The 576,716-nt window shown below is 42.2% G+C and overlaps 1 protein-coding gene and 1 long non-coding RNA gene across 5 annotated transcripts; one reads left to right on the top strand and one right to left on the bottom strand.

Moving 5' to 3' along the window:
* The first annotated feature begins 130,433 nt into the window (after positions 1-130,433).
* On the top strand, positions 130,434-469,204 carry LOC106568000 (delta-sarcoglycan). Of its 3 annotated transcripts, XM_082960348.1 has the most exons (9): positions 130,437-130,646; positions 222,436-222,602; positions 363,973-364,158; positions 391,521-391,622; positions 400,899-400,986; positions 401,642-401,761; positions 423,963-424,035; positions 462,129-462,252; positions 464,021-469,204. In XM_082960348.1, the coding sequence occupies exons 3-9, from the start codon at positions 363,973-363,975 to the stop codon at positions 464,198-464,200; spliced, it is 873 nt and encodes a 290-aa protein (XP_082816474.1). In that variant the 5' UTR covers positions 130,437-130,646; positions 222,436-222,602; the 3' UTR covers positions 464,201-469,204. The 3 variants fall into 3 exon arrangements, with proteins under 3 accessions (XP_013993445.1, XP_082816474.1, XP_013993446.1); XM_014137970.3 differs by lacking the exon at positions 222,436-222,602 and having other exon boundaries at positions 130,434-130,646; XM_014137971.3 differs by lacking the exons at positions 130,437-130,646; positions 222,436-222,602 and adding an exon at positions 354,547-354,908.
* Positions 469,205-557,091: 87,887 nt separating this feature from the next.
* On the bottom strand, positions 557,092-562,459 carry LOC106568069 (uncharacterized). Of its 2 annotated transcripts, none has more exons than XR_014379934.1 (4): positions 562,131-562,459; positions 561,589-561,698; positions 561,069-561,166; positions 557,092-557,271 (listed from the first exon to the last, which is right to left on the bottom strand). It is a non-coding gene; the product is annotated as an uncharacterized LOC106568069 (long non-coding RNA). The 2 variants fall into 2 exon arrangements; XR_001320225.3 differs by having other exon boundaries at positions 561,069-561,169; positions 562,131-562,457.
* Positions 562,460-576,716: the final 14,257 nt, after the last annotated feature.

Raw genomic sequence — 576,716 nt, 5'->3', positions numbered from 1 at the left:
TATCATTACAAAGAAATGGTAAAGTATTGTGCCCTAGTGGGCTAAACTGGCATGGCGGCTTGTGAACCTCTATGGGCTGTGTGTTTCAATGGCATAGGCTTAAAGGTAATTCAACACATCAGGTATCCACTTCCTGTCAGAAAATGTCTCAGGGTTTTGCCTGCCAAATGAGTTCTGTTATACTCACAGACACCATTCAAACAGTTTTAGAAAGTTTAGGGTGTTTTCTATCCATATATAATAAGTATATGCATATTCTAGTTACTGGGTAGGATTAGTAACCAGATGAAATCGGGTACGTTTTTTTATCCAGCCGTGAAAATACTGCCCCCTAGCCCCAACAGGTTAACGAGAGTCTTGTCTTTAACCTCTATGGGCTAGGTGGGACGCTTGCGTCTACGTAACAGCCACTGCCAGCCTGTGGCGCGATTTTCAAAACCTTAAAAATCCTATTACTTCAATTTCTCAAACATATGACTATTTTACAGCTATTTAAAGACAAGACTCTCGTTAATCTAACCACACTGTCCGATTTCAAAAAGGCTTTACAACGAAAGCAAAACATTAGATTATGTCAGCAGAGTACCAAGCCAGAAATAATCAGACACCCATTTTTCAAGCCAGCATATAATGTCACCAAAACCCAGAAGACAGCTAAATGCAGCACTCACCTTTGATGATCTTCATCAGATGACAACCCTAGGACATTATGTTATACAATACATGCATGTTTTGTTCAATCAAGTTCATATTTATATCAAAAACCAGCTTTTTACATTAGCATGTGACGTTCAGAACTAGCATACTTCCGGGGAATTCGCAAACATTTTACTAAATTACTCACGATAAACGTTCACAAAAAGCATAACAATTATTTTAAGAATTATAGATACAGACCTCCTCTATGCACTCGATATGTCCGATTTTAAAATAGCTCGCTATTTAGACACCCAGCAAGTTTAGCACTCACCATAATCATATTTACTATTATAAAAGTTTGATTACCTTTTGTTGTCTTCGTCAGAATGCACACCCAGGACTGCTACTTCAATAACAAATGTTGGTTTGGTCCAAAATAATCCATCGTTATATCCGAATAGCGGCGTTTTGTTCGTGCGTTCCAGACACTATCCGAAATAGTAAAGAAGTGTCGCGCGCATGGCGCAATTCGTGACAATAAAATTCTAAATATTCCATTACCGTACTTCGAAGCATGTCAACCGCTGTTTAAAATCAAATTTTACGCCATTTTGCTCGTAGAAAAGCGATAATATTCCGACAGGGAATCTCCTTTTCGGCAAACAGAGGAAAAAATCCCAAAGGCGGGGGCGGTCGGGTCACGCGCATAAGCCCAGTGTCCCTTGATCGGCCACTTGAGAAAGGCGATGTGTTTCAGCCTGGGGCTGGAATGACGACATTCTGTTTTTTTCCCGGGCTCTGAGCGCCTATGGACGACGTGGGAAGTGTCACGTTAGAGCAGAGATCCTTAGTAAATGATAGAGATGGAAAAGAAGTTCAAGAAATGGTCAGACAGGCCACTTCCTGTAAAGGAATCTCTCAGGTTTTGACCTGCCATTTGAGTTCTGTTATACTCACAGACACCATTCAAACAGTTTTAGAAAATTTTGGGTGTTTTCTATCCATATGTAATAAGTATATGCATATTCTAGTTACTGGGTAGGAGTGGTAACCAGATTAAATCGGGTATGTTTTTTATCCAGCCGTGTCAATACGGCCCCCTAGCCCTAACAGGTTAAAATGCTGTAAAATAGTCATATGTTTGAAAAATGGAAGTTTTCGGATTTTAGAGGAATTTGTAATTCGCGTCACGCCCATCATTTGATATTGGAGCAGGTGTTCCGCTAGCGGAACGTCTAGATGTAAGAGGTTAAAGAGGTGGGGTTTCAGATGTCTCCGGAAGGTGGTGATTGACTCCGCTGTCCTGGCGTCGTGAGGGAGCTTGTTCCACCATTGGGGTGCCAGAGCAGCGAACAGTTTTGACTGGGCTGAGCAGGAACTGTGCTTCCGCAGAGGTAGGGAGGCGAGCAGGCCAGAGGTGGAGGAACGCAGTGCCCTTCTTTGGGTGTAGGGACTGATCAGAGCCTGAAGGTACGGAGGTGCCGTTCCCCTCACAGCTCCGTAGGCAAGCACCATGGTCTTGTAGCAGATGCGAGCTTCAACTGGAAGCCAGTGGAGTGTGTGGAGGAGCGGGGTGATGTGAGAGAACTTGGGAAGGTTGAACACCAGACGGGCTGCGGCGTTCTGGATGAGTTGTAGGGGTTAATATAATATAACAGAGGGTTTTCTTTAATGGAATGTCAAACATGTAAAGTGTGGTGTACCGCAGGGCAGCTCTCTAGGCCCTCTACTCTTTTCTATTTTTACCAATGACCTGCCACTGTCATTAAACAAAGCATGTGTGTCACAGTATCCACAGAAGGTGGCGCCCCTCCTCGGTCGGGCGGCGCTCGGCGGTCGTCGTCGCCGGCCTACTAGCTGCCACCGATCCATGTTTCTGTGTCTTTTGGTTTTGTCTGTCTGTTCCGCACCTGTTTCTTGTCTGTCATTAGTGGGGGTGGTATTTAGTGTGTCTTTTCAGTTCAGGATTTCGTGCGGGATTGTTTGATGTCATTTCAGGATAGACGTTAGTGAGCACTGCTCCCTATTTTCTATTATTGACCGGGCTGTGCCCCGTGCATCATTTGTTTTGGGAACGTGTTTCCCTCTTTGATTATTGTGTGCGCCCTGTGCCTTTCGGCTTCTTGTGTTTTCCGGATTATTATTAAATACTACGATCTACCGGACCTCTGTCTCCCGCAATTGACTATGCCTTTCTACTGATCCTGGTAATCGTGACAATGTATGCTGATGATTCAACCATATACACACCAGAAACCACAGCTAATGTAGTCACTGTTTTTCAACCACTCCACAAACTTCTTGTTAACAAACTATAGTTTTGGCAAGTCGGTTAGGACATCTACTTTGTGCATAACACAAGTAATTTTTCCAATAATTGGTTACAGACAGATTATTTCATTTATAATCCAGTGGGTCAGAATACAGTAACTTGACTGTGACTCTAAACAGCTTGGAAAATTCCAGAAAATTATGTCATGGCTTTAGAAGCTTCTGAAAGGCTAATTGACATCATTTGAGTCAATTGGAGGTGCACCTGTGGATGTATTTCAAGGCCTACCTTTAAACTCAGTGCCTCTTTGCTTAACATCATGGGAAAATCAATAGAAATCAGCCAAGACATAAGAAACAAAATTGTAGACCTCCACAAGTTGGGTTCATCATTCGGAGCAATTTCCAAAGGCCCGAAGGTACCACATTCATCTGTACAAACAATAGAACGCAAGTATAAACACCATTGGACCACGCAGCCGTCATACCGCTCAGGAAGGAGATACGTTCTGTCTCCTAGAGATGAACGTGCTTTTGTGCAAAAGGTGAAAATCAATCCCAGAACAACAGCAAAGGACCTTGTGAAGATGCTGGAGGAAACGGGTACAAAAGTATCTATATCCACAGTAAAATGAGTCCTACATCGACATAACCTGAAAGGTCACTCAGCAAGGAAAAAGCCACTGCTCCAAAACTGCCATAAAATACCCAGACTACTATTTGCAACTGCACATCAGGACAAAGATCATACTTTTTGGAGAAATGTCCTCTGGTCTGATGAAACAAAAATAGAACTGTTTGGCCATAATGAACATTGTTATGTTTGGAGGAAAAAGGGGGAGGCTTGCAAGCCGAAGAACACCATCCCAACCATGAAGCATGGGGGTGGCAGCATCATGTTGTGGGGGTGCTTTGCTGCAGGAGGGACTGGTGTACTTCACAAAATAGATGGCACCATGAGGCTGGAAAATGTATGTGGATATATTGAAGCAACATCTCAAGAGATCAGCCAAGAAGTTAAAGCTTGGTCGCAAATGGGTCTTCCAAATGGACAATGACCCCAAGCATGCTTCCAAAGTTGTGGCAAAATGGCTAAAGGACAACAAAGTCAAGGTATTGGAGTGGCCATCACAAAGCCCTGACCTCAAACCCATAAAACATTTGTGGGCAGATCTGAAAAAAACATGTGCAAGCAAGGAGGCCTACAAATCTGACTCAGTTACACCAGCTCTTTCAGCAGGAATGGGCCAAAATTCACCCAACTTATTGTGGGAAGCTTGTGGAAGGCTACCCGAAACATTTGACCCAAGTGAAACTATTTAAAGGTAATGCTACCAAATACTAATTGAGTGTATGTAGACTTCTGCCCAACTGGGAATGTGATGAAAGAAATGAAAGCTGAAATAAATCATTCTCTCTACCATAATTCTGACATTTCACATTCTTAAAATAAAGGATGCCATTGAGATTGACCTAAAACAAATGGAAAATGAAAGGTGGAGAGGCGATGGCTAGAAGACCGGTGACGTCGAACGCCGCCCGAACAAGGAGAGGGACCGACTTCGGCGGAAGTCGTGACAAACATTTTTTTTTTTTACTAGGATTAAATGTCAGGAATTGTGAAAACTGAGTTTAAATATATTTGGCTAAGGTGTATGTAAACTTCCGACTTCATCTCTATGTTGGCTACATGTGCCTTTGAATTTTTTTTTAATGTAGTTCTGTCCTTGAGCTGTTCTTGTCTATTGATGTTCTGTATTAGGTCACTCTGTATGGATCCCAAGAAGAGTAGCTGCTGCTTTTGCAACAGCTAATGGGGATCCTAATAAAATACCAAATACCAAATTGACAGGTCTGAAACCCTACCAACCCTGTGACTCACAAACATCCCACCCACTACCCTGAAAGCCACACCGATAGTGATGACTTGACAGGTCAAACTGTAAAGAATGTGGCCAGGATAACGTATGGCAATGAGGAGATGAAATTTGAAAATGGGAGGAATAATATTGTTTAACCCAATACACCCTTGAATTATTTAACAACGCAGTTAAAAAAAGAATAACAAATAAAAGTAACAAGTAATTAAAGAGCAGCAGTTAAATAACAATATCGAGACTATGTACAGAGTCAATGTGCAGTCAATGTGCAGGGGCAACGGTTATTCGAGGTAATTGAGGTAATATGTACATGGAGTTATTAAAGTGACTATGCATACATGATAACAACAGAGAGTAGCAGCATTCTAAAAATGGGGGGCGGGGGGGAAATGCAAATAGTCTGGGTAGCCATTTGATTAGATGTTCAGGAGTCTTATGGCTTGTAGGTAGAAGCTGTTTAGAAGCCTCTTGGACCTAGACTTGGCGCTCCGGTACCGCTTGCCATGTGGTAGCATTAGAGAACAGTCTATGACTAGGGTGGCTGGATTCTGACAATTTTTAAGGCCTTCCTCTGACTCTGCCTGGTATAGAGGTCCTGGATGGCAGGAAGCTAGCTTGGCCCCAGTGATGTACTGGGCCGTACGCACTACCCTCTATAGTGCCTTGTGGTCGGAGGCCGAGCAGTTGCCATACCAGGCGGTGATGCAACCAATCAGGATGCCAAATCTTTTCAGTCTCCTGAGGGGGAATAGGGTACAACTGTCTTGGTGTGCTTGGACCATGTTGATTTGTTGGTGATGTGGACACCAAGGAACTTGAGGCTCTCAACCTGCTCCACTACAGCTCCGTCAATGAGAATGTGGGCATGCTCGATACTCTTTTTCCTGTAGTCAACAATCATCTCCTTTGTCTTGATCACGTTGAGGGAGAGGTTGTTGTCCTGGCACCACAAGGCCAGGTCTCTGACCTCCCTATAGGCTGTCTCGTCGTTGTCGGTGATCAGGCCTACCACTGTTATGTCATCAGCAAACTTAATGATGGTGTTGGAGTAGTGCCAAGGAGTAGTGAGTGAACATGCAGTATAGGAGGGGACTGTGCACACACCCCCGAGGGGCCCCGGTGTTGAGGATCAGCGTGGCGGATGTGTTGTTACCTACCCTTACCAACTGGGGATGGCCCTTCAGGAAGTCCAGGATCCAGTTGCAGAGGGAAGTGTTTAGTCCCAGGGTCCTTAGCTTATTGATGAGCTTTGAGGGCACTTTGGTGAGCTGTAGTCAATGAATAGCATTCTCACATAGGTGTTCCTTTTGTCCAGGTGGTAAAGGGTAGTGTGGAGTGCAATAGAGATTGCATCATCTGTGGATCTGTTTGGGTGGTATGCAAATTGGAGTGGGTCTAGCGTTTCTGGGATAATGGTGTTGATGTGAGCCATGACCAGCCTTTCAAAGCACTTCATGGCTACAGACGTGAGTGCTACGGGTCTGTAGTCATTTAGGCAGGTTACCTTAGTGTTCTTGGGCACAGGGACTATGGTGGTCTGCTTAAAACATCTTGGTATTACAGGCTCGGACAGGGAGCGGTTGAAAATGTCAATGAAGACACTTGCCAGTTGGTCAGCGCATGCTTGCAGTAAATGTCCTGGTAATCCATCTGGCCCTGCAGCCTTGTGAATGTTGACCTGTTTAAAGGTCTTACATTGGCTGTGAAGAGAGTGATCACATAGTCTTCTGGAACAGCTGGTGCTCTCATGCGTGTTTCATTGTTATTTGCCTCTAAGCGAGCATAGAAGTAGTTTAGAACATCTTGTTGGCTCGTGTCACTTGGCAGCTCTCGGCTGTGCTTCTCTTTGTAGTCTGTGATGGTTTGCATGCCCTGCAACATCCGACGAGCGTCAGAGCCAGTGTAGTACCATTCGATCTTAGTCCGGTATTGATGCTTTACCTGTTTGATGGTTCGTCAGAGGGCATAGCGGAATTTATTTTTCCCGCTCCTTGAAAGCGGCAGCTCTAGCCTTTAGCTCAGTGCGGATGTTGCCTGTTGGGGTATGTACGTACGGTCACTGTGGGGATGACGTCATCGATACACTTATTGATGAAGCCAATGACTGATGTGGTGTACTCCTCAATGCCATTGGAGGAATCCCAGAACATATTCCAGTCTATGCTACAAAAACAGTCCTGTAGCTTAGCATCTGCTTCACCTGATCACTTTTGTATTGAATGAGTCACTGTTGCTTCCTACTTTAATTTCAGCTTGTAAGCAGGATTCAGGAGGATAGAATTATGGTCAAATTTGCCAAATGGAGGGCGTGGGAGAGCTTTGTATACGTCCCTGTGTGTGGAGTAAATGTGGTCCAGAGTTATTTCCTTCTGGTTGCACATTTAACATGCTGATAGAAATGTAAGTTTCCCTGCATTAAAGTCCTTGGCCACTAGGAGCGCCACCTCTGGGTGAGTATTTTCCTGTTTGCTTATGGCGGAATACAGCTCATTGAGTGCGGCCATTTGCAGGCAGCTATGAAAAATAAAGATAAACTCTCTAGGTAGATAGTGTGGTCTACAGCTTATCATGAGATACTCTACCTCAGGTGAGCAAAACCTTGAGACTTCCTTAGATATCGTGCACCAGCTGTTGTTTACAAAAATACAGGGTCCGCCGCCCCCTTTAATACCAGACACCGCTGTTCTATCCTGCCGATACAGCGTATAACCAGCCAGCTGTATTTTGATAATGTTGTCGTTCAGCCACGACTCCATGAAGAATAAGATATTACAGTTTTGAAAGACCCGTTGGTAGTTTAATCTTCCGCGTAGGTCATCCATTTTATTTTCCAAAGATTTTACCTTTGCTAGCAGAATGGAAGGCAGTGGGGGTTTATTCGACTGCATACGAATTCTCAGAAAGCAGCCTGCCCTCCGGACCCTTTTTCTCCGCCTTCTCTTCACGCAAATGACAGGGATATGGGCCTGTTCCCGGGAAAGCAGTATGTCATTCACGTCGGAATTGTTAAAGGAAAAAAAGATTCTGCCAGTTCGTGGTTAGTAATCGCAGTTCTGATGTCATAAGAGACAGTAGCAGCAACATTATGTACAAATTAAGTTACAAACAAGAAATGAACAAAAAACACAATTGGTTAGGAACACGTAAAACGTCAGCCTTCTTCTCCGGCGCCATCTTTACTGGCCCGCCTTCGGCGGGGTTTGAGCTCGGGCCGATTCCGGTGTGAGTTATCTGGCCCAGGCCGATTGTGTCTACTCTCTGGCAGATGATTACACAGCTGCTTTGTGTAATAATTAACATCACATTATTTTTCTATATTTTCTTATTGTTTCTGTGATAAAGAATTTTATCTAAATGTACAAAAAAAATTAAGAGCCTTTCCTGTAAGTAGTATTTTAGTATTTTGATACTTTCTGCAAGGCTGATCAGCATTAAAAACTTTGGTCAATGGGGCCTCCCAAGTGGAGCAGCGGTCTAAGACATTGCAGTGCAAGCGTGTCTCAGCCGGCCGTGTCCAGGAGACAAATGAGGCGACGCACAATTGGCCCAACATCGTTAGGGGAGGGTTTGGCCGGCCGGGATTTCCTTGTCCCATCGCACTGTAGCGACTCCTGTGGCGTGCTGGGCGCATGCACACTGACACGGTTGCCAGGTGTACAGTGTTTCCTCCGGCACATTGGTGTCGCTGGCTTCCGGGTTAAGCATGCATTGTGTCAAGAAGCAGTGCGGCTTGACGGGGTTGCATTTTGGAGGATGCACAGCTCTCGACCTTCGCCTTTCACAAGGCAAGACAGTAAATACCAATTGGATATGACGAAAAGGGGGTAAAAAATATACTTTGTGGATTATTGTAATTTGTATGTATAATAGTAATATTTAGAATGACTAAATCGGGTAATTATGTATACAATTATTTACATTGGGCCGCATCTGGGGGGATTCTGGTAAGATGCCGGCAAAGTCGGCTGAATTCCGATAGACGGAAATGGCCGATGTACTTGGTCTGATTCTGGGCAGTCATTAATTTAGATTCCACACCGAGTCCGACACCTGATTCCGGGCAGTTCCGATTCAATCAGAGGGCCGCTTCCTCATTGGTAGCTGGGAGAACAGCTGTAGAACATTTCGAGGATCTAAGGGCCAATGCCAAATCTTTTCAGCCTACTGAGGGGTAATTGTCGTGCCCAATTCACGACTATGTTGGTGTGTTTTGACCATGATAGGTCCTTAACGATGTGGACACTTGAAGCCTTCGACCCACTCCACTGCATCCCTGTTTATGTGAATGGGGGGCATGTTTGTGGCGTGTTCAGCCCCAGCCTGCTTATTTTGTTAATTATGTAGGCCTAATTTGATGAAATGAAACAAAAAACAGCACTGCATACATAATGTAATTGCATTTTAGTTCTTAAAACCACACATTTTGAACAAAAATCTAAGTATGCCCCCTCTCCGGCCTCTAGGTCACCAGGCTGCCCGTTATGGCGCACACCTGTGCGTCATCAGACTCACCTGGACTCCATCACTTCCCTGATGACCTTCCCTATATATGTCACTCCCTTTGGTTCCTTCCCCGGGTGTTATTGTTTCTGTTTCAGTTTCATGTCTGTGCGTTGTTTGTGGTTCTTGTTTTATGTTGCGTTTATTTATTAAAACACTCACTCCTGAACTTGCTTCCCGACACTCAGCGCATATCATTACAACTATAGCCTACCTTGAGAATCTTGCCTTTTTAAGATGAGAGAAAATAAAAGGGTTATTCATTTCAACCAATCTGTAGCCTGCAGTTACAAGAATAGGCTTCTTTTAATTATTTTTCAATTATTGTTTAATTGTCATTCTGTTTAATAGTGCCCTCACCACCGTGAGTAGTCTACATATTTGACAATCAATTGTGAAGAAACAGAATAATCATGAAAAATATAAGGAATAATAAAAGTGTAGTCTCATCAAACACATTAAACATTCCGCTTTTACTCTGTCAGAGTTTTTTTGGGATGCTTTTTATTTGAAGCGCTGTCAGTGTCACCATGAAAAAGTTTAAAATGAAAATTGTCTCAGCAGCCAGCTGCAGCATACATATTGATGTAACGATGGTAGAAATGGCTTATTTAGTCGATATTACTTAACCTGTTGGGGCTAGGGGGCAGCATTTTCACGGCTGGATAAAACAACGTACCCGATTTAATCTGGTTAATAATCCTACCCAGTAACTAGAATATGCATATACTTATTATATATGGATAGAAAACACCCTAAATGTTCTAAAACTGTTTGAATGGTGTCTGTGAGTATAACAGAACTCAAATGGCAGGTCAAAACCTGAGAGATTCCTTTACAGGAAGTGGCCTGTCTGACCATTTGTTGAACTTCTTTTCCATCTCTATCATTTACTAAGGATCTCTGCTCTAACGTGACACTTCCCACGTCGTCCATAGGCGCTCAGAGCCCGGGAAAAAACAGAATGTCGTCATTCCAGCCCCAGGCTGAAACACATTATCGCCTTTCTCAAGTGGCCGATCAAGAGACACTAGCTTATGCGCGTGACCCCGACCGCCCCCGCCTTTGGGATTTTTTCCTCTGTTTGCCGAAAAGGAGATTCCCTGTCGGAATATTATCGCTTTTCTACGAGAAAAATGTCGTAAAAATTGATTTTAAACAGCGGTTGACATGCTTCGAAGTACGGTCATGGAATACTTAGAATTTTATTGTCACGAATTGCGCCAAGCGCGTGACACTTCTTTACTATTTCGGATAGTGTCTGGAACGCACGAACAAAACGCCGCTATTCGGATATAACGATGGAATATTTTGGACCAAACCAACATTTGTTATTGAAGTAGCTGTCCTGGGTGTGTATTCTGACGAAGACAACAAAAGGTAATGAAATTTTTATAATAGTAAATATGATTATGGTGAGTGCTAAACTTGCCGGGTGTCTAAATAGCGAGCCCGTGATGCCTGGGCTATGTACTTAGAATATTGCAAAATGTGCTTTCACCAAAAAGCTATTTTAAAATCGGACATATCGAGTGCATAGAGGAGGTCTGTATCTATAATTCTTAAAATAATTGTTATGCTTTTTGTGAACGTTTATCGTGAGTAATTTAGTAAAATTTTAGCGAATTCCCCGGAAGTTTGCGGGGGGTATGCTAGTTCTGAACGTCACATGCTAATGTAAAAAGCTGGTTTTTGATATAAATATGAACTTGATTGAACAAAACATGCATGTATTGTATAACATAATGTCCTAGGGTTGTCATCTGATGAAGATCATCAAAGGTGAGTGCTGCATTTAGCTGTCTTCTGGGTTTTGGTGACATTATATGCTGGCTTGAAAAATGGGTGTCTGATTATTTCTGGCTTGGTACTCTGCTGACATAATCTAATGTTTTGTTTTCGTTGTAAAGCCTTTTTGAAATCGGACAGTGTGGTTAGATTAACGAGAGTCTTATCTTTAAATGGCTGTAAAATAGTCATATGTTTGAGAAATTGAAGTAATAGGATTTTGAAGGTTTTGAAAATCGCGCCACAGGATAGCCGTGGCTGTTACGTAGGTGGGACGAATTCGTCCCGCCTAGCCTAGAGAGGATAAGTCCCTGTGTGTTTCAATGGCATAGGCTTAAAGGTAATTCAACACATCAGGTATCCACTTCCTGTCAGAATCTGTCTCAGGGTTTTGCCTGCCAAATGAGTTCTGTTATACTCACAGACACCATTCAAACAGTTTTAGAAACTTTAGGGTGTTTTCTATCCATATATAATAAGTATATGCATATTCTAGTTACTGGGTAGGATTATTAACCAGATTAAATCGGGTACGTTGTTTTATCCAGCCGTGAAAATGCTGCCCCCTAGCCCCAACAGGTTAAGTAATATCGACTAAATAAGCCATTTCTACCATCGTTACATCAATATGTATGCTGCAGCTGGCTGCTGAGACAATTTTCATTTTAAACTTTTTCATGGTGACACTGACAGCGCTTCAAATAAAAAGCATCCCAAAAAAACTCTGACAGAGTAAAAGCGGAATGTTTAATGTGTTTGATGAGACTACACTTTTATTATTCCTTATATTTTTCATGATTATTCTGTTTCTTCACAATTGATTGTCAAATATGTAGACTACTCACGGTGGTGAGGGCACTATTAAACAGAATGACAATTAAACAATAATTGAAAAATAATTAAAAGAAGCCTATTCTTGTAACTGCAGGCTACAGATTGGTTGAAATGAATAACCCTTTTATTTTCTCTCATCTTAAAAAGGCAAGATTCTCAAGGTAGGCTATAGTTGTAATGATATGCGCTGAGTGTCGGGAAGCAAGTTCAGGAGTGAGTGTTTTAATAAATAAACGCAACATAAAACAAGAACCACAAACAACGCACAGACATGAAACTGAAACAGAAACAATAACACCCGGGGAAGGAACCAAAGGGAGTGACATATATAGGGAAGGTCATCAGGGAAGTGATGGAGTCCAGGTGAGTCTGATGACGCACAGGTGTGCGCCATAACGGGCAGCCTGGTGACCTAGAGGCCGGAGAGGGGGCATACTTAGATTTTTGTTCAAAATGTGTGGTTTTAAGAACTAAAATGCAATTACATTATGTATGCAGTGCTGTTTTTTGTTTCATTTCATCAAATTAGGCCTACATAATTAACAAAATAAGCAGGCTGGGGCTGAACACGCCACAAACATGCCCCCCATTCACATAAACAGGGATGCAGTGGAGTGGGTCGAAGGCTTCAAGTGTCCACATCGTTAAGGACCTATCATGGTCAAAACACACCAACATAGTCGTGAATTGGGCACGACAATTACCCCTCAGTAGGCTGAAAAGATTTGGCATTGGCCCTTAGATCCTCGAAATGTTCTACAGCTGTTCTCCCAGCTACCAATGAGGAAGCGGCCCTCTGATTGAATCGGAACTGCCCGGAATCAGGTGTCGGACTCGGTGTGGAATCTAAATTAATGACTGCCCAGAATCAGACCAAGTACATCGGCCATTTCCGTCTATCGGAATTCAGCCGACTTTGCCGGCATCTTACCAGAATCCCCCCAGATGCGGCCCAATGTAAATAATTGTATACATAATTACCCGATTTAGTCATTCTAAATATTACTATTATACATACAAATTACAATAATCCACAAAGTATATTTTTTACCCCCTTTTCGTCATATCCAATTGGTATGTTTTCTATCCATATGTAATAAGTATATGCATATTCTAGTTACTGAGTAGGAGTGGTAACCAGATTAAATCGGGTATGTTTTTTATCCAGCCGTGTCAATGCTGCCCCCTAGCCCTAACAGGTTAATGTTTTGAAAATCGCGCCACAGGCTGCAAGTGGCTGTTACGTAGGTGGGACGAATTCGTCCCGCCTAGCCTAGAGAGGTTAAGACTATCATCTGCATATAAATGAATGAGAGAGCTTCCTACTGCCTGATCTATGTTGTTGATGTAAATTGAGAAGAGTGTGGGGCCTAGGATTGAGCCTTGGGGTAATCCCTTGGTGACAGGCAGTGGCTGAGACAACATATTTTCTGACTTTATACACTGCACTCTTTGAGAGAGATAGTTAGCGAATCAGACCAAAGACCCCTCAGAGACACTAATACTCCTTAGCCGGCCCACAAGAATGGAACGTTCTACCGTATCAAAAGCTTTGGCCAAGTCAATAAAAATAGCAGCACAACATTGCTTAGAATCAAGGGCAATGGTGGTATCACTGAGGACCTTTAAGGTTGCAGTGACACATCCATAACCTGAGCGGAAACCAGATTGCATACCAGAGAGAATGCTATGGACATCAAGAAAGCCAGTCAGTTGATTATTGACATGTTTTTCCAACACTTTTGGTAAACCAGGGCTGCCTTCAAAGCAATGGGAACCTCCCCAGAAAAGATAGATAGGTTAAAAAGGTCGGAGATACTCTTGGCGACGATAGGGGCAGCAACCTTAAAGAAGAAAGGGTCTAAACCATCTGACCCAGATGTTTTTTTGGGGTCAAGTTTAAGGAGCTCCTTTAACACCTCTGTCACAAGTTTTGCCATGTTGAAGGGTGGACCAATACGCAGCAGGAATGTGGATGCTCATCTTTTAATTAGATATAACGCGGCATACACAAAAAAACAAGAAAAAACAAGAACGACGAAGGACAGTTTCACAGGCTAAATCAATAAAACTTTTAGCAGTGCAAAATATAACTACCCACAACCTACTAAACAAACACACACCCCTAAACACGCACTGTGCTACACCCTCCCTCCCCAACCCAGCTATTCTGGAGGTGGCTCTGGTTCCGGCCTCCTGCCCTCCAGGTTGTTGGCAGACTCATTGGGGTCCGGGTCGTAGAGAGACTCCCTCGATTCCGGGTCGCAGGCAGACCCCTTCGGTTCCGGGTCGCAGGCTGACCCCTTCGGTTCCGGGTCGCAGGCAGACCCCTTTGGTTCCGGGTCGCAGGCAGACCCCTTTGGTTCCGGGCAGACGGGCCACTCTCAGACGGAGTACTCCCAGTCTAGTACGACCAGTACCAGCAGCCCGGACCAAGCTTCCCAACAGTCAGCCTAGTCCTGTTCAGCCTGTTCCCGCTCCCCGCACTAGCCCTAAGGTGCGTGTGCCCAGACTGGCACATCCAGTACCAGCCCCACGCATCAGGCATCTAGTGCATCAGCCCAGCCTCGCCAGTCAGGAGTCGCCAGAGCCGCCCGCCAGTCAGGAGTCGCCAGAGCCGCCCGCCAGTCAGGAGTCGCCAGAGCCGCCCGCCAGTCAGGAGTCGCCAGAGCCGCCCGCCAGTCAGGAGTCGCCAGAGCCGCCCGCAAGTCAGGAGCTGCCAGAGTGGCCCGTCTGCCCGGAGATGCCGGAGTGGCCCGTCTGCCCGGATCGGCCGGAGTGGCCCGTCTGCCCGGATCGGCCGGAGTGGCCCGTCTGCCCGGATCGGCCGGAGTGGCCCGTCTGCCCGGATCGGCCGGAGTGGCCCGTCTGCCCGTATCGGCCGGAGTGGCCCGTCTGCCCGGATCGGCCGGAGTGGCCCGTCTGCCCGGAGGTGCCGGAGTGGCCCGCCGTGCCGGATCGGCCCGCCACGCCGGATCTGCCAGAGTGGCCCGCCGCACCGTATCTGCCAGAGTGGCCCGTCTGCCCGGAGCTGCCAGAGTGGCCCGTCTGCCCGGAGCTGCCAGAGTGGCCCGTCTGCCTGGATCTGCCAGATTGTCCCGCCTGTCCGGATCTGCCAGATTGTCCCGCCTGTCCTCCGGCGCAGCCAGATTGTCCCGCCTGTCCTCCGGCGCAGCCAGAGTGACCCGCCTGTCCTCCGGTGCAGCCAGAGTGGCCCGCCTGTCCTCCGGCGCAGCCAGAGTGGCCCGCCTGTCCTCCGGCGCAGCCAGAGTGGCCCGCCTGTCCTCCGGCGCAGCCAGAGTGGCCCGCCTGTCCTCCGGCGCAGCCAGAGTGGCCCGCCTGTCCTCCGGCGCAGCCAGAGTGGCCCGCCTGTCCTCCGGCGCAGCCAGAGTGGCCCGCCTGTCCTCCGGCGCAGCCAGAGTGGCCCGCCTGTCCTCCGGCGCAGCCAGTGTGGCCCGCCAGCCGGGCGCAATCAGAGACGCCGCCAGCCGGGCGCAACCAGGGTCGCCCACCAGTCCTCCGGCGCGGCCAGGGGCGCAACCTAAGTGGGCGACGCCAAGGGTGCAGCGGAGGCCACGTCCCGCACCTGATCCATCTCCAGGTTAGGTGGGTTGGGGAGGGGGGGTGTAGCACAGTGCCGTCATTGACGGCAGCCACCCTCCCTTCCCTCCCTTATTGTTTAGGGGGGGAGGACCTTTTATTTTTTTAGGGGGATTTTTTCTGTTTGTTTTCGGGTTTTCTGGGTTTTTCTTTTGAGGTGCATTCGGGGTCTGCACCTTTAGGGGGGGGTACTGTCACGTCCTGACCAGCAGAGGGAGTAATTGTATTAGTTTTGGTCAGGTCGTGGCAGAGGGTTTGTGTTGTGTAGTTTTCTATGTGTAGGTTGGGTGCTGGACTCTCAATTGGAGGCAGGTGTTTCTAGTTGCCTCTGATTGGGAGTCCTATAAGTAGGGGTGTGTTTTGTTTGTTCACTTGTGGGTAATTGTTCTTGTTACAGTGTTTGCACCTGACAGGACTGTGTTGGCTGTCAGTTTATTGTTTTTGTAATTGTATAGTGTTCCGTTTCATTAAATATATCATGAACACTAACTCCGCTGCGTTTTGGTCCACTCTCTCTAAAGGCAGTCGTGACAGAATCAAGCTGATTCTACACCATTTTACAGAGGCCAGTTCATGAAGGAAGGTTTGGTCATTCAAGTTTTTTAGCAAGCGTCTATGACAAATCAGGACAGGTCGTTTCACCGAGTAGCCATTACGAACACAGGCTGTAAAACAGTGATCACTAATGTCATTACAGAAAACACCAGACTGATACCTATCAGGATTATTTGTGAGGATAACATTGAGAGTAGCCTTTTCTGGGTGTTTGGAGTCATACCTTGTGAGATTGGTAATAATCTGAGAAAGATTTAGGGAGTCCCATTGCATTAGGTCTTGGTCAGGTGAATGAAAACATTTGAACAATGCAATTTAACCTATTGATGTTGGGGAAATAGATTGCAAAAATGCAGAATGATGTTAAATGCCTGTAACCCGCTTGGGGATATACACTTTTTCACAGATTTAAGCATGTAATATTATGCCAACTCATTATTTGTCAGTATCTAGTTGCAAGCTATTCATTGACAGCCCACGCTGTCACAAGTGTCGTGTGTGGAGGACCAAGACGCAGCGGGAAAATGTATACTCATCTTCTTTTTATTGGTGAAGAAGGAAAACACATATAACATATACAAAAACACAAACGAACTGGACAGTCTTGTCAGGCAAACAGCTAAACAAGAACAATCTCCCACAAAATCCCATGAAAAACAAACTCGGAATTATAGGACCCTCAATCAGAGGCAACAATAACCAGCTGCCTCCAATTGAAGGTCCAACCCCAATTAACTAAACATAGAACTACAAAAGACTAGATAGAACATAGAAATATACTAACATAGAACAATGACTAACAAACCCCGGACTAATAAATCAACTACCCCTCTACCTAAACACCCCCTGCCACGTCCTGACCAAACTACAATAATAAATAACCCCTATACTGGTCAGGACGTGACACATGCAGTTTTCTGCAAAGGTGCAACCTTTCGTAGCCTGATGGAAAGATACTTAGAGTCAGAGGCTGCGATACAGTGAAGACTAATCAATCATGCCCATCATGGCAGGCAATAGTAAAATTGGCAAAGTAAAATAGGACATTAAACAAAGATAAAAATCTAACAGCACCACAAAATAGATACTTTTTTTATTTTGCAGGTGCCTTTTCATAACCCAATGATTCCCACTGTGATGCCAGACTTCTAAACCCTTTTAAACATTGTGTGTTTGAACTACAGACTTCTGGGTTGTAGCACATTAGTCTGTGTGATTAACGGGGTCTGAGCTAGAGCGTTGTTTGTGAGACGGGTGGATCCCGAAGGGGCCCGGGGCCGGGTCCTTTTACAAAAACATCTGTGGAGTCCGAATGGTTTGATTTACAAACTATCTTTGAAAAGCTGAGACAGTCTATGACGCTACACAAGAGTTGTTAGAAAGTACATAGAAAATCCTAGGAATAATCAGATCAGTTTCTATAATACTGTAATAAGCTCATAGTGGCTGTCACACAGTTGACACTGAGTCGTTGGATATTCATTTCCCACTGAGCAAACAATTTCTGTACTTATATCATTCACAATAATTCATTTTTATCAGGTTTTTGCTTCAGAAGACTTTATTATTGACATTTGTTTATGTCTAATTGTTTTGTGAATTACGGTTATTTTTTTATTCAACATGCAACAATTTCAAAGATTTTACTGAGTTACAGTTCATATATGCAAATCAGTCATTTAAAATGAATTCATTAGGCTTAAAGTTGATTCCGCTGTTGATTGTGGCCTGTGGCATGTTGTCCCACTCCTCTTCAATGGCTGTGCGAAGTTGCTGGATATTGCAGGGAACTGGAACACCGTATCGTACACATCGATCCAGAGCATCCCAAACAGTGGCGACCCGTCATTCAGGGCAGGTGGGGCCGAGCCCCACTTGTTTTGAGCCCTACCTGTTTTGCTAATATATATATATATATATATATATATATATATATATATACACACATACCGAACCAGTCAAAGGTTTGGACATACCTACTCATTCAAGGGTTTTTCTTTATTTGTACTATTTTCTAAATCATAAACTATGAATTAACACATATGGAAGCTTGTAGTAACCCAAAAAATGTTAAAGAGATTCTTCGAAGTAGCCACCCTTTGGCTTTTTTGATTTCTTGAGTAAGGCAGCTCCAAAATGGAGGTGTTCCAGCCTAGCTCAGTGCTTTCTGTGGTGGTGGGGCAGCCAGTGGAAAATACGGAGCGCAGGGGTTGGTAATGTTCTCTCGCTGCGCCGTGATTGACTCAGTGTTTTGTCACTCATGGGGACACTATGCCACTGCAAAATCTACAGGGAGAGCTCGAAAGTTCAAGCCTCTTGGGTGCTGCCACATTAGAAGTGCCCATCCAAGAAGGCTCAAGGTCATTGGCCACACATCAAATCACATATCTACCAAAGCTTTGATTGGACTGATCATGTCACCATCATACTTTCAAAATCTTAGCTAGGAAGCTAGACAAGCAGTCATCATCATGAATCAATTCGACAATCTACTGGCAAATCCTTTTCAATCCTTGTCATATGAAGAGAAATTGTAGATAAAACGTATCTGTGCTCATTGGACATTGGACTTAAACATTACACAACAAGATGTAAATAGCAAATTCAATAATGAGTGGTTTGGAAGGAATCTTTGGCTATCTGCAAGCGTTGCAAAGCAATCACTAGCCTGCTATTCAGTGGAGTGGTTGTGTGGTCCAAGTCTTGGTTTAAGGGTCTCTTTTCCAAGCTTAAAAGGATAAACATTCAACACCATGGGCCAGAAAAGGTTAAATACATTGGCCATGCTGTCAATCTAGCATGACTTCTGCCACATCCAAAACAACTGGGAATTCAGAAATCTCAGACTTCAGTGAGTTCAGGAGAACTAGAAACTCCAACTCTGGACTCTTTCTTGAGCTCTGACCTGAAGATCACTGACGTCATGATTCGACCTTGTTTTTTTCTTTGAGTTCCCAGTTTTCTTGAAAAAACAATAAATCCAGAGAATGACAGACTTTGATGACAAAATTTGTCCACAAGAAGGACTGCAGCGCCACCTTCCTTTTCAAGTGAGAACCGCACAGCAAGGTGAGTCCAAAAATGTATTGTATGCTGCTGCATAAATTATATGTATACTGAAGCTAAGAAAGTAATACTAAGTGTATGTTGTGTAGTAAGCTGTTAGTAGCCCATGTGCCTCACCATAATCATTTGGTCCCTTTCCCCCTCATAACTTAGGCTACTGTTCTGACTTGGTGGTGCACATGTAGCCTATAGCCTGTTAAGAGAAATGTAATCATTGAATATTGTAAGAGCTTTCATTGTCTGCTTATATGTCCCCTTTATTTATCCTACGGTTCTGACTTGGTGTGCAGGGAGAATACTGTAAGAACGGCCCATGTTCTAAATTCTGCTGCTGTACATTTCAAAAGTGCTAAATAAATAAACTCAGCAAAAAATTAAACATCCTCTCACTGTCAACTGCATTTATTTTCAGCAAACTTAACATTTGAAAATATTTGTATGGACATAAGATTCAACAACTGAGACAAACTGAACAAGTTCCACAGATATGTGACTAACAGAAATTGAATAATGTATCCCTGAACAAAGGGGGGGTCAAAATTAAAATTAACAATCAGTATCTGGTGTGGCCACCAGCTGCATTAAGTACTGCAGTGCATCTACTCCTCATGGACTGCACCAGCTTTGCCAGTTCTTGCTGTGAGATGTTACCCCACTCTTCCACCAAGACATTTCTGGGGCCCTAGCCCTAGCCCTCACTCTCTGATCCAACATGTCCCAGATGTGCTCAATGGGATTGAGACCGGGCTAGTCGCTGGCCATGGCAGAACACTGACATTCCTGTCTTGCAGGAAATCACGCACAGAACGAGCAGTATTGTCATGCTGGAGGTTCATGTCAGGATGAGCCTGCAGGAAGTGTAACACATGCGGGAGGAGGATGTCTTCCCTGTAACGCACAGCGTTGAGATTGCCTGCAATGACGACAAGCTCAGTCCGATGATGCTGTGACACACTGCCCCAGACCATGACAGGACCCTCCATCTCCAAATCGATCCCGCTCCAGAGTACAGGCCTCGGTGTAATGCTCATTCCTTCGACGATAAACGTGAATCCAACCATCACCCCTAGTGAGACAACACCAGGACTCGTCCTGTCTGGTCCAGCGATGGTGGAATTGTGCCCATAGGCGACGTTGTTGCCGGTGATGTCTGGTAGGGACCTGCCTTACAACAGGCCTACAATCCCTCAGTTCAGCCTCTTTCAGCCTATTGCGGACAGTCTGAGCACTGATGGAGGGATTGTGTGTTCCTGGTGTAACTCGGGCAGTTGTTGTTGCCATCCTGTACCTGTCCCGCAGGTGTGATGTTCAGATGTACCGATCCTGTGCAGGTGTTACACATGGTCTGCCACTGCGAGGACGATCAGCTGTCCATCCTGTCTCCCTGTAGCGCTGTCTTAGGCGTCTCACAGTACGGACATTGCAATTTATTGCCCTGTCCTCATGCCTTCTTGCAGCATGCCTAAGGCACGTTCACGCAGATGAGCAGGGACCTTGGTCATCTTTATTTTGGTGTTTTTCAGAGTCAGTAGAAAGGGCTCTTTAGTGTCCTAACTGTGACCTTAATTGCCTACCATCTGTAAGCTGTTAGTGTCTTAATAACCTTTCTGGGAAGGGGGTTCCACTAGCGGAACACCTGGTCTACAGCCAATGAAATTGCAGGGCGCCAAATTCAAACAACAGAAATCTCATAATTCAAATTCCTCAAACATACAAGTATTATACACCATTTAAAAGAGAACCTTCTCGTTAATCCAACCACAGTGTCAGATTTCAAAAAGGCTTTACGGTGAAAGCACACCATGCGATTTGTGTTAGGTCAGCGCCTAGCCACAAAAAACCATACAGCCATTTTCCAAAGAAGGAGAGGTGTCACAAAAGTCAGAAATGGCATTAAAATGAATCACTAACCTTTGATGATCTTCATCTGGTGGCACTCCCAGGACTCCATGTTAGACAATAAATGTTTGTTTTGTTCGATAAAGGTAATCTTTATGTTCAAATACCTCCTTTTTGTTCGTGCGTTTAGTCCAGTAATCCAAATGCACAAAGCGCGGGCACAAAGTCTAGAAAAAAAGTCAAAAAAGTTCAATTTGAGTTCGTATAAACATGTCAAACAATGTTTCTAATCGATCCTTAGGGTGTTTTTATCATAAATAATCAATAATGTTTCAACCGGACAATGCTGTTTTCATTAGAAAGGAAAGGGAACGGAGCTCGCGCTCATGGCCATGCGCGTGACTAAACTAAAGGCTTTCACCTGGGCCATCTGCTTAGAGTGCTCTTATTCGCTCCCCTTTCACAATAGAAGCCTGAAACAACTTCTAAAGACTGACATCTAGTGGAAGCCTTATGAAGTGCAATCTGACCCCACAGACACTGGATATTCGATAGGCATTCACTTGAAAACTACAAACCTCAGAATTCCTACTTCCAGGTTCGATTTTTCTCAGGTTTTTGCCTGCCATATGAGTTCTGTTATACTCATAGACATTATTTTAACCTCTTACATCTAGACGTTCCGCTAGCGGTACACCTGCTCCAATATCCAATGATAGGCGTGGCGCGAATTACAAATTCCTCAAAAATACAAAAACTTCAATTTTTCAAACATATGACTATTTTACAGCATTTTAAAGACAAGACTCTCCTTTATCTAACCACACTGTCCGATTTCAAAAAGGCTTTACAGCGAAAGCAAAACATTAGATTATGTCAGCAGAGTACCCAGCCAGAAATAATCAGACACCCATTTTTCAAGCTAGCATATAATGTCACAAAAAACAAACCACAGCTATATGCAGCACTAACCTTTGATGATCTTCATCAGATGACACACCTAGGACATTATGTTATACAATACATGCATGTTTTGTTCAATCAAGTTCATATTTATATCAAAAACCAGCTTTTTACATTAGCATGTGACGTTCAGAACTAGCATACCCCACGCAAACCTCCGGTGAATTTACTAAATTACTCACGATAAACGTTCACAAAAAACATAACAATTATTTTAAGAATTATAGATACAGAACTCCTTTGTGCAATCGAGGTGTCTGATTTTAAAATAGCTTTTCGGTGAAAGCACATTTTGCAATATTCTGAGTAGATAGCCCAGCCGTCACGGCTAGCTATTTAGACACCCACCAAGTTTAGCCCTGACCAAACTCCAATTTACTATTAGAAAAGTTTGATTACCTTTGGTGTTCTTCGTCAGAATGCACTCCCAGGACTGCTACTTCAATAACAAATGTTGGTTTGGTTCAAAATAATCCATTGTTATATCCAAATAGCGGCGTTTTGTTCGTGCGTTCAAGACACTATCCGAAGTGTAAATAAGGGTCACGAGCATGACGCATTTCGTGACAAAAAAATTCTAAATATTCCATTACCGTACTTCGAAGCATGTCAACCGCTGTTTTGTGCATATTATGGAACATTTCTGGGAACTTTAATTTCAGCTCATGAAACATGGGACCAACACTTTGCATGTATATATTTATTTTCTTGTAGCCCTGGTTGTCCTGAAAATAAAATGGTAAAACACTTCATTGTGAGGATAAATATAAAGTGCTGGACATGGAGATAAATGAGTCTGATAAATGAAAAGCAGATTTTTGCTGGGTTCTCGGGACTGACAGGGTTAAACACCAGTGGTGAAAATAGTGCTAACTGCAGTTTATTTATTTTTTATTTTACCTTTATTTAACTAGGCAAGTCAGTTAAGAACAAATACCAACAGTGGCTCACAGAGCGAAGCAAAACTTTACAGTGGTCAAAACCATTCAGCTTGAAGCGACGGGGAGGGGAAAGGAGGCATGCTAAATGTAATCTGTTAATTATTATATCATATATAAACTGGACATACACTATATATACAAAAGTTTGTGGACATCCCTTTAAATTAGTTGATTTGGTATTTCAGCCACACCCGTTGGTGACAGGTGTATAAAATCGAGCACACAGCCATGCAATCTCTATAGACAAACATTGTCAGTAGAATGGCCTTACTGAAGAGATCAGTGATTTGTACAATGGGACCGTCATAGGATGCCACCTTTCCAACAAGTCAGTTCATCAAATTTCTGCCCTGTCTGAGCTGCCCCGGTCAACTGTAAGCGCTGTGAAGTAGAAATGTCTAGGAGCAACAACGGCTCAGCGGTAGGCCACACAACGGGACCACCGAGTGCTGTCCTCGGTTGCAACACTCACTACCAAGTTCCACACTGCCTCTGGAAGCAACATCAGTACAAGAACTGTTCGATGGGAGATTCATGAAATGGGTTTCCATGGCCGAGCAGCCACACACAAGCCTAAGATCACCATGTGCCATGCCAACCGTTGGCTGGAGTGGTGTAAAGCTTGCCGCCATTGGACTCTGGAGCAGTGGAAAAGTGTTCTCTGGAGTGATGAATTAAACTTCACCATCTGGCAGTCCGACAGACGAATCTGAGTTTGGCGTACGCTACCTGCCCTTATGCTTAGTGCCAACTGTAAAGTTTGTAGGAGGAGGAATAATGGCCTGGGGCTGTTTTTCATGGTTTGGGCTAAGCCCCTTAGTTCCAGTGAAGGGAAATCTTAACACTACATTATACAATGACATTTTAGACAATTCTGTGCTTCCAAATATGTGGCAACAGTTTGGGAACGCCCTTTCCTGTTTCAGCATGACAATGCCCCTGTGCACAAAGCGAGGTCTATACAGAAATGGTTTGTCGAGATTGGTGTTGAAGAACTTCACTGGCCTGCACATTTTTCCAACCCCATCGAAAACCTTTGGGATGAATTGGAACGCCGCCTGCGAGCCAGGCCTAATCGATCAACATCAGTGCCCGACCTCACTAATGCTCTTGTGGCTGACTGGAAGCAAGTCCCCGCAGCAATGTTCCAACATCTAGTGGAAAGCCTTCCCAGAAGAGTGGAGGCTGTTATAGCAGCAAAGGGGGGACCAACTCCATATTAATGCCCATGATTTTGGAATGGGATGTTCAACAAGCAGGTGTCCACATACTTTTGATCATGAAGTGTAGCTACTTGCCTTCAATAGGATATACATAATAATGAATACTTTAAGCATCACATTATAGAAACGTATAATTAGTGTGTGCGTTTTGAAATAAATATTGAATCAGTAGCCTATGAATTAACAATAATAAAACCCCACTCAGTCATTGTAAATTAAAGTTTTGAACACAAGCCTACCAAATACAATCACACCATAGAGTTTATTTCATACAAGCACAGTTAATTGTGTTCTGAGGTCAAGTGTTAAAAATATTAAAGACAATTCCACCACTTTATAATATAACCATTTTACTATGACTCCCAGACTCTACTACGACTCCGCTGGTTAACGTTAGCAGTTAGCAAGCACAGCTGAAGTCTAAATATACATGCTATTGCCCATTTATTTTGGATTATAGTCATATTATAATGCTTGCATTAATATTATGCTGAATCCAGGTGCGCTATACAGTCCGTGCCTATCCACTTCTGATCACTATGCAGCCAGTCCTCAGTAGCAGTGCTCTGATGGCTCAGGCTGCCATGTGCTGTGAATAGAAAACACTGGTGAGGAGGAGATTGGCTTTCAGCTCCGGTCCCATATCGCCTGTAAATCAACTAAACTTCCAAAAACATCTGGACTGACATGCAAATAATATGATCAATATTCTATGCGGCGTGCCACGGCCGCTACAATGCCAAACCCTCAAAATATGGCATGTCTTTCTATCCCTGTCCCTACTGAAGCATGCTGTATAAAACCTGTATAAAACCTGCAAATACTGCTGTAGAGAAGGGGTCCAACTTGTTGTGTAGTGTTTATGTCCAATGGTCAATGAGCACCTGTACATTTTTATCTATAATTTCTCTTCCAATGACAAGGATTAAAAAGGATTTGCCAGTAGATTGTCGACATGACTCATGATGATGACTGCTTGTCTAGCTTGCTAGCTAAGTTTTTGACATGATCAGTCCAATCAAAGCTACGGTAGATATAACGTGATTTAAGTCATTTTATCTGTGGCCAATGACCTTGAGCCTTCTTGGATGGGCACTTCTAATATAAATCTATGGCTGGACCCAAGGGGGCCTGAAATGTGTAGCTCTCCCTGTAGGTTTTGCAGTGACTTATTGTCCCCATGAGTGACAGAACACTGAGCCAATCACGGTGCAACTAGAGAAAATGACCAACTCCTCCGCTCTGTATTTTCAGCTGGCTGCCCCTCAACCACTAAAAGCGCTGAGCTAGGCCAAAACACCTACATTTGGTGCTGCCTTACTCAAGAAAGCAAAAAATAGCTTAATTAACTCTATACATTTTTTTTTTACATTGTTTGCAAACTGATGTGACACGTATTAATACCTAAATAGCATGCAAAACAGGTAAACTATTTTCAGGTGGGGCTCAAAACATGTGGGGCTCTGCCCTGAATGACGGGTTGCCACTGAACTCCAAACAAGCACTGTTCAGTCCTAGCAGTGCATGAGGGAAAGTTGCAGCCAGTATGGCTATATCATAAGTGTTTTTACCTGCATTGGTAATGTTCATACTTCCAAAGCACTGAAAACCTCTTTCAGAATTCTCATTCAGTCAGAACTCAAAATCATCTGGTAAATGTTTCTCCGAAATGTAGTTGTAGTCTGTAATGAAGCTATGATAGTCTATAATAAACTATTTCTGGCCAGGGGCCTCATTTATCAACCGTGCGTACATTTCTTACTAAATTCTTGGGTATGTGGAGATTCTAGGATTTGCGTGTGCCAGAAATGATTGGGATTTATCAAACTGTCACATGCAACAGATACGCATGTTTTCATTGATAAATCAGAGCCATATTAAAATGAACAAAAATATAAACGCAACATGTAAAGTGCTGGTTCCATGTTCCATGAGCTGAAATAAATGATCCCAGAAATGTTCCATATGCATAAAAAGCTTATTTCTTTAAAATGTTGTGCACATCCCTGTTAGTGAGCATTTTTCCTTTGCCAAGATAATGCAACAGATTTAAACAGCATGATCATTACACAGGTACACCTTGTAATGGGCACAATAAAAGGCCACTCTAAAGTCTGCAGTTTTGTCACACAACAAAATGCCACAGTTTTGAGGGAAAGTGCAATTGGCATGCTGACTGCAGGAATTTCCGACAGAGCTGTTGCCAGATAATTTAATGTTAATTTCTCTACCATAAATGTCCCCCAACGCCGTTTTAGAGAATTTGGCAGTACGCCTCACAACAGCCGACCACATGTAACCCCGCCAGCCCAGGACCTCCACATCCGGCTTCTTCGTTACACAGGCCACAATCAACAGTGTGAACAACTCTATGCAGAGAAGATGTGTCACGCTGTATGAGGCAAAAGGTAGTCATGCCAGATACTGATTGGTTTTCTGATCAATGACTCTATAAGAAAGCGGAATAGCAAATTAGATCACATTTCTGGAGAGGTGTGTGCAGAATGTTTACGTCCTTTAAAATGACTTTTTCAAAAAACAAATGCATGCCGCCAAAATGAAATCAAATGTTATTGGTCACATACACATGGTTAGCAGATGTTATTGCGAGTGTAGCTAAATGCTTGTGCTTCTAGTTCCGACAGTGCAGCAATATCTAACAAGTAATCTAACAATTTCCACAACGAATACCTAATACAAACAAATTCAAGTGAAGGGATGGAATAAGAATATGTATGGATGCATTGACAGAGCGACATAGGCAATATGCGATAGATGGTATAAAACACAGAATATACAGTTGAAGTCGGGTTACATACACTTAGGTTGGAGTCATTAAAAGTAGTTTTTCAACCACAAATTTCTTGTTATCAAACTAGTTTTGGCAAGTCGGTTAGGACATCTACTTCGTGCATGACGCAAGTCATTTTTCCAACAATTGTTTACAGACAGATTATTTCACAATTCCAGTGGGTCAGAAGTTTACATGCACTAAGTTGACTGTGGCTTTAAACAGCTTGGAAAATTACAGAAAATGATGTCATGGCTTTAGAAGCTTCTGATAGGCTAATTGACCTCATTTGAGTCAATTGGAGGTGTACCTGTGGATGTATTTCAAGGCCTACCTTCAAATTCAGTGCATCTTTGCTTGACATCATGGGGAAATCAGCCATGACCTCAGAAGAAAATGTAGACCTCCAAGTCTAGTTCAACCTTGGCAGCAATTTCCAAATGCCTGAAGGTAGAACGTTCAGCTGTACAAACAATAGTATGCAAGTATAAACACCATGGGACCACGGAGCCGTCATACCACTCAGGAAGGAGACGCATTCTGTGTCCAAGAGATTAATGTATTTTGGTGCGAAATGTGCAAATCAATCCCAGAACAACAGCAAAGGACCTTGTGGAGATGCTGGAGAAAACAGGTACAAAAGTATCGATATCCACAGTAAAATGAGTACTATATCAACATAACCTGAAAGGCCACTCAGCAAGGAAGAAGCCACTGCTCCAAAACCGCTATAAAAAAGCCAGACTACGGTTTGCAACTGCACATGGGAACAAAGATCATACTTTTTGGAGGAATGTCCTCTGGACTGATGAAACAAACATAGAACTGTTTGGCCATAATGATGATCGTTATGTTTGGAGGAGAAAGGGGGAGGCTTGCAAGCCGAAGAACACCATCCCAACCGTGAAGCATGGGGGTGGCAGCATCATGTTGTGGGGGTGCTTTGCTGCAGGAGGGACTGGCGCACTTCACAAAATAGATGGCATCATAAGGTAGCAAAATTATGTGGATATATTGAACCAACATCTCAAGACATCAGTCAGGTTGTTAAAGCTTGGTCGCAAATGGGTCTTCCAAATGGACAATGACCCCAAGCATACTCCCAAAGTTGTGGCAAAATGGCTTAAGGACAACAAAGTCAAGGTATTGGAGTAGCCATCACAAAGCCCTGACCTCAATCCTATAGAAAATTTGTGGGCGAGCAAGGAGGCCTACAAACCTGACTCAGTTACACCAGCTCTGTCAAAAGGAATGGGCCAAAATTCACCCAAATTATTGTGGGAAGCTTGTGGAAGGCTACCCAAAATGTTTGACAGAAGTTAATAAGGCAATCCTCACAAATTCTAATTGCGTGTATGCGAACTTCTGATTCACTGGGAATGTGATGAAATAAATAAAAGCTGAAATAAACATTTCTGTCTATTATTCTGACATTTCAAATTCTTAAAATAAAGTGATTATAACTGACCTAAGACAGGGAATTTTTACTAGGATTAAATGTCAGGAATTGTGAAACTGTTTAAATGGATTTGGCTAAGGTGTACGTAAACTTCCAACTTCAACTGTACATATGAGATGACTAATGCAAGAAATGTAAACAACATTATGAAAGTGACATTAATAAATTGACTAGTGATACGTTTGTTAGAGTGGCCAATGATTTCAAGTCTGTATGTAGCCAGTAGCCTTTCTGTGTTAGTGATGGCTTTTTAACAGTCTGATGGCCATGAGATAGAAGCTATTTTTCAGTCTCTCGGTCCCAGCTTTGATGCACCTGTACTGACCTCGCCTTCTGGATGGTAGCGGGAAGAACAGGAAGTGGCTCAAGTGGTTGTCCTTGATGATATTTTTGGCCTTCCTGTGACATTTGGTGCTGTAAGTGTTCTGGAGCGCAGGTAGTTTGCCCCCGGTAATGCGTTATGCAGACTGCACCACCCACTGGAGAGCCCTGCGGTTGTGGCCGGTGCAGTTGCCGTATCAGGCGGTGATACAGCCCGTCAGGCTGCTCTCAATTGTGCATCTTTAAACATTTGTGAGGTTTTTAGGTGACAAGCCAAATGTCTTCAGCCTCCTGAGGTTGAAGAGGCGCTGTTACACCTTCACCTCACTATCTGTGTGGGTGGACCATTTCAGTTTGTCCGTGATGTGTACGCCGAGGAACTTAACTTTCCACCTTTCTCCACTGCTGTCCCGTCGATGTGGTTAGGGGGGTGCTCCCTCTGCTGTTTCCTGAAGTCCACAATCATCTCCTTTGTTTTGTTGACGTTGAATGAGAGGTTGTTTTCCTGACACCACACTCCGAGGGCCCTCACCTCCTTCCTATAGGCTGTCTCATTGTTGTTGGTGATCAAGCCTACTACTGTTTTCATCTGCAAACTTGATGATCGAGTTGGAGGCGTGCATGGCCAGGGAGTACAGGAAGGGGCTCAGCACTCACCCTTGTGGGTCCCCAGTGTTGAGGATCAGTGAAGTGGAGATGTTGTTTCCTACTTTCACCACCTGGGTGCAGCCTGTCAGGAAGTCCATGACCCTATTGCACAGGATGGGGTTGAAACCAAGGGCCTCAAGCTTAATGATGAGCTTGGAGGGTACTATGGTGTTGAATGCTGAGCTGTAGTCAATGAACAGCATTCTTACATAGGCATTTCTCTTGTCCAGATGGGGTAGGGCAGTGTGCAGTGTGATGGCGATTGCATTGTCTGTGGACCTATTGGGGTGGTATGCAAATTGCAGTGGGTCTAGGGTGTCAGGTAATGTGGAGGTGGCATGATCCTTGACTAGTCTCTCAAAGCACTTCACGATGACAGAAGTGAGTGCTAGGGGGCGATAGTCATTTAGTTCAGTTACCTTTGCTCTCTTGGGTACAGGAACAATGGTGGACATCTTGAACCAAGTGGGGAAAGCAGACTGGAATAGGGAGAGATTGAATATGTCCATAAACACTCCAGCCAGCTGGTCAACGCATGCTCTGAGGATGCGGCTAGGGATGCTGAAGGGCCGGCAGCCTTGCGAGGGTTAACACGCTTAAATGTCTTACTCACGTTGGCCATGGGAGAAGGAGAGCCCACAGTCCTTGGTAGCGGGCCGCTTCGGTTATCCTCAAATCGGACGAAGAAGGTACTTAGCTTGTCTGGAAGCAAGACGTCAATGTCTGCGACATTGCTGGTTTTCCCTTTGTTGTCCATGATTGTCTGTAGACCCTGCCACATACGTCTCATGTCTGAGCCATTGAATTGTGACTCCACTTTGTTTCTGTACTTATGTTTTGCCTGTTAACTATACTGTTTGTATTCGGCCATATCCCAGTCACCTTTTCATGGTTAAATGCGGTGGTTCACGCTTTCAGTTTTGCGCTAATGCTGCCATCTATCCACAGTTTCTGGTTTGGTTAGTTTTTAGAGTCACAGTGGGTACATCTCTTATACACTTCCTGATGAATTCAGTCACTGTACCCGTGTATTAGTCGATGTTTATTCTCAGAGGCTACCCGGAACATATCCAAGCCCGCGTGATCAAAACAATCTTGAAGCGTGGATTCTAATTGGTCAGACCAGCGTTGAATAGACATGGGCACAGGTACTTTCTGTTTGAGTTTCTGTCTATAGGGAGGGAGGAGCAAAATGGAGTTGTGATCAGATTTACCGAAAGGAGGGCAGGGGAGGGCCTTGTATGTATCGAGGTTAGAGTAACGGTACTAACGGTACTACAATCAATATGCTGATAGAATTTAGGTAGCCTTGTTCTCAAATTTTCTTAGTTAAAATCCCCAGCTACAATAAATGCAGCCTCAGCATATATGGTTTTCAGTTTTCATAGTGACGTTTCTTGAGGTCTGTCGTGGTATCGGCTAGAGGGGGAATATACATGTCTGTGACAATAACCGACTAGAATTCTCTTGGTAGATAATATGGTCGTCATTTGATTGTGAGGAATTCTAGGTCAGGTGAACAAAAGGACTTGAGTTCCTGTATGTTGTTACAATTACACCATGAGTCGTTAATCATGAAACATACACCTCGCCCTTTTTCTTCCTGGAGAGATGTTTATCGATGCATGATTGTGTTTCTATCTCCTGCCTTTGTATATGCTCTGAGATTTAATAGGCTATTATTATGTCATGATCCTGTCGCACAGCAATGCTGTAGCCTACCAGTCTATTTACTTCCGATTATGGTTGCTATTGAATTTATTTATTTATTTAACCAGGTAGGCCAGTTGAGAACAAGTTCTCATTTACAACTGCGTCCTGGCCAATGAATGAATGAGCAATGGATAAATGGTAGCCTAATATTTGTTGTTTAGCGGAAATAAACCAGTCATGTCAGAAAAGGAGTGTCACACCTGCTCCCGCTCCTCCTCTCTGGCTCTCGGGGGCTCCATCACTCCATCACTTATTGATTGCCTCCCCTGTATCTGTCTATTCCTCAATTTCTTCCCCGTGTCAGCATTAATGTTATGTGTCCCTTGTCCAGACGCTGTTCGTGTTTTGTTTCCTGTCTGTTTATTCATTAAATATTCACTCCCTGTACTTGCTTCTCGTCTCCCAGCATCTGTCCTTACAGAGAGACATGCCTTGCAATATGATTTAGGCCTATATAATAAAAGTAAAATAAATATTAGGTGACATGCTGCTTACTATGCCATCTTCTTACCAACAACAAATACATCCTTTTGTAATGAACACGAGAGGAGACAGAGAGCTGGTTTCAAGTGCAGGGCGCAGCAGGTGTTTACTGCAAAGGACCACAGGAGGTCCTTTGCAGAGGTAGGGGGTCCTCTGCCCCTGGACCCACAGGTAGCTGGGTCCAGGGGCAGGCAGAAGGTCATACACAGGGGTCCAAAAAGGGCGGCAGGGAAAAGGCTAGTAACGTAGTCCGGGAGATCAGGCAATAGGTTGATAACAGGAAATCCAATAGGCTAGTAACGTAGTCCGGGAGATCAGGCAATAGGTTGATAACAGGAAATCCAATAGGCTAAAGTACAGGCAGGGAATAGGCAAAAGGCGTCGTTAGTGAGACAGGCAAAAACTATCATACACGGGAGGAGTAAATCACGGGGAAAAACAGGGCTCCGAAAGACGTGTGTCACAAAACAAACAATACCTCACAGTAATGGGGTGCAAAGAACTGAACGAAATAGTGTGATAATAACATACAGGTGTGTGAACAGGTGATTAGAATTCAGGTGATTGAGCTGCTCTCAGGAGATCTATGTGTTTGAGGGTGTGAGTTGGAAGCAGACGTTACACTATTTTATCATTAGGCCTACGTTTTAATGTTTTATTAGTCTACCATTATAACGCATCAAACACCTCAATTTCCCCAACATATTTGCTTGCAATACAGTTGATCAACCACTAGAAGTTGTACATATGCATGGTTTGAGATTTGGGTGGAGATATGCACACTTTCCTGTGAAGTTAATCATTTATAAAGACCAACCTTTTCGGGGAAACTTTTTTGTGTGACTTTGATAAATGAGGCCCCAGGTCACAAAGTCAGGAAAAACTACTTGAGAGTTAGGTGAGTAACATTTAAAGCTCGGTCTCTCACCAGTACTCTTTGGAGAGTCACCTGCCTGGAGCGAGAGGCACAGATGCTTGGCTTGGCTGACCACTGGCAGCACACAGGCAGGGGGCAGAGTAGCCTTCACACCCCTGTGGGGACAACCACAGAGCGGAGAGATGGCGAGCGTGGGGGATTTGTCTGGTAGACAAAAAGGTGAGTTGTCGACAATGAACACAGAGAGAGCACAAAGTACTGTCTGTACCCTGTCAATGTCTCTTTGGTCAGACATCTGCTATGACAGGATGAGAGGAGAATAAACTATGACAGCAGTGTTGGCTTGTGTGATAGGATAAACTTGGGCAGAGGTTTTTTGGAAGTGTTTATAAATTATTTTTGCAACAGAAAAGCACTGCAGTTGATGTATGTTATCGTGTTTCCTTCTGTTACATTATGGTTAACAATGCATATAGGGAGTAATTACGACTTGAGTTAAGCACACGTAAATGGAACGTAATTCCCTTTTTATGCACTTCTCTCTATGCATATTCTGAATTTAAGCATGAGAATAGCATGCTATTCACCCGCTATCCGTTTGGGTGGAGATCGAATACATTAAGGTGAGGTGGAGGTGTGTCTACAGATACGCCATACTCTTACTTTGACTAAATATCCTAATAATTGCGCCACCTTTGAGGAAACCATTAATAACTTCTAGCGAACTTACCGGTTCCAAGTGGAAAAGCATCTACTTTATTTTTTCTGATAGAAATAACACCATTCTCTATGCACTGTAATTTACAACTTGATAAGAGCTAGGTAAAGTTTAGGAAATGCTGTGCCATTATGCAGAACTTAAATTGTACAGCCTTTTAACTTGCAGGGATGGAAACTCTCGAATGTCTTAATTATAGGCTACCCCGACATTCAGTTTCCTATTTCTATCAAGTTAAATAATATCAGTATCGACCAGCAGTAGGCCTAATAACTACACATATTCAACTGCCAATTTACTGTTAGTTCCCTTCAGTTGGTATAGCCTACATTATCATTGTTTAATGACATTGTTTCGTTTACCTTTATTTGCTTCCGCTGTAAACGCCATCACGGCTATTTGGTTGTTGCTAAAGATATTTAGTACCAGTTGATAATATAAAAAATAGACATGAAGGCTAATTAAATCGTTATGGAGCGGATCGTAGACCAAACTGTGACAGTTTGAACCCGACGCATGGTGCAATACTTGGCCATGTCAGACAATAGACGAGGGTATAGCATACTACTGTACATTATTCTCCATATTATAATTCTAAGTACACTAATCTTCTAACATTACCATGGGTTGAAGAACTGAACGTGCCAATTGTTTTTAATTTAAATGTAACTTTTATTTAACTAGGCAAGTCAGTTAACAATAAATTCTTATTTACAATGACGGCCTACCCAGGCCAAACCCTAACCTGGACAATCCTGGGCCAATTGTGCGCCGCCCCAAGGGACTCCTAATCACAGCCGGTTATGATACAGCCTGGATTCGAACCAGGGTCTGTAGTGACGCCTCTAGAACTGAGATGCAGTGCCTTAGACCGCTGCACCACTGGGATCAAACCACCATTTTCTTTGTTTTGTGCGTAAAGGCTCTGCAAACTGTTTTTTTTTCCTAAACCTAAATAATTTACAAGATCAATTTTGTTTTTATCTACCAATTGGTGCTGAAATGGAGATGAAAATGCATATATACTGAACAAAAATATAAAACGCAACATGCAACAATTTCAAAGAGTTACAGTTCATAGAAGGAAATCAGTCAATTTAAATAAATTCATTAGGCCCTAATCTATGGATTTCACATGACTGGGCAGAGGCACAGCTAAAACGACTTTGGAGGCATCTTATAATAGAGAAATGAACATTAAATTATCTGGCAACAGCTCTGGTGGACATTACTGCAGTCAGCATGCCAATTGCATGCTCCCTCAAAACTGCCATTGTGTTGTTTGACAAAACTGAACATTTTAGAATGGCTTTTTGTCACCAGCATCTGTGTAATGATCATGCTGTTTAATCAGCTTCTTGATATGCCACACCTGTCAGGTGGATGGATTATCTTGGCAAAGTAGAAGAGCTCAATAACAGGTATGTAAAAAAATATGTTCCCCAAATTTGTGAGAAATATTTTTTTGGTGTGTATGAAATTTCTGGGATATTTTATTTCAGCTCATGAAACATGGGACCAATACTTTACATGTTGCGTTTATACACTGCTCAAAAAAATAAAGGGAACACTTAAACAACACAATGTAACTCCAAGTCAATCACACTTCTGTGAAATCAAACTGTCCACTTAGGAAGCAACACTGATTGACAATACATTTCACATGCTGTTGTGCAAATGGAATAGACAACAGGTGGAAATTATAGGCAATAAGCAAGACACCCCCAATAAAGGAGTGACCACAGACCATTTCTCAGTTCCTATGCTTCCTGGCTGATGTTTTGGTCACTTTTGAATGCTGGCGGTGCGTTCACTCTAGTGGTAGCATGAGACGGAGTCTACAACCCACACAAGTGGCTCAGGTAGTGCAGCTTATCCAGGATGGCACATCAATGCGAGCTGTGGCAAGAAGGTTGCTGTGTCTGTTAGCGTAGTGTCCAGAGCATGGAGGCGCTACCAGGAGACAGGCCAGTACATCAGGAGACGTGGAGAGGGCCGTAGGAGGGCAACAACCCAGCAGCAGGACCGCTACCTCCGCCTTTGTGCAAGGAGGAGCAGGAGGAGCCCTGCAAAATGACCTCCAGCAGGCCACAAATGTGCATGTGTCTGCTCAAACGGTCAGAAACAGACTCCATGAGGGTGGTATGAGGGCCCGACGTCCACAGGTAGGGGTTGTGCTTACAGCCCAACACCGTGCAGGACGTTTGGCATTTGCCAGAGAACACCAAGATTGGCAAATTCGCCACTGGCGCCCTGTGCTCTTCACAGACGAAAGCAGGTTCACACTGAGCACATGTGACAGACGTGACAGAGTCTGGAGATGCCGTGGAGAACGTTCTGCTGCCTGCAACATCCTCCAGCATGACCGGTTTGGCGGTGGGTCAGTCATGGTGTGGGGTGGCATTTCTTTGGGGGGCCGCACAGCCCTCCATGTGCTCGCCAGAGGTAGCCTGACTGCCATTAGGTACCGAGATGAGATCCTCAGATCCCTTGTGAGACCATATGCTGGTGTGGTTGGTCCTGGGTTCCTCCTAGTGCGAGACAATGCTAGACCTCATGTGGCTGGAGTGTGTCAGCAGTTCCTGCAAGAGGAAGGCATTGATGCTATGGACTGGCCCGCCCGTTCCCCAGACCTGAATCCAATTGAGCACATCTGGGACATCATGTCTCGCTCCATCCACCAACGCCACATTGCACCACAGACTGTCCAGGAGTTGGCGGATGCTTTAGTCCAGGTCTGGGAGGAGAACCCTCAGGAGACCATCCGCCACCTCATCAGGAGCATGCCCAGGCATTGTAGGGAGGTCATACAGGCACGTGGAGGCCACACACACTACTGAGCCTCATTTTGATTTGTTTTAAGGACATTACATCAAAGTTGGATCAGCCTGTAGTGTGGTTTTCCACTTTAATTTTGAGTGTGACTCCAAATCCAGACCTCCATGGGTTGATAAATTGGATTTCCATTGATTCTTTTTGTGTGATTTTGTTGTCAGCACATTCAACTATGTAAAGAAAAAAGTATTTAATAAGATTATTTCGTTCATTCAGATCTAGGATGTGTTATTTTAGTGTTCCCTTTATTTTTTTGAGCAGTGTATTTTTGGATGGCTTTCTTTCATTGATGCCTAATATTCTGAACTCGTTCTCTTGATATATCTGTAGAAAAATTCAAACTAAAAGGTACACCGTATTTAAAGGGATGGCTTAAGATAAATGTACTGAAAACACTATTGAATGAATACTTAGCAGTTTAATTAAATTTATATAGTCCACAAGATGGCCACTCCTGCAGTGGGACTGAATAAGGTAGGTCTGAATTCCAAAACCTGAGAAATGCATACATTCGTAAGTCGGAATCGGCATAATGTTGCACCACTGACAGCAATGAAATATTATAATGTGCCGGATACAGTATGTGCCAAAGATAACTTTGTAAATATTATTTAGTCTGTCAATTATAAAAGTCTATATCATGAAATAAATTCTGACACATTAACACCACAAATTACATTTTTACCTGATATTTTATTTGTATATTTTTTTTTTCTCGATTGATCTGACTCAAATGATCCGACACTGAGAAATGTGATATTCTTATGCCACGGCACTATCTCACCAATACTCTCTTTTTCGCTACAGTATATTGACCAGTATATTTTTTACCCACCCCATCTTTGCAAGCTTGGTTCCCAACCAGAGCTAAAGTTTGCACTGCTTGCTGAGTGAGCCATTTATTGCCTTTAAAATCCTCCATTTTGATATAGATTGAGATTCATCAGGCTTCATTCACTCTGTGAATATGAACCCAATGAGACGTGCCATTATCAGCATTCACATGAGACACCGTCAGAGAACGAATGGGATATTTCTCTGAATTTCCACCAGGAGACTGACCATGAAGGGAGGCAGAAAAGAGATTTGTCACCGGGAAGCCTGGTTTAATGTTCCGGCTAAACTGTTACAAAATAGATGTTGACACAAAAGTGGCAGATTCTAAAAACTGACATGACTGTGGGGATTTGGTGGAACAATCCCTGAGGATCTCCATAAGTAAATGTGACATGAGGCAATACATCAGAGACCCTTCCAGATAATGGGAGGATTGTCAGAGGGGAGAGAGAGCTACCCAGAACCCCTCAGCTCTCCCTCCAGGTGAGACAGCCAGGCTGGCTGGGCTTAGCTGGATACAGCCATGGCTGTGAGATATGCTCAGGGGCAGGTTCTAGGTTAAATTAACAGTTGATGGTTGACTAGTGAAAGTAAGGTCAAGGCTGAAACTATGTTTGGTTCATAGCCTCTATGATTCGATTTGGGGAAAATCATGTGAAATCCTTATGAATTAAAAGGAGACCATTTGCAGAATGTGTTTTGGGGAAAACAGATGTGTAATATGGTTTAGGTTCTCATCAGGAATAAGGGCAAGTAGTAATAAGGTGTTAGTGACTCTCTCAAGCAAATAATAATGCAAGGAGAGAGAAAAGTGAATGAGTGTGTATTTGAAACATAGAGAAGGGGGGAGAGAGAGAAGGGAAAGAGAGCAAGTGGGAGAAGTTGACAGCACTCTTCAATCTTATTATTTCAGTTAATCTCCAACCTTGCCGGGTCTTTTCCCTCGCTCCCCAATTTCTGTTGTTTACAGTACACACTGCATTTCCAGAAATGTTCCATCTAATTGCTTTTTTGTGAAATGCATTTCCCCCTCCTGCTTTGCATGGCAAGCCGTCCTTGAGTAGTTGGCTAATTAGTTTCTAAGCAATTACCTGCCTCACTGCTCTGTGATGGTCTCTCATATTTTTGAACACAGACCAAATACGGAGAAGAAACAACATGTTTGACGTGATGTGTCCTCCCCTTCGTTTTACTTTAATTTTACCGTCTAATTGATCAACAAAATGAAATGGCCACTCGACTGCAAGTTTTTTTTTTTATTAATTGAAGAAGAACAAACGCCACCCTGGGTCGTCCCGTGTGGCTCAGTTGGTAGAGCATGGTGTTTGCAATGCCAGGGTTGTGGGTTTGATTCCCACAGGGGACCAGTACGGAGAAAAACATGTATGCATTCCCTACTGTAAGTCGCTCTGGATAAGAGCGTCTGCTAAATGACTAAAATGTAATGTAAATGTATGTGTGAGGATGATGTTGAATAGATGACATGTTCAGTATTTATCCATTAGTCTCTTCCTCCCTTGGCTTGGAAAGAGGTCACCATCTGGAAGGCAAGCAAGGCCTAGTCAGCCACCTATTTGCTAGTGTTTTTAATAAGACATTAGGGAGCATAATGTGGATTGATATTTGAAAAGCATGATGTATACCAATACAGAAGGCTTCCCCATGGTAGTGTGGTCACACGCTCCTCAGGCCTCCATGAGCTGGAGACATGCAAACATACTTTCTACATAGAGAGAATCATTCATTCATTAAATGATACTCCACTCACATTACTGAAGTACTTTGCCCCCTAGAGTTTAATGCATAGATAGATAATGATGATGGTATGGAATCAGCAGTTTTGGGGAGTAGTTTCACTACTTGTAACTCAACTACTAATTAAACTGCATGTTGCAATAGCTTGGTGGTAGTTTAACTACATTCAAAACTTAGTGAATTAATAATTGTATTTCCGTGTCAAATCACCAATTGGCAACCCATCCCTTATGGGATTAAATGACACAAACAAACATTCCAATAATTCACTGTGGTAATTAAATTATAATTCTTTCCTGGCATTCTCTGCATTGCGCATCACATAAAGAGTGAACAAAAAAATACAATACATAATAGTAAATAAGGTTATCCAAACAATAATTACATCCCTTGAGCAGTAAAATAATATACATACATATATGTATGTATACATATCATATACAGACAAATAAAATACAGAAAGAAATTAAAATAAGAAATCACTTGAACCCAGTCTGGCACAAACAGAAGATTCATACAGTATGGCAGACAAGCCTATACACAATCTATATACACACATGCCATTTACCACATAGAAGTTAAATATATGTGCTATTTAATTATAGGTAGCCCTTTTCTTTTATTCCAGGCTTTATCTAAATATTCCGCAAACGGAAATACACAATGGACAAAAATAATTCTCCTCATCACTCAGCCACATAATGCCAGGGTATATCTAGTGTGCTTTCTGGAATAAGAGCAAGCATATATCATTGTAGAAAGGGCAATAGAGGATAAAATGAGTTTCATTCTCTATTTCTTCGAGGTCACAATAGTTTCTTTCCTCTTCCATTTCACCACAATACCGACTTGTTTCAATACGCAGTCAATATCCCTGATATTACCTGTTTCAATACGCAGAGGCAATATCCCTGATCTTACCTGTGCACATAGCAATCTCTTGCTTTTAGGTAGGCTTTACATAATTTCTCTCACACATGAATTCACCCTTAATCAAACAAAAGCTTCTCAATTTGGGTTTATGATTAATCTCCTCCACACATTTTGTTTCATATTGCATCAACGGTTGTTTTTTTATCATATCTATGCCTCCCTTAATTTGGTTTTCATACATGTTGAAATGTTGTTCAGTCACACGGAACCCAAACCGGATGTGCGCGTGCGCCATCGTGCATAAATTAATTTTGTCCCCCCTTGTCACGACAGTGACGGATGGTGGTCGTCGTCGCCGGCCTACTAGCTGCCATCGATCCCTTTTTGTTTCACTTTCTGTTGGTTAGGTCTAGGTAGGCACGCACCTGTTTTTGGTTAGTCATTAGAAAGGGGGGGTTATTTAGTTTAGCGTAGGATGTATGTGTTTGTACGTGATTGTGTTGCTTGTCCGGGGTTTTTGTGCTAGAGGAACGTGTACTGGGTTTTTTCCCTCTGCCTGTGGTTTATTTTCATTGTGTATACCACCGCAGAATAATTTAAGGGCTGCGCCCCTATACTTTTGGCGACCACATCCAGTTGCTTTTAATAAATAAGTGTGGTCAAGAACTCTCTGTCTCCTGCGCCTGACTCTACCTCTCCTGTTGTTTTTTCGAGCCAGCCCGTGACACCCCTCACCAAATGCGATCACGACACGCAGGTTAAAATATCAAAACAAACTCTGAACCAATTACATTAATCTGGGGACTGGTCAAAAGCATTAAACATTTAAGGGTAATTTAGCTAGCTAGCTTGCACTTGCTAGCTAATTTGTCCTAGGATATAAACATTGAGTTGTTATTTTACCTGAAATGCACAAGGTCCTCTACTCCGACAATTAATCCACACATAAAACGGTCAACCGAATCATTTCTAGTCATCTCTCCACCTTCTAGGCTTTTCTCTTCTTGACTTTATATTGCAATTGGCAACTTTCATAAATTAGGTGCATTACCGCCACTGACCTCGTTCGTCTTTCAGTCACCCACGTGGGTATAACCAATGAGGAGATGGCACGTAGGTACCTGCTTCTATAAACCAATGAGGAGATGGGAGAGGCAGGACTTGCAGCGCGATCTGCGTCACAAATAGAACTAACTTCTATTTTAGCCCTTGGCAATGCAGACGCTCGTTGGCGCGTGCGCAATAATTGAATAATATAGATTCTAAATTTATTTTGCAACACGCACGCGATTCGAGCGGTGTAGTCAGCCTGTCAGACTGTTGAAAAAGGTCAGACATTTCAGTTGCCTAATGGGATAGATCCCATTGAAAAACTTTACTAGCTATTCTGGCAGTTGGCCTATTTCAAAGTCTCACCATACACATATTCCATCTCATCTAACAGGGTTCCCAGCCCATGTCCCCAGTTATTGCAAGTATACTGTAGGTGCAAACTTGTAGACATGTAAAAAGTTATGTACTGCTGTGTTATGTTTGTTTTTAAAATACCTCTTAGCACATCCTCTTAGTAGTGTTTCCAGTAGTTAGTCCCTTTTGTTTTGCCATGTAACGGTGTAGATAAATGCTGGAACAACTCAGTACAATTTTAAAAGAAAATACATGTTTTTGCAAAAAAATATATATATTCCCCCAAAAACGACCCCATATTGCAGTCGTGTTTTCATGAGGTAGATTTGATGTAGTGAATTACTTTTTCAAAGTAACTTTAGTTAAACTATTTATCTTAATGGCAGCTTTACTATAGCTTAACTTCTTCCAGTGTGAAGTAATTGTTAGCTTGGTAACTATTTTCAGAGTAGCTTTCCCAACACTGGGAATCAGAGTATGTCTATCAAGAAGGGAATTAATTTTATCAATTATAATTGAATTGTTAATTTATCAAAATTAATACAGTGCCTTAGGAAAGTATTCAGACCCATGGTCTTTGTCTACATTTTGTTAGAGTACAGACTTATTCTAAAATGTGTATATAATTTTTTTTTTATTCCCTCATCTACACACAATACCCCATAATGACGAAGCAAAAACTGGTTTAGACTTTTGCTAATTTATAATAAAAGAAACCCCAGAAATATCACATTTACTTAAATATTCAGACCCTTTACTCATTACTGTCGAAGCACCTTCGGCAGCGATTACAGCCTTGAGTCTTCTTGGGTATGACACTACAAGCATGGCACACCTGTATTTGGGGAGTTTCTCCCATTCTTCTCTGCAGATGCTCTTAAGCATTGCTGAACAGCTATTTTCAGGTCTCTCCAGAGATGTTCTATTGGGTTCAAGTCCGGGCTCTGGCTGGGACATTCAGAGACTTGTCCTGAAGCCACTCCTGCATTGTCTTGGCTGTGTGCTTAGGGTCGTTGTCCTGTTGGAAGGTGAACCTTTGCCCCAGTCTGAGGTCCTGAGCAGGTGTTCATCAAGGAGAGATCTCTGTTCATCTTTGCCTCAATCCTAACAAGTCTCCCAGTCCCTGCTGCTGAAAAACATCCCCACAGCATGATTCTGCCTCCATGCTTCACTATAGGGATGGTGCCAGGTTTCCTCCAGACGTGACGCTTGGCATTCAGGCATCAGACCAGAGAATCTTGTTTCTCATGGTCTGAGAGTCTTAAGGTGACATCTTATTTTCATGTCAAATCGCCAAACCCATCCCTTTTGGGATTAATTGACACAAACATTACAACAATTCACTATGGTAATAAAATAATTCTTCCGGTGTTCTCTGCATTGCATAAAGAGATTTTGTTGTTGAAATAAATCAAAACATTATAGTAAATATCATCCCTAGAGCAGAACAATATACACACAAATACAGAAAAAAGAAAGATGTCTCTTGACTGAGTAGATGTAATTTTTCTTAAACCACCCTTTCTTTCCGTCTTCAGATGTCACGTGCTGACCAGTAAAGGGGTTATTTGTTCTTAAAGTTTGGTCAGGATGTGGCAGGGGGTATTTGTTTTATGTGGTTCAGGGTGTGTTTGTGTATGTGTTCATGTAGAGGGGGTATTTGGTTTATATGGTTCGGGGTGGTTGTGTATGTAGAGGGGTATTTGATTTATTAGTCCAGGGTTTTGGTTATTGTTCTATGTTAGTTTATTTCTATGTTCAGTTTAGTCGTTTGTATTTCTATGTTTAGCTAACTGGTGTTGGGGCCTTCAGTTGGAGGCAGCTGTCTATTGTTGCATCTGATTGAAGGTCCTATAAATAGGAATGTGTTTGTCATGGGATTTTGTGGGAGATGTCACGTACTGACCAGTAAAGGGGTTATTTGTTCTTATAGTTTGGTCAGGACGTGGCAGGGGGGTATTTGTTTTATGTGGTTCAGGGTGTGGATAAAACCAGTGACACAGAGCTACAAAATGGTATATCATACACTGCGTTTGAGGGACAATGGGAAAGTAATTCTGCTTTGAAAAAAAAAAAAAATATGCATTAAATGTATGTATTCACTACTGTAAGTCGCTCTGGATAAGAGCGTCTGCTAAATGACTCAAATGTAAATGTGACTGCTGTTGTCAGGATAGAATGCTCAGATCAAACCTTAGAGAAAGCTCTGAGATTGGTGGAGCTAAAGCTTAAGAGGGTGTGAACAACGCTGAATGGGTGTAGACAAAGAAGAGCTCTCAAGTAGGTATCAAAATATTCAAAGGACAATTTCTCAAAAGTAAGTTTACAAGTTTATCTATTTCACCTAATACTTTTTTGCACTATTGGTTAGAGCCAGTAAGTAAGCATTTCACTGTAAGGTCTACACCTGTTGTATTCGGCGCACGTGACAAATAAACTTTGATTTTGTGGTGGTATGGAGACAGCTCCAAAATACAGAAACTCTCTTGGTAAATAGTGTGGTCTACAGCTTATCATGAGATACTATACCTCAGGCGAGCAAAACCTTGAGACTTGCTTAGATTTCATGCACCAGCTGTTGTTTACAAACAAACACAGACCACCACCCCTTGTCTTAACCTGTCTGGGCCAGTGGGACGCTTGCGTCCCACCCTAATCAACAGCCAGTGGAATCGTGTCGCGCTAAATGCAAAACCTCATAAATGCTATAACTTCAATTTCTCAAACATATGACTATTTTACACCGTTTTATAGATACACCTCTCCTGAATCGAACCACGTTGTCCGATTTCAAAAAGGCTTTACAGCAAAAGCAAAACATTAGATTATGTCAGCAGAGTACCCAGCCAGAAATAATCACACAGCCATTTTCAAAGCAACTAGCATGCATCACAAATACCCAAAACACAGCTAAATGCAGCACTAACCTTTGACAACCTTCATCAGATGACACTCCTAGGACATCATGTTACACAACACATGCATTTTTTGTTCGATAAAGTTCATATTTATGTATAAAAACAGCATTTTACATCGGCGCATGACATTCAGAAAATCTTTGCCCTCAAATGCTTCCGATGATCAGCGCTACAATTTACAAAATTACTATTCGAAAACATTGTTAAAATGTAATATTGTCATTCAAAGACTTATAGATTAACATGTCTTGAATGCCATCTCTTTGCCAGATTTAAAAATAACTTTACTGGGAAATCACACTTTGCAATAAACGACGTGGTATGCCCAGAAAAGAAGTCTATGTTGGAGACATCTTGGAACGATCAACCATCAAAAATACTATTGTAAATAATCCCTTACCTTTGATTATCTTTATCAGAAGGCACTTCTAGGAGTCCCAGGTCCATAACAAATGTAGTTTTGTTCAAAAAAGTTAATAATTTATGTCCAAATAGTCTTAGCGCGCTCCGAAGGCTAGTAAAATGTACCGTGTCGTCTGACTTGTCGTCAGGAATGAGCAAAAAATATATATTTAAGTTCGTTCAAACATGTCAAACATTGTATAACATAAATCTTTAGGGGCTTTTTCAACCAGGGCTTCAATAATATTCCATTGGGACGGTTGCATTGTCTTTCAAAACGTTTCGAAAAGGGAGAGTACCCATGGGCGCCGACGTTGCAAGCCCCTGTGTGTTTCAATGGCAAATGTTTGAAGTGATATCCACACATCAGATTTCAGTTTCCTGTCAGGATTTGTCTCAGGGTTTTGACTGCCATATGAGTTCTGTTATACTCACAGACACCATTCAAACAGTTTTAGAAACTTTAGGGTGAATTGCGGACTCAACTTCATCACTTTGCCTATAAATCACACCGTGAGCAATGGTTCATTGAGCACTTCCTATTGCTTCCACTAGATGTCCCCAGTCTTTACAAAGTGATTTGAGCCTTCTACTGTGAAAACTGACAGAATGAGAGTCTATGGAACGTGGTCACATGAGGAGGGCCATCACCATTATGACGCCGGCGCCCCTGGCTACCCTCCCCTTTCAAAATGTTTTGAAAGACAATGCAATCGTCCCCCTTGAATGTTATTGGAGCTCTGGTTGAAAAAGTCCCTAAAGAGTTATGTTATACAACGTTTGACATGTTTGAACGAACCTAAATAAAAAAAATGTATTTTGTTGAGAGAGAAGTCCCGCGGCCCACGGTACTTTTGGAGCAGCCTTCAGAAAGCGCTAACAAGAACAAGCTATTGGGACGTAAAGGATTAACTTTTTCGAACGAAAATACATTTGTTGTGGACCTGGGATTCCTGGAAGTGCCTTCTGATGAAGATAATCAAAGGTAAGGGATTATTGACAATAGTATACAAGAGTAGATTTGATATGCGATTGTTCCAAGATGGCGCTGACCTGTATTGCTAGCCTATTTTTCTGAGTATCGCATCCCCTTTTATCGCAAAGTGTGATTACCCAGTAAAGTTATTTTTAAATCAGGCATTGCAGGTGCTTTCAAGAGATGCTAATCTATAAATCTTAGAATGACAATATTACATTTTTAAAATGTTTTCGAATAGTAATTTAGTAAATTGTAGCACTGTTTCACCGGACGCATTTGAGGGAAAATAGTTAGTCAATGTCACGCGCCGATGTAAAATGCTGTTTTTATATATAAATATGAACTTTATCGAACAAAATAATGCATGTATTGTGTAACATGATGTCCTAGGAGTGTCATCTGATGAAGATTGTCAAAGGTTAGTGCTGCATTTAGCTGTTTTTTGGTTATTTGTGATGCATGTGGTTGGTCGGAAAATGGCTATGTGGTTACTTTTACGATATACTCCTCTAACATAATCTAATGTTTTGCTTTTGCTGTAAAGCCTTTTTGAAATCGGACAACGTGGTTCGATTCAGGAGAGGTGTATCTATAAAACGATATAATTTGAAATTTATTTTGTATTTTTTTTAATTATTAAATTTTGTTATGCTAATGGCGATATGATTTTTCGCTGGATGTCCGTCCCGCATACGGGACAGAGGCCGCACAGGGGTTGAACTCACAAACGAACACCCCTAGGGTGTTGCAAATTCTGACTTAAATTAAAACTTTATTAGAGTTGATGCTGTTATGGGGGGTTAATGTTGTAAAGCCTTATTTCCAAGCATGCCTTTCAAGTGAACGTGAGAGATACCCACCCATCACTGTTTGTTAGTGACAGAGATCTAATTGTTGCATTGAATTATGTGTATTTCTGAAGCTTTCACCAAGAGACTGCCTAAGTGAATGTGTTTGAATGAAGTCTTTATGACTACATATTATGGGTTTCATAAGGCCTTTAGTTATGGCCTAGTCAATGTGCATGCAGGAACATATTTGACCAACTTCCTTGATAAGGCTGAATGTAGCAAAATTTGAAATGGTGTATTTTACATTGGATAAAAGCAGTGACACAGAGCTACATCATACACTGCATTTGAGGGACAATGGGAAAGTAATTCTGCTTTGAAAATAGATAAACTTGTAAACTTACTTTTGAGAAATTGTCCTTTGAATATTTTGATACCTACTTGAGAGCTCTTCTTTGTCTACACCCATTCAGCGTCGTTCACACCCTCTTAACCTCTCTGGCGCAGGTGGGACGAATTCGTCCCACCTACGTAACAACCACTTGTATCCAGTGGCGCGATTTTTGAATCGTTTGAAATACTATTACTTCAATTTCTCAAACATATGACTATTTCACAGCTATTTAAAGACAAGACTCTCGTTTATCTAACCACACTGTCCGATTTCAAAAAGGCTTTACAACGAAAGCAAAACATTAGATTATGTCAGGAGAGTGCCCAGCCAGAAATAATCAGACACCCATTTTTCAAGCTAGCATATAATGTCACATAAACCCAGAAGACAGCTAAATGCAGCACTAACCTTTTATGATCTTCATCAGATGACACACCTAGGACATTATGTTATACAATACATGCATGTCTGTTCAATCAAGTTCATATTTATATCAAAAAACAGCTTTTTACATTAGCATGTGACGTTCAGAACTAGCATACCCCCCGCAAACTTCCGGGGAATTTACTAACAGTTTGCTAAATTACTCACGATAAACGTTCACAAAAAGCATAACAATTATTTTAAGAATTATAGATACATTACTCCTCTATGCACTCGATATGTCCGATTTTAAAATAGCTTTTCGGATGAAGCACATTTTGCAATATTCTAAGTACATAGCCCAGCCATCAAGGGCTAGCTATTTAGACACCCGGCAAGTTTAGCACTCACCAATATCAGATTTACTATTATAAAAGTTTGATTACCTTTTGTTGTCTTCGTCAGAATGCACTCCCAGGACTTCTACTTCAATAACAAATGTAGGTTTGGTCCCAAATAATCCATCTTTATATCCAAATAGCGTCGTTTTGTTCGTGCGTTCTAGACACTATCAGAATGGTAAACCACGGTCGTGCGCATGGCGCAGAACGTGACAAAAAAATTCTAAATATTCCATTACCGTACTTCGAAGCATGTCAACCGCTGTTTAAAATCAATTTTTATGCAATTTATCTCGTAGAAAAGCGATAATATTCCGACCGGGAATCTGCAATAAGCTAAACAGCCTAATGAAAATACTCCACGGGGGCTAATCGTGCACGCGCCTCATTCCATTGTCACCTAATGGGACACTTGGATAAGGCGATAATCTGTTTCAGCCTGAGGCTGCCTCGTCATCCTTCAGGATTTTCCCGGGTCCTGAGAGCCTATTGGAGCCCTGGGAATTGTCACGTTACAGCTAAGATCCTTACTCTTCAATAAACAGATGCAAGACGCACGACTCCTTGTCAGACAGGCCACTTCCTGCATGAAACCTTGTCAGGTTTTTGCCTGCCATAGGAGTTCTGTTATACTCACAGACACCATTCAAACAGTTTTAGAAACTTTAGGGTGTTTTCTATCCAAACCTGAACAATAATATGCATATTCTAGCTTCTGAGTTGGTGTAGGAGGCAGTTAAAAATGGGCACATATTTTTTCCAAAATTCTCAATACTGCCCCCTAGCCCAAACAGGTTAAGCTTTAGCTCCACCAATTTCTAAGGTTTGATCTGAGCATTCTATCCTAACAACAGCAGTTACATTTACATTTTACATTTTAGTCATTTAGCAGACGCTCTTATCCAGAGCGACTTACAGTAATGAATACATACATTTCATGCCTTTAAAAAAAAAAAGTGTACTGGCCCCCCGTAGGAATCGAACCCACAACCCTGGCGTTGCACACACCATGCTGGCATTGCAAACACTATGCTCTACCAACTGAGCCACAGGGATGACCCGCACCCATACTAACTAGGGACTTTTTGATCATGTCAGTAACCAATATATGTAATTCTGTGATTGATTAAGTTCGTTAGTAAATAAATAATTAACCCAATTTGTATATCGCTGATTAGAGATCTAGGGTTTGTGCAGATATCCAAGGGTTTGCGACATTCAGAATATGACTGATGAGGTAAATTATATTATTAAGTGACTGTAATCGATAAGATATGAAAATATCTGAAGTTATATTCGGGACATAAATACTATTTCAAAGATTTTCCCGTGGTGCCCCGACTTCCTAGTTAATTAAAGCTACATGATTAGTTTAATCGCGTAATTAAATTACACAGAGAATTGATTTGATAATATACAGTGTTCAAATTTAATGATAGTCTATTCTACGACTAGCTAGCTAGCTAAACAATGAACCATAATCCAAACTCATGGCGTTACTACCCAACCAACCAGGTTCAATGTTAGCTAGCTAACATTAGGCTATAACTAGCCAAGCAAATGGCTCTGAGTTACAAATAATAAGATCATACATGTAACATTAGCTAGCTTGCTATAAGTACACTTTAACTTGAAATTAGAAATGTGTAATATCTGAAAATGTAGCTAGCTAGACTATCTCTGTATACATCATGGTTGGATGCTTCTCCCTGTCACGGATGCCATGGTTGCCCTTAGTTTGAAGATGTAATCCAGAAACATGTTTTCTCCATCTTCTTAGCTATCTTACACTAATTCCACTGATTTAAAAACTCGGTCCACCAGAAAGTGGAGAGCAACACTTATGCAGTTCTACTAAGCAATATATTTCTAAAAAAGTCTGCGTTAGACAGGATTACCTACACATACTAACCAGCTCAAATAGACAGAAGCGTGCTATATGGCAGACCAATCTGAACTCATCTCTTGGCATGTCCAGCCCACTCAGTATCTCAGCCAATCATGGCTAGCGGGAAAGTTGCTGACTTTTTCTGTGGCTAAACCAACTAGGCTCGTAATTTAACAATTGTATTTGTATTTACAGAGGGCATACAAGTTCGTAATTAAGGCACATGAAACTATTCCAGAAGGCATTTCTGCCTAAACAAAAAGCATTTATGAAAAAAAAGATTACGTTCCTCATGAAGCTGGTTGAGAGAATGCCAAGAGTGTGCAAAGCTGTCATCAAGGCAAAGAGTGGCTTCTTTGAAGAATCTCAAATGTAAAATATTTTGGTTATTACATGATTCCATATGTTTTATTTCATAGTACAATGTAGAAAATAGTAAAAATAAAGAAAAACCATTGAATGAGTAGGTGTGTCCCAACTTAATTGGTACTGTATATTAAAACAAACTATTCTAAAAATCCAACTACAACAAATCATTATGGGAAGAGGATTAATGAGGCTCCTCCCACGTCTTTATCACAAAGAGAGTTAACGGAAATGAACTCAACACAGTCGAGTAACAACAGTGACTTAAAAAACACTTAATTTATTCACCACTTGTTGTAATGATGGGGCGATGAGTCGGAAGCAGGTGAAACGTTTTAATAAAACAACAAAACCAAGAACGACACTAACGTAAGGCAGTGCGCCGATACACAAGAACAGTACCAACTGGTGAGTGAACCTGGGAGAGTGACATATAAAGGGGAGGAAATGATGAAGGTAATGGAGTCCAGGTGTGAATCATAATGATTCACAGGTGCGCATAATGATGAATCCCAGGCCCGGTGGTTAGTACGACGTCGTATGCCGGAGGGGAGGAGCAGGAGCCAATGTGACACATGGTGTCAATTTCAATCCCACTAGTGTTAACCCCACTAGAATCTACACTCACAACACTTTTTACTTTAACACTGAGATTTTAACACTTGCAAATTTGTTGTGTATCATTATACAGGGTGTATTGACATGATCTCATTATACCGATTGCGCATCTCTCTGCCATTAATGGAAGCATAACTCTCTTACTTAAACTTTTGCATTAAACATCTGAACTTAGCAAAAGTGCTTTCGGTGGCAAGACAGGACTTATGAGGGCACTCACAACTCAGGTCAACCATCTGATCGTTTTTCATTAGCATTTTCACACCAATAGCTTATTATTCATATTAGGTGCCTGCAGTGCATAAATGCATATAGGAAATTACATGTAGGCCTAGGCAGGCACAGTGCGCAGGCCCCATGCTAGGAGATACTCATTTATTCTGCCGTTACAGGAGCACAGAGCACCTCACTGACACCGTACTCAGCCACACTATCCACTCTCGTCTTGGATTTTAATGAGCACAATAGCTGGGAATTAGTTTCAATAGAACTCTCTCCGTAGGAGAGTTTACTTTTTTAAAGCAGAGAGCCCTCATTGAACTCTTATATGATAAATCACCCTGGCTGTGTTCGGCTCTCACATGTAAGTCTTTAGAATTAGGATGTTCCTATTAAGGCTATGTGATAAATCACAGTTAAAATGTGGTCAATAAATATGCTTTAGGGTTTGGCCTCACATAAACATGTTCTTAGAAGGGACTAACAGTTCAAATGAAAGTCATACTGTTCTTGAGTTAGTTTAAAGATGTGACTTAATTTATCTGGATGGTTCTATAATACCAGGTGAGCTCTGAATGTGATCCTGTACTCAAGTTTGTAGATGTTGCACTGTGTGTTATACCTCCTCCCTCTCGTCTAGCAGGATATGTGTCAAGATTCCCTTGATGAGTACATTCCTATACAGTAGGAAATGCCACTACAATCTCATAGACATGTTAAACATCCCAAAAACCGCTGACCTTTCGAAAAGGGATTGCTTGATATTTGCAGTGGCAAGTAAACTGTAACATTGCTGTAGACCATGAGGCAAAATCAATAAGTATAAGGATATATAGACCAACAACCCTGAGGCTAAAAGTGATACATTTGGGATACACACTAAAGGAAACGTATCCCATAATATTGGATGTATATGTTATTTGTTCCACAATAATATCAAGTTTATGTCCTCCCATTTTATTTCAAACTATAAAAACACTTAAACAGTATTATGATGAACCAAACTGGGTGAAAGGAAAAAAGTCTACATTAAGTTTTGAAAGATCACTGACCATAAACTTCTGAACATGCCAATACATTTTGGGAATTGCAGTACAACATGGACTCTCAGGAATAAAATTCCAGCTCTTTTGAGAGGTTTATGCAACATACGTTTCCTAGCTCTTGCATAATGGGAGCCAGGCTCCCTGGGGTGAGGAAGACTGGATCTGTCTCCCTTCATCGCCTGTGAACATCTGTTGGACTTGAACTTCCGCCTTTGATCAAAGAGGCCTCTTTTGTCTCTTATTAACATCAAATGATGAACATTCCATTTTTACTCTGCCCTTTATCTTCTGCTCCAGATATGCAGCGTAAATTCCTAACCTCTCCTGCTTTGTATTCAGAGGGGCTTGTATAAATGATTATGACGCTGGCACTGTTGCAGGGGTACAGAGGTGTAATACAGTGTTCACAGGACATTGTGCCATAGACCTGTTCTAGTGGACCCTTGTCATCCATAGAGGATGGTGTTTGTCTACCTAAGGGGAATTAATGAATAAACACATGAAGAGCACATTGTTCCTGATGGCATTATGCAGTATGGTCTGTGGACCCAATAGGTCTACAGACAATGCAATCGCCATCCCACTGCACACTGCCCTATCCCATCTGGAAAAGAGGAGCACCTACAGTTCAAGTTGGACGTTTACATACACTTAGGTTGGAGTCATTGAAAAACTTGTTTTTCAATGACTCCACACATTTCTTGTTAACAAACTATAGTTTTGGCAAGTCAATGCTGACTCAACATCATTTGTCAACGTATTGTGATGTGGAATCTACGTCGAAAAAACACTGCTCAAAAAATTAAAGGGAACACTTAAACAACACATCCTAGATCTGAATGAACGAAATGATCTTATTAAATACTTTTTTCTTTACATAGTTGAATGTGCTGACAACAAAATCACACAAAAATAATCAATGGAAATCCAATTTATCAACCCATGGAGGTCTGGATTTGGAGTCACACTCAAAATGAAAGTGGAAAACCACACTACAGGCTGATCCAACTTTGATGTAATGTCCTTAAAACAAGTCAAAATGAGGCTCAGTAGTGTGTGTGGCCTCCACGTGCCTGTATGACCTCCCTACAATGCCTGGGCATGCTCCTGATGAGGTGGCGGATGGTCTCCTGTGGGATCTCCTCCCAGACCTGGGAGCCAACTCCTGGACAGTCTGTGGTGCAACGTGGCGTTGGATGATGTCCCAGATGTGCTCAATTGGATTCAGGTCTGGGGAATGGGCGGGCCAGTCCATAGCATCAATGCCTTCCTCTTGCAGGAACTGCTGACACATTCCAGCCACATGAGGTCTAGCATTGTCTTGCATTAGGAGGAACCCAGGACCAACCGCACCAGCATATGGTCTCACAAGGGGTCTGCGGATCTCATCTAGGTACCTAATGGCAGTCAGGCTACCTCTGGCGAGCACATGGAGGGCTGTGCGGCTCCCCAAAGAAATGCCACCCCACACCATGACTGACCCACCGCAAAACCGGTCATGCTGGAGGATGTTGCAGGCAGCAGAACGTTCTCCATGGCGTCTCCAGACTCTGTCACGTCTGTCACGTGCTCAGTGTGAACCTGCTTTCATCTGTGAAGAGCACAGGGCGCCAGTGGCGAATTTGCCAATCTTGGTGTTCTCTGGCAAATGCCAAACGTCCTGCACGGTGTTGGGCTGTAAGCACAACCACCACCTGTGGACGTCGGGCCCTCATACCACCCTCATGGAGTCTGTTTCTGACCGTTTGAGCAGACACATGCACATTTGTGGCCTGCTGGGGGTCATTTTGCAGGGCTCTGGCAGTGCTCCTCCTGCTCCTCCTTGCACAAAGGTAGCGGTCCTGCTGCTGGGTTGTTGCCCTCCTACGGCCTCCTCCATGTCTCCTGATGTACTGGCCTGTCTCCTGGTAGCGCCTTCATGCTCTGGACACTACGCTGACAGACACAGCAAACCTTCTTGCCACAGCTCGCATTGATGTGCCATCCTGGATGAGCTGCACTACCTGAGCCACTTGTGTGGGTTGTAGACTCCGTCTCATGCTACCACTAGAGTGAAAGCACCGCCAGCATTCAAAAGTGACCAAAACATCAGCCAGGAAGCATAGGAACTGAGAAGTGGTCTGTGGTCTCCACCTGCAGAACCACTCCTTTATTGGGGGTGTCTTGCTTATTGCCTATAATTTCCACCTGTTGTCTATTCCATTTGCACAACAGCATGTGAAATTTATTGTCAATCAGTGTTGGTTCCTAAGTGGACAGTTTGATTTCACAGAAGTGTGATTGACTTGGAGTTACATTGTGTTGTTTAACCCCTGTGCGGGATTATGGGGACGGACATCCAGCGAAAAATCCTATCGCCATTAGCATAACAAAATGTAATATTATAATTTTTTTTTCAAATTATATTGTTTTATAGATACACCTCTCCTGAATCGAACCACGTCGTCCGATTTCAAAAAGGCTTTACAGCAAAAGCAAAACATTAGATTATGTTAGAGGAGTATATCGTAAAAGTAGCCACATAGCCATTTTCCGACCAACCACATGCTTCACAAATAACCAAAAAACAGCTAAATGCAGCACTAACCTTTTACAAACTTCATCAGATGACACTCCTAGGACATCATGTTATACAATACATGCATTCTTTTGTTCGATAAAGTTCATATTTATATATAAAAACAGCATTTTACATCGGCGCGTAACGTTGACTAACTATTTTCCCTCAAATGCATCCGGTGAAACAGTGCTACAATTTACTAAATTACTATTCGAAAACATTTTTAAAATGTAATATTGTCATAAGATTTATAGATGAATATCTCTTGAAAGCACCTGTACTGCCAGATTTAAAAATAACTTTACTGGGTAATCACACTTTGCGATAAAAGGGGATGCGATACTCAGAAAATTACCTAGTAATACAGGTCAGCGCCATCTTGGAACAATCGCATATCACATCTAGTCTTGTATACTATTGTCAATAATCCCTTTCCTTTGGTTGTCTTCATCAGAAAGCACTTCGAGGAATCCCAGGTCCACAACAAATGTATTTTCGTTTCCAAAAAATTACTCCTTTATGTTCCAAGAGCTTGTTCTTGTTAGCGCGTCTGAAGGCTGATCCAAAAGCTCCGTCGGCCGCGGGACAGGTTATTTTTTTTCCCATTTAGGTTCGTTCAAACATGTCAAACGTTGTATAACATAAATCTTTAGGGCCTTTTTCAACCAGAGCTCCAATAAGATTGAAGGGGGATGATTGCATTGTCTTTCAAAACGTTTCGAAAGGGGAGGGTAGCCAGGGCCGCCGGCGTCATAATGGTGAAGGCCCTCCTCATGTGACCAACTTCAACAGCGTCTCATTTATTCAGTTTTAACAGTGGGAGACTCAAACCACTTTGTAAAGACTGGGGACATCTAGTGGAAGCAATAGGAAGTGCTCAATGAACCATAGCTCACGTTGTGATTAATAGGCAAAGTGGTGAAGTTGAGTCTACAATTCAGAATTCCACATCCTGTTACGATCGGTCTCGGGGTTATTACTGCCATGTGAGTTCTGTTATACTCACAGACACCATTCAAACAGTTTTAGAAACTTTAGGGTGTTTTCTATCCACAAGTATTAATTATATGCATATCCTAGCTTCTGAGTTTGAGTTAGGAGGCCGTTTAAAATGGGCACGGATCTTTTTCAAAAATCGCTGTAGCGCCCCCTATTCTAGGCGACCGTCAAGAGGTTAAGTGTTCCCTTTATTTTTTTGAGCAGTGTACATTGGATTAGAAAAACGTTATTAACGTAAACTGTTTTGAGGTTGAAATTTCCACCACAGGATTATGTCATTATGGTAACCAGATTTCAACATAGACCACCAACCTTTTCTAAAATATGTTGAATTTGAACCTTTAAAACAAAATAAATAGGCTGGGTAGCTCATCGATCATGTTCTGAATCTTCAAATTCCCTGTCATAAAGGAGCCAAGGTGCAGGGTGCCAGTAATTCCACATCTTTGAGGGAAACCGAAACCAAAACAATTAACAGGTACGCAGCAAGAAATGTAACGCACTATGCCGTACACACACAGAAAATACAATAACCCACAAACACAGGTGGGGAACAGGCTGCCTAAGTATGATTCCTAATCAGAGACAATGATAGACAGCTGCTTCTGATTAGGAACCATACTCGGCCCAACAAAGAAATACAAAAACAACAGACATACAACACATAGAATGCCCACCCCATGTCACACCCTGACCTAACCAAACTGAGAAAAACGACTCTCTCAGGTCAGGGCGTGACAGTACCCCCCAAAGGTGCGGACTCCCGGCCGCATCCTGAACCTATAGGGGAGGGTCCGGGAGGGCATCTACTCATGGTGGCGGCTCTGGTTTGGGGCGTAGCCCCCACACCGCCCGCTGATCCCCCCCGCTTCTGTGTCGCCGGAGGAACCAGACCGTGGATCAGCACCGGAGGTTCTGAACTGCCGACCGCCGCTGACGACTCTGGGCTGCAGGCCGCCGCTGAAGACTCCGGGCTGCAGACCGCCGCTGAAGACTCCGGGGCTGCAGACCGTCGCAGAAGACTCCGGGGCTGCAGACCGTCGCTGAAGACGCCTACACCACCCGATGTCACATGAAGGCCAAAAAGATCATCAAGGACAACAACCACCCGAGCCACTGCCTGTTCACCCCACTATCATCCAGAAGGCGAGGTCAGTACAGGTGTATCAAAGCTGGGACCGAGAAACTGAAAAACAGCTTCTATTTCAAGGCCATCAGACTGTTAAAACCTGTTAAGGATAGGGGGCAGTATTTTCACGTTCGGATGAAAAACGTGCCCAAATTAAACTGCCCCCTACTCAGACTCAGAAGGTAGGATATGCATATTATTAGTAGTGTCACGAATCCCACCGAAGGTGGCTCCCCTGCCTGTTCGGGCGGCGCTCGGCGGTCGTCGTCACCGACCTACTAGCCGCCGCTGATCCTTTTTTCCTTTTCGTTTGGTTTGTCTTATTGGTTGCACCTGTTCCTCATTTGTCTTTTTTGTAACAGTATTTTTATTGGAGTTTCACAGTTTTCACCCATATTAAGAGATACAACAACAAGGACAAGGCAAAAAAAAAAACGCACTCACTTACACATATCCGTATGTATGCATGCACCCACACCCACACACACCCACACACATACATACACACCCACCATTTTCCTCTCAGCGCTTCTCTCACCCCATCCCCCCCATTGCGTCTCTCAATACATACATTTAATCAAACATGAACAGAGAAAAAAATAAAAAATTATAATAAAAATAAATAAATAAAATACAAAAAAATTAAAATACATGAAAATAAAGAGCTCAGTTTAAACCAAGAAGTTGAGTTCCCCACATGGAACGTACAGTGTAATTCTGAAATACATAGATCACCATTCTAAGAGAATCCTTGCAGCATAATAGCTGACACTTCAGGTTCTAGGTAATTTAGGTAAGGTTCCCATACTTTGTAGAACTGATCTGTCTTAGAATGCAATGTACATGTCAGATATTCCAGCGGTACCCATTCAAATAGTATCTTATGCCAATCTTTAATAGAGGGAACCTTATCACTAATCCACTGTAAAAGTATGTTTTTCCTTGCTGCGAAGGTGAGGATGTTGTAAAGCCTCCTCTTACCCACAGAAGTTACATGCCTACTAGGTAGACCTAACAGTAGAGAGACTGGGTCCAATTCTAGATCGACCCCTAGGATCTTTTCAATTTCTTGCAGAACACCAGACCAGTATCTTTGTATTTTGGTACATGACCATAAACAATGTGTTAGGGTGCCTGTATCAGTTTTACATTTAAGACATTGAGGAGAGGAGGAAGAGGGGCTAAAAGCATGTCTGCGATTTGGGGATATATGCAATCTGTGTATTATTCTTAATTGAATTGCTCTAGTACGATTACATATAGATATTGTTTTTGCATATTTCCAAATGTCCTCCCACATCTCTTCATCAATAGTAACAGACAGTTCTTTCTCCCACACTTGTTTCACCCTCTGTGTATCGACAGCGGAAAAGGACCTTAAAGCATCATAAAGCAGACTTACAGACATTTTCCTTTGTGGGAAAAAAAGCATTCTTTCAATGACAGACATATCAGGGTTGCCAATTAAGGTGGTGCTCTTCAGAATATAATGCCTTGCTTGTAGGAAACGGAAAAAGTCCTGCTTTGGGAGTTGATATTTCTCGACCATCTGCTCAAATGACAATAAAATCTTATCTGCAAATAAGTCATTTAGTCTGCGTATGCCCTTATTAAGCCAAACGTTAAAGCCAGCATCCAGCAATCCTGGAGCAAAATCTGGGTTGTTAAGAATTGGGGTAAGAGCAGAGGTTAGTTTGGACCTTCCCAGGAAACGTTGAACTGACTTCCATACTTTGAGTGTGTTAAGTGTAATGGGGTTGTTACAATGATCTTTTACAGACTTGAAACTTGTGAAAAACAGAAGATCCTGTAAAGGGTATTTTGAAAGAGAAGTCTCAATGTCTAACCAAATAGAGGAGTCATCGTTTGTGATCCAGTCTGAAATATAACATAGGTGGGCACACCACTGATAGAACCTGATATTGGGCAGATCCAAGCCACCCATAGAATTTGGCAGCTGCAATATTGCCATCTTAAGTCTTGGCTTGCGTTTACTCCATATAAAGGAACTTAGCCATCCATTTACATCCTTTATTACCTTATTGGAGAGTAATACTGGGATCATTTGAATTGGGTAGAGTAGCCTAGGTAAAATGTTCATTTTCAAGAGGGATATTCTACCCAACCATGAAATCGGAAGAGAGTTCCAGCGCTCCAGATCCTGTCTTATTGTGTCGAACAAGGGAACAAAATTGGCTTTGTACATTTGTTGGAATTTAGGAGTTACAGATATACCCAGATACGTAAAACCTGAGGGAGACCATTTAAAAGGGAAGGGGGGAGAAGTATTAGGTACAGAGTGAAGGTTACCAAGTGGCATAGCCTCTGATTTAGTGAGGTTAATCTTGTAGCCTGAGAATTCGCTGAATAACTCAATAATATTAATAAGAGGTGTGATTGAAGTCTCGGGATTAGAAATGAATATCAGGACATCATCAGCATACAAGCTTATTTTATGGTGAACATCGCCAATGAGCAGCCCCTGTATAGCAGGCGTTGCCCTGATGGCCTCGGCCAGTGGTTCCATAACAAGTGCGAATAGGAGGGGGGACAAAGGACAGCCCTGTCTGGTACCTCTGTGTATAGGGAAGCTATTTGACCGTAGTCCATTAGTAAGGACAGCAGCCTGAGGGTCATCATATAAAACTTTCACCCATTTTATAAAGTTGTCCCCCAGTCCGAATTTATTTAGAGCAAAGAATAGGTAAGACCACTCCACACGATCAAATGCTTTCTCAGCATCTAGGGAGAGCACAAGACCATCCATAGCACTTCGTTGGTAGACTTCAATTACATTAAGAAGCCGTCTGACATTGTTACATGACCTGCGTCCCTTAATGAAGCCAGTTTGGTCTCCTTTCACAATTAGCGGCAGTGAGTCCTCTAATCTTGTGGCTAGAATTTTAGAAAGCAATTTTCTATCCACATTCAGAAGGGAAATTGGTCTGTACGAGGAACAAGACTCCGGGCATTTTCCCTTTTTGAGAATAAGTGATATGTTGGCTTCTCGCAGCGTTTGGGGGAGCTGGTCATTTGAAAATGAGTGGTTAAACATATCACGCAATGGCTCAAGGATCAGGCCATGGAATTCTTTATAGAACTCACTACAAAACCCGTCCGGTCCTGGGGCCTTACCATTTTGCAGATTCTTAATTGCGGACAATATCTCTTCCTCGGTAATAGGGGCATTAAGGAGAGACCTCTGTTCTTCGGAGATAGTAGGGAGCTCAATCTTAGAAAAGAAGTTCTCCATTAACTTGGCTGCGTCATTTGGCAGTTCTGAGGCATAAAGATTTGCATAGAATTTCTTAAATGAGTCATTTATCAATTTATTTTCATATAAATGATTGCCATAAGAATCAGTAATAGCTGCAATTGACTGTGAGTCAGCTCTCTTTTTAGCTAGGTACGCCAAGTACTTTCCTGGCTTATCGCCATGTTCATATAGCTTTTGCTTGACAAATCTAATTTTCTTTTCAGCGTCCTGTGTTAGGAGGGAGTCCAACGTTGATCTAATGACTGATATTTCCTTTAATAGGGCAGGAGTGGGAGTTTCAATGTAGTCCTTCTCTTTAGTTCCTAATTCACCCTCTAGTGTTTTTTGCTTTTCACGCTTTTTCCGCCTCTTAGTGGCTGCGTATGACATAATCAGACCCCTGGCGTACGCCTTACAGGTTTCCCAAAGGAGTGAGGGGTTATCTGTTGATTGAGAGTTAATAGAGAAAAATGCCTTAAACTCTGTAATAAAATATGATGTGAATGTATGGTCTTTAAGAATGGTTGTATTCAACCTCCAGTGTCTTGACTGATTGAATGCCCCGTTGAGTTTTATGTCCAGGATCACCTCCGCATGATCAGATATGACTATGCTTCCTATCCTAGCGGATAAAACCGACTGCAGTGACGTCCTGGGCATAAAAAAGTAATCTATTCTAGTCTGACATCCATGAGGTGCAGAGAAAAAAGTGAACTCTCTGTTGGAGGGATGAAAAGCTCTCCAAACATCAGCATACCCCAGATCGTCACAAATAGCCGTAAGTGACTTAGCTTGAGGAGAGAGTGAGGCTATACCACTGGGAAGCTTATCAATAAGGGGGTTCAACAAACAGTTAAAATCTCCTCCAACCACTGCAGTGTCTGAGTTTAATTCTGAAAAGTCTAGAAATACCTTAGTGAGGAAGTCAGGGGGGTGGGCAGGGGGGAAGTAAATATTCATTATGGAAATGCTCTGCCCTTGTAAAGTACCATTAATTATAACAAAGCGACCCAATTTATCTTTCACACACTTCAAGACCTTAAGTGGTAGGTTCTTTTTCACAAGAATTGCTACACCTCTACTTCTGGATGTAAATGATGAGAAAAACACTTGACCATACCCCCCTTGTTGTAATTTCAGATGCTCCTTATCATTCAAATGAGTTTCTTGTAATAGGGCAATATCAATATTTTCTTTTTTCAAAAAGGACAGTATCTTCTTCCTTTTAATGGGGTTATGGCTCCCTCTAATGTTCCATGTACATATACGTAATCTGTTACCTGCCATTGCGCTTTGACCATTCAATATCCAGACTGAATTCTACTGTAAAAATGGGGTGGTACCTTTTTCCATGTGTTGAACTCTCCTCTATCTCACTGAGCGTAAACAAACGATATGAACCCTGAACTCGAACTATACTAAACCCCAAAATTAAACATGAAAAGATCCAAAAGGGGGTTTTCCCACTAGCTAACATGCAGGGGATTTCAACTCTCCAATGTAGACTCTTAAGTCCGCATTGCCACTCAATAGCCTCATCCTTTATATATGTGGAAATTAAAATCAATAGAAGATTGAGGCTATTCCACCTAAAACCAAGCCTGGGCACCAATATAGGTTCACACATATCTCAGTCTGAGCTAAGGCGGCAGTTACTTTAGCAAGAAAAATAATAACAATACGAATGTCACTGAACAGGAGCACATGAGAACTTACACCCCTGTTTCATGATCAGATTAAAAATAAAATAAGACGTTATCCAATGCTGCGGAGGTGCAGCTTAAGGTTATTTACCCGAGAGAGTCAATAAACGCAGCAGCCTCTTCAGATGTGTAGAGTTTTTTAGGCGATCCGTTGACCATAATCTTCAATGTGGCCGGGTACAGCAGTGCGTAGTCGATCTTCATTCTCTTGAGTCGGGCCTTCACCTCATCAAACGCTTTGCGCCTTCGTACAACTGCTGTGGAATAATCATTGAAGAATGAGACCTTTGGACCTTTACGTTGACTACCATCAGAACCGATGTTTCTAGCCGCATCCATGACGCGCTGCTTGTCGGTAAAGTTGTGGAACTTTATAACCACTGGTCGTGGGCGCTGATTGGGACCAGGTATCGGTGCTTGAGAGCGATGTGCTCTGTCTAGCTTCACCCGACCAGCCTTAGTGTCCATTTGTAGGTAGCCAGGGATCCATTCCTCAAAAAATTTTACTGAACGTGTCCCTTCAGAATTTTCCGGGAGTCCCACAACACGTATATTGCATCTGCGTCCTCGATTATCCAAGTCGTCAATGTGCTCCGCCATTTCGCGCACCTGTTTCTCAAGTGCTTTTATCTTAGTGTCCATGGATGTAGTTGAAGTTTCCACAGTAGCAATTCTTCCTTCCGCCTCATCAACACGTTTGACAACCCTCTGTAGTTCAGCTGAATGGCCTGCTATTGCTTCCAGGACCGTTCTTATCTTAACATCGATCACTTTAGTAATGTTATCCGTCATCCTTTGAATCACCAGGTCCATTGTGCCTGGATCTGTAATGCTGTTAGATTCGCTAACGTTAGCTAGCTCCTCCTGCACATCTACATGGATGGCGGTTTTGGTCGACTTCTTAGTAGCTCTGTTGGGCATGTTGTCGGGGATTTTTGAGAAATAGTCGCCAAGACTCATTGTAGGGTAACTTATTTAGCCAATTCTACCACTTTTTCAAGCTAGGAGATTAATGAAAGAATATAAATTTACGAATACCGCGTGAGCTCGCTGAAACACCGTGTTCTCTCTACGGCGCCATTTTGTTCCCTCCCTCATTTGTCTTTTGATTTTGGTTATTTAAGCCTGGTTAGCCCGCCCAGTGTTGTGCGGGATTATTTAGCGTCAGGTTGTGTTTTGTATTTGGATGTGCTGGCGATCTACTACTGTTCATTTTTCATGCATGCTGTGCACCTGTTGTTTGGGCACTTTGCATTTTTCACGCCCGTTGTGTTGGCGTCGATCGTGTTGTGTTTTTATTGAATAAACACACAGTTCCTCACCTCTGCTCTCTGCGCCTGACTCCTACCACCACTCCTAGCAACGACTGACAGAATCCCGCACCCGCTATGGAGTCAGCAGGAGCAGCCTCCCCTCCACTCCCATCGATGGAGGAACGGGTCCTTCACCATACCACCATCCTCCACCGAATCGGCTCAGCGATGGAGCAGATGATGGAGAGGATGGACCGATGGGAGAGGAGTGGCCTCCCTACCGCATCCCCAGCACCAACTCCTCCTCCACCATCTACCCCTCCACCGACGTCCGGACCCGGAGCCCTACGCCTGGCTCTCCCCAGGGAGTACGATGGAGCGGCGGCGGGGTGCCAGGGGTTCCTGCTACATTTGGATTTGTAGCTGGCTACCGTTCATCCAGCTCCCTCCGGAGAGGAGAGCGTAAGCGTCCTCGTCTCCTGCTTAACGGGACGTGCCCTGGAGTGGGCCAACGCAGTGTGGTACGGCCCAGACTCGGCAAGGGATCACTACCCTGAGTTCACCCGCCGGTTCCGGGCCGTGTTCGACCACCCAGCAGAAGGCCGGGCGGCGGGTGAAAGGCTGTTCCACCTGCGTCAGGAGACGAGGAGCGCACAGGACTTTGCTCTGGAGTTCCGGACCTTGGCTGCTGGAGCGGGGTGGAACGACAGGGCCCTGATGGACCACTATCGGTGTAGCCTCCGGGAGGACGTCCGCCGTGAGCTAGCCTGTCGGGACACTACCCTGTCGCTAGACGAACTAATCGACATGTCCATTCGTCTTGACAATCTGCTGGCTGCGCGCGGGCGTCCAGACGGGGCCCTGTTGGTTCCACCTCCAGGTCCTCCAGCTCCCATTCCTATGGAGCTGGGGGGGGCCGCGTCCAGGGGAACCGGAGGAGGAGGCTCCCCTTGTATCCAGTGTGGTCGGAGAGGACACACTACCGACAGGTGCTGGGGGAGCTCCTCTGGGAATCGGGATGGCAGGCGGAGCACTCCTCGTCCATCTCAGGTGAGTAAGCACCAACCTCACCCAGAGCTCCCTGTTGGTCACATGTTCGTTTTAGTAACTTTCCCCTTGTTTTCTCCCTCTTTCCAGCATAAGGCGCTAGTCGATTCAGGCGCAGCTGGAAACTTTATGGATCGTGGGCTCGCATTAACCTCTTGGGGCTAGGTGGGACGCTAGCGTGCCACCCGTGGTGCACTCCATCAACAGCAGGTGCATTTCAAGAGCGGCAAATTTGAATCCAAATAAATGTCAAAATTCAAATTTTTCAAAAATACAACTATGTTACACCATTTGAAAGATAAACATCTCCTTAATCTAACCACGTTTTACGATTTCAAAAAGGTTTTACGGCGAAAGCATAAATTTAGAGTATGTTAGGACAGTACATTTACAAGAGTTGTGTGTAATGTTTTGTCAAGTCAAAGACAGGGTCACCAAAACCATAAAACCAGCTAAAATGATGCACTAACCTTTTACAATCTCCATCAGATGACACTCCTAGGACATTATGTTAGACAATGCATGCATTTTTAGTTCTATCAAGTTCATATTTATATACAAAAACAGCGTTTTACTATGGCATTGATGTTGAGGAAATCGTTTCCCTCCAATAACCGGCAGTCAAGTCAGCGTCAGAAATTAAATAATTAAAATTAGAAAACATTGGTAAAATATTATATTGTCATTTAAAGAATTATAGATTTACATCTCTTGAACGCAATCAACTTGCCAGATTTAAAAATAACCTTACTGGGAAATCACACTTTGCAATAATCTGAGCACTGCGCCCAGAAAAATACGCGTTGCGATACAGACTAGACGTCATGTTGGGGAGATCTAAAATCGAAAATACTATGTAAATAATCCATTACCTTTGATTCTCTTCATCAGATGTCACTTCCAGGTATCACAGGTCCATAACGAATGTAGTTTTGTTCAAAAAAGCTCATCATTTATGTCCAAAAATCTCCGTCTCGTTAGCACATGATGTAAGCCAGCCGGACTTCTCGTCATGAACGAGGGGAAAAAATATATTTCCGTTCGTTCAAACATGTCAAACGTTGTATAGCATAAATCATTAGGGCCTTTTTTAACCAGAACATGAATAATATTCAAGGTGGACGAATGCATACTCTTTTATAACGTATTGGAACGAGGGTACCCAACATGAAGTAGCGCGCCAGGTGTCTAATGGGACATCACCGTTCCATGGCTCTTGTTCGGTCAGATCTCCCTCCAGAAGACTCAAAACACTTTGTAAAGGCTGGTGACATCTAGTGGAAGCAATAGGAAGTGCCAAAATATTCCTAAACCCCTGTGTTTTTCAATGGGATAGGTTTAAAGTCAATACAACACATCAGGTATCCACTTCCTGTCAGAAAATGTCTCAGGGTTTTGCCTGCCAAATGAGTTCTGTTATACTCACAGACACCATTCAAACAGTTTTGGAAACTTTAGAGTGTTTTCTATCCATATATAATAAGTATATGCATATTCTAGTTACTGGGTAGGATTAGTAACCAGATTAAATCGGGTACATTTTTTTTATCCAGACGTGCAAATGCTGCCCCCTAGACCCAACAGGTTAAGGCTAGGGATTCCCCTGGTGTCATTGGACCAACCTTTCCCCGTGCACTCCTTAGATAGCAGACCATTAGGGTCAGGACTGGTCAGGGAGGCCACGGTGCCACTGGACATGGTAACGCAGGGGGATCATGGGGAACGGATTAGTCTCTTCCTCATTGATTCTCCTGCGTTTCCGGTGGTGCTGGGGATTCCCTGGCTGGCCAATCACAATCCCAATATTTCGTGGAGACAGGGGGCTCTCAGAGGGTGGTCAGAGGAGTGCTCAGGCAGGTGTAAGGGAGTTTCCATCGGTGCGACGACGGTGGAGAGTCCAGACCAGGTTTCCACTGTGCGCATTCCCTCAGAATATGGCGATTTGGCTATCGCCTTCTGTAAAAAGAGGGCGACCCGATTACCACCTCATCGACGAGGGGATTGCGTGATAAATCTCCAGGTAAACACTGCACTTCCCAGGAGTCACGTGTACCCATTGTCACAGGAGGAGACGTTGGCTATGGAGACATATGTCACGGAATCTCTGAGACAGGGGTATATTCGGCCCTCCATGTCACCCGTCTCCTCGAGTTTCTTTTTCGTGAAGAAAAAGGATGGAGGGTTGCGTCCGTGCATTGATTATCGAGGTCTAAATTCCATCACAGTAGGGTTCAGTTACCCACTACCTCTCATCGCTACGGCGGTGGAATCATTTCACGGCGCGCGTTTTTTCACGAAACTGGACCTCAGGAGCGCGTACAATCTGGTGCGTATCCGGGGAGGAGACGAGTGGAAAACCGCATTTAGTACCACATCGGGCCACTTTGAGTACCTCGTCATGCCGTACGGGTTAAAGAATGCTCCAGCCGTCTTCCAATCCTTTGTTGACGAGATTCTCAGGGACCTGCACGGACAGGGGGTGGTGGTGTATATTGACGACATCTTGATTTATTCCGCCACCCGCGCCGCGCATGTCTCCCTGGTGCGCAAGGTGCTTGAGCGACTGCTGGAGAATGACCTGTACGTCAAGGCTGAGAAATGTGAGTTTTTCAAACGAGCCGTTTCCTTCCTGGGGTATCGCATTTCCACCTCGGGGGTGGTGATGGAGGATGACCGCGTTAAAGCCGTGCGTAATTGGCCGACTCCGACCACGGTAAAGGAGGTGCAGCGGTTTTTAGGGTTTGCCAATTACTACCGGAGGTTTATCCGGGGCTTTGGTCAAGTTGCTGCTCCCATTACCTCACTGCTGAAGGGGGGTCCGGCGCGCTTGCGCTGGTCAGCAGAGGCGAACAGAGCGTTCAGTCGCCTGAAGGAGCTGTTTACCGTCGCTCCAGTGCTGGCTCATCCGGATCCCTCTTTGGCATTCATAGTGGAGGTGGACGCGTCCGAGACTGGGGTGGGGGCCGTGGTATCACAGCGCTCGGGCACGCCACCCAAACTCCGCCCGTGCGCTTTCTTCTCTAGGAGGCTAGGGCCGGCGGAGCAGAACTATGATGTGGGGGACAGGGAGTTGTTAGCTGTGGTCAAGGCTCTGAAGGTGTGGAGACATTGGCTTGAGGGGGCAAAGCACCCTTTCCTCATCTGGACTGACCACCGTAATCTCGAGTACATCCGGGCAGCTAGGAGACTGAATCCGCGTCAGGCCAGGTGGGCCATGTTCTTTACCCGTTTCCGGTTCACCATCTCTTATCGGCCAGGTTCACTGAACACGAAGGCCGACGCACTGTCCCGCCTATATGAAACCGAGGAGAGGGCCATCGATCCGGCTCCCATTCTTCCGGCGTCGTGTTTGGTAGCTCCGGTGGTGTGGGAGTTGGACGCGGAGATCGAGCGGGCGTTAAGGTCGGAACCTGCACCATCGCAGTGTCCGACAGGGGTTCAGTACGTACCGCTTGGTCTCCGTGATCGATTGATTCGATGGGCCCATAATCTCCCCTCTTCGGGTCACCCTGGGATCGAGAGGACAGTGCGGAACCTGAGGGGGAAGTACTGGTGGCCCACCTTGGGTAAGGACGTGCGGTTTTATGTTTCCTCCTGCTCGGTGTGCGCTCAGAGCAAGGCTCCTCGACACCTGCCTAGAGGGAAATTACACCCCCTTCCCGTTCCACAGCGGCCGTGGTCACACTTATCAGTGGACTTCCTCACTGACCTTCCCGTATCACAGGGGAACACCACTATCCTGGTCGTTGTGGATCGGTTCTCGAAGTCCTGTCGTCTCATCCCGTTGCCCGGTCTCCCTACGGCTCTGCAGACTGCGGAGGCCCTGTTTACCCATGTCTTCCGGCACTATGGGGTGCCCGAGGACATCGTTTCTGATCGGGGTCCCCAGTTCACGTCCAGAGTTTGGAGGGCGTTCATGGAACGTTTGGGGGTCTCGGTCAGCCTGACCTCGGGTTTCCACCCCGAGAGTAATGGGCAGGTGGAGAGGGTGAACCAAGAGGTGGGTAGGTTTCTAAGGACGTATTGCCAGGACCGGCCCAGAGAATGGGCGAGATACGTGCCATGGGCAGAAATAGCCCAGAATTCTCTACGGCACTCATCAACCAACATGTCACCGTTCCAGTGCGTGTTGGGCTACCAGCCGGTCCTGGTTCCATGGCACCAGAGCCAGACCGAGGCTCCTGCGGTGGAGGATTGGGTGCAGCGCTCGAAGGACACCTGGAGAGCCGTCAAAGACGCACTTACAAAGGCGAGTGGACGGCAGAAGAAGAGCGCTGACCAGCACCGCAGTGAGACCCCTGTGTTTGCACCAGGGGATCGAGTCTGGCTCTCGGCTAGAAACCTGCCCCTCCGCTTGCCCTGCCGGAAGCTGGGCCCGCAGTGTGTAGGGCCGTTTAAAGTCCTGAGGAGGATAAACGAGGTGTGTTACCGGTTACAACTTCCATCTTACTACCGTATTAACCCCTCGTTTCATGTGTCTCTCCTCAGGCCGGTGGTGGCTGGTCCCATGCAGGAAAGTGAGGTGCTGGAGGTTCCTCCCCCCCCGCTGGACATTGGGGGGTCCCCGGCGTATAAAATACGCGCCATTCTGGACTCCAGACTTCGGGGGCGGGGCCTACAGTACCTCGTCGACTGGGAGGGGTACGGCGCGGAGGAGAGGTGCTGGGTACCCAGGAGGGACATTTTGGACCCTCCACTACTGAGGGAGTTCCACCGCCTTCATGGGGATCGCCCTGCGCCTCGTCCTCCGGGTCGGCCTCGAGGTCGGTGGCGGCGCGCTGCGGGAGCCGCGCGTCAGGAGGGGGGTACTGTCACGAATCCCACCGAAGGTGGCTCCCCTGCCTGCTCGGGCGGCGCTCGGCGGTCGTCGTCACCGACCTACTAGCCGCCGCTGATCCTTTTTTCCTTTTCGTTTGGTTTGTCTTATTGGTTGCACCTGTTCCTCATTTGTCTTTTGATTTTGGTTATTTAAGCCTGGTTAGCCCGCCCAGTGTTGTGCGGGATTATTTAGCGTCAGGTTGTGTTTTGTATTTGGATGTGCTGGCGATCTACTACTGTTCATTTTTCATGCATGCTGTGCACCTGTTGTTTGGGCACTTTGCATTTTTCACGCCCGTTGTGTTGGCGTCGATCGTGTTGTGTTTTTATTGAATAAACACACAGTTCCTCACCTCTGCTCTCTGCGCCTGACTCCTACCACCACTCCTAGCAACGACTGACAAGTAGATTTGGATAGAAAACACTCTGAAGTTTCTAAAACTGTTTGAATGATATCTGTGAGTATAACAGAACTCATATGGCAGGCAAAAACCTGAGAAAAATCCAACCAGGAAGTAGGAAATCAGAGAATTGTAGTTCTTCTTTTGAATCCCTATCAAAACTACAGTGTCTGTGGGGTCACGTTGCACTTCCTAAGGCTTCCATTGGCTGTCAACAGCCTTTAGAAAGTTGTTTCATCCTTCACCTGTTACTGGGCAGAGAATAGTAGCTCAGTCAATGAGTGGACTGCCTATGGACAAAGGGCTTGGTTATGCGTGAGCCCGCGAGCGCACCGTTCCTTCTTTTTCTTCTGGAATGAATACGCTACTGTCCGGTTGGAATATTATCGCATTTCTACGTAAAAAATACCCTAAAGATTGATTGTAAACAACGTTTGACATGTTTCTACGAACGGTAATGGAACATTTTGACTTTTCGTGTCTGGAATTATGCCTTTGGATAGTGATCTGAACGCGCGAACAAAAGGAGGTATTTGGACATAAATATGGAGTATTTCGAACAAAACAAACATTTCTTGTGGAAGCAGGAGTCCTGGGAGTGCATTCCGCCGAAGATCAGCAAAGGTAAGGAATGATTTATAACACTAATTCAGAGTTTTGTTGATGCCAGAACTTGGCGGGTAGCTGTATAGCTTGCATTGATGGTTGAGCTAGGGACTCAGAATATTGAACAATGTGCTTTCTCCATAAAGTTATTTTGAAATTTGACACAGCGGTTGCATCAAAGAGTAGTGTATCTATAATTCTTTAAATAATTGTTATATATTTTGTCAACGTTGATGAGTATTTCTGTAAATTAATGTACTCATTCACCGGATGTTTTGGTGGGAATACATTTTCTGAACATCACGCGCCAATGTAAAATGCTGTTTTTGGATATAAATATGAACTTGATTGAACAAAACATACATGTATTGTGTAACATGTTGTCCTATGAGTGTCATCTGATGAAGATCGTCAAAGGTTAGTGCTTCATTTTAGCTGTATTTTGGGTTTTTGTGACACATCTCCTTGCTTGGAAAATGGCTGTGTGGTTATTGTTTGTCTATGTACTGTCCTAACATAATCTAATGTTTTGCTTTCGCTGTAAAGCCTTTTTGAAAACGGACAATGTGGTTACATTAAGGAGAAGTGTATCTTTAAAATGGTGTAAAATAGTCGTATTATCATAAGCGTCGTTGTAGGGAGTGGACTAAACTGCAGCAGGTATAGTGAACATCTTTTTATTAGAAGGAAAAACCAAATACACTTACACAAAACAAACAACAAAAAAACAGTCCCATAAGGTGCTCAGACTATACAGGGAAACAAACACAAGAGAAAATTAACCCACTTAAATATGGCCTCCAATTAGAGGCAACGACAACCAGCTGACTCTAATTGGAGGTCGTTCCGAAACTCCAACATAGAAATAGAAAACCCAGATAAACACATAGAAATAGAAAATATAGAACATACACCAAAAACCCCGAAACACACAAAACAAACACCCTCTGCCACGCCCTGACCAACCTACAATAACAAACAACCCCTTTTACTGGTCAGGATGTGACAGTACCCCCCCCCCCAAAGGTTCAGAACCCGGATGCACCGAAACACAAAACCTCACAAAAAATAACCCCAAACTAAAGGGAGGGAAGGGAGGGTGGCTACCGTCACAGACGGCTGCCGTGCTACACCCCCCCTCCCCAATCTTCCAACTACGGAGGTGACACAGGCTCCGGCTTTAGTCCCCATCCTAACCTGCCCACCCCCCTTGAAGGCTTATGGCTGTAGACCACTGCTAAAGGCTCTGGGCTGAGGCGCGTCGCTGGAGACCTCGGGCTGAGGCGTGTCGCTGGAGACCTCGGGCTGAGGCGTGTCGCTGGAGACCTCGGGCTGAGGCGCGTCGCTGGAGACCTCGGGCTGAGGCGCGTCGCTGGAGACCTCGGGCTGAGGCGCGTCGCTGGAGACCTCGGGCTGAGGCGCGTTGCTGGAGACCTCGGGCTGAGGCGCGTCGCTGGAGACCTCGGGCTGAGATACCTCGGGCTGGAGACCTCGGGCTGAGGCGCGTCTCTGGAGACTCATGGGTTGAGGCGCGTCTCTGGAGACTCAGGGCTGAGGCGCGTCTCTGGAGACTCAGGGCTGAGGCGCGTCTCTGGAGACTCAGGGCTGTGGGGCGTCTCTGCAGGCTCCGGGCTGTGGGGCGTCTCTGCAGGCTCCGGGCTGTGGGGCGTCTCTGCAGGCTCCGGGCTGTGGGCCGTCTCTGCAGGCTCCGGGCTGTGGGCCGTCTCTGCAGGCTCCGGGCTGTGGGCCGTCTCTGCAGGCTCCGGGCTGTGGGCCGTCTCTGCAGGCTCCGGGCTGTGGGCCGTCTCTGCAGGCTCCGGGCTGTGGGCCGTCTCTGCAGGCTCCGGGCTGTGGGCCGTCGCCGGAAGCACAGGACGGGGAACTGTCGCCGGAAGCTCTGGACGGGGAACTGTCGCCGGAAGCTCTGGACGGGGACTGCGCACTGAAGCCCTGATGCGTGGGGCTGGCTTTGGAGGCGCCAGACTAGTGACACGCACCACAGGGCTAGTGCGAGGAGCAGGAGCAGGACGTACTGGACTGGGCAGGCGCACTAAAGGCCTGGTGCGTGGGGCTGGCTTTGGAGGCGCCAGAACCGTAACACGCACCACAGGGCTAGTGCGAGGAGCAGGAACTGGATACACTGGGCCTTGACTACGCACTGGAGGTCTGGAGCGCATAGCCTGCACAACCCGTCCTGGCTGGATTGTTACTGTAGCCCGGCGCTGGCGGAGTGCTGGCACAGGGCGAAATGGGCTGTGTTGAGGCATGATGGCTGCCGTTTGTAGAGCAGGCGCAGGGTAGCCTGGGCCTAGGAGACGCACTGGTGGCCAGATGTATTGAGCAGGCATACTTCTCCCTGGCTGGATGCCCACTCTAGCACGGCACTTGCGGGGGGCTGGTATCGCTCGTACCGGACTGTGCATGTGGATGGGCGAGACCGTGCGCACATCCGCATAGCACGGTGCTCTCACCGCCAAACGCTCCCCATAATAAGCACGAGGAGTTGGTTCAGGCCTTTTGCCTGACTTACTCCAACTCCCCGTGTGCCCCCCCCCAAAACATTTTTTTGGGGGCTGCCTCCTCACCTCCTGAAATGGAGGATATAGTGCCTCGTACCTCCGATGCTCAGCCTTTGCTGCCTCCAGCTCCTCCTTCGGGCGCCGGTACTCCCCAACCTGTTGCCATGGTCCTGCCCCATCCAGGATCTCCTTCCAGGTCCATGACTCCCTATACTTTTCCTGCTGCTCCTGCCTCCGCTGCTTGGTCCTTCGTTGGTGGGTGGTTCTGTCACATGCGTCGTTGTATGTAGACCAAAACGCAGCGGGTATGTGAATGCACATCTTCCTTTTATTGAAGAAAAACCTAACAAAACACTTACACAAAACAAACGACGAAAACAGTCCCGTGGGGGAGGGGGGTTGTTTCTGTCATAAGCGTCGTTGTAGGGAGCGGACCAAACTGCAGCAGGTATAGTGAACATCTTCTTTTTATTAGAAGGAAAAACCAAAATACACTTACACAAAACAAACGACGAAAAAACTGTCCCGTAAGGTACGCAGACTATACAGGGAAACACCCACCCACAAACACAAGACAAAATTAACCGACTTAAATATGGCCTCCAATTAGAGGCAACGACAACCAGCTGCCTCTAATTGGAGGTTGTTCCGAAACCCCAACATAGAAATAGAAAACCCAGATAAACACATAGAAATAGAAAATATAGAACATACACCAAAAACCCCAAAACACACAAAACAAACACTCTCTGCCACGCCCTGACCAACCTACAATAACAAACAACCCCTTTTACTGGTCAGTACGTGACACGTATGTTTGAGAAATTATTAGATTTTTGATGTTTTGTATTTCGCGCCCTGCTGTTCCATTGGATGTTGGCTAGGCATTCCGCTAGCGGAAATTCTGTCCTCACAGCCATCACTAACATTGAGTGGCTGCTGCCAACATACTGACTCAAATCTCTAGCCATGTTAATAATTACAAATTTGATATAATAAATGTATCACTAGTTACTTTAAACAATGCCACTTTATATAATGTTTACACACCCTACATTACTCATCTCATATGTATATACTGTACTCTATACCATCTACTGCATCTTGCCTATGCCGTTCGGCCATCGCTCATCCATATATTTATATGTACATATTATATGTACTTATTCATTCCTTTGTTGTTGTGAAATTGTTAGATTACTTGTTAGATATTACTGCATGGTCGGAACTAGAAGCACAAGCATTTCGCTACACTCGCATTAACATATGCTAACCATTTGTATTGACCAATAACATTTGATTTGATTTATTCCTCCGCCACCAAACTTTATAGTTGGCACTGTGCTTTAGGGCAGGTAGCGTTCTCCTGGCATCCGCCAAACCCAGATTTGTCTGTCGGACTGTCAGATTGCTTTACACCCTTCCACCTGACGCTTGCTATAGCGCATGGTGATCTTAGGCTTGTGTGCGGCTGCTCAGCCATTGAAACCCATTTCATGAAGCTCCCGAACAGTCCGAACAGTTCTTGTGCTGACATTGCTTCCAGAGGTAGTTTGGAACTCGGTTTTAAGTGTTGCAAGTACTATTCTTTAACTCAGATATTTGGTTGAGATGGAAATGTGAATCCAACATATCAATGATTATATTGTAGACAAACTGGAATTAAAGCCAGACTTAGTCAGCGGCACAGATGGATCGATCCAAGCAGAAGATAAATGTCCTTAACATCCAACAAGGTGTACGCCACCATCTTGTCTATTTCAAATCTTCTCTCATTGATCGCAAGACAGGTGGGTGTCATCATGAAATGGGGCACTTTAGTGTGTGCACCCACCTGTCTCAATCAATGAGAGTAGATTTGAAATAGACAAGATGGCAACGTACACATTATTGGATTACTTCATGCAACAAAAATGTATTTGATTTAATAACAGAACATTTTCTCAATTTTAAACAAACCCCTGCAACCTTACATGGATGTGAGGTTATCTTCCAAGTCGGGAATTGAGGAAGTACCGACAAGTTAAGGTTGGTCAAAAATTCTCTGTGCTTTGCCAAACAGTACCTAATAATGCCAATCAGCCAGCTGGAACAGAGTAATGGTCTGGTTAGGCAATATTTTTCATAGCTATCCCAGCTTTTGAATTCTCAATTGAACATATGGCCCACATCTGGATCATTGAACTACAGTCCCGATGCTCTATTTTAACATTTAGAATATTTAATAATCCTCGCTTGCGATACAGTTTTGGAAACCTTTGGAACTTAACTTTCACATCAGGGAGAAAGAATCTTTAAAATACAAAATATAGATTTACTATACGCAGTTTAGCAAAGTTGCATTCTGGTTGTATCGGCAGAATTTTTTAAAACACAGCCCCCAGCCGAGGTACGAAGATTCCTCCCCAGTTATGCTTCATTGGAGATGTTTGAAGCGGAAATTGGATGGGAGGAAGCATAGTCTCGGTTGTAGGCTGTGTTCATGAAAATACACCTGGGTGCAACTTTCCTAAACTGCGTACAGTAAGTGGATCTTTTGTATTTGAAAAATGATTTCTTGCTTATATGGAAGTTAACCTGTTTAGGATAAGGGGGCAGTATTTTCACGGCCGGATAAAAAACGTACCCGATTTAATCTGGTTATTACTCCTGCCCAGAAACTAGAATATGCATATAATTATTTTAGTTTGATAGAAAACACCCCAAAGTTTCTAAAACTGTTTGAATGGTTTCTGTGAGTATAACAGAACTCATATGGCAGGCCAAAACCTGAGAAGATTCTGTACAGGAAGTGCCCTCTCTGACCATTTCTTGTCCTTCTATAGCCTCTTTATCAAAAATAGAGGATCTCTGCTGTAACGTGACATTTTCTAAGGCTCCCATAGGCTCTCAGAAGGCGCCAGAACGGGGAATGATGACTCTGCAGTCCCTGTGCGAAAAACAGTAGGGCTTTTGGAAAGTGGTCGTTCTGAGAACAATGACACGGGCATTAAAATTGATTTTAAACAGCGCTTGACATGCTTCGAAGTACGGTAATGGAATATTTTGATTTCTTTTGTCACGATACGCGCCGGCGCGTCACCCTTCGGATAGTGTCTTGAACGCAAGAACAAAACGCAGCTATTTGGATATAACTATGGATTATTTGGAACCAAAACAACATTGGGTGTTGAAGTAGAAGTCCTGGGAGTGCATTCTGACGAAGAACAGCAAAAGTAATCCAATTTTTCTTATAGTAAATCTGAGTTTGGTGAGTGCCAAACTTGGTGGGTGTCAAAATAGCTAGCCATGATGGCCGGGCTATCTACTCAGAATATTTCAAAATGTGCTTTCACCGAAAAGCTATTTTAAAATCGGACACCACGATTGCATAAAGGAGTTCTGTATCTATAATTCTTAAAATAATTGTTATGTTTTTTGTGAACATTTATCATGAGTAATTTAGTAAATTCACCGGAAGTTTCGGGGGGTATGCTAGTTCTGAACGTCACATGCTAATGTAAAAAGCTGTTTTTTGATATAAATATGAACTTGATTGAACAAAACATGCATGTATTGTATAACATAATGTCCTAGGAGTGTCATCTGATGAAGATCATCAAAGGTTAGTGCTGCATTTAGCTGTGGTTTAGTTTTTTGTGACATTATATGCTAGCTTGAAAAATGGGTGTCTGATTATTTCTGGCTGGGTACTCTCCTGACATAATCTAATGTTTTGCTTTCGTTGTAAAGCCTTTTTGAAATCGGACAGTGTGGTTAGATTAACGAGAGTCTTGTCTTTAAAATTGTGTAAAATAGTCATATGTTTGAAACATTGAAGTTTTTGGATTTCTGAGGTGTTTGTAATTCACGCCACGCTCTATCATTGGATATTGGCGAGGCGTTCCGCTAGCGGCACATCTAGATATAAGAGGTTTTAAGGTCCAAATGTTTTCAAAACTGTATCGCGTGCGAGACATATTTGCATTTAGACAGAGCATTTGCGCAGCGCCGGAGGGCGAGGCTAAAGGGGATGTCCAATGGCTCAATATAATGTAATGTAATTGAAGTCATGAACAAGGGCTATCACATGAGTAACAACCAATGATCACATACTTTCATGTTACCGCCTTGCGCATGTTCTACGCCACGAGGACCTCTGTCAATAGTTTTGTTAACAGTTCCGGTTAACCTTTTGAAAATCAAAAATCTAAATTCACAAGGTAGTTGTCAAATCAAGTTGTAAACATTGTAGCTGCCCACCGTTCTGAACCCAGACAGCAGATGGTCCAGTTGATATATGGCCGTGGAGCATGGTCTCTCAGATCACTGAGAGTTTAATTTGAGCATCAGGGCTCCAACAGTAGCACAGATGGGCTAGGATAGCCCTGTGGGCCAGGACAGGGTTAAAGGCACAATCTGAAATGTCATTGGTAATTTAAACCAATGAAATACACCCCTAGACCTATGACTCCATTGTTTATGAACAGAAATCCCAGAGTGTGGCTTTAAGAGAGGGCTGATGCGTGACTACTGGCTGAGTACATGGCTATGTGTGATTAATAGTGTTTGCCAGAGCTGAAGACAAGGCAGCAGCTAGTGACACGAGATGCGGAACATAGATTTATCTACAGCTTGTGGAAATCAATCAATCAAGCCCCACCAGACTTGTGTGTGAGAGGGATAGTAAACTCATCTGAGCAACTTTCATCCTCCCAGGATCAGGGGATGAATACTGTTGGCAGGATAGGGAGGGATTAATTTTTTCTCCTTTTTTGTTAGTGTAGATCAGGGTTTCCTAATCCTCATCCCAAGGACCCACACAGATGTCTATAATTGTTCTCCTCAAGCACTAGCATGTGTGATTCAGCTAATCACAGGCTTGATGATTAGAATAATGTAAATATCTTATTGATGATTAGGTTATTAGCTCAATCAGGTGTGTTAGTACTGGGCTGGAATTAAGATTATGTTCATTCCCTGATGTTCCCTAGAACCATGATTTAGAAACTCTGATATAGATTTCCAGCAATGCAACTTTATAAGAGATCAACCCATTTTGTTAGGACAGAGGGAAGGCTGTAAACTGTTGAGGTGAAAATTATAACCCTCATCTAGCCTGCTGGGACGTTGTAAAATACCTCAAAACCTCTAGCTGTTCTCAGAAAGTGTCCAGTATGTGCCCTGTAAAACTTCTAAAACCAGTTGCCTCCTGTTGGATAAAACTTCACCCTGATCGCACAAATAGGCCCTAATTCAATCAATTACGGAGTGAAAATGGTAGTTCAATTGCATCCACAGTGTGGCTAGAACACTGCTGTATTCTAGCTAGCAATGGTAATGCAGTTTACTGTTTCTAAAATGATCTGGGATTGTTTGTTCTGACTGAAAGTTGTATTCTTTCTAAAATGTCTCACTAAAGAATGGCCAAAACAATGTTTGAATTTCAAATCCAACACCTCTGCCATTTAAAATGTTGGCACAGTCTTATGTGACTTTAAAAATATACCTTTTTGCTAAACATTCTGTTTTGTATTGTTCACACCTCAAAAAGCAATATTTTCAAACTTTGCTACAGGGAGCATCTTTACTTATGTCTGTTTCCTAGGAGATTCAGGATCCTGTGTGTAGACATAGCTGTTTGGGTCTATGCTGATACCACATGATTAAGCCTCATGTTTATCTCTACTAACAACTCAACTCAGACCCATTTAAATTATATTCAGCCTCCACATTGTGGATGGATTCAATATAAAAAGCTTCAAAATAAAAGGCCCCCTTTGTATGCCTGTATTTGCCCTGCTGGGTTTCCGTGTACAAAGTGAAACATTGCTTAGAGCGCATTGCTTGTGTGCCTCAATAATTCATGTATCGTCATTGTGAATCATGGCATGCTCTTCCACTGCAATCGTCAGGATCGTTTGTTTAGCAAAGTCTGCTAAATACCTATCCTGTTTGCCACACCTGTAATTAAACATTCACATTGATTCGGCCACCTGCAGGGAATTCCTCGACCCAGGAATAATTGCCAACTGAAAGTCACGACCCGATTAGGATTTAAAAACAGCTTTTATTTTAGCATAGACATAAACAGTTATACATCTATGTGTGTTTCTGTTTGTCTGGCTGTGTAGCTCTGTTTCTTAACACCTTCAGTGTCCATGTTAAATGTAACACTTGGCATTTTATCTCCTGTTCTTCGTAAATCCTTTTCTCACTTCAGTAAGTGGCCAAGCTGCGAGTGTGTGTGGAAGCATCAGTGCTTTATTAATTATGAGAAAGCACATGTGTTGGGCAGGATACTCAGCAGTGAGATAAACCAATGCTGGAGAAAAAAGAAGCGGATTTAAGGATGACTACTTCCAGACTGGATTGTCAAAATATCCTGCTCACCATGCGTAGAATAGATCCGCAGCAGAACACTCATCCGTTCCATTCAGCCCCTTTGGCTACTGAAACACAATCCAAAGCTACACTGTTTTCTTTTTTCCTTTGTAGAACAGAAATGTATTATGGAAAAGTGTGGTCTTTTAAATGCTGAACAGCTTGGGTGTTAAAGTACAGTCTGTATATGACATAGCATAGGGCAATGTGTTTCTTGCAATTATGTGACCGATTTGATCCTGTATTTTTTGCCTTATCTATAAATGATAATTACAGCACAAATAAGCAATTGTCTGAGGATGGTGCTGGAACATCTGAAATTAGGCCAAATCAAGGCCATGTGACATGGTTGAGCAAAACACAGGGCTCTAGAGAATGGTGGCTGGGTAGAGGAATGTGGGAATTCCTAAATTAACCCTATTTTTGTTTCGATAGCCAGAAACATACACTGAGTGTACAAACGTTAGGAACACCTGCTCTTTCCATGACATAGACTGACCAGGTGAATCCAGGTGAAAGCTATAATCCTTATTGATGTCACTTGTTAAATCCACATCAACCGGTGTAGATGAAGGGGAGGAGACAGGTTAAATAAGAATTGTAAAGCCTTGAGACAATTGAGACATGGATCGTGTATGTGTGCCATTCACAAGGTGAATGGGCTAGACAAAACATTGAAGTGCCTTTGAACGGGGAATGGTATTAGGTACCTGGAGCACCGGTGTGAGTGTGTCAAGAACTGCAACAGTGCTGGGTTTTTCACACTCAACAGTTTCCCATTTGTAGCAAGAATGATCCACCACCCAAAGGACATCCAGCCAACTTGACACAACTGTGAGAAGCATTGGAGTCAACATGGGCCAGGATGCCTGTGAAACGCTTTTGACACCTTGCAGAGTCAATGCTCTGGCAAATTGAGGCTGTTCTGAGGGCAAAAGTGGGGATGCAACTCAATATTAGGAAGGTGTTCCTAATGTTTTGTACACTAACTGTATGTCCTCACTGTATTATGCATCAGACCACCACTGAAAAGTCACTTTTAAAAAAGGTACCCAAAGTCAGTGTTACTCCATGGGCAACTAGCTAATGTCTTTAATTTAGTTCTCCCTCTGGCATGTAATTATGTTATGTAGATGCTTACAATGTATGACAGCTAATGACACCCGTCATTACTGTTAATTATTCTTAATGAATACTCATGGAGTTGTCACTTGCTGGCGCCTTGTGGGGTCCGTAATAACATCAACACATAGTGGTGAGTGGCCTCACCATCATACCATGACATGCTTTGGGAGTATGACTGCTCTGGAATGCTGCTAGGTGATTGTAGTATAACCTCACCTGTAAATGTTGGGCTGGGTAGATGAGGACAACCTTGACTGGAGACTTTGTTATTGTAGAGTAGCCTTAGCAATTTATGTAAGACTGGAATTCAATCAAACCCTCTATATCAATTGTTTATGCTGTGAATTGACCCCAAAGGCTTGTGTAGTGAGGTGCTGTCATTGGTCCTGATTTGCCTAGAACAGTCCGCTGGTACAACCGAATGGAAAGCTGGGGAATTCTGAGTTCTGGGCTATACCCTTCCTCACACTCCAACTCTCCTAACAGCACACTGCAGTTACTAACAAATAGTACATAACATACAGTTTTGCCAGTGATTGCTCTGACTAGTGCTTCATTGCGTTATCCTTGCATTGTTAGCTTCCATTTTATTCCTCCAGTTTCCTGATTTCTGGCGACTTCATCTGTTGGCAATTCCCCATCTCTGTGACCTCCAGCGAATCCACCCCTGCCTGAGCAAATAGTCATCTATCTTAAGGGCATAATGAAGATGACTAATCTGGCCATAAAATAGGCCAGAGAAGTGAGAAAGATAGTATTGTCCATGTTAATTAATTAGATATATAACTTTAGTCCAAGGCGTTTCTCTCCCTTGGCTAGAAGTACTGCTCTCTCCTCTAGAAAATATCAATAAATCTGAGAATGGAGTAAAGCGAAGCGATTAATGGTTGGAAAGTCTTTCACAACCAAGCAATGTTAGAAAAGTAATATCTCTATACTGACTTTCACACATTTTGCATTTGGAATAACATAATCTTGCATACCTCCTATAATGTCAAACCCCTTGTCACATACTGACCAGTAAAAGGGGTTATTTGTCATTGTAGTTTGGTCAGGGCGTGGCAGGGGGTGTTTGTTTTGTGTGTTTCGTGTTTTTGGTTTATGTTCTATATTTTCTATTTCTATGTGTATATCTAGTTTTCTATTTCTATGTTGGGTTTTTGGCAATGACCTCCAATTAGAGGCAGCTGGTTGTCGTCTCTAATTGGAGGCCATATTTAGTTGTGTTTGTTTCACTTGTGTTTTGTGGGTGGTTATTTTCTGTATAGCCTGGGAGCCTTATGGAACTGTTTTCGTCGGTTGTTTATTTTGTTTGTGTTTTCTTTAATAAATTAAGAAGATGAGCACTTTACCCGCTGCGCCTTGGTCCAATCCTTACGACGCCCATGACACCCCTACTCTGGTTATTTCGCTATATAATAAATAAGACCATTTTCTCTGTCTACCTTTTGAAATGACCATCTTTAAAAATATATTTTTTTTTAAACTGCTACTAAACATGTATCAGCTAAGTCATGATTGATCAACCCATAATTTATTCCAATGACCAGGAGGACTCCATTCATTGAATCTTTAGATGAGTGCTTCATCCCAACATCCCCTGTTGTCAAGTGAATTTGCCCAAAGCTCTGTGCCTATCCAAACAGGCCTGGGCTTAACTAATGACACAACTATAAGTTAATGAGCAGGAAAGGGAATTGAATTAGGATGGTGTACTGGAGGATTTTCAACGTTGTTAAAACATTACAGCTTCTTATATCTTCACAACGATAAAAGGGAATTAAATAAACTTTTATAGCGCTGCCTTGTTCCAAACAATTTTTTTGGGCATTGTGACTTTTACTGCTTCTGTTTAGAATGTGGCCTGAGTTCAACAGTATACTTTTAACAAATATGTGATCAATGATACTAGTAATGTTCATAGGATTTTTATTTATACCTCATTTTACCAGGAAAATTAACTGAGAACACATTCTCATTTACAGCAACAACCTGGGGAATAGTTACAGAGGAAAGGATGAATGAGCCAATTCAAAGGTGGGGATGATTAAGTGGCCATGACAGCCAGATTGGGAATTTAGCCAGGACACTGGGGTTAACACCCATACTCTTACAATAAGTGCCATGGGATCTATAGCAACCACAGAGAGTCAGGACTGCCATTTAACGTCCCATCTGAAAGACAGCAACCAACACAGGGCAATGTCCCTAATCACTTGCTTGGGTATTGGGATATTTTTTAGACCTGAGGAAAGACTGCCTCCTACTGGCCATCCAAAATCACTTCCAGCAGCATTTGGTCTCCCATCCAGGGACTGACCAAGGCCAAACATGCTTAGCTTTAGAGACAAGCCAGCAGTGGGATGCAGGGTGGTATGCTGCTGGCCTAACTTTCTAGTCATTATTTTGCAGCTGGCCTGACAGGGTAGGTGTCTGTAGGCCATAAATGTATGTTTATTTGATTAAACAACGTGGTAAGTCTTGAGAAGGATTTAAAATGTTCCGCTTAAAAGCTGAGAAACTCATAAAAAACCTTCTGCTTTCGCTGTGTTTGTTTAGTTCCTCAAGAGGGTCTGTGTCAAGCTAAACTACTGCATACCTCTTGGGAAATCCAGAGAGGCAGATGATAGAGGAATGGGGAGGGTTGCATTAGTGCTACAAGGTGGATTCAATGTCTTCTGCTGACACCTGTCATTCAACAGCCTCTCCAATTAGACTGATAGTGTACTTCCATATGTTACTTAATGTAGCTGCCTCTCACTGGGCTGTGACAGTACACAGGGGGCTACTGTACACAGGCCTTACGAGTAGCTCTAGTCAGAAAGCCTTTAAGGAAGCTGCTCTCATTGTTTTACTAGGTTAAGTTATTCAGAGATATTGTTTTATCTTAAATTTAACCAGTGGGCAGAATAATGACTAGAAATAATAGAACGAAGAATAGAGCTTCAACAGCTAGGCTACTTGACCATGAATTAGAATTCCTGGATGGTGTACAGTATGATAAGCAACTGCTTGTTATTGTTATGGTTAGGCTTAGGTTTAGAATAAGGGTTAGGGTAAGGTTTAAGGTTAGGGTTAGAACTAGGGTTAGAGTTAGTAGATAGTTAGTTGACATATTACTGATAGTCCATCTGTAGATGCTCTACAGACAATCCAAATAAAGTGTTACCCATTATTGAATAAATTGAGTTGGTTAATTTCCTTAACCTGAAGAAATGCTTGACTTCACATGTAATGACGAAGCTGTAGTGTTAATTCAAACAAATGGACTGATGCTTATTAACAGAATAATTGTGCATTTTATGCCGCAAAAGGAGACTGAAATAGAGAATAGAGTAGCAATGTTAACTTTTACAACCCCATAACAATGCTGCAAATGCAATTATACCTACACTGTTCTCTTAAATTGCAATCATTCGACTATACCGAAATCTCACAATACTTTGTACCCCCATTTGTGTGCAATGCCGACTTTTTAAGTTACGTAGAACAATTTCATTTCCAAACACAGGTCTGTAATTGTGTAACCCAGCACAACAGGGTGCAGAGAGAGACAACAATAACTCCCTTATCGTACCTGACAAACATTATGCTCCCCTGGATAAATGCACACCAATCATTTTGGTGTCACATTACGAGTGCCTGATAAAAGTGGCAATGATTTCCTCTGAGCAGAATGACAGCAAATTGTCACATCCCCAAAGGCCAAATGGGAATAGGTGAATAATTTATACCTCGCCCATCTACTGCTGCTCTAAGCCTGTTTTAACATGGTTATGAGGCAGGCGAAGACTGTCATTTACAATGGAATTTATAGCACTCATCCAAATACTATTTACATAAATGTATTACTCAACTTTGATGCTATATGAAACAGGTTTGGTTATGTTTCCACTTGCCACTGCAGAAATATGTATTCAATGTTTATGTATTTCTATTGGTTGGTTCAAGTCAGATGTCAATAAGGTGTTATGTCACTGGCTACGCTTGCAGATAGGGGTAGATCACAAAAATCTTCCCAATCTGACAGTGACATGCAAGCGGTAGGTCATGTTCTGCAATAGTGTATTCTATTTACGTATTAACAATGTGTACAAGTTCACTATGTGCATTTCCTGATATATACTGTGTATATATACTGAGATCCAAAAGTGTAAGAATAGGGAAATGTTTGATTGTTGTTTTGGCTCTGTCCCCCAGCACTTTGGATTTGAAATGATACAATGACTATGAGGTCACTTTTTTTATTGTCAATAAGAATATAATATGTTTCTAAACACTTCCACATTAATGTCGATGCTACCATGATTACGGATTATCCTGAATGATTTGAGAATAATAAAAGTGACTCCAAAACATTATTTACCATTCATTACTATCGGGCACAAAATAATCTCAAACACAACCAAAACAAACAGCAAATGCATCAAACAAATTTGAAGAGTCACGTGTTCTTTGTGTGCTATGAATATGGGACCAAATACTTACCTTTTGACTACTTTAATACACATATAAGGGAATTCATCCCAATACTTTTAGTCCCCTAAAATGGGGGGGTCTATGTACAACAAGTGTGGTAATTTCTAAATGGTTCACCCAATATGGATGAAAATACCCTCAAATTAAAGCAGACAGACTGCACTTTAGCCCCATAGTCATTGTATAATTTAAAATCCAAAGTCCTGGACTACAGAGTCACTGTCCCAATACTTTTCTATGTTATTGCTTTAAGAGCGAGTTAGCTAGCATGCTCTAATTGTAATGGTCGCATTAGGTCCCTGCTAATTCAGTTATTTCCATGCTAACAGATGAATCACAAATCTACAGCCATCAACATACTGTTGTCCTGCACATGTAATGTGCTTCCTTGTGTCTATCGTCAGAATTAACACCAATCGACTGGGATTGGTGGCTGGGCAGTCCTTTCTTTAAAAACATAACTTTTGCGTTATGAAATACGATCACATCTGTTACATATATATCAATTACTTACAGTTCAAATCAAATTTTATTAGTCACATGCCACGAATACAACAGGTGTAGACTTTACAGTGAAATGCTTACTTACAAGCCCCTAACCTCCAATGGAGTTTAAAAAATATGAATGCAAATAGTAAGGGTAGCCAATTGATTAGATGTTCAGGAGCCTTATGGCTTGGGGGTAGAAGCTGTTTAGAAGCATCTTGGACCTAGACTGGGCACTCCGGTACAGCTTGCCGTGCGGTAGCAGAGAGAATAGTCTATGACTCGGGTGGCTGGAGTCTTTGACAATTTTTAGGGCCTTCCTCTGACCCTGCCTTGAATATAAGTCTTGGATGGCAGGAAGCTCGGCCCCAGTGATGTATTGGGCCGTACGCACTACCCTCTGTAGGGCCTTGCGGTCGGAGGCCGAGCAGTTGCCATACCAGGCAGTGATGCAACCAGTCTGGATGCTCTTGATGGTGCAGCTGCAGAACCTTTTGAGGATCTGAGGACCCATGCCAAATCTTTTCAGTCTCCTGAGGGGGAATAGGGTTTGTCGTGCCTTCACGACTGTCTTGGTGTGCTTGGACCATGTTAGTTTGTTGGTGATGTGGACACCAAGGAACTTGAAGTTCTCAACCTGCTCCGCTACAGCCCCGTCGATGAGAATGGGGGCGTACTCGGTCCTCCTTTTCCTGTAGTCCACAATCATCTCCTTTGTCTTGATCACGTTGAGGGAGAGGTTCTTGTACTGGCACCACATGGCAAGGTCTCTGACCTCCTCCCTATAGGCTGTCTTGTCATTGTCGGTGATCAGGCCTTCCGTTGTTGTGTAGTCAGCAAACTAAATGATGGTGTTGGAGTCGTACCTGGCCGTGCAGTCCTGAGGGGCCCCTGTGTTGAGGATCAGCTTGGCAGATGTTTTGTTACCTACCCTTACCGCCTGGGGGCGGCCCGTCAGGAAGTCCAGGATCCAGTTGCAGTGGGTGGTGTTTAGTCCCAGGGTCCTTAGCTTATTGATGAGCTATGAGGGCACAATGGTGTTGAACGCTGAGCTGTAGTTAATGAATGGAATTCTCACATAAGGGTTCCTTTTGTCCAGGTAGTAAAGGGCAGTGTGGAGTGCAATAGAGATTGCATCATCTGTGGATCTGTTAGGGCAGTATGCAAATTGGAGTGGGTCTAGGGTTTCTGGGATAATGGTGTTGATGTGAGCCATGACCAGCCTTTCAAAGCACTTCATGGCTACAGATGTGAGTGCTACAGGTCGGTAGTCATTTAGGCAGGTTACCTTAGTGTTCTTGGGCACTATGGTGGTCTTCTTAAAACATGTTGGTATTACAGACTCGAACAGGGAGAGGTTGAAAATGTCAGTGGAGTCACTTGCCAGTTGGTCAGCGCATGCTCGCAGTACACGTCCTGGTAATCCGTCTGGTGCTGCATCTGGTGCTGCTTACTTGTGAATGTTGACCTGTTTACTCATATTGGCTGCAGAGAACATAATCACACATTCGTCCGGAACAGCTGGTGCTCTTGTGCATGTTTCAGTGTTATTTGCCTCGAAGCGAGCATAGAAGTAGTTTAGTTCGTCTGGTAGGCTAGTGTCACTGGGAGGCTCTTGGCTGTGCTTACCTTTTGTAGTCTAATTGTTTGCGAGCCCTGCCACATCCGACGAGTGTTGGAGTCGGTGTAGTACGATTCCATCTTAGTCCTGTATTGACGCTTTGCCTGTTTGATGGTTCGACGGGGGGCATAGCGGAATTTCTTTTAAGCTTCCGGGTTAGATTCCTGCTCCTTGAAAGCGGCAGCTCTAGCCTTAAGTTCAGTGCGGATGCTGCCTGTAATCCATGGCTTCTGATTCGGGTATGTACGTGCGGTCACTGTGGGGACGATGTCATCTATGCACTTTTTGATGAAGCCAATGACGGATGTGGTGTATCCCCCAATGCCATCGGAAGAATCTCGGAATATATTCCAGTCTGTGCTAGCAAAACAGTCCTGTAGCGTAGCTTCTGCTTAATCTGACCACTATTTTATTGACTGAGTCACTGGTGCATCCTGCTTTAATTTTTGCTTGTAACAGGAATAGGGAGGATAGAATTATGGTCAGATTTGCCAAAAGGAGGGCAAGGGAGAGCTATGTACGCGTGTGTGGAGTAAAGGTGGTCTAGAGTTGTTTTCCCTCTTGTTGCACATTTAACATGCTGATAGAAATGAGGTAAAACGGATTTAAGTTTCCCTGCATTAAAGTCCTTGGCCACTAGGAGTGCAGCTTCTGGGTGAGCATTTCCTGTTTGCTTATTGCGGAATGCAGCTCATTGAGTGCGTTCTTAGTGCCAGTATCGATCTGTGGTGGTATGTAGACAGCTACGAAAAATACAGATGAGAAATCTCTAGGTAGATAGTGTGATCAACAGCTAATCACGAGACTTCCTTAGATATCGTGTACCAGCTGTTGTTTACAAATATACACAGTCCGCCCCACCTTGTCCCACCTTTTATCCTGCCGATACAGTGTTTAACCAGCCAGCTGTATGTTGATTACGTCGCCGTGAAGCATAAGATATTATAGTTTTTAATGTCCTGTTGGTAGTTTAATCTTCCTTGTAGGTCGACGATGTTATTTTCCAATGATTGCATGTTCGCTAGTATCAAATCAATTCAAATATTATTTGTCACATACACATGGTTAGCAGATGTTAACGCGAGTGTAGCAAAATGCTTGTGCTTCTAGTCCCGACCATGCAGTAATATCTAACAAGTAAACTAACAATTTCACAACTACCTTATACACACAAGTGTAAAGCAATGAATAAAAATATATGGATGAGTGATGGCTGAACTGCATAGGCAAAATGCAGTAGATGGTATAGACTACAGTATATACATATGAGATGAGTAATGTAGGTTATGTAATCATTATATAAAGTTCCATTGTTTAAAGTGGCTAGTGATACATTTATTACATCCAATTTTTTATTATTAAAGTGGCTAGAGTTAGTCAGTATGTTGGCAGCAGCCGCTCAATGTTAGTGATGGCTGTTTAACAGTCTGATGGCCTTGAGATAGAAGCTGTTTTTCAGTCTCTCGGTCCCACCTTTGATGCACCTGTACTGACCTCACCTTCTGGATGATAGCGGGGTGAACAGGCAGTGGCTCGGGTGGTTGTTGTCCTTGATGATCTTTTTGGCCTTCATGTGACATCGGGTGGTGTAGGTGTCCTGGAGGGCAGGTAATTTGTCCCCAGTGATGCGTTGTGCAGACCTCACTACCCTCTGGAGAGCCTTACGGTTGTGGGCGGAGCAGTTGCCGTACCAGGCGGTGATACAACCCGACATGATGCTCTCGATTGTGCATCTGTAAAAGTTTGTGTGTTTTTGGTGACAAGCCGAATTTCTTCAGCCTCCTGAGGTTGAAGAGGCACTGCTGTGCCTTCTTCACCACGCTGTCTGTGTGGGTGGACCATTTCAGTTTGTCCGTGATGTGTACGCCGAGGAACTTAAAACTTTCCACCTTCTCCACTACTGTCCCGTCAATGTGGATAGGGGGGTGCTCCCTCTGCTGTTTCCTGAAGTCCACGATCACCTCCTTTGTTTTGTTGACATTGAGTGTGAGGTTATTTTCCTGACACCACACTCCGAGGGCAATCACCTCCTCCCTGTAGTTGTTGTTGTTGTTGGTAATCAAGCCTACCACTGTAATGTCGTCTGGAAATGATGATTGAGTTGGAGGCGTGCATGGCCACGCAGTCATGGGTGAACAGGGACTACAGGAGAAGGCTGAGAATGCACCCTTGTGGGGCCCCAGTGTTGAGGATCAGCAGGGTGGAGATGTTGTTTCCTACCCTCACCACCTGGGGGAGGCCCGTCAGGAAGTCCAGGACCCAGTTGCACAGGGCGGGGTCGAGACCCAGGGTCTTGAGCTTAATGACGAGTTTGGAGGGTACTTTGGTGTTAAATGCTGAGCTGTAGTCGATGAACAGCATTCTTCCATAGGTATTCCTCTTGTCCAGATGGGTTAGGGCAGTGTGATTGCGATTGCGTCGTCTGTGGACCTATTGGAGCGGTAAGCAAATTGGAGTGGGTCTAGGGTGTCAGGTAGGGTGGAGATGATATGGTCCTTGACTAGTCTCTCAAAAGACTTCATGATGATGGAAGTGAGTGCTACGGGGCAATAGTCATTTAGCTCAGTTACCTTAGCTTTCTTGGGAACAGGAACAATGGTGGCCCTCTTGAAGCAGTAGAACAGAAGGCAGTGAGGGTTTATTCGATCGCCTACGAATTCTCAGAAGGCAACCCGACCTCCGTCCTCTTTTTCTCTGTCTTCTCTTCATGCAAATTACATGGATTTGGGCCTGTATGTCCTTCGAGTCGGGCTCGTCAGACTCTTTAAAGGAATTAAAATCTTCTGCCAGTTCGTGGTGAGTAATCGCTGTTCTGATGTCCAGAAGTAATTTTTGGTCATAAGAGATGCTAGCAGCAACATTCTGTACAGAATAAGTACAAAAATAAGTTATAAACAAAACAAAAAAACAATCTAAAAAAACACAGCTGTTTAGGGGCACGTAAAACATCAGCCATCTTCTCCGGCAGCATGATACATTCCAGTTATGCCTGGGTATATGACTTGAAGGATAACTATTCCATTTCTATAATTGGTGAGTTAATGATAGACTAATATAAACCACAGAATAGTGTATACAGCATCCCAAACCAATGCTTCTAACACAGCCTCTGATCCCAGTGTAACTGAAGCCCATTAACACTGTAACACTATGGGTATTTTACAATGAAGAACTAGTGATCTTAGAGAACATGCTTCTTGGCAGGGGGAGAGATCCCTCACTCTCTCCTTCCTTTCATGTTGGATACGCCTGTACTCGTTTCACAGTGCCCTCCATCAGGAGGCTTCTACAGCCATGCCAGGAGACCTGGGCGCCAGATCAGTGGCCATCTGAATGGATTGCTCATTTAGCTCATCATGGGAAACTAATGAGGATAAATTTGGAGCAGTGGTGTGATTTGACAGCAAGCAAGAACTCCCTTCAATAGCGTGTCTATTTATTGGTATGCTGCATTTTATTTTTGTTGAGTTGTTAGCTTTTTGTTTTTTTGTGCCTCTCATTGAGAAGGCAATTTACATGGGAACCATCATGAAGAAATGTCGGAATTGTCACGTCCTGACCAGTAATAGGGGTTATTTGTTATTTTAGTTTGGTCAGGACGTGGCAGGGGGGTATTTATTTTATGTGGTTCAGGGTGTGTTTGTGTATGTGTTCATGTAGAGGGGGTATTCGGTTTATATGGTTCGGGGTGGTTGTGTATTTCGAGGGGTATTTGGTTTATTAGTCTAGGGTTTTGGTTATTGTTCTATGTTAGTTTAGTTCTATGTTCAGTCTAGTCGTTTGTATTTCTATGTTTAGTTAATTGGTGTTGGGGCCTTCAGTTGGAGGCAGCTGTCTATCGTTGCCTCTGATTGAAGGTCCTATATATAGGTATGTGTTTGTCATGGGATTTTGTGGGAGATTGTTGCTGTGTATAGCTTTGTGCCTTACCGGCCTGTTCTTTGTCGTCGTGTTTTTTTGTATACGTTTTGGTTTTCCCTCTTTGTCCTTTAATAAAAGAAGATGAGTATACATTTTCCTGCTACGTTTTGGTCTAAACCCTACGACACCCGTGATAGAAATGTTGACTTAAGTGAGGAACTTGCTACCAGTTCTATTTTTTAAATTGTGAAATTCAGTTTATTAGTGTTATTATTCTGTTTAAATATGTAGGAGGCGCGTTGTTAACAAGTGCCAAAAGTTTTCCTGTGTCCCCTCCCCTACACATCAATACTGTACCTTGTCACCTTTTCTATACAGTTACCTCAGTACATCAAAGTGAGTTATAATTAACCTGATCCACTTCAAACTTCATATTTCTCTTTTCTCATACAAATTTACAACCACTACAAACCTACACGGCATGCTAATAGGCAGCCAACTTGAAAGGAATGTCAAGTTGTTTTTAAAGCTTTCTAGATTCTTAGGTATCGCAGTTAAGAGGTTTTCTTCATGCATTTATGCAAGCTAAATTTACAATGGTCCAAGGAAAATCAACCCGGCTGTGTCATTTAATTATAACTGATTGAAATTAGTTTTTTTTCTCCTTTATTGTTTCTTGGAATTGATAGGAGGGAGCGCTTCACATTACACTGTGGTGCTGTGATGCCCATTGTTGCAGCTCACAGCCTAATAGTCCCATCAGAGAAGCAGGCAGACACTCAACTATTAGCTAAAGAGAGTGTAGGTGCTAATGGCTAAGAGAGTGAGAGCAAGAAAGAGAGAGATGAAGAGACTAGGGAAGGGGATATATAGAGAGAGAAGGGGAGAGGGAGAGTTAGAGAAAGAGATTGAGAGAGAGAAGGAAGGGGTAAACAGAAGGACAGAAGGGGGAGGGAGGGAGAGAGGGGAAGAAGGAGTCTCCAGCCTGGGGAAGACAATCTCATTCGAAGACTGCACATATATGGAAGCCTACGTGCCATGCAGATCCACGATCAGCAAATATTTAACCTCTACAAGATGGGTGTCCCTATACCAGGATGGTTGAGCTAACGTGCGCTAATGTGATTAGCATGACAGTTGTAAGTAACAGCAAACTTTCCAGGACATAGACATGTCTTATATGGACAGAAAGCTTAAATGGTTATTAATCTAACTGCACTGTCCAATTTACAGTAGCTATAACAGTGAAAAAAATACCATGCTATTGTTTGAGGAGAGTGCATAACAACAAAAAACTTTTAGCACGGCAACTGGTTTGATACATTCACCTCTGAAGGTAAATAATGTACTTACATTCAGTAATCTTGCTCTGATTTGTCATCCTGAGGGTCCCAGAGATAAAAGGTACCATGTGTAAACTTACATTTTGTATTACCATATCAATTTTGTATGTTCTCTATAGTTACATAGTTGAAAATGTATCAACTGACCAATTCGGCACATTTGGGCAGACTTGATACAAATTATTGTTCAGTATTGCCATGCTTCACTGGATCAATCTGAAACTTTGCACACACACTACTGCCATCTAGTGGTCAATTTAAATTGGGCCTAAACTGCAATAATACATTATGACCTTTCTCTTGCATTTCAAAGATGATGGAACAAAAAAGTATTATCTTTTACCAGATCTAATGTGATATATTCTCCTACATTAATTTCCAATTTCCACAAACTTCAAAGTGTTTCCTTTCAAATGGTATCAAAAATATGCATATCCTTGCTTCAGGTTCTGAGCTACAGGCAGTCAGATTTGGGTATGTCATTTCAGGCGAAGAAGGGTACAATCCTGAATGTCTGTCAGTGAGAGGGAGAAAATATACAGTTGAGGTCAGAAATTTACATGCACTTAGGTTGGAGTCATTAAAACTTGTTTTTCAACCACTCCACACATTTCTTGTTAACAAACTATAGTTTTGGCAAGTCGGTTAGGACATCTTCTTTGTGCATGACACAAGTAATTTTTCCAACATTTGTTTACAGACAGATCATTTCACTTATAATTCACTGTATCACAATTCCAGTGGGTCAGTGCAAATCAACCCCAGAACAACAGCAAAGTACCTTGTTAAGATGCTGGAGGAAACGGGTACAAAAGTATCTATATCCACAGTAAAACGAGTCCTATATCGACATAACCTGAAAGGTCACTTAGCAAGGAAGAAGCCACTCCTCCAAAACCACCATCAAAAAGCCAGACTACGGTTTGCAACTGCACATGGGGACAAATATCGTACTTTTTGGAGAAATATCCTCTGGTCTGATGAAACAAAAAATAACTGTTTGGACATAATGAACATCATTATGTTTGGAGTAAAAAGGGGGAGGCTTGCAAGCCGAAGAACACCATCTCAACCGTGAAGCACAGGGGTGGCAGCATCATATTGTGGGGGTGCTTTGCTGCAGGAATGATTGGTGTACTTCACAAAATAGATGGCATCATGAGGCTGGAATATTATGTGGATATACTGAAGCAACATCTCAAGACATCAGTCAGGAAGTTAAAGCTTGGTCGCAAATGGTCTTCCAAATGGACAATGACCCCAATCATACTTCCAAAGTTGTGGCAAAATTGCTTAAGGACAACAATGTCAAGGTATTGGAGTGGCCATCACAAAGCCCTGACCTCAATCCTATAGAAAATTTGTGAGCAGAACTGAAAAAGCATGTGCGAGCCATGAGGCCTACAAACCTGACTCGGTTACACCAGCTCTGTCAGGAGGAATGGGCCAAAATTCACCCAACTTATTGTGGGAAGCTTGTGGAAGGCTACCCAAAACGTTGACTCAAGTTAAACAATTTAAAGTCAAAGCTACCAAATAGTAATTGAGTATATCTGTATATCTGAATATCTTAGAGGAAGTTAAAAGATTTGTCCTGCTTAATGTGAATATTTGGAGTGGTGGGAAATTGATAAGATTAGCATCCCTGAAAAATTATTTTGTTGAAAGTTACATTTTGCTTTGAGTAATTAGCTAATGGCTTGCACCCAAATCGGCCATTTAAGTTTATAGGATTCATATAATATTCAAAACCTGTATTACACAACGTCCAATTTGGACTAAATCTCCGCTCCTCGTTTCATCCACTGACTATATTTGTTGAATATTATATGAATCGTATAAATTGAAATGGCCAATTTGGGTGCTATCACTTAGCTTAATTTCTCAGAGTTCAAATTGTCTTTCAACAAAATAATGTTGCAGGAATGCTAGTTTTATCTGTTTCTAACTACAGAAACCATTTCAGAACAATCTGAGGTGGTGGTTGTCATGGCTTTCTGAAATGAAATGGAAAGACCCATGTAATATCCTAGGCATGTTTGTGGAGTAAATTGAGATGTTTGAATTACAACAGTCAAAATGACACCCTCAATAAAATGACAGTTGACCAGGTAAAGGGTAATGCTTAGATTACCTATGCAGAAAGATATACATTTTTACATAGAATTAAGCATGTTGATTTTGGCTCTAGAACGCAGAAAAAAAGCTGTTTCAGGTGTCCAACCTCCACCCCCCCTCTAAACTCATGTATTTCATGCCCCCTCTAAAATAATGGGTACATGACGCCCCTGAATACTATCTATAGTAGATAATGCTATATTTGACACGCACGTGCACACACCCACACACACACCCTGCCCCGCCCCCACACACCAAATGTTTCCTTTTTTGACTGGGTTGAATAATGCATGCGACTTAGAGGTGACCCCAAAATCAACATCACGAGGCCGTCCTTCCGATTCATCAGGAAAATTGTCTCAAACACCGGGGACTCGTGCTCTTGCAAAGGTGGAACAGGTAGAATTGAAATCCTTCCCCTTTGTATGTAGTAAAACAGCCAAGTAGAACCTGCACTTTTATTGCACCGGGAAGCCTTTTGATGGTGACATTATGTCATGGTTAATGCATTTGCTTTGCTTATGGAGCCTTGGCAGTGAGTCTCACGTGAAGACGAACGAGGCGTCTGGCACAATACACATGCTGGCCCACTGAGCCCGGCGCAGATATCTCTGATTCAAGTCAATTATCGATCCCGCTGGCTGCTATGGCAGAACAGAACAGGGCACACTGAACTCACTGGAATTCTGGGGATCATTTGTCAGAAGGTGATGCTGCCTGGCAGGGCAGATATAAGTGGTAGTTTTGGCATATAATTTGATGTACTTGATGTGGGTGGTGATACAGTACACTGTAGATCTCGTAAAGACCCTGTACCCTTGGGACCAGAGTTTGCAGGTGTTGAGAGGGACTCGTGAGTGAGTGATTCATCCAGTCAATGAGAATCGCCACGTGAATAGAGATTACAAGCGGCCATAGAGAGTAGACACAGTATAAACAGGTAGAGCTTTGGGTACTTACCTGTTGTCTGCAGGTTGACATGCCAGGACAGAGAGGCTAGTTGATGGCTGATCAGTGGAAACACAAATATTGTTTAGTCAGCCAACCGTAGCCTGTGCAGAAGATTACAGGGGTACAGGGTCAGTGTAATGGCCATATGTTTCAATGATCTGGAAACAGAGACAAAAAAACCCATTTAAATAAGGGTGAAAAAAATATTGTAAGACTAAATGTAAGCGAATTAGCACAAATTAACAATGGGGCATTGATTTTTAGCATTTAAAGGTTAATGTGATTTCTGACTATCTGAACTGTTCCTGGGAGGCACCGCAGTCCCTGAGGGGGAGAGAGAAAACAAGAGTGTGTAAAAGGGAGAGGGAAAGAGAGAGCGAGCCTGTTCATGAATGGCAGAGCAGCGCTGTAAGATATGGTAATAAATGCGTGGCGGGGAGCGTTATCCCTTTACCTTTGGGTGGAGTGACTGAACCGGGGTCTGCTCCAGGGACCTGACAGGAGACACAGTCTCTGGTCCATCCCCCATGACCAATGACATCTCAAGCCCGCTTTCTTATCAGCAGCCTAGCACATGGCTGATACACACACAAGCGGCTCCTCCTCACCGCTGAAATATGTCTGATCAACTGGGTGTTAGCTTACTTTCTCCTCTGTCTCTGCTTTCCTCCAAAAGACAAGGTTTTCAGAGAGATTGTCATTGGGTATTACAAATGCAATGACATTGTGCTTATGTGTGTTTGCGTGTGTGCGTCTGTGTGTAAATTTTGATTATATGCACACTTGTGAGGGAATACTGTACTCTACTCACTGTACGTGTGACATGAATGTACTCAACAGTACATAGGCCTAATTTCTATAGATGGAGATAGCAGGTTTTGCACTGGATTTTCAAAGCATTATGTCCTGGATGGAAGGAGTTGACACTAGATTTGGAAATCGGCAGTCACGTTGGAAGTCCTGTTGCGAGCTTTGGATGACCAAGTTAACCATCAGTACTAAACAGGTCATGCCATAAAAACTGGGCTGCCATAAAAAACAACTCTCTCCATCCAGGGACACTGCTGTGCACATCAAATCCGCTGTCTGTAACAATATCATTCTGGACGTACAGTACTGTATGTAGTCTTCGGATTCAGCACAACTTCTCAGTGACAGCAGCGCACATGTCATAATTGGGCTGTTCAAAGTTATATTTTCTGATCAGTTCTATAATGAAGTAATCAGTGTGAAGGAAGGCAATGTTATCTTCCCTGCTGTAATGTAGGTAGGGAGTAGTGAACAGCGATGAGGATCCAGTGACAGGGTCATGATTAAATGGCTCCAACAGGTCCTTCGTCCGTTGACTGTCCTGGTCTATTTGACTTGCAGGTGAAGTAGCTTTCACCCTTGGGCTAGTATTCATTATGAACTTAGGACTTTGGCCCTAGCTATATTCTAGGATGTGTTAGACTATTCAATATTATAATCAAGTTGGTCATCATAAGTACTGAATTTTTCAATAGGCTCAATGAATTTGTGAAGTATACACTTTTACAGATTCATGCCAAACTTTTGGAGAGGCAGAGAAATGTTATCAACATGTATCTCAGATTTCCTCTACTATTCAAAACATGGCCTTTCCCACTCTCTGGATCAGTGTGTTCTGAACCCACTCCACTTTTCTAAGGGCAGCGTTGACATTCAAGATTATGGGCAAATCAGTTTTTGAAAGCCCCATCTTGAAAAATTAACATGCCCAGGCAGAGGGCGGTGTCTGACCTTCAACTCTCAAGATAATGAGACTGAAGAACACGTAAACAACTTTTTGTGTTTTTCTTACCTGAAGAGAGACTCCTCCGTTTGGCTTGAGATGTAGAGGAATGTTAGTTATTCCAGTGCACCTTTCCTCTGCTCATTACCACTGCTCTCTAAGGGAGGCCTGGACCACACCACACTTAGCATAGATTTAAAAAGATGAGATCTCTCAAAGTGTAGGAATTATATTAAGCTTTTCTCCAGTGTGGGAGCTGCAGGGGCTGCTTCAGAGCAAACACACATGGAGGTGTGCTCACCAGATTGGGCTGCCTGGGGAGATTAAAATGGCCGCCTCACTGGCCCCCTCACTGAGCGCTGCCATATCTGTTTACTGATTAGCGGCCCACCGCCACTTACCACACGATGAGGCAATGAGAATCATTCCCACGTATTTCCCTACAAATACTTATCAACGTGGCAGGAATGAAATGAGGAGCCGCTCTCAAAGAGGTGCTTGTCAACAGTTGTTTGTGTAATGGATTGAGGCGTCTCAATCAAATCAAATGCAATTGTCGTGCTGCAGCATTCCTCTCTCCCTAAATTAAACCATTTGTCCCCCTAGTTGCACCAAGATGAGCCTGTGACAGTATCCGTCAGAGGTTTAGATTGTCATTGTCTAGTCAGGTTTGCAAGAATGATAATTGCAATGTGGTTTTGGGATATTTTGGGTGCCATTTCCTGCCCATAGAGAAAATAATATGAGACATTCACTTAAAACTCTTGCAATGTTGTCTTTCTCCCATATTTCTTCCTTTCTACCAGCTCAGCAGTGATTGACTGCAGACCTTAACTGTAGAGACAATCAGGGCTTCGCTGTATGCTGTAGGCCAGATTTGAAGTGTTCAGATTGCGGTTTGCTCATCACTGTCTAGCTAAGTAAATTGTCATTTTCATTGCTCTCCTTAAATGGCAAGGCATGCAATCTCTCCAGGCGGTATCATCATCCTCCTTGCCTTTCATCAGATTAAATTGCCCATCTAATTGCAGCAACATGCTTCATCTCGAAGGAAAGAGTAATCGGCACTTAACGATTCCAGCAAAGCTATGATGGTATCTAGCAGAGAGCATTGACGTCTATTGCCTAAAATCATTACGTTTTCTTTTGAAATTAGGATTATCAATTAGTATGGACTTTCCACACGCACTGCTTTTTTGCGTCATTAAATATTGGTATGTGGTGATACCTCGTCATATTAAGTAACCTTTCTGATTTTGATTCAGTTGTTACTGTAAGCACGTCAATACGTTGGATCAATGCACGTATAATTCCCTTAATCAAAATCCATGCTACACGATGTAAAAAAAACAAGTTAATTTGACTTCTGAGACTAAATATGCCACACACAAATGATTGAGTTGAAAGATCCTAAAACCTAAAAATCACCAGGGGTCTTGCATTAGTGTTTATCAAAGAGACGTAATATACTATATATCAGTTTTTTATACTTTGAAGTTGTTCAATGCACAATATGAATGAATATTGATTTTAAGTTAATAGCTGGTGTGAAAGGTCAAATCAATCATCACACTTGATTAATACAAATTAACACATGGGAGGTAAATAACTGTAACTGTTGTCACTGGGGTAAATATGAGCAGCTGGGATGCACATAGTTTGGACATGTTTCTTCCGGAAGTAAGTAAACATAGATGCTATAACAACAATGTAAAACACTGTTTACGGTATATGACTTAATAAAGACAGCTTTATGGTGTAGCCTTCTTGTTTTCCCCCCATGTAAAAAAGGTAGAACGCTTATGAAATGTGGCCAATAGTCCACTTTTCAGGAGTGATCATTCAACTCTAAAAAATTTTTTTTTTGAATTCTCGTGTCAATTATCAACATGGAGGAAACATCTCCAGTCATACCTCCCCCTTCAGTAACTCTACATTTAACTTAGTACACTCAGATTCTGGAGCAACAATGCCACAACCCTGTCTTTAAAGTGCCAGTCTGTAGTAAGAGCATGCTAACCTAACCTCCCGCTTGGCCGTCAGGATAAACCCTATTTCCAGTGAGGTCATGTATGAGTAATGGCCTTGCTCTCCTCCCTCTTATTTACTCCAAGGCAACTGTCAGCATTATGATTATGTATTTTTCAATTTACAGGCGCTAGAGAGAGCCTTCTATACCCTTGAGCCATGTCTTAACTATTTACTCCCACCGCATTTCATTCCCCAGACACCCAGAATCAGAGCCTCCCTCAATAATTAACTTAGTTCCACTTTTCAATCTCAAATCCAACACTGTTTAATTTGTCTGCAGTGTAATTATTCATCTGGGCTCCATATTTTAACATGTCCTTAGCTTATAGGACCACGTTGTTACTCTGCTTAACCACTTCTCGCTAATTGAACCAATGCTTTAGTTGCACTCCAGGAAAAGTACTACTTGACGCAGAATGGGAACAAAACACATATGTTTTGATTATACTCAAGTCTAAAACCTGATTAGGTCCAGCACTACTGCATATAGTGTGTGTGTAAGTGTGAGTCTGTATGGTCTAGCACCACACCACTCTTTACTGACAGGAGAGGACAGGTCGAGTTTGGATTGGCGCAGAGAGCAGCTGTCATTATATTGTACCAGTCCTTTGTCACAAGAGACACACATTGTTAAGATCACAATTTACTGACAGAGCTGCCAGTCTCGGAGTTCACAGCATGGCTGTATACTGTTCCAACCAAACAAGACAGGACACCCGCCTTGTACATAACTTTCAGGGGAACCACAACTGAGATTAGACCATATCACATGACTACCCTACATTGTTTATATCCTAAATGTTTGAGAAGATTCAACATAAAGTACATGGTTACTAATGTAGTACATGTCACACATACTGTATAAACTCACTTGTAACTGTACAAACACAGCTACTAAATAGTAATCGTAGTCATCATGACACAGATACCCATATGTAAATGCCACACAGACACAGTCTGTTATGTATCTATAATCAGAGGCTCCGCCACTGTAAACAGCTGTTTGTAATGACACTTGCTCGAGGGATTTCCTAATTGGTTTCTATAAATGGATCTGCCGTACAGAACCAACAAGCCCCCTTCTGCTCTCTCTCTCTCTCTCTCTCTCTCTCACACACTCACACACACATGGTTCCCTCCTTCACCTCACAACCCTCAATCCCTCCATCCTACCATCCCGCCATCTTTTTCCTTCTCTTCCGTCCAGACCATCCTTTCACACTTTTCAGTTGTCTTTTGTTGTTGTATTTTTCCACAGCGACCCTCTGCGACAGATCAAATCCTGGTGAAAGAATCCATCATGAGGAAGGCAGTAACCCTGGCTGGACCCTGCCATACTGACTGATGAATGACTGACTGGCTGACTCTCAGAGGGGGTCGGTGGGGTCGCCTCTGTCTTTCCTCTTCTTGTGAAAGGAGACGTGAAGTAGGGCCACGTACTCCACTTCAACATGTTACAATTGAATAGTACATCAAGCAAATGACACAGCATGCTCTGAACATCGCAGCATCAGGTTCATTGTAGGTGAGGTGATAATCATAATGCACATAAAATGAATGTGTGCATGTGGGTTGTTACCTCTGTGTTTGTATGTGCCCGTGTGCGTCTGTGTACAATACTGTACAATACAAATGTAACGAATTCATATTTGAGGACTTTGCCCTAATTTAACCGTACTGTAATGTTGACCAGTTTCAGAGCAGTAAGTCATGATTTAGAGACTTTCATCATTATGCATTTAGCACAGAACTGTGCACAGTATTCAGTATTGGTTTATCTCTGTTTCCCAACTGCATTATAACATCCTAAGGCTCTAGCCCCTTCTGTTTCAAGATCATCTGCAATTCAGTCAATTCTATGTCAATTCCTTCCCACTGGGCACACACTGGATGAATCATTGTTGTTTCCACGTAATTTCAAATAAATTACGTTGAACCAACGTGGAAAATATATTGAATTGACGTCTGCGCCTAGTAGGTTTTCTCGAAGGGACATTCTGTTCTAGTCTGTTCTAATTTTCCTTACATTCAAAATACATAAAAATGCCCCCTTATCGAAATTCTATAATGTACTGTATGTATTTAGACAAGAGAGCTGTGGTAAACTGGTTCTATACTCTGTGCCAGATCACAGCAGGCTGAGGAAATCATTGTCAACCAAGATCATCCAGGTACAATTCATCCACATCCCACAGGATAGTAGTGCTAATGCATTACACGTACTGCCTCTGGAGTCTCTCGCTCTCTCCTTTTCTCCTTCTACCTCCTATACCTCTTCCACTCTCTTTTTTTCTCTCACTCCTGCATATACCAATCACTAGGAGAGAGTTGGAGGAAGGGGGAAATGGGATGGAGTCCTCCGTCTGTAATGAGATATGTGTTCCATAACAGCTGACCAGTCAAATTGAACAGGCCTCCTCACCCAGGATGCTTAATTACTTGGTGAGAAACACATTACTGTGCGCCACAGGACACAGGGATATAGGCGTGAGGGAAACCTCTGGGGCAGGGTTATAATCACACAGATCACAAAGGGCAGGAGCGGAGCCCAAAAACTGAGGTTTTGTGTTGCTATATACGCTCTACACCCTGCACTTACTTTGCACAACTACAGTATGTATAAAAAACGTGGCCATTAAAGGAGAATTTCACACTGGCTCTGTCATTACTATATTAACAACATTATGTTTTTCTCATAAACATCACAATTATCCAAACCACAAGCTAGAACTAGCACATTTTCATTTCACTGGTAGAATCGGGAAGTTTCGACTCTGTGTATTGGTTTGCTCATAGTGAACCACAAAGTCGTTCATGGAGAATGCTGATACTGCCCATTAGGTAGAGGGTCCGTGCCCACAAACTTGAATAATGGCATTGTTTACTTCAAACGACCAACACACAGTAATCTCAGAACTTCTCTAGGCAAGATTTTTTTGAACACTTTTGTTTTTCACTGTTTGTCATCATGCCCGTTTGGTGTTTTGTGCCTGGCTGTGCTAATTACAAACAAGTGCAAACGTGTTATCTTTCACCATTCTACCTACAAGAGATTCACCCTGATTCTGCCAGTGGCTTGAAGCTATCAAGAATGATGCGTTGATCAAAGACTATCAAATGGATCTTCAGGCTGAACTCATTTCGACGACAGCTGAGAAATGATGCAACACCAGCAATGTTTTTCTTTCACAACAAAACGGAAGATTCTCAATTAGAGAACCTAACGTTAGCTAGCTTGCTAGCCTAGCTGGGTAAGTTAGCTAGCTTACTAACGTTACAGTCTGGTATTGAACTCTGAAAGCCATCAGCTAAATCATACTAGCTATCTTTTGGTATACACACTGTCAATCAATTTTGCCTATGCCATGGTAGTTACTGCTAGACTGGTTGCTACCTTCAGCAGAGTAAACATGTTTGTTTGTTCGTTCTATCTTTGACTGTCGTTAACTAACGTAAGCTAGCTAATGTTACCAAATGTTACCGACCGGCTCGATTCGGTCTTGTGTAGCAAAAATTGTGTTTTTTTACATTGGATAAAAGTAGAGACTCAGAGCAAGAAAATAGTATATCATACACTACAGTTGAGGAACAATGGGAAAGTAAATCTGCTTTGAAAGTTTATCAACTTGTAACCCCACTTTTGAGAAAATGGCCCTTGAATGTTTTGGAACACCTTCTGGAGAGCTCTTCTTTGTCTACACCCATGCAGCATCGTTCACACCCTCTTAACTTCTTGGGGCTATGTGGGACGCTAGCGTGCCACCCGTGGTGCACCCTATCAACAGCAGGTGCATTTCAAGAGCGGCAAATTTGAAACCAAATAAATGTCAAAATTCAAATTTTTCAAACATACAACTATCTTACACCCTTTGAAAGATAAACATCTCCTTAATCTAACCACGTTGTCCGATTTCAAAAAGGTTTTACGGCGAAAGCATAAAGTTAGATTATGTTAGGAGAGTACATTGACAATAGCTGTGTGTAATGTTTTGTCAACTCAAAGACAGGGTCACCAAAACCATAAAACCAGCTAAAATGATGCACTAACCTTTTACAATCTCCATCAGATGACACTCCTAGGACATTATGTTAGACAATGCATGCATTTTTAGTTCTATCAAGTTCATATTTATATCCAAAAACAGCGTTTTACTATGGCATTGATGTTGAGGAAATCGTTTCCCTCCAATAACCGGCAGTCAAGTCAGCACCACAAATTAAATAATTAAAATTAGAAAACATTGGTAAAATATTATATTGTCATTTAAAGAATTATAGATTTACATCTCTTGAACGCAATCAACTTGCCAGATTTAAAAATAACCTTACTGGGAAATCACACTTTGCAATAATCTGAGCACTGCGCCCAGAAAAATATGCTTTGCTATACAGACAAACGGCCATGTTGGAGAGATCTAAAATCGAAAATACTATGTAAATAATCCATTACCTTTGATTCTCTTTATCAGATGTCACTTCCCGGATTCCCAGGTCCATAACGAATGTAGTTTTGTTCAAAAAAGCTCATCATTTATATCCAAAAAGATCCGTGTTGTTAGCACATGATCTAAGCCAGCCGGACTTCTCGTCATGAACGAGGGGAAAAAATATATTTACGTTCGTTCAAACATGTCAAACGTTGTATAGCATAAATCATTAGTGCCTTTTTTAACCAGAACATGAATAATATTCAAGGTGGACGAATGCATTCTCTTTTATAACGTATTGGAACGAGGGTACCCAACATGAACTCGCGCGCCAGAGTCTAATCGGCCATCACCGTTCCATGGCTCTTGTTAGGTCAGATCTCACAGTAAAAGACTCAAAACACTTTGTAAAGGCTGGTGACATCTAGTGGAAGCAATAGGAAGTGCCAAAACCCCTGTGTGTTTCAATGGCATAGGCTTAAAGGTAATTCAACACATCAGGTATCCACTTCCTGTCAGAAAATGTCTCAGGGTTTTGCCTGCCAAATGAGTTCTGTTATACTCACAGACACCATTCAAACAGTTTTAGAAACTTTAGGGTGTTTTCTATCCATATATAATAAGTATATGCATATTCTAGTTACTGGGTAGGATTAGTAACCAGATTAAATCGGGTACGTTTTTTTATCCAGCCGTGAAAATACTGCCCCCTAGCCCCAACAGGTTAAGCCTTAGCCCAACCCATCACTTTAAGGATTCACCTCTGAGGCCATGTGCTAAACAGAGTGAGTATGACGGTAGTCATTTGACATGTTTGTAGACAGTTGTTGCAATGACATCATGAAGATTCTATTGTATTCTATTGTATTTTATAAGTATTCAGACCGTTTACTCAGTGCACTGTTGATGAACGTTTGGCAGCATTACAGCCTTGAATGTTCTTGGGTATGGCACTGCAAGCTTGGCACACCTGTATTTGGGCAGGTTCTCCCATTCTTCTCTGCAGATCCTCTCATGCTCTGTCAGGTTGTATGGGGAGGGTCGCTGCACAGCTATTTTCATGTCTCTCCAGAGATGTTCTATTGGGTTCAAGTCTGGGCTCTGACTGGGCCACTCAAGGACATTCAGAGTATTGTCCCGAAGCCACTCCTCTGTTGTATTGAATGTGAGCATAGGGTCATTGTCCTGTTGGAAGGTAAACCTTCGCCACAGTCTGAGGTCCTGAGCGCTCTGGAGCAGGTTTTCATCAAGGATCTCTCTGTACTTTGCTTGTTCATCTTTCCCTCGATCCTGACTAGTCTCCCATTCCCTGTCGCTGAAAAACATCCTTACAGCTGCTGCCACCACCATGCTTCCCCGTAGGTATGGTGCCAGGTTTCCTCCAGATGTGACGGTTGGCAATCTCGATTCTTATGGTCAGAGTACTTTAGGTGCCTTTTGGCAAAATCCAAGTGGGCTGTCATGTGCCTTTTACTGAGGAGTGGCTTCCGTCTCGCCGCTCTACCATAAAGGCCTGATTGGTGGAGTGCTGCAGACATGGTTGTCTTTGTGGAAGCTTCTCCCATCTCAACAGAGGAACTCTGGAGCTCTGTCAGAGTGACCATCGGGTTCTTGGTCAAGTCCCTGACGAAGGCCCTCCTGCCCCGATTACTAAGTTTGGCCGGGAGGCCAGCACTAGGAAGAGTCTTGGTGCTTCCAAACTTCTTCCATTTAACCTCTTGGGGCTAGGTGGGACGCTAGCGTGCCACCCGTGGTGCACTCCATCAACAGCAGGTGCATTTCAAGAGCGGCAAATTTGAATCCAAATAAATGTCAAAATTCAAATTTTTCAAAAATACAACTATGTTACACCATTTGAAAGATAAACATCTCCTTAATCTAACCACGTTTTACGATTTCAAAAAGGTTTTACGGCGAAAGCATAAATTTAGAGTATGTTAGGACAGTACATTTACAAGAGTTGTGTGTAATGTTTTGTCAAGTCAAAGACAGGGTCACCAAAACCATAAAACCAGCTAAAATGATGCACTAACCTTTTACAATCTCCATCAGATGACACTCCTAGGACATTATGTTAGACAATGCATGCATTTTTAGTTCTATCAAGTTCATATTTATATCCAAAAACAGCGTTTTACTATGGCATTGATGTTGAGGAAATCGTTTCCCTCCAATAACCGGCAGTCAAGTCAGCGTCACAAATTAAATAATTAAAATTAGAAAACATTGGTAAAATATTATATTGTCATTTAAAGAATTATAGATTTACATCTCTTGAACGCAATCAACTTGGCAGATTTAAAAATAACCTTACTGGGAAATCACACTTTGCAATAATCTGAGCACTGCGCCCAGAAAAATACGCGTTGCGATACAGACTAGACGTCATGTTGGGGAGATCTAAAATCGAAAATACTATGTAAATAATCCATTACCTTTGATTCTCTTCATCAGATGTCACTTCCAGGTATCACAGGTCCATAACGAATGTAGTTTTGTTCAAAAAAGCTCATCATTTATGTCCAAAAATCTCCGTCTCGTTAGCACATGATGTAAGCCAGCCGGACTTCTCGTCATGAACGAGGGGAAAAAATATATTTCCGTTCGTTCAAACATGTCAAACGTTGTATAGCATAAATCATTAGGGCCTTTTTTAACCAGAACATGAATAATATTCAAGGTGGACGAATGCATACTCTTTTATAACGTATTGGAACGAGGGTACCCAACATGAACTCGCGCGCAAGGTGTCTAATGGGCCATCATCGTTCCATGGCTCTTGTTCGGTCAGATCTCCCTCCAGAAGACTCAAAACACTTTGTAAAGGCTGGTGACATCTAGTGGAAGCAATAGGAAGTGCCAAAATATTCCTAAACCCCTGTGTTTTTCAATGGGATAGGTTTAAAGTCAATACAACACATCAGGTATCCACTTCCTGTCAGAAAATGTCTCAGGGTTTTGCCTGCCAAATGAGTTCTGTTATACTCACAGACACCATTCAAACAGTTTTGGAAACTTTAGAGTGTTTTCTATCCATATATAATAAGTATATGCATATTCTAGTTACTGGGTAGGATTAGTAACCAGATTAAATCGGGTACATTTTTTTTATCCAGACGTGCAAATGCTGCCCCCTAGACCCAACAGGTTAAGAATGATGGAGGCCACTGTGTTCTTGGGGACCTCAGTGGGAGCTCTACGGACAATTCCTTTGACCTCATGGCTTAATTTTTGCTCTGACACGCACTGTCAACTCTAGGACCGTATATAGACAGGTGTGTGCCTTTCCAAATCATGTCCAATCAATTGAATTTACCACAGGTGGACTCTAATCAAGTTGTAGAAACATCTCAAGGATGTTCAACAGAAACAGGATATATCTGAGCTCAAGGGTCTGAATACTTATGTAAATAAGGTATTTCTGTTTTTTATCTTTAATACATTTGCAAAAGTTCTAAAAACTTGTTTTCACTTTGTCATAATGGGGTATAGTGTGTAGATTGATGAGTATTTTTTTTATTTGATCTATTTTAGAATAAGACTAACTTAACAAAATGTTGTAAAAGTCAAGGGGTCTGATTACTTTCTGAATGCACTGTATGTCAATCTAGCAAACCAGGTAACTAAAAGCAACTTGTTTTGGTTCATTTCCAGCTCATTAACTAGCTAGCTAACGTCAGTTCAAGTAATGACCATATGACATAGCTGACAAAGCCTTATCTTTAGTTAATTTGTGTTAATTATTACAGGAAAATAACCTTACATCAAGATCATTATTTACAAGTTAATGGCATGCTAATTACAAAAAATACCTTTTTTACGATTGTGAGTCTGACAAAATAAAGGCAGGGCCTTCTACCGGAGAATTTTTGAACTTGAACCTTGAGTCGTTGGCCTAATGTTATATTCTGATTTGACTTTGGTGCAGGTCATGTTGTTCTTCACCTTACCGTGTCTGATAAATACACACTATATCAAATGAAATCAACTTCTATTTGTCACATACACAGGATACAGAAGGTGTAAACGGTACAGTAAAATTGTTACTTGCATAGTGGAGTCTTTTGTTTAGACATCTAGCTAGCTAGCTAGCAAAATAATTAACCATAATCCCAACTCATAATGTTACTACCCTGCATGAATTTGGAGGTAGTTAAAGCTAACCAAATAGGTTCAATGTTAGCTAGCTAACAGACTATAACTAACAATGGAAATGGCACTGCGTGTCACGCCCTGATCTGTTTAATCTGTCTTTGTGCTTGTCTCCACCCCCCTCCAGGTGTTGCCCATCTTCCCCGAGAGGATCCGAGCTTACCCGAGTTCCTCCAAGAGCCTCCGAAGACTGCCGATTCACCTCTACCCGAACCGATGCAGCTCGGCAGGGCTAGGCTGTCCCCAGCCTAATGCGTACGCATACTTGACACCCAGAGTTGTCTGTATTGCAGTACTGCCAGTCATTATGTGTCTACCTGTCCCTTCAAGAGACCTTGCTCATTCGTTGGAGTGAGTACTCTGGTGGGTCTTAAAAATAATTTTTCTTGTCCCCTTACTCGCCCCCCTCTCCATGCCGTCCTGCTGTGGGGCAACCAGTCCAAGTCTCTCCAGGTACTCATCGACTCGGGGGCTGATGTAAGTCTTATGGATGTTAACCTGGCATCCGAGCTGGGCATCCTCACTCAACCCCTCTCCATTCCCATGGATGTTAGAGCGCTGGACAGGTGCTCTATAATCCAGGTCACCCACCATACTACCCCCATCATCCTACGAGTGTCAGCGAGACAATCAATTCCTGCTAGATGGGTCTCTGCAGGTTCCCGTTGGTATTGCGATTCTTTTGGCTCCAGCGACACAATCCCTCTATTGACTGGGCTACTGGTGCCATCGTGGGCTGGAGCCCGTCCTGCCACACTCATTGCCTGAAGTCAGCTCTGCCTGTCCTGGGATGTCTTCCTGGGGGCTTGAAGATTGCCCCGGACCTCTCCGCCAGCCCCGTGGAGTACCAGGACCTCCGGGAGGGCTTCAGTAAGCCCCGGGCCACTTCGCTTCCAAGGCACTGACCGGTATCCAAGAAGGTCAAGCCAGATGTGCTGGCACGCCACTATAGACCCGCGGCTACACCCTGGGAAGCCGAGACCTTTTCCCCCCGCTCCAAGATCATTAGCCCCTCTGCTGTTCGTCCTCTGTTGTCCCGTACCCGCCGTATACTTCCTACCTTTCCTGTGTCTAGAATTAAAACCATGTCTCACAGCCCTTTGTCTCCTGTTTCCAGGAGCCCATCCCCTGTGTATTTATACCTGTGTCCTCTGTCTGTTGCCAGTTCGTTTTGTTCGTAGAACCTACCAGCGTTTTGTTTCCCTGCTCCTGCCTGTTCCTTACTCCTGTTTTCCAGTTTCCAGGTTCTGACCATTCTGCCTGACCCTGAGCCTGCCTGTTGTCCTGTACCTTTGCCCCACTACTCTGGATTATTGACCCCTGCCTGCCTTGACCTGTCATTTGCCAGCCCCTGTTTAACCTGTTATGGATAGGGGGCAGTATTTTCACAGCCGGATAAAAAAACGTACCCGATTTAATCTGATTAGTACTCCTGCCCAGAAACTAGAATATGCATATAATTATTAGCTTTGGATAGAAAACACTCCAAAGTTTCTAAAACTGTTTGAATGGTGTCTGTGAGTATAACAGAACTCATTTGGCAGGCCAAAACCTGAGAAGATTCTGTACAGGAAGTACCCTGTCTGACCATTTCTTGGCCTTCTTTGCCATCTCTATCCATTACACGGGATCTCTGCTGTTACGTGACACTTCCTACGGCTCACATGGGCTCTCAGAAGGCGGCAAAAAGCTGAATCGTGGCTTTGCAGGCTCTGGTTGAAAGAAAGTAGCGCGTTTGGGTAGTGGCTGGTTACAGTACTGTGAGACTCAGGCTCGTGCCCGCGTCGACCGAATGCTTTGTTTTCTTTCCTCTGTTTAGCTAAACGGAGATTCCCGGTCGGAATATTAGCGCTTTTTTACGAGAAAAATGGCATAAAAATGGATTTTAAACAGCGGTTGACATGCTTCGAAGTACGGTAATGGAATATTTAGAAATCTTTTGTCACGAATTGCGCCATGCTCGTAACCCTGATTTACCATTTCGGATAGTGTCTAGAACGCACAAACAAAATGCCGCAATTTGGATATAACGATGGATTATTTTGGACCAAACCAACATTTGTTATTGAAGTAGCAGTCCTGGGAGTGCATTCTGACGAAGACAACAAAGGTAATCAAACTTTTGTAATAGTAAATCGGAGTTTGATCAGGGCTAAACTTGGTCGGTGTCTAAATGGCTAGCCGTGATGGCTGGGCTATCTACTGAGAATATTGCAAAATGTGCTTTCACCAAAAAGCTATTTTAAAATCGGACATATCGAGTGCATAGAGGAGTTCTGTATCTATAATTCTTAAAATAATTGTTATGTTTTTTGTGAACGTTTATCGTGAGTAATTTTGTAAATTCACCGGAGGTTTGCGGGGGTATGCTAGTTCTGAACGTCACATGCTAATGTAAAAAAGCTGGTTTTTGATATAAATATGAACTTGATTGAACAAAACATGCATGCATTGTATAACATAATGTCCTAGGGTTGTCATCTGATGAAGATCATCAAAGGTTAGTGCTGCATTTAGCTGTGGTTTTGTTTTTTGTGACATTATATGCTAGCTTGAAAAATGGGTGTCTGATTATTTCTGGCTGGGTACTCTGCTGACATAATGTAATGTTTTGCTTTCGCTGTAAAGCCTTTTTGAAATCGGACAGTGTGGTTAGATTAACTAGAGTCTTGTCTTTAAAATGCTGTAAAATAGTCATATGTTTGAAAAATGGAAGTTTTCGGATTTTAGAGGAATTTGTATTTCGCGCCACGCCCATCATTGGATTTTGGAGCAGCTAGCGGAATGTCTAGATGTAAGAGATTAAAGAATAAACTTTTGTTTCTTCAACACTGTCTGCACCTAAGTCATACCTTCAAACATGATACTGAGATACGAATATTACTAAACAGATCATACACGTAACGTTAGGTAGTTAGCTAGCTAGTGAACAGTATGCTTTAACGTGCAATGAAAATGACTTCTGACAAAATTAGAAAGGTATAATAGCTGAAATTTTTGCTAACTAGACTCTCTTACCCATACACATGGATGATCCCTTCTCCATCTCTGTCACGGATGCCATGGTTGCCCTTAGTTTGAAGATGTAATTCGGAGATGGGTGTTTTATACAACAGCCTTCTGTGTGTTCTCTTTTCAACTCCCTGTACATGTTTTCAATAAAACACCAGAATTTTCTCCATCTCCTTAGCTATCATACTCTGCTTCCACCAGACGTTCCACTGATTTCAAAACTCGGTCCTCCAGAAAATGAACAACACTTTTGCAGTTCATGATATCTTTAAAAAAGCTGCGTTAGAGAGGATAACTGGAATGGTCAGTTAGCACAGACTGGAATATGTTTCGGGATTCCTCCAATGGCATTGAGGAGTACACCACATCTGTCATTGGCTTCATCAATAAGTACATTGATGATGTCATCCCCACAGTGACCGTACGTACATACACAACCAGAAGCCATGGATTACAGGCAGCATCCGCACTGAGCTAAAGACTAGAGCTGCTGCTTTCAAGGAGCGGGACTCTAACCCCGAAGCTTATAAGAAATCCTGCTATATCCTCCACCGAACCATCAAACAGGCAATGCTTCAATACAGGACTAAGATCGAGTCGTACTACAACCGTCTCTGACGCTCATTGGATGTGGCATTGCCTACAAACCATTACAGACTACAAAGGGAAGCACAGTCGAGAGCTGCCCAGTGACACGAGCCTACCGGATGAACTAAACTACTTCTATGCTCACTTCGAGGCAAAAAACACTGAAACATGCATGAGAGCACCAGCTGTACCGGAAGACTGTGTGATCACGCTCTCCGCAGCCGATGTAAGTAAGACCTTTAACAACAGGTCGTCATTCACAAGGCAGCAGGGCCAGATGAATTACCAGGACATGTAATGCAAGCATGCGCTGACCAACTAGCAAGTGTCTTCACTGACATTTTCAACCTCTCCCTGTGAGTCTGTAATACCAACATGTTTTAAGCAGACCATCATAGTGCCTGTGCCCAAGAACACTAAGGTAACCCGCCTAAATGACTAACAACATGTAGCACTCACGTCTGTAGCCATGAAGTGCTTTGAAAGGCTGGTCATTACTCACATCAACACCATCATCCCAGAAACACTAGACCCAATCCAATTTGCATACCGCCCCAACAGATCCACAGATGATGCAGTCTCTATTGCATTCCACACTGCCCTTTCCCACCTGGACAAAAGGAACACCTATGTAAGAATGCTATTAATTTGCTACAACTCAGATTTCAACAACATAGTGCCCTCAGAGCTCATCAATAAGCTAAGGACCCTGGGACTAAACACCTCCCTCTGCAACTGGATCTGGACTTCCTGACGGGCCGCCCCCAGGTGGTAAGGGTAAGTAACAACACATCTGCCATGCTGATCCTCAACACAGGGGCACCTCAGGGTTGTGTGCTCAGCCCCCTCATGTACTCCCTGTTCACTCATGACTGCACGGCCAGGCACGACTCCAACACCATCATTAAATTTGCCGATGACACAACAGTGGTAGGCCTGATCACCGACAACAACGAGACAGCCTATAGGGAGGAGGTCAGAGAACTGTCCGTGTGGTGGAAGGACAACAACCTCTCCCTCAATGTGATCAAGACAAAGGAGATGATTGTGGACTACAGGAAAAAAGGACAGAGCAAGCCCCCATTCTCATCAACGGGGCTGCAGTGGAGCAGGTTGAGAGCTTCAAGTTCCTTGGTGTCCACATCACCAACAAACTAACATGGTCTAAGCACACCATGACAATCGTGAAGCGGGCACGACAAAACCTATTCCCCCTCACGAGACTGAAAAGATTTGGCATGGGTCCTCAGATCCTCAAAAGGTTCTACAGCTGCACCATCGAGAGCATCCTGACTAGTTGCATCACTGCCTGGTATGGCAACTGCTCGGCCTCCGACCGCAAGGCACTACAGAGGGTAGTGCGAACAGCCCAGTACATCACTGGGGCCAAGCTTCCTGCCATCCAGGACCTCTATACCAGGCGGTGTCAGAGGAAGGCCCTAAAAATTGTCAAAGACTCCAGCCACCCAAGTCATAGACTGTTCTCTCTGCTACCACACGGCAAGCTGTACCAGAGCGCCAGGTCTAGGACCAAGAGGCTTCTGAACAGGTCCTACCCCCAAGCCATAAGACTCCTGAACATCTAGTCAAATGGCTACCCAGACTATTCGCATTGCACCCCCCAACCCCCCCATCACCACTGCCACTCTCTGTTGTCATCTATGCATAGTCACTTTAATTAACTCTACCGACATGTACATACGTACTACCACAACTAAACGGTGCCCCGCACATTGACTCTGTACTGGCACCCCCCTGTATATATAGTTTTTTTTTACTGCTGCTCTTTAATTACTTGAATCTCTTATTCTGATCCGTATTTTTTGAAACTGCGCTGTCGGTTAGGGGCTCGCAAGTACGCATTTCACTGTAATGTCTACACCTGTTGTATTCGGCACATGTGACTAATACAATTTGATTTGATTACCTACACATAATGAGCAGCTCATGTAATAGACAGAAGCGTACTGCATAGCAGACAAGTCTGAACTCATCGCTTGGCATGTCCAGCCCATCCATTATCTCAGCCAATCATGGCTAGCGGAAAGGTTCCTGCCTTTTTCCGTGTCTAAACCAACTAGGCTCGTAATTTAACAATTTTCTTAGTATTTACAGATGGCATAGACGTTTGATATTAAGGCACATGAAGTTCACATATTCCAGAATGCATTTCTTCCCAAAAATGTTTTTTATAAAATTAACCAACAAAACGAGTCACAAATAAAGAATATCCTTTTTTTTAGTAGCCACCCCAAAAATAGAACTGTCAATATAATTAACTCACTCTCTTTGTGTGTTGGCAGCAATGATGAATGTGTATAAGTCGTCTATTGTTTGTTAGTTGGTTCTCAGCCAGTCTCAGCTGACTATTTAGTGATGCTAGTTAGCTGACAATTTTGAAATGCCTATGTTAGGTATGCTTAGCTAGCCAGTCGAATAGAGATCAATACAATTAGTGGGGTGGTTAAATAGTGTATTGTTGTGTATTTTGTTGTAGGTGGTACATAATCTGATTCCACCGACATGTGCTTCCAACCCCTAGCTCTGCACTAGTTGAAAGTAAGTTGGCCATAATATTTACAAGCTGACCGCTAAGATAGCTCAATTTACAGTAAGCATGGTATAAACATGAATTAGGTAGTGTTTGTATGGTTTGTGTTTGTTTTATGGGGTTACAGGTGGTTGGAGGTAGCATGAGGATCACATAGTACCTTCCAGACCATGTAATCAATTTAGTCAACCAAGCTTCTCTTTTTACATTTCTTTTTTTTAAACTCAGGTTATCTGGAATCCTTCCACAGTGCCCTGCTGAAAAATACCCCAAAGTGTCTGCAATTTGGGTACACAAGCCTGAGGGAGCGGACACACCCTGCGTATATGGAGCACAATAAGATTGTGGGACAGAAACCAGAAAGGGACACTCAAAAGTATAAAATCAAGACTACAACAGTAATGGCACAACCACCTCATTATTCTATCTGCAGATTCTCAAAACACAATACAAAGACATGTCTACAAAATTCCCCTGCAAATGGCTACTATTGACAAGAATGATTTGTCAAAATCAATGGGCTGGGAGAGGTTTACAGACAGTACGCTGAGATGGTGAAGGGTTTTTTGGTTGTGCAGGGTTGTGATTAGACAGTAAATGTACAATTTCTCCTCAATCTGCCATACACAACAATTCATACTGTGTAAGAACTGTCTTCCTAAGACTTTTCACACCTTCTTTAGCCCCCCCAGCCCATTCACTTAGTTGACTGATCTTTTCTCTCAAAAGCAGCTCCCAAAGTCCCCTCACTGTCCCTAAAAAATACGCTAGCCGGTCCGATTCGTTGATACCTTTACCAACAATGGTGTATTGCCCTACATCCCTTCGACAAAAGTGTAAAATGCTAAGACCACAACCATGTCTTTACAGGAGACGTGCAGTCCCAGCAGCTATTCTACAGAGGACAAAACAGTTGGTGGATATGAAGCCTTTACACCACTTTCAGCAGAGTCTTATCCAGCTGGCTGTTCACCACAGACAGGACAAGCCCATCGCCTTAAGCACAAAGAGTCTCAGCTTCCCCAGCCCACCATTGCCAGTGTACTGAAGTTCTGACTGGATAAACACAGCTAATTATTAGAATCAGGTGTGCTAGATTAGGGTTGGAGTGAAAACCTACAGGACGGTAGCTCTCCAGGAATAGGGTTGGAAAACCCTGATGTAGATCCACCATAAAATAAATATGGAGATTTTCTATCAATCTTTGAAATGTTTCTGCCCTTATGGATTCATAGAAGATATTTATAAGCTGTGAAGGGCTCTGTACCATCAAACAGATGCTAGACATTCAGATATCCAAAGATTGTTTGTTTATTTGTCAAAATCTAAAATACAGGAGAGTGTACACTATTTAATGCTAACTCAAGAGAAGTGAGTATTCAACAAAAATGTTATATGGTGAAGTAACAAAAAAAATGTATGAACAGTGTAGTACAGTTCAGTGTGTCCGAGTGTGTCTCAGGTGTAGAGAAACATAAGTGCAGAGAACTGTAGTTACAGACTATTACACCAGGTAATGAGATTTTCCCAAAGATTTTTGCCCACATCTGGTCTATTTCAAGTCTTCTCTCATTGGTTGAGACAGCTGGGTGTCCACCCTAAAGTGCTGCATGTCATGATAACAGAAACCTGTCTTGATCAATGAGTTAGAATACTGGAAATAATGATGGCGGTGGACATATTGTTGGATTACTCCATTTACATTTTAGTCATTTAGCAGACGCTCTTATCCAGAGCGACTTACAGTAGTGAATGCATACATTTCATACATGTTTTTCTTCTTCTCCGTACTGGTCCCCCATGGGAATCGAACCCACAACCCTGGCGTTGCAAACACCATGCTCTACCAACTGAGCCACATGGGACCTATTGAGCAATAAAAGTTATTTTAATTAACAAAGCATTTTCTAAATTCAAACTAACCCCCTGAAACTGGACACAGACATTTTATGAGACTCCTGTTTCTCCGAATCGAGGATGAAGATGACATTTCTAAGGTTGGTCATACATTCTCTGTGCTACACCAAACAGTACCTATCCTGTAACTCACCATAACAGATATCAAAAATCTTTGGTAAAATCTCATTATCCTGTTTAGGATAGGGGGCAGTATTGACACGGCTGGATAAAAAACATACCCGATTTAATCTGGTTACCACTCCTACCCAGTAACTAGAATATGCATATACTTATTACATATGGATAGAAAACACCCTAAATTTTCTAAAACTGTTTGAATGGTGTCTGTGAGTATAACAGAACTCAAATGGCAGGTCAAAACCTGAGAGATTCCTTTACAGGAAGTGGCCTGTCTGACCATTTCTTGAACTTCTTTTCCATCTCTATCATTTACTAAGGATCTCTGCTCTAACGTGACACTTCCCACGTCGTCCATAGGCGCTCAGAGCCCGGGAAAAAACAGAATGTCGTCATTCCAGCCCCAGGCTGAAACACATTATCGCCTTTCTCAAGTGGCCGATCAAGGGACACTGGGCTTATGCGCATGACCCCGACCGCCCCCGCCTTTGGGATTTTTTCCTCTGTTTGCCGAAAAGGAGATTCCCTGTCGGAATATTATCGCTTTTCTACGAGAAAAATGTCGTAAAAATTGATTTTAAACAGCGGTTGACATGCTTCGAAGTACGGTAATGGAATACTTCGAATTTTATTGTCACGAATTGCGCCATGCGCGCGACACTTCTTTACTATTTCGGATAGTGTCTGGAACGCACGAACAAAACGCCGCTATTCGGATATAACGATGGATTATTTTGGACCAAACCAACATTTGTTATTGAAGTAGCAGTCCTGGGTGTGCATTCTGACGAAGACAACAAAAGGTAATCAAACTTTTATAATAGTAAATATGATTATGGTGAGTGCTAAACTTGCTGGGTGTCTAAATAGCGAGCCCGTGATGCCTGGGCTATGTACTTAGAATATTGCAAAATGTGCTTTCACCAAAAAGCTATTTTAAAATCGGACATATCGAGTGCATAGAGGAGGTCTGTATCTATAATTCTTAAAATAATTGTTATGCTTTTTGTGAACGTTTATCGTGAGTAATTTAGTAAAATATTAGCGAATTCCCCGGAAGTTTGCGGGGGGTATGCTAGTTCTGAACGTCACATGCTAATGTAAAAAGCTGGTTTTTGATATAAATATGAACTTGATTGAGCAAAACATGCATGTATTGTATAACATAATGTCCTAGGGTTGTCATCTGATGAAGATCATCAAAGGTGAGTGCTGCATTTAGCTGTCTTCTGGGTTTTGGTGACATTATATGCTGGCTTGAAAAATGGGTGTCTGATTATTTCTGGCTTGGTACTCTGCTGACATAATCTAATGTTTTGCTTTCGTTGTAAAGCCTTTTTGAAATCGGACAGTGTGGTTAGATTAACGAGAGTCTTGTCTTTAAATGGCTGTAAAATAGTCATATGTTTGAGAAATTGAAGTAATAGGATTTTTAAGGTTTTGAAAATCGCGCCACAGGCTGGCAGTGGCTGTTACGTAGGTGGGACGCAAGCGTCCCACCTAGCCCATAGAGGTTAAAAATCCTATTACTTCAATTTCTCAAACATATGACTATTTTACAGCTATTTAAAGACAAGACTCTCGTTAATCTAACCACACTGTCCAATTTCAAATGGATGTCTGATTATTTCTGGCTGGGTACTCTGCTGACATAATCTAATGTTTTGCTTTCGCTGTAAAGCCTTTTTGAAATCGGACAGTGTGGTTAGATAAAGGAGAGTCTTGTCTTTAAAATGCTGTAAAATAGTCATATGTTTGAAAAATTGAAGTTTTTGTATTTTTGAGGAATTTGTAATTCGCGCCACGCCCATCATTGGATATTGGAGCAGGTGTTCCGCTAGCGGAATGTCTAGATGTAAGATTAACAAGAAACACAATCTCTTAACTTCTTCGGGCTAGGGGGCAGTATTCGGAAGTTTGGATGAATGAGGTGCCGAAAGTAAACTGCCTGTTACTCAGGCCCAGAAGTATTGGATAGAAAACACTCTAAAAATTCCCAAACTGTTAAAATAATGTCTGTGAGTATAACAGAACTGATATGGCAGGCGAAAACCTGAGGACAATCCATCCAGAATTTTTTCTTCTTCAGCTCACCTCTGATTACATTGGCTGGGAATGGGAATATAAAAGGAAATCCTCTCAGATTGCAGTTCCTAGGGCTTCCACTAGATGTCAACAGTCTTTAGAAAGAGTTTCAGGCTTGTTTTTTGAAAAATGAGCTAGAATTTGTAGTTTTTCTAAGTGGCTTCCATTTTGGCTGTAGTGTTTGTAGCAAATCAATTGTAAATTTCGGTGTTCCTCAAGGTTCCGTTTTAGGACCACTATTGTTTTCACTATATATTTTACCTCTTGGGGATGTCATTCGAAAACATAATGTTAAATTTCACTGCTATGCGGACGACACACAGCTGTACATTTCAATGAAACATGGTGAAGCCCCAAAATTTCCCTCGCTAGAAGCCTGTGTTTCAGACATAAAGAAGTGGATGGCTGCAAACTTTCTACTTTTAAACTCGGACAAAACAGAGATGCTTGTTCTAGGTCCCAAGAAACAAAGATATCTTCTGTTGAATCTGACAATTAATCTGCTTGGTTGTACAGTCGTCTCAAATAAAACTGTGAAGGACCTCGGCGTTACTCTGGACCCTGATCTCTCTTTTGAAGAACATATCAAGACTGTTTCAAAGACAGCTTTTTTCCATCTACGTAACATTGCAAAAATCAGAAACTTTCTGTCCAAAAATGACGCAGAAAAATTAATCCATGCTTTTGTTACTTCTAGGCTGGACAACTGCAATGCTCTACTTTCCGGCTACCTGGATAAAGCACTAAATAAACTTCAGTTAGTGCTAAATACGGCTGCTATAATCCTGACTAGAACCAAAAAATGTGATCATATTACTCCAGTGCTAGCCTCCCTACACTGGCTTCCTGTTAACCTGTTGGGGATAGGGGGCAGTATTTGCACGGCTGGATAAAAAAACGTACCCGATTTAATCTGGTTACTACTCCTGCCCAGTAACTAGAATATGCATATAATTATTGGCTTTGGATAGAAAACACCCTAAAGTTTCTAAAACTGTTTGAATGGTGTCTGTGAGTATAACATAACTCCTATGGCAGGCCAAAACCTGAGAAGATTTCAAGCAGGAAGTGGCCTGTCTGAGAAGTAGTGTTTCATCTTGGCTCTTTTTATTGAAGACTCAGGATCTGTGCAATAACGTGACACTTCCTACGTCGTCCATAGGGTCTCAGAGCCCGGGAAAACGTTGAACGATATCAAGGCAGGCTCTGGCTGAAACACTTTATCGCTTTTGGCAAGTGGCCACTCAGAGTACTATGGGCTTAGGCGCGTGCCCGCTTCGAACGAATGGTTTCTTTTCCTTTGTCTGTTTATCTAAACGCAGATTCCCGGTCGGAATATTATCGCTTTTTTATGAGAAAAATGGCATAAAAATTTATTTTAAACAGTGGTTGACATGCTTCGAAGTACGGTAATGGAATATTTAGAATTCTTTTGTCACGAATTGCGCCATGCTCGTCACCCTTATTTAGCCTTCAGGATAGTGTCTAGAACGCACAAACAAAACGCCGCTGTTTGGATATAACGATGGATTATTTTGGACCAAACCAACATTTGTTATTGAAGTAGAAGTCCTGGGAGTGCATTCTGACGAAGACAACAAAGGTAAGAACATTTTTCTTATAGTAAATCTGACTTTGATGAGTGCTAAACCTGCTGGGTGTCTAAATAGCTAGCCCTGTGATGCCGGGCTATCTACTGAGAATATTGCAAAATGTGCTTTCACCGAAAAGCTATTTTAAAATCGGACATATCGAGTGCATAGAGGAGTTCTGTATCTATAATTCTTAAAATAATTGTTATGCTTTTTGTGAACGTTTATCGTGAGTAATTTAGTAAATTCACCGGCAGTGTTCGGTGGGAATGCTAGTCACATGCTAATGTAAAAAGCTGGTTTTTGATATAAATATGAACTTGATTGAACAAAAAATGCATGTACTGTATAACATAATGTCCTAGGTGTGTCATCTGATGAAGATCATCAAAGGTTAGTGCTGCATTTAAATGTCTTCTGGGTTTTTGTGACAGTGTGGTTAGATTAACGAGAGTCTTGTCTTTAAATAGCTGTAAAATAGTCATATGTTTGAGAAATTGAAGTAATAGCATTTCAAAGGTTTTGAAAATTGCGCCACAGGATTCAACTGGCTGTTACGTAGGTGGGACGAATTCGTCCCGCCGGTCCCATAGAGGATAAGGGTCACGCGCATGACGCATTTCGTGACAAAAAAAATCTAAATATTCCATTACCGTACTTCGAAGCATGTCAACCGCTGTTTAAAATAAATTTTTATGCCATTTTTCTCGTAAAAAAGCGATAATATTCCAACCGGGAGCGGTGGTTTTCGTTCAAAGATAAAACATGGAGTCCCCTCGTGCACGCGCCTGAGTCTCACAGTACTGTGAGCAGCCACTATCCAAACGCGCTACTGTTTTTCAGCCAGAGCCTGCAAATCCACGATTCAGCTTTTTGCCGCCTTCTGAGAGCCCATGGGAGCCGTAGGAAGTGTCACGTAACAGCAGAGATCCCCTGTAATGGATAGAGTTAATCAAGAAGGCCAAGAAATTGTCAGACAGGGCACTTCCTGCATGGAATCTTTTCAGGTTTTGGCCTGCCAAATGAGTTCTGTTATACTCACAGACACCATTCAAACAGTTTTAGAAACTTTGGAGTGTTTTCTATCCAAAGCTAATAATTATATGCATATTCTAGTTTCTGGGCAGGAGTAATAATCAGATTAAATCGGGTACGTTTTTTTATCCGGCCGTGAAAATACTGCCCCTTAGCCATAACAGGTTAAGCAGTGGTGTCACGGTTATCATCGGTGAAGGAGGACCAAAATGCAGCAGGATTGTGTTTGTTCATTTTGAACATTTATTAAATCAAAACGAACACCAAAAACAACAAACAAGAGAACGAACGATCCACAGACAGTCTGGCAAGGCACAAGGCTAAACACAGAACAATCTCCCACAAATACAAGACAAAACACACCCAACTAATATAGGACTTCCAATCAAAGGCAACACCAAACAGCTGCCTTCAATTGGAAGTCCACCCTAATTAACTCAACATAGAAACACACTCACTAGACTACACATAGAAATACATAAACATAGATCATAACTCAAAACCTGGAAATTATAAATCAAACGCCCTCCTAACTAACACACCACCCTGAACCACATAAAACAAATACCCTCTGCCACGTCCTGACCAAACTACAATAACAATTAACCCTTCTACTGGCCAGGACATGACAGTACCCCCCCCCCCCCCCCTTAAAGGTGCTAACCCCGGAAGCACCTTAAAAAAACAAAAAACTAAACAAAAAAAAATCACAACCCCAAACAACAAAACAAAATTTCCCCTCTACTAAAAGGAGGGAAGGGAGGGTGGCTGCCGTCAACGACGGCACTGTGCTACACCCCCCCCTCCCCAACCCACCTATATCAGGAGGTGGCTCCGGTTCTGGCCGTTCCAGGCAGTCGGGCCACTCTGGCAGGTCGGGGCAGTCCGGCGGCTCGGGGCAGTCCGGCCAGTCCGGCGGCTCGGGGTAGTCCGGCGGCTCGGGGCAGTCCGGCGGCTCGGGGCAGTCCGGCGGCTCGGGGCAGTCCGGCCAGTCCGGCGGCTCGGGGCAGTCCGGCCAGTCCGGCGGCTCGGGGCAGTCTGGCCACTCCGGCGGCTCCTGACTAGTGGCCGGCTCTGGCGACTCCTCACTGACGGGCGGCTCTGGCGACTGTTGACTGGCGGGCGGCTCTGGCGACTGTTGACTGGCGGGCGGCTCTGGCGACTGTTGACTGGCGGGCGGCTCTGGCGACTGTTGACTGGCGGGCGGCTCTGGCGACTGTTGACTGGCGGGCGGCTCTGGCGACTGTTGACTGGCGGGCGGCTCTGGCGACTGTTGACTGGCGGGCGGCTCTGGCGACTGTTGACTGGCGGGCGGCTCTGGCGACTGTTGACTGGCGGGCGGCTCTGGCGACTGTTGACTGGCGGGCAGCTCTGGCGACTGTTGACTGGCGAGGCCGGGTTTACGCACTTGAAGCCTGGTGCGTGGTGCTGGTACTGGGCGTACCAGATTGGGAACACGCACCTCCAGGCTAGTGCGGGGAGCGGGAACAGGACGAGTCGGACTGGGTTGACGCACTTCCGGGTCCGCACGAGAGACAGGAGCTGTAAACCCAGGGCTATGGAGGCGCACAGTCGGTCTTGATCTTACCTCCTGCACAACCCATCTTGGCTGGATGGAACTAGTAGCCCTGTACGAGCGGGGTGCTTGTACAGGGCAGACTGGGCTGTGCAGGGGCCTGATGGTAGCCGTGCGTAGAACGGGAGTTGGGTAGCCTGGTCCTCGGAGGCGTACCGGCGACCAGATGCGCTGCGCAGGCATCCTCCTACCAGGCTGGATGCCCGCTCTAGCACGGCACCTGCGAGAGGCTGGAATAACGCGCACCGGACTGTGCGTGCGTATGGGTGAGAGTGCGCTCCTCAGCGAAACATGGCACTCTCCACCTCATACGCTCCTCCATATAACCACGGGTAGCTGGCTTCCGGCTCTTCCTAGGCCTAGCCAAACTACCCGTGTGCCCCCCAAATTTTTTTTATTGGGGGGTGCCTCTCGTGCTTCTCCCTCAGCGCTTCCAAGGCCTCGTACCTCCGCCTCTCTGCCTTGGCTGCCTCAATTTCCTCCCGTGGGCGACGGTACTCCCCAGCCTGGTGCCAAGGTCCAGCCCCGTCCAGAACTTCCTCCCAGGTCCATTTCTCCCGCCAGTCCAACTCGAAATCCCTTTTCTTCTGCTGCTTGGTCCTTAGTTGGTGGGAGATTCTGTCACGGTTATCGTCGGTGAAGGAGGACCAAAATGCAGCAGGATTGTGTTTGTTCATTTTGAACATTTATTAAATCAAAATGAACACCAAAAACAACAAACAAGAGAACGAACGATCCACAGACAGTCTGGCAAGGCACAAGGCTAAACACAGAACAATCTCCCACAAATACAAGACAAAACACACCCAACTAATATAGGACTTCCAATCAAAGGCAACACCAAACAGCTGCCTTCAATTGGAAGTCCACCCCAATTAACTCAACATAGAAACACACTCACTAGACTACACATAGAAATACATAAACATAGATCATAACTCAAAACCCGGAAATAATAAATCAAACGCCCTCCTAGCTAACACACCACCCCGAACCACATAAAACAAATACCCTCTGCCACGTCCTGACCAAACTACAATAACAATTAACCCTTTTACTGGCCAGGACGTGACAAGTGGACTTAAAAAAAAAAGGTTTGAATGTAGAATTTGTCTGTTTTTTGTCTGTATGTCTGTTTTTTGTCTGCACCTGTTCCTTGTTTGTAATTAGGGGGGGGGGGTATTTAGTTTGTCTGTTTGTTTTGGGGATTTGTGCGGGATTGTTGCTTGTTATGTTTTACGTTGTGGCCAGGATTTATTTATGTATTCGACTACGCCGCGTACTATTTAGGTTTTAGGGTTGCCGGGCTGGGCCCCGTCTGTTTTTGTATGTTGGAGCTGTTCTCCTGCCTTATTGGGACTCTGCCTTGTTGCGGCATTTTTGTTTATAGATTATTAAACGTTTTGTTCAACGGACCTCCGTCTCCTATGCTTGACTCCACCCCTTTTCCTGCCATCGAAACGTGACAATTGCAGTGCTCTTCTGCAATTATTTACTCTGTAAGCTTTATGTAAGGGATTTAACATTTCTTGTATGTGTAAGTCATAAAACCATTAACCTTGTCGTGTTGTCTTGGTCTCTAAATCAATCAAATAACATTTTATTTGTCACATGCTTCGTAAACAACAGAAACAAAATAAAAAAAGAAATAGTGACTCGAGGAATAAATACACAGTGAATAACAATAAGAAGTACAAAAAACATGGCTATATACAGGGAGTACAAGAAAGAGTTGATGTGCAGGGCTACGAGGTAATTGAGGTAGCTACAGTACGTAGATACAGTATAGGTAGGGGTAAAGTTACTAGGCAACATGATAGATAATATCCTCTCTAGGCTAGGCGGGACGAATTCGTCCCACCTACGTAACAGCCACTGCAAGCCTGTGGCGCGATTTTCAAAACGTTAAAAATCCTATTACTTCAATTTCTCAAACATATGACTATTTTACAGCTATTTAAAGACAAGACTCTCGTTAATCTAACCACACTGTCCGATTTCAAAAAGGCTTTACAACGAAAGCAAAACATTAGATTATGTCAGCAGAGTACCAAGCCAGAAATAATCAGACACCCATTTTTCAAGCCAGCATATGATGTCACCAAAACCCAGAAGACAGCTAAATGCAGCACTCACCTTTGATGATCTTCATCAGATGACAACCCTAGGACATTATGTTATACAATACATGCATGTTTTGTTCAATCAAGTTCATATTTATATCAAAAACCAGCTTTTTACATTAGCATGTGACGTTCAGAACTAGCATACCCCCCGCAAACTTCCGGGGAATTCGCTAACATTTTACTAAATTACTCACGATAAACGTTCACAAAAAGCATAACAATTATTTTAAGAATTATAGATACAGACCTCCTCTATGCACTCGATATGTCCGATTTTAAAATAGCTTTTTGGTGAAAGCACATTTTGCAATATTCTAAGTACATAGCCCAGGCATCACGGGCTCGCTATTTAGACACCCGGCAAGTTTAGCACTCACCATAATCATATTTACTATTATAAAAGTTTGATTACCTTTTGTTGTCTTCGTCAGAATGCACACCCAGAACTGCTACTTCAATAACAAATGTTGGTTTGGTCCAAAATAATCCATCGTTATATCCGAATAGCGGCGTTTTGTTCGTGCGTTCCAGACACTATCCGAAATAGTAAAGAAGTGTCACACGCATGGCGCAATTCGTGACAATAAAATTCTAAGTATTCCATTACCGTACTTCGAAGCATGTCAACCGCTGTTTAAAATCAATTTTTACGACATTTTTCTCGTAGAAAAGCGATAATATTCCGACAGGGAATCTCCTTTTCGGCAAACAGAGGAAAAAATCCCAAAGGCGGGGGCGGTCGGGGTCACGAGCATAAGCCCAGTGTCCCTTGATCGGCCACTTGAGAAAGGCGATAATGTGTTTCAGCCTGGGGCTGGAATGACGACATTCTGTTTTTTCCCGGGCTCTGAGCGCCTATGGACGACGTGGGAAGTGTCACGTTAGAGCAGAGATCCTTAGTAAATGATAGAGATGGAAAAGAAGTTCAAGAAATGGTCAGACAGGCCACTTCCTGTAAAGGAATCTCTCAGGTTTTGACCTGCCATTTGAGTTCTGTTATACTCACAGACACCATTCAAACAGTTTTAGAAAATGTAGGGTGTTTTCTATCCATATGTAATAAGTATATGCATATTCTAGTTACTGGGTAGGAGTGGTAACCAGATTAAATCGGGTATGTTTTTTATCCTGCCGTGTCAATACTGCCCCCTATCCTAAACAGGATATACAGTAGCAGTAGCGTATGTGGTGAGTGTGAATGTGTGTGTGTGTGTGAATGTGTACGTGTGTGGCGTCAGTATTCATGTGTGCGCATGTTGTGTGTGTGGGCATACAGTATGTAGTGTGTGTGTGTGTGTGTGTGTGTGTGTGTGTGTGTGTGTGTGTGTGTGTGTGTGTGTGTGTGTGTGTGTGTGTGTGTGTGTGTGTGTGTGTGTGTGTTGGGATGTCAGTGTAAGTGTGTGTGGGTAGAGTCCAGTGTGTGTGCATAGTCAGCGCAAGAGAGTTAGTGCAAAAAAGGTTCAATGCAGTTAGTCCAGTTAGCCATGTGATTAGCTATTTAGCAGTCTTGATTAGCAGTCTTCGAATGGCTGAGAAAAGCTGTCTGCCTGTCTGTCTCGTCCAGTCAGGCAGACAGCTTTTCTCAGCCATTCGAAATCATGAATTACCATTATGTCAATAGAAAACAGAATTTCAATATTGAAACAATGTTGCAAATGTCGAGAGACAACAGCAAGGTTTATACAAATCTCTGCTGTTGAAAACCTAATGCTCATTTAAAAGAAATGTGAAATAAGTGTCTAGATGCTTTTTATAGTGGAGTTCAAGTTTACAAATTGCCTTGCTGGGCTGATGAGACAGTGGATTGCGCAGTCAGATGGAACAGAGTAAATAGTCATTTTAACGTCATAGATTTAGGCGGTGGTAACTTGTGGAACAGACACCGGCTGGAATGCGGTTTTAACCAATACGCATCCAGGATTAGACCAACCCATTGTATAATTGTGAATAATCACCAGCAGTGGAAATAAATAATATGCCAACAAATATTACTGGACTAACAAACTGACTGACTAACTTTTTCAGAAACTTCAGTATCCAGTGGCCTTGGGTAGCAGCAGATTGTTTCATCTTCTTTATCCTGTGCCAAACACATTTATCCATGGGGCGGCAGGTAGCCTAGTGGTTAGCGCGTTTTGCCAGTAACCTGAAAAGTTGCTAGCTCTCGATTGGATCATTCTAGATAGATGACGACTAAACTGCTTTTATTAACTCATTTTATTAACACATACCTTGTTTTTCCATTAACATGTGTGTTCGCTCTCTCATGAGGCAGGCACGCAGGAGAGGAGGTTTTCCACTAGATAACACAGTCACAAAGTCAGATTCCACTATGATTCCACAGACCGGAGAGGAGCGTGAGCGCAGAGTGCTGAGTTAAACAATGAGGTGTTAGTGCAACTACACATAGCTGTTGAGAGGTGTGGTTGATGAGGCATGTAGCTGTAGCAAAGGAGACCTGACAAGTGAATCAAACTGTCGCAATGAGCGTGGGTGGTTACAGCGTGAAATCCCAGGGATAGGGTTATATTCACTAGACAAAACAGAGGCAAACGGGCTGAAATTGGGGGAGGTACTATGTCAACTTAACCCTCCAGATGAGCTTCAATGCCATACAACTCTCCTTCCGTGGCCTCCAACTGCTCTTAAATACAAGTAAAACTAAATGCATGCTCTTCAACCGATCGCTGCCCGCACCTGCCCGCCTGTCCAACATCACTACTCTGGATGGTTCTGACTTAGAATATGTGGACAACTACAAATACCTAGGTGTCTGGTTAGACTGTAAACTCTCCTTCCAGACTCACATCAAACATCTCAAATCCAAAATTACATCTAGAATTGGCTTCCTATTTCGCAACAAAGCATCCTTCACTCATGCTGCCAAACATACCCTCGTAAAACTGACCATCCTACCGATCCTCGACTTCGGCGATGTCATTTACAAAATAGCCTCCAATACCCTGCTCAATAAACTGGATGCAGTCTATCACAGTGCCATCCGTTTTGTCACCAAAGCCCCATATATTACCCACCACTGCGACCTGTACACTCTCGTTGGCTGGCCCTCGCTTCGTACTCGTCGCCAAACCCACTGGTTCCAGGTCATCTACAAGACCCTGCTAGGTAAAGTCCCCCCCTCATCCCAGCAGGTATATCTCTCTGGTCACCCCCAAAGCCAATTTCTCCTTTGGCCGTCTCTCCTTCCAGTTCTCTGCTGCCAATGACTGGAACGAACTACAAAAATATCTGAAACTGGAAACACTTATCTCCCTCACTAGCTTTAAGCACCAGCTGTCAGATCAGCTCACAGATCACTGCAACAGTACATAGCCCATCTATAATTTAGCCTAAACAACTACCGCTTCCCCTACTGTATTTATTTATTTTGCTCCTTTGCACCCCATTATTTCTATTTCTACTTTGCACTTTCTTCCACTACAAATCTACCATTCCAGTGTTTTACCTTGCTATATTGTACTTACTTTGCGACCATGGCCTTTTTTGCCTTTACCTCCCTTATCTCACCTCATTTGCTCACATTGTATATAGACTTATTTTTCCTACTGTATTATTGACTGTATGTTTGTTTTACTCCATGTGTAACTCTGTGTTGTTGTATGTGTTGAACTGCTTTGCTTTTTCTTGGCCAGGTCGCAATTGTAACTGAGAACTTGTTCTCAACTTGCCTACCTGGTTAAATAAAGCTGAAATAAATAAATAAATAAAAACTTGTCCAATAAGAAGCACCTGCTTTCTTTTCCGTTTCTGTGACTTGAACTAATGAATATGTCTGATAAAAGTGTTCGGTGCTGCTGCTTTGAAAGTTTTGTGGCGTCTCCACACCAGATTGAAAAGTATTGCCGAAAATGCTGTCTCGCCATACATTTTCCGGTGGCTCTGGTCCTGAGATTTGGGAATGCTCCATGTATTTCTAATTTACTCCGGCTTCTTTTACTTAAACTCAATGTTTTGAATGTTTTCACTACATATGCTTTCAGCCCTAGTATTTTGTAATAATTAACACATATTCCTAATAATATCATAGGGAATAATAAAAAAAATAGCTAACAAGCTTGTTCATTAGAAGTAATGTATTCCGATCTAGTGGGAACCCTATATGTTTGGTCCACTATATTTCGTCTCCGCACACCTCCCCCCTCCCTATCCACCCCCCAAAATGAGACTCTCTAGTGGCTGCCCCCCCCCAAAAAAAATCCCTTATCTCAATGCAAGGAGGCTCGCACCATCACTCTTTACTCACTGAATATTTATTTCAGAATGCAGTATTTGCTATCAAGGTCAAGCAGCAGGCTGCTACCTTCACAGAGGAGTCATTTGCCTCCAGAGAGAGTCACTTTTTGGTGCTTTTATCTGCCAACATTTTTCTCACCGAGCCCTGGGCAGGAATGGAACCAAGCTAAAGTGACAGAGTTGGTGTCAATAAAGTGAACACAGGCAACTTTGTTTCTTTGAAACTTTGACATCGACGTAGCCTCAGATGTAAACATTGCTTGTTGTTTTTTCTCCTCCACTTATTAAATGTAAATGTTTTCTATCTTTTTCTAAATCACTCAACGCAGATACAATCCATTTCTAACATAAAGCAAAAATGCAAAGACATCTACATGGTCGTGACTTGTCATGACAGGCTGTGAAAATCTGTTTAAGGATTATCTCCACCTGTGTAATAGCCGTCCATAAGCTCCTGTTTATCTGGAGGCATGGGGAAATTATTTAAGTTTTGACATTTCTCACACAGTGCTGTTCTGCAGATGTGTGAGGTGTGTGTATGTGTACATCAATATCACTGCATGTGTGTTTGTGTGTCTGCATGCATGCATACTTGCATATTTAGGTCTGTTTATGTATTTGTGTGTGTGTGTGCATGTCCATATGTGCATAGGTGTGTGTTTATGTGTATCCAATTCAGTCCCAATGCTCCAGTCCACTCATCCTTTGGCAGTTGTGGGGGAATTTAATAGACAGAGGAAAAAAAACAAGACAGAAAATCCAGAGCCATGGCAATTGTCTACACGTGTTAGATAAATGGACCCTGACTGCCAAACCTCGTTAGAATGCCTCGGTTGACAAAAGCCTACCTGAAATCGGCCGGCACTCGCCCAGCCACTGACAGCTGACAGGGCAGAACATAATCAGCACAAACTGAATGTACCAACGTCCAGTTCAATGAATCTAGCTGGGTGTTAGGTCAGTGGTCTGAAAACCCACATGGAACTGTGACCTTAATTTAATCATTGCAGATAGATTTTCTGCATTGATTGGATGGAGTGGACACTTGATTTCAGAATAGTCTGTTGCAAAAGTGCAGGGCGGAAAATCTACCTGCAATTCTGTCCTCTCTTCAACTCAGTGTTGTTGTGATTAGTCCTTTTGTAATCATGTGAGAGAACTAAAATGAAGTGTAATTGGTGGAGATGTATAATGCAGAACCTTTCACCCAATGAACATTGCGTTGAGGCATTAGGAGAGACCTGGTTGTCAACCTCTGAAAGGACTTTGATGAGAAAACAGGCTCATGGCTACAGGGACTGTTACAGTGTTATTCAAATGGCTGTTGATCCCTCTCAATCATGCACAAAGCTAATCCTTATATCATACTGTACTCCAGTTTATAGAGCAGATTAATCTCATTGGCTACTATACTCATAAAAAAACATATCACATTCTGTACTACACATGTCACAACCTTTCCTCTCCCTCTGCCACAGCTGTGTAGATCTGTAGATCTGTCCTTGCTAGCAAGAGGAGCCTCTGCTGCCACTCGTATTAATTGTCAGACGCTGCTCCAGGGGCCAGAGAACCAGAGCTTGGCTCATTGAATTACAGACAGCAGCCTTTATTCTCCTGCCCAGGAGGCGTCGGTGGTGTAATACAACAAAGCAAGGGCCATGCACCAGTAGCAGCATCACTCCACAATGCCAGGCTAGTTTGACATTAGCGGTAGCGTTAGCGTGACACTGTTTCATTAGGTTGCTGGCCCCACATGTCAGCCCTCGGCAGCTCTGAGGCTAGTTGAAACTAGCGGCTCGCAGGCTAACTGACACACTCTGTGCATATTAATGTCAGAGGTGATGAATATAAAAAGAGGGAAACATAGAAAATAATTTGCTGCAATAGTATGCAATAGTTTCTGTACCAGCCCTTTGTAGTGAATTGGTAAGCTTTTAATAGAACATTTGCATTGTGAGTACCACAAAAAGGTGTCCTATAGCTGACAGATGACTATTTTCTTGTTGTAGTTCACTGAAGATCAAAGTTATGACTAACTAACTACAATGTTAGATATAATTCTGGTTTTAGTCAAATTGACTGATTTCATGCTTGATCATGATAGTAATCAAATCAAATGTTATTAGTCACATGCGCCAAATACAACAGGTGTAGACCTTACAGTGAAATGCTTACTTACGAGCCCCTAACCAACAATGCAGTTTCAAACAAATGCGGATAAGAGATAAAAGTAACAAGTAATTAAGGAGCAGCAGTAAAATAACAATAGCGAGACTATATACAGGGGGGTACCGATACAGTGTCAATGTGTGGGGGCACCGGTTAGTTGAGGTTGTATGTACATGTAGGTAGAGTTTTTAAAGTGACTATGCATAGATGACAAAAGAGAGTAGCATTGCTGTAAAGAGGGGTTGGGGGGGCACTGCAAATAGTCTGGGTAGCCATTTGACTAGATGTTCAGGAGTGTTATGGCTTGGGGGTAGAAGCTGTTTAGAACCCTCTTGGACCTAGACTTGGCGCTCCGGTATGGCTTGTCGTGTGGTAGCAGAGGGAACAGTCTATAACTAGAGTGGCTGGAGTCCTTGACAATTTTTAGGGCCTTCCTCTGACACCGTCTGGTATAGAGGTCCTGGATGGCAGGAAGCTTGGCCCCAGTGATGTACTGGGCCGTTCGTCCTACCCTCTGTAGTGCCTTGCGGTCGGAGGCCGAGCAGTTACCATAGCAGGCAGTGACGCAACCAGTCTGGATGCTCTCGATGGTGCAGCTGTAGAACCTTTTGAGGATCTGAGGACCCATGCCAAATCTTTTCAGTATCCTGAGGGGGAATAGGTTTTGTCGTTCCCTCTTCACAACTGTCTTGGTGTGCTTGGACCATGTTAGTTTGTTGGTGATGTGGACACCAAGGAACTTGAAGCTCTCAACCTGCTCCACTGCAGCCCCGTCGATGTGAATGGGGTCGTGCTCAGTCCTCTTTTTCCTGTAGTCCACAATCATCTCCTTTGTCTTGATCACGTTGAGGGAGAGGTTGTTGTCCTGGCACTACACCACAGTAATTGTCTGTATTTGAAAGTGTCTCCTCATTAATTCATGTATAATGTACACATTTTCAAATTTTAATGTCACAATTACAGTGAAGTTCCTTTCTTGCAAGCTCTAACCCAACAATGAAGTAATCTATAGCAATGTTATGTAGTGTGTCAGCAGCCTACAACATTAAATAAAGAGACACTTTGAGTCCATCTGCAACCCTTTCCGTTGCTCCTTGGACACTCCCTTCTGACATCAGATGGAGTTGTGTGTCAGCAGAGGTCCTATTTTACAACCTCTACCTTTAAATAGTCTACTGACCCAGTCAGGAAGTCTGTCTGCACACTGAAGCATGGTGATAAGTCCAGACAGCTGAGTTTGACATGGCCTCCCTCTCTCTCTGCTGTTATGCCTGGGACATTACCATTCAGAAGGGGAGACGTCCGTATATGGCCGGGATTGGAAACACTAAAAATAGTCCCTGGGAGACACAAATCCAGTCAAGGTTTACCTCTGAAAAATCAAAGGACTTACTTACCATTGTGAAAACATCTGCAACGGTAGGGATGTAGTGCCATTTTGAGTGTTTGAATGCTCAGTGTGATTTAAACAAGGGTTCATTGGAGGTTTGGCTCTGTGTGTGTGTGGGATCTGTGATCTGCCATGGCAACACAGTTAGTGTTGGTATAGCCTAGGTAGGGCTGAGGACATATAATAGGGCTTAACTGAAGAAACAAAGGAAGATTTTACTGAAATAACTGCAAAAGTCCTATAATGTTGGCAGTGAATATTTTACAAGCCACTTCTGATGTATCACTGTTGATAGAGTACTGATTGGGCAGTACTCTGAAGTAGCAGCAAAAGATTGTAAAAGGTTGTTATCAACATATCCCTACTTTAGATACATCTAAGTAGTCTCTGAAAGGGTTATGTGAGGTGTCTGGTTTTGTTTCTGAATTGATACTGTTTTAATTAATGTAGTGAGGCTGCCTTGGATGTCAGTTGTCATTAAAATTGCAGAATCCACTGAACTTAATCTAACACACAGATAAGGATTTTTTTGAGGGTTGACCACTGTGTCTGCCTTAAAAAACCTGCTCATATACTCTTATGAATTAATTATATTGTTGGATCCTAAAACCCACTAAATACACTTGTTCTTTACACTCACATTAGTGAGGTCCTTAAATCAATGCTGAGCCAAAATATAAATGCAACATGCAATAATTTAGTTCATAGGAGGAAATCAATCAATTGAAATAAATTCAATAAGCCCTAACATATGGATTTCACATGACTGGGAATACAGATATGCATCTGTTGGTCACAGATACCTAAAACAACGGTAGGGGCGTGGACTAGAAAACCAGTCAGTATCTGGTGTGACCACCATTTGCCTCATGCAGCGTGACACATCTCCTTCGCATAGAGTTGATCAGGCTTTTGGTTGTGGCCTGTGTGATTGTGGCCTGTGGAATGTTGTCTCACTGCTCTTCAATGGCTGTGCAAAGTTGTTCGATATTGGCGGGAACTGGAACCCGCTGTCATACTCGTAAATCCAGACCATCCCAAACATGCTCAATGGGTGACATGCCTGGTGGATATGCAGGCCATGGAAAAACTGTGGACATTTTCAGCTTCCAGGAATTGTGTACAGATCCTTTCGAAATGGGGCCGTGCATTATCATGCTGAAACATGAGGTGATGGCGGCTGATGAGTGGCACGACAATGGGCCTCAGGATCTCGTCACGGTATCTCTGTGCATTCAAATTGCCATAGATAAAATGCAATTGTGTTCGTTGTCTGTAGCTTATTCTTGCCCATACCATAACCCCACCGCCACCATGGGCACCCTGTTCACAACATTGATGTCAGCAAACTTCTTGCCCACACAACGCTATACACGTGGTCTGCAGATGTGAGGCCATTTGGACGTACTGCCAAATTCTCTAAAACGACGTTGGAGGCGGCTTGTGGTTGAGAAATGAACATTAACTTCTCTAGCAGCAGCTGACCACATGTGTGGAGATAGTTTTTCAACTTTTGAGAAGGACTTGAGGAAGTACTCTTCGATCGCATGTTTATAATCAAATCAAATGTTATTGGTCACATACACATATTTATCAGATGCTATTGTGGGTGTATGCTTGTGTTCCTAGCTCCAACAGTGCAGTAGTATGTAAAAACAATACACAACAATACACACATCTGAAAGTAAAAGAATGGAATTAAGAAATATATAAATATTAGATTGAGCAATGTCGGAGTGGCATTGACTAAAATACAGTAGAATAGAATACAGTATATACATATGAGATGAGAAAAGCAGTATGTAAACATTATTTAAACATGATTATAGTGAATAGTGTTACATTATTAAAGAGGCCAGTGATTCCAAGTCTACAGTACGTATATTGGGCAGCAGCCTCTAAGGTGCAGGGTTGCGTAACCGGGTGGAAGCCGGCTAGTGATGGCTATTTAAGAGTCTGATGGCCTTAACTTTTTTGGGATAGGGGGCAGCATTCGGAATTTTGGATGAAAAGCGTGCCCAAAGTAAACTGCCTGCTACTCAGGCCCAGAAGCTAGGATATGCATATAATTGGTAGATTTGGATAGAAAACACTCTAGTTTCCAAAACTGTTAAAATAATGTCTGTGAGTATAAGAGAACTGAAATGGCACGCGAAAACCTGAGGAGAATCCATCCAGGAAGTGCTATTATTTTGAAATTGGTGTTTTTCCATTGAAAGCCTATCCACCATTTAAAGGGATAGGACGCAGATTCCGTTCCCTATGGCTTCCACTAGCTGTGAACAGTCTTTAGACATTGATTCAGGCCTTTATTCTGAAAAATGAGGGAGAATGAGCAGTTTCAATAAGAGGCCAGTGGAAATTTCCCAACCTGTTTGGTGCGCAATCCCGAGAGCGTGCCTTTCGTTGTTTATCTTTTATATTGACGACGCTATTGTCCGGTTGAAATATTATCGATTATGTAGGCTAAAAACAACCTGAGGATTGATTATTATAAACATCGTTTGTCATGTTTCTACAAACTTTACGGATACTATTTGGAATTTTCATCTGCCTCTTGTGACCGGATTTGAGTCATTGGATTAACCTCTCTAGGGTAGGTGGCACCAAATCGTCCCACCTACGTAACAGCCAGTGTAATCCCGTGGCGCGTTATTCAAAAAACTTCAAAAATGCAAAAACTTAAATTTTTCAAACATATGACTATTTTACACCATTTTAAAGACAAGACTCTCGTTAATCTAACCACACTGTCCGATTTCAAAAAGGCTTTACAACGAAAGCAAAACATTAGATTATGTCAGCAGAGTACCCAGCCAGAAATAATCAGACACCCATTTTTCAAGCTAGCATATAATGTCACATAAACCCAAACCACAGCTAAATGCAGCACTAACCTTTGATGATCTTCATCAGATGACAACCCTAGGACATTATGTTATACAATACATGCATGTTTTGTTCAATCAAGTTCATATTTATATCAAAAACCAGCTTTTTACATTAGCATGTGACTAGCATGTGACTAGCATTCCCACCGAACACTGCCGGTGAATTTACTAAATTACTCACGATAAACGTTCACAAAAAGCATAACAATTATTTTAAGAATTATAGATACAGAACTCCTCTATGCACTTGATATGTCCGATTTTAAAATAGCTTTTCGGTGAAAGCACATTTTGCAATATTCTCAGTAGATAGCCCGGCATCACAGGGCTAGCTATTTAGACACCCAGCAAATTTAGCACTCACCAAAGTCAGATTTACTATAAGAAAAATGTTATTACCTTTACTGTCTTCGTCAGAATGCACTCCCAGGACTTCTACTTCAATAACAAATGTTGGTTTGGTTCAAAATAATCCATAGTTATATCCAAACAGCGGCGTTTTGTTCGTGCGTTCAAGACACTATCCGAAAGGGTAAATAAGGGTGACGAGCATGGCGCAATTCGTGACAAAATATTTCTAAATATTCCATTACCGTACTTCGAAGCATGTCAACCGCTGTTTAAAATCAATTTTTATGCCATTTTTCTCATAAAAAAGCGATAATATTCCGACCGGGAATCTGCGTTTAGGTAAACAGACGAAAGAAAATAAAGCATTCGGTCGACTCGGGCACGCGCCTAAGCCCATAGTCCTCTGATCGGCCACTTGCCAAAAGCGATAATATGTTTCAGCCAGAGGCTGCCTCGATATCGTTCAGCTTTTTCCCGGGCTCTGAGAGCCTATGGGAGCCGTAGGAAGTGTCACGTTAGAGCAAAGATCCTCAGTCTTCAATAAAAAGAGCCAAGATGAAACACCACTTGTCAGACAGGCCACTTCCTGCATGGAATCTTCTCAGGTTTTGGCCTGCCATTTGAGTTCTGTTATACTCACAGACACCATTCAAACAGTTTTAGAAACTTTAGGGTGTTTTCTATCCAAAGCCAATAATTATATGCATATTCTATTTACTGGGCAGGAGTAGTAACCAGATTAAATCGGGTACGTTTTTTATCCGGCCGTGTCAATACTGCCCCCTAGCCCTAACAGGTTAATGAACAAAACGCGTCAACAACTTTGCAATATTCTGAGTACATAGCTCAGCCGTCACGGCTAGCTAATTTGACACCCGCCAAGTTCAGGGCTCACTAAACTCAGAATTACTATTAGAAAAATGGTTTTACCTTTGCTGTTCTTCGTCAGAATGCACTCCCAGGACTGCTACTTCCACAACAAATGTTGTTTTGTTCCAAATAATCCATAGTTATGTCCAAATACCTCCGTTTTGTTCGTGCGTTCAGGTCACTATCCAAAGGGTAACGCGCGAGTGCATATCGAGACAAAAAAATTCTAAATGTTCCATTACCGTACTTAGCCTGTTTAGGATAGGGGGCAGTATTGACACGGCTGGATAAAAAACATACCCGATTTAATCTGGTTACCACTCCTACCCAGTAACTAGAATATGCATATACTTATTACATATGGATAGAAAACACCCTACATTTTCTAAAACTGTTTGAATGGTGTCTGTGAGTATAACAGAACTCAAATGGCAGGTCAAAACCTGAGAGATTCCTTTACAGGAAGTGGCCTGTCTGACCATTTCTTGAACTTCTTTTCCATCTCTATCATTTACTAAGGATCTCTGCTCTAACGTGACACTTCCCACGTCGTCCATAGGCGCTCAGAGCCCGGGAAAAAACAGAATGTCGTCATTCCAGCCCCAGGCTGAAACACATTATCGCCTTTCTCAAGTGGCCGATCAAGGGACACTGGGCTTATGCGCGTGACCCCGACCGCCCACCCTCTTTGGGATTTTTTCCTCTGTTTGCCGAAAAGGAGATTCCCTGTCGGAATATTATCGCTTTTCTACGAGAAAAATGTCGTAAAAATTGATTTTAAACAGCGGTTGACATGCTTCGAAGTACGGTAATGGAATACTTTGAATTTTATTGTCACGAATTGCGCCATGCGCGCGACACTTCTTTACTATTTCGGATAGTGTCTGGAACGCACGAACAAAACGCCGCTATTCGGATATAACTATGGATTATTTTGGACCAAACCAACATTTGTTATTGAAGTAGCAGTCCTGGGTGTGCATTCTGACGAAGACAACAAAAGGTAATCAAACTTTTATAATAGTAAATATGATTATGGTGAGTGCTAAACTTGCCGGGTGTCTAAATAGCGAGCCCGTGATGCCTGGGCTATGTACTTAGAATATTGCAAAATGTGCTTTCACCAAAAAGCTATTTTAAAATCGGACATATCGAGTGCATAGAGGTCTGTATCTATAATTCTTAAAATAATTGTTATGCTTTTTGTGAACGTTTATCGTGAGTAATTTAGTAAAATGTTAGCGAATTCCCCGGAAGTGTGCGGGGGGTATGCTAGTTCTGAACGTCACATGCTAATGTAAAAAGCTGGTTTTTGATATAAATATGAACTTGATTGAACAAAACATGCATGTATTGTATAACATAATGTCCTAGGGTTGTCATCTGATGAAGATCATCAAAGGTGAGTGCTGCATTTAGCTGTCTTCTGGGTTTTGGTGACATTATATGCTGGCTTGAAAAATGGGTGTCTGATTATTTCTGGCTTGGTACTCTGCTGACATAATCTAATGTTTTGCTTTCGTTGTAAAGCCTTTTTGAAATCGGACAGTGTGGTTAGATTAACGAGAGTCTTGTCTTTAAATGGCTGTAAAATAGTCATATGTTTGAGAAATTGAAGTAATAGGATTTTTAAGGTTTTGAAAATCGCGCCACAGGCTGGCAGTGGCTGTTACGTAGGTGGGACGAATTCGTCCCGCCTAGCCTAGAGAGGTTAGAAGCATGTCAAAAGCTGTTTAAAATCAATTTTTATGATATTTTTCTTGTAAAATAGCGATAATATTCCAACCGGACAATAGTGTATTCATTCAAAAGGACAAAAGAAAAAATGGCGAGGTCTCGTGAACGCGCATTTCCAATCTCTTTGTCACCAGGCAGTCCACTGACAAACTGTGCTCCTGTACTCTGCCCAGAGACAGGAGACGCCTCAATCCGCTTTCTGAACGCTTTAGAGAGCCAATGGAAGCCTTAGAAAGTGCTACATAACCCCACGGGCACTGTAGTTTCGATAGAGAAGAAAAAGGAGAACTACAAATTCGCAGACAGGCCACTTTTTGCTTGGAATTTTCTCAGGTTTTTGCCTGCCATATGAGTTCTGTTATACTCACAGACACCATTCAAACAGTTTTAGAAACTTCAGAGTGTTTTCTATCCAAATCTACTAATAATATGCATATCCTCATTTCTGGGCAAGAGTAGTAACCAGTTTAAATCGGGTATGTTTTTTCATCCGCCCGTGAAAATACTGCCCCCTATCCATATCAGGTTATATTCTCTGGGTGTAATGCTAGTGAGTTACCACCACTCTGATATCTAATAGTTATTTCCAGCTCTATGTAATAACACAAAACCTTTTCTGGGCTAATAATGTAAGAAATAACACACAAAAAACGAAATACTTCAAAGTTGCTTTGGGGCTAGAAGCAGAGCAACCATATGTGTCGGCTTCATCTTATATTGGTCTCTTCAATGCAGTTTGAGCATCAGGTTGTCTCAGGTCACAGGTGCTTATCAATTGGAATACAAATATATCTGCTGCTGTGGCGGTCTTAAATGTAAGAAGAATGCAAGGCAATGGGTCAATTCTATTCAACTTAAATCTAAATGGGAAGAGTAATCCTTCAGTTCACAGGATTTACACAGATCAACCAGCCAACCAGCGTTACACCTCTCTCTCTCTTTCCTCCACTCCCTCCCTCCCTCCTTCCTTCTCCATCCACATATTCCTCCATCTCTCTTTCCCACTCACTGGCATTGCAACGCTGTCCCCTTTGTTAGACACTGCTGCACTCTTCACAAGCTTCCAATAAACACGTGAGTTCACTGCAGGAGAATTAATTTAGGCCAGAGAGACAAGGTAATCTAAGGTCAACCCACGAGCCATCAAAGAGCTAACTTTGGTACCCACCACCTCTGTGTGGCTCTAGCCTTTTGGAGGCACTAACCACGCTGAAAAACATCCCCACATCATGATGCTGCCACCACCATGCTTCACCGTAGAGATGTTGCCAGGTTTCTTCCAGACGTGATGCTTGACATTAAGGCCAAAGAGTTCAATCTTGGTTTCATCACAGCAGAGAATCTTGTTTCTCATGGTCTGAGAGTCTTTTTTTTCAAACTTCAAGCGGGCTGTCATGCGCCTTTTACAGAGGAGTGGCTTCCGTCTGGCCACTACCATAAAGGCCTGATTGTTGGAGTGCTGCAGAGATGGTTGTCCTTCTCAAAGGTTCCTCCACAGAGGAACTCTGGAGCTTTGTCAGAGTGACCATCGGGTACTTGGTCACCTCCCTGACCAAGGCCCTTCTCCCCCAATTGCTCAGTTTGGCCGGGCGGCCAGCTCTAGGAAGAGTGTTGGTGGTTCCAAACTTCTTCCATTTAAGAATGATGGAGGCCACTGTGTTCTTGGGGATCTTCAATGCTGCAGAACTTTTTTGGTACCCTTCTCCAGATCTGTGCCTTGACACAATCCTGTCTCGGAGCTTGTGGTGGCTAATTTCTGCCTTACGAAATGAGGAGAGTTAAACACACCAGTCCGAGTTTACTACATCTTTAATAATTAAGATACTTTTGCAAAAGCCTCTTTGACCTTCAATTATTCACTCTCTCGAATGAACCAGGAAGGTGATTACACAATGGCTACAGAGATATTTTATAGCAAAGATACACCCCCTTCAACGTACATTGACAAACCACAGATACATAGAATGGGTCACAAAGGTTAAGTTTTGTATGACAGATATCCATAAAACACAGCAGGCAGTAACTGCTATGTCAACAGGGTTCATTGTATAGCCCAGTATCTGGTCCCCTTAGAACTGTCCCTCCCTGGTACGGTATTGAACAAAAACACCATTTCATCCAACGGCATATATCAATTGTCAACTCTAGATACTCCCATCTCAAGCAAACCCCCTCTTGACCCCACTCCTGGACAGGCTCACTGAGGGGAGTGAGCCTCTAGGCCATTTACTATTACAGGATAAGTGCGAGATCTAAGAGAGGACATACAATGTTCCAGACACTGCCATAAACCTCCCCACAGTAAAGAAAAGGAGGGAGTGACTTGCTCACAGACATTGTGGAGACAAGTCATTGGTTCCCCCTTAATCACGCCATCCCTTCACATGGTTTAAGAACAGGTTAAGAGACATTCACATATGAAGACAATATTTCATTCTGTCCTCCTCTCTCGCTGATATTCTACATAGCAACAGAGACATGTAAAAAACAACTCTGACCTCTCCCCTCACCAGGGCCTCCCACTCCTCTTCCTATTCTGGTTGGAGCCAGTTTGCACTGTTCTGTGAAGGGAGTAGTACACAGCATTGTACGAGATCTTTGATTTGTTTAACACTGTTTTGGTTACTACATGATTCCATATGTATTTTTCATAGTTTTGATGTCTTCTCTATTATTCTACAATGTAGAAAATAGTTCAAATAAAGAAAAACCCTTGAATGAATAGGTGTCCAAACTTTTGACTGGGACTAGTTGGCATTGAAAACAGTGGACAACAAAACCAAAGCATGGATTGCTGTCACACCTTGTCCATAGACTGCTTACAGGGCAAGGAGGGTGTGGAGGTTCTGTGTGTGGCTTTTAACCAATTCTTTGGATTCCTTATGTATATCTCATTCTTAGAAAAAGCTTGGTTCAAATTTGATGTTAGGTACTGTATTAGTTGAATATTATATGAATTGTATACATTCAAATGGTACATTTGTGTGTAATCAATTAGCTACATTTCTCTGAGATCAAATTATATTTCAACAAAATAATTTTGAACATAGTAAAAATAAAGAAAAACCTTTGAATAATGGGTGTTCTAAAACTTTTGACTGGTAGTGTATGTATATATATATATATACTGCTCAAAAAAATAAAGAGAACACTTAAACAACACATCCTAGAAATGAATGAAAGAAATAATCTTATTAAATACTTTTTTCTTTACATAGTTGAATGTGCTGACAACAAAATCACACAAAAATAATCAATCCAATTTATCAACCCATGGAGGTCTGGATTTGGAGTCACACTCAAAATTAAAGTGGGTAACCACACTACAGGCTGATCCAACTTTGATGGAATGTCCTTAAAACAAGTCAAAATGAGGCTCAGTAGTGTGTGTGGCCTCCACGTGCCTGTATGACCTCCCTACAACGCCTGGACATGCTCCTGATGAGGTGGCGGATGGTCTCCTGAGGGATCTCCTCCCAGACCTGGACTAGAGCATCTGCCAACTCCTGGACAGTCTGTGGTGCAACGTGGCGTTGGTGGATGGAGCGAGACATGATGTCCCAGATGTGCTCAATTGGATTCAGGTCTGGGGAACGGGCGGGCCAGTCCATAGCATCAATGCCTTCCTCTTGCAGGAACTGCTGACACAGTCCAGCCACATGAGGTCTAGCATTGTCTTGCATTAGGAGGAACCCAGGGCCAACCGCACCAGCATATGGTCTCACAAGGGGTCTGAGGATCTCATCTCGGTACCTAATGGCAGTCAGGCTACCTCTGGCGAGCACATGGAGGGCTGTGCGGCCCCCCAAAGAAATGCCACCCCACACCATGACTGACCCACCGCCAAACCGGTCAGGCAGCAGAACGTTCTCCACGGCATCTCCAGACTCTGTCACGTCTGTCACATGTGCTCAGTGTGAACCTGCTTTCATCTGTGAAGAGCACAGGGCGCCAGTGGCGAATTTGCCAATATTGGTGTTCTCTGGCAAATGCCAAACGTCCTGCACGGTGTTGGGCTGTAAGCCCAACCCCCACCTGTGGACGTCGGGCCCTCATACCACCCTCATGGAGTCTGTTTCTGACCGTTTGAGCAGACACATGCACATTTGTGGCCTGCTGGAGGTCATTTTGCAGGGCTCTGGCAGTGCTCCCCCTGCTCCTCCTTGCACAAAGGCGGAGGTAGCGGTCCTGCTGCTGGGTTGGTGCCCTCCTACCGCCTCCTCCATGTCTCCTGATGTACTGGCCTGTCTCCTGGTAGCGCCTCCATGCTCTGGACACTACGCTGACAGACACAGCAAACCTTCTTGCCACAGCTCGCATTGATGTGCCATCCTGGATAAGCTGCACTACCTGAGCCACTTGTGTGGGTTGTAGACTCCGTCTCATGCTACCACTAGAGTGAAAGCACCGCCAGCATTCAAAAGTGACCAAAACATCAGCCAGGAAGCATAGGAACTGAGAAGTGGTCTGTGGTCACCACCTGCAGAACCACTCCTTTATTGGGGGTGTCTTGCTAATTGCCTATAATTTCCACCTGTTGTCTATTCCATTTGCACAACAGCATGTGACATTTATTGTCAATCAGTGTTGCTTCCTAAGTGGACAGTTTGATTTCACAGAAGTGTGATTGACCTGGAGTTACATTGTGTTGTTTAAGTGTTCCCTTTATTTTTTTGAGCAGTATATATATATATAGCAGGCTCGACTCAACAATATATATATATATATAGCGGCTGTGGGCCCTAGGCGTTTGCTTGTGTCAGTTACTCCTGGAACCGGCCCTGTGTGTGTGCTTGTATATATTCACCCTGTGAATATATGTGTATTCACCATGTAAATATGTGTATATTCACCCTGTAAATATCAACAGACAAGTTATTTCCCTCTTAGAAGGATTGTGTCAAGAGGAGGAGGTGAAATTGTGAGGGAGAATCATAGAGCAACTGGAGGTCAAATGTTGCTTTCTTCTGGAAAAGTCAGTTCCAATTTATCGTAACTTGCGATGAGCACCACTGGATGTTTGACTTGTCGTGTTTCTTTGCATGTGTGAGTAGCGTCCCACCGTATTAATATGTAACAACTATCTGACATTCTGATAGCGCTATTCACATTGCATTCATGAAAAAGTCTGCATGAGACAGTACATTTCTCCATTCCCCAAGCATGGGCTAATATGGCGTGTGCAGCACTGTATTGAGATGCAATGAATAGTATTGGTTATACCAGCACTGTTCCCTCTCATCTCCCAGTGAACTCATTAGAGATGCTCTCCAGCCAGCCCCTAAAGGGTGGAGCAGTGTCAACACAGACACAGACAGCCTGGGACATGCCTCTGATTTCCTCTCGATGTATGCTGTCTCAGTGAACTGAATATTCAACAACTTTAAAATATATTAGCTAGCTGTGTTGTGCACTCGCTCCCACTCTCCCTTCCCTCTCGTGCAATAATTGGATTGTTGTTGTTGCGTTGTGAGTACTGTCACATGGAATATTGTATGTGCCAAGTAGAGACGACGCTAGAGTGATATAAAGCTATTCCTACGTTCACTTCTGTGTAGAATTTACTGTATGTAATTGATTTCCTTTCTTTAGCTACTGCTGTGTGTTTTGGTGTAGTTTCATCGATGTTTGTTATTTGAAATGTGGTTATATAGTAATGACAAATTGGACCTGCTGTAATGCACAAGCCCACATAAAACTCCCTAAGGATACGCTTAACGCAGCCATACATTTGCTTTACAACAACGCGCTGTTGAGTCGAGCCTGTGATCTATAGAGTCAATAAATAACAGTTCTTCAAAAGCAGAACACAACCCACAGATGCAGAAACCTGCAAAAAGCTGTTCCCGCTACCAACCGAGATAAACGTGTGTCATTATTAAATCAAATCAAATCTGATTTGCCACATGCGCCGAATACAACAAGTGTAGACTTTACCGTGAAATGCTTACTTACAAGCCCTTAACCAATAGTACAGTTCAAGAAGAAGAAAATATCTACCAAATAATATAAAAAGTAATAATAAAAGGTAACACAATAAGAATAACAATAACGATGCTATATACAGGGGGCACCAGTACAGAGTCAGCGGGGGTACAGGCTAGTTGAGGTAATCTGTACATATAGGTGGGGGCGAAGTGACTATGCATAGGTAACAATCAAACAGTGAGTAGCAGCAGTGTACAAAAGGGAGGAGGGGACAATTCAATGTAATTTGTCCGGTAGCGATTTTTATGAATTGTTCAGCAGGGGTTAGAAGCTGTTGAGGAGCATTTTGGTCCTAGACTTGGCGCTCCGGTACCGCTTGCCGTGCGGTAGCAGAGAAAACAGTCTATAACTTGGGTGACTGGAGTCTCTGACAATTTTATGGGTCTTCCTCTGACACGGCCTATTATATAGGTCCTGGATGGTAGGAAGCTTGGCCCCAGTGATGTACTGGGCCGTTCGCACTACCCTCTGTAGTGTCTTACGGTCAGATGCCGAGCAGTTACCATACCAGGCAGTGACACAACCGGTCAGGATGCTCTCGGTGGTGCAGCTGTAGAACCTTTTGAGGATCTGGGGACCCATGCCAAATCTTTTGAGTCTCCTGAGGGGGAAAAGGTTTTGTCGTGCCCTCTTCACGACTGTCTTGGTATGGTTGGACCATGATAGTTCGTTGGTGATGTGGACACCAAGGAACTTGAAACCCTCGACCCGCTCCACTACAGCCCCATCGATGTTAATGGGGGCCTGTTCGGCCCGCCATTTCCTGTAGTCCACGATCAGCTCCTTTGTCTTGCTCACATTGAGGGAGAGGTTGTTGTCCTTCCACCACACTGCCACTTCTTTGACCTCCTCCATATTGGCCATCTCAACATTGTCGGTGATCAGGCCGACCACTGTTGTGTCGTCAGCAAACTTAATGATGGTGTTGGAGTCGTGTTTGGCCACGCAGTCGTGGGTGAACAGGGATACAGGAGGGGACTAAGTACACACCCCTGAGGGGCCACAGTGTTAAGGATCAGCATGGCAGACGTGTTGTTGCCTACTCTTACCACCTGGAGACGGCCCGTCAGGAAGTCCAGGATCCAGTTGCAGAGGGAGGTGTTTAGTCCCAGAGTCCTTAGCTTAGTGATGAGCTTCGTGGGCACTATGGTGTTGAACGCTGAGCTGTAGTCAATGAACAGCATATTCACATAGGTGTTCCTTTTGTCCAGGTGAGAAAGGGCAGTATGGAGTGCGATTGAGATTGCGTCATCTGTGGATCTGTTGGGGCGCTTTGCGAATTGGAGTGCGTCTAGGGTGTCCGGGAGAATGCTGTCGATGTGAGCTATGACCAGCCTTTCAAAGCACTTCATGGCTACCGACATGAGTGCCACGGGGCGGTAATCATTTAGGCAGGTTACCTTCGCTTCCTTGGGCACAGGGACTATGGTGGTCTGCTTGAAACATGTTGGTATTACAGACTCGGTCAGGGAGAGGTTGAACATGTCAGTGAAGACACTTGACAGTTGGTACGAGCATGCTTTGAGTACACGTCCTGGTAATTCATCTGGCCCAGCGGCTTTGTGAATGTTGACCTGTTTAAAGTTTTTTTTCACATCGGCTACCAAGAGAGTTATCACACAGCCATCCAGAACAGCTGGTGCTTTCGTGCATGCTTCAGTGTTGCTTGCCTTGAAGCAAGCATAAAAGGCATTTAGCTTGTCTGCTAGGCTCTGGGCAGCTCGAGTCTGGGTTTCCCTTTGTAGTTCGTAATAGTTTTCAAGCCGTGCCACATCCGATGAGCGTCAGAGCCGGTGTAGTAGGATTCAATCTTAATCCTGTATTGACGCTTTGCTTGTTTGATGGTTCGTCTGAGGGCATAGCGGGATTTCTTTTAAGCGTCCTGATTAGTCTCCCGCTCCTTGAAAGCGCCAGCTCTAGCCTTTAGCTCGATGCGGATGTTGCCTGTAATCCATGGCTTCTGTTTGGGATATGTACGTACAATCACTGTGGGGACGACGTCATTGATGCACTTATTGATGAAGCAGATGACTGAGGTGGTGTATTCTACAATGCCATTGGATGAATCCCGGAACATATTCCAGTCTGTGCTAGCAAAACTGTCCTGTAGTTTAGCATCCGTGTCATCTGACCACCTCCGTACTGTGCGAGTCACTGGTACTTCCTGCTTTAGCTCTTGTTTGTAAGCAGGAATCAGGAAGATATTATTATGGTCAGATTTGCCAAATGGAAGGCGGGGGAGAGCTTTGTATGCATCTCTGTGTGTGGAGTAAAGGTCGTCTAGGATTTTTTCCCCCCTGGTTGCACGGGACATGCTGGTAAAAATATGGTAAAACTGATTTAAGTTTGCCTGTATTAAAGTCCCTGGCCACTAGGAGCGCTGCTTCTGGGTGAGCATTTTCTTCTTTGCTTATGGCCTTGGTTGAGAGCGGTCTTAGTGCCAGCTTTGTTTTGTGGTGGTAAATAGACGGCTACGAATAACAGATGAGAACTCTCTTGTTAGATAATGTGGTCTGCAGCTTATCATAAGGTACTCTACCTCAGGCTAGCAATACTTCGAGACTTCTTTAAGATTAGACATCGCGCACCAACTGTTATTGACAAAAAGACACACACCCCCACCCCTCGTCTTACCAGAGGTAGCGTCTCTGTTCTGCCGGTGCATGTAATATCCCGCTAGCTCTATGTTGTCCGTATCTTTGATCAGCCACATCTCGGTGAAACATAAGATGTTACAGTTTTTAAGGTCCCGTTGGTAGGATAATCTTAATAGTAGGTCATCAATTTTATTTTCCAATGATTGTACGTTAGCAAGAAGAATGGAAGGCATTGGGAGTTTACTCGCTCACATCTGGATTTTCAGAAGGATCCCCGATCTGAGTCCCCTTTTCCAGCATCTTTTCTTCACGCAGAAGACATGGATCTGGACCTGTTCCAGTGAAAGCAGGATATCCTTCTCGTCGGACTCGTTAAAGGAAAAAATGTATTCCAGTCCGCTGTGAGTAATCGCTTTTCTGATGTCAATAAGTTATTTTTGGTTATAAACATGTCATAACCATGTGTGACTATGTTCCTTATCATGGACTACAGGAAACGGTTTCAGGAGAACAACCTCTCCCTCAGCGTGATCAAGACAAAGGAAATGATCGTGGACTACAGGAAAAGGAGGGCCAAGCATGCACCCATTCTCTTTGACGGGGCTGTAGTGGAGCAGTTTGAGAGCTTCAAGTTCCTTTCTGTCCACATCCCCATCAAGCTATCATGGTCCAAACACACCAAGATAGTCGGAAGAGGGCAATGCCTATTCCCCCTCAGGAGACTGAAAAGATTTGGCATGGATCCTCAGATCCTCAAAAAGTTCTACAGCTGCACCATCGAGAGCTTCCTGATTGGTTGCATCACTGCCTGGTATGGCAACTGCTCGGCCTCCGACCTCAAGACGCTACAGAGGGTAGTGCATACGGCCCAGTACATCACTGGGGCCGAACTCCCTGCCATCCAGAACCTCTATACCAGGCGGTGTCAGAGGAAGGCCCTGAAAGTTGTCAAAGACTCCAGCCACCCCAGTCATAGACTGTTCTCGCTACTACTGCATGGCAAACCTTACCGGAGTGCTAAGTCTGGGTCCAAGAGGCTCCTGAACAGCTTTTACCCCCAAGCCATAAGACAGCTAAATAGTTAACCAAATAGCTACCTGCGTTGACCCTTTTTGATTCTATGCACACACAGTGAACTTTACCCACACAGTCACAGATACTTACACTGACACTTTAACATACACACACACACACACACTCACACATAACACGTACACACAGGAACACATTCGCCACACACACACGTATCACATACGCTGCTGCTACTGTCTACTATCTATACTGTTGCCTAGTCATTTTACCCCTACCTATATGTACATATCTACCTCAATTACCTCGTACCCCTGTATATTGGAAGTCAGGATCTCTAGTCTCCACCTAGTGTTGTTAACAACCCATGGTTCCCCTTATCCAACTGTCAGTGGAGAAACAAGCTTTTGAGTGTTCAGACATAAAACATCTAAGTTATTCCGACTGGCATGGAAGTGGCTAGAGTCTTTAGAGGTGTAAAGATAATTAGGAGTCTGAAACTAGGCTATTTGGTGCAGTGTGTGTGTGGGGGGGTGTGCGTGTGTGTACGTGTGTGTGTGTGCATGTGTTGTGTATATGTGTGGTGTACCTCATATGTGCATGTGGTGTATTCATATCATATGTGCATGCCTGTGTGTGTGTGCAACAGAGGGGAGTCAGAGTGAATCAGAGCATATAGCAGATGTGCATTCTTTCACTCCGCAGTCTGAGCCCCAAGGTCCCTCTGCTGGCCAATGATTGTTAATCTATCTGCTTTACTATAATTATTCCTTTTTTTCCCTGCTCCTCACGCTCCAGTGCCTTCTCTATAGCCCTGCACCACTCTGAAAAAAATGCATTACAGTACATACAGTGGCTTCCTGCAACAGGATAGCAATACTGTATAGTCAGGCCTTGATTCCTACTCTTATCTACTTCAAAATTACTTATTTTACTAGAGGAAAGAACATATTCATGTTCTTATAGCTAGATTATGATTATGGGTAGCATATCTTACATCTGATACTAAAAGAGAATGGTACTTGTTAAATCACCAAATGGTGACGGTACTGTTTAATGGCAGGGTTGGGAAGGATGCCTTATGTGGTCTGTTACAGTTACTAGCCTGTCCTAAATTGTAATCAGTAATGTCATTTTTGTATTACCTAAACTCAGTAACGTAATCTGATTCCTTTCAGACTTTCCCCTTAAAAGGCGCAGGTTAGTATCTAGCAAAGCCATAAAATCTGATTTAAAACCTAATCCTAAACTTAACCCGAACCTTAACCACACTACTAACCCTAATGCTTAACCCTACCCTAAGCACATTTTTGTTTTCTGGCCCATCTGGTGGAAATCGCTCAGTTCTGCTTCAAGGATATCCCAATAAACGCCAACCTGCTTAATATGCATTCGAAGAATACAAAAAGGAATATTACCAATTGAATGACATATTTTGCAGGATAAGTCAATGTAAGAGTTTACATAGCTGGACATAAATGGATGTTGCATTTTACTTAATGGGTTGGTTATGTACTGTAGGCATCTTCTAACCCATTGATTTCTACTACAGATAATACTATTAGGCTATATCTTTACGTTTAAAAAAAAGAGTGTCAGATTTCCAGTCATTCCAAATAATTCAATACCCCTTGATCTTCAAGAATACAACTTGGAAATATGTAAATATGGATTAGTCAAATTGTTTTAGGCCTACCTGAGCATTACCCAAAAACTAAGGACTAGTTAAACTAATATTTTTTTCAATGTTTTGCCATGAGGACTGATTAGGCTCATTGCTTTGAGTTGAAAAATAAATGCTGCTCTCGGAATGGCATGCTTTGAGCACTACTGAAAAGTGCTATTTGCATGTGAAAGACTAGATGGTAATTTTCCATCGTTTTTGACAGTATGGAGCACAATACCACTGGGGAGTTTGGAAGGGAGGAACTCAAACTTTGATTCCATAAGCTGGGATCTGCACTATGCAGCTGTTGCAAGAGCGCGTTTTTCACTGGCTGTCTACTGGGGCGTATTCATTACTCCGATTCTATTGCAAAACGTTTCTTAAATGGAAGCAAATGGAACAAAACACATATGGACATAGCCTACCGGAATTTGTACAATAGAAACTCACGTTTTGCTCTGTTTGGCTCTTAAACGGTAAACAGTTTCCGTAATGAATAGGCCTACGATTGAACGATTGAAAGGTAACTTAAACTTATTCAAGTCAACCATTATTGGGTTAAAATACACACATATATATATATATATATATATATATATAGAACAGCAATCTACAACAACCACAATCCGTAAGGTGCAAATAAATGAGAGAGCAGCAGTGTAATTCACATCAATGTGCTATGTAGCCTATATATCAATAATAAGTGATATCAGTATCACCTGTAGGCCACACCACTGCTGTTGTCCTTATCCCCAAGCGATTATTCAAGTTGGATAATCTTTGGATGTCGACAACAGTCGCGCCATTGGAAGAAATAGCTTGGAATGTAGCCTATTCCTGCTCTTTTCTCGTGATTGATCAAATGCATTTGGTGTGTCATCATAGTGGCCTCTGATCAGACTTGTTTAGGCATAACAAATTTAAACTTGCAATTTTTTTCAATGCTGATTTGAATGTCATTGAGAAAACAAGCAATTTTTAGATTAGTGGCCCAACGCTCTTGAACGCTAGGCTACCTGTCACCTCTTTGATTTCACCTTTTGAGTTCGCCTTATCATTTCAGGGTTTTACAATTCAATTATTGATCTCATGAGATGGGTAATTTTGATGAAGATAACATCGCCATCATCGTTTTCAGATTAGCCATTTAATGGGTTCACACTTCATTATGGTCAATCATTGCCGAATCCTCCTTAGCTTCACTTGTATTATGTGTCAGTACTATTTATGTCTATAGCATGTTGGCAGAGGGCATAGCTGAGACAGAACAGTTTGTTCCCAGGCCAGCCCAGAGAGACAGACAGACACTGTGTATTGTGCTGGCACTGGACACTACCAAAGCATACTTGAACTATTATTGTAATAGAAGGATAAGTGTCACATCGAAACACTGCAGAGTAACAGTGGTGCTTTCAGACTCTCTATCTCTCTCCATTTATTTTTCACCAAATGTGATGTCATATTCACTTCTGTTCAGGTGTACTGCATTGCTGCATAGACTAGTTTATGAATATTCTGCATTATAATGTATATATACATAACAAAGGGAGAAAGTCCATTGTTAGAGGATGGGGTGGAGTTTTGCTTATCAGCAGATTTGGTCCACAGGAGTTCTATTTATAGAGAGCTACGGGCTATAGATGTTTTCATAGTGGAATGGGGAAGTTAAAGTATACTACATGCTATATCTATCTATCTATTCTACTTTGAACCTAACACCTGTCAGCCGCCTGTCAAAGATTTCTGGGAGTAAATACATTCCGCATTGAGAGGTAAAGAATGACAGCAAATATAAAAGTGTCCCAGCGTGCCCCTGTAGGAACATGGCTGTCTACAGCTGATCAGCTCCATTCTTCAGCTTTATTCTCCCCGTCCCTGGTATAATGTGGGTTGGAACCACAACTCCTGTCCCTCCCTCTTCCAGTTCCAGTATCAAACTGCCTGCTAGAGTAGGTGTCTCTCTCTCTGTGCCAAGTGGTGTGATGAAAATGGACTCGTTTGGCACACGTTGCCTACAGCTCTGGTGGACCTCAGGGACCCAAATCCTCCCTGGGATGTGTCTAAACACATCTTTGTTGTTCCAGGTCAACGCTGGTTCTCTACAGGGCTGTCTAAAGTCTCCATATTCTGTCAGAGATGGGGCAGTTTCTGTCAGGGTGTCAAAGGAAGTAACAAGCCGGAGTTGAATTATTAGTTTGTACTTTAGCTATGCGCCCCATGGGGTGGAGCCAAGAATTACTGGCAACATTTAATTGAGTTGGAGGGGGGTGTGTTGTATAAAGCTGACTTGTTGCCTCCATTCATGGAATCCCCAAATCTCCCAATTGAAGGCACGCACGCACCTGCTATCCAAAATGTTATTTTCATTTTGTATTTGTTTGTTTGAAAATGGCCTAAGTGTGTGTGTGTGTGAACAAACTCTGTGTCTGTGGCAGTTTTCAGTCATATCCCCCCTCCTGCCTGGGTCGAGGTGGGGGCTTCATGACTGATATTGTACGTGTGTGTGTGTGTGTGTGTCTATACAGCTGTATGTGTATCTGTATGTGTATCTGTATGTGTATTTGTGAGTGTGTGTGTGTGTGTGCTTGCCTACATTATTAAGCTGGTAAATTCTGGCATTCTCCTGAATAGAACAACAATGATTTATACCATGTCATGGTGTAATGTGAGACGTGTTATTCTGGGTGTTACGCTGCCAAAAACTGCTTTTCCAACAGGTCTCATGAGAATGTATTGTTTTGGAGTTGCACAAAAAAAAAATCCGTAATAATGATCTCATTCGCCTCAGTCATGGAGAATGTCTGGACAATGTTATTGAGTAGCAGATCTATAGCAGATAATTAGTCTTCAGCTCCAAACCTCCTTATTAATTTTGGTGGATAGTTAACATCAGACAACCCTGCCTTTAATTGCATGTACAGATTAAATTATTTTAACTGGAAAACTCCACTGAAACCCTATTAAAATTAACACAATTGCCTTCTGAATAAATAAACAACAACTTCATATTCTTCCCTATCTTCATGAAACAATGAACAATGATAACCTTTTCATGAATGGTATTGATTGACTCTGACTGAGCCTCCCTCTTCGACTGGCTCTTAAATGCAGTGTGTTCCTTTAAATATTCTAATCAATGTTTATGACCTCTAGTGAGACTCATGCTGTCAATTTGCCAACTTCAATGCAGCTGGAAACACTCTCTGCTAATTCTGTCTGCCTTCTCTTCTTCTCTTGCTCCCTCGCTCCTCTCATCCTTTCTCTCCCTCTTGTACGTTTCCTTAACCTCTACACCTCCTTCTCTCTCATCCTGCCTCTCTATTTCTCCTCCATCCCGTCTTCTCTCATCCTCCTCTATCTTCTCTCTCCCTCTCTTTCTTTCTCTTCCTCACTCTCCCTCTCCTCCTTTGGATTTCAAATCATGATCCCCTCTGCTGCAAAGAAAACCCCACCTACTCAGCGCTGCTAATGTAGTCACTGACAGTGCAAGTGTTCTCTCTCTCCCTTGCTCTCTCCTGCTCTCCTCATATCTCACTCCCTCTTTCTCTCTCTCTGATGCGCTCTCTCTTGCTTCTCTCTCTCCTGCTCGCACTCTCTCTCCCTCGTTGTCTCATACTCCCCTCCTCTCACTCCCTTTCGCTCTCGCCCTTTCCCTGATCTCTCTCTCTCTCACACACATACACACACACACACACACTCTCTCTCTCACAAACACACACACCCACTCTCATCGCTCCAGTCCCAAATAAATAAAGAGTCACAGAAGGATGTGGGGGAAAGAGAGAAGTTGCTGCTTTAGGAAGAACAATGTTGATGCTACCCAACCTTCTTTATCTCCTGCCTGCTTTTGAGAATGTGTGAGGATTAAAAGCTCGTGGCGGCGATTACACAGGGATTTCTACACCACAAAAGGATGCTCAGTTCTCCCTCCTCTCCTGCTGAAGCCACAGAAGAGAGGACTACCGTAGAGAACTTGTCTCCTCCTGTCTCAGCGCTACCTGCCTAACAGTCAGCCGTGCACAGCCACCAGAGGCAATGACAGCCTTGCTGCTCTAGAGCCCCATGGAGCGCAGTCCGCCGTTGGATTCCATGCTTTGTAGATATACATTCTAAGAAATTCGTTCTTAGAAGCCAAACCGAGAGAAAATAAACACTGGCTGCTCACCAGCTCTATGGTTTTCTGACTCGTCCAAGATTGTGATTTTTGGCATCTGACTAAGAGGTAGGTTCTTGCTTTACTTTATTTTGTGTTTTTTGGTTTGTTCATTTGCTGCACTGTTTACTGTCAAAAATAACTGTTTCCTTCTTCAGGAAATTATCACTCGCAGGGAAATGGTGCTCAAAGATAGGGGTTTGCCTAATGTTGTACAGTTTGGTGTATGTCTTTAACTGTCCTATTTAAAAGACTTGTCAAACATTTTTTCCCACTTACACTTGGGCTACGCTAAGCTGTGGCTCTGTCCTCAGTACTGTTAGAGAGGATTATGCACAGCTCAATGACACAGATGAATGGTGACATAGATACATTCCCAAAAATGACTAATTCTCCCACATGCAGGATGAGAAGTTAGCTTCAGTCTGGGAAGTTTTTAATCTGATGCTTTGTTGCAGTGACCAGACATAATACTTGAACATTTCAGCTCATCACTCACATGGTACTTTTAACAAGTCAGGAGTAAAATTAAAAGAATGTAAATCATTTGATAATAGATGCAGATAACATGGTATTTGTGAAGAAGGGTACTTACTCTAGGTGACTGAAAAGTTTCTTACAACAAGTGTTTGGAGATTTGTGTTTGTGTTTTTTGTCATTTTGTTGAATGTTTTCTCTTTTGGAAACTCCCAAGAAACAGTCCACTCTCAGTGCAAAAAGGAGAGTGGTTACGTACTAAAATTAGATGGTCGGATGAAGAGAGAGATGGATTCATCTTTGTTATGCCTTCCCCCATTACTCTCTGATAGTGAGAGATGTCTTGTACTTTAAGTGACAAACACATACACACATGAATTCAGATGCAGGAATGCAGGACCCCCATCGGGCCTGATGTATAGTCCACAGTTCCCTTCTGTATGGAGTTCACCCTGTGCAGGATGCATATATGCCAAGTGGGGAGTGTGTGATCAAATACACCTTTTCTGGGGCTTGCAACTGCCTGGTGCATCAGGTCTCATAAGGTCAGCTCATATTTGGCATTATGGTGATGAGTCTTCCTCAATCAGTTTGTGCAAATCATTTTGCATGTTTGTAGAGTTAATTATATTGTGTGCTCTCTCTCTATTGCAGTCTCTATCTCTATCTCTCTCCTCTCCCTCCCTCTCTTAACACTTATCCAGGTACTCTACATTTACACAAAGGTCATTTGAAAAACCAAATAAATGTTGAGCATGTGTCCACATGCTGAGCCCTCTGAATGTTGGAGAGAGGAGAGAGTCTGGCCTCAGAGGGAGAGAAGCTCTCCCGAAAAGAACGCAATTTCCCTTGGAAGTGTAACGAGCGCTGGGGGGCGAGTTGGCAGCCTGCCCGGCCACTGAAGAGAAATCCCTCCACGCCTCCAGAGGAAATCAATTGACAGAGAGACAGAATTAGCTGCTTTGCTCACCTGCTGAAGATAAGATTACTGCTGTGCCTCCGTCTTTTGCGTTGGCCTGGCGGTAGAAAGACACAGTAGAGGGAACATTGCTACTCACAGAGGCAGAGAATTATTCATGTAAAATAATGACACAAAGTTTGATTTGGGAGTTGATAGAAAGGCAGGGGATGCTCAATGCAGGGCAGAGCTGAGGTTCCTACTGGATTATGATATTGCGGGGGTGAATAAAGAAGATGCTGTGATTGCAGAAATGGGGAAAGTGTTTGAGATGGAAAATACACTCTGTGGTAATGAATACTGCATCAGGATAGGTGAGGTGTGTCGATTTAAACAACTCCCTGTCTGTCACTGTTCACACTTAAGCACACACACGCACATGCACACACAAACAGAGTAACCACATTAGATTGAAAAGAAAATTACCTGAAAGTCCTTCAACTTGATTCAATGCCAAGAACAGCAAAGGCACCCTTGGCTCTCACCATTCGGTACAGAATTGCCCCTCAAACAAATCAAGTCCTTTTACAGATCTGACCTCACTCCTCAATGTCCTTGTTACATTCAAATCAAATCGTATTGGTCACATACACGTGTTTAGCAGATGTTATTGCGGGTGTAGTGAAATTCTTGTAAATGCATTCAGAACTTGCTGTGTGTGTCATTAAATGAGTAACTGTCAGAGTCTGTATTGGTTTATGTTTTGGCTTCTTTTCGGTACATTTCTTATGTATTTTTCTAGCTAGGTTTCCATCCAATTGGCAACAGCTTTTCGTGCAAATATTTCCATCAAATTGACTTGCTGCGGATAAGGCTGTGCGTGATGACGTAGTGCACATAAAAATGAATTCCCATGTAAATTCCCATTAAATTCCCATGTACCAAATAAAAAATACAAGTTAAATAGGTTTCCATCGCATTTTCAACTCTACTGGTCGTTTTAAATTAAACATTTTCTGTTATATAGCGAATGTGCACACTCTGGTCTTGCCACGTGCGCACTAGCCAACACCTCGCAGATACAATGCGGGTATAGCAGACATTATGAGATTATTATGGACAAAAGAGCTAGATTATTTATATTAATAAAATGTCAGCCAAGCATTGATCATCATGTCGCCAGAATAAGACCCTAGATATTTATTGGAAAGGAGCATCAAGCTCATCACAGTGCACTTTCACCACTCTGTGAAGTTCAATATAATTTATTTAATCTGTAGCCTAATAAATTGCGTGCTTTCCTGAGTTGTAGTGGGAGGACCACAACACCTATCATCGCGTGACTCCAAGTTTGCTTCAATATGATGGTTATTATATCAATATTTGACATTTCTCGCATAATTCATTTTACAGTTACAAAAAGATCCCACCTTGACTGGCTTATTTTGTATTGTCGACATTTGGAAAGTTTACAGACAAATTTTCTGTTTCCATCAGGCCTGTTGTGCCATTTTTTTTATTCGATTTGTACTTTACTCACATAAAAAAGGTTGGATGGTAACCTGGTTATTGTCAGAGAGTGAAAAGCAGTCTTTTCTGACATATTTTAGGTAGGCCTACTTTTTCTTTTCTGTTATTGTGTTATCTTACTGTAGTAGTGAATCATGTTTGGGCGTGTGAGGCCTGGATATCTACTGTGCTTTGAGGACAGAGGAAATGGGAAACTTACTTTCCTTTGACTAATTAACAGCCAATCAGATCTCCTATGATTGGCTGGTACTTCACATGCATTTGTGTTTAAAACCTCTTTTAAATGGTAAATATATATATACAGTACCAGTCAAAAGTTTGAACACACCTACTCATTCAAGGGTTTTTCTTTATCTTTATTATTTTCTACATTGTAGAATAATAGGGCGGCAGGTAGCCTGGTGGTTAGAGCATTGGACTAGTAACTGAAAGGTTGCAAGATCAAATCCCCAAGCTGACAAGGTAAACATCGGTGGTTCTGCCCCTGAACAAGGCAGTTAACACACTGTTCCTAGGCTGTCATTGAAAATTAGAATTTGTTCTTAACTGACTTGCCTAGTTTCCAACAGTCTTGAAGGAGTTCCCACATATGCTGAGCACTTTTTGGCTGCCTTTCCTTCACTTAGCGGTCCAACTCATCCCAAACCATCTCAATTGGGTTGAGGTCAGGTGATTGTGGAGGCCAGGTCATCTGATGCAGCACTCCATCACTCTCCTTCTTGGTCAAAAAGCCCTTACACAGCCTGGAGGTGTGTTTTGGGTCATTGTCCTGTTGAAAAACAAATGATAGTCCCACTAAGCACAAACCAGATGGGATGGCGTATCACTGCAGAATACTGTGGTAGCCATGCTGGTTAAGTGTGCCTTGAATTCAGAAAAAATCACCAACAGTGTCCCCAGCAAAGCACCCCCACATCATCACTCCTCCTCCTCCGTGCTTCACGGTGGGAACCACATACTCAGAGATCATCTGTTCACCTACTCTGCTTCTCACAAAGACACGGCGGTTGGAACTAAAAATCTAAAATTTGGATTAATCAGACCAAAGGACAGATTTCCACCGGTCTAATGTCCATTGCTTGTTTTTCTTGACCCAAGCAAGTCTCTTATTCTTATTGGTGTTCTTTAGTAGTGGATTCTTTGGAGCAATTTGACCATGAAGACCTGATTCACACAGTCTCCTCTGAACAGTTGATGTTGAGATGTGTCTGTTACTTGAACTTTATTTGGGATGCAATTTCTGAGGCTGACAACTCTAATGAACGTATCCTCTGCAGCAGAGGTAACTCTGGGTCTTCCTTTCCTATGGCGGTCCTTATGAGAGCCAGAGCTTGATGGTTTTTGCGACTGCACTTGAATAAACATTCAGAGTTCTTGAAATGTTATGAATTGACTGACCTTCATGTCTTAAAGTAATGATGAACTGTCATTTCTCTTTGCATAATTGAGCTGTTCTTGCCATAATATGGATTTGGTCTTTTACCAAATAGGGCTATATTCTGTATACCACCCCTACCTTGTCACAACACAACTAATTGAAATGCATTTCAGGTGACTACCTCATGTAGCTGGTTGAGAGAATGCCAAGAGTGTGCAAAGCTGTCATCAAGGCAAAGGGTGGCTACTTTGAAGAATCTGAAATATAAAATATATTTAGATTTTTATTTTTTTACTTTTTGGTTACTACATGATTCCATATGTGTTATTTCATAGTTTTGATGTCTTCACTATTATTCTACAATGTAGAAATTGGAAAATTAAAGACATTGTGTGTCCAAACTTTTGACTGGTACTGTATATATATATATATATATCACATTTCATTTGAAGTCCCACATGAACGAAACCCTCCGCTAGTTGCAGGGCACAGAGGAGGAAAGATCAAACTAAGCACCAGAAGGCAAGTCTCAAATAAATGTTAATACAAATTTTATTTGGTTTTGAGAAACCATGATGAATTAGTAAGAAGATAAGTTGATCTTTTTAGTTTTTTGAATGCTCACAGATGAAGCCGGTATCCCTGGATTTAGAAAATAACGTACTGTCTGAGGACAATCACAGACCCTGTCTTATGACAAAAAAGGTTGATCCCTCTCTACTGAATGATAGTTTGTTCCAGTGAAACTAAGTTAGCACATGTTATTAATTAATGTCTTTAGCTTAGAATTTGTTTTTTATTCTCTAAATATAGAAACGGGTGCAACTTTGTAGATGTACAAACTAGGCTTTGCATCTCGGACCCATACTGTATATGGCATATGTACATTTGTCTTATACATACAGTAAATGCATGTGGACTAACTGTTTAGTTTCTTGAGGATAAGAACAGGTCTTCTCAGGCAACTTCCTAAATAGCATTGTACTGTACTTTAGTTTTGTATTGCTGGATCAAATGCTTGATGCTCATTTCTTTTTTTTTTAATTGTTTTTCCACAGCATCTCACAAACAACACAAAAACAAAATGCCTACTATACAACACATTCCCTACTATACAACACATTAACTTTACAATATACAAAATCCAACAGGATGTAGCTAGACAATTCAATCCTCCAGTTTGTTATTGAGGGTGAATATGAGGCTTTCCAATTGATGCTAATTTCAAACATTTATCAGTGAGATCCTCTTATCCCACACAAAAACATCACTAGGTACTGCTACAGGTGTGTGTGTGTGTGTGTGTGCTTGCATGTGTGTGTGCTTGCGTGTGTATGTGTGCCCACAAGCCTGTCTATGTCAATTGTGTATGTGTCTGTGTTGGTGTACTCGCAGTGTTTCTGTGTTTTTCTTTTGCGCATGCATGTGTGTGCGCGTGTCTATGACTGAATGTGTTTGCTTCAACAAATGTACACCTGCATTAGTAATTCATGAGTCATTCTCTATGGCAACAAGACATTTAACAAGCTGCTGACAATGTTCACATCCTGCTTGTTGCTATTGAGATTCATGTTGTGTTGCATTGTGTTTGTGTGTTCAAGGAACTGAAACTGTGTCGTCAGCAATTTGAATCATTCCAGTTATACAATCTGTCCTCAAATCCCTATAAGGCTAGCTAATGTTTTCAGACATTCTTCTACTATGTGATATACTGCATTGGGTTCCAATTAACTGCACAGATTTTAAAAGTACAAACATGATATTACCATGTTATTACTATGGTATAATAATAACTTTAATAATATCTTTGTTTGTATGGCAGGTTTCAATACAGGTAACGAAGTCCTTCACATCATAAATATAAAATAAAAGTACTAACAAAGAAGCAAAGACTGGAGGAAGGAGAATGAAAAAAGATAATTAAAATCATACATTCAAATTATACATTAAAAGCATCTTTATAAAAGGGTGTCTTCAGCAGGGATTTAAAAAGAGGCACTGAATCTGCCAGCCTGATCTCATCTGGCAGTCCATTCCAAAGTCTAGGGGCCCTAATGGCAAATGCCCAGTCTCCTTTCATTTTCAACCTAGACTTTGGAATGGTCAACTGTGCCCTGCCAGAAGATCTCAGGCTGCGTCCTGGCTCATCGAGAGACAAAACATCTGAGATATATGATACGTCTAAACCAAGTCCAGCCTTAAACGTGATTAATACAATTTGAAAATATATTCTAAAAGTAACTGGTAGCCAGTGTCGAGAAGCTAAAATAGGTGTGATGTAGTTTCATAAATTGTGCCTTCCTGTATTATACATGTTTATTATTTTCTTCTGAGCCAATAACTTTGTTCGTATTCTTGTTTTTTATGACTTCTTATGTTTTTGCATTGTTGAGAAGGAACCTGCAAGTAAGCAGTTCTTTGGACGTTGTATACCATGTGTAACCTGTACATATGACAAATTAATCTTGAAACTATATCAAGAGTTACAAAGAGTATAAGGCATATCTATTGTAAATCAGGACCGTGTACTATTTTGTTGACCCATATGATCATAGGACAATGTATATGGGTAGAATGCACATTGATTTGTTTGTCAAACGGAGGAATAATTCTGATGGTTTATTGATTACAGTACATCAAGGCATAAGTCACTTTAGATTTGGCCATTGCCTTGGAAGATAATATGATTATTGACCTATGAAACAAGGCATTGACAAATTACCACTTTGCTGACTGGTTGTTTAGGCACATCATTCACTGTGGTAGTTATTGACAAGTAGAGGCAACACAATTGCTGAGCACCATCAATGATCTACTTCTATTCTGTAACTGATTGAGTTTTAAATTGAGTTTCTTACTTCTTACTGCTCTCACACCTAGTGGGGTAGGCATACTTCTCCAGGCATTTTGGAGTATAGTTACGATGTTTTGTGTTCTGTGAAAGTCACCTGTCAGGCTTAGCTATTGTACCTGCACTCTATGTGGATAAAAAAGCAGAATCAATGATTTGGCTTAAGAGTTCTGGCAGAAAAATTAACTTGGTCATGTTCTTAGACTTAGATAAGCGCTTTGACACACCCCTCAGTTTCATCATTCTCTTTGGGAATTTAATCTTTGTCAATGTTCCTCACATAAATACAGGTAACTGCCAAAATAAAGGAAACACATGAGTAAATGAGGGATACAAAGCATATTGAAAGCAGGTGCTTCCACACAGGTGTGGATCCTGAGTTAATGAAGCAATTAACATCCCATCATGATTAGGGTCATGTAAAAAAATGCCCTGTTGTCCATTATTTTGGCTACCATAGCTAGAAGAAGAGATCTCAGTGATTAGTGAAAGAGGGGTCTCAAAGGAGCATAGAGGGTTTAAAGGGTGTGTGTGTGTGAGTGTGTGTGTACTCCGTCCGTTCCATCCTGGATTCGAGGCGTCAGGTGTCAGACCATCAGTACGGTCCGGAGGAGAGGTGCTGGGTTCCGGTGGCGGATGTGTTGGACCCTGAACTGCTGCGGGAATTCCACCGTCGCAGGGCCTCACCCTCCAGGTCATCCCCGAGGCCGGTGTTGGCGCGCCGCTGGAGGGGGGGGGGTTACTGTCACTCCTCTCCTTGTTCGGACGGCGTTCGGCGGTTGACGTCACCGGCTTTCTAGCCATCGCTGCTCCATCTTTCATTTATCCATTCGTTTTGTCTTGTTCCCTGCACACCTGGTTTTCATTCCCCAATCACACTACATGTATTTATTCCTCTGTTCCGCCTCATGTCTTTGTGTGTGATTGTTACGTGTCATGTTGACGCGCTATTCCTGATGTGCGTTTATTCCGTGTTTTATATGACGAGGTATGTATATTTGTTTGTACTTCATTATCGTGACTGTTTGCGCGTTTTTGCACTTTGGCATGTTGGATGGAGGTTTCGACGCAGTGGCGTCCGTCTGTTGGTTTCTCCTGCCTAAATAAAGTGTGTGCCTGTCCACAACTCTCTGCTCTCCTGCACCTGACTCCGCTCCCAGTACGCACACCATTGACACTTGAGTAAAGGTAAAGATACATTCATAGAAAATGACTCAAAGAAAAGTGAAAGTCACCCAGTAAAAAACAACTTGAGTAAAAGTCTTAAAGTATTTGGTTTTAAATATACTTAGGTATCAAAAGTAAATGTAATTGATAAAATGTACTTAATTATCAGTAAAAGTATAAATCATTTCAAATTCCTTATTTTAAGCAAATCAGACTGCACCATTTTCTAGTTTTTTTAATTTACGGATACCAAGGGGCACACTCCAACACTCAGACATAATTTACAAACAAAGCATTTGTGATTATTGAGTCCGCCACATTAGAGGTGGTAGATGACCAGGGATGTTCTTTTGATAAGTATGTGAATTAGACCATTTTCCTGTCTTTGTCACACCCTGATCTGTTTCACCTGTCCTTGTGATTGTCTCCACCCCCCTCCAGGTGTCGCCCATCTTCTCCATTAGCCCTTGTGTATTTATACCAGTGTTCTCTGTTTGTCCATTGCCAGTTCGTCTTGTTTGTCAAGTCAACCAGCGTTTTGGTTCTCAACTCCTGCTTTTCCCAGTCTCTCCTTTTCTCGCCCTCCTGGTTTTGACCCTTGCCTGTCCTGACTCTGAGTCTACCTGCCTGACCACTCTGCCTGCCCCTGACCCTGAGCCTGCCTGCCGACCTGTACCTTTGCCCCACCTCTGGATTGTTGACCTCTGCCTACCCTGATCGTGCCTGCTGTCCGGTACCGTTGCCACAATTTGACGTGTCTGCATCTGGGTCTTACCTTGATTCCTGATAGTACGAACTGGCCATGACTGACCCAGCAGACCTGGGCCAGCTGCGCAACACCATCTCCACCCAGGGAGCCACCATCGGTAGGAAAGAGGAATTACTTCGTGGCCTTGTGGAGGGGGTCCAAACATTGGCTGAACGCCATGACCGGGTGTTGGACAGTTTGCTGGAGCAATTCCACGGTTTGTCTGGGAGGCCGCCTACCACGGTGGTAACCCCACAGCTCCTCAGCAACTCAGCTGCTAGCAGTGCCATCTCATCGGTCACTCCACCTTCTCGGGAGCCCCGCTTACCTACTCCGGAACGCTTCAATGGAGAGCCGAGCACCTGTCGGGCGTTCGTTGCTCAGTGTGCCCTCGTCTCCGAGCTTCAGCCTTCCCCTCGGATCGCTCCAAGATAGCCTACCTCATCACGCTGATGTCCGGGAGGGCTCTCACCTGGGCTACTGCTGTGTGGGAACAACAGCCGGCCATATGTGCTAGTCTGGAGGGGTTCATGGGAGAAGTGAGGAAGGTTTTTGATGCCCCGTTCTCTGGGCGAGAGGCCGCCCGGAAGCTAATCCAGCTTGCGGTGGATATATGCACGTTGGCAGCGGAGAGTGCTTGGAATCATGATATGTTCCTGCACGGAGTCTCGGAGGAGGTCAAGGACGAGCTTGCAGCCCGGGAGTTACCTACGGTGCTCGATTTCCCTCATCACTTTGACCATCCATATCGATGGCCGATTACGGGGATGACGGAGGGAGAGGAAATTGGATTTCACTCGCACGCCCAGGGATCCCACCTTGCCTCCGAGTCATCCCGGAAGCTCCTGACGGTCTCGTTGCCGAGATAACCCGAGGCTTCCCGACCTGCACCGAGGGCTGCCGAAGACGGGACTCTTGGTCATTTCATTTCCTCTTGTCCTTTAACCTCTCTAGGGTCGGCGGGACAAAATCGTCCCACCTACTCAACAGACAGTTGAATCCCGTGGCGCGTTATTCAAATACCTTAGAAATGCTATTACTTCAATTTCTCAAACATATGACTATTTTACACCATTTTAAAGACAAGACTCTCGTTAATCTAACCACACTGTCCGATTTCAAAAAGGCTTTACAACGACAGCAAATCATTAGATTATGTCAGCAGAGTACCCAGCCAGAAATAATCAGACACCCATTTTTCAAGCTAGCATATAATGTCACATAAACCCAAACCACAGCTAAATGCAGCACTAACCTTTGATGATCTTCATCAGATGACAACCCTAGGACATTATGTTATACAATACATGCATGTTTTGTTCAATCAAGTTCATATTTATATCAAAAACCAGCTTTTTACATTAGCATGTGACGTTCAGAACTAGCATACCCCCCGCAAACTTCCGGTGAATTTACTAAATTACTCACGATAAACGTTCACAAAAAACATAACAATTATTTTAAGAATTATAGATACAGAACTCCTCTATGCACTCGCTATGTCCGATTTTAAAATAGCTTTTCGGTGAAAGCACATTTTGCAATATTCTGAGTAGATAGCCCGGCATCAAAGGGCTAGCTATTTAGACACCCACCAAGTTTAGCCCTGACCAAAGTCAGATTTACTATAAGAAAAATGTTATTACCTTTGCTGTTCTTCATCAGAATGCACTCCCAGGACTTCTACTTCAATAACAAATGTTGGTTTGGTTCAAAATAATCCATAGTTATGTTCAAATATCCTCTGTTTTGTTCGTGCGTTCAAGACACTATCCGAATGGTAAAGAAGGGTGACGCGCACTACGCATTTCGTGACAAATTTCTAAATATTCCATTACCGTACTTCGAAGCATGTCAACCGCTGTTTAAAATAAAAATTTTATTTTTCTCGTAAAAAAGCGATAATATTCCGACCGGGAAAGCGTGTTTACATTCAAAGACGAAAGAAAATAAAACATGGGGTCGACTTGTGCACGAGCCTCAGTCTGATGGTACTCTGACCGGCCACTATCCAAACGCGCTAATGTTTTTCAGCCAGAGGCTGGAATTACATCATTCAGCTTTTTCCCGGGTTCTGAGAGCCTATGGGAGCCGTAGGAAGTGTCACGTTACAGCAAAGATCCTCAGTTTTCAATAAACAGAGCCAAGAAGAACAAGAACTTGTCAGACAGGCCACTTCCTGTAAGGAATCTTCTCAGGTTTTTGCCTGCCATATGAGTTCTGTTATACTCACAGACACCATTCAAACAGTTTTAGAAACGTCAGAGTATTTTCTATCCGAATCTTCTAATTATATGCATATTCTAGTTTCTGGGCCAGAGTAGTAACCCATTTAAATTGGGTACGTTTTTCATCAGGCCGTGAAAATACTGCCCAGACAGGTTAAATTTGTGAACATTTCTAAACTGATTTAGCTTGTAATTATGGGGTATTATGTGTAAATTGATGAAGAAAGACATTCATTTAATCAATTTTGGAATAAACCTGTAACGTAACAACATTTTGGAAAAGTCAAGGGGTCTGAATACTTTACGAATGCATTGTAGGCTACTGTAGGCTATATCATAGAAATACAAATCTATTTCCACGTGAAAATGTTATGGGATTTGCTCCATTGGTTTTGTTGGTAGGGCTACATTTTGCTCAAATAGCCACATTAGCCTATTGGCTACTGTCTAAAACTGTAAGGGTACAGTCTCAGTGTTTATTGTAAACGCGTGCCGGAATTTGCACAACACTCTCACAACGTTCAATTTTCCGCTCACAATTTGCTGAGTGCCCCCAAAAATTGAGGGAACCTTGATCTGAACCCAATTGAACACTTATGGGAGACTCTGGAGCGGCGTCTGAGACACCGTTTTCCACCACCACCATCAAAAAAAAAAAATAACGATGGAATCTCTCGTGGAAGATTGGTTTTGCATCCCTCCAATAGAGTCCAGACACTTACAGAATCTATGCCAAGGCGCATAGAAGCTGTTTTGGCGCCTCGTAATGGCCCAACACCCTATTAAGGCACTTTATGTTGTTTCCTTTATTTGGCAGTTACCTGTAGGTGAGTGTGGGTGGGTGTGTGTGCGCACACATGTGTGTACATGCGCATATATCTGAGTGCTTTTGTGTGTGTGTGATGTGTGTATACACAGTATGTTCAACCTTAGTGTGCACTTCGTAACATTTACACGGATGAAGAAATCAGTGTCGGCTTTCAGACACGAGGGCCCTTTGAGATGTGGAGAAAATTAAATGACTCAAGAAGCAAATTCATTTATTATTTGATTTCCATCTCCAGATGCGAGTCACTGAATTCTCTGGTCTAACAAACTCGGCACAAGTGCCTCTGGCACACATTTATGGGCACAATAACACTGCATATCCTTTTAATGCATATTCTCCCAGCAAGGGGTCCTGGAACAACGGTTGCATTGGCAGCATCCAGGTATTACTCGTTTTCTGAATTTAGATGCTGCTTTTTAACATGGTTAACTATTCCGGCATTACCATATTGTATTCCTTAAGTACATTTGCAAGCTCAAGTGTATTTTTAGTTTATACCGGAAGGCAGAAAGAGCTCAAGGGATATTTACAGTGATGCTAACGCTGTCAGGCTTCATGGATAATATTGACTTTGTGAGCGATGGACATATTTACCTGTTGAATGGATGGCTGCTTTGACTAATGAGCTTCTGAGATTTCATTTTCTTAATAATGCATGGTTTTCTGGGATGACCGGACTAAATTAAAAGATCTGGGAATGGAGGGATGAGAAATGGCTAACTATCCCTGTGGGCATATTTCAGCTTTTATAGGAACATTTGTCAATGCAAACGTTTGTGTTGTAAAAGTCCACCCCAGGCCTTTTATTTTAGTTTCACTCATGCATTCTATATGCGTAGCTCTTTCTCATTCACAACACTGTTACACATGAACAAGCAGTGTAAAGCCCAGCCTTAGCTTTATTTGAAAGCACAACTTGAAGTCATTGTTTAATTTTGCATTAGAGTTAGGACTCATTGGTTGTGTGCCCAAGGCTTTTCACTGAGCTTGCCAAGAGATAGCAGTATAGACCTTGGTCTGTCTTGTCCATCCTAACTTTAGCAAGCATTCAGAAGGAGTAAAGACAATTTTAAGGTACGACTGCTACGTATGCTAAGCGACTGTGCTAGATATGCTAAGTTACTGTGCTAGGTATGCTAAGTGTAGGGGGACCATATTTCCCAGATTTTGTCCCTTTGTCCCACGTCTCACAACCAAACAATCATGTCCTGCATTTTATCAACAAATTCAAACACCACCAATTTAGAAAAAAAGTTAGATTTGTCCCATATTTCAGTAGGACATTCCAACCTCTCTTGCAGTGATGTTGCGCTTATGAAAATATATCATAAGGATGTGGTAGTCTAAACTTACTGGTGATGTTAAACACTCCAACCATTGTCGAGATCTGATACCCTGCACCGCGCAAGACGAGACGTAGGTCAATGTCATAGGCCTATTGTCAACCAATCATATTTCTCAAATCCTTTCGGGCTAAATTCCAGCTAAAATTGGAGAGGATGTTAGGCCTCCTCACTACTTACAAAAAGTGTGCTTTTGGTGAAGAGCTACAAAAGTAAGTAAAACAGCCATATTAGCCTGAAAGATATGTCATTTCGTTAAACTTGTGAAGCTCTCCATGCTAATTAGTTAGTTTCTCATTCAGCATATTTTCTGCTACTTCACTCAATCCCTTTTTAAAAGATTCCCATCCTAACTGTTTCAAATTCCCTGAGACCAACCAGAAATGTTCCCAACCAGAAAAGTTTCCATCAAAAAAACAGCCGCACATGTGGTCTCTCATTTCTGCATCAAGAGTAGGCTATGCTTCAACTGCTCGGTCGGTGCAGCTAACTGCAGGGGTGTAATGCTGCCAGAGCACACCTAAGCACCACTTCTTACAATGGTGCTTGTTTAGTAAAGTTAGATCAAAGCTGAATCAATGTATTGGAAGATCACAATGATAGTCCAGTGTTACTGTTACACCAAAAACACTAACAATTGTTTTCTGAGATTTTAGGATGGTTAGCTGAATAGTCCCTAAACATTTGCATGCGGCCAGAACTCAACAGCGCGCTCACACTAGGCAGAATGTGATTTGATTGAAACAAAGTACAGGAAGGCTATATAGTTTAACACCATCTGCTCTAATTTGCTCACAAAACAGTAATTCAAGAAGATCTAAATGCATATTCCCATGAAACTGATTGAGATCAAAGGATTGACATTCAGACGCAGTTTGAACATTTCACTGTTAAAATGGGAAGAATTATCATTCACGATTGACAGTGATGATGCCATGGCCTATAGTGAAGTTAGGTATGCCTAACTTGGTGTTTGAAGGTATTAAAAATAGTAAATGTTATTGAGACAATAGGCAGAGGTTGCAATTGGAGTATGCATTTTATATATATTCTATAATGATATTCAATATCTGTCAGTACAAACTTTGAGAAATTATGACTCATTTACATTTGTATTGCTCTCGGTTTAACACCATCAGCTCTAATTTTCTCTCACCATCTCTCTCTATCTCCCTCTCCATTCCACTGCCTCTAGCCACTGGGGCTCCAGTTAGCTCTGCAGACTGTTTAAAGTAGCTCTGGCACTGACAGATTGATTTCTCTCCATCAAAAGTGTACGTCTCTGCAGATCTATAAATACACACTACCCAAAATGGAGTTCCATTTTGATGAGCAAGAGTGCCGAAATGTATTGCTAATATGTTTTGAATGCAGTCAGCCCGATTCTTTGTGGGGTCAGTCTATTTACTCGTTATAATAGCACTCAATCAAAAGTCAAGCCAAGGTTGATCTGGCATCAGCATAGTTATACAGCACTAACTTTTAATGCTGAAACAAACACTTTCCTTTTTACCCCATGAGTATCGGAAATATGAAGGTAAGCCTTACTCTAAAATGGATTAAATCGTTTTTTCCCCTCATCAATCTACAAACAATACCCCATGATGACGAAGCAAAAACAGGCAGTGGCGGAAAAAGTACCCAATTGTCATACTTGAGTAAATGTAAAGATAGGTTAATAGAAAATGACTCAAGTAAAAGCGAAAGTCACCCAGTAAAATACTACTTGAGTCAAAGTCTTAAAGTATTTGGTTTCAAATATACTTAAGTATCAAAAGTAAATGTAATTGATAACATGTACTTAAATATCAAAGTAAAAGTATCAATAATTTCAAATTCCTTATATTAAGCAAACCAGACGGCAACATTTTCTTTAAAAAAAAAAAAATTACGGATACCCAGGGGCACACCCCAACACTCAGACATAATTTACAAACAAAGCATTTGTTTTTACAATTTGTCTTAAACAAATGCAAGGCTAAACTGTAGCTTTTAGTGTGTGTTTAGAGAGGGTTAGTTTAGCTAATGTCTCAAAGAATGTTTATGTTTTTCCAGATCCATCCACTGACACCTTGTCATGTACAGTAGTCACCATATGGGATACATGTGTATACAATTCCCCCTTCCATTTCAAACACACTCAGATTAGAATAAGAGCATGAAGACCCCACTAGATCTGATCCACACACGTCTCATGGGAGTAAACCATGCTGGCAAAGATTACCATGGATTTGCACCACACACACACACACACACACACACACACACACACACCACACACACACACACACACACACACACACACAGCACACACACACACACACACACACACACACACACACATAAACTCAGCAAAAAGAAACATCCTCTCACTGTCAACTGCGTTTATTTTCAGCAAACTGAACATGTGCAAATATTTGTATGAACATAACAAGATTCAACAACTGAGACATAAACTGAACAAGTTCCACAGACATGTGACTAACAGAAAAGGAATAATGTGTCCCTGAACAAAGGGGGGTAAAAATCAAAAGTAACAATCAGTATCTGGTGTGGCCACCAGCTGCATTAAGTACTGCAGTGCATCTCCTCCTCATGGACTGCACCAGACTTGCCAGTTCTTGCTGTGAGATGTTACCCCACTCTTCCACCAAGGCACCTGCAAGTTCCCGGACATTTCTGGGGGGAATGGCCCTAGCCCTTACCCTCCGATCCAACAGGTCCCAGACGTGCTCAATGGGAATCAGATCCGGGCTCTTCGCTGGCCCTGGCAGAACACTGACATTCCTGTCTTGCAGGAAATCACTCGCAGAATGAGCAGCGTTGAGATTGCCTGCAATGACAACAAGCTCAGTCCGATGATGCTGTGACACACCACCCCAGACCATGACGGACCCTCCACCTCCAAATCGATCCCGCTCCAGAGTACAGGCCTCGGTGTAACGCTCATTCCTTCGACGATAAACGCGAATCCGACCATCACCCTTGGTGAGACAAAACCGTGACTCATCAGTGAAGCGCAGTTTTTGCCAGTCCTGTCTGATCCAGCGACAGTGGGTTTGTGCCCATAGGCGACGTTGTTGCCGGTGATGCCTGGTGAGGACCTGCCTTACAACAGGCCTACAAGCCCTCAGTCCAGCCTCTCTCTGCCTATTGCGGACAGTCTGAGCACTGATGGAGGGATTGTGCGTTCCTGGTGTAACTCGGGCAGTTGCTGTTGCCATCCTGTACCTGTCCCGCAAGTGTGATGTTTGGATGTACCGATCCTGTGCAGGTGTTATTACACTAGGTCTGCCACTGCGAGGACGATCAGCTGTCTGTCCTGTCTCCCTGTAGCGCTGTCTTACAGTACGGACATTGCAATTTATTGCCCTGGCCACATCTGCAGTCCTCATGCCTCCTTGCAGCATGCCTAAGTCACGTTCACGCAGATGAGCAGGGACCCTGGGCATCTTTCTTTTTGTATTTTTCAGAGTTAGTAGAAAGGCCTCTTTAGTGTCCTAAGTTTTCATAACTGTGACCTAAATTGCCTACCAAGCTGTTAGTGTCTTAACGACCGTTCCACAGGTGCATGTTCATTAATTGTTTATGGTTCATTGAACAAGCATGGGAAATAGTGTTTAAACCCTTTACAATGAAGATATGTGAAGTTATTTGGATTTTTACGAATTATCTTTGAAAGACGGGGTCCTTTTTTTGCTGTTTATATACACGTGAATACACACACACACGCACCATCAAACCCTAACCATCAGTTCTGTCCCATCGGCCTTGGGGTTTCTTAGGCTAATGGAATCTGGTCTCGACACACACTACTACATGAACAGTTACACGTACACATTCATTTAGAGACAATTCTATGTTCTGCTGTAGGGTGTGTGTGTGTGTGTGTTGGGTCAGGGTCTGACAACAAGGTGACAGGTGCTATTACCCTATGGGCAGCACATCAGAAGGTGGAATGTGACCCACGATGATTGTTTGAATGACGATTGGACATTTGCCGAAAACTGTCTGCTAAATGTGGTCTATACTTACAATTGTTCTACCCTTTTCTATTCCTCTCTTCAGAGTGACCCCCCAGGATAATTTTGACAGGCATGTGAATGTTGCATTAACCCTGAAGTGATAGAACATTTTGGGACATTGATAACCTGTTTTTTTAAACATAAGACATCTATGTTGTTTGCCTTCTCTTGGTGAGACCATCTTTAGTTGCAGTTGTATGAAGCTTGTAAGTGGCCACTTTTGTCAAACCTTACAAATCTCTTTGGCTCTCGTGCCTTTTCGCAAAACCTCCAAGGAGAGGGAGCTGGACAAAAATCCCATCTTAAAGGAATGGTTTCATCTCTGGCCTCCAGGAAATAATTAGACTATTACTAAATGACAGAGCATTAAGAACAGATTTGGCTGCCAACCACCATAATTGACTCCTTTTTTTGCACTGGCTCTCTTGCACTGACTTTATGCACACTCACTGGACTGTGCGCACATACTCACACATACTTACACTGACACTTCAACATATACTCTCACACACACATACACACACACACACACACTACATATGCTCACAAACACAAAACACACATGCACACACACACACACACATGCAAATTGACGCTACACACACACACACACTCACACACACACACACACACACACATTGACTCAGTACCGGTAATCCTTGTATATAGCCTCGTCATTGTCTTACTATTTTGAATGTTTATTTGCACATTTTCTTACTTTTTAACTCTGTATTGTTGGGAAAAGGCTTGTAAGTAAGCATTTCACAGTAAAGTGTACACCTGTGTATTCGGTGACGGTGACAGATAACATTTCATTTGATTATGTATAATTGTGTGTGCACAGGACCTTTGTCCATTGTTATTTTTGTTGGAGGCTGTAGTCGAAGATTTGTAATACATCTAATGCCTCTAATACATCTTACCACATTGCCTATTTTCTTGACCAACATCCACTTAGGAATTCAGTATTAATGATTAAGTCTTGTCGGCATTAAAAATACACCATGGTTGAATTTTCTTCAAGCTCTCTACGCAGCTAAACCTGAGATGCAGTTTCATCCACCCGGCAAAACTAATCTTGAACTATCAGAATACAACACACACATTTCCCACTGCCAAGGAGGCTCACGACTTCTTCATGAAGCACATCTAGCACGTCTGATTATTGGAACAGACATGCATGCCATTTTGGACATGCGGGATAAATATAATAAGACCAACTACAATCAACACACAATCAAGGCTAAAATGACTAAAATGTAAATGAAACGCTCTCCAGCATATACTCTCTGATTACAACCTCATTAAAGCCTGGTGAGCTCATAATCCTGAAGCAAAAAAGTACACTTTCTACTCAAACAAGAATAAATCATTATTACAAATCGATTAAATACTGTTATCTACACCTTCATTCATTTTAATCAAGAAAATAGAAATTCGACATATGAGCTTGTCTGACCACCATCCTTACTACTCAGAATCTTCTAAAAGAGCCACAAGAGGGCCTTTGAACATTTCATTTCTACAAAATCCTACATTATGTGATCAATTTCAAATGGCATGAATTTAATTCATAATGATCAATACAAATTCAGTCAATGACCCCCAGATTATTACAAATAATGTAACTGCATTTGCATCTAGGTTGAATAAATCACAATTAAAGAAGATTTCCGATTTGGAAATGTTTTCAACAAATACTTTTCAGACCAGGTAGCTATTACTCTGTCCAAAATCAAGACATAACTTAATTGATTGATAAGACAGAGAGCAGATTATGAAATCCATTGAGTTAGACTCAACCACTATTTCCATGGTCATCGTCCCAATCGTTTACTGGCCAACAAGCTACGCAGTAATGATAAATTAGCTGATGTATCAACTATTGAATCTGAAATAGGGGAATTACTATCAGAGCCGAATTAATCAATCAATGATTCTCTCACTTCTATAAAGAACTGTACAAATCTGATTGTAAATCCACACCAAGCCAGACAAAGTCCTTTCTAAAATAATTAAGAAGTCCTCTTCTCTCAACAGAGGAAGCCACCAATCTCTCTCAATTAACTCACATTGGATAGCGTGAATAAAGGCAAATCACCTTGATGGGACGGTATTCCGGTATTATTTAAAATGTTATAATCAATTAGGTCCGCTATTAATACAGCCGTTCACAAAGGTTAATTTGGGAGAGAGGTGAATACAGCACTAATTTCACTTTTTTTAAGGATGCCACCCAGTGTTGTCACTATCACCCCCTATCTTTGATAAACACCGATATTAAACCGTTTTCCAAAATGTTGTTGTCCCATCTCGAGACTTACTTAACCAAATTGGTCCACACGGACAAAAACGTGTTTCTTAAAGATAATTTATCCTCGGATAACCTCCGTCAACTATTATATATCTTACATTTTTCATCAGAAACAACAGCTCTTGGGCAGTATTATCTCAATGTAGATTATTTTTTGTTGATAGACTAGAATGGTCATATATCTGGTCTGTCTTGGAACACATGGGAATTAGCTCAAATTTCATGAATATTATTAAAATGCTATATACTATTCCTTCAGCCATACTTATAACAGGCAATATCTGCTCTGCTCCATTCAGAATCACTAGTAGCAGCTGACAAGGTGATCCAATTTCGCCTTTGCTATTCTTATTATCCATGGAACCACTGGCCTAGGCAATTCGTCAATTGAAGGAAATAACACCAATTTCCCTCAAATCTACTGATCACTTAATTTCATTATATGCAGATGATCTTTTACTATATCTAGACCAGTGGTTCTTAACCTTGTTGGAGGTACTGACCCCCACCAGTTTCATATGCGCATTCACCGAACCCTTCTTAACCTCTATGGGCTAGGTGGGACGCTAGCGTGCCACCCGTGGTGCACTCCATCAACAGCAGGTGCATTTCAAGAGCGGCAAATTTGAATCCAAATAAATGTCAAAATTCAAATTTTTCAAACATACAACTATTTTACACCCTTTGAAAGATAAACATCTCCTTAATCTAACCACGTTTTACGATTTCAAAAAGGTTTTACGGCGAAAGCATAAATTTAGAGTATGTTAGGACAGTACATTTACAAGAGTTGTGTGTAATGTTTTGTCGATTCAAAGACAGGGTCACCAAAACCATAAAACCAGCTAAAATGATGCACTAACCTTTTACAATCTCCATCAGATGACACTCCTAGGACATTATGTTAGACAATGCATGCATTTTTAGTTCTATCAAGTTCATATTTATATCCAAAAACAGCGTTTTACTATGGCATTGATGTTGAGGAAATCGTTTCCCTCCAATAACCGGCAGTCAAGTCAGCGTCACAAATTAAATAATTAAAATTAGAAAACATTGGTAAAATATTATATTGTCATTTAAAGAATTATAGATTTACATCTCTTGAACGCAATCAACTTGCCAGATTTAAAAATAACCTTACTGGGAAATCACACTTTGCAATAATCTGAGCACTGCGCCCAGAAAAATACGCGTTGCGATACAGACTAGACGTCATGTTGGGGAGATCTAAAATCGAAAATACTATGTAAATAATCCATTACCTTTGATTCTCTTCATCAGATGTCACTTCCAGGTATCACAGGTCCATAACGAATGTAGTTTTGTTCAAAAAAGCTCATCATTTATGTCCAAAAATCTCCGTCTTGTTAGCACATGATCTAAGCCAGCCGGACTTCTCGTCATGAACGAGGGGAAAAAATATATTTACGTTCGTTCAAACATGTCAAACGTTGTATAGCATAAATCATTAGGGCCTTTTTTAACCAGAACATGAATAATATTCAAGGTGGACGAATGCATACTCTTTTATAACGTATTGGAACGAGGGTACCCAACATGAACTCGCGCGCCAGGTGTCTAATGGGACATCATCGTTCCATGGCTCTTGTTCGGTCAGATCTCCCTCCAGAAGACTCAAAACACTTTGTAAAGGCTGCTGACATCTAGTGGAAGCAATCGGAAGTGCCAAAATATTCCTCAGCCCCTGTGCTTTTCAATGGGATAGGTTTAAAGGTAATACAACACATCAGGTATCCACTTCCTGTCAGAAAATGTCTCAGGGTTTTGCCTGCCAAATGAGTTCTGTTATACTCACAGACACCATTCAAACAGTTTTAGAAACTTTAGAGTGTTTTCTATCCATATATAATAAGTATATGCATATTCTAGTTACTGGGTAGGATTAGTAACCAGATTAAATCGGGTACATTTTTTTTATCCAGACGTGCAAATGCTGCCCCCTAGCCCTAACAGGTTAATTGGAAAAATAAAATTCAAAACATAGGTATATATTTTACTGGTGCACAAAATGAACCATGCATCAACATCAGTGTTCAAAGAACAAAACCATTAAAACATGATTTTCACACAAAAACAAAAACATAATAATGAATATTTACTGCAAATCAGTGTGACTTCTGCTGTTGCCTTTCAGAGACCAGTTCAGAAATGCGCGGCTTCACCTTGGCAAGTGCCACTCTCATGTCATTTTCGCAACAAAGTCTGTTCCTTTTCTTAGTTTTTATGTCCAGCATCCTCGAAAAGGATTGCTCGCAAAGATATGTTGTAACAAACGGTATGAAAATCTCCAGAGCTTTCTTAGCAATAACAGGGTACGTTACCATTTGTTGACACCAAAACGTTGAGAGCGTTGTTGTTCTGAAGAGTTGCTGTTGAACCTGGCTCTGCTGAATTTCAATGATTTCATCGAGGTATTCATCATTGACATCTGTTGTCTCAACACTAAATGTGAACGGCTGTCTCACCCATGCTGGATATGACTCTCTTGTAGGGAAGTATCCGTCGAGAGACTTTGCAAGCTCATCTAAGTGCGTGGCAATTGCTTGCTTCAGTTCCACGGGTACAGAAATGTCTCCGATTCCAGATACATCTTCGATCTTACTTACACAGTCGTCCAGCAGGGGAAAGTTTGCGAAGTTATCGTTCTCTGTTCGTCGTTTCCATAACGGTAGCTTTTTTTGAAAAGCCTTCAGGTTTTCTTCCGCTTCGATGATGTTGACTCCACCGCCCTGCATCTGTTGATTGAGATGATTGAGAGCTGCGAAGATATCAGCCATGTACGCTAAAATGAGAATGAACTCAGAATTTTTTAAGCAATCTGCATGACGATGTTGGTGCTCTTGCAAAAACAGGGCTAATTCCACACGCATATGAGTCGGGTGTGTGAGTCGGGTGTGTGTCTTGACCTCCGCCGAACCCCTGAGACTGACTCACCGAACCCCTGGGGTTCGATCGAACCCAGGTTAAGAACCACTGATCTAGACAATGTATCTCAGTCACTTCCCAATGCATTGAAGATCATAGATAAGTTATAAATTGAATCCGCTACAAGACCATGGTGCTTGCCTACGGAGCTGTGAGGGGAACGGCACCTCCGTACCTTCAGGCTCTGATTAGGCCCTACACCCAAACAAGGGCACTGCGTTCATCCACCTCTGGCCTGCTCGCCTCCCTACCTCTGAGGAAGCACAGTTCCCGCTCAGCCCAGTCAAAACTGTTCGCTGCTCTGACACCCCAATGGTGGAACAAGCTCCCTCACGACGCCAGGACAGCGGAGTCAATCACCACCTTCCGGAGACACCTGAAACCCCACCTCTTTAAGGAATACCTAGGATAGGATAAAGTAATCCTTCTAACCCCCCCCCCTTAAAAGATTTAGATGCACTATTGTAAAGTGGTTGTTCCACTGGATATCATAAGGTGAATCCACCAATTTGTAAGTTGCTCTGGATAAGAGCGTCTGCTAAATGACTTAAATGTAATGTAATGTAAATGAATCTGACCAATTCAGCCCTAATGCCTCTCAAGACCCCGATGGAGGACTCCATCTGTACTTATGGAATTCTCATTTTATATATTTGGGAGTAGATATATTTCCTTCCTTAGATAAACCCACTGCCAGAAACTTTAACAGACTACTCAAATCAATTAAATCTGACCGTCGTAGATGGAAATATATTCCAGTTGTTTTAACCGCCAGAATATCTATTGTCAAAACTGCCATGGCTGAATTTCTGTAGTTTAATGCTTCCCATGGCTCCCCCTTCTGGCTATTCAAATTCATAGTCCGGTTTCAAAATGTATATGGCAAGGTAAACGATCCCAGATAACACTATCCGTATCAAATGTTTTATTGTATTTCCAGGCACTAGCATTTTGCCCCATCCTAAATTGGTATAGACATGATTCTTCTTCCCCCTTCGTGAGTATAAAGATAAATATGGTGTGTCCTATTGCCCAAGATGAGGTGGTCTTCACTGATATATCCCTTATGCTTTGGTCCTATTATTGCTCACACAATTTCTATACGGGGCAAAATGTTAAAACAATGTAACTGGGAATCAAAATGGCATGCCCAGTCTCTAATATTTCAAAATAATACCTTGCGATCTGGAGGGCGGCCTTTTGCATCCCACCCAATGGTCTAAATGTGGAATCCATACCCTTACAGATATCATTGACAGTTGTGGTTTCAGAACATTCCAAGATTTGAAAGATACATACATATTACCAGGCAATTCCTTTTTTATATATTTACAACTTAGGTCAGCTATGCTGGCCTATGCAGTCCCTTGGGAAACCCAATACCGAACCATCCAATTATGAAATGTATAAATAAATTATCTGGGCCCCCGAATGGACTGATCTCTATAATACAGTATATAGTACAACTTTTGGAAAGCTCATATTCTGAGCTAGCCATGGAAAAAACATGGTCCATAGATCTAATTGAATCTCAGCAACCCTTTAACTGGAACAGAATATGGAAAAATATGACCTTAGCATCCAGTAATCTGAACCAAGTTTGTTCATAGACTGTATTTAACCTCAAGGAAACGTTTTATGATGAAATTTGCTCCAACTACCAACTGTTTACTGCCTCTCCTAAATCTGTTAGGCACATTTCTTCATATGATGTGGGAGTGCCCTGCAGTTAAATGCTTCTGGGGCAAAGTTACACTATTCATTTCAAAGTGCATAAATTGCCAGTGGCAATCAAAGGTGAGCATCTGCCCAGTGAAGTCGGGTCAAGACCCTGGTGAGGACGACGAGCATGCAGATGAGCTTCCCTGAGACGGTTTCTGACAGTTTGTGCAGAAATCCTTTGGGTATGCAAACCCACAGTTTCAGCAGCTGTCTGGGTGGCTGGTCTCAGACGATCCCGTAAGCCCTGGGAGTCCTAGGTCTGTAGTTGTGAGGCCACTTGGATATACTGCCAAATCCTCTAAAACAACTTTGGAGGCGGCTTATGGTAGATAAATGTACATTAAATTCTCTGCCAACAGCTCTGGTGGACATTCCTGCAGTCAGCATGCCAATTGCACGCTCCCTCAAAACTTGAGACATCTCTGGCATTGTGTTGTGTGACAAAACTGCATATTTTAGAGTGGCCTTTTATTGTCCCCAGCACAAGGTGCACCTTTATAATGATCATGCTGTTTAATCAGCTTCTTGATATGCCGCACCTGTCAGGTGGATGGATTATCTTGGCAAATGAGAAATGCTCACTAACAGGGATGTAAATAAAATTGTGCACAAAATTGGAGATAAATCCATTTTTGGTGCATATGGAAAAGTTTGGGGATCTTTTATTTCAGCTCATGAAACATGGGACCAACACGTTACATGTTGCATTTATATATTTTTTTCAATATAAATATACTGAAGAAGGGGTGGTACGGGGGGATTGGGGGGAATGTAAGTGGAGACTCAAATGATGGATGGACTGATAAGCAACCTCTTGATTTGTTGGGGTTGATGGAGTGGGAGGCATGCTTTTTTGGGCTCAGGGGAAGGAGGATATGGGCAGGTGGATGGAGACAGGTGGGACATAGGTTGGGGTTATCTTTGTCTGCATTTCTTTGCTCGTTTTTGTACTCAAACTGCTTCTCAAAACAAAAAGACAAAACTAAATAAATTGGAGATTTTTTTATTTATTCAGATTTTCTTATATTCTGGCCCTTTGCCCATGGCGTTGCACATGACACTTGCTAATTGCTTCTGTTGACCTGTGCTGATATATGTACCCCACTTGTCCCCTAAAAAAGGAAGATCATTTGGGCTCCAATTAGAGAGGAGCTTGGCATGTCCCTGGGAGGAATGATTAGAGAAAATAAGAGCTTTCCACAGACATAAGGCAATCAGATCAGCCTCCGAGGAAGATAATGCCAGCTTCAAGAAAACACATAAACGATGCCCCAGATTGGGAAGATTGAAAGACTGCTGCATTATAACAACACAATCAGTTTGAATGTCGTGCCAGAGTGATCAGACGGCGGTAGAGGATGTCTGATGACAGAGTCTGAGTATCTTCACTAAATGCCAATGAATTGAGTGTGGCAGTCATTGTGTTTGTTGCATCATCAGCCGTCTTCAACTGCCTATTTGCGAGTGATCGTTCGGAAATGTAAGTTTAGATGTGTTCATTGTGTTAATGCAGTCTTAAGTGACTTCCTGCACACCTCATTTGTGACAGAGGGGAGACATGGGTGTGTGAGTCTATGGTTCCGGTTCCGAATGTCAGCGTAGAGGTCAAACTGTTCAAATGCTGAACAAATAAAAACATGTTTCACTCAATAGAACTCAATAGAACCTACATACATACATTTTACTTCAAATCTTTACTTCAGATTTTGTGCCTGCTTCGTTTTATGATGTTAGCTACAGTCACACACTGTTGTTTACACAGTTACTATGAGGACACGAGTCAATCTTCAGTCAGTCTAATCCTATGAAGGAGATGGAGAGACTTTTCAGAATTGCAGAGCCATTATATATATAATATCAGTGGACTCACTATACAAAAGCTCCCCATAAGAAAGGATTTACAAATCAGAATTGTTATGTGAGGGTATGCCCGCAGCAAACACACTGTGACCTACATTTTACCAGAAGCAAGTAAATGAATGTTACAATGACAAACTTAATTTGATGGTTGTTAAAATCCATCCAAACTCGTCAACAGTTTTGTTGCTCACAACTTTTATTTGCCCTTTAATTTGTGTTGCCACACATCGTTTTATGATATCAAAATTCTTCAAAAGAGCACTTTGAGCAGGTATGAGCATGTGTGGGAAAGAGAAAGGGAATGAGATGGAAAGAGACAGAAAAAGAGGTGTTTGAGTGTGTAATGTTTTATTTACTGTAGGCTCTCTCCAGGTCTCTCTCTCTCTCTTACACAGGGAAGACAGCCCCTAGAGGCTGAGGTGAGCTTCCTACCTCAATTATGTTATCATGTTTGTGAAATAATGTTTCTCTTTTATCATTGATTCACTTTCTCAGCCCGTCTCTGTTCTCTTGGCTCCTGGCCTTTGATTTCTCTTCATCTCCCTCGCTGTCCTTCAATGCAACATTTTATCTGTCCTGAAGGTCGCACTTGTCCCTATGTTGGCTGCTTGCTTTGTGGTCTAACCTGGCTGGACGTAAAACATTTGGAGGCCGTGCAGGGCCTGGCCAGGTCTGAGCACTTAAAGCCAGTCAAAGGGATTGAAGTATTTAAGAGGAAAAAGTAGGCTCTTGGCCCTAATGTAGTGAAGGTTCAGTGATGTATTCTTGTGTGACGAGTAGCCTTGCCTTGTAGAGGAATCATGTCAACTAAGAGCGTTAATGCCTAAGCTTCAGCTCAGTAGGCCAACAGTCTTGAGTCACACAGGAGTCCCAAGTCACACTAACAATGTATTTTCTACAGTACATTGTCCCAGCAGGAAAATATCTGAAATACTCATTTTGTTATTCTTCATGTTGATGATACAGTAGTTATTCAGCAGAAAACTGACCAGCGATAATCGTATGAGTCACAAACCACTACTAACAGTTCATGTAAATACATTTTGCAATATTTATGATCGTCCACAAGGCCCCCCTGTGAGGATAAGGACCATTATGATGATAAATATAATCTGCAGACATTCCTCCCTGCCGCTTGGTGTGGCTTTGTTTGCAGGAGCACTAAGCAGGGGAGGGCTTGTTAGTGCTTGGGTGGTAGACCTCAGGAAACAAAATGCTGATGGAAAGGTGGATCCCTTCTCACTGGACCATATTAAATTACATTATATCATAACTCAGTACCACAGTACACTGCCTTAGTGGAGATGCAGGTTTTTTTTTAAATGAGATGTAGTGAGACATCAACATTCAATGATCATTAGTTATAAAGGCTGACCTATGTTAGTCACTTTAGTGCTTTGGCCTTTTTCCTTATCATAAAATAAAAATAATAGTGTGGTGGTCAAATCAAATCAATTTTTATTGGTCACATACACATGATTAGCAGATGTTATTGCTTGTGCTTCCAGCAGTGGCTCGGGTGGTTGATGTCCTTGATGATCTTTTTGGCCTTCATGTGACATCAGTGCTGTAGGTGTCCAGGAGGGTGGGTAGTTCGCCTTCGGTAATGCGTTGGGCAGACCGCACGACCCTCTGGAGAGCCTTGCGGTTGCAGGCGGTGCAGTTGCCTGACATGATGCTTTCAATTGTACCTCTGGAAAGATTTGTGAGGGTTTTAGGTGACAAGCCAAATTTCTTTAGTCTCCTGAGGTTGTAGAGGTGCTGTTGCACCTTCTACACCACACTGTCTGTGTGGGTGGTCCATTTCTGTTTGTAAGTGATGTGTATGCCTAGGAACTTTAAGCTTTCCACCTTCTCCACTGCGGTCCCATCGATGAACCCTCTGCTGTTTCCTGAAGTCCACAATAATCTCCTTTGTTTTGTTGACGTTGAGTGAGAGGTTGTTTTCCAGGCACCACACTCCCAGTAGTGTGTATGGTGAGCTCAGGGGCAATGGTACTATGTGTGCAAATAAAATCTCCCAGTAGCTCATTTCATCCATGCTTCAGAGCACAGAGCCACGTAACCAGCACTTGTTTCACCCCAGAGAGTCAAAGACTATTGTGACTTAATTACTGTGCTCTGTTGATGAGGCATTGTTTCAAGGGCAGGGATGTGAAAAGGCAGGCTGGATCAGAGACGGCGAGACAGTAGACACCAACGATGTTCCGTAGCCAGATAATTTAGAGCCTTTCTCTGCTCCTCTCAGCACCACCTTTGTGTCCCAAGGGTCATTCCACCTCAAAAAGCACAAGAAAGAGGATTTCAACAACCACCATCTCATATCGTTCTGAAATTGTTTCTGTTGTTAAAAAAATATAAGATTGTCATTTCTGCAACATTATTTTGTGGAAATATAATTTAATCTCTGAGAAATTAAGCTGATTGCACCCAAATTGCCCATTTGAATGTATACAATTCAAATAATATTCAACTAATACAGTACCTAACATCCAATTTGACCCAAACTTTTTCTAACAATGAGGAATCCAAATACATGAGGAATCCAAAGAATTGGTCAAAAGCCACACAAAGACCCCCCACACCCTCCTTGCCCTGTAAGCAGTGTATGGACAAGATATGACAGCAATCCATGCTTTGGTTTTCAATGCTAACTAGTCAATGGTACCTACAGTACCAGTCAAAAGTTTAGACACACCTACTCATTCCAGGGTTTTTCTGTTTTCTACATTGTAGAATAATAGAGAAGACATCACAACTACACTGCTCAAAAAAATAAAGGGAACACATAAACAACACAATGTAACTCCAAGTCAATCACACTTCTGTGAAATCAAACTGTCCACTTAGGAAGCAACACTGATTGACAATACATTTCACATGCTGTTGTGCAAATGGAATAGACAACAGGTGGAAATTATAGGCAATTAGCAAGACACCCCCAATAAAGGAGTGGTTCGGCAGGTGGTGACCACAGACCACTTCTCAGTTCTTATGCTTCCTGGCTGATGTTTTGGTCACTTTTGAATGCTAGCGGTGCTTTCACTCTAGTGGTAGCATGAGACAGAGTCTACAACCCACACAAGTGGCTCAGGTAGTGCAGCTCATCCAGGATGGCACATCAATGCGAGCTGTGGCAAGAAGGTTTGCTGTGTCTGTCAGCGTAGTGTCCAGAGCATGGAGGCGCTACCAGGAGACAGGCCAGTACATCAGGAGACGTGGAGGAGGCCGTAGGAGGGCAACAACCCAGCAGCAGGACCGCTACCTCCGCCCTTGTGCAAGGAGGAGCAGGAGGAGCACTGCCAGAGGCCTGCAAAATGACCTCCAGCAGGCCACAAATGTGCATGTGTCTGCTCAAACAGTCAGAAACAAACTCCAAGAGGGTGGTATGAGGGCCCGACGTCCACAGGTGGGGGTTGTGCTTACAGCCCAACACCGTGCAGGACGTTTGGCATTTGCCATAGAACACCAAGATTGGCAAATTCGCCACTGGCGCCCTGTGCTCTTCACAGATGAAGCAGGTTCACACTGAGCACATGTGACAGACGTGACAGAGTCTGGAGACGCCGTGGAGAACGTTCTGCTGCCTGCAACATCCTCCAGCATGACCGGTTTGGCGGTGGGTCAGTCATGGTGTGGGGTGGCATTTCTTTGGGGGGCCGCACAGCCCTCCATGTGCTCGCCAGAGGTAGCCTGACTGCCAGTAGGTACCGAGATGAGATCCTCAGACCCCTTGTGAGACCATATGCTGGTGCGGTTGGCCCTGGGTTCCTCCTAATGCAAGACAATGCTAGATCTCATGTGGCTGGAGTGTGTCAGCAGTTCCTGCAAGAGGAAGGCATTGATGCTATGGACTGGCCCACCCGTTCCCCAGACCTGAATCCAATTGAGCACATCTGGGACATCATGTCTCGCTCCATCCACCAACGCCACGTTGCACCACAGACTGTCCAGGAGTTGGCGGATGCTTTAGTCCAGGCCTGGGAGGAGATCCCTCAGGAGACCATCCGCCACCTCATCAGGAGCATGCCCAGGCGTTGTAGGGAGGTCATACAGGCACGTGGAGGCCACACACACTACTGAGCCTCATTTTGACTTGTTTTAAGGACATTACATCAAAGTTGGATCAGCCTGTAGTGTGGTTTTCCACTTTAATTTTGAGTGTGACTCCAAATCCAGACCTCCATGGGTTGATAAATTGGATTTCCATTGATTATTTTTGTGTGATTTTGTTGTCAGCACATTCAACTATGTAAAGAAAAAAGTATTTAATAAGATTATTTCATTCATTCAGATCTAGGATGTGTTATTTTAGTGTTCCCTTAATTTTTTTGAGCAGTATATAAAATAACACATATGGAATCATGTAGTAACCAAAAAAGTGTTAAACAAATCAAAATAAATGTTATATTTGAGATTCTTCGAAGTAGCCACCCTTTGACTTGATGACAGCTTTGCACACTCTTGGAATTCTCTCAACCAGCTTCATGAGGTAGTCACCTGGAATGCATTTCAATTAACAGGTGTGTCTTGTTAAAAGTTAATTTGTGGGATTTCTTTCCTTCTTAATACATTTGAGCCAATCAGTTGTGTTGTGACGAGGTAGGGTTGGTATACAGAAGACAGCCCTATTTGGTAAAAGACCAAGTCCATATTATGGTAAGAACAGCTCAAATAAGCAAAGAGAAATTACAGTCCATCATTACTTAAGACATGGAGGTCAGTCAATGCAGAACATTTCAAGAACTTTGAAAGTTTCTTCAAGTGCAGTCGCAAGAACCATGAAGTTCTGGCTCTCATGAGGATAGCCACAGGAAAGGAAGACCCAAAGATGCCTCTGCTGCACAGGATAAGTTCATTAGAGTTACCAGCCTCAGAAATTGCAGCCCAAATAAATGCTTCACAGAGTTCAATTAACATCAACTGTTCAGAGTAACATCAACTGTTCAGAGACTGCGTGAATTAGGCCATCATATTCGAATTGCTGCAAAGAAACAACTACTAAAGGACACCAATAATAAGAAGAGTCTTGCTTGGGCCAAGAAACATGAGCAATGGACATTAGACCGTGGTCTGATGAGTCGAAATGTGCGATTTTATGTGTAACTCAATGATGTAACTTATAAATGATTTGGATATAAAGCGCAAAAATGCTAATATAGGTGCCATTGACTTGCACTGGATTTGTGCAGTAAATGGTAAAAAGTTAGCATTTGAAACAGTGGCCATGTTAACAAAACCAAAGCATAGCTTGCTGTCATACCCTGTCCATAAACTTCTTACAGGGTTAGGAAACCAATGTAATGTATTTGTTTTAAATCACTCAATAGCAGGAACAGCACCATATAGGTGTCAGCACCTGGTAATATCAGGTTGTAGGATGGGGACAACTTCAATGACTAACTTCTCTGAACAGGGGAAAAAAACATTCAGCAAATTCACTGAGAATACATTACATAGCATGAAGAAAAAAAACTCTGTGCCACAGCGCCATGCTACTTGTCAGACAGAGTACTGATACTCTATAGTCATTGTTGGGGTGGGATTGTGGGGTGTGGGGGTCTGTGAGTGGCTTTTGACTATATATTTGGATTCCTCATGTCTTACTCATTGTTATTGAATATTTTATGAATCCTATACATTACAATTGTCAATTTGGTTGCAATCAATTAGCTTCATTTCTCAGAGATCTAATTATATTTCTACAAAATAACAAAAAAAATGATCTGTTTCTTACCACAAACATTATTTCAGAGCAATCTGAGATGGTGGGTGTCATTCTTTGCTGAAATGACATGGAACTATCACCAGGCTATGTATCTGTCTTCTAAGGAAAGTGAGAATCTAGTGAAGTGGTGCAGTGAAGGAGAAAGAATTATGAGGAAGATAAGGAAAGATGGTGTTCAGGAAAATGATGTGGCGAGGCGAGAAGAGGAAAAAGAATCACCTCATGAAACATTTCACTGTCAGAGGGCCCTTAGATTTATCGATGGTGTTTTCTTCACCCTCTCTTTAGATAATTGGAAGTTTGCTGTTGTGTGTACCGAGCACAGAGGAAAGAAAACATATTTTGGCAGGGGCTTTGACAGGTTAGACAATGGTGTAAAAAGAACAAATGCTGTCAAGAGAAGAAACAGAGTAGTGGTGTGTGTCTGTTAGGTGAGGAAAAGTTCCCTCTAAAGGGAGACCAAACAAAATGTGTGCTTCTGGAAGCATCAGAATCGAACACTTGCAGAGGTTTTTCTGGCTGCTTCACGTCAATGGAAAATATTGCCCCTTGGATTATTGTGTCCACATTCAGGGTCTGGTAGCATAGCAGAAAACCTCATTGATTTATTCAGCCCCCCCTTCATCTCTCTCATCAGCATAGTTTAGCTGCCTTTGATTGGTTTGGTGATCAGGAGAATGAAGATGACTTATGCATATTTAAGACACTGGAGTCACACTTGGCCAGTAAATAACCAGACTGAGCGTGATCCAAGCTCTCCAGGTGGGGGGTCCACGTCTCAACCTCCCATCCCTGCCCATGAATATCAACTACCTCGGCTACCAACATTAATTCCTGCCCCCCCCCCCCCCCCCCCCCCCCGCTACTCTCCTTAATGGGAGAGTCCAGCATATGCTCCGGGGGTCATCAGTGGTGAGCGTGTTGGCTTGAATAAAAGGAGAATTACAACCTTGTTTAATGGTCTGGTTTAAAATCACGCTGAGGATGGAGACAGCCGGGGCCTTCGTGAGATGTACTGCAGAAAGGTGCTGGCTGAGTGCAGATAACCTCTGGGAAGAAGATGTGAATGCTTTTAAGCCACCAAACAGAACCTGAAAATGCAGCTCTGAATTTGCCCATCCGGCTAACAGCCTCAGCATTTCCCCATTAGCATCTGCTCCTCCTTTCCTATTCTGTCTAACGCCATCCATTGTGTGATGAGAAAATCACTGTTTGATTAATACAGTGCCATGAACTGCCTAGCCATCTGCAGTTATCAAAGACATCTCAGATATTGGTATAAATAATCAATTATTTCAGCTAATGACCTAACAAGATACCCTTTAGAGGAGGTCAAGTTTCCTCTTGGCAGGCGCCTTGTCCTCCCGTGGAGGGAACAAGCTATCTGCATTAGAGCACTGACATCTCACTGCCTTCCTGACAAGAACTGCCTCTCCTCTGCATCTGCGCAGACACAGGTATGTACCTAGGGGGGGCTGTCGTCTGGAGCTGGAGGTGATCCCTCCTTACAGTCAAGGAAAAGTTTGACATGTCATGCCACCGACATTCTAGACGTATTAACCACAGCACATAGGTTGCATTGTTGTATAGTGAACGGAGGGGTTCCACGTGATTAGGATGGGGCTAAATTACTGACTGAAATGGTCAGACTGTCAAATTCCAAAGAAACGATGACTCTGAATCTCAGTCGTGAAGAGGGCACAACAGCGCCTCTTCTTCCTCAGCAGGCTGAAGAGGTTTGGCATGGGCCGTCAGATCCTCAAGAGATTCTACAGTTGCAGCATCGAAAGCATCTTGACTGGCTGCATTATCGCCTGGTATGGCAACTGCACCTCCCTTGACTGCAAGGCTCTACAGAGGGTGGTGCGAAAGGCCCAGTACATCACCAGGGCCGGGCTCCCTGCTATCCAGGACCTCTATATCAGGCGTGTCAGAGGAATGCCTGAAAAATTGCCAAAGACTTCAGCCACACAAGCCATGGACTGTTCTCTCTGCTACCGTCTGGCAAGCGGCACTGAAGCATCGGGTCTCAGACCAATAGGCTCTGAGATACAGTGGCTTCTATCCAGGGGTGTAAAGTACTTATTTAAAAATACTTTAAAGTACTACATAAGTAGTTTTTTTGGTATCTGTACTTTACAATTCATATTTTTTATTTTACTTGACTACATTCCTGAAGAAAATAATGTACTTTTTACTCTATACATTTTCCCTGACACCCAAAAGTACTTGTTACATTTTGACAGGAAAATTGTCCAATTCACACACTTATCAAGAGAACATCCATGGTCATTCCTACTGCCTCTGATCTGGTGGACTCGCTAAACACAAATTATTAATTTGTAAATGATGTCTGAGTGTTTGAGTGTGCCCCTGGCTAGTCGTAAAATATGTATAAATATAAGGAATTTGAAATGATTTATACTTTTACATTATATGTATAGTATATTTTAGCAATTCCATTTACTTTTGTTACTTAAGTATTCTTAAAACCAAATACTTTAAAACTTTTACTCAAGTAGTATTTCACTTTTACTTGAGTCATTTTCTATTTAGGTATCTCTACTTTTACTCAAGCGTCACTTATACTCCCTCTCCGGCCTCTAGGTCATCAGGCTGCTGATTATCCCGCACACCTGTCACCATCGTCTCACGCACCTGCGCCTCATGACACTCACCTGGACTCCATCACCTCCTTGATTATCTTCCCTATATCTGTCACTCCCCTTGGATCTTTCCTCAGGTGTTATTGACTCTGTTTTCATGTTGGTGCGATGTTTGTGTTTCGTGTTCATGGTCCTTTTATTTATTAAAACACTCAACTGAACTTGCTTCCCGACTCTCAGCGCACTCGTTACAGAATAACACCTCACCTAAGGGAAGCATCAGGGAGTGTTTTTGTTATAAAAAAAATGGTGTTAGAGTAATGATGTCGGGTCTGGGAAATGCTACAGGCTCTCGTGCCTCAACCAGATCGCTAGGCTTCCCTGCCTCAGCCGGCTCATCAGGCTCTCATGCCTTGGCTAGATCGCCAGGCTCCCCTGTCTCAAGCCATCTTTCAGGTTCCCACGCCCCAGCTGACTCGACAGGTTCCCGTGCCTCAGCTGGCGTGACAGGTTCTCACGCATCAGCAGGAGTGACCGTTCCGCTTCTGATCCCCGGGTTCGTCCCCTATGACGGCGTCCTGCGGCTGGAGCCGTGCATCGGGGAGGGGGTACTGTCACGTATACTCCCTCTCCGGCCTCTAGGTCATCAGGCTGCTGATTATCCCACACACCTGTCACCATCGTCTCGCGCATCTGCGCCTCATGACACTCACCTGGACTCCATCACCTCCTTGATTATCTTCCCTATCTGTCACTCCCCTTGGTTCTTTCCTCAGGTGTTATTGACTCTGTTTTCATGTCAGTGCGTTGTTTGTGTTTTGTGTTCATTGTTTGTTTTATTTATTAAAAGACTCACTCCCTGAACTTGCTTCCCGATTCTCAGCGCACTTGTTACATCAAGTAAGACAATTTTTCAACTACTGCTACTGCTTCCATCCCCATTTCATTAAGTTGAATACTTAATGAAATGGCTACCCGGACTGCACTGACTCTATGCACCCTCACGGGACTCTATCCACACACTCATACACATTGTCACGTCTGCTTCTGCTCTTCCCCCCGGCGCTTGAGGGCGCCAGGCTGCCCTACATCACGCACTCCTGCCATCTATTACGCACACCTGCCTTCCCTCGTCACGCGCATCAGCGATATTGGACTCACCTGAACTCAATCATCACCTGTTTATTACATCCCCTATATTTGTCAGTTCCCTTGCTCTGTTCCCCACTGCTGCATTAACAGTTTTTTGTCCGTATTACTCGTTTGCTGACGCTGTTCCTGTCTCGTTCCATGTCCGTTCTATATTAAATGTTTGACTCCCCGTACCTGCTTCGTCTCTCAAGTGTCATGCATGTGACACATTGACATTCTCATACAAACACACACACACACACAATTACATATGCACACACACTTAACACACACAGAAATACACACGCATATTGAGGCCACACACACAAACTTTAATGACATGTAAACATACAATCATATAACACTGCTGTTACTTTTTTTCTGCTTCTCTATCCTGATTTTTTTTCGTGGCTGTTAGTGAAAACTATATACAATATGTCTTTTTTATAATACAAGTGAAAATATTTCCCCAACAAGGAAATAAATAACGTACACTTTGCACTGTCTCTGCAGCTCAAATTAAGGATTTGTTTTTCACTTGACTTATTTTGCCTACCGGTGGGAGCTTGTCACGAGCGGAATGAACAGTTTAAGGAGTGAGTCAAGCGCAGGAGACTGAGGTCCGTTGGAACAAACTTAATTTAATAAATCCACGGGCAAGATTCATATACGGCTGAGAGCATAACAGTCAAAAACAATGACTAAAAGAAGCTCCGCTCAAAAGGCAGACGGGGCGCAGCCCGGCAACCCGAATGCCTATAAAATAGAAGTAACACCACACGTAACAACGAACAATCCCGCACAAATCCTAGCTAAACACAGACAGACTAAATACCCCCCCACTAATGACAAACACAAAACAGGTGCAATCAAAAAACAGACATAACTAACAGACACTGAAACACAGATCGGTGGCAGCTAGTAGGCCGGCGACGACGACCGCCGAGCGCCGCTCGACCGAGGAGAGGCGCCACCTTCTGTGGATGTTGTGACAGTACCCCTCCCCTGACGCGCGGGTTCCGCAGCGCGCCGACGCCGGCCTCGGGGACGACCCGGAGGGCGAGGCGCTGGGCGATCCGGGCGGAGGTTGTGGAAATTACGCAACATGGATGGATCCAGAATGTCCCTCGCCGGGACCCAGCACCTCTCCTCCGGACCGTACACCTCCCAGTCCACGAGGTACTGTAGGCCCCCCACCCGACGTCGGGAGTCCAAGATGGCCCAGACTGTGTACGCCGGGGCCCCTCCGATGTCCAGGGGGGGTGGGGGGACCTCCCGCACCTCAGCGTCCTGCAGCGGACCAGCTACATGAAACGAGGGGTTAATACGGTAATATGTAGGAAGTTGTAACCTATAACACACCTCGTTTATTCTCCTCAGGACTTTGAATGGCCCCACAAATCGCGGACCCAGCTTCCGGCAGGGCAGGCGGAGGGGCAGGTTCCGGGTCGAGAGCCAGACTCTATCCCCTGGGTTAACCTGTTGGGTCTAGGGGGCAGCATTTGCACGTCTGGATAAAAAAAATGTACCCGATTTAATCTGGTTACTAATCCTACCCAGTAACTAGAATATGCATATACTTATTATATATGGATAGAAAACACTCTAAAGTTTCCAAAACTGTTTGAATGGTGTCTGTGAGTATAACAGAACTCATTTGGCAGGCAAAACCCTGAGACATTTTCTGACAGGAAGTGGATACCTGATGTGTTGTATTGACTTTAAACCTATCCCATTGAAAAACACAGGGGTTTAGGAATATTTTGGCACTTCCTATTGCTTCCACTAGATGTCACCAGCCTTTACAAAGTGTTTTGAGTCTTCTGGAGGGAGATCTGACCGAACAAGAGCCATGGAACGGTGATGTCCCATTAGACACCTGGCGCGCTACTTCATGTTGGGTACCCTCGTTCCAATACGTTATAAAAGGCTATGCATTCGTCCACCTTGAATATTATTCATGTTCTGGTTAAAAAAGGCCCTAATGATTTATGCTATACAACGTTTGACATGTTTGAACGAACGGAAATATATTTTTTCCCCTCGTTCATGACGAGAAGTCCGGCTGGCTTACATCATGTGCTAACGAGACGGAGATTTTTGGACATAAATGATGAGCTTTTTTGAACAAAACTACATTCGTTATGGACCTGTGATACCTGGAAGTGACATCTGATGAAGAGAATCAAAGGTAATGGATTATTTACATAGTATTTTCGATTTTAGATCTCCCCAACATGACGTCTAGTCTGTATCGCAACGCGTATTTTTCTGGGCACAGTGCTCAGATTATTGCAAAGTGTGATTTCCCAGTAAGGTTATTTTTAAATCTGGCAAGTTGATTGCGTTCAAAAGATGTAAATCTATAATTCTTTAAATGACAATATAATATTTTACCAATGTTTTCTAATTTTAATTATTTAATTTGTGACGCTGACTTGACTGCCGGTTATTGGAGGGAAACGATTTCCTCAACATCAATGCCATAGTAAAACGCTGTTTTTGTATATAAATATGAACTTGATAGAACTAAAAATGCATGCATTGTCTAACATAATGTCCTAGGAGTGTCATCTGATGGAGATTGTAAAAGGTTAGTGTATCATTTTAGCTGGTTTTATGGTTTTGGTGACCCTGTCTTTGACTTGACAAAACATTACACACAACTCTTGTAAATGTACTGTCCTAACATACTCTAAATTTATGCTTTCGCCGTAAAACCTTTTTGAAATCGTAAAACGTGGTTAGATTAAGGAGATGTTTATCTTTCAAATGGTGTAACATAGTTGTATTTTTGAAAAATTTGAATTTTGACATTTATTTGGATTCAAATTTGCCGCTCTTGAAATGCACCTGCTGTTGATGGAGTGCACCACAGGTGGCACGCTAGCGTCCCACCTAGCCCCAAGAGGTTAAACATGGGGGCTTCACTGCGGTGGCGGTCAGCGCTCTCTTTGTGTCGTTCTCCAGCCTTCTTTATACACTCCTGGACCGCATTCCAAGTCTCCCTAGAGCGCTGGACCCATTCCTCCACTGCAGGAGCCTCTGTCTGGCTCTGTTGCCATGGCACCAAGACCGGCTGATACCCCAACACAACCTGGAAGGGTGACAGGTTAGTAGAGGAGTGGCGCTGAGAATTCTGGGCCATCTCGGCCCAGGGTAAGAACCGCGCCCACTCCCCTGGCCGGTCCTGGCAATATGACCGCAGAAACCTGCCTACATCCTGGTTAATGCGCTCTACCTGCCCATTACTCTCGGGGTGGAAACCCGAGGTCAGGCTGACCGAGATCCCCAGCCTCTCCGTAAACGACCTCCACACCCTGGACGTGAACTGGGGACCCCGATCAGATACGATATCCTCGGGCACCCCGTAGTGCCGGAAGACGTGGGTGAATAGGGCCTCCGCGGTCTGTAGGGCCGTAGGAAGACCGGGCAACGGAAGCAGACGGCAGGACTTCGAGAACCGATCCACAACAACCAGGATCGTAGTATTTCCCTGAGATGGCGGGAGATCCGTAAGGAAGTCCACCGAGAGGTGAGACCAAGGTCGTTGTGGAACGGGGAGGGGCTGTAATTTCCCTCGAGGCAGGTGCCTAGGAGCCTTGCACTGGGCGCACACCGAACAGGAAGAGACATAGTGTGTTACATCCTCTACCAAGGTGGGCCACCAGTACTTCCCTCTCAGGCCTCGCACTGTCCGTTCCACCCCAGGGTGACCCGAGGAGGGTAGAGTGTGGGCCCATCGGATCAAGCGATCGCGAACACCCAGCGGAACGAACTTCCGACCCGCGGGACATTGAGGTGGAGTGGGTTCTGACCGACTCGCCCGCTCGATGTCCGCATCCACCTCCCATACCACCGGTGCCACCAGACAGGAAGCAGGGAGTATGGGAGTGGGATCGATGGTCCGCTCCTCGGTGTCGTAGAGACGTGACAGTGCGTCGGCCTTCCGGTTCCGAGAACCCGGAATGTACAAAAGGGTGAACTGAAACCTCATAAAGAACATGGCCCACCTGGCTTGACGAGGATTAAGTCTCCTCGCTGCCCGGATGTACTCCAGGTTATGGTGGTCGGTCCAGATGAGAAAAGGATGACGTGCCCCCTCAAGCCAATGTCTCCACACTGTCAAAGCCTTGACCACGGCTAACAATTCCCTGTCCCCCACATCATAGTTGCGCTCCGCCGGGCTCAGCTTCTTAGAAAAGAATGCGCAGGGGCGGAGCTTCGGAGGAGCGCCCGAACGCTGCGAAAGCACAGCTCCCACCCCAGCCTCGGACGCATCCACCTCCACTATGAATGGCAAAGAGGGATCCGGATGCGCCAGCACCGGAGCGTTGGTAAACAGAACCTTCAGACGACGGAAGGCTCTGTTCGCCTCTGCCGACCACCGCAATTGCACCGGACCCCCCTTCATCAGTGAGGTAATGGGAGCTGCCACCTGGCCAAAACCCCGGATAAACCTCCGGTAATAATTGGCGAACCCCAAGAACCGCTGCACCTCCTTCACAGTGGTAGGGGTCGGCCAATTACGCACAGCCATAACGCGGTCATCTTCCATCACCACCCCTGTGGTGGAAATGCGATATCCCAGAAAAGAAACGGCTTGTTGGAAGAACTCACATTTCTCAGCCTTGACGTATAGGTCATGCTCCAGCAGCCGCCCAAGCACTTTACGCACCAGAGCCACATGCGCGGCGCGAGTGGCGGAGTAGATCAAGATGTCATCGATGTACACCACCACCCCCTGCCCGAGCATGTCCCTGAGAACCTCGTCCACAAAGGATTGGAAGACGGCGGGAGCATTCTTTAACCCATATGGCATGACGAGGTACTCATAATGGCCCGATGTGGTACTAAATGCGGTCTTCCACTCGTCTCCATCTCGGATACGCACCAGGTTATACGCGCTCCTGAGATCTAGTTTGGTGAAAAAGCGCGCCCCGTGAAATGACTCCACGGCCGTAGCAATGAGAGGTAGTGGGTAACTGAACCCCACTGTGATAGAATTTAGACCTCTATAGTCAATGCACGGGCGCAGGCCTCCCCCCTTCTTCTTCACAAAAAAGAAACTCGAGGAGACGGGTGATTTAGATGGCCGAATGTATCCCTGTCTCAAGGATTCAGTGACGTATGTCTCCATAGCCACTGTCTCCTCCTGCGACAGAGGGTACACGTGACTTTTAGGAAGGGCTGCGCCAGCTTGGAGGTTTATCACACAATCCCCCTGTCGATGGGGTGGTAATTGAGTCGCCTTCGTTTTACTGAAGGCGATAGCCAAATCGGCATATTCAGAGGGAATGTGTACAGTGGAGACTTGGTCTGGACTCTCCACCGTGGTTGCACCGATGGAAACTCCTATACACCTACCTGAGCACTCCCTCGACCACCCCTTAAGAGCCCTCTGCCCCCATGAAATCTGAGGATTGTGAGAGGCTAGCCAGGGAAGTCCCAGCAACACCGGAAATGCCGGGGAATCAATAAGGAACAGGCTGATACGTTCCTCATGACCCCCCTGCGTTACCATGACCAGTGGCACTGTTTCCTCCCTCACTTGGCCAGACCCTAGTGGTCGACTATCTAACGCGTGCACGGGGAAGGGTTTGTCCAGTTTAACCAGGGGGATCCCTAACTTATCAGCAACACTTCGGTCCATGAAACTCCCAGCTGCGCCTGAATCGACTAGTGCCTTATACTATGAGTGAGGGGAAAACTCAGGGAAGAAAACAGAGACATACATGTGGTCGACAGGGGGCTCTGGGTGAGGCTGGTGCTGACTCACCTGGGGGGTCGATGGAGTGCTCTGCCTGCCATCTGAGTTCCCGGGAGAACCTCTCCAGCACCGGTCGGCAGTGTGTCCTCTACGGCCACAGTGGGTGCAGGAGAGGCCCCCCCCTCCGGTCCTCCTAGCAGCAGTCCCTCCAAGCTCCATGGGTGTTGGAGCAGGAGGGATGGGAGGTGGAATGAATAGGCCCCGATCGGAACGTCCCCGGGCAGCGAGCAGGTTGTCCAGCCTGATGGACAAATCAATCAACTGGTCCAGAGTGGTGGTATGGTCCCGGCAAGCCAGCTCCCGGCGAACGTCCTCACGTAGACTACACCTGTAGTGGTCAATCAGGGCCCGCTCACTCCACCCCGATCCGGCGGCTAGAGTCCGGAACTCCAGATCAAAGTCCTGAGCGCTCCTCGTCTCCTGCCTCAGATGAAATAATCGCTCGCCCGCCGCCTTGCCCTCCGGGGATGATCGAATACCGCCCGGAAGCGGCGAGCGAACTCTGGGTAGTTGTCCTTCGCTGAGTCTGGGCCCTCCCAGACGGCGTTGGCCCATTCCAGGGCTCTACCCGTGAGGCACGAGACGAGGACACTCACCCTCTCTTCATCGGAGGGAGAGGGCCGGACGGTCGCCAGGTACAGGTCCAACTGGAGCAAAAACCCCTTGCACCCAGCGGCCGTCCCATCGAACTCCCTTGGAGCCATTATCCGTATCCCGCTTGTACTGGGTTCGGTTGGATTCGGTAGGGGCGCAGGGTGATGAATTGGTCCTGGTGGGGGTGATGGAGCGACTCGCTCCCAGCTCTCCAATCGGGTCAGCACCTGGTCCATGGCCGTGCCCAGTCGCTGGAGGAGGCTGGCATGTTGGGAGACTTGTTCCTCCATTGAAAATGTTCCTGTCCCTGCTGACTCCATAAGTGGTGCGGGATTCTGTCACGAGCGGAATGAACAGTTTAAGGAGTGAGTCAAGCGCAGGAGACTGAGGTCTGTTGGAACAAACTTAATTTAATAAATCCACGGGCAAGATTCATATACGGCTGAGAGCATAACAGTCAAAAACAATGACTAAAAGAAGCTCCGCTCAAAAGGCAGACGGGGCGCAGCCCGGCAACCCGAATGCCTATAAAATAGAAGTAACACAACACGTAACAACGAACAATCCCGCACAAACCCTAGCTAAACACAGACAGACTAAATACCCCCCCACTAATGACAAACACAAAACAGGTGCAATCAAAAAACAGACATAGCTAACAGACACTGAAACACAGATCGGTGGCAGCTAGTAGGCCGGCGACGACGACCGCCGAGCGCCGCTCGACCGAGGAGAGGCGCCACCTTCTGTGGATGTTGTGACAGAGCTGTAAATATGCTTGCTTAACAAAAGGATGTATTTTGAATAGATAATGTTCTATACTCTAGAGCTAATAACATTCAGCATAATTTAACCTCTATGGGCTAGGTGGGACGCTAGCGTGCCACCCGTGGTGCACTCCATCAACAGCAGGTGCATTTCAAGAGCGGCAAATTTGAATCCAAATAAATGTCAAAATTCAAATTTTTCAAACATACAACTATTTTACACCCTTTGAAAGATAAACATCTCCTTAATCTAACCACGTTTTACGATTTCAAAAAGGTTTTACGGCGAAAGCATAAATTTAGAGTATGTTAGGACAGTACATTTACAAGAGTTGTGTGTAATGTTTTGTCGATTCAAAGACAGGGTCACCAAAACCATAAAACCAGCTAAAATGATGCACTAACCTTTTACAATCTCCATCAGATGACACTCCTAGGACATTATGTTAGACAATGCATGCATTTTTAGTTCTATCAAGTTCATATTTATATCCAAAAACAGCGTTTTACTATGGCATTGATGTTGAGGAAATCGTTTCCCTCCAATAACCGGCAGTCAAGTCAGCGTCACAAATTAAATAATTAAAATTAGAAAACATTGGTAAAATATTATATTGTCATTTAAAGAATTATAGATTTACATCTCTTGAACGCAATCAACTTGCCAGATTTAAAAATAACCTTACTGGGAAATCACACTTTGCAATAATCTGAGCACTGCGCCCAGAAAAATACGCGTTGCGATACAGACTAGACGTCATGTTGGGGAGATCTAAAATCGAAAATACTATGTAAATAATCCATTACCTTTGATTCTCTTCATCAGATGTCACTTCCAGGTATCACAGGTCCATAACGAATGTAGTTTTGTTCAAAAAAGCTCATCATTTATGTCCAAAAATCTCCGTCTTGTTAGCACATGATCTAAGCCAGCCGGACTTCTCGTCATGAACGAGGGGAAAAAATATATTTACGTTCGTTCAAACATGTCAAACGTTGTATAGCATAAATCATTAGGGCCTTTTTTAACCAGAACATGAATAATATTCAAGGTGGACGAATGCATACTCTTTTATAACGTATTGGAACGAGGGTACCCAACATGAACTCGCGCGCCAGGTGTCTAATGGGACATCATCGTTCCATGGCTCTTGTTCGGTCAGATCTCCCTCCAGAAGACTCAAAACACTTTGTAAAGGCTGGTGACATCTAGTGGAAGCAATAGGAAGTGCCAAAATATTCCTCAGCCCCTGTGTTTTTCAATGGGATAGGTTTAAAGTCAATACAACACATCAGGTATCCACTTCCTGTCAGAAAATGTCTCAGGGTTTTGCCTGCCAAATGAGTTCTGTTATACTCACAGACACCATTCAAACAGTTTTAGAAACTTTAGAGTGTTTTCTATCCATATATAATAAGTATATGCATATTCTAGTTACTGGGTAGGATTAGTAACCAGATTAAATCGGGTACATTTTTTTTATCCAGACGTGCAAATGCTGCCCCCTAGCCCTAACAGGTTAATATAGACGTATACATCACAGTTATTTCTCAATGTGTGAGTTGAGTTCCTTGTTTTGGAGCATCTTGCTGCTACTGCTGATGTTAATTTAGTCTCGTTGGGGTGTATATGAAATATAACAGTAACACAGTGGAAGTACTACTGTATATCTATACTTCATAATGTAGGTACAGTACAACACACAGAGAACATGTTCATATCCAACATAATATAGAATATTGTAGTGCTATTTTAAGTCTGCTTCATCTCTGACCATGTTGCTTCATAAATGAAATACATATTCACTGTAAGTAGGCAGGCATCTTAATTTTCATTCATCTTCCAAGTCATGATGTAATTACATATATATCTGTTACAGGTCTTCATTAATAGGTCTAGAGTTTGAAACACTTTCAGCAGTACAATCATCTATGTCAATAATTTGCTAAGTATCATCTTCACGCTAATGTTAAGGAAAATTAACCAAACCCCATTTCACTTCAGAAGCGGAAGGAAAATCTTGTGATACAGTTGTCACTTAACAAAGCAATAGCATAACCTTTCTGTCAGCAGAGCTGCCAACCCTCCCTGCTTGACAAGCATTTTGAGGAGGGGGATGGCGTAGCCTTGTTGGAATGCAGAGAGAGGTAGCTCGAGCAAAGGATGAAACATTGGCTAACACCCTCCCCTCATGCCCTCCAACTATCAATCACACAAGGAGAGCTCTAAAAGTCTCATACATGATTAATAGCTAACACAATTAATCCTTTTTTCTGCTCAATAAAATGTATATTTATCTGTGAGTGTGATGTGCAGTGCACTTCATTAGAAATTGTGTTGAATTAATATTCCACCTGAGCTAGTGACCCCTAAGGTCATGATCCCCAGGTCAAGGGTCAAGAGGGCTAGCAAGGGCCTCTTTCTGGCTGGCTAGTTAGGAGTGTTTGTTGTGAGGAGGGATGCTATTCCCCTCTTTGCTAAGGCATGCAGACAGATGCAGGCAGGCTGATTCAGTCAGCGATGTACACTACAGAGATGAGTTAAGCTGTCTGGTAGATAAATAAATAGGCTACCATGTGGTGTGGGCGTTGGCTGGTTTTCAAACATGAATTTATTAGCATGAAGTTGGCTGATGAATGTACGGATGCTAGAGACGGAAGAAATGTTTAAGTGAGTGAGAGAATGGCTTTAGGAACATAACAGTATTAAGATGAGATCAACCATTTGACTGGTCTTACTGTTTGTTATTTTATTTTCTTAAAGTATAAAAGAAATAGAGCCTGCACACTCATAAGCTCCTCCACATACTTTTATTCACAAACAAACAATGTTTTGATCATTGCAGGATCTAAATGTTGTTTTTGTGTGAATAAGGGTACGTGGTGGGTACGTCTCCTATTTAATTTATACCAACTTTTTTCAGCCCTGCACCCCACTAAAAGATATGCGTTTGATGATGTATTGATGGGGAAACAATAATTATTGTATCAGAGGAAGTGACTAATCATTTGCTATATTGATTATGAAACAATGTTATCAAGTAAATGCAGGGATATTGAACAAAGTCAGACCTATTTATTAGTTTGTCTAAATACCAACAGATCCAGTGAATTTACAGAATGGACTGTACATATCAAAGCTGTAGCTCAGAATGTTGCCTGGATCTTATAAAAATCTATGTTATTCCTCATGGTGACTCAGAAACTCTCCTGAAAGAGATAAACCAAAGAACTCAGCACCACTGCACCTGGCATTTATAAATTAGTATTTGCCCTATTATGTGACTAAAGTACATTTTCATTTGTGTGTTTTAAATCTAAATGTATTTTTCTTAGTGCTACGACAAAGACACTTATGGAACCAAGAATTCCAATTCAACTATAGCTTGCTTGGTGGCAGTTTGGCTATCTGACACCTCCTGAATGTTGAATATTTCCTACAGTCAGTGGCAAGTCTAGGAAGCACCTGAATGCAAATTAGATATTTATTTCCCCTCCTACAAGATACCACCCAGTCTAAGAATGATTGGAAATGTATTCAACAAGGCCAACTACAGAACTAATGATGGAATAGGCTACAGTATAACAGTTAATGGTCCACAACCAAGAGAAAAAACAACAGTAGCCACAGGGGAGGAAGAAGAAGGCCAGTAAGGGCAGAGTAGAAACAGAGCTTCCTTTGCAATGACTAGGTAGTCTCAGTTGCACTGTATGTTGATATATTAGCTGCCCTACATCCCCTGCATACCAATGAACGTCCCCTAGACAGGAGAGAGAGGAGAGTCAGGGGAGTTGGGGGAAGGAAGTAGAGTGGTATTAAGTGATGACAGTCCATGACCAGCATTAGAGATAATCGTCTATGCTTGGATGAGAGTTTAACTTTGGGAGAGATACCTTTTTTTTTACCTGATTTTACACAGAACCATCTTTATACAGGTATGTTGGTGTTTCAGGATCGGACGTGTCCCCCGCAGGACATTTGAGCTAACGTGCGCTAATGTGATTAGCATGAGGTTGTAAGTAACAAGAACATTTCCCAGGACATAGACATATCTGATATATGCAGAAAGCTTAAATTCTTGTTAATCTAACTGCACTGTCCAATTTACAGTAGCTATTACAGTGAAAGAATAGCATGCTGTTGTTTGAGGACAGTGCACAGTTATGAACTTGAAAATGTATTAATAAACCAATTAGGCACATTTGGGCAGACTTGATACAATATTTTGAACAGAAATGCAATGGTTCATTGGATCAGTCTAAAACTTTGCACATACACCGCTGCCATCTAGTGGCCAAAATCTAAATTGGGCCTAAACTGGAATAATACATTGCAGCCTTCTTGCTTTAAGATGATAAAAATAAATAAAAAACTGCATGTTTTTTACTTTGTATTATCTTTTACTAGATCTAATGTGTTATATTCTCCTACATTAATTTCACATTTCCACAAACTTCAGCGTTTTCTTTCAAAAGGTATCAAGAATATTCATATCCTTGCTTCAGGTCCTGAGCTGAAGCAAGATTTTGGTATGTCATTTTAGGCGAAAATTTGAAAAAAATGGGTCCGGTCCTTAAGAGGTTTTGAAGTAGTTTTTTGTATCTGTACTTTACTTGACTATTTATATTTGACAACTTTTACTACACTACATTACTAAAGAAAATAATGTACTTTTTACTCCATGCACTTGTTACATTTTGAATGCTTAACAGGACAAGATTATTATTTATTTAGCTTTTTTAAATGTAACCTTTATTTAACTAGGCAAGTCAGTTTAAGAACAAATTCTTATTTACAATGACGGCCTACCGGGGAACAGTGGGTTAACTGCCTTGTTCAGGGGCAGCTCTGGGATTTTTACTTGGTCAGCTCAGGGATTCAATCCAGAAACCTTTCGGTTGTTGGCCCAATGCTCTAAACACTAGGCTAAATACCACCCCAAAAGTATATTAAGTATACTTCAGTATATTTTAGCAATTACATTTACTTTTTATACTTAACCTGTTATGGCTAGGGGGCAGTATTTTCACAGCCGGATAAAAAACGTACCCGATTTAATCTGATTATTACTCCTGCCCAGAAACTAGAATATGCATATAATTATTAGCTTTGGATAGAAAACACTCCAAAGTTTCTAAAACTGTTTGAATGGTGTCTGTGAGTATAACAGAACTCATTTGGCAGGCCAAAACCTGAGAAGATTCCATGCAGGAAGTGCCCTGTCTGACAATTTCTTGCCCTTCTTGATTATCTCTATCCATTACAGAGGATCTCTGCTGTTACGTGACACTTCCTACGGCTCCCATGGGCTCTCAGAAGGCGGCAAAAAGCTGAATCGTGGCTTTGCAGGCTCTGGCTGAAAAAAAGTAGCGCGTTTGGGTAGTGGCTGGTTACAGTACTGTGAGACTCAGGCGCGTGCCCGCGTCGACCCCATGCCTTGTTTTCTTTCGTCTGTTTACCTAAACGCAGATTCCCGGTCGGAATATTATCGCTTTTTTTACGAGAAAAATGGCATAAAAATTGATTTTAAACAGCGGTTGACATGCTTCGAAGAACGGTAATGGAATATTTAGAAATCTTTTGTCACGAATTGACAAATTTGGCTCGTGACCCTTATTTACACTTCGGATAGTGTCTTGAACGCACGAACAAAACGCCGCTATTTGGATATAACGATGGATTATTTTGAACGAAACCAACATTTGTTATTGAAGTAGCAGTCCTGGGAGTGCATTCTGACGAAGACAACAAAGGTAATCAAACTTTTGTAATAGTAAATCGGAGTTTGGTCAGGGCTAAACTTGGTCGGTGTCTAAATGGCTAGCCGTGATGGCTGGGCTATCTACTGAGAATATTGCAAAATGTGCTTTCACCGAAAAGCTATTTTAAAATATTGACATATCGAGTGCATAGAGGAGTTCTGTATCTATAATTCTTAAAATAATTGTTATGTTTTTTGTGCACGTTTATCGTGAGTAATTTAGTAAATTCACCGGATGTTTGCGGGGGGGGGGTATGCTAGTTCTGAACGTCACATGCTAATGTAAAAAAGCTGGTTTTTGATATAAATATGAACTTGATTGAACAAAACATGCATGCATTGTATAACATAATGTCCTAGGGTTGTCATCTGATGAAGATCATCAAAGGTTAGTGCTGCATTTAGCTGTGGTTTTGTTTTTTGTGACATTATATGCTAGCTTGAAAAATGGGTGTCTGATTATTTCTGGCTGGGTACTCTGCTGACATAATCTAATGTTTTGCTTTCGCTGTAAAGCCTTTTTGAAATCGGACAGTGTGGTTAGATTAACGAGAGTCTTGTCTTTAAAATGCTGTAAAATAGTCATATGTTTGAAAAATGGAAGTTTTCGGATTTTAGAGGAGTTTGTATTTCACGCCACGCCCATCATTGGATATACGAGCAGGTGTTCCGCTAGCGGAACGTCTAGATGTATATTTAAAACCAAATACTTTTAGACTTTTACTCAAGTAGTATTTTATTGGGTGACTTTCACTTTTACTTGAGTCATTTTCTATTAAGGTATCTTTACTTTTACTCAAGTATGACAAATGTGTTCTTTTTCTACCACTGCTAATAATGTTCCTCTTTGTCAATCCTCTGAACAAACTTGAAGCGGATTATTAACAGAGTTCACTCAGAGAGGATAACTTACTCAATTCATGTGTGAAAAGGGACTAGTGCTGAATCACAGTTTTATAAGTCTTTCTCCATTTCACAAAAACTGCCTTTGGCAGATAATTTTTTGTGTGAAGAGTGAGACCAGTCTGTCAGCTAAACATTTAACACGTCTGATGGCTCCAAAAAAACGGATTGCCATAGACATTTGGTGGTTTGTACAGTTCTGTAACTAAAAAGCCACAGACTTTCATATTAATGACTGCGTACAAAACTGCCCTGATGTGCATCAGCCACAATAATGAGACATTTCCTCCAAATGAAGCTGCTACACGTTGTTCAACCTCAGTTGTGAGATCTCATGCAGAGGGCCAAACCTTGGTGCTGGGGCTAATGTCCACAGATTTACAGTTGAAGTCGGAAGTTTAAATACACCTTAGACAAATATATTTAAACTCCGTTTTTCACAATTCCTGATAGGATCACCACCTTATTTTGAGAATGGGAAATGTCAGAATAATAGTAGAAAGATTTATTTCAGCTTTTATTTATTTCATCACATTCCTAATGGGTCAGAAGTTTACATACACTCAATTAGTATTTGGTAGCATTGCCTTTAAATCGTTAAACTTGGGTCAAACGTTTTGGGTGGACTTCCACAAGCTTCCCACAATAAGTTGGGTGAATTTTGGCCCATTCCTCCTGACAGAGCTGGTGTAACTGAGTCAGGTTTGTAGGCCTCCTTGCTCGCATACTCTTTTTCAGTTCTGCCCATCTAATGTTCTATAGGATTGAAGTTAGGGCTTTGTGATGGCCACTCCATAATCTTGACTTCGTTGTCCTTAAGCCATTTAACCACAACTTTGGAAGTATGCTTAGGGTCATTGTTCATTTGGAAGACCCATTTGCGACCAAGCTTTAACTTTTATATATCCACATCATTTTCCTACCTCATGATGTCATCTATTTTGTGAAGTGCACCAGTCCCTCCTGCAGCAAAGCACCCCCACAACATGATGTTGTCACCCCCATGCTTCACGGTTGCGATGGTGTTCTTTGACTTGCAAGCGTCCCCCTTTTTCCTCCAAACATAACGATGGTCATTATGGCCAAACAGTTCTATTTTTGTTTCATCAGATCAGAGGACATTTCTCCAAAAAGTACAATCTTTGTCCCCATGTGCAGTTGAAAACCATAGTCTGGCTTTTTTTTATGGCGGTTTTGATGCAGTGGCTTCTTACTTGCTGAGTGGCCTTTCAGGTTATTTCGATCTAGGACTCGTTTTACTACTCCAGCATCTTCACAGGGTCCTTTGCTGTTGTTCTGGGATTGATTTGCACTTTTCGCACCAAAGTACGTTCATCGCATCAAAGTACGTTCATTCATAGGAGACAGAACCCGTTTAATTTCTGAGCGGTATGATGGCTGCTTGGTCCCATGGTGTTTATACTTGCGTACTATTGTTTGTACAGATGAACGTGGTACTTTCAGGCATTTGGAAATTGCTCTCAAGGATGAACCAGACTTGTGGAGGTCTACAATTTTGTTTCTGAGGTCTTGACTGATTTCTTTTGATTTTCCCATGATGTCAAGCAAAGAGGCACTGAGTTTGAAGGTAGGCCTTGAAACACATCCACAGGTACACCTCCAATTGACTCAAATGATGTCAATTAGCCTATCAGAAGCTTCTAAAGCCATGACATCATTTTCTGGAATGTTCCAAGCTGATTAAAGGCACAGTCAAATTAGTGTATGTAAACTTCTGACCCACTGGAATTGTGATACAGTGATTTATAAGGAAGTAATCTGTCCGTAAACAGTTGTTGGAAAAATGACTTGTGTTATGCACAGTAGATGTCCTAACCGACTTGCAAAACTATAGTTTGTTTACAAGACATTTGTGGAGTGGTTGAAAAATGAGTTTTAATGACTCCAACATAAGTGTATGTAAACTTCCGACTTCAACTGTACATTTTAGCAGACGCTCTTATCCAGAGTAACTTACATTAGCAATTAGGGTTAATTGATAAAGGGCACATTGACATATTTTTCACCTAGTTGTCTCAGGGATTCTAAACAGTGACCTTGCAGTTACTGGCCCAATGTGCTTAACCTCTAAACTACCTGCTGCCCCACAGATTACCGGAGAGCGACCAGACAAGCTGACCCACTGACCATTCACGTACCCAGAACTCTATTAGCTGTAACCGTGGCAAACACCATCCTACCCGCAGGACCACAAGAAAAGCTTGCCACGAGCACTTGTCTGGTGGATGAAAGTGGAGGCTGGCAATGAGTGTTTGGGATGAGTGTTGTGGTAGTCGAAAGAGGTACTGTGACCTGGCCATGCCCCCTCGCTCCGGGCAGAGGCCACAGAGAGCATCAGTGACTGAGTGCCAACCCGGCAACACCTTAGCTCTTTATCAATCAGCCATGGCATCTATTCCAGCCTCCGCCACCTGTCCCACTCTGTCAGTGTCAGCGCACATTTCGCCTGCTGGATTTAGCTACTGGCTCACAGAAGGGTTCCTTCAAGGGTCATTATGTTCTGGAATAGTATGCTGTTTTCAGAAGCATTACGAGGGGCTTGGGATATTTTAGTTTTGGCCCCGTCAATACTTATCTCCGTGTTTATTTAATTTTATCTTGTCACCTGGGATCATGCACGAGCATTAGACCCAGTTGGAAGCAGTGATTGCAGACTTGGCTTACATTGAGGCAATCTTTATTACCCTCATTTTTCAACCTGTGGTCCTTCATTTGTGAACTAGAACCTCAATAGACCTAGGCCCAATAGACTTTTCAAATTATGATTTATTTAAATTCCAAAATGTATTTTGTGTAAAATGCATTATTTTCAACTGTTTTACATTTTTGAATAGTACTTCAACTTAAACACCACCTATCTCATACATATTTTCTGGGAGTTTACAGCATGTTTGTTATTCGACCACTTCTTTGTCAAAACATTCATGATCCCAGATGACAAGGTATAATTAAATAAATATGGATCATTTCGGTGTATTCACTGTCTGGGGTATTTAGCGAAATGCCTTCATACAGCTGTAATACATGAATTCCTCGTGTTTGTTGACAATCTCTTCAAGTATGATGAGTTGTACTGTAGCATTGTTGACAAATGAAAGTGTTTTTCTGAATGATTTCAAACTGCAATTTTGTGTAAGGAAGGCCTGCTTTGTACACTCTTTTCATTTGAATGGATAGGTTGTAGGATCACTCCTTTTTAACAAAGGACAATGAGTCTGGAGATGAAAGGAGCTCATAGCTATCTGCCTGTTCCCTTTCGGCTGTTGATGTGACTGATATCTAACATAATTTCTTAGCATCAAAATATATCATCAGTGGCAGGAGGCTGGAGCCCTGTCAAAGCTCTGTCTCTATATCTCATGTTGTACTACATCAAACACAGCCTCTTGACCACAATGCTTATTGATGGCGAATGAACTGCACATACAGTCACATAGTATGTCATGTAGTATGCACATTGTCAGCTCATCTTGATTGTTTTATGGAGATTTTTATCAAGTTATCTGGTTTTATTTATTTAGCTGTTGATGTTCAATTTGACATGTTAATCATGGACTGCTTGCTCGCGGTGTTTGACAATACATTTGTGAACTCAAAGTAAGCAGACTTGTTGTAGCAGTCGCATACTTCTAAATATATATTTTTTGCATTGTCTAGTCCATTTCTCACTGGAGAGAGCACTCACCAAAGTTATGAATATATGGAGCTAGAAAAAAACAGGATTTGCAATTTATTTAAAATGCTTGGCAGAAAAGTAATTTAATAATAGGTTATGTCTAATAAGGTGCAGGACATAGATAAGAGAGCCCTATCTGCTGGTGCTGCCCTTACAAATGCTAAATAATGTCATTTTTTGCTAGGGGGAATTATCTTATAGCCTGCTTTAAATAAACAGTGAGGTGATAAGGAAATTCCTTTTTGACTGTGGTCTCCCATGGTTACCAGTCTACAGAGGGCCTTCCATCTCATGCAGGCTCTACTTTCAGATAAAACAGTCAGAACACGGTTCACGCCACAACCCACTAGGGAGCCTCATCCCTTTAGCACCCCAATTAAATGTATGATGATAACTTTGGTATAGGGGGGAAAGGGGATACATTTTGATGTGGTTCTTTGAGAAGTCGGAAGTTTACATACACTTCGGTTGGAGTCATTGAAACTCGTTTTTCAACCACTCCACACATTTTTTGTTAACATACTATAGTTTTGGCAAGTCGGTTAGGACATCTAATTCCTCACAATTCCAGTGGGTCAGAAGTTTACATACATTAAGTTGAATGTGCCTTTAACCTCTATGGGCTAGGTGGGACACTTGCGTCCCACCTACTCAACAGCCAGTGTAATCCCGTGGCACGATATTCAAATACCTCAAAAATGCAAAAACTTCAATTTTTCAAACATATGACTATTTTACACCATTTTAAAGACAAGACTCTCGTTAATCTAACCACACTGTCCGATTTCAAAAAGGCTTTACAACGAAAGCAAAACATTAGATTATGTCAGCAGAGTACCCAGCCAGAAATAATCAGCTAGCATATAATGTCACATAAACCCAAACCACAGCTAAATGCAGCACTAACCTTTGATGATCTTCATCAGATGACAACCCTAGGACATTATGTTATACAATACATGCATGTTTTGTTCAATCAAGTTCATATTTATATCAAAAAACAGCTTTTTACATTAGCATGTGACGTTCAGAACTAGCATACCCCCCCGCAAACTTCCGGTGAATTTACTAAATTACTCACGATAAACGTTCACAAAAAACATAACAATTATTTTAAGAATTATAGATACAGAACTCCTCTATGCACTCGCTATGTCCGATTTTAAAATAGCTTTTCGGTGAAAGCACATTTTGCAATATTCTCAGTAGATAGCCCGGCATCACAGGGCTAGCTATTTAGACACCCAGCAAGTTTAGCACTCACCAAAGTCTGATTTACTATAAGAAAAATGTTATTACCTTTGCTGTTCTTCGTCAGAATGCACTCCCAGGACTTCTACTTCAATTACAAATGTTGGTTTGGTCCAAAATAATCCATTGTTATATCCAAATAGCGGCGTTTTGTTCGTGCGTTCAAGACACTATCCGAAAGGGTAAATAAGGGTGACGAGCCAAATTTGTCAATTCGTGACAAAAGATTTCTAAATATTCCATTACCGTTCTTCGAAGCATGTCAACCGCTGTTTAAAATCAATTTTTATGCCATTTTTCTCGTAAAAAAGCGATAATATTCCGACCGGGAATCTGCGTTTAGGTAAAAAGAGGAAAGAATATAAAGCACGGGGTCGACTCGTGCACGTGCCTAAGCCCATTGTCCTCTGATCGGCCACTTGCCAAACGCAATAATGTGTTTCAGCCAGAGGCTGCCTCGATATCATTCAGCTTTTTCCCGGTCTCTGAGAGCCTATGGGAGCCGTAGGAAGTGTCACGTTACAGCAAAGATCCTCAGTCTTCAATAAAAAGAGCCAAGATCAACAACAACTTGTCCGACAGGCCACTTCCTGCCATATGAGTTCTGTTATACTCACAGACACCATTCAAACAGTTTTAGAAACTTTAGGTTGTTTTCTATCCAAAGCCAATAATTATATGCATATTCTAGTTACTGGGCAGGAGTAGTAACCAGATTAAATCGGGTACGTTTTTTTATCCGGCCGTGTCAATACTGCCCCCTAGCCCTAACAGGTTAAACAGCTAATAGCTGATAGGCTAATTGACATAATTTGAGTCAATTGGAGGTGTACCTGTGGATGTATTTCAAGGCCTACCTTCAAAGTCAGTGCCTCTTTGCTTGACATCATGGGAAAATCAAAAGAAATCAGCCAAGACCTGAGAAAATAAATTGTAGACTGGTTCATCCTTGGGAGCAATTTCCAAACGCCTGAAGGTACCATGTTCATCTGCACAAACAATTGTAAGAAAATATAAACACCATGGGACCACACAACCGTCATACCACTCAGAAATTAAACGCGTTCTGTCTCCTAGAGATGAACGTACTTTGGTGCGGTAAAGTGCAAACCAATCCCAGAACAACAGCAAAGGACCTTGTGAAGATGCTGGAGGAAACAGGTACAAAAGTATCTATATCCACAGTAAAACGAGTCCTATATCGACATAACCTGAAAGGCTGCTCAGCAAGAAAGAAGCCACTGCTCCAAAACCGCTATAAAAAAGCCAGACTACGGTTTGCAACTGCACATGGGGACAAAGATCATACTTTGGCCATAATGACCATCGTTATGTTTGGAGGAAAAAGGGGGAGGCTTGCAAGCTGAAGAACACCATCGCAACCGTGAAGCACGGAGGTGGCAACATCATGTTGTGGGGGTGCTTTGCTGCAGGAGGGACTGGTGCACTTCACAAAATAGATGGCATCATGAGGTAGGAAAATTATGTGGATATATTGAAGCAACATCTCAAGACATCAGTCAGGAAGTTAAAGCTTGGTCAGAAATGGGTCTTCCAAATAGACAATGACCACTAGCATACTTCCAAAGTTGTGGCAAAATGGCTTAAGGGCAACAAAGTCAAGCTATTTGAGTGGCCACAACAAAACCCTGACCTCAACCCTATAGAACATTTGATGGGCAGAACTGAAAAAGCGTGTGCGAGCAAGGAGGCCTACAAACCTGACTCAGTTACACCAGCTCTGTCAGGAGGAATAGGTCAAAATTCACCCAACTTATTGTGGGAAGCTTGTGGAAGGCTACCCGAAATGTTTGACCAAAGTTAAACAATTTAAAGGCAATGCTACCAAATACTAATTGAGTGTATGTAAACTTCTGGCCCACTGGGAATGTGATGAAAGAAATACAAGCTGAAATAAATAATTCTCTCTACTATTATTCTGACATTTCACATTCTTAAAATAAAGTGTTGATCCTAATGACCTAAGACAAGGAATTTTTATTAGAATTAAATGTCTGATTTTTTTTTCAACTGAGTTTAAATGTATTTGGCTAAGGTGTATGGTAACTTCCGACTTCAACTGTATATTTGAACTTTAAGTTTCGTTCAGCAGGTTTGGGACTCAGTTCAATTAAAACATTTCCATGACATGTCAATATTGATAGGATGGTACCACCCACAATCTATTTGACAGTATATTATTAATGATTACACATAAGGAAGTGTCCACTATACAGATTGGGTTTATTCGGTATTCAAGTCCATGTGACTCTGATGATGTCCTAATATGGACCACGTAGAGCTGCCACAATAATTTCTAGACTACAATAGGGATACTCTGTCCATATACAGTATACATCTGCACCATTGAGAGCATCTTGACAGGCTGCATCACTGCTTGGTATGGCAACTGCACCGCCCTCGATCGCATGGCGCTACAGAGGGTGGTGCGGACAGCCCAGTACATCACTGGGGCCAAGCTCCCTGCCATCGAGGACCTCTATATCAGGTGGTGCGATAGGAAGGCCCAGGAAATTGTTAAAGACTCCAGCCACACAAGCCATAGAATGTTGTCTCTTTTCCGCAGCATCACGTGTGACACCAACAGGCTTCTGAACAGCTTCCATCCCCAAGCCACAAGACTGCTAAATATCTACACAGACTATCTGTCTCACTCTACACACTGACACTCCATTCATATATCCTGATGTCTAGTCACCTCACCATTTTTGTAATTTAGCCGATGCTCTTATCCAGAGCAATTTACAGGAGCAATTAGGATTATATGCCTTGCTCAACGGCACATTAACAGATTTTTCACCTAGTCGGCTTGGGGACTCGAATAAGCAACCTTTCAATTACTGGCCAAACGCTCTTAACCACTAGGCCATCTTACAACTATACGCATCTAACCCTAACTCTCCAGTATCCCTGCACATATTAAATATGGTCTGGGCACTGACCCTGGAACTGCCCCTGTATATAGCTTAGTTACTTTCTCGTGTTCTTCTTATTTGTATTTATTGTGTGTTTTTGTTCTACTTGACTTTGTAATATTTGTTTTATTGTTCTACTGCATTGTTGTGAAAGAGCGAACAAGAAAGGCATTTCACTGTACTAGTCCATGTGACAATAAAACTTGAAACTTGTATATACACTGAATATACAAAACATTGAGAACACCTGCTCTCTCCATGACATAGACTGACCAAGTGAATCCAGGGGAAAGCTATGATGCTCAGTGTATTTCTCTATTTAGTGCTTTAATTTTCAAGCAGGGATGATTTATGTTGCACCATAGGAGAGTGTAGGAGAGTGTATACAGGACTCTGGAGCCTACAGAAGTGCATACCTGGATAGAAAAAGAGAGAAAATCCTGCTTCTATATATAATCAATATTTGAGAGTAAAATGTTTAATGGCAGGATTGTGGCACCACCAGCCCTGCCCTCACTCAGGTTCTGGCCCAGTGTACTCCTATATTGCCACTCCTATTTGCCATATCTTCAATTTAAGCATGCTAGAAAGTGTGTGCCCTCAGAACCAGGAGGGAAGCAAAAGTTATTCCCCGACCTAAGAATAGTAAAGCCCCCTTTACTGGCTCAAATAGCCGACCAATCAGCTACCAACCCTTAGTAAACTTTTGGAAAAAATTGGGTTTGACCAGATACAATGCTATTTTACAGTAAACAAATTGACAACAGACTTTTTTTTGTTTGTATTTTCACCCCTTTTTTCACCCCAATTTCATAGTATCCAATTGGTAGTAGTTACAGTCTTGTGTCATCGCTGCAACTCCCGTACGGACTCAGGAGAGGCGATTGTTGAGAGCCATGCATCCTCCGAAACATAACCCAACCAAGCCGCACTGCTTCTTGACAATGCCCATCCAACCCGAAGCCAGCCGCACCAATGTGTCGGAGGAAACACCGTACACCTGGCGACCGTGTCAGCGTGCACTGCCCCGGCCCGCCACAGGAGTCACTAGTGCGCGATGAGACAAGGATAACCCTGCTGGCCAAACCCTCCCCTAACCCGGACAACGCTGGGCCAATTGTGCGCCGCCCCATGGGCCTCCCGGTCGCAGTCGGCGGCGACAGAGCCTGGACTCAAACCCAGAATCTCTAGTGGCACACTCGGGAGGCCGACAACAGACTTTTAGCACACTTATAGGTAAGGACATTCAACAAGCAGAACACTTACATAAAATACTGATGATTTGCAGAGAGAAATCGATGATAAAAAGATTGTGGGCGCTGATATGTGTGGGGCTTTATTAAGTGCAGCTTTTGACATTATCGATTATAGCCTGTTGCTGGAAAAACATATGTGTTATGGCTTTACACCCCCTGCTATATTGTGGATAAAGAGTTACCTGTCTAACAGAACACAGAGGGTGTTCTTTAATGGAAGCCTCTACAACAAAATCCAGGTAGAATCAGGAATTTCCCAGGGTAGCTGTCTAGGCCCCTTACTTTTTTAAATCTTTACTAATGACATGGTTTTTGCAAAGCCAGTGTGTCTATGTATGCGGATGACTCAACACTATTTACGTCAGCTACCACAGCGACTGAAATGACTGCAACACTTCACAAAGAGCTTCAGTTAGCTTCAGAATGGGTGGCAAGGAATAAGTTAGTCCTAAATATTTCAAAAACTAAAAGCATTGTATTTGTGACAAATCATTCACTAAACGCTAAACCGCACCTGAATCTTGTAATGAATGATGTGGAAACTGAGCAACTTGAGCAAACTGAGCAATTTGTGAATAGAGTATGTTATGGCATATGTGCATACATGCATGTATTACTTATTCCAGTAACTGCGGATATAGATGATACCCAATGAAATGTCTGAGGTACAATGTTATCTCTTTATACGTAGCACATTTTTCTCTGTCTTATTTGAGCTTAGAAAAATACATTTTAAACAACAATTGTGTTTGTTGCTTCGGTACCAGTCTGATAAGCATCCATTAATTAAGAGATAAAATGCTCTCAGAAAATCCTCTTACTGTTCCTCGAGCTCAGGCTTCTACCAATCATCATATTACATTTCATATTTGGTTTAGAGTGCCAAACATCTTCGTTTTGACAGAGAATTCCTGAACATGCAGTTTGTTGACAGTCATTCATGTGTTCTGTCTTAGTTATTCCATTGAAGCTGTTTAATCTTATCTATTCCCCTGTCCATCAATAATCTTCAATCATCGTCAAGTCAGATAGCAGAGCTAAAGCTATACGATAAGCTAAGAAGTTGTTGTTGTTGTTTACTGTCACAGCATCCCGTCTTTGTTCTTGTCTTTCTCTGAGGGTGAAGTTGCGTCTTTGAACATCACTGGAACAATCCCAACTGTAGAGAAAATGAGAGTCTAAACTGTTCATATCCACAGGTTTAATGCATTACTCTGTCTAGTAAAATGAGTCTAATTTATTAGTAATAGTACAGTAGAGTTGACTACAATCCCCTGGATTCATCAAAAATGTAATATATTTTCCATGGTCTTCATTGCTCAGACACAATGTATACTCAGATTTTTTTATTTTTTTATTTAGCCCTTATTGTACCAGGTAAGTTAACTGATAACACATTCTCATTTACAGCAACGACCTGGGGAATAGTTACAGGGAAGAGGAGGTGGGATGTATGAGCCAATTGTAAACTGGGGATTATTAGGTGGATTATTACATGATGGTATGAAGGCCAGATTGGGAATTTAGATCTACTGCACTTTTAGAAAAAAAGGTGTTATCTAGGACCTTAACAGGTTTTTGGGCTGCCCCCATAGGAAAACCCTTTTTGGTTCCAGGTAGTACCTTTTTGTTTCCAGGTAGAACTCTTTTGGGTTCTATATAGAACCCTTCCACAAAGGGTTCACTACATTTTTTTTGTATACAATGCGCCTTGGAGCAATTCTAGTTTTGAACCTTCAAAGTTTCTATTTACTTTTGTAACCAATACTTTCCATACAGGATGCAAAATTCTCCAAGAAAATATTTTGGGAAATAAATGATTTGTTCAATAGATTCCAAGTAAAATGTGACCAAAATGAAATCAGGTTTACTGTTATTTAAATTACAATGTGCTTGCTCTGGTTGAACATGCTTATTTCCTCCTTCCTAAGGCTGAAAAAAAATATAGAAAACACATCGCACTATTTACCACCGGGGAAAGATAAGCAGTCATGCTGCAGAAAGCCTAACACCTAATCTAGCGGGTGAATACATATCGTATCGCAAAACATGCATTTATGACTAGAAAATATTTGAATTAATCGATTAATTCCAATTAAAATGTGACCATAAAGAAATCGCCTTGTTAGTGCAGCTTTGGGTCATGGTCATAAACACCACTATCTAAGTACTATGCTGCTGTATAAACAGGTTGGCTGACAACTCACAAAAATGTCAAGCTGTGCGTTGTTATGATTCTGAACAGTCAGATAGCTTGCAACAATGACAAGAAGCTTGTCATTGTTGTATTTTGTTATTGATACCATGTCTTGAACGATTTCATGTCTTTGCTAATATGTCAAAAACTCGCTAGCTAACTAACAACTGTAACAATGTATTTGAGAGATAACTATTGCTGAGGAGTATTTCTGTCTGTAATAAAGCCCTTTTGTGTGGAAAAACTCATTCTGATTGGCTGGACCTGGCTCCCCAGTGGGTGGGCCTATGCCATCCCAGGCCCACCCATGGCTGCACCCCTGCCCAGTTATGTGAAATCCATAAATTAGGGCCTAATGAATTTATTTCAATTTACTGATTTCCTTCTATGAACTGTAACTCAGTAAACTCTTTGAACCTGTTGCATTATATCTTTGTTATAGTTTACATATTGTCAACAGTCCATGCCAACCCCATCTTTTTTGCCCCATAGTTGCGTCCATTTTCGTTTTGTTGCTAAACAATCAAGGCCCAGTTTCTCAAAAGTATTTTAAGGCTACCTTCATAGGAGCATTGTTAAGTCTCTGAGCTGTTTCCCAAAATCATCATTAACAAAGTTGCACTTCAAATGTTCATTATTTACAACTGCATTTTTCCCTACCCAGTCACTTTATTCATAGAAGATATCCGCTAAACATAGAATCAAGATGTTTATCTATCTCTCTGTGACCAAAGATAACTTCACAATGTACTTGACTTCAAATACAAAGTCGCCAATGTCTTTGTAATTGTTACAAACAAGTGAATGATAAAAATATGATTCAAATGAAAACTGAGGTGACTCCATTAAAATAGCCTACAGTATAGGCTACATTAGCCAATATAATTCAATAATAATCTTTTGGGTTACTTCATTTCTTAGGTTTTTTAGTAATTTTTTTTTAAGGTGGGGTTATAGGTACGTAAAAACGATCAAAGAAATGCAAATAAACCTAAAATGGGGTTAAATGCACTATGTATTATGTGGGTTGAAAGCTGTAACACAGAATAAAATAATTAATCAAAGTCCCATGATGGTAGCAACTGTCCATTACTGATTATCACTTATTAACATTATTTTACTTTAATAAAATATTTCAGTTGTCGTGTACATTACATTTGTTTTATTTGATGACTTTATTATTTAATTCCAAGTCATCATCTCAACTCTTAAGTGCTGCTGCCTATCCTGTCTGACAAAATCGCTATTTTTGTAGTTCTTCAAAGTAAATAAGACATACTTTTATGATTGCTGAATACCAACTATCAATAACTTAGAACATGTATTTTCAGGTATAGATACCCCGCAAATAAACTGCTCTCAATCGTGCATTCTTCTGTCTCTTTTATGTAGCAGATATAAAAGAAACACAGACCGGAGAAGTAGGCGTGCAATGACTTCTGATCATTGTAGTTAATTACTTTCTGTGCTAAACGATTTTTAATTTTTTTTTATTTACCTTTATTTAACTATGCAAGTCAGTTAAGAACAAATGTTTATTTTCAATGATGGCCTAGGAACAGTGGGTTAACTGCCTTGTTCAGGGGCAGAGCGACAGTTTTTTACCTTGTCAGCTCAGGGATTCGATCTTGCAACCTATATTGAATATTGGCCTGTTGGAAACTACAACTCCCTACTACATCGCACAGTTCAGACTTTATCTGATTTATTGCTAGATAATCATTTTGAGCAATGGTGGACCTAATTGATTCCTAAATGTTAAATGGACCTTGTTGGAAGGAATACTGTCACATCCAGGTGATTTGCCTTTATTCATGCTATCCAATGCCATTTTGAGTTAATTGAGAGAGATTTGGTCTCCCAGTGAGGTGGCTTCCTTTGTTAAGAGAAGAGGAGTTCTTAATTATTTTAGAAAGGCTGGCTTTGTGTGGATTTACAATCAGAGGTGAGCAGTTCTTTTTAGAAGTGGGAGAATCTTTGATTGATTCATTTGAATTCTGATAGTAATTTCCCTGTTACAGATTCAATAGTTGCTATACATTGCATTCGGAAAGTATTCAGACCCCTTCCCTTTTCCCACATTTTGTTACATTACAGCCTTACTCTAAAATTGATTAAATAAAATGTTTTCCTCATCAATCTACACACAGTACCCCGTAATGACAAAGCAAAAACAGGTTTTATAATTGTTTTGCAAAATAGAAATACCTTATTTATATAAGTATTCAGACCCATTGCTATGAGACTCGAAATTGAGCTCAGGTGCATCCTGTTTCAATTGATCATCCTTGAGATGTTTCTACAACTTGATTGAAGTCCATCTGTGGTAAATTCAATTGATTAGACATGATTTGGAAAGGCACACTCGTCTATATTAGGTCCCACAGACCATGCGTTACAGAGCAAAAACCAAGCCATGAGGTCGAAGGAATTGTCTGTAGAGCTTCGAGACAGGATTGTGTCGAGGCACAGATCTGGGGAAGGGTACCAAAACATTTCTGCAGCATTGAAGGTCCCCAAGAACACAGTGGCCTCCATCATTCTTAAATGGAAGAAGTTTGGAACTCATCCTAGAGCTGGCCGCCAGGCCAAACTGAGCAATCGGGGGAGAAGGGTCTTGGTCAGGGAGGAGACCAAGAACCCGATGGTCATTCTGACAGAGCTCCAGAGTTCCTCTGTGGAGATGGGAGAACCTTCCAGAAGGACAACCATCTCTGCAGCCCTCCACTAATCAGGCTTGAGGTTTATGCTCGAGTGGCCAGACGAAGCCAGTCCTCAGTAAAAGGCACATGACAGCCCACTTGGAGTTTGCCAAAAGGCACCTAAAGGACTCTCAGAATATTTAATGGTGCCGAAAGATAGGGCAGCATTTATTTCTTATGTGTTATTTCTTACATTATTAGCCCAGACGTTTTTTTGTGTTATCACATAAAACCGGTAAGAAATGTTGTTATCAGAGTGGCGGTAACTCACCAGCATTACCAGCATTAGGACCAAGAATACAACTTTCCTTAATTGGATCCTTTGTTCGTACCCCCCCAGGGCAGTTGATTTGATTCCAGAAGCTGATCCGAAACACCGCTGGCGGAGAAGAGGTATTCGGAGTGGTCTCCTAGTCCAACTCATGTTTCATGATTAACTACTCATGGTGTGATTGTGATAACATACAGAATCTCAAGTCCTTTTTTTCACCCGACCGAGAATAACTCACAATCAAATGCCATCCATATTACCTCCCAAGAGAATTATCTTCAGTAACAGTCACAGCCTTGTATATTTCCCATCAAGCCGATACCACGACGGCCTTCAAAGAACTACATTGGACTCTATGCAAACTGGAAACCTCATATCCTGAGGCTGCAGTTATTATAGCCTGGGATTTTAACAAAGATAATCTGAGGAAAACGCTACCGAAGTTCTACCAACACATTGACTGTAGCACTCGCTCTGACAAAACATTGGAACACTGGTACTCAGCTCTTTGAGTTCCCCTGCCCTCCCTTCGGCAAATCTGATCACGACTCCATTTTGCTCCTCCCTTCCTATAGGTAGAAACTCAAATAGGAAGTACCCGTGCTACGGACTATTCAACGCTGATCTGACCAATTGGAATCCATGCTTAAAGATTGTTTGATAACGCGGACTGGGATATATTCTGGGTAACCTCTGACAATAATATCATCGAATACACGGATACGGTGACTGAGTTTATCAGGAAATGAATAGGAGATGTTGTACCCACTGTGACTATTAAAACCTACCAAAACCAGAAACCATGGATAGATGGCAGCATTCGTGCAAAATTGAAATCGCGAACCATCGCATTTAACAATGGCAAGGTGACTGTCAATATGGCTGAATACAAACAGTGTAGTTATTCCCTCCGTAAGGCAATCAAACAGGCAAAACGTCAGTACAGAGACAAAGTGGATTCGCAATTCAACGGCTCAGACACGAGACGTATGTGGCAGGGTCTACAGACAATCATGGACTACAAAGGGAAAATCAGCCACGTCGTCGACACCAACGTTTTGCTTCCGGAAGAAGCTAAAAACCTTTTTTGCCCACTTTGAGGATAACACAGTGGCACCGATTTGGCCAGCTACGTGAGTGAGACATTTAAGCATTAACCCTAGTCGGCATCCATAGCCGCATCCTCAGAGCATGCGCAGATCAGCTGGCTGGAATGTTTAAGCTTCAAGATGTTCACCATTGTTCCTGTACCCAAGAAAGCAAAGATAACTTAACTAAAAGACGATCGCCCCGTAGCACACTTCAAATCAAATTTTATTTGTCACATACACATGGTTAGCAGATGTTAATGCGAGTGTAGCGAAATGCTTGTGCTTCTAGTTCCGACCATGCAGTAATATCTAACAAGTAATCTAACCTAACAATTTCAAAACTACCTTATACACACACGTGTAAAGGAATGAATAAGAATATGTACATAAAAATATATGAATGAGTGATGGCCGAATGGCATAGGCAAGATGCAGTAGATGGTATAGAGTACAGTATATATACATATGAGATGAGTAATGCAGGGTATGTAAACATTATATAAAGTGGCTAGTGATACATTTATTACATACATTTTTCCATTATTAAAGTGGCTAGAGTTGAGTCAGTATGTTGGCAGCAGCCACTCAATGTTAGTGATGGCTGTTTAACAGTCTGATGGCCTTGAGATAGAAGCTGTTTTTCAGTCTCTCGGTCCCCGCTTTGATGCACCTGTACTGACCTCGCCTTCTGGATGATAGCGGGGTGAACAGGCAGTGGCTCGGGTGGTTGTTGTCCTTGATGATCTTTTTGGCCTTCATGTGACATCGGGTGGTGTAGGTGTCCTGGAGGGCAGGTAGTTTGCCCCCGGTGATGCGTTGTGCAGACCTCACTACCCTCTGGAGAGCCTTACGGTTATGGGTGGAGCAGTTGCCGTACCAGGAGGTGATACTGCCCGACAGAATGCTCTCGATTGTGCATCTGTAAAAGTTTGTGAGTGTTTTTTGGTGACAAGCCGAATTTCTTCAGCTTCCTGAGATTGAAGAGGCGCTGCTGCGCCTTCTTCACCACGCTGTCTGTGTGGGTGGACCATTTCAGTTTGTCCGTGATGTGTACGCCGAGGAACTTATTAAAACTTTCCCCCCTCTCCACTACTGCCCTGTCGATGTGGATAAGGGGCTGCTCCCTCTGCTGTTTCCTGAAGTCCGTGATCACCTCCTTTGTTTTGTTCACATTGAGTGTGAGGTTATTTTCCTGACACCACACTCCGAGGGTCCTCACTTCCTCCCTGTAGGCCGTCTCGTCATTGTTGGTAATCAAGCCTACCACTGTAGTGTCGTCTGCAAACTTGATGATTGAGTTGGAGGCGTGCATGGCCATGCAGTCGTGGGTGAACAGGGACTACAGGAGAGGGCTGAGAACGCACCCTTGTGGGGCCCCAGTGTTGAGGATCAGCGAGGTGGAAATGTTGTTACCTACCCTCACCACCTGGGGGGGCGGCCCGTCAGGAAGTCCAGGACCCAGTTGCACAGGGCGGGGTCGAGACCCAGGGTCTGTTTGGAGGGTACTATGGTGTTAAATGCTGAGCTGTAGTCAATGAACAGTATTCTTACATAGGTATTCCTCTTGTCCAGATGGGTTAGGGCATTGTGCAGTGTGATTGCGATTGCGTCGTCTGTGGACCTATTGAGGCGGTAAGCAAATTGGTGTGGGTCTAGGGTGTCAGGTAGGGTGGAGGTGATATGGTCCTTGACTAGTCTGTCAAAGCACTTCATGATGACGGAAGTGAGTGCTACGGGGCGGTAGTCATTTAGTTCAGTTACCTTAGCTTTCTTGGGAACAAGAACAATGGTGGCCCTCTTGAAGCATGTGGGAACAGCAGACTGGTATACGGATTGATTGAATATGTCCGTAAACAAACCAGCCAGCTGGTCTGCGCATGCTCTGAGGATGCAGCTGGGGATGCCATGAGCCTTGCGAGGGTTAACACGTTTAAATGTTTTACTCACGTTGACTGCAGTGAAGGAGAGGCCGCAGGTTTTGGTAGCGGGCCGTGTTAGTGGCAATGTATTGTCCTCAAAGCGAGCAAAGAAGTTGTTTAGTTTGCTGGGAGCAAGACATTGTGGTCCGCGATGGGGCTGGTTTTTCTTTTGTAGTCCGTGATTGACTGTAGACCCTGCCACATACCTCTCGAGTCTGAGCCGTTGAATTGCGACTCTACTTTGTCTCTATACTGACGCTTAGCTTGTTTGATTGCCTTGTGGAGGGAATAGCTACACTGTTTGTATTCGGTCATGTTTCTGGTCACCTTGCCCTGATTAAAAGCAGTGGTTCGTGCTTTCAGTTTTGCGTGAATGCTGCCATCAATCCCCGGTTTCTGGTTGGGGAATGTTTTAATAGATGCTGTGGGTACAACATCACCGATGCACTTGCTAGTAAACTCGCTGACCGAATCAACGTATTCATCAATGTTGTTGTTCGATGCTATGCGGAACATATCCCAGTCCACGTGATCGAAGTAATCTTGAAGCGTGGAATCCGATTGGTCGGACCAGCGTTGAACAGACCTGAGCGCGGGTGTTTCCTGTTTAAGTTACTGTCTATAGGCTGGGAGCAACAAAATGGAGTCGTGGTCAGTTTTTCAGAAAGGAGGGTGGAGGATGGCCTTATATGCATCGTGGAAGTTAGAATAACGATGATCCGGGGTTTTGCCAGCCCGGGTTGCGCAATCGATATTCTGATAGAATTTAGGGAGCCTTGTTTTCAGATTAGCCTTGTTAAAATCCCCAACTACAATAAATGCAGCCTCAGGATATGTGGTTTCCAGTTAACATCGAGTCCAATGAAGTTCTTTCAGGGCCATTGATGTGTCTGCTTGGGGGGGAATATACACGACTGTGATTGTGATCGACGAGAATTCTCTTGGTAGATAATGCAGTCGGCATTTGATTGTGAGGAATTCTAAGTCAGGTGAACAAAAGGACTTGAGTTCCTGTATGTTGTTATGATCACACCACGTCTCGTTAATCATAAGGCATACACCCCCGCCCTTCTTCTTACCAGAGAGATGCTTGTTTCTGTCGGCGCGATGCGTGAAGAAACCAGGTGACTGTACTGACTCTGATAGCGTGTCTTGAGTGAGCCATGTTTCCGTGAAACAAAGAACGTTACAGTCTCTGATGTCTCTCTGGAAGGCAACCCTTGCTCGGATTTCGCCTACCTTGTTGTCAAGAGACTGGACATTGGCGAGTAGTATGCTCGGGAGCGGTGCGCAATGTGCCCGTCTACGGAGCCTGACCAGAAGACCGCTCCGTCTGCCCCTTCTGTGGAGCTGTTGTTTTGGGTCGCCGGCGGGGATCCGATCCATTGTCCTGGGTGGTGGGCCAATCAGAGGATCCGCTTCGGGAATGCCGTATTCCTGGTCGTAATGTTGGTGAGTTGACGTTGCTTTTATATCCAATAGTTCCTCCCGAATGTATGTAATAAAACCTAATATTTCCTGAGGTAACAATGTAAGAAATAACACAGAAAAAAACTAAATACTGCATAGTTTCCTAGGAACGCGAAGCAAGGCGGCCATCTCTGTCGGCACCGGAAGTAACTTCTGTCATCATGAAGTGCATTGAGAGACTAGTCAAGGATCATATCACCTCTACCTTACCTGACATCATAGACCCACTTCAATTTGCTTACCGCCCCAATAGATCACAGACGATGCAATCGCCATCGCACTGCACACTGCCCTGTCCCATCTGGACTAGAGCAATATCTACAGTTGAAGTTGGAAGTTTAAATACACCTTAGCCGAATACATTTAAACTCAGTTTTTCACAATTCCTGACATTTAATCCTAGTAAAGATTCTCTGTCTTAGGTCAGTTAGGATCACCACTTTATTTTTAAGAATGTGAAATGTCAGAATAATAGCAGAGAGAATGATATATTTCAGCTTTTATTTCTTTCATCACATTCCCAGTGGGTCAGAAGTTTACATACACTCAATTAGTATTTGGTAGCATTGCCTTTAAATTGTTTAACTTGGGTCAAACGTTTTGGGTAGCCTTCCACAAGCTTCCCAAAATAAATTGGGTGAATTTTGGCCCATTCCTCCTGACAGAGCTGGTGTATCTGAATCAGGTTTGTAGGCCTCCTTGCTCACACACACTTTTTCAGTTCTGCCCACAAATGTTCTATAGGATTGAGGTCAGGGCTTTGTGATGGCCACTCCAATACCTTGACTTTGTTGTCCTTCAGACATTTAACCACAACTTTGGAAGTATGGTTGGGGTCATTGTTCATTTGGAAGACCCATTTCTGACCAAGCTTTAACTTCCTGACCGATGTCTTGAGTTGTTGCTTCAATATATCCACATAATTTTCCTACCTCTTGAAGCCATCTATTTTGTGAAGTGCACCAGTCCCTCCTGCAGCAAAGCACCCCCACAATATGATGCTGCCACCCCCGTGCTTCACGATTGTGATGGTGTTCTTTGGCTTGCAAGCCTCACACTTTTTCCTCCAAACATAGCGATGGTCATTATGGCCAAACAGTTCTATTTTTTATTCATCAGACCAAAGGACATTTCTCCAAAAAGTACAATCTTTGGCCCCATGTGCAGTTGCAAACCGTAGTCTGGCTTTTTTATAGTGGTTTTGGAGCAGTGCCCACTTCCTTGCTGAGCGGCCTTTCAGGTTATGTCGATATAGGATTCATTTTACTGTGGATATAGATACTTTTGTACCTGTTTCCTCCAGCATCTTCACAGGGTCCTTTGCTGTTGTTCTGGGATTGATTTGCACTTTTCACTCCAAAGTACATTCATCTCTAGGAGACAGAAAGTGTTTCCTTCCTGAGTGGTATGACGGGTGCGTGGTCCCATGGTGTTTATATTTGCCTACTATTGTTTGTACAGATGAACGTGGTACTATCAGGCGTTTGGAAATTGTTCCCAAGGATGAACCAGACTTGTGGAGGTCTACAATTTATTTTCTGAGGTCTTAACTGATTTATTTTGATTTTCCCATGATGTCAAGCAAAGAGGCACTGAGTTTGAAGGTAGGCCTTGAAATACATCCAGGTACAGGTACACCTCCAATTGACTCAAATGATGTCAATTAGCCTATCAGAAGCTTCTAAAGCCATGACATCATTTTATGGAATTTTCCAAGCTGTTTAAAGGCACAGTCAACTTAGTGTTTGTTAACATCTGCCACACTCGAATTGTGATACAGTGAATTATAAGTGAAATAATCTGTGTGTAAACAATTGCTGGAAAATGTACTTGTGTCATGCACAAAGTAGATGTCCTAACCGACTTGCCAAGACTATAGTTTGTTAACAAGAAATTTGTGGAGTGGTTGAAAAACGAGTTTTAATGACTCCAACCTAAGTGTATGTAAACTTCTGACGTATGTAAGAATGCTGTTCATTTATAGCTTTGCATTTAACACCATAGTACCCTCCAATCTCATCATTAAGCTTGGGGCCCTGGGTCTGAACCCCCCGTATATATATTTTTCTATTGTGTTATTGACTGTACTGTATGTTTGTTTATCCCATGTGTAACTCTGTGTTGTTGTTTTTGTCGCACTGCATTGCTTATCTTGGCCAAACGCAGGGCTCTCCAGAAGGTGGTGCGATCTGCCCAACACATCACCGGGGGCAAACTACCTGCCCTCCAAGACACCTACAGCACCCGATGTCACAGGAAGGCCAAAAAGAACATCAGGGACAACAACCACCCGAGCCACTGCCTGTTCATCCCGCTATCATCCAGAAGGCGAGGTCAGTACAGGTGCATCAAAGCTAGGACCGAGAGACTGAAAAACAGCTTCTATCTCAAGGCCATCAGACTGTTAAATAGCCATCACTAGCACCTTAGAGCCTGCTGCCCTATACACAGAGACTTGAATTCACTGGCAACTTTGGTAATTGGAACACTAGTCACTTTAATAATGTTTACATATTTTGCACTACCGATCTCATATGTATATACTGTATTCAATTCTTCTGTATTTTACTCTATGCCGCTCCGACATTACTTGTCCAAATATTTATATATTCTTAATTCCTTTCCTTTATTTAAAATGTGTGTGCATTATGTGTATTGTTGTGAAAATGTTAGATATTACTTGTTAGATATTACTGCACTTTTGGAGCTAGAAAAACAAGCATTTCGCTACACCCGCAATAGCATCTGCTAAACAAGTGTATGTGACCAATACAATTTGATTTGATTTGACCATGAGAAACAAGATTCTCTGGTCTGATGAAACAAAGATTGAACTCTTTGGCCTGAATGCCAAGCGTCACGTCTGGAGGTACCCTCTCACCATCCCTACGGTCAAGAATGGTGGTGGCAGCATCATGTTGTGGGGATGTTTTTCAGCGTCAGGGACTGGGAGACTAGTCAGAATCGAGGGAAACTTGAATGGAGCAAAGCACAGAGAGATCCTTGATGAAAACCTTCTTGAGAGCCCTCAGGACCTGGAGACTGGGGCAAAGGTTTACCTTCCAACAGGACAACGACCCTAAGCACACAGCCAAGACAACGCAGGAGTGGCTTCAGGACAAGTCTCTGAATGTCCTGTAGTGGCCCAGCCAGAGCCCGGACTTGAACCCGATCGAACATCTCTGGAGAGACCTGAAAATAGCTGTGCAGCGATGATCCCCATCCAATCTGACAGAGCTTGAGAGGATCTGCTGAGAAGAATGGGAGAAACTCCCCAAATACAGGTGTGCCAAGCTTGTAGTGTCATACCCAAGAAGTCTCGAGGCTGTAATTGCTGCCAAAGCTGCTTCAACAAAGTACTGAGTAAAGGGTCTAAATACTCATGTAAATGTCATGTTTCAGTTCAATTTGCAAAACTTTCTAAAAACTTGTTTTTGTTTTTTCATTACGGGGTATTATGTGAAGATTGATGAGGGAAAAAAACGATTTAACCCATTTTAGAGTAAGGCTGTAACGTAACAAAAGGTCAAGGGGTCTGAATACCTTCCGAAGGCACTGTACATCCTTACATAGCCAGTGTTTCATAATTGCACTGTGCGATTAAAGTATTTGAGCAGAGGGAGCACCCCCCTATCCACATTGACGGATCGCAGTGGAGAAGGTGGAAAGCTTCATCATTACTGCATAGCTTGTTGGACAGTAAACGACTGAAATGATTACCATGGAAGTAATGGTTGAGTGTTACCCGATTGATGGCAAATTCTGTTCTCTTTCTTTTCAATAAATTATGTTCTGTCTTGACTTTCGAAAGAGTAATACATACCTGGTCTGAAAAGAGTGTTTGTTGAGAACGCTATAACACAGTTAACAATATCTACTTTAATTATGATTTAATCAACCCAGATGCAAATGCAGTTGCATTTAAAAAAATATAAAACCTTTGGTGGCAGTCCATAGAATCCGGGTGTCATCGATTGAATTTTTATTGATCGTTATGAATTAAATTCGTTCAATTTCAAATTGTTCACAGAATGTAGGATTTTGTAGTAATGAAATGTTGAAACACCATCTGTTGGCTCTTTTAGGAGATTCTGAAATTTGAAATTAGCAGTAGTAATCATGGTGGTCAGACAAGCTCATATGTCAAATGTCTACTTTCTTTATTAAAGAAAATAGAGGTGTAGATAATAGTATGAAATCGATTTGTGAGAATGATTTAAGCCTGTTTGAGTAGAAAGTGTACTCTTTTGAATTAGGATTATTTGCTCGCCAGGCATCAATAAGGTTGTAATCAGAGTATACACTGAGTGTACAAAACATTAGGAACACCTTTGTAATATTGAGTTGCACCCTTTTCACCCTCAGAAGAGCCTCAATTCATTGGAGCATGGACTCCACAAGGTGTTGAAAGCGTTCCACAGGGATGCTGGCCCACGTTGACTCCAATGCTTCTCACAGATGTGTCAGGTTGACTGGATGTCCTTTGTGTGGTGAACCATTTTTGATACACACTTGAAACTGTTGGGCATGAAAAACCCAGCAGTTTTGCAGTTCTTGACACACTCAAACCAGTGCACCTGGCACCTACTACCATACCCCATTCAAAGGCACTTAAATCTTTTGTCTTGCCCATTTACCCTCTGAATGACACACATACACAATCCATGTCTCAATAGTCTCAAGGCTTAAAAATCCTTCTTTAATTTATCTACACCCCTTCATCTACACCGATCGAAGTGGATTTAGCCAGTGACATCAATAAGGGATCATAGCTTTCAACTGGATTCACCTGGTGTTCTTAATGTTATGTACGCTGGAGAGCTTTGGTTGCGTGTGGATTGTAGTTGGTCGTATTAGATTTGTCCCGCATGTCCAAAATGGAATTCATATCAGTCCCAATAACCAGATGGAATTCAGTTAATTCTAACAATATGCCGTTCAGAGAATCAAAAAACGTAGGATCAAATCAAATCAAATTGTATTGATCACATACACATATTTAGCAGTATTCCTAGCTCCAACAGTGCAGTAGTATCCGTGCAGAGAGATCAATTCACAACAATACAAACAAATCTAAAAGTAAAATAATTGAAGAAATATATATAATTAGATCGAGCAATGTCGGAGTGGCATTGACAAAAAATAAAGTAGATTAGAGTACAGTATACACATACATATGAGATGAGTAAAGTAGTATGTACACATTATTTAAGCATTATTAAAGTAACTAGTGTTCCATTATTAAAGTGGCCAGTGATTTCAAGTCTATGTATATAGGGCAGCAGCCTTTAAGGTGCGTGGTTGCATAACCGGGTGGAAGCCAGCTATTTAACAGGCTGATGGCCTAATGATAGAAGCTGTTTTCCAGTTTCTCGGTCCCAGCTTCAATGCACCTGTACTAACCTCGCCTTCTGGATGATAGTGGGGTAAACAGGCCGTGGCTTGGTTGGTTGATGTCCTTGATGTCCTTGATGATCTTTTTGGCCTTCCTGTGACATTGGGTGCTGTAGGTGTCCTAGAGGGCAGGTAGTTTGCCCCTGGTGATGCGTTGGGCAGACCGCACCACCCTCTGGAGAGCCTTGGATTATATGAATTTAGAGCGTACACAATAATAAAGGGATTTTTCCCCCATTATGGATACACTTCATGAAAGTCATTCTGCATTCTTGGTCTTCACCTTTACCCAAGATGGTAATTTTGAGTTTCTCATGTATCATTATGATTGCACATTTAGTTTTGTTTGGTGCTGATGAAAAAGCCAGGCTGGTCAAAAGAAAGAGCTGTCGATTTCAGACGTTTCAAAAAGGTCCTGAAGGACGTCGATATAGGCCTTCATCGGTGCTCACCCTCCAAAAAATCTAATAATGATGGCACAGCACTGGGCTCAAACTCACAATGCGCAGAGCCATTGTTTTAAGCCTTCCCCAAATGATAGCTCTAAACCTTAACCACTCAGAATTAATACCTAATATTAACCCTTTGAGTTGTTTCTGGTTTAACCCTGTAACCACACAGAATTAATGGGTAAAACATTCATCCAATTCAGCCAAATTCCATAGTAAAACTATCAGGGAATCACCAGCAGCAAGAGCGACATCATTGATATATACAGAGAAATGAGTCGGCCGGGGAATTGAACCCTGTGTCACCCCCATAGAGACTGCCAGAGGTCCGGACAACATGCCCCCCGATTTGACACACTGAACTCTATCTGAGAAGTAGTTGGTGAACCTGGCGAGGCAGTCATTTGAGAAGCCAAGGCTATTGAGTCTGCCGATAAGAATGCAGTGATTGACAGAGTTGAAAGCCTTGGTCAGGTCGATGAAGACGGCTGCACAGTGCTGTCTTTTATCGATGGCGGTTATGATATTGTTTAGGACCTTGACCATGGCTGAGGTGCACCCATGACCAGCTCGGAAACCAGATTGCATAGTGGAGAAGGTACGGTGGGATTCGAAATGGTCGGTGATCTGTTTGTTAACTTAGCTTTAGAAGATTTTAGAAAGGCAGGGCAGGATGGATATAGGTCTATAACAGTTTGGGTCTAGAGTGTCTCCCCCTTTGGAGAGGCGGATGATTGAGGCAACTTTCCAAACTTTGGGGTTCTCAGACGATACAAACGAGAGAGTAGGCTAGTAATAGGATTTGCAACAATTTCGGCAGGTCATTTTAAAAAGAGAGGATGCAGATTGTCTAGCCCAGCTGATTTGTTGGGATCCAGATTTTGCAGCTCTTTCAGAACATCTGCTGTCTGGATTTGGGTGAAGGAGAAGCAAGGGGGCTTGGGCAAGTAGCTGCAGGGGCTGCTGAGATGTTGGCCGGGGTAGGGGTAGCCAGGTGGAAAGCCTGGCCAGCCGAAGAAAAATGCTTCTTGAAATTATCGATTATCGTAGATTTATCGGTGGTGACAGTGTTTCCTAGCCTCAGTGCAGTGGGCAGCTGGGAAGAGGTGCTCTTATTTTCCATGGACTTTACAGTGTCCCAAAACTTTTGTAATTTGTGCTACAGGATGCAAATTTCTGTTTGAAAATGCTAGCCTATGCTTTCCTAACTGACTGTGTATATTGGTTCCTAACTTCCCTGAAAAGTTGCATATCGCGGGGGCTATTTGATGCTAATGCAAAAATCCACAGGATGTTGTGGTGCTGGTCAAGGACAGTCAAGTCTGGGGTGATCGAAGGGCTATATCTGTTCTTAGTTCTACATTTTTTGAATTTGGCATGCTTATTTAAGATGGAGATGAAGGCACTTTTGAAGAGCAACCAGGCATCCGCTACTGACGGAATGAGGTCAATATCCTTCCAGGATTCCTGGGCCAGGTCGATTAGAAAGGCTTGCTTGCTGAAGTGTTTTAGGGAGCGTTTGATGGTGATGAGGGTTGGTTGTTTGACCGCGGACCCATTACGCATGCAGGCAACGAGGCAGTGATCGCTGAGATCCTGGTTGAAGACAGCAGAGGTGTATTTAGAGGGCAAGATGGTCAGGATGACCAGGATATCGAAGAGGGTGCCCCTGGTTACGGATTTAGGGTTGTACCTGGTAGGTTCCTTGATAATTTGTGTGAGATTGAGGGCATCTAGCTTAGATTGTAGGACGGCCGGGGTGTTAAGCATGTCCCAGTTTAGGTCACCTAACAGTACGAACTCGGAAGATAGATGAGGGGGAAATCAATTCACATATGGTGTCCAGGGCACAGCTGGGGGCTGAAGGGGGTCTATAACAAGTGGCAATGGTGAGAGACTTGTTTCTGGAAAGGTGGATTTTAAAAGTAGAAGCTCGAATTGTTTGGGCACAGACCTGGATAGTATGACAGAACTCTGCAGGCTATCTCTGCAGTAGATTGCAACTCCGCCCCCTGTGGCAGTTCTATCTTGTGGGAACATTTTATAGTTAGGGATGGAAATGTCAGGATTTTTGGTGGCCTTCCTAAGCCAGGATTCAGACACGGCTAGGACATCCGGGTTGGCGGAGTGTGCTAAAGCAGTGAATAAAACAAACTTAGGGAGGAGGCTTCTAATGTTAACATGCATGAAACCAAGGCTTTTACGGTTACAGAAGTCAACAAATGAGTGCGCCCGGGGAATGGGAGTGATGCTGGGGGCTGCAGGGCCTGGGTTAACCTCTACATCACCAGAGGAACAGAGGAGGAGTAGGATAAGAGTACGACTAAAGGCTAAAAGAACTGGTCGTCTAGTGTGTTCGGGAACAGAGAGTAAAAGGAGCAGATTTCTGGCCACGGAAGAATAGATTCAAGGCATAATGTACAGACAAGGGTATGGTAGGATGTGAGTACAGTGGAGGTAAGCCTAGCCATTGAGTGACGATGAGAGAGGTTTTGTTTCTAGAGGCACCATTTAAGCCAGGTGAGGTCACCGCATGTGTGAGGGTTGGAACAAAAGGGCTAGCTAAGGCATATTGAGCAGGGCTGGAGGCTCTACAGTGAAATAAGACAAAAATCACTAACCAAAACAACAAATAGACAAGGCATATTGACATTAAGGAGAGGCATGTGTAGCCGAGTGATCATAGGGTCTAGTGACTAGCTAGGCTTGCTGGAGGCACAGCAATTCAGACAGCTAGCAGGCCGGGGCTAGCAGGCTAGCAGATGGGCCTCAGGGGGACGTCGCAACGGAAGAGCCTGTTGAAACCCCCTCGGACGGTTACGTCGTCAGACCAGACATGATAGATTGGCGGGGGCTCCGTGTCGGCAGCATTGGGTCCAGGCCAATTGGCAAAAGAGGTATTGGAGCCCAGGAATTGTCTGATGGATCTTTTCTGCTAGCCGGGAGATGGGCTTAGCTCGAGGCTAGCTCCAGGCTAACTGGTGCTTGCTTCGGGACAGAGACATTAGCCAAGAGTGGCCACTCGCTAGCTTGCTAGCTAGCTGCGATGATCTGGAGTAAAGGTTCAGAGCTTGTGGTAGGAATCCGGAGATGTGGTAGAGAAAAAGCAGTCCAATATGCTCTGGGTTGATATCGCGCTGTGCAGACTGGCAGGAATTGACTGGGCTGAGGCTGGCAGATGTCTGAGTTAATGGTGATGACCGCTAACAGTGGCTAACTGAGTACTAGCTAGTAGCTAGTTAGCTGGCTAGCCCCTGAAGGGGGTTCTGGTTCTAAAGAATAAAAAAATAGCAGATCCATACCACATTGGATGAGGCGGGTTGCAGGAGAGTATGTTCAGTCCGTAGATGGAAATTGAGATTAAAAATATTTTAAAAAATATACTAAATATATATGAAGAAAACAATATATACACGGGACGGGGCAAGATGACAAAACAGACATCCGACTGCTATGCTATCTTGGAAATGCCTTATCAAGAGAACATCCCTGGTCATCCATACTGCCTCTGATCTGGCAGACTCACTAAACACAAATGCTTCGTTTGTAAATTACGTATGAGTGTTGGAGTGTGCCCCTGGCTATCCATCAATAAAAAATAATACAATTGTGCCTTCTCGTTTGCTTAATATAAGGAAGTTGAAATGGCTTATATTTTTACTTTTACTTTTGATACTTAAGTACATTGTGCCCCTGGCTGTCCGTCAATTAAAAAAAATATATATACAATTGTGCCGTCTGGTTTAATGTAAGGAATTTTAAATGTTTCATACTTTTACTCAAGTATGACAATTTAGTTATTTTTCCACCACTGGATGTGGCTAGGGGTTATAGCATTTCTTTCACATGACCCATCAATTTAGACAAGTGTATCTGTGTAAGCGTCATCTAATATTTATTACATCTTTTTATCTGGACACTTTCTGTTTACCCAGAATTTATCCTTATTGTAGGCTACTACCACTTTTAGTCTTTAGCACATGACCTCATGTGAATCCTTAAAGGAGATGGGTGGGACTGGCTTAAGAGGGTGTGAACAATGATGAATTGGTGTAGACAAAGGAGAGCTCTCTAGTAGGTACCAAAACATTCAAATCCCCTTTTCTCAAAAGTGATTTTACAAGTATATCAACTTTCAAAGTAGAATTACTTTCCCATTGTCCCGCAACAATTCTGTGTATGATATACCATTTTGTAGCTCTGTCTCTACTTTTATCCAATGTAAAAAATGAAATTAAAATTTTGCTACAGAAGACCGAATCCAGGTGGTGAGTCACATATGTGGGAACTCCTTCAAGACTGTTGGAAAAGCATTCCAGGTGAAGCTGGTTGACAGAATGCCAAGAGTGTGCAAAGATGTCATCAAGGCAAACGGTGGCTACTTTGAAGAATCTCAAATATAAAATATATTTTGATCAGTTTAACACTTTTTTGGTTAGTATATATGATTCCATATGTGTTATTTCATAGTTTTATGTCTTCACTATTATTCTACAATGTAAAAACCCTTGAATGAGTAGGTGTGTCCAAACTTTTGACTGGTTCTGTATGTATACACAATATTCAATTTGGGTAAAAAACAATCGCTTTGACATAAAGTCAAACTCCTCATTAAGGCCAAGAGGAGACAGTGTGTTGAGCCTGTGGATCCAGAAAGATTCCCTCAGAAGATGTTTCCTCTCAATCTCCCCTCTCCTGCGTTAAGATCAAAGGCCTGCTTGTCCACCAATGTAATTTACATGTTGAAATGTTCCTGTGGTCTGTCCTACATAGGGAAAACATGTGGAAGAAGCCTTAAGACCCGTATATACAGACAGGTGAGACAAAAAACCCTGTTGCTGTTCATTTTGCACAAGCTGGACATCCTATTAGCTCTCTGAGATACATTAGAATAGGAAAGGTAAGATGTCACGCAGGGGAGGGGACATTGAGTGGAAACTTATTTTGGACTCTAAAAGGTGTCGAAAGCATTCCACAGGGATGCTGGCCATGTTGACTCCAATGCTTATCACAGTTGTGTCAAGTTAGCTGGATGGTGTTGGACCATTCTTGATACACACAGGAAACTGTTGACCGTGAAAAACCCAGCAGCTTTACAGTTCTTGACACAAAACGGTGCCCCTGGCACCTACTACCAAACCCCGTTCAAAGGCACTTAAATCCTTTGTCGTGCCCATTTACCCTCTGAATACATACACAATCCATGTCTCAATTGTCTCAAGACTTAAAAATCCTTATTTAACCAGTCTCCTCCCATTCATCTATAGTGATAGAAGTGGATTTAACAAGTGACATTAATAAGGGATCATAGCTTTCACCTGGATTCACCTGGTCAGTCTATGTTATGGAAAGAGCAGGTGTTCTTAATGTTTGTATACTCAGTGTATATATTTATATTCCGGACTCTGACCTTGCTCATTCTGATATTTTTATTTGTATTTGTGTGTATTGTTTTGTATTTTTAGGTATTATGGCACTGTTGAAGCTAGAAACATAAACATTTCGCTGCACCTGCGATAACATCTGCAAATACATGTACAAGACCAATACAATTGTATTTGATTCTGGGATCATCTATCTGACCTGGCCTGCTGAGTGTGGAAGGAAGGCAATGGCTCTCTGAGCTTCCGAATGTGATTCAACTACCTTATTAATACTAAAAGCATCATAATAATGGATTGGATTAATATGTAATTGTACTTCATCCTTTGTGACACAGACACAGGACAAGCAGTGTGGGAAGTGATTCCTTTCTGATTTAGGCTTTTGATTGTCACTTTAGAACAGTTTTTGGATCTGCCTCCACACTGGTGTGCTGTCAAATCAATGTGCTGATTTAGATACAGTAAGTAGTGATAAAAGTTGTGCTAAATTAGTGACAGGAATAGGACTTATAGATGTGTCTGTGGGAGGAGGGGTGGAGACCGAGGCAGAGATGGAGGAAACACTGAGGGCACAGTAATGATCAGATTTCATCACACCTCACAATACTCCCCCGTGTATGCTAATCTAGACTCTTATGGGAAATAAATAGGCAAGGAATAGTGTGCAATACAATCTCACCATGAAGCTCTCTTCCTTCCTGTCTGCTATCATTCTTAATGAATTATTTAATACTCACAGGGTCTGTATAAACATGAGATGGAAATATAGTTTTGCATCCGATTCTGGCTATTAATAATAATAGAAGTAGTCCTATTTTGATCCGATATGTTATGGTGCAATCTCTTCAAAACTATTCCATGCACACACACACACACACAAGCACCCCCCCCCCCCCCCCCCCACACACACATTCACCTAACCCGAATTCTGACCCTAAGCCTAATTATAACTCGAAACCTAACCCCTAAGCCTAAAAAAGCCTTTTTACAATTGAGGACCGGCAAAATGTCCTCACTTTTGAATTTTAGTTGGTTGACTATTCTTTTGAGGGCTTCTGGTACTCACAAGTATAGTAAAACGTGTACACACACACACACACACACAAACAAAGATTAACATCTGAATAGGTTCGATAGAATTGGGGTGCATAAGCAGATCCAAATGACATTTGATATAAACCTCTGATGCCATTTTTTTACATTTACAACCAGTGAGGTCACTTAGCCTCAGTCATCTATGTGATACGAGCACCTTGAAATGTATTTGGTATTAAGTCGGTCAATGAGCATGAAGAGAAGCTGCATCCATGTTATCAGTCTGGTAGTATTAATGGGACAGAAGTTACGTTTTTTTTTTTTACATTTTTGAAGTAAGACAAAGGTTGATGTGACAACAAATCCAAGAATATAGTTCTAGAAAGATTCCAACTACTTCCAAATGTGCATACCTGTCAAATCACTTAGTATTTCTACGCTGTCCATATTAGGATCTGCTGAGTCTGAGGATGTACTAATATGGACAATGTACATTTCAAATATGCTCTGACAAGCCAACAGAGTAACAAGGACATGATCAGATTAATGATACACAACCAAATGAATGACTGTAAAACTGGGTTAGTGTGTGAGAGGCCAGATTGTGTTGACAACTGTCATAATCACATTCTGTCTCCTCTGTTGGATGTTGGAGGGCCCAGGGACTGGAGCGATGCATCTGTGCCAGCCTCTGCTCTTCTGTAGCGCATCATGTTTTAGCGTATGCCTAGTCACATTGGTTCCAATTTGAAAAGGCTTGCCAAAGGCACATAGCAAACATAATGTGAACACTGCAGATGGATGATGTGTTGTGGCCTAATCAGACTATCTTCAGGCTCTTTTTAGACAACAACTGTGTGTCTTCAAAGCAGTGAAATGTTAATACTATATGCCATGTAGCAGACGCTTTAATCCAAAGCTATATACAGTCATGCATGCGTACATTTTACATATGGGTGGTCCTGGTTTTTGAACCCACTATGCTGGCGTTACAAGTGACATGATTTACCAACTGAGCTACAAAGGACCACATCTCAGTTTTTTAACATACTGTAAATAAAAGAAGTTAGGAATTATATACTGTGTTATGACCAGTGGTTGGAACCGGTTAAGGGAACAGAACTGAAAACCGGCAAAGTACTACATTTTTCAATGAAAAGAATCATAACCGGGAACGAAAGTGATCTATACTGTTTTGCAACAGAACTGCTATTTTGAAAGCATGGGAAATGTTTAATAACATTGTTTTACGTTCCGGCCATTTTATTTGCAGTGGCACAAAAAAACACAACAAAGCACTTCTTCCAGAGTCTGCCTGCCAGCTAAACATTTTTGCCAGTGTATTTGCGTGTAGGCTACCTGCCACTCTCACTCCAAAGCATAGCTGTAGCCTACTGATGTTACAAGCGTGATTCAGGAGATATGGAGAGAGATTTTTAATTAGAGAATAATCGATTAACTTTTCCAATGCCAGTTAGGGATATGATAGTTATCACATTTTACATTGGATTTTTAATTTTGGTTCCGCTCTGCACACACAAGCTTGTTAGCTAGCTAGATTCACTGGTCCAACGTTAAGCCAACTCTGAATTTCATAGACATTCAAAGTTCCTCCATAGAAGCCGCTACTCCATAAGTATAATTATGTAGGCCTAATTCAGATAATGCATGTCATCGCAAGATGCTCAGTGCTTCAAGCCAAAACCTCCTCCTCCACCCACTCTCGCTCTCTCCCCAATCGCAAAATTTCAGTTGCATCTCACGCCCTACACTTTTCTTGACACACATGTAAACAACTCACTAATCTATAGCTTGCCCGCTCCATAACAAGGTCCTCTAACCACACTGCATGATTCATTTAATGTCGAGCTAACTGTAAAAACAAAAATATTTCAGAGTTTTAAAAAGGTACAGAAAGGAACAATTCACCTGTACTTTCTTTTCTCGTTCAAACCTGTTCAGAACTTATTTTGCTGGTTGGAAAATTGGAAAAGAAGGAATGTAATGAAACAAATAATGGTTCTGTTCGAAACGATTGGAAAATAATTTAATTTCCAACTGCTGGTTATGACTAGGAGAACTTTCTAATTATCCCAAATATCTATTTTACCACCAAGCTGAATCCATCTGCAATTTTGTGGTAACTTTCTGTATTAATCCCTTTTAAACCAACTTGGCAGCTCTCAAAAACCAAACAATAAAGAAAGAGGAGCTCTTAGGTTTGCTGAGCCAGAACAACTTATTTTCTACATGATACTTCAGGTCTGACATACTGTATCAAGTACCCAGTGTAAATATATTGTTTTGCAGCTTTTTCTGTGGCAAAATAATTGGTTTTACAGGACTAAACTTAAGCCTGGCTGAGTGGAATAGCTTTGTCAAAGGGTTTAAGGGCCTCTAACATCCTCTAGCACAATAGGTAAACAACTGCGCTGGATTATTGCACATGTCTATACATAGCTCTGTAAACATAACCTAACAATGTATATATATACAGTACCAGTCAAAAGTTTGGACACACCTACTCATTCAAGGGTTTTTCTTTATTTGTACTATTTTCTACATTGTAGAATAATAGTGAAGACATCAAAACTTTGAAATAACACATATGGAATCATGTGTAACCAAAATAGATGTAATATTTGAGATTCTTCAAAGTTGCCACCCTTGATGAGAGCTTTGCACACTCTTGACATTCTCTCAATTAGCTTCATGAGGTAGTCACCTGGAATGCATTTCAATTAACAGGTGTGCCTTGATAAAAATTAATTTGTGGAATTTATTTCCTTCTTAATGCGTTTGAGCCAATGAATTGTGTTGTGACAAGGTAGGGGTGGTATACAGAAGATAGCCCTATTTGGTAAAAGAAGTCCATATTATGGCAAGAACAGCTGAAATAAGCGAAGAGAAATGACTGTCCATTGCTTTATGACATGAAGGTCAGTCAATCCGGACAAATGTCATTTTTTTATTTTATTTTTTGCTTCTGTCTGCAACATTAACCAATGTACATATTTTCTGACTATTAATATTTGCTCCACCCCTTTTTTAATAAAGGGGATATGCAGATTTGCCTGAAGACTGTAAAGTGGATCGGACCAGCTAATTTTCTCCATGTTATCACTCACTTAATTGCAAATGTCATCCTCCAAAAACATTGTGTTATTGCTATGGAAAAGTCTTGCCATAATCTCTCTGTCTTGGCTCAGTTTCCCCCTGATCGTGCACAGAGTATCTCAGAACACTGTCATGGTGAGAACTTTTGTCTCTGTGTTCATTCTGTTAAAGTTTCAGAAAGTTGGTTAAAGGTGGTATTGTTTTGTAAGTTTATTGGTGCAATCAATAGTGTAAGAAAAAATCATTATAAAGAAACTAATAGATGTATCATCTTTAACGTCAGACAGGAAATGTATGACCAAAGCTATGAATGATGATGAAAAAGTACACAAAAATGCACGTGTAGGCATTGGTTGCATTTTCTAGAGCAAGCGGAGTTAGCTAGCTTTCCTCCTTCATTTTAGTCTTTAATAACTCACCAGGGGAGCATTCTTTCCCCTCAAGGACAACAGAGTCTTCAGACACTCAATTCAGAGTGGGTTCACACAGCAAAGAGTACAGTTTGTTGTTCTTAGCCCACTGTATTCAAATGTACTCACCCACAAGGGCTCTCTCACCCTAGAGGATGTGTGGTGTGACGTTCTCAGTTAATCCTCATTCCCTCGCCACACAGTAGCAGCCTCTGATTCGTCCTGTTGCCTGTGGTGCCGTGCCAACACCCATCCCTGGACACGTGTCTTCATTCTTTCTTCATTCCCCTACAGTCAGGGCCTTCACCTCTTTAATTGAAGAACAGGCTCTTAACTTGCATCCTAAACTAACTTGCAGTCGCAGCTCGACTTTGAGACAACTTTCAGCCGGGCGTCAGGTAATGGGCGTCCTCGGCAGAGAGAGAGAGAGGAGAGAGCGCCGTCACTGCTGCCTGTGTTTTATTACACGGTGGCGGTCACACAAGGCCTCCAGTCAGACAAGAACAGGGCGTGCATGACGATGGACAGGTGGGCTAGTAGCACCGCCATGATACTCCTTTCCTGTCCCCCGTCTTCCCATTCTCTTCCTCCTTCCTCACAACAACCCGTCCTCTCCTTGGTCACCTCCGAGGGCCGTGGGGGATGTGGAAAAAACTCCAAGCAATGTTTTCGGATAATTAGGGTGTAACCCCTGAGTCATGGTCATCATCTGTGTGATTATTCGACACAGTCAGCCAGCAATGGTTTGCTAGGCTTATTGTTGCCAAATACAAATGTGTAAACATGTTGGGGAGTGGGTTCAGGTGTATGGCCCATGCCCACTTAGCAAATCAATTGCTTATCCATTTGAAAGCCAAGGCAGTAGCAGGCAGACCCGCATGTGGAAGAGGGAGAAAACAACCACTAGAGCTGAGCAGCTTCAGTGGTAACCCTGTTGTTGCACTGTTGGCTCATTGCTGGCAACTCATTTCCACACAAACCTGAACATCCATCAGAACTGTATTCAAGCTAATCACATTAACCTCTATGGGCTACTCAACAGCCAGTGTAATCCCGTGGCGCGATATTCAAATACCTCAAAAATGCAAAAACTTCAATTTTTCAAACATATGACTATTTTACACCATTTTAAAGACAAGACTCTCGTTAATCTAACCACACTGTCCGATTTCAAAAAGGCTTTACAACGAAAGCAAAACATTAGATTATGTCAGCAGAGTACCCAGCCAGAAATAATCAGACACCCATTTTTCAAGCTAGCATATAATGTCACATAAACCCAAACCACAGCTAAATGCAGCACTAACCTTTGATGATCTTCATCAGATGACAACCCTAGGACATTATGTTATACAATACATGCATGTTTTGTTCAATCAAGTTCATATTTATATCAAAAACCAGCTTTTTACATTAGCATGTGACTAGCATGTAACTAGCATTCCCACCGAACACTGCCGGTGAATTTACTAAATTACTCATGATAAACGTTCACAAAAAACATACCAATTATTTTAAGAATTATAGATACAGAACTCCTCTATGCACTCGATATGTCCGATTTTAAAATAGCTTTTCGGTGAAAGCACATTTTGCAATATTCTCAGTAGATAGCCCGGCATCACAGGGCTAGCTATTTAGACACCCAGCAAGTTTAGCACTCACCAAAGTCAGATTTACTATAAGAAAAATGTTATTACCTTTGCTGTCTTCGTCAGAATGCACTCCCAGGACTTCTACTTCAATAACAAATGTTGGTTTGGTCCCAAATAATCCATTGTTATATCCAAATAGCGGCGTTTTGTTCGTGCGTTCAAGACACTATCCGAAAGGGTAAATAAGGGTGACGAGCATGGCGCATTTCATGACAAAAAAATTCTAAATATTCCATTACCGTACTTCGAAGCATGTCAACCGCTGTTTAAAATCAATTTTTATGCCATTTTTCTCGTAAAAAAGCGATAATATTCCGACCGGGAAAGCGTATATACGTACAAAGAGAGAGAAAATAAAAACATCTCGTGCACGCGCCTGAGTCTCAGAGTACTCTGACCAGCCACTATCCAAACGCGATAATGTGTTTCAGCCTGGGGCTGCCTCGATATCATTCAGCTTTTTCCCGGGCGGGCTCTGAGAGCCTATGGAAGCCGTAGGAAGTGTCACATTACAGCAAAGATCCTCAGTCTTCAATAAAAAGAGCCAAGATGAACAACAACTTGTCAGACAGGCCACTTCCTGTTCAGAATCTTCTCAGGTTTTTGCCTGCCATATGAGTTCTGTTATACTCACAGACACCATTCAAACAGTTTTAGAAACTTTAGGGTATTTTCTATCCAAAGCCAATAATTATATGCATATTCTAGTTACTGGGCAGGAGTAGTAACCAGATTAAAATCGGGTACATTATTTATCTGGCCGTGTCAATACTGCCCCCTAGCCCTAACAGGTTAATTATGTTGATATCACAGCCTGTATCTGTTCCTGAGATTCTGACTAGTGGGTGTTTTGAGACTGATATTCAGACATGTCCTTCTTCGGTAATAACTGTATTAAGAACTGGTACAAAAGAATAACCAAGTCATGATTCGTGTTTAACCTCCTAAGGATCCACCCCTTTTTTTTCTAAAATGTTCACCTAAAATGACATATCCAAAACTAACTGCCTGTAGCTCAGGATCTGAAGCAAGGATTTGCATATTTTTGATACCATTTGAAAATAAACCCTTTGAAGTTTGTGGAACTGTGAAATTAATGTAGGAGAATATAACACATTAGATCTGGTAAAAGATAATACAAAACATAATTTTTTTTGAAATGCAAGAGAAAGGCCATAATGAATTATTCTAGCCCAGGCACAATTTAGACTTTGGCCACTAGATGGCAGCAGTGTATGTGCAAAGTTTAGTTTAGACTGATCCAATGAACTATTGCATATCTATTCAAAATGTTGTATCAAGACTGCTCAAATGTGCCTACATTTTTCAGTTCATAATTGTGCACTCTCCTCAAACAATAGCATTGTATTCTTTCACTGTAATAGCTACTGTAAATTGGACAGTGCAGTTAGATTAACAAGAATTTTAGCTTTCTGCCCATATCAGATATGTCTATGTCCTGGGATTTTTTTGTTTGTTCCTTACAACCTCAAGCTAATCACATTAGCCTACGTTAGCTCAACCGTCCTGAGGTCTGGACACCGATCCTGTTATGAATCAAATAAGGCCCTTTGGGTGTTGGGACTCTTGCTGGGGGTGATGTCGGTCTGGATGGTGGGGGGGACCGAGAATTCAGTGTTCGGAGAGCCCTTGTATCTTCCACTGCTCAGATGTACAGAGCAGATATGGAGAAAGGTCAGAGGAGGAGTTTGGTATTCTGCCGGCGTTTCCGTTTGGCAGGACACAAGACAGTGTGGAGGGCTCTCAAGCTTGAAATGATTTTTCTTCCCACAGCCAGGAGGGTATGGCTCCCATGCCACACAGCATCGGTTGGAGGCAATACATTTTATAGCGTAAATAAAAGATCTCTTTTAACCTTTCCCCCATCCTCTCTCTCAATTAAATTAAATTAAACTCAAAGAGCTTTATTGGCATGAGAAACATGTTTACATTAATAACAAAGCAAGTTTAAAAGATAAAACAAAAGTGAAATAAATTATCAAAAATGAACATTAAACATTACACCCACAAATTTTTCAAAAGAATAGAGACATTTCAAATGTTGTGTTATGGCTACATGCAGTGTTGTAACAGGGAAATAAAAATATAAATATGGGTTGTATTTACAATGGTGTATGTACTTTACTAGTTGCCCTTTTCCTGTGGCAACAGGTCACAAATCTTGCTGCTGTGATGGCACTGGTATTTCTCCTAATAGATATGGGAGTTTATCAAAATTGAATTTGTTTTCAAATTCTTTTTAGGTCTATGTAATCGAAGGGAAATATGTGTCTCTAATATGGTCATACATTGGGCAGGAGGTTAGGAAGTGCAGCTCAGTTTCCACCTCATTTTGTGTGCAGCATGCAGGTAGCCTGTCTTCTTTCGTGAGCCAGGTCTGCCTACGGCGGCCTCTCTCAATAGCAAGGCTATACTCACTGAGTGTGCACATAGTCAAAGATTTTAACATTTTGGGTCAGTCACAGTGTTCAGTCTAAGGCACTGCATCTCAATGCTAGAGTTGTCATTACAGACCCTGGTTCGATTCCAGGCTGTATCACAACCGGCCATGATTGGGAGTCCCATAGGGCGGCGCACAATTGGCCCAGCGTCGTCCGGGTTAGGGTTTGGCCAAGGTAGGCCGTCATTGTAAATAAGAATTTGTTCTTAACTGACTTGCCTAGTTAAATAAAGGTTAAATAAAAAATAAATTGTAATTTTGAATTCTGTTAAGCCGATGTATAACACTTGTATGTTTTATGTATGTTTTATGATTTTGAGTATTTCTGTTTTTGAATTTGGCGCTCTGCAATTTCACCGGATGTTGGCCAGGTGGGACGGTAGCGTCCCACATACACTAGAGAGGTTAAAGGTCTTACTCACATTGGCTGTGGAGAGCGTGATCACACAGTCTTCCGGAACAGCTGGTGCTCTCATGCATGTTTCAGTGTTATTTGCCTCGAAGTGAGCATAGAAGTAGTTTAGCTTGTCTGGTTGGCTCTTGTCACTGGGCAACTCTCGGCTGTGCTTCCCTTTGCAGTCTGTAGTGGTTTGCAAGCCCTTCCACATCCAACGAGCGTCAGAGCCAGTGTAGTACGATTCTATCTTAGTCCTGTATTGACGCTTTGCCTGTTTGATGGATCGTCGGTGGGCATAGCGGGATTTCTTATAAGCTTCCAGGTTAGAGTCCCTCCACATGAAAGCGGCAGCTCTAACCTTTAGCTCAGTGCAGATGTTGCCTGTATTCAATGGCTTCTGGTTGGGGTATGTACATCACTGTGGGGATGACATCATCGATGCACTTATTGATGAAGCCATTGACTGATGTGGTGTACTCCTTCCTCAATGCCATCTGAGGAATCCCAGAACATATTCCAATCTGTGCGGTCTGGTCTACAGCTTATCATGAGATACTCTACCTCAGGCGAGCAATAGCTCAAGACTTCCTTAGATATTGTGCACCAGCCGTTATTTAAAAAAAAATACATAGTCCGCCGCCCCTTGTCTTAACAGATGGCGCTGTTCTATCCTGCCGATACAGCGGATATCCAGCAAGATGTATGTTGATGGTGTCGTTGTTCAGCCACCACTCCGTGAAGCATAAGATATTACAGTTTTAAACATCCCATTGGTAGTTGTGGCTTCCATCATTCTAAAATGAAAGAAGTTTGGAACCACCAACTCTTCCTGGAGCTAGCCTCCCGGCCAAACTGAGCAATCGGGAGAGAAGCCGATGGTCACTCTGACAGAGCTCCAGAGTTCCTCTGTGGAGATGGGAGAACCTTCCAGAAGGACAACCTTCTCTGGAGCATTCCACCAATCTGGCCTTAATGAGTGGCGAGATGGAAGCCACTCCTCAGTAAAATGCACATGACAGCCCGCTTGGAGTTTGCCAAAAGGCACCTAAAGGACTCGCAGACCATTAGAAACAAGATTTTCTGGTCTGATGAAACCAAGGTTGAACTTTTTGGCCTAAATGCCAAGTGTCACATCTGGAGGAACCATCACTATGGTAACATCACTATGGTGAGGCATGGTGGTGGCAGCACCATGCTGTGGGGATGTTTTTCACTGGCAGGGACTGGGAGACTAGTCAGAATCGAGGAAAAGATTAACGGAGCAAATACAGAGAGATCCTTGATGAAAAGCTGCTCCAGAGCGCTCAGGACCTCAAACTGGGGCGAAGGTTCACCTTCCAACAGGACAACTACCTTAAGCACACAGCCAAAACAATGCAGGAGTGGCTTCAGGACAAGTCTCTGAATGTCCTTGAGTGCTCCAGCCAGAGACCAGACTTGAAGCTGATCGACCATTGGAGACCAGTCAGGATCGAGGGATAGATTAACGAAGCAAAGTACAGAAAGAGACCTGAAAATAGTTTTGCAGCAGCGCTCACCATCCAACCTGACAGTGCTTGAGAGGATCTGCAGAGAAGAATGGGATATTGTTTGTAGATTGATGAGGGGAAAAAACGATTTAATCATTTTAGAATAAGGCTGTAATGTGTAGAAAAAGTCACAGGGTCTGAATACTTTCCGAATGCACTGTATTTACACTTTCCCGAAGTCTAGGCTACTTTTAGCTGGTTATGCAGATTGTAAAAAATGTGGATATTTAAAATGTGGGAGGGGTGAAACACATTTAGTCACATTTTGGCTTTATTAACGTTTCAGTGTTGGAGCCACGTACAGCTTGTCCTCTCATTATTTATCCTACTATATGTGCTGCCGGCTGTCATTCAATCATTGGCTGGCTCAACCATACATTTTCTTATCATGTATTTGCAGGATGTCTCATATATCTTTGCAGTAATACATTGATAAATGTGTTGTGTTTTTCCAGAAACTTTTGTGCCCTTGGCGTTTGTTTGCAATAAGTCGGGACTAGTATGTACCATGCATGTAGCCCAAAGCACACTTTTTCCACTGAGAACAGTTCACATTTATTAGTTGCCTTTTGAAAGTTATTTTTATAGGTTTGCTTATAATAGTACTCAACTTTACATCTACATTTGGCACCCTACATCTACATTTGGCACCCTTATAATAGTACTCAACTTTACATCTACATTTGGCACCCTTGAAATAGCCACAGACAATGCATTGATTTCAACTGGTGTCTCTTGAGATGTTTGTTTTGTGTCCATGTTAGGTAAGACCACATACAGTACAGTTGTCTTCGTGGAGGACACAGTGAGATTCAAATAGAAAATGTCCTTTCTGACTCAGACACCATCTACTGTATACTTTTCTCCCCCAGACTAAGACAGATGGTACTTCTCCAAAGTCTTGTCTTGAGTTTGGTAGCTTATTGGAAAGTTCCTTGTTGGCCTCTAATAACTTTTCTGTGTGTCCGTTCTGAATTTTTTTTTTATCCCATCTTGTTGTTTTCATAAAGTAAAAGCTGTCTAAATGCAACTGGAGAGCACTAAAGGTAAATAGGACTATTGTTCAAGAAGACATACTAGAGACCAATCAAGAAGACAAACAGTAATATTTAATGTTCAGTCAATCAATAAGGTTAGCACAAGAAGACATTGTTTGAGAAACAACTTAATTTGAAAGGTTTCTCATAAACAGCAATCTCACTGAGTCAAACCAGCATTACAGATGAATTAGTGTTAACAGTAATCAAATTGTATTTGTCACATACACGTGTTTAGCAGATGTTATTGAGGGTGTAGTGAAATGGTTGTGTTTTTAGCTCCAACTGTGCAGTAATATCTAACAAGTAATATCTAACAATTTCACAACAATACACACAAATCTAAAGTAAAGGAATGGAATTATTAATATACAAAACCGGTGAAAAGTTTTAGAACACCTACTCATTCAAGGGTTTTTCTTAATTTTTACTATTTTCTACATTATAGAATAATAGTGAAGACATCAAAACTATGAAATAACACATCACGTAGTAACCAAAAAAGTGTTAAACAAATCAAAATGTATTTTATATTTGATAATCTTCAAATAGCCACCCTTTGCCTCGATGACAGCTTTGCACAATCTTGGCATTCTCTCAACCAGCTTCACTTGGAATGCTTTTCCAATAGCCTTGAAGGGGTTCCTACATACACTGAGCACTTGTTGGCTGCTTTTCCTTCCCTCTGCTGTCCAACTAATCCCAAACCACCTCCTCCATGCTTTATGGTGGAAAAGACACATGAAGACATTCCGTTCACCCACACTGCATCTTGCAAACACACGGTGGTTGGAACCAAAAATCTCAAATTTGGACTCCGGACCAAAAGACAAATCTTCTGTATTCCAACCCCACCTTGTCACAACACAATTGATGGGCTCAAATGCATTAAGAAGGAGAGAAATTCCACAAATTAACTTTTATCAAGGCACACCTGTTAATTGAAATGCATTCCAGGTGACTACCTCATGAAGCTGGTTGAGAGAATGCCAAGAGTGTGCAACGCTGTCATCAAAGGTGGCTAACTTGAATAATCTCAAATATGACATCTATTTTGATATGTTTAACACTTTTTTGGTTACTACATGATTCGATATGTGTTATTTCAAAGTTTTGATGTCTCACTATTATTCTACAATGTAGAAAATAGTACAAATAAAGAAAAACCCTTGAATGAGTAGTTGTGTCCAAACTTTTGGCTGGTACTGTATATATGTGTTCCCTTTATTTTTTTAAGCAGTGTATTTACACTGGGTACTTGATACAGTATGTCAGACCTGAAGTATCATGTAGAAAATAAGTTCTGGCTCAGCAAACCTAAGAGCTCCTCTTTCTTTATTGTTTGGTTTTTGAGAGCTGCCATGTTGGTTTGAAAGGGATTAATACAGAAAGTTACCACAAAGTTGCAGGTGGATTCAGCTTGGTGGTAAAATAGATATTTGGGATAATTAGAAAGTTCTCCTAGTCATAACCAACGGTTGGAAACTAAATTATTTTCCAATCGTTTCATTTTGAACAGAACCATTATTTGTTTCATGACGGTCCTTCTTTTCCAATTTTTCAACCAGCACAATAAGTTCTTAACAGTTTTGAATGAGAAAAGAAAGTACAGGTATAGTGTTCCTTTCTGTACCTTTTAAAACTCTGAAAAACTTTCGTTTTTACAGTTAGCTCGACATTAAATTAATCATGCAGTGTGGTTAGAGGACCTTGTTATGGAGTTTGCAAGCTATAGATTAGTGAGTTGTTTACATATGTGACAAGTGTGTGACAAAAGTATAGGGCGTGAGATGCAACTGAAATTTTGCGGTTGGTTAGAGCGCGAGAGTGGGTGGAGGAGGAGGTTTGGCTTGAAGCACTGAGCATCTTGCAATGACATGCATTATCTGAATTAGGCCCACAGAATTATACTTATGGAGTAGCGGCTTCTATGGAGGAACTTTGAATGTCTTTGAACTTCAGAGTTGGCTTAACGTTGGACCAGTGAATCTAGCTAGCTAACACGCTTGTGTGTGCAGAGCGGAACCAAAATTAAAAACACGTCTTACCTTTTTGTACTTAAAAATCCTATGTGAAATGTGATAACTATCATATCCCTAACTAGCATCGGAAAAGTTAATCCATTATTCTCTAATTAAAAATCTCTCTCCATATCTACTGGTTCACGTTTGTAACATCAGTAGGCTACAGCTATGCTTTGGAGGAAGAGGGGCAGGTAGCCTACACGCAAACACACTGGCAAAAAAATGTTTATCTGGCAGGCAGACTCTGGAAGTACTGCTTTGTGTTTTTTTGTGCCACTGCAAAAAAATGCCCGGAACGTAAAACAACGTTATTAAATACATTTAAACTCAGTTTTCACATTTCCTGACATTTAATCCCAGTAAAAATTCCCTGTTTTAGGTCAGTTAGGATCACCACTTTATTTTAAGAATGTGAAATGTCAGAATAATTGTAGAGAGAATGATTTATTTCAGCTTTTATTTCTTTCATGACATTCCCAGTGGGTCAGAAGTTTACATACACTCAATTAGTATTTGGTAGCATTGCCTTTAAATTGTTTCACTTGGGTCAAACGTTTCAGGTAGCCTTCAACAAGCTTCCCACAATAAGTTGGATGAATTTTGACCCATTCCTCCTGACAGAGCTGGTGTAACTGAGTCAGGTTTGTAGGCCTCCTTGCGCGCACACGCTTTTTCAGTTCCACATGATGCTGCCACCCCCGTGCGTCACAGTTGGGATGGTGTTCTTCGGCTTGCAAGCATCCCCGTATTCCTCCAAACATAATGATGGTCATTATGGTCAAACAGTTCTATTTTTGTTTCATCAGACCAGAGGACATGTCAAGGCTGTGGGTAACTGGTGAAAGGAGTCAGGCACAGGACAGCTGAGATGCGTGGACAAGGTATTTAATTCCAGAAAACACCAGAATAAACACAATACTATGGAGCTGGAAAAATACTGGTACCACGAAATAAACAGGCGTAATAACAAAACCCGGTAGACAATATACCAGCCGTCAGATACAGCCTTAAAATAAAACAAACACGCACACAAAAATGGGGGAATACCAGAGGGTTAAATAATTAACATGTAATGGGGGAATTGAAACCAGGTATGTAAAAAACAAAGACAAAACAAATGGAAAATGAAAAGTGGATCGGTGATGGCTAGAAGGCCGGTGATGTCGACCGCCAAACGCCGCTCGAACAAGGAGAGGGTCCGACTCCGGCGGAAGTCGTGACAGGACATTTCTCCAAAAAGAACGCTCTTTGTCCCCATGTGCCGTAGTCTGGCTTTTTTTTATGGCGTTTTGGAGCAGTGCTTCTTCCTTGCTGAGCGGCCTTTCAGGTTATGTTGATATAGGACTCCTTTTACTGTGGATAGAGATACTTTTGTACCTGTTTCCTCCAGCATCTTCACAAGGTCCTTTGCTGTTGTTCTGGGATTGATTTGCACTTTTCACAATGTCTCTAGGAGATAGAACGTGTCTCCTTCCTGAGCGGTATGACGGCTGCATGGTCCCATGGTGTTTATACCTGCGTACTATTGTTCGTACAGATGAACGTGGTACCTTCAGGTGTTTGGAAATTGCTCCCAAGGATGAACCAGACTTGCGAAAGTCTAAAAAAATTTTCTGAGGTCTTGGCTGATTTTCCCATGATGTCAAGCAAAGAGGCACTGAGTTTGAAGGTAGGCCTTAAAATACATCCACAGGTACACCTCCAATTGACTCAAATGATGTCAATTAGACTATCAGAAGCTTCTAAAGCCATGTCATAATGGATCTCTCTGTACTTTGCTCCGTTCAACTTTCCCTCTATCCTGACTAGTCTCCCAGTCCCTGCCGCTGAAAATCATCCCCACAGCATGATACTGCCACCACTTTGCTTCACCGTAGGGATTGTGCCAGGTTTCCTCCAGACATGACGCTTGGCATTCTGGCCAAAGAGTTCAATCTTGGTTTCATCAGACCAGAATAATCTTGTTTCTTATGGTTTGAGAGTCTTTAAGTGCCTTTTGGCAAACTCCAAGCGGGCTGTCATGTGCCTTTTACTGAGGTGTGGCTTCCGTCTTGCCACTCTACCATAAAGGCCTGATTGGTGTAGTGATGCAGAGAAGGTTGTCCTTCTGGAAGGTTCTCCCATCTCCACAGAGGAACTCTAGAGCTCTGTCAGAGTGGCCATCAGGTTTTTCGTCACCTCCCTGACCAAGGCCCTTCTCCCCCAATTGCTCTAGGAAGAGTCTTGGTGGTTCCAAACTTCTACCATTTAAGAATGATGGAGGCCACTGTGTTCTTGGGGACCGTCAATGCTGCAGAAATTTTTCCCTAGATCTGTGACTCGACGCAATCCTGTCTCGGAGCTCTTTGAACAATTCTTTCGACCTCATGGCTTGGTTTTTGCTCTGACATGCACTTTCAACTTTGGGACCTTTGTGTAGACAGGTGTGTGCCTTTCCAAATCATGTCCAATTAATTGAATTTGGCACAGTTGAACTCAAATCCTGTTCTAGAAAGATCTCAAGGATGATCAGTGGAAACAGGATGCACCTGAGCTAATATTCTGAGTCTCATAGTGAAGAGTCTGAATTCCATGCAAATATGTTTTTTTTATAATTTTTTAAAATAAATTTGCTAACATTAAAAATAACTATTTTCGCTTTGTTATTATGGGGTGTTGTGTGTATATTTTTTAAATACATTTTAAAATAAGGCTGTAAAGTATCAACATTTTCAAGGGGTCTGAATACTTTCCGAAGGCACTGTATATAACTGCCTAATGTTCACAATTTAACAACATACTATTGGCTGCATTAAACAACTTAAGAGCATCAGTTTTCTTTAGCAGAGAGAGCAGAGCACGAGAGATACTGCTTCAGTACAATACAAAACTAACATCCTACTCCATGTCTGAAAAGAGAGGAGAAGCGGATAGATAAAATAGAGGGATGGCAGATAGAATCACTGTCTACGTCAGGCCTTGGCGGGAGAAGGAAACATAAAGCTGTTCCTTCTCATCCCGAGGCAAAGCCCCCTGTGCAACTAATTATCTCCTCAGTGTTCCTCTAGACTCCCTCCCCCTCTCGTTCTCTCTGTATCTGTCTCTCTCTCTCTTGCTCACAGATCTGCCTCGTTTCAAAGCTCTCTGCACTCCATTTTTTCTGTAATACCACCGTTTTCCCGCAATTCCTTATTACCAGAGTGAGGACTGAGGAGTGAGATTTCATTGTGGTGTTGGATGGAAATAGGAGGGGAGCGTGGGGAGAGAGACAGTGTGTCATTGCCGTTTGGCATTCTAAAGTCATCCCAACCCTGACAGGGCTGTGCTGTGCACCAGGTGGCTGTTCTTTACATGGAGACAGTGGACAGAAGGGTGGCCATTTTGAATGTGACACTGTACTGTGAACAAGAAGGATAATGCAATGAACTAAGGTTAACTTAGTTCAAATCACATTATTGTACAAAGTAACGAGTGTGATACTCTTAGTTCATTCTCCAACTGACAATTAGCAGATGTGCTATTTAATGCTGGAATCCTTAGAGGTGACATCGCCACATCCGTTTGCGATACTGCAACAAAGAAGTTACTGCAAACAACAAACAATAACAACTACCGTGGGGCACTGTTTCCCCATACTGCGGATTCCATCTTTAAAAGGAGAGGGTGTGTGAAAAGATCACCTAGGCCTACTGTGTGTTGACAGTCACTTAACTCAATTAAATACTATTGCCTGGGATATGAAATGATTCCATATTTTTGTGCAACACCCAGTAATTATCAAAGAGCAAGCCCCTGTGGTAATATAACAGAAATGTTGGATGTATTGTTATCAAGCTGTTCTTTAATTGATAACAGATGAAGATGAAAGCATGGCGTTGGATGTGCTCTTATTCTAATTGGATTCATAACCACAAAGAAAAATTACAGACTTAAAGACTACAACTAACATTATTGTCAATGTGTCTCACAAGATGTTATGTGATGTTTTTTATGGCCAGGGCGGGATGTAAGATTATAATGAAATCAAAAGATGTACGCACATCAAAGGATAACTGGAACTGTACTGTCTTTGAACAACACTTTTACTACTTGAGAAAAGACAACTTAGCTCATCATATTCTTCTCAGTCTTCTTGTTTGTCTTCTTTGTTTTCTTTGTCTTGTTCTTTGTCTTCTTCCATCTCCTACTGTCACGATTGTCGTAAGGAGTGGACCAAAACGCAGCGGGAAAATGTATACTCATCTTCTTTTTTTATTTGAAGAAGGAAAAACAAAATAAACACGTAAACAAAACAAACGACTCCAAACAGTCCCGTCAGGTGCAACAAACACTAAACCAGGAAATAACTACCCACAAACCCCCATAGAACAAACAACCCTATAAATAGGACCTTCAATCAGAGGCAACAAGAAGCAGCTGCCTCCAATTGAAGGTCAACCCAATAAACACCACATAGAAATAGACCAACTAGAAATAACATAGAAATACACAAAACATAACCGAAACAACCCCGAAACACCCTAAACAAACACCCCCTGCCACGCCCTGACCAAACTACAATAACAAACAGCCCCTTTACTGGTCAGGACGTGACACCTACTCCCTAAACTCCTCCTCTTCTTCTCTCCTCACCTGGGCTTTGCTGTTTACCTGCCAGTCTGGGTTCTCCCTCCATTCTGGCTCTAAAGCCCAAGGCCTCCAGGCTTAATCTAGAGGTTCGCTGTCGCTCTGTGATTTGGTCTCTCTTCAAACCCATAAGTCGTTTCTCCTGTTTGCTCTCTGACAGCAGAGCTAGGACCATAATCTTCACATTCATACTTTCCCTTCTTTGGAAGCCTTTGCCCAAGGTGAAATGAAAATGACCACAAAGACAGAGGGAAATGGCCTTTTCCATAAAGAACGTCAATGACTTTAATAGATGGAATAGTGCGGTGCCACGCTTGCCTGCAGGCATAATGTAAATATCCCGCTAAACGGCTCTCGTCCCCACAAATAGGAGTAATCGACTCATCAGGAGAGGAGCAGGTAGATGGCAATGGATTGATTAGAATCGATACCCAGCGCCAGCCAGTTCATTTTGCCGATGTTTTGGAGCTCCCTTCTAATGGTTGGGTAATAAACTGCTATTACGTTTTAGGATCATTCTGCCCTCTCCTCTCCCCATTCCCTACCCCCATTCTCCAAAAACGGAGCTAAAATTAGGACAGAACCCTACAAAAGATCCTTCTGTCATGCTCGGAGCTGCCACCGCTGCCACTGCACAGATTCATCACCACCCATTTAGGTGACACATGACCAGAATGTGAGAATTCAACGTTAGACTCTAGGACATTTGCATTTCTCTGACAGCTGTGTGGCCTTGGCTGCTCAGCGCTGAAAGAGAGCGAGCTAAGCTTACAGTCAAAACCCAGCCTCTAACCCGTGCCTGCGCACGGTCCTAGATCGTTCCACAATGCTTTTAGAATTTACCCAAAGAGGTACATTCTAAAGAGTTATAGTTGCTTTCAAAGTGGGATGCAGTTCTAATGTTTGAAGGGGAAAAAATCCCAGTAACAAAAATCTACCAGAAATTGAGTTCCCGAAAAAGGCACAAAAGGTTTAGAATATGTGTGGAATGGCTGATAATGTCTCCATAATGAGGGCCGATTCAACTCACTAACAGGATTAGGCTTGAGAAGTGAGAACACAACGTTTTCCATAAGGTACAAAGTCAGGGAGTTCACTCCCCACATCCTCCTTCCCACCCTCTTCCTTTCAGCTTTTGTCGCCTCACATTCTCCCTGCCTTCTCTCAATTTGATAGCTTTCCTTTTTAATTTAGGGAGCGACTGGCTGTCTGATTGATGCTGGAAATACCTAATTAGGTAAAAGAGCAATTATTGATAATGACAGCCTAATGACACATTATTGGAGCAGTTTAGATTGGGGCTGTGATCGTGCCAAGCGCCATTATGTTAAACTCTGTTCTGAGATATAATGAAACCATTCTGTTTCACTCCATGATGATTTTTCTGATTTATTGTAGATGACAGTTTAAGGTTGGGTGTTACAGTACCACTTTCTCCATCCATCCAACAGAGGCCTGAGGGAGGCTGAAGGTGTTGGGAGAAGTTTTGAATCATCAGAGGAAAATACCAGAACAAGCTGGTCTGGGGCTGATTATTTCAACAGAATCATAAATAGCTCTCGCTATTTCTCTCTCTCTTTCTCTCTCCATCCCTCTCTCTTTGGACAATGGCCAAGCTTGTTTGTTCACATGTGCATCACGCTTGATTGATCTGGGAATTGCCTCTCCCTCCTTAGCTTTATAAAGGTCTGTTGAAATGGGAGAGTGTTGGGCTGGATACAAATACAAAAGGTGTTTATCAAGTGGCACAGAGTCAATGACCATTATACTTTTATATGCTTGGAATATGGAATTGTAGGAAAACTTCTGCTTCTTCTTTCTTCTCTCGTGATTTATAGCTATTGGTTGATGTTGATTTGGGGTGGGCATCTTAGATCATGGAGGGCCTACTAGCTGGGCTGGAACAAAAGCCTACACACACTGCGGCCCTCCAGGATCAGCGATACCCACTCCTGAGATGACCAGGTACAGTATGGAGGACTGTGTACCTGGTAGAACACAGGATTTATTACTTGTACTTGGTTTTACTGTGCTGCAGAACTTACTCTTTTAAAAGTAGAGAGTCAGACCAACCTCAATTGACTCTCTAGGTCAGGGTTTCCCAAACTCGCTCCTCGGGCCTCCCAGGGGTGCACATTTTAGTTTTTGCCTTAGCAATACACAGCTGATTCAAATAATCAAACTTGGTGATTAGTTGATTATTTGAATCATCTGTGTAGTGCTAGGGCTTAAATCAAAAAGTGAACCCCCTGGAGGCCCCAGGACCGAGTTTGGGAAACCCGAGTTGGTGGACCAAAAACTGACTTCTCATTTACACCTAAAAATCCTGGTGAGCTGACTCCACAAAAAAAAACAATAGACATTCATGAGTCTACTGTGTGCTTAAAGCATATGAAATAACTGCTGATCACACCGCTTTTCAGGAAGTTAGGGTTCAGCAACCCCTGCTATAGATGATTGCTCCTAAAAGCCAAAGACGTTATATTCAAATGTTGTCTTTGAGTTACACGTCTAGCTAGAAGTCTGTAGTACAGAGAACTTTTGAACAGAGTTTTTGACAAAGATGAAACTTCAACATAATTGTTTCAGTGCTTAGTGCGAAAGAGATCATCCATCATGCTGCACCATGTCATAAAAGCTAACAGTGTATTATGGGAACTGCTAGGGTGGGGGCCGTGTGTGGGGGAGTTCCACATTAAGTCCAATGTAATTTGTCTTCATCATGCTCACACTAGTCTGAAGTGCATGGCTTTCTGAGCCGTTTTAAATGGGAAAATTCTCCGGCATTGGAGTTGCATTTTATTGAGTCCAAGCCATCACGCACCCCAGTGGCTATGTAATGATCCAGTTCACTATTTTCCTCATCTAACTCATGAAGTCCACAGATATGCATCTACAGACCTGCAGAAGGGATTCTGCTTTACAAACTTGCAAGTTGGCTGCAGTATCAAGGTACTGCCTTTGTTCCGGCTCTGGTATCTTGGCATTGACGTCAAATTCAGATTGAACATCATTCTATAAATGAGTATTAGTAATAGGCTTCAGGATTTTCATTCCTAACAAATGGCTGTAGCAAATGCACAAGCCTTCAAACATCCAGTTTGGTTAATTCTCATTCAGTCTCTTCTCTCTGTGCTGAGAGTTTGTCAATACTCTCACCATAGACATCAAAGGTCAGAGATGGTACTTTGCCTATTACTTCTCTTCATGAATTGCGCTCCTCTGACTCCCACATAAATCAACAGCCATCACCACCCAGCAGAGAGATCTGTGTGTGTGTGTGTGTGTGTGTGTGTGTGTGTGTGTGTGTGTGTGTGTGTGTGTGTGTGTGTGTGTGTGTGTGTGTGTGTTGGGGGGGAATCAGTGAGTGGAGCTGGTGCTCAGCCCAGGCAGGGGATGGAAAGAAGTAAGGACGACTCTGTTTGGGCAGGATCGAAGAAGGAATGACAATTCAGACTAAGCTGCAGATCCAAGTATAGATCAGGAGGCTGGGTCACCCTCCTGGGTGTACAGGAATTTAGGGGAAATGTGGGGAGACAGAGAGGAGGGAGAATGGAATATGAGAAGGGAATAGGAGAGGAGAGAGAAAGGGAAAGGAGAAAATGAGAGGGAAGGACAGTCTTCATTGGCATAATTCTTTTTTAACCTTTATTTAACTTCAGGCACTCCTCTGAAGTGAAAGCCAAAAATAAAACTATGTCTACATAAACTGCTAGTTTTAATAAAGAAATGACACTACCAGTACTGTTGAGCATTGGAATGCTCATGTTATAGTTATAGTATTAAATAGTTATATTATCTATCCTATCGCCTAGTCACTTTACCCCTATCTATCTGTACATAGCTACCTCAATTACCTCATACTCCTGCACATCAACTCGGTATTCGTACTCCCTGTATATAGGCATGTTATTTTTACTTGTTATTGTTATTCGTTATTCACTGTGTATTTATACCTCGTGTCAGTTTTTATTTGTATCCCGTAAGTAAGCATTTCACTGTTAGTCTACACCTGTTGTTTACAAAGCATGTGACAAATAAAATGTATTTGATTTAGAATTTAAGACTAGAAGGCTTATACCATTTTTTATGTTTCCGTTAATGAGAAGTGTTGCCTTGACACTATTTTATAGTTTTAATGTAATTACAATAAAGCTCTGTATGATGTGTTTTGGCAACTGAATTATAGTAGAGCAATTAAAATACAATTCCAAAAGATGAAATGGTCGCTCCTCCTAATATGCAAGATTAATACATTCATTTGTATTAGTATTTGCTTGGTCGGCCATTTCATAATAGGAAGGGAAATAACCAATGAGTTGGAGTTATTTTGATGTATTGGAATGAGGAAATGAAAGTGAGGTAATGAAGCAATTTCGGGAGAATATTAATTAATCCATGGTAATATTTACGTGTTGAAACCAACTCAAGATACCGCTGTACTGTAATAAAAGGACGAAAGTCATGACACTCACAACACTCCAGGTCCTGTGACCTTAATCTTGTTGTCCTCAATTAAATTAGAATATTCATAATGTATTGAGAATTTACCACATCCCTGCGACATTTGCATACTTTTCAAAACCAACCTGCTTAATTTGAAATCCTTCACTCATGAGTACTTTCATTATGGTATTGGCACTTGAGAGAGATGTTGCCACTTGGCATCTGCTATCATTTATTGCCTCTCTATTCTGCCTGCACCACCTGAAGGGAATATTGACAGATCCTCAACATCAGTAGATGAGTTAGAACAGGTTTCCTGCTGTGCGCTAGACTGCAGTGTTTCCTAACTCCTCCAGTACCCCCAACAGTACACATTTTTTGTTGTAGCCCCAGACAAGCACACCTGATTCATTGGGGTACTCAAGGACTGGAGTTGAGAAACACTGCGCTAGAGTGTGAAAGGTGTCTTTAAAGATCTCAGGGAAAATAACGAATACTACCTCAGAAACACAAAGGCTGAAGTTCCTCCTCTCTCGTTAAGTGGTAATGCTAATAGCTAATCATTACCCAAAGTATTCAATTGTAGTACTTTTCAGAGGACTTTGCAAGTGGAGCAGAAAGGCTACAGGGAATGGAGTGCTGTCCCTCAGACCCTTCTGGTATCCATTCAAATATTCCAATCTTTGAAGAAGAATTGTAGGCGTCTCTTTTTGTCTTTTTGCCCATATCCCCCCTCCAGTCCTCTATGTTGAATATCTCTGGTTCAAACAATGCTTAGAAACTGTGTAGGGTGTTTAGAATATGTGATTAATGATTTAGCCTAAGTTAGCGCAGCAGGCTAACACAATCGCAGTGGAGTGACGGCCTAAATTCAGAAAAATCCAGGCGATTACGCAAAAATACCTATTTTAAAGAATGTCAATCCAAAATGTGATATTATCATACGTAAACATGTTTACAATAGTTTCTCACAGTTACGTTATCCTTGTTTTGGCAGAAGGGAGTAGCAGTGCAGTACTGATGTGATGACTGACATATATTAAAGATGCGGTCAAATATATTGGCACCCTTGCATGATTCACTATTTCTTCTAAAAGAAGTTAAAATTGAAAAGAATTTGTGTTTACACGTGTATTTGTTTGATTTACAACTGCACAGGACAAACACTATTAAAGATAAAGAAATTATTCAAAATGGTTGGAGGAAATGATTACAGAGTAATTCATCTCACCTGTAGTAAGTGGCAGATGTCTACAAGGTAAAAATAGTCATTCAACCAGTTTTGAAAAGAAAAAGCAGAACATTCTGCTCCACTGCAACATGTCCATGGGTGCCAATATATTTCACCGCATCTGTAGGCCTGCACAGTACTTGTATTAACTGACAACTGAAGTCCTTTTGTCAGATCTATTTAATTATAAGGGCTGTGTTTTATACTCTGTTTTCTCTTGTTCCACCACTGCATACAGTACACATAGCAAATACATAATCAGATACACTTGCACGCACACAAACACTGCACAGGCACACATACACTGCACAGGCACACACACACACACACACACACACACACACACACACACACACACACACACACACACACACACACACACACACACACACACACACACACACACACACACACACACACAGGGGAGCAAAGATGGCTTGCTCCCAGATTCACTGCTGCTGTAAAATTATCTAGTAAAGAACCTTGGATGGCCCCTCATCACAGCTCTGGAGAGTTCATTAACTGACCTCTCAGAAGCATTCCTTCATTTTTATTCCCCTCTCTCACCTCTCGTTTGTTTATTTGTGTTTCAATCGATTAGGTCAGCCCCTTCATAGAGCTCTATGGTTTTTTGTAAAGCTGCTCTGGTGTCTTGTGGCACTATGGCTTCAAATGTTCCTCAGAGAGACGCATAAATTACTGGGACTGTTCCTCCTCTCTTCCTGGGACTCTGGATCATCATATCAATGAGACCCCACACACACAAAGCCATCATTGGTATCAGTGTTGTCAGTTAGAGATGCTTGTGTGTGTAGTGCGCCAAACAGAAAACTTCTCTTTATAAAACCACTTATAGAAGAGAGGCGAGTAAGATCAAAAGCATAGCAAGATCATAGAATGTTGTACAGTGTGTTCAGAACATAATGCTGTACATTAAAGCTTGTTATGTGGGTGAATCTTTGGTATGTTGGATGTTTTAAGGCGTAACACTATAATTGTTTATATTTTTTACTCTATTCCGGTGTATTTATGTCATCACAGCCTCTACATAGCCATATGGATATGTGGGTCCAATATGCGCTTGTCCCACTCTGTGCCTGTGTTTACTGAAAATGTATAACTATTACAGTATATCCATCACTAGGTAGCCTAGATATTTCATGCTAAACACACAATGACTTCTAAATTGGGTAGCTCACACAGGTGTGTGTGCTTTCCCACTAATGAGAATCTGTGTTTACTTTGACTGTGGAATAGAGGAGAACACCCCAGCGGCCTGCCCTTCCCTCCTGTCTGTCCAGCCTCTCGGTGGGCCAGCCAAGCAGCACTCACTGTCTCATATCCATCTGTGCCCCAGATACAAACCTCATTAGCCAAGAGACAAAACAGTTTGGGCTGTTCATTGCAGAAAAACACACTGTCAGCAATGCATATAGCCTCAGTTGATAGGGTTCTGTATCAGGAGCTCCGTAATCTGACTTTCCAACTTGTCGCCTTCTTTGAGAATTTTTCCAGGAGTTTCAGATTGATTGTGGTTGAAGTGAGGGCGGCGCACAACACTCAGGTATCACACCGGGCCTTTCGGACATATGACTTTTGACATTTTCACATTTAATAAACATTCAAACAGGATGTTTGCAAGGCTTTCATAATGCCCAGCATCAGACAACCGATGATTGACACATCCCTCAAAACGTTTTCTGAGGCTTGTGGGGAAAATGTCAGGCTCTTCCGCCGCGGATCAGGGATAAAAGGATTGTGATACCTAAGAGCATATTAATAAAGGAGAGGAGAAGAGGGACCGCCGCTACCCAATTCTCACACCCCAGCACCCTGGCCTTCTGTCCCACAATCCATCACAGTGTCAGTGGCTGGGCCCCATGCCATAGTGACAAATCTGCCTGTCACAAGTACAGGGTCCTGCATGACAGCTTGGCATTTTAACTACACAGATTAACTTTCAAACGTACATGCTCCTCTTCCAACAAAACATTTGTGTGATGATTAATAATAAAGAGAGAGAGAGCAGGTCTCTGATCCAAGATGAGCGATGTATGAATAGCTTGGCCGAGCGGACCCCCCTCTGTTCTGTTGATTCAATCAGGGGAGTCAAGCGTGGAGGCTTTTAGCACCAGAGACCACACAGCTCTAAACAAATACAGTCAATTGAGAAACTTTTGTTTGGTTGTTTTGATAGGTGGGGAAGTCACAAGAATAGATCACTTGGTTAATCTTTTGAACTGACAAAAAGTTGCAATAACGTTGCCATAACTCCACTGGAAACATTCTCGTATGTCACTTTCTATGATATATTGTCAAATTCCAGGTTCTAGCATAATGTAACATTTGACAAACATTGTTGCCATGATACATGGAAAACGTTCAATAACTCCCTTGCGTGTTCAGTTTAATGTCATCAATATGCCATAACACAGACTCAGAGGGTTAATAGGGTGAAACGATCAGTCTGAAGACACTGTACTGTGAGACTGCACATCAGAAATAGTTTTATATAGTGTAAATGCAAATGATACCTCTCTTACTTCGTTATAAAAAGGAAATTTGTTTGTTAATTGAACGGCCTGACAGCTGCCATACAGACCATGGAATTCATTTATTTAAATGGAATGTTCATCATTAGCATGAATAATTTGCTGTCAGCCTCAGTCTGCCATCACTTGTAAAATATCTGACTGGGCTTTAAAGCAAGTGATAACTAATATTCTAAGTTATCGCTCTGGTTTAGTATTAGCTTTGAATAACACTGGAATGTTTTTCTCTTTTTGTGTATGAGATTTGACTCATGCAAAAATTCTGTATCCAATAATTGTATCCAAATGTTCTATTCAAGATTTATATCCAGAATTTGTATCCAAGATTTGTATCCAGTTTTTGGATTTGCTGTGATATTGTGTTTCTGAGCGCAGATGTCTTTCTAGGACAAACTGAAGCTTTCTTCATTTATAATGCAGGTTACAGACTGGGCTAATTCAGGTCCATGAGTGGGGCAGCGGTCTACGGCACTGCATCTCAGTGCTAGAGGTGTCACTACAGACCCTGGTTCGATCCTGGGCTGTATCACAACCGGACATGATTGGGAGTCCCATAGGGTGGCGCACAATTGGCCCAGCGTCGTCCAGGTTAGGGTTTGGCAGGGGTAAGCCGACATGGTAAATAATAATTTGTTCTTAACTGACTTTCCTAGTTAAATAAAGGTTAAATAAAAGGTCAAGTAGCTCAGGGAACAGGACAGGACTGTGACCTCATGACGACATGCACAATGTCTACATGACTAAAGTATGTAAAACCCTGTGGATTAATTTAAAACTAAACACTGTCATGCTGCATGCATTATGCATGTGTATGGCTGTAAACTGGTACCCAGGTGCTGATGTGTTATTGTTGTGTCTGACAGCGTGTTGGTAATGGGGGAGTTGTAACCTCCACCTCTGTCAATATCTAATGGATCAATGCTAATCCCATTGATGGAAATGTTTTCCTCACATTGGGACAACCCACAGATGACTAAAGAGGCAGATACTACACAGCTGACACCATTAACCCTGAGAGAGGAGAAAGAAATAAAGAGATGAAGAAGGGAAGGGAGAAATAGAGCAAGATGAGAGAGAATGAGATATATATACACTACCGTTCAAAAGTTTGGAGTCACTTAGAAATGTCATATTTAAAAAAAAAAATTAAAGCACACTTTTGTCCATTAAAATAACATCAAATTGATCACAAATACAGTGTAGACATTGCTAATGATGTAAATGACTATTGTAGCTGGAAACGTACAGATTGTTAACGGAATATCTACATAGGCGTACAGAGGCCCATTATCAGCATTCATCACTCCTGTGTTCCAATGGCACGTTGTGTTAGCTAATCCAAGTTTATCATTTTAAAAAGGCTAATTGATCATTAGAAAAACCTTTTGCAATTATGTTAGCACAGCTGAAAACTGCTGTGCTGATTTCTCAAACTAGACACTCTAATGAGCATGTCCTCTTGCTCAGTTGTGCACTGGGGCCTCCCACTCTATGTTAGCACACACTTGCTCTGTTCTGTTCTGTTCTGTGAGTAGTACACAGCATTGTACGTGATCCTCAGTTTCTTGGCAATTTCTCACATGGAATAGCCTTCATTTCTCAGAACAAGAATAGACAGACGAGTTTCAGAAGAATGTTCATTGTTTCTGGCCATTTTGAGCCTGTAATCGAACCCACAAATGCTGATGCTCCAGATACTCAACTAGTCTAAAGAAGGCCAGATGTATTGCTTCTTTAATCAGTACAACAGTTTTCGGCTGTGCTAACATAATTGCAAAAGGGTTTTCTAATGATCAATTAGCCTTTTAAAATGATAAACTTGGATTAGCTAACGCAATGTGCTATCGGAACACAGGAGTGATGGTTGCTGATAATGGGCCTCTGTACACCTGTGTAGATATTCCATTAAAAAGCAGTTTCCTGCTACAATAGTCATGTACAACATTAACAATGTCTACACTGTAATTCTGATCAATTTGATGTTATTTTAATGGAAACAAGGACATTTCTAAGTGACCCCAAACTTTTGAACGGTAGTGTATATACTGTATATATACTATATACAGTTGAAGTTGGACATACAGTTTACATCTTAGCCAAATACATGTAAACTCAGTTTTTTTTTTTTTACAATTCCTGACATTTAATCCTAGTAACAATTCCCTGTCTTAGGTCAGTTAGGATCACCACTTTATTTTAAGAATGTGAAATGTCAGAATAATAGTAGAGAGAATTATTTATTTCAGCTTTTATTTCTTTCATCAGGGCTTTGTGATGGCCACTCCAATACCTTGCCTTTGTTGTCCTTAAGTCATTTTGCCACAACTTAGGAAGTATACTTGGAGTCATTGTCCATTTGGAAGACCCATTTCTGACCAAGCTTTAACTTCCTGACTGATGTCTTGAGATGTTTCTTCAATATATCCACATAATTTTCCATCCCCATGATGCCATTTAGTTTGTGAAGTGCACCAGTCCCTCCTGCAGCAAAGCACCACCACAACATGATGCTGCCACCCCGTGCTTCACGGTTGGGATGGTGTTCTTCGGCTTGCAAGCCTCCCACTTTTTCCTCCAAACATAACGATGGTCATTATGGCCAAACAGTTTTATTTTTGTTTCATCAGACCAGAGGACATTTCTCCAAAAAGTGCGATCTTTGTCCCCATGTGCAGTTCCAAACCGTAGTCTGGCTTTTTTATATAGTAGTTTTGGAGCTGTGGCTTTTTCCTTGCTGAGCGATCTTTCAGGTTATGTCGATATAGAACTCGTTTTACTGTGGATATAGATACTTTTGTACCTGTTTCCTCGAGCATCTTCACAAGGTCCTTTGCTGTTGTTCTGTGATTGATTTGCACTTTTCGCACCAAAGTACGTTCATCTCTAGGAGAGAGAGAGAGTCTTCCTGAGAGGTATGACGGCTGAGTGGTCCCATGGTGTTTATACTTGCGTACTATTGTTTGTACAGATGAATGTGGTACCTTCATGCGTTTGGAAATTGCTCCCAAGGATGAACCAGACTTCTGGAGGTGTACAATTTTTTTATGAGGTCTTGCCTGATTTCTTTTGATTTTCCCATGAAGTCAAGCAAAGAGGCACTGAGTTTGAAGGTAGGCCTTGAAATACATCCACAGGTACACCTCCAATTGACTCAAATGATGTCAATTAGCCTATCAGAAGCTTCTAAAGCCATGACATCATTTTCTGGAATTTTCCAAGCTGTTTGAAGGCACAGTCAATTTAGTGTATGTAAACTTCTGACCCACAGGAATTGTGATACAGTGAATTATAAGTGAAATAATCTGTCTGTAAACAATTGTTGGAAAAATTACTTGTGTCATGCACAAAGTAGATGTCCTAACCAACTTGCCAAAACTATAGTTTGTTAACAAGAAATTTGTGGATTGGTTGAAAAACGAGTTTTAATAACTCCAACCTAAGTGCATGTCAACTTTCGACTTCAACTGTATATACTGTATACACTGTATATCTAAGGCTGTTGTCAGTTGTATAGCATCTCTTGTCATCTGTGGTGGATAAGCCAAGGCTGTATGCACCATAAAAATGTGGCAAGACAAGGACGTCTCTTGATGACATTGTATTTACTTTATGTATGCATCTACAGTTGTCTTTCAGAAGCATGCAACTTGGAAATCTGACAGATGTAGGATCTTAATTTGAGCCAGTTTGCTAGAGCAGGAAAATAATTCTGCAGCAACAGGAAATGTGAATTATTATGTGGATTATAATTAACAGACATTTTTGTAGTGGTTGATACATTTTCATGAGGGCAAATCAAGTCTGAAATTTCAAAGTGAAAATGACTAACTTTAGAAGAGTTTTAAAAACTCATATACAGTACAAGTTTGCATTTCCTGCTTTGCAGGACATTTCTCAGCAACAAAAGAGTGATCAAATTAATATCCTAAGTAACTTTATGGACACCGATCTGACAATATTTTGAACAGACATAGCTGATATGTACACTACATCTCAATGGGAATCCCTGCTAAAATAAAGGTTAAAAATAACTTTCTGGTTACAAATGATGTCTTGCTTCTGCCACTGTAGGACGTCAGTAGCTAGTGTCACACTCACAATGAGCCATTCTTCTTTAGTCTGCCTCAAATCCTTACCATTGCAAGTCTTTTGACTTCTCTCTTTCATAAGCTTGTGAACAGCAATTTATTTTCTTTCTTTATGGCACATGCTAAGATGCTTTTAGTTATTTCTTTGAAGGTAGGACGGTGTGGAAAGACTAAATGTTTTCCAAAGTGGATACAGAGAGAAGCCGAGAAAAGCCTGTAGCTGGTCTGGACGAGGCCTGTCAGTGAAAAAGTGTTTAATAAATGACTGCTAACACTCGGACAGAGAGACCAGGGACCTCTGTTAGAAACCTCACAGGCTATAAATCTTAAAAATCAATATGACAGCCCCAAGTAATCAGTATCAATGATTTTATACTGAAATAAGTCCCTTGGGGAGGATTATAAAATCCTCCAACTCAGCTCTGAAAACATCTCTCCAATGAAAGATGGAGGGCGGTGAAATACCTTATTGATGCTCCGAGCACCTAAACAGTAGACTCAGGGACATACAAGTGGCAAATGTTGTGGATTGTGAAAGTCATGATTTCTCCCTCTCTCTCTTACACACACATAATTTTTTCTCATAGAAGGGGTTTGAAACTGAGCAAACTGATTGTGTCACTGTTTTTCATTCTCCCTGTCTTTCTTACCTCTTTGTACTCTCAACTTTGTCTCTCTTTCTTTCTGTTTCTCTTAACTTCTGTCTGTTGCTCTTTTCATAAGCCCATATTGGCATAGAGAAAATGGGAAATTATTTGGTGTAAGGCATGTTTGGAATGGGCTGTGCCCTTTCTGTCAACAGTGTTTAATCGCCTTGCTCTGGCACCAGTAAGAACCCTTGTGAATAGCATCCTGTCATGCTTGGAGCTTCTGGGACCTTCTGTGGGTAATTGTCAACAAATACAATTTTGTCAGCACTTTAAACATTTATCTTCTAGAATTCTACAGAGGTGGTGGCTGCCTCAACCCCTAGGGATCCCTGGATGTATTTTAAGCTGAGATAAAGCCTAATATCCTTATATTCACTATAGCCATAGTTCTAAGGCATTCATTTCTGCAGATGAATTTGGCATCCAAAACAACTCCTGTTTAAAAGTCTGCTAACCTCAAAACTCAGAGCAGGTATCATCCTACCATGGCATAAAAAACACAGCACCCGCCATATAGGCTATATTGAATATCTTTGTATTACATTTGGCATGGGGAGCTAATGTCAAGCTATATAGGAGGGCAATGACAATACACCGGAAAGGTCAACTGAAAGGCCATATTAGCTAAAGGTCTGAAAGCAGAGTTTCCCGATACTGCAGGGATTTGGAGAGTGAATAGGGAGGAGATGATGGGAGGAAAGCTTCTGCCTATAGTGCCCATGCAGCCACACTAATTTCCTCAGGGGTGTGCTTCTGCTAAGAGGAGCTCCATTCTGACTCTGCTCCGTCTCAACCTCCACTCTCTCCACACAGCCAGCCAGTCGCTCACTAACTGCATATTCAGTTGAGATTAGGCTGCATCTAAAGTTCATGTTTGTGTTGCATACTGCAACTTCATAGCTCCGCCATACCTCTTCCCCTTCAGTGAGCTGTTTAAGCCATAATCTGCAAGTAGCTTTATTGAAGTCTCACAAGACAGTTCTGCATACTTGGACTTCTGTACTGTCAATAAAGGAATTATGCATAATGTTTCCTAGCATGCACCCATGATGCATAATGTGTTGTTGACAACAGCCTGTAAAGTAGTGGAATAATAAAGAGAGTGAACAAATGTAAAACAATTATGAAGGCCAGTGACGAAGATGTGTCAAGCGACTTCCTGGCGCCGAAGCCCAGCGTGATGACACAATCACGATTTATAGCATTGTTTGCATTAAAGACCATCTGTACGCTATCACAGGGGTGAAACACACCTTATCTGTGGCAATCTTGATGAAGATACATTCCCACTAAAGTCCTAGGGTCACTGAAACCAGGAGAGGTGAAGACTGATGAAACTTGAATTGACTAAATTTGTATTTATTTATTTTATTTCACCTATATCTAACCAGGTAGGCCAGTTGAGAACAAGTTGTCATTTACAACTGCGACCTTGCCAAGATAAAGCAAAGCACTGCGACATAAACAACAACACACATTTACACATAAACAAACGTACACTCAATAACACAAAAGAAAATAAAAATGGAAAAATCTATGTACAGTCGTGACCAAATGTTTTGACAATGACACAAATATAAATTTTCACAAAGTCTGTTGCCTCAGTTTGTATGATGGCAATTTGCATATACTCCAGAATGTTATGAAGAGTGATCAGATGAATTACAATTAACCTCTCTGGGGTGGGGGGCAATATTTTGAAGTTTGAATGACAAACGTGCCCAAAGTAAACTGCCTGTTACTCAGGCCCAGAAGCTTGGAGATGCATATGCATGGTAGTATTGGATAGAAAACACTCCGAAGTTTCTAAAACTGTTAAACTGATGTCTGTGAGTATAACAGACCTGATATGGCAGGCAAAGACCAGAGGAAAATCCATCCAGGAAGTGGGATTTTTTTTGATGTGAGTTGTTTTCCATTGAATGCCTATTGACAGTGTTATGGGTAAGGGCCCAGATTGCAGTTCCTATGATTTCCACTAGATGTCAACAGTCTTTAGACATTGTTTCAGGCTTGTTTTCTGAAAAATGAAGAAGAATGAGACCTTTCTCTCAGTGGACACGGGAAAAATGCAGATCTGGTTTAAGCGCGTGACCAAGTGCGCACCTTTCGTTGTTTTTCCTTTCAATTGAAGACACTATTGTCCGGTTGAAATATTATCAATTATTTTGACGATTGACAGCCTGAGGATTAATTATAAACATCGTTTGACATGTTTCGACGAACTTTACCGGTACTATTAGGATGTATTAGTCTGAATGTTTTGACCGCCTTGGAGCCAGTGGATTAATGAATAAAACGCGCCAACAAAACTGAGTGTTTGGGATATAAAGAGGGACTTTATCGAACAAAACAAACATTTATTTTGTAGCTGGGACTCTTGTGACTGCAAATATATAAAGATCTATAGGTAAGTGATTCATTTTATCGCTATTTCTGACTTTTGTAACTCCTTTACTTGGTTGTAAAATGTTTGTATGCTTAAGTAAGCGGGGCGCTGTCCTCAGATAATCGCATGGTATGCTTTCGCCATAAAGCCTTTTTGAAATCTGACAAAGCGTCTGGATTAACAAGAAGTAAATCTTTAAGCCGATGTATAACACTTGTATTTTTTATGAATGTTTATTATGACTATTTCTGTATTTTGAATTTGGCGCACTGCAATTTCACCGGATGTTGGCCAAGTGGGACGCTAGCATCGCACCGACCCCAGAGAGGTTAATTGCAAAGTCCCTCTTTGCCATGCAAATTAACTGAATCCCCCCAAAAACATTTCCACTGCATTTCAGCCCTGCCACAAAAGGACCAGCTGACATCATGTCAGTGATTCTCTCATTAACACAGGTGTGAGTGTTGATGAGGACAAGGCTGGAGATCACTCTGTCCTGCTGATTGAGTTCGAATAACAGACTGGAAGCTTTGAATGGAGGGTGGTGCTTGGAATCATTGTTCTTCCTCTGTCAACCATGGTTCTCTGCAAGGAAACATGTGCCGTCATCATTGCTTTGCACAAAGAGGACTTCACAGGCAAGGATATTGCTGCCAGTAAGATTGCACCTAAATCAACCATTTATCGCATCATCAAGAACTTCAAGGAGAGTGGTTCAATTGTTGTGAAGAAGGCTTCAGGGTGCCCAAGAAAGTCCAGCAAGCACCAGGACCATCTCCTAAAGTTGATTCAGCTGCGGGATCAGAGCACCACCCGTACAGAGCTTGCTCAGGAATGGCAGCAGGCAGGTGTGAGTGCATCTGCACGCACAGTGAGGCGAAGACTTCTGGAGGATGGCCTGGTGTCAAGAAGGGCAGCAAAGAAGCCACTTCTCTCCAGGAAAAACATCAGGGACAGACTGATATTCTGCAAAAGGTACAGGGACTGCTGAGAACTGGGGTAAAGTCATTTTCTCTGATGAATCCCCTTTCCGATTGTTTGGGGCATCCGGAAAAAAGCTTGACTGGAGAAGACAAGGTGAGCGCTACCATCAGTCCTGTGTCATGCCAACAGTAAAAGCATCCTGAGACCATTCATGTGTGGGGTTGCTTCTCAGCCAAGGGAGTGGGCTCACTCCCAATTCTGCCTAAGAACACAGCCATGAATAAAGAATGGTACCAACACATCCTCCGAGAGCAACTTCTCCCAACCATCCAGGAACAGGTTGGTGATGAACAATGCCTTTTCCAGCATGATGGAGCACCTTGCCGTGAGGCAAAAGTGATAACTAAGAAGGCTCGGGGAACAAAACATCGATATTTTGGGACCATGGCCAGGAAACTCCCCAGGCCTTAATCCCATTGAGAACTTGTGGTCAAGAGGCGGGTGGACAAAATAAAACCCACAACTTCTGACAAACTCCAAGCATTGATTATGCAAGAATGGGCTGCCATCAGTCAGGCTTGACAGCATGCCAGGGCGGATTGCAGAGGTCTTGAAAAAGAAGGGCAACACTGCAAATATTGACTCTTTGCAACAACTTAATGCAATTGTCAATGAAATGCTTGTAATTATACTTCAGTATTCCATAGTAACATCTGACGAAAATATCAAAAGATATCAAACTTTGTGAAAATGTATATTTGTGTCATTCTCAAAACCTTTGGCCACGACGGTACAGTGTGTGCAAATGTAGAAGAGTAGGGAGTTAGGCAATAAATTAATAATAAATAAATAATAATAATAAATAATCACAATTTAGCATCAATACTAGAGTGATACTTGTGCAGATGATGATGTGCAAGTAGAGATACTGGGGTGCAAAAGAGCAAGAGGGTAAATAATAATATGGGGATGAGGTAGTTGGGTGTGCTAATTACAGATTGGCTGTGTACAGGTGCAGTGATCAGTAAGCTGCTCAGACAGCTTAAGATTAGAGAGGGAGATATAAGACTCCAGCTTCAGAGATTTTTGCAATTCGTTCCAGTCATTGGGAGCAGAGAACTGGAAGGAAATGCACCAAAGGAAGTGTTGGCCTTGGGGATGACGAGTGCAGTATACCTGCTGGAGCGCGTGCTACGGGTGTGTGTTGCTTTGGTGGCTAGTGAGCTGAGATAAGGCATGGCTTTACTTAGCAAAGACTTATAGATGACCTGGAGCCAGTGGGTTTGGCGACGGATATGTAGTGAGGGCAGCCAACGAGAGCATAGAGGTCGCAGTGGTGGGTAGTATATGGGGCTTTGGTGATAAAACGGATGGCACTGTAATAGATTACATCCAGTTTGCTGAGTACGGTGTTGGGGGCTATTTCGTAAATGCCATTGCCGAAGTCAAGGATCGGTAGGATAGTCCGTTTTACGAGGGTATGTTTGTCAGCATGACTAAAGGAGGCTTTGTTGCAAAATAGAAAGCCGATTCTTGATTTATTTTTGGATTGGAGATGCTTAATGTGAGTCTGGAAAGAGAGTTTACAGTCTAACCAGACACCTAGGTATTTGTAGTTGTCCACATATTCTAGGTCAGAACCGTTCAGAGTAGTGATGATAGTTGGGCGGGAGGGTGCAGGCAGCATTCAGTTTAAGAGCATGCACTTAGTTTTACTAGCATTTAAAAGCAGTTGGATGCCACGGAAGGAGTGCTGTCCAAAGAAGGGCCAGATGTATACAGAATGGCGTCGTCTGCATAGAGGTGGATCAGAGAATCACCAGCAGCAAGAGCGACATCATTGATATATACAGAGAAAAGAGTCGGCCCGAGAATTTAACCCTGTGGTACCCCCAGAGGTCCGGACAACTGACCCCCCGATTTGACACACTGAGCTCTATCTGAGAAGTAGTTGGTGAACCAGGCGAGGCAGTCATTTGAGAAGCCAAGACTATTGAGTCTGTCGAAAGCTTTGGCCAGGTCGATAAAGACAGCTGCACAGTACTGTCTTTTATCGATGGCGGTTATGATATCGTTTAGGACCTTGAGCATGGCTGAGGTGCACACATGACCAGCTCGGAAACCAGATTGCATAGTGGAGAAGGTACGGTGGGATTCTAAATGGTCGGTGATCTCTTTATTAACTTGGCTTTTGAAGATTTTAGAAAGGCAGGGCAGGATGGATATAGGTCTATAACAGTTTGGGTCTAGAGTGTCTCCCCCTTTGAAGAGGGGGATGACCGCGGCAGCTTTTCAATCTTTGGGCATCTCAGACAATACGAAAGAGAGGTTGAATAGGCTAGTAACAGGGTTCGCAACAATTTCGGCGGATAATTTTAGAAAGAGAGGATCCAGATTGTCTAGCCCAGTTGATTTGTAGGGATCCAGATTGTGCAGTTCTTTCAGAACATCAGCTGTCTGGATTTGGTTGAAGGAGAAGTGGGGGAGGGGTTCAGGCAAGTTGCTTCAGGGGGTGCTGAGATGTTGGCCAGGGTAGGGGTAGGCAGGCTAGCCGTGGAAAAATGCTTATTTCAATTATTTATTATCATAGATTTATCAGTGGTGACAGTGTTTCCTATCCTCAGTGCAGTGGGCAGATGGGAGGAGGTGCTCTTGTTCTCCATGGTCTTTACAGTGTGTGAATTAAATTGTGTTTAGTGTGAATTGTTAAATTCACAAATTGTTAAATATGTGAATTATTAAATGTGTTAAATTGTTAAATGTGTGAATTAAATTGTCATGTTTGGATTGTTTCAAGAGTTCATAAAGAGCTATGCATTTTGATATGCTTCAATCTACTTCAAGTGCCATGGATTTATTGATACAGTGAAACTGTGTTATTCTGTTCGTCGGACAGCAGATAGTTCAAAGAGGAGCAACACAGGGGTGTGCCCATATACAGTGGGGGAAAAAAGTATTTGATCCCCTGCTGATTTGGTACGTTTGCCCACTGACAAAGAAAGGATCAGTCTATAATTTTAATGGTAGGTTTATTTGAACAGTGAGAGACAGAATAACAACAAAAAATCCAGAAAAACGCATGTCAGAAATGTTATAAATTGATTGGCATTTTAATGAGGGAAATAAGTATTTCACCCCCTCTCAATCAGAAAGATTTCTGGCTCCCAGGTGTCTTTTATACAGGTAACGAGCTGAGATTAGCAGCACACTCTTAAAGGGAGTGCTCCTAATCTCAGTTTGTAACCTGTATAAAAGATACTTGTCCACAGAAGCAATCAATCAATCAGATTACAAACTCTCCACCATGGCCAAGACCAAAGAGCACTCCAAGGATGTCAGGAACAAGATTGTAGACCTACACAAGGCTGGAATGGGCTACAAGACCGTCGCCAAGCAGCTTGGTGAGAAGGTGACAACATTTGGTGTGATTATTCGCAAATAGAAGAAACACAAAAGAACTGTCAATATGGGGCTCCATGCAAGATCTCACCTCGTGGAGTTGCAATGATCATGAGAACGGTGTGGAATCAGCCAGAACTACACGGGAGGATTTTGTCAATGATCTCAAGGCAGCTAGGACCATATTCACCAAGAAAACAATTGGTAACACACTACCAGTTGTCCTCTGAATGACTCAGAGGACAACTGGTGAAAGTGTCAACTCAACTCGCCGTGTTTGGAGGAAGAGGAATGCTGCCTATGACCCCAAGAACACCATCTCCACCGTCAAACATGGAGGTGGAAACATTATGCTTTGGGGGTGTTTTTCTGCTAAGGGGACAGGACAACTTCACCGCATCAAAGGGACGATGGACGGGGCCATGTACCGTCAAATCTTGGGTGAGAACCTCCTTCCCTCAGCCAGGGCATTGAAAATGGGTCGTGGATGGGTATTCCAGCATGGCAATGACCCAAAACACACGGCCAAGGCAAAAAAGGAGTGTCTCAAGAAGAAGCACATTAAAGGTCCTGGAGTGGCCTAGCCAGTCTCCAGACCTTAATCCCATAGAAAATCTGTGGAGGGAGCTGAAAATTCGAGTTTCCAAACGTCAGCCTCGAAACCTTAATGACTTGGAGAAGATCTGCAAAGAGGAGTGGGACAAAATCCCTCCTGAGATGTGTGCAAACCTGGTGGCCAACTACAAGAAATGTCTGAACTCTGTGATTGCCAACAAGGGTTTTACATTTACATTACATTTTAGTCATTTAGCAGACGCTCTTATCCAGAGCGACTTACAGTAGTGAATGCATACATTTCATACATTTCTTTCTCCGTACTGGTCCCCCGTGGAAACGAACCCACAACCCTGGCGTTGCAAACACCATGCTCTACCAACTGAGCAACACGGGACCACCAAGTACTAAGTCATGTTTTGCAGAGGGGTCAAATACTTATTCCCTCATTATAATGCAAATCATTTTATAACATTTTTGACATGCATTTTTCTGGATTTTTTGTTGTTGTTATTCTGTCTCTCACTGTTCAAATAAACCTACTATTAAAATTATAGACTGATCATTTCTTTGTAAGTGGGCAAACGTACAAAATCAACAGGGGATCAAATACTTTTTTCCCCCACTGTACTTTAGATAAGAGTTATGATGATTAGATCCAATAATGTGTGTGTTGTTTTCATGCCTTTGTTTTAATGTTTTGGGCCATGGAAAGTGATGTTAATTAGTCGATGGGAGATACATGGATTTGGCACTCTTGAAAGAATGAAAGCTGGGTTTAAACATTGATAATGGGGTCATTGGTAAACCGATCTCCTGATATATGCTTGAACAGTATATCATAGTGGTGAATTTTCAATGCTGTTAAAGACTTTTTGTATTATTTTAATCATATTTCTGGTATGTAGCATTTGTTAATTGTATTCTTATTGCGTAATTGTAATACATCTGATTATTTTTAAATGGGTACAATTTCTGAGAAATATTCCTTGAATTATTATTTGGTGAAATGTGTAATGTTATTCACAATATACATAGCATATATGCTTGGTCTCTAACTGTGCATCTCTGAGCTAAGGTTAACTTAATCATTTAATGCTAGGACATTGATTGCAAGATATTAGATCTTTGTTCCTCAGCCTCTTAATAATTGCATAACGGTAAATCTAGACACGTGCAACTTACAGTATAGTATTCCGAGACGTTACCCAAAGCTCGCAACCTTGGCTATACCCACTGGATACGATTATGGGCCTATAGCCTTTGAATAAAAATGGAGTCAGATAGTACATCATATGGTCATAACCTCTCTAAAGTAATTCTCTGTCATCCTCAGACTAAGTGAATTTTCACTATTCTACACATGCCAACATGGCGAAGGTTAACTTGACAGCTAATCATAATTCATTTCACATCTCTTTTATTAGTTGTGGCGTGGCTATTAAATAAAAAATGTTATTCACTAGATGGTTTCCTCAGGAAATGGTTCGCCTTATTCATAGAAATACTTAATTGTCCCTTCTTGGTAATATCTTGGCGCAGAGTCAAGCTAACTCTAGACTTTGAGAAAATTCAAGGACTTTATAACACATGAAACCCCCAGCAGTAATTGAGGAAGTATAGAGCACAACCTGATTGAACCAAATGGTTTGAAAGGAGTATTGTCTGTCGACTATGTGACACAAGTAAACTGTATAAGTTCGATTGCAGTGACGTGAGAATTGAAGGTAAGGTATTTTCAGAAGTAATCAATGATAAGCATACAACCATACATTTACCTCTGCACATTCATGTTATCTGCTGAAGTAAACTTCTGTGAAGGAGTGTTTCCGGTTTCTCTATTCCCAGCATGGTGGTGGTGTTGTGTGTGTGTGTAACATTTAATTTTCCCTCAATATAAGACCTTAATAATTATTATCAGGTGTGAACAACAGGCACAACTAAGTAATTTTTCTCAAAGTTGCCAGAATGCCAGTGCATCCACTTGTAGAACTACATTTGTAACAGCCTAAACATTACTTAACTTCTATTCGATCAAATAAGCCTCACATAATTCAACACTCTCTCAAAAACCGCCATACAAAAAATCCCACTTAGTCTGCTTATCTTACACAGAGAATTTGAGTAAATCCTCTCGCTTCGACTCTTCCTCTCAAGTAGTACTGTTGCACTGTAGTTCCCACCCCAGACGTACAGGCAACACACTGATATGTGCATAAGGCCGATTCAGACTTAGGAAATGTACGCCTTTCCTACTCATTTCTCAGTAGTTAGTATTCAGACTTACCTTATGCAGGTGTGTAAAGGGCTTTGAAGGCGTGGTTCCCTTGCGCGCACTGAATACATTTCATTCCACCTCTGAAAACCCTCCCACTTGTTGGCCAACAGATTTTGTCTTGGAGTTTTCATTCATTCAACAGGTTTTTCCAGTACAATTAGTGATATCCGGAATCCTTGGGACGTCCCTCCCTACCCTAGCCAACCCCTACCCCAGCCTTAACCATATCCCTTACCTAATCCTAACCTTAACCCGTACCTTAACCATTTTAAATGTCAACGGGAGTAAGGACATCCCAAGGACCCCGGACAGCATGGACATTTTCAGGTCATTTATCTAAAGCCATCACTTTAAATTTGGTGTACCTTTCATTATAATGTTATCGACAGATATATAGAGAGAACAGTTCAGTATATTAGGGATCTATAGACGGGTTGGTTGTTTAGCAACAAAACCGATGCGTGCGCAACTATGGGGCAAAACAGACAAGGTTGGCTTAGATTGTTCACGCATTTTTTATTTAACCTTTATTTAACTAGGCAAGACAACCAGTAAACAATGTTTATTGAAAACATAAATACATTTGCACAATGAGCACTTGTTGTCTCTCAAATACATTGTTACAGATTTGTGCCATATTAGCATAGACATGACATGAGTCAAAACACCGCAAAACAAGACATGGTACAGTATCAATAGCAAAATTCGACTAGCTGAAGCGAGCCACCTATGATTAGCCACTTTGCAGCTTTTTGTTATTGTTGTTACCGTTCTGACTGTTCAGAATCATAACACCACACGTCTTTCTGCCTCATCAATGCGCAAATACTTTTAGGAATGTTGACAAAAAATGTGTCTATGAAAGAAAACCATGTAAATACATGAGTATTCGTAACTGTCACACTGGTATAAATGATTCGGGAGAAAGGCACAGGAATGCGTAATATGGGTTTTTATTACACCCAAATTACGGCATGCCGTGTAAGGGCACTGGGACAAAGACCAAACAGACACGTAACAAAACACAGGGTTGAAACCCAAACAAAAGAGCGAGGAGTACCTTGAATAAATAACACACGCGCACAATGATTAACACACGGGACGAGACCCGTAATAATCTGTGCAATCCACAATGGCACGAAAGCCAAAACACACAGCACAGGTACTCACACGCAGCAACAGACATTGTAACAACAACACGCTGCACCCCCAGCGCAATGACACCGGTCTCGAGGACGTTCACAGGAACGCAGTGCGGCTCGATCAGGACCCGATGCAGCCGGCGAAGTTGCGTCGTCGTCAGACGGGCCAGTTGCCGCTGCCAAAGTTGCGGCGTCGGACGGACCCGTTGTGGCCATGTCAGACGACCCAGTTGCAGCTGCCAAAGATGCGGCAGTGCCGGACGGACAAGTCGCAGCGTCGTCGGACAGGCCACTCCCGCTGTCTCCCTCAATGGTCGATTATTCTGTCACGTCGGTATAAATGATTCGGGAGACAGACGCAGGAATGCGTAATCGTTTTTTTTTTTATTGTACCCAAATTACGGCGTGCTGTGTAAAGACACAGGGACGAAGACCAAACAAACACTAAACAAAAACACAGGGTTGAAACCCAAACAAAACCCGAGACCCGTCATCATCTACGCAATCCACAAGGACACGCAAGCCCAAAACACACAGCACAAGTACTCACACGCACCAACGGACATTGTAAAATTAATCAACAAGACCATGGAAACCAACGGGCACATATATACAAAAAAACGAATCAGTGGGAAAAGGGAACATGTGTGCGTGATGAAAGTTCCAGCAGTGCAACTACTCCGGTCTCAAGGACGATCACAGGAACGCAGTGAGGATCAATCAGGACCCGATGCAGCTGCCGAAGTTGTGTCGTCGTCGGACGGGCCAGTTGCAGCTGCCGAAGTTACGGTGGCGTCGGATGGACCAGTTACAGTGGCGTCGGACGGACCAGTTGCAGCTGCTGAAGTTGCGTCGTCGGAAGGACCCGTTGTGGCGACGTCGGACAGCCCAGTTGATGAAGTTGCGGCGGCGCCAGATGGACCAGTCGTAGCGTCGTTGGACGGCCATTCCCGCTGTCTCCCTCAATGGTCCATTATTCTGTCACGCTGGCATAAATGATCGGGAGACAGGCGCAGGAATGCGTAATAGTTTTTTTAAATGATTTCCCAAATTACAGCGTGCCGTGTACAGGCACAGGGATGAAGACCAAACAAACACGTATACAAAGCACAGGGTAGAAATCCAAACAAAAGAGTGAGGAGTACCTAAAATAAATACACACTCGCACAATGATTATCACACAGGACGAGACCCGTAATCATCTGCACAATATACGTGGCACGCAAGCCAAAACTATATTGCACAGGTACTCACATGAACCAACGGACATTGTAACAATAAATCGACAGGACCATGGAAACCAAAGTGACACATATATACAAATACTAATCAGTGGGAATAGGGAACAGGTGTGCATGATGAAAGTTCCGGAGGGATCGGTGACAGTATCCTTTACTGCACAAATTGGTAGATTTAAAAACACTCATCTTGTATATTATTTAAAGTTAGGAAAGTATTTATGAATAATAAAAAAAACTGCCATTATACACAAAATGTATTTGTGAATAAAAAATACAGTGGTTTGATTCATCCAGAAAGTTGACATATTCAATTGTTCAAACTATGAAATATTGGAAGGTGAGAAAGTGTACAATAGGGGTTGAACAGTAATCCTATAAATCTACCCGAATAATCCTCACTAATTATGGAACTGTGATGACAACAGTCCAGTTGTCCTGATCCTTGTGCCAGGCTCCAGGTTTAAACTGCTATGTATGGTCTGCGTTCCATAATGATTCAAATAGGCTACATGTCCCAAATTATAGCACAACTTGTAATATGTTAGCATAATACACTGCTCAAAACAATAAAGGGAACACTAAAATAACACATCCTAGATCTGAATGAATGAAATAATCTTATGAAATACTTTTTTCTTCTCAGAGTTGAATGTGCTGACAACAAAATCACACAAAAATTATCAATGGAAATCCAATTTATCAACCCATGGAGGTCTGGATTTGGAGTCACACTCAAAATTAAAGTGGAAAACCACACTACAGGCTGATCCAACTTTGATGTAATGTCCTTAAAACAAGTCAAAATGAGGCTCAGTAGTGTGTGTGGCCTCCACGTGCCTGTATGACCTCCCTACAATGCCTGGGCATGCTCCTGATGAGGTGGCGGATGGTCTCCTGAGGGATCTCCTCCCAGACCTGGAATAATGCATCCGCCGACTCCTGGACAGTCTGTGGTGCAACGTGGCGTTGGTGGATGGAGCGAGACATGATGTCCCAGATGTGCTCAATTGGATTCAGGTCTGGGGAACGGGCGGGCCAGTCCATAGCATCAATGCCTTCCTCTTGCAGGAACTGCTGACACAGTCCAGCCACATGAGGTCTAGCATTGTCTTGCATTAGGAGGAACCCAGGGCCAACCGCACCAGCATATGGTCTCACAAGGGGTCTGAGTATCTCATCTCGGTACCTAATTGCAGTCAGGCTACCTCTGGCGAGCACATGGAGGGCTGTGCAGCCCCCCAAAGAAATGCCACCCCACACCATGACTGACCCACCGCCAAACCGGTCATGCTGGAGGATGTTGCAGGCAGCAGAACGTTCTCCACGGCATCTCCAGACTCTGTCACGTCTGTCGCATGTGCTCAGTGTGAACCTGCTTTCATCTGTGAAGAGCACAGGGCGCCAGTGGCGAATTTGCCAATCTTGGTGTTCTCTGGCAAATGCCAAACGTCCTGCACGGTGTTGGGCTGTAAGCACAACCCCCACCTGTGGACGTCGGGCCCTCATACCACCCTCATGGAGTCTGTTTCTGACTGTTTGAGCAGACACATGCACATTTGTGGCCTGCTGGAGGTCATTTTGCAGGGCTCTGGCAGTGCTCCTCCTGCTCCTCCTTGCACAAAGGCAGAGGTAGCAGTCCTGCTGCTGTGTTGTTGCCCTCCTACGGCCTCCTCCACGTCTCCTGATGTACTGGCCTGTCTCCTGGTAGCACCTCCATGCTCTGGACACTACGCTGACAGACACAGCAAACCTTCTTGCCACAGCTCGCATTGATGTGCCATCCTGGATGAGCTGCACTACCTGAGCCACTTGTGTGGGTTGTAGACTCCGTCTCATGCTACCACTAGAGTGAAAGCACCGCCAGCATTCAAAAGTGACCAAAACATCAGCCAGGAAGCATAGGAACTGAGAAGTGGTCTGTGGTCACCACCTGCAGAACCACTCCTTTATTGGGGGTGTCTTGCTAATTGCCTATAATTTCCACCTGTTGTCTATTCCATTTGCACAACAGCATGTGAAATTTATTGTCAATCAGTGTTGCTTCCTAAGTGGACAGTTTGATTTCACAGAAGTGTGATTGACTTGAAGTTACATTGTGTTGTTTAAGTGTTCCCTTTATTTTTTTGAGCAGTGAATAATACACTATTTCTAGGGATCCTCAGGAACAACCACATGAACATGACAGAGGTAAGAAAGGTAAACTAATGATGTAATGGAATGATGCAAAATATAAGGAAACTAATACTAAAGTGACAGTTATAAATGTGTGTGACTACAATTGATGGTAGCTAATATTTAACATGATAAAAAAAGTGTAAAAAATACAGTGAAAAGTCTGGGCATATAATAAAAATATTCTAGGAATTATAACTCAACTCATTAGGTTTGGAGCTATACTGTCATTTGCACATGGTTACAGAAGCCTATTGCTTGGCTCTCCAAATTTCATCCCTGCAAGTTGTAAGGCCAGCATTTCATAAACTTCTCTGTGGAAAAGGTAATATGTTGATACTGTATGCTTCAGTTTGCCGCCATTTGACTGGTCACATTTGTCTTCAGCAATCATAAGGTAAAATAGATCTAAAATTATTGTCATGTATATTTACAATCCCCTTATGCAAATGACTTATTTATTTACCTAGCTCTTATCAATAGCTATTATCAATTTGTAAATTACAGTGCATGGAGAATGGTGTTATTTATATCAAAAAAAGAAAGTAGATGTTCTTCCACTTTGAACCGACATGTTGTTCGACCTTATTCATTGTGCTTAACCTCTATGGGCTAGGTGGGACGCTAGCGTACCACCCGTGGTGCACTCCATCAACAGCAGGTGCATTTCAAGAGCGGCAAATTTGAATCCAAATAAATGTCAAAATTCAAATTTTTCAAACATACAACTATTTTACACCCTTTGAAAGATAAACATCTCCTTAATCTAACCACGTTTTACGATTTCAAAAAGGTTTTACGGCGAAAGCATAAATTTAGAGTATGTTAGGACAGTACATTTACAAGAGTTGTGTGTAATGTTTTGTCAAGTCAAAGACAGGGTCACCAAAACCATAAAACCAGCTAAAATGATGCACTAACCTTTTACAATCTCCATCAGATGACACTCCTAGGACATTATGTTAGACAATGCATGCATTTTTAGTTCTATCAAGTTCATATTTATATCCAAAAACAGCGTTTTACTATGGCATTGATGTTGAGGAAATCGTTTCCCTCCAATAACCGGCAGTCAAGTCAGCGTCACAAATTAAATAATTAAAATTAGAAAACATTGGTAAAATATTATATTGTCATTTAAAGAATTATAGATTTACATCTCTTGAACGCAATCAACTTGCCAGATTTAAAAATAACCTTACTGGGAAATCACACTTTGCAATAATCTGAGCACTGCGCCCAGAAAAATACGCGTTGCGATACAGACTAGACGTCATGTTGGGGAGATCTAAAATCGAAAATACTATGTAAATAATCCATTACCTTTGATTCTCTTCATCAGATGTCACTTCCAGGTATCACAGGTCCATAACGAATGTAGTTTTGTTCAAAAAAGCTCATCATTTATGTCCAAAAATCTCCGTCTTGTTAGCACATGATCTAAGCCAGCCGGACTTCTCGTCATGAACGAGGGGAAAAAATATATTTCCGTTCGTTCAAACATGTCAAACGTTGTATAGCATAAATCATTAGGGCCTTTTTTAACCAGAACATGAATAATATTCAAGGTGGACGAATGCATATTCTTTTATAACGTATTGGAACGAGGGTACCCAACATGAACTCGCGCGCCAGGTGTCTAATGGGACATCATCGTTCCATGGCTCTTGTTCGGTCAGATCTCCCTCCAGAAGACTCAAAACACTTTGTAAAGGCTGGTGACATCTAGTGGAAGCAATAGGAAGTGCCAAAATATTCCTAAGCCCCTGTGTTTTTCAATGGGATAGGTTTAAAGTCAATACAACACATCAGGTATCCACTTCCTGTCAGAAAATGTCTCAGGGTTTTGCCTGCCAAATGAGTTCTGTTATACTCACAGACACCATTCAAACAGTTTTAGAAACTTTAGAGTGTTTTCTATCCATATATAATAAGTATATGCATATTCTAGTTACTGGGTAGGATTAGTAACCAGATTAAATCGGGTACATTTTTTTTATCCAGACGTGCAAATGCTGCCCCCTAGCCCTAACAGGTTAAAGCTTACAGTATGCTTCCCAGTTGAAACAGTTTGTGCACATACACTCAGTAGCCAGTTTATTGGGTACACCACCCCGTTCACGAAAATGGTTTGCTCCTACAGACAGTCACATGACCGTGGCTTGCTATGTAAAGAAGACAGACAGGCATCGAGGCATTTACAGTTGAAGTCGGAAGTTTACATACACTTAGGTTGGAGTCATTAACCTCTTGTCGTTCGCCTAGGATAGGGGGCGCTACAGCGATTTTTGAAAGAAATTAGTGCCCATTTTAAACGGCCTCCTACTCAAACTCAGAAGCTAGGATATGCATATAATTAATACTTGTGGATAGAAAACACCCTAAAGCTTCTAAAACTGTTTGAATGGTGTCTGTGAGTATAACAGAACTCATATGGCAGTCAAAACCCCGAGACCGATCGTAACAGGAAGTGGAATTCTGAATTGCGGACTCAACTTCATCAGTTTGCCTGTAAATCACACAGTGAGCAATGGTTCATTGAGGACTTCCTATTGCTTCCACTAGATGTCCCCAGTCTTCACAAAGTGATTTGAACCTTCTACTGTGAAAACTGAATGAATGAGACGCAGTGGAACGTGATCACACGGAGAGGGCCATCACCATTATGACGCCGGCTCCCCTGGCTACCCTCCCCTTTCGAAACGTTTTGAAACACAATGCAATCGTCCCCCTTGAATCTTATTGGAGCTCTGGTTGAAAAAGGCCCTAAAGATTTATGTTATACAACGTTTGACATGTTTGAACGAACCTAAAAAAAAAAAAAAAAAAGTTTTTTTTCGAAAGTGGAGTCCCGCGCACGACGGAACTTTTGGTGCAGCCTTCAGAACGCGCTAACAAGAACAAGCTATTGGAACATAAAGGATTAACTTTTTCGAACGAAAATACATTTGTTGTGGACCTGGGATTCCTAGAAGTGCTTTCTGATGAAGATAATCAAAGGTAAGGGATTATTGACAATAGTATACAAGACTAGATTTGATATGCGATTGTTCCAAGATGGCGCTGACCTGTAACGGTAGCCTATTTTCTGAGTATCGCATCCCCTTTTATCGCAAAGTGTGATTACCCAGTAAAGTTATTTTTAAATCTGGCATTACAGGTGCTTTCAAGAGATATTCATCTATAAATCTTAGAATGACAATATTACATTTTAAAAATGTTTTCGAATAGTAATTTAGTAAATTGTAGCGCTGTTTCGCCGGATGCATTTGAGGGAAAATACTTAGTCAACGTTACGCGCCGATGTAAAATGCTGTTTTTATATATAAATATGAACTTTATCGAACAAAAGAATGCATGTATTGTGTAACATGATGTCCTAGGGGTGTCATCTGATGAAGATTGTCAAAGGTTAGTGCTGCATTTAGCTGTTTTTTGGTTATTTGTGATGCATGTGGTTGGTCGGAAAATGGCTATGTGGCTAGTTTTACGATATACTCCTCTAACATAATCTAATGTTTTGCTTTTGCTGTAAAGCCTTTTTGAAATCGGACAACGTGGTTCGATTCAGGAGAGGTGTATCTATAAAACAATATAACATAGTCCTATATTTGAAAAAAAAAATTATAATTTCGTTATGCTAATGGGAATAGGATTTTTCGCTGGATGTCTTTCCCGCCGACCACGGGTTAAAACTTGTTTTTCAACCACTCCACAAATTTCTTGTTATCAAACTATAGTTTTGGCAAGTAACTTAGGACATCTACTTTGTGCATGACACAAGTCATTTCTCCAACAATCGTTTATGATTCACTGTATCACAATTCCAGAGGGTCAGAAGTTTACATACACTAAGTTGACTGTGCCTTTAAACAGCTTGGAAAATTCCAGAAAATTATGACATAGCTTTAGAAGCTTCTGATAGGCTAATTGACATAATTTGAGTCAATTACAGGTGTACCTGTGGATGTATTTCAAGGCCTACTTTCAAACTCAGTGACTCTTTGCTTGACATCATGGCAAAAATCTAAAGAAATCAGCCAAGACCTCAGAAAAAACATTGTAGACCTCCACAAGTCTGGTTTATCCATGGGAGCAATTTCCAAATTCCTGAAGATACCACTTTCATCTGTACAGACAACAGTACGCAAGTATAAAGGCCATGGGACCACACAGCCGTCATACAGCTCAGGAAGGAGACGCGTTCTGTCTCCTAGAGATGAACGTACTTTGGTGCAAAAAGTGCAAATAAACCCCAGAAAAACAGCAAAGGACCTTGTGAAGACGCTGGAGGAAACAGGTACAAAGGTATCTATATCCACAGTAAAACGAGTCCTATATCGACATAACCTGAAAGGCCGCTCAGCAAGGAAGAAGCCACTGCTCCAAAACCGCCATAAAAAAGCCAGACTACGGTTTGCAACTGCACATGGGGACAAAGATCATACTTTTTGGAGAAATGTCCTCTGGTCTGATGAAACAAAAATAGAACTGTTTGGCCATAATGACCATCATTATGTTTGGAGGAAAAAAAGAGAGGCTTGCAAGCCGAAGAACACCATCCCAACCGTGAAGCACGGGGGTGGCAGCATCATGTTGTGTGGGGTGCTTTGCTGCAGGAGGGAGTGGTGCACTTCACAAAATAGATAGCATCTTGAGCCAGGAAAATGATCTGGATATATTGAGGTAATATCTCAAGACATCAGTCAGGAAGTTAAAGCTTGTTCGCAAATGTGTCGTCCAAATGGACAATGACCCCAAGCATACTTCCAAAGTTGTGGCAAAATGGCTTAAGGACAACAAAGTCAAGCTATTTGAGTGGCCATCACAAAGTCCTGACTTCAATCCTATAGAAAATCTGTGGGCAGTACTGAAAAAGTGCGGTGCAAGCATGGGGGCCATACTAAGGCTACCCGAAACGTTTGACCCAAGTTAAACAATTTAAAACCTCTCCAGGGAAGGTGGGACACTAGCGTCCCACCTGTCCAATATACGGTAAAATTGCAGAGCGCCAAATTCAAAATACAGAAATACTCATAATAAACATTCATAAAATATACAAGTGTTATACATCGGTTTAAAGATTAACTTCTTGTTAATCCAGCCGCTGTGTCATGCGATTATCTGAGGACAGCTCCCCGCTTACATAACCATACAAACATTTTCCAGCCAAGTAGATTAGTCACGAAAATCAGAAATAGCAATAAAATGTATCACTTACCTTTGATGATCTTCATATGATTGTACTCACAAGACTCCATGTAACACAATAAATGTTTGTTTTGTTTGATAAAGTCCCTCTTTATATCCAAAAAACTGGAGTGTTTTGTTCAGTAATCCACTGGCTCAATATTGGTCACAACAGGCAGACGAATAGATCCAAGTAGTACCGGTAAAGTTCGTCGAAACATGTCAAACAATGTTTTTTATTAATCCTCAGGGTGTCTATTGTCTTTATAATCAATAATATTTCAACCGGACAATAGCGTATTCAATACAAAGGAAAAAGAATGGGGAGTGCGCTCCCAGTCGCGCGCGCAGAAAAAGGTTGTTCATTCGAGCGACCACTCAGAAAATGTTGTCATTCTTACTCATTTTTCAGAATAAAAGCCTGAAACAATGTCTAAAGCCTATTGACATCTAGTGGAAGCCATAGGAACTGCAATCTAGGTCCCATCCATTTATATGGTGGATAGGCTTTCAATTGAAAAACACTCAATTCATAATTATCCCACTTCCTGGATGGATTTTCCTCAGGTTTTCACCTGCCAAATCAGTTCTGTTATACTCACAGACATTATTTTAACAGTTTTGGAAACTTTAGAGAGTTTTCCATCCAATACTACCATGTATATGCGTATCCTAGCTTCTGGACCTGAGTAACAGGCAGTTTACTTTGGGCACGCTTTTCATCCGGACTTCAAAATACTGCCCCCTACCCGAGAAAGGTTAAAATAAAGTGGTGATCCTTACTGACCTAAGACAGGCCATTTTTACTAGGATTAAATGTCAGGAATTGTGAAAAGCTGAGTTTAAATGTATTTTGCTAAGGTGTATGTAAACTTCCGACTTCAACTGTAGTTGCTGTTTGATTGAACATTAGAAGGGGCAAAATGAGTGACCTAAGCGACCATGAGCGTGGTATGATCGTTGGGCCAGGCGCGCCGGTTCCATAATCTCAGAAATGGCCAGCCTCCTGGACTTTTCACACAAAACAGTGACTAGTGCAGGGGTCTCCAACAGGTTTATCGCGAGCTACCAGTAGCTTGCAGCCCACCTATGAGTGGTTTTTCACGAGTTCCATCGCAAACTGTCATAAACAAATCTCACAAGTACAAGAAGCCGCAAGCTCCCAGCTACTATCTAATCAACGCAACATTGATATTATCGCACACGTCCATGGTTAGCCACTATCGACTTAAAAATCCAAACCTAACACAGTATCTGCCAATTAATTTCCAGCAATATTGCCCCCGTCTGTCTATGTGGTGCGCATGTTTGTCTATCACTCCGTGTGTAGCCAGTTGATGTGATAACCATGTTATGGATTAAAGAAATACTTTCTCCCCAAACCTTCTCAATTAAATTTCTATTTCTTTAATAAAAAGACAGGTGCTGCTGATAATACTGCCATCGTCGTCAAGGCAGAGGGCGTGTACAGTATGTGTGGCCCATGTATCGGAAGCTGTCTGGCCAGACAGAATCAGATACATTGGATGCATATAGTAAGACAGAGCAGTGCTGTTTTGCTGCTCGGATACTTTCTCTGGTGAGATAGTATCAACCACATGTGAATTGAAGGAAAGTTAGCAGGTGCACAGTGTACTATTCGGAGGCTGTAATTATTTTGGATAAACTTGCGAAGGTAACCTACTTTTTGAACTGATTTGTTTGACAATCAGATGAAAACATCATTACTGGTTGTGTTCATGGCACATTAAAAGGTAATACATTTGTACAGTTAAATTACATCTATACTATAAAACACATATAAAATGGGATGAAAACGAGACTATTTCTAAGTCTGATAAACTTTAGGCTATCTAACAACAACAGCTGCATACAGCCTACTATGCGCCCTGTCCCTCTGGCCAGGGAAAATGAAGCAGTAACCTTATGTAGCCTATTTATAGCTCATTTGTTTGTGTTAGGAGAAAATGAGAATGTGCTGAAATTTGGTTTATATTCAAACTTGGGCTGACTAGACTACCTAGATAATTTCAATTCAATTCAAGGGGCTTTATTGGCATGGGAAACATATGTTAACATTGCCAAAGCAAGTGAGTAGATAATATACGAAAGTGAAATAAAGAATAAAAATTAACAGTAAACATTACACTCACAGAATTTTCAAAAGAATAAAGACATTACAAATGTCATATTATGTATATATACAGTGTTGTAACAATGTACAAATGGTTAAAGTACAAAAAGGAAAATAAATAAGCATAAATATGGGTTGTATTTACAATGGTGTTTGTTCTTCATTGGTTGACCTTTTCTTGTGGCAACAGGTCACAAATCTTGCTGCAGTGATGGCACACTATGATATTTCACCCAGTAGATATGGGAGTTTATCAAAATCGGGTTTGTTTTCTAATTCTTTGTAGATCTGTGTAATCTGAGGGAAATATGTGTCTCTAATATGGTCATACATTGGGCAGGAGGTTAGGAAGTGCAGCTCAGTTTCCACCTCATTTTGTGGGCAGTGTGCACATAGCCTGTCTTCTCTTGAGAGCCAGGTCTGCCTACGGCGGCTTTCTCAATAGCAAGGCTATGCTCACTGAGTCTGTTCAATACAACATTGTTAACTGGAAATAACCAATCAATACAATAGTGATGATAACATAGACTGAGTTCATTTCTGCTAGAGTTTGACAGGGTTTGTATCCTCCCCAGGGCCAGGAGCTTTTGTGACCTGATAGGAACAACTAAGGTAGTACCTATAAACCTTTTTACAACTGATTAATCAGTGTCATAGGTTCCGGAGTTTTACCTGGTTTGGCTACAAGATCGGGAAAAACTCTGGGCCCCAGGGGGGAAAAAAATCACTGTGGGACCTGTGATGCCACCTTTGATCAAAGCTGAACTTCACTCCCTCTCAGTGGTGTTGGTGTGTGTGAGAGACAGAGAGAGAGACAGAGAGACAGAGGACAGTGTGTAAATGTGTGCATAAGCATATGTACAAGAGCGTTTGTATGGATGTTTGCATGTGTGAGCGGTGTGTGTATGTACAGGTTCAGTGCGGAGTGCTCTGCTCTCCTTTCCTAATTAAGAGGGAAGGGAGGCAGTTCTGATGAGGGGTCAGGAAGTGCTGGATGGGCTGATAGGCCTCACCTTTTATCTGCCAGTGCCCTGAGGGAGAGAGAGGGGAAAGAGAGAAGGGAGAGAGAAAGGGGGAGAAAGAAAGGGAGATAGTGATGGAGTAAGAGATAAAGAGGGAAAAAGAAAGAGGGAGAGAGAGAAAGAAAGAAAGGTGCAGAGGTTGTAGGGGTGGAGGAGAGGATAGGGGAGAAAGCAAGAGAGAGAATGAAACTGGAGGGAAAAGAAGAGTACATTGTCTCTTGTGAGCATGCACAGTACATCACTGCACAGCCTGTTAATAAGACATCCAGGTAGGTGCTTGGCCTCTCTCCTTTGGTAATTGGGGTATTCTCTGGTTTTGACTCCCAATCGCTCATAATATATCTCAAGTGCATTCGAGGCCTCTCCAATGGGAGCAGCCGAGCACACCGCCCAGTAAGAGTTGCAATCCTATCAAGTGTCTTTGTGCATTCCCCAAATACACAGTTTGTTCCTGGAGAGTGGATGTGTTTCAACTACCACTCCACGGGGAAAGTAATTTTTAGTCTCCATCTTTGACTTTTTTTGAAACAGTGAAGCTTTGATCTGGTCTCTTTTCACATCTCCAATATCTCGCTTCCTTTCATGTGAGTGGAGAGACATGATGCCTTTTTTAAAAAGCTTCAGAAAGAGAGTGTGTTTATTCTGTGTAGTCTGATTGGTTTGCAGTCGCTCATCCCTTTGTGGAGCTCACAGGATATTTGCAGTGCTACCAATGTTCCCTCTAATTCTTTTTGGCACTGAACAAATTTCATGTCTACTGAGAGCTCTTGAACGTTGTGAACACTGAGGCTGTACCCGCTTTAAGTTACAGTTATAACAGTAGCCAAGTAGGCTACAGTGTCTATTTGATCATAACGTAGGCCTATCAGTGGCCTACCATAAAGAACAATGGAGAAAATGCATCCCATAACATTTTAACATGGAAATAGGTGTTATATCATTTAGCCTACAGTAGCAGCCAATGTGTGGTGTTCAACGTAGGCCTACATTCCATGAGACTTTTGAAAAAAACATGTAGGGATTGACATTAACCTGTGTCGTGACGTTGTATTGATTAATGTGACGACTGCTGCTCATCGAATGATTAACGGTTTATAATTACGTGATTAAATGAATTATTAACTCATTAACCTGGGGCACCATGGGAAAGTTTGGTTCTATTGAGTTTCCATTTCCAAAATTAACTCAAAGAATATCAGAATATTGATTTTACAACAGTTGCTAATTAATCAATTTCCTCTACAGTCTCATTCTGAACGTCGCATAATCCGGGAATCTGCACAAACCCGAGTCCCACCACTGAGTCCGTACCACACCGATTGAGTTGATTATTTATTTACTTCAAGCTAAAATGATAATATAAGATATACATATACAAACACACAGTCTAAGCTATTGATTAGAACTTAGTGCAACGAAACAGCTCCCTAGCGGGCTAACACAATATGACACGTGTTACACAAAATGGGGATTTCAAAAGAGAGAGTACTCAAGAGAAAAATACACTTGGGTACATTTGTCAGCTATGCTTATTTTAACCCTAACCTTGCCCCGAACTGCCGCTCTTATGGGTCAGAATATAATGATGTAATTACGTGTTGAAGGTCTCCGACGGGGATCTCTGCATGGACCGTTTCGGCTTCTCGGATGAATCACTTTTTTGGTTACAGGGTGTAACTCTCTAGTTGTCCTCACGATGTCAGTGTCCTTTGTCTTAGTGGTCTGTTTCGTCGCACTTGATCTGAAAGGGGTCTTTTGAGAACAGCCAGCCCTGTAGCTCAGGGCTCACAGCGTAGGAATGAAAGCAGTGTAGACACACGATTCGATGGAGAGTGGTGACCGGGTGGTCCTGCTTGAATTCACCCTCTTAGACACATCTACTCATCCGTAGCATAGATAGATAAAAGATTCCTTCATCTTCAACCTTGTGGTGCGTTTTGGGGTTGCTGACTACTCAGACCTTGGCTGCAGCTCAGGTCACTTAGTCTGGTATGTTAATTCTTAACGAGTCAGAAATGGGTGTTTCCCCGTTTAGGGCAATTCTCTGGGCGTACCAAGTTACGAGGCAAAGTTTGTATTTTACTCATATCCAATTTAGACAACTAGCTTGACATTTAATCTTTACAAAAACATTATCTTTGATCTGGACATGTTACAAACAACGTACAATATGCAAACCTCAAGCATATACTAGGAAAACTCTTAAAGTTACAATGTTTTCATTATAACGTTGTCCTTTAACTTTCAATAACATAACAAAAACAACATTAATTTTCATATTCCATCTATCGTCATTGCCACCATTGTGGCTGACGAGACCTAAGACATTTTGTCTGCTGCCTTAGATTTACAATGGGCGTGAGGTGTCATAAACCCCCCCCCATCTCCATACCTCTCGATCTCTTCCCCTCTGGTGCGTGTCAGAGATCTCTCTGTAGGATTGTGGTCCACGGTAACCTGACCCGAGCAGGCCAGTCATGACACCTGTTTATCCACTTGTCCTTCAGACAAGGAGGTGACTGAAAATGTTGTGCTGTTTGATGCAAGAAACCCATTTACAAAAAAAAATCATGATTATTCCTATACAATTATTACAGAGAATCTGAAAATATATGCTCCCCTCTGCCTATTGGCTACTTAGCTTATTCAAGCCTGTATCAAAATACAACACAGCCCCTTTAAAACCTTTCTGGCGCAGGGGTCCCGCTAGCGACCCACCTCGACAACATCCGGTGAAATTGCAGAGCGCCAAATTCAAAATACAGAAAACGTAATATTAAACCTTCATGATAATACCAGTGTCATACATGATTCTTTAGCTTAGAATCTTGGCAATCTAACCGCATTGTCGGATTTCAAAAAGGCTTTACGACGAAAACACAGCATTCAATTATCTGAGGTCAGCGCCCCACAACAGGATATTATCCAAACAAGCACAGGCGTCACAAAATCCCAAATAGCAATAAAATAAGTGACTTACCTTTGAAGATCTTCCTCTGATCGCAATCACAAGAGTCCCAGGAACACAATGAATGTTTTGTTCGATAAATTCCTTCTTTATATCCCAAATAGTCCATTTAGTAGGCGTCATTGAGTTCAGTAATCCAGCCATAGGAGTTCCAAAAGTTACCAGTAAAGTTTATCCAAACAAATCAAATGACATTTCTAATTCATTATTAGGTACTCTAATATCTAAATAAATGATAATATTTCATACGGAGCGAACTATTTTCAATAGGAAATAGGTCACGTGCGCAATGAGACTAGTTTTGCCATGGGACTTCCTGAGGATTAACAACTATGAAAACCATGTATAAACAACAAGCCTGAAACCATGTATAAAGACTGTTGACATCTAGTGGAAGCCATAGGAACTGCAATTTGGGAGGCGGAAGTCTTTGGTTTCAATAGCTTAAGCTTGGAATTGGCTGGCAGGTCAACAGAAAAGAAATTGGTCCTTGGGTTTTCGCCTGCCAAATCAGTTCTGTTATACTCACAGACATAATTTTAACAGTTTCAGAAACTTTAGAGTGTTTTCTATCCAATACTACCATGCATATGCATATCCAAGCTTCTGGGCCTGAGTAACAGGCAGTTTACTTTGGACACCTCAGTCATCCAAAATTCCGAATACTGCCCCCTATCCCTAACAAGTTTTAAAAAGGAAAAAAAGTTATTTACCTGACTTGCTTTTCAAAGATGGCTAGAAATTCACACATTTTGTGCTCGTAGAAAGCAATAACTCACTTACTAGCAATGAATATGAAGAAATGTGCACACATGGATACACGCAGCTTTCTCTTTGATTTCAAAACATACGCATCTACTTAAAATCACTCATGCTGTAAACACAGTCCAGTTCAAAGTGAATGACACAGATTCATATATGGCAATGGTCTATTTGCATATAGGGATACTGCACCACTGATTGGTTATGACACACCGATCTGTGTAGAGTATGGACCTGAGTCATGGCTCCCAATGTAATAGAATCCTACTCCAATGCGCTCTGCTTACAAGAAAATCACAACTTCCACAGTAGAGGGAAATGTTGATAGTGTTAACCTCTCTGGGCTACGTAACAGCCAGTTGAATCCTGTGGCGCGATTTTCAAAACGTTTGAAATGCTATTACTTCAATTTCTCAAACATGACTATTTTACAGCTATTTAAAGACAAGACTCTCGTTAATCTAACCACACTGTCCGATTTCAAAAAGGCTTTACAACGAAAGCAAAACATTAGATTATGTCAGCAGACTACCCAGCCAGAAATAATCAGACACCCATTTTTCAAGCTAGCATATAATGTCACAAAAACCCAGAAGACAGCTAAATGCAGCACTAACCTTTGATGATCTTCATCAGATGACAACCCTAGGACATTATGTTATACAATACATGCATGTTTTGTTCAATCAAGTTCATATTTATATCAAAAAACTGCTTTTTACATTAGCATGTGACGTTCAGAACTACCATACCCCCCGCAAACTTCCGGGAATTCGCTAACAATTTACTAAATTACTCACGATAAACGTTCACAAAAAGAATAACAATTATTTTCAGAATTATAGATACAGAACTCCTCTATGCACTCGATATGTCCGATTTTAAAATAGCTTTTCGGATGAAGCACATTTTGCAATATTCTAAGTACATAGCCCGGCATCACAGGGCTAGCTATTTAGACACCCAGCAAGTTTAGCATTCACCATAATCAGATTTACTATAAGAAAAATGGTCTTACCTTTCCTGTTCTTCATCAGAATGCACTCCCAGGACTTCTAATTCAATAACAAATGTTGGTTTGGTCCAAAATAATCCATCGTTATATCCGAATAGCGTCGTTTTGTCCGTGCGTTCCAGAAACTATCCGAAATGGTAAATAACGGTCGTGCGCATGGCGCATTTCGTGACAAAAAATGTCTAAATATTCCTTTACCGTACATCGAAGCATGTCAACCGCTGTTTAAAATCAATTTTTATGCCATTTTTCTCGTAGAAAAGCGATAATATTCCGACCGGGAATATCCTTTTCGGCAAACAGAGGAAAAAAATCACAAAGACGGGGGCGGCCAGGTCACGCGCCTAAGCCCACAGTCCCTTGATCGGCCACTTGAGAAAGGCGATAATGTGTTTCAGCCTGGGGCTGGGATGACGACATTCTGTTTTTTCCCGGGCTCTGAGCGCCCATGGACGACGTAGGAAGTGTCACGTTAGAGCAGAGATCCTTTGTAAAAGATAGAGATGGCAAAGAAGTTCCAGAAATGGTCAGACAGGCCACAATCTCTCAGGTTTTGACCTGCCATTTGAGTTCTGTTATACTCACAGACACCATTCAAACAGTTTTAGAAACTTTAGGGTATTTTCCATCCATATATAATAAGTATATGCATATTCTAGTTACTGGGTAGGATTAGTAACCAGATTAAATCGGGTACGTTTTTTATCCAGCTGTGAAAATACTGCCCCCTAGCCCCAACAGGTTAACTAAAGGGGAAACTAGAAAAGTTGAGTAAAATTCAATCTTGTGCTTCTCTGTGCGGGCTGATATTTCTTCTGCACTGGCAGTCCTGGGAGCTGCGTGGTCAGCATGCAGGCAGGTTAGAGGGAACTTTGGTGCTCACCATTCTCCCTGTGCTTCTGAGGGCTACACACTCCATTTTATAACTAGGAAATGGAAGCTCACTGTCCCAAGCAATTAGGGACATTTTCAGTCAACAGATTCTGTTGATTAAGACTTTCTAGACCCCACAACCCCCACCTCCCCACCCCCACCCCAGATGACAAGCTACCCATAGAACACAGAGTGGAGTAAGGAGTGGCTTGTTTGTTTTCCATGTGAAACTCTTTGGCTACACTGTATTAACTTCTTCAGGATTGACGGTTGAGCTAAGGTAGGGTAATGTGATTATCATCAGGTTGTAAGTAAGAACATTTCCCAGGACACAGACATATCTGATATTGGCAGAAAGCTTAAATTCTTGTAAACAAGTTCAATGAGAAGGACATACTGCTCTTTTTTTTGCTAGCACAGACTGGAATATGTTCCGGGATTCATCCAATGGCATTGGGGAATATACCACCTAAGTCATCGGCTTTATCAATAAGTTCATCGACGACGTCGTCCCCACAGTGACCACTCAAAGCATGTGTGGACCAAATGGCAAGTGTCTTCACTGACATTTTCAACCTCTCCCTGACTGAGTCTGTAATACCTACATGTTTCAACAGACCACCATAGTCCCTGTGCCCAAGAAAGTGAAGGTAACCTGCAAAAATTATTACCACCCCGTAGCACTCACGTTGGTAGCCATGAAGTGCTTTAAACCTCTTGGGGCTATGTGGGACGCTAGCGTGCCACCCGTGGTGCACCCTATCAACAGCAGGTGCATTTCAAGAGCGGCAAATTTGAAACCAAATAAATGTCAAAATTAAAAATTTTCAAACATACAAATATCTTACACCCTTTGAAAGATAAACATCTCCTTAATCTAACCACGTTGTCCGATTTCAAAAAGGTTTTACGGCGAAAGCATAAAGTTAGATTATGTTAGGAGAGTACATTGACAATAGCTGTGTGTAATGTTTTGTCAATTCAAAGACAGGCGTCACCAAAACCATAAAACCAGCTAAAATGATGCACTAACCTTTGACAATCTCCATCAGATGACACTCCTAGGACATTATGTTAGACAATGCATGCATTTTTAGTTCTATCAAGTTCATATTTATATCCAAAAACAGCGTTTTACTATGGCGTTGATGTTCAGGAAATCGTTTCCCTTCAATAACCGGCAGTCAAGTCAGCACCACAAATTAAATAATTAAAATTAGAAAACATTGGTAAAATATTATATTGTCATTTAAAGAATTATAGATTTACATCTCTTGAACGCAATCGACTTGCCAGATTTAAAAATAACCTTACTGGGAAATCACACTTTGCAATAATCTGAGCACTGCGCCCAGAAAAATACGCTTTGAGATACAGACAAACTGCCATGTTGGAGAGATCTAAAATCAAAAATACTATGTAAATAATCCATTACCTTTGATTCTCTTCATCAGATGTCACTTCCAGGAATCCCAGGTCCATAACGAATGTAGTTTTGTTCAAAAAAGCTCATCATTTATGTCCAAAAAGCTCTGTGTTGTTAGCACATGATCTAAGCCCGCCGGACTTCACTTCATGAACGAGGGGAAAAAATATATTTACGTTCGTTCAAACATGTCAAACGTTGTATAGCATAAATCATTAGTGCCTTTTTTAACCAGAACATGAATAATATTCAAGGTGGACGAATGCATTCTCTTTTAAAACGTATTGGAACGAGGGTACCCAACATGACCTCGCGCGCCAGAGTCTAATCGGCCATCACCGTTCCAAGGTTCTTGTTCGGTCAGATCTCATAGTATAAGACTCAAAACACTTTGTAAAGGCTGGTGACATCTAGTGGAAGCAATAGGAAGTGCCAAAACATTAATCAGCCCCTGTGTGTTTCAATGGCATAGGCTTAAAGGTAATTCAACACATCAGGTATCCACTTCCTGTCAGAAAATGTCTCAGGGTTTTGCCTGCCAAATGAGTTCTGTTATACTCACAGACACCATTCAAGCAGTTTTAGAAACTTTAGGGTGTTTTCTAGCCATATATAATAAGTATATGCATATTCTAGTTACTGGGTAGGATTAGTAACCAGATTAAATCGGGTATGTTTTTTTTATCCAGCCGTGAAAATACTGCCCCCTAGCCCCAACAGGTTAAAGGCTGGTCATGGCTCACATCAACAGCATCCTCCTGGATACCCTAGACCCACTCCAATTCGCATACCGCCCCAACAGATCCACAGATGACACAATCTCAATCGCACTTCACACTGCCCTTTCCCACCTGGACAAAAGGAACACCTATGTGAGAATGCTGTTCATTGACTACAGCTCAGCGTTCAACACTATAGTGCCCACAAAGCTCATCACTAAGATAAGGACCCTGGGAGTAAACACCTCCCTCTGCAACTGTATCCTGGACTTCCTGACCGTCTGCCCCCAGGTGCAACATCACCTACGCCATGCTCACCCTCAACACAGGGGCCCCACAGGGGTTTGTGTTTAGTTCCATCCTGTACTCCATGTTCACCCACAACTGCATGGCCACGCTCGACTTCAACACCATCATTAAGTTTGCTGATGACACGGCAGTGGTAGGCCTGATCACCGACAACGACAAGACAGCCTATAGGGAGGAGATCAGAGAACTGGCAGTGTGGTGCCAGGACCACAACGTCTTCCTCAATGTGAGCAAGACAAAGGAGCTGATCGTGAACTACAGGAAAAGACGGGCCGAACAGGCCCCCATTAACATCAATGGGGCTGTAGTGGAGCGGGTCGAGAGTTTCAAGTTCCTTGGTGTCCACATCACCAACAAACTATCATGGTCCAAACACACCAATACAGTCGTGAAGAGGGCACGACAACACCTTTTGCCCCTCAGGAGACTGAAAAGACTTGGCATGGGTCCCCAGATCCTCAAAAAGTTCTACAGCTGCACCATCGAGAGCATCCTGGCCTTTTGCCTCACCGCCTGGTATAGCAACTGCTCTTCATCTTACTGTAAGGCGGGGCGGCAGGGTAGCCTAGTGGTTAGAGTGTTGGACTAGTAATCGAAAGGTTGGAAGTTTGAATCCTCGAGCTGACAAGGTACAAATCTGTCGTTCTGCCCCTGTTCCTAGGCCGTCATTGAAAATAAGAATTTGTTCTTAACTGACCTGCCTAATTACATTTACATTACATTTAAGTCATTTAGCAGACGCTCTTATCCAGAGCGACTTACAGTAGAGTGCATTCATTTTTATTACATTTTTACATACTGGCCCCCCGTGGGAATCGAACCCACAACCCTGACGTTGCAAGCGCCATGCTCTACCAACTGAGCTACAGTGGGACTAATTAAATAAAGGTAAAATAAATACAAATAAAAGGTGCTACAGAGGGTAGTGTGTACGGCCCAGTACATAACTGGGGCCAAGCTTCCTTCCATCCAGGATCTATATAATAGGCGGTGTCAGATGAAAACCCATCAAATTGTCAGTCACCCAAGTCATAAACTGTTTTCTCTACTACCGCCCGGCAAGCGGAACCGGAGTGCCAAGAAAGGTTCCTTAACAGCTTCTGCCCCCAAGCCATAAGACTGCTGAACAATTAATCAAATGGCCACCAGACTATTACATTGACCCCCCTTCCTCCATTTGTTTTGTACACTGCTGCTACTCGCTGTTTATTATCTATGCATAGTCACTTCACCCCTACATAACATGTACAAATGACCTCAACTAACCTGTACCCCCGCACACTGACTCGGTACTGGTAGCCTCGTTATTGTTATGTTATTGTGTTACTTTTTATAATTTGTATTTTTGACTTTAGCTTATTTGGTAAATATTTTCTTAACTCTTCTTGAACTGCACTGTTGGTTAAGAGCTTGTAATTAAGCATTTCACGGTAAGGTCTACACTTCTTGTATTCTGCGCATGTGACAAATAAAATTTGATTTGATTTAAAGGTAGTTTTGTGCCTACCCCAAAAAAGTGGTTAAATATGTGTAATATTTCCAGAGATTTTTTTTATATCTCCTAGATTTAGGACAGACACTTCAAAACCTTGTTTCTTATTAATAATTTTTTAACTGTCCTTTTTTCCATTTATGAATGTGTTATTCAAATTGCTTCTATGGGCTTTAGTAGTAAAGGCCAAAATAAATATTTTATCAAACAATCTTTTTTGATCTTTTTTTGATACCTACAGGGTCCTAAAATTCTAAATAAAATAGATAAATGATCCATAATATACACCCCTCCCCCAACACGTTTCTCTGTGACCCAGTTTATTTTAGACTTTGCATGCATTAAGCAAATCAGCGAAAATATTCACAACTATGACCAAAATATCAAAAGACACATGCTGGGAAAATAAAGGGTAGAAGAAGCCCAGAGGGTATTCTGCTGGTTGAGACAATATAGGCAGGGAGATTCTACCTGGCATGTGATGCTTGATGCCTCTGAAACTTAAATGAAAGGCATGGTCATACAGTTGCTTTATATATCATATTTTAACACAGACATAGTGTAGCCTACATTCATTTTAATGTTACATCAGCTTCACAAAGGATATGTATGGGCTTGTAGGTTAAAAACACTACGTCAACAAAAGGCATTCCATTCAACTGAATGCTCACTGTTTGCCAAAGGGAGGTACAGGCATGCACACATGCGGAGAAAGTCATCTCTCACTAATAGCATGGTTCATTATCATGCCCACACAGAGATGAAACACCTCTATTTGGGTTGATCATGGCGCTCTAAAGTAGGCCGACATGCTCTTTGATCAATCACCAGAGTCACAGTGCTTATATGGCTTGCTAATCTTCTCTGAAACGTTTCTTATTTCTGTTCTGCCTTGATGAAGCTCCTCATTCTACAGTAGGCTACGTACTTCCCAAATGCCCGAGTCCATTACACTCCAATCCAAGAGTATTTTGTCTGTAATAGGTCCAGGTCCATTACACTCCAATCCAAGAGTATTTTGTCTGTAATAGGCCCACATGCATTGAATCTCACAGCTAGGCAGAGAAGAAATGTGTGAATTCTATAACATAATGTTGCTATGATGATCTCAGCTTTCCACATAGCTTTCCATTCAACTTGGTTAATGTATACCATCCAAGCCCATTTTGTGGCATTCTCAGCACAACTGACAGGCTTGAAATTGACAACTCAGCATATTTTTTAACTATGGTAAACTCTCATTATGCTCATAGTTATGGCCATCACGGTAACATAATTAAACTTTGACTCAGTTAATTTACTTTAAAATGTATGCCAAACAAAAACCATTTATTTCAAAGTTTAACAAACCATACGACTATACTGTACTCTACTTAACTGTATTTTTCTTTACTGTAATGTACTGTATTGTACTGTACTGTACTACTGTATTGTATTGGACTGTACTCTACTCACTGTATTGTACTCTATTTTACTGTACTGTACACTACTCACTGTACTGTAATGTACCCAGTACTGTACTGTATTGTACTGGATTGTGCTGTATTCTACTGTGCTCTACTCACTGTACTGCGATGTAGTGTACTACCCAAACTTGTGAAACATACGTCTATGAAAGGTTCAAATTTGGTCCAGTCCGGTCCGTCTGTGGACGTTAACATCAAGGCCAGGAAGAACTGAATCAAATTCAACCACTTGGTCAGTGCTCGGTGAATGAGGATGCTGGTTAAAGTAAATTGAAAGAGATGGGTATGTGTCAGTAAGAGCTGGGAGAGGTGACATGCTTAAGAGTCTAAGGGGGGACAAAATGTATTTTGCCTTACTGCTATTAGCTCATACAAAATCATAGAATAACAGATTAACTACAGATAGTCCCCCACAAAAAATCTAAGGAAAGTTTGTTCTGAAGTGTCTATCCTAAATATGAGAGATTTAAGAAAGATCAGGAAACATTGTATTTAACCCTTTATTTCTGTCACTAAACAGTCTCCATATATACTTAAATAAATATTTTTGATTGGTACCGGGGGACCTTCAGATGAGCCTTGTGAGGCCTGTGGGCGTCCTAGAGCAAAACAACATGTATGCAAGTGTCTCATCTTTGTAGACCAAACCGTTCGGACACTACAGACAATTTTGTGAGAAGGACGATCTTCGGGATGTCTCATGGTCTGTCAAACACCGCTCTAGCTTTGTCACCTTTCACCACAAATGCAGAAGTGTTACATAGACGGATGCGGTGGATTGAGACCCATCCAATGCGAGTGACCCAACTATGGGTTGTGACTATTAAGATGTCCCATTGTAGCCAATTCAGTTGCAGTAATTCAGTCACAGATTTTTTGGGTAATTCTGTTATCAATGTGGTTTGATCACTTAATAATTCATAAACAAAATGTATATCAGTAGGTCTACCATTACTTGTTACTTCTGTGAACCTTCCACGATTACAGTTTTGAGTCTTTCTGGGTAAGTCTCTAAAAGCTTTGCACACCTGGGGTCTCATGTATCAATCATGCTTAAGCACACATCTGTGTGTAATCCATGCGTGGGATTATTTCCATGCAAAGTGTGATATTTATCAGTATGAACATTTGCTTGAGAGTGTGCGTAATGTTTAAAATCTGTGAAAATGTGAGTAATAATTGACTAACTTTTCGATTTCATTGTATTTCTTTTGTGAATTCATCCAACATATCTTGACATGCTGTATAATTTGACCACATCAATGCATTTGTTACAATAATAATCCATATAAAGGACAGTAATTTGTTAAATTAGAGGTAAGCGAAACCATTATTGAAATACTATAAAAGACTGAGATAATGGGAACTTGAATGAGCGATGGCTGATCTTGCTCTGTTTGATCCAAGTGCTATCCACTCTCAGGTTCTTTGGCAACAGGTACTATTCAGCAGGAGCTTGCTGATCGGCATCTCATGGCCCTTGATGAGCCAATGTTTTGGATGCAATCATCAGCAAAACTAACAGTAACACATACAATTTCCATTCACCATCGCACAACAAGTTAAACCTCAGGGGTTTCTTTGCCATGGTGCCGTCAATGGGTTCCCAAAAACAATTTAAAGTATGTGAAAAGAAAAGGCTTCCACTCTTTATGTGCAGGTTATGTGACACGCAAAATATGCTGCTGAATGTTGTAGCAAGGTGGCTAGGTGGAACCCACAACTCATTCATTCTGCAGAACAGCAATGTTGGCCTATATAAGCTCCAAATTTCAAGTTTTAATGTCACATGCACAAGTACAGTGAAATGCCTTTCTTGCTAGCTCTAAACACAACCATGCAGTATTCAAGAACAATGTAATACTAAAAATAACATAAGGTATAACAAAGAGAAAGAGAAATAAAAAAAAGAAGAACATGAGAAAGTAAGTAAGCATAGTATACATAACAAAAATATAAACTCAACATGCAAAGTGTTGGTCCCATGTTTCATGAGCTGAAATAAAAATCCCCAAAATGTTCCATATGCACAAAAAGCTTATTTCTCTCAAATGTTGTGCACAAATTTGTTTACATCCCTCTTAGTAAACATTTCTCCATTGCCAAGATAATCCATCCACCTGACAGGTGTGGCATATCAAGAATCTGATTTAACAGCATGATCACTACACAGGTGCACCTTGTGCTGGGGACAATAAAGGCCACTCTAAAATGTGTAGTTTTGTCACACAACACAATGCCACAGATGGCTTAAGTGTTGAGGGAGCGTGCAATTGGCATGCTGACTACAGGAAGCCACTGCTCCGTAAAAGGCAGCCCGCTTGGAGTTTGCCAAAAGGCACCTAAATGACTCTCAGACCATGAGAAACACGATTCTCTGGTCTGATGAAACCAAGATTGAACTCTTTGGCCTGAATGCCAAGCGAGACCTGGCGGAAGAATGGGAGAAACTCCACAAATACAGGTGTGCCAAGCTTGTAGCATCATACCCAAGAAGACTTGAGGCTGTAATCACTGCCAAAGGTGCTTCAACAAAGTACTGAGTAAAGGGTCTGAATACTTAAGAAAATGTTATATTTCAGTTTTTTATTTGTAATAAATTTGCAAACATTTCTAAAAATCTGTTTTTGCTTTGTCATTATGGGGTATTGTGTGTAGATTGATGAGGGGGAAAAAACAATTTAATAAAGGTTTGAATATTGCTGTAACGTAACAAAATTTGGAAAAAATCAAGTGGTCTGAATACCTTCCGAATGCACTGTATACAGGGTCAGACAGTTCCAGTACCTTATTGTGCAGGGATACTGGAGTGACAGAGGTAGATATGTAAAGGAAAAGGTGACTAGGCATCAGGATATATGATAAACAGAGTAGCAGCAGCGTATAAAATGATTGTCTGTGAGTGGGTGTGCGTGTGTGTAGAGTCAATATACTCTAAGTGTATGTGGATGTGTGTGTGAGTAAGTGATGGAGTGAGTGTTTGTGTTGTAGAATCAGTGTGCGTGAGTGTGTAGGGTCCTGTGAGTGTGCAAAAAATGTAATACAAGGTCAACTCAGATAGCCTGTGTAGCCATTTTTGTTAGCTATTTAGTGACCTATTTTGCAGTCTTATCGCTTGGGGATGGAAGCTGTTCAGGAGCCTGTTGGTGTCAGCCTTGATGCACCTCTACAGCTTGACATGCAGAAGCAGTGAAATCAGTCTATGGCTTGGGTGGCTGGAGTCTTTAACGATTTTCGGGGCCTTCATTTCACACCACCTGATGTAGAGGTTATGTATGCAGCCAGATACCTGCCAAAAGGTTGAACGTACGTATCGTTAGGATCATAAGAAAATCCATACGTAAATTATTAGGATCGTAAGAAAAGCCATGTGTGAAACATGAACATAAACGTTAAATTTCATCTGTGAACATAGAGCGTTGGGCCAGTAACCGAAAAGTGGCTGGATCGAATCCCAGAGCTGACAAGGTAAAAATCTGTCATTCTGCCCCAGCAAGGCAGTTAACCCACTGTTCCCTGGCCGTCAAAGACGTGGATGTCGATTAAGGCAACCTCTCTGATTTAGAAGGGTTGGGTTAAATGCGGAAGACACATTTCAGTTGAAGGCATTCAGTTGTACAACCGTTCCCCAAAAACCATGTTACGATTACGGACTAACATTTTAGGCTTCAACAAAAAATCTCACCAACAAAATAAAACTTACACCAAACGGCCTGTGAGGAGTGGGACCTGAACATGCATAACACAAAAAAAACTGAAAACGGAAAGAGGTATCCTGCACATTTTCAAGTTAAAAGTCTCCATTCTCTATTACTCCTCAATTGAGTTTACTTCACATTTAAGTGAATTTTGCAATTCATTCCAGTCATTGGCAGCAGAGAACTGGAAGGAAAGGCGGCCAAAGGAGGAGTTTGCTTTGGGGATGACCAGTGAAATATACCTGCTGGAGCACGTGCTACCGGTGGGTGCTGCTATGGAATACTAAATTGAATACTGATTGACTCAAAACATTTCAGCTTTTCATTTTTTATTAATTTGTAAACATTTCTAAAAACATAATTCCACTTTGACATTTTGGGGTATTGTGTGTAGGCCAGTGACACAACACTTACATTTAATCCATTATAAATTCAAGCTGCAACACAACAAAATGTGGAGTGAATGATTTGTGAAGGCAATATAGATGTTTTATAAGATTTAACTAACTAACTGATGTAACTAACACAGTAGAGACCAAAGGAATTTCCAGAGTTATCCATCCCTGAGACCGGGTGTGGTAACTCGTATGACTACAGTTTAGTAATGATGTTTGGTAGTGGGACTTTTTGTAAAAGGGCTTTATAAATGAAAACAAAGCAATGTATCAACCTATTGTATGTGACATCAGAGGGCCAACCAACTTTCTGGTAGAGAATGCAGTGACAAGTACTAAAATTATAGCCCGTAATAATACTCAGTGCGCTATGATAAACTGCATCTGACGGCCTTAATGAAGTGGCAGCTGCGTTCATATAGATGATGTCGGCATAGTCTGAGACCGATAGGAATGTCAACTGAATAATCTGCTTTCTACTATTTAGTGAGAGGCAAGACTAATTTCTATAGATGAAGCCCATTTTTATTCTCAGCTTCTTAACTAACTCATCAATATGCTTTTAAAAACACAGCTTTTCATCTATCCAGATGCCCAGATATGTGGAAACCATCCAAAGTACAGTATCGGTCCAAAGTTTGGACACACCTACTTATTCCTGGGGTTTTCTTTATTTTTACTATTTTCTACATTGTAGAATAATAGTGAAGACATCAAAACTATGAAATAACACATGTGGACTCATGTAGTAACCAAAAAAGTGTTAAACAAATCAAAATATATTTTATATTTGAGATTCTTTATAGTAGCCACCCTTGGCTTGATGGCAGCTTTGCACACTCTTGGCATTCTCTCAACCAGCTTCATGAGGTAGTCACCTGGAATGCATTTCAATTAACAGGTGTGCCTTGTTTAAGTTAATTTGTGGAATTTCTTTCCTTCTTAAAACTTCTTATGGATGGTGGCAGTATTGAGTAGCTTGGATGACTGACGTGCCCAGAGTAAACTGCCTGCTACTCACTCCCAGAAACTAAGATATGCATATTATTAGTAGATTTGGATAGAAAACACTCTGAAGGTTCTAAAACGTTTTGAATGATGTCTCTGAGTATAACAGAACTCATACGGCAGGCAAAAACCTGAGAAGAAATCCAAACAGGAAGTGGTTTGTAGTTTTTCAAGTGATTGCCTATCCAAACTACAGTGTCTGTGGGGTCATTTTGCACTTCCTAAGGCTTCCACTAGATGTCAACAGTCTTTAGAACCTTGTTTGAGGCTTCTACTGTGAAGTGAGGATGAATAAGAGCTCCTGGAGTCAGATGACTGCCAGCAAGGCATGAGGCTCAGCCATGTGTGCTCACGTGAGAGGTAGCTCAGTTCCATTGCATTTCTGAAGACAAAGGATTTCTCCGGTTGAAACTTTATTGCAGATTTACGATTAAAAACATCCTAAAGATTGATTCTGTACATCGTTTAACATGTTTCTACGAACTGTAATGGGATTTTTTGAGTTTTCGTCTGACTTGCGCGTCGTGAATTTGGATTTGTGAACTGAAGGTGCGAACAAAAAGGAGGTATTTGGACATAAAGGATGGACTTTATTGAACAAAACAAACATTTATTGTTGAACAGGGATTCCTGGGAGTGCATTCTGATGAAGATCATCAAAGGTAAGTGAATATTTATAATGCTATTTCTGACTATTGTTGACTCCAACATGGCGAATATATTGTATGGCATGTTTTTGTGTCTGAGCACCGTACTCAGATTATTGCTTTATCGGTAAAGCTTTTTTGAAATCTGACACAGCGGTTGCATTAAGGAGAAGTTTACCTAAAGTTCCATGTATAACACTTGTATTTTCATCAACATTTATGATGAGTATTTCTGTAAATTGATATGGCTCTGCAAAATCACCGGATGTTTTGGAGGCAAAAGATTACTGAACATAACGCACCAATGTAAACTGAGATTTTTTGATATAAATATGAACTTTATCGAACAAAACATACATGTATTGTGTAACATGAAGTCATATGAGTGTCATCTGATGAAGATCATCAAAGGTTAGTGATTCATTTTCTCTATTTCTGCTTTTTGTGACTCCTGTCTTTGGCAGGAAAATGGCTGTGTTTTTGTGTATAGGCGCTGACCTAACATAATCATATGGTTTGCTTTCACCGTAAAGCCTTTTTGAAATCAGACACTATGGGTGGATTACCTTCTATGGGCTAGGTGGGACGCTAGCGTATCAGGGCGGAAAATTCACAAACAACAAAATGTCATAATTCAACTTTCTCAAACATACAACTATCTTACACCATTTTAAATATAAACTTCTCATTAATCTAACCACATTGTCCGATTTCAAAAAGGATTTACAGCGAAAGCAAAACATTAGATTATGTTAGGAGAGTACATAGACAAAAATAATCACACAGCCATTTTCCAAGCAAGGACATGTGTCAATAAAACCCAAAACACAGCTAAATGAAGCACTAACCTTTGACGATCTTCATCAGATGACACTCCTAGGACATTATGTTACACAATACATGTATGTTTTGTTCAATAAAGTTCATATTTATATCCAAAAACAGCATTTTACACTGGCGCGTGATGTTCAGAAAATGTGTTCCCACCAAAACGTCCGGTGAATGTGCACATCAATTTACAAAGAATTATAGATAGACTACCCCTGGATGCAACCGTTGTGTCAGATTTTAAAATAGCTTTACGGAGAAATCAATTTTTTCAATATTCTGAGTACATAGCTCAGCCATCACGGCAAGCTATTCAGACACCCGCCAAGTTCGGGGCAACCTTAACTCAGAATTAGTATTAGAAATATTCTCTTACCTTTGCTGATCTTTGTCAGAATGCACTCCCAGGACTGCTACTTCCACAAGAAATGTTGTTTTTCTTCGAAATAATCCATATTTATGTACAAATACCTCCGTTTTGTTCGTGCGTACAGATCACTTATCCAAAGGCATAACGCGCGAGCGCGGAACGAGAGACGAAAAGTCAAAATGTTCCATTACCGTACTGGAAGCATGTCAAACACTGTTTAAAAGCAATCTTTATGGTATTTTTTACGTAAAATTGCAATAATATTCCAACCGGACAATAGCATATTCATTCAAGAAGAAAAAGAAGGAACCGCGTGCTCGCGTGACGGCGCATATCCAATCCCTTTGTTGCCAGGCAGACCACTTGGTAACTGAGCTCCTATACTCTGCCCAGTGACAGGAGAATGCTCAAACCACTTTCTGAAGGCTTTAGACAGCCAATGGGAGCCTTAGGAAGTGCAACGTCACCCCACAGACACAGTAGCTTCGATAGAGAATCAAAAGAAGAACTACAATGCTTGGATTTTTCTCAGGTTTTTGCCTGCCATATGAGTTCTGTTATACTCACAGACACCATTCAAACAGTTTTAGAAACTTCAGAGTGTTTTCTATCCAAATCTACTAATAATATGCATATTCAAGTTTCTGGGCCAGAGTAGTAACCTGTTTAAATTGGGTACGTTTTTCATCCGGCCGTGAAAATACTGCCCCCTAGCCCAGATAGGTTAACAAGAAGTAAAGCTTTAAAATGGTGTATAACACTTGTATGTTTGAGGAATTGTAATTATGAGATTTTTGTTGTTTTGAATTTGGCGCCCTGCACTTTCACTGGCTGTTGTCATATCGATCCCGCTAACGGGATTCAAGCCATAAGAAGTTAATGTGTTTGAGCGAATCAGTTGTGTTGTAACAAGGTAGGGTTGGTATACAGAAGATAGCCCTATTTGGTAAAAGACCAAGTCCATATTATGGCATGAACAGCTCAAATAAGCAAAGAGAAACGACAGTCCATTATTACTTTAAGACATAAAGGTCTGTCAATGTGGAAAATTTCAAGAACTTTGAAAGTTTCTTCAAGTGCAGTCGCAAAAGCCATCAAGCGCTATGATGAAACTGTCTCTCATGAGGACTGCCACAGGAAAGGAGTTACCTCTGCTGCACTGGATCCTGTGCAGCAGAGGTATCAGCCTCAGAAATTGCAACCCAAATAAATGCTTCACAGAGTTCAAGTAACAGACACATCTCAACATCAAATGTTCAGAGGACGCTGAGTGAATCAGGCCTTCATGGTTGAATTGCTCCAAAGAAACCACTAGTAAAGGACACCAATAAAAGAAGAGACTTGCTTGGGCCAAGAAACATGAGCAATGGACATTAGACCGATGGAATCTGTCCTTTGGTCTGATGAGTGTCCTTTGGTCACATTTGAGATTTTTGGTTCCAACCGGCGTGTCTCGGGAACTGCGCTCCCGAGTGGTGCAGCGGTCTAAGGCACTGCATCTCAGTGCAAGAGGCATCACTACAGTCCCTGGTTCAAATCCAGGCTGTATCACATCTGGCCGTGGTTGGGAGTCCCATAGGGCGGCGCACAATTGGCCCAGCATCGTCCGGGTTTGGCTGGGGTAGGCAGTCATTGTAAATACGAATTTCTTCTTAACTGACTTGCCTTGTTAAATAAAGGTAAAAGAAAACAAATAAAAAAATGATTTCCAGATTCCAATGGCGGCGACCTTTACGCCACTCCAGCTGACGCTTGGCATTGCGCCTGGCGATCTTAGGCTTGTGTGCGGCTGCTCGACCATGGAAACCCATTTCATGAGGCCCCTGACGAACAGTTATTGTGCTGACACTGCTTCCAGAGGCAGTTTAGAACTCTGTAGTGAGTGTTGCAACCAAGGACTGTCTATTTTTACGCGTTACTTGCTTCAGCACTCGGCGTTCCCGCTCTTTGAGCTTGTGTGGCCTACCACTTCAAGGCTGAGCCGTTGTTGTTCCTAGAAGTTTCCACTTCACAATAACAGCACTTACAGTTGACCTGGGCAGCTCTAGCAGGGCATAAATTTGATGAACCGACTTGTTGGAAAGGTAACATCGTATGACGGTTCCACGTTGAAAGTCACTGAGCTCTTCAGTAAGGTCATTTTAGTGACAATGTTTGACTATGGATATTGCGTGGCTGTGTGCTCAATTTTATACACCTGTCAGCAATGGGTGTGGCTTGAATAGCCAAATCCAATAATTCGAAGGGGTGTCCATATACTTTGTATATATATAGTGTACGTGTATAAGGTTCATCAATCTTATCCAATTCTATGATCATTGGTAATTACTTTATGTAAGCTGCTGTAGACATATAAAACCCAGCAATGTCCTTCACTATTCAAACCCACGTCGGATTGAGCCTAGTAATATACTGTGCATTAGAGGATAAGGCTTCAATTTGAGCCCTGGACAGAGCAGCATGACCTTCATTAGCTCAAGCTGACCTTGATAGTAATTTACATTCTCTCACTAATCGTTCTGTATGGATGTGCACATCCACTCTGTGAAGAATGGAAGGAAATGTTGAAGTAATTGATATCCACTATCCATGTGTTGTGTGGTAGCAGCATAGAGTTAACACAGTTCACATAATTTTCCTGTCCTGATATCACTTTAGTCACATGCACACACACATACGCACTCACACACACAGACCCATCCACCTACCCACACCAACATTTCTGAATTAAAAATATTTTCATGGGAGGCTGTTACAGGAAATCTGCTGAATCCTCCACATTTTTAGGACCTCCTGACGTGCCCATGTGCTCCACGCTCCGTTCCGTCAGGTCCTAATTCTTTAAATTGTTTTTTTATGCCACACCTGAAATGGGAATCATTAATTAGATCATGGCATCACTTGCATCAGCCTCTCATTCAATGTATCACACAGCTCTCTGGTGAAGTGCTCTTTGCCGCCCTGCTCTTGGCCTGTCATTGTGTTTTGGCTCTGGCAGGCCGAGTGGTATGGGCAGCTCTCTCTCGCTCATAAGTCATGGGCAGCCTTCCACTCTCTCACTGAACACCATTCATTTTACATCATTTAATGGATGCTTGGGTAATTCTCAGCTTTATAAAGCCTTTTGGGCCCCATTTGGGCTTTTTTAATCTCTAGGTCTAACTGACCTTGATTATCTGCGCAAGGATGTCTTTACTGTTTTCCTCTGTAATGATGAGTCATTTTTCGGTACCATTTTTTAAAACTGAAAATGGCTGGGAAGAATGAGCATCAATACCCAGTCAGGTACCCTCTAAAGTTCTCCCTATGGAGCTGAATGCTGTGTATGAAGATGTTCAAGGTGTACGTCAGCCTAAAATTGTTGCTTTAGGTGTTGTTTTTCAAAGGAAAAACCATTTGAAACCTGCGAGGGGTACAAGTTAAATGCTCAGACCCATAGCTGCTGATCGTATCATTCTACTACTGCATATCAGGTGATTAATAACCAACCAGGGACATCATTACACTGTCTAAATAACAGACTCAGCACAATCAGAGGTGGGGAGGGATGTGTGTGTCAATTGTGTGTGTGCATGCGTGCGTGTTTGCATGCTTCCGTGCATTAGGGGTTGGGATTTGTGTGGGATGTCTGGAGGTGTGTGTGCTACTCCACCTCTGTTTTCAGCAATCCGCTTATAAGTCTGATGATGTATCTGTTGCTTTTTTCTTTGTTTAGCTTTTGTTTTGTCTTTGTCTGTATCTCATGGCAGTGCTGCACTGTGATTTGTCTGGGTTGTTGTTGTCGGGCAGATGGGCAGCCGGAGCAGCCATGCTGGCGGGACTGAGGGAATGGGAGGGTGTTTGATCTGTCTGGGTCTGGAGGAGAGACTGACTGTCATCTTCAGTCTGAGGAACTGCTGCAGGAGGAAAAGCATAGTGCTTCAGAGATCATGGCAAGGCAGTTTAATGAGGCCACCAGAGAGAAAGAGAGAGAGAGAGGGAAGGAAGGAGAGAGAAAGAGGGATCAAGTGAGAGATAGAGAGAGAGATACGGCATGCAGCGCAATGCCCACAGCCTTTAAAGGTGTAACACACACACCTCTGTCTCACACACTCACTGACTGACTGAGCTAGAGTATGACAAACGCCAACAGCAGAGCATAGGTACTGTACTGTGAGGCAGTTGAATTCCTTTTCTTGACGTTTTTCACTCTCTCACTCCCAATAGAACAAACCAAAGCATACAGGCTTTCCTTGACAACGTTCAAAAGGTTGCAGCTGTGCCCTGGAAATGACTAAACATTCTGGACGAGACGCATAAGCTACAGTAACGGATTTATCCAGGACTTTCAGACTCAATCGGCAGCATTCCATATATTCTACATTCATTTATAAGCTCATGCATACCAATGCACAGCAGTCTGAATTTTGAATCCAGTGTGGATAGATCCACAGGGTCCAGCTTGCCTTACTTCAGCCCATTGGACTATTCTGCTGCTCTATTTCGTCCACAAACGCAGCGGAGGCATATGACAGCTTGGCAGGACTACTGGAGAGGACAGTGCTGTGCTCTGCTCTCCAGCTGCTTCAGAGTGCTGCTATGAAAAGTCTGTTAGTAGCTCCCTCCCTCACACAAATCAACAGGGACGGATGGGAGAAAAGTCTGAACAGGAGAGAGCGCGAGTGAGTGAAGGAATTTCCCGCAATAACTCCAAGTCTGTGATGTGTAAAGAAAATGTCATGAATTTGGAAATGTCCAGTCTGTCCTAGTCTGTACATGGAACTGTACATGGAAAATTGACTTATTAGGCCCATAACAATACAGGTCATCATTGATGCTTATTAATGAGTGCATTCCATTGTGGAGAAACGCTGCAGACGGATGACGTGACCAACAGCTCGGGTTCAATGACACCGCTTGATTTACAGTGGAGAACAGCAGGCGGAGTGGAGCAGAGCAGAGCGCGGTGAAGGGGACAGCAGATTAACTAGCGGTTTGACCTTTCTGTAAGGCTCTGACTCATCCACTCATTCCCTTTGTCACAAGATTAAGCATTTCAATGCACTGTAAGGTCATGGGGTTTACACAGGTGTCTCTCTCTGGTGGAGGAGACTGGATGAGGGCTGTATGGCAGCTTGTTCAGTTAGAGGAGACATAGAGAGGGTACTTTCCCAGCCCTGCCTAAAGTGGGATTGCACGGGCCTGAGCTTAGAGGGGTTATGTCATACATACTCTGCATGAAGCTAGAGACAAATACACTATAGTAGCTCCTTATGTGATCATCTTGGACTCTGTCTGTGCGTGCATGCGCATGCCTGTGTGCATGTGTATACACCCTCTCCCTTTCTCACCAGCATGCCCATCTATTTGTTACCCAATGGTCTCTCTTTCTCTCTCTGTCTGTCTAGCTCAGATCTCCATGATCTGCGATGGGAGGGCATCAGACACATCTCTGAAGTATGTGTGGTGCCTCCACTCATCTTACTTCAGTCTCTCGTTGGACCCACTCTCCATAAGTAGAGCCCCACCAGCCACTATACTTTAATTTAATTCACAAGGTATTACAAACTGACCACAGCATTTAATTGGCAGTCTTTCTCCAAAGTATTTATGATGACAAAATCCACAGATTTTTGGTACATTAGGGGAAGAGTAGGAGCTTAAAATCTTTAAAAAGGCATAGCACCTCAAAGTACAAAGAAGTACATCCGGTGAAATTGGAGGGCGTGCAATTCAAATAAATAATCGTAATATTAAACATTCATGAACATACAAGTATCTTATATAATTTAAAAGCTTAAATTCTTGTTAATCTAACTGCGTTGTCCGATTTACAATAGGCTTTACAGCGAAAGCTTACCATGCGATTGTTTACCATGCGAAAGCTTACCATCAACATATTTTTCAACCACTACAGGCTTCACAAAATCACAAATAGCGATTTAAATAAATCATTTACTTTTGAAAATCTTCCTCTGTTTGCAATCCCAAGGGTCCCAGCTACAACATGAATGGTCGTTTTGTTAGATAAAATCCTTCTTTATGTCCCAAAAAGTCTGTTTAGTAGGTGCCATTGATTTCAGTAATCCACTCGTTCAACTTGCAGACAAAGGATTCCAAAAAGCTACTGCTAAACTTCGTCCAAACAAGTCAAACTACATGTCTATTATATTCTCAGGTACTCTAAAATGTAAATAAACTATAATATTTCATGCGGATAGTAGTATGTTCAATAGGAAAGCAAAATTAGTAAGCACACGCACCGAAAGACTGATATTGTTCCGGTGCTCTCTTCACCAAAACATCTAGTGGAAGCCATAGAAATTGCAATCTGCAAGACGGAATTACATAGGACCCATAGGTTTCCATTGTAAGAGCCTGGGACCTCAACAAACAAAAACAAAAATAAATTCTGGTTGGTTTTTCTTCAGAATTTTGCCTGCCATATCAATTCTGTTATAGTCTCAGACATTATTTTAACAAAACAAGGTGTTTTATATCCAATGCTACCAATTATATGCATATCCTGGCTTCTGGGCCTGAGTAACAGGCAGTTTACTTTGGGCACGTCAGTCAGGCGGAAATTCAGGGAACTAGACACTATCCCTAACAAGTTAAATGTTTGCTCAGTGTACATGTTCACACATTTTATATATATAATGTATACAATAACTATGTATTCATACTATGACTCTTCAATATCCATGGGATGTCCACCGCCCTCATATGACATGTCTGCTAAAATGTTGTATCTGGTTTTTCAATGAAAGATGGAACAGACAAGGGTAACTTTGATTCTATACAAGTAAAGGACAACAAAATCCAACTTATTACATGCACTTTTTTTGCATGGTTTTGCAAAAAAAGCATAAGGTTCATGAACATGTAAAGAGATGGTCAGCAGATGTGATTTTCCTGCAATAGTTACACTTCAAAAAGGGAAAAATGTCATATTTAAATAGGAGCTGGGTTGGAGAGGCCTATGCTTCCACCTACTGTAGTAACAGCAGAGGTGTAGACATCCTGCTAAATAAGAATACACCATTTTCCCTTATATCCCATCACACGTCTTTTTTAAATGGTCAAACCTGGTATTTTTGGTGAGAATTTTAGCTATATTAGATCAAACCCAGAAAGGAACTATTATTTTAGCAGGTGACTTAAATCAAGCATTCAGCAAATTAGACAGACAGCAATAAAAAGGGAAATTCAAAGAGCCCAACAAGAGGCTGAAAAATATAATCTCTACAAATATTTTACAGGACACCTGGAGTTTATTATTCCCAACTACAAAAGACTATTCCTTTTTTAAATGCACTCAACAATATACTGGGTTCTAAAATCCATGATATAGTGATATCGGATCATTCTCCTGTATAATGCTTAATTACACCAACAGAAAATACACTTAGTGAGAGAATATGGGGAATGAACAGAGTGCATGTTCAAGACCCGTAATTTATTAAATACGTAAACAAAACAATACAAATATTCACCATTACAAAGGTAGACATAGAGGACAGCGAAAAGCCGACCACCGACATAATTGGTAATCTTATACTCTGCAAAAGTAAAATCTTATAAAGAAAAATGGAAGAAAAATAAATCACTATCTTAGAAAAAGCCCCCAAATATCTTGACAAGGTAAAGAAGAAAATAAAATGTCTGAACTTAGGCAGGAATATTATCTCTTTTGAAGAGAGCCAACAACTACAGGTTAAACTCAAATAAAGTATACTATTTAATGGCAAGTAAACCTGGTAAACACCTCGCAGCCCTCACAAAACTAATACACGCCAAACCAGATATAATTTTTAAAGATAAGGTTACAAATGCTTTAATTAGAAACAACAATGCTACAGTATTAATAACAATTTTCAAAGCTTGTATGAAAATGTATATAAATCATCATTAAATAACAATTGGACTGATACTACAGCCCTCTCAGGCTCAATAACCCTGAAACACTATCATCAGATAAAAAAGGAATCACAAGAAATGGAAATCAACCCAAAATAAATACTAGACACTGTTTAAACATTTGTGTGGAGAAAAGCATCAGGGATGTCCTCTCCCCCCCCCCCCCCCCCCTCCTGTGTGCAGTGGCAATTGAACCACTGCTTGCAAAAATAATAAGACAGGACCCAAACATAACAGGTATCAGTACTGGTAAACATGAATATAAAATAAACTTATTTGCAGATTATCTCCTGATATACCTGGCTAGTATTGATAACTCAATGCCCGCCTTGTTAAAAATATTTTTGGAATACTCTTAAATCTCAGGATATAAAATGTACATGGAGAAAACTGAAATAATGACAATAGGAAAAAGAAAAATAATAACTCATCATCTACAGCTATCCTTTAAGTAAACCACAAAAAAATATGAAATACTTAATAAGTGACAACAAACAAATATATAAAGATACTCAGCAACATGAAAGCAGATCTAATTAAATGGAACAATCTCCCCATAAATCTGAGAGAGAGAATAAACCTCTTTAGAATGGCATGGCTGCCAAAGTGTTTGCATTTATTTTTGGTAATATCAATTAACCCACTGAAGACATTTTTTTACAAAAGTCTACTCGGTCATACCAAACTTCATATGGGCAAATAAAACTCAGAATAAATAGGAAATATTTTAACCTTCCAGATTTGGAATTGTATCAACTTGCCACCCAAGGCTTTTACTTGCAAAATATTGTTAAATGCACTAAAGAGGAACAATGGGTACATATTGAAGATGCACATGCTCATCCCAATAATCTTTACAAGTGTCTATTTACAAAGAATGGAGCTAAGAACATTGTCAACTTCAGAATTATGAAACTATAGCAACATGAAACAGATTCTACAAGAACCAATATCACTCCCTAAAAACACACCTTACCGAACAATCCTTGGATAGCTTTTCAGAATTCACTGATAAATTGGCCCACATGGAAAGCTAAAGGCATAGAAGTGTAAATTACGTGGTAATAGGAAATACAATTATTTCCATTACAAAATTAAAATGCAAGTTTGGACTGACCAATATGGACATTTTCAAATATATGTAACTTAAAAGTTTTATATCATAAAATGTTGACTTAAAAGCTTTTGGAAATAAGAGTAATGTTGAGGGAATTCTATTTGTCAAAAAATATACTCATATGATAGGTAAGATGTACAAAACCTTGCAGAAAGCCTATCCAACTGACAATCTCTTAGAAAAAATATAAACTATTGGAACCAAGACTTAAAAAGAACTGATATTGGCATAAGATGAAGGGAGTGTTGGAACATAACGAACTAAATTACAGTTAATAAAACGCTCAAATCAAATCAAATCAAATTTGATTAGTTACATGCGCAGAATACAACAGGTGTAGACCTTACAGTGAAATGCTTACATTTGAGCCCCTAACCAACAATACAGTTGAAAAAATATGGATAAGAATAAGAAATAAAAGTAACAAGTAATTGAAGAGCAGCAGTAAAATAACAATAGCGAGACTATATATAGGGTCATAGCGGTACAGAGTCAATGTGCGGGGGCACTGGTTAGTTGAGGTAATATGTACATGTAGGTAGAGTTATTAAAGTGACTATGCATAGATGATAACAACAGAGAGTAGCAGTGGTGTAAAAGAGGGGGGGCACTGCAAATAGTCTGGGTAGCCATTTGATTAGGTGTTCAGGAGTCTTATGGCTTGGGGGTAGAAGCTGTTTAGAAGCCTCTTGGACCTAGACTTGTCACTCCGGTACCACTTGCTGTGTGGTAGCAGAGAGAACAGTCTATGACTAGGGTAGCTGGAGTCTCTGACAATTTTTAGGGCCTTCCTCTGACACCGCCTAGTATAGAGGTCCTAGATGGCAGGAAGCTTGGCCCCAGTGATGTACTGGGCCATTCGCACTACCCTCTGTAGTGCCTTGCAGTTGAAGGCCGAGCAGTTTCCATACCAGGCAGTGAATCAACCAGTCAGAATGCTCTCGATGGTGCAGCTGTAGAACCTATTGAGGATCTGAGGACCATGACAAATCTTTTCAGTCTCCTGAGGGGGAATAGGTTTGTCGCACCCTCCTCATGACTGTCTTGGTGTGCTTGGACCATATTAGTTTGTTGGTGATGTGGACACCAAGAAACTTGAAGCTCTCAACCTGCTCCACTGCAGCCCCATTGATGAGAATGGGGGCGTGCTCGGTCCGCTTTTTCCTGTAGTCCACAATCATCTCCTTTGTCTTGATCATGGTGAGGGAGAGGTTGTTGTCCTGGCATCATATGGCCAGGTCTCTGACCTCCTCCCTATAGGCTCTCGTCGTTGTCGGTGATAAAGCCTACCACTGTTGCATCATCAGCAAACTTAATGATGGTGTTGGAGTCGTGCCTGGCCGTGCAGTCATGAGTGAACAGGGAGTACAGGAAGGGACTGAGCACGCACCCCTGAGGGGCCCCCATGTTGAGGATCAGCGTGGCGGATGTGTTGTTACCTACCCTTACCACCTGATGGCGGCCCGTCAGGAAGTCCAGGATCCAGTTGCAGAGGGAGGTGTTTAGTCCCAGGGTCCTTAGCTTATTGATGAGCTTTGAGGGCACTATGGTGTTGAGCTCTAAGCTGTAGTCAATGAATAGCATTCTCACATAGGTGTTCCTTTTGTCCAGGTGGGAAAGGGCAGTGTGGAGTGCAATAGAGATTGGTTCATCTGTGGATCTGTTGGGGCGGTATGCAAATTGGGGTGGGTCTAGAGTTTCTGGGATAATGGTGTTGATGTGAGCAATGACCAGCCTTTCAAAGCACGTTATAGCTACAGACGTGTGTGCTACGCATCAGTAGTCATTTACGCAGGTTATCTTAGTGTTCTTGGGAACAGGCACTATGGTGGTCTGCTTAAAACATGTTAGTATTACAGACTCAGACAGGGAGAGGTTGAAAATGTCAGTGAAGGCACCTGCCAGTTGGTCAGCGCATGCTTGCAGTACACGTCCTGGTAATCCGTCTTGCCATGCGGCCTTGTGAATGTTGACCTGTTTAAAGGTCTTACATACATCAGCTGCGGAGAGCGTGATCACACCGTCTTCTGGAACAGCTGGTGTTCTCATGCATGTTTCAGTGTTAATTAGAAATAGTTTAGCTCGTCTGGTAGGCTCGTGTCACTGGGCAGCTCTCGGCTGTGCTTCCCTTTGTAGTCTTTTATAGTTTGCAAGCCTTGCCACATCCGACGAGCGTCAGAGCCGGTGTAGTATGATTCGATCTTAGTCCTGTATTGATGCTTTGCCTATTTGATGTTTCATCGGAGGGCATAGCGGGATTCCTTATAAGCTTCCAGGTTAGAGTCCTTCTCCTTGAAAACGGCAGCTCTAGCCTTTAGCTCGGTGTGGATGTTGCCTGTAATCCATGGCTTCTGGTTGGGGTATGTACGGTCACCGTGGGGACAACGTCATCGATGCACTTATTGATGAAGCCAATGACTGATGTGGTGTACTCCTCAATGCCATCGGAGGAATCCCGGAACATATTCCAATCTGTGCTAGCAACACAGTCCTGTAGCTTGGCATCTGCTTCATCTGACTACTTTCTTATTGATCTAGTCACAGGCAGATTTGGGTATGTGATTTTAGGCAAAAAATGAAAAAAAGGGTATGATCCCATATTGAAGAAGCAATTACTTAAATACTGGAAGTCAAATGATACTCCAACGCTAAGGGAATGGAATAATCAAATACTTTATTATTTGAATATTTAAATACATCTGGCTACAGACAGAAACAATAACACTATTTTAAGTAATATGGGAAGTCTTACAAGCTTTAGAAACAACATTGGGTGTGGATATGGTGGGAACATGTGGGTCTGAGCAAGTGTGATGTCATTAATGTTTGTGGAAATGTGTGTATGTAAATGTTAAGTTGTCTATTGCTTTTGTTTGATGTTTTTGTTTATTAAAAACTGTTTTTTTTACATGGCTCAAGTATTTTGAAGCATCATCCGCAACCAGGGCCTCTCTCTCTTCAGCGCAGCGAGGAGCGTCTGTTCTCCTAGGAGTCCTGCTGCCTCTCCTCCTCACAGCTGCATACTTCACGCAAAGCCAAAGTGTGCACAAATTAGCATTTAGCCATCATACTGTATGCCTGGCAAACCACACACACACACAACCACACACATGGAACAGAGCGTCACTCGGCAGCACTGGCCAGTGCAGATGGTAAAGTTAATTCCGCTACAGACTTAAGGCTCCAATAAGCCCTTATCGCTTCGTTCCCCCAAACATGCACACACTCACTCACTCACACACACTCACATATACCATTCCCAGATTTCTAGCTCAGACTCAGTTCCCCTATCTGGTTTGTATTGACGCAATTCTATGAGAAGATGAGCAATGTAGAAGGAGGCTCCAACTCCTTTAACCTCTTGGGGCTAGGTGGGACGCTAGCGTGCCACCCGTGGTGCACTCCATCAACAGCAGGTGCATTTCAAGAGCGGCAAATTTGAATCCAAATAAATGTCAAAATTCAAATTTTTCAAAAATACAACTATTTTACACCATTTGAAAGATAAACATCTCCTTAATCTAACCACGTTTTACGATTTCAAAAAGGTTTTACGGCGAAAGCATAAATTTAGAGTATGTTAGGACAGTACATTTACAAGAGTTGTGTGTAATGTTTTGTCAAGTCAAAGACAGGGTCACCAAAACCATAAAACCAGCTAAAATTATGCACTAACCTTTTACAATCTCCATCAGATGACACTCCTAGGACATTATGTTAGACAATGCATGCATTTTTAGTTCTATCAAGTTCATATTTATATCCAAAAACAGCGTTTTACTATGGCATTGATGTTGAGGAAATCGTTTCCCTCCAATAACCGGCAGTCAAGTCAGCGTAACAAATTAAATAATTAAAATTAGAAAACATTGGTAAAATATTATATTGTCATTTAAAGAATTATAGATTTACATCTCTTGAACGCAATCAACTTGCCAGATTTAAAAATAACCTTACTGGGAAATCACACTTTGCAATAATCTGAGCACTGCGCCCAGAAAAATACGCGTTGCGATACAGACTAGACGTCATGTTGGGGAGATCTAAAATCGAAAATACTATGTAAATAATCCATTACCTTTGATTCTCTTCATCAGATGTCACTTCCAGGTATCACAGGTCCATAACGAATGTAGTTTTGTTCAAAAAAGCTCATCATTTATGTCCAAAAATCTCCGTCTCGTTAGCACATGATGTAAGCCAGCCGGACTTCTCGTCATGAACGAGGGGAAAAAATATATTTCCGTTCGTTCAAACATGTCAAACGTTGTATAGCATAAATCATTAGGGCCTTTTTTAACCAGAACATGAATAATATTCAAGGTGGACGAATGCATACTCTTTTATAACGTATTGGAACGAGGGTACCCAACATGAACTAGCGCGCCAGGTGTCTAATGGGACATCATCGTTCCATGGCTCTTGTTCGGTCAGATCTCCCTCCAGAAGACTCAAAACACTTTGTAAAGGCTGGTGACATCTAGTGGAAGCAATAGGAAGTGCCAAAATATTCCTAAACCCCTGTGTTTTTCAATGGGATAGGTTTAAAGTCAATACAACACATCAGGTATCCACTTCCTGTCAGAAAATGTCTCAGGGTTTTGCCTGCCAAATGAGTTCTGTTATACTCACAGACACCATTCAAACAGTTTTGGAAACTTTAGAGTGTTTTCTATCCATATATAATAAGTATATGCATATTCTAGTTACTGGGTAGGATTAGTAACCAGATTAAATCGGGTACATTTTTTTTATCCAGACGTGCAAATGCTGCCCCCTAGAACCAACAGGTTAAGATGCCAGGCAGCAAAAGTAAACATATTTACAGTACCAGTCAAAAGTTTTCTTACATTTTTACTACATTCTACATTGTAGAATAATAGTGAAGACATCAAAACTATGAAACAACACATATGGAATCATGTAGTAATCAAAAAAGTGTTAATTAAACAAATCAAAATATATTTTAGATTTTAGATTCTTCAAAGGAGCCACCCTTTGGGCTCCCGAGTGGCGCTGTGGTCTAAGGCACTGCATCTCAGTGCACAAGGTGTCATTGCAATCCCTGGTTTGAATCTAGGCTGCATCACATCTGGCTGTGATTGGGAGTTCCATATGGCGGTGTACAATTGACCCAGTGTTGTCCGGGTTTGGCTGGGGTAGGCTGTCACTGTAAATAAGAATTTGTTCTTAACTGACTTGCCTAGTTAAATGAAGGTTAAAAATAATTATAATAATTTGCCTTGATGACTGCTTTGTACACTCTTGGCATTCTCTCAACCAGCTTCACCTGGAATGCTTTTCCAACAGTCTTGAATGAGTTCCCACATATGCTGAGCACTTTTTGACTGTTTTTTCTTCACTCTTCGGTCCAACTCATCCCAAACCATCTCAATTGGGTTGAGGTCGGGTGGTAGTGGAGGCCAGGTCATCTGATGCAGCACTCCATCACTCTCCTTCTTGGTCAAACAGCCTTCCCAGCCTAGAGGTGTGTTGGGTCATTGACCTGTTGAAAAACAAATGATAGTCCCACCATGCGCAAACCACATGGAATGGCGTATCGCTGCAGAATGCTGTGGTAGCCATGCTGGTGAAGTGTGCCTTAAATTCTAAATAAATCACTGACTGTGTCACCAGCAAAGCCCCCCACACCCTCACACCTTGTCCTCCATGCTTCACGGTGGGAATCACACATGCAGAGATCATCCGTTCACCTACTCTGCATCTCACAAAGACACGGCGGTTGGAACCAAAAATCGCAAATTTGGACTCATCAGACCAAAGGACAGATTTCCACCGGTCTAATGTCCATTACTCGTTTTTCTTGGCCCAAGCAAGTCTCTTCCTATTATTGTTGTCCTTTAGTAGTGGTTTCTTTTGCAGCAATTCGACCATGAAGGCTTGATTCACACAGTCTACTCTGAACAGTTGATGTTGAGATGTGTCTGTTACTTGAACTCAGTGAAGCATTTATTTGGGCTGCAATTTCTGAGGCTGGTAACTCTAATGACTTTATCCTTTGCAGAGGTAATTCTTTCCGCATTGACTGACCTTCATGTCTTCAAGTAATGATAGACTGTCGTTTCTCTTTGCTTATTTGAGCTGTTCTTGCCATAATATGGACTTGGTCTTTTACCGAATAGGGCTATCTTCTGTACAACACCGCTACCTTATCACAACACAACTGATTGACTCAAACGCAACTCAAACTCAAAAGAAATTCCTTAACAAGGCACACCTGTTAATTGAAATGCATTCCAGGTGACTACCTCATGAAGCTGGTTGAGAGAATGCCAAGACTGTGCAAAGCTGTCATCAAGGCAAAGGGTGGCTATGTTGAAGAATCTAAAATCTAAAATATATTTTGATTTGTTTCACACTTTTTTGGTTACTACATGATTCCATATGTGTTATTTCATAGTTTTGATGTCTTCACTATTATTCTGCAATGTAGAAAATAGTAAAAATAAAGAAAAACCCTTGAATGATTAGGTGTGTCCAAACTTTTGACTCGCACTGTAAATTAGCTATCTGTGAGATAGTGAGAGGAAAACCCAGCAGCTTAACCTTTTTCATTATAAATCTTGTTCTGGAGGCAGCTCTGCAGAGTGGTCAATGGCTGGCACAGCCACGCAGTCATAAAATCGTATTTTATACATACATTTAACCCTAACCTTAACCACACTGCTAACCCTAATACCTAACCCTAACCTTAAATTAAGACCAAAAAGCTCATTTTTATTTTCTTGAATTTGTACAATATAGTTAATTTAGAATTTTCAACTGGCCTATCTCAGGGGAAATCGCTCAGGACTGCCTCCAGGACAAGGCTCATAACAATAAACATCAACCTGAGAAAACCCACAAGGTGAATTATTAAACAAATAATGATTTGAGGCTATACATTGTACTGGTGTTAATGAGGCCACAGGAGATGGAGGGAGCAGGAGCTATAGAGGAGTGGAGGGCCTCAGTGTCTTCTATAGCACATTGATATTGTACACAGAGGATGTCTCCACAGGCTTGGCAGTGAGCATCGTGTTGACATGTTATGTCACTAAAGTTTTGTGTTACTTGTTTAATAAATCTTTATTTGCCCTTGGCTTTGCATATGGCGAGATCTCCGTAAAGGTTGGTAAAGAAGTCACTCTTGCGGATGAGTGAGGTATGTAGCTAGTCAACCAGCATGTTACAGTCACAATGTTGTTACCTTTAACTACACAATTGAAAGTGTGGGTTCACAGCTCCAATCCAGATGTGTTGGTCATTACTGAAATGTGATTAAGAGTGTTTTGAATACTGATGTTAACCTTCCAGGTTATAACCTTTTTTGGCAAGACAGATCTTCCAAAGGTGGGGGAGTGACAATCTTTACCAAGGATCACCTTCAGTGCTTGGTTGTCTCCACCAAGTCTGTCCCCAAATAATTTGATTTGCTGGTTTTATTAAGCATTCAACTTTCAAATAGCTCTTTGTTGACTGTTGCTGGGTGCTATCGTCCTCCATCAGCACCAGCCTGTACCCTACCTGCCCTAAGCTCTCTCCTGGTCCCTTACACTAAGTCTGAATTTGTCCTGCTAGGTGACCTAAACTGGGACATGCTTAAAAACACCTGACCAAGTCCTAAAGCAATGGGATTCCCTAAATCTTTCTCAGATTATCACCAATCTCACAAGGTAGGACTCCAAACACCCAGAAAAGGCTACTCTCCTCGATGTTATTCTCACAAATAATCCTGATAGGTATCAGTCTGGTGTTTTCTGTAATGACCTTAGCGATCACTGTTTTACAGCCTGTGTTCATAATGGCTGCTCAATGAAACAACCTGTCTTGATTTGTCATAGACACTTGCTAAAAAACTTTAATGAGCAAGACTTCCTTCGTGAATTGGCCTCTGTAAAATGGTATAGAATCAGCTTGATCCCCTCTGTCGAAGACGCTTGGACCTTCTTTTTTGACATTTTCAGTGGTATTGTTAACAAACGCCCCTATAAATAAAACGAGAATTAAAAACAGGTTCAGCCCCTGGTTCGACCATGATCTTGCGGAGTTACTCCACCTCAAGAATTGCATTTGGCGAAAGGCTCGGCACACGCATACTCAAGCTGACTGGCTATCGTTCAGGCAAATGAGAAACAAGTGCACTCAGGCTATCCGGAAGGCCAAAGTTAGTTACTTTAAGGAGCAGTTCTCTCTCTGTGGGTCTAACCCCAAGAAGTTTTGGAAAATGGTTAAAGACCTGGAGAATGAACCCTCCTCCTCACAGCTGCCCATTTCCCTTAATGTTGATGATGTGGTTGTTACTGACAAGAAGTACATGGCTGAGCTCTTTAATCACCACTTCATTAAGCCTGTCCAACATTTCCTAATTTCCCACCCCTTCTAATGCGACTATCCCCGGTGCTTCTCCCTCTTTTTCCCCTGCCCCGCTAAAAAGTTTCTCCCTGCAGGCAGTCACTGAGTCCGAGGTGCAAAAGGAGCTCCTTAAAACTTCTATGGGATCGGTGTCCCTTCCACGGGACGGTTCAGCTAACGTATGAGGTTGTAAGTAACAAGAACATTTCCCAGGACATATATATGTCTGATATTGGCAGAAAGATTAAATTCTTGTTAATCTAACTGAACTGTCCAATTTACAGTAGCTATTACAGTGAAAGAATACCATGCTATTGTTTGAAGAGAGTGCACAGTTTTGAAAATGAAAAGTTATTAATAAACAAATTAGGCACAGATGGGCAGTCTTTATACAACATTCTGAACAGAAATGCAATGGTTCATTGATCAGTCTAAAACTTTGCACATACACTGATGTCATCTAGTGGCCAAAATCTAAATTGCACCTGGGCTGGAAAAATACATTATGGCCTTTCTCTTGCATTTCAAAGATGATGGTACAAAAAAATACAAAAGAACGGTTGGTTTTTTCTTTGTGTTATCTTTTACCAGATCTATTGTGTTATATTCTACTACATTCCTGTCACATTTCCATAAACCTCAAACATTTTCCTTTCAAAAGGCACCAAGAATATGCATACATTGCTTCAGGGCCTGAGCTACAGGCAGTTAGGTTTGGGTATGTCATTTTAGGTGAAAATTGGAAAATAAAGGGGCTAATCCTTAAACTTGACCCCAAAAAAACATTTGGTTCAGATGGTTTAGACCCTTTCTTCTTTATTCTTGGTACCATTTGAAAGGAAACCTGGTTTGGCCTGGTTTACTAACTACCTCTCTCAAAGAGTGCAGTGTATAAAGTCAGAAAATCTGCTGTCTCAGCCACTGCCTGTCACCAAGGGAGTAGCCCAAGCCTCAATCCTAGGCCCCACACTCTTCTCAATTTACATCCACAACATAGCTCAGGCAGTAGGAAGCTCAATCATCCATTTATATGCAGATGATACAGTCTTATACTCAGCTGGCCCCTCCCCAGATTTTGTGCTAAATGCTCTACAACAAAGCTTTCTTAGTGTCCAACAAGTTTTCTCTACCCTTGACCTTGTTCTGAACACCTCCAAAAAAAAAGGTCATGTGGTTTGGTAAGAAGAATGCCCCTCTTTCCACAGGTGTTATTACTACCTCTGAGAGTTTAGAGCTTGAGGTAGTCACCTCATACAAGTACTTGGGACTATGGCTAGATGGTGCACTATCCTTCTCTCAGCACATATCAAAGCTGCAGGCTAAAGTTCAATCTAGACTTGGTTTCCTCTATCGTAATCGCTCTTCTTTCACACCAGCTGCCAAACTAACCCTGATTCAGATGACCATCCTACCCATGTTAAATTACGGAGACATAATTTATAGATCGACAGGTAAGGGTGCTCTCGAGTGGCTAGGCGTTCTTTACCATTCGGCCATCAGATTTGCCACCAATGCTCCTTACAGGACACATCACTGCACTCTATAGTCCTCTGTAAATTGGTCATCTCTGTATACCCATCGCAAGACCCACTGGTTGATGCTTATTTATAAAACCGTCTTAGGCCTCACTCCCCCCTATCTGAGATATCTACTGCAGCCTTCATATTCCACATATAACACTCATTCTGCCAGTCACATTCCGTTTAAGGTCCCCAAAGCACACACATCCCTGGGTCACTCCTCTTTTCAGTTCGCTGCAGCTAGCGACTGGAACGAGCTGCAACAAACACTCAAACTGGACAGTTTTATCTCAATCTCTTCATTCAAAGACTCAATCATGGACACTCTTACTGACAGTTGTGGCTGATTTGTTTGTTGTATTGTTGTCTCTACCTTCTTGCCCTTTGTGCTGTTGACAGTGCCCAATAATGTTTGTACCATGTTTTGTGCTGTTACCATGTTGTGTTGCTACCATGTTGTTGTTATGTTGTGTTGCTACCATGCTGTGTTGTCATGTGTTGCTGCCTTGCTATGTTGTTGTCTTAGGTCTCTCGTTATGTAGGTTTGTGTTGTCTCTCTTGTTGTGATGTGTGTTTTGTCCTATATTTATATTGTATTTAAAAAAAATATGGAATATATTATCCCAGGTCCCCGTTCCCACAAGAGGCCTTTTACCTTTTGGTAGGCCGTCATTGTAAATAAGAATTTGTTCTTAACTTACTTACCTAGTTAAATAAAAGCTCAATCAAAATAAATAAATAAAATAGTGTGAAATCAATCGTCAGCCTTCCAACCCAGTTCTAAACAAAATGTCACGATACAACATTATGTGAACAAATAACTTTTATACCTTGGGTTTTGCAATTAATTTTGTTTAGTAAATTCTCCTTCATCTAGTTCATGCGAAAGCTGTAATAACATAAAAGCGAAGAAATAAATAATATATTCCATATTCCACCCAGACCATCGCTCCCCTTTGCAACACTAAATTAAAGTATTCTTTCTGCACAAAAGCAAAACTTTTATCGACCATGTGCCAAAACTTTGCAAACGACATTGAGAGTTTAGTATGGGAACCAATTTAGAATTGCAGACAGGTCCAAATAATAGATGAGCAAATTAAAGGCCTTTTTCTGTAAAGAAGGGTGATTACTTTTGTTGCAGGCACTTCAGACATATTTGATTCAATATTGTCACTAAAGTATTGTCAGTGTCTGTAAATCTGCTTTTGGTTCAAGGACAGGCCGTCGCGTGTCCAGTTTAAACCACAATCATAGGGAAATTGCATTAGTGTGTAATAATCGACCAATACTTTTTTGCTGGTGAGGCAGACATTGCAACATCACGCCCCTCCTGCCTCCTCCTTACTGGCAAAATCAACACACTGAGCAAAACTGATGGTGGGTGGAAGGCGACGACAAAACGAGAATTGCCTGTATGTATTTTTGTGTTATTCCAATCGATCATCGCATTAATAATTTCTTCAATTGTCCGGCCAGTGCTTTTGTTCTAATGAAAGTTGAGGCTGGGCTGTGTGAGGGCATTGATTCCTCTGGTTAAATGATTATGACCAGGCTCAGATCAATTTTACAGCTCGTTGGAACACCTCATATTCAGGGGTCTCATTCCTTCTCAACATCCCTTTTCTGCCTTTACTGTAGCCCCTCCATGATGGATGACGGACCCCCCCCTCCCACCCTCACCTTCCCTGACATGGAGCTGTTCTCGCCCTGTGCCTGTCATAGTTCAGCCTGTCTGTCCATGACTTGTTGCTCATCAGGCTCCCTGCATGTAAAAATAGCAGACCTGAAACCCTACAGGACTTCTCATTAGGAGTCAGGGTGCAAAGCATAGATTGGTCTGTCTCTGTCTTTCTCTCTCTCTCTCTCTCTCTCTTCTCTTTTTTTCTCTCTCTCATCCCTTTCTCTCTCTCTCGCCCTCCCTCTGTCTCTTCCCCTCCGTCTTTCTCTCTCTCCCTCTCTTTTTCTCTCTCTCTCTGTGTGAGCCCATTAAGGATTCATGCTCACTGTGGATCACAAAATCAGACAGATGGTTGCAGTGTGGAGAGTAAACCTCTGCAATGTTTAAGTTCAGCCTCTTACAGATATCAATGTTAATTTATCTGCTCGGGGGTGCAAACGTGTTCAACATTTCCATGCCATGTTTAACAATGCCGTAACAGGAGATCGGTTACACTGGTTCTTTGCTCAGTGGTTGTTATGGTTGATTTGATGGCAGTGGTTATGACAGCCATGTATAGTATTTATAAGAGATGATCTAAAACGTTTGCACTCCTTAAGAAATGTCTCAGATCACAGGTGCATAGGAGAAGCAAAAGAGGAAGTAGAATATTAGAATGGGCACCCACCTACTGCATATCCTAAGGGTACTTGCAAATTAAACACTTATTAGAAAGTGTGACATATCGGTCACATACGGTAGACCTTTATATATAGCACTACTACAGCACCAACCACTCCTATGAAATACCTCTTTTCAAACTAGCTGAAAAGTCCATCCACAGGCATTTTCGCTGACAGACATTGATCAGAGATCATAGAAACTTCCACTTTTCCCTAAGACCTGCCTCTGGCTGTCTAATTTAAAGTAAGTCCTAAAGTTGGGAAGGAAAACTGCTGTACAGCCAGTCAGTGCACCTAACATAATCTCAGACAAGTATTTAAGGACATTTTCACACAAAATTATAGCTGAAGAATTCTATTACCGTGATAACTTGCAAGATTAGACTTAGTCATGGTGGAGCAGACAGGTTTTAGATGAGCCAGTGTATGCAAGTTGGAGGGAGATTCATAGTCCAACAGAGCAGCATAAGAAAGACTAACAAATTATCGTGCATGCGCATACACGCAAACACACACACGCACACACACACGCACACACACAAACAGCTCTTCACATTCATGAGTGACTTTACTCTCTCCACTGCCCTCTTATTATCAACTTGCTGATGATGGAGTTGTGCTGGTGGTTGGGTGGAGATGTGGTGCTTTAGGGCCAAAGAGATGGATCATCTGTCTCTGACTGACACACTGCCTTTGGGCCCCTGAGATCAGCATGGCTTTGTGATCGGAATGGGTTGTTTTTATAGTGATCTTCATTGAAGAGTGGCCCAGCTTTTCAGCCTATGCCACAGTATCAGTGTTTGTAGTGATATCAGCTGTTGTGAAGGTTGCTGTGAAGTATCCCTACAGGCTGTAATGGGACCTCTCTCATATGCACACAGGTGCATTCATCAAGGTGTAGGTGTTACAGATGGCAGCTAGTTTAGAATTGTGTAGTAGTGACATGCTGTGAGTCCCTGAGACCTGACATACTACCCCCAAACATAATTTTAGTGTCAGTGGTAATGACAGTGTCTTGTGAAGTTTGGTATGTTGTTGTGAGCATGTGTTATTGTAGTGTGGACTGGTACATGCCACATTGATGCAAGGTACTGTAGACGGGCTCTTTCTTATCACAACTGACTGTACAAAGACATGCCTCAAAACAGCAGGAGAAAACAAAAGTTTCCAATAAACTGGAACTTTTAACTAGGGACACAGCAGCATACTCATAATCTCCAGCATTGCCCTCAGTCTCTGACAATGTGTAATCTTCTGTTATGAGAAGTCTAGGTTTTTCTTTTAAAATGATCTGCTTGGAGGTTGATATGTTTCACACTGAATCCGAGTTGTTAGACAGAATATTGGAGATTGTTTCAGTCTTTGGTATTGGCTTCATTGTGATGCCTGGATATTCTGCATGCAGATGCTCTGTTGGTTTCCTGCCAGCATTGACACACCGCGTTGTCTCCGTACCTGCCATACTCTCAAATGCATGAGCTTGTCTGACATTCAATGAAAGTGATCAAAGCACAAAATGATCAAACAGCAGATAGGAGTCTTACACAACTCTGCTTATCAGTATTGATCAGTGCTGTACTGTACTTTATTCTCTGTTGTTGTAGCTGTTGTACAACCTCCCTGCAGAACACACACGATTTGAAAACCCCAAGCTTTTCGAGACAGGAGATTGCCTCTAGTCAATGTTTTCTTCTGCAAAATAAACACAAATCAATCTTGTTGGGGTGTGTAATCAATCTTGGTGGCGTTTGTTTAGACTCATCAGCAGCAAACAGTGTCTGGTGAAGACCTTATCCTCATCATTTATCTCAGACGGGCTAATTCATTGTCTTTAAAGACAATCAACGTGGAAAGGAGTGATACAATTTATCTTAGGGTAGTAGCTATAGCCTCGACACAATCAAGCCTAGATTCTACTAACCACACTGAGAGGAATAGCTAATTATGACTATGCATAGCCCTGCAGAGCTAGCTATCCCCAATTCTTCTGTTGTAGCTTCCACCATGTACGTAATGCTCAGCGACTTATTGCCAAAGACAGGATAAGGAACCATCTGGAGGGCTTAGTAATGATCAGGTGTACTTCTGTTTTAGGCTTGTTTAGGAAAAATGGAGAGGAAACAGCAATTTGGATAAGCTTTTTGGAAAGCTTAAACATTGAATCATGAATCCATGGAAAACATGGATTTGTTTTGAATAATTGAGCAAAATATGATGTGAAATTAAGGCAGAAAGATTATGTGGCTACTGTACAGATTATTCTAAAGACTTTAGTGTGAAAATTATAAATCGTTATCATGAAAAAACAAATAAACATTGCAATTATTTCACTGACTACAGTAAGTAAGTAACCTTGCATGAGCCTTGGCTTGTGCGACCGGAACGGCTTTTAGGAGCAGGAGCCTATCTCCTGTGAGGCAGCTTGATGTCCAAGTACTCCCCCTTGGCAGGACGCTAGTCTATCACAAGGTCTTACCCCCAATCTACTGTATACAGTGCATTCGGAAAGTATTCCGACCCCTTGAGTTTTTTCACATTTTGTTAGGTAACAAACAGCCTTATTCTAAAATGAATAAAATAAAAAAATCTACCTACATACAATAAAAATTAAAAACTGAAATATCACATTTATATAAGCATTGAGACCCTTTACTCAGTACTTTGTTGAATCACCTTTGGTAGTGATTACAGCCGTCGAGTCTTCTTGGGTATGACGCTACAAGCTTGGCACACCTGTATTTGGGGAGTTTCTCCCATTCTTCTCTGCAGATCCTCTCAAGCTCTGTCAGGTTGGATGGAGAGCGTCGCTGCATAGCTATCTTCAGGTATGTCCAGAGATGTTCGATCAGGTTCAAGTCCGGGCTCTGGCTGGGCCACTCAAGGACATTCAGAGACTTGTCCCGAAGCCACTCCTGCATTGTCTTGGGTGTATGCTTAGGGTCGTTGTCCTGTTGGAAGGTGAACCTTCGCCCCAGTCGTAGGTCCTGAGCTCTCTAGAGCAGGTTTTCATCAAGGATCTCTCTGTACTTCGCTCCGTTTTCATCTTTCCCTCGATTCTGACTAGTCTCCCAGTCCCTGCCGCTGAAAAACATCCGTACAGCATGATGCTGCCGCCACCATGCTTCACCGTAGGGATGGTGCCAGGTTTCCTCCAGACGTGACGCTTGGCATTCAGGACAAAGAGTTCAATCTTGGTTTCATCAGACCAGATAATCTTGTTTCTCATGGTCTGAGAGGTGCCTTTTGGCAAACTCCAAGTGGGCTGTCATGTGCCTTTTACTGAGGAATGGCTTACGTCTGGCCACTCTACCATAAAGGCCTGATTGGTGGTGTGCTGCAGAGATGGTTGTCTTTCTGTAAGGTTCTCCATTCACCACAGCAGAACTCTGGAGCTCTGTCCGTGTGTCCACTGGGTTCTTGGTCACCTCTCTGACCAAGGACCTTCTCCCATGATTGCTCAGTTTCTTGCCAATTTCTCGCATGGAAAAGCCTTCATTTCTCAGAACAAGAATAGACTGACAAGTTTCAGAAGAAAGTTCTTTGTTTCTGGGCATTTTGAGCCTGTAACCGAACCCACAAATGCCGATGCTTCAGATACTAAACTAGTCTAAAGAAGGCCAGATGTATTGCTTCTTTAATCAGGACAACAGTTTTCAGCTGTGATAACATAATTGCAAAAGGGTTTTCTAATGATCAGTTAGCCTTTTAAAATTTGAAAATTGGATTAGCTAACATAACGTGCCTTTGGAATACAGGAGTGATGGTTGCTGATAATGGGCCTCTGTAGATATTCTATTAAAAATCAGCTGTTTACAGCTCCAATAGTCATTTACAACATTAACAATGTCTACACTGTATTTCTGATCAATTTGATGTCATTTTAATGGACAAAAATATGTGCTTTTCTTTCAAAAACAAGGACATTTCGAAGTGACCCCAAGCTTTTGAACGGTAGTGTACATACTATATACATTTTATGGACACAGTCTGTTTTACAACAGTTTTATTAAGTTTGTTTTTAACTCTTGTCAATCCTCTACCCACAACCTCTCCCATATATTTGTGATGTCCATCCTATTTGAATTCTATTTTCCGTATCTTTAAAACTGTGCTCTTTCAAAAAAGTTATTGACCTATATAGGTTTTACAGGCACAGTATGTTTTACATTAGTTATCTTGTTGTTATTAGTTGTTATTAGTCCCAACCTTCAGCTCCATTCAACCCCTCCCATCTATCTCTTAACATCATCAGTATTGGATTTCTATTTGTCATATACACTGCTCAAAAAATAAAGGGAACACACCCTAGATCTGAATGAATGAAATAATCTTATTAAATACTTTTTTCTTTACATAGTTGAATGTGCTGACAACAAAATCACACAAAATAATCAATGGAAATCCAATTTATCAACCCATGGACGTCTGGATTTGGAGTCACACTCAAAATTAAAGTGGAAAACCACACTACAAGCTGATCCAACTTTGATGTAATGTCCTTAAAACAAGTCAAATGAGGCTCAGTAGTGTGTGTGGCCTCCACGTGCCTGTATGACCTCCCTACAATGCCTGGGCATGCTCCTGATGAGGTGGCGGATGGTCTCCTGAAGGATCTCCTCCCAGACCTGGACTAAAGCATCTGCCAACTCCTGGACAGTCTGTGGTGCAACGTGGCGTTGGTGGATGGAGCGAGACATAATGTCCCAGATGTGCTCAATTGGATTCAGGTCTGGGGAACGGGCGGGCCAGTCCATAGCATCAATGCCTTCCTCTTGCAGGAACTGCTGACACACTCCAGCCACATGAGGTCTAGCATTGTCTTGCATTAGGAGGAACCCAGGGCCAACCGCACCAGCATATGGTCTCACAAGGGGTCTGAGGATCTCATCTCGGTACCTAATGGCAGTCAGGCTACCTCTGGCGAGCACATGGAGGGCTGTGTGGCCCCCCAAAGAAATGCAATCCCACACCATGACTGACCCACCGCAAAACCGGTCATGCTGGAGGATGTTGCAGGCAGCAGAACGTTCTCCACGGCGTCTCCAGACTCTGTCACATGTGCTCAGTGTAAACCTGCTTTCATCTGTGAAGAGCACAGGGCGCCAGTGGCGAATTTGCCAATCTTGGTGTTCTCTGGCAAATGCCAAACGTCCTGCACGGTGTTGGGCTGTAAGCACAACCCCCACCTGTGGACGTTGGCCCTCATACCACCCTCATGGAGTCTGTTTCTGACCGTTTGAGCAGACACATGCACATTTGTGACCTGCTGGAGGTCATTTTGCAGGGCTCTGGCAGTGCTCCTCCTGCTCCTCCTTGCACAAAGGCGGAGGTAGCGGTCCTGCTGCTGGGTTGTTGCCCTCCTACGGCCTCCTCCATGTCTCCTGATGTACTGGCCTGTCTCCTGGTAGCGCCTCCATGCTCTGGACACTACGCTGACAGACACAGCAAACCTTCTTGCCACAGCTCGCATTGATGTGCCATCCTGGATGAGCTGCACTACCTGAGCCACTTGTGTGGGTTGTAGACTCCGTCTCATGCTACCACTAGAGTGAAAGCACCGCCAGCATTCAAAGTGACCAAAACATCAGCCAGGAAGCATAGGAACTGAGAAGTGGTCTGTGGTCTCCACCTGCAGCACCACTCCTTTATTGGGGGTGTCTTGCTTATTGCCTATAATTTCCACCTGTTGTCTATTCCATTTGCACAACAGCATGTGAAATGTATTGTCAATCAATATTGCTTCCTAAGTGGACAGTTGGGGGGGGGGGTTCAGTCGGTGTCTCAGTGATGAGCGTTACAATAGTAGAATTCACAAGGTGCAATTTTGAAATGTGGTTGTGCATCAGCAGTTTTTCTCCTGTTATGTCAGTCATTAGATTAGATTGGTAAATGAGTCTAGCCAGCTATCTAAACTTGTTGTAATCATGGTAAAAGTACCAACCAGGTGGCCTCTCTCCACTCTGTGGCAAAATTAGTAGAATTGCAGAAAATGAGTTTAAAAATTGAAAAATCTTCTCTCCACCCCATGACAAAATGTGTTGAATTGCAGCAAACTTGCTTTAAAAGTAACATTTTCTCTACACCCAATTGAAAAATCTGTAGAAAAATTTAACTGAAGGCCCCCAAAAGGCTAGGGCCTTGACTGCATGTGTGTGTATGGATGTGGGTATGCAGACCTGAGAGCCACTGTGGCCCATCATGATGAGTTCAGATATTTTGTGGCCCCCACCCCAATCAAAGTTTCCCATCCCTGATCTACATGGAGTTTTTGTGCTCGGAGTTGAAGGTATCATAATGAAAGTCAACCTTTTATGTGCATCAAACAGACTTGTCATGGATACTGCATTCTCTACTCCCTTCACCTGTGTACCAGTCAATTCATTTATTTTTCATTCCAATCTCTTTCAATCGCACTGAACCTACACAGACAAATAACGGGGAAAAGGAGTCTTTCTCTCCCTTTCTCTCTCTGAGTCAGAATGAGATCCGCAGGTGCAGAATGATGCTGTCTTTTTTGTTTGGAGCAAAGCTCTGAGCTAGCCGATGACATTTTAGGAAGGATTTAATTGAGCGATTTTAGTTCATTCTTGTCTGTCGAGACCTTAGTTCAAACAGCGATCAGAGCCTTAACACCGTTGTGATAGCTGTTTATCTCCTCTGCGTATCCCCAAGACAAACCAAAACATCCTCAACCTTTTACTTGAAAGTTGTTGCCAGTGTGCACACACAGGATAAGAGTGGCGCTGTGATTGTTTTTGTAGACACGGGCATAACCTTTTTTTATTTGACCTGAGCTCTTCACAAACATGCCATCACCGTGTGACCCCTCTTACAAGCTCTCTCCCCACTTGGTTGAAGTGTGCTTTCATTTTTTGAAGTGCTTTTTACTTGTTGTTCTTGCACTCAGTGTGGAGAACAACTCAACAAGTGCAATGCGTCAGAACAACATAAAAGTTCAATCCAAGATCATCTTATTAGTTCAGCTGCTGTAGCACAACTCCTTTCTATCTCTATAATATGCATAGCATCAGTGGGCAGACTGTAGTGTTTACATCCCAGCCTCACCACCTCCTCATTTGTTAACATGTATGTCCTGGTTCCAATGTACAATTACCTGAGGGAAGAGCCTGATGGTGTAGAGGTTGACCTCCACACAGGCAGGTTGTCAATCCCTCTCTCTGTGCTAAGCAGATTTTAATGCCAAATATGCTATTTATGCACAGCTCAATAAGGCCTTTCAAAAAAATCCAATTTGGGGCAGGTATTCCATTAGCCGATAAAAAAAGAAAAGCCAATAAAGAAAATTGTTGTAGGCAAAATTGACAGGGAGAAAAAACAATCACATTGCAATATAATGCTTTTTATTAATTGATGGAAATATCAGTCGATGTAAATACATTTGACCGTCATGCTATAGGCTAATTAGCAAAAATGTGGGTTAATTCAAATCGAATCAACTTGTATTAGTCACATGCGCTGAATAAAACAGGTACTGTAAAATGCTTAATTACAAGACCCTAACCAACAATGCAATTAAAAAAAAATACGGATAAGAATAAGAGATAAAAGTTACAAGTAATTAAAGAGCAGCAGTAAAATAACAATAGCGAGACTACAGAATATACAGGGGGTACCGATACAGAGTCAATGTGCAGGGGCACCGGTTAGTTGAGGTAGTATGTACAGTGGGGGGAAAAAGTATTAGATCCCCTGCTGATTTTGTACGTTTGCCCACTTACAAAGAAATGATCAGTCTAGAATTTTAATAGTAGGTTTGTTTGAACAGTGAGAGACAGAATAACAACACAAAAATCCAGAAAAACACATGTCAAAAATGTTATAAATTGATTTGCATTTTAAAACCTGTTAGGGCTAGGGGGCAGTATTGACACGGCTGGATAAAAAAACATACCCGATTTAATCTGGTTACCACTCCTACCCAGTAACTAGAATATGCATATACTTATTACATATGGATAGAAAACACCCTAAATTTTCTAAAACTGTTTGAATGGTGTCTGTGAGTATAACAGAACTCATTTGGCAGGCAAAACCCTGAGACATTTTCTGACAGGAAGTGGATACCTGATGTGTTGTATTACCTTTAAACCTATCCCATTGAAAAACACAGGGGCTGAGGAATATTTTGGCACTTCCTATTGCTTCCACTAGATGTCACCAGCCTTTACAAAGTGTTTTGAGTCTTCTGGAGGGAGATCTGACCGAACAAGAGCCATGGAACGATGATGGCCCATTAGACACCTGGCGCGCGAGTTCATGTTGGGTACCCTCGTTCCAATACGTTATAAAAGAGTATGCATTCGTCCACCTTGAATATTATTCATGTTCTGGTTAAAAAAGGCCCTAATGATTTATGCTATACAACGTTTGACATGTTTGAACGAACGTAAATATATTTTTTCCCCTCGTTCATGACGAGAAGTCCGGCTGGCTTAGATCATGTGCTAACAGGACGGAGATTTTTGGACATAAATGATGAGCTTTTTTGAACAAAACTACATTCCTTATGGACCTGTGATACCTGGAAGTGACATCTGATGAAGAGAATCAAAGGTAATGGATTATTTACATAGTATTTTCGATTTTAGATCTCCCCAACATGACGTCTAGTCTGTATCGCAACGCGTATTTTTCTGGGCGCAGTGCTCAGATTATTGCAAAGTGTGATTTCCCAGTAAGGTTATTTTTAAATCTGGCAAGTTGATTGCGTTCAAGAGATGTAAATCTATAATTCTTTAAATGACAATATAATATTTTACCAATGTTTTCTAATTTTAATTATTTAATTTGTGACGCTGACTTGACTGCCGGTTATTGGAGGGAAACGATTTCCTCAACATCAATGCCATAGTAAAACGCTGTTTTTGGATATAAATATGAACTTGATAGAACTAAAAATGCATGCATTGTCTAACATAATGTCCTAGGAGTGTCATCTGATGGAGATTGTAAAAGGTTAGTGCATCATTTTAGCTGGTTTTATGGTTTTGGTGACCCTGTCTTTGAATTGACAAAACATTACACACAACTCTTGTAAATGTACTGTCCTAACATACTCTAAATTTATGCTTTCGCCGTAAAACCTTTTTGAAATCGTAAAACGTGGTTAGATTAAGGAGATGTTTATCTTTCAAAGGGTGTAAAATAGTTGTATGTTTGAATTTTGACATTTATTTGGATTCAAATTTGCCGCTCTTGAAATGCACCTGCTGTTGATGGAGTGCACCACGGGTGGCACGCTAGCGTCCCACCTAGCCCATAGAGGTTAATGAGGGAAATAAGTATTTCACCCCTCTGCAAAACATGACTTAGTACTTGGTGGCAAATCCCTTATTGGCAATCACAGAGGTCAGACGTTTCTTGTAGTTGGCCACCAGGTTTGCACACATCTCAGGAGGGATTTTGTCCCACTCCTCTTTGCAGATCTTCTCCAAGTCATTAAGGTTTCGAGGCTGATGTTTGGCAACTCGAACGTTCTTCTCCCTCCACAGATTTTCTATGGGATTAAGGTCTGGAGACTGGCTAGGCCACTCCAGGACCTTAATGTGCTTCTTCTTGAGCCACTCCTTTGTTGCCTTGGCCGTGTGTTTTGGGTCATTGTTATGCTGGAATACCCATCCACAACCCATTTTCAATGCCCTGGCTGAGGGAAGGAGGTTCTCACCCAAGATTTGACGGTACATGGCCTAACCATGGCCTAAGATGGACTTCGCCTCCAAACACGGCGAGTTGAGTTGATGCCAAAGAGCTCCATTTTGGTCTCATCTGACCACAACACTTTCACCAGTTGTCCTCTGAATCATTCAGATGTTCATTGGCAAACTTCAGACAGGCATGTATATGTATTCTTGAGCAGGGGGACCTTGTGGGCGCTGCAGGATTTCAGTCCTTCATGGCGTAGTGTGTTACCAATTGTTTTCTTGGTGACTATGGTCCCAGCCGCCTTGAGATCATTGACAAGATCCTCCCGTGTAGTTCTGGGCTGATTCCTCACCGTTCTCATGATCATTGCAACCCCACGAGGTGAGATCTTGCATGGAGCCCCAGGCCGGGGTAGATTGACAGTTCTTTTGTGTTTCTTCCATTTGCGAATAATCACACCAAATCTTGTCACCTTCTCACCAAGCTGCTTGGCGATGGTCTTGTAGCCCATTCCAGCCTTGTGTAGGTCTACAATCTTGTCCCTGACATCCTTGGAGAGCTCTTTAGTCTTGGCCATGGCGGAGAGTTTGGAATCTGATTGATTGATTGCTTCTGTGGACAGGTGTCTTTTTTACAGGTAACAAGCTGCGGTTAGGAGCACTCCCTTTAAGAGTGTGCTCCTAATCTCAGCTCGTTACCTGTATAAAAGACACCTGGGAGCCAGAAATCTTTCTGATTGAGAGGGGGTCAAATACTTATTTCCTTAATTAAAATGCAAATCAATTTATAAAATTTGACATGCATTTTTCTGGATTTTTTTATTGTTATTCTGTATCTCACTGTTCAAATAAACCTACCATTAAAATTATAGACTGATCAATTCTTTGTCAGTGGGCAAACGTACAAAATCACCAGGGGATCAAATACTTTTTTCCCTCACTGTAGGTTGAGCAAAACAAAACATGTCGGTGTTCACTTTAGCAATCTCACTGGAATATAGACCTCATCCATTCCTGTCATTATTGAAAGAGATTTCGATAGCTCACATCTCAAAATAGGGTTACTTAATGTTAGATCCCTCACTTCCAATATTCACATGGAAAATTCCACAGACCCACTCCAAAAAGGCTTTCGGAGCCATCATCGACTCAGTGGGTTTTTGTCCAACATGTCTCTGGACCTACTCATTACCACAGTCATACCCTAAATCTAGTTTTGTCACGTGGAAAAAATATTGTGGATCTAAATGTTTTTCCTTATAATCCTGGACTATCGGACCACCATTTTATTATGTTTGCTATCTCAACAAATAATCCCCAACCAAGGATCATCAAAACCCATGCTATAAATTCTCAAACAACCCAAAAATTCTTAGATGCCCTTCCAGACTCCCTCCACCTACCCAATGACATCGGTGTACAAAAATCTGTTAACCACCTAACTGAGGATCTTAATATAACCTTGCGTAATACCCTAGATGCAGTCGCACCCCTAAAAACAAAAACTTTTGTCACAAGAAATTTGCTCCCTGGTATACAGAAATTCCCAGAGCCCTGACGCAAGCTTCCAGAAAATTTGAATGGAAATGGCGCTCCACCAAACTGGAAATCTTGCGACTAGCTTGGAAAGACAATACTGTACAATATTGAAGAGCCCTCACTGCTGCTCGATCATCCTATTTTTCCAAACTAATTGAGGAGAATAAGAACAATACAAAATGTATTGTTGATACTGTCGCAAAGCTAACTAAAAAGCAACATTCAACAAGAGAGGATAGCTTTCACTTCAGCAATGATAAATTCTTTGATGAAAAGGATCATCATCATTAGAAAGAAAATGACAGACTCCCCTTTGAATCTGCGTATTTCTCCAAAGCTCAGTTGTCCTGAGTCTGCACAGAACTGCCAGGACCTAGGATCAAATGGAGACACTCAAGTTATTTAATCCTGTATCTCTTGACACATTCATGAAAATAGTAATGTCCTCAAAACAGTCAAGCTGCGTATTTGATCCTATTCCAACTAAACTACTGAAAGAGATACTTTCTGTGCTTGGCCCTCCTATGTTGAACATAATACAATGGCTCCCTATCCACCAAACTCACTAAACATGGCAGTAATAAAGCCTGTCTTGAAAAATCAAAACCTTAACCCATAAATCGAATCTCCCATTCCTCTCAAAACATTTTGAAAAAGCTGTTGCGCAGCAACTCACTGTCTTCCCGAAGACAAATAATTCATACTAAATACTTCAGTCTGGTTTTAGACCCCATCATAGCACTGAGACTGCACTCCTGAAGGCGGTAAATTACCTTTTAATGGCGTCAGACCAAGGCTCTGCATATGTCCTCGTGCTCATAGACCTTAGTGCTGCTTTTGACACTATCGATCACCACATTCTTTTCGAGAGATTAAAAACCCAAATTGGTCTACACAGACAAGTTCTTGCTTGGTTTAGATCTTATCTGTCAGAACAATATCAATTCGTCTCTGTGGATGGTTTGTCCTCTGACAAATCAATTGTAAGTTTCTGCATTCCTCAATGTTCCATTTTAGGCCCACTATTGTTTTCACTATATATTCCACCTCTTGGTGATGCCATTCGGAACCACAATGTCAACTTTCACTGCTATGCAGATGGCACACAGCTGTACATTTCGATGAAACATGGTGAAGCCCCAAAATTGCCTACCCTGGAAGCCTGTGTTTCAGACATTAGGAAGTTGATGGTGGCAATTTTCTTTATTTTAAACTCGAACAAAACAGACATGCTAGTTCTAGGTCCCAAGAAACAAAGAGATATGCTGTTGGATCTGATAATGAATCTTGATGGTTGTACAGTTGTCTCAAATAAAACTGTGAAAGACCTCGGCGTTACTCTGGACCCTGATCTCTTTTGACAAACATACCAAGAATATTTAAAGGAGTTTTTTTCCATCTTAATTTTGTCCAAAAATGATGCAGTGAAGCTAATCCATGCTTTTATCACTTCGAGATTAGACTACTGCAATGCTCTACTCTCCGGCTACCCAGATAACCCACAAATCATTACATGGGCTTGCTCCTACCTATCTCTCCGATTTGGTCCTGCCGTACATACCTACACAAACTCTAAGGTCACAAGACGCAGGCCTCCTTATTGTCCCTAGAATTTCTAAGAAAACAGCTGGAGGCAGGGCTTTCTCCTATAGAGCTCCATTTTTATGGAATGTTCTGCCTATCCATGTGAGAGACGCAGACTCGGTCTCAACCTTTAAGTCTTTACTGAAGACTCATCTCTTCAGTAAGTCCAATGATTGAATGTAGTCTGGCCCAGGGGTGCGAAGGTGAATGGCAAGGCACTGGAGCAATGAACTGCCTTGCTGTTTCTGCCTGGCCGGCTCCCCTCTCTCCACTGGGATTCTTTGCCTCTGACCCTATTACGGGGGCTGAGTCACTGGCTTAGTAGTGTTCTTCCATGCCGTCCCTAGGAGGGGTGAGTCACTTGAGTGGGTTGAGTCACAGACGTGATCTTCCTGTCCGGTTTTGCGCCCCCTCGGGCTTGTGCGTTGGAGGAGATCTTTGTGGGCTATACTCAGCCTTGAGTCAGGGTAGTAAGCTGGTGGTCTGTTGATATTCCTCTAGTGGTGTGGGGGCTGTGCTTTGGCAAATTAGGTGGGGTTATATCCTGCCTGGTTGGCCCTGTCCGGGGTAGCGTCGGACGGGGCCACAGCGTCCCCCGAGCCACCCGTCTCAGTCTCCAGTATCTACTCTGCAATATTCTATGTGCCGGGGGGGCTAGGGTCAATCTGTTATATCTTGTGTAATTATCCTGTCTTATCTGGTGTCCTGTGTGAATTTAAGTACTCTCAACTCTCCCTACCCTACCCTCCCAGAGGACCTGAGCCCTAGTCCACCTGGTCGTGCTGCTGCTCCAGTTTCAACTTTTCTGCCTGCGGCTAGGGAAGCCTGACCTGTTCACCGGACGTGCTACCTTGTCCCAGACCTGCTGTTTTCGTCTCTCTCTCTCTCTCTCTCTCTCTGTCTCTCTCTCTCTCTCTACCACACCTGCTGTCTCGACCTCTGAATGCTCGGCTATGAAAAGCCAACTGACATTTACTACTGAGATACTGACTTGTTGCACCCTCTACAACCACTGAGATGATTATTTGACGCTGCTGGTCATCTATGAACGTTTGAACATCTTGAAGAACAATCTGGCCTTGAATGGCCATTTTCTCTTATAATCTCCACCCGGCACAGGCATAAGCTTTCTTCTTAGATTTGTGCCTTTCTATGGAGTTTTTCCTAGTGTAACGGCTGTCAGAAGAGAGAGTAGACCAAGGTGCAGCGGAGTTAGTGTCCATCTTGAAATTTAATTCGAACAAAGAGAACACTACAAAAATGAACAAAACACGACAGCAAAACAGTCCTGTTACACTCTAAACAGAAACAATCCCCCACAAAACCCAAAGGAAAAACAGGCTCCTTATGTGTGACTCCCAATCAGCAACAACGAACTACAGCTGTGCATGATTGGGAGCCACACACGGCCCAAAACAAAGAAATACAAAAACATAGAAAAATGAACGTAGAACGCCCACCCAATGGAACACGCTGGCCTAACCAAAATAAAGAACAAAAACCCCTCTCTATGGCCAGGGCGTTACAGTACCCTCCCCCCCCCCCCCCCCCCCCCCCCAAAGGTGCGGACTCCGGCCGCAAAACCTGACTCTGAAGGGGAGGGTCCAGGTGGGCCTTCTTACGGCGGCGTCTCAGGTGCGGGACGTGGCCTCCGCTCCACCCTCAGCGTCGCCCACTTAGGTGGCGCCCCTGGCCGCGCCGGAGGACTGGTGGGCGACCCTGACTGCGCCCGCCTGGCGGGCGATTCTGGCTGCGCCCGGGCTGGCGGGCGGCTCCGGCAGTTCTGGCTCAGGATTCACCAGGCTGGGGAGACATGAAGGAGGCCTGGCCCTGGGCGCAGGCACAGGACTCACCAGGCTGGGGAGACACGAAGGAGGCCTGGCCCTGTGCGCAGGCACAGGACTCACCAGGCTGGCAGGCGGCTCTGGCGGTTCCGGACAGGCGGGCGGCCCTGGCAGCTCCGGACAGGCGGGCGGCTCTGGCGGCTCCGGACAGGCGGGCGGCTCTGGCAGCTCCGGACTGGCGGGCGGCTCTGGAAGCTCCGGACTGGCGGGCGGCTCTGGCGGTTCCGGACTGGCGAGACCCACTGGAGGCCTGGTCCTAGGAGGAGGCACAGGATGGACCAGGATGGGGAGACCTACTGGAGGCCTGGTCCTAGGAGGAGGCACAGGATGGACCAGGATGGGGAGACCCACTGGAGGCCTGGACCGAGGAGGAGGCACAGGATAAACCGGGCTGTGGGGGAGCACTGGAGTTCTGGTACTTAGGCTATTTACCCACACTCCAGGCTGAATGCCCACTTTGGCCCGGCACGGGCAGAGCGCAGGCATTGGGCGAACTGAGCCCTCCCAGCGCCCCGGAGACACAGTGCGCAGAGCCGGTGCAGGATAACCTGGACCAAAAAAGGCGCACTGGAGACCAGACGCGCTGAGCCAGCACAATCCGTCCTGGCTCGATGCCTGCACTCGCATGGCACTTGCAGGGGGCTGGCCTATAGCGCACCGGGCTATGCACGCGCACTGGAGACACCGTGCGCTTCACAGCATAACACGGTGCCTTACCAGTACCACGCTGCCTGCCGTAAGCACGGGGAGTTGGCCCAGAATTCCTTCCTGGTTCCGCCACACTCCCCGTGTGCCCCCCCAAAACATTTTTTGGGGCTGCCTCTTGTGCCTGTTGCGCTCCCTCGCTTCGTATCGCCGCCTCGATCTCCCACTGCGGGCGGCGATACTCCCCAGCCTGAGCCCACGGTCCACCTCCGTCGAGCAATTCCTCCCATCTCCAGGAATCCTGAACGCACCTTTCCATCTCCTCAAAAGTCCATGAGTCCATATTTCCACTTTCCTGGTGCTTCTCCTTCCTCTGCTGCTTGGTCCATTTTTGGTGGGGGATTCTGTAACGGCTGTCGGAAGACAGAGTAGAGAGAACACTACAAAAATGAACAAAACACGACAGCAAAACAGTCCTGTTAGGAAACACTCTAAACAGAAACAATCCCCCACAAAACCCAAAGGAAAACAGGCTCCTTATGTGTGACTCCCAATCAGCAACAACGAACTACAGCTGTGCCTGATTGGGAGCCACACACGGCCCAAAACAAAGAAATACAAAAACATAGAAAAATGAACATAGAACGCCCACCCAATGGAACACGCTGGCCTAACCAAAATAAAGAACAAAAACCCCTCTCTATGGCCAGGGCGTTACACCTAGCCAACGTGATTCTACAGTACATCTGCATTGCTTGCTGTTTGGGGTTTTAGGCTGGGTTTCTGTATAGCACTTTGTGACATCTGCTGATGTAAAAAGGGCTTTATAAATAAATTTGGTTGATTGATTATTTGAGAGGTGCCAAAATAAACTAACACAAAGAAGCCCCAAAATGTCACAAAAAATGAGCAGTGTGTCTGCGTGGAGAGAGTCCTCGATGTATGGAGGAAAGGTGTGTTTATCCCCAGGACACACCCGTGTCCATGTGTGTCCAATTTCGCTGAGGACCCTCCCAGCTCTGCCAACTGACATCCTGTTAAAGAGAACAAGAGCAGAGAGAAAGAATTAGGCAGACAGAGTTGGAGGGTCATCACAACCTGGACAGTCTATGTCAGGGAAAGTTCATGTTTTGTATACTCGGTGTAAGTTTCTAATGGAGATTTTCATCTCTGTCACATATGGAACCGCTCACATCAGGTGTGCAGTTAAAATGGTGTTTTCCCGCGAATTGCAATTTGGTAAATGTTTGAAATTTTACTTTTATTGGTGGCTTCATTACAGGAGTTGTATGTTCTATTAAGATACATTGTAATGTGATTTCTGTCATTCTGAGCACCATGGGTGGACGCCCATTCGATCATGCACCCAATGACAGTGGCTCCGGTAAATTTCTCAAATAGCCGGTAAATTTAAATCTTCCAGGACACGTTGTCCAGCACCACTTTTTCCTAACAGAAACCCTGGTTCGGGGGTCCTTCAGATGTCAATGAGTGTGCGTGGCTATTAGACTTATTGGTGTGTGTGGGGTGTATGTATGTGTGTCTGTGTGTGTTCCTGTCTGTGTGGGTGTGTGTTATCTGTGTGTGCACTTGGCTGCATCTGTGTGTGCCCTCGGCTCCAATCTGTCCAACACCAGCAACAATCACATCTCTACAAAAGGCCCCTTCATTTCTGACTCACTGAACAGTTAAACAATAGTAACAGTGCCAAGGAACGTTTAACGCTGCTGTCTCTAAACTGTGACTGGAACATTTTCTATTGTCCTCCACTGGAGTGTTAGCTCGTCAGAGCGCTCCTGTCTCAGGCTGCCAAAGCCATCATCTTGGCCTACATCATTCCCTGCTCCAACGGAACACAGTCAGTGCATTTCTATGGAAAATGCCAAGACATAATGGGAGCAATATGTTTCTTTATTTCCCTCTCCACTAGCTATGGGGGGAGAGTGAAACATGAAGGCACAGGCCTGGAATGACAGATGCTAATTCTATTAGCGACTCCTGAGGAGCACTTTTGGGTGTCCACCAATGAATTGAAACAGTGTCATGTGGTGTAAGAGAACACAAACAATGGGAGGCAGGATGTGATGCCACTGGTGTTACGGCTCTGGCTCAAAGTTTCCCATATGAACAGATTTAGGATCAGCTTCACCTTAGCCATCAATGTCTTAACTGGCCTCAGATCATTGTCTGGTGACAATGTCATCTTACTCTGGTGGTGCTGCTCTGGATAGTAGTTCCCATTGGCACAGATCTAGGATCAGCCTACCCTTTAACCACTATGGCAACTAAAATGCTAAGCTGACCTTAGATCAGTATCTAGAGGGAACTTTATCCTATTCCGGTGATACTGGAATGATGAGGTTTCCATTATGTCTAATTAGACCCCTATCCTGGCAGAGCGCTATGATTATTACCTTGCCCTGTCTCTATGTAAGACATCTGCTTCAAATCCACTCTCACAGTCTTATATTTTACATTTTAGTTATTTAGCATATGCTCTTATCCAGAGCGACATACAGTCTTCTATCCACTGAAACAGCAGTTTGGACAAAGCAAGATTCAAAGCAGTGGGTTCCAGAGCACACTAGTATTCGATACCCAGAAATAGCCATTCACATCCAAAAATCAAAACAACAGTGAATGATTGACTAAAGAAGCAAACACATTCAATTAAGTTTTTTTAGGGACAATGCAGGAAAGGCCTTGCTCAGATGCCATACGAGATTCTAGGAGAAAAGCTCCAACTTAAACAATGGACTGTGGAAAATGTACTAGACATGTTTATTCAAAACTATCAATTCTGGAATTTTATTCTGAATTGTATTTTTATTTGATTTTATTGGGATCCCATTAGTCGACGCCAATGGAGACAGCTAGTCTTCTTGGGTTCTGACCACATAACGAAAAAAGACATGCTATTATTTGACTACAGCTCAGCGTTCAACACCATGGTGCCCTCAAAGCTCATCACTAAGCTAATGGACTCTGGGACTAAACACCTCCCTCTGCAGCTGGATCCTGAACTTCCTTTTCCCACTCCAGATACAAACTTATACATACTAACAACAACTTACAGATGCGCACAAGCAATGCCTACATCTCATCTGCCCAGACCCACATGTTCACACCCCCATTCCTAGTGCCGGCATTATTGTTTGTCAATAAATTGTACCAATTCATTTTTCTCAGATTTCAAACCGACATTTCGTGATATTTAACTTTTAAGTTGCATGTATTTGAAGGTATCTACATTGGTCAGTCCAAAATTACTTTTTAATTCATGGAAATGTATGTACTTCCTGTTACCAAGTCATTTATTGGGGTGGTAGGTAGCCTAGTGGTTAGAGCGTTGGGCCAGTAACCGAAAGTTTGCTAGATCGAAACCCTGAACTGACAAGGTAAAAATCTGTCGTTTTCCCCCTGTTCAAGGCAGTTAACCCACTGTTCCTAGGCCGTCAATTTGTTCTTAACCTGTCTGGGCAAGGTGGGACGTTTGCGTCCCACCCTAGTCAACAGTCAGTGGAATCGTGCCAATGCAACCGCATTGCCAGGTTTAAAAATAACTTTACTGGGAAATCACACTTTGCAATAAACGACGTGGTATGCTCAGCCATCTTGGAACCATCTAAATCAAAAATACTATCGTAAATATTCCCTTACCTTTGATTATCTTCATCAGAAGGCACTTCCAGGAATCCCAGGTCCACAACAAATGTAGTTTAATAATTAAATAATTTATGTCCCAATAGTTCCTTCTTGTTAGCGCGTTCCGAAGGCTACTCATAATGTACTGAAGCGCGCGGGACTTGTCGTCACGAATGTGCAAAAAATATATATTTACGTTCGTTCAAACATGTCAAACGTTGTATAACATAAATCTTTAGGGCCTTTTTCAACCAGAGCTTCAAAATTATTCAAGGCGGACGATTGCATTGTCTTACTAAACGTTTCGAAAGGGGAGGGTAGCCATGGGCGCCCGCGTCATAGTAGTAAATGGCCCTCCCCCTGTGACCAACTTCCCAAGCCTCTCTTTGGGTCAGTTTCTACCATAGAAGACTCAAACCACTTTGTAAAGACTGTCGACATCTAGTGGAAGCCTTAGGAAGTGCTAAATGATTAATAAGTCCCTGTGTGTTTCAATGGCAAAGGTTTGAAGTGATTCCACACATCAGATTTCCATTTCCTGTTAGGATTTGTCTCAGGGTTTTGACTGCCATATGAGTTCTGTTATACTCACAGACACCATTCAAACAGTTTTAGAAACTTTAGAGTGTTTTCTATCCAAATCTACTAATTATATGCATATTCTAGTTACTGGGCAGGAGTAGTAACCAGATTAAATCGGGTACGTTTTTTATCCGGCCGTGCAAATACTGCCCCCTATCCCCAACATTAACCTCTTACATCTAGACGTTCCGCTAGCGGAACACCTGCTCCAATATCCAATGATAGGGGTGGCGTGAATTACAAATTCCTCAAAAATACAAAAACTTCAATTTTTCAAACATATGACTATTTCACAGCATTTTAACCTGTTGGGTCTAGGGGGCAGCATTTGCACGTCTGGATAAAAAAAATGTACCCGATTTAATCTGGTTACTAATCCTACCCAGTAACTAGAATATGCATATACTTATTATATATGGATAGAAAACACTCTAAAGTTTCCAAAACTGTTTGAATGGTGTCTGTGAGTATAACAGAACTCATTTGGCAGGCAAAACCCTGAGACATTTTCTGACAGGAAGTGGATACCTGATGTGTTGTATTGACTTTAAACCTATCCCATTGAAAAACACAGGGGTTTAGGAATATTTTGGCACTTCCTATTGCTTCCACTAGATGTCACCAGCCTTTACAAAGTGTTTTGAGTCTTCTGGAGGGAGATCTGACCGAACAAGAGCCATGGAACGATGATGTCCCATTAGACACCTGGCGCGCGAGTTCATGTTGGGTACCCTCGTTCCAATACGTTATAAAAGAGTATGCATTCGTCCACCTTGAATATTATTCATGTTCTGGTTAAAAAGGCCCTAATGATTTATGCTATACAACGTTTGACATGTTTGAACGAACGGAAATATATTTTTTCCCCTCGTTCATGACGAGAAGTCCGGCTGGCTTACATCATGTGCTAACGAGACGGAGATTTTTGGACATAAATGATGAGCTTTTTTGAACAAAACTACATTCGTTATGGACCTGTGATACCTGGAAGTGACATCTGATGAAGAGAATCAAAGGTAATGGATTATTTACATAGTATTTTCGATTTTAGATCTCCCCAACATGACGTCTAGTCTGTATCGCAACGCGTATTTTTCTGGGCGCAGTGCTCAGATTATTGCAAAGTGTGATTTCCCAGTAAGGTTATTTTTAAATCTGGCAAGTTGATTGCGTTCAAGAGATGTAAATCTATAATTCTTTAAATGACAATATAATATTTTACCAATGTTTTCTAATTTTAATTATTTAATTTGTGGTGTTGACTTGACTGCCGGTTATTGGAGGGAAACGATTTCCTCAACATCAATGCCATAGTAAAACGCTGTTTTTGGATATAAATATGAACTTGATAGAACTAAAAATGCATGCGTTGTCTAACATAATGTCCTAGGAGTGTCATCTGATGGAGATTGTAAAAGGTTAGTGCATCATTTTAGCTGGTTTTATGGTTTTGGTGACCCTGTCTTTGACTTGACAAAACATTACACACAACTCTTGTAAATGTACTGTCCTAACATACTCTAAATTTATGCTTTCGCCGTAAAACCTTTTTGAAATCGTAAAACGTGGTTAGATTAAGGAGATGTTTATCTTTCAAATGGTGTAAAATAGTTGTATTTTTGAAAAATTTGAATTTTGACATTTATTTGGATTCAAATTTGCCGCTCTTGAAATGCACCTGCTGTTGATGGAGTGCACCACGGGTGGCACGCTAGCGTCCCACCTAGCCCCAAGAGGTTAAAGACAAGACTCTCCTTCATCTAACCACACTGTCCGATTTCAAAAAGGCTTTACAGCGAAAGCAAAACATTAGATTATGTCAGCAGAGTACCAAGCCAGAAATAATCAGACACCCATTTTTCAAGCTAGCATATAATGTCACAATAACCCAGAAGACAGCTAAATGCAGCACTAACCTTTGATGATCTTCATAAGATGACACACCTAGGACATTATGTTATACAATACATGCATGTTTTGTTCAATCAAGTTCATATTTATATAAAAAAACTGCTTTTTACATTAGCATGTGACGTTCAGAACTAGCATAGGGGAATTTGCTAACAATTTACTAAATTACTCACGATAAACGTTCACAAAAAGCATAACAATTATTTTAAGAATTATAGATACAGAACTCCTCTATGCACTCGATATGTCCGATTTTAAAATAGCTTTTTGGTGAAAGCACATTTTGCAATATTCTAAGTACATAGCCCAGCCATCACAGGGCTAGCTATTTAGACACCCGGCAAGTTTAGCACTCACCAATATCAGATTTACTATTATAAAAGTTTGATTACCTTTTGTTGTCTTCGTCAGAATGCACTCCCAGGACTGCTACTTCAATAAAAAATGTTGGTTTGGTCCAAAATAATCCATCGTTATATCCGAATAGCGGCGTTTTGTTCGTGCGTCCCAGACACTATCCGAAATGGTAAATAACGGTCGTGCGCATGGCGCAATTCGTGACAAAAAATTTCTAAATATTCCATTACCGTACTTCGAAGCATGTCAACCGCTGTTTAAAATCAATTTTTATGCAATTTATCTCGTAAAAAAGCGATAATATTCCGACCGGGAATCTCCTTTTCGGCAAACAGAGGAAAAATCACAAAGACGGGGGCGGCCAGGTCACGCGCCTAAGCCCACAGTCCCTTGATCGGCCACTTGAGAAAGGCGATAATGTGTTTCAGCCTGGGGCTGGGATGACGACATTCTGTTTTTTCCCGGGCTCTGAGCGCCCATGGAAGACGTAGGAAGTGTCACGTTAGAGCAGAGATCCTTTGTAAAAGATAGAGATGGCAAAGAAGTTCAAGAAGTGGTCAGACAGGCCACTTCCTGTAAAGGAATCTCTCAGGTTTTGACCTGCCATTTGAGTTCTGTTATACTCACAGACACCATTCAAACAGTTTTTTAGAAACTTTAGGGTGTTTTCTATCCATATATAATAAGTCTATGCATATTGTAGTTACTGGGTAGGATTAGTAACCAGATTAAATCGGGTACGTTTTTTATCCAGCCGTGAAAATACTGCCCCCTAGCCATAACAGGTTAACTGACTTGCCTAGTTAAATCAATTTAAAAAACGGTTTCTATGGATTTAATTCTCCATGTGGACCTATTTATCGGTGAATTCTGAAAAGCTTCGAATGATTGTTCCATAAGGTTGTGGTTTTTAAGGAGTGATATTGGTTGTTATTGTTAAAGTGTTCTTAAGTATGAAGTTGCTCATGTTCTTAGCTTTATCCTTTGAAAATAGACATGAAAAAAGATTCTGGGGATGAGCATGTACCCAGTACCCAATGTACCCAATATGTACCCATTGCTTGTCATTAGTGCATTTAACAATATGTCGCAAGTAAAAGCCTTGGCTAGCGAGTTGATACAATTCCAAGTCTGGAAGGTTAAAACCACCTTCAGAATTAGGAAGATGTAAAACTTTCCTTTTTATTCAATGAATTTTAGTTGCCCGTATAAAGTCAATTATGACGAATATACTTTTGTAAAGAATGTCTTCTGTGGGGTAACTGGTATTACCTAAAATAAATGCAAAAACTTTGGCAGCCATGCCATTCTAAAGAGGTTTATTCTACCTGTATGTTTTATGGGGAGATTATTCTATTTAATTAGATCTGCTTTCATATTGTTGATTAATGGAATACAGTTATCTTTATATATTTGTTTTTTGTCACTTATTAAGCATCATAAGTATTTCATTTGTTTTGTGGTCCACTTAAAGGATTGACGTAGATCGTGAGTTGTTCTTTTTCCTATTGCCCTTGTTTAGTTTTTTTCCACACTAATTTTCTATCCTGAGATTTTTTTGATTCTGAAAATATTTTTAGCAAAAGAGGCATCAAGTTTTCAATATTGGTCAGGTATATCAGGAGATCATCTTCAATTAAGTTTAGTTTATATTGATGTTTACCAATACTGATACCGGTTATATTTGGATCCAGTCTAATTCTTTCTGCAAGTGGTTCAATTGCCAGTCCAAACCGGAGGGGGAGAGCAATTTCATCAGATAATGTATTATTTGTGTATATGTGTGTCTATTTTTGCTCTAGGACATTTACAATATTTTTTATAAAATGTATTATTTCAGCTGGAAAGTTGGAAGCTTCCAGTGTTTTGAATAGAAAAGGCCATTCAAGATGGTTGAAAGCCTTTTTGGGTATCAACAGTCCTTATTGATGAATCTATATCTTGTTTTTTTTACATATTGTATTAAACTGAAACATGTTCTTGTATTTTTTTTGCAAGTGTCTATTTTTATAAACGCCACACCCTGATCTGTTTCACCTGTCCCTGTGCTTGTCTCCACCCCCTTCCAGGTGTCACCCATCTTCCCCACTTATCCCCTGGGCATTTATACCTGTGTTTTATGTCTGTCTGTGCCAGTCTGTCAACCAGCGTTTTGTCTCAGCTCTTGCTTTTCCCCAGTCTCTCTTTTTCTCGGCCTCCTGGTTTTGACCCTTGCCTGTCCTGACTTGGAGCCTGCCTGCCTGACCACTCTGCCAGCCCCTAAGCCTGCCTGCCGTCCGGTGCCTTTGACCCTACTCTGGATTACCGACCTCTGCCTGACCTGACCTGGGCCTGCCTGCCGTCCTGTACCTTTGCCACTCTACTCTGGATTATCGACCCTTGACCTGTCGTTTGCCTGCCCTTGTTGTTGTAATAAACATTGTTACTTCAACACAGTCTGCGCTTTGGTCTTACCTGAAACATGATAAACAACCCTGTTTGATTGATATGTATCAAGTCTGGTAAGACTTTTGCCATTCTGTTGCTTATAAGCTTTGTTATTATTTTATTGTCACAATTTAACAGTTTGATACATGAACCTTGGAAGTACTGAATTCCATACCCACATCACTGCCGGGAATCGGAGTTGAGACTTGAGTCTTTTTTTTTCCTCCACTGACTGTTTGATTGGAATGAATTGCTTGAGTTTTTTCTAAGCTTAGCAGACACGTCCTCGACAAATCAAATGGACTGGTCATGGATTTTGATTTTTCCCCCCCCCCCCCTGTGCCTTCAGAATGCTGATATTTACACAGCTTTAAGATTACCATGTGAGGGTATTTAGCGTTCTCCTATTTCACGTCGATCTGATGGCATCACTCCAGATCCTCCGGTGATACATCCACCCCAAGCTTCTCCAATATCAGCTTGATTACATAGCTGGAAAGGTCTCCTTTTTCCTCGTATTCTGGTAGGGACAATATTCTCTTATTTTGTCTCAGTTTATGCTGGTCCAGTACATCTTCTAAAGTTGGTAGCTGTATTTCCAAAAAGTACATTTTGTTGAACTTGTTCATCCACATGCCCACCCTGTATATGCATATCTGACATGAGACTCTACATTTAGATTTTTGTCATTTAGCAGACGCTCTTATCCAGAATGACTTACAGTAGTGAATGCATACATTTCAAACTTTTTTCCCATACTGGTCCCCTGTGGGAATCAAACCCACAACCCTGGCGTTGCAAACACCATGCTCTATCAACTGAGCCACACTCTACCTTCCTTTTGAGCAAATCTACTTTTTTAACAACAGATTTTAACAGTTTGTGTGTTTTGGTGAGCATTGAAAGCATTTTAGCTATGTTTTCATGGATATCCTTCAGCTCTGCATTGATCTCATTTGTATCTCCAAGTTCTTTGTTTTTTCCTGTAAGGAAGCCATTTTCCCACAGATTGGTTCGCCATTATATTTAACTGACCGCTCATTCTCTCCCGGTTGCTTGGGGATATACTGATCTATCGATTTTAAAGGATTCATTTAAACTATGCTGTCTGGCTTCTACATATAATCGCAGTGTTGACGGTACAAAACAGAGCTACTCCCTCCCCATGCGTCCTGTCGGTACAAGCATGCTCCTCCTTCTCCTTACTGGGGATTGAAAGTGATTGACTTTCAATCCGCAGTAATTACTCCAGAATGAATCAAACACAGTGAGTGACCAGAACAAACGACAAAGCCAGAGGGCCTGCATGGGACCAATGCTGGGGAAGCCTAGCTAGTTAGTTTAGCTAGTTAACGTAGTATTGTTGCAGCAAAATAACCTTGCAGCAACAGGATTTGAGCGTAATGTTGCATGATTGGTCGATAGGCTATAAAGCCCCACAGTGGAGGTGTCATAATACCCATTAAACCTAGCGGTCAAACAGAGAAATGGTTCCATTCATTTTTCCCCTAGGGGGTTTTAGAAACACTTAAGGGCTGTGCTTCGTGTAGTCTTACCCTGGCGTGACGTTTTGATAACCGTGTCAATCTCTTTCGGACATCGTGACTTATCAATATATTTACTCTGATACGAAAATGCAAATCAGCACCAAAGTAGACATCATGCAAAACAACAAATCCCTGCAAGCTCCAGTACGTCATCTCTAGCTGACACCTTTGCTAACAGGTATTGTGTCCATTTAAAACTTGCACAAGACAGTTCACAGAATTGTCCATTTAAAGTAATGTAGCCAATTTATTCATTACTACATTTAGCTAACATTAGTTAATAGTCAATCCAGAGATTTTTACCTTTGCCTCGATTCGGCAGTCTTATCCATATCATCATGGCATTTGTAGTGCTTTATGATAGCCACATTAGCAGCTAATTAGCGTTTAATTTTTGGAGGTAAATACAGGTGAATATATTGATCAGTCACCTTGTCCTAGAGAGATTTATCAAAACATCGCATCAGGGTAAGCCTACATGAAACACAGCCCTTATTTTAAGAGTTTCTAAAATCCCCTACGGGAAAATTAATGGTGGAAAAACGATTGGAACCATTTCCCTATTTGCCCACTAGGTTTCATGGGTATTATGACTCATACTGTGGCAGTCTATTAGCTGGCCAAAATTAGGTTACACTAAAAGTGCAATAATTTAATATAAGCGTGTGTAAGTCCAGGTTTTCAGTGAATTTATGTATATCACAAAGCTGAGCAGGAAAATTCTCAGCAACAAAAGAGGGATCAAATTAAGTTCCTACACCTGTAGTTAGCTAGATGAGCTCGAAAAAAGATTGGCTGACATGTACAGTTGAAGTCGGAAGTTTACATACACCTTAGCCAACTACATTTAAACTCAGTTTTTTACAATTCCTGACATTTAATCCCAGTAAACATTCCCTGTCTTAGGTCAGTTAGGATCACCACTTTATTTTAAGAATGTGAAATGGCATCATAGTAGAGTGATTTATTTCAGCTTTTATTTCTTTCATCACATTCCCAGTGGGTCAGAAGTTTACGTACACTCAATTAGTATTTGGTAGCATTGCCTTTAAATTGTTTAATTTGGGTCAAATGTTTCGGGTAGCCTTCCACAAGCTTCCCACAATAAGTTGGGTGAATTTTGGCCCATTTCTCCTGACAGAGCTAGTGTAACTGAGTCAGGTTTGTAGGCCTCCTTGCTCGCACACGCTTTTTCTGTTCTGCCCACACATTTTCTATAGGATTGAGGTCAGGGCTTTGTGATGGCCACTCCAATACCTTGACTTTGTTGTCCTTAAGACATTTTGCCACAACTTTGGAAGTATTTCTTGGGGTCATTGTCCATTTGGAAGACCCATTTGCAACCAAGTGTTAACTTCCTGACTGATGTCTTGAGATGTTGCTTCAATATATCCACATAATTTTCCTGCCTCATGATGCCATCTATATTGTAAAGCACTCCCACAACATGATGCTGCCACCCCCGTGCTTCACGGTTGGGATGGTGTTCTTCGGCTTGTTCTTTCTCCTTCAAACATAACGATCGTCATTATGGCCAAACAGTTCTATTTTTGTTTCACCAAAACAGAGGACATTTCTCCAAAAAGTATGATCTTTGTCCCCATGTGCAGTTGGAAACCGTAGTCTGGCTTTTTTTATGGCGGTTTTGGAGCAGTGGCTTCTTCCTTGCTGAGCGGCCTTTCAGGTTACGTCGATATAGGACTCGTTTTACTGTGGATATAGTTACTTTTGTACCTGTTTCCTCCAGTATCGTCACAAGGTCCTTTGCTGTTGTTCTGGGATTGATTTGCACTTTTCGCACAAAAGTACGTTCATCACTAGGAGACGGAACGCATCTCCTTCCTGAGTGGTATGACGGCTGCGTGGTCCCATGGTGTTTATACTTGCGTACTATTGTTTGTACAGATGAACATGGTACCTTCAGGTGTTTGGAAATTGCTCCCAATGATGAACCAGACTTCTGGAGGTCTACAATTCTTTTTCTGAGGTCTTGGCTGATTTCTTTTGATTTTCCCATGATGTCAAGCAAAGAGGCACTGAGTTTGAAGGTAGGCCTTGAAATACATCCACAGGTACACCTCCAATTGACTCAAATGATGTCAATTAGCCTATCAGAAGCTTCTAAAGCCATGACATCATTTTCTGGAATTTTCCAAGCTGTTTAAACACACAGTCAACTTAGTGTATACTTCTGACCCACTGGAATTGTGATACAGTGAATTGTAAGTTAAATATTCTGTCTGTAAACAATTGTTAGAAAAATTACTTGTGTCATGCACAAAGTAGATGTCCTAACCGACTTGCCAAAACTATAGTTTGTTAACAAGAAATTTGTGGAGTGGTGGAAAAACAAGTTTTAATGACTCCAACCTAAGTGTATGTAAACTTCTGACTTCAACTGTAACTATAGGTAGTCACTCACATATGATTGTAATAGTCAGCTAATGTTTTGACATTTTCTGTTGGTTTAATAGAGTAGCTCTATGATCAGACGATAATCGAATCCTTTCAATATTGTGATTACGTGCCCCATAATACCATATTTGATGAATTGTGAAATCATAATCGTGACACAAATAATCAGGGAATTACAGGCCTATATTTCAGAAGTAGAGCAGGTGTTTGGAAGGGAAATAGCGAGAGAGTAGTGAATGTAGGTAGAAGAATGAAAACCGGTATTTATTCATGATGACATCTGTGTCACAATCCATATTTACCAAGGCTCCATGTGTTTGGACCAGCTCTAAATCCTGTTGCTGGAATCTCACTCTAATTGGTTGTTTTCAAACACATGTCAGAATAAAGAAAGAGCCCTGGGAGGATCCGCAGTCAATTCTAGCCCGGATATACACATAACAGGTTGGGGAATTGTCTCCGAGGTGAGATTCACACAACAACGTAATAAGACCAGGAGTAAGCAAAAGCTTTTCCCTCCTGAAACTCAGACATACTCTTGTTTTGGTGTTCTATCTCTTCTATCCCTGGATCGTTCCACCAATTCGGTGCCTTTTAAGAAGTATAACTAAAAATAAGGGATTTTACCTAATTTTAACATTCAATAACATAAAAAGCACATGTTCAACTTAATAAAAAAAAGTTTCCCTAATAAGTAAACATAGTTAGTGTCTAAGTGCCAAATAATGTAACCAGGTTGACTGTAACAGGGTGTGTCGAATTCTTCTTTAAAAAGTCATGAATCTCCTTGTGACAGGCTTGTTGTGTCCAACAGGGAAGGGCAATTGAATGCAAGCTTCACTTTTTTTTATTAAAACATTTCTAGCCTCTATCTACAGTATGGGTAACAGGGTTGACATATTATGCTCGACCCGCTCAGTTTTCCACCAGAAAATTGCCAAAAATAGTACAACCAGCTCACCTGCTTTTTAATCTATGATTTGACTATTAGATATTCAATGTTTCTTTTTAAAAATATATATTGAAAAAGGAATCGTTTCACCATATAAAAATGAGAGTTCAGCTCACGTAATAGGGTTGACCTTGAAATGAGGGACAGACCTAAATGAATCACTAATCACATGAAATCAATAATAATCTTCTGAAATGATTTTGTCAAAGCAGCCAAATAACTAGGTCTTTACAATGAATGTTAAACTTGGAGACATTTTGGAAGTGGGTTAAAATCTTCCTAGAAGTGACACAGGGTTGATGGAGGGATATGGCAAAATGCTCAACTTCAGAACTTTATCAAGCCTATATTCATATAGAAAATCTGATTTATTGTATTATCCATGTGGTCTATATTAAAGGGCACTTCATTTAATATAACAGGCTTTTAAAATTGTTTTACAATTTTTACATAAAATATAAAATGGACGCAAAAGGCACTAATTTCATGGAACACCCCCGTCTTCACAGCTTCCTCTTCGGATCTTTTGTTAAAACAGGAAAATAGATCTCCCCAGATGTATTCAAACAGCAGGCTACATCCTCATAAGCAAGTCGAAAAGTTGAGGAGTGTTGTCTCTCTTACTGCAGTCCTATTAGGTATTTCCCTTTATTGAAAAAATTATAATCAACCAAAGCGGATGAAGCTCCATTTCACCAACAACAACAATAACAACACCATGCATTCCCTGGTGTCCGTGGGCTGTCTTCACTGACCACTTAAAATGCTGAACGGGCTGTGCCTGTTAGACAATGATTACTATTATTCATCTGCTCTGACCACACTGTGGGTATGGCTGGTAGGAGAAAAAAAGAAAGTGCTGTGTAGGAAAAGCTTTGTGGTTATTTCCTCCCTTGCTGGACAGACTGGCAGGCCACAGCATATTAAGTGGAGGAGGGGAATGTATTTTTTTCTATTTTTCCAGTCCCTTTTCACACACACACACACCGTCAGAAAGGCTTGTCACAATCCAGGCAGCCTTGCCTCTTTAACTTCCCACATGTGTCTGGGCTTCTAAATCTGTCTGGCGACCATAAGGCTGTAACTCAGCCCTAGCAGCCTTAGCAGAGTGGTGCAGAATCTCCAGTCCCCGCGAGTAGCAGAGCAGAGTGGAGTAGAGTAGCCTCCAACGAGACCTCTGGGATAACGGAGTGTGCGTAGTGTCCAGGAAATACCTCACAACTTGGGCAAGGACATGTTATTGGAAAAGCTGACAAGGGGGCTGCCTGGAGTCTGTCATGCAGCTTTTTAAGAGGTGCTCAATCTCCTTTTATCTGCCTGACACACCCTGATTTAGTGAGAGATCACTGAGAGCCCTGAGTGAGAGACAGAGAGAGGGATAGGAGAAGGAGAACAAGACAGGGGGCGAGGTAAGTTTTATTTCCGCTCAGTTCCTGTCTTTTATTTACAGGGACTTTTAAGTTTGCTACTCATAATGTTGAGCGATGGGATGGGGAGTAGGCGTGAAGAAGACTGCTCTTTATTTAGAATACTATTGCCTCATTGTTCGGAAGAAACTAAATTAAGTTTGCCCTTCTCTTTTGAAAATAGTCATTTTAGTTTGTCTCAGTAACTGTTTGTTTTTGCTTCATGTTTTTCCCAGCTCTCACAAAAGTCTATTTTATAACCATTGTTCACGGAGACCTCTGGACTGAGGCGGGAATGTATGTGTTTCCAGGAGAAGTTATGGAGGCGGAATGCCCAAACTTTTTCAGAACAATTCATCGCAAAAAAAGATTTTCAAGGGTGTTGATTTGTAACTCTCTCCTCACAGCCGCTAGCGATCGTACGCTGGGACTGACTGGCCAACTTCACCATATCAGTCCTGTCAGCATCACATTTTGTTTAAATTACTTTGCCCCTATAGGATACATGTTCCTATAAATAGGTAACTTACTGTGGAAAGAGTTCAGGCAGCAGGCTTATGATTGTGGGGGTCCACTGAGAAGAGTTACATACTTTACTACTGACTGTAGATTCAGCAGTGTAGGAGGGGGTTGTGGCTACTGGTATGTCTATGTGTGTGGGCAGGGTTCGGGGGGGATTGGCGGTCTTTGACAGAGACCCTTCCCAATATAGTGTTGTGAACAACAGATGCTGTGTGTCCATTGGGACAGTCCTAAACCCTTATATAGCAGTGAGGATCCAAGCAGGTGTTGAGTGTTTATTCGCGTTGTTGATATTTGCTGTGACCACGTGAGTCAAAGGCAGAGTGGGGCGGGTGTCAGGAGTAGAAGAGGAGGTGGGATATTTAGCTATTTCCTCAGAGGGATAAACACAGCCAGGCAAGCAGTGACCTGAGATGGGGACAAATGTTGTGTTATTCATTCTGTATAAAGTTACTGAATAAAATCACCCACAGATCTCATGTGTACAGTGCTGTACATTCACACATGCACAGTATTGCCTTGGTATGCAATCTCAGCTGGGCATTGCAAACTCTATTGTGCATTGTACTGTGCATTCCTGTATTTGTAGTGTGCAAACAAGCCAGATAGGTGTCCTTTCCTCTGTATCACATGTGTATGTAAATCCTGTGAGAATCAACAGCTCCTTTCCAGTCTGCCCCAGAGACAGAGCTTGTTGATGATGTCTGAGTTTTTCTCAGAAGGATCTGTGCCAAGGCTCAGTATGTAGCACAGACACACTTCAAAATGAGAGCTCTTTCTCATCTGTTTAACATTTAGCTAGACTGTACTGATGTTTTCTCTGCCCACTGGAAATCAAAGAGAGAGAGAGTAGAGCAAGAGAGGGAGAGTAGAAAGAGACAGAGAGAGGAAAAGTGAAAGAGAGTGAGGGGAAGAGCGTAAGAGAGAGGCAGAGATATGCTGAGTGATAATGTGTGGATTATACTTTGAATAGTTGCCACATGATGCCCAGTGCTTCCCAGTCGAGTTTGGCAAGATGCTGCAAAAGTAGTTCCTGTGAAAACTGCTTTCCACATCTCTCTATATTAGTGTTGTTGATATTCTTGATATTCTATTCTATTCTTGGGAGACGTTTAAAAATGGCCATATTGAGAGTTATTTTTCTTTTTTTCTTTTCCTTTTTGTTTAGTTCTGTCAGTTTGATGAGCAACATATATCCTGGCTTGACATTGTGCAAGCAGCTCCTCCATCGTTGAACGCAGGGCTGTTTCTTGTCACTCTCCAGATCATTAGGCCTTCATTAGGGTGCACCAACTCACTATAAAAGATAATTAGGGAGCAGCAGTGAAATCCAATGGTCCTGAAGAGTCACTCACCCCTCTTGGAATGGGCTCATAAAGTTTTTACGATGAAGGCGTTAATTGAGTCATATTGATCACTTTAATATTAATATTCCCTAACTACAACTAATCACCTGATGCCTTTTAAATAGGCGTCATCTCCCTGCACAGGTTATTTTTTGTCTTTTTAAACAAACACAGTTTTCCTGACTGCTGTGCTGTTTTTAAAGCAATGCAGAATACTATTGAGTCTCATTCAGATCACTTGAGGTAGAGTGCAGTTCTTTTCTTCATATAACACCAAAGCTTTCAGAGGTGTTTCTCTCTGTAAGTGTATGGATACTAAGTAGAGTTGCATGTGTTGTCTATGGCCCATCTCAGTCCTTCTCCCTCCTGACAGTTCCTTCCTGAGTACACGGCAAACAGGGTCAACTCTGGCCTCTCTCTCTTTGTCTACTTTAGTCTGCAAAGTCCTGTTATTGAGCAGAATGACTGATTGGTACTAAAGGTAATGGTATCAATGTATAGAAACTGTCTCCAGTGCGGGATGGTACTGTGCCTACTAAAGAGCTATACGTAAAGGATAAGGTAGAGGGAACAATAATATATGCCATTGGGGCGGCAGGTAGCCTAGTGGTTAGAGCGTTGGACGTGTAACCGAAAGTTTGCAAGATCGAATCCCCGAGCTGACAAGGTAAAAATCTGTCATTCTGACCCTGAAAAGGCAGTTAACCCACTGTTCCTAGGCCGTCATTGAAAATACGAATTTGTTCTTAACTGACTTGCCTAGTTAAGAAAAAGATTTAGAAGATGCTTTTATCCAAAGCGACTTACATTCATGCGTGTATACATTTTACATATGGCTGGCGGTGTAAGTGCCATCCTCTAACAACTGAGCCATACAGGACAACCATGCCCTTCTCAAATAAGGTTTTCATGTCTCACAAGACATTTGGCCTGCAATAATATATCACATTGTGCAATTTTGCGAAGTGCAATAACAGCCTGTTATGTATACAAAGCATGACCTGCGTGCAGACTGTACCATAATCTGTATATTCTTTCAATATGACAGCCGACCTGGGTGGAAGTATTTTTTTAAGGTAAGGGTTAAAGTTTGGGATAGGGTTAAAACCAAAAATAAAAAACCAGTGTCCACAACTGGGATCGAACACGCAACCTTTTGATTCACCATCCCCATCCATTTTTTTTTTGCCTTTACCTCCCTTATCTCACCTCATTTGCTCACATTGTATGTAGACTTATTTTTCTACTGTATTATTGACTGTATGTTTGTTTTACTCCATGTGTAACTCTGTGTTGTTGTATGTGTCGAACTGCTTTGCTTTATCTTGGCCAGGTCGCAATTGTAAATGAGAACTTGTTCTCAACTTGCCTACCTGGTGAAATATATATATTTTTTTAAATGCCCTAGCAAAACCCAAGCATACTTGATGGTAATAGCGCTGCCCCTAGTGGCCGGTTTTGAAGGCATTTCCGGCCCCTAGTGGCCGGTTTTGAAGACATTTCCAGACATCCTCAGGACATGGATAGAAATTCAATTTCAACTTCAATCTTGAATGACCTGGCTACAGTATACTATAAAATGCTATACTACACATGATCAAGGGATACTACAGTGGGTAGTATAGTATCCTCCAGTATAACACAAAATTGTATAGTAAGTACTACACATAATCAAGAGATACTACAGTGTGGAATATAGTATTCTACAGTGTACTAAGTTTACTACAAAATTCTATAGTAAGTACTATAATATTCTATAGTAAACTGTATTATTTTTTAATGTGGGTTACTTGGGAAATGTTTGTAATTTTTATCAGGTTGCTCCTGAAAAGCATTGGGATTGTGTTTTGTCTAATTCTACTGTAAGCACTATGTAAATGCACACAGGGAAAAGGGAGCAATACTTGGCTCTCTGATTAATATTTTGTGATATTAGTGGTGAGAGAACTAGTATGGCATCTGGTTAAAGAAAGCTTTCAGCTCCTGGTGTTTCATATTCTCTGGTTCCATGCTAAACATTTAATGTAAGAGATGAACATTTTCATTTCATGTACTGTTTTTGCATGGCATGTACTGTGTACAATTTTGATTATAAGCTGAAATGTCAGTATACCGTTTCCTGCAACATGAATGTCACAATATTAATGGGCAACAGATTCATTTCAATACAGCTTTCCACATCATAGCCTGACTCCAGAGACTCTTCTTGGATGCAATTGTTGTACACTGTTCACACCACAGTGGCTGTGACCTGTTATTAAAAAAACTGCCACAGCGCTTATGACAATCTAAGGATTAAGGTTTTAACCTCTCACAGTATAGAGAGCAAGCGAGAGAAAAGATTCCAGCGCAGAGAAATGCAATTTGCTATCACTGTCTTTTCCCAAGGGAGGGAGGCGATAGGAGGCGAGGGGTGTTGTGCGCTTGACTCCCTCTGACCTGTCACCACATTATAGGCTGATCTGTGGGAGGGTTTCTGTGCACCATCTTTCTCTCTCTGCTCCTTTTCTCTCGCTCTCTCTCTCTTTGCCATGTCTTAGTCACAGTGGGGCGCTGCTCCTCTCAACCCCTAGCTCATGTAATTCCCCCCAAACATTTTTTTAAGTAGTGTCAGTTTAAAGCAGATTGAAATAGTTTGGCTAAGATCTACTGTGCTCTGCATGTGGTCGCTCAGATATGCAGCGAGACCTACAGTTAATCAAATAATATTATGGCAATTGTAGGGCTTGTTAACTTTGGTGACCTAAAAATCAATACATGAAGAGAAGTACATTTGGCCTGTACTGCAACAGTACTGATGTTTCTTCCCAAACTGGTCTCAGAGCATTTTGTATGATTCTGTAAGTAAATCCTAGATGCCCATTTAGTTTGATATGTTACATTTCGTATGGTATGTATTCATTTGTGGATGTCCATCACCCATTTTGTATGATATGTTACGAATTACAATTCGTATTATATGTCACAAATTTGCAAAACATACATTATGTTACAAATTTGCAAAAAGTACAATATGTTACGAATTTGTTAAACGTATGATAAGTTACGAATTCTAGTTAGGTGGCTAATGTTAGCTAGCTCACTAACGTTAGCTAGGCTAGGGGTTAAGGATAGGGTTAAGTTTAGGAATTAGGTTAACCTCTCTGGGGTATGTAGGACCAACAGCCAGTGAAATAGCAGGGCGCCAAATTCAAAACAACAAAAATCTCATAATTAAAATGTCTCAAACATGCAACTATTATATCCCATTTTAAAGATATACTTCTCCTTAATCCAACCACATTGTCCGATTTCAAAAAGGCTTTACAGCGAAAGCAAAACATTAGATTATGTTAGGACAGCGCCTATACAAGAAAAACCACACAGCCATTTTCCAAGTAAGGAGAGGCGTCACAAAAACCAGAAACACAGCTAAAATTAATTACTAACCTTTGATGATCTTCATCAGATGGCACTCATAGGACTTCATGTTACACAATACGTGTATGTTTTGCTCGATAAAGTTCATATTTATATCCAAAAACCCCATTTTACATTGGCGTGTAATGTTCAGAAATGTTTTGCCTCCCAAAACTTCCGGAGAATGAGCACATCAATTTACAGAAATACTCATCATAAACGTTGATAAAATATTAAACTGTTATTCAAAGAATTATAGATACACTTCTCCTTAATGCAACCGCTGTGTCAGATTTCAAAAAAACTTTACAGCGAAAGCACACTTTGCAATAATCTGTGTACAGCGCTCAGAGACGAAACCAAACCCGCCATTTTGTGGAGTCAACAAAACTCAGAAATAATATTATAAATACTCACTTACCTTTGATGATCTTCATCAGAATGCACTCCCAGGAATCCCAGGTCCACAATAAATGTTTGTTTTGTTCGATAAAGTCCATAATTTATGTCCAAATACCTGCTTTTTTTTCGCGCGTTCAGTCCAAATGCAGGAAGCATTTGAAACTTTTTTTGAAAAGTCAAAAAACGTTCTATTTACGTTCGTAGAAATATGTCAAACGATGTATAGCATCAATCTTTAGGATGTTTTTAACATAAATCTTCAGTAATATTCCAACCGGACGATTCCAATGTCTTCAAAAAAGAAAAGGAACACAGCTAACTCCCACGTCAGCATATGCCACTGAGCTCATGTAATTTTCTCACTCATGTACTTCCAGGAGCTCTTAGTCTCTCCCCAGTCACAGTAGAAGCATGAAACAACGTTCTAAAGACTGTTGACATCTAGTGGAAGCCTTAGGAAGTTCAGAAATGAACCCTAAGTCACTGTATACTGTATAGGCAATCACTTGAAAAACTACAAACCTCAGATTTCCACACTTCCTGGTTGGGTTTTTCTCAGGTTTTTGCCTGCCATATGAGTTCTGTTATACTCACAGACATCATTCAAACAGTTTAAGACACTTCAGAGTGTTTTCTATCCAAATCTACTAATAATATGCATATCCTACCTTCTGAGCCTGAGTAGCAGGCAGTTTACTACGCCTTTCATCCGGACGTCAAAATACTGCCCCCTACCCTAGAGAAGTTAAAGGGTTAGGGGAAGGGTTAGCTAAATGGGTTAGGTTTAGGTTAAGGGTTAGGGGAAGGGTTATATAACATGTTAAGTCAGAGCAAAGTAGCTAAAAAGTAGTAAGTAGTTGAAAAGTTGCTAATTAGCTAAAATGCTAAGGTTGTCCGTGATGAGATTCAGACGTTTAACCTTTGGGTTGCTAGATGTTCACGTTATTAGGCCCAGCCGCCTGCCCTACCACCCTCCTTTCTTTTTTGCCTTAAGTAATCATTTGTCTTATCTAACCATACCAAATGTAACATATCATAGATGTCGTACAGAATGATGCAAAATTCTCTGAGACCAGGGGTTGTTCTTCCTTCTTAAATCAAGTTGAACTTGAGTCTTTGAATCCACTGGTATGTCACCTTCTGTTCTTGAACATGAATACAGATTTTTTTAGGTTTGATCTTCAGAACGATTGACTTCAGTACATGGGCCCAGAGATAATCAGAACACCATTAGACAATGATGTTCAGAGGTATCTTATCTAATTATGTTGGAGGGCATTCTAAGCCCCCCAAAAAGCCAGGGAGGGACACACACACCTTGCCAAGTTTCCTTAATCAGGTTTGTAAGCTTTTTGATAAGCAAGGAGTGGCCATTTTGAAAAGCTGGCTCACCTAATGTATGTGTAAGAGACGAAGAACACAGAGCATGTGGAGCTCTTAAAGTATTCATTGTGCCCTGCAGACAGCAATGGTTAATGATGGGCTTCATTCACGCCTTCAGACCAGCATTAGTTAATTAATTCTGTTGATTGTGTAGCTGGAGCTCAGTTACTTATGACTCATTGAGAGAACACTTTGTTAGATTTGGAGCAGACTCAACACTCCTTAAATTGTTGACTGTTATTCTATGACCTTTAAAATCGGTATAAATTAGCCATACTTAGCTACTTTATGTAAAGTGGAACAGTGTTTCCGTGGAATAAGACAATAAGGCAAAGGAAAGAATATGGCGAAGATAGATGTTAGAAATTTTGTGTGGTGAAAATGAAGATTAGGACTGCTTGTGAAAGTTAATTAGTTAAAAGGGGCATATGGCACAATATTTTCTTCCCATAATTGCGCATATACAATACACTCCCCCTTAAATTTGGACAGAATGTAAAACTGGGGAAGAAGTTGACAGATTCTGGTACCTGATCCACATGTTGTTTATAAAACAGCGCAGTGGAGAGATGCCCAGTGATTTGGCAAGAGAGAAGAACCAACAACATTCAGCAATGCTTGGATTACCTCTAATCGGAAACAGACTTTGTTTTGTGCCACTGTGCTTTCTTTAGGCTCCTAATAACAGAACAGAGTCCCCCCGTTGGACAGTAGCTAAATAGTCAGAGGAAGCTCTCATAGGGCAGTGCTCTGGTGGGCCTCCAAATGTCCATGTATTTTTCCTGGAGCATCAGTTTTTCCTTCTGTGCATCAGTCCCTTTATGGGTGTAAAATACCATGATTTAAACTGTAAGCTGCCTCAATTTTTCCAATCATACTGTATGTGGGAGTTCTTCCCCATCTGGAATGTGTGGTGACGCTGTTGACTCTGTGTATGAGTTGACTCTGTGCTAACTCAGTGTGTAATACGACATGAGGTTTATGTGGCTGATGTACAGTAAGATGACACTCCAGGGGGTCACACAAAGTTATGATTTACCGATGGCCTCCGATATGGTTAATACTCCAACAGTGATGTTTTACAGAAATACAGTACTGCTGTGTGTAGATCCTGTCTCTCGCTGTCTGTTTGTTTCTGTACTGTATATTGTGTACACACCATCTGGGGATGCTTACAACTGTATCCACATTCATTTTTTTATATCACCAGCCCACCTGGTGAGAGTCACTGAAAGGAACCCTCTACCTCCTATTGTAGATTGTGTGTTGCTCTTGTGTAGTGCACTGGGGGTCCCCAGCCCTAGTTCTAGAGAGCTACAGTGTCTGCAAGCCTTGGTTCGAGCCAGTACTAACACCCCATAATCAATTAATCAAGCTCTTAGTCTGTGTATGTACAGTTCTGCTCTAAACTCAAAGTTTACTTTGGAAAATGTAAGATTGATGCCAATCTGGAGATGTGCAATAAGTAGTAAACAAAACTTAATCGAATGTAATTGAGTATTTGGTCCTGTTTGAAATGCAACAGTAAAATCACATTTTTTGCTGACTGGCTTTAGAGTTTTCACAGGGGCTGTCTCGTGTCATTTGTTTCAGTTAACGGTGAATGTGTGTGGTTGTCAAATGTGATTGGCTTTGGCGGCGGAGTCAGCCACTCCTAGCACTGTAGACAATAAATTGTATTTTGTACAGAGTTATAAGGCTATAATTATGGTGCTTGAAGTGAACAATGTCTTCTCCCACTTTACAGGCAGACAATTAGAATCATCATTAATGGACACTATCAGCACATCAATGGTGCAGAGAGAGAGAGAGAGAGTAATGGAGATATAGAAAGCTCATGGGACAATGAGTTAGGAATCAAACTAACTAAACTGTATTTTATTGTGCTCAAACTCAATGGCTGACTATGGCTTCAACAGTAGGGCCAGAATGTATGCTTTTGGGAGTGTGATAGTTTCAGAATACATCTGCTTTACTTTCAGGAAGTCACTTATCCTCTTCGTCTTCTCTTGCAGATGACCCAAGAACAGTGCACTCATAGGAACAATGTCCAGAGCTCAGAGAAACCACATGTGTACAAAGTGGGGATTTATGGCTGGCGGAAACGTTGCCTTTACTTCTTCGTGCTCCTGTTAATGATCCTGATCCTGGTCAACCTTGCTTTAACCATCTGGATACTAAAGGTCATGAACTTCACCATTGTAAGTCCTCCTCCTTACCTGCTTTTTACTTGGGATTTGCTTTTATGACTGTGCTCTAGGGGAATTGATTATTGTATTTGCTTAGAAGTGTGCTGGAATAATATGGTTTTTCTCCATGGGGGGGCTGTAATGACAGGACAGTAATTACAAGCTGTGGCGTTTTAGCCCGCCACCTTAATTTTCCCTCACAGTGGTCGATCTGCTACGGTGTTAGTCCACGTAGCTAACTCCATGCTAGCGGTCTCTCTCCTCCCCTCCTCTCTCCTCCCCTCCTCTCGCCTTCTCTTTCTCCCTTCCTTCCATCCCTGCATGTTGTTAGTTTCCGAGTACCCCACTGTTCTTTTCTTCTCTCTACCTGAGAGAGTTCAGTTGAGGGCATGTTTAGTATTCAAGTGCAACCGCCTCAAGGTGCCCGTCTGGAACCAATGACACTCTCACTTCCTGCACAGTAGAGAGGTGACATCAGGATAGGGGTGATATCAGCAAAAGAGAGTGGTGACACCAGGGCCATACAACTACATTAGATTACACATGTGTACCATTCACCTCAATGCCATGTCATACAGTACTTAGCACTAGACTGTAGAGTTTGACATATATTTCCACTGTGTTTCTCTGAATATCTGGAGTGTTAGTCTGGAGCTCAAACCCTTTGAGCCATGTCGTTTGAGGCTGCTTTTTGCTAGATAATCCTCAGCGATGAGTTAGATACTCATTGCAAGGCCATTAACACACTTTTCCTAGACCATCATTGAAAATAAGAATTTGTTCTTAACTGACTTGCCTAGTTAAATAAAGGTAAAATAAATAAAAATACTCAAAGCAATTTGGATGTCTGGTGTGTCCGACTGCATATGTTCTAGACGCTGAGTGGCTATATTAAGGGTCCTAACCTTTATCCAAATAGATCCAAGTGGGATGTGATATCATGGTGAAAGTGATCCAGCTAAATGCCTGCATAAAACTTAGATTTTACCATCATCCTTGTAGGGAAGAAACTACAGCCCCTTTAAAAGCTTTAAACAAGTAAGATCAAATATCTACGTTTTTGCCGAAGCTACATTAGTTCTACAGCCTATGAAACAGTCCACAGTCCACTGTCCCCCGGATAACTCCTAGTAAGGTGTTGCTGTCTCCTGTTCCTTAGATGGCCTCAAGGACATAGATTGTATGGAGAGTGATTGAGGACAGGCCTGGAGATCCATGGATGCAGAAGAGTAGGTGTCTGCTTGTCAGATTTATGTTGCATTTAATTGCTCCGAAGCCCCACAGTACTGGATGACATGTCAAGGATGGGTTTGGATGAAATATTCAAAGTCTTGAGTTACAGTGAGACTGTGAAAATGAATGTGGAGAGGAGGTGGGTGTTGAAGGGACATGGGAGAATGGTCACACACTCACATACACAGGCCTGCAGGGCAGATTCACAATTAACTCTTGGGGAGGAAACAATAAGTGTCAGTTGAGAGACTGGAACTGGTTGTGTTTAAATGACAGAGTTGGTGAGGTCTCTGCTCCCCTTCAAGCTGTCTTTTTGCGAGTGTTTAGAAATTGAAATTCTGTGTCTTAAAAGGACAGCAAAGGAGGTAGCTAGCATGGAGTCAGAGTCCAGTGACAGAGCAGGCTTGATGCCAGACCAAACAGATTCAAACATTAGGCCATGTCTCCTCAGACTCCCACTCTACCTCTGAGACCTAGTGCTTGTCTGCCAGCATTTAGAACTCTTCGTTGTGTTAAATGGGGATGTTCTAATGCAAGTGAAACTCTGGTCTAGACTAAGATAGATTAAGGTGTACTGTGCACTCCTTGCCAATGCAGCACAGAATGACAAAGTTAATGGGGAAACGGAGACCGATCTATTGGCAGTAGTCCTATCTGGGCTGCCCTGGTTAAATTCATCACATTGTACTGTTCTGGAGTGGACTCATAAGGCAAACTCCACTAACATCATGTGTCAGCAGTAATGGTAATTAGCAACACTGTCCTTATTCCGGGTCTGCCTGTAAAACTCACTGTCATACTGTTAAACCTTCCTCATTAAGAGCAGGAAGAGAGATAAGTGGGGCATACCGATTCAGACTGTGTGCCCGGAGTCTAACCTTAAAGCATTGGTGCGTGTCAGAGACAGACGAGCCACGCAGGGTTACAAGAACCTTGTCTTCTCGCCAACCACCTCTGCTTGCTGCTGCTGCATTTTTTAACTGTGGGCAGAAAGGTTACCCAGCATTTTGACCTGAGAGTCAGAGGTAGTCGTCCTATTCAAACAGAAGCCTGGCTGCTCTGGGCTCCATGCCAGGCCACCCTGCTCTGCTTGCCCTGACTGGTAGAGTCTGCTCTCTAATAGGGTGAGAGGGGAGCATAGGGGCTTCCCTCGAGCAGCTGCTCCAACCACACCTCCCAGCCATAGCCCTCTTTCTGGGGAGTGGATCACCAATCTTGGGAGACTAATCTAGGGCCCATGCAGGCTGGAGCAGCAACAGCCCCGGTTCACGCTCCACAGGGCCAAGAGACAAGCCTTTCTTGTCTAGCCAGATACATGCTGTATAATTCTCATCCCCAGTCCATTTTGCCATTCCCATGTTTTTGTGCCACCACCTCAACACCCGTTTGATTAGCACAGCACTCTTTGATGAAGGATAGAGGACATGGACAGAAAGCCTGGCACATTCACGATGCACCAGTACCACCATTGACCTGAGAGTCCTCATTGTTCAGAAGTTAACTTTTCCTTTAATCCCCAGTACTTGACACCAGCCATTACCGAGTCATCGCCCATCTCTGTGTTTTCAATGGTGCTGCTGGTGCTCTCAGGCCTGGACTGAGCTAAGCGGGTCTGTCATATAAAGGGGCTGTGGAGCTTGTTTTTCTGTTTGTTTATGGCAGGTGGTGAGGGGCCACGGAGGCAATGCTAGATTTCTGCCAGACTGAAATGTTTAAAATTTTCTATTAACCTCCGAGAGAGGCTGTTTAATATGTCAGTGTGGCAAATTATTTTTTTATCCCTCGTCTCGCTCCACTCTCCAAAGTCGTTCTCTCTGCTCTGTACTATCTATCTCACATTCTCTCTGATACATTTTCTCTCATCATGGTACAGCACTGCAGTTTGTCTTTAAGCAGCAAGTCAGAATTATATAACTCATCTTGTGTTGCTTTCACTGGCATCAGCAGAAATGTCTATGCATTACACTGTATAGTTTTGTTTGTAATATATGTGACGTAGTTTCAGTTTTTTTACATTGGATAAAAGTAGAGACTCGGAGCTACAAAATGATATATCATAGACAACATTTTTGAGGAACAATGGGAAATGAATTCTACTTGGAAAGTTGATACACATGTAAACTCACTTTTTAGAAAAGGGCCTTTGAATGTTTTGGTACCAATTAGAGCTCTCCTTTGTCTACACCCATTCAGCATTGTTCACACCCTCTGAAGCCAGCCCCACCCATCTCTATAAGGATTCACATGAGGTCATGTGCTAAAGACTAAAAGTGGTAGTAGTCTACAATGAGGAAAAATTCCAGGTAAACAGAAAATGTCCAGATAAAAATATTTTATAAATATAAGATGACGCTTACCCAGATACACTTGTCTAAATTGATGGGTCATGTGAAGAAATGCTATAACCCCCAGCCACAACCACTGTCAGAAGGTGGGTGTAGCTGGTGCATGAAGTCAGGCGCAGGAGAGCAGAATGAGTGAGCAATGTACTTTACTCAAAAATAAAGGCACAAGGTAACTATACACTTGACCAACAATAAACGGTAATCAATTACGCACGGGTGAAAACAGCACCCGTCGAAAACCAGCCATAATGTACCGAATGAACATAGAAACAATCACGCACAAAAACATGGGGGAAACAGAGGGTTAAATACATGAACATGTAATTGGGGAATGAAACCAGGTGTGTAGAAAACAAAGGCAAAACAAATGGAAAATGAAAGATTGTTCGGCGATGGCTAGAAGACCGGTGACGTCGACCGCCGAAATCCGCCCGAACAAGGAGAGGGACCGACTTCGGCGGAAGGAAAAAGTACTAAATTGTCATACTTGAGTAAAAGTATAAATCATTTCAAATTCCATATTAAACCAGACGGCACTATTGTATTTAAAAAAATAATCATAATAATTAACAAATAGCCAGGGGCACAATGTACATACAGTTGAAGTCGGAAGTTTACATACAGTGAGGGAAAAAAGTATTTGATCCCCTGCTGATTTTGTACGTTTGCCCACTTACAAAGAAATGATCAGTCTATAATTTTAATAGTAGGTTTATTTGAACAGTGAGAGACAGAATAGCAACAAAAAAATCCAGAAAAACGCATGTCAAAAATGTTATAAAATGATTTGCATTTTAATGCTGCAAATACGTTTTTTGTACCTGTTTCCTCCACCATCTTAACAAGGTCCTTTGCTGTTGTTCTGGGATTGATTTGCACTTTTCGCACCAAAGTACGTTCATCTCTAGGAGACAGAATGTGTCTCCTTCCTGAGCGGTATGATGGCTGCGTGGTCCCATGGTGTTTATACTTGCGTACTATTGTTTGTACAGATGAACGTGGTGCCTTCAGGCATTTTGAAATTGCTCCCAAGGATGAACCAGACATGTGGAGGTCTACAATTTTTTTCTGAGGTTTTGCCTGATTTCTTTAGATTTTCCCATGATGTCTAGCAAAGAGGCACTGAGTTTGAAGGTAGGCCTTGAAATACATCCACAGGTACACCTCCAATTGACTCAAATGATGTCAATTGGCCTATCAGAAGCTTCTAAAGCCATGACATCATTTTCTGGAAGTTTAAAGGCACAGTCAACTTAGTGTATGTTAACTTCTGACGCACTGGAATTGTGATACAGTGAATTATAAGTTAAATATTCTGTCTGTAAACAATTGTTGGAAAAATGACGTGTCATGCACAAAGTAGATGTCCTAACTGACTTGCCAGAACTATAGTTCGTTAACAAGAAATGTGTTTAGTGGTTGAAAAACGAGTTCTAATGACTCCAACCTAAGTGTATGTAAACTTCCGACTTCAACTGTAAGTATCAAAAGTAAACCATTTCAACTTCCTTATATTAAGCAAACCAGATGGCACAATTGTATTATGTTTTATTGATGGATAGCCAGGTGTAGACTCCAACACAGACATAATTTTCAAACAAAGCATTTGTGTTAAGTGAGTCTGCCAGATCAGAGGCAGTATGGATGACCAGGGATGTTCTCTTGATAAGTGTTTGAATTGGACAATTTTCCTGTCAAAATCTAAAAAGTACTTTTGTTGTCAAGGAAAAGGAATGGAGTAATAAGTGCATTATTTTCTTTACGAATGTAGTGAAGTGAAAGTTGACAAAAATATAAATAGTAATGTACAGATACCACAAAAAACTACTTAAGTAGTACTTTAAAGTATTTTTACTTAAGTACTTTACACCACTGCCCAAATGCATTCACACCAGTACATTAGCATACTTTGTATACTGTTACACATGCACTTATCACATAGTATTCCATACATAAGTTAAGGCCATGCAACCTGAGTTGAAACCTGAGTGAGATGCACATGTACAGTACATAAACAGATGCATGCGCCATATATTTAAGTGGTGGAGACTCGATACGCTCACATGATATTGTTGTGGTATGTCACAAAATCATGTTACGTCCACACATATCAATATTCTGCTAAGTTGCTAAGTGGATGGTCTCTACAGAAGGTGTAAACGGTACAGCCAAATGGTTACTTGCATAGTAGCAATATCAGAAATAGATACGCATGAACAAGTGAATATATATTCGGAGAGCCTGTTTCTGTCCTGCCCTTGACTTTGGTGCAGGACACGTGATGTCCATAGCCTCTCGTCACGAAACTCCCTGATCTTGTCAAAAAGATAGTTTGTCTAGCTGTGTCCAGTCCAGGTGGTGCTTTTACAGGCAGACAATCTATGGAGGAAGGATGTCAGCGTTGCGCAGCAGCTGAAACCTGGTCCCGACAGTCCGAACGCTCCTTGGCGACAACACCAGGCTCCTGAGCATTGAAGCTGTAAAACAGGGAATAACAAAAAATCTGAAGACATTACAACCCTGCACAACATCAATTCACCTCCCAAGTTTAGATAAGAATAACCTCATAAAAATAAAATAATTTTTTACCTGAAGTGCTGGTACTGCATGATATGTGGCAGCGGCCTGAAGTACGGAGTCAGGTGTGTTCAGACAAAGTGTTCACTCTGGTCTTTCTGAAGCGCTGCTTGATGAGGCCGAAGCACAAGTCAGGGTCAAACTTGGTGTGGCCTGTGATCAGGAAGCGAAGATCCACCAGGCACAATACCAGAGCACAAACTTGTTCTTGTTTTGGCCACTGCAGTTATCACAATTCAGGTCCACACGAGTTTTCCCAACTCCGTATTTGGTGAAGAAATGGTGCATATAGATGATGACTGCGCTGCTGCCATTGCTTGCTTAGGCCAGCTCTCTTTTTGATGACTGTATGACTGGTGGATTAGAGTCAGGCATGTTCTACTGATTAATGCTGAAAGACAAATTCCAGATACAAATATTTTTGCATTATTATACAATAGATGCGAAATGGCATTCTGAGAACATCACTACACACAGTTCATACAGGTAATGTTAGCCACTGTAGCTAGCCAGCCATCTAACGTCAGCTGACTAGCTAACAGCAAGCTTTAACTAGCAATACAAACCGATTGTCGTAGTTAGCTAAAGTTATGATCTTTTTAGCTAGCTAACAGAAGGCTTTAACTAGCAATGCGAAATGGCATTCTGAGAAAACATCATTAACATTACACACTTCATACATGTTTAGACATTAACGTTAGCTAACATTAACCTCTATGGGCTAGGTGGGACGCTTGCGTCCCACCTACGTAACAGCCACTGCCAGCCTGTGGCGCGATTTTCAAAACCTTAAAAATCCTATTACTTCAATTTCTCAAACATATGACTATTTTACAGCCATTTAAAGACAAGACTCTCGTTAATCTAACCACACTGTCCGATTTCAAAAAGGCTTTACAACGAAAGCAAAACATTAGATTATGTCAGCAGAGTACCAAGCCAGAAATAATCAGACACCCATTTTTCAAGCCAGCATATAATGTCACCAAAACCCAGAAGACAGCTAAATGCAGCACTCACCTTTGATGATCTTCATCAGATGACAACCCTAGGACATTATGTTATACAATACATGCATGTTTTGTTCAATCAAGTTCATATTTATATCAAAAACCAGCTTTTTACATTAGCATGTGACGTTCAGAACTAGCATACCCCCCGCAAACTTCCGGGGAATTCGCTAACATTTTACTAAATTACTCACGATAAACGTTCACAAAAAGCATAACAATTATTTTAAGAATTATAGATACAGACCTCCTCTATGCACTCGATATGTCCGATTTTAAAATAGCTTTTTGGTGAAAGCACATTTTGCAATATTCTAAGTACATAGCCCAGGCATCACGGGCTCGCTATTTAGACACCCGGCAAGTTTAGCACTCACCATAATCATATTTACTATTATAAAAGTTTGATTACCTTTTGTTGTCTTCGTCAGAATGCACACCCAGGACTGCTACTTCAATAACAAATGTTGGTTTGGTCCAAAATAATCCATCGTTATATCCGAATAGCGGCGTTTTGTTCGTGCGTTCCAGACACTATCCGAAATAGTAAAGAAGTGTCGCGCGCATGGCGCAATTCGTGACAATAAAATTCTAAATATTCCATTACCGTACTTCGAAGCATGTCAACCGCTGTTTAAAATCAATTTTTACGCCATTTTTCTCGTAGAAAAGCGATAATATTCCGACAGGGAATCTCCTTTTCGGCAAACAGAGGAAAAAATCCCAAAGGCGGGGGCGGTCGGGTCACGCGCATAAGCCCAGTGTCCCTTGATCGGCCACTTGAGAAAGGCGATAATGTGTTTCAGCCTGGGGCTGGAATGACGACATTCTGTTTTTTCCCGGGCTCTGAGCGCCTATGGACGACGTGGGAAGTGTCACGTTAGAGCAGAGATCCTTAGTAAATGATAGAGATGGAAAAGAAGTTCAAGAAATGGTCAGACAGGCCACTTCCTGTAAAGGAATCTCTCAGGTTTTGACCTGCCATTTGAGTTCTGTTATACTCACAGACACCATTCAAACAGTTTTAGAAAATTTAGGGTGTTTTCTATCCATATGTAATAAGTATATGCATATTCTAGTTACTGGGTAGGAGTGGTAACCAGATTAAATCGGGTATGTTTTTTATCCAGCCGTGTCAATACTGCCCCCTAGCCCTAACAGGTTAACGTTAGCTAGATAGCTAAAAAATTAACTATAATCCCAATCCATAGAGTAACGTTACTAGCAATACAAACTGATTGTCATTACAAGCTAAAGTTAACCAAATAAAGTTAGGCTCATTGTTAGTTAGCAGCCATCGAACTCCAACTGGCTAGCTAACAGCAAGCTTTAGCTTGCAATGAAATCAACTTTCGGACAAAATTAGAAGCGTATAATATCTGAATCTGTAGCTAGATTCTTACCTGTATGGATGAAAGCGTCATGGCAGACTGCAACCCCTTTTTATAAGACATCCTGTGTTGTATCCGTTTAGTTTGTATAGCTTGTTTGGCCTGTTGTGTTCCACTGATTTCAAAACGTGTTATGAAATGAGAGAGTCAGCATTGAATGGCACGATCTTTGTCTAGAAAATAGTCCAGAAAGTAGTCCATCACAACTTTTTCCCACTGACCTTTGTCGATAGCACCTGATAAATTCAGGGCAGAAATGTTATTGAGAGCAGCAGCAACATACTGTATTAGCAGTTCTCCATGACTAACCTAATATCTTTTTTTTTTTAATGCTGTAGAAATGATTATTTACGCATTACGAGCAGCTCATTTTATAGACACAAGATGCAACACCAACCAATACAAACTCATCTCTCGGCATGTCCAGCCCACTCATTATCTCAGCCAATCATGGCTAGTGGGAAGGTTGCTAACTTTTTCTGTGGCTAAACCAACTATGCTCGTAATTTAACAATTTTATTCGTACAGTATTTGCAGATTTGATATTAAGGCACATGAAAATTCACATGTTCGAGAAGACATTTCTGCCAAAAAACGCATTTTGATAAAAATAAAAAAATATTCAGTTCAAAAGGCTCTCCTGTGAAGTTGTGACTTGCGACATACCCCTAGTTTTCTGAATCGGAACACATATCTGTAATTACATAAACAACAAGCTGGAAGGCCACGTTTGTCATCATGTTGGTTTTCCTGACAAATACACAGACATATGATTATTTGGTACTCTGATCCTCATAATCAAAATCAACTACAGCATGACAGACCTGGCAACATTTGTCTCCACAATAAGATCTTAGGTTCTACACCATAGATGGTTCATGAGACCTAGGAAATGAAAAGTGTTGAGTAAATGCAACCCATTCATCCATTCAACTTATTTTTCTGCTAAATAATTTCTGTCAATTATTTTTCTTCAATATTTGAGGTTCATCAGCCACCACGGTAAATTGAACAAACAATATTGTTTTGTGTCTTAATTTTGTTTATTTGTACACATAATAAATTATTTTTACTTTTCATAAAGAAATTCCTCATGTGACTTTACTGTCTTAATATTGCAATCACAATGTATCTATGTACAGCCGGTGGTGATAGACATATATTGCAGCAGCTGCACACACAATGAGGAAAAATAACATTGATGAGCTTTGATTGTCTGACTCCCCTTAGGGTTTAAATGAGTTACGCTAAAAGCTTCTTCCCTTTCCATCCCTGTACCAACTGGATAGTTGTTTTTCCATGCAGAGAGGCCTCTGTCTTACATGAATTGGCCCACTTTGCATCTAAACAGCCCATTCTCTCCCAGGCAGCCTCCAGATTGCTGGATTCACTGCCTGTTTAATTCCCAGTCTGTTGATGATGTGCGGCCTACTGACTGGCTGGCTCTCACTCTGGACAATTAAGTCTCACTACACAGAAACAGCACGGAAAGGTCAGAGACAGAGAGCATGGAGAAACATGGCAGCTTGTTTTTCCACCATTCCAATGTAATTAATTTACAAAATGAAGAGCAGAATGGAGAATGTGCTGGAATTGGATTTTGTTTGGAAGTGTGGGGGATCAGCCTGGCTTCAAAAATTAGATGTAACATAGTAAAAGTACATTGGTGGCACTTAAATTAGTATGGTATGTTACGTTTGGTATGGTTCCATAAGACAGAAGGATACTTAAGCCAAAAACAATGGCGGTGTGAGGGATCAGCCTGGCCTCAAAGACTAGACATAACATAGTAAACGTAAATCTGTAACACTCAAATTAGTATGATATGTTACATTTGGTATGGTTACATAAGACAGAAGGTTATTTAAACTAAAAACAAAAGGAGGGAGGCTGGTCGGAGAGGATGGATGGCCTCAAACACTAGAGTTAACATAGTAAACGTAAATCTGTGACACTCAAATGAGTATGATATGTTACGTTTGGTATGGTTACATAAGACAGAAGGTTAGTTAAGGCAAAAACAAAAGTTGTGAGTGATCAGCCTGGCCTCAAAGACTAGATGTAAAATAGTAACATAGTTACATAGGAGGGAGGCTAGTCGGGGAGGATGGATGGGTGTATAACGCGAACGTCTAGCAACCCAAAGGTTGCGTGTTTGAATCACATGACGTACAACTTTTGCTTTTTAGCTACTTTGAAACTACTTAGCATGTTAGCTAACCCTTCGCCCAAACTTAACCCCTAACTCCTAACCTTAACCCTAACTTTAACTATAATCTTAACTCCGAACCCTTACCTTAACCCATAACCTTAACTCCTAATTCTAATGCCTAGCTAACGTTAGCCACAACAAATTGTAATTCTTAACATATCATACAAATTGTAATTCGTAACATATCATACGAAATGGATGATGGACATCCACAAATGAATACATACTGTACCATATGAAATGTAACATATCATAGTAAAGATATTTACGTCTACCCCTGACTCCAGTTTGGAGGGATGGGGGGGGGGTGTATTGTAAGCCTACATACAGTACACAAGCAACTATCTGTTACTGCGTCCATATTAGGACATCGTCACCTTACACCACCTCTTTCTCTCCCCTGCCTCTGTGCTATAAATAAAGAGTGATATACATATAAAGATGCTGCACGCTTTTAGTCTCCTTCCTTCGCTGTGTCATGGACCCTTATTAGAGGTTTCACATCGTCCTTGGTTTCTCTTTGAAAATACCTAAATGTGCATAACACAATTTGTTTGTTTAGAGTGGAATTTCATTCTATTGATCAAGTTGTGGTTTGTACCAGTAGATAGATTATATTATATAAAAAGGCAGGGGAGAGGAGGAGTGAAAAGAGAGGGAAGTCAGTGTCTCTTTGAAATGGAGATCAAAGACACTAGTGGTCTATCCCTGAGGATTGTACTACAGTGGTGCCCCTGTAGTAGCCGCTGGTTGGGAAAGTATCAGGACATTTCTATACACTTAGTGCTAGTGTCCCTCTGGACTACGCATGGTTAGCTCTGGTCCTCTGTGCCCTGAGTGTCTGCTGGTTTGCTGATTTCTCCTCTGTCGGCACCAGTGGTTTAAAGTACTACTTAAGTAGTTTTGGGGGGTATCTGTACAATACTTTATTATTTATATTTTTTACATATTTTACTTTTACCTCACTACATTCCTGAACAAAATATTGTACTTTTTACATTTTCCCTAAGACCCAAAAGTACTCGTTACATTTAGAATACTTAGCAGGAAAGGAAAATGGTCCAATTCACACATTTATCAAGAGAACATCCCTGGTCATCCCTACTGCCTCTCATCTGGCGGACTCACTAAACACAAATGCTTCATTTGTAAATGATGTCTGAGTGTTGGAGTGTGCCTCTGGCTATTCGTATAAAAAAAAAAGATATCCAGCCAACCTTATGTCATTCTAGTCAAGGTTTTTGGTTATTACTGCACTCTACATTCAGGGTGGTAGTAGATATGACTGCGGTTATTCAAAAAAAAAAAACATGATAGCAGTTATTATTATTTCTCTACCTAATGCTGCACTTTGTCTCAATGCCAAACACTTGCTCTTTGCAGACTTTCTCAGATAGACACTTTTCCCCAATTGATCTGAAGTAAATATCAATACTAGCATTCACAGATCAGAGTGATGTTACTTGTCATTATTTCTTGCCTTGCAGGCCATTCTCTCTCTTTAAGCTCACTGCAGGGGCCCTGAGAAAACAAGATGTGCAGATCATTGACAAATCTACATGTTTTCAAGACAAGGGAAATCTATTTCAGATCTTCTGTCTACCCCCTTTCTCTCCTTCTCCCTCCCTCTGTCTGTGTCTTTCTATCTGATGATGGGATTCACTTTTTGATGACACAGTATTTGTTATTAACATAATAATAATAATAAAATAATATGTGAAAAATAGACATGAATTTATTTTAGACTTAAAAATACTCATCCAATTTAGTTTTAAACAGCCTTGACAATACTGTAGATTCCCAGTGAATGCCCAGGATGCCACTTCTGATGTGGCATAGCCTGAAGGTTATGGTTTTATTATGGGGAGAAAATAACCAAAACATAGAGATCAAAACGTAGACAGGAGATAACTCTGACAACTTGTCCCAGTATATAGGGCTGACTCGCTATCTGTGGGGATGGGAGATAACATTGGGGGAATGCAGGACTATTCAACGTACTACCTCGACGAACTAGTCAAAATGAAAAGCTTTAGAATCTCAGGCATACATTTTTTTTTATTCAATTGACTCTACTCACTCCTACTCATACTATACAGAATAGACTAAAAGCAATTCTACTGTATAGGATGTTTAAAAAAAGAACGTTGCTGTCTGTGACCCGCTTTCTACCATGTGGCGCCACACAATTACCCTTGGGGAACGATGAATACCTAAGCAGTTACACAGATTAAAATTCCTCTACAGAGTCTCTGTTTGGATGGGGATGGTGTATAATAGTGGAAATGCAAGACATCTCCCATGTGAAATCAACATTAGAGCCAGGATAAAGGAGTGCGACAGGCCTGAGTCTAGCTCAACTTGATCAGGGGAGAGATGAAGGATTGCAATTGGTTTCCAATCCCCCAAAGGGGGGGAGGAGAGAGAGAGAAAGACCCTCCCCCATACCTCCTGTACACACCTTGTACTACACCATCCCCCAAAGCACCGCCGCAACAAGTTATATTTTACAGCAAAGGCTGCAGCAGAAGTGAACTCCTTTGTTGGTGACTCTTTCATCCGTGTGTGCACGATTGGCTGGGGAATGCCAGCTGGCTGGTGGCTCCATGGGGAACTCGTGAAGTCTATCATATTTCTTCGTGGGAAAACTCGTTTTAACCTGTCTGAGGGCTCTTATATATTGATTCACTTATGACGTTAAAATACATTTGTTCATTAGGCAGAATATTGTATAAAATGCTCTGCATTCGTTGCCTTCCTTTTAGATAAAGCTCCGCCTTATCTCAGCTCACTGGTCACCATAACAACACCCACCCGTAGCACGCGCTCCAGCAGGTATATCTCACTGGTCATCCCCAAAACCAACACCTTCTTTGGCCGCCTTTCCTTACAGTTCTCTGCACAGCAGTGTTTCTACTTGCACAACATGATCTTCACATCTATCACCCCAGTGTTAATTTGCTAAATTGTAATTACTTCGCTACTATGGCCTATTTATTGCCTTACCTCCTTACTCCATTTGCACACACTGTATATAGATTTTTCTATTGTTATTGACTGTACTTTTGTTTATCCCATGTGTAACTCTGTGTTGTTGTTTTTTGTCACACTGCTTTGCTTTATCTTGGCCAGGTCGCAGTTGTAAATGAGAACTTGTTCTCAACTGGCCTACCTGGTTAAATAAAGGTGAAATAAAATAAAAGACAGAATAAATAAAACAGGGTTGGGGCGAATAACTTAAAAAATCTAATTCATAAGCCTACCAATACATTCATTAATACACAACAAAGTTATTTCAATCTTGTAATAATTAATTTTATTTCAATTTGCTCTATAAAATCTCTTTATCAATATAATAAAACTAGGCCCATTATATTTTCTTGAAAAAACCTAGCCTACTCAAACGCCATAATTGGCTTTAGCAAGGGCTATACAAATTCATTCATTTTCAGCATAATTGTGATGAGTTTTTAGGATAATTATTAGATATTCTGCCCAGCTGTGTGTTGGCAGCACACTAAATATTTCCATAGATTTGAGGAATATTAGTGATCATGTAAAGTCTGTATCAATAGGCTTCCAGTTGTAGTTAAAAAAAAATAATAAGAAAATATAACTGACATGCGCTGCACATAGGAAAGTGTCCAGACAACTATGAGCTGATTGACCAGTTGTCACGTCCTGACCATAGTAAGTTGTTATTTTCTATGGTAGAGTAGGTCAGGGCGTGACAGGGGGTGTTTGTCTGTTTTTGTATTTCTATGTTCAGTTTCTAGTTTTGTAATTCTGTTGGTGTTGTTTGGGTTGATCTCCAATTGGAGGCAGCTGATCCTCGTTACCTCTAATTGGAGGTCATATTTATGTTGCTGTTTGTCCCACCTGTGTTTGTGGGTGATTATCTTTGAGTAGTGTGTTTTCCTCTCTGATTCACGGTTTGTTGTTTTTTGTGTTTCAAGTATTTAGTGTCTTTGCATTTTAGTTTCACAATAAATAAAATATGTGGAACTACGAACACGCTGCATTTTGGTCCGATCCTTCGAACAGCCGTGACACCAGTAGGCTAGTTGTGATCTGATCTAGTCTAATCAATTATCTGAATACAAAACCCATCAACCCCTTATGAACCATCAGCAGGACAAAAGTATTGCTCAGTATATGAGATGGTGCACTATTAACGGCAGCACCACTTTATGAAACGTTCATATTGATATTTTAGTCCATTAAAACTGTTTTCATTGGCACACAAATCCAAAATGATGTACGCGATTGCAAAATCGAATGCTTCTTACAGAAATATATTCCCCCTAACATGCGTGGTTCTTCAGTAGGCTATGCATCATGCGTAGGCGAATGAACCTACAGTTTACTTGTTGGGAGGGCATTTGGTATCCAGCTGTTTAGTTAGGCCTAGTGATATTGTTGACCATCATCAACTGATCCAGGAAATATTTTTCTGATTGACAATCAAGTGACAAACAACTGTTGTGATACACTGTAGCATGCCATGCAAAAACAGCCAGGGCGGGAAAACGGTATTCGGAATAATGTCCAGAATATGTTGATGTCTCATTCATTGCGCAAGTGAAGACTGTTGTGATCCGCGTTGGATCTAATCCAATACCCCTACATTTATGTTGATTATCTGCTATTGTCTGCTTGATTTACAGCTGGGTCTAGAGGATTTAACAGAGAAACAATCAAGGTAATGAGATAATGTTTTCATATGTTTCTATGTGTTGGACAGCAATGTAGGCTACTGTGCACAATTGTGTAGGATAGCCTACCTAGTCTATTTCACGACACCCAACATATTTTCTGTTCTATTGTTCAGGACATTTAATGATAACAAATAGGTAACTTAGTGGGCTTATAAATCAAATCAAATTGTATTGGTCACATACACATGGTTAGCAGATGGTAATGCAAGTGTAGTGAAATGCTTGTGCTTCTAGTTCCGACCGTGCAGTAATATCTAACAAGTAATCTAACAATTTCACAACAACTACCTTATACACACAAGTGTAAAGGAATGAATAAGAATATGTACATATAAATATATGGATGATCGATGGCTGAATGCCATAGGCAAGATGCAGTAGATGATATAGAGTACAGTATATACCTATGAGATGAGTAATGTAGGGTATGTAAACATTATATAAAGTGGCGTTGTTTAAAGTGACTAGTGATACATTTATTACATCCAATTTTTTATTATTAAAGTGGATAGAGATTTGACTCAGTATGTTGGCAACAGCCACTCAATGTTAGTGATGGCTGTTTAACAGTCTGATGGCCTTGAGATAGAAGCTGTTTTCCAGTCTCTCGGTCCCAGCTTTGATGCACCTGTACTGACATAGCCTTCTGGCGGGGTGAACAGGCAGTGGCTCGGGTGGTTGTTGTCCTTGATGATCTTTTTGGCTTTCCTGTGACATCGGGTGGTGTAGGTGTCCTGGAGGGCAGGTACTTTGCCCCCGGTGATGTGTTGTGCAGACCTCACTACCCTCTGGAGAGCCTTACGGTTGTGGGCGGAGCAGTTGCCGTACCAGGCGGTGATACAGCCCGACAGGATGCTCTCAATTGTGCATCTGTAAAAGTTTGTGAGTGTTTTCAGTGACAAGCCAAATTTCTTCAGCCTCCTGAGGTTGAAGAGGCGCTGTTGCGCCTTCTTCACCACGCTGTCAGTGTGGGTGGACAATTTCAGTTTGTCCGTGATGTGTACACTGAGGAACTTAGAACTTTCCACCTTCTCCACTACTGTCCCGTCGATGTGGATAGAGTGGTGCTCCCTCTGCTGTTTCCTGAAGTCCACGATCATCTCCTTTGTTTTGTTGACGTTGACTGTGAGGTTATTTTCCTGACACCACACTCCGAGGGCCCTCACCTCCTCCCTGTAGGCCGTCTCGTCGTTGTTGGTAATCAAGCCTACCACTGTAGTGTCGTCTGCAGGGACTCCGATCCCTTTAATCATAGAGGCTATTGTTACAATGTTTCAATTTCTTTTGTCATATTTCCATTTATTTTGTCTAGTTTCTATTTATTTTGTCATGTGACAGTCTATTTTGAATTGAAACGGACAAAATGTCGGCCTTTTACCAGATCCCAAAATCTTTGCATGAACTGTTTACTTTCATAAATTCGGAAGCCTATGCTAAAAAATATACTATAATATTTTGCCCATATTAACAAATGTATTTTAGGCCATAGCCTAAAGAACAGCTACATGATTTAATGAAAAGCAGCAAATAAACACAGCATTATTTCACATTCTTTAATAAAAGACTCAGAAACAGGCAATAGGCTACAGCTTGCTTCACAGTATTCCTGCCAAATAGGCCTACAAGGAAACTCGATGTATCTCAACAACGTAGTAGAGCAGCGTAGTACATTCCACGCAAAAAAAATTGATTGACAAAAATACACGTAAGCCCCACCACTCTCTTCTACACAGCTCTAGTTAATCATAGGTAGCTTTATACAGGTCACCTCCAATCAATTAAAATGTTATCTCTAGAGCTACAGGGCCATGTTCGAGTCCGGAGGGAGCATACATTGTCATTGACACATCCCTGCTAAAATAGACAGGACAATCTATACTGCACTATTGGCAATAGCTTTCATAACTGGGTCCAAGGACAGTGCAAAATATCATAGCTCAATAGAAACATACAGCGGAATGTTGTGTAAAATATCTCAAGAAAATTGCCTGTTTTTCAGTGTTGGACAGAGGATGACAAAGGGAGAATACTTTTTTTGACTGGGGGGAGGCACCATAGCAGTCATATTGAAAAGGAGCACAGAGAGTGAATAAGAGGCTTGCCTTTGTCCAGTCTCTCTGCAGTAGGGGAGTAAAAAGCCTTCCCCACTCTGCTGTGGCAGAATCTATTAAGACCTTGAAGCCAGCACTTCCCTTTGATGTTGTGCCTTGAAAACAAGGCTATTCAATCTCCCTGCTCAGAGTCAATAAAGCCCTGGTGTCGTAAATTTGTACATGCAGGTTTTTATGGAATCCTGATCTAGTGGCATGGATCTGGGGGAGATGCTAGGAGGCTACAAAAAATACCTAATTTTAAGTGTCTCGGTGTGCAAACAGAGAGTGACGGGGAATGCTGCAGAGGCACTTTAGTTTTTGCGGTCGTCTTGGATGGAAACAAAGTTTGCAGTTGGTGGTGGTGGACAGTCAACTTTCCTCTGCTTGAGCGGTTCGGTCAGGTCAATTCCAGGACATTGCGTTTCATCATCAGCCCAGTCAATCAACGCCCAAACTTTGTCTCTTCAATTCGGAGAGAGCACAGTCGCAAAGTCAGGGCTTGAGCGTGACAATCACTGCCTCTTCCTAGAAGCTCTCTCAGCCTCCCTCATATCCACCTGAAAAAAATAATAACTGTTTACAATTAGCGGTGAGAGATGAGATATTAAGAGGTGATAATTGCACTTTTTGGTCTTGTATCCCGAGCCATCCATTATAGCTCTGCAACGGTAGGGGAGCGGGCTCTAGTGTGTTCTGGCACAGCAGTTTGTCTATTCACATATCAATCACTGTCATGGCACATCTTGATTCAGCACACCTATAGGCGGCTCATGGTTGTGTTGTACAGACCAAATGAATATGAAGTTAATAGGAAATCTATAGCAGCTGACTGACAGTGAATCCCCCTCTCTTAAATCAGGGTCAAACTCAGATGGAGTGGTGTGCACACTTTGCCAGGTTAATTCAATGGGACAGATATCCTCTCTCATTCCTCTCTTTTTCTTTGTCTGTGTCTCGCTCCTCTTCTTCTTTCCCATCTCACTTTCTTTCCCTCTCTATTGTCTGTCTCCATCATCTCTTTCCCTCTCTCTCCATCTCCCTCTTTCTCTATCTGCTCCTTTATTTCTTTCCCTCTCACTCTCTCTTACTCTCCTCCTCAAAGCCAACATACTTTGATGGATGATGTGGTATTGGCTTCTCTTTGCTTTGAAGGCCTCGATCAGTAGATGTGGTTTTTGGATGCTGCGTAGAGCAATCTGAAAGGCAATTCCACTATATATTGTATATGTATGTACAGTTGAAGTCGGACGTTTACATACACCTTACCCAAATACATTTAAACTCAGTTTCACAATTCCTGACATTTAATCCTAGTAAAAATTCCCTGCCTTAGGTCAGTTAGGATCACCACTTTATTTTAAGAATGTGAAATGTCAGAATAATAGTAGAGAGAATGATTTATTTCAGAATTTATTTCACATTCCCAGTGGGTCAGAAGTTTACATACACTCAATTGGTATTTGGTAGCATTGACTTTAAATTGTTTAACTTGGGTCAAACGTTTTGGGTAGCCTTCCACAAGCTTCCCACAATAAGTTGGGTGAATTTTGTCCCATTCCTCCTGACAGAGCTGGTGTAACTGAGTGAAGTTTGTAGGCCTCCTTGCTCGCACATGCTTTTTCAGTTCTGCCCACAAATTTTCTATAGGTTTGAGGTCAGGGCTTTGTGATGGCCACTCCAATACCTTGACTTCATTGTCCTTAAGCCATTTTTCCACAACTTTGGAAGTATGCTTGGGGTCATTGTCCATTTGGAAGACCAATTTCCGAGCAATCTTTAACTTCCTGTCAGGGATTTCGTCTTCGTCAGACGATATGGCGAAATCATTGTCGGAAAAGGAGGACCAATATGCAGCAGGACTGGGTTTGTTCATTTTGAACATTTATTAACTCAAAATGATTACCAAAAACAACAAAACAAACTCACGATATACTGACAGTCTTCTCAGGCTCATACATGCTAGACAAAGAACAATCTCCCACAAATGACAAACACACCCTAATATATGGGACTCTCAATCAAAGGCAAAGAGAAAACACCTGCCTTCAATTGAGAGTCCCAACCCCACTCAATCAACCACAGAAACACACTCACCAGACTCCACATAGAAATACATAAACATAGACCATAAACCAAAAACCCGGAAATACTAAATCAAACCCCCTTTTTCCAAAACACCACCCCGAACCACATAAAACAAATACCCTCTGCCACGTCCTGACCAAACTACAATGACAATTAACCCTTATACTGGCCAGGACGTGACACTTCCTCACTGATGTCTTGAGATGTTGCTTCAATATATCCACATACATTTCCTTCCTCATGACGCAATCTATTTTGTGAAGTGCACCAGTCCCTCCTGCAGCAAAGCACCCCCAAAACATGATGCTGCCACCCCCGTGCTTGAAGGTTGAGATGGTGTTCTTCGGCTTGCAAGCCTCCCCCTTTTTCCTCCAAACATAACAATGGTTATTATGGCCAAAACAGTTCCATTTGTGTTTCATCAGACCAGAGGACATTTTTCCAAAAAGTGCAATCTTTGCCCCCATGTGCAGTTGCAAACCGTAGTCTGGCTTTTTTATGGTGGTTTTGGAGCAGTGGCTTCTTTCTTCCTAGTTGAGCAGCCTTTCAGGTTATGTCGATATAGGACTTGTTTTACTGTGGATATAGATACTTTTGTACCCATTTCCTCCAGCATCTTCACAGGGTCCTTTGCTGTTGTTCTGGGATTGATTTGCACTTCTCACCCCAAAGTACGTTCATCTCTAGGAGACAGAATGTACATTTACATTTTACATTTAAGTCATTTAGCAGACGCTCTTATCCAGAGCGACTTACAAATTGGTGCATTCACCTTATAATATCCAGTGGAACAACCACTTACAATAGTGCATCTAAGTCTTTTAAATGCGGGGGGGGGGGGGGGGGGTTAGAAGGATTACTTTATCCTATTCCTTGAAGAGGTGGGGTTTCAGGTGTCTCCGAAGGTGGTGATTGACTCCGCTGTCCTGGCGTCGTGAGGGAGCTTGTTCCACCATTGGGGTGCCAGAGCAGCGAACAGTTTTGACTGGGCTGAGCGGGAACTGTGCTTCCTCAGATGTAGGGAGACGAGCAGGCCAGAGGTGGATGAACGCAGTGCCCTTGTTTGGGTGTAGGGCCTGATCAGAGCCTGAAGGTACGGAGGTGCCGTTCCCCTCACAGCTCCGTAGGCAAGCACCATGGTCTTGTAGTGGATGCGAGCTTCAACTGGAAGCCAGTGGAGAGAGCGGAGGAGCGGGGTGACGTGAGAGAACTTGGGAAGGTTGAACACCAGACGGGCTGCGGCGTTCTGGATGAGTTGTAGGGGTTTAATGGCACAGGCAGGGAGCCCAGCCAACAGCGAGTTGCAGTAATCCAGGCGGGAGATGACAAGTGCCTGGATTAGGACCTGCGCCGCTTCCTGTGTGAGGCAGGGTCGTACTCTGCGAATGTTGTAGAGCATGAACCTACAGGATCGGGTCACCGCCTTGATGTTAGTGGAGAACGACAGGGTGTTGTCCAGGGTCACTCCAAGGTTCTTAGCACTCTGGGAGGAGGACACAAGGGAGTTGTCAACTGTGATGGCGAGATCATGGAACGGGCAGTCCTTCCCCGGGAGGAAGAGCAGCTCCGTCTTGCCGAGGTTCAGCTTGAGGTGGTGATCCGTCATCCACACTGATATGTCTGCCAGACATGCAGAGATGCGATTCGCCACCTGGTTGTCAGAAGGGGGAAAGAATGTGTTTCCTTCCTGAACGGTATGATGGCTGCGTGGTCCCATGGTGTTTATACTTGCATACTATTGTTTGTACAGATGAACGTGGTACCTTCAGTCGTTTGGAAATTGCTCCCAAGGATGAACCAGACTTTTGGAGGTCTACAATTTCTTTTCTGAGGTCTTGGCTGATTTCTTTTGATTTTCCTGTGATGTCAAGCAAAGAGGCACTGAGTTTGAAGGTAGGCCTTGAAATACATCTACAGGTACACCTCCAATTGACTCAAATGATGTCAATTAGCCTATCAGAAGCTTCTAAAGCCATGACATCATTTTCTGGAATTTTCCAAGCTGTTTAAAGGCACAGTCAACTTAGTGTATGTAAACTTCTGACCCACTGGAATTGTGATACAGTGAATTATAAGTAAAATAATCTGTCTGTAAACAACTGTTGGAAAAATGACTTGTGTCATGTCCTAACCGACTTGCCAAAACTATAGTTTGTTAACCTCTATGGGCTAGGTGGGACGCTAGCGTGCCACCCGTGGTGCACTCCATCAACAGCAGGTGCATTTCAAGAGCGGCAAATTTGAATCCAAATAAATGTCAAAATTCAAATTTTTCAAACATACAACTATTTTACACCCTTTGAAAGATAAACATCTCCTTAATCTAACCACGTTTTACGATTTCAAAAAGGTTTTACGGCGAAAGCATAAATTTAGAGTATGTTAGGACAGTACATTTACAAGAGTTGTGTGTAATGTTTTGTCAATTCAAAGACAGGGTCACCAAAACCATAAAACCAGCTAAAATGATGCACTAACCTTTTACAATCTCCATCAGATGACACTCCTAGGACATTATGTTAGACAATGCATGCATTTTTAGTTCTATCAAGTTCATATTTATATCCAAAAACAGCGTTTTACTATGGCATTGATGTTGAGGAAATCGTTTCCCTCCAATAACCGGCAGTCAAGTCAGCGTCACAAATTAAATAATTAAAATTAGAAAACATTGGTAAAATATTATATTGTCATTTAAAGAATTATAGATTTACATCTCTTGAACGCAATCAACTTGCCAGATTTAAAAATAACCTTACTGGGAAATCACACTTTGCAATAATCTGAGCACTGCGCCCAGAAAAATACGCGTTGCGATACAGACTAGACGTCATGTTGGGGAGATCTAAAATCGAAAATACTATGTAAATAATCCATTACCTTTGATTCTCTTCATCAGATGTCACTTCCAGGTATCACAGGTCCATAACGAATGTAGTTTTGTTCAAAAAAGCTCATCATTTATGTCCAAAAATCTCCGTCTTGTTAGCACATGATCTAAGCCAGCCGGACTTCTCGTCATGAACGAGGGGAAAAAATATATTTACGTTCGTTCAAACATGTCAAACGTTGTATAGCATAAATCATTAGGGCCTTTTTTAACCAGAACATGAATAATATTCAAGGTGGACGAATGCATACTCTTTTATAACGTATTGGAACGAGGGTACCCAACATGAACTTGCGCGCCAGGTGTCTAATGGGACATCATCGTTCCATGGCTCTTGTTCGGTCAGATCTCCCTCCAGAAGACTCAAAACACTTTGTAAAGGCTGGTGACATCTAGTGGAAGCAATAGGAAGTGCCAAAATATTCCTCAGCCCCTGTGTTTTTCAATGGGATAGGTTTAAAGGTAATACAACACATCAGGTATCCACTTCCTGTCAGAAAATGTCTCAGGGTTTTGCCTGCCAAATGAGTTCTGTTATACTCACAGACACCATTCAAACAGTTTTAGAAACTTTAGAGTGTTTTCTATCCATATATAATAAGTATATGCATATTCTAGTTACTGGGTAGGATTAGTAACCAGATTAAATCGGGTACATTTTTTTTATCCAGACGTGCAAATGCTGCCCCCTAGCCCTAACAGGTTAACAAGAAATTTGTGGTGGTTGAAAAATGAGTTTTAATGACTCCAAACTGAGTGTATGTAAACTTCCGACTATATATATATATATATATATATATATATATATATATATATATAGCTACATGACCACAGCAGAATCACTTGTGGAGTAAGTGGAATCGTCTGCAAGATGGGCTGTGGTGTTGTAATTTGAAACCAGAGGGTTGAAACTTTTTATCAGTGCATTGTCAAAATGTATTACTGAGGACTTAGAGCTGAAGTAGCAAGCAAAGCGACTAGGGTGGCAAAGGAGCCTTGAAAGAGCACCCAATGTTCTGAGCTAGACATGTCTGTTTTGTCATTTATTTATATATTTTTTCACTTCAGGACAAGTTGTAGTGACAGAAGGCATTTGAAGTGGAAAAAAACGGCTGTCATTTCAAATGCAAAAATCATATCTACACATGCTTCAGGATCACATAATTCCCACATTTTCACCTATAGCATATGGCTTATTGTTTGTTTTCATGTCCTGTGATCTGCAATTGATCATTATATCCTTCATTCAGGGATTAAAATTGTAAACTGCTGGAAGGGGTGTTGTAATTTAAACTATGGTAATCCTTAAGTATGATCACATCGTATATCCTGATAGATTGTAATGTATTAGACTTTATGAATTATGGCTGGGCTGTATGCTGAGGAATGTAATCCCATTCTATAAATAGTTACATCTATTTCCACTATAGCAACAACCTACTGTTTTACCGGACAATATGAACTAGGCCTAAAGCTCATCTGTTCTTTTTCGTCAGTCTTCTTCTTACATCTCACCAATTATATCCACTGATGTGTTACACTTACTTTACATGATCCAGTAGAATAGTGTTTTGGCAATTGAATAATTGCAATGACTCAGTCGGGGAAGGAATGTTTGCTAATAATTTAAACTCAAATTAGCGATTGTGTACTGTCATGCAGAGACTGCAAGGAAAAGTACTGTCTCTCCTAGTACAATACATGATTTTATGATTTTTACGAGGATCCTAATAAATACATCCTGTGCAGTGACTACAGCATATAGAAAAAGCTAACTAATAATTTTCTCTGTTAGTCATAAAGATGTTTAAATCATCTCACTTTATTTGTTCTTGCCTCAAGTGATGAGGGAATAAGTTACATGTTGATGCTGTCATTTGATAATAGCTCTGAGGTCCCTCAATATTGACATTATGAATCATAGTGATTTCAAGGTGTCCCACACTTTCTCTCTGGTTGTGGAGTGAGTCTGTGTGTGTGTGTGTGTGTGTGTGTGTGTGTGTGTGTGTGTGTGTGTGTGTGTGTGTGTGTGTGTGTGTGTGTGTGTGTGTGTGTGTGTGTGTGTGTGTGTGTGTGTGTGTGTGTGTGTACGCCATCTGTGTGTGTTTGTGTGCACATCTGTGTGTGTGTATGTGTGAGCACACGCACTTGCATTCTCACGTCTCAAAGCGTCCTTTGTCCCAGACACTGCCCCATCACCTTGTGTCTCCTGCCCAGCCCACTACGCCTGGCACAGCTTGACAGCTTGGTTCTGTTCAGCAGGTAGGTCACCTGTACTGATGCCTGTGCATTCATTAGCTAACAGGAGCGAACAACCTCCTGACTCTCATGCAAATGTGTGCTGCTGCTGCGTCGTCGTCTCCTTTTGTCAGCGTGGCAGATAAGATCTGGTGGCTTGGCGGAGAGGACCCTTAACAGCTGTCGACAAGGAGCAGTGTTGTTTTGGCTGTGTGCTTCGCTCCCGCTGGCTCACCGCCATTCCTCAGTTACATCAAGAGATGGAATCTATATCTTAGCCAGGGACACTGTCACACACACACTGACACAGGCAGACCGGCACCCACACAAATGCAGGCAGGCACGCATGTACACATGCACACACACACACACACACACACACACACACACACACACACACACCACACACACACAGTACACGTGCAAGCTACACACAAGCCACACATGTTCCATTCCACATTCTTGGGTCCACAATAAATATCAAACTCCCAGAGCAGTGACATTCGTGCCAAGATGTGTTGAGTGGAAATCAATTTACTCCTTGATGCTGCATAAACTGTGGCATGCGAGTGAAGGTTTGTTGATTCCCGACGGACCGGAGCGATGTGGAGCGGGGAGAGGAGAGTAGAGGAAAATAGAGAAAAACAGAGAAGAGAGGAGAAGACACACCTGAGTGTGCTGGTGCTCCTCTGTCAATGAGTGCCTATCTGCATTATTCATGACATGCCTCCTGCTTGTTCTCCCCGCACCACCCCCCACCATACTGCTCACTCAGAGAGAGAGAGGGAGTAGGGAGAGAGGGAGTAGGTCGAGAGAGAGCGAGCAAACACTGGCTGTTGCATTCCTATATCCAAATACGTGTGTGTGTGGGAGGTAAGAGATTATGGCTATCTCACCTCGAATTGTCCAGGATATTAGGTTTTGATACCTTACAACTGTTTTGTCCAAAAACATTCCAGGAATAGTCCAGCACCGGTTTCAAAACCCCAGGGTACATTGCCAGAAAGTTTCTCAAAGATGAAAAAGTCTCCCTTTTCATAATGGTGAAGTTTTTTCCCACTGGGACGAAAAATTGATCAACGTTGCTTCCATATCATTTCAACAACAAAACATCTATGTGATAATGTTGAGTCAACGTGGAAAACTGATTGGATTTGAAAAAAGTTATCAACATAAGGGAACTGGCTGTTTATCACCCAACTTTTAACCTAAATCCAATGACATGGTGATATTTGTTATTGATTTCACATTGAATTCACATTAGTTGACAACTGAACCAAATGTAAATCAAAACTAGACGTTGAAATTACATCTTTACCCAGTGGGTTGTTAGCTGTGTTACTCTCATGTTACGCTCTTTTGGGAGAGGTGCAAGGCTCACAAAATCGGTGGAATTCCTAGAATTCGAGTTTCCTACAGTACTCAGAGATCTGTGCATTTATACACAGTGCCACAGCATGTCTCAGATGCTCAAACTCTGGGGATGTGAGTTTCTGTAACAGAGGGAGAGATGAAGAGGATGAACAAGTGACTATTTCAACTATTGTGCGTCTTCAGTGATGGTTCAGATAGCTTCTGAAATGGAAGAGCTGTGGGGGTAACGAGTGAATAATATTACAGCAAAAGCAGGACAGAGTGACTCTGAATCTTTGATGTAAATCAATGGCTGAATCTGATGAGGAAGACAGTCACTTTCCTCCATAGAGGGAAGGTGGACATACTGCAGAGTGGCAAAAAATATATATCTAGTCATCACATAGGCTTTTGTCTTCTTCAAAGTGTCTATGCTACTTACATTTAGCAGCTATATCATCTCATATGGTTTGCCGATCCACAGGATAGATATATATATATTCACGCCACGTTCAGGTCTCACTTACTTTACATTTCTCACTATCTTGTCAGAATTGGAATAGAGAAGGTAGAAAGAGGTGGGCAGACGGAGAGAGGAGGCATTGTCAGAAGGTGTTTTAAAGCATTCAGATCCAGAGGGATTGCACAGGTCTTGATCTCCATTTGGTAATGCTCCTCAGAACTCAGGATCAAATATGGTGTTAAAAAAAGAGACTTGGTTTCTCCTGATGATCACATGGAGGAATAGAGAGAGAACGAGAGCTCCTGTCTCTTATCAGACAAGTATATCATCTTTACAGTGATCCACCATGCTTATTTATTGACCAGGGGAAGCAAAAGGTCAAAGTCAAACCTGTTGGAATCAAAGGCACTCTGTGAACTCCTCTTTGTTCTCCAAAGCTCTGCTCATCGTTGTTTGATATCCTTTAGTCTGACATGGTTCAGTAACACAGAGAAACAGATAGGGGCTTTGTGAACACGGTTCCAATATTCAGTGCTTGATATTGTGGTATTCATGCCTTTACTGTAGCTAGTTGATTTATGCCTATATCAAGATGTTTATATCCAAAGAAGTATGGATGGGATGAATTCATGATATGTGTGCATTAGTACCAATTTTGTATTACACATTTATTATTTATGTCTTTACTTCATCAGCAACAGATGGAACTCTCTCAACTCATACCTAAATATTGACCATATCCTATTCATTTTCTCTTTCTATACAGGATGGTATGGGAAACTTAAGAATAACGGAGAAGGGCCTGAAACTGGAGGGGGACTCTGAGTTTCTTCAACCTCTGTATGCTAAAGAAATTCAGTCCAGACCAGTAAGTACTGCCCCTGCCACTTCCACCACCAAATAAAATGTTAATTGTCATATGCTTCGTAAACAACAGGAGTTGAGTCAAAGTGAAATGATTACTTACTACCCTTCCCAACAATGCAGAATACAATAAAAAATAAAACATTATAATAAAATTGTAACACGAGGAGTAAATACACAATGAGCAATGATAGCTTGGCTATATAGCCCCACAATGGAGGTATCGTAATACCCATAAAACCTAGTGGTCAAACAGGGAAATGGCTCCAATCGTTTTTCCACCGTTTATTTTTCTCATAGGAAATTTTAGAAACACTTAACCTCTCTGGGCTAGGCGGGACGAATTCGTCCCACCTACGTAACAGCCACTTGCAGCCTGTGGCGTGATTTTCAAAACCTTAAAAATCCTATTACTTCAATTTCTCAAACATATGACTATTTTACAGCTATTTAAAGACAAGACTCTCGTTAATCTAACCACACTGTCCGATTTCAAAAAGGCTTTACAACGAAAGCAAAACATTAGATTATGTCAGCAGAGTACCAAGCCAGAAATAATCAGACACCCATTTTTCAAGCCAGCATATAATGTCACCAAAACCCAGAAGACAGCTAAATGCAGCACTCACCTTTGATGATCTTCATCAGATGACAACCCTAGGACATTATGTTATACAATACATGCATGTTTTGTTCAATCAAGTTCATATTTATATCAAAAACCAGCTTTTTACATTAGCATGTGACGTTCAGAACTAGCATACCCCCCGCAAACTTCCGGGGAATTCGCTAACATTTTACTAAATTACTCACGATAAACGTTCACAAAAAGCATAACAATTATTTTAAGAATTATAGATACAGACCTCCTCTATGCACTCGATATGTCCGATTTTAAAATAGCTTTTTGGTGAAAGCACATTTTGCAATATTCTAAGTACATAGCCCAGGCATCACGGGCTCGCTATTTAGACACCCGGCAAGTTTAGCACTCACCATAATCATATTTACTATTATAAAAGTTTGATTACCTTTTGTTGTCTTCGTCAGAATGCACTCCCAGGACTGCTACTTCAATAACAAATGTTGGTTTGGTCCAAAATAATCCATCGTTATATCCGAATAGCGGCGTTTTGTTCGTGCGTCCCAGACACTATCCGAAATGGTAAATCAGGGTCGTGCGCATGAAGCAATTCGTGACAAAAAAATTCTAAATATTCCATTACCGTACTTCGAAGCATGTCAACCGCTGCTTAAAATCAATTTTTATGCAATTTATCTCGTAAAAAAGCGATAATATTCCGACCGGGAATCTCCTTTTTGGCAAACAGAGGAAAAATCACAAAGATGGGGGCGGCCAGGGCACGCGCCTAAGCCCACAGTCCCTTGATCGGCCACTTGAGAAAGGCGATAATGTGTTTCAGCCTGGGGCTGGGATGACGACATTCTGTTTTTTCCCGGGCTCTGAGCGCCCATGGAAGACGTAGGAAGTGTCACGTTAGAGCAGAGATCCTTTGTAAAAGATAGAGATGGCAAAGAAGTTCAAGAAATGGTCAGACAGGCCACTTCCTGTAAAGGAATCTCTCAGGTTTTGACCTGCCATTTGAGTTCTGTTATACTCACAGACACCATTCAAACAGTTTTAGAAACTTTGGAGTGTTTTCTATCCAAAGCCAATAATTATATGCATATTCTAGTTACTGGGCAGGAGTAGTAACCAGATTAAATCGGGTACGTTTTTCATCCAGCCCCTAGCCATAACAGGTTAATCCAGCCGCTGTGTCAGATTTCAAAAAGGCTTTACGGCGAAAGCACACCATACGATTATGTTAGGACAGCGCCTAGCCACAAAACACCATACAGACATTTTCCAGCCAAGGAGAGGACTCACAAAAGTCAGAAATAGCGTTTAAATTAATCACTTACCTTTGATGATCTTCCTCTGGTGGCACTCCCAGTACTCCATGTTACACAATAAATGTTAGTTTTGTTCGATAATATCCCTCTTTATGTCCAAAAACCTCAGTTTTTTTTGTGCGTTTAGTTCAGTAATCCAAACGTACAAAGCGCGCTCTCAACATCCAGACGAAAGTCAAAAAAGTACAATAAAAGTTCGTAGAAACATGTCAAACGATGTTTAAAATCAATCCTCAGGTTGTTTTTGTCATAAATAATCAATAATATTTCAACCGGACAAAAGCTTCGTCAATAGAAAAGGAGAAACAAGAAAGGCGCACTCCCGATCACGCGCTGGACTCATGTCTGGAAATTTCTACTCTCCACTCATTGAAAGTGTTGTATCTCCCTCATTTTTCAGAGTAAAATCCTGAAACAATGCCTAAAGACTAGCCACATGTAGAAGAAGCCATAGAGATCGTGAACTGGGTCCTAAGTCTTTGTATGGTGGATAGGCTTTCAATGGAAAAACAGCCTTTCAAAATAATAGTACTTCCTGGATGGATTTTCCTCAGGTTTTTGCCTGCCATATTAATTATGTTATACTCACAGACATTATTTTAACAGTTGTGGAAACTTTAGAGTGTTTTCTATCCAAATCTACCAATATATGCATATCCTAGCTTCTGGGCCTGAGTAGCAGGCAGTTTAATTTGGGCACACTTTTCATCCAAAATTCCAAATGCTGCCCCCTACCCTAGTGAAGACATTTTGCCAATTTATTCATTACTAAATGTAGCTAACATTAGATTATTAATCCAGAGATTCTTACTTTTGCCTTGATTCGGCAGTCTCGTCCAGATCATCATGGCATTTGTAGTTTTTTTTTATGATAGCCACATTAGCAGCTGATTAGTATGTCATTTTTGGATACAAGCAAATATATTGATTAAAGTCACCTTGTCCAAAAGAGATTTAGACTGTTATCAAAACCCCACGCCAGCATAAGCCTACATGAAACACAGTGTTTCTAAAATCCCCTACGAGAAAAATGAATGGTGGAAAAACGATTGGAACCATTTCCTTATTTGACCGCTAGATTTTATGGTTATTATGACTCATACTATGGTACTCTATATACATAGGGTACCAGTACCGAGTCGATGTGCAGGCGACAAGGAAATTGAGGTAGGTATGGGTAAAGTGACTAGGTAACAGGATAGATATTAGACGGTAGCAGCAGCATATGTGATGAGTGTGGAAGTGTATAATGTGTGTGTGGGGAATGTGTGCCAGTGTGTGCGTATGTGCGGTGTTGGGTTGTGTTGTGTTGTGTTGTGTCAGTGTAAGTGTGTGGGTAGAGTCCAGTGTGTCCATAGAGTGCAGATTGTCCGGGTAGCTATTTGGTTAACTATTTAGCAGTCTTATGGCTTGGGGGTGGCTGTTCAGGAGCCTTTTGGTGCCAGACTTAGCGCTCTGGTACCGTTTGCCATGTGGTAGTACAGAGAACAGTCTATGACTTGGGTGGCTGGAGTCTGACAATTTTTCGGGCCTTCCTCTAATACCGCCTTGTATAGAGGTCCTAGATGGCAGGGAGTTCGGCCCCAGTGATGTACTGGGCTGTATGCACTACCCTCGGTCGAATGCCGATCAGTTTCCATTTCAAGCAGTGATGCAGCCAGTCAAGATGCTCTCAATGGTACAGCTGTAGAAATTTTGGAGGATCTGAGGGCCCATGCCAAATCTTTTCAGCCTCCTGAGGGGGATGAGGCATTGTTGTGCCCTCTTAATGACTATGTTGGTGGGTTTGGACAATAATAGGTCCTTAGCAATGTGGACACTGAGGATATTAAAGCTCTGGACGCGCTCCACTACAGCCCCATTGATGTGAATGTGGGCGTGTTCGGCCCTCCGTTTCCTGAAGTCCACAATAACCTCTTTTGTCTTGCCCACGTTGAGGGAGAGGTTTTAGTCCTGACATCACGCAGTCGTGGATGAACAGGGAGTACAGGAGGGGACTAAGCATGCACCGCTATGGGGGCCCGTGTTGATGGTCAGGATGGTGGATGTGTTGTCACCTACCTTCACCACCTGGGGGCAGCCCATCAGGAAGTACAGGATCCAGTTGCAGAGGGAGGTGGTCAGTCCCAGGGACCTTAGCTTAGTGATGACCTTGGAGGGCACTATGATGTTGAACGCTGAGCTGTATTCTATGAACAGCATTCTCACATAGTTGTTCCTTTTGCCCAGGTGGGAATGGGCAGTGTGGAGTGCAATAGAGATCTGTGGATCTGTTTGGGCGAGAAATGTGAATTGGAGTTGGTCCAGGGATTCTGGGATGATGGTGTTGATGTGAGCCATGACCAGCCTTTCAAAACATTGCATGGCTATGGATGTGAGCGCTACGGGGCGGTAGTCATTTAGACAGGTTACCTTGGCGTTCTTGGGCACAGAGATGATGTTGGTCTGCTTGAAACATGTAGGTATTACAGACTTGGTCAGGGCGAGGTTGAAAATGTCAGTGAAGACACTTGCCAGCTGGTCAGTACGCATCCTGGTAATCCATGTGGCCCTGAGGACTTGTGAAAGTTAACCTGTTTAAAGACTTGGTCAGGGCGAGGTTGAAAATGTCAGTGAAGACACTTGCCAGCTGGTCAGTACGCATCCTGGTAATCCATGTGGCCCTGAGGACTTGTGAAAGTTAACCTGTATTACAGACTTGGTCAGGGCGAGGTTGAAAATGTCAGTGAAGACACTTGCCAGCTGGTCAGTACGCATCCTGGTAATCCATTTGGCCCTGAGGACTTGTGAAAGTTAACCTGTTTAAAGGTCTTACTCAGTGTAATCACACAGTCATCCGGAACAGCTGGTGCTCTCATGCATGGTTAATTGTTGCTTGGCCCGAAGCAACCATAGAAGACATTTAGTCTGGTAGGCTCACTTCGCTGCGAAGCTCTCGGCTGGTTTTCCCTTTGAAATCCATGATGGTTTGCAAGCCCTGTCAAATCCAACAAGTTTCAGAGCCGGTGTAGTAAAATTCGATCTTAGTCCTGTATTGACGCTTTGCCTGTTTGATGGTTTGTCAGAAGGCGTAGAGGGATTTCTTATAAATGTCCAGATTAATCCATGGCTTCTGGTTGGGATATGTACGTACTGTCACTCTGGGAACGACAGCGTCAATACACTTATTAATGAAGCCGGTGACTGATGTGGTAAACTCCTTAATGACATCGGATGAATCCCGGAATATATTCCAGTCTGTGTTAGCGAAATAGTCCTGTAGCTTAGCATCCTCTTCATCAGACCACTTCCGTACTGAGCGTTTCACTGGTACTTCTTGTTTAAGTTTTTGCTTGTAAGCAGAGATCAGGACCATAGAGTTATGGTCATATTTGCCAAAGGTTTACAAAAGAGGGAGAGTAGTATCAGAGAGAGGTGATGTCATAGGAGATGGAGCGATAGATGCTCACTCACACTCTGCCTGACAGTAATAATACCACAGAGCATTCATTGGATGGATAGCTTGATAATGTGCAGAGCCTCATGCTTTATCTCATTTGTCCAGCACCAGCAGAGAGAGAGAGAGAGAGAGCTTGCCAACAACGGCGGAGGTGAGCGGAATAGTAATTATCGATAGAGGTGAAAAATGGAAGAAGACAATTGTCTGGTCCAAGGGGGATAAAGAGAAAGAGATAGAAAACCCTAAGCAAGGATCCTCTCTACTGCTTTTTCCCTCCATCTCTCTCTTGTTCCTCTCTCGCTCTCTCTCTTCTCCAATTCTTCTCCCTCTCCCCCATAGTATACTGTATTAGGGTAGTTCCACCAATTGGGTGCCTTTTGAGAAGTATAGCATGAAAGAAAATTCAAATAATTTACGCCACATTCAGGTCTCACTTAACACTTCATAACATTATAAACAACATTGATCTCAGGGATATTGCCATCAACATTTATCTGATATTACATAATATGATTAGAATAAGCATTATAATAGCAATAATTGGCTTTTACAACTTCAATTTCTTCTGTACATCCATTACACTAGGCCTCTAGCCTATCAGTGAACAGTCAGCGGGGAACAATTTAAAAGCCCAACATTATTTTACAGTCTTCACAAGTCGTTTACATCTGCAAGGCCATAAGAGTCATGAATTAAACATGCTGGCATCCAGGATGTTTGGTGTAAGGAAAGAAAAACATTCTAGGGTGAGGAGCATGCAGGAGAGGGTCATGGAGGAGCCACGGCTGTGTCCTTTGGTGGGCAGAGGAGTCGACTATGTCAGAGTAGCTGTGGTGGAACTGGAAGCGGTGGCTGGTTGGCCGGCAGGAGTAGGAGGCAGGGCCAGAAGGAGGTGAGGAGCTGGAAAGAAGGGGAGAGGTGAGGGTGGAGGCGGTCTGGGGAGGGATGTTTAGAGGCCAGGGAGCGATGCTGGGCAGCTGGGGAGTTTCTTAGACCTGGAAGGGGGGGCGAGGCATCAGTTGGCATGGCATCAAGATTACTGTATTTATATAACCTACCTAAACAAGTCTGATCTTGCAAGCTCACATTCTGTTTCACTGCAAGTGAAGTGAAGCCAGTGTGAGCACAGTAGTCAATCTGGTTTCACAAGGGTACTCTATTTTATTCAATATGGAGTGTAATCTTTAATATTTGCATAATGTGTTTTGGACATACTGACCCATCAGCTCATGGGATGCCTTCTTCGGGATCTGTTCGATAGCCAGAGCTCTCACACAACCCAGCTCCTCTGTCAACTCAGTTTAGGACAACTCCAGGTTCACCCTGCAGAGGAGGAACAATAGTTTATCATCTTTCAATGTTAGGGCTGCATTCCAAATGGAACCCTATTTCCTAGACAGGGCTTCAGTGTAGACATCTTTGATAGTTACCTTTACTGGTGCCTATGTCCACAATGATTCATACTAACTGGAGTGCCACAACCTAAAACAATTTCAGTCCCCTACGATCCGAGAACGTTTTCCCTCTCATTCAGGTGCTACACAAATAAACCACATCCTATTCTCCTTGGTATCTTTCTTGTAACAAACCCTATGATTTCAAGAGTTGGCCTCCAGTATATTAAAGTTTCACTCTTTCTGTTCTGACAATTAGCTAAATGTTAGCTTGATCTTTTATCAGACTGTGTCATATAGCTAACTCCTATGTATAGCCAACTTCTATGGTAATATGGCATGACAACAATCATACAATAGGAGTTGGCAAGACATCATAAACAGATCTGGGACCAGGCTAGCCAAATGTTGATTCTCTGTGTGGGAAAGAAATTATTTATTCTTTCATAAATCCATAACACATACTATAAAAACTTTTTGAGTCACTAAAGGGCTGTAGGCTAACCAGAATGGCATTATCTGACTTACAGGACACACTTTCTTTGCTTGTGTCTGGATAAGGTTCATCCATCACACATGGAAAGCAATCACCTGATCAGGGACAGTCATAGTGGACGAACTCAAAGTATTCCATCCTATCTAGTTAATTTAGGATTGAGTAATTTCAGTAATATAGCTAGCTAACTAGCTGTTAGCTAGCTAACTACCAGGAGCTAACAGTACAATCGTAGAAATAGATGCCAGACAGGAAAACCATGTCAGAAAACCTGATAGACTGCAGTTGTAGCATAGATAGCTTCTACTGTTGTCTAGTAGCCATATTTTACATGGTAGCTAGCTATATTCAGAGAGGATTTTTTTCACATTGACACAATTACATTCGTTATAGAATTAAAAATCTAATTTGATCAATTACATGTGGAAAAACACATTTGAGTCAACATTAGCTAGCAAGCCAGCAGCAGATGAAGCAGAAAGTTAATTATCTTCCCTGTCTCTATCCCCGGTTTTAGTTTGCGGCTATCACTGTCCAACTGGCTAGGTTTTACTAGCCAATCCTAGTGACAAACTTAGTTATGTTATCGATTCATGGCAGTATACAAACAAAATCTAGCTCACTTATTTTGCTAGCTAGAAAAATAAATATACATAAATTCATTCAGAAACAGAGGAAGAGGATAGCTAGTTAGAACAAGCTAACATTAGCTGCTACCTCACAGCTACCAGTAGCGAACTGCAATTTATTCAGGGCTGTAAATAGACTTTAACAAAATCATTTTGTCTTTCATGTGACAATATTGATAAAACATTACCTAAACTGATCTAACTTATTTGCATTTTGAAACTGTCAAATAGCACTCAAAATAGCACTTCACATACTGACTTTTGGGTGAAGTAAAAAAGAAAGTTCCCGCCCATAAATCCCAAAACCAATTATATCTATTTATAGCTTATTCTGTCATGTGTAAATGGCAGTTTTCAGGAATACAATTGGTGAGTGGACGTCAGTGATATTAAGGGTGAAACCATCAAAACTATGACTCTGAAAGGTTTTAGTGCCAAGTAAAGTAACAGGGTTGACGATTTCATCTTAAATCAGCCATAAATCCCATTCTGTCATGTGCAACACTGCTGTCTCATCCATGGCAAGGTTGTTGCTCTCCTTTATCCTCTTTTTCAATCTTTGCAGTACTCACTGAAGTTCACTCGTCAACAATTAATTTAGACCCAGTGTTTATTTGCTGAAATGTGTGCCGATGCTAGGCTATTAAAAGGGACAGGCGATTAATTTACGTTTTATGGTATATTAAAGGGCACTTCATTTAATAAAACAGGCTTTTAAAATACAATATGTGTGCACAATTTCTACTTAAAATATCAAAGGGATGCAAAAGGCACTCATTTTGTGGAACAAACCATTAACAGGGACGAGAGGCGGCACAATCAGTGTACATGAAAGCAGGTCCTAAGGATACACACTGTAGCAGGAGAAAGAGTCTGGGAGGCTAGAAATTCAATTCCATGAATCGCAGCAGAACAAGAACCATTCCTGCTTGTGCCAGTGGGGCCTAATATACTAAAAGAACAATATGACATAACCTCTTAATTTGAATCTCATGTGCTCAACCACATTGTTAAAGTGACGTATGTCTATTCAGGAATATCAATATTTTGTTTATTTACTGTATTGCTTAGCTGAAAGGAACCTTGATAAGCATGAAGGGCCATAATATTATCTCTAATATACATGAGATGCATTATCTTGCCGGCTTTAAGCGCAACACAATGGCTGCCTGCTATCTTTAATTAAGAACTTGACTGAAGCATGCAAGATTACTCTGGCACGTAAGACAGATCCAGAGTTCAGACGTGATTTGCATTCCAGATTGGCTCTTGACTTGTGGGCTAATGGAAATGATCTGTAAAACATACAGTCCTAGTTACACACTCACACTGAGCACTAGGGTCACTATCGTTTTGTTTGTGTTTGGTGAACTGCATTGTTTGTTTACTTGCTTTGTCTCCGCAGGGCAGCCCACTGTTACTGCAATCCTCCAAAAATGTGTCCATCAATATCCTCAATGGGAAGAATCAGCTGGTCACACAACTTATTGCAGGTAATATCAAGCAACACGATCGAAGACAGTCACACATCCATGGAGGGTTTGTCCTAATATGGACACCGTACAAAGCAATGAAAATCCATTGACATGGATGAGAGTTCTCTTTTGTTCCAAATAGACATTTCGATCCATGAACAGCTACAGATAAACATTACTCCCATGGTAAACTGCAGTGACATTTGTCTTCTGGCTGTTGATTATCGTGCAAAGATGTTTAGTGGATCAGTGAGCAATAGGAATACGGTATGCTAGAGACTCCACTCAAGACACAGCGAAGCAGAATCAATTGTTTTCATGACGTATCAGTCGCCCTCTGCTCAGATCGCTTGTTTCTCCCCACGACATGAAACCATTTCAGGATCATCCAAGTAAAGGAGTTGTTTTTTCTCTGCTGTTTGTTGTGCTATCAATAACAGTTTGTTTTGGTGTCGGGCTGTGTTTATTCTATATTTTCTTATTTCCCCATTCTCTCAGTAGTTGTGTTTTGATCTGCTTTACTTTGTCTTACTCTTGAAGTATTTGACTGTAGTTATAGTTCAGTTATTGTCTCTTTACATAAATCAAGCTGTCGTTCTTGGTTTTTCATATAGCAGCTACCTGTTAAACTAGAACTTCACTGACTTTTCCTGACACATTTTGCTCTGTCCAGGATCCAGTGGAGTGCGTTCACGAGGAAAGATGTTGGAAGTGAAATCTAGCACAGGGAAGCTGCTGTTCTCTGCTGATGATCAGGAGGTGGTGGTGGGAGCAGAGAGGCTACGGGTGACAGGTAAGTTACTGGACCAGACACTGCATTATACTCAAAAGTCTACTAGCAATTTATTGAACTGGAGTTTTAAACTCGACTGCTCACCATTTTTAAGTGTGGTGATCTTTTGGATGTACAGTTAATTGAAATTTAGCAAAAAATAGCTGCCATTTGACGGCTAGTCAACAATTGAATGAACAATCATCACAGACAAAATAATAATTGACAACTCACATTTAAAGAACAGCCTAACATAAGACTATAAGACTTAAAAGACTCTGGGTCTAAGTTTTCTATAAGGGACGATGAGTGATTCTGTATTATTTCGATTTGGAGAAATCATCCAATTATGTTGAACAAGAGCAGATTCCGTCACTTTTATGTTGTATAAGATTGTTACAGTATTTGAGTAAGGTAATTAAAAGTATGTCGAAAAAAACAAATCCAATAATTTCAATCATTCATTCACATTCATAGAAAAAGGGTGAACATTTTCAGGTTGTTTTCCGTGCATTTGATCATCTCTGAACATCCCTCCCAAGGCAGCAATTACTCACAACCCTCATCTACATTTATTTCCCCCCCAGAGCTCCTCAGCCAGAGTTCATTACCCTATTCAACTCAGCTATATTTCGCTTGAATGCATTCAGTTGTGCAACTGACTAGGTATCCCCTTTCTCTTCCCTTCCACTAAGCACAGGGATGCAGAGAGAGAGGGAGGGAGTGGTACAGAGAGAGAGGGAGGGAGGAAAAGAGAGAGGAGAGAGAGAGAGAGAGAGTGAGAGGGTAGGGAAAGATAAGAAATGTAGTGATGTTTCTTCAATTACTCCATGTATCTCTGACCCTTTTTGATGGGGCTGCCAAGGGCCACAGGGTTCATCAAACGCTTTGGCAACCACCGTCGTCAGTCAAAAAGCCTTCTTAGTTCTAAATAGGCCTCTGTTGTACTAATAGTTTCTGTACATATGTGTGGTTGGGCATGCAGGCATACAGTATATGTGTATATGCGTGCGTGCGTGCGTGCATGTGTATGTGTGTGTGCATCCATGCCTGTCTGTGTGTGCTCCAAACCATGCCAAACAACAGCTGTATGAATCAATAAATATAGCCAATGATCTCAGGCCTGGGAAAGCTGCTGTTGACCCCTTTCCCTCCGTCATTCCGTCCATCAGGCAGGATGAAGTGAGGCCAGATTCCTATAAAACTGTCACATGCCATTACCAAATGAATGCTTTTGTCCAAACCAATAAAATGCATAATTATGCTGAGCATATAACTTTAATTGTCCCAAATGAGGTCATTGGAAATCTATGATAGCGCTTTCGCTGCCTTCATTAGGCATTTATTGCACTATCTACTGTAAAAACTGATCAAGGAAGCCACAGGATCCAATGGGGAATAGGGGAGGTGTTTGGAATCATGCTAACTTTGCAATTTGGTGCTAGTTGTGATATGAAGTAAATCAAGATCTCTAAAAAGCTAATCAACTCCCTGAAATTATTGTATTTTTTATTACACAAGAGCGACAGGTGCTGCATCCAGAGAACATAACAAGCAACTTCGGGATAAGAATATAGCCATTGATTGATGGCAAAAGCAATCAGCGACTTAAATGTGTCTGTAAATTGGCTTTCAGAGGCAAAAATGTAGTTTAATTGTTTCATTCATATGTGTCTCGCTTTGTAACACAAGGCTCAATCAGTGCTGCAGGGTAACACTTGATTACAGTGTTCTGCAACTCTTTCAAGACTGTCACGCCCTGACCATAGAGAGCCTTTTTATTCTCTATTTTGTGGTCGGGGGACTAGGGTGGGTAATCTAGGTTGTTTATTTCTATGTTGGCCTGGTATGATCCCCAGTCAGAGGCAGCTGGTTTTTGTTGTCTCTGATTGGGGATCATATTTAGGCAGCCATTTCCCCACTGTGTTTTGTGGGATCTTGTTTATCTGTAGTTGCCTGTGAGCACTTCATTTGATTCACGTTTCGTTCGTTCGTTCGTTCTTTATTGTTTTTTTGTGCGTTTCATTCAATAAACATGTGGAACCCATATCATGCTGCGCTTTGGTCCGAATGTTATTACAACGATCGTGACAAAGACGGTCTCCAAATTGAGCGTTATAAATTCTAGCTATATAAATTCACAGTAGGCGTAGTGTAACTGTATCCATCTGAAAGCAATGAAGTGAAAATATAAAGCTTGACACTTGAGGAAAACAATAGTGAAATATTTCTGACCAGAGCACTGGAGGAAGTGAGTTTGATTGTGATCCTTGTGATGCCCCCATCAGAATGCATGGATTATTGTCCAATGAGAGACCCCTGACAGACTGCACGGCTGTATTATGATATCAACATTGCTGTAATGCAATTCAAAATTTAAATGTTTACTGTTGCTTTTACATAACGTTTTCAAGTTCCTCACAAGGTGGATATTATTTATATATTTTTTTGTTTATCAATACACCATTGTGGAGCAGAATAGTGTTATGATTTATCAGTTAGAGCAATTGTTTTCAGCTGTGTGAGTAATATTATGATAATACTGTATGTCACTGAATAAGCCAGAAGCCCGAAGAACCATAATGGTTGTATACTGTACACGAGACCACACACTGTGCACTCTGGAGACCTTTAATCAAGACAGAGTGAGCTGTGGCCAAATGGCAGTGTACGTTGTATATACAGTTGAAGTCGGAAGTTTACATACACTTAGGTTGGAGTCATTAAAACAAGTTTTTCAACCACTCCACAAATGTATTGTTAACAAACTATAGTTTTGTGCATGACACAAGTCATTTTTCCAACAATTGTTTACAGACAAATTATTTCACTTATAATTCACTGTATCACAATTCCAGTGGGTCAGAAGTTTACATACACTAAGTTGACTGTGCCTTTAAACAGCGTGGAAAATTCCAGAAAATTATGTCAAGGCTTTAGAAGCTTCTGATAGGCTAATTGACATCATTTGAGTCAATTGGAGGTGTACCTGTGGATGTATTTCAAGGCCTACCTTCAAACTCAGTGCCTCTTTACTTGACATCACACGAAAATCAAAAGAAATCAGCCAAGATCTCAGAAAAAAATTGTAGACCTCCACAAGTCTGGTTCATCCTTGGGAGCAATTTCCAAACACCTGAAGGTACCATGTTCATCTGTACAAAAAATAGTACGCAAGTATAAACACCATGGGACCACGCAGCCATCATACCGCTCAGGAAGGAGATGCGTTCTGTCTCCTAGAGATGAACGTACTTTGGTGCGAAAAGTGCAAATCAATCCCAGAACAACAGCAAAGGACCTTGTGAAGATGCTGGAGAAAATGGGTACAAAAGTTTCTATATCCACAGTAAAACGAGTCCTATATCGACATAACCTGAAAGGCTGCTCAGCAAGGAAGAAGCCACTGCTCCAAAACCGCCATAAACAAGCCAGACTACGGTTTGCAACTGCACATGGTGACAAAGATCGTACTTTTTGGAGAAATGTCCTCTGGTCTGATGAAACAAAAATAAAACTGTTTGGCCATAATGGCCATCGTTATGTTTGGAGGAAAAAGGGGAGGCTTGCAAGCTGAAGAACACCATCCCAACCGTGAAGCACAGGGGTGGCAGCATCATGTTGTGGGGGTGCTTTGCTGCAGGAGGGACTGTTGCAAATCACCAAATAGATGGCATCATGAGGTATGTGGATATACTGAAGCAAAATCTCAAGACATCAGTGAGGAAGTTAAAGCTTGGTCGCAAATGGGTCTTCCAAATGGACAATGACCCCAAGCATACTTCCAAAGTTGGGGCAAAATGGCTTAAGGACAACAAAGTCAAGGTATTGGAGTGGCCATCACAAAGCCCTGACCTCAATCCTATAGATTTGTGGGCAGAACTGAAAAAGCGTGTGCGAGCAAGGAGGCCTACAAACCTGATTCAGTTACACCAGCTCTGTCAGGAGGAATGGGCCAAAATTCACCAAACATTTTGTGGGAAGCTTGTGGAAGGCTAGCCGAAACGTTTGACCCAAGTTAAACAATTTAAAGGCATTGCTCCAAATACTAATTGAGTGTAGGTAAACTTCTGACCCACTGGGAATGTGATGAAAGAAATAAAAGCTAAAATAAATCATTCTCTCTACTATTATTCTGACATTTCACATTCTTAAAATAAAGTGGTGATCCTAACTGACCTAAGACAGGGAATATTTACTAGGATTAAATTTCAGGAATTGTGAAAAACTGAGTTGAAATGTGTTTGGCTAAGGTGTTTGTAAACTTCCGACTTCAACTGTAAATTCTTGTGAGCCAGCCCAGTACAGTACAGAAGTGCCACGAGCAGTCTACTGCGATCCTCCATCGTCTTCCCTAGGAAACCACACGTAATCAATTACACAGGAAAAACAATGGGAGAAAATAATGAATTAGCCTGGAATGCAAGGACACAATGGAGCACTCCTTTGTGGTAATTCAAATCTGCTTGGAACAGGGAATTCCAGATTTTTTATGGAGCATGCTCAATAGAGTATTCCCATATTCCCCCCATCCCTCTCTATCCCCCTGTCTCTCCTATAGCATAATTAGCAGGAGTCCACAGAATAATGACATTACCTGCTGCTGTTTTTTTGTTATAATTATAATTAAAGGCTCATTGATTAGCCTCAATTAGAGTCCATTGACTCACTGCAGTGGAGGCTAATTTAAATTGAATAGCACACTTAATAACCACATCAGTACACTGATGAGGGAGGAGCACGGAAACAGATATGGTGCGAGATTCTGGCAGATGCCCTGCGAGATTCTGGCAGATGCCCTTTTTATCTCTCTGCGTACAGTAGGAAAGAAGTTAGAGGTAGTTTCGCGAGCCAATGCTAACTTGCGTTAGCACAATGGCTGGAAGTCTACAGGTACGCTAGGGTATGCAAAACTATCGCTAAATCATACTGCATGCAGACAGAAAAATCACCACGTTATTAGAATTGCACAGATGATGTGGCAAACCCCATTTTAGATGCTACAAAGGGGGATGTCAATGTGGATTGAGAGAAGCAACGTGCAGAAAGTAGTCCCATCCATTAGTGATGTGTCTGTCTCTTCACACATTAACCACATCACCCAGAGAGTAATCACTACGCCAGTCCAGATGCTTGATCTAACAGATGGGGCAGACAATGCCAACTCCATAATATTTTTACAATCCCTAGTCCGTAATATGACACCCGTCAGAGAAAATGGGTAATGTTTAATTCATATCAGGTTTATGAGGAGAGCATGCCTTTATTTTCTTCCTATCTACTGTATCTATCATGGTGGTCTTCAGACTTTCAGCTGTGATGTGTATTACAGTGTATGACTGCTGGAAAGCCACTTGACCTAACCTCAGTTTCCTCCACTCTCAGCCAGTATCTAATTACTGTATAGGGCTAGGGTCACATCCACTCATGGTAGGTGGCTACCTGGCAGTGCTGGTCCAAACTGTTGATGATGGGGTCACAACCCTAATGCAGGTGGCCAGCGGTCCCCTTTGACCTGGTTAATTTGGGGTCACAGTCTTACAGTCCTGGTGCTCTAGGTTGTTGTTAGAATCCACTGCTCTGTATCGGTGTCCAGTAGTCCGTATGGGCTGCAGTGGTCTATAGCCTCATGCCTTGTACTTCCCAGGATTCAGTGCACCTTGTATCTGCTGTAAGAAAAAATGAGAGAGAGAGAAATAGTATGAGAGAGAAAGATAGAGAGAGAATAGATAGATAATGAGAGAGTGTATGAGAGAGAGAACGAGAGAGACCTGGAACTGTGAAGTACTCTATATCCTTTCTTAGAAATAGTAATGGAAATATGACAGTAATGATAACCAACTTTATTTATGTTTCACCTTCTGCATTCCCATCAACATTATAGCCAAGTCATTCCTGAATATGATGACATTCATCCATTTCACTTCATTCTCTTCCTCAGTTTATCCTCCTCCCTCCCTCTCTCTCTCTTTGTGGCTCCAGCTTTCAGTAAGAAGATCATAAAGAGCAGCAGGGTTTTACTGTGTGACGAGTGTCATACATGACATTTATTTAAGGCGCGAGAGGGAGACTACATTTCACCATTTGATCAGGTCTGAATGGGGAATGTGCTTTGCAAAGTGACCATTGGATTTCTGTCAGGTGACCATGCTAAGTAGATGATAAAGAATCCATAAAAGCCAGTGAGTTATAGCCTCTGCTTCTCTGCACTCTGCTTTACCTGGGCCTCTTCCTAGGGCTTGGTTTCACAGTCCACATAAATCGAGCCCACCACAGGTCACAAAGCTAGATTAGATTGTAACCGTGAAGTCAGTACAGTCTCAGGGTTTACAGCACTGAGTGTCTCTGACAAACAAGATGTGTTTGAGAGCCCGGCTAGCCATTTGCAAAATCATGGAGGCATTGTTCGCCTATCAAGTCTTGTTTATACAGAGCTTCAAAAAGTATTCACACCCCTTTACTTTTTCCACATTTTGTTTTGTTACAGCCTGAATTTAAAATGGATTACATTTAGACGTATAATGTTTTTCTTCTCATTTTGAGGATATATAATTCCTGTCAAGGATATGTGAGAGAGAGGATGGTCTAGGTGTTGATTGTATACCTCGCTTCCAATGAAAATAGCGTCTAACTGCATCCACCACTGATCCATGATAACTAATGGTATCTTGGAACATGGATGGCATTGGTAATGGACTAAAATGTAAGCCTGAGAATCTTTAGGTGACTTTTGCAGCAGTATGAGATCGGTTTTCGATTTACAATGACTGTCCTCTTTAATATACTGTATATCTGGCTCTCAATGGCTGCGTTTACACAGTGTCACAAGCGTCGTTGTAGGTAGACCAAAATGCAGCGGGTATATTTATCATCTTCTTTTATTGAAGAAAAAACAAAACACTTACACAAAACAAATGACGAAAACAGTCCCGTAAGGTGCACAGACTAAACAGGAAACAACCACCCACAAACACAAGTGAAAACACACACAACTAAATATGGCCTCCAATCAGAGATAACAACAAACAGCTGACTCTGATTGGAGGTCATTGACAAAACTAACATAGACATAGAAAAACTAGAAAACCACATAGAACATAAACCAAAAACCCCGAAACACACTAAACAAACACCCCCTGCCACGCCCTGACCAAACTACAATAACAAACAACCCCTTTTACTGGTCAGGACGTGACACACAGGCAGCCCAATTCTGATATTTTTTCCACCAATTGGTCTTCTGACAAATCACACCAGATCTTCACATCAGATCTTTTTCAGAGCTAATCTGATTAGTCAAAAGACCAATTAGCGAAGAAAAAAAAAATCCGAATCGGACTGCCTGTCTAAATACAGCCAACGTGCATTATATAGTAACACCTTAAACCGGGCTTTGGCATTATTGAAATTAAAGCGTAACCTTGGAATCAAGTAGTTTACGGTATACACAATAAGCATAGACAGACCAATGAGATATTGCTACAAACAGTTATCCAAACAGCGATGCCCATTCCTTTTTTCCTTCTTCACTTTATTCTTGCAATCGGCCTGTTGTTCTAATGATTCCTCCCAAGGTCTGGTCAACGACACGCAGGCATGCACACACACACCACACACACACACACACACACACACACACATATACTGTACAAACACACACTCATCAGTGTGATATCCCTCTTCCAGACTGCGGCTGCCCGGAGCTTGATTAACCACAAGGCACAGTGATGTGTTCCACAGCTCCATGTACGGCTCCATGCTACAGTAGCTCCTTGGGTGACAAATGGTCTGGTAGCAGAGGATGATGTTATCGGCCCCACTGACACTCTGTTCTCCCATCCCGCTCCATCTCCCTCTATACTAGGCGCCTGCTACGGGTGTGAGCACTGAAGTTTGTAGCTATAAACCGGATGACCAGATGACAGTAGAGTACTTGAAAGCCACGGTGAAATCATGATTTTGCAAATATAGTACTTAATGTACAAGTATATAGAAAATCAATACATACAGTAAACAGAGCCTACATTTACTTGCAATTGTGCATCAAAAATGATCAGCTACAAAATAAATATGTGCTGGTGTATTAAATATCACTCTCACGCCATCTGCAGTAGTCTCCTTAAAATACTTTACTGCTTGCTTTTACTAACAAACTATTTCCCCGTTTAATATCTACACATTATCAGTCCCTGTTGAGCCATGTTCTTGATGCAGTCCCACATGAAAAAATGGTTTACTATAGAATACTACAGTACTTACTATTAAATTCTATAGTAAATTGTGGAATACTATACTACACGCTGTTTAACCCTCAATCATGTGTAGTAAATACTATAGAATGTTGTAGTATTTACTACAGTTTATTTTTCAGATAATATTGGAGTATTTACTACAGTATTATCCGCAACAAAAAAACACTGTAGTAAATACTACAGTAAAGTCCACAAAAACAATTCACTTGCATCTAACTATAGTAAATACCACACTATTTAATTTGCATATACCCTGCCCATTCCCCTCCACCATATCGCAATTTGTCCACCTATAAGTGAGAAATCTATGCCAAGTATAGTCCATAAATTGTGTTCCCAACGGTTATAGAAAAGAGCAGAAGCTCTGAACTATCTGTTCAGACCCCCAGTCTCACATAGCTACAGGTCATGGAAAATGTGCTATTTTACTGTTTCTCCAGTAGGTTTCCTGAAGGAGAAAGCCTCCATTTCTATGTCAAAGATAACAAAACAAAAACACTATAGTAAATACTACAGTAATGTCTGCAAAACACTACAGTAAATACTAAAGTATACTACAGTCCAGAAAAACACGATAGTAAATACTACAGTATACTACAATCTGCAAAAACACTACATTAATTACTATAGTATTTACTAAAGTTTTTATTTTACTACAGTAGTTATACTATAGTTAACTGTAAATATTACAGTATACTACAGTAAATACAACAGTATTGACTGTAGTGTTTTTGCCTACTTTGGTCCTCAAAAACACTACACTGAATATTACAGTAAAGTCTGCAGAAACACTACAGTGAATTCTATAATATTTATACCATAGTATACAATTTCAAAAAAATATGTTGGGTGTGCTCTTCTCCTCCCCACCGCTTTCACCAATGCAACCATCCCACCCCTGTCTGACTTACTGCAACAACGAGGCTGATGCTAAATTTATTTAATTATAATCTGCAATCTAGTGTACTACTGAGGATCCCTGGAGCACTCTTCAACTGTACATCACGTCCAAGAACCTACTTCTCCCCAACACTCAAGTGCACTTTTGTTCCTGGAGCGAGAGCCACTTTCACTATAAAAGGTCCACCGGGTCCTTGGAAACAAACTTATGTAATTCTGCCGCTAAATGGCACTGCACCCAAGGCAGATATATAGTTCTAATTTTCCTGCATTCGGCCACCTGGATTTTGCTCTCTCTGAGTACTATTGCTGGAATCCTATTTATGGATGCGGCACTGGTGTTTCCATTAATTGGAAATTAATTTAAATTTTATTTGTCACATACGACGAATACAACAGGTGTAGACTTTACCATGAAATGCTTACTTACAAACCCTTTCCCAACGATGCAGAGTTAAAAAGTAAGAACATTTGCAAATTAGAATAGAAAATAGTACAATAAATAACAATAACGAGGCTATATACAAATCAAATTGTATTTGTCACATGTTTCATAAACAACAATTGTAGGCTAACAGTGAAATTACTTCCTAACAACGCAGAAAAAAATGTATAGAACTAGTAAGAAAATAAAAAAATATTAAAAAAGAATAACATGAGAAATGATGAGGTAATTGAGGTACATACGCTATAGTGGATTCAATTATTTTAGCCACACCCGTTGCTGACAGGTGTATAAAATAGAGCACACAGGCATGCAATCTCTATAGACAAACATTGTCAGTAGAATGGCCTTACTGAAGAGCTCAGTGACTTTCAACGTGGCACTGTCATAGGATGCCACCTTTCCAACAAGTCAGTTCGTCAAATTTCTGCCCTGCTAGAGCTGCCCTGGACAACTGTAAGTGCTGTTATTGTGAAGTGGAAATGTCAAGGATCAACAACGGCTCAGCCATGAAATGGTAGGCCACACAAGCTCACAGAACAGGACAGCGGGAATGCTGAAGTGCGTTGCACGTAAAAATTGTCTGTCCTCGGTTGCAACACTCACTACTGAGTTCTAAACTGCCTCTGGAAGCAACGTCAGCACAAGAACTGTTTGTCGGGAGCTTCATGAAATGGGTTTCCATGGCCGAGCAGCCGCACACAAGACTAAGATTACCATGCCTAATGCCAAGAGTCGGCTGGAGTGGTGTAAAGCTCGCCACCATTGGACTCTGGAGCAGTGGAAACTTATTCTCTGGAGTGTTGAATCACATTCCAACATCTGCCAGTTTGACGGACTAATCTGGTGGACGCCAGGGGAACGCTACCTGCCCGAATGCATAGTGCCAACTGTAAAGTTTGGTGGAGGAGGAATAATAGTCTGGCACTGTTTTTCATGGTTCAGGCAAGGTCCCTTTGTTCCAGTGAAGGGAAATCTTACCGCTAAAGCATACAATGACATTCTAGACGATTCTGTGCTTCCAAGTTTGTGGCAACAGTTTGGGGAAGGCCCTTTCCTGTTTCAGCATGAATGCCCCCGTGCACAAAGCGAGGTCCATACAGAAATGGTTTGTGGAGATCAGAGTAGAAGAACTTGACTGGCCTGCACAGAACCCTGACCTCAACCCCATCAAACACCTTTGGGATGAATTGGAACGCCGACTGCAAAGCAGGCCTAATCGCTTAACATCAGTGCTCGACCTCACTAATGCTCTTGTGACTGAATGGAAGCAAGTCGTCCCCCCCCCCCCGGCTTAGACAGGGCTTAGAATGTTTCGTTCCAAAAATGAGGGGTTAAAAACATGTAAAAATATACACTGCCATTCAAAAGTTTGGGGTCACTTAGAAATGTCCTGGTTTTTGAAAGAAAAGCACATTTTTTGGCCATTAAAATAACATCAAATTGATCCGAAATACAGTGTAGACAGTGTTAATGTTGTAAAGGACTATTGTAGCTGGAAACGGCTGATTTTTTTAAGGAATATCTACATAGGCGTACAGAGGGCCATTATCAGCAACCATCACTCCTGTGTTCCAATGGCACGTTGTGTTAGCTAATCCCATGTTTATCATTTTAAAAGGCTAATTGTTCATTAGAAAACCCTTTTGCAATTATGTTAGCACAGCTGAAAACGGTTGTACTGATTAGAGGAGCAATAAAACTGCCCTTCTTTAGACTAGTTGAGTATCTGGAGCATCAGCATTTGTGGGTTAAATTACAGGCTCAAAATGGACAGAAACAATGACTGGCAGCTTCATTAAATAGTTCCCGCAAAACACCAGTCTCAACGTCAACAGTGAAGAGGCGACTCCGAGATGCTGGCCTTCTAGGCAGAGTTCCTCTGTCCAGTGTCTGTGTTCTTTTGCCCATGTTAATCTTTTATTTTTATTGGCCAGTCTGAGATATGGCTTTTTCTTCGCAACTCTGCCTAGAAGGCCAGCATCTCGGAGTCGCCTCTTCACTGTTGACATTGAGACTGGTTTTTTGTGGGTACTATTTAATGAAGCTGCCAGTTGAGGACTTGTGAGGTGTCTGTTTCTCAAACTAGACACTCTAATGTACTTGTCCTCTTGTTCAGTTGTGCACCTGGACCTCCCACTCCTCTTTCTATTCTGGTTAGAGACAGTTTGCGCTGTTCTGTGAAGGGAGTAGTACACAACGTTGTATAAGATCTTCAGTTTCTTGGGAATTTCTTGCATGGAATAGCCTTCATTTCTCAGAACTAGAATAGACTGATGAGTTTCAGAAGAATGTTCTTTGCTTCTGGCCATTTTGAGCCTGTAATCGAACCCACAAATGCTGATGCTCCAGATACTCAACTAGTCTAAAGGCCAGTTTTATTGCTTCTTTATTCAGGACAACCGTTTTCAGCTGTGCTAACATAATTGCAAAATGGTTTTCTAATGATCAATTAGCCTTTTGAAAATGATCAAGTTGGATTAGCTAACACAACGTGCCATTGGAACACAGGAGTGATGGTTGCTGATAATAGGCCTGTGTACGCCTATGTAGATATTGCATAAAAAATCTGCCGTTTTCAGCTACAATAGTCATTTACAACATTAACAATGTCTCCACTGTATTTCAAAAACAAGGACATTTCTAAATGACCCCAAACTTTTGAACGGTAGTGTACATCTTTCCCATCTCAATCGATATACATCTATGCAATCATGACAGCCAAAGGTAATTTAAACATTGATTGATCCTATGTGTAGATACAGGTCTGCTATCATAAGAAAGGCCCTTGAACATCCTAGTGTAAATACAGCAGATGATCCAGATATCAGCTCAGCAGCAGTGCTATTCAAGTTAAATACTACTGATGTGGAAGACCCGCAGGCCATGTAATGTGGGTGCAGCCGTAATGCCTACTGATATGTCTGGATAAACAACATAACCTCTCACTGGGAGGCCGGGTCTGTACAGACTGTGCTACATAGGCTATTTAAAAACACGTCTCACATTTGTCATCCTTTGCCCATATACTCTTCTCCATCGCCTCCCTCTATCCCACCACCAGTCGCTATGGAAGACATTAAGTGAATGTTTATGAGGCCTCCAAACACTAGTGATATATCCTGCTGCATGCTTCATAAGGCGCTGATTGATCAGCAGGAGACTGGCGGACTAGGAGGGTCGAAGGAGACGTAATGGAAACACATTGACAAAATAATTTCAGAAGGGACATTATGTGGGAACTTGGAAATAAAACTAAAATGGCTTTATCGATCTTTCACTCAATCTGTTTATGGACGTTTATGGCCGGTGCATTACAGGATGTCACTGGGAGAGTTGGCCCAGTCAGGTTCCCAATGGAGCGTTTAGGGAGAGGTGTGTGAATGTGAATGCATGTGAGTGTGCGCGTTTACAAGCATGTGAGCGTGTGCACGTGTGTGTAGGCACGCTTGTGCACACATCAAATCAAATTGTATTTGTTACATGCGCCGAATACAACAGGTGTAGACCTTACAGTGAAATGCTTACTTTCAAGCCCTTAACCAACAATGCAGTTTTAAGAAAATACCTTAAAAAAAAAGTATGAGATAAGAATAACAAATAATTAAAGAGCAGCAGTAAATACTGTAACAATAGCGGGGCTATATACAGGGGGTACCGGTACAGAGTCAATGTGCTGGGGTACCGGTGTCGAGGTAATATGTACATGTAGGTAGAGTGATTAAAATTACTATGCATAGATAATAACAGATAATAACATTTGCACGTGTGTGGTTGCCTATGTATGAAAGTCGACTAAAGTTCATAAGGTAATGTGTAAATACAAGTGAGAAGATATTGATCGATTGAATCTCATAGGCTGGTTATTGATTTAAGACCATACGTAGTATAACTAAGCTCTGATTGTACTGCAGTTAAGGCAGCAGACAGTTTGATCCTATCCAGTACTGCTCCCTATGTTGAACCCCATTGTGTTACCAGATACCCAACTATGCAGTATGCTGTATATGGGGAATATCAAACATTCACTATTACAGTGTCCATATTAGGACTGCATCACATTAACTTGCTCTCTAATTAAGGTGTGAAAGTGAAGATATTATAGACAGTGTGTGGTATGCCTAATACCAAAAAGGCACATACTGTACTGCTACAGTCCTTTCTCCTAACTAAAAGTACTGATCTGTCAGTTAGGCTGAATGGCACCACAGACTCAGCCACACACTGTGCATACAGCCAAAGGCTAAAGGCAGCCTTTTTCTTCCCACAGTGATTTTGTTTCCTGGTCTTGATCTGACTACGGCTGCAGTCTGTCTGTCCACACTGAGTCACTTTAATCATTTCTCTCCCAGGGGCTTTGATCATCTATTATTTTCATCTATGGACTGTGGCTAGCTGGCTGGTAGTAGTGTTTGAGAGAAGGCTGTCTGGGCCCTACTGTGTCAGAATGGGGAACTGATGTTGTGTTTTTTGCTATACTGCACTGGCCTTTTAGTACAGATTTTCCAGGTTCTAACTCAATGTGTTAATGCTGTGTTATGCATTTTGCCAAAACCATTCTGGGTTATGTTGTTGGTTGAATCCCTCTGACTGTATGAATACACCTACTGAAACAAACTTCAACAGACTGTACTCACCTTAAGTGTGATTTTTTTTGTTGTTGCCAAAAGAGGCCCATCATCTGTAAATCCCTCCCCAAAACTGGCTTTGACAGTACAGTATTCTGACATGCTGCTGACAGCTCATCACACACCCTCACCATGTATTCTATGAACATAGCATTACATATGGACAGCCTCTATTACTCTTCATGGATATGGTTGGCAAGTTTGAATGGTTTGTGTATCTCACCGATCAATGTAAATCTCGGCTGTCAGGCGGGGGGGCTGAGTTTTTCTCTGTCAGCATTTTCACACAAAAAAGTAATTGTGAAATTTGTTACATTTGTTACCGCTAAGCTGGCACTGTATTGACCACCTTTCTCTCCATAATATAATAGTCGCTTACCGTAGGAGACACCATAAAGTGAAATATCTCCCCATAAAAGCTGCATCACAACTTTTCCATACCATCTGAGCAAAGAGCAATGTAGAGCAATGTTTTGGCTGTGAGGCCTGGATATTTACTTGAAGGGCTCATGGCTACAGTGTAGAAATATGTATGAATGTTTTATTTTCTGCTCTGTAAGTCGGTGGGTTACTTGTGACAGGCTATTTTGGGTTGGGGACTGTGGGATGTCTCCTATCCGCTGTACACTCTTAGCACCTTTTTTTCTATCTAGAACCTGAAAAGGTTGTTTAGCTGTCCCCATAGAACCCTTTGAAAAACCCTTTTGGTTTCAGGTAGAACCCTTTCTTCAGAAGGTTATACATCCAACCCAAAAGATTTTTACCTGGAACCAAAAGGTTTCTCCTATGGGGACAGTAGAATAACTCTTTTGGAATCCTGTTTTCTGAGTGTAGAGTCTCATTAGTCTGTGGGTATATGCGTGTGCAGTAGTCTACATTAAGTTACATGTACACAATAATACAATTATTGTAAATAGTCAGATGAATATGATAGTTCGATTTAAATATTTACATGCTTTACAAGAACGATTTCCCTAATAATCCTGTTTACATGGGCACATCTGAAATCAGGCTACCTGATTGGGCTTTGATAAATGCAGAAAATCGGCAACCAAAATAAACGTTCCAACATATCCACCATGTTTTTTTATGAAGAATATTTGATTCCGACCTTCCCTGTAGCTCAGTTGGTAGAGCATGGTGTTTGCAACACCAGGGTTGTGGGTTCGATTCCCACGGGGGGCCAGCACGGGAAAAAAAATGTATGAAATGAAATGTATGCATTCACTACTGTAAGTCTCTCTGGATAAGAGCGTCTGCTAAATGACTAAAAATGTAAAAATGTAAAATTCTGAGTTCGGACATTTAAAGTTTGTATGTGAAAACTATTTCAAAGATGCATACTTTCAGTTTTTCAGAACTCACTTGCGCAAAAGTAGGAAGCTCGCCTGCTCGTGCTAGCACATGCGCAGATCAACGTTGATTAAGGCGTTTACATGTCCAATAGTTGGAAATATTGCTCAGAAAATCTGGGGCCTCATTTAGAACCGTTGCGTAAATTTCACACAAAATTTTGGGATGCTCCATTTCTGAAAAGTCTGCGCATATACTGTACAAAAATATTAAGAATTATAAACTTGGCGCAATCCATACATACATGTTTCCCGTTATCAATCAGAACTTTCGTAAAACTGTGCATGCGTGAATGAGCCTGAAAACTCAACCTGAAAAACGCCTCCATTCACCTTTAATGGTCACATTAACGGCCTTTATTTGCTGTATAATTTTTAACTATTGTGATTAGACCAGAGCATGCAAAAGATGAATCTTTGTTCAATATTTAGTTTATCAATAGTTTATTGGGTTTATATGTCCTGTGTTGGTATAGGCTCTGAGATTAAATAGACAATGATGTTATGCTCTTATCGCACAGCAATGCTGTAGCCTACCCATACTGTCAAATATTTTACATACTGGTCTATTTACTTTGTTGGCAGAATGTTTTAATCTTTAGCAGTAATTTATGCTGTATCTGGAAAAGGACTGTGTCAGTTTCTGATGGAGAAAACAATGGCAAATTGTCAGGGACCTGTATGCAGAATGTTTTGAATTCAACAATGTTTTATATCAACTTTTCCCCCAACCTAAATATGATGGACTGCTTTTGAATTCTGAAATATTGTAGGGCAGGCTACAAAAAAAATGCAATTACAGTACTTACAAGAAATACAACTGTAACTACTGTGTGTTTTTGTTCTACTTTACTTTGTAATTTATGTTTTATAGTACTACTGGTATTCATTACTGCATTGTTGGGAAAGAGCAAGCAACAAAGGTATTTCACTGTAGGCTATTTGTGCACATGACAATAAAACTTGAAACTTGATACATACTGTAGGCCTACTTCAATGTAAAAGATTAGCAATTCAATTTGACTGTATACCGATATTATAAACTGCGCTGCCTATGATATTGCAAAACTTAATATACATATAGCCTATCTATTTACTAGGCTACTAGGTCCAATTAAATGAGAGATGCGCATGGTAATTTGTTGTATGTCTCCATTGGGAATATGAACCCATCACGGCCAGAAAAGGTGAGGAATATATTCTGCAATGGTTATGAAATTCCTATGTCTAATTATTTTAGATTCTAAATATAAAAACACAGATTTTCGCTCTTCTCACTAATGGCAAATGGTTACATTCTTGTTAATAGGTTTTCCTATTAGAATTCTTTTATGAATAAGCTTTTCATCATATCCCCCAATTTCACAAAATACTTACTTGCCAGCTTGCAAAACAATATTTCAACCGCTAAAGTTTGCAGGGTGGCACATTCTCACATCAAGTAAAATTTAAATAAATGCCAACTTTTGCGCGAAAACTAGCACATGCAAAGGGGGTATATTTTGTACATAGCCATAGTTTATAAATGAGGCCCCAGGTCTTTTAATCAGCGTATACTTACCTTGATTTTGACCTTAAGCTGATTAAGATAAGCAGAGTAACGTGTTACCATGACAAAAGAAATAACCAGCCAACTGCCATAATCAGTTCAATATCGAATTACTAGTGTGCATGTAAACGTACTTGGTGTATAACTGTGGGTAGAGATAGTTTACTCTATGCATATGAATGGTCTGATGAGGGTCTGGCTCCTTTGTATCATCTCTTAATGAACCCTCATCCCTGTGGGAGTTCACACAAAGTGTATTCGGAAAGTATTCAGACCCCATGACTTTTCCCACATTTTGTCAGGTTGGATGGGGAGTGTCGCTGCACAGCTATTTTCAAGTCTCTCCAGAGATGTTCTATAAGGTTCAAGTCTGGGCTCTGGCTGGGAAACTCAAGGACATTGAGACTTGTCCCGAAGCCACTCCTGCATTGTCTTGGCTGTGTGCTTAGTGTCGTTGTCCTTTTGGAAGGTGAACCTTCGCCCCAGTCTGAGGTCCTGAGCGCTCTGGAGCAGGTTTTCATCAAAGGAACTATCTGTACTTTGTTCCATTAGTCTTTCCCTTTCCTAACCAGTCTTCCAGTCCAATCTGCTGAAAATCATCCTGACAGCATGATGCTGCCACCACCATGCTTCATCGTAGGGATGGTGCCAGGTTTCCTCCAGACGTGATGCTTGGCATTGAGGCCAAAGAGTTCAATCTTGGTTTCATCAGACTAGAGAATCTTGTTTCTCATGGTCTGAGTGTCTTTTAGATGCCTTTTGGCAAACTCCAAGAAGGCTGACATGTGACTTTTACTGAGGAGTGTCTTCCGTCTGGCCACTCTACTGTAAATTCCTGATTAGTGGAGTGCTGCAGAGATGGTTATCCTTCTGGAATGTTCTCCAATCTCCACAGAGGAATTCTGGAGCTCTATCAGAGTGACCATTGGGTTCTTTGTCAACTCCCTGACCAAGGCCCTTCTCCCCCGATTGCTCAGTTTGGCCGGGCAGCCATCTCTAAGGCAGTCAGCTCTTTCCCAGATCTGTTCCTCGGCACAATCCTGTCTCGGAGCTCTACAGACAATTTCTTCGACCTCATGGCTTGGTTTTTGTTTTGACATGCACTGTCAACTGTGGGACCTTATATAGACAGGTGTGTGCCTTTCCAAATCATGTCAAATCAATTGAATTTACAACAGGTGGACTCTAAATCCCCTAAAAGTGGAGTTGTTTTACATCTCATCTTATATACATTACAACACAGAAGTCCAGTGACAGTCTCATAGCCATTTCCTTCACTCCTGCTGAGGAGGTGTGACTCCCAGCAGCAAAGCTGTGAAAGTAAAAGAATGGATCAAACTTCCCCCGCGGAGCTAAGCTCTTCAAACTCAACGCAGAGCAGACCCCTGCCAAGCCTGCGCCCAAGAGGACTCTGGGATGCATACAGGAGGACCAACACTACAGTGCCTTCAGAAAGTACTCACACCCCTTGACTTTTTCCATTGTTTGTTGTGTTACAGTCTAAATTTAAAATTGATAAAATGTAGGTTTTGTGTGACTGATCTACACACAATACCCCGTAAAGTAAAAGTGGCATTAGGTTTTTAGAAATTAATTAAAAATGGAAAGCTGAAATGTTTTGAGTCAAAAAGTATTCAACCGTGTGGTTATGACAAGCCTCAATAAGTTCAGGAGTAAACATTTACTAAACAAGTCACATAAGTTGCATGGACTCACTCTGTGTGCAGTACTAGTGTTTAACATACCCCACACATACAATTATCTGTAAAGTCCCTCAGTCGAGCAGTGAATGTCAAGCACAGATTCAACCACAAAGACCAGGGAGGTTTTCCAATGGTTCGAAAAGAAGGGAATCTATTGGTAGTTGGGTAATAAAAAAAGCAGACATTGAACATCCCTTTGAGCATGGAGCATTTATTATTTACACCTTTGGATGGTGTATCAATACACTCAGTCACTACAAAGATACAGGTGCACTTTCTAACTCAGTTGCCGGAGAAGAAGAAAACCGCTCAGGGATTTCACCATGAGGCCAATGGTGATTTTAAAACAGTTACAAAGTTAAATGGCTGTGACTGGAGACAACTGAAGATGGATCAACAACATTGTACTATAGTTACTCAATACTAACATAAATGACAGAGTGAAAAGAAGGAAGCCGGTACAGAATAAAAATATTTCAAAACACGCATCCTGTTTTTAACAAGGCACTAAAGTAATACTGCATTAAATGTGGCAAAGAAATTAACTTTTTGTCCTGAATACAAGGAGTTGTTTTTGGGCAAATCCAACACAACACATCACTGAGTATCACTCTTCATATTTCCAAGCATGGTGGTGGCCCCATCATGTTGTTTGTCATCGGCAAGGGCTAGGGACTTTTTTAGGATAAAATAAACAGTATATAGCTAAGCATTGACAAAATCCTTGACGAAAACTGGGTTCAGTCTGCTTTCCAACAGACATTAGAAGATCAATTCACCTTTCAGCAAGACAATTACCTAAAACACAAATACAAATACAGTTGAAGTCGAAGTTTACATACACCTTAGCCAAACACATTTAAACTCTGTTTTTCACAATTCCTGACATTTAAACCTTGTAAAAATTCCCTGTCTTAAGTCAGTTAGGATCACCACTTTATTTTAAGAATGTGAAATGTCAGAATAATAGTAGAGAGAATGATTTATTTTAGCTTTTATTTCTTTCATCACATTCCCAGTGGGTCAGAAGTTTACATACACTCAATTAGTAATTGGTAGCATTGCCGTTAAATTGTTTAACTTGGGTCAAACGTTTCTGCTAGCCTTCTACAAACTTCCCACAATAAGTTGGGTGAATTTTGGCCCATTCCTCCTGACAGAGCTGGTGTAACTGAGTGAGGTTTGTAGGCCTCCTTGCTCGCACACGCTTTTTCAGTTCTGCCCACAAATGTTCTATAGGATTGAGGTCAGGGCTTTGTGATGGCCGCTCCAATACCTTGACTTTGTTGTCCTTAAGCCATTTTGTCACAACTTTGGAAGTATGCTTGGGGTCATTGTCCATTTGGAAGACCCATTTGCGACCAAGCTTTAACTTCCTGACTGACGTCTTGAGATGCTTCAATTTATCCACATAATTTTCCTCCCTCATGATGCCATTTCTTTTGTGAAGTGCACCAGTCCCTCCTGCAGCAAAGGACCCCCACAACATGATGCTGCCACCCCCATGCTTCACAGTTTGGATGGTGTTCTTGCAAGCCTCCCCCTTTTTCCTCCAAACATAACAACGGTCAATTGGTCAAACAGTTCTATTTTTGTTTCATCAGACCAGAGGACATTTCTCCAAAAAGTACGATCTTTGTCCCCATATGCAAACCGTAGTCTGGATTTTTTTATGGCAGTTTTGGAGCAGTGGCATCTTCCTTGCTGAGCGGCCTTTCAGGTTATGTCGATATAGGACTTGTTTTACTGTGGATATAGATACTTTTGTACCTGTTTCCTCCAGCATCTTTGTACTTTTCACACTGAAGTACGTTCATCTCTGGGAAACAGAATGTGTCTCCTTCCTGAGCGGAATGACGGCTGCGTGGTGCCATGGTGTTTATATTTGCATACTATTGTTTGTACAGATGAACGTGGTACCTTCAGGCGTTTGGAAATTGCTCCCAAGGATGAACTAGACTTGTGGAGGTCTACAATTCTTAGGTCTTGGCTGATTTCTTTTGTTTTTCCCATGATGTCAAGCAAAAAGGCACTGAGTTTGAAGGTAGGCCTTGAAATACATCTACAGGTACACCTCCAATTGACTCAAAGTATGTCAATTAGCCTCTCAGAAGCTTCTAAAGCCATGACATCATTTTCTGGAATTTTCCAAGCTGTTTAAAGGCACAGTCAACTTAGTGTATGTAAACTTCTGACCCACTGGAATTATGATACAGTGAATTATAAGTGAAATAATCTGTCTGTAAACACGTGTTGGAAAAATTACTTGTGTAATGCACAAAGTAATTACTTGTGTAATGCACTAACCGACTTGCCAAAACTATAGTTTGACTCCACCCTAAGTGTATGTAAACTTCCAACTTCAACTGTATACACTGGAGTCGCTTACCAACACGACATTGATTGTTCCTGAGTGGCCTACTGTTGTTACAGTTTTGACTTAAATCGGCATGAAAATCTATGGCAAGTCTTGAATATGGCTGTCTAGCAATGATCAACAACAAACTTGACAGAGTTAGAAGAATGTTTTGAAGGACAATGGGCAAATATTGTACAATCCAGGTGTGCAAAGCTCTGAGTCTTACCCAGAAAGACTGGGTAATTGCTGCCAAAGATGATTATAACATGTATTGACTCAGGGGGTTGAATACTTATCTAAACAAGATATATGTGTTTTTTTTCAATTAATAAAAGAAAAGGTTCGAATTTTTCTTCCAATTTGACATTACAGAGTACTTTGTGTGGATCATTGACAATTAAATCCATTTTAATCCCACTTTGTAAAGCAACAAAATGTGTGAAAAGTCAAGGGTGTGATTACTTTCTGAAGACTGTACATCAGAAGAGCTCCTCCTGGAACAGATCGTTAAGCACAGAGCTATCTTTCCACATGGGTGAGGGAGCGCTTCCCTTTGCATATTTACCCTCGCCACTTTCAGAGCGAAAAGCTGAGAGCTGTAATTTAAGAACAACCCTAAAGGAATAACGGCCCTGTAAATTTTCTCAAGTACTCTGGTACCCGACCATCACCCCGTTCCTATAATTGAAATAACCCCTTTTTTCATGGTGTTTTGGTGTCCCTACGGTGACACAATGGGCTTTGAAACACATTTAGTCAAGACCTTTGATCCGCTAGCCTGATTCTGCTTACTGTGATGCAGCACCCTAACCTAAAGGTTTATTCAATAGCATAGGGTGGGACTACAGTAGCTCAGAGCCAAAGTTAACTCTGTGGAGTAGGTGAGACCTTGTTGGACATGGCGGGCCATATAGATTTGTGGCTTCAGAGATTATGTCCATTGATTTGGCATCACAATGTGGTATTGAGCGACGGGCCGATGGCTTGCAGAGTGGGGAGGTCTCCTGGCTAATGGTGTGGTTCTGTGATTGCAGGTGCCGAGGGAGCTGTGTTCAGCAACTCTGTGGAGACGCCACACGTCAGGGCCGAGCCCTTCAAAGAACTACGGTAAAATATTTATCTTTGAATAATCCACCCTGATGCGCACACATATAGTAGATACATACTGTACATACATACATACATACATACACAAACTCACACACAGCTATAACACCATGCATCACCTTTCTCATGTTCTATGCATTTATAATCAAACAACATTCAACAAAAAAACTGTTGGGGAATTGCTGTGGCATGTTACTGGGTTGCTATTATAAAATGATGGAAAAATTGCTCCTGTCGTGGGCAGAGGACCTACTGTACAGTTTAGTTTGTGCTGGTGCATTTGGGCTGACTGAAGATTACAGGGCATTTCCCTAAGCCATGGTGTGTCGCTCAGCGAGAGTGAGGGTGTGATTTGGATTATTGCCTGTGAAATGATTTACTAACCCAGGGTTTTCCAAACTCGGTCCTTGTGACCCCAAGGAGTGTACATTTTGTTTTTTGCCCTTGCACTACACAGCTGATTCAAATAATTAACTAATCATCAAGCTTTCAATCAGATGTGTGGTGTTTGGGCAAAAAAACGAAATGTGCACCCCTTAGGGTCCCGAGGGCCGAGTATGGGAAGCCCTGCTCTAACCCCATACATTCTACCAATGTCAACCATTATACGCTGAAAAAAAATACAAAAGCAACATTTAAAGTGTTTCTTGAGCTGAAATAAAAGATCCCAGAATTGTTTCATACACACAAAAAGCTTATTTCTCTAAATGTTGTGCACACTTTTGTTTACATCCCTGTTAGTGAGTATTTCTTCTTTGCTTGTAACGGTCGTCATACGTAGTGGACCAAGGCGCAGCGAGTTGAGTGCTCATAGTGACTTTATTTAATACTGAACAAACAAAACGATCGAACGAACAGGATTGCAGGCTAAACACACAGCTATGCAACAACAACTTCCCACAAAGGGACAGGTGAAAACAGGCTACCTAAGTATGACTCTCAATCAGCAACAACGATGTACAGCTGTTCCTGATTGAGAGCCATACCAGGCCAACAAAGAAATACACAACAGACTGAGCATAGAAATACAAAATATATAACATAACCCAAAAACCCCGGAATACTCTAACCAAACACCCCTCTACATAAACACAGATACTAACAAACCCCGAACCACATAAAATAAATATCCCTCTGCCACGTCCTGACCAAACTACAATAACAAATAACCCCTTTACTGGTCAGAACGTGACAGTACCCCCCCCCCCCCAATGGTGCAGACCCCGGATGCACCTCACACAAAAACTAAACACAAAAATAAACCCCCCAAACTAAAGGGAGGGAAGGGAGGGTGGCTGTCATCACCGACGGTTCCCGTGCTACACCCCCCCTCCCCAATCCTCCTACTGTGGAGGTGGCTCAGGCTCTGGCCTTAGTCCCCCACCTAACCTGTCCACCCCCGCTGAATACCTCTGGCTGAGGCACGTCGTTGTAGACCTCGGGCTGAAGCGCTTCGCTGTAGACCTCGGGCAGAAGGACGACTCTGGAAGCTCCGGACTGTAGGGCGACTCTGGAAGCTCTGGACTGTAGGGCGACTCTGGCTGCGCCGGTTCCGGACTGTAGGCCGTCTCACTCGGCTCCGGACTGTAGGCCGTCTCACTCGGTTCCGGACTGTGGGCCATCTCTAGACGGGGCATTGTCGCCGGACACTCTGGACGGGGCACTGTTGCCAGAAGCTCTGGACAAGGCACTATTGCCAGAAGCTCTGGACAAGGCACTATTGCCAGAAGCTCTGGACAAGGCACTATTGCCGGAAGCTCTGGATGGGGTACTGCCGTCGGAAGCTCTGGACTGGGCTGACGCACTGGAAGCCTGATGCGTGGGGCTGGTAGTGGAGGTACCAGACTGGAGACATGCACCCCAAGGCTAGTGCGAGGAGCAGGAACAGGACGAGTTGGACTGGGCTGACGCACTGGAAGCCTGGTGCGTGGTGCTGGCTTTGGATGTGCCAGACTGGAAACACGTACCTCGGGGCTAGTGCGAGGAGCGGGAACAGGATACACTGGGCCGTGAAGGCGCACTGGCGGTCTTGAGCGCAGTGCTGGCACCACCCTTACTGGCTGGATGCCCGCTTCCCCCTGGCAAATGCGGGGCGCTGGCACCGCGCAAACCGGCCTGTGAATGCTCGGCCTCAACGCCGTGCGCATCACCCCATAGCACGGGGCCTGACCAATAAGAGGCTGCTTCCTATAAGCACGGGGAGTTGGCTTGGGGCTTAACCCTGGCCCAGCCACACTACCCGTGTGCCCCCCCCCCACCCTCCCCCCAACATTTCTTGGGGCTGCCTCTCAGGCTTAAATGCCAACCGTGTGTATCGAGCCTCATACCGAGGCTCGCCTTGGCTGCCTCTATCTCCTCCGGTGGGCGACGATATTCCCCAGCCTGGTGCCATGGTCCAGCCCCGTCCAGGATCTCCTCACATGTCCAAGTTTCCGGATAGTCCACATAATTCCTCCGTTGCTCTTGACATTTGCCAAGATAATCCATCCACCTGACAGGTGTGGCATATCAAGAAGCTGATTAAACAGCACAGGTGCTTGTGCTGGGTACAATAAAAGGCCACCCTAAAATATGCAGTTTTGTAACACAACACAATGCCCCAAATGTAAAAGATTTTGAGGGAGCGTGCAATTGGCATGCTGACTGCAAGAATGTCCACCAGAGCTGTCGCCAGGTAATTTAATGTTCATTTCTCTACCATAAGCTACCTCCAACGTTGTTTTCAAGAATTTGTCAGTATGTCCAACCAGCCTCACAATCACAGACTATGTATAACCACGCCAGCCCAGGACCTCCACATCCAATTTCTTCACCTGCGGGATCGTCTGAGACCAGCCACCTGGACAGCTGATGAAACTGTGGGTTTGAACAACCAAATAATTTCTGCACAAAATGTCACAAACCGTCTCAGGGAAGCTCATCTGCATGCTCGTTGTCTTCTCCAGGGCCTTGACTTGACTGCAGTTCGGCTTCGTAACCGACTTCAGTGGGCAAATGCTCACCTTTAATGGGTACTTGCACGCTGGAGAAGTGTGCTCTTCATGGATGAATCCCGGTTTGAACTGTACTGGTCAGATGGCTGACAGCTTGTTTGGTGTCGTGTGGGTGAGCGGTTTGCTGATGTCAACATTCTGAACAGAGTGCCCAATGCTGGTGGTGGGGTTATGGTATGGGCAGGCATACGATACGGACAACGAACAAAATTACATTTTATCAATGGCTATTTGAATGCACAGAGATACCGTGACGAGATCCTGAGACCCATAGTCGTGCCATTCATCTGCCACCATCACCTCATGTGTCAGTATGATAATGCTACACAATTCCTGGAAAGCTGTCCCAGTTCCTCCATAGCCTGCATACTAACCAGATCTGTCAACCATTGAGCATGTTTCGGATGCTCTTGATCTACGTGTTTGACATTGTGTTCCAGTTCCCGCCAATATCCAGCAACTTCGCACAGCCATTGAAGAGAAGTGGGACAATATTCCACAGGCCACAATCAACAGCCTGATCAACTCTATGCAAAGGAGATATGTCACGCTGCCTGAGGCAAATGGTGGTCACACCAGATACTGACTGGTTTTCTGATCCACGCCCCTACCTTTTTCTTAAGGTATATGTGACCAATAGATGCATACAGTGCGGGAAAAAAGTATTTGATCCCCTGCTGATTTTGTACGTTTGCCCACTGACAAAGAAATTATCAGTCTATAATTTTAATGGTAGGTTTATTTGAACAGTGAGAGACAGAATAACAACAAAAAAATCCAGAAAAATGCAAGTCAAAAATGTTATAAATTGATTTGCATTTTAATGAGGGAAATATGTTTTGCAGAGGGGTCAAATACTTGACTTAGTACTTGGTGGAAAAACCCTTGTTGGCAATCACAGAGGTCAGATGTTTCTTGTAGTTTCTTGTTTCTTGTAAAATCCCTCCTGCACACATCTCAGGAGGGATTTTGTCCCACTCCTCTTTGCAGATCTTCTCCAAGTCATTAAAGTTTCGAGGCTGACGTTTGACAACTCGAACCTTCAGCTCCCTCCACAGATTTTCTATGGGATTAAGGTCTGGAGACTGGCTAGGCCACTCCAGGACCTCTTCAGCGTCTGATCCCGTTAGCGGGATCAAAATCCAGCGAAAAATCATATCGCCAATTAGCATTAAAAAAAAATCATAATTTAAAAAAATATATATATATATATATATTTTTTTTTTATAGATACACCTCTCCTGAATCGACCCACGTCGTCCGATTTCAAAAAGGTTTTACAGGAAAAGCAAATCATTAGATTATATTAGATGAGTCCATCGTAAAAAGCAGCTTCATAGCCATTTTCCGACCAACCACTTGCATCACATATAATCAAAAAACAGCTAAATGCAGCACTAACCTTTTACAAACTTCATCAGATGGCACCCCTAGGACATCATGTTATACAATGCATGCATTCTTTTGTTCAATAAAGGTCATATTTATATATAAAAACAGCATTTTACATCTCTGTCTGAGGTTGACTACATAATTTCCCCTCAAAAGCGTCCCGGTAAACAATGCTACATTTCCCTAAATTACTATCCTATAACGATTTTTTAAATGTATATTGTCAATCTAACATTTATAGATGAATATCTCTTGAGAACACCCGTCGTACCAGATTTTAAATTAACTTTACTGGGTAATCACACTTTGCGATAAAAGGAGATGCGATACTCAGAAAATTAGCTAATATACAGAGCTCGGCGCCATCTTGGAAAGAATCGCATGTCACATCTTATCTTGTATAATATTGTCAATAATCGCCTACCTTTAGTTGTCTTCATCAGAAAGCATCCCAGGTCCACAACAGATGTATTTTCGGTCAAAAAGTCCATACTTCACGTTCCATTAGCCTGATGTTGGTAGCGCGTCCTATGGCTCTCTCCAAGCGCAGGGCAGAAGTTCAGAATAAATGCAATGCTCGCGCATGTAGGTTCGTTCAAACATGTCAAACATGTTGTATAAAATAAATCTTCAGGGCCTCTAACACCAAGAGAGCCAATAAGATTCGAGGGGGATGATGTCATGGCCTTTAAAACCGTATCCAAAGGTGGGGGCAGACATGGCCGCCGGCGTCATAATGGTGATGGCCCATCCCCTGTGACCAATTTCAAACTCGTGTCATTCACTGAGTTTTGACTCTATAAGGCTCAAACCACTGTGAAAGGACTGGCGACATCTAGTGGAAGCAATAGGAAGTGCTCACTGAACCATGGTTAACGGTGTGATTAATAAGGAAAGATGAGAAGTCGAGTCCACAATTCAGAATTCCACTTCCTGTTTCAATCGGTCTCGGGGTTTTGACTGCCATTTGAGTTCTGTTATACTCACAGACACCATTCAAACAGTTTTAGAAACTTTAGAGTGTTTTCTATCCATATATAATAAGTATATGCATGCCCTATCTTCTGAGTTTGATTAGTAGGCCGTTGAAAATGGGAACGATTTTTTTTCAAAATGCGCTGTCCTTATTCTTCTTGAGCCACTCCTTTGTTGCCTTGGCCATGTGGTTTGGGTCATTGTCATGCTGGAATACCCATCCACAACCTATTTTCAATGCCCTGGCTGAGGGAAGGATGTTCTCACCCAAGATTTGACAGTACATGGCCCTGTCCATCGTCCCTTTGAAGTTGTCCTGTCCCCTTAGCAGAAAAACACCCCCAAAGCATAATGTTTCCACCTCCATGTTTGACGGTGGAGATGGTGTTCTTGGGGTCATTGGCAGCATTCCTCCTCCACCAAACACGGCGAGATGAGTTAATGCCAAAGAGCTCCATTTTGGTCTCATCTGACCACAACACTTTCACCCAGTTGTCCCCTGAATCATTCAGATGTTCATTGGCAAACTTCAGACGGGCATGTATATGTGCTTTCTTGAGCAGGGGGGCCTTGCGGGCGCTGCAGGATTTCAGTCCTTCACGGCGTAGTGTGTTACCAATTGTTTTCTTGGTGACTATGGTCCCAGCTGCCTTGAGATCATTGACAAGATCCTCCCGTGTAGTTCTGGGCTGATTCCTCACCGTTCTCATGATCATTGCAACCCCACGAGGTGAGATCTTGCATGGAGCCCCAGGCCGAGGGAGATTGACAGTTCTTTTGTGTTTCTTCCATTTGCGAATAATCGCACCAAATGTTGTCACCATCACCAAGCTGCTTGGCGATGGTCTTGTAGCCCATTCCAGCCTTGTGTAGGTCTACAATCTTGTCCCTGACATTCTTGGAGAGCTCTTTGGTCTTGGCCATGGTGGAGAGTTTGGAATCTGATTGATTGATTGCTTCTGTGGAAAGGTATCTTTTATACAGGTTACAAACTGAGATTAGGAGCACTCCCTTTAAGAGTGTGCTCCTAATATCAGGTCGTTACCTGTATAAAAGACACCAGGGAGACAGAAATCTTTCTGATTGAGAGGGGGTCAAATACTTATTTCCCTCATTAAAATGCAAATCAATTTATAACATTTTTGACATGCGTTTTTCTGGATTTTTTGTTGTTGTTATTCTGTCTCTCACTGTTCAAATAAACCTACCATTAAAATTATAGACTGATAATATCTTTGTCAGTGGGCAAACGTACAAAATCAGCAGGGGATCAAATACTTTTTCCCCTCACTGTATCTGTATTCCCAGTCATGTGAAATCCATACATTAGCGCCAAATTAATATATTTAAATTGACTGATTTCCTTATATGATATGAACTGTAACTCAGTAAAATCTTTGAAATTGTTGCATGTTTTTTAGAAACACATCTCCCCAGCCACACTTCCCTATCTAGAGCACTGTGTTGTGCGCAATCATCTCATATGACCTTGATTTAACCTTTATTTAAAGCATTTCATTTTTTATTTCAGATGGTCCAGCACCAACCTCAGACAATTTTAATTCTCATTTCTGGATAAGGATAAAAACACAGGATAAAATCTGTTATGATAGCGCGAAACACATGGCCAAGGCTCTAAATTAACATTTTTCATCGGTAGCACTGGTGCTCCCAATTTAAAAAAATTAGGAGCACCACATGGAATGTAGGAGCACCAGAAAATTGTATTTTTTTCAATTGATTGAGATACAGCCTATATTTGGCCTTTATGAATTGTAGCCACTTTTGAAACTAATATGTAACACTGCAAAGAGTTTATTATAAGATGTTGATACAAATCCCTGTTATTGAAATTCCAAAGTAATTTGAGGAGTATTAGGTTTCTACAATGTGTAAAAGCAAAATGTTCCTACTGAGATGCATTACATTATAAAATTGTACACTGTCTCTTTAAAATGTCAGGTTTGTCCTGACAAAATTCAAGAAATCTGTCATTCATTCATTGCTATGATCATTGCTTTCTTCCGGTTGTCATCTCGTACGTGTGGCAGAGCCACAGAACAGAAATGGCAAAGAATCACCCCACCCACAAGTCCCGTATGGCCCACAGGAATCGGATCAGGAAGCCCAGATCAAACCTCTATGAGTCCATGAAAGGGGTCGAAACTAAGTTCATGAAGAACATGCGTTTCTCCAAGAAGCACAATTAGAAAGGCTATAAGACAGCCAATGCAGCAGCCAAGAAGATCGCTGATGCAGCACCCGCAGGCCCTTAGACTGGATGGCTACTCTCTGAGTGTAACGGCTGTCTGAAGTAGTAGACCAAGGTGCAGCGTGGAATTTGTTCATCTTTTATTTTAGATGAAAAAAGGTACTTCACAAAGAACCACAGACGACAGCCAAACAGTCCTGTCAGGTATCCTAACACACTAAACAGAAAACATCTACCCACAAACCCCAAAGGAAAAACAGGCTGCCTTTATATGACTCCCAATCAGCAACAACGATCTACAGCTGTTCCTGATTGAGAGCCACACACGGCCAAACCAAAGAAACAAACCAACATAGAACGCCCACCCATGTAACACCCTGGCCTAACCAAAATAGAGAACCAAAAACTCCTCTCTATGGCCAGGGCGTTACACTGTGTATCTCCATGTTCCATTAACTTTTGCACAATAAAGCTATGCTTTGTAAAAAAAAATATATATATATATATATATATATATATATATATATTCACTGGTACAGTACATACATATATATATATATATATATATATATATATATATATATATATATATATATGTATGTACTGTACCAGTAAAATGTTTGGACACACCGACTCATTCCAGGGTTTTTCTTTATTTTTACTATGTTCTACATTGTAAACTATGAAATAACACATATGGAATCATGTAGTATCCCAAAAAGTGTTAAACAAATCAAAATATATTTTATATTTGAGATTCTTCAAAGCCTTGATGACAGCTTTGCACACTCTTGGCATTCTCTCAACCAGCTTCATGAGGTAGTCACCTGGAATGCATTTCAATTGACAGGTGTGCCTTGTTAAAAGTTAATTTGTGGAATGTTTTGCTTATTAATGTGTTTGAGCCAATCAGTTGTGTTGTGACAAGGTAGAGGTGGTATACAGAAGATAGCCCTAGTTGGTCCGTATTATGGCAAGAACAGCTCAAATAAGACAAACGACAGTCAATCATTACTTTAAAACATGAAGGAAGGTCAGTCAATCTGGAAAATTTCAAGAACATTGAAATGATGAAATTGGCTCTCATGAGGACCGCCACAGGAAAGGAAGACCCAGAGTTACCTCTGCTGCAGACTGGTACTGTATATATACTTACATACATATTGTGTATACACAAAAAATGCTATGATCATTGATCTCCTGAAGAAGCTATCCAATTACAATTTAGGAGACCATCTTATCCAGAGCAATTTACAGTAGTTAGTATATACATTTTCATACTGGCCCCATGTGGGAATTGAAGCCACAACCCTGGCATTGCTCTACAAGCTGAGCCACACAGGATTACCATCCCTTTTCTGTGCCACAAAATGTTTGGATATACTGGTAAAGTTACCAGGCCGTTAGCTAGCCAATGAAGTAACATGACTGAACAAAGAGTAAACAAATCAATTAAGGACTCGCGAGTAGTTTTAGAACATCCCACTACATGGTTTATGAATGTAAGCTGCAGTCCCGACGAGCCACTATAGGAAGATAAAAATGTTGCGCAGGTAATATGGTTCAGATCTTTTGACCTGGTTGGGCTTCTGTGCTGTAACGTGACACTTTCTAAGGCTTCCATTGGCTCTCTAAAGCTGCCAGAAAGCGGAATGGGGTGTCTGCTGTCTCTGGGCAAAGTACAACAGCTCTGTTTGTGAGTGGTCAGCCTGGGGACAGTGAGACTGAGATGCGCGTTCACCAGACTTCTCCATGTTTTTCTTTCTCTCTCTGAATGAATACAACGTTGCCCGGTTGGAATATTATCGCTATTTTACGAGAAAAGTAGCATAAAAATTGATTTTAAACAGCGTTTGACATGCTTCTAAGTACGGTAATGGAATATTTTGAAAAAAAATTGTCACGAAATGCGCTCGCGTGTCACCGTTTGGATAGTTACCTGAACGCATGAACAAAACGGAGCTATTTGGATATAACTATGGATTATTTGGAACCAAAACAACATTTGTTGTTGAAGTAGAAGTCCTGGGAGTGCATTTTGACGAAGAACAGCAAAGGTAATCCAATGTTTCTAATAGTAATTCTGAGTTTAGGTTGTCCCAAACTTGGTGGGTGTCAAATTACCTAGTTTTGATGGCCGAGCTATGTACTCAGAATATTGCAAAATGTGCTTTCGCCGAAAAGCTATTTTAAAATCGGACATAGCGATTGCATAAAGGAGTTCTGTATCTATAATTCTTAAAATAATTGTTATGTATTCTGTAAACGTTTATCGTGAGTAATTTAGTAAATTCACCGGAAGTTTTCGGTGAGTATGCTAGTTCTGAACATCACATGCTAATGTAAAAAGCTGGTTTTTGATATAAATATGAACTTGATTGAACAAAACATGCATGTATTGTATAACATAATGTCATAGAAGTGTCATCTGATGAAGATCATCAAAGGTTAGTGCTGCATTTAGCTGTGTTTTGGGTATTTGTGATGCATGCTAGTTGCTTGGAAATGGCTGTGTTTTTTTGTGTCTATGTACTCTCTTAACATAATCTAATGGTTTGCTTTCACTGTAAAGCCTTTTGGAAATCGGACAACGTGGTTCGATTCAGGAGAAGTGTAATAAAATGGTGTAAAATAGTTATATGTTTGAGAACTTTGAATTATGACATTTTGTGGTTTTAAATTTGGCGCTCTGATTTGCCACTGGCTGTTGAATAGTGTGATTTCGTCCCACCTCCCCTAGAGAGGTTATCTTCAACATATTCTTACACTCCCCCCTAGACCATTTTAAAAATAAATATACTTAAAATGTATTTTTAGAAAACAATTAACCTCTTGACGGTAGCCTAGGATAGGGGGCGCTCCAGCGATTTTTGAAAAAAATGTGTGCCCATTTTAAACGGCCTCCTACTCAAACTCAGAAGCTAGGATATGCATATAATTAATACTTGTGGATAGAAAACACCCTAAAGCTTCTAAAACTGTTTGAATGGTGTCTGTGAGTATAACAGAACTCATATGGCAGTCAAAACCCCGAGACCGATCGTAACAAGATGTGGAATTCTGAATTGCGGACTCAACTTCACCACTTTGCCTGTAATTCACACAGTGAGCAATGGTTCATTGAGCACTTCCTATTGCTTCCACTAGATGTCCCCAGTCTTTACAAAGTGATTTGAGTCTCCTACTGTGAAAACTGAATGAATGAGACGCTGTTGAAATTGGTCACATGAGGAGGGCCATCACCATTATGACGCCGGCGCCCCTGGCTACCCTCCCCTTTCGAAACGTTTTGAAAGACAATGCAATCATCCCCCTTGAATCTTATTGGAGCTCTGGTTGAAAAAGGCCCTAAAGATTTATGTTATACAACGTTTGACATGTTTGAACGAACCTAAATGAAAAAAAAATGCATTTTTCCGAAAGAGCTGGCCCGCGCACGACGGAAGTTTTGGAGCAGCCTTCAGACGCGCTAACAAGAACAAGCTATTGGAACATAAAGGAGTAATTTTTTCGAACGAAAATACATTTGTTGTGGACCTGGGATTCCTGGAAGTGCTTTCTGATGAAGACAACCAAAGGTAAGGGGTTATTGACAATAGTATACAAGACTAGATTTGATATGCGATTGTTCCAAGATGGCGCTGACCTGTATTACTAGCCTATTTTCTGAGTATCGCATCCCCTTTTATCGCAAAGTGTGATTACCCAGTAAAGTTATTTTTAAATCTGGCATTACAGGTGCTTTCAAGAGATATTCATATATAAATCTTAGAATGACAATATTACATTTTAAAAATGTTTTCGAATAGTAATTTAGTCAATTGTAGCACTGTTTCACCGGATGCATTTGAGGGAAAATAGTTAGTCAACGTTACGCGCCGATGTAAAATGCTGTTTTTATATATAAATATGAACTTTATCGAACAAAAGAATGCATGTATTGTGTAACATGATGTCCTAGGAGTGTCATCTGATGAAGTTTGTAAAAGGTTAGTGCTGCATTTAGCTGTTTTTTGGTTATTTGTGATGCATGTGGTTGGTCGGAAAATGGCTATGTGGCTACTTTTACGATATACTCCTCTAACATAATCTAATGTTTTGCTTTTGCTGTAAAGCCTTTTTGAAATCGGACAACGTGGTTCGATTCAGGAGAGGTGTATCTATAAAACGATATGACATAGTCCTATATTTGAAAAAAATATATTAAATTTCGTTATGCTAATGGTGATAGGATTTTTTCGCTGGATGTCCGTCCCGCATACGGGACGAGCCCGTCAATTAAAAAACTTGAAAAAATAGACAGTATAAAAAACAAAATCATTCACATTAAACACCTTGCATTTCTATAAAACACAAAGTGCACACAGTACTTGCTGTTACAATAGGAAATTGATTTCATAAAAGTTATAGAAAATAAGTATTAACAGGTGTAATGATGATGTCCTGATTCCTACCACATCCTGTATTAGGAGGAAACTCACACACAATAAAAAATAACAATTGTCTGCAAGACAATATTCAATCATCCTATTGTCAAGGTAATCATTCACCAAGTCCTTTAAAAGTGACCAGCTCTTCCACACTGGTATCAGTCCCACATAGATAACTATTAAAAATGATGTTCTGACACTCTGCCGGTAGAGAGAATTTCTTCTTCCGTTCCACTGGTTGCACTTCACCGGTGATCTTGTATTGTTTCAGGTACAGTCAAGGGATATTGCTGCAGCCTCAGACGACAGATTCTCATAACCTGTAACGAAGGAAACAGAAAGTGAAAGTAACGTCCTGGTTTTAAGAGAAATTCATATTTCACATAGATTTCCCTAAGTAAGCAAGCCGCAATTTTCAGGAAAACGTTGGTCATTTCACCTAGATATCCCTAATAAAATGACTGCGGTATACAACATAGAAGGTTATGAAGTTCTGATCATCTTACTATGCTTCTTCACCCGAGATTGGCCCCCGTTTGCTAATCAATCAGTTCTTTATTCTCCAGGCTCCACTTTGTCATCAAAATGGACAACCTTGCAATGAATGACATGTATCCATCGTGATTGCCCCTGTACTTTTACTGCTGACCTCGTTATGAGCAAAACTTGATAAGGACCTTCCCATTTTGGCCCTAATGTGTCTGTTTCATATTTTTTTACCATCACCCACTGTCCTGGTAATACATCATGTTTCCCCTTGGGAGTTATTCCCCACGACTCTTTTAATTGTCTGTCTGCTTCCCCTACTGTTGTATGCAATAGTTAAGCATTGTGTCACTCATGAAGTGAACGCTTTTCTCAAATCTAACGTGCCTGGTATTATCACATTGTCCATTGTAGTAACTACCCATGCTCAGCCATCCTCACACCCCCCTCCACAATGCTTGAACCATCTGTGTATAAGATAAACTCAGGTTTTTCCAACGAATGACTCTATAAACCAATCAGAGAGCTGATCCAAAACCAACTCACAACAGTCGTGTTCAAGTAATGTGGTATCTGTAGGATACATCAGAGTAGCTGGATTACATGGTGTCTTTTCAACTATACCCATGTCCCATAAATCTTTAATCACTACTTTAGTAGCGTCCATAGCTTCCTTGCTAATGGGATATTGTTTTGTGCAAGGTGGGGCAACACCTATCAAACACACTGGTTCCATATCCCAAGTTCCACACAAATTTTTCTTCGTAGTACAAATAGGATGGTTCTGAACCGTAGAGCCCTGCAGTTGTCTAATTTGCCACGTCACCTTTCCTTCAGAAAAGTTCAATGTAGAGTCAAGTTGCATAATAACATCAAGGCCTAAAATAGGTTGTTCAAATGAGCCTATCCACACCCTTGTATCAATCTTCATTGGACCGATAGAATTTGATAATGGTTTGGTCTGTTTCATATCTGCCCCCCCCACCCCCCCCCCCCCCCACTCCTGTTGCTCTCATCTTCTTGGGCAATACAGTGACTTCAGGACCCGTATCTACTAAAGAATCTACTGCAAAGTTGTTAACCATCATGTTCACATATATTCCATCCAACTTCAGCTGAGATGGGATGTAAGAGGGAGTCCATTAGTTTACCTCCACAGCATCCAGCAAAATCTACTGCTGAGCCGGAGAGAGCTTCTTACATTTCTGCATCAGCATTGTGTCGTTGGAGCTGTTGTCATGATTCCATTTTCCCTTAGACGGACCCTGCTTCTCCTGACAATTCCTCATAATTCCTCATTTTCTTTTCCGACATTCTCATTGCCAGTGACCAGAAATCCCGCAATAATGACATACACCAGGTTTCTCTTCTACTGAACGAATAATGTTGTTGGTTTCACTCGGAACCTGTACAAATCTGATAACAGCAGGTTTATTATGTTGATTTGTATTTGCATTTATTATGGATCCCCATTAGCTGCTGCCAAAGCAGCAGCTACTCTTCCTGGGGTCCAGCAAAATTAAGGCAGTTTATACAATTTTAAAAACATACATTCACAGATTTCACAACACACTGTATGCCCTCAGGCCCCTACTCCACCACTACCACATATCCACAGTACTAAATCCATGTGTATGTATAGTGCGTATGTTATCGTGTGTGTGTGTGTGTGTGTGTGTGTGTGTGTGTGTGTGTGTGTGATGTGTGTGTGTGTGTGTATGCATGTGTCTATGCCAATGTTTGTGTTGCTTCACAGTCCCCGTTTCTTCCATAAGGTGTTTTATTATCTGTTTTTTTAAATCAAATTTTACTGCTTGCGTCAGTTACTTGATGTGGAATAGAGTTCCATGTTGTCATGGCTCTATGTAGTACTGTGTGACTCCCATAGTCTGTTCTGGACTTAGGGACTGTGAAGAGACCTTTTGTGGCATGTCTTGTGGGGTATGCATGGGTGTCCGAGCTGTGTGCCAGTAGTTTAGACAGACAGCTCGGTGCATTCAACATGTCAATACCTCTCATAAATAAAAGTAGTAATGAAGTCAATCTCTCCTCCACTTTCAGCCAGGAGAGATTGCCATGCATATTATTAATATTAGCTCTCCGTGTACATCCAAGGGCCAGCCGTGCTGCCCTGTTCTGAGCCAATTGCAATTTTCCTATGTCCTTTTTTGTGGCACCTGACCACACGACTGAACAGTAGTCAATGTGCAACAAAACTAGGGCCTGTAGGACCTGCCTTGTTGATAGTGTTGTTAAGAAGGCAGAGCATCGCTTTATTATAGACAGACTTCTCCCCATCTTAGCTACGACTGCATCAATATGTTTTGACCATAACAGTTTACAATCTAGGGTTACTCCAAGCATTTTAGTCATCTCAACTTGCTCAATTTCCACATTATTTATTACAATACTTAGTTGAGGTTCAGGGTTTAGTGAGTGTTTTGTTCCAAATACAGTACTTTTAGTTTTTGGAATATTTAAGGCTAACTTACTCCATGCCACCCACTCTGAAACTAACTGCAGCTCTTTGTTGAGTGTTGCAGTCCTTTCAGTCGCTGTAGTAGCTGACGTGTATAGTGTTGAGTCATCCGCATATATAGACACTCTGGCTTTACTCAAAGCCAGTGGCAAGTCGTTAGTAAAAAAAATTATATAGCAAGTGGCCTAAACAGCTACCCTGGGGAATTCCTGATTCTAACTGGATTATATTTGAGAGGCTTCCATTAAAGATCACCCTCTGTGTTGTCATGACGTTGGCCTGTGGGTAAGGTTTATGACCCCCCCCCCCCCATAAATACCTTTCCCCCTTCCCCTCTCTTACTGACCCTACTGAAGGACTGCTGTCCTGTTAAATATAGAGAGTCTGGGAACATCAAACAAATGGAGAAAGGTACCACATATTTTGTTAATAAAACCAGTTGGAAATATGCTTGGGAACGTAATGAGTATGTATGTCAGTTCGGTTGTCATCTGAGACATTATGACTGATGACAGGACGACATAAACTGTATCTGAGAAAGTATACATCCTCTAGTTATCAGAGTCACATGGAATTGTTATGCAATTGAAATGTTTGATATTGAAAATGTTTGTTAGGAGATGAAATGTAAATTTAGCTTCCGAATGAGAGATTTGGGTTTTCATAAGGAAAGTGCCCTGCTCGATCAGTAACCCAACCCTGTGAAGAGACAGGGGTTATAAACAATGAACCACCTCCCTCCCCCTCCCCACTATATAATCCTTTGACAAAAAGATAACCAAGGAGTTCCAGTACTGGAGGTCTGCAGCCTCTACGTTAGAAGGACACACATGTCAAGTACAGAACTAAGCCAACCTCGGCGTGAGCTCTGGTATGAACTGGTATGAACTTTGAGCTTATTCACTACAGAAGTGCTACTTCCTAGCCGTTGAGTTAGCAGCGGCCGCTGCTAACGTGGGTTAGGAAAGGACGGACGACGGATCCAGTCTAACAACCAGACGAAGATACCACCACGTATCCAATGGACCACCATTGACATTCTTCTGAAAACAGGGAGATCTGTTGGCCAACCCGGCCAGCATCTACGACCAATCTACCGAAGCGCAGCTCAGAGTAAATATTTATTGCATTTTCCTTTTCCAAATGGGCGGTAATTTAGAATGCATAAGATAATGTATTTACGATAGCATAGCTGCTGTTTCTGTGTTCCTAAATCTTCCCGCTCTTTCATTCAAGCCCAACCCCCTTTCCTTTGTGTAACTAGCTTTCATACAGGTTCCGTCCACCAGGACGTTTTCTGTATGACATCATTGTATTCTGTGTATTTGTAATTCTGTGTGATTAGTTAGGTATTTAGTAAATAAATAATTAAACCCAATTTTGTATTGCTGATTCAACTTGTTAGCCAGGGTTCGTGAAGATAGCCAAGAATTTACAACTTTCATTATGAGACTGAAAATAAGACAAGGATTAATATTGACTGCTATCGAGGTAAAATATTACTAAGTATTTTAAGAGTTTATTCGGAAGATAACAGCTCTATAAACGTTCTTCCGTGGTGCCCCGACTTTCTAGTTAATTACATTTACATGATTAGCTTAATCAGGTAATATTAATTACAGAGAAATCATTTTATAAGTTAGCATGTCATATCACTTAATCCGGCATAGCCAAAGACACGACAGTGTTCTGTTAGACAAGTAACTATTTATCCACATTATATCAGGGGGTGTATAGCCATAACACATATACTTTTTGATGTCTCTGTCCAATCGTGACAACTTTTCAATGTTGTCACCGTAGTTTTGTCTCTCCCAGTCATTAGTTGTGGAAACAATTTTTTTCACAAATCATCATGTATGGATTGCATCAGCTGATGAGTGATTGCCCCATTTTTGGAGGAATTGAGTGTATCTTCATCTTCCATGCCACGTAACCCACTGTGTCTAACCACCTCTGCTCTAAACATTTCTTCAAAATCAACAAAGGGTTCTTTCGGTTTTTGAACACATTTGGTTATCTCTCCCCAATTGGAACCCTTAAGGAAAACATGTATGGCTTTCCATCCATTGGCCACATCTTGCTCTTCAACACCCACAGCTCTATAAACCTTTTCTTCAAGTACACCATGTTCGCGGTTGTTCAGAACAACGGCTAGTAACTGTAACCCATCATGAGGATGTAGATTGTAGAGTTTCTTATAATGATTCAAATGGTCTCACGTTTTTATACCCACTTCTCGGGGATGTTTCAACGTTTTCAACCATTCATCCAACTGTTTTGGAGATGATGATTTATGTGTGTTACTGTCACCGGAGGTTTCTATTTTCTACCTTTTACACCCTGTGTTCTAGTTGGCCTAAGACATCGTTCATCACTGCTGTCAGTATCTGTTGACTCAAAGCCAGGCAGTGCTGACCAGATGCTTGAAACCCGATCATTCTTACGCAACTCAGCCTGTGGGCGTGGATTGGAAAAACAAATAGTCCTCCACAAGTTGGAGCCAAATATGTTTTTACGATCCTTGCCTGTAATTGTTGTATTTCTTCTTTCAAGTTTTTGATTTGTGAACCAAGAGCTTACAAACTATCCTTATCTCTCTGCAATGTCCTGTCAAGAGCTGCAACATCGAGAGCATCCTGACTGGTTGCATCACTGCCTGGTATGGCAATTGCTCGGTCTCAGACCGCAAGGCACTACAGAGGGTAGTGCGTACAGCCCAGTACATCTCTGGGGCTAAGCTGCCTGCCATCCAGGACCTCTACACCAGGCGGTGTCAGAGGAAGGCCCTAAAAATTGTCAAAGACCCCAACCACCCCAGTCATAGACTGTTCTCTCTACTACCGCATGGCAAGCGGTACCGGAGTGCCAAATCTAGGACAAAAAGGCTTCTCAACAGTTTTTACCCCCAAGCCATAAGACTCCTGAACAGGTAATCAAATGGCTACCCGGACTATTTGCATTGTGTGCCCCTACAACCCCTCTTTTACGCTGCTGCTACTCTATGTTTATCATATATGCATAGTCACTTTAACTATACATTCATGTACATACTGCCTCAATTGGCCCGACCAACCAGTGCCCCCGCACATTGGCTAACCGGGCTATCTGCATTGTGTCCCGCCACCCGCCACCCACCACCCACCAACCCCTCTTTTACACAACTGCTACTCTGTTTATCATACAGTTGAAGTCGGAAGTTTACATACACATTAGCCAAATACATTTAAACTCAGTTTATCACAATTCCTGGTGTGGAAGTGGTGTGTGGTCATCCACACCCCCTCCCAAAATGGCTGCTGTGCCATTTCTTCCACTTGCATTACTTGACATAGATCCAGAATAACTAGATGTGAAAATCTAGTAAGTCCAGAACTGGCATAGTGATGAACCTGTGGACTATTAGATCCAACGAGATCCACAGCTCTCTGGACTTAGTCCCCTACCCCTCACCCTCTTTTTTTAAATGGCTGAAAAGTCAAACTAGTACTGTATTTGTAATTTGTAACACCAGGGAATTAGTAAAAATGCCCTGTCTTAGGTCAGTTAGGATCACCACTTTATTTTAAGAATGTGAAATGTCAGAATAAAAGTTGAAAGAATTATTTATTTTAGCTTTTATTTCTTTCATCACATTCCCAGTGGGTCAGAAGTTTACATACACTCAATTAGTATTTGGTAGCATTGCCTTTAAAATGTTTAACATGGGTCAAACGTTTCTGGTAGCCTTTCACAAGCTTTCCATAATAAGTTGGGTGAATTTTGGCCAATTCCTCCTGACAGAGCTGGTGTAACCGAATCAGGTTTGTAGGCCTCCTTGCTCGCACATGCTTTTTCAGTTCTTCCCACAAATGTTCTATAGGATTGAGGTCAGGGCTTTGTGATGGCCACTCCAACACCTTGACTTTGTTGTCCTTAAGCCATTTTGCCACAACTTTGGAAGTATGCTTGGGGTCATTGTCAATTTGGAAGATCCAGTTGCAACCAAGCTTTAACTTCCTGACTGATGACTTGAGATGTTGCTTCAATATATCCACATACATTTCCTCCCTCATGATGCCATCTATTTTGTGAACTGCACCAGTCCCTCCTGCACTCAAATTATGTCAATTAGCCTATCAGAAGCTTCTAAAGCCATGACATCATTTTCTGGAATTTTCCAAGCTGTTTAAAGGCACAGTCAACTTAGTGTATGTAAACTTATGACCCACTGGAATTGTGATACAGTGAATTATAAGTGAAATAATCGGTCTGTAAACAATTGTTGGAAAAATTACTTGTTTCATGCACAAAGTTGATGTCCTAACCGACATGCTAAAACTATAGTTTGTTAACAAGACATTTGTGGAGTGGTTGAAAAACAAGTTTTAATGACTCCAACCTAAGTTAAGTGTATGTAAACTTCTGACTTCAACTGTATATGCATAGTCACTTTAACCATATCTACATGTAGATACTACCACAATCAGCCTGACTAACCGGTGCCTGTATGTAGCCTCGCTACTGTATATAGCCTCGCTACTGTTATTTTTCAATGTCTTTTTACGGTTGTTCTTATTTCCTTACTTACCTATTGTTCACCTAATACCTTTTTTGCACTGTTGATTAGAGCCTGTAAGTAAGCATTTCACTGTAAGGTCTACACCTTTTGTATTTGTCGCACTTAACAAATAAACTTTGATTTGATTGTCCCAAAATAATTTCTCATCCCGTTTTCTTACTTTGGCTAATACAGTTAAAGACCATCGTGTCTTTGTCAAGGAATTAGACATTCTCTGTATTTTTGCCCAAGCTTTTTGTATATCAGACAGATTCCATATTCCATCTTTGTCAATAATGAAGGAATATTTCTTTATTATCTCTTGCCTACACTTCTCTACTTTGAAATGGTTCTTCATATCACTAGATAGTGAATTTAAAATATTTTTCATGCTCACATCCGGAGGAGCTGTTCCGCCCTTTTCTAGAGTGGTTTTCTCTCTTAACAATGGCATTATATTAACTTCAAAAGCTGTATAATATATATCTCTGTTTTTATATATTTATTTAACCCCAAAATATATATATACAGTGGCAAGAAAAAGTATGTGAACCCTTTGGAATTACCTAGATTTCTGCATAAATTGGTCATCAAATTTGATCTGATCTTCATCTAAGTCATAACAATAGACAAACATAGTGTGCTTAAACTAATAACAGAAATTATTGAATTTTTCTTGTCTATATTGTATACATAATTTAAACATTCACAGTTTAGGTTGGAAAAAGTATGTGAACCCCTAGGCTAATGACTAATTGGAGTCAGCAGTCAGCTAACCTGGAGTCCAATCAATGAGACGAGATTGGAGATGTTGGTTAGAGCTGCATTGCCCTATAAAAAACACTCACAAAATTTGAGTTTGCTATTCACAAGAAGCATTGCCTGATGTGAACCATGCCTCGAGCAAAAGAGATCTCAGAAGACCTAAGATTAAGAATTGTTGACTTGCATATAGCTGGAAAGGGTTACAAAATGATCTCTAAAACCCTTGATGTTCATCAGTCCATGGTAAGACAAATTGTCTATAAATGGAGAAAGTTCAGCACTGTTGCTACTCTCCCTAGGAGTGGCTGTCCTGCAAAGATGACTGCAAGAGCACAGCGCAGAATGCTCAATGAGGTAAAGAAGAATCCAAGAGTGTCAGCTAAAGACATACAGAAATCTCTGGAACATGCTAACATCTCTGACGAGTCTAAAATACGTAAAACACTAAACAAGAATGGTGTTCATGGGAGGACACCACGGAAGAAGCCGCTGCTGTCCAAAAAAAACATTGCTGCACGTCTGAAGTTTGCAAAAGTGCACCTGGATGTTCCACAGTGCTACTGGCAAAATTATTCTGTGGACAGATGAAACTACGGTTGAGTTGTTTGGAAGGAACACACAACACTATGTGTGGAGAAAACAAGCCACAGCACACCAACATCAACACCTCATCCCAACTGTAAAGTATGGTGGAGGGAGCATCATGGTTTGGGGCTGCTTTGCTGCCTCAAGGCCTGGACAGCGTGCTATAATCGACGGAAAAATGAATTCCCAAGTTTATCAAGACATTTTGCAGGAGAATGTTAAGCTATCTGTCCGCCAATTGAAGCTCAACATAAGTTGGGTGATGCAACAGGACAACAACCCAAAACACAGAAGTAAATCAGCAACAGAATGGCTTCAACAGAAGAAAATACGCCTTCTGGAGTGGCCCAGTCAGAGTCCTGACCGCTATCTGATTTGAGATGCTGTGGCATGACCTCAAGAGAGCAGTTCACACCAGACATCCCAAAAATATTGCTGAACTGAAACAGTTTTGTAAAGAGGAATGGTCCAAAATTCCTCCTGTCTGTTATGCAGGTCTGATCCGCAACTACAGAAAAAGTTTTGTTGAGGTTATTGCTGCCAAGGGAGGGTCAACCAGTTATTAGATCCAACGGTTCACATACTTTACCACCCTGCACTGTGAATGTTTATACGGTGTGTTCAATAAAGACATGAAAATGTATAATTGTTTGTGTGATATTAGTTTAAGCAAACTGTTTTTTTCTATTGTTGTAACATAGATGAAGATCAGATCAAATTTAATGACCATTTTATGCAGAAATCCAGGTAATTTCAAAGGGTTCACATACTTTTTCTTGCCACTGTATATATATTTATATAACCCATTTTAAGGACTCAAACCTCTTTTAGCCTCTCTAGGGTCGGCGGGACGAAATCGTCCCACCTACGTAACAGCCAGTGGAATCCTGTGGCGCGTTATTCAAATACCTTAGAAATGCTATTACTTCAATTTCTCAAACATATGACTATTTTACACCATTTTAAAGACAAGACTCTCGTTAATCTAACCACACTGTCTGATTTCAAAAAGGCTTTACAACGAAAGCAAAACATTAGATTATGTCAGCAGAGTACCCAGCCAGAAATAATCAGACACCCATTTTTCAAGCTAGCATATAATGTCACAAAAACCCAGAAGACAGCTAAATGCAGCACTAACCTTTGATGATCTTCATCAGATGACACACCTAGGACATTATGTTATACAATACATGCATGTTTTGTTCAATGAAGTTCATATTTATATCAAAACCCAGCTTTTTACATTAGCATGTGACGTTCAGAACTAGCATACCCCCCGCAAACTTCCGGTGAATTTACAAAAAATTTACTAAATTACTCACGATAAACGTTCACAAAAAGCATAACAATTATTTTAAGAATTATAGATACAGAACTCCTCTATGCACTCAATATGTCCGATTTTAAAATAGCTTTTCGGTGAAAGCAAATTTTCCAATATTCTAAGTAGATAGCCCGGCATCACAGGGCTAGCTATTTAGACACCCAGCAAGTTTAGCACTCACCAAAATCAGATTTACTATAAGAAAAATGTTATTACCTTTGGTGTTCTTCGTCAGAATGCACTCCCAGGACATCTACTTCAATAACAAATGTTGGTTTGGTCCCAAATAATCCATAGTTATATCCAAACAGCGGCGTTTTGTTCGTGCGTTCAAGACACTATCCGAAAGGGTAAAGAAGGGTGACGAGCACGACGCATTTCGTGATTTAAAAAAAATATATATTCCATTACCGTACTTCGAAGCATGTCAATCGCTGTTTAAAATCTATTTTTATGCCATTTTTCTCGTAAAAAAGCGATAATATTCTGACCGGGAATCTGCGTTTAGGTAAAAAGACGAAAGAAAATAAAGCACTGGGTCGACTCGTGCACGTGCCTAAGCCCATTGTCCTCTGATCGGCCACTTGCCAAAAGCGCAAATGTGTTTCAGCCTGGGGCTGCCTCGATATCATTCAGCTTTTTCCCGGGCTCTGAGAGCCTATGGGAGCCGTAGGAAGTGTCACGTTACAGCAAAGATCCTCAGTCTTCAATAAACAGAGACAAGAAGAACAAGATCTTGTCAGAGAGGGCACTTCCTCTAAGGAATCTTCTCAGGTTTTTGCCTGCCATAAGAGTTCTGTTATACTCACAGACACCATTCAAACAGTTTTAGAAACTTTAGGGTGTTTTCTATCCAAAGCCAATAATTATATGCATATTCTAGTTACTGGGCAGGAGTAGTAACCAGATTAAATCGGGTACGTTTTTTATCCGGCCGTGTCAATACTACCCCCAACAGGTTAGAACACAAATTGTCTCTGTAGGGCCTGGCTACCCATAACTTTTGTTCACTTCAAAAAGCTTGTTGAAGACTTACATTAACCACACCTGTAAACATTGCTACTCAACTAGCAACTCACTTCTATTCAAAAAGGTTTCACAAAAAGAAAGGACTCTAACCTTTTAATCGAGGACGTGAACCCCTATAATAGAGAACAAAGACAAAGGCCTCAAACCTTTTCATAGAGAACAAAGGAAGTCTGTAATAGAACAAAGGACTTGAACCCTTATACATTGCAGATACATATCAATGAGCATTTAGAGCCACATGGAGCGTAAGCCACAAGCCTCCACCAACATATTACCCCCTTGTGACTATACTACCACCTATCTCGCTACCACCAAAACATGTAGGTACACGTACACATTAATTGAAGTGTTGGGGAGGAAACAATAAGTGTACTTTGAGAGACTGGAGCCGGTTGTGTTTAAATTGCAGAGTTGGTGAGGTCGCTAGTAATCTCAGTTCTGCGTCTTAAAAGAATAGAATAGACAGAAGAAGCTGTACATGCACTCCCACAGACAGACACACACACACACACACACACACACACACACACACACACACATAAATATATATATACTGCTCAAAAAAATAAAGGGAACACTAAAATAACACATCCTAGATCTGAATGAATGAAATAATCTTATTAAATACTTTTTTCTTTACATAGTTGAATGTGCTGACAACAAAATCACACAAAAATAATCAATGGAAATCCAATTTATCAACCCATGGAGGTCTGGATTTGGAGTCACACTCAAAATTAAAGTGGAAAACCACACTACAGGCTGATCCAACTACATTGCCTGGGCATGCTCCTGATGAGGTAGCGGATGGTCTCCTGAGGGATCTCCTCCCAGACCTGGACTAAAGCATCCGCCAACTCCTGGACAGTCTGTAGAGCAACGTGGCGTTGGTGGATGGAGCGAGACATGATGTCCCAGATGTTCTCAATTGGATTCAGGTCTGGGGAACGGGCAGGCCAGTCCATAGCATCAATGCCTTCCTCTTGCAGGAACTGCTGACACACTCCAGCCACATGAGGTCTAGCATTGTCTTGCATTAGGAGGAAGCCAGGGCCAACCGCACCAGCATATGGTCTCACAAGGGGTCTGAGGATCTCATCTCGGTACCTAATGGCAGTCAGGCTACCTCTGGCGAGCACATGGAGGGCTGTGCGGCACCCCAAAGAAATGCCACCCCACACCATGACTGACCAACCGCCAAACCGGTCATGCTGGAGGATGTTGCAGGCAGTAGAACGTTCTCCACGGAGTCTCCAGACTCTGTCACGTCTGTCACATGTGCTCAGTGTGAACCTGCTTTCATCTGCGAAGAGCACAGGGCGCCAGTGACGAATTTACCAATCTTGGTGTTCTCTGGCAAATGCCAAACGTCCTGCACGGTGTTGGGCTGTAAGCACAACCCCCACCTGTGGACGTTGGGCTCTCATACCACCCTCATGGAGTCTGTTTCTGACCGTTTGAGCAGACACATGCACATTTGTGGCCTGCTGGAGGTCATTTTGCAGAGCTCTGGCAGTGCTCCTCCTGCTCCTCCTTGCACAAAGGCGGAGGTAGCGGTCCTGCTGCTGGGTTGTTGCCCTCCTACGGCCTCCTCCACGTCTCCTGATGTACTGGCCTGTCTCCTGGTAGTGCCTCCATGCTCTGGACACTACGCTGACAGACACAGCAAACCTTCTTGCCACAGCTCGCATTGATGTGCCATCCTGGATGAGCTGCACTACCTGAGTCACTTGTGTGGGTTGTAGACTCCGTCTCATGCTAACACTAGAGTGAAAGCACCGCCAACATTCAAAAGTGACCAAAACATCAGCCAGGAAGCATAGGAACTGAGAAGTGGTCTGTGGTCACCACCTGCAGAACCGCTCCTTTATTGGGGGTGTCTTGCTAATTGCCTATAATTTCCACCTGTTGTCTATTCTATTTGCATAACAGCATGTGAAATTTATTGTGAATCAGTGTTGCTTTCTCAGTGGACAGTTTGATTTCACAGAAGTGTGATTGACTTGGAGTTACATTGTGTTGTTTAAGTGTTCCCTTTATTTTTTTGAGCAGTTTATATATATATATATATATATACACACACACACACACACACACACATAAACACACACACATATACACACACAGGCACACACATACAGTTGAAGTCAGAAGTTTACATATACTTAGGTTGTAGTCATTAAAACTTGTTTTTAAACCACTCCACAAATGTCTTGTTAACAAACTATAGTTTTGGCAAGTCAGTTAGGACATCTACTTTGTGCATGACACAAGTCATTTTTCCAACAATTGTTTACAGACAGATTATTTCACTTATAATTCATTGTATCACTATTCCAGTGGGTCAGACGTTTACATACACTAAGTTGACTGTGCCTTTAAACAGCTTGGAATATTCCAGAAAATGATGCCATGGCTTTAGAAGCTTCTGATAGGCTAATTGACATAATCTGAGTCAATTGGAGGTGTACCTGTGGATGTATATCAAGGCCTACCTTCAAACTCAGTACCTCTTTGCTTAACATCACGGGAAAATCTAAAGAAATCAGCCAAGACCTAAGAATTGTAGACTTCCACAAGTCTGGTTCATCCTTGGGAGCAATTTCCAAATGCCTGAAGGCACCACGTTCATCTGTACAAACAATAGTACGCAAGTATAAACACCATGGGACCATGCAGCCATCATACCGCTCAGGAAGGAGACACATTCTGTCTCCCAGAGATGAACGTACTTTGGTGCGAAAAGTGCAATTCAATCCCAGAACAACAGCAAAGGACCTTGTGAAGATGCTGGAAGAAACAGGTACAAAATTATCTATATCCACAGTAAAACGAGTCCTATATCAACATAACCTGAAAGGCCGCTCAGCAAGGAAGAAGCCACTGTTTACAAACCGCCATAAAAAAGCCAGACTATGGTTTGCAACTGCATATGGGGACAAAGATCGTACTTTTTGGAGAAATGTCCTCTGGTCTGATGAAACAAAAGTAGAACTGTTTGGCCATAATGACCATCGTTATGTTTGGAGGAAAAAAGGGGAGGCTTGCAAGCTGAAGAACACCATCCCAACCGTGAAGCACGGGGGTGGCAGCATTATGTTGTGGGGGTGCTTTGATGCAGGAGGGACTGGTGCACTTCACAAAATAGATGGCATCATGAGGGAGGAAATTTATGTGGATATACTGAAGCAACATCTCAAGACATCAGTCAGGAAGTTAGAGCTTGGTCGCAAATGGGTCTTCCAAATGGACCATGACCCCAAGCATACTTCCAAAGTTGTGGCAAAATGGCTTAAGGTCAACAAAGTCAACTCAAATTTATTTGTCACATACACATGGTTAGCAGGTGTTAATGCAAGTGTAGCGAAATGCTTGTGCTTCTAGTTCCGACCATGCAGTAATATCTAACAAGTCATAAACCTAACAATTTCACAACAACTACCTTATACACACAAGTATAAAGGAATTAATACGAATATGTACATAAAAATATATAAATGAGAGATGGCCGAACGGCATAGGCAAGATGCAGTAGATGGTATAGAGTACAGTATATACATATGAGATGAGCAATGCAAGGTATGAAAACATTATATGAAGTTACATTGTTTAAAGTGGCTAGTGATACATTACATCAAGATGGCAAGATGCAGTAGATGGTATTGCGTACAGTATATACATAAGAGATGAGTAATGTAGGGTAAGTAAACATTATATAATATAAAGTGGCTAGTTATAAATTGATTACATACATTTTACCATTATTAAAGTGGGTGGAGTTGAGTCAGTGGAGTTGAGTCAGTATGTTGGCAGCAGCCACTCAATGTTAGTGATGGCTGTTTAACAGTCTGATGGCCTTGAGATTGAAGCTGTTTTTCAGTCTCTCCATCCCCGCTTTGATGCACCTGTACTGACCTCGCCTTCTGGATGATAGCGGGGTGAACAGGCAGTGGCTCGGGTGGTTGTTGTCCTTGATGATCTTTTTTGGCCTTCCTGTGACATCGGGTGGTGTAGGTGTCCTGGAGGGCAGGTAGTTTGCACCCGGTGCTGCGTCTTCTTCACCACGCTGTCTGTGTGGGTGGACCATTTCAGTTTGTCCGTGATGTGTTCGCCGAGGAACTTAAAGTTCTCCACCCTCTCCACTACTGTCCCGTCAATGTAGATAGGGGGCTGCTACCTCTGCTGTTTCCTGATGTCCACGATCATCTCCTTTGTTTTGTTGACATTGAGTGTGAGGTTATTTTCCTGACACCACACTCCGAGGGCCCTCACCTCCTCCCTGTAGGCCGTCTCGTCGTTGTTGGTAATCAAGCCTACCACTGTAGTGTCGTCTGCAAACTTGATGATTCAGTTGGAGGCGTGCATGGCCACGCAGTCGTGGGTGAACAGGGAGTACAGCAGAGGGCTGGGAACGCACCCTTGTGGGGACCCAGTGTTGAGGATCAGCAGGGTGGAGATGTTGTTACCTACACTCACCACCTGGGGGCGGCCCGTCAGGAAGTCCAGGACCCAGTTGCACAGGGTGGGGTCGAGATACAGGGACTCAAGCTTAATGACGAGTTTGGAGGGTACTATGGTGTTAAATGCTGAGCTGTAGTTGATGAACAGCATTCTTACATAGGTATTCCTCTTGTCCAGATGGGTTAGGGCAGTGTGCAGTGTGATTGCGATTGCGTCGTCTGTGGACCTATTGTGGCGGTAAGCAAATTGGAGTGGGTCTAGGGTGTCAGGTAGGGTGGAGGTGATATGGTCCTTGACTAGTCTCTCAAAGCACTTCATGATGACGGAAGTGAGTGCTACAGGGCGGTAGTCATTTAGCTCAGTTACCTTAGCTTTCTTGGGAACAGGAACAATGGTGGCCCTCTTGAAGCATGTGGGGCCAGCAGACTGGGATAAGGATTGATTGAATATGTCTGTAAACACACCAGCCAGCTGGTCTGTGCATGCTCTGAGGACGCGGCCGGGGATGCCGTCTGGGCCTGCAGCCTTGCAAGGGTTAACACGTTTAAATGTTTTACTCACGTTGGCTACAGTGAAGGAGAGCCCGCAGGTTTTGGTCAAGGTATTGGAGTGGCCATCACAAATCCCTGATCTCAATCCTATCGAAAATGTGTGGGCAGAACTGAAAAAGCGTGTGCGAGCAAGGAGGCCTATAAACCTGACTCATTTACACCAGCTCTGTCAGGAGGAATGGGCCAAAATTCACCAAACTTATTGTGGGAAGCTTGTGGAAGGCTACCCGAAACGTTTGACCCAAGTTAAACAATTTAAAAGCAATGCTACCAAATACTAATTGAGTGTTTGTTAACTTCTGACCCACTGGGAATGTGATGAAATAAATAAAAGCTGAAATAAATCATTCTCTACACTATTATTCTGACATTTCACATTCTTAAAATGAAGTGGTGATCCTAACTGACCTAAGCCAGGGAATCTTTACTAGGATTAAATGTCAGGAATTGTGAAAAACTGAGTTTACATTTACATTACATTTACGTCATTTAGCAGACGCTCTTATCCAGAGCGATTTACAAATTAGTGCATTCACCTTATGATATCCAGTGGAACAACCACTTTACAATAGTGCATCTATATCTTTTTTGGGGGGGGGTAGAAGGATAACTTTATCCTATCGCAGGAATTCCTTAAAGAGGTGGGGTTTCAGGTGTCTCCGGAAGGTGGTGATTGACTCCACTGTCCTGGCGTCGTGAGGGAGCTTGTTCCACCATTGGGGTGCCAGAACAGCGAACAGTTTTGACTGGGCTGAGCGGGAACTGTGCTTCCACAGAGGTAGGGGGGCGAGCAGGCCAGAGGTGGATGAACGCAGTGCCCTTGTTTGGGTGTAGGGCCTGATCAGAACCTGAAGGTACGGAGGTGCCGTTCCCCTCACAGCTCCGTAGGCAAGCACCATGGTCTTGTAGCAGATGCGAGCTTCAACTGGAAGCCAGTGGAGTGTGCGGAGGAGCGGGGTGACGTGAGAGAACTTGGGAAGGTTGAACACCAGACGGGCTGCGGCGTTCTGGATGAGTTGTAGGGGTTTAATGGCACAAGCAGGGAGCCCCGCCAACAGCGAGTTGCAGTAATCCAGACGGAAGATGACAAGTGTCTGGATTAGGACCTGCGCCGCTTCCTGTGTAAGGCAGGGTCATACTCTGCGAATGTTGTAGAGCATGAACCTACAGGATCGGGTCACCGCCTTGATGTTAGCGGAGAACGACAGGGTGTTGTCCAGGGTCACGCCAAGACTCTTAGCACTCTGGGAGGAGGACACAATGGAGTTGTCAACCGTGATGGCGAGATCATGGAACGGGCAGTCCTTCCCCGGGAGGAAGAGCAGCTCCGTCTTGCCAAGGTTCAGCTTGAGGTGGTGATCCGTCATCCACACTGATATGTCTGCCAGACATGCAGAGATACGATTCGCCACCTGGTTATCAGTAGGGGGAAAGGAGAAGATTAATTGTGTGTCGTCTGCGTAGCAATCATAGGAGTGACCATGTGAGGATATGACAGAGCCAAGTGACTTGGTGTATAGCGAGAATAGGAGAGGGCCTAGAACTGAGCCCTGGGGGACACCAGTGTTGAGAGCACGTGGTGCGGAGACGGATTTTCGCCATGCCACCTGGTAGGAGCGACCTGTCAGGTAGGACGCAATCCAAGAGTGAGCTGCGCCGGAGATGCCCAACTCGGAGAGGGTGGAGAGGAGGATCTGATGGTTCACAGTATCAAAGGCAGCAGATAGGTCTAGAAGGTTGAGAGCAGGGGAGAGAGAGTTAGCTTTAGCAGTGCGGAGAGCCTCCGTGACACAGAGAAGAGCAGTCTCAGTTGAATGACCAGTCTTGAAACCTGACTGATTTGGATCAAGAAGGTCATTCTGAGAGAGATAGCAAGAGAGCTGGCCAAGGACGGCACGCTCAAGAGTTTTGGAGAGAAAAGAAAGAAGGGATACTGGTCTGTAGTTGTTGACATCGGAGGGATCGAGTGTAGGTTTTTTGAGAAGGGGTGCACAGTTTAAATCTATTTGGCTAAGGTGTATGTAAACTTCCGACTTCAACTGTATATATACACACACACATACCCACCCACACACAGACACACTCACTTCACCTTCCACCTTACCCCCTAAAATAACTTAGTAAAGCCACAGACACAGAACTTATGTCCCTCCCCCTGGCCCTGTCAGAGTGAGAGGAGAGAAGGCAACAGTGGGCTTACCCTCGCTGACAGGTGACAATGGTTATCAGCCCTGCCACCATGTACAGCGAACATTCTGACACCCATCAATCAAAATGAACACACTATAAACACACAGTTCTCTCCCACTCCCTGACATCACCTCAAATATTTATTTATATACCGGATTCTTGACATAGCTCACTCTAATATATTTACTGATGTACATTTGATTCCTACTATATCTTGTGTAAATTCATTTGGTGTAGATACATATAGATTTCATTTGGATTACTGTTACAGTGCTATTTGGGTTGTTAATTGGAGAAAGAGTGGAGAGAGAGACAGAGAGAGAGCGACAGACAGAGAGCATTCCATGACAAATGTATAATATTGCTTCCAGATATATGACTTTGTGTGATGACTCATCCATCATTTATGGCGCTTTTGAAATTATCATTTAAAAACGTTCCGTCAGAAAAGGACAGATCACTTTGAATGATGCTCCGAAGCTCCTGCATACAACTCCCAGCGTAATTGTTGGTTGTAGGCTAGGGCTTTTTCTTCTATTTATGCATTATTTTATGACAAGTGGCCAATTGAAAATGAGATATGGCTGAAACTATCCAATTACATTAGAAAGAGGGGTGAGCGCAGTGGAGCATGAGTAAAAATCTAATCTTTACGTAATGTGTTGGAATCCTTGGCAGGTAAGAATTCAGGATCCCACCATGTTCTATTTTGAGTGTCATATTCTCCCACTCCCTGCAAATGTTATAGAATTTGACCAATAATCATCATCATATCTCTATGGTTGATGTTAATGTGTCATCCATAGGCCATGTCCTTCTATTGAATGCATTTCTCACTTATGGCGGCAGAAAGGAGGTCAGGACTATTTGACAGATGTCCTGACCCATTCTCTACACAGATACAAACAAAACAAAATGACGCCTAGCCTGAGAGCAAAAAAAGCACCACAATTACTCCTTGAACATGGAATGTGTTCTCAAGAAGTAATGTGACATTAAGCCATAAATGGCTTTCTTTGAAAACGGAGCCACCATTTATCCAGATTTATTGTGTGACCGCTATAACTGTTTTACCTTTGAGCAGAGTTTTGGAGGTGATTTGTAATCATTAAAACAAATGCTGTGACTGTAGTTGGGCTGGATGGGAGTGCTGACCCAATGGGGTCAGCACTCCCATCCACACTGCAATAAGCCCCAGACCTGTCAGACAAACCACCTTTATAAGGTATATATTTATCAGAGTAATTGAACCTTCACTAAACCCCCCCCCAGAATTTTAGGGAACCAACCACAGCACTCCAATGGATAGCAACTGTCGCCTGTAACGTCTGCATCCAACTCACACTCTCAAACACATAGATCCCCTGAACGCAGCTTACTCTCCAGATCCCAATCGCCTGAATTCTGATCACCTGTTCATACAACTGTATGTCATTATCACACACTATTTACTTCAGTTCTTTGCACCCCATCATTGTGAGGTATTGCTTGTTTTGTGATACACTTCTATTCGGAGCGCTGTGTTTACTGTAATGTAATCTTCCTGTGTATGATAGTTTTTGCCTGCCTCACTAACAGTGGTGTTTGCCTATTCCCTGCAAGTACTTTAGCCTATCGGATTTCCTGTTATCAACCTATTGCCTGATCTCCTGGACGACGTTACTAGCCTTTTCCCTGCCTGTACTGTTACCTTTTTGGACCCCCTGTGTATGACCTTCTGCCTGCCCCTAGACCCAGATACCTGCCTCCTCCTGTGGTCCTTTACAATAAACACCTGCTGCGCCCTGCGATTGAAACCAGCTCTCTGTCTCCCATCGTGTTCAATACATCGCCGTGTCTCACACCTCGGAAAAGCTCACATTTAAATTGCATGAAAGCCAGTGAGGGCAATGGTAAAAACAGATCGTTTTCAAAAAATGTATGTTTAAATAGATAAATAATTGAACAGTGCACCAGGAGATGCACATCACGTCTACCTCAGCCTCTTCTATTATTCCCAACACAACCTTAATTTCTTGGTCAAGCGTCTGATTAGTCGACTCTCTGTGATCCTGAGACAATGCCAAGGATGCTGTTGCTGTAACGTTGTGTCTTATAATCTGTTTTATTTTCCCTCCAGAAGCATCTGAGGCACACAGCACACCACGACCCTGAATACAGATAGATAGCCAGGCTGAGGCTCACAATCACAGGCTTTTCAAAGAGGAAGAGCACTTTGGGCTAAGATTAATGCATGGGAGTGGTTGCTTTAATTTTCATAACAATAAATGCTTTTTGAAATTCCTTTTTTGTGAATCTAACCAATGATGGTATAGTTATTTTTGTTTAGACTATTTTCTGATAACAATATGGCAACTAAACCCAACATGAAATGTTTGCTCCATTAGTAGAGATAGTCTGAAGCTGTCTCTCATCCTCCTACACTGACGTCCAACTCCAAACAAAGTAGTGTCCTATTGTTTTAGCAGACACACTTAGAGCTATGTTTTCTGTCAAAGAGTGGACATTATGTCCAAAGCATTATGTCCACATGCAAACTCCCTGGTTGGTAGAATTTAATTCCACTTACAGTGTATTCGGTTAGCATTCAGACCCAGTGACTTTTTCCACATTTTGTTCTGTTACGGCTTTATTCTAAAATTGATTAAAAAAAAAGGTTTCCTCATCAATCTACACACAATATGCCACAATGTCAAAGCAAAAACACGTTTTTAGAAATGTTTGCAAATTTATATTCGGACCCTTTACTCAGTACTTTGTTGAACCACCTTTGGCAGTGATTACAGCCTCGAGTCTTCTTGGATATGATACTACAAGCTATCCTCTCAAGCTCTGTCAGGTTGGATGGGAACCGTCGCTGCACAGCTATTTTCAGGTCTCTCCAGAGATGTTTGATTGGGTTCAAGTCCAGGCTCTGGCTGAGCCAGTTAAAGACATTCAGAGACTTGTCCCGAAAGCCACTCCTGCAGTCTGAGGTATCGAGTTCTCTGGAGCAGGTTTTCAAGGATCTCCGTTCATCTTTCCCTCGATCCTGACTACTCTCTCAGTCCCTGCCGCTGAAAAACATCCACACAGCATGATGCTGCCACCGCCATGCTTCACCGTAGGGATGGTGCCAGGTTTCCTCCAGGCGTGACGCTTGGCATTCAGGCCAAAGAGTTCAATCTAGGTTTCATCAGACCAGAGAATCTTGTTTCTCATGGTCTGAGAGGCCTTTAGGTGCCTTTTGGCAAACTCCAATCGGGCTGTCATGTACCTTTTACTGAGGAGTGGCTTCCATCTGGCCACTCTACCATAAAGGCTTGATTGGTGGAGTGCTGCAGAGATGGTTGTCCTTCTGGGAGGTTCTCCATCTCCACAGAGGATCTCTGGAGCTCTGTCAGAGTGACCATCAGGTTCTTGGTCACCTGACTGACCAAGGCCCTTCTCCCGGATTGCTCAATATGAACTTATTTTCTTTGCATTATTCGAGGTCTGGCAACACTGCACCCTTTTTGTTATTTTGACCAGTTGTCATTTTCTGCAAATAAATGCTCTAAATGACAATATTTTTATTTGGAATTTGGAGAAATGTTGTCAGTAATTTTATAGAATAAAACAAAAATGTTAATTTTACCCAAACACATACCTATAAATAGTAAAACCAGAGAAACTGATATTTTTGCAGTGGTCTCTTAATTTTTTTCCAGAGCTGTATATACATATTTCTTTTTACAAAAATTCTAAAACCTGTTTTCTCTGTGTCATTATGGGGTATTGTGTGTAGATTGATGAGGAGTTTTCCCCCATAACTTTTAGAATAAGGCTGCAACGTAACAAAATGTGGAAAAAGTCAAGTAGTCTGAATATTTTCCAAATGCACTGTATGTTACAGTAACTAACATGCTTGTGCTAGGTAAATGGTCATTTGGAACACAACTACAGGATCAATATGAGTGTTGGTTCATAACCTTCACTCATTCATTAGCAATGTGACAGCCAGGCTTATATGGGCATTTGATGAAGGAACACTTTGTCCATTAATGAAATCCTTGAATAGGATTGTGCAGGGGAGAGACAAAAAATGAAAGAGTCTAGTGATAAAAATAACCACACATCCCTCCACCAATCATCTGTGCTTTGATTCAAGGGGAAAATGTTCGATATTTCCAATTACATTCTTAGATGGTGAACGTCTCCTAGATGTTAAACACATCTCCTCAATGTTAAATATTGTAAGGGGTGCGTACTGGCGACAGAGAAGTCAGACGCAGGAGAGCAAAAACGGTGTTTTCAACGGCGCAGTTTAATAATAAAAACCACCGGAAAACAGATCAATAAATGGGTACAAAACCCGACGCACACCAGACATAACGTGCACAAGCACTTACAATAAACAATACCGGACAAGGACATGGGGGGAACAGAGGGTTAAATACACAACATGTCATTGATGGAATTGAAACCAGGTGTGTGGGAAGACAAGACAAAACAAATGGAAAATGGAAGATTGATCGGCGATGGCTAGAAGACCGGTGACTTCGACCGCCGAACGTCGCCCGAACAAGGAGAAGGACCGACTTCGGAGGAAGTCGTGACAAATATCCTCAACATATCTGTTCACACACTCTTCATTCATCTTCATCTCAGTGTACAACTTAAGACCCATTTATACCTGGTTCTAACATGCGTCCTTTGTCCTGATCTTGTCCACATTTTGATTGTGCCCAACTTTTCAGACGTGTCTACACATGATATTAAAATGTGTCTCTTTTCCATCCATGCTGACCAGACTTCCTGGTCCCTCCCTGTATGCAAGCTAATTGATATATTTAAAAAAATATATATATATTTATTAGTTTACTTTAAGACACATTGATGCCATAAGTCAATGGTCAAAAGAAGCATATTAGCACTAGGTATAAACAGGGCATTTTTTTTCTCTCAAGGGCTGAATATGAGATGGAGAGATTGCAGTGTGATAACAGTTACATGGCCTATCATTTAAAACCTGAGGTGTAATTTAGGATTGTGTCTTAGTCGCTAGATATGCCTGTTTTGACATTCTGCCCACATTATTTCCAACTGCCTGAATCTTATAAGCATTTAAGGATTTCCAAGTGTCATTGCACAGCATTCGGTGGCTATTATGTTCTTATAATAATAACCCAGGCCCCTTTGTTGTCTTTTCTGTCCTCCTTTTTCCAATGTTAACAAGTCAGATGGCAGTAATATCCTAAAAATATTATAATATGATATATTTAAGCAATAAGGCCAGAGGAGGTGTGGTATATGGCCAAAATACTACAGCTATGGGCTGGTCTTAGGCACGACGCATCGCGGAGTGCCTGGATACAGCCCTTAGCCATGGTATATTGGCCATATATCACAGACACCTGAGGTGCCTTATTGCTATTATAAACTGGTTACCAACGTAATATGAGCAGTAAAAATAAATGTTTTGTCATACACGTGGTATACGGTCTGATATACCATGGCTCTCAGCCAATCAGCATTCAGGGCACGAACCTCCCAGTTTATAAAATATAATAATATGATACAGTATATAACATAATAATACAATACTAGAATATAGTCAAGTAATATCACAGCAATATGTAAGGGAAATTTGATATAATTCAAGATCCTTCATCTAGCATTCATCTCCCTCCCCTTCATTATTTAAATGTTTAAGTAAGGTCAACCAAACCCGTTTGATATGAATATAGATGACAGCTACTTATTGGAATATAAATGCTGCTAGTTGTTTGTTTGGCCATGTGATCGATACTTCATTTCCTTGTTGGGCAGCGGCTGAGGCTCGCAGGGGCCAGAGAAGAACTTCACCTGCAGCCACAACCTCTTATCCTAGATTACTGTCTACTGTCTCCATATTTACGTTCCAGGCTCTGGTTCATATCTCCATTCACTGACTGAGGGATAACAACACTCCCCAAAAGTTAGACTCTGATATGAGATCCTGAGACAATGGAAGCCCGTTATACTATGAACAACAGACACATTTTATTGTAGGAAGAAAAACGATTAGCAAAAGTCATGATGTAGTGAATACACCTGACACTTTCACTTTCTGTTTGTTTTTCTCTTTGTGTGTCATGTGTTTCAGTAACAGCAGTCAAGGGGCATAATTATCCTGTTAGGGCTAGGGGGCAGTATTGACACGGCTGGATAAAAAACATACCCGATTTAATCTGGTTACCACTCCTACCCAGTAACTAGAATATGCATATACTTATTACATATGGATAGAAAACACTCTAAATTTTCTAAAACTGTTTGAATGGTGTCTGTGAGTATAACAGAACTCAAATGGCAGGTCAAAACCTGAGAGATTCCTTTACAGGAAGTGGCCTGTCTGACCATTTCTTGAACTTCTTTTCCATCTCTATCATTTACTAAGGATCTCTGCTCTAACGTGACACTTCCCACGTCGTCCATAGGCGCTCAGAGCCCGGGAAAAAACAGAATGTCGTCATTCCAGCCCCAGGCTGAAACACATTATCGCCTTTCTCATGTGGCCGATCAAGGGACACTGGGCTTATGCGCGTGACCCGACCGCCCCCGCCTTTGGGATTTTTTCCTCTGTTTGCCGAAAAGGAGATTCCCTGTCGGAATATTATCGCTTTTCTACGAGAAAAATGGCGTAAAAATTGATTTTAAACAGCGGTTGACATGCTTCGAAGTACGGTAATGGAATATTTCGAATTTTATTGTCACGAATTGCGCCATGCGCGCGACACTTCTTTACTATTTCGGATAGTGTCTGGAACGCACGAACAAAACGCCGCTATTCGGATATAACGATGGATTATTTTGGACCAAACCAACATTTGTTATTGAAGTAGCAGTCCTGGGTGTGCATTCTGATGAAGACAACAAAAGGTAATCAAACTTTTATAATAGTAAATATGATTATGGTGAGTGCTAAACTTGCCGGGTGTCTAAATAGCGAGCCCGTGATGCCTGGGCTATGTACTTAGAATATTGCAAAATGTGCTTTCACCAAAAAGCTATTTTAAAATCGGACATATCGAGTGCATAGAGGACGTCTGTATCTATAATTCTTAAAATAATTGTTATGCTTTTTGTGAACGTTTATCGTGAGTAATTTAGTAAAATGTTAGCGAATTCCCCGGAAGTTTGCGGGGGGTATGCTAGTTCTGAACGTCACATGCTAATGTAAAAAGCTGGTTTTTGATATAAATATGAACTTGATTGAGCAAAACATGCATGTATTGTATAACATAATGTCCTAGGGTTGTCATCTGATGAAGATCATCAAAGGTGAGTGCTGCATTTAGCTGTCTTCTGGGTTTTGGTGACATTATATGCTGGCTTGAAAAATGGGTGTCTGATTATTTCTGGCTTGGTACTCTGCTGACATAATCTAATGTTTTGCTTTCGTTGTAAAGCCTTTTTGAAATCGGACAGTGTGGTTAGATTAACGAGAGTCTTGTCTTTAAATAGCTGTAAAATAGTCATATGTTTGAGAAATTGAAGTAATAGGATTTTTAAGGTTTTGAAAATCGCGCCACTGGCTGCCAGTGGCTGTTACGTAGGTGGGACGCAAGCGTCCCACCTAGCCCATAGAGGTTATTCTGTTTTCTCCCAGGCTCTATCTTGGATATTCTTTACTATATATTGTCATTGGTGGAATTGTCTCTTCTCTCTCTTCCAGACTGGAGTCTCCCACGCGGTCTCTGTACATGGAGGCCCCTAAAGGAATCCAGATCCTAGCAGAGGCAGGGGACATCCAGGCCACGTGTAGAAGTGACCTACGCCTGGAGTCCAAAGACGGAGAGGTAGGGGACCCATTTTCCCAACTTTTATCTTTTCATCTTTCCATCCTCCTCCCTTAAAGCAGTCACTGATCTAAAGGATTTCACTCGATAGCTTTCATTTTCAAGTTATGTCAGATCAGTTCATCACTGATGTCATGAAGGAAGGAGGTCAGGAAGGAAGTAAAACTGCATTAAGAGTTCTCACACTGTGTATACTCTACATCTGTATATCTGTCTGTCAATGTTATGATGTGAGGAAAATGTGGATGAGGGTAAAACTTAATTTGTCCTATTGTTGCCCTTCTTCCAAAGTTTAATAAGAAGACTTAACAGAATCATGTGACTAGATGATATAACACATAAACAGAGACCCCTCTCCATTTTATGGACTTGATGGGACTTATATCAGACATTTTAGTGCTTTGCTAAATCTGTCTGTGAGGTGTCTGCCCTCACACTCCATTTGAGAAGCCTTCCAACTGTCCATGTGTCACCTGCCTGATGTGTGGACAGACACCTCACAGACAGCTCTCGCTCTCTAGGAGCCCCTTGGCACTTCCAACCGCAATTAGTGGTGAGGTTTGCCTATTAGAGACCTGCCCATCCCCCAGCCTTTCTCTCACTGCAGAGATTTGCTCAATAGCAGATGTGTGGAGAAGTCAGCTGAGACTCCCTGCTTAAGTGTTCCAGGTCATTTGATGGGAATGCTTCCCCCAGGTGCCTGATAATGACTCCTTTTACCTTTTTATATATGGAGCAGTTCCACTCCTGGTCGGGCAAATACAAGTCCAGTCCCGGGAGGGCGAGGGAGGTTAGAGAGATGGCATTTAGACTGGGTGGATGGAATGGTAAAGTTGGGTGAAAGAGAAGAAACACCAATTCAAATGGTAATGTCAAATTAAAGTTAGAAGCTATTGCTGGAATTGATAGGTACACTCTTAGGAAAAAGGGTTCCAAAAGTTTTTTGGGGGCAGTCCCCATAGCATAACCTTTTTGGTTTCAGGTAGAACCCTTTGGTGTTCCATGTAGAACCCTCTGTGGAAAGGGTTATACCTTGAACCAAAAGGGTTCTATGTGGAACCAAAAAGGGTTCTTCAAAGGGTTCTCCTATGGGGACAGCCGAAGAAGCCTTTTAGGTTCAAGATAGAAAAAAAGGTGCTAAGAGTGTAGCTTAAACGCCTGGGTATAGATTTGTTCATCTTAAATCATGAAGGAGCGCTCAGAGATGAGTTAGGTGTGTGACCGTTAAGAGGTTATTGCCTGTAGTGGCTTTGTCCGCCGATAGCCACTTTTCTTCAGCCCAGAAGCATGGCAGAGATGCCTTTAGCAAAATGTAGAGTTGTGTTTTGTTTTCTACAATGAACAGATTATGCAAACAGATCTACAGTATATTGTCAACAGTGCTTTGAGTGATCTATCATCTCAAGCTCATTCTGATTGTCTTGTTGTTAGGTAGAGGAGGCTATACTTGGTGATTTTTTAACTAATACATGGGTGGAGTCACACACACAGTTCTCTCTCTCATGCTCACTCATGCTCGCTCTCTCATGCTCGCTCTCTCATGCTCGCTCTCTCATGCTCGCTCTCTCATGCTCGCTCTCTCATTCTCTCTCTCACTCTCTCACTCACTCACTCACTCACTCACTCACTCACTCACTCACTCACTCACTCACTCACTCACTCACTCACTCACTCACTCACTCACTCACTAAGCAACCTACCCACCTACACATACTGTACGTAAATAAAATCCCTCTGCCTTTATCTTCCCTTGTCTCCTCTTGGTCAGATCAATCTGGACGCACGGAGGATCAGGCTGCTGCGTCTGCCGGAGGGCAAGGCCTCTCCATCGGGGACCACCTCCAGACAGACTGTCTATGAGGTGTGCGTCTGTCCCAATGGGAAACTCTTCCTCTCACAGGCCGGGACAGGCTCCACCTGCCAGATCAGCAACAACGTCTGCCTCTAGAACACATACACACACAAAAATATGCACACACACACCGAAACATTTGCACGCACACACACAAGCACTGAAACATACACACACATACATGTATACTGAAACACACACAAACGCTGAAACACATACACATAAAAAAATACCGACACACATGATGCACATTGTTATCAAACCTACACACACACACAGACAGAGACAGAGACAGAGACAGAGAGAGAGAGAGAAAAAAAATACACACATACAAAATACACGCATACAAAATACACGCATACAAAATACACGCATACAAAATACACACATACACATACAAAATACACACATAGATCATACCGACACACATGATGCACATTGTTATCAAACACACACACAGAGAGAGAGAGACACACAAACACACACACACAGAGAGACACACACACAAAGTGTTCTGTCCCTCCTAACAACCCTCTGGTTGAGAGGATCCTGAGAGGGATCCTCCTGCGATTTACAAAGAGACACTCAGAGTGACAATGTTCTGTTCGCTGTCCTGAAGACAATTTCAGTACCAGAATCACTAGGGTGATCACCCACATTTAGAAACCCTGCAATATCCTGCCATTTTACACTCTTTGCTTCAAGTCATCTACCACACATGTAGTGACAGAAGGCTCATTGCTATTTTGTTCTATGATTACATTTTTCCAGTTTGTTAGCAGTTCTAACAATATTGTCTCTTGTTTTGAAACATGAAGTGTGTGCCAATAGTGTTTTCTTTTGTGAATGATTTTGATTGTCAATGTGTCAAGCTTGGTAACACTTGCATATCATGTCAATTCACGTCAATGTCGACTTTATAGAATCATGAAGAGAACAACAGCAGCACAGATTTTTTACCCACACAGCTAAGGGAACATTATGGTAAACATTGAGTATATCTCAATATATACCATAGAGTATATACTGTCTATATACCATAAATACCATAGAGAGCATATCTGCAAATCTGTGTATGCGACCAATAAACTTTGATTTGATTTGATGGAGATGTGATGGTCTTCATAGGTGATCACCCTACCATTTCCTCGTACTGGGACTGAACCATTGTGACCCACTCTGTTCAAAGAGGGGAAATTGTGCCTGTGCCTTATATCAATGCACTTGTGGCAAGGAGAAGCACATCACACAGACTTTCTTTTGTTAATGAGTACATTCGATTTTTCCTTTCGGTTAAATCCGTTTTGTGTGTAGAGGATGGGAATGCAAAGATATCTCTGATTCACCCAACTGCATGCACCCACACCCTCTTTCTCCGTCTTCTTATCTCATATTTTTTCAGTGGTTTAATCCCTTTTACAAGAATATTTGGGCCAACATATTGGTAAACACATGTTTTTTGAGATATAAGCGAGAGTCATTTTTTTATATAGTTTATCTGTAAATACACAATCACATCTGTGTGTGTCAAGGACATATCCTCGATAAATGGAGGATATGCTCTTTTGCAAATTAAAGCTTTTATAATATCATGTGTTTTTGTAAAAAAAAAAAAAGATTGAATAAGTCAACATCTTGATATTCTACAGGTACGCATGTATAGTGTACAATGTTTGCCTTTTGGGAGAAGTGATATTGCTTTTTCGTTATTTTGGTCCTCTTTGTGTGAACTTCTCACATGCTGAGCTCAATAGTACACATGAATCCTAGCCCATTTTGTTTGGCAGTTGGGGGTGAGGTCTTTGCATTCCCCGTGTGTTGTGTGGAATTTGTTCTACTAAAGAGCTTTTTTTTGCCTTTTATCGACTGTGTATTTGGCTCTACTTGTTCAATGATGCTCAGAGTAACCGACACACAAACCAAAAAGTGGAGGGGCCCCTACTATGACTTGATACGTAGTCATCTTGTACAGTACTTGTCCTTAGCTCCCATACACTGCAATCCTCCTGAAGCGATCTGAAGTGAACAGTGTCTGTGTTCAAGTTTATTAGAGAGAAAATGGATGTACTCAAGTCCACTTTGCCTTGCATCGACATCCTCTTCCTTTACTCCATTTCAATGGGGCTGTTTGCCTCAGCTTAGACCACTCGTTATTAGTGCAGCATCCCTGCTGAGGAAAGCAATACAGTCTTCAGGAGGGTTTTTACCGCTGGGTTTTTACAGCTCTGTCAATGTTGTGCTACTGTATATTCAAGAGATGTTACGTTTTGTATTGGCTCTGTAAAATGTTTTTTTTTCTCCACATAAAAGCCTTTTATTAATTTAGATTTCAGACGCACACACTGTAAAATGCCACTGAGTATTGCTGATAGTATATAATAAACTAAATGTCAAGATGACTGAAGCATTTCCCCAGGCATATTGAACTGAATTTGGTCAGTTTTATACAGTTATTGTTGTCTGAAAAGCAGATCAGTTGTCCCAAACTACAGCATTCTTATATTTCAGTGTTCTGCACCATGGAAAAGTTATGACACAGACACACACAAAGTGTACAAACCTGAGTGTGTCCAGTGCTAATTGACTAGATCAGAGGACTGTATCAACACCACTCAAATTAAGTTTAACTCCCATTTTCCTCCTCATTATAGACTGTCCAGAGTGTTTGATGTGTGTTTTGATTGGTTAGGAACTGGGCAAATGGCTGCCGTGAGCCTCATTAGTGAGTATTTGCTAAGTGCCCGGTCACTGGTTGCCTCTGCCACAACCCCAATAACAGACTAAGGATTGCAAATCATTAAAAGCAGCCCTAGTCCTCTACTACTCTCCTGTCCACTGCACATACATGTCATTCTGACTCCAGTTATTAGATAGTCTCTGTTTGTAATTCTAAAACAGCGTTTCCAAACCCCAGTCCTCGAGTACCCCCAACAAACTCACCTGATTCAACTCATTGAGGGCTTGATGACTAGTTGACAAGTTGAATCAGGTGTCCGTGTCCGGGGTTACAACAAAAATGTGTGCTGTTGAGGGTACTTGAGGACTGGATTTGGGAAACACTGCTCTAAAATTTCAGATGCTTCCATGTAGGTTGATTGGACAGTCACTCTCATGACAGTGCTTCTGCGTACACAAACGAATAACCATTATTATGGAGGACTTCCTGTAGAATTATTCTAATGAGAGACACTGTTAATCATTGCCTTCGTTCAAGTCTGTCTTCTGGCCTACTGAAAGAAGATAAATGATCTTATATAGGATGGGGGACTTTAGAATCAGATTTTCCAAAAGTGCTTGATCAAACACAGTTCACACTTAGCTTCAGAAGGATTATCTAAGACCCTTTACATGTTTTGTGAGATAATTTCCCTGCAACTATAGCAGAAAAGCAACCTCAAAGGTCTCATAAGGGTCCATCATTTGACAATAGCTACAGTATGTTTCCTTTAACTGGTCCAATGATTTTTGGTCACCATTTAGAAAGTGACAATTGCCTGTTAAGGGGCGTTTCTATTGAACTATCTTTTAAAAAAGTGTTTCCATTACCCATTTAGGAAAATCACGCATTAAGAAATTGGCGACAACCTGTATGCCCTTCCACCTATTTGTTTTATTTCTCAGGTTGCCCGCAAAAGCCAGCATGGACAGAATGCAATAATGGACTAATATTTGCCATATTCTAATGAAAAATTCTCATGTGCCAACGTATCTCCACGGTCCGTGCAATGGTGAAACTTGCACTCCTGTAGATCTGAAATAATTGGATGTTGATACTTGCCAGGCAACCAGAAAAGCAAGGCAAGTAATTCAGGCATTCTTGAAAGTCATAATTTATTGGAAAAACACAGTTTCCATCATAATTTTTCCAATAAAGAAAGTTAGACAAAGAAAAATACATCCCTGTCGAACGGATAACAATGTGTCAATCTTTAGAAAATGTATCCTATATCTGCCATTTCCATCATCACAATTTCAAAAAAAAATTTGCGACATTGTTGAATAAACCTGGAAATTGAAACCTTCCTAGTGTCTGTCTGGCAGTGGTACTCTTATAGACTGAGAGTCACAGACGTCTTGAAACATACATAGTTTCTCTGTTATGACGGGGATATAATTATATATATTCAATAGGCTAACCGCCAGTGGCTCAAGACACAGAATGATATATATCAGAGATACCATTTTACAAATTTTTTGGGTGTTCTAAACGCTAGCTATGTGTTGTCTCTCACACCTCTCCAGTTGAACGAGATCTAATGAGCTAAAAGCAGGACGTTGAGTGCCATGTTTATGATATTCTAATTTGCAAAATTGTTTTATGAAACTTTAATTCATTAAAATGGGTGTAAACACTAATTGATTGAATGACATATTTTGCGTGTTTCTGAGATATTTAGTTGAAAAAAAAATCTTAGCTGAGTGTAAGTGCATTCTTGTGTAATTTAATTTGTTTTAGTTCTTAGCTTAACAAATATGTGTTATGTCACGTCTTGAGGCGATTTTGAACAGCATTACATGTGAAAGGAGCACAAAATGTTGATGAGGGCATGAGGACAAAATGACACTCACAATCAATAATCTTTTCACTTCGTACCTTGCTTTGGGTTTGACATTAGGGGCCATTCTCTCGTGTCTGAAAATAGTGTGCAGCTTGTCATTTCGAACGAGACATTGGTTACCTGTCCTCTATTCAATCAAAAGAGGATGCTTATGTCATATTTTAAGATACAGATCTGATATAACGCTTTCAGGAGTGATAGCTGTGTCATCCATGCTCGAGTATGAGGTATTAATTTAGTTCACATACATTTATTTAGTCCTCTTTGAGAAGATTCAATTACGATTAAAACACATTTTTGCAAAGGCTGAGAAGTCATTGTAACGTTTTTTTCTCGTTTTGTGTTTGTTTGTTTTCACTGTGATGTAAATGAAGAAGATCCTCGCACATTCTATGCAAAACAAATGGATATAGACAGCATTGTAATAATGCGAATACGTGTCAGTTAACTATCTTACATTTATTATACTTTCTGTATACAGTTTGTATTTATGAATTGAGTTGCAATCTAAAATGTATCAATAAACTTATTTAAAAAATAATTGCTTCATTTGTGTGCATATTCACTCTTCTGTCCGTCAGATAATTGTTCTACGTTTTCACGTCCTTGTTTATGTTATACCCTCTAGTAACTCAGTTAAAAACCCAGTGCAGTCAAAAACGTGATTTTGCAGTGTTTTATATATACACTGCTCAAAAAACTAAAGGGAACACTTAAACAACACATCCTAGATCTGAATGAAAGAAATAATGTTATTAAATATTTATTTCTTTACATAGTTGAATGTGCTGACAACAAAATCACACAAAAATAATCAATGGAAATCCAATTTATCAACCCATGGAGGTCTGGATTTGGAGTCACACTCAAAATTAAAGTGGAAAACCACACTACAGGCTGATCCAACTTTGATGTAATGTCCTTAAAACAAGTAAAAATTAGGCTCAGTAGTGTGTGTGGCCTCCACGTGCCTGTATGACATCCCTACAACGCCTGGGCATGCTCCTGATGAGGTGGCGGATGGTCTCCTGAGGGATCTCCTCCCAGACCTGGACTAAAGCATCCGCCAACTCCTGGACAGTCTGTTGTGCAACGTGGCGTTGGTGGATGGAGCGAGACATGGTGTCCCAGATGTGCTCAATTGGATTCAGGTCTGGGGAACGGGCGGGCCAGTCCATAGCATCAATGCCTTCCTCTTGCAGGAACTGCTGACACACTCCAGCCACATGAGGTCTAGCATTGTCTTGCATTAGGAGGAACCCAGGGCCAACCGCACCAGCATATGGTCTCACAAGGGGTCTGAGGATCTCATCTCGGTACCTAATGGCAGTCAGGCTACCTCTGGCGAGCACATGGAGGGCTGTGCGGCCTCCCAAAGAAATTCCACCCCACACCATGACTGACCCACCGCCAAACCGGTCATGCTGGAGGATGTTGCAGGCAGCAGAACGTTCTCCACGGCGTCTCCAGACTCTGTCACGTCTGTCACATGTGCTCAGTGTGAACCTGCTTTCATCTGTGAAGAGCACAGGGCGCCAGTGGCGAATTTGCCAATCTTGGTGTTCTCTGGCAAATGCCAAACGTCCTGCACGGTGTTGGGCTGTAAGCACAACCCCTACCTGTGGACGTCGGGCCCTCATACCACCCTCATGGAGTCTGTTTCTGACCGTTTGAGCAGACACATGCACATTTGTGGCCTGCTAGAGGTCATTTTGCAGGGCTCTGGCAGCGCTCCTCCTGCTCCTCCTTGCACAAAGGCGGCGGTAGCGGTCCTGCTGCTGGGTTGTTGCCCTCCTACGGCCTCCTCCACGTCTCCTGATGTACTGGCCTGTCTCCTGGTAGCGCCTCCATGCTCTGGACACTACGCTGACAGACACAGCAAACCTTCTTGCCACAGCTCGCATTGATATGTGCCATCCTGGATGAGCTGCACTACCTGAGCCACTTGTGTGGGTTGTAGACTCCGTCTCATGCTACCACTAGAGTGAAAGCACCGCCAGCATTCAAAAGTGACCAAAACATCAGCCAGGAAGCATAGGAACTGAGAAGTTGTCTGTGGTCTCCACCTGCAGAACCACTCCTTTATTGGGGGTGTCTTGCTTATTGCCTATAATTTCCACCTGTTGTCTATTCCATTTGCACAACAGCATGTGAAATTCATTGTCAATCAGTATTGCTTCCTAAGTGGACAGTTTGATTTCACAGAAGTGTGATTGACTTGGAGTTACATTGTGTTGTTTAAGTGTTCCCTTTATTTTTTTGAGCAGTATATATTTCCACACTATGATGTTGGAATAATACTGTGAAATTGTGAAGAAAAATGGTAATGCCCTTTTAGTGTAAGAGGTGTTTGTAAGGGAAAACCCCCCTAATTTGGACAAAATAACATGGGAACATATTGGCATAGCACGAATCATACACACGATTGTAAATACCACCGAAGCGGTCCATCTCCGGGCCAATCATATGGCAATTTTCCGATGGCAATTGCCAATTGTAACACCCCAAATTTCCTTTAGATGGCGAGCGCGCTCCACCGTGGATTTTCATACAGCAAATGATACCCAAGTCTACACCCAAGGGTCAGATTTTGATAATATGACATTTTTTTTGAAAACTTATCAACCCTTAAAAAAGTGGTTTCTGGACCGTTTTTCAAATTTTTTTTATTGTTATGTCAATTACACATGTATAAGAACTGTATGAACATGCTTATGACGTTTTTTATTGACATCGTTTTTTGGGTTGCTTTTGCTTGTGCACAAGGCATATGTTTTGTGCATTTTGAATATGATTTCATAGGAAAAAAGTGACTTTTTTTTTGTTCATTTTTTTTTCAAAATGACATGTCCAAATGCTTTTTTTTGTCAATTATGAAAGTATTGAATGTGCCAAATCACAGCAAATATCCAATAGATGGCTAGAGCTCTCCGCAGTGAATTTTCATATTGCAAATGTAACACAATTCAAGACCCAAGAGTCAAATTTTGAAAAAATGACATATTTTTTGAAAACTTTTCAACCCCTTAAAAAGTGGTTTCTGGACCGTTTTTCGATTTTTTTTCGATTGTTATGTCAATTACACATGTATAACAGCTGTATGAACATGCTAATGACTTTTTATTGACATACTTTTTTGGGTTGTTTTTGCTTGTGCATAAGGCATATGTTTTGTGCATTTGGAATATGATTTCATAGGAAGTCATAAGTGCCATATTTGCTTGTGCATAAGGCATATGATTTGTGCATTTGGAAAATGATTTCATAGGAAGTCAAAAGTGACATATTTTTTTGTTTTTTTGCCAAATGCCATTAGAAATGTGCAAATGAAATGTCCAATTCTTTTTTTGTCAATTATACGTGTATGAAAGTATTGAAGGTGCCAAATCAGGATGTTTGTCCGTTTGCCATGTACGATCATAGGAAGTCGGTTTCCAAACCCAAAAGTCAGTGAACCATAGTCCAAATGGCATTTATACTGCCCAAATGATATATAGCCCTATGTTAAGCCATGAATCAATGCAGACAGTCTACTTGTCATGTATGATGAGGGAGAAGTGGGACTCTGTTGCTTTAAACATTTTTAACGAATTTGACATGCTCAGAATGCATAATTGACTGGCCCGATGATCTCGGGATGGCCGTGCAGTGACTGTGGTTCCTCTCCATCGCTCGTTGTGTTGATTTCATCATGTCAACTTTGGTGATATTTTTTGCTGTTGAATCATATTGCAAATGCGCGTTACGTTTGCAATATAGCGCGTTACGTTTGCAATATGATTCAATGGGCATTTAGTATCACGAATTTAGGCATGCTCAAAAATACTGCAGAAATGCATAATTGACTGTCCCGATGATCTCGGTATGGCCGGACAGTGACTGTGGTTCCTCTCCATGGCTCTATGGTGACATGAGAGAAGTGGGACTGTCGTTTTTTAGCGTATTTTAAAAAAAATGTCCAAAATGACTAGGGGCGCCCCATATTGGATGGGCACTGATGGAAGGTGCTCCCTACCCAACCGTGGACCCCTTGCACCCCCCTAAAGGCATTTAAAACCCTTCTAAAAAATTAATCCTGGTAACCCATTTCGGGTCACCATGTGCACGGATGCGCATTTGCTAAATGTTTCAATGGGCCTCAACATCACGAATTTGGCATGCTCACAAACACTGCAGAAATGCATAATTGACTGTCCCAATGAACTGGGGATGGCCGTGCAGTGACTGTGGTTCCTCTCTATCGCTCATTGTGTTGATTTCATCATGTCAACTTTGGTGATATTTTTTGCTGTTGAATCATATTGCAAATGCACGTTACGTTTGCAATATTGCGCGTTACGTTTGCAATATGATTCATCATGTCAACTTTGGTGATATTTATTGCTGTTGAATCATATTGCAAATGCACATTACATTTGCAATATTGCGCGTTACGTTTGCAATATGATTCAATGGGCATTTAGCATCACGAATTTAGGCATGCTCAAAAATACTGCAGAAATGCATAATTGACTGGCCCGATGAACTCGGGATGGCCGGGCAGTGACTGTGGTTCCTCTCCATTGCTCGTCACCCAGCAGTCAGCGTCCATCAGTCAATTAGATGTCATTCTGACACCAAACTGATACCATCTGACACCAAATCCACTTTTTCCAACTCGTATAGAAGCCAACTATCACATATGTCAGAGAAGGCCCATAATTCACAGTGCTTTCAATTTTAACCATAAAAAACATAAAACACATAGTTACGTTATAGCTGCGGGTCCAGCTCTGACAATATGTGTAGGCCTATGTGAGGCGACCCCGAATCCCAAGTTTCGGCTCGATAGGTCATTCGGTGCCCGAGCAATGGCCTTAATTGGTGCTGAAAATCCACTTTTTCAGGGCGTTACTACGGGGTCCCTGAATGAGCTATCTGACAGAGACATTGGGGTCCATCTCTATGGGCCGAGGCGGTTTCAATGCACCTAGTCTTGCGACTCTGGGACATTTCTACATGTCGCCATGTCCGTGATATTCAAAATGAATTGAACATATTGCAAATGCACGAGGCGGTTTATCGGTCTGAGAACCTTCTAGAGCCACATACATCACCGTGCACTATCGACTTTAGCTCTAGAACAGGTTTCTAAAATTTCGGAGCTCTAGGTCTGACGGTTCTTGAATCGTTTGAACGAAAATAACTATTGAAGGCGGTTTAAGCCTCTAAGCCCCACACTATGTACCTATGGCCAAATTGTGTGTGTGTGTGTGTGTTTTAGGTTTTTTTTGCAAAAAGAATAGACACACGTTGTCTTTGGGGTAGGCATATACAGAATCCTGAATATGAAGTCTCTACCTTAAGAATTGACTTAATGACAGATGGTTGAGTTGCGTGATTTTCACTATGTGCAGGTTAAATGACAATAGCTCTAGGCTGTTTTTAACCTGTTAGGGCTAGGGGGCAGCATTTGCACGTCTGGATAAAAAAAATGTACCCGATTTAATCTGGTTACTAATCCTACCCAGTAACTAGAATATGCATATACTTATTATATATGGATAGAAAACACTCTAAAGTTTCTAAAACTGTTTGAATGGTGTCTGTGAGTATAACAGAACTCATTTGGCAGGCAAAACCCTGAGACATTTTCTGACAGGAAGTGGATACCTGATGTGTTGTATTACCTTTAAACCTATCCCATTGAAAAACACAGGGGCTGAGGAATATTTTGGCACTTCCTATTGCTTCCACTAGATGTCACCAGCCTTTACAAAGTGTTTTGAGTCTTCTGGAGGGAGATCTGACCGAACAAGAGCCATGGAACGATGATGTCCCATTAGACACCTGGCGCGCGAGTTCATGTTGGGTACCCTCGTTCCAATACGTTATAAAAGAGTATGCATTCGTCCACCTTGAATATTATTCATGTTCTGGTTAAAAAAGGCCCTAATGATTTATGCTATACAACGTTTGACATGTTTGAACGAACGTAAATATATTTTTTCCCCTCGTTCATGACGAGAAGTCCGGCTGGCTTAGATCATGTGCTAACAAGACGGAGATTTTTGGACATAAATGATGAGCTTTTTTGAACAAAACTACATTCGTTATGGACCTGTGATACCTGGAAGTGACATCTGATGAAGAGAATCAAAGGTAATGGATTATTTACATAGTATTTTCGATTTTAGATCTCCCCAACATGACGTCTAGTCTGTATCGCAACGCGTATTTTTCTGGGCGCAGTGCTCAGATTATTGCAAAGTGTGATTTCCCAGTAAGGTTATTTTTAAATCTGGCAAGTTGATTGCGTTCAAGAGATGTAAATCTATAATTCTTTAAATGACAATATAATATTTTACCAATGTTTTCTAATTTTAATTATTTAATTTGTGACGCTGACTTGACTGCCGGTTATTGGAGGGAAACGATTTCCTCAACATCAATGCCATAGTAAAACGCTGTTTTTGGATATAAATATGAACTTGATAGAACTAAAAATGCATGCATTGTCTAACATAATGTCCTAGGAGTGTCATCTGATGGAGATTGTAAAAGGTTAGTGCATCATTTTAGCTGGTTTTATGGTTTTGGTGACCCTGTCTTTGACTTGACAAAACATTACACACAACTCTTGTAAATGTACTGTCCTAACATACTCTAAATTTATGCTTTCGCCGTAAAACCTTTTTGAAATCGTAAAACGTGGTTAGATTAAGGAGATGTTTATCTTTCAAAGGGTGTAAAATAGTTGTATGTTTGAAAAATTTGAATTTTGACATTTATTTGGATTCAAATTTGCCGCTCTTGAAATGCACCTGCTGTTGATGGAGTGCACCACGGGTGGCACGCTAGCGTCCCACCTAGCCCATAGAGGTTAATGGCCATGTACTCTTATAATCTCCCCCCATCACAGCCAGAAGAGGACTGGCCACTCCTCAGAGCCTGGTTACTCTCTAGGTTTCTTTCTAGATTCCTGCCTTTGTAGAAGAGTTTTTCCTAGCTAACGTGCTTCTACATCTGCATTGCTTGCTCTTTGGGTTTTAGGCTGGGTTCTGTATAAGCACTTTGTGACAACTTCTGATGTAAAAAAGAGCTTTATAAATACATTTGATTTGATCTGACTTTATTATAAAGACAGATTTTTATGGTGGAAAAAATAGCTTCCCCAAAACTTGAAACTCACACACTGCCTATGAGAGAGACACTTACTAGCTAGACAGACTACAAGCTATCTAGCTAGCTAATGTTGGCTACTTAGTCTTGTTGTTAACACCTGGTTAGCATAACAGCTAAAAGCTAAACTAAACGCAGAATCTGACTTACCAGTGATGAAATGATCGGAGCACACCTGTAAAACAAAATCCATGTCGTCTTTCCTGCTTTGTTAGAACAGCCAAATACGGCACAGAAATTGACCATGGTGATGAATCAAGTCATTTTAGGCACTGTTATCATGCATTTTGTGGTAGCAGCTCAGTTGTTGTTGTCAGACGAATTGGGGGGGGTCTTCCAACATGGCTGCCCGGAGGCATTGTACGTCACCTGGCAATTCTCTATGAACTAATTTACAACCTATTGATGTCACCAGCCAGGCCAAAACTTCATCCCACCAAAACAGGTTGAAATTTCAGGAGGTCTTTTCATACATGAAGGGAACTCTCGTGCGCCAGCTGTGTGGTTAGTGAGAAAGTACATGTTGCAAATGTACGCTCCCTTACTAGACGTCCGACTACGTCCGATAAATCCGCGGACGGCGTCGGGCCGCTCACAGGGGCCGGATCTTCCAGGAAGTCATCGAACGGAGTCTCTCGGACCTTCCGTTTCCGTTTAATAAATTTTTCAAAATTTGGTCATTTTTTTGCAGTCCCGGATTATTCCACGGGAGGGCGAACGGAATCATATTGCAAATGTAACATATATCACCAATCACGACACGGCTTTTTCTCCTAAACGGAAAAGAATTCGAAGACGAAACTCGGTCTGCGTGGGTTTGGCATTATGGGCAGTTGGCCCCGAACAGGATGGAGTCGAGGCCTCGACGCTTTTCGAGTTAAGGCTTTTTTTCTGGCATTGAAAGTCAAACAGGAAAATAGAGTGCTGATTTGACCGCTTCACATCAAACTACATGAGCCTACGGTGTCAGGAAAAAAGGAACCATGCATTTACCAATGTTCATTTCAGAGAAATTGTACAATGACACATTGGTGATATTCAACAATAGGAGGGGTTTTTTAAAAAAAAGTTACATATCCAGTTGCAGCGTGTTCAGATGAGTCCGTTAAGGCGGGTTTCGGAGCTCTGCGAGATTTCTGTGATTTTCTCTGATTTTCTGAAACAACACACACTTGTTCAACCCTCTGTAAATGAGTCAGTTCTTAACATAAAGACCTAAAACTCAATATTCTATAAGAGCCTAACGTTCAGATTCCTGTGTCAACCAGAAGTGCCTTAAAATGGTGTCATAGGGGCTGTTTTGAAGGGTTAAAAAGATCAGATCTTTCCACAACTTCATATGTGTGACTAGGCAACCCTCATGAACTGTAATTCAGTCATATATCCAATCAGATATCTAAGAAAAGCTCTCTCTCACACACACACAGCAAGGACGGAGTGACACAATGCGGTGCTTAAAGACACAAAGAGCCTGCAATGGCATTACCATTATCTCTAGGCTGTGCCGAGTTCAATGAGACGCCCCGCTTGACGGTAGCTCGCTCGGTCTGAGCGCAGTGACCGTGAGAAAACTAGGCCCAAAATGATGCCTGCACCAATATGTCAAGTGCTTTTGGGTGACAGTGAGAGAACCGTTAGGGTTAGAAGCACAATTCAACCTCAGGAGCGTTCCTGAGGTCCTCCCGATCTGTGCAAGCCTAACCTTGACCCTGTGGCATTAACCCTTCACAGTAAAAAGAAGGTGTTTAGATCAAAAAGTGTGCAATGACTTCTCTCCCCATAGGAATACATAGACAATTCTCCTAAATTCAACCTGAAGTCTATGTGGGTTATGAATGCCTTATGAACCTGTCTTCTATAACAATCCATCAGGCTACTGTGAGGTCTACCTGTGTCGATTCTAAGGTTCCTGGAGCAACCGGAAGTTGTTAAAATCACCCTAGAGCTATTGTCATATAAGCAACCTGCAGATAGTAAAAATCACGCAACTCAACCATGTGTCATTCAGTCAATTCTTAAGGTAGAGAGTTCATATTCAGGATTCTGTTTATGTCTACCCCAAAGACAACGTGTGTGGAGCAAGAGCTTCCTGTGACAACCGGAAGTTGTTAAAAACAGCCTAGAGCAATTGTCATATAAAACGCACATAGTGAAAATCACGCAACTCAACCATCTGTCATTCAGTCAATTCTTAAGGTAGAGACTTCATATTCAGGATTCTGTTTATGTCTACCCCAAAGACAACGTGTGTGGAGCAAGAGCTTCCTGTGACAACCGGAAGTTGTTAAAAACAGCCTAGAGCTATTGTCATATGGCCAACAAGCAGATAGTGAAAATCACGCAGCTCAACCATCTGTCATTCAGTCAATTCTTAAGGTAGAGACTTCATATTCAGGATTCTGTTTATGTCTACCCCAAAGACAACGTGTGTGGAGCAAGAGCTTCCTGTGACAACCGGAAGTGGTTAAAAACAGCCTAGAGCTATTGTCATATAAAACGCACATAGTGAAAATCACGCAACTCAACCATCTGTGATTCAGTCAATTCTTAAGGTAGAGACTTCATATTCAGGATTCTGTTTATGTCTACCCCAAAGACAACGTGTGTGGAGCAAGAGCTTCCTGTGACAACCGGAAGTGGTTAAAAACAGCCTAGAGCTATTGTCATATAAAACGCACATAGTGAAAATCACGCAACTCAACCATCTGTCATTCAGTCAATTCTTAAGGTAGAGAGTTCATATTCAGGATTCTGTTTATGTCTACCCCAAAGACAACGTGTGTGGAGCAAGAGCTTCCTGTGACAACCGGAAGTTGTTAAAAACAGCCTAGAGCTATTGTCATATAAAACGCACATAGTGAAAATCACGCAACTCAACCATCTGTCATTCAGTCAATTTTTAAGGTAGAGAGTTCATATTCAGGATTCTGTTTATGTCTACCCCAAAGACAACGTGTGTGGAGCAAGAGCTTCCTGTGACAACCGGAAGTTGTTAAAAACAGCCTAGAGCAATTGTCATATATAACGCACATAGTGAAAATCACGCAACTCAACCATCTGTCATTCAGTCAATTCTTAAGGTAGAGACTTCATATTCAGGATTCTGTTTATGTCTACCCCAAAGACAACGTGTGTGGAGCAAGAGCTTCCTGTGACAACCGGAAGTGGTTAACCTCTATGGGCTAGGTGGGACGCTAGCGTGCCACCCGTGGTGCACTCCATCAACAGCAGGTGCATTTCAAGAGCGGCAAATTTGAATCCAAATAAATGTCAAAATTCAAATTTTTCAAACATACAACTATTTTACACCCTTTGAAAGATAAACATCTCCTTAATCTAACCACGTTTTACGATTTCAAAAAGGTTTTACGGCGAAAGCATAAATTTAGAGTATGTTAGGACAGTACATTTACAAGAGTTGTGTGTAATGTTTTGTCAATTCAAAGACCGGGTCACCAAAACCATAAAACCAGCTAAAATGATGCACTAACCTTTTACAATCTCCATCAGATGACACTCCTAGGACATTATGTTAGACAATGCATGCATTTTTAGTTCTATCAAGTTCATATTTATATCCAAAAACAGCGTTTTACTATGGCATTGATGTTGAGGAAATCGTTTCCCTCCAATAACCGGCAGTCAAGTCAGCGTCACAAATTAAATAATTAAAATTAGAAAACATTGGTAAAATATTATATTGTCATTTAAAGAATTATAGATTTACATCTCTTGAACGCAATCAACTTGCCAGATTTAAAAATAACCTTACTGGGAAATCACACTTTGCAATAATCTGAGCACTGCGCCCAGAAAAATACGCGTTGCGATACAGACTAGACGTCATGTTGGGGAGATCTAAAATCGAAAATACTATGTAAATAATCCATTACCTTTGATTCTCTTCATCAGATGTCACTTCCAGGTATCACAGGTCCATAACGAATGTAGTTTTGTTCAAAAAAGCTCATCATTTATGTCCAAAAATCTCCGTCTTGTTAGCACATGATCTAAGCCAGCCGGACTTCTCGTCATGAACGAGGGGAAAAAATATATTTACGTTCGTTCAAACATGTCAAACGTTGTATAGCATAAATCATTAGGGCCTTTTTTAACCAGAACATGAATAATATTCAAGGTGGACGAATGCATACTCTTTTATAACGTATTGGAACGAGGGTACCCAACATGAACTCGCGCGCCAGGTGTCTAATGGGACATCATCGTTCCATGGCTCTTGTTCGGTCAGATCTCCCTCCAGAAGACTCAAAACACTTTGTAAAGGCTGGTGACATCTAGTGGAAGCAATAGGAAGTGCCAAAATATTCCTCAGCCCCTGTGTTTTTCAATGGGATAGGTTTAAAGGTAATACAACACATCAGGTATCCACTTCCTGTCAGAAAATGTCTCAGGGTTTTGCCTGCCAAATGAGTTCTGTTATACTCACAGACACCATTCAAACAGTTTTAGAAACTTTAGAGTGTTCTCTATCCATATATAATAAGTATATGCATATTCTAGTTACTGGGTAGGATTAGTAACCAGATTAAATCGGGTACATTTTTTTTATCCAGACGTGCAAATGCTGCCCCCTAGCCCTAACAGGTTAAGGCCTGATTGTTCTTCAAGATGTTAAAACGTTCATAATGAACAGTAGGTTCAAATAATAAATCACAGTGGTTATGGAGGGTGCAATAGATCAGCACCTCAGGAGTAAATGTCAGTTGGCTTTTCATAGCCGAGCATTCAGAGATGTGAGAGAGAGAGAGAGAGAGAGAGAGAGAGAGAGAGAGAGAGAGAGAGAGAGAGAGAGAGAGAGAGAGATGAGAGAGAGAGAGAGAGAGAGAGAGAGAGAGAGAGAGAGAGAGAGAGAGAGAGAGAGAGAGAGAGAGAGAGAGAGAAGAGAGAGAGAGAGAGAGAGAGAGAGAGAGAGAGAGAGAGAGAGAGAGAGAGGAGAGAGAGAGAGAGAGAGAGTGTGTGTGTGTGTGTGACGAAAACAGTAGGTCCGGGACAAGGTTGCATGTCCGCGTGAACAGGTCAGTGTTCCAACAGTTGAAACTGGATCAGCAGCACGACCAGCAAGGAGTTATCAGTCCAGGTAGTCCTGAGGCAGTGACAAAATGGTTGTCATATGATGTGCCAATCTGAATGATTCTCTTGTGCCATTTAAGTAAAGAGCACCATCACCTTGTATTCATGACAAAAGTGCCCCCTTTGAAGGGTGAATCAATAACTTCTAAATAAACAGAAACACAGTTTCACAGTCATTTATTTGAGGACACGTATGAATATATGAAACGTAATCTGGAACTACATGTAAAAGACTATTGTTTATGATTTTTTCAACATACTGCACTTAAATTAATAATAGGCTATAGTTATATGGGTGCAATTCAAAGTATTTTGTGTGTAATCTCTGCCTTGCCTTGTCCCATTGAATAACATGTATTTCTTATAGCCTAACTATTCTTTCTTTCTTTTACAATTTAAACACATTTAGCACAGACAATATAAATGTTGTGGTAGTCTTAGGCAAACCATTTTCATTATCACAGTGGCACCTCCAAGTGTCACTCAGACCTTCTGGGAGAAAAGTATCTGGCATTGAATTTGGTAGTAGTAGTTGTACATGTTTTAAACTAAGAACCCCATCATCTCCTGCTTCCAGACATTTCACTACCTAGTTTACAAGGGTTGGATTTGCACTAACTAAGTTTCAATATGTCCAAATTGTGTTTTGTTTTTTTAATCCTAATTGAATATTGTATGTGTACGTATATTACTGTTAAAGTTGATCACATTCCATGTGTATGATCATGTATTTTGATACATTGAATGTTAATATTGTGAAACTATGTTATACATTTTTTACCTCCTGTTTCAGGAAGTGATGTCACTGAGTACTGCCCCTATATACAGTTGAAGTCGAAAGTTTACATACACCTTAGTCAAATACATTTAAACTCAGTTTTTCACAACTCCTGACATTTAATCCTAGTAAAAATTCCCTGTCTTAGGTCAGTTAGGATCACAACTTTATTTTAAGAATGTGAAATGTCAGAATAACAGTAGAGCGAATTATTTATTTCAGCTTTTATTTTTTTCATCACATTCCCAGTGGGTCAGAAGTTTACATACACTCAATTAGCATTTGGTAGCATTGCCTTTAAATTGTTTCATTTTGTCAAACGTTACTGGTAGCCTTCCACAACCTTCCCACAATAAGTTGGGTGAACTTTGGCCCATTCCTCCTGACAAAGCTGGTGTAACTGAGTCAGGTTTGTAGGACTCCTTGCTCACACATGCTTTTTCAGTTCTGCCCACACATTTTCTATAGGATTTAGATCAGGGCTTTGTGATGGCCACTCCAATACCTTGACTTTGTTGTCCTTAAGCCATTTTGCCACAACTTTGGAAGAATGCTTGGGGTCATTGTCCATTTGGAAGACCCATTTGCGACCAAGCTTTAACTTCCTGACTGATGTCTTGAGATGTTACTTCAATATATCCACATAGATTTCCTCCCTCAAGATGCCATCTATTATGTGAAGTGCACCAGTCCCTCCTGCAGCAAAGCACGCCCACAACATGATGCTGCCACCCCCGTGCTTCACGGTTGGGATGGTGTTCTTCAGCTTGCAAGCCTCCCCCTTTTTCCTCCAAACATAACGATGATCATTATGTCCAAACAGTTCTATTTTTGTTTCATCAGACCAGAGGACATTTCTCCAAAAAGTATGATCTTTGTCCCCATGTGCATTTGCAAACCGTAGTCTGGCTTTTTTATGGCGGTTTTGGAGCAGTGCCTTCTTCCTTGCTGAGCGGTCTTTCAGGTTATGTCGATATAGGACTCGTTTTACTGTGGATATAGATGCTTTGTACCTGTTTCTTCCTGCATCTTCACAACGACCTTTGGTGTTGTTCTGGGATTGATTTACACTTTTCGCACCAAAGTATGTTCATCTCTAGGAGACAGAATGTCAAATCAAATTTATCTGTCACATACACATGGTTAGCAGGTGCTAATGCAAGTGTAGCAAAATGCTTGTGCTTCTAGTTTAGACCATGCAGTAATATCTAACAAGTAATCTACCAATTCCACAACAACTACCTTGTACACACAAGTGTAAAGGAATGAATACGAATATGTACATACAAATATATAAATGAGTGATGGCCGAACGGCGTTGGCAAGATGTAATAGATGGTATGGAGTACAGTATATACATATGAGATGAGTATTGTAGGGCATGAAAACATATAAAGCGGCATTGTTTAAGGTGGCTAGTGATACATTACATCAGGATGGCAAGATGCAGTACATGGTATATGGAGTTCATCTCAGCCTATGCTACCCTCCAGTCCCTAGACTTCCTGGCGCTGACGGAAACATGGATTACCACAGATAACACTGCTACTCCTACTGCTCTCTCCTCGTCTGACTACGTGTTCTCGCATACCCCTAGAGCATCGAGCCAGCGGGGTGGTGGCACTGGAATCTTCATCTCTCCCAAGTGGACATTCTCTCTTTCTCCCCTGACCCATCTGTCTATCTCCTCATTTGAATCCCATGCTGTCACAGTTACCAGCCCTTTCAAGCTTAACATCCTTATCATTTATCGCCCTCCAGGTTCCCTTGGAGAGTTCATCAATGAGCTTGACGCCTTGATAAGTTCCTTTCCTGAGGATGGCTCACCTCTCACAGTTCTGGGTGACTTTAACCTCCCCACGTCTACCTTCGACTCATTCCTCTCTGCCTCCTTCTTTCCACTCCTCTCCTCTTTCGACCTCACCCTCTCACCTTCCCCCCCTACTCACAAGGCAGGCAATACGCTTGACCTCATCTTTACTAGATGCTGTTCTTCCACTAATCTCATTGCAACTCCCCTCCAAGTCTCCGACCACTACCTTGTATCCTTTTCCCTTTCGCTCTCATCCAACACTTCTCACTCTGCCCCTACTCGGATGGTATTGCGCCGTCCCAACCTTCGCTCTCTCTCTCCCGCTACTCTCTCCTCTTCCATCCTATCATCTCTTCCCTCTGCTCAAACCTTCTCCAACCTATCTCCTGATTCTGCCTCCTCAACCCTCCTCTCCTCCCTCTCTGCATCCTTTGATTTCCTCTGTCCCCTATCCTCCAGGCCGGCTCGGTCCTCCCCTCCTGCTCCGTGTCTCGACGACTCACTGTGAGCTCACAGAACAGGGCTCCGGGCAGCCGAGCGGAAATGGAGGAAAACTCGCCTCCCTGCGGACCTGGCATCCTTTCACTCCCTCCTCTCTACATTTTCCTCTTCTGTCTTTGCTGCTAAAGCCACTTTCTACCACTCTAAACTCCAAGCATCTGCCTCTAACCCTAGGAAGCTCTTTGCTACCTTCTCCTCCCTCCTGAATCCTCCTCCCCCCCCCCCCCCTCCTCCCTCTCTGCGGATGACTTTGTCAACCATTTTGAAAAGAAGGTTGACGACATCCGATCCTCGTTTGCTAAGTCAAACGACACTGCTGGTCCTGCTCACACTGCCCTACCCTGTGCTTTGACCTCTTTCTCCCCTCTCTCTCCAGATGAAATCTCGCGTCTTGTGACGGCCGGCGGCCCAACAACCTGCCCACTTGACCCTATCCCCTCCTCTCTTCTCCAGACCATTTCCGGAGACCTTCTCCCCTACCTCACCTCGCTCATCAACTCATCCTTGACCGCTGGCTACGTCCCTTCCGTCTTCAAGAGAGCGAGAGTTCCACCCCTTCTGAAAAAACCTACACTCGATCCCTCCGATGTCAACAACTACAGACCAGTATCCCTTCTTTCCTTTCTCTCCAAAACTCTTGAACGTGCCGTCCTTGGCCAGCTCTCTTGCTATCTCTCTCAGAATGACCTTCTTGATCCTAATCAGTCAGGTTTCAAGACTGGGCATTCAACTGAGACTGCTCTTCTCTGTGTCACGGAGGCTCTCCGCACTGCTAAAGCTAACTCTCTCTCCTCTGCTCTCATCCTTCTAGACCTATCTGCTGCCTTTGATACCGTGAACCATCAGATCCTCCTCTCCACCCTCTCCGAGCTGGGCATCTCCGGCGCCGCCCACGCTTGGATTGCGTCCTACCTGACAGGTCGCTCCTACCAGGTGGCGTGGCGAGAATCTGTCTCCGCACCACGTGCTCTCACCACTGGTGTCCCCCAGGGCTCTGTTCTTGGCCCACTCCTATTCTCGCTATACACTAAGTCACTTGGCTCTGTCATATCCTCACATGGTTTCTCATATCATTGCTATGCAGATGACACACAATTAATCTTCTCCTTTCCCCCTTCTGACAACCAGGTGGCGAATCGCATCTCTGCATGTCTGGCAGACATATCAGTGTGGATGACGGATCACGACCTCAAGCTGAACCTCGGCAAGACGGAGCTGCTCTTCCTCCCGGGGAAGGACTGCCGTTCCATGATCTCGCCATCACGGTTGACAACTCCCTTGTGTCCTTCTCCCAGAGTGCTAAGAGCCTTGGCGTGACCCTGGACAACACCCTGTCGTTCTCCACCAACATCAAGGCGGTGACCCGATCCTGTAGGTTCATGCTCTACAACATTCGCAGAGTACGACCCTGCCTCACACAGGAAGCGGCGCAGGTCCTAATCCAGGCACTTGTCATCTCCCGTCTGGATTATTGCAACTCGCTGTTGGCTGGGCTCCCTGCCTGTGCCATTAAACCCCTACAACTCATCCAGAACGCCGCAGCCCATCTGGTGTTCAACCTTCCCAAGTTCTCTCACGTCACCCCGCTCCTCCGCTCTCTCCACTGGCTTCCAGTCGAAGCTCGCATCCGCTACAAGACCATGATGCTTGCCTACGGAGCTGTGAGGGGAACGGCACCTCCGTACCTTCAGGCTCTGATCAGGCCCTACACCTAAACGAGGGCACTCCGTTCATCCACCTCTGGCCTGCTCGCCTCCGTACCTCTGAGGAAGCACAGTTCCCGCTCAGCCCAGTCAAAACTGTTCGCTGCTCTGGCACCCCAATGGTGGAACAAGCTCCCTCACGACGCCAGGACAGCGGAGTCAATCACCACCTTCCGGAGACACCTGAAACCCCACCTCTTCAAGGAATACCTGGGATAGGATAAAGTAATCCTTCTAACCCCCCCCCCCTTAAAGATTTAGATGCACTATTGTAAAGTGGTTGTTCCACTGGATATTATAAGGTGAATGCACCAATTTGTAAGTCGCTCTGGATAAGAGCGTCTGCTAAATGACTTAACCTCTATGGGCTAGGTGGGACGCTAGCGTGCCACCCGTGGTGCACTCCATCAACAGCAGGTGCATTTCAAGAGCAGCAAATTTGAATCCAAATAAATGTCAAAATTCAAATTTTTCAAACATACAACTATTTTACACCCTTTGAAAGATAAACATCTCCTTAATCTAACCACGTTTTACGATTTCAAAAAGGTTTTACGGCGAAAGCATAAATTTAGAGTATGTTAGGACAGTACATTTACAAGAGTTGTGTGTAATGTTTTGTCAATTCAAAGACAGGGTCACCAAAACCATAAAACCAGCTAAAATGATGCACTAACCTTTTACAATCTCCATCAGATGACACTCCTAGGACATTATGTTAGACAATGCATGCATTTTTAGTTCTATCAAGTTTATATTTATATCCAAAAACAGCGTTTTACTATGGCATTGATGTTGAGGATATCGTTTCCCTCCAATAACCGGCAGTCAAGTCAGCGTCACAAATTAAATAATTAAAATTAGAAAACATTGGTAAAATATTATATTGTCATTTAAAGAATTATAGATTTACATCTCTTGAACGCAATCAACTTGCCAGATTTAAAAATAACCTTACTGGGAAATCACACTTTGCAATAATCTGAGCACTGCGCCCAGAAAAATACGCGTTGCGATACAGACGAGACGTCATGTTGGGGAGATCTAAAATCGAAAATACTATGTAAATAATCCATTACCTTTGATTCTCTTCATCAGATGTCACTTCCAGGTATCACAGGTCCATAACGAATGTAGTTTTGTTCAAAAAAGCTCATCATTTATGTCCAAAAATCTCCGTCTTGTTAGCACATGATCTAAGCCAGCCGGACTTCTCGTCATGAACGAGGGGAAAATATATATTTACGTTCGTTCAAACATGTCAAACGTTGTATAGCATAAATCATTAGGGCCTTTTTTAACCAGAACATGAATAATATTCAAGGTGGACGAATGCATACTCTTTTATAACGTATTGGAACGAGGGTACCCAACATGAACTCGCGCGCCAGGTGTCTAATGGGACATCATCGTTCCATGGCTCTTGTTCGGTCAGATCTCCCTCCAGAAGACTCAAAACACTTTGTAAAGGCTGGTGACATCTAGTGGAAGCAATAGGAAGTGCCAAAATATTCCTCAGCCCCTGTGTTTTTCAATGGGATAGGTTTAAAGGTAATACAACACATCAGGTATCCACTTCCTGTCAGAAAATGTCTCAGGGTTTTGCCTGCCAAATGAGTTCTGTTATACTCACAGACACCATTCAAACAGTTTTAGAAACTTTAGAGTGTTTTCTATCCATATATAATAAGTATATGCATATTCTAGTTACTGGGTAGGATTAGTAACCAGATTAAATCGGGTACATTTTTTTATCCAGACGTGCAAATGCTGCCCCCTAGCCCTAACAGGTTAAATGTAAATGTAAAATGGTATAGAGTACAGTATATACATATGAGATTAATAATGTAGGTTATGTAAACATTATCTAATATAAGTAATATAAAGTGGCAAGTGATAAATTGATTACATCAATTTTCCCATTATTAAAGTGGGTGGAGTTGAGTCAGTATGTTGGCAACAGCCACTCAATGTTAGCGATGGCTGTTTAACAGTCTGATGGCCTTGAGATAGAAGCTGTTTTTCAGTCTCTCGGTTCCAGCTTTGATGCACCTGTACTGACCTCGCCTTCTGGATGTTAGCAGGATGAACAGGCAGTGGCTCGGGTGGTTTCTGTCCTTGATGATCTTTTTGGCCTTCCTGTGACATCGGGTGGTGTAGGTGTCCTGGAGGGCAGGTAGTTTGCACTGTGCGTTGTGCAGACCTCACTACCCTCTGGAGAGCCTTCCAGTTATGGGCGGAGCAGCTGCCGTACCAGGCGGTGATACAGCCCGACAGGATGCTCTCAATTGTGCATCTGTAAAAGTTTGTGAGTGTTTTTGGTGACAAGCCGAATTTCTTGAGGTGCTGCTGCACCTTCTTCACCACGCTGTCTGTGTGGGTGGACCATTTCTGTTTGTCCGTGATGTGTATGCCGAGGAACTTAAAACTCTCCACCCTCTCCACTACTGTCCCGTCAATGTAGATAGGGGGCTGCTCCCTCTTCTGTTTCCTGAAGTCCACGATCATCTCTTTTGTTTTGTTGACATTGAGTGCGAGGTTATTTTCCTGACACCACACTCCGAGGGCCCTCACCTCCTCCCTGTAGGCCGTCATGTCATTGTTGGTAATCAAGCCTACCACTGTAGGCTTGAACTTGATGACGTCTGCAAACTTGATGATTGAGTTGGATGTGTGCATGGCCACACAGTCGTGGGTGAACAGGGAGTACAGGAGAGGGCTGAGAATGCACCCTTGTGGGGACCCAGTGTTGTGGATCAGTGGGGTGGAGATGTTGTTACCTACCCTCACCACCTGGGGGCGGCCCGTCAGGAAGTCCAGGACCCAGTTTCACAGGGCGGGGTCGAGACCCAGGGTCTCGAGCTTAATGACGAGTTTGGAGGGTACTATGGTGTTAAATGCTGAGCTGTAATCGATGAACAGCATTCTTACATAGGTATTCCTCTTGTCCAGATGGGTTAGGGCAGTGTGCAGTGTGATGGCTATTGCGTCGTCTGTGGACCTATTGGGTCGGTAAGCAAATTGGAGTTGGTCTAGGGTGTCAGGTAGGGTGGAGGTGATATGATCCTTGACTAGTCTCTCAAAGCACTTCATGATGACGGAAGTGAGTGCTACTGGGCGGTAGTCATTAAGCTCAGTTACCTTAGCTTTCTTGGGAACAGGAACAATGGTGGCCCTCTTGAAGCATGTGGCGACAACAGACTGGGATAAGGATTGATTAAATATGTCTGTAAACACACCAGCCAGCTGGTCTGCGCATGCTCTGAGGATGCAGCCGGGGATGCCGTCTGGGCCTGCAGCCTTGCGAGGGTTAACACGTTTAAATGTTTTACTCACGTTGGCTGCAGTGAAGGAGAGCCCGCAGGTTTTGGTAGCGGGCCGTGTTAACGGCAATGTATTGTCCTCAAAGCGAGCAAACAGGTTGTTTAGTCTGTCTGGGAGCAAGGCATCGTGATCCGCGACGGGGCTGATTTTTCTTTTGTAGTCTGTGATTGACTGTAGACCCTGCCACATACCTCACGTGTCTGAGCCGTTGAATTGCGACTCCACTTTGTCGCTGTACTGACGCTTAGCTTGTTTGATTGCCTTGCGGAGGGAATAGCTACACTGTTTGTATTCGGTCATGTTTCCGGTCACTTTGCCCTGATTAAAAGCAGTGGTTCGCACGTTCAGTTTTGCCCGAATGCTGCCATCAATCCACGGTTTCTGGTTGGGGTATGTTTTAACCTCTATGGGCTAGGTGGGACGCTAGCGTCCCCCCCGTGGTGCACTCCATCAACAGCAGGTGCATTTCAAGAGCGGCAAATTTGAAACCAAATAAATGTCAAAATTCAAATCTTTCAAACATACAACTATCTTACACCCTTTGAAAGATAAACATCTCCTTAATCTAACCACGTTGTCCGATTTCAAAAAGGTTTTACGGCGAAAGCATAAAGTTAGATTATGTTAGGAGAGTACATTGACAATAGCTGTGTGTAATGTTTTGTCAATTCAAAGACAGGGTCACCAAAACCATAAAACCAGCTAAAATGATGCACTAACCTTTTACAATCTCCATCAGATGACACTCCTAGGACATTATGTTAGACAATGCATGCATTTTTAGTTCTATCAAGTTCATATTTATATCCAAAAACAGCGTTTTACTATGGCATTGATGTTGAGGAAATCGTTTCCCTCCAATAACCGGCAGTCAAGTCAGCGTCACAAATTAAATAATTAAAATTAGAAAACATTGGTAAAATATTATATTGTCATTTAAAGAATTATAGATTTACATCTCTTGAACGCAATCAACTTGCCAGATTTAAAAATAACCTTACTGGGAAATCACACTTTGCAATAATCTGAGCACTGCGCCCAGAAAAATACGCGTTGCGATACAGACTAGCCGCCATGTTGGGGAGATCTAAAATCGAAAATACTATGTAAATAATCCATTACCTTTGATTCTCTTCATCAGATGTCACTTCCAGGTATCACAGGTCCATAACGAATGTAGTTTTGTTCAAAAAAGCTCATCATTTATATCCAAAAAGATCTGTGTTGTTAGCACATGATCTAAGCCAGCAGGACTTCTCGTCATGAACGAGGGGAAAAAATATATTTTCGTTCGTTCAAACATGTCAAACGTTGTATAGCATAAATTATTAGGGCCTTTTTTAACCAGAACATGAATAATATTCAAGGTGGACGAATGCATTCTCTTTTAAAACGTTTTGGAACGAGGGTACCCAACATGACCTCGCGCGCCAGAGTCTAATCGGCCATCACCGTTCCAAGGCTCTTGTTCGGTCAGATCTCATAGTAGAAGATTCAAAATACTTTGTAAAGGCTGGTGACATCTAGTGGAAGCAATAGGAAGTGCCAAAACTTTAATCAGCCCCTGTGTGTTTCAATGGCATAGGCTTAAAGGTAATTCAACACATCAGGTATCCACTTCCTGTCAGAAAATGTCTCAGGGTTTTGCCTGCCAAATGAGTTCTGTTATACTCACAGACACCATTCAAACAGTTTTAGAAACTTTAGGGTGTTTTCTATCCATATATAATAAGTATATGCATATTCTAGTTACTGGGTAGGATTAGTAACCAGATTAAATCGGGTACGTTTTTTTATCCAGCCGTGAAAATACTGCCCCCTAGCCCCAACAGGTTAATCGACGCTGTTCGACATCACCGATGCACTTGTTAATGAACTCGCACACCGAGTCAGCGTATTCATCAATGTTGTTGTTCGCAGCAGTGCGGAACATTTCCCTGAATGTGTCTCCTTCCTGAGCGGTAACATGGCTGCATGGTCCCATGGTGTTTATACTTGCGTACTATTGTTTGTACAGATGAACGTGGTACCTTCAGGAGTTAGGAAATTGCTCCCAAGGATGAACCAGATTTGTGGAGGTCTACAATTTTTTTCTGAGGTCTTGGCTGATTTCTTTTGATTTTCCCATGATGTGAAGCGAAGAGGCACTGAGTTTGAAGGTAGGCCTTGAAATACATCCAATTGACTCAAATTATGTTAGCCTATCAGATGCTTCTAAAGTCATGGCATCCTTTTCTGGAATTTTCCAAGCTGTTTAAAGGCACAGTCAACTTAGTGTATGTAAACTTCTGACCCACTGAAATTGTGATACAGTGAGTTATAAGTGAAATAATCTGTCTGTAAACAATTGTTGGAAAAATGACTTGTCATGCACAAAGTAGATGTCCTACCCGACTTGCCAAAACTATTGTTTGTTAACAAGAAGTTTGTGGAGTAGTTGAAAAACGACTTTTAATGACTCCAACCTAAGTGTATGTAAACTTCCGACTTCAACTGTAGAACCTTCGACCCCCACCTGGGATATGGATGCCCGATGAAGACCTAAGGGTCGAAACGTTATAAATAAATATCACCTGAGCAGCAGTGTGCAGCGTTTTCCTTTCTATTTTCCTTGGATTTGCACTAAACATTATTTTATGTCAGCACAAGGCATGTACGTCATCTGATATAATGATTAGCCTCATATACATTGTCTACTGGTATTGTTTTTAAATTAAGAATTTATAGCTTAACGATATGTAAACAATTTGTGAGTTAATCTCTGCTTCAGATGTACAATGTCAAGGGGTGCATTGCAAATGCCCATAAGGCTTATGCCAAGATACTGCAGGCCTATGGCTTCATTTGCGTCGCATGCCATTTTCATCAGCCGCAAAATGGCTTCACATGGCTGGTATCAAATAAAACTAATTGGAGAGCTTACAACTGATCAAAAAGGTAATGTATATTTCAGAATACAACACAGAAACACATGCAAATTAGAGGCAGATTCCCTTCCACTCTTTATTGCAGGATTGTGATCTGTGATTAATCAACATTGACACTATAATATTTTTAAGTTAACAATTAAAACAAGTTTAAACACTTCACTTCAAATAATCATCACTTTTTTCATATAGTTTCAAAGAGCACAAGTAAGCTAACTCATATGTAAAGGTAAGATATCTTAGTAGCAAGTAGGCTATTATTGCTAAAGCATTATTTCAGGTGAACAAAAAAGGTCAATACCAGAAGTGGCCAACCTCGCTCCACTGATCCCTGCTCTACTGGGTGAGCAGACTTCTGTTCCAGCCCAGCAATAGCACACTTGATTATCAACTAATTAGGTTTGATAAGCTGAATCAGGTTTTAGTGCTGGGCTGGAACAGAAGCCTGCACACCCAGAAGGGTTGGCCTAATCAAGTTCTAATAGGTTTATACATTGTGTGACATTTAAACTGTATTTTTGTTTACATTTGCAAACATAGGTTTACATATAACCAATTGTATACAAGGATGTACCCTTATTCTCTTGGGACATTCATTGGGTCCTCTTCATCTGCAGACAAGGTTTAACCTCTTACATCTAGACGTTCCGCTAGCAGAACACCTGCTCCAATATTCAATGATAGGCGTGGCGCGAATTACAAATTCCTCAAAAATACAAAAACTTCAATTTTTCAAACATATGACTATTTTACAGCATTTTAAAGACAAGACTCTCCTTTATCTAACCACACTGTCCGATTTCAAAAAGGCTTTACAGCGAAAGCAAAACATTAGATTATGTCAGCAGAGTACCCAGCCAGAAATAATCAGACACCCATTTTTCAAGCTAGCATATGTCACAAAAAACAAAACCACAGCTAAATGCAGCACTAACCTTTGATGATCTTCATCAGATGACACACCTAGGACATTATGTTATACAATACATGCATGTTTTGTTCAATCAAGTTCATATTTATATCAAAAAACAGCTTTTTACATTGGCATGTGACGTTCAGAACTAGCATACCCCCCGCAAACCTCCGATGAATTTACTAAATTACTCACGATAAACGTTCACAAAAAACATAACAATTATTTTAAGAATTATAGATACAGAACTCCTTTGTGCAATCGAGGTGTCCGATTTTAAAATAACTTTTCGGTGAAAGCACATTTTGCAATATTCTGAGTAGATAGCCCAGCCATCACGGCTAGCTATTTAGAGACCCACCAAGTTTAGCCCTGACCAAACTCCAATTTACTATTAGAAAAGTTTGATTACCTTTGGTGTTCTTCGTCAGAATGCACTCCCAGGACTGCTACTTCAATAACAAATGTTGGTTTGGTTCAAAGTAATCCATTGTTATATCCAAATAGCGGCGTTTTGTTCGTGCGTTCAAGACACTATCCAAAGTGTAAATAAGGGTCACGAGCATGGCGCATTTCGTGACAAAAGATTTCTAAATATTCCATTACCGTACTTCGAAGCATGTCAACCGCTGTTTAAAATCAATTTTTATGCAATTTTTCTCGTAAAAAAGCGATAATATTCCGACCGGGAATCTGTGTTTAGGTAAAAAGACGAAAGAAAATAAAGCATGGGGTCGACTCGGGCACGAGCCTGAGTCTCACAGTACTGTGACCAGCCACTATCCAAACGTGCTACTTTTTTTCAGCCAGAGCCTGCAAAGCCACGATTCAGCTTTTTGCCGCCTTCTGAGAGCCCATGGGAGCCATAGGAAGTGTCACGTAACAGCAGAGATCCCCTGTATTGGATAGAGATAATCAAGAAGGGCAAGAAATTGTCAGACAGGGCACTTCCTGCATGGAATCTTCTCAGGTTTTGGCCTGCCAAATGAGTTCTGTTATACTCACAGACACCATTCAAACAGTTTTAGAAACTTTGGAGTGTTTTCTGTCCAAAGCTAATAATTATATGCATATTCTAGTTTCTGGGCAGGAGTAATAATCAGATTAAATCGGGTACGTTTTTTATCCGGCCGTGAAAATACTGCCCCCTAGCCATAACAGGTTAACAGCTCTGTGTCTGAGGTCAGAAAACATCACAAAGAAACAGGCTTCATTATACTCAAATTAGACAGCACTGAATATTATGTTACTATATCTTTCTGTCCTCATAGTTTCCCTCGCTAGGGACTCGAAATTGCAAATATTTTCAATACTTTATTTAAATAGACAAGTCAGTTAAGAACAACTTATTATTTTACAATGACGGCCTACCCCAGCCAAACCCTCCCCAAACCCGGACTATGCTGGGGCAATTGTGCACACAATGTCAAACCTCTTTGGGTGCATGAACTGCTAGCGGGACCAACGACAACATCCGGTGAAATTGCAGAGCATGAAATTCAAAATTCAAAAATTGTAATTTTAAACATTCATGAAAATACAAGTGTCATATATCATTTAAAAGCTTAACTTCTTGTTAATCCAACCGCGTTGTCAGATTTCAGAAAGGGTTGATGGCGAAAGCATACCATGCGATTATCTGAAGAAAGCGCCCCACACCAAAATTATTTTTCAACCAGCACAGGTGTCACAAAATCACAAATAGCGATTATATAAATCTCTTACCTTTGAAGATCTTCCTCTGTTTGCAATCCCAAGGGTCCCAGCTTTTGTTCGATAAGGTGCTTCTTTATATCCAAAAAAGTCAGTTTAGTTGGCGCCAATGATCTCAGTAATCCACTCGTTCAACATGCATACAAATGAATCCAAAAAGTTACCGGTAAAGATCGTCCAAACAACTCAAACGATGTTTCTAATTAATCCTCAGGTACTCTAATATCTAAATAAATGATCATATTTAAGAGGGAGAAGAGTATGTTCAATAGGGAAGATAAATAACCAAGAGCGCACACCTCATTCACGCACCAACAAGACTACTTATCTAATCATTTTACATTTACATTTTAGTCATTTAGCAGACACTCTTATCCAGAGCGACTTACAGTAGTGAATGCATACATTTCATACATTTTTTTTCTCCGTACTGGTCCCCCATGGGAATCAAACCCACAACACTGGCATTACAAACACCATGCTCTACCAACTGAGCCACACGGGACCAATGAGAGACACCTTGTAGTTTTTCCAACTACTTGCTAATTTAAAAAAATAAAACAAGCCTGAAACCCTTTCTAAAGACGGTTGACATCCAGTGGAAGCCATAGGAACTGCAATCTGGGTCCTATCTATTTGTATTTCCCATAGCCTAGCACTGAAATGGCCTGTGACCTCAAAAAAAGAAATTTCCGGATGGATTTTCCTTGGGTTTTTGCCTGCATATCAGTTCTGTTATACTCACAGACATTATTTAACTGTGTTTTCTATCCAATGCTACCAAATATATGCATATCCTAGCTTCTGGGCCCGAGTAACAGGCAGTCTACTTTGGGCACGTCAGTCAGCCGAAATTCTGGACAAAAACCAGTCTCCAAAACAGGTTAATTAATTTAGATAGCTATACAGATTGTAAAGTTAGGTAGCTAGCTACAGTTGAAGTCGGAAGTTTATATACACTTAGGTTGGAGTCATTAAAACTCGTTTATCAACCACTCCACAAATTTCTTGTTAACAAACTATAGTTTTGTGAAGTCTGTTAGGACATCTACATTGTGCATGACAAGTCATTTTTCCAAGAATTGTTTACAGACAGATTAATTCACTGTATCACAATTCCAGTGGGTCAGAAGTTTACATACACTAAGTTGACTGTGCCTTTAAACATCTTGGAAAATTCCAGAAAATTATGTCATGGCTTTAGAAGCTTCTGATAGGCTAATTGACATCAGTTGAGTCAGTTGGATGTGTACCTGTGGATTTATTTCACGGCCTACCTTCAAACTCAGTGCCTCTTTGCTTAACATCATGGGAAAATCTAAAGAAATCAGAATCCTTTTTTTTAGACCTCCAAAAGTCTGGTTCATCCTTGGGAGCAATTATCAAATGCCTGAAGGTACCACGTTCATCTGTACAAACAATAGTACAAAAGTATAAACACCATGGGACCACGCAGCCGTCATACACTCAGGAAGGAGACGCATTCTGTCTCCTAGAGATGAACGTACTTTGGTGCAAAAAGTGCAAATCAACGCCAGAACAACATGCTGGAGGAAGCAGGTTCAAAAGTATCTATATCCACATTAAAACGAGTCCTATATTGAGATAATCTGAAAGGCCGCTCAGCAAGGAAGAAGTCACTGCTCAAGAAACGACATAAAAAAAGCCAGACTACGGTTTGCAAATGCACATGGGGACAAAGACCATACTTTTTGGAGAAATGTCCTCTGGTCTGATGAAACAAAAATAGAACTGTTTGGCCATAATGACCATCGTTATGTTTGGAGGAAATAGGGGGAGGCTTGCAAGCCGAAGAACACCATCCCAACTGTGAAGCACAGGGGTGGCAGCATCATATTGTGGGAGTGCTTTGCTGTAGGAGGGACTGGTGCACTTCATAAAATAGATGACATCATGAGGAATAAGATTATGTGATCTATTGAAGCAACATCTCAAGACATCAGTCAGGAAGTTAAAGCTTGGTCGCAAATGGATCTTCCAAATGGACAATGACCCTAAGCATACTTCCAAAGTTGTGGCAAAATGGCTTAAGGACAACAAAGTCAAGGTATTGGAGTGGCCATCACAAAGCCCTGACCTCAATCCTATAGAACATTTGTGGGCATAATTGAAAAGGTGTGTGCGAGTAAGGTGGCCTACAAACTTGACTCAGTTACACCAGCTCTGTCAGGAGGAATGGGCCAAAAGTCACCCAACTTATTGAGGAAAGCTTGTGGAAGGCTACGTGAAATATTTTACCCAAGTGAAACAATTTAAAGGCAATGCTACCAAATACTAATTGAGTGTATGTCAACTTCTGACCCACTGGGAATGTGATGAAAGAAATAAAAGCTGAAATAAATCATTCTCTCCACTATTATTCTGACATTTCACATTCTTAAAATGAAGTGGTGATCCTAACTGACCTAAGACAAGGAATTTTTACTAGGATTAAATGTCAGGAGTTGTGAAAAACTGAGTTAAAATAGATTTGGCTAAGGTGTATGTAAACTTCCGACTTCAACTGTAACTAAGATTAAGTTAGATGTTCATTTGAGTTAGCCTGCACACAAACGTTAAGTTACAGTAGCTATTTTTCCCCCAACATAGGGCACCCCCTTTCTTCAGACACTCTCTAGTGGTTGGAGGACTAAATCGCCTCAAACTCAAAACTTGAAAATAACGGTAAGTTTTGCACCTAAATACACCCTTTAGCTAGCTGACCACCAATTGTCATTACAATTTGTCAGTTACGTTAGATTATTAGAGTTTTCAAAAAAGTTACATATATAGTAGTTTTGTGGGACACGCTGTATATTGTAAAATTTGACTCCACTTATTTATCTTCCCTATTGAACATACTCTTCTCCATCATTTAATATGTGTGGTCTGAAAGTGCAGCTTTTAACCTATGAATTATAGCTAACGGATTTGCTAATGTTGCTAGCTTAGTTGCTAAATGTTGATAGAACTGCTTAGTAACCAAAAAGGAAAGAAATTGTAAGTATTAGATTATACGAAAACAGATGAATGTTGTCAAGCTTTATTGTATCAAAATTGGAGTCATCTGACGGGGGTGTTTTGCGCAATCTGCAAAAATGTATTTTTTACTTTGAACCATGATCTTTTTTACATCTATCACTGCCCTTATGAAAAAAGATTGCAGTCAGAGTGCAGTATAACTGCAGTACAATTCAGTATAACTTCAGTTAGAGTGCAGTATAACTGCAGTATGCTGCAAATACTGCGCCGAAAATAACACCGTATTTTTACTGTAGTAATTTTGTAGTGTAACTGCAGTTAGAGTGCAGTATAACTGCAGCCCAACTGCAGTACACTGTAGTTATTCTGTAATTACTACGTCCAAAATACTACAGTCGACTGCAGTTACGCCACTTTAACTGCAGTTTCAAAACCGCAATCTTTTTTAGTAAGGGTATTGGCTATGTTTCATCTTACAACAGCTACATAGAGGCAGTACTTACAGTGGAGGGGAAAAGTATTTGATCCCCTGCTGATTTTGTACATTTGTCCACTGATAAAGAAAGGATCAGTCTATAATTGTAATGGTAGGTTTATGTGAACAGTGAGAGACAGAATAACAACAAGAATATCCAGAAAAACGCATGTAAAAAAATGATATGAATTGATTTGCATTTTAATGAGGGAAATAAGTATTTGACCCCCTCTCAATCAGAAAGATGTCTGGCTCCCAGGTGTCTTTTATACAGGTTACGAGCTGAGATTAGCAGCACACTCTTAAAGGGAGTGATCCTAACCGCAGCTTGTTACCTGTAAAAAAGACACCTGTCCACAGAGGCAATCAATCAATCAGATTCCAAACTCTCCACCATGGCCAAGACCAAAGAGCTCTCCAAGAATGTCAGGGACAAGATTGTAGACCTACACAAGGCTGGAATGGGTTACAAGACCATCGCCAAGCAGCTTGGTGTTGGTGACAACATTTGGTGCGATTATTCGCAAATGGAAGAAACACAAAAGAACTGTCAATCTCCCTCGGCCTGGGGCTCCATGCAAGATCTCACCTCGTGGGGTTGCAATGATCATGAGAACGGTGAGGAATCAGCCCAGAACTACACGGGAGGATCTTGTCAATGATCTCAAGGCAGCTGGGACCATAGTCACCAAGAAAACAATTGGTAACACACTACGCCGTGAAGGACTGAAATCCTGCAGCGCCCGCAAGGTCCCCCTGCTCAAGAAAGCACATATACATGCCCGTCCGAAGTTTGCCAATGAACATCTGAATGATTCAGGGGACAACTGGTGAAAGTGTTGTGGTCAGATGAGACCAAAATGGAGCTCTTTGGCATCAACTCAACTCACCGTGTTTGGAGGAGGAGGAATGCTGCCTATGACCCCAAGAACACCATCTCCACCGTCAAACATGGAGGTGGAAACTTTATGCTTTGAGGGTGTTTTTCTGCTAAGGGGACAGGACAACTTCACCGCATCAAAGGGACGATGGACGGGGCCATATACGGTCAAATCTTGGGTGCGAACATCCTTCCCTCAGCCAGGGCATTGAAAATGGGTCGTGGATGGGTATTCCAGCATGACAATGACCCAAAACACACGGCCAAGGCAACAAAGGAGTGGCTCAAGAAGAAGCACATTAAGGTCCTGGAGTGGCCTAGCCAGTCTCCAGACCTTAATCCCATAGAAAATCTGTGGATGGAGCTGAAGGTTCGAGTTTCCAAACGTCAGCCTCGAAACCTTAATGACTTGGAGAAGATCTGCAAAGAGGAGTGGGACAAAATCCCTCCTGAGATGTGTGCAAACCTGGTGGCCAACTACAAGAAACGTCTGACCTCTGTGATTGCCAACAAGGGTTTTGCCACCAAGTACTAAGTCATGTTTGCAGAGGGGTCAAATACTTATTTCCCTCATTAAAATGCAAATCAATTTATAACATTTTTGACATGCGTTTTTCTGGATTTTTTTGTTGTTATTCTGTCTCTCACTGTTCAAATAAACCTACCATTAAAATTCTAGACTGATCATTTCTTTGTAAGTGGGCAAACGTACAAAATCAGCAGGGGATCAAATACTTTTTCCCCCCACTGTAGTCAAATGTTACAATGTATGCATCAATATTAAACTAATTGGGACACACATTTTCATTACAGATAACATAAAAGAAACGTGGGTACACTTTCAGTTATTGTGAAACCTTTCATCATCACCTTTCAATGCCTTAGCTTTGAATTGTAAATGTTTATACATATTCAGATAGTTATCTTTCTAAAATGTGTATAGTACGCCAAGTTATTTAGCTACACGTATTTCCCACCACAGCATGGAGAAAGTCAAGAGGAAGCAGTGGAGTGAGGTGGATATGTTCCATACCATGAAGGACTGCGGGGCAGGGATGGCTATCCGCCAGGCTGCCAAGGTTAGGCATCTTTTGTACTTTAGGAGATTACCAGGTGTATGTGAATTTTATCTGCTAATAACAGTTTTCTTTTCTTATCTACCAAGGTGCATGGTGTACCTCGACAGACTCTGGTGGACAGGCTGAGTGGCCAGGTGACCCATGGTTGTCACAGTGGCCCACCCACATTGCTTGCATCAGAGGATGAAAATTCTCTGGTGCATTACTGTATCTACTGGGCCAGCCATGGGTTCCCTTTCACCAGACAAAGGCTGATGAAATACGCAGACAAAATATTCAGGTATTTGTGTTTATGTAGAATGCTGGACTAACTGTTCTCAATGTGTGTGATGTAAATGTGGCTGTGCATGGTGATGCCAAAATAAACATTTTCATCCTGGATGGACAATTTTATATTCAAATCAAATCAAAGTGTATTTGTCACGTGCGTCGAATACAACAGGTGTAGACCTTACTGTGAAATGCTTACTTACAGGCTCTAACCAATAGTGCAAAAAACGTATTAGGTGAACAATAGGAAGGTAAAGAAATAAAACAACAGTAAAAAGACAGGCTATATACAGTAGCGAGGCTATAAAAGTAGCGAGGCTACATACAGGCATCGGTTAGTCAGGCTGATTGAAGTAGTATGTACATGTAGATATGGTTAAAGTGACTATGCATATATGATGAACAGAGTAGCAGTTGCGTAAAAGAGGGGTTGGCGGGTGGTGGGTGGGACACAATGCAGACAGCCCGGTTAGCCAATGTGCGGGATCACTGGTTGGTCAGCCCAATTGAGGTAGTATGTACATGAATGTATAATTTAAGTGACTATGCATATATGATAAACAGAGAGTAGCAGCAGTGTAAAAAGAAGGGTTGGGGGGGGCACACCATGCAAATAGTCCGGGTAGCCATTTGATTACCTATTATCTTATCTTATGGCTTGGGGGTAAAAACTGTTGAGAAGCCTTTTTGTCCTAGACTTGGCACTCCGGTGCCGCTTGTCATGTGGTAGTAGAGAGAACAGTCTATGACTGGGGTAGCTGGGGTCTTTGACAATTTTTAGGGCCTACACCACCTGGTGTAGAGGTCCTGGATGGCAGGCAGCTTAGCCCCAGTGATGTACTGTGCCGTACGCACTACCATCTGTAGTGCCTTGTGGTCGGAGGCCGAGCAATTGCCGTACCAGGCAGTGATGCAACCAGTCAGGATGCTCTCAATGTAGCAGCTGTAGAACCTTTTGAGGATCTCAGGACCCATGCCAAATCCTTTTAGTTTCCTGAGGTGCAATAGGCTTTGTCGTGCCCTCTTCTTGACTGTTTTTGTGTGTTTGGACCATTCTAGTTTGTTGATGATGTGGACACCAAGGAACTTGAGGCTCTCAACCTGCTCCACTACAGCCCCGTCGATGAGAATGGGGGCGTGCTCGGTCCTCCTTTTTTTACGTTGAGGGATAGGTTGTTATTCTGGCACCACCCAGCCAGGTCTCTGACCTCCTCTCTATAGGCTGTCTCGTCGTTGTCGGTGATCAGGCCTACCACTGTTGTGTCGTCTGCAAACGTAATGATGGTGTTGGAGTTGTCTGAGAAAGCACCCCTGGGGGGCTCCAGTGTTGAGGATCATCGTGGCAGATGTGTTGCTACCTACCCTCACCACCTGGGTGTGGCCCATCAGGATGTCCAGGATCCATTTGCAGAGGGAGCCGTTTAGTCCCAGGATCCTTAGCTTAGAGATGAGCTTTGAGAGTACTATGGTGTTGAACGCTGAGCTGTTGTCAATGAATAGCATTCTCACATAAGTGTTCCTTTTGTCCAGGTGGGAAAGGGTAGTGTGGAGTGCAATAGAGATTGCGTCATCTGTGGATCTGTTTGGGCAGTATGCAAATTGGAGTGGGTCTAGGGTTTCTGGGATAATGGTGTTGATGTGAGCCATTACCAGCCTTTCAAAGCACTTCATGGCAACGGACGTGAGTGCTACGCGTCTGTAGTCATTTAGGCAGGTTGCCTTTGTGTTCTTGGGCACAGGGACTATGGTGGTCTGCTTGAAACATGTTGGTGTTACAGACTCAATCAGGGACATGTTGAAAATGTCAGTGAAGACACCTGCCAGTTGGTCAGCACATGCCCGGAGCACATGCCCTGGTAATCTTGCGTCCTGGTAATCTGCGTCTTGCCACGCATCCTTGTGTATGTTAATATGTTTAAAGATCTTAGTCACGTTGGCTACGGACAGCGTGATCACACAGTCGTCCAGAACAGCTGAGGCTCTCATGCATGCCTCAGTGTTGCTTGCCTCGAAGCGAGCATAGAAGTGATTTAGCTCATCTGGTAGGCTCGTGTCACTGGGCAGCTCGCGGCTGTGCTTCCCTTTGTAGTCTGTAATAGTTTGCAAGCCCTGCCACATAAGACGAGCATCAAAACCGGTGTAGTATTATTCAATCTTAGCCCTGTATTGACGCTTTGCCTGTTTGATTGTTCGTCGCAGGGCAATGCAGGATGTCTTGTAAGCTTCCGGGTTAGAGTCCCTCACCTTGAAAGCGGCAGCTCTACCCTTTAGCTCAGTGCGAATGTTGCCTGTAATCCATGGCTTCTGGTTGGAGTATGTACGTACAGTCACTGTGGGGACGACGTCCTCGATGCACTTATTGATAAAGCCAGTGACTGATGTGGTGTACTCCTCAATGCCATCGGACAAATCCTGGAACATATTCCAGTCTGTGCTTGCAAAACAGTCCTGTAGATTAGCATCTGCTTCATCTGATCACTTTTTTATTGACCGTATCACTGGTGCTTCCTGCTTTAGTTTTTGCTTGTAAGCAGGAATCAGGAGGATAGAATTATGGTCAAATTTGCCAAATGGAGGGCGAGAGAGCTATGTACGTGTCTCTGTCTGTGGAGTAAAGGTGGTCTAGAGTTTTTTTCTCCTCTGGTCGCTCATTTAACATGCTGGTAGAAATGAGGTAAAACGGATTTAGCCTCTCTGGGCTAGGCGGGATGAATTCGTCCCACCTACGCAACAGCCAGTTGAATCCCGTGGCGCGATTTTCAAATACCTTAGAAATGCTATTACTTCAATTTCTCAAACATATGACTATTTTACAGCATTTTAAAGACAAGACTCTCGTTAATCTAACCACACTGTCTGATTTCAAAAAGGCTTTACAACGAAAGCAAAACATTAGATTATGTCAGCAGAGTACCCAGCCAGAAATAATCAGACACCCATTTTTCAAGCTAGCATATAATGTCACAAAAACCCAGCAGACAGCTAAATGCAGCACTAACCTTTGATGATCTTCATCAGATGACACACCTAGGACATTATGTTATACAATACATGCATGTTTTGTTCAATCAAGTTCATATTTATATCAAAAAACAGCTTTTTACATTTTTACATGCAAGCGTCCCACCTAGCCCATAGAGGTTAAAGAAAAATTATTAGTCCAGTTCAAGGTGAGTAATCGTTGTTCTAATGTCCAGTAGCTCTTTTCGGTCATAAGAGAATGTAGCAGCAACATTATGTACAAAATAAGTTACAAACAATGCAAAAAACAAACAAAATAGCACGGTTGGTTAATAGCCCATAAAACGTCAGCCATCCCCTCCAGTGCCATTGAACACCGAAGGGTCCTGTTGAGCACTGCCTCTCCTGGAAGCACCTCCTCCCTATGACCAAAGGAGGATCCTCAGCCCTTGCTCCAGTCCCAGCCCTAGAAGAGCACCCCTAATATTTTATAATTTTTTTATTTAACTTTTATTTAACTAGGCAAGCCAGTTAAGAACAAATTCTTATTTACAATAACGGCCTAACAAAAGGCAAAAGGCCTCCTGCGGGGATGGGGGCTGGGATTAAAAATAAGAAAATATTAAAATAAATATAGGACAAAACACACATCATGACAAGAGACACAACACAACACTACATAAAGAGAGACCCAAGACAACAACATAGCAAGGCAGCAACACGACAACACAGTATGGTTGCAACACAACATGACAACAACATGGTAGTAACACAACATGGTAGCAGCACAAAACATGGTACAAATATTACTGGGCACAGACAACAGCACAAAGGGCAAGAAGGTAGAGACAGCAATACATCATGCAAAGCAGCCACAGCTGTCAGTAAGAGTGTCCATGATTGAGTGTTTGAATGAAGAGATTGAGATAAAACTGTCCAGTTTGAGTGTTTGTTGCGGCTTGTTCCAGTCGTTAGCTGCAGCAAACTGAAAAGAGGAGCGACCCAGGGATGTGTGTGCTTTTGGGACCTTTAACAGAATGTGACTGGCAGAATGGGTGTTGTATGTGGAGGATGAGGGCTGCAGTTGATATATCAGATAGGGGGGAGTGAGGCCTAGTGGGTCTTGCGACGGGTATACAGAGATGACCAGTTTACAGAGGAGTATAGAGTGCATGATGTGTCCTATAAGGAGCATTGGTGGCAAATCTGATGGCCGAATGGTAAAGAACATTTCGCCGCACGAGAGCACCCTTACCTGCAAATCTATAAATGATGTCTCCGTAATCTAGCATGGGTAGGATGGTCATCTGAATCAGGGTTAGTTTGGCAGCTGGGGTGAAATAGGAGTGATTACGATAGAGGAAACCAAGTCTAGATTTAACTTTAGCCTGCAGCTTTGATATGTGCTGAGAGAAGGACAGTGTACCGTCTAGCCATACTCCCAAGTACTTGTATGAGGTGACTACCACAAATCAAATCAAATGTATTTATATAGCCCTTCTTACATCAGCTGATATCTCAAAGTGCTGTACAGAAACCCAGCCTAAAACCCCAAACAGCAAGCAATGCAGGTGTAGAAGCACGGTGGCTAGGAAAAACTCCCTAGAAAGGCCAAAACCTAGGAAGAAACCTACAGAGGAACCAGGCTATGAGGGGTGGCCAGTCCTCTTCTGGCTGTGCCGGGTGGAGATTATAACAGCACATGGCCTAGATGTTCAAATGTTCATAAATGACCAGCATTGTCAAATAATAATAATCATAGTAGTTGTCGAGGGTGCAACAAGTCAGTAACACAAGAGTAAGTGTCAGTTGGCTTTTTCATAGCCGATCTTTGAGAGCATCTCTACCGCTCCTGCTGTCTGTAGAGAGTTGAAAACAGCAGGTCTGGGACAGGTAGCACGTCCGGTGAATAGGTCAGGGTTCCAGCAGGTCTGGGACAACAGGTCTGGGACAGGTAGCACGTCCGGTGAACAGGTCGGGGTTCCATAGCTGCAGGCAGAACAGTTGGAACTGGAGCAGCAGCACGGCCAGGTGAACTGGGGACAGCAAGGAGTCATCAAGCCAGGTAGTCCTGAGGCATGGTCCTAGGGCTCAGGTCCTCCGAGAGAGAGAAAGAAAGAAAGAAAGAGAGAATTAGAGAGAGCATATTTAAATTCACACAGGACACCGGAAAAGACAAGAGAAATACTCCAGATGTGACAGACTGACCCTAGCCCCCTGACACATAAACTACTGCAGCATAAATACTGGAGGCTGAGACAGGAGGGGTCAGGAGACACTGTGGCTCCATCCGATGAAACCCCCGGACAGGGCCAAACAGGTAGGATATAACCCCACCCACTTTGCCAAAGCACAGCCTCCACACCACTGGACAAGCTCTAAACCCTCAGAGGTAGTAATCACACCTGTGGGGAGAGGGGCATTCCTCTTACCAAACCACATGACCTTTGTTTTGGAGGTTTTCAGAACAAGGTCAAGGGTAGAGAAAGTTTGTTGGACACTAAGACAGCTTTGTTGTAGAGCATTTAACCCAAAATCCAGGGAGGGGTCAGCTAAGTTTCAGACTGTATCATCTGCATATAAATGGATGAGAGAGCTTCCTGCTGCCTGAGCTATGTTGTGGATGTAATTTGAGAAGACAGTGGGGCCTAGGATTGAGCCTTAGGGTACTCCCTTGGTGACAAGCAGTGGCTGAGACAGCATATTATTTTACTTTATACACTGCACTCTTTGAGAGAGGTAGTTAGCAAACCAGGCCAAAGACCCCTCAGAGACACCAATACTCCTTAGCCGGCCCACAAGAATGGAATGGTCTACCGTATCAAAAGCTTTGGCCAAGTCAATAAAAATAGCAGTACAACATTGCTTAGGTTCAAGGGCAATGTCGACATCATCGAGGACCTTTAAGGTTGCAGTGACACATCCATAACCTGAGCGGAAACCAGATTGCATACCAGAGAGAATACTATAGACATCAAGAAAGCCTGTCAGTTGATTTTTGATACGTTTTTCCAACACTTTTGATAAACAGGGCAAAATAGAAATAGGCCTATAACAATTAGGATCAGCTTGATCTCCCCTTTTAAATAAAGGACGAACTGTGGCTGCCTTCCAAACAATGGGAACCTCCCCAGAAAGGAGAGCCAGAGGTTGGAGATAGGCTTGGTGATGATAGGGGCAGCAACCTTAAAGAAGAAAGGGTCTAAACCACCTGACCCAGGTGTTTTTTTGGGGTCATGTTTCAGGAGCTCCTTTAGCACCTTGGACTCAGTGATTGCATGCAGGGAGAAACTTTGTTGCGGGGCTGATAAAGAGACCTTGGATGACATGCTAGCTAAACATAAGCTAAATTGCTTCCCGCTTAATCCCTTACGTTAACTTCTTATGAAGAAACAAGAACTGTCATGAATTGTTGTGACAGTCATTTTGCATTTGGGGAAGAATTAGTGTATGTAGGCCTCATGACAAGGGCCAAGAGTTTTGTTTTAATGTTGTTTGCTTAATTATTTATGTTTATCTTACAAATAGTTCTGTATGAAATGAAGCAGCAGCAGTATATGGTATATGTTTGGCTGATGCAGTTTATGGTCCAGTGGGCATCTCTCATGCTTTACTTTTCTGTATAACAAACTTTGCTCCGGTTGAAAAAATGCAAATCAAACTTAATGATGTTGATAATAATTTGTGAATAGTAAAATGAGGAGCAAATTAATTGTACATGACCACACAAATAGTGGCTAATTGCATAGTTAAAGAGCGTGTTTTTATGCATATTATAAAATCATACAGCAGTTAACTTTTAGGTTGGCTGATAATTTAGCCAATAGATTACAAATTGAACTTCTTTTGAACTGGAAAATGGTCCTGCATTAAATATGCCGTTGTCTAAATTTATCGCTCTGCCCGATTGCAGAAGCTCTGCCTCTTTAAATGTTCATGTTTTTCTAACAGAAACCATTAAATGCCGTTCTGATATACATCTGACCTGTCCTGCAAATATTACTTCACACCCTAATTCGATGTAATGTTGTTAGACTCAATGAAGTCATCACGCTTCAATTAAGCTTGGTTTGCTGTGACAGCGAGGGACGTGGTTTGAAAAGTGATTTTCTTGTTATCTGGGTCATCTCAGATGTCCAAGACACCCATTGACAATCAATTCCCTGTTGGCTTTAGTGAAATATGTATTAGAGGAGCACTTCACACTTATTTCCACAATATCGCAATCACATGTATAGGCATTTAAAACACTAATAAACATCATACTGTACATTCGAAACAACTTCTATTCAGACTACAAGGGCATTAACAGGTGGAGTTGCACCAATTCCTCAGCCAATACAGACACAGAGCAACTAACAAATAGCCCTGATGTCACTCAGTGGCTCATCAGCCTCTTTAGAGTTGCCCTCTCTGACACCCCCATTTAGATACAAGTCCAATTTACAATTTACTGTGGACCCACAGTGGCCAAGTCATTTAGCTGTCAACCAGGAGCGACGGGAGATATGTCCTATATCCAGAGGCCAATATTCATGAAGGCTCTTCCTTGTTGTGCTGTAAATACACAGAGAAATGGGGGGGGGGGGGTAGATGGGGGCAGAGAGTGAAGAGAGAGAGGGTGGGTAAGAGAGCAATAGAAGGGGGCTGTAGATCATGTTAATCATCCTAATCAGTGTCCAACAGGCCGTCCAACACAAGCGTTGTTACCAATTATGGGAGGGGAGGTCTGCCAGCGAGTGCCTCCATGGGTGGGAATTTTTCTGTGTGTTTATGTTGTTTACAAAACACTGTCTCAGGGTCATGAAGCCATAGATATTTAATGTTTTATGTATGGCAACAAAACAGGGGAGTTGTGTTGTATTATATGTTAGCGTTGAATTGCTTTCTTTTTATTCAACCTTCAAACCCTTGTTTGTTGGAGAAGAAAAAAAGGTCAATTTTTATTTGTAATTATGTGTTTTTACGTGATGACTGTACTGTATGTTCTAGGAGATTTATAATCTGTGCTCAAACCAGTAACCCCTTTTCCGTTCCTTCAAGGTCACTGTATGAATAAAGAATTCATCATTGATTGCTCTGCTCAGGAACAATGCTAATGGTTTTATCGACTTTTATTCCTCACCCCCAACGCTTGCTTTATTACAATTCCACCTTGCTTTTTATTGAAACCGCAAGGCTGACCATCTAATGTTTTTGCACCACTATGCTGCATGAAAGCGTCATTCATCTCTTAGAAAGAGATGTTTTAGGCTTTGAATGCATTTCACAAATGTTCTGTTTGATAAAATACTTCTAGTATAGCACTTCTTTACGTTTGTTGGCTGTTTTTTCTTTTCAAATCAAATCCAAGTATGTTTGTTTGTCATGTGCGCCGAATACAACAGGTGTTGACCTTATAGTGAAAGGCTTACTTACAGGCTATAACCAATAGTGCAAAAAGGTATTAGGTGAACAATAGGTAGGTAAAAAAATAAAAACAACAGTAAAAAGACAGTATAAAAGTAGCGAGGCTACATACAGACACCGGTGAGTCAGGCTGATTGAGGTAGTATGTACATGTAGATATGGTTAAAGTGACTATGCATATATGATGAACAGAGAGTAGCAGTAGCGTGAAGAGGGGTTGGCAGGTGGTGGGTGGTGGGTGGGACACTATGCAGATAGCCCGGTTAGCCAATGTGCGGGAGCACTGGTTGGTCGGCCCAATTGAGGTAGTATGTACATATGTACATGAATGTATAGTTAAAGTGACTGTGCATATATGATAAACAGAGAATGGCAGCAGCGTAAAGACGGGTTCACACAATGCAAATAGTCTGGGTAGCCATTTGATTACCTGTTCAGGAGTCTTATGGCTTGGGGGTAAAAACTGTTGAGAAGCCTTTTTGTCCTAGACTTGGCACTCCGGTACCGCTTGTCATGCGGTAGTAGAGAGAACAGTCTATGACTGGGGTAGCTGGGGTCTTTGACAGTGTTTAGGGCCTTCCTCTGATATCGCCTGGTGTAGAGGTCCTGGATGGCAGGCAGCTTAGCCCCAGTGATGTACTGGGCCGAACGCACTACCCTCCGTAGTGCCTTGCGGTTGGAGGCTGAGCAATTGCCGTACCAGGCAGTGATGCAACCAGTCAGGATGCTCTTGATGTTGCAGCTGTAGAACCTTTTGAGGATCTGAGGAGCCATGCCAAATCTTTGTCGTGCCCTCTTCACGACTGTCTTGGTGTGTTTGGACCATTCTAGTTTGTTGTTGATATGGACACCAAGGAACTTGAAGCTCTCAACCTGCTCCACTACAGCCCCATCGATGAGAATGGGGGCGTGCTCGGTCCTCCTTTTCCTGTAGTCCACAATCATCTCCTTAGTCTTGGTTACGTTGAGGGATAGGTTGTTATTTTGGCACCAGCTGGCCAGGTCTCTGACCTCCTCCGTATAGGCTGTCTCGTCGTTGTCGGTGATCAGGCCAACCACTGTTCTGTCGTCTGCAAACTTAATGATGGTGTTGGAGTCGTGCCTGGACATGCAGTCGTGGGTGAACAGGGAGTACAGGAGGGGACTGAGCACACACCCCTGGGGGGCTCCAGTGTTGAGGATCATCGTGGCAGATGTGTTGCTACCTACCCTCACCACCTGGGGGTGGCCCGTCAGGATGTCCAGGATCCAGTTGCAGAGGGAGGCGTTTAGTCCCAGGATCCTTAGCTTAGTGATGAGCTTTGAGGGTACTATGGTGTTGAACGCTGAGCTGTAGTCAATGAATAGCATTCTCACATAAGTGTTCCTTTTGTCCAGGTGGGAAAGGGCAGTGTGGAGTGCAATAGAGATTGCATCATCTGTGGATCTGTTTGGGCAGTATGCAAATTGGAGTGGGTCTAGGGTTTCTGGGATAATGGTGTTGATGTGAGCCATTACCAGCCTTTCAAAGCACTTCATGGCTATGGACGTGAGTGCTACGCGTCTGTAGTCATTTAGGCAGGTTGCCTTTGTGTTCTTAGGAACAGGGACTATGGTGGTCTGCTTGAAACATGTTGGTATTACAGACTCAATCACGGACATGTTGAAAATGTCAGTGAGGACACCTGCCAGTTGGTCAGCACATGCCCGGAGCACACGTCCTGGTAATCCGTCTTGCCCCGCAGCCTTGTGTTTGTTGACCTGGAACAGCTGATGCTCTCATGCATGCCTCAGTGTTGCTTGCCTCGAAGCGAGCATAGAAGTGATTTAGCTCGTCTGGTAGGGTCGTGTCACTGGGCAGCTCGTGGCTGGGCTTCCCTTTGTAGTCTGTAATAGTTTGTAAGCCCTGCCACATAAAGACTGTTTCACAGTGGCACGATGGTGATATATTAGGAATATCAAATGGTAATTTTGTTTTTTCTTTTTTTTTTACCAAGTTTTTATTTGTTTTGTCATTTTTGTTGGGAGTTTTACAGGTACAATAACAATTTCAATTGATATATTTAGTTTATATAGCGTGTGCATGGGCTGCCACTCAAAAGAAAAACAAAAGTAAGAAATGCATATAGAGAAATTATCATATTGATCAAAACGGATTTTGTAATTGTAAAATTGGTATGTAAAGAATAATAAACAAAAAGAGGTGGGCTTACACCCCAACTCCCCATCAATTCTATCCGGGATCGCTTACCTTGCCATATACTGTACATTTGTAAACCGCACTGTTGATTTTATTCCAACAGTCAGAAGGGGGACTACAGAAATTGATCCATGGAAATTATTCATTTTGACAAATGATATTCTGCCAGTTAAAGCAACTGGGATATTTGTCCATCTACTGAGGTTGGATTTAATTTATGCCAACGGTTTTATCTAAGGAAGGAAATATATCTATTCCCAAAAAGCATTTGGGAGGGATAGAGATACACTGTCTAGATAAAGATATCCTCAGTGTATAATGAGATGAAGTAATCCAAAGAATTTAGTGATATTGGTGTAATTTGTTGTAATTTATTTTGATTGCCTGGGCCAGAGGCTCCATAGACAATAAAAAATAGCAGAGGTGAGATGGAATCACTTCAACCAGGACTCAGGGGTAGACGTAAGATAGTAATAGTAAATCCAGGACACTTCAATTAGTATTATATGATATGTTTCATGTGGTATGTATTAATTTGTTGATGTCCATCATCCATTTCATATGATATGGAGTTAGGGTTAGGGGTTAAGGTTAGGGTTAAAGTTAGGAGTTAGGTTAAAGGGTTAAGGGTTAAGGGTAGGATTAGGGTTAGCTAAAATGCTAAGTAGTTGCAAAGTAGCTAAAACGTAGTAAGTTGTTGCAAAGTTGCTAAATAGCTAAAATGCTAAAGTTGTCCGTGATGAGATTCTAACACTCAACCATTGGGTTGCTGGCTGTTTGCGTTATACACCCACCCATCCACCCTAAAATTAACCTAATGTCTTATGTAACCATACCAAAGGTAACATATCATACTAATGTTAGTGTCCCAGATTTACTTTTAATCAAATCCAGATTTACTTTTAATCAAATCCAATCAAACTTTATTTGTCACATGCGCTGAATTACCGTGAAATGCTTACCGTGAAAAGCCCTTAACCAACACCTCAGGACGAGTGCGAGGAGCAGGAACAGGACACACCGGACTGGGCAGGAGCACTAGAGAGCTGATGCGTGGGGCTGGCACAGGTGGCGCCAGACTGGTGACACGCACCTCACGGTAAGCACGAGGAGTTGGCTCAGGTCTCCAACCTGACTCTGCCAATCTCCCCGTGTGCCCCCCCCCAAAAAAAAATTGGGGGGGCTGCCTCTCGTTCTTCCCTTGTTGCCGTGCTCTCGCTGCCTCCACCTGTTCCCATGGGAGGCGCTTTTCTCCTGCCCCTAAATCCTCCAAAACACTGGATATACTCCTCCTTATCTCCTCAATAGTCCACTGGTCCATACCATGCTGCTTGGTCCTTTGGTGGTGGGAGATTCTGTCACGGTTGTCGAAAGGAGGAGCGGACCGTAGTGCAGCGTGTCGTTCCACATTTTATTTATACTGTGAAACTATGCAATACATAAATAAACTGAATGACAAAAAACAACAAACCGTGACGCAGAGGTGAAAACATACACTACTCAAAATTAATTTCCCACAAAACCCAGGTGGAAAAAAAGCCTACTTAAGTATGATCTCCAATTAGAGACAACGTGGACCAGCTGCCTCTAATTGGAGATCATCCCAAACAAAACCCAACATAGAAATACAAAACTAGAACCTAACAACCTAGAAAAACGAAACTAGAACACCCCCCTGTCACTCCCTGACCTACTCTACCATAGAAAATAACAGCTTTCTATGGTCAGGACGTGACAGTTTCTTGGAGCATTGCTATATCAATATACTTTCCTGCTAGAATATCAAGACAGCTGGAACGTTTGATAGGATTATTAAGACCTTTCAAATTCCATGAGAGAATAGCTATGGTTGCCATTGTTTTTCTAAAATGTAATTGTTATCTTTAGTGTTGATAAGCCATGGATGTGAAATAAAAAACAGGACCCACAGGGAAACCCACCCATTGGTCGCGCCACACCAAGAAGACCCTCTCTATAAACTGTTCCCCCTTGCTCCCCTTCCCCAGCCCCCCTCCTCCCTAGGCCCCAGCCCTCTCTCTCCGGTTCCTCCGGCCCTGCACTATAATTAGATTGTTAAAGCATAACGGCGGATGTCAGCCTTACATATGGAATCTCTTAAGCAGCATATTTTTGGTCTTAATGTATCAAAGACGAAGAAGAAGTTAAAACTAAGTAAGTAACCAATTTGGACCTTTACATTTGAGTTAGGAGACTTGATGAGTAAGGGTGGGTAATGAAAAAAAAACTAAAGAAAATGAAAACAAAAAGCCTATATGACAGATATGCAAGCCTAATGCCTAAGCAGTCAAAAATCCATTATCTTAATTTATTATTAGCAATATGCTTTAAATAACCATAAATCTAAAGTTGCCCTACTTTATGTGCTCTATATCCTTCAAACTCAACTCTGGACCTCAAAGCCAGTTCCACTGCATTTTTTTCATTGCTCCTCTGTAATCAGGGACTGATTTAGACCTGGGACACCAGGTGGGTGCAATTAATTATCAGGTTCAACAAAAAAACAGCATAAGGTAAGATTTGAATTCCCCATCTCTAGATCATTGCCTGTAGGGCAGTCCTCTGTGGAATATAAATTGACTAGACTAAACAGAGGGGGACAGGAATCAACAGGAAGAAAAACAAGCAAAAGCAAAAAGGCTATTGTGTAGTATCAAATCAAATCAAATGTATTTATATAGCCCTTCTTACATCAGCTGATATCTCAAAGTGCTGTACAGAAACCCAGCCTAAAACCCCAAACAGCAAGCAATGCAGGTGTAGAAGCACGGTGGCTAGGAAAAACTCCCTAGAAAGGCCAAAACCTAGGAAGAAACCTAGAGAGGAACCAGGCTATGAAGGGTGGCCAGTCCTCTTCTGGCTGTGCCGGGTGGAGATTATAACAGCACATGGCCTAGATGTTCAAATGTTCATAAATGACCAGCATGGTCAAATAATAATAATCATAGTAGTTGTCGAGGGTGCAACAAGTCAGTAACACAAGAGTAAGTGTCAGTTGGCTTTTTCATAGCCGATCTTTGAGAGCATCTCTACCGCTCCTGCTGTCTGTAGAGAGTTGAAAACAGCAGGTCTGGGACAGGTAGCACATCCGGTGAACAGGTCAGGGTTCCATAGCTGTAGGCAGAGCAGTTGGAACTGGAGCAGCAGCACGGCCAGGTGAACTGGGGACAGCAAGGAGTCATCAAGCCAGGTAGTCCTGAGGCATGGTCCTAGGGCTCCTGAGAGCGAGAAAGAAAGAAAGAGAAAGAGAGAATTAGAGAGAGCATATTTAAATTCACACAGGACACCGGAAAAGATAACAGAAATACTCCAGATGTGACAGACTGACCCTAGCCCCCCAACACATAAACTACTGCAGCATAAATACTGGAGGCTGAGACAGGAGGGGTCAGGAGACACTGTGGCCCCATCCGATGAAACCCCCGGACAGGGCCAAACAGGTAGGATATAACCCCACCCACTTTGCCAAAGCACAGCCTCCACACCACTGGAGGGATATCTCCAACCACCAACATACCATCCCGGGACAAGGCCGAGTATAGCCCACAAAGATCTCCGCCACGGCACAGCCCAAGGGAGGGCGCCAACCCAGACAGGAAGACCACGTCAGTGACTCAACCCACTCAAGTGACGAACCCCTCCCATGGACGGCATGGAAGAACACCAGAAGCCAGTGACTCAGCCCCCGTAATAGGGGTAGAGGCAGAGAATCCCAGTGGAAAGAGGGGGAACCGGCCAGGCAGAGACAGCAAGGGCGGTTCGTTGCTCCAGCCTTTCCGTTCACCTTCACACCCCTGGGCCAGACTACACTTAATCATAGGACCTACTGAAGATATGTGTCTTCAGTAAAGACTTAAAGGTTGGTACTGAGTCTGCGTCTATCACATGTGTAGGCAGACTATTCCATAAAAATGGAGCTCTATAAGAGAAAGCCCTGCCTCCAGCTGTTTGCTTAGAAATTCTAGGAACAATTAGGAGGCCCGCGTCTTGTGACCGTAGCGTACGTGTAGGTATGTACGGCAGGACCAAATCGGAAAGATAGGTAGGAGCAAGCCCATGTAATGCTTTGTAGGTTAGCAGTAAAACCTTGAAATCAGCCCTTGCCTTAACAGGAAGCCAGTGTAGGGAGGTTAGCACTGGAGTAATATGATCAAATTTTTTGGTTCTAGTCAGGATTCTAGCAGCCGTATTTAGCACTAACTGAAGTTTATTTAGTGCTTTATCCGGGTAGCCGGAAAGTAGAGCATTGCAGTAGTCCAACCTAGAAGTAACAAAGGCATGGATTAATTTTTCTGTGTCATTTTTGGACAGAAAGTTTCTGATTTTTGCAATGTTACGTAGATGGAAAAAAGCTGTCCTTGAAACAGTCTTGATATGTTCTTCAAAGGAGAGATCAGGGTCCAGAGTAACGCCGAGGTCCTTCACAGTTTTATTTGAGACGACTGTACAACCATCCAGATTAATTGTCAGATTCAACAGAAGATCTCTTTGTTTCTTGGGACTTAGAACAAGCATCTCTGTTTTGTCCGAGTTTAAGAGTAGAAAGTTTGCAGCCATCCACTTCCTTATGTCTGAGACACAGGCTTCCAGCGAGGGCAATTTTGGGGCTTCACCATGTTTCATTGAAATGTACAGCTGTGTATCATCCGCATAGCAGTGAAATTTAACATTATGTTTTCGAATGACATCCCCAAGAGGTAAAATATATAGTGAAAACAATAGTGGTCCTAAAACGGAACCTTGAGGAACACCGAAATTTACAGTTGATTTGTCAGAGGACAAACCATTCACAGAGACAAACTGATATCTTTCCGACAGATAAGACCTAAACCAGGCCAGAACTTGTCCATGTAGACCAATTTGGGTTTCCAATCTCTCCAAAAGAATGTGGTGATCGATGGTATCAAAAGCAGCACTAAGATCTAGGAGCACGAGGACAGATGCAGAGCCTCGGTCTGACGTCATTAAAAGGTCATTTACCACCTTCACAAGTGCAGTCTCAGTGCTATGACGGGGTCTAAAACCAGACTGAAGCATTTCGTATACATTGTTTGTCTTCAGGAAGGCAGTGAATTGCTGCGCAACAGCTTTTTCAAAAAATCTTGAGAGGAATGGAAGATTCGATATAGGCCGATAGTTTTTTATAATTTCTGGGTCAAGATTTGGCTTTTTCAAGAGAGGCTTTATTACTGCCACTTTTAGTGAGTTTGGTACACATCCGGTGGATAGAGAGCCGTTTATTATGTTCAACATAGGAGGGCCAAGCACAGAAAGCAGCTCTTTCAGTAGTTTAGTTGGAATAGGGTCCAGTATGCAGCTTGAAGGTTTAGAGGCCATGATTATTTTCATCATTGTGTCAAGAGATATAGTAGCCCATATGGGACTGCCCATCTCTCCTTGCCAGCAGCAAAAAGTATCCCAGTCCCAGTACTTGTGGCACCTCCATATATTGTCCATTGTTCATTAATTGGCATGGTGTCAACACTGTGTACAGTATATGTCCTGGATAGTAGGCAATATCATTATAACAAGTTCAATGCTCAGCAATAATAGTAATATTTTTCCTTGTACCCAGACATGAGGGGTGTCCTCATCATCATCTTATGTTGAGGGCAGCATCATAGCCATAGGCTAGGCTGCGTGAATGTGCATGAATATCATACCTGAATAATGAGCCAGTCATTGGGTTCCATTTGTTGGCTTGTGCCCTTGTGTGTTGGGTTTGATGTGCTTCTCGAAGAAGTCCCACGGGACTCGTCTGAAGGCAACCTATACAAATAAATGGAAGTTGTTTTGTGCCAATAAAAAAAAGGGGTCAAATATGTGTCCAGAAAACACAAATATTTCCTGAACTCTCTTATACAGTGTCTCCTAGATATAGGACAGACACTTCAAAACCTTATTCCTTATGATTTATTTTGCCATTGTGAATGTGTTATTCAATGCATTTTTATGGGCTATAGTAGTAAAGGACACATTTGTATATATTTTTGTATATATTTTTCCAAAGGGGTCCTAAAATTCTAAATCAAATAGCTAAATGACCCCCCCCCCCCCCAATCCAGCTTTCCTGACCTATTTACAATTTACAACTGTAGGACCAGTCATAAGTAGCCACCAATTTGCAGTTAGCAAGAGTTGGCAAGTACATCACAGCCACTAGTTCTGGTGTCTTATATTACTTGGCAATGTTAATTCATCGATAATACAAGTCTTTGTTTTCAAGGATTATTTGTTTCTCCATACCCATTATTGGTCTTGTCCTTACTGTCAGCCAACCTTTTGGAACTGAAGTAACAAATTAGACACAATCCATGTAACCTTCAACATCCAGTGTGGTAGCAGCCTTACTACTTTATTTAGGCCTTGGTTAAGAACTATTCATATTAAGCCAAAGTTGAGCTTGCTCTGTGATGTGGAAACTAAAGCTTGCTTGCTCTACTGCTGAACCTGCACTGTGTTTGTGTGTATGTGTGTGCATGCCTGTGTGCGTGAGTTTATGCATACTTTTTAATACAAGCGTGTGCATGAGGGTGTGCGCGTGTGTGTGCATGTGCGTGTGTGTGTGTGTACCCATGCGTTCGTCTGCGTGGGCATAAATCAGATCAAATCTAATCAGATGTTATTGGTCACATACATGTGTTTAGCAGATGTTATTGCGGGTGTAGTGAAATGCTTGTGCTTCTAGCACCGACAGTGCAGTAATATCTAACAAGCAATATCTAACAGTTTCACAACAAATGCCCAAAATACATGTAAATCTAAGTAAGGAATGGATTAAGAATACACATATACGTCAGAGCGGCATTGGTCTAAGATAAAGTGACGTAGTATAGAGTACAGTATATACATATGAGATGGGTGATGCAACATTTACAAACAACTAAAGTGACTAAGATACCGTAGAATAGTATAGAGTACAGTTTACACATAAGAGATGAGTAATGCAAGATACGGAGACATTATTAAAGTGGCTAGTGATTCATTTTCTTAAAGTGGCCAGTGATTCCTAATCTATGTCTATAGGCAGCAGCCTCTGATGTGCTGGTGTAGTATAGAATACAATACAGTTTATACATATGAAATGGGTGATGCAATATGTTAACACAATTTAAAAGTGACTAAGATACCATAGAATAGTGTGGAGTGCAGTTTATAAATATGAGATTAGTAATGCTAGATACGGAACATTATTAAAGTGGCTAGTGATCCATTTCTAAAAGTCACCAGTGATCCCTAATCTATGTCTATAGGCAGCCGCCTCTGATGTGCTAGTGATGGCTGTTTAGCAGTCTGATAGAAGCTGTTTTTCAGTCTCTCGGTCCCAGCTTTGATGCACCTGTACTGACCTCGCCTTCTGGATGATAGCGAGGTGAACAGGCAGTGGCTCAGGGGTGGTTGATGTCCTTGATGATCTTTTTGGCCTTCCTATGGCATCGGGGGCTGTAGGTATCCAGGCGTGTGGGAAGCATATTGAGTATGCTTGAGACTGACGGGCGCAAGATCAGCCCCCTGAGTTCAGATTATTAATTCCCCAAAAAAGGGAACTGCTGTCTTGTCATTTGTTTTTCTCTCTCTTTGCCAAACCCGGGCACACGCTGAGACATGCTGACAAATCAGGGCCGCCTTTTGACACCACAAGATTGAGCGGGAATATTAAAAAAGATTATGTAGAATTGAGAAAAGTTCCTTTCTGTGCGATGGGGAGAGGCAGTGTTTATCTTTGCCGTTGGAAGCTGTCGAGCCTCTGATAAAACATGATCCATCTGTGGATTGAAGAGGCATATGTCAGAGCAGCAGAAACTGAGGGGAGTCAGGGGCTGTGTTTACACAGGCAGCCCAACTCTGATCTTTTTTTCACTAATTAGTCTTTTGACCAATCAGATCAGCTCTGAAAAAATCTTGATGTGATATGAGCTGATGTGATTGGTCAAAAGACCAATTAGAATTGGGCTGCCTGGCCTCCCGAGTGGCGCAGTGGTCTAAGGCACTGCATCTCAGTGCAAGAAGCGTCACTACAGACCCGTGTTCGATCCCAGACTTTGTCACAGCCGGGAGACCCATGAGGCGGCTCACAATTGGCCCAGCGGCGTCTGGGTTAGGGGAGGGTTTGACCGTCCAGGATTTCCTTGTCCCATTGCACTCTAGTGACTCCTTGTGGCAGGCCGGGAGCCTGCAAGCTGACTCCGGTCACCAGCAAGCTGACTCCGGTCACCAGCTGGACTGTGTTTCCTCTGACACATTGGTGCTGCTGGCTTCTGAGTTAAGCAAGCAGCTTGGCAGGGTCATGTTTTGGAGGACGCATGGCTCTTGACCTTCGCCTCTCCAGAGTCCGTAGGGGAATTGCAGCTTTGGGACAAGACTGGATCTACCAATTGGATATCATGAAAAAGGGGTACAAGTACAAAAAGAGAAGAATTGGGCTGCCTGTGTAAACACGGGAGACAATTTGCGGCTGAAATCAGATGCATTGGTGCTGGATGGAAGCCTGATAGGCCTGAAGCAGGTGCATGGCTCCTTTATACTCTCCATTAGTAACATAAGTTGTTTGCTGGCCTGGAAGCTATACAATGTAAGAAAGACATGGACAATGCAAATTGTAGATCTAATGCATTTTTATTTGCAATTTCAATTAATGATACATTATCAATAATTATATCCTCATCCTCTGTCTCTTCTGATTGGTTCTCTCCAAATCTGTACTGTCACAGATCCCTCCGGGAACTATGTCATTATGCACACCTGGTCCCTATTCCCATTGATTAGTAATTGTATAAGTGTGCCCTTTGTTTACCATTGCCCTTTGTTTACCATTATTGTCCGTTGGTCATGTGAGTACCTATGCTTTGTTGTTTTGGCTTTCGTGCTGCTTGTATTGTGCACAGATGTTTACGTGTCTCGTCCTGTGTTGTATCATTGTGTGCTTGTGTGTGTTCGAGTCTCGTCCCGTGTATTTATTAGAGGTACTCCTCGCTCTTTTGTTTGGGTTTCAACCCTGTGCTTTGTGTACGTGTTTGTTTTGTCCTTGTCACCGTGCCTTTACATGGCACGCTGTAATTTGGGTATAATAAAACCCCTATTACGCATTCCTGCGCCTGTCTCCCAAACCTTATACCAACATGACAACTTCCTTGGCAAAGGGCTGATTTCTGTGTTATTTTCCCAGTGACCCTTGTCACACTTGGGACAAGCATACTGATAGTGTCTGACATAGTAATACAAACAATACATTTCAATGTAAGCACCTTTCAAGTCACCCAAGGAACAGGGAATAAAAAAAGACAAAAGCAACACATTCCAAGATTTAAAAAAGCACTACCTCTTCCATTTCTTCAATGATAAACCCTCTGTTTGGTAAGAGGCTAGGCTACTAGCTGGGTCAGAGTCCCTGGTCCTCTTACAGGTGACTCATAATAGCACAGCCAACTATCAGAGTCCTCTGATCCTCTTTTTCTCCTGGAGGGCGGGTCCTCTGGCTGAAAGCCTCCAAGCCTTTCACGCTTGGCACCATAGAGAACTTTAGCTCCTAACCACTGCAACCTACAATACACACAACCCATCAGTAATACTATAATACATAAGTTGTCTTTGAAAACTTTCTATGTGATCTGTGCCTGATGAAGAGCTCCGGGACTTGCCTATGAGAGTGGTGCTTCTCCCTGGCTCCCAGTACCATCGAAACTCCCTCCATTACTATCATCTGCTGAAGACCATCGCCAAGTCTCCAAGTCAAGACCTACCACTGCCAGAACCCTTCCACTGTTTTGTTTTTAGTGTCTGATATTCTCTTTGTAATGAAAAGTGATATGTAAAATAAATAATATATCAATTATTATTAGCAAACAGGACATTTCAAAATTCACCATCAATCAAGGAACAGGCTGGTTGAGTCCTTGCTGGTTCTGCTTCTCTGCACTGCTAGGAGTTAGTAATACAAGCATTTCTCTGCACCCGCTATAACATCTGCTAACCTCTCTGGGCTAGGTGGGACGTTTGCGTCCCACCCTAGTCAACAGCCAGTGGAATCCCGTGGCGCGATATTCAAATACCTTAGAAATGCTATTACTTCAATTTCTCAAACATATGACTATTTTACAACATTTTAAAGACAAGACTCTCCTTTATCTAACCACATTGTCCGATTTCAAAAAGGCTTTACAACGAAAGCAAAACATTAGATTATGTCAGGAGAGTACCCAGCCAGAAATAATCACACACCCGTTTTGTTGCCGATCTTACTTTGCTACCTGACGGTTTTTTACTTTTTCATTACCGTATATTTTTACTTTTTCCCTCACTCAACTTTTTTCATTCAACTTTTTCACCCCGGAGGTTTTATCTGGACATGGTTTGTCAGGACTTCAAACAGCAGAAGCTAAGTAACATTAACATGATGCCTTCTAATTGCAGTCGTTGTACTTATAATATACAGGAGAACGATCGCCTTACGGCAAGGATAGCTGTGCTGCAAGCCCAGCTTCAGACGCGATCGTTAGGCAAGGGTAATTTCAGTGTAGGAAAGGATGAAACAGCGTCTGTGCCACCAGTAAGTACAGATAGTAACGTTAGTATAAACCCCCTCGCACGGTCCCCGCAGCCGGACATCTTTCTCATGGCTTCTGGAGGGAAACACTGTAGGAATGCTCAACCGGTGTCGCTTATTCAGCCGACAGAAACTTTCAACCGGTTCTCCCCATTAAGCGAGTCGGAGTCGGAGGCCGAGACTTCTCTGGTCTCTACTCCTCCCGTTGTGGGGTCTGAGACGCCGACGGCTCCCACCATTAGCTCTGACAAATTGAAAACCCTAGTCATTGGCGACTCCATTACCCGCAGTATTAGACTTAAAACGAATCATCCAGCGATCATACACTGTTTACCAGGGGGCAGGGCTACCGACGTTAAGGCTAATCTAAAGACGGTGCTGGCTAAAGCTAAAACTGGCGAGTGTAGAGAGTATAGAGATATTGTTATCCACGTCGGCACCAACGATGTTAGGATGAAACAGTCAGAGGTCACCAAGCGCAACATAGCTTCAGCGTGTAAATCAGCTAGAAAGATGTGTCGGCATCGATTAACCTGTTGGGTCTAGGGGGCAGCATTTGCACGTCTGGATAAAAAAAATGTACCCGATTTAATCTGGTTACTAATCCTACCCAGTAACTAGAATATGCATATACTTATTATATATGGATAGAAAACACTCTAAAGTTTCCAAAACTGTTTGAATGGTGTCTGTGAGTATAACAGAACTCATTTGGCAGGCAAAACCCTGAGACATTTTCTGACAGGAAGTGGATACCTGATGTGTTGTATTGACTTTAAACCTATCCCATTGAAAATCACAGGGGTTTAGGAATATTTTGGCACTTCCTATTGCTTCCACTAGATGTCACCAGCCTTTACAAAGTGTTTTGAGTCTTCTGGAGGGAGATCTGACCGAACAAGAGCCATGGAACGATGATGTCCCATTAGACACCTGGCGCGCGAGTTCATGTTGGGTACCCTCGTTCCAATACGTTATAAAAGAGTATGCATTCGTCCACCTTGAATATTATTCATGTTCTGGTTAAAAAAGGCCCTAATGATTTATGCTATACAACGTTTGACATGTTTGAACGAACGGAAATATATTTTTTCCCCTCGTTCATGACGAGAAGTCCGGCTGGCTTACATCATGTGCTAACGAGACGGAGATTTTTGGACATAAATGATGAGCTTTTTTGAACAAAACTACATTCGTTATGGACCTGTGATACCTGGAAGTGACATCTGATGAAGAGAATCAAAGGTAATGGATTATTTACATAGTATTTTCGATTTTAGATCTCCCCAACATGACGTCTAGTCTGTATCGCAACGCGTATTTTTCTGGGCGCAGTGCTCAGATTATTGCAAAGTGTGATTTCCCAGTAAGGTTATTTTTAAATCTGGCAAGTTGATTGCGTTCAAGAGATGTAAATCTATAATTCTTTAAATGACAATATAATATTTTACCAATGTTTTCTAATTTTAATTATTTAATTTGTTACGCTGACTTGACTGCCGGTTATTGGAGGGAAACGATTTCCTCAACATCAATGCCATAGTAAAACGCTGTTTTTGGATATAAATATGAACTTGATAGAACTAAAAATGCATGCATTGTCTAACATAATGTCCTAGGAGTGTCATCTGATGGAGATTGTAAAAGGTTAGTGCATCATTTTAGCTGGTTTTATGGTTTTGGTGACCCTGTCTTTGACTTGACAAAACATTACACACAACTCTTGTAAATGTACTGTCCTAACATACTCTAAATTTATGCTTTCGCCGTAAAACCTTTTTGAAATCGTAAAACGTGGTTAGATTAAGGAGATGTTTATCTTTCAAATGGTGTAAAATAGTTGTATTTTTGAAAAATTTGAATTTTGACATTTATTTGGATTCAAATTTGCCGCTCTTGAAATGCACCTGCTGTTGATGGAGTGCACCACGGGTGGCACGCTAGCGTCCCACCTAGCCCCAAGAGGTTAAGGAGATGTTTATCTTTCAAATGGTGTAAAATAGTTGTATTTTTGAAAAATTTGAATTTTGACATTTATTTGGATTCAAATTTGCCGCTCTTGAAATGCACCTGCTGTTGATGGAGTGCACCACGGGTGGCACGCTAGCGTCCCACCTAGCCCCAAGAGGTTAATTGTCTCTGGCCCCCTCCCAGTTAGGGGGAGTGATGAGCTCTACAGCAGAGTCTCACAACTCAATCGCTGGTTGAAAACTGTTTTCTGCCCCTCCCAAAAGATAGAATTTGTAGATAATTGGCCCTCTTTCTGGGACTCACCCACAAACAGGACCAAGCCTGGCCTGTTGAGGAGTGACGGACTCCATCCTAGCTGGAGGGGTGCTCTCATCTTATCTACGAACATAGACAGGGCTCTAACTCCTCTAGCTCCACAATGAAATAGGGTGCAGGCCAGGCAGCAGGCTGTTAGCCAGCCTGCCAGCTTAGTGGAGTCTGCCACTAGCACAGTCAGCGTAGTCAGCTCAGCTTTCCCCATTGAGACCGTGTCTGTGCCTCGATCTAGGTTGGGCAAAATTAAAGATGGCGGTGTTCGCTTTAGCAATCTCACTAGTATAAAGACCTCCTCCATTCCTGCCATTATTGAAAGAGATTGTGATACCTCACATCTCAAAATTGGGTTACTTAATGTTAGATCCCTCACTTCCAAGGCAGTTATAGTCAATGAACTAATCACTGATAATAATCTTGATGTGATTGGCCTGACTGAAACATGGCTTAAGCCTGATGAATTTACTGTGTTAAATGAGGCCTCACCCCCTGGTTACACTAGTGACCATACCCCCCGTGCATCCGGCAAAGGCGGAGGTGTTGCTAACATTTACGATAGCAAATTTCAATTTACAAAAAAAAAAACAATGACGTTTTCGTCTTTTGAGCTTCTAGTCATGAAATCTATGCAGCCTACTCACTTTTTATAGCTACTGTTTACAGGCCTCCTGGGCCATATGCAGTGTTCCTCACTGAGTTCCCTGAATTCCTATCGGATCGTGTAGTCATAGCAGATAATATTCAAATTTTTGGTGACTTTAACATTCACATGGAAAAGTCCACAGACCCACTCCAAAAGGCTTTCGGAGCCATCATCGACTCAGTGGGTTTTGTCCAACATGTCTCTGGACCTACTCACTGCCACAGTCATACTCTGGACCTAGTTTTGTCCTATGGAATAAATGTTGTGGATCTTAATGTTTTTCCTCATAATCCTGGACTATCGGACCACCATTTTATTACGTTTGCAATTGCAACAAATAATCTGCTCAGACCCCAACCAAGGAGCATTAAAAGTCGTGCTATAAATTCTCGGACAACCCAAAGATTCCTTGATGCCCTTCCAGACTGCCTCTGCCTACCCAAGGACGTCAGAGGACAAAAATCAGTTAACCACCTAACCGAGGAACTCAATTTAATCTTGCGCAATACCCTAGATGCAGTTGCACCCCTAAAAACTAAAAACATCTGTCATAAGAAACTAGCTCCCTGGTATACAGAAAATACACGAGCTCTGAAGCAAGCTTCCAGAAAATTGGAACGGAAATGGCGCCACACCAAACTGGAAGTCTTCCGACTACCTTGGAAAGACAGTACCGTGCAGTATCAAAGAGCCCTCACTGCTGCTCGATCATCCTATTTTTCCAACTTAATTGAGGAAAATAAGAACAATCAGACATTTCTTTTTGATACTGTCTCAAAGCTAACTAAAAAGCAGCCTACGCAAATGGAGGATGGCTTTCACTTCAGCAGTAATAAATTTATGAACTTCTTTGAGGAAAAGATCATGATCATTAGAAAGCAAATTACAGACTCCCCTTTAAATCTGGGTATTCCTCCAAAGCTCCATTGTCCTGAGTCTACACAACTCTGCCAGGACCTAGAATCAAGGGAGATACTCAAGTGTTTTAGTACTATATCTCTTGACACAATGATGAAAATAATCATGGCCTCCAAACCCTCAAGCTGCATACTGGACCCTATTCCAACTAAACTACTGAAAGAGCTGCTTCCTGTGCTTGGCCCTCCTATGTTGAACATAATACACGGCTCTCTATCCACCGGATGTGTACCAAGCTCACTAAAAGTGGCAGTAATAAAGCCTCTCTTGAAAAAGCCGAATCTTGATCCAGAAATTATAAAAAACTATCGGCCTATATCGAATCTTCCATTCCTCTCAAAAAAAATTGAAAAAGCTGTTGCACAGCAACTCACTGCCTTCCTGAAGACAAACAATGTATACGGAACGCTTCAGTCTGGTTTTAGACCCCATCATAGCACTGAGACTGCACTTGTGAAGGTGGTAAATGACCTTTTAATGACGTCAGACCGAGGCTCTGCATCTGTCCTCGTGCTCCTAGATCTTAGTGCCGCTTTTGATACCATCGATCACCACATTCTTTTGGAGAGATTGGAAACCCAAATTGGTCTACATGGACAAGTTCTGGCCTGGTTTAGATCTTATCTGTCGGAAAGATATCAGTTTGTCTCTGTGAATGGTTTGTCCTCTGACAAATCAATTGTACATTTCGGTGTTCCTCAAGGTTCTGTTTTAGGACCTCTATTGTTTTCACTATATATTTTACCTCTTGGGGATGTCATTCGAAAACATAATGTTAAATTTCACTGCTATGCGGACGACACACAGCTGTACATTTAAATGAAACATGGTGAAGCCCCAAAATTGCCGTCGCTAGAAGCCTGTGTTTAAGACATAAAGAAGTGGATGGCTGCAAACTTTCTACTTTTAAACTCGGACAAAACAGAGATGCTTGTTCTAGGTCCCAAGAAACAAAGAGATCTTCTGTTGAATCTGACAATTAATCTGGATGGTTGTACAGTCGTCTCAAATAAAACTGTGAAGGACCTCGGCGTTACTCTGGACCCTGATCTCTCTTTTGAAGAACATATCAAGACTGTTTCAAGGACAGCTTTTTTCCATCTACGTAACATTGCAAAAATCAGAAATTTTCTGTCCAAAAATGACGCAGAAAAATTAATCCATGCTTTTGTTACTTCTAGGCTGGACTACTGCAATGCTCTACTTTCCGGCTACCTGGATAAAGCACTAAATAAACTTCAGTTAGTGCTAAATACGGCTGCTAGAATCCTGACTAGAACCAAAAAATGTGATCAAATTACTCCAGTGCTAGCCTCCCTACACTGGCTTCCTGTTAAGGCAAGGGCTGATTTCAAGGTTTTACTGCTAACCTACAAAGCATTACATGGGCTTGCTCCTACCTATCTTTCCGATTTGGTCCTGCCGTACATACCTACACGTACGCTACGGTCACAAGACGCAGGCCTCCTAATTGTCCCTAGAATTTCTAAGCAAACGGCTGGAGGTAGGGCTTTCTCCTATAGAGCTCCATTTTTATGGAATGGTCTGCCTACCAATGTGAGAGATGCAGACTCAGTCTCAACCTTTAAGTTTTTACTGAAGACTTATCTCTTCAGTAGGTCCTATGATTAAGTATAGTCTGGCCCAGGAGTGTGAAGGTGAACGGAAAGGCTGGAGCAACGAACCGCCCTTGCTGTCTCTGCCTTGCCGGTTCCCCTCTTTTCACTGGGATTCTCTGCCTCTAACCCTTTTACAGGGGCTGAGTCACTGGCTTACTGGTGTTCTTCCATGCCGTCCATGGGAGGGGTGCGTCACTTGAGTGGGTTGAGTCACTGACGTGGTCTTCCTGTCTGGGTTGGCGCCCCCCCTTGGGTTGTGCCATGGCGGAGATCGTTGTGGGCTATACTCGGCCTTGTCTTAGGACGGTAAGTTGGTGGTTGGAGACATCCCTCTAGTGGTGTGGGGGCTGTGCTTTGGCAAAGTGGGTGGGGTTATATCCTGCCTGTTTGGCCCTGTCCGGGGGTATCATCGGATGGGGCCACAGTGTCTTCTGATCCCTCCTGTCTCAGCCTACAGTATTTATGCTGCAGTAGTTTATGTGTTGGGGGGCTAGGGTCAGTCTGATACATCTGGAGTATTTCTCTTGTCTTATCCGGTGTCCTGTGTGAATTTAACCTGTTAGGGCTAGGGGGCAGTATTGACACGGCTGGATAAAAAACATACCCGATTTAATCTGGTTACCACTCCTACCCAGTAACTAGAATATGCATATACTTATTACATATGGATAGAAAACACCCTAAATTTTCTAAAACTGTTTGAATGGTGTCTGTGAGTATAACAGAACTCAAATGGCAGGTCAAAACCTGAGAGATTCCTTTACAGGAAGTGGCCTGTCTGACCATTTCTTGAACTTCTTTTCCATCTCTATCATTTACTAAGGATCTCTGCTCTAACGTGACACTTCCCACGTCGTCCATAGGCGCTCAGAGCCCGGGAAAAAACAGAATGTCGTCATTCCAGCCCCAGGCTGAAACACATTATCGCCTTTCTCAAGTGGCCGATCAAGGGACACTGGGCTTATGCGCGTGACCCCGACCGCCCCCGCCTTTGGGATTTTTTCCTCTGTTTGCCGAAAAGGAGATTCCCTGTCGGAATATTATCGCTTTTCTACGAGAAAAATGGCGTAAAAATTGATTTTAAACAGCGGTTGACATGCTTCGAAGTACGGTAATGGAATATTTAGAATTTTATTGTCACGAATTGCGCCATGCGCGCGACACTTCTTTACTATTTCGGATAGTGTCTGGAACGCACGAACAAAACGCCGCTATTCGGATATAACGATGGATTATTTTGGACCAAACCAACATTTGTTATTGAAGTAGCAGTCCTGGGTGTGCATTCTGACGAAGACAACAAAAGGTAATCAAACTTTTATAATAGTAAATATGATTATGGTGAGTGCTAAACTTGCCGGGTGTCTAAATAGCGAGCCCGTGATGCCTGGGCTATGTACTTAGAATATTGCAAAATGTGCTTTCACCAAAAAGCTATTTTAAAATCGGACATATCGAGTGCATAGAGGAGGTCTGTATCTATAATTCTTAAAATAATTGTTATGCTTTTTGTGAACGTTTATCGTGAGTAATTTAGTAAAATGTTAGCGAATTCCCCGGAAGTTTGCGGGGGGTATGCTAGTTCTGAACGTCACATGCTAATGTAAAAAGCTGGTTTTTGATATAAATATGAACTTGATTGAACAAAACATGCATGTATTGTATAACATAATGTCCTAGGGTTGTCATCTGATGAAGATCATCAAAGGTGAGTGCTGCATTTAGCCGTCTTCTGGGTTTTGGTGACATTATATGCTGGCTTGAAAAATGGGTGTCTGATTATTTCTGGCTTGGTACTCTGCTGACATAATCTAATGTTTTGCTTTCGTTGTAAAGCCTTTTTGAAATCGGACAGTGTGGTTAGATTAACGAGAGTCTTGTCTTTAAATAGCTGTCCCACCTAGCCCATAGAGGTTAAATATGCTCTCTCTAATTCTCTCTTTCTGTCTTTCTCTCGGAGGACCTGAGCCCTAGGACCATGCCTCAGGACTACCTGGCATGATGACTCCTTGCTGTCCCTAGTCCACCTGGCCTGCTGCTGCTCCAGTTTCAACTGTTCTGCCTGCGGCTATGGAACCCTGACCTGTTCACCGGACGTGCTTGTTGCACCCTCGACAACTACTATGATTATTATTATTTATGAACATTTTAACATTTTAACATCTTGACCATGTTTTCTTATAATATCCACCCTGCACAGCCAGAAGAGGACTGGCCACCCCTCATAGCCTGGTTCCTCTCTAGGTTTCTTCCTAGGTTTATGGCCTTTCTTGGGAGTTTTTCCTAGGGAGTTTTTCCTAGCCACCGTGCTTCTTTCACATGCATTGCTTGCTGTTTGGGGTTTTAGGCTGGGTTTCTGTACAGCACTTTGAGATATCAGCCGATGTACGAAGGGCTATATAAAAATAAATTTGATTTGATTTGATTTTTCAAGCTAGCATATAATGTCACAAACACCAAAGCCACAGCTAAATGCAGCACTAACCTTTGATGATCTTCATCAGATGACACTCCTAGGACATTATGTTATTCAATACATGCATGTTTTGTTCAAGCAAGTTCATATTTATATCAAAAACTAGCTTTTTACATTAGCATGTTTTGTTCAGAACTAGCATACCCACCGAAAACTTCCGGTGAATTTACTAAATTACGATAAACGTTCACAAAAAACAGAACAAATATTTTAAGAATTATAGATACAGAACTCCTTTATGCAATCGTGGTGTCTGATTTTAAAATAGCTTTTCGGTGAAAGCACATTTTGCAATATTCTGAGTAGATAGCCCGGCCATCATGGCTAGCTATTTTGACACCCACCAAGTTTGGCACTCACCAAACTCAGATTTACTATAAGAAAAATTGGATTACCTTTGCTGTTCTTCGTCAGAATGCACTCCCAGGACTTCTACTTCAACACCCAATGTTGTTTTGTTTCCAAATAATCCATAGTTATATCCAAATAGCTGCATTTTGTTCTTGCGTTCAAGACACTATCCGAAGGGTGACGCGCCGGCGCGTATCGTGACAAAACATTTCCACATATTCCATTACCGTACTTTGAAGCATGTCAAACGCTGTTTAAAATCAATTTTTATGCGATTTTTCTCGTAAAATAGCGATAATATTCCAACCGGGAGACGTTGTTTTCGTTCAAACACTGAAAATAGAAAATGGAGTCTTTGCACGCGCACGCCAGTGTCATTTTTCTCAGAACGACCGCTTTCCAAAACCCCTACTGTTTTTCGCCCAGGGACTGCAGAGTTATCATTCAACGTTCTGGCGCCTTCTGAGAGCCTATGGGAGCCTTAGAAAATGTCACGTTACAGCAGAGATCCTCTATTTTCGATAAAGAGGCTACAGAAGGCCAAGAAATGGTCAGACAGGGCACTTCCCATATAGAATCTTCTCAGGTTTTGGCCTGCCATATGAGTTCTGTTACACTCACAGACACCATTCAAACAGTTTTAGAAACTTTAGGGTGTTTTCTATCCAAATCAAATAATTATATGCATATTCTAGTTTCTGGGCAGGAGTAATAACCAGATTAAATCGGGTACGTTTTTATCCGGCCGTGAAAATACTGCCCCCTATCCTAAACAGGTTAACCTCCCTACGTCTACCTTTGACTCATTTCTCTCTGCCTCCTTCTTTCGACTCCTCTCCTCTTTTGGCCCCACCCTCTCACCGTCCCCCTACTCACAAGGCAGGCAATACGCTTGACCTCATCTTTACTAGACGCTGTTCTTCTATCAATCTCACTGCAACTCCCCTCCAAGTCTCCGATCACTACCTTGTATCCTTTTCCCTCTCGCTCTCCTCCAACACAACTCACTCTGCCCCTACTCAGATGGTATTGCGCCGTTGCAACCTTCGCTCTCTCTCTCCTGCTACTCTCTCCTCTTCCAATCTATCATCTCTTCCCTCTGCTCAATCCTTCTCCAACCTATCTCCTGATTCTGCCTCCTCAACCCTCCTCTCCTCCCTTTCTGCATCCTTTGACTCTTTATGTCCCCTATCCTCCCGGCCGGCTCGGTCCTCCCCTCCTGCTCCGTGGCTTGACGACTCATTGCGAGCTCACAGAACAGGGCTCCGGGCAGCCGAGCGGAAATGGAGGAAAACTAGCCTCCCTGTGGACCTGGCATCTTTTCACTCCCTCCTCTCCACATTTTCTTCCTCTGTTTCTGCTGCTAAAGCCACTTTCTACCACTTTAAATTCCAAGCATCTGCCTCTAACCCTAGGAAGCTCTTTGCCACCTTCTCATCCCTCCTGAATCCTCCTCCCCCTCCCCCCCCTCCTCCCTCTCTGCGGACGACTTTGTCAACCATTTTGAAAAGAAGATTGACGACATCTGATCCTCGTTTGTTAAGTCAAACGACACTGCTGGTCCTGCTCACATTGCCCTACCCTATGCTTTGACCTCTTTCTCCCCTCTCTCTCCAGATGAAAACTTGTGATGGCCGGCCGCCCAACAACCTGCCCGCTTGACCCTATTCCCTCCTCTCTTCTCCAGACCATTTCCGGAGACCTTCTCCCTTACCTCACCTCGCTCATCAACTCATCCTTGACCGCTGGCTACGTCCCGTCCGTCTTCAAGAGAGCGAGAGTTGCACCCCTTCTCAAAAAACCTACACTCGATTCCTCCAATGTCAACAACTACAGACCAGTATCCCTTCATTCTTTCCTCTCCAAAACTCTTGAGCGTGCCGTCCTTGGCCAGCTCTCTTGCTATCTCTCTCAGAATGACCTTCTTGATCCAAATCAGTCAGGTTTCAAGACTGGTCATTCATCTGAGACTGCTCTTCTCTGTGTCACGGAGGCTCTCCGCACTGCTAAAGCTAACTCTCTCTCCTCTGCTCTCATCCTTCTAGACCTATCTGCTGCCTTTGATACTGTGAACCATCAGATCCTCCTCTCCACCCTCTCCGAGTTGGGCATCTCCGGCGCGGCTCACTCTTGGATTGCGTCCTACCTGACAGGTCGCTCCTACCAGGTGGCATGGCGAGAATCCGTCTCCGCACCACGTGCTCTCACCACTGGTGTCCCCCAGGGCTCAGATCTAGGCCCTCTCCTATTCTCGCTAAACACCAAGTCACTTGGCTCTGTCATATCCTCACATGGTCTCTCCTATCATTGCTACGCAGACGACACACAATTAATCTTCTCCTTTCCCCCTTCTGATAACCAGGTGGAAAATCGCATCTCTGCATGTCTGGCAGACATATCAGTGTGGATGACGGATCACCACCTCAAGCTGAACCTCGGCAAGACGGAGCTGCTCTTCCTCCCGGGGAAGGACTGCCCGTTCCATGATCTCGCCATCACGGTTGACAACTCCATTGTGTCCTCCTCCCAGAGTGCTAAGAGCCTTGGCGTGACCCTGGACAACACCCTGTCGTTCTCCGCTAACATCAAGGCGGTGACCCAATCCTGTAGGTTCATTCTCTACAACATTCGCAGAGTACGACCCTGCCTCACACAGGAAGCGGCGCAGGTCCTAATCCAGGAACTTGTCATCTCCCGTCTGGATTACTGCAACTTGCTGTTGGCGGGTCTCCCTGCCTGTGCCATCAAACCCCTACAACCCATCCAGAACGCCGCAGCCCGTCTGGTGTTCAACCTTCCCAAGTTCTCTCACGTCACCCCGCTCCACTGCACACTCCACTGGCTTCCAGTTGAAGCTCGCATCTGCTACAAGACCATGGTGTTTGCCTATTGTAAAGTGGTTGTTCCACTGGATATCATAAGGTGAATGCACCAATTTGTAAGTCGCTCTGGATAAGAGCGTCTGCTAAATAACATAAATGTAAAATGTAAATGAACAAAGGTAGTCATATGCTGAGATGCTCTCAGTCAGGCTAATGAAAGATGGGCTGCTGGGCTGAACAGCGTTGAGGAATACACAGGCTCCACTCTCTGCTGACTGTTCTGTATGTATGTGTGTGTGTGTGTGTGTGTGCGTGCGTATGTGCGTGCAAGGCTCCAAAGGCCTGAGCAGCCAAGTGACAACCTGAGAGATATCTAATCCAAACAAGGGTTGGTTTAACAGATCAATTAGCAACACAAATTAAGCACTGTCACACACACACAGATAGATCAGACAGCATCAGGGCCGATGCTGTATACAGTAAGGGCAGAGTGCTGTGTCATGCGTGCATTAACTGATCAGAACAGGATTCAAGGAAAGGCCAGGAATTAGCTTATTCACTAATGCCCTTATTAGCCAACATCTCACCCACAGCAGCACATAATAACACACTATTTTTTATATTTGCATTTGACATTTACATTTCAGTCATTCAGCATATGCTCTTATCCAGAGCGACTTACAAGAGCAATTAGGGTTAAGTGCCTTGCTCAAGGGCACATCAACATGTTTCACCTAGTCAGCTCTGTGATTCAAACCAGTGACCTTTTGGTTTCTGGACCAATGCGCTTAACCGCTAGGCTACCTATATTTAAAGGGAAAAGTTGATGTAACCCACAGAACTACAACAGCATCCCTATTCATCTTAATAGTATCTAATTTATGTCATAGAGATAAAATATACTTAAATATAAAAGATATCAGCTAGCTGTGACACTAGTCGTGTGTGTCTGTTCCCGGATAATATTCAACTGGTGGGTTGTGTTGATGGAGTTAACCAGTAGGGGGCAGAGTCTGATTGGGAAAGTTTGGTCAAACACTCCTCAAACTTTTCTATGCCTGCACACAGGTCCTCCTTTACCGAATAACATCAATCAGGTTTATGATGAAACACATGCATGTGAGGCAATGTGGAAGCAAAGCTGCTGTAACAAAGCAAGTATTTTAGTTTTTACCCCCCATTGTCCCACTTAATATGCAGAGATTTTTTTTTACATTTACCTGGAATGAAATTGCTACTCTATTCAGTACACGGTCTGTGCTAAGAAATACATTTCTTGTCACAATACCTTGTACAGTGGGGAATAAAGACTATAGAGTAACTTAGAGTTATGAAATGTTTTTGCAACATACAGTAGGAGCTGTCAGGACAAATGAAAAATGACTGCAGACAGTCAATGAAACAAAACAATTGTTCCCATTGAAAGATGACTTTGAATGGTTTCCTACAGTAAGAGAAAGAATGAGGAATGGCGATGGTGCCCGTGACTTTAGGATGAAAGGAACTATAAATCAAGCATACAAGGTTATTGGAAATGCTGTGACAATAGCTCATAACAGAAACAAATTCCTTCCCTTGGTTCCTCTGGAGAAATGTGGAAGTGGTAACATGCCACCCACTAATTGACGATTTGAGATCTGAAAGAATTACTGCAAGTCCTAACACAAGGATATCTGAAGAATGTTGGTCGTGATGCTTTCAGTTTTTGCATCTGCAATCCATGGGGAACAATATAACTGTTAAACCTTGATCTTTGAATGTGTTGATATACTTCTCTAATAGCATATTAATGATCTTCCCATTCCAAAAAAATACAGATATATTGCCTTTTACTTTTGTTCAAGGTCCCATTTTTTTTGTGCAATCTGCCAATCCAAACATACAAATAATTCAATCCAAACTACCAAAATGGAAGCAACACCAACATAAAATGCCTTAAAAGGGCAGTGGGCCACCACAAGCCAGAACAGCTTAAATACACCTTGGCATAGCTTCTGCTGGCATAGCTTCTGCTTCTGCTGGTGTCTGTATCCATTATTTTGGCAGTTACCTATATGTGTCCAATGATAACTGCTTGGGCTATAGGTCAATGGCAAAGTATGCCTACCTCTAGCTGACCTGCAAAAGTAATGCTATCTGTTTATGTGAAGGACAACAACCAATCAAAAAGTAACTTTTCTATGTTTATGGCAATACATCCAAAATACTTCAGACTGAGCATCTCAAAGGACAAATTGTGGTCAAAACCTTTGTTTTGATAAGCACTTTAATACCTACAGTACGATAAGGCAGTGTCCCACTTTAGAGGGACACAGAGTGGCTGTTGACAGTAAATCAGCATGACTTTAAGCATGTATTGTTACTTTCCATGGGAAACTAGTCCCAGGAGCCTAACACACATGCACTGTACGCACGCACAAACACACAGACACGCACACATTCACAGACACACACACACAACCGTTGGCCGGCTGAGATCAAATAATGGAAAATCTTGTAGGACTTTTCATAAACAAACATGAAGACTTAGCTGGCATCCAGACAGTTAAGCAAGATGTGTCCTCATTTCAAGTGGTGACTCAAGGACTAGGACAGCTCTGCTGTCGAACTAACGCAAATCCAAATCAATCCAAGTTTATTGGTCACGTACACAGTTTTGCAGATGTTATTGCAGGTGCAGCGAAATGAAAGATGAAAGATGGCACTGTACTCGATGGCCGCTATTTTGCGAGCTCCGACCCAATTTTGCTATTTTGTGATTCTTTTGGCGTTTATCTTTACTTTATTTTCACTAAATGTATGCACTCTCATTTCGTATAACCGATGAGAACTTTAGAAAGTTCAGTTACTTACCCCAATTCCGGCTTCAAATTCAACTAATCTGCCCTGGGCTCTTTCTGTAATTCCAACCCAGTTTTCGGTGTATGCAAGAGGAAACGGTGGCGTTACAGAGGCAGGAGAGGGAAAACTGGCCACCTCTTCTCTCAAATATATTGGCCACTTGATAATAAAATGGATGACCTCCGAACGCAGATTTGCTACCAATGGGACTCTCGTAACTGCAATATTCTCTTCTTTTCTGAAAACGTACATCCGGGGGCTGCATTTCTGGTCACCAGCGATTTTATTTCAACGTCATTAAGACACATGATGCTCAACTTCCATCAACATGTCTCCTTCTCCACTAGGGGCGACAAAGTCCTAGACCACTGTTACTCTGCCCACAAGCAAGCATACAAGGCCCTCCCTCGTCCGCCATTATGAAAAACAAATCATGACTCCGTACTCCTGCTTCCTGTTTACAAGCAGAAGCTCAAACAGGAAGTACCCGGGACTCACTTTGTTGAGAAATGGTCATCAGAATCAGAGATTATGCTACAGGACTGCTTTGCTAGTGCTGACTGGAATATGTTCCGAGACTCTGCCGATAACGTCGACGAACTAAGCACTTCCGTCACTGGCAACATGAGGAAATGCATCAGCAACGTTGTCCCTACAATAAAGGTATTCTGCTTCACCAAGCAAAAGCCTTGTATTAACACCGAGGTCAGCACTAAGTTAAGGACAGGGCTACCGCACACAGGGCTATCGCAGACAACCCTGAAGCTACTGCTGAGGACAGGAACAAGTATAAGAAGTCCCACTACGACCACCGTAGAGTCATCAAACTAGCAAAAGGACAATATAGGAATACGTTTGAATCATACTACACAGCCTCCACCGCTCGCCGCATGTGGCAAGGGCTCGAGTCCATTACGGATTACAAAGGATGACCCAGCTGTGATCTGCCCAACAACGCCTCTCTTCCAGATCAACTCAATGCAGTTTACACACGCTTCAACAATAACACCATACCATGCGCGAGCGCCCCCAACGACGCATAGGACTGTGTGATCTCGCTCTCAGAGGCCAACTTGAGTAAGGTCTTTATTCAGGTCAACACTCACAAGGCCACAGGGCCAGACAGTATTCTAGAGTGTGTTCTCAGAGCATGTGCAGATCAGCTGGCAGGCATGTTTTCCTTGTCCCAGTCTATAATCCCCACATCTTAAAATGACTAACATCATTCCTGTTCCCAAGACGGGGCTGCAGTGGAGCACAACGAAAGCTTCAAGTTCCTAAGTGTCCGAATCACTAAGGACTTAAAATGGTCCACTCACACACACACACACACAATCGTAAACAAGGCGCGACAGCACCTCTTCCCCCTCAGGAAGTTGAACAGGTTTGGCATTGGCCCTCAAAACCTCAAAAATATAGCTGCACCATTGAGAGCATCTTGACTGGCTGCATTCACAGGACTCTACACACTCACACTCCAACACACACATAACATCGGCACACATTTATACTGACTCTTAAAACAGCAACATGTACTCACATACAATCATAATTTACGCTGCTGCTACTCAGTCATATATCCTGAAGCTTCCTACTTTTTAGTGTTCTTATTTCTCATAGGTTTTTGTTTTACCTTATGTTATTTTTAGTGATACGTTGATATTGATTACTGCATTGATGGGTTTGGAGCTTGCAAGAAAGGCATTTCACTGTACTTGTCCACATGACATTAAAACTTGAAACGCTTATCTTTCTAGCTCCAATAATGCTTCAATATTTATCAATACAATAACAATACACACATAATAAAAAATAAAACATATTAGAACAAGCAATATCAGTCCGGAATATAAATAAATAAACAGTGCATTCGCAAAGTATTCAGACCCCATGACTTTTTCCACATTCTGTTACTTTACAGCCTTATTCCAAAATGTATTAAATTGTTTATTTTTCTCATCAATCTACACACAATACCCCATAACGACAAAGCAAAAACATATTTTAAGAAATATATGGTCCCACAGTTGACAATGCATGTCAGAGAAAAAAACAATCCATGAGGTCGAAGGAATTGTCCGTAGAGCTCAGAGACAGGATTGTGTCGAGGCACAGATCTGGGGAAGGGTACCAAAACATTTCTGCGGCATTGAAGGTCCCCAAGAACACAGTGGCCTCCATCATTCTTAAATGGAAGAGGTTTGGAACCACCAAGACTCTTCCTAGAGCTGGCCACCTGACCAAACTGAGAAAGGGCCTTGGTCAGAGAGGGAGAAGGGCCTTGGTCAGAGAGGTACCCAATAACCCGATGGTCACTCAGACAGAGCTCCAGAGTTCCTCTGTGGAGATGGGAGAACCTTCCAGAAGGACAACCATCTTTGCAGCACTCCACCAAATCAGGCCTTTATGGTAGAGTGGCCAGACGGAAGCCACTCCTCAGTAAAAGGCACATTACAGCTCGCCTGGAGTTTGCTAAAAGGTACCGAAAGGACTCTCAGACCATGGGGAAACAAGATTCTCTGGTCTCATGAAACAAAGCAGCGTACAGAGAGATGAAAACCTACTCCAGAGCACTCAGGACCTCAGACTGGAGCGAAGATTCATCTACCAACAGGACAATGACCCTAAGCACACAGCCAAGACAACGCAGGAGTGGCTTCGGGACAAGTCTCTGAATGTCCTTGAGTAGCCCAGCCAGAGCCCGGACTTGAACACGATTGAACATCTCTGGAGGGACCTGAAAATAGCTGTGGAGCAACGCTACCCATCCAACCTGACAGAGCTTGAGAGGATCTGCAGAGAAGAATGGGAGAAACACCCCAAATACATGTGTGCCAAGCTTGTAGCATCATACCCAAGAAGACTCGATGCTGTAATTGCTGCCAAAGGTGCTTCAACAAAGAACTGAGTACAGGGTCTGAATACTTATCTAAATGTGATATTTCAGTTTTTTATTTGTAATAAATTAGCAAAAATGTCTAAAAACATGTTTTTGCTTTGTCATTATGGGGTATTGTGTGTACAGTCGTGGCCAAATGTTTTGAGAATGACACAAATATAAATTTTCACAAAATCTGCTGCCTCAATTTGTATGATGGCAATTTGCATATACACCAGAATATTATGAAGAGCGATCAGATGAATTGCAATTAATTGCAAAGTCCCCATTTGCCATGCAAATGAACTGAATCCCCCAAAAACCATTTCCACTGCATTTCAGCCCTGCCACAAAAGGACCAGCTGACATCATGTCAGTAATTATCTCATTAACACAGGTGTGAGTGTTGACGAGGACAAGGCTGGAGATCACTCTGTCATGCTGACTGAGTTCAAATAACAGACATGGAATCTTCAAAATGAGGGTGGTGCTTGGAATCATTGTTCTTCCTCTGTCAACCATGTTACCTGCAAAGAAACACGTGCATTCATCATTGCTTTGCACAAAAAGGGCTTCACATGCAAGGATATTGCTGCCAGTAAGATTGCACCAAATCAACCATTTATTGGATCATCAAGAACTTCAAGGAGAGCAGTTCAATTGTTGTGAAGAAGGCTTCAGGGCGCCCAAGAAAGTCCAGCAAGCGCCAGGACCGTCTCCTAAAGTTGATTCAGCTGCAGGATCGGGGCACCACCAGTACGGAGCTTGCTCCGTAATGGCAGCAGGCAGGTGCGAGTGCATCTGCACGCACAGTGAGGCAAAGACTTTTGGAGGATGGCCTGGTGTCAAGAAGGGCAGCAAAGAAGCCACTTCTCTCCAGGAAAAACATCAGGAACAGATATTCTGCAAAACGTACAGGGATTGGACTACTGAGGACTGGGGTAGTCATTTTCTCTGATGAATCCCCTTTCCGATTGTTTGGGGCATCCGGAAAAAGCTTGTCCGGATAAGACAAGGTGAGCGCTACCATCAGTCCTGTGTCATGCAACAGTAAAGCATCCTGAGACCATTCATGTGTGGGGTTGCTTCTCAGCCAAGGGAGTGGGCTCACTCACAATTTTGCCTAAGAAAACTGCCATGAATAAAGAATGGTACCAACACATCCTCCGAGAGCAACTTCTCCAAACCATCCAGGAACAGTTTGATGACGAACAATGCCTTTTCCAGCATGATGGAACACCTTGCCATAAGGCAAAAGTGATAACTAAGTGGCTCAGGCAACAAAACATCGATATTTTGGGTCCATGGCCAGGAAACTCCCCAGACCTTAATCCCATTGAGAACTTGTGGTCAATCCTCAAGAGGCGGGTGGACAAACAAAAACCCACAAATTCTGACAAACTCCAAGCATTGATTATGCAAGAATGGGCTGCCATCAGTCAGGATGTGGCCCCGAAGTTAATTGACAGCATGCCAGGGCGGATTGCAGAGGTCTTAGAAAAGAAGGGTCAACACTGCAAATACTGACTCTTTGCATCAACTTCATGTAATTGTCAATAAAAGCCTTTGACACTTATGAAATGCTTGTAATTATACTTCAGTATTCCATAGTAACATCTGACAAAAATATCTAAAGACACTGAAGCAGCAAACTTTGTGGAAATTAATATTTGTGTGTTTCTCAAAACTTTTGGCCATGACTGTAGATTGATGAGGAAAATAAACAATTTAATACATTTTAGAATGAGGCTGTAAGGTAACAAAATGTGGAAAAGGTCAAGGGGTCAATATATATGGGCAATGTATATGAATGGTGTGTATAGACAGTATGGCCAGTATATGAATGGAAAAGGTCTGTACAGCGGTAGCTATATAGGATGGTCCATGACTAGTATACAGTACATACATATAAAGTGGTAAAACAGTATGTAAACATTATTAAAATGACCAGTGTTTAATGGCTCTATGTTCATAAAGGGCATATTGAGAAATTAAATTGTCTCTTCCCCCAAGAGCATTGTCACATTGTGTCGTCTGCGTTTTGTATCTCTGACCCGCTGGTAAAGGGTGTGTTGTTTTTGTTTTGGGGGGGGGGGGGAGAGTCCCTGTGTGTACAGTAGAGTGTGTACACTGGGGTATAGGACAGTCTGGAGTAGCTGCTTGATTTAGATTTGAATAAAGTAACATTTCTACACATCTTTTTGCAAATACAGTCAGTTAACTTAAAGTTAGTTTAATCAATTAATAGAAATATCTCATTATCTAATTAAGCAATAAAGGACTCCAGGGCTTTTTTCTTTTCTTTAATTGCTTCCTGTTTATTCTGGAAGGCTGTTAGTGATGTGTGCAAGCTGGGAAGCATTGCTATCCATCAATACTCTAAAAATAGAGCTCATCTTTTAACTGCCAAACCTGTAGTATGTTCTTCGACCACCCACAGTTAGGTTCTGGTGTTAGAAACAATTTGTGTTCAGAAATATCCCACTGGGCACAGACATAAGTTCAACGTCTAATTACGGTTGACATTTGGTTGGGTTATCAACTAAAGTGAATTTAAAGTGAAATCAACAAAAAAATGTCACTGTGTTATTGGATGCATGTAAAAATTCCCTTACATTGATAACTTTTTGCTAATCCAATCAGTTTTTTACTTTGATTCAACATCATCACATTGATCAGTAAGTCTTAGTCACATTTTTGTCATTTGAATAATGATTTAGTCTAATCATTGTCAAAATTACAAAATCAGTGGGCAATTTTTGTCAACTAAAAATACCTTTTTATTTTAGTCCCATTACATTTTTATTGCCTCATTAACCTATAGTAAATATGAATCACTGACTTCCATGTGCACAAACATACATAGCCTTGTCTGAACAGCATATATTTGTTTATGGATGATTCTCTTCCCAACAGCCAAATTGGCAGAAGAACACATTATTATGTAGCAGATAAAACAAATCACACTCCTTGACAATGTTCCAGACTAACATTTTCCCCTGGTGGCACTGGTGCCACTAACTTTTTCAGTTGGTGGCACAGGCCCATGATTTGGTTGCACCAATTATTTTCTGTGGCATAGCGCAATAGAAAAAAAATGTAATCACCTTGCTGGCTGGGGCCTGGCGCCATGGGCAGGCAGACAGAGGCAGGACGCACATTTCACAAACAGATCAGTCCCCCAGCCCTGAGTGGCCCTGATGAAGGGATGTGATGGGGAGATCCAGGTGGTGTTTTTCCTGTTGTAGAGGATAGGTGGTTGACTGACCGTGTGCCTGGACTCTCAGTGACCGGTGGCCTGGCCTCACCCATCCCCAGTTGTTGAACGTGGGGAGTAGAGGAGGAGGAGGAGGGGGGTGTAGACAGTGTGCACGTCGGGTAATCGTTACTCAATCTGAAGCCGGCACTGTTGAATTTGGTTGTTCAATAGAGATTAATTTGCTTGCATCTTTATGTGCACTGATATCATAGTCAAATTTATTTTGGGGGCTAATTCACCACCATGAGGAAGTGAAAACTCAAAACAGATTAGCCTGATCACTAACACTAAATATAATACCCACTTCTCGTAGTCATGTATTAATCGAACAGTACATTGAATGTCCTAAAAAAAACATTGCAGTTGTAGCCTGCTACTTTATGCACTCCCAATGGCTGATGAGTAACTGCGCTTTGTATCTTAATAAGTATGTAGCATAAACGTAACCACATGTAACATGTGGATTTGCATTAGTATACGCATCAAAAGTCCAAATGCAAAGTTACACCTCACTTTTCTATTTTTGGAGTTATTACATAAAACCGATCAGAATTACAAAGAATGTCGAAGTCATGTCGGAAAATGTTTATCCAGGTGTGATGTAATATGGAGGACCCGGCAAGCCAGCCTAGTCCCTATAATGTAAACTCCAACAGAACTTCAAATGTATAACTTCAAATTAAACCAAATTGTTTGCACTCATGACTACTGGTTTAAATTAAATTTTCAGACAATTTACAAGCAAATACTTTAGGAATTTATTGTTACTAATCAACTTGCAAGGTTGCTAGCTTGCTAACATTATTTGTATTTTATTGAACCTTTATTTAACTAGGCAAGTCATCATTAGCCTACTATCCTACTAACGTTAGCCCTACCAACCTGCTAACGTTACATTAGCAATGAATTAATCCACCAGTTGCTATAAACATCTAATGTTTTGGAAATACATAACTCCATCTAACCAAATATCAAAGAATGTTATCTACAGTTGAAGTCAGAAGTTTACATACACCTTAGTCAACTACATTTAAACTGAGTTTTTCATAATTCCTGACATTTAATCCTAGTAATAATTAACTGTTTTAGGTCAGTTAGGATCACCACTTTATTTTAAGAATGTGAAATGTCAGAATAATAGTAGAGAGAATTATTTATTTCAGCTTTCATTTCTTTCATCATTTACATTTACATTTAAGTCATTTAGCAGACGCTCTTATCCAGAGCGACTTACAAATTGGTGCATTCACCTTATGATATCCAGTGGAACAACCACTTTACAATAGTGCATCTAAATCTTTTTTTGGGGAAGGTTAGAAGGATTACTTTATCCTATCCCAGGTATTCCTTAAAGAGGTGGGGTTTCAGGTGTCTCCGGAAGGTGGTGATTGACTCCGCTGTCCTGGCGTCGTGAGGGAGCTTGTTCCACCATTGGGGTGCCAGAGCAGCGAACAGTTTTGACTGGGCTGAGCGGGAACTGTGCTTCCTCAGAGGTAGGGGGGCCAGCAGGCCAGAGGTGGATGAGCGCAGTGCCCTCGTTTGGGTGTAGGGACTGATCAGAGCCTGAAGGTACGGAGGTGCCGTTCCCCTCACGGCTCCGTAGGCAAGCACCATGGTCTTGTAGCGGATGCGAGCTTCAACTGGAAGCCAGTGGAGAGAGCAGAGGAGCGGGGTGACGTGAGAGAACTTGGGAAGGTTGAACACCAGACGGGCTGCAGCGTTCTGGCTGAGTTGTAGGGGTTTAATGTAGGGGTTTGATGGCACAGGCAGGGAGCCCCGCCAACAGCGAGTTGCAGTAATCCAGACGGAAGATGACAAGTGCCTGGATTAGGACCTGCGCAGCTTCCTGTGTGAGGCAGGGTCGTACTCTGCGAATGTTGTAGAGCATGAACCTACAGGATCGGGTCACCGCCTTGATGTTAGTGGAGAACGACAGGGTGTTGTCCAGGGTCACGCCAAGGTTCTTAGCACTCTGGGAGGAGGACACAATGGAGTTGTCAACCGTGATGGCAAGATCATGGAACGGGCAGTCCTTCCCCAGGAGGAAAAGCAGCTCTGTCTTGCCGAGGTTCAGCTTGAGGTGGTGATCCGTCATCCACACTGATATGTCTGCCAGACATGCAGAGATGCTATTCGCTACCTGGTTATCAGAAGGGGGAAAGGAGAAGATTAATTGAGTGTCGTCTGCATAGCAATGATAGGAGAGACCATGTGAGGACATGACAGAGCCAAGTGACTTGGTATATAGCGTTAATAGGAGAGGGCCTAGAATAGAGCCCTGGGGGACACCAGTGGTGAGAGCACGTGGTGCGGAGACAGATTCTCGCCACGCCACCTGGTAGGAGCGACTTGTCAGGTAGGACGCAATCCAAGCGTGGGCCGCGCCGGAGATGCCCAACTCGGAGAGGGTGGAGAGGAGGATCTGGTGGTTCACAGCATCAAAGGCAGCAGATAGGTCTAGAAGGATGAGAGCAGAGGAGAGAGAGTTAGCTTTAGCAGTGCAGAGAGCCTCCGTGACACAGAGAAGAGCAGTCTCAGTTGAATGACCAGTCTTGAAACCTGACTGATTTGGATCAAGAAGGTCATTCTGAGAGAGATAGCAAGAGAGCTGGCCAAGGACGGCACGTTCAAGAGTTTTGGAGAGAAAAGAAAGAAGGGATACTGGTCTGACATCGGAGGGATCGAGTGTAGGTTTTTTCAGAAGGGGTGCAACTCTCGCTCTCTTGAAGATGGAAGGGCGTAGCCAGCGGTCAAGTATGAGTTGATGAGCGAGGTGAGGTAAGGGAGAAGTTCTCCGGAAATGGTCTGGAGAAGAGAGGATTGGATAGGGTCAAGTTGGCTGGTTGTTGGGCGGCCGGCCGTCACAAGATGCGAGATTTCATCTGGAGAGAGGGGGAGAATGAGGTCAAAGCACAGGGTAGGGCAGTGTGAGCAGGACCAGCGGTGTCGTTTGACTTAACAAACGAGGATCGGATGTCGTCGACCTTCTTTTCAAAATGGTTGACGAAGTCATCTGCAGAGAGGGAGGGGGGGGGGGGGATTCAGGAGGGAGGAGAAGGTGGCAAAGAGCTTCCTAGGGTTAGAGGCAGATGCTTGGAATTTAGAATGGTAGAAAGTGGCTTTAGCAGCAGAAACAGAAGAGGAAAATGTAGAGAGGAGGGAGTGAAAGGATGCCAGGTCCGCAGGGAGGCGAGTTTTCTTCCATTTCCGCTCGGCTGCCCGGAGCCCTGTTCTGTGAGCTCGCAATGAATCATCGAGCCACGGAGCAGGAGGGGAGGACTGAGCCGGCCTGGAGGATAGGGGGCATAGAGAGTCAAAGGATGCAGAAAGGGAGGAGAGGAGGGTTGAGGAGGCAGAATCAGGAGATAGGTTGGAGAAGGATTGAGCAGAGGGAAGAGATGATAGATTGGAAGAGGAGAGAGTAGCAGGAGAGAGAGAGCGAAGGTTGCAACGGCGCAATACCATCTGAGTAGGGGCAGAGTGAGTTGTGTTGGAGGAGAGCGAGAGGGAAAAGGATACAAGGTAGTGGTCAGAGACTTGGAGGGCAGTTGCAATGAGATTACTGGAAGAACAGCATCTAGTAAAGATGAGGTCAAGCGTATTGCCTGCCTTGTGAGTAGGGGGGGAAGGTGAGAGGGTGAGGTCAAAAGAGGAGAGGAGTGGAAAGAAGGAGGCAGAGAGGAATGAGTCAAAGTTAGACGTGGGGAGGTTAAAGTCACCCAGAACTGTGAGAGGTGAGCCATCCTCAGGAAAGGAACTTATTAAGGCATCAAGCTCATTGATGAACTCTCCAAGGGAACCTGGAGGGCAATAAATGATAAGGATGTTAACCTCTATGGGCTAGGTGGGACGCTAGCGTGCCACCCGTGGTGCACTCCATCAACAGCAGGTGCATTTCAAGAGCGGCAAATTTGAATCCAAATAAATGTCAAAATTCAAATTTTTCAAACATACAACTATTTTACACCCTTTGAAAGATAAACATCTCCTTAATCTAACCACGTTTTACGATTTCAAAAAGGTTTTACGGCGAAAGCATAAATTTAGAGTATGTTAGGACAGTACATTTACAAGAGTTGTGTGTAATGTTTTGTCAAGTCAAAGACAGGGTCACCAAAACCATAAAACCAGCTAAAATGATGCACTAACCTTTTACAATCTCCATCAGATGACACTCCTAGGACATTATGTTAGACAATGCATGCATTTTTAGTTCTATCAAGTTCATATTTATATCCAAAAACAGCGTTTTACTATGGCATTGATGTTGAGGAAATCGTTTCCCTCCAATAACCGGCAGTCAAGTCAGCGTCACAAATTAAATAATTAAAATTAGAAAACATTGGTAAAATATTATATTGTCATTTAAAGAATTATAGATTTACATCTCTTGAACGCAATCAACTTGCCAGATTTAAAAATAACCTTACTGGGAAATCACACTTTGCAATAATCTGAGCACTGCGCCCAGAAAAATACGCGTTGCGATACAGACTAGACGTCATGTTGGGGAGATCTAAAATCGAAAATACTATGTAAATAATCCATTACCTTTGATTCTCTTCATCAGATGTCACTTCCAGGTATCACAGGTCCATAACGAATGTAGTTTTGTTCAAAAAAGCTCATCATTTATGTCCAAAAATCTCCGTCTTGTTAGCACATGATCTAAGCCAGCCGGACTTCTCGTCATGAACGAGGGTAAAAAATATATTTACGTTCGTTCAAACATGTCAAACGTTGTATAGCATAAATCATTAGGGCCTTTTTTAACCAGAACATGAATAATATTCAAGGTGGACGAATGCATACTCTTTTATAACGTATTGGAACGAGGGTACCCAACATGAACTCGCGCGCCAGGTGTCTAATGGGACATCATCGTTCCATGGCTCTTGTTCAGTCAGATCTCCCTCCAGAAGACTCAAAACACTTTGTAAAGGCTGGTGACATCTAGTGGAAGCAATAGGAAGTGCCAAAATATTCCTCAGCCCCTGTGTTTTTCAATGGGATAGGTTTAAAGGTAATACAACACATCAGGTATCCACTTCCTGTCAGAAAATGTCTCAGGATTTTGCCTGCCAAATGAGTTCTGTTATACTCACAGACACCATTCAAACAGTTTTAGAAACTTTAGAGTGTTTTCTATCCATATATAATAAGTATATGCATATTCTAGTTACTGGGTAGGATTAGTAACCAGATTAAATCGGGTACATTTTTTTTATCCAGACGTGCAAATGCTGCCCCCTAGCCCTAACAGGTTAAAAACTTCTTACATCTAGACATTCCGCTAGCGGAACACCTCCTCCAATATCCAATGATAGGCGTGGCGCGAATTACAAATTCCTCAAAAATCCCAAAACTTCCATTTTGCAAACATATATGACTATTTTACACCATTTTAAAGACAAGACTCTCGTTAATCTAACCACACTGTCCGATTTCAAAAAGGCTTTACAGCAAAAGCAAAACATTAGATTATGTCATCAGAGTACCCAGCCAGAAATAATCAGACACCCATTTTTCAAGCTAGCATATAATGTCACAAAAACAAAACCACAGCTAAATGCAGCACTAACCTTTGATGATCTTCATCAGATGACACGACAAGGACATTATGTTATACAATACATGCATGTTTTGTTCAATCAAGTTCATATTTATATCAAAAACCAGGTTTTTACATTAGCATGTGACGTTCAGAACTAGCATTCCCACCGAACACTTCCGGTGAATTTACTAAATTACTCACGATAAACGTTCACAAAAAACATAACAATTATTTTAAGAATTATAGATACAGAACTCCTTTATGCAATTGAGGTGTCCGATTTTAAAATAGCTTTTCTGTGAAAGCACATTTTGCAATATTCTGAGTAGATAGCCCGGCCATCATGGCTAGCTATTTTGACACCCACCAAGTTTGACCCTCACCAAACTCCGATTTACTATTAGAAAAGTTTTATTACCTTTGCTGTCCTTCGTCAGAATGCACTCCCAGGACTTCAACTTCAATAACAAATGTTGGTTTGGTTCACAATAATCCACAGTTATATCCAAATAGCGGCGTTTTGTTCGTGCGTTCAAGACACTATCCAAGGGTGACGAAGGGTTACGTGCCCGACGCGTTTCGTGACAAAAAAAAAATCTAAATATTCCATTACCGTACTTCGAAGCATGTCAACCGCTGTTTAAAATCAATTTTTATGCTATTTTTCTCGTAAAAAAGCGATAATATTCGGACCGGGAGTCGTTGTTTTCGTTCAAAGACGAAAGAATAAAAAACATGGTGTCGCCTCGTGCACGCGCCTCCAGTCTCTGTTCTCTGATCGACCACTATCAAAATGCGCTAATGTTTTTCAGCCAGGGCCTGCAAAGCCACCATTCAGCTTTTTGCCGCCTTCTGAGAGCCCATGGGAGCCGTAGGAAGTGTCACGTTACAGCAGAGATCCCCTGTTTTGGATAGATATGATCAAGAAGGCCAAGAAATGGTCAGAGAGGGCGCTTCCTGTTTGGAATCTTCTCAGGTTTTGGCCTGCCAAATGAGTTCTGTTATACTCACAGACACCATTCAAACAGTTTTAGAAACTTTGGAGTGTTTTCTATCCAAAGCTAATAATTATGTGCATATTCTAGTTTCTGGGCAGGAGTAATAATCAGATTAAATTGGGTACGTTTTTTATCCGGCCGTGAAAATACTGCCCCCTATCCATAACAGGTTAAGCTTGAAAGGGCTGGTAACTGTGACAGCATGGAATTCAAAGGAGGCGATAGACAGATGGGTCAGGGGAGAAAGAGAATGTCCACTTGGGAGAGATGAGGATTCCAGTGCCACCACCCCGCTGGCCAGATGCTCTCGGGGTATGCGAGAACACGTGGGCAGATGAGGAGAGCAGTAGGAGTAGCAGTGTTATCTGTGGTAATCCATGTTTCCGTCAGCGCCAAGAAGTCGAGGGACTGGAGGGTAGCATAGGCTGAGATGAACTCTGCCTTGTTGGCCGCAGACCGGCAGTTCCAGAGGCTGCCGGAGACCTGGAACTCCACGTGGGTCGTGCGCAAAAATCTTATTGACTAAAATGACTAAAATGATACAGTACTGCTGGCTGGTGAAGTAGGCTAGCTAGCAGTGGCTGCGTTGTTGACTTTGTTTGAAAGTGTAGCTGGCTAGGTAACCTCGATAGTTTCAGTACTACACCTTATCATGATACAAAGTCAACTATGTAGCTAGCTAACATAGCACTAATCAAGACGTTCCTTTGTAATGTATTTAGTTTCTACAATGCTGCTCGTCGGTAATAGTTGGCTAGGTTTGGAAAAATGGCGTCGCGGGGGACGAAAATAGCTGGCTAGCTAACCTCGATAATTACTCTAAACTACACAATTATCAAACTATGACAAAGACAACTATGTAGCTAGCTAACACTGCACACAGTCAAATCGTTCCGTTGTAATGTATTAGTTTCTACAGTGCTGCTAGTCGGTCAAGGTTGGCTAGCTAGCAGTGGGTTTCATGATGACTAGGTGTGTTGACTAAGTCTGGAGAACGGCGTCGCGGCGCGGCTGGCTAACCTCGATAATTACTCTAAACTACACAATTATCTTAGATACAAAGACAGCAAAGACAACTATGTAGCTAGCTAACACTACACTAATCATGTCGTTCCGTTGTAATGTAATAGTTTCTACAGTGCTGCTAGTCGGTAGAAGTTGGCTAGCTAGCAGTGTTGACTAAGTTAGGAGAACACGTTGCGGAGGACGAAAATAGCTGGCTAGCTAACCTCGATAATTACTCTAAACTACACAATTATCTTTGATACAAAGACAGCTATGTAGCTAGCTAAAAAAAAATGCTCAGATCAAACAAATCAAACTGTTGTAATGTCATGAAATGTAATATTACCTGCGGAGCGAAGCGAAGTGCGACTACTCGCTCCAAACATTCCCAGTGGGTCAGAAGTTGACATACACTCAATTAGTATTTGGTAGCATTGCCTTTAAATTGCTTCACTTGGGTCAAATGTTTTGGGTAGCCTTCCATAATCTTCCCACAATAAGTTGGGTGAATTTTGGCCCATTCCTCCTGACAGAGCTGCTGTAACTGAGTCAGGTTGGTAGGCCTCCTTGTTCGCACACGCTTTTTCAGTTCTGCCCACAAATTTTCTATGGCATTGAGGTCAGGGTGTTGTGATGGCCACTCCAATACCTTGACTTTGCTGTCCTTAAGACATTTTGCTACAACTTTGGAAGTATGCTTGGGGTCATTGTCCATTTGGAAGACCCATTTGCAACCAAGCTTTAACTTCCTGACTGGTGTCTTGAGATGTTGTTTCAATATATCCACATACATTTCCTCCCTCATGATGCCATCTATTTTGTGAAGTGCACCAGTCCCTCCTGCAGCAAAGCACCCCCACAACATGATGCTGCCACCCCCGTGCTTCACGGTTGGGATAGTGTTCTTCGGCTTGCAAACCTCCCCCTTTTTCCTCCAAACATAACAATGGTCATTATGGCCAAACAGTTCTAATTTTGTTTTATACTTGCGTTCTATTGTTTGTACAGATGAACATGGTATCTTCAGGCATTTGTAAATTGCTCCCAAGGATGATCCAGACTTGTGGAGGTCTACAATTCTTTTTCTGAGGTCTTGGCTGATTTCTTTTGATTTTCCCATGATGTCAAGCAAAGAGGCACTGAGTTTGAAGGTCGGCCTTGAAATCCATCCACAAGTACACCTCCAATTAACTCAAATGATGTCAATTAGCCTATCAGAAGCTTCTAAAGCCATGACATCATTTTCTGGAATTTTCCAAGCTGTTTAAAGGCACAGTCAACTTAGCATATGTAAACTTCTGACCCACTGGAATTGTGAATTATAAGTGAAATAATCTGTCTGTAAACAATTGTTGGGAAAATGACTTGTGTCATGCACAAAGTAGATGTCCTAACCGACTTGCCAAAACTATAGTTTGTTAACAAGACATTTGTGGAGTGGTTGAAAAATGAGTTTTAATGACTCCAACTTAAGTGTATGTAAACTTCCGACTTCAACTGTATATGCAGTTATCGTTAGAACATACCAAACACTTGACAAAACAAAAAGGAGAACAGACGAAGTACCACCGTTACACAATTAGGGCAAGCAGGTATGATTTTCTCTTTTGTTTTGAGCATACGGCAAGAAGGCACCAGAGCTTACAGTGCTAATCAGTTCCCACTAGATAACACAACCACAAAGTCTGTGAAGAGCATGAGGTATGAGCTACCGAGCTAGCATATGAACTCGGTTACACAGAGTAGATCCTCCATATGACATTGAGAAATAGTGCATTGTGGCTAGTTCTGAAGATATCCGGAAATAAGTTTAAAACGTATCTCTTGGCTCGCTCAACACAGCAGCAGGCCCCAGTGAAAAGCCCAGGGTCAGGGAAGTAGGACTTTTGAAACTTTTGAGTGAGATTAAAATATAATGAATGCTCAGCTCACACTGATTCAACCAATTAAAAATGTAACACACAGCCAGGTCAAAGGGTCGCAAAATACAACTAAATGGTTGCAGTCTGGAGCCCTGCCACTTGACATACTGTAGCTATTTTGAAATTAAAGTACTGTCATAAGTATTGGTCTGATAGGTTGCAGCAAGCTAACTAGCAAGCGTTATCAATCTGTAATTACCTGAGCGTATATATTAGAATGATGCGCTTTCAGATGTACATGTATATTTTTCCCCGTCATGTTATGGATGCAAACACTGTCTTCTCCCATGGATATGGTCTTGTTTGATTCCACCCAATACATTAACTGGCTCATTAGGTCTTGTTTAAATCAACACAATAAGTAAAGTGGCTCCAAACGTTGCCCCTTTTTCTACCGGGAGCTTGTACCACTGGGGGAGTAGCCATGGCATGTGCCTTATTTGCATCAATGATTTGTTGCCGCCAGATTAGAGAACAGTTGCCGGGCAGAGAGCTGACTAGTGAATGGCCTGGGCATGGTATTTATTTTCCACCAAAAACAGTATTGCAACATTGCAATGAGAAAGCCTTACAATTCTGCTAAAGACATGCATGCTTTTGATTGGACCAAACAAATAACACTGAATAGCTCTCAATCTCTCCAAAACTCTTATCCAGTCCACTTACTAGTCAGATTTTTTTGTCCCAGAGATAATTTAGTCTCGTTTTCATCAACCGAAATGAAAAATAATTTTCGTTTAGTTATGTTTTTTCAGTGAAAAATTGAAAAATAAGTGTTTGACAAGTATTTTGTAACTTTTGTTGTTGACAAAATTAACAATGGTTCAAATGATGTGCAAACAACTTTGAATCAACCAATTTTTGCCCAGTGGGATAGAACTTTCCATAGTTTGTTTGAACTCTTCTCCTTCTGTTTGTTTTTGTATTTGTCAGGTTGCATATTGTGCTGGATGTTTGTCAAACACAGCACTGTCACTGCTGTGAAATCCACATAGAATACTAAACCAAGTGACATCAGCTACTGTATACAACCTCTCAGATGGTGTTCATGGGACAGCCTGCATTTACACAATCAGAACAGAGCCATAAATTAACCCCCCTGAAACAAATCCTGCATATAATGAAAATAACATTTGAATTCCTTTTCGCAGAAGTTGACTTTTTTCTGTCTCTCTGCTGTGCACCTGGTTAATAGTCAGAAATCTTTTAACATCCAAGGGAATGAGAGGGAGTGATTGACCTAGCAGCCCCATAGACATTAAAACCAGTAGATTGTGATAACGCTGACATCATACACCTATTCTCCCAATGGAGCATGCTAGTATTTGAATTTGAAGCACGCCATATTGCTGAATTGAGATGAATGACACCAAAAAAGCACTAAGAATCATGGTGAAAGTGGTAGTAACTAGCAAAGGACTATGGTCGATGTAGTCGTTTTTATTCTGCCTGAGAGTCAACCCAACGCTTCCAGACGACATCGGCATCAATACTGGAAGCCCCATAGACATTGGTCAGCCCCTCCATCTCCACATGACAGGCTTTTTGACTCTGCGCTCTCATCTGGAAAGCACACTATGCCCCCTTAAGTGCATGTGATTGGTCTGTGTCAGCCGATGATTGGCCTGTGTCAGCACCTGGTCCTGTGTGACCACTAATGTATTAGTCAGAATGGATCACTATTTAATTAAATATTTGAATTTGTAACAAACTTTTAAATAATTCAAAGTGCGGATCGAACCCGTTTATAATAAACACATCTTTGAGCCCAAAACATCTGGCAGTTCTGGTGAACGCAATTTACATAAGCTTTCTAGGGCAGACCAGGGCTTTTGGCACCGCTTGGTTGCTACGCAGTAGCCAACCAGAGCTTGTGACTTCACGCTCCAGAACGGACACTGGAACCCTGAGAAGCTCTTCCTCTCCATCCCCAGAACTCGGTGCGATTGCACAGCGATGTAATTTCTTCTCTGGGTCCCAGGGGGCAGATCTCCATTCACAGAGCTGTTTTTGGCTCTGGCCCCTAGGTATATATTTAGAGATAGGCTTTTAGCCTTTGGGGATAAATTGCTTAAATAAAATTGTGTGTGTGTGTCTCAGAGCTCCTGGCCGTAAAGTTTTGACAAAACTCAGGCTTAGTCTACCTGAGGACATCCTTCTGTAGACTACTGTAGTTTAGCACTTAGAACTGAGCATGTGGCCCATGCCGGCTGCCAGGCCTCTCAATAAGACTTGCTATTGAATCCAAAAACAAAAGCCCAGTGCTGCAGTGCCATTGCCAACATGACTGGCGTGTCCTTCCTTCGAAAGTAGGCTGCAGGGGTGTAAATTGCTACCTCCTTTGCCATTTGACAAGAAACAGTGCCACTGAGTGTAATTTTTTTGCCTTTGAAAATGAATGTGCCATATGCTGCAATCGTGCTCCAAGTGGGTCACATTGAGCGCCACTTCCCATTTCTCATTGTTTGGCAAGTGCGCTTATCTGCTTAATGTATGTATGATGTATATCTCCCATTGCAGCTGTTCCTCATAGCAAAGCCGCTTCTGGGATTTTCTGTGCATCGTGAGCAGAGATCGTTAACACAGCTAGGCCTATTAGGCATGCATTAAAACATCAGTGGCATCGGAATGGTTCCTTGCGCTATGCTATGTGCTATTGCAATTAATTTCTGTGAGCTGAATTATCACACCAATAGAGATTAAGAAGATCATCTGGAGACAGCAGAGCGCCAACAACAATGCTCATTACTATTCATTGGAAATGGCATGTAAATAGAGAAAAGGATTGCCATCAGGTCTGTACCACTAGAGTAGCGCACTTTCTCATGTTAAGCTTAACGTTTATGTTTCACAACGCTATAGGCCTACGGTGTCGAAATTCTGCAATTTAGAATGCTGGCCTGCGGCAATGATGTATTTACGTGTTCAGTAATTCCATTGGGAAATTCAAACATTGCAGATTGTAAAATGAATTTTCGATGTAACAGCATACTAATCAGTAACCAATAAAACATTTTTTTATATAAAACTGTCCAGTAGGCCTATAGCCTACCTTATCCGTCCTCGTGCTCTCTCCCAGCTTGGATAGAAGGTTTGTGCTGTGTAAAATGCCAAATAATACAATCAGTCCACAGTCAAAACAATCTGGATTGTTTTATTATGCAGACAATGCAGTCTAGCCTACCAGCCTATCTATAGCTACGCAGAGTACCTTCATACCCCTTGACCCCTTGACTTATTCAATATTTCGTTGTGTTACAGACTGAATTCAAAATGGATTAAATAGATTGTTTTCTCTCACCCATCTACACACAATACTCCATAATGACAAAGTGAAAACATGTTTTTATTTATTTTTGCACATTTATAAAATAATATAAGACAGACATATCTAATTTACATAAGTATTCACACACCTGAGTCGATACATGTTAGAATCACCTTTAGAATTGATTACAGCTGTGAGTCTTTCTGGGTAAGTCTCTAAGGGTTTTGCACACCGGGATTGTACCATTTTTGCACATTATTCCTTTTAAATTGCTTCAAGGTCTGTCCAGTTGGTTGTTGATCATTGCTAGACAGCCATTTTCAAGTCTTGCATTATTTTTCAAGATGATTTAATTCAAAACTGTAACTAGGCCACTCAGTAACATTCAATGTCGTCTTTGTAAGCAACTCCAGTGCATATTTGGCCTTGTGCTTTCGGTTATTGTCCTGCTGAAAGGTGAATTTGTCTCCCAGTGTCTCCCAGCAGACTGAATCAGGTTTTCTTCTAGGATTTTGCCTGTGCTTAGCTCTATTCCGTTTCTTTGATAAAAAAATAAATGCCAATGACAAGCATACCCATAACATGATGCAGCCACAACCATGCTTGAAAATATGAAGAGTGGTACTCAGCGATGTGTTGTGTCGGATTTACCCCAAACATAACACTTTGTATTCAGGACATAAAGTTAATTTCTTTACCACATTTTTTGCAGTTTACTTTAGTGTCCTATTGCAAACAGAATGCATGTTTTTGAATATTTGTATTCTCTACAGTCTTCCTTCTTTTCACTCTGTCATTTAGGTTAGTATTTTGGAGTAACTACAATGTTGTTGATCCCTCCTCAGTTTTCTCCTATCACAGTCACCATTGGCCTCATGAAATCCCTTAGAGGTGTTCTTCCTCTCTGGCAACTGAGTTAGGAAGAATACCTGTATCTTTGTAGTGACTGGTGTATTGATACAGCATCTAAAGTGTAATTAATAACTTCACCATGCTCAAAGGGATATTCAAGGTCAGATTTCTTTACCCATCTACCAATAGGTGCCCTTCTTTGCAAAGCATTGGAAAACTTCCCTGGTCTTTGTGGTTGAATCTGTGTTTGAAAATCACTGCTCGACTGAGGGACCTTCCAGATAATTGTATGTGTGGGGTACAGAGATTAGGTAGTCATTCAAAAATCATGTTAAACACTATTATTGCACACAGAGTGAGTCTATGCAACGTATTATGTGATTGTTAAGCACATTTGTGACTCACTTTAGTTAACCAGGCGTATGTCGCACATCACTAGTTCACAGGAGAGGCATTTGAACATAAATATATATTATTTATCTAAATATTTTTTTGACAGAAATGCCATCTGGAACATGTAAACTTTCATATGCATTAATAACAAACTGCTATGCCATCTGTAAATATGAATTTAATTACAAACCTAGTTGGTTTAGCCATGGAAATAGACAGGAACCTTCCACGCTAGCCATGATCATCCATGTATATGGGTGAGAGAGTTTAGCTAGCTACATTTTCAGATATTATAATTCAGTCATGAAGTCGTTTTCATTGCAAGTTAAAGTGTACTGTTAGCTAGCTGGCTAATGTTAGCTGGCTGGCTGGCTCACTAGCTAATGTTGCATGTATGATCTGTGCAGTAATATTATTTGTATATCAGAGCCATTTGCATTGCTAGCTATAGTCTAATGTTAGCTAACTTGCTAACATTGAACCTAGTTGTTTAGCTTGAGCAACCTGTAGATTCATGCAGGGTAGTAACGCTATGATTTGGGATTATGGTTCATTGTTTGGCTAGCTAGCTACACGTCTAAACAAAAGACTCCACTATGCAAGTAACCATTTCACTGTAACGTTTACACCTTCTGCATCCTGTGCATGTGACAAATAAACTTTCATTTTATTTGATATAGTTTGAATTTACCAGAGATGGTAATGTGAAGAACAACATGCACCAAAGTCACATTAGTATATAATGTTAGGACAACGAGACAGGGTCCAAGTTCTAAACTTCTCCGGGAAAATGCCCTGCTTTTATTTCGTCACACTCACAACCGTAAGCTATTTTCTGTAATTAGCTCACTATTAACTTGTAAATCATGATTTTGTTGTGAGTTTATTTTCCTATAATATTGAATACAAATGAGTTAAAGTTAAGATGTTCTCAGCTATATGATATTGTAATTATTTGAACTGGCTAGCCAGCTAACTTTAAAGTTAGCTAGCTAGCTAACAAGCTATAAACTAACCAAAACATTGTTTAGAAAGTTTATTTTAGTTGCCTGGTTTGCTAGATTCACATACTGTATACAACATTCATTTTTAAATAGATGGGTTTATTGGTGTTAAAATACACCAGTTATGCTATTTTGGACCTCCAGGCTGCTGAAGTCATGCAGCCTGTCATTTTTGTGTTTCTACTTTTTCATAATAACAACAACAAGTTTGATGTCAGCCGACAATAGAATGCTCATGATGTCACTGCGACAACCTTATACAGACAAGTCGATAGACATAGTATAAACCAGCCTTTAGTCTTGAAATCTTTGGTTGTACACTACCATACTCCCTCTGTTTAGCACATGGTGTCACATGTGAATCCTTAAAGAGATGGGTAGGGCTAAGGCTTGAGATGGTGTGAACTACTATTTGCTAAATGGGTGTAGATAAAGAAGAGCTCTCCAATAGATGTACCAAAACATTCAATGGGCCATTTTCTCAAAATTGACGTTACAAGTTTATCAACTTTCAAAGCAGAATTACTTTTCCATTGTTCCTTGAAATGTTGCTACATAAGACCGAATCCATAACAACACAGGGCAAGACCCAGATGCAGACACCGGAGGCAGATAGTTTGAGTTTCTGATATTTATTGAAAAACAAGGGGCAGGCAAGAGGCAAGTCGAGGACAGGCAGAAGGTCATAAACCAGGTCAGATTCCAGAAGGTACAGGGCGGCAGGCAGGCAGATCAGGGCAGGCTGAATGGTCAGGCAGGCGGGTACAGTGTCAGGGCAGGCAAAGGGTCAGAACCGGGAGAACTAGAAAAATTGAGATTAGGAAAAACACGCTGGTTGACTTGACAAGATGATCTGGCAACAGACAGACAGATGATAAATACACAAATGGGAGACACCTGGTGGGGGGTGGAGACAAGCACAATTGGGCCGATTGGTCACATTTTTACTCCTGAACCTATATAGGCTTGCCATAACAAAGGGGTTGAATACTTATTGACTCAAGACATTTCAGCTTTTAATTTATTTCATTTGTAAGAATGATAAAAAACATAATTACACTTTGACATCATGTGGTATTGTGAGTAGGCCAGTGACACAAGATCTCAATTTCATCCATTTTAAATTCAGGTTGTAACACAACAAAATGTGGAAAAAGTCAAGGGTTGTGAATACTTTCTGAAGGCACTGTATATTCGGAAAGTATTCATACCCCTTGACTTTTTCCACATTTTGTTACATTAAAGCCTTATTCTAAAATCGATTAAATTGTTTTTTTCCCTCATTAATCTACACACAATACCCCATAATGACAAGCAAAAACAGGTTTATACATTTTTGCAAATCTAAAAAAAATTAAAAAAAATGAAATTTGACATTTGCGTAAGTATTCAGACTCTATACTCAGTACTTTGTTGAAGCACCTTTGGCAGTGATTACAGCCTCAAGTCTTCATGGGTATGACGCAACAAGCTTGGCACACCTGTATTTGGGGAGTTTCTCCCTGTTGTTTTCTGTAGATCCTTTCAAGCTCAGTCAGGTTGGATGGGGAGCATCACTGCACAGCTATTTTCAGGTCTCTCCAGAGATGTTCGATCGGGTTCAAGTCCGGGCTCTGGCTGGGCCACTCAAGGACATTTGAGACTCCTGCGTGGTCTTGGCTGTGTGCTTAGGGTTGTTGTCCTGTTGGAAGGTGAACCTTTGCTCCAGTCTGAGGTCCTGAGCGTTCTGGAGCAGGTTTTCATCAAGGAACTCTCTGTACTTTGCTCTGTTCATCTTTCGCTCTATCCTGACAAGTCTCCCAGTCCCTGCCGCTGAAGAATATCCGCACAGCATGATGCTGCCACCTCCATGCTTCACCATAGGGATGGTGCCAGGTTTCCTCCAGACGTGACACTTGGTATTCAGGCCAAAAGAGTTCAACCTTGATTTCATCAGATGAGATAATCTTGTTCATCATGGTCTGAGAGTCCTTTAGGTGCCTTTTGGCAAACTCCAAGCGAAGTTTGCCTTTTACTGAGGAGTGGCTTCCGTCTGGCCACTCTACCATAAAAGCCTGATTGGTGGTGCTGCAGAGATGTTTGTCCTTCTGGAAGGTTCTCCCATCTCCACAGAGGAACTCTGGAGCTCTGTCACCTCCCAGTGACCAAGGCCCTTCTCCCCCGATTGCTCAGTTTGGCCGGGCGTCCAGCTCTAGGATTAGTCTTCTTCTATTTAAGAACCCTTCCTCAGATCTGTGCCTCGACACAATCTTGTCTCGTAGCTCTAGGGGCAATTCCTTTGCTCTGACATGCACTGTCAACTGTGGGACCTTATATAGATAGGTGTGTGCCTTTCCAAATCATGTCCAGTCAATTGACTTTACCACGGGTGGACTCTAATCAAGTTGTAGAAACATCTCAAGGATGATCAATGGAAACAGGATGCACCTGGGCTCAATTTTGAGTCTGGATACTTATGTAAATAAGGTATTTCTGTTTTTTTATCCTTTATACATTTGCAAAAATGTGTCATTATGGGGTATTGTGTGTAGATTGATGAGGACAATCTTTTTATTTAATACATTTTAGAATAAGGCTGTAAAGTAACAAAATGTGTAGAAAGTCAAGGGGTCTGAATACTTTCCGAATGCACTCTATATTACACATTAGAACTCGGACTCCACGCTGTTGGGGCTATCTGTCTTATCACTCGTAGGCTGACCAGTTTTCACAGAAGGGGAGTCGCTCTAATTGTTTTTTGGGAGAGGAGGAGGAGGAGTAGGAGAGCCGGCACTCTCACTAGAGAAATTGTCACTATTCTCGAGGGGAAGAAGAAGAAGAGGAGGAGCAAGGCCATTGTCATTGCCGGGCATAAGTAGGCCCACTAGCTTCCACCTGCGATTGTGTTTTGTCAGTTGAGGACAAGGTGCTAGCTTTGCTGATGTGGTTATCTTCAGTAATTTGGCATGAGCTTGATCAAAAAAAGCTTTTGTGCAGCATTTTTGTGCACCACTTGGTCTTGCCTTTTGTTTATCCATCTTGAACAACGCACTCACTCTCCATCCGAGTCCGACCTGATTGACCTATTTGTTTTTACTTGATAGCCAATTAGGTGAGGAGGCCAAGGCGGGCTGCTGCTGGTGCCACTGAGAAATGGTTTCCGCTACGCCAGTGGTCTGTACATCGTCGCCAGTCACCAGCTAATGAAGATCCGTTGAATCAAGTTTGGGATTGAGGTGCTTCACTATCTCCTGCCACAGGCATTCACACAAAATTATGGCATCAATCCATGTTAATGTCCTGTTCTCAACATGCTATGCTTTGCAGTTCCATTTATACTGCTTTGCTTTCAGAAGATTTTGTCACTATAGTATGTTCTCCAAATAACACATGCCATTTAGCAGACACTTTTATCCAAAGCAACTTAGTCATGTGTGCATACATTTTACATATGAGTGGTCCCAGGAATCAAACCCACTATCCTGGCATTGCAAGCACCATGCTCTACCAACTGAGCTACAGAGGACATCACAGTGAATGTGATGCACTTTAAAGCTGGTGAGAAGATGTTTCCTTAGCTAAGAACTCAAACTGCTTTGTCTACCTCAGAGTATCTACCTCACAGTGAAAGTGGTTGAAAGAGAACACCCTTTGAGAATTCTTCATCCAGATCCCAATTTCTCTGTCTGAGACAGGAAGGTTGCGGAATGGGAACAAAGTCATGGCGGCCTGGCAGCACCGTAAAAGTCTGTGGGCCGCCTGGCCCGGGGATCAAGGATGGGTTGCATGGGAACACCACGGTAGACGGGATCTCTTTAACCAGCCGTCGAACAGCAGCCAGGTGGCCAAATGTGAAAAGGTGCAAGCCAGCGACTCGGCGACCTACTGTATGGTATGACTGCTAACAGCCCAGGTTTCCCACGCTTTGAAAAGTTCCCCATTCCAGGGTTTGTCTTTTGTTGTTGCAACTGAATTATTGAAGACTCTTGCGGTGTCTTGGCTCAGGCTATCTCTGACCTTGTTCTCCCAAACACTATCTCACACCTATATGTATATGATTTCTGAATTTACCTTTAGCAATCAAGCAAGGAGGGAAAACGTTGGTATTTTTTTGACTCTCCAGTCTTTTCCTTTGTGGTGGTCATTCTTGAGGATAAACAACAACAACTTAATCACCCAGAACATTCCGTTACTAACGACTCAGCTCAAATATTCTGGGCACGCTGACGGCCAACCAACCAAGCATACTTAACTTCACAATGTTAATCAAAGCACTCAACAATGCCCTATTGTCACGGACTGAAACCACCCAAAACCACCAGAAACCAGATACATTCCTAGCAGTTCAGTAATTAGTAGAGACTTCCTTATTTTACACAGCGTGTCACCAGACCAGGACACACAGCTGTAATGGTGTCCCCAAGGCGTCACCATGGCCAGCGCTAGCTAGCTGGGTCTCCTGATGGAAGGGAACTGTAATTAAAGACTGGGTCTCTTTCACCGTTCACTCTCTGGCTCCTGTCAGGCCATCTAATGACTTCCATATGAGGCACTTTACAAGCGGAGAGAGTGGGATTAATGTTGGCTGGTCGGAGGGGAAATGGCCGTCCTGGGAGTTACCTGTCAGGGCCCCGCACTGCGCCATGCCCCTCTTGTCTCCCTACGCAGGCCGGCCCAGAGCGATGGATGTTGCACAACACCGAGAGGAGAGGGACCAACTGCTGCGTTTGAGGGGAGGAGAGGAGAGAAGAGAGAGAGAGTGAAATAGAGAGAGAGATGGGACAGAGCAGAGGGAAATTCACACCAGATGAGGAAGGACTCTAGTTGGGTAGTGGGCAGGAGTGATGCATTGCAGAGGCCTGCTCTTGGCTAGGGTCCCCTTCTCCTGGGGTGACTAGGTTTGCAGGAGCTTTAGCTGCGGCTTATTGTTATGAACCATGTGTTCCTGGACTTGGAAGTTCCTTTTTTCCCTACACAGTATGTAATTAAATGTTTTTTAAATGTTATTACTACAGTAATCACACATATACTACACAAGTTTAGGATAAACTTAATGTAAAGTGTTACCAGCTCATCTATAACATTGACTTACTATAATCCTTACAGATGGAGGGTATTATAATAAAAGAGAACTACTTACATATTTTCTGTTAGAATTCCAGAGATCATCATTGGCATTGTTTACAGCTTCTCTTCAGTGGTGGAGGAAAAACAGCTGTGTTCGTGCTGCAGTTCTGTTGACAGTGTGCCCTGCTCAAGGGCGTCAAGTAATGTATTCCCAATTAGTGTGTATCCTTTAGGCAAATTCCCTTTTCCCCCCATGATCCCCATAATACTGTTTTAAATCAGAGCAATAAGGTGATTTACATACTATATTAAATGAATGAAGCAAGACTTGAGACTGCAGCCACATGCCTTACCTTCCATATGAAACACACATGCTCAAAGGTATGCATATCATTTTAACAGTAGATGGAGAACCAACAATGTGTGAAGAAGACAGAGAAAGAGAGGAGGGGAAGAGAGAGAGATGACTTTTCCCTCGTTAATTTAGTCCCGTGGGGCATACATGCATAGAATAACAGCAAACACTGGAGAAGAAAGCCATAGGAAAGACGGGAAATAACTGAGAGGGAGATACATAGCGAAAAAGAAAGATAGATACAATGTTAGAGTTCTTACAATGTTTTAGCGGTGAGCTTGCGTAGCATCACAAAGACACCGCCCAGTTGACAGTTCTTGACTCCTGCTTAACAGAGGTATTTTGGACATGCTCTCTCTCCGTAGAATACATATCTGCAGCTGGTGCTCTACGTGGAGACCATGGGGATTGACATGTCTGCAAAGTGGTGCTAGCCATTGCTTGGAATGAGTGCTCCCCTTGTTGAAATCACAGCAATTTTCTGTTTCCCTGTCATTGTGCCTGAGAGAATGCCCTCGGTCACAGGACAGACAGATACATAGCAAGAGAGAGAGACATAGAAACAGAGAGAGAGAGAGAGCGATAGAGAGGGAGGAAGGCAGGGAGGGAGGGAGAATGAGAGAGAAAGAGGAGGAGACGTAGAGATATTCTTTGGGAGAGAGAGTTTGGAAGAGAAAAAACACTCCAGCTGAGTTGACTCAAGCTGTCACTGACTTCAGTGTGTATTTCACACGGTATTGATTCCAACCTGGATCCTGTGCTCCATGCAGCCACAGAGGCCCATCTGCGAGCTACACTCAATTCATCCTCATTTCGAGGGCTGTCTGGCGTTACCTATTGTCAGACATAATCTCAACAATTAAATGAATGGAGTGTAAGGCTTATTTGTGTTTAAGTCTGGTTGACTTCTCTCTGACACAGAAATTAAGGTCGACATGATGATATCACCCGCTGCTCTGACTGACACTGTGATGCATTTCCAAACAAAGCTGTGCTGGCGTTTACTACGGTGCGGTAATCTCAGGCCCTGCTTATGTGTCTTACCTTTACACGTCTCTTAAACAGTGTATGCTCAATGAAATAGGGAGTGAGCTCCCAAATCACATTCACTGCTGAATCTTTATCTCCCTGTCTTCACATTATTTCTGTATAGTGTTGGCTGCTTGCAGAGTTGTAGTTAATCTAAATGTGCAGAAAAAAACGATTTGCACTGAACAGTCCTTGGGTCCATGTTTAGTCCATATCCACTTTGAATAATTGTTAAGTCTGTGAAATCATGGTGTCATCATATTGCCAAATACAAAATGATATTGCATCATCCAACAACATCACCCAGCCATTAAGGAAAGGAAGGAAATAATGGAATGTGGGAGTGTTCTGGTTGCAGATTTTACTGCTCCCCAGCTAAGCATAACTAACAACTTCTGTAATTTTACAGTTTTATTTTCAGTTTGTTTTAATCACCACAAAATGCTTTTTATTTGCTTCTTCTATTGTGTAAACAAGAGAGGAAATGAAAAAACATTTGTTCAAGTGAGACTAATTGAGACTCGGAAAAATTGGATTTCAGCATATCACCTGCTCCTCTGAAAAAGATCTGGTCAGCACTGAGTTGTTACCAAACATATTTATATGTAAATCACAATTTGCATCAATTGTTCGATTCAGACACAAAATAAAGGAAGTGAAAGTTTCACTGGAATACCATAACTAACACAGAGAAGACCAGTGAGATCTATCTTGCTCAGGGAGAATGGTCAGCAACCTGTTTCCCCTTTCACGCACGCACGCGCACACACACACACACACACACACACACACACACACACACACACACACACACACACACACACACACACACACACACACACACACACACACACACACACACACACACACACACACACACACACACACACACATGGACACACACAGACAGACCTAGCATTGTCTTTAGCAAAATAGGCCTGCACTCAGATCACTGAGCATATGGGTTTGCTTGTACATCCTGTATGTTGACTATGAACACGTGATCTATAAACTCTCCACAGACCTAGGTGGGCGCGGAGGAGGAGGCAGGCAGCGGGGTTTCAGATGTGTTATGCTCCCACACCCCATCAAACGAAGCCTCCCTCTCCAGGGGGTACCTGTTCAACAGCTACCTCTCAGGATGATCCCACACAACCACCAGCTGAAAGGACCATTTTGAACATCTCTTTTCCCTCATGTACATGTCCAGGCAGATTGAGTCGGTTGCGATCTAGAAGGATGAATTGGGTAGATTGGTGAAAACTCCAAAGCCTTTGATCAAATCAAATCAAGTTTAAGCTTTTAGAAATTGGTTTCTTGGGTGTTTGACAAGCTCAAATACATGTGAAACGTACATATGGTATAAATGGAATAGGTAACTAGGTTGCTCTTTGATAGATGATCAATGTAAGCAATGATTATCGCTTACAGGCCATTTGATCTGGAGCTTTGAGGTCATGTGATGAAAGATGCATCTGTTGGCTGGCAATGATCAAACAGTTGGGCTGAGTTAATGTCAGATACCTCCTGGGTAACAACGTCCCCTCCTGGTTGAGAAACCTCTTTAAAAAAGTTGGCTCTGATTGCTAGTTTAAAAGAATGTACCACATCTTCTTATATCTCCACTTCTAAATCGTAGTGCTCCTTCCTGCCTAACAGCTTCAGGGACGGTCTCCCTGACGGTAAGAGAGTGAACAGCTCTTGGCTGGGGTGTGTGGGGTCCTTGATGATGCTGCGGGACTTCCTCAGGTACCATTTTAAGTAAATTAACTGGATGGGTGCAGCGGTATTAAACTGGTCCCATTCTCAACAGCCAGCCGAGACATTCACTGTCTGTTGGTAGAGGTAGGCCTCTCCCGCAACTGCACCCCCAGTCACCGTGCGTTCTGTGAAGAGCCTGTGTTTCCTCGACATCTGCACGCTCCTGTCTCTCTATAGTTCTTTTCTCTCGGTCAGCCCGCAAATGGAACAACTCAGCATCAGTACACTCTGCCTCAAACCGAGGTCTCCAATATCCTCTTTGTTCACGATAGACATTCTTTACTCTAATTAAATTTGAGAGGGCAGCAAATACTGTGAGGGAGTGAGAACCGAAAATGTACATCCTTCAACCATGCCAACCTCGGAAGTCCTAACCTATGTCCAGACTCGAGGTGCCTATTATTCTACTTTCTGGATTTCAATCCCAAAAACAATTGAAATAAGTTAGCTGAAAAATTGTGCAAAGAAAGTAATTACAAAGACTATTGCGGTCATGGGAGGCTAGAGCTGTGTGTTTGGGAGGTATTTATGATGGACTTTGACGTTGCATGGGGTTTCTATGGAGAAGGTGGGGGTAGAATCATCATATTATCTACATGAAGCAATGGACCTAAAAACTGTCTGGGGTACTGACAAAAGACCAGGCAAGTGTTATAAAGGGCCCAGAAGTTGTTTTGGGTGAATTTCCCCTTTAAAACAGCTGATTCTCTCTACTGCAGTCCCATTTTGGGGTGTGTTACCTCCTCTGCTTCCTGAAGTCAACAATCAACTCCTATGTTTTGCTGATGTTGAGGGGGTGGTTCTTGTCCTAGCACCACAATTCCAGTTCACTTACCTCTTCCCTATAGGCTGATTCGTGGTTGTTGGTTATCAGGCCTAAAACCATGGTGTCGTCAGAAAACTTGATGATGGAGTTTGTATCGTGCAAAGCCACGCAGTCGTGGGTGAACAGGAAGTACAGGCTGAGGACCCACCCCTGTGTTAAGAGTCACTGTGTAGGTGTTGTTGCCAATCCTCACAGCCTGCGGTCTGTCCTTCAGGAAGTCCAGGATCCAGTTGCAGAGGGTAGTGTCCAGACCCAGGGCTCTGAGTTTGGAGGGAACAATAGTGTTGAATGCTGAACAGCAGTTTCACATAGGTGTTCTTGTTGTCCAAATATGTTAGTGCCGTGTGAATAGCGATGGAAATACTGTAACGTGGATATGTTGGAGCAGTAGGCAAGTTGGAGTGGGTCGAGTGTGCTGGCCTTGATGTGGGCCATGACCAGCCTCTCAAAGCAATTCATGATGACAAGGGTGAGTGCAATGGGGCAATAGTCATTTGGGCATGTCAGCATAGTTATCTTGGCATTGGGATGATGCTGGTGTCCTTGAAGCAAGTGGGGACTACGGCCTGGGACAGGGACAAGTTGAAAATGTTTTTGAGCGTTTTCCTCAAGTCAAGCTCGGAGAGTGAAAGCACCTGGTCGTTCTGGAGCAGAGAGAGCCTTCCTAGATGGCTACGTATTGTCTTCCTCAAAGCGAGCATTGAATGTGTTAAGCTCATATGAGAAGGAGGCTTTGGTGGGCACCACACAGCTGGATTTGCCTTTGTAGTCCGTGATAGCCTGTAGTCCTTGCCACATATTTGAGAGTCTGAGTTGTTGAACATCAATACAAGTTTGAGTTTATATTGTCTTTTTGCGTCCCTAATGGATTTGCAGAAGTCAGACCTTGCCTTGTACAAGTCACGTGCCAGAGTTGTCAGGGTTCGTTTTGCTGACATTGAATGCTGCAGTACGGGCTCTCAGCATGGTAATTATTTATCCGTTCATCCTTGGGTTTTGGTTGGGGTATGTCCGGATTATTATTATTGGGTGCAACATCATCAACACATTTTCTAATGAAGCCTGTGAATGACGATGTATAATCCTATATTCCTTTTCATATACATGTACACTACTGGTCAAACGTTTGGGGTCACTTAGAAATGTCATTGTTTTTGAAAGAAAAGCAAAACACCAGTCTCATCGTCAACAGTGAAGAGGCGACTCCGGGATGCTGGCCTTCTAAGCAGAGTTGCAAAGAAAAAGCAATATCTCAGACTGGCCAATGAAAAGAAAAGATTAAGATAGGCAAAAGAACACAGACACTGGACAGTGGAACTCTGCCTAGAAGGCCAGCATCCCGGAGTTGCCTCTTCACTGTTGACGTTGAGACTGGTGTTTTACGGGTACTATTTAATGAAGCTACCAGTTGAGGACTTGTGAGGTGTCTGTTTCTCAAACTAGACATTCTAATGTACTTGTCCTCTTGCTCAGTTGTGCACCAGGCCTCCCACTCCTCTTTCTATTCTGGTTAGTACCAGATTGCGCTGTTCTGTGAAGGGAGTAGTACACAACGTTATACCAGATCTTCAGTTTCTTGGCAATTTCTCGCATGGAAAAGCCTTCAATTCTAAGAACAAGAATAGACTGACGAGTTTCAGAAGAAAGGTCTTTGTTTCTGCCAATTTTAGCCTGTAATCAAACCCACAAATGCCGATGCTCCAGATACTCAACTAGTCTAAAGAAGGACAGATGTGTTGCTTCTTTAATCAGGACAACAGTTTTCAGCTGTGCTAACATAATATCAAAAGGGTTTTCTAATGATCAATTAGCCAGTAAAATGATACATTTGGATTAACTAACAGAACGTGCCATTGGAACACAGAACATCAAACAAATCAGTCAAGACCTCAGAAACAAAATTGTAGACCTCCACAAGTCTGGTTCTTCCTTGGGAGCAATTTCCAAATGCCTGAATGTACCATGTTCATCTGTACAAACAATAGTATGCAAGTATAAACACCATGGGACCACGCAGCCATCATACCACTCAGGAACGAGACACGTTCTGTCTCCCAGAGATGAACGTACTTTGGTGCGAAAAGTGCAAATCAATCCCAGCACACAGCAAAGGATCTTGTGATGATGCTGGAGGAAACAGGTACAAAAATATCTATGTCCACAGTAAAACGAGCCCTTTATCGACATAACCTGAAAGGCCGCTCAGCAAGGAAGAAGCCACTGCTCCAAAACCACCATAAAAAAGCCAGACTACGGTTTGCAACTGCACATGGGACAAAGATCGTACTTTTTGGAGAAATGTCCTCTGGTCTGATGAAAGATAAATTGAACTGTTTGGCCATAATGACTATTGTTATGTTTGGAGGAAAAAGGGGGAGGTTTGCAAGTCGAAGAACACCATCCCAACCGTGAAGCACGGAGTGGGAGCATCATGTTGTGGGGGTGCTTTGCTGCAGGAGGAACTGGTGCACTTCACAAAATAGATGGCATCATGAGGGAGGAAATTTATGTGGATATATTGAAGCAACATCTCAAGACATCAGTCAGGAAGTTAAAGCTTGGTCGCAATTGGTCTTCCAAATGGACAATGACCACAAGCATACTTCCAAAGTTGTGGCAAAATGGCTTAAGGACAACAAAGTCAAGGTATTGGAGTGGCTATCACAAAGCCCTGACCTCAAACCCATAGAAAATTTGTGGGCAGAACTGAAAAAGTGTGTGCGAGCAAGGAGGCCTACAAACCTGACTCAGTTACACCAGCTCTGTCAGGAGGAATGGGCCAAAATTCACCCAACTTATTGTGGGAAGCTTGTGGAAGGCTACCTGAATTGTTTGACCCAAGTTAAACAATTTAAAGGCAATGCTACCAAATACTAATTGAGTGTATGTAAACTTCTGACCCACTGGGAATGTAATGAAAGTAATAAAAGTTGAAATAAATAATTCTCTCTACTATTATTCTGACATTTCACATTCTTAAAATAAAGTGGTGATCCCAACTGACCTAAGACAGGGAATATTTACTAGGATTAAATGTCAGGAATTGTGAAAACTGAGTTTAAATGTATTTTGCTAAGGTGTATGTAAACTTCCAACTTCAACTGTATATATATATATACAACACTATGTGGACACCCCTTCAAATCAGCATCTGAATTGTGATTAGGTCCGGACTTTGATTAGGAAATTCCAAAACTTCAAATGTGTTGCTTTATAGCCACTTTCATATGGACTTGATTGTTTGTTTTGGATCATTGTCTTGCTTCATGACCCAGCTGCGCTTCAGCTCACAGACAGATGACCTGACATTCTCCTGTAGAATTCTCTGATACAGATAAGAATTCATGGTTCCTTCTATTAAAACCTCTCTTGGGTAGGGGGCAGTATTTAGAATATGGATGAATGAGATGCCCAATGTAAACTGCCTGTTACTCAGGCCCAGAAGCTAGGATATGCATATGCATGGTAGTATTGGATAGAAAACTCTAATATTTCCAAAACTGTTAAAATAATGTCTGTGAGTATAACAGAACTGATATGGCAGGAAGTTGGATATTTTTGATGTGGTTACTTTTCAATTGAATGCCTATACAGTATGTAATGGGATAGGACAGAATGCAGTTCCAATGGCTTCCACTAGATGTCAACAGTCTTTAGACATTGTTTCAGGCTTGTTTTCTGAAAAATGAGGAAGAATGAGACTGTAGAATGTGGACTGTAGAATGAACCATAGCTGTTTTGCGCGCATGACCAATTGTGCGCCGTTCGTTGTTTTTCCATTCTATTGAATACGCTATTGTCCGGTTGAAATATTATCGATTATTTAGACAATTGACAACCTGAGGATTAATTATAAACATTGTTTGAAATGTTTTGACAATTAATCTTGATGGTTGTACAGTTGTCTCCAAAAAACTGTGAAGCGTTACTCTGGACCCTGATCTCTCTTTTGAAGAATGTATCAAGACTGTTTCAAGGACAGCTTTTTTCCATCTACGTAACATTGCTAAAATCAGAAACTTTCTGTCCAAATTGATGCAGAAAAATGTATCCATGCTTTTGTCACTTCAAGGTCAGACTACTGCAATGCTCTACTTTCAGTTAGTGCTAAACACGGCTGCTAGAATCTTGACTAGAACCAAAAAATTTTATCATATTACTCCATTGCTATTCTCTCTGTTAACCTCTCTAGGGTCGGCAGAACGAAATCGTCCCACTTACGTAACAGCCAGTGGAATCCTGTGGCGCGTTATTCAAATACCTTAGAAATGCTATTACTTCAATTTCTCAAACATATGACTATTTTACACCATTTTAAAGACGAGACTCTCGTTAATCTAACCACACTGTCCAATTTCAAAAAGGCTTTACAACGAAAGCAAAACATTAGATTATGTCAGCAGAGTACCCAGCCAGAAATAATCAGACACCCATTTTTCAAGCTAGCATATAATGTCACAAAAACCCAGAAGACAGCTAAATGCAGCACTAACCTTTGATGATCTTCATCAGATGACACACCTAGGACATTATGTTATACAATACATGCATGTTTTGTTCAATCAAGTTCATATTTATATAAAAAAACAGCTTTTACATTAGCATGTGACGTTCAGAACTAGCATTCCGGTGAATTTACTAAAAATTTACTAAATTACTCACGATAAACGTTCACAAAAAGCATAACAATTATTTTAAGAATTATAGATACAGAACTCCTCTATGCACTCGATATGTCCGATTTTAAAATAGCTTTTCGGTGAAAGCACATTTTGCAATATTCTAAGTAGATAGCCCGGCATCAGAGGGCTAGCTATTTAGACACCCAGCAAGTTTAGCACTCACCAAAGTCAGATTTACTATAAGAAAAATGTAATTACCTTTGGTGTTCTTCGTCAGAATGCACTCCCAGGACTTCTACTTCAATAACAAATGTTGGTTTGGTCCAAATAATCCATAGTTATATCCAAACAGCGGCGTTTTGTTCGTGCGTTCAAGACACTATCCGAAAGGGTAAAGAAGGGTGACGAGCACGACGCATTTCGTGACAAAAAATGTCTAAATATTCCATTACCGTACTTCGAAGCATGTCAACCGCTGTTTAAAATCAATTTTTATGCCATTTTTCTCGTAAAAAAGCAATAATATTCCGACCGGGAATCTGCGTTTAGGTAAGAAGACGAAAGAAAATAAAGCATGGGGTCGACTCGTGCACACACCTAAGCCCATTGTCCTCTGATCGGCCACTTGCCAAAAGCGCAAATGTGTTTCAGCCTGGGGCTGCCTCGATATCATTCAGCTTTTTCCCGCCTTCTGAGAGCCTATGGGAGCCGTAGGAAGTGTCACGTTACAGCAAAGATCCCTTAGTCTTCAATAAACAGTGGCAAGATGCTCAAGGAATGGTCAGACAGGCCACTTCCTGTAAGGAATCTTCTCAGGTTTTTGCCTGCCATATGAGTTCTGTTATACTCACAGACACCATTCAAACAGTTTTAGAAACTTTAGGGTGTTTTCTATCCAAAGCCAATAATTATATGCATATTCTCGTTTCTGGGTAAGAGTAGTAACCATTTTAAATCGGGTACGTTTTTTATCCGGCCGTGTAAATACTGCCCCCTACCCCCAACAGGTTAAGGCAAGGGCTGATTTCAAAGTTTTACTGCTAAGCTACAAAGTATTACACGGGCTTGCTCCTACCTATCTTTCCAATTTTTCCGACATACCTACACGTACGCTATGGTCACAAGACACAGGCCTCCTTACTGTCCCTAGAATTTCTAAGCAAACAGCTGGAGGTAGGGCTTTCTCCAATAGAGCTCCATTTTTATGGAATGGTCTGCCTATCCATGTGAGAGATGCAGACTCAGTCTCAAACTTTAAGTCTTTATTGAAGACTCGTCTCTTCAGTAGGTCCTATGATTGAGTGTAGTCTGGCCCAGGAGTGTGAAGGTGAACGGAAAGGCACTGGAGCAACACACCGCCCTTCTTGTCTCTGCCTGGCCAGTTCCCCTCTCTCCACTGGGATTCTCTGCCTCTAACCCTATTACAGGGGCTGAGTCACTGGCTTACTGGTGCTCTTCCATGCCGTCCCTAGGAGGGGTTTGTCACTTGAGTGGCTTGAGTCACTGACGTGATCTTCCTGTCCGGGTTGGCGCCCCCCCCCCCCCCTTGGGTTGTGCCGTTGGGGAAATTTTCGTGGGCTATACTCGGCCTTGTATCAGGATGGTGGTTGAAGATATCCCTCTAGTGGTGTGGGGGCTGTGCTTTGGCAAAGTGGGTGGGGTTATATCCTAGCTGTTTGGCCCTGTATGGGGGTATCGTTGGACGGGTCCACAGTGTCTCCCGATCCCTCCTATCTCAGCCCCCAGTATTTATGCTGCAGTAGTTTATGTGTCGGGGGGCTAGTGTCAGTCTGTTATATCTGGAGTATTTCTCCTGTCCTATCCAGTGTCCTGTGTGAATTTAAGTATGTTCTCTCTAGTTCTCTCTCTTTTTCTCTTTTTCTCTCTTTCTTTCTCTCTTTCTCTCTTTCTTTCTCTCTCTCGGAGGACCTGAGCCCTAGGATCATGCCTCAGGACTACCTGGCCTGGTGACTCCTTGCTGTCCCCAGTCCACCTGACCATGCTGCTGCTCCAGTTTCAACTGCTCTGCCTGCGGCTATGGAAGTCAACTGACATTTACTCCTGAGGTGCTGACCTGTTGCACCCTCGACAACCTGTGATTATTATTATTTGACCCTGCTGGTCATCTATGAACATTTTATGATGTTATGATCTGTTATGATCTCCACCTGGCACAGCCAGAAGAGGACTGGCCACCCCTCATAGCCTGGTTCCTCTCTAGGGAGTTTTTCCTAGCCACCGTGCTTCAACACCTGCATTGCTTGCTTTTTGGGGTTTTAGGCTGGGTTTCTGTACAGCACTTTGTGACATCAGCTGATGTAAGAAGGGCTTTATAAATACATATGATTGATTGTATTCGGCGCATGCAACAAATAAAGTTTGATTTGATTTGATCAGATGTTGTTGAGACAAGAATTTATTGCAATGCTGTAGGCCTATGTTAGTGACCAGATTGAATAGGTGAAGTTATAACTATTAAATACAAATGGTAGGCTATATGTACCCTCTTAAAATATGCCAAAAAAATTAATAAAAAAGAGCACCTTCCTGATATTGTGTTGCACTCTTTTACACTCAGAACAGCCTCAATTCGTCGGGGCATGGACTTACCAAGCGTTCCACAGGGATGCTGACCCATGTTGAATCCAATGCTTCCCACAGTTGTGTCAAGTTGGCTGGATGTCCTTTGGGTGGTGGACGATTGTTGATACACATGGGAAACGGCAGGGAGCCTAGTGGTTAGAGCGTTGTACTAGTAACCGCAAGGTAAAAATCTGTCGTTCTGCCCCTGAACAAGGCAGCTAACCCACTGTTCCTAGGCCATCATTGAAAATAAGAATTTGTTCTTAACTGACTTGCATAGTTAAATAAAGGTTAAGAAAAACTGTTGACTGAAAAACCGTTGAAGCAGCATTGAAGTTCTTCACACAAACTGGTGCGCCTGGCACCTACTACCATACCCCGTTCAAAGTCACTTAAACCTTTTGTCTTGCCCATTCACAATGAATGGCACACATAAGTAATCCGTGTGTCAGTTGTCTCAAGGATTAAAAATCCTTCTTTAACCTGTCTCCTCCATTTCATCTACACTGATTGAACTGGATTTAACAAGTGACATCAATAAGGGATCCTAGCTTTCACCTGGATTCACCTGGTCAGTCTATGTCATTGAAAGAGCAGGTGTTCTTAATGTTTTGTACGTATATACAGTGCCTTCAGAAAGTGTTCATACCCATTGACTTATTATACATTTTGTTGTTGCAGCCTGAATTCAAAAGTGATTTAATACATTTTTTCCTCATCCATCAATACACTAATTTATTAAAATGAAAAACAGAAATCTAATTTACATAAGTATTCGCACCCCTGAGTCAATGTTAGAATCACCTTTGGCAGTCTTTCTGAGTAAGTCTCAAAGAACATTGCCCACCTGGATTGTACAATATTTGCACATTATTCTTTTAAAATTCTTCAAGCGATGTCAAGTTGGTTGTTGATCATTGCTAGACCGCCATTTTCAAGTGTTGCCATTGTTTTTCCAGCCGATTTAAGTCAAAATGGTAATTACTTATGTGTGACAATCAGAGGGTGAATGGGCAAGACAAAATATTTAAATGCCTTTGAACAGGGTATGGTAGTAGGTGCCAAGGATGCCATCTGGGCAGGCGGCTTTGTGAGTATTCACTCTTTTGAGAGTTTTCCTCACGTCAAGCTCGGTGAGCGAAAGCACCTGGTTGTTCTGGAGAAGAGAGAGCCTTCCTAGATGGCTCAGTATTGTCTGCCTCAAAGCGAGCATAGAATGTGATAAGCTTGTCTGAGAGGGAGGCTTTGGTGGGCACCACACAGCTGGATTCGCCTTTGTAGTCAGTGTTAGACAGTAGTCCTTGCCACATGCTTGCGAGTCTGAGTTGTTGAACATCAATTCAAGTTTGAGTTAGTATTGTCTTTTTGCATCCCTAATGGATTTGCAGAGGTTGCACCTTTCCTTGTACAAGACACATGCCACTGAGTCGTCAGGGTTAATTTTGCTGACATTGAATGCTGCAGTGTGGGCTCTCAGCATGGTATGGATTTCTCTGTTCATCCAGGGTTTTGGATGGGGTATTTCCAGATAATTATTGTGGTTACAACATCATCAACACAGTTTCTAATGAAGCCTGTGACTGACGATGTATATTCTTCAATGTTGACGGGTGAGTCCTGGGTGGAGGAATCTTTGAACATATTCCAATTAGTATTCTCAAAACCGTCCTGCAACATTGAGTCTCCCTCCTCTGTCCAGAGCCTCACTATTCTCTGTGTTGGTGGCTCCCTCTTGAGTTGCTGCTTGTAGTCGGAGCAGGAACAGAGACGAGATCTGATTGGCCAAAGTGGGGAAGCGGGATGGCTTTGTAGGTGTAACAGATGTTTGTGTACACATGGCTCAGCACGTTGTATCCTCTTGTGGAGCAAGATACATGTTGGTGATTCTATTTGTTTTAAATTTGCTTTGTTAAAATCTCCCTCGACAATAAAGACCGCTTCCAGGTGAAAGGATTCTTGCTGACTAATGTTCTTGTAAAGTTTTCAATGTGCCACCTTAATTTTAATTTATTTTTTACTTTTTTTGACAGGGAAATCATGCTGACACTAGGTTCTCTTTTACAGATGAGCATTGCATAAACACATCAAACACATACAATATACAATATTACAAAACATATTAAGAAAAACAGACACATTTATCAACATAGTTGTCTCCGATCATTACTCTGAACTGACCAAGGGGGACCGGAACATCTCATTTCAGAGCACTCTGTAGGTTGTTCCACATAAAGGGTGCAACAAATGTTAAAGTAGCTTTACCTGACTTTGTGGAGACCAGAAGGGTTTCCATTGTTATCCTAGCCTGAGACCAGGTTTGGTCATTTGTAAGTCTAAATTGAATTAATGATGATGTTTGCTTGTGGTGGTATGTACAAAGCTGTGATAATGATACACGTGAATTCCCTCGGCATATAGAGGGGTCTGCATTTTAGCATCAAAAACTCCAGCTCGGGTGAACAGAAGCTCGAGATGTTTTTAACTTCGGTACAACAGGAATTGTTGCACTCTTACCAGAAGTGGCAGCTCAATCCATACGGAAAATGGAAAAGCCGGCTGGTTGAGAAGCAGACGAGTGAGTTGTCCGTAAACCATGTCTCTGTAAAAACAAAGACACAGCATTCCCTGATGTCCCTCTGCGATTGAAGCTTTGCTCTGAGTTCACAAAGTTAATTTTCCAGCAATTGGACATTAGCCATCAGGATACTAGGAAGAGGAGGCCGTCTATTCAGCCTAGCTTGGAGTCCCCCTTTCCTTCATCTTCTTCGTTATTACTACATATGGGAAATTGAATACCGGAGAGTTGATCCATGAAGGAGATACAGCTGAAGTCGGTTCTCCACTAACATCAAGGCGGTGACCCGATCCTGTAGGTTCATGCTCTACAACATTCGCAGAGTACGACCCTGCCTCACACAGGAAGCGGCGCAGGTCCTAATCCAGGCACTTGTCATCTCCCGTCTGGATTACTGCAACTCGCTGTTGGCTGGGCTCCCTGCCTGTGCCATTAAACCCCTACAACTCATCCAGAACGCCGCAGCCCGTCTGGTGTTCAACCTTCCCAAGTTCTCTCACGTCACCCCGCTCCTCCGCTCTCTCCACTGGCTTCCAGTTGAAGCTCGCATCCGCTACAAGACCATGGTGATTGCCTACGGAGCTGTGAAGGGAACGGCACCTCCATACCTTCAGGCTCTGATCAGGCCCTACACCCAAACAAGGGCACTGCGTTCATCCACCTCTGGCCTGCTGGCCCCCCTACCTCTGAGGAAGCACAGTTCCCGCTCAGCCCAGTCAAAACTGTTCGCTGCTCTGGCACCCCAATGGTGGAACAAGCTCCCTCACGACGCCAGGACAGCGGAGTCAATCACCACCTTCCGGAGACACCTGAAACCCCACCTCTTTAAGGAATACCTAGGATAGGATAAAGTAATCCTTCCAACCCCCCCCCCCCCCCTTAAAAGATTTAGATGCACTATTGTAAAGTGGTTGTTCCACTGGATATCATAAGGTGAATGCACCAATTTGTAAGTCGCTCTGGATAAGAGCGTCTGCTAAATGACTTAAATGTGATGTAAATGTAATGGAAGTTTACATACACCTTAGCCAAATACATTTCAACTCAGTTTTCACAATTCCTGACATTTAATCCTAGTAAAAATTCCCTGTCTTAGGTCGCTTAGCATCACCACTTTATTCTAAGAATGTGAAATGTCAGAATAATAGTAGAGAGAATTATTTATTTCAGCTTTTATTTCTTTCATCACATTCCCAGTGGGTCAGAAGTTTACATACACTCAATTAGTATTTGGTAGCATTGCCTTTAAATTGTTTAACTTGGATCAAACAATTCAGGTAACCTTCCACAAGCTTCCCACAATAAGTTGGGTGAATTTTGGCCCATTACTCCTGACAGAGCTGGTGTAACTGAGTCAGGTTTGCAGGCCTCCTTGATCGCACATGCTTTTTCAGTTCTGCCCAGAGATTTTCTATGGGTTTGAGGTCAGGGCTTTGTGCTGGCCACTCCA

This window comes from Salmo salar, chromosome 13, assembly GCF_965601325.2.
Source record: "Salmo salar chromosome 13, fSalSal1, whole genome shotgun sequence".
Taxonomy (NCBI): Eukaryota; Metazoa; Chordata; class Actinopteri; order Salmoniformes; family Salmonidae; genus Salmo; species Salmo salar.
This window is presented reverse-complemented; position numbering and strand designations above follow the sequence as displayed.

Bases quoted from the DNA above. Each gene is read 5' to 3' on its own strand.
- LOC106568000 (XM_014137970.3), top strand. From the start codon at position 130,470: ATGGCCTCCCTCTCTCTCTGCTGTTATGCCTGGGACATTACCATTCAG. The intron at 391,623-400,898 runs GTAAGTACTGCC...TTGTCTCCGCAG, and splicing joins AAGAAATTCAGTCCAGACCA to GGCAGCCCACTGTTACTGCA. The intron at 462,253-464,020 runs GTAGGGGACCCA...CCTCTTGGTCAG, and splicing joins TGGAGTCCAAAGACGGAGAG to ATCAATCTGGACGCACGGAG.